This window comes from Saccopteryx leptura, chromosome 5 (genome assembly GCF_036850995.1).
Source record: "Saccopteryx leptura isolate mSacLep1 chromosome 5, mSacLep1_pri_phased_curated, whole genome shotgun sequence".
NCBI lineage: Eukaryota > Metazoa > Chordata > Mammalia > Chiroptera > Emballonuridae > Saccopteryx > Saccopteryx leptura.
In genome coordinates this window covers 35,506,537-36,076,296 of record NC_089507.1, presented here as the reverse complement: position 1 = coordinate 36,076,296, position 569,760 = coordinate 35,506,537, and the positions used below count along the sequence as shown (strand labels likewise).

Genomic DNA, 569,760 nt, shown 5'->3' with positions numbered 1-569,760 from the left:
CCGCCGTCGGGCAACACGGATCGGCCGGCCGGCATCCAGAGCAGCCCGGGGAGAGAGCGCGCCCAGCCCCCGGGGCCGCGGAACCAGTGCAGCTGAGACCGGTGGTGCCCTGGTTTAAACAAGGCCACCGGGGCGCGTTGCGAGGAGAAGGCAGAGGGAAAGACTGGAGACTCGGTTGGGCCAGCTGTGAGACGGGCTCTGGAGCGTCTGGCGAACAAGTGTGAACAGGACCTGGGGGTCCTCAGGGCTTGGGCGACGCTCCGGAGCGCGCGGGCTCCAGCGAGAGCCACCCGGCTGTGCTGCTCCTTTCCAGCGCGGGTAGTGAACTAACAGCATTCTGGAAAGGTGGTCAGAAAATTCTAGAGGCTACAGGATTTTCGGTGGCTTTTAGAGACTTCGCAGCACTTGCTTAGGGGAGAGAATACGGGGGCGAGTGGAAACTGCCCTCCTCAGCTTTATGAATAATGTTCTTGAGCAGTTCCCATCCCCAAGGAGAAAATGCGAACCGGCTCTGATTAACAATGCAGCGACTGAACTAGTCAGTTATTTCTCGCTCAAATACTTCCACACCTCGGGGTGTCTCCAATTTTTAAAGAACCTTTTCAAAGCATTTTAATTCTCTTTAAATTTGGGGGGAGGGGAGTTTATCATTTCTGAAATGGTTGCTCTGAAATTAATCCATGATGAGTTGCCTAAAAGTGTAAGAATCACCTAAGAGCAATTATTTCTCAAAGTCCACAGCAGTTTTGAGAAAAGAACTGCAAATAACTTAATTGCTTACTGGTACTTTGTCATAGGATAGTTATGGGTCAATGGAGTAGAGTTAAAAGTCCAAAAATAAAGCCTTTCATTTAGGGTCAAATGATTTTCAATAGGTTTCCCACCATAATTACATGGGGAAAAGGATAGTCTTTTCAACAAATGATTCTAGGACAACCGAATGTCCACATGAAAGGAATAAAGGTAGGACATCTATCTCACATCATACAGTATATGAAAATTAACTCAAAAGGGATCAAAGGCCGAAAGTGAGAGATAAAACTATAAAACCTTAGAAGAACACAAAGGCATAACTCCTCATGATCTTCAGTTAGGCAATGGATTCTTAGCTACCACATCAAAAGCAAAAATAACAAAAGAATACATAAATTGAACTTCATCAAATTAAAAGCTTTTGTGCTTCAAAGGACACTATCAAGAAAGTGCAAAGACAATGTACAGAATGGGAGAAATTTTTTTTTTTTACTTAATAATTTTATTATTTTTTTTAATGGGGTGACATCAGTAAATCAGGATACTTATATTCAAAGATAACATGTCCAGGTTATCTTGTCATTCAATTATGTTGCATACCCATCACCCAAAGTCAGATTGTCCTCTGTCACCTTCTATCTAGTTTTCTTTGTGCCCCTCCCCCCCCCATAACCACCACACTCTTATCAATGTCTCTTAGTCTCACTTTTATGTCCCACCTACATATGGAATAATGCAGTTCCTGGTTTTTTCTGATCTACTTATTTCACTCCATATAATGTTATCAAGATCCCACCATTTTGCTGTAAATGATCCGATGTCATCATTTCTTTTCTTTTTTCTTTTTTTTTTTTTATATTTTTTTTGTATTTTTCTGAAGCTGGAAACCGGTAGAGACAGTCAGACAGACTCCCGCATGCGCCAGACAGGGATCCACCCGGCACGCCCACCAGGGGCAACGCTCTGCCCACCAGGGGGCGGTGCTCTGCCCCTCCCGGGCTTGCTCTGCCACGACCAGAGCTACTCTAGCGCCTGGGGCAGAGGCCAAGGAGCCATCCCCAGCGCCCGGGCCATCTTTGCTCCAATGGAGCCTTAGCTGCGGGAGGGGAAGAGAGAGACAGAGAGGAAGGAGGGGTGGGGGTGGAGAAGCAAATGGGCACTTCTCCTATGTGCCCTGGCTGGGAATCGAACCCTGGTCCCCCGCACGCCAGGCCGACGCTCTACCGCTGAGCCAACTGGCTAGGGCCGTCATCATTTCTTATGGCTGAGTAGTATTCCATAGTGTATATGTGCCACATCTTCTTTATCCAGTCATCTATTGACAGGCTTTTTGGTTGTTTTCATGTCCTGGCCACTGTGAACAATGCTGCAATGAACATGGGGCTGCATGTGTCTTTACGTATCAATGTTTCTGAGTTTTGGGGGTATATACCCAGTAGAGGGATTGCTGGGTCATAAGGTAGTTCTATTTTCAGTTTTTTGAGGAACCACCATACTTTCTTCCATAATGGTTGTACTACTTTACATTCCCACCAACAGTGTATGAAGGTTCCTTTTTCTCCACAGCCTCTCCAACATTTGCTATTACCTGTCTTGTTAATAATAGCTAATCTAACAGGTATGAGGTGGTATCTCATTGCAGTTTTGATTTGCATTTCTCTAATAACTAATGAAGATGAACATCTTTTCATATATCTGTTGGTCATTTGTAATTCTTCCTGGGAGAAGTGTCTGTTCATGTCCTCTTCCCATTTTTTTATTGGATTGTTTGTTTGTTTGTTGTTGAGTTTTATGAGTTCTTTGTATATTTTGGATATTAGACCTTTATCTGTGCTGTTGTTTGAAAATATCAGAGAAAATATTTTTAAATCATACATCTGGTAAGGAATTGATATTCAGAATATGCAAACACACACACACAAAATTACAACGCAAAAATTAAAAGACAACCCAATTTAAAGATGAACAAAAGATTTGATAGAACTTTCTCTTAAAAACATATACAAGCAGCCAATAAACACAGAAAAATATATTTAATAATATTTCATTAGGGAAATGCAAATCAAAACAATGAAACACCACTTTACACTCACTAAGATGGCTATAATAAAAAAGTCAGATAATAACAAGTGTTGGCAAGAATATGGAGAAAGTAGAGCCCTCCAACATTGCTGATTGGAATGTAAAATAGTGTAGCCACTTGGGAAAACAGTATGGTAGTTTCTCAAATGATGAAAAAAAGTTACCATATGACCTAACAATTCTACTCATTGATATAGAAACCCAAGAGAAATGAAAACATACATGATTTGTGCACAAATGTTCATATAAACTTTATTCATAATACCCAAAAAGTGGAAACAACCTAAATGTGCAACTGATAACTGCATAAAGATAATGGAGTATATTCATAAAATAATAGAATATTGTTCATCAATAAAAAGAAATGAAGTACTGACACATGCTAGAACATGGATGAACCTTGCAAACACTGTGCTAAGTGAAAGAAGCCATCACAAAATCAATTGTATATTGTATGATTCCATTAACATGAAATGTTCTGAATAAGCGAATTTATAGTGGTGGAGAGTACATTATTGGTTGCTTAGGGCTGGGGAGATAGGTGGTAAGAGAAAGGTGGAATAAATAGGTATGTAGTTTCTTTTAAAACGGGATAAAAATCTAAAATTAGATTGTAGCAATGGTTGTACAACTCTGTGAATATACTTAAGCATTGTATTGCTCATTTTAAATTATATGGTGTATGAATTGTACCTCAATAAAGCAGTTTAGCCTGACCTCTGGTGGCGCAGTGGATAAAGCGTCGAACTGGGAACACTGAGGTTGCCGGTTCAAAACCCTGCACTAGTCTGGTCAAGGCATATATGGGAGTTGATGCTTCCTGCTCTTCCCCCCCCCTCTCTCTCTCTCTCTCTCTGTCTCTCTCTGTCTCTCTCCCCCCTCCTCTAAAATGAATAAATAAAATAAAAAACTAAAATTAAAAAAAAAAATTAAAAAAAAATAAAAATAAAAATAAAGCAGTTTAAAAATGCAACTCATTCTAGTTACATGTTGTAAAAATGTTTTGGCTGGGTTCTAGTCACTTAGCATCACGCATTCTTCAATGTGTGAAGAATTTCAGTGACTAAATGCATGAGACATTGCATTTTCCTTCCTCTTTGCCCACATAGGTTTATTTTCTCTGCACCCATATAAAAAGCATCTATTTCATTGCTGTGTGTGCCCAGCAGGTGCTCTGTAAAGTTTGTCCTTTTCAAAGCTAAGTGCTAGGAAAAGCTGTGCTTCTAGTAAGGAGGCACTATGTTCTCTCTTCCACTCAGAGCTCAATTTTTAGTCTTAGTATTTTTTTTCATTTTTTTATTTATTCATTTTTAGAGAGGAGAGAGAGAAGGTGAGAGAGAGAGAGAGAGAGAGGAGAGAGAGACAGAGAGAGAGAAGGGGGGATGAGCTGGAAGCATCAACTCCCATATGTGCCTTGACCAGGCAAGCCCAGGGTTTCAAACCAGCGACCTCAGCATTTCCAGGTCGACGCTTTATCCACTGCGCTACCATAGGTCAGGCTAGTCTTAGTATTTTATTTTTCTTGTCTTTAACAGTTAGCTTACAACTAACTTCAAGGTAGTCTGGAAAAATTCAGTCTATCTGTGAGCCCAGAAAGGAAAGAAACCACACTATGGTGAGCTGTCTGTCCCTTCCTATAAAAACCTACTTTTTATCAATACATAATGTCGTTTGAAGTTTAAGTAGATCAAGTACTGAGGCACTCAGCGCGTGATCCATAGTATTCACAAGTATTCAGTAAATGGTAACTTACATTATTATATGTATACCTCTCATAATGTTTGGCCTTGTACTAACCATATGGTGGGTAAGTACAGGTTTCACAATTATATCCATAGCCTCTCCATCCTGAGATTATTTTAGTTGCTTTCTCTAGGCTTTCTCTAATTCATTCTGATTTTTTTTTCCAACTGCAGAGACAAGAATGACACTCGGTATGCCAGAGGGCATTTTATCAGAGGTTTTTCCCTCCTTCTTTAAAGAAATAATAATGTTTCAGTAGTGTTTGCAACCATTTTTTTCCCATTACTCATTTTGTCCCTCCACGGCACATTGTGGGAAAATGTATCATGATTCCTGATTCTTTCCTGTGTAGCTTAAGCTTGAATTATTGTTCCAATAGCCAGTTAATTATGAAGTTGCTTTTTTTTTTTTTTGTATTTTTCTGAAGTTGGAAACAGGGAGGCAGTCAGACAGACTCCCGCATGCGCCCGACCGGGATCCACCTGGCATGCCCACCAGGGGGTGATACTCTGCCGCGACCAGAGCTCTTCTAGCGCCTGAGGCAGAGGCCATGGAGCCATCCTCAGCGCCGGGCCAACTTTGCTCCAATGGAGCCTTGGCTGCAGGAGGGGAAGAGAGAGACAGAGAGGAAGGAGGGGAGGGGGAGGGGTGGAGAAGCAGATAAGTGCTTCTCCTGTGTGCCCTGGCCGGGAATCGAACCTGGGACTCCTGCACGCCAGGCCAACGCTCTACCACTGAACCAACCGGCCAGGGATGAAATTGCTTTTAATTTTACTGTCAAATATCATAAGTCAAGTAGAATATTCATTTGAAATGGTAATTATCTTGCTCTCCCTTGAATTTCACTGGTACTGTATAATTTTTACTCACTACACACAGGATATGAGTTACTCTATAACTGATAACAGCATCATCTAGGCTGACTTGTTCTGTGAACATATCTATTATATAAGGTCTACTGGAAAGTTCTGTCCGTTTTTGGAATAAAACAAAATACAAATTTTTCTTACTGTCAATAAACTTTATTAAATAATATAATTGCCATTATTATTAATGATTTCTTGTCAGTGTGAGGGCAATTTGTATATCCCATTTTTGAAAAATGTTTTATCTTTTGATGCAAAAAATTGAACCAGTGCTTGTTTGATATCTTCTTCATTTTTGAATTTTTTGCCCTTCAAAAAAATTTGTAAGGACAAAAACAAGTAATAGTCAGAGGGTGCTAAGTCCGGGGAATATGGTGGATGCGACAGACATGCTTCTGTAGCATTTCTTCCTTGTTGAAATTCGTAAAAATTACAGTGGCATAAATGAACTTTATCAGTAGCCATGGGTACACTATGGCTTCACACATAAGACTAACGTGAATCAACTGTGTTTTAGTTAATTTGCTACGTCAGTATGTATACATTAGTGATAAAAATAGAGATGCACACATGCGCCAAATAAACATGTGCTTACATGTTGAAACTTGTTGTGATAGAAACGGACAGAACTTTCCGGTAGACCTTATATATAAATTCACTGCTGCTACCTCAACTTTCATATTTACAGTCTGCCTGGTTTTAATATAATTTCAAAGGCCAGGGTCTTCTCATTTTTGTTGGAATCTCTTCTTTCACCTCACATTGCCATTTGCATTCTTATTTTCCATGGAAATGAATGAAGTCCATTATGGCGCTGCCCACTGCCTCTTTCTTCCTCCTCTATTTTTTTGGAACACAAACACATCAAGTTCAGTTAGAACATAGTGAGACTATTCTCCATTTTATCAAAATACCAGAATCTCTACTAGGAGATCATAATTTTAAAAAAATTTTATTGATTGATTTTAGAGAGAGAGGAAGGGAGAGAGAGACACAGAAACATCGATCTGTTTCTGTATGTGCCCTGACCAGGGATCGAACCGGCAGCCTCTGTGTATCAGTACAATGCTCCAACCAACTGAGCTATCTGGCCAGGGCAAGATAATAACATTTTATCATATAGTAAAGATCTTCTGGTCTAGCTCAACAGAAATGGTTTTCTTTGAAGAGATGAAATAAAAAGAAACTCCTTTGTGTCACTTCAAGCCCTCAGTGATGCTCATTAATTCTTTTAAAAAGCACCTGTACCACACTTTCAGGGAAGCCAAGCTCACGTTTTCTAATGATGGATGTTTAGTTCTCACCCACACCTCATGTCCACAGTGGGCTGCTGGAGGGGTGCCCCAGCATCATGAGTCTGGGACTGAGGCTGAAGGAGCAGCCTCCCCTGCAGATCTCAGGGAGGACCACACCCCTTCCACTCTCCCTCAGCAAACCCAGAGGTCAGGGAAGCCTCACGGGCAGTGTCTATTCAGAAGGGGCAGGAAGTGTTTATAAACAATAGTGCACTCTATCACAGCCCCCCTCTTTTCATAAGAATGTATAGCTCTGTCCTTTTTATTTTAATTAGCAATTAATAGTAATTTAATTATTATTCTTAAATATCTGCTTTTTTTTTTTTTTGCCTAATACATGGAGAATATTTTCTCATGCCAGTAAATAATCTGCAAAGTGACTTTCATGGTAACATATTATTCCACAACGTGGTTACATGCAATTTACTTAACAGTTCTCCTTTTGATAGATATTTAGGTTGTTTTTTTTATGGTAATAGCCAAGTAAAGGCTCCCTACTGAAAAAGAAAAAAAAAAGAAAACCTGAACACTTTTCTTTATCTTTCTCTTTTGCCATACAGTTCATTTGAAGGAGTTTATATGAAAGAAGTAATAAACTTCTCCCCTAGCCGGCTAGCTCAGTTGGTTAGAGCCTTATCCCCAAGTGCAGAGGATGCCAGTTTGATCCCCAGTCAGGGCACATACAGGAGCAGATCAATGTTCCTGTCTCTCTCTCCCTCTCTCCCATCCATCCTCTCTCTCTCTAAAATCAATAAAATAAACATTAAAAAAAAAAAAAAGCTTGACCTATGGTGGCGCTGTGGATAAAGCATCGACCTGGAATGCTGAGGTCACCGGTTCAAAACCCCGGATTAGCCTGGTCAAGGCACAAATGGGAATTGATGCTTCCTGCTCCTCCCCACTTCTTCTTTTTCTCTCCATCTCTCGTCTCTCTCTAAAAATGAATAACTAGCCTGACCAGGTGGTGGTGCAGTGGACAGAGTGTCAAACTGGGATGCAGAGGACCTAGGTTCGAGACCCCGAGGTTACCAGTTAGAGCACAGGCTCATCTGGTTTGAGCAAAGCTCACCAGCTTGGACCCAAGGTCTCTGGCTCGAGCAAAGGGGTTACTCAGTCTGCTGAAGGCCCACGGTCAAGGCACATATGAGAAAGCAGTCAATGAACAACTAAAGTGTCGCAACGAAAAACTGATGATTGATGCTTCTCATCTCTCTTTGTTCCTGTCTGTCTGTTCCAATCTGTCCCTCTCTCTGACTCTCTGTCTCTGTAATAAAATAAATAAATAAATAAATAAATAAATAAATAAATGAATCAATAAAATCTTAAAAATACAAAAATAAAGAAGAAGTAATGAACTTCGCTGGAAAGCTGATGATGGTCCTTGGCTCGGTTTTAGCTAGAGTCCTCAAGGCACTAGGTTTTTCTCGAGATCGGCAGACTTCAAGTTGTGGCTATGAGGAAACAGGAGTACACTCTGCCTGCCTCTCTCTACTTTGGACAGCTTAACTTCTTTCCTTGAATGGACAGAAAATCAGGACCTCCCTAGAGCAGAGAAGGTTAACTACCAAACAGCCCTGCTTGCCCTGTGCTGTCCACAGAACCGAGCTATTACTGGAAAGGAGCCGCCAGACAGGGGCTGCATGTCTGAGCTCCCCTGCCATCCCCGTGGGGTCTTATGTGACTAGTTCTTACCATGGGAACTGACAAAGTGATGTGTGTCACTGCCGCACAAGGAGGCTTAAAGGCATTGCTATCTCCCTCTCCCTCCTTTGCTGCTTGTTATAATAAGGTCCTAGGGAAAGGCTGAGCCCCAGGGAAGGGAGCCTCGGTCCCCAGAGGAAAGCTAGTCCGGTGATGGCAGATACTGACCTTGACCTGGTGTTTGTGACCAAGACACTGAAATATTGAGGTTTATTCATACAGAACCAGCACTGCCCAAACCAATGCACCCACATCCAATCTCTCTAGAGGTTGAGGGAGTATGACAATTAAAGGGAATTGCATTGAACATTCATCCTATGCCCCTCTGGGCACAAGAAAGTGAGAAAGAGGAATGATCAAGTTACAAAATGTGAGCGTGGTGTTTAAGCTAATTTCTCCTCTAGGAATTGTCATGCTGCCCCTGGGGACTATTTGCTCAGTAAATACCATCTAGGGAAATCAGTCCAGGCAGGTATCCAGTGTCCTCAGCTCCCAGACTCTTCTACCAGATTTTCAACTAAGGTTACAGTGAAACCACCACGCTCTTCCGAACTGGAACAATGGGAAGCATAATGCAATGATTAAGAGTGGGGCCTTGGAGATGAACCAACCTGTACTCTAACCCCATGGATTAGCTCATGGCTAAACTTTCAAGAACAATAGCCAAAGCCATGCTGTTTTGGAGGAGAGAACTTGCCCTACATTGAGCACCAAAAGCCATGCTTTGCTCCATGCCGGGAACTCAACTATCCTGCAAATGCTTCAGTCACCAGCATCGAAGCCACTAGTGCCCCCACACTGTGCCAGAGAGGGTGAGTCAGTTTAAGCCCCTTGGGAAGCGAACATAAAGACAGGATGAGAAGTGAAAGAAATTTATAAGGGAAATAATTTGAAAGACAAAGAGAGAGGGGTAGGGATAGGAGGAAGATTCCGCAGACCATGATGTCAGACTGACACCTTTGAAAGGAGGGGAAAGGAAGGAGTCTTGGGTAGGAAGAACCTCAGATTGCAGTGACCTTTGCGAAAAGCTGCAGCCAGACAGAACTGGAGCCTGTTCAACTATCCTGCACTGGAGAAGAATGGCCCAGCTCCTGTAGCTCCTCTGGGCCTATTCATTGAAGGGCACGTCCTGGTTAGAGCAGAGACATTGAATGAATAGTGTCCTGGATGCCAAAGACTGTTGTTTAATTATACTTCTCTCAGTAGGTCTGAGTAACACACCTCCATGCTGCCGAAGGAGTACTTCCGTCCTTTTCTCTGCCATTACTGGCTCCTGAGTCAAGGTCTGATTGATGGAGATCAGACCACATGCCCCTGCCGCAAGAAAGCTTGGGGCAACAAGTGACTGACACTTTCAGCACTAAAGGAGGAGATAGACTCCTGAAATGTAGATGCAAACAAATTAGTATAAAAGCATATAAAGCACTTAGCCCAATGCCTGGTGCATAACAGGCACTGGATGAAGAGAAGATGCTATCCTCACTAATCACACTGAGAATGTCAGGGAAGGTGATGGAAAGAGAGTGGATGGTTGAGTCACTCTCTCCTGGGTTCACATCTTGACTCCAGCCTTCCAGCGAAATTGAGCAAGTGTCTTAACCTTGCTGAGCTTCTGTTTTCTCATCAGTAAAGCCTCCTTTGCAGAGTCATTGTAAGGATATGCATTACTATGTAGAAAATGATTGGTCCAGTAAATGGTTGGTTTTCTCAGAGTAGTCTCTGAGGAAATAACAATATTGAGTTACTTTGTAATGAACAGAGTAAGAGGCACCAAGATCACAGTGTAAACTCTGGAGGGGGGGGGGGGGGGGATTGAGCACTATGCCTGTCACTCAGTGTGGATACAACAGGGCCTCAAGAGATATTTGTTGATGAATGAATAAATAAGTGAATGAATGAACATTGTTTCTTATTGGTAGGTAGCAAAGGCAAAGCTACCTGAGTCATTTTAAACAAAGATTTTGTTTTGCAAACTAATCCTTCCTACTGATGTCCTCCCTGCTCCTGTTTTCTCCTAGTGTTTTTGCATTCAATCCAACCTCTCAAAGAAGCTTAGAGATTATATAGTCAAGTGGGGTTTTGGGGGGCTTTTTTTGTATTTTTCCGAAGCTGGAAACGGGGAGGCAGTCAGACAGACTCCCACATGCGCCCAACTGGGATCCACCTGGCATGCCCACCAAGGGGCGATGTTCTGCCCATCTTGGGGCGTTGCTCTGCCACAACAAGAGCCATTCTAGCGCCCAGGCAAACTTTGCTCCAATGGAGCCTTGGCTGCGGGAGGGGAAGAGAGAGACAGAGAGGAAGGAGAGGGGGAGGGGTGGAGAAGCAGATGGGTGCCTCTCCTGTGTGCCCTGGCCAGGAATTGAACCCGGGACTCCTGCACGCCAGGCCGATGCTCTACCACTGAGCCAACCGGCCAGGGCCCATAGTCAAGTGGTTTTATTTTATTTTATTAATTTGATTTTTATTCTTATCATAGTCTTAAGGATCACATAGTCAGAACAAAACATCTTTCCCTGGCCCGCCCCTCCCTGCCCTGACCCCCAGTGCTCAGAGACAATCAGTCTCCATTCCTTAGGCGTTTCTTTTCTATTTATTTCCATATTGCTATTTCTTGATCTCTTACAAAAATTTAAACAGTATTGATTTTTTTTTAATTGTAGAAGATGGGACTTTAAATCTCTTCTCTTACACACATAGATACACACACACTTCTTCCCTTCTTCCATCCAATAGAGCGGTTTCAGTTCATTCACAAAAGTTCACGAAACCAGAAGTGTGCTTGTTGTATTAGGATGATGTCCCTGCCCAGCCACACAGAATACTCTAGCCATATTTTATTTCTTATACAATTTTTGGGTCCTCTTTAGTTTGTAATTGATTTCCTTTTTTTTATACTTACCTATGACAATCACAAATTCATTCCAAAACTATCCCCCAAAGCTATAAAGCCTCATGGTAGTCATACCCATGAGGTCTCTCACTAGCTCCTTTTTGCTGGAGTTGTGTTTCCTCCCCTGGTCGGTCGGTGGGTCGGTCGGTCGGCACAGCTGCTCTGGGGCTCGCTGGAGAGCTGGGTCCTGGAGCTCCTCTCCAGCCCTTTTTGAGGAATCGCTCTCCTCTTTCTTCTGTGTTGAACTCCTTATTTCCAGGATCCCATGTCTTCCTCTTAGTTCCTTTGCTCTGGGGGCTTCCTGAGAAAAGTGCATAGGAAGTAGGTTTTTGTTTGTTGGTTGGTTTTCTTGAGAATTTATCTACAAGTGCCATGATCCGACCCTATCAGTATAATCCATTGAGACGAAGACATTACCTATTAGAACAGGAATTACACTTTCTTGTAATTATTCATCCCACAGTTTGCCCAAGTATGACAGATAGTCTGAAATAGTGGTGGCTTGAACAAGACTGATGTTTGGTCTCTTCCCCACATAAATGCTGCCCTGAGTAATCTGAGACTGGTGTGAGGGCTCCACAGTCATTAGGAACCCAGGCTCTTACTATCTTGTTTCTCATCATCTTCAAAAGGCATTTAATTTGTAACACAGATGTTGCTGTCACCAACCACTGAAACAGGTAGAATAAAATGCTCCTAAAAATTGTTCCATAGAGTCAATTGTGACAGATCTGTGGCAGTTATCAACAGGTACCTATACAATAATGGTCCAGGAACTAACCTGACACCTTTTAAGTTTGTTTTTCACATCTAAAGCCAAGCCACTAATCACAGAGACAAACTCGATACCTGGTTGGGAAAGTCCCTTCCTGAATCCTGTAATAAATGCTGCACTGTTGGGGACCAAAAAACCAACAGGGTTTTTGCAGTTTGGATTTTTGAGGGACAGAGGTTTGGGGAATTGGCTGTAAGCTGACAGTCTGCCCCCAACCTCACTTGTTCTGTGAAGGTGCAAAAGGCTAAGCTCTTCCCCACATCTCCATGTTAGCTGTGATGCTCATCCCACCCCCATGTTCCCCAGAAAGGCTGGAGGCAACTCTCTTCTCTGTGTAAAGTTAGGATGTTAAGTATGGTGGGAGTTTTCTTGGGTTGCCTTGGAAACATAATCAAACATCTCATTGATTTGCTAATGGCCCACTTTGCCCTATAAATAAAGCAAGATGCGGCTTTGCAGGGCCCTCTGTTTCAGCTATCAGCTTTGCAGAGCCCTCCAGAACCCATTCTTTTAATTCTTTAAGCCTATTTTCTTAATTTTGCACCATTCCCACTCAGGACTTGGAATTACTAGTCGCGCTGATTCATGACACTGCACAATCCCAGAATGCTTTGCTTCTCCAATGTATACCTAAATATCAGTGTTCCAAAAGAAGAGAAGCTTGCTAACCTGCTCCCTGATTGGTGAACCCCAGCAACTTCCGTGCCCCCTAAGCCTCACATTCAGCATGCAGAGCCTGGGACCCTATCTTAGTGTCCTCTGCCTCTGTACAGCCTCAATAAATCTGCCTTTGCCATTATTGGTGTCCCTGGTCTAAATTCTTTTATATCAGAAGACAAAAACCCAAGCTTATCGGTAACACTACCACTTCTGTTTTATGGGTTAGACTATGTTAGAAGCTCAACATCATCATATCCCCCAGAAAAAAACCCACCCTACAAATCAACATGGTTTTTGCAGTTTGGCCTGGTCGTCTTGCAGGGACACTTTGTCGATGTTGGTGGCTTAGGCTTCAGAATTCTTTTTAGATTCCTTGATGGTGGAGACCGTGTAATCTAAGGCAGGGGAGATGCTATTTGTTTCCCACCACGTGGAAAAAAGTGGTTTGCCCTGAGAAAAAAAGACTAATAGATGAAGAGAAGACAGGAGTCTGGGCAGAGTTCAAGTCCCTCGTTCTGTTTCTTTCTAAGACCCAAGTGCACACATGCCCTGCCTGTGGTTTGTTCAATGCTTCCATGGAGGCTGTCAGTCCATAAATCCTCCCGTTTGCTCAAGCCACTTTGATGGCAATTTTATCACTTGAAAACACAATAACCTCGATCAATTCATATTCAAACAAAGTAGTAGCTGGCTGCAACTGCAACAGAGCTTTCTCATTGTGACAAGGCTAGTTCCCCAAGGGGAGAGGTGGGGAGGGGTGGCTAAAGGGGACACGGTTTCTATTCGGGGTGATGAGAACACTCCAAAACTGGGGACGGTGATGGCTGCACAACTCTAAATACATCCAAAGCATTGAATTGTGTATTTTAAATATACAACTGAAATGTAAATTAAATTATTAATTTAATTTAAAATTGAATTTTATCTTATGTGAACTCTATCTCAATAAAGCTGTTTTTAAAAACTATTATACATTATAGACTTGCCACCCATACCTATGAAAGAGTTAGCGCGGGACTCCCGTGGTATCTACCTGAAGCCAACTGAAGGTCGGGGCCTGTCAGAGTAGTGGTTCCGATGATTAATAGCATGCCCCCAGAAGACCAGGTCAGCTGTGCTCCTGCCCGGTGAACAGGGTGTGCCTGTCCTCAGGGACCGACAGAAGCAATCCCTGCAGCCTGGGCCCTGGGGGCTTCTCACGGAGTTGGAGGAAAATCAATCACGTTGGCCCCTGCAGAGTCAATAAGATCTGCCCAAGCGAACATTCTCAATACAATAAAAAGAAAATAAGAGAGTCTTGGGAAACACTGAGTTCACATTCTAATATAAGCATTAGGTTTTCTTTCATGAACACTTATAACTAAGAGCAGCATCCCTGCCCAGGCTAAAAAAACAAAGGCTCCCTTAGTAGACAGGCCTGGAAAAATCAAGGATCATTCGGATGTTCGTTTGATTTATACACTTGTACTTATTCATTCTAACATTTCCTGGAAGCCTTCTGTGTGGGAGGGGCTGTCGTCACCCCTGAGTACACAGAGGTGATTAAGACAGTCCCAGACAGCAGACGTTCCAGGCAGTGGTAGAGTCTGAAGTGCTCAGGTAGTGATAAGCCCACGTGAAAAGAGCTGCAGTGGAGGAACTGGGGTGCTTTGGGGGCTCTCAGGAGGGAGTCAGCCCGGGGGCCCTCCGGGTAAGGCTGTTATGGTCTATTTACTCATGGCTAATTGTGATGCTCATTTATCTGTCTAATCCTCCTCTTTCCCACCTGTAAAGTGAAGCCAGTTATGGAACATAAGAAAGAATTGCACCGTGCCCTAACAGGTCGGACTTCAAAGAGATACAGACTAAACTTCTATCATGCTGTTAGCTAGCTCCTTTGGAAGACTGAAACCTAATACATAAAATGTCTGGGAGTAGTTACGTAGATACAAGAATTCCATTTGTCTCATCAGATTTGTCATTCATTTATTCATCCAATAAATGTTACTTGAACATCTATTATTTATGCTTCTCAAACTGAAATACACAACAGGGTGAGCAATAGTGTATCCAGGGATAGACTTAGCAATTCAGTATTGCACACCTTGTCAGAGCATTAAGTTCACTCAGTGTAAACAATACCTAGCATTTTCATGTTAAAACAAATAAGGATATGCTACAGAGAAAGATGAAAAATGCACCTGACATTTTAGGAGAAAGCATTTGGGGCTCATAGTGGACTATTTGCCTATGTCTTCTAGAATTTGAAGGGAGATATTTGTGCACTTCTGTCATTAATTTTTTATTTTTAAAAGTTTTTTCTATTACTGTTGACATTCAATATTATTTTATATTAGTTTCAGGTGTACAGCATAGTGGTTGGATAATTATATCATTTATGAAGTGGTCCCCTGTTATTTCCAGTACCCAGCTGGCACCACACACAGTTATCACAATATTATTGACTGCATCCCCTAGGCTGTACTTCACATTCCCATGGCTATTCTGTAACTACCAGTCTGTACTTCTGAATACCTTTACCTTTTTTACCCAGCCCCCCAACCCTCCTCCCCTCTGACAATCCTCATTCTGTTCTCTGTTTTGTTTGTTTTATTTTGTTCTTTAGATTCCACAGGTAAATGAAATCATATGGTATTTGTCTTTCTCTGACTGACTTATTTCACTTAACATAATACTCTCTAAGTCTACCCATGTTGTTGCAAATGATAAGATTTCATTCTCTCGCCTGACCTGTGGTGGTGCAGTGGATAAAGCATCGACCTGGAATGCTGAGGTTGCCGGTTCAAAATCCTGGACTTGCCGGGTCAAGGCACATTTGGGAGTTGATGTTTCCTGCTCCTCCCCCCTTTCTCTCTCTCTCTCTCTCTCTCTCCTAGAAAAATTTAAAAAAAATAAAAAAATAAAAAAAATAAAAAGATTTCATTCTCTCTTTTTTATTTCTGCCATTAATTAAACATCAGTTGTTAAATTATATTATTATCTTAAAAGATGCAAAAAGATATACATCCCTTGAAGAGTATATAATCTGAGCTACAACAAGATAATGAACAAGTGAATCAAACAGACGTCCTTACGTGTGCCTTTTGAGATGTGGGAGATATTACTTTTTTGTCTGTGAAGTCATTTTATATTAGACTCCTGCCATGACAGAGCTAGGAAAAGCCAATTCAGGGAACCAACTAGAGAAACCTGGAGAAGAAAATGAAATTCAGCAAGAAGCTCACTAAGAAAAGAAATTCAGAGATAGCAAAGGAAGGGTCCTTTTTGCACAGATCAAAAGCTCACATCCAGTTAGATGATCAAGGCACCCGAGGTTGGAAGGACGGAGAGGATTACAAGGGACAGGGATTGGGAAAAGGCCGTCCCAAGTGAATGGAGTGAAAAGGGACAAAGTCAAGGGGGAAAGGAGGTTGTATTTGGGGTTCAGGGAGTAATTAATTGGTTTAAAACAGAAGTTTCACCAAAAATGCCAACACAGCCTGACCAGGCGGTGGCACAGTGGATAGATCGTCGGACTGGGATGCGGAAGGACCCAGGTTTGAGACCCCGAGGTCGCCAGCTTGAGCGCTGGCTCATCTGATTTGAGCAAAGCTCACCAGCTTAGACCCAGGGTCGCTGGCTCGAGCAAGGGGGTTACTCGGTCTGCTGAAGGCCCCCGGTCAAGGCACATATTAGAGGGCAATCAATGAACAACTAAGGTATTGCAAGGAAAAACTGATGATTGATGCTTCTCATCTCTCTCCATTCCTGTCTGTCTGCTGTCTGTCCCTATCTATCCCTCTCTCTGACTCTCTCTCTGTCTCTGTAAAAAAATAAATAAATAAAATAAATAAATAAAGAGATCTTCATATTAAAAAATAAATGCCAACACAGCCTAATGAAGGGTCCTTGAAACCAAGGGCAAAGAAAGTGAAATGTACCTGCCACTTAGCACATGCTCAAATGAATTTTGCTGACTTATATGAACACAGATGTGATCATGTACTCCACTGCTCCTCGGCAAGGTAAAATGAGTTCAGCACCAGAGTCAGCTTGATATGTTTTCCATTTTCTTCTTCCTCCTCTTTCCAGTCCTCCCTATCTGTCCTCTCCCATTTCAACACACATATGGAAAACATTTTGCAATTCCACCCACGCCATCAGTTTCATTAATTGCAGGTAAGCCCAGCAACAGTCCTGTGTGATGATGACTCACCAGAGGTAGAATAACCCGTGCTGGTGGATAAACAGGGAAAGGGTTGGTGTTGCCCACTTTTTGGTGTGTCTTAGCCCTGCAAGTTTGTAATTTTTATGTCTTCATGGTTGGTAGATTGTCCACTTTCCCTGGAAAGGAACAGAATGTCTTGATTAGTGTAGTTCCCTGTGTCTTGGCACACAGTGTGGAGGTTTGCGGGAGTCGATAAATAGCACCCTCCTAGTCCACCCAATCTCTGAACCATCTGAAAGCTACAATGGAGGTGAGCAGATGGAGCTCAAGTAATTAGCATGAGCAACTTGATTACTGGTAAAAGCTGAATGGGAGCAGGTGGTTTATATGCGGCAACAATGGATGTCCTAGTAATTGAGCTTAAGAATTAGGCAGACCCACCCATGCAGACACAGAAGCCCTAGAAAACCCCATATTTCACGCCACTGGGAAGAGTCTTTATTGGGTGGCCAGTTGCAGAAGAGAGCATGTGCTTTCTGCCTCTCGATCCTAGAGAGAAAGGGAGAAGGAAGATCTGAGAGCAGTATGCCAGCAACTTCCTCCCAACACCTGAGCAGGGATGTGAGCAAGGCGGCTTGAGAGGACCCATGCGTTACCCTATTAAAGGTCCCTAGGGGCCAAGATGTCTCCTCCACCCCATATGTGACAATACTGACCATGTGCATGCTAGTTTGTACATGTAATGGACAACTTCTTAAGGCCAACTTGACACAAGTGGCCCATTGAGCAAGGGTGCTCGTTTATTCCAGCTGGTCCTCTGTCTGGCGACGGAAGCTGCAGCACAGCTTCTTGTCCTGGGGAGAATCATTTCATCAGCCGCTTCTAGTTATGAAATGTATTGTTTAGGAAGCACTGAAGGGAGACAAAGGGTGTATCAGAAGGAATCCTGGCACTATCCCGCTGGAGATCTCCAGAATGCAAAGCAGGTCTCTGGGGAGGGGTGGAATTAATTTGCACAAGGATCCCAGAGCCTTCTGGGAGAGAATAAACTGGGGCCACAACACGCCGGGGACCCAGCGCCTGTTTTCAGAAATTTAAAGACTTGCTAACTGGCTGAACATGATAGCATCAATCTTTTTCAAGAGATAATAAAATTTTAGAATACAAAGCAGATCATAGCAAAAAAGGTTTTTCTCTTTTATTTTTTTAAAACAGTACTTTTTGCCCAGGAGGTGGCCGTGAGTAACAATCAAAACAAAAGCCTAATGACACAATGATGCTTTGCCTAGTAATATATACGTATATATATATATATACAATATTAATTGACAATATTAACTCAGTAGCAATCAGCATGGACATGGGCTGCAAGTAAGCTGTCTACAATAACAGAAAAAGGCGGGGTTCCAGACCAATTTGACGTGAACACTGCCATCTAAATGATAACAGAAATTATAACATACGAGTACAAGGGGGTCAGAGAGACAAACTGGTTAATATGTGCTGTCAATTCAAACGGTATTGAAGATGAGATACTACACAAGAAAAACAGACAATGTCCTGGTACCTTACAGCTTTTCCATGAGTGACAGAGATTTCCCCAGATTTGCCCATAAACCTCACTGTAATTGTACATAAGTGACGAATGAATCGTGAAGCTGAGGGACATTCTTCTCAACTGCTAACAGGAAACAAATTTTGACAAATTGTGACTGAAGAAAAACTAAATTATATTTCTATTCTCAAAATTATTTTTTATGAAGAGGAATTTTTTAAATGTAGGAGGAGAGTATTAGAGAAATGTGTGAGACAGTTAATTAATACAAACATTTTATGCCTGACCTGTGGTGGCGCAGTGGATAAAGCGTCGACCTGGAAATGCTGAGGTCGCCGGTTCGAAACCCTGGGCTTGCCTGGTCAAGGCACATATGGGAGTTGATGCTTCCAGCTCCTTCTCTCTGTCTCTCTCTCTCCTCTCTCTCCCTCTCTGTCTCTCTCTCTCTCACTTTCTCTCTCCTCTCTAAAAATGAATAAATAAAATTTTAAAAAAAGATAAAAAAATAATGTTTAATCTTTCATCTTAAAGGACATCACTCAAATTGAATATGCTACAGGTCCCACAAAATCAGGACCTGACTCTGGATGTAAGTTGGAATGATGGTGTACTTTTTTAACAGGAAAAAGTTCAGGGCCTTTTTTTTGCAGCCTTTAGTACAGGGGTCCCCAAACTTTTTACACAGGGGGCCAGTTCACTGTCCCTCAGACCATTGGAGGACCAGACTATAGAAAAACTATGAACAAATCCCTATGCACACTGCACAGATCTTATTTTAAAGTAAAAAAAAAACAAAATGGGAACAAATACAATATTTAAAATAAAAAACAAGTAAATTTAAACCAACCAACTGACCAGTATTTCAATGGGAACTATGCTCCTCTCACTGACCACCAATGAAAGAGGTGCCCCTTCCGGAAGTGCAGCGGGGGCCGGATAAATGGCCTCAGGGGGCCGCATGTAGTTTGGGGACCCCTGCTTTAGTACTTAATCAGACCCACTGTGGTCACGGGACTTGTGTTATACTGAGCCTTGACCAGCAGGTGGCAGCGAGGTACAGCAATACCAAATAATAGCCCCAGTTGCCATCAAAAATAGCAGAAAGATAAAGGCTATTTTTGCATACTACCTGGTACCAGATGTTTTACTTTAGTGTTTTGGAGTATTTTAGAGGAAGAATGTTTTAAGAAAGATATGGAACATAAATACAGTTTCCCTAACCAATAGCATGTAGACCCCACCCACTCACCCATATTATCATTATTTGTTAGGAGGAGCTCCATGCTTCAGAGTTTTGCCACACAAAAATTAGTTTCTCCTAAGATGTTTATTTTTTTTTCCTTATTACCCTGAAGGAGAGACATTCAAAACTGTTATATGCAAAACTAAAAGAATTTCATGTTGAGAAAGAACAGCCAAAGCAATCATAGCAGCACCACGGGCCAGTGGCTGGCAGAAAGATCACAATCAGTTAAACCCCAGGGTCCTACCTGACGATGATGCCCAAGATCCTTGATATAAATGTTTACAAATAGTAGCTAACATGTCCATGGGGCTGGCTCTGTGCCAGTCATTGTTCTAAGTTCTTCATAATGTTTTATTAACTTCAGTGATGTTCACAACAATCTCATCAGGTGACACTATTACTACCATTGTTTTCAAATGTGGAAACTGAACCACAGAGAGGTTAAAAATGGACTGAGGTCACACAGCAAGTGACTGAGTGGGACGTTGAGTCTAGGCAGCCTGGCTCCTGAATTAAGACGCTTAGCCACCTGCTACTGTCTTTGCTACAAAGCCAGTCCTATTTTTATCGTTTCCAAAGGGAGCATCATTACAAAACAATCAGTAGAACATACCCTGAGGACAGTAATATTGCAATTTTCTGGTCATTTTAACAGTAATGAAAAAGATGCTAGGATGCTACCACTAAATCTGCTTCTCCTCTCCGTGTTACAAAAGCTGCATTGCCCAAGAGTGGGAGAACGAGAATTTGACCTCACTAGCTTTTCCCTCGCAGTGACTGACCAGGGTAGCTGCCAGCTCTCGGACTCTGCCTGGCCCCTGTGATTTTTCTCCACTCTGCATTCCCCTTAGTTATTTAGAATCTCCTTTCTTCGCTGTGAAACTCTGAAAAAATAGACTGTGCTCACATCCCCCACCGCCTAGTCATTCACTCGTTTCTCAACCTTCAACTGAGCTTCTGCTCCATCCGCTCCCGGGAAGCAGACCTCAGTGAAGTCACCAAGAACCTTCGATCAGTCACCTGCACCTCTCATAGCCTCGGCCATCACCCTTCTCCACCTGGACCCTCCTACACCTCTGTCTTTTCATCCTTTTCACGCCTCATTTGCTGACTCCCCTCCTCTTCCCTTCTCTTCTCTCATTCACCACCTCTCCCTGGCCCTCTCATCCACCAGGCCCCAGCGTAATGGACTGAGGATTTCCAACACCTGCTTGTCCCTGCCACTCTCCTCCGCTCCCATCTCTGATTTCCCGCTGTCCATTATATTTATACATCCCTCTTTGGATGCCTCCACTCAAAACAGCCTAAGGAGTGCCTTCTGCCCACCGGCCACATAGCTTTTCTCACATCCCCTATTTCAGCGAACAGCATCGTCCTTCACCCAAGCTAGACGTCCAGCACCATCTTACCGTCTTGTATCACTTCCCTGTCCCTGTGTCCATGAGGTCAGTGCTGGAGACTCTTCCCCTGACCCCTTGTCAGGCTTCACCCCCTCAGCCTCCACTCCCACCGCCTTTGCTCAGTCTCATACTCGTGCGGTCCAGCTTTGTACAGCAGCGTTGTCTAGGAGTTTACTTTCCTAATTTACCTATCAGTTTACTGTCATACCCCCTGTCCCCTTCCTCACCTCCCAGCATTCACTCTGTCACACTGATCTTCCTCCAGTAAAGACTGATGGCGTCACTGTCCTACTTTAAAACCCTTGATGGCGTCCCACTAAGGACAGGGTATGTTCCTTAGAATGCCATTTAAGGACTATGGCGTCCAGTCCCGACTCGTGTTTCTCAGATCACCTCTGGCTACACGCTCGTTCTCCCTCTCACTCGGACACTATGTACTTGGGCCGCGCAGCTGGGCAGGGCAAAGGACATAAGCTTGCTAGGCAGACAGCCTGAGGTCAATACTAACTCTATCACTTCTAGCGACATGACTTTAGAACTATTATTTAATCTCTTTATACCTCAGTTTTTTTTATTTACAAAATGGCTGCAATGATCCTTTCCTAAGAAAGAATGCCTATTCGCTGAATAAATATTTACAGAGTGTCTACTATATACCAAATATCATGCTAAGAATTCAATCAGTGTTAGTTTCTTTTCTCTACACTGCTTTCTTACCTTTGTTTTGTATTAAATTTATGAGGGTAATGTTGGTAAATAAAATTATATAACTTCTTCACTTTGTTAATGCAGATTTTCTACCTTAGCAGAATTGCCTTCCTCCTGCCCCTGCCCAAATCCTTCAAGGCCAGATTCAGACGTTATCTGTGACATGAGGGAATGTCGCACACAGTTAATGAAGAAGGGGAACCCTCCAGGTACGGTTCAGCACTCCGTCCTCAGTACTTGGAACCGGTTATAATACAGTGCATTGCGTCAGCTTTCCAATGCATTCTTTCTTCCTCTTTGAAAGTAGGAATTGTGTCTTATGTACATTTGCATCTGCTGCATTTAAATATGTACATAAAATACATTCAAGAGAAAAAAAATACAGTGTTATCTATTGTTACCAAGGTGTCACCACTCAGCATGGTTCTCTGGAAATTATTTATAAATACTCTGTGTTGAAGTGCCCAGAACATTTTCAAACTGCCTTCCAAATTGTGCTGAATAACTTCCTGTCTTGATATAATAAAACCTTAATTTGATATATGAAACAATAGAGAAAAACAGGTTTGAATGAGCTATGCCTGTTTTTTCTAATATTTGTATTAGAAAATAGTTGTTAATTAGTTCGCTACAAAATAGCCATTGTTGTTTGTGTAATGTTTTGAATCAATGATGTTTAACAATATGTATTTGTTTCTGCTAATATTATCTATATTTTTGTTACTTGGGTGTTTTGTTTGTTTGTTTGTTTGTTTTTGGTCTGTCTCCCCACCACTGGAATGTAAATGTTCAAAAAGTCACAAATCTTATTTATGAGTTCATGGGGCAGTGCCCAAAGTCTGAAAACAGTGTTTAATATTTGTTGACTAGATGATGAATAATGTATACTGTGTTTTAATTCTTAATACAATGTAAATTATTAAAACATAAAATGTGCACCAATATATTTAAGAAACTAGGTGGCCTGACCAGGAGGTGGCGCAGTGGATGGAGTGTCGAACTGGGATGAAGGGGACCCGGGTTCGAGACCCCGGGGTCGCCGGCTTGGGCGTGGGCTCATCTCATCTGGTTTGAGCGGAAGCCCACCAGCTTGGGCCCAGGGTTGCTGGCTCCAGCGGGGGGGCTGCTCGGTCTGCTGAGGGCCTGCTGTTGGGGCATATATGAGGGAGCAGTCAGTGATAACTAGGGTGTTGCAGCGCGCAATGAGAAACTGGTGATTGATGCTTCTCATATCTCTCCGTTCCTGTCTGTCTGTCCCTGTCTATCCCTCTCTCTGACTCGCTCTCTGTCTCTGTAAAAAAAATAGAAAAAAGAAAGAAAAAAAAAAGAAACTAGGTGAATTATAACCAAATGGCCTACCATCTGTAGATATCTCTACTTGTATGATCCACTAACACCTCAGGGTCTCACACCTGATGTCTATTTGAGTTTCTAACTCACATTCTATAGCTAAACCTTTAACCACACTTCATTCGAACCAAATCCCAACCCCCCTAACTTGACTTCTTTAAAGACACCCTTTCTCTTTTCCTTACTTGGAAGTGTAGGCCATCTAATATGACCTTCTCAAGTTCCTTCTTTTCTGTTTCAGAGTGAAGTCATCATTGACTTGACTCACGGTTCCTGTTCCAAGCCTCACACTGCTTCACCTCTTGATATTTCCTCTTTTCCCAGAATCCTCTTTCCAGCCCCATATGCCCAAATCCTTCTCATCCCTCACAGCTTATTACAGAAACAGGCTTCTCCATGAAATCTTTCTGGATCTCACCAGCCAGAGGGAATTCTTCCCTCATCTGACTTTACTCAGCACTTTAGGGACATTTCCTTTAGGGCATCTTAACAACAAGGCCGACTTTGCTCAAGACACTTGTGTGTCGGGAAGGTTGAGAGAACATGGTTCCAGCCCTGGCAGAGTTTCCTATTGTTGGGCAAATAAGTTTGTAAAATCTGTATTTTCTGGTTTTGCTCACTTTTATTGTTAAAAATGGCTGCTGCTCATGTGATGATGCTCCCACGTGATACAGCTAATAACCTTCCTGCTTGGGAAGGGGCTTGGTTATGCTAATGTGTACTGGAGGAGGGGTGGTTTCTCCGAAAAGTTTTAAAAGGAGGAGCTAGGAGGCCGTTTTGGAGGAGACCACGTTGTTGCAGGGAAGAGGCCGTGTGGTTGCTGAGGAGGCAGGCAGCTGGAGGGCGGGGATCCGAAGGGGAGCAGAGCTGGGGGCCTTTGATTCTAGGAAAAACCAGAAAGACTCTCCTGGTTGTGGAACCGGAGAACACGTGAATGGGTTTGGGTGCCCGTGTGTTTGTTTTCACTCGCTTGCCAGTGCGAGCTAGAATAAAGGGTGGCCCACCAGTTCTTGACTCTGTTGTTTCATTACGATTTATCCTAATCAAATGCAAACCTGCACGAGCCAGGTGGCTGTGATGGTGGCCGTGACTACTGGCCATACACCTATCTAGAAGAACTGAAGTCCAGTAACCAACTGTGAAGCCATATTACTAAGAATGTTTACGATCCCTTCCTAGAATATTAGCTACTGAAAACAGGTCTTTGGTTTTCTCATGTTTATAACCCACAGAGCACCTTGTATGGTACTTTGTGTTAGGTAAATGTATGATTCTAGGTTACTTGAGAAAATTCTGGCTTTCTGCACAAAAATGTGCTTGTCTGTCCTTCACATAACATTGTCCAGAGAAAGTCTTCCACCGTCCTTCCCAGAATAAGGTAGGTTTCCCCATGATCAGTCAGCAGGTACAGAAGAAAAGGCTGTGTGCTAAAAAAAAAAAAGAGAGGTTGCTCCTTCTTGTTATTTAAATTTAGCCTGGATGAAATGAGGACTGGAGCGGAAGGGGGAAAGAGGTGAAGGACAGGATAGTTAAGAGATGCTGAAACCGGGAAGAACCCTGAGCTGGCAGACGGTTCTTTTCCATAAGGAAGAAAAGAAAAGAGGAGGGAGAGAGACAGAAAATCAATGAGAGAGAGGGCGGGGGAGGGAAGGAAAGGAAAAGAAAGGAGAGGAGGGGAGAGCTTACTGGGGAGAATGCATTGGTGTTATGCCGGCCAGGAGCTAACTAGAAGTTTTCTGTTTTGTTTTGTTTTTAATAAGTTACATAAGTGTTTTGTTGTTGCTTTTAATGCCTTCCAAATATATGCCACAGCATAGACAAATCTAAAAAAACATTATACAAGTGAAATTATATAAATGAAAGAAGCCAGTCACAAAAGGCCACATAGTATATGGTTTTATTTACATGAAATGTCCAGAATAGGCAAGTCCATCAAGACAGAAAGTACACTAGTGGCTCCCAGGTGCTGGAGGAGCAGGAAGTAGGGACTGAGTCCCAAAGGGTCTGGGTCTCTTCTTGGGGTGATGTGATGTTCTGAAACAAGAGTTGATGATTGGGTTATTTTGTGAAATACTCTTTAAGAAAACACTAAATAATATATTTTAAGAAGGAGAATTTTATGGTATATAAATTATATCTTAATAAAACTGTGCTTAAGAAAAAGAAAAAAACTACTCTTAATAAAACGTGAATGTCCAGAAAAAAGGTCTCTCTCCAACCCACTAAGTCCCCTGTCAGCCTTTCCTTTACCAAACCCCAAACTGTACAAATTATTTGGCCAATTAATGTTAATTCTGCAAGTTAAAATTAGGGAGACATTTTTTCTTTTTATTTAAGAAATCATCCTTAAAATCTATATTCATTCACATGTCTGTTTGTTTTTAATTGGGCTGTTAGTTGGCCTTTAAGAAAAACAAAAATTGGGATAGGTGTAACTTCTTACATTCACAGTCTAATTAGGTAATGAAGAATGTATTCACATGTCAAAGGGAAATAGTACAAGAGTTAAAATACAAGAGATGGCAAAAAAAAAAAAAAAACCAACCCACAAAAGTGCTTCAATTAATCAAGAGACTATTTCTAACAACTTTATTTTCTGTCCAGAAAATTGAGTACAACCTAAATACAACATTGAGCATGATTAAATTTGAGTGCTCCAAATGGAAAAAAATATATATTTTTGAAGGAATATAGAATAATATAAGAAAATGTTCGTGCCTGACCAGGCGGTGGCGCAGTGGATAGAGCATCGGATTGGGATTTAGAGGACCCAGGTTTGAAACCCTGAGGTCACCAGCTTGAGCACGGGCTCATCTGATTTGAGCAAAAGCCCACCAGCTTGAACCCAAGGTCACTGGCTCCAGCAAGGGGATACTCGGTCTGCTGAAGGCCCGCCGTCAAGGCACATATGAGAAAGCAATCAATGAACAACTAAGGTGTTGCAACGCGCAATGAAAAACTAATGATTGATGTTTCTCATCTCTCTCCATTCCTGTCTGTCCCTGTCTATCCCTCTCTCTGATTCACTCTCTGTCTCTGTAAAATAAATAAATAAATAAAAATTTAAAAAAAAGAAAATGTTCGTGAAATGAGCTCAAAAAAAGACATGAAGCAGCTTACAGGCCCTGGACGGTTGGCTCAGCAGTATAGCATCAGTCCAGCTTATGGAAGTCCCAGGTTCAGTTCCCAGTCAGAGCACACAGGAGAAGCAACCATTTGCTTCTCCACCTTCCCCTCTCCTTTCTCTCCTTTTCTATTCCTCTCCCACAGCTATAGCTCAATTGGTTCAAGCAAGTTGGCCCTGGGTGCTGAGGCCCTGGGTGCTGAGGATGACTGTGGAGCCTATACCTCAGGTGCTAAAAATAGCTAGGGTGTCAAGCAACCAACAATGGGTCCCAGATGGGCAGAACATTGCCCCAGAGGGGGCTTGCCAGGTGGATCCCAGTTGGGGTGCATGCGGGAGTCTGTCTATCTGCTTCCCCTCCTCTCACTTAAAAAAAAAAAAGTTTACAAAGTATGATCCCAACTTTATCAAATATATTCACGGGTAAGTAGAGAAAAGACTAGAAGGAACTGTTGAAAATATTCACTGACATAAAATTACAGGCTTATCAAACTTGGATATGAGCCTGTGGTACTTTATTTTAATTTTTAAACTGTATTTAAAACTGGAAATACTTAAATATTATTTAAAAAAACTTAAAAGATACAAATGGGTATACAATGAAAAGTAATTCTCTTTCTGACGTCTGTCCCTTAGTCTTTGGTTTCCCCGCCCCAGAGGCAGCCATAGTCATGGCTTGTTGCGCATGCTTGGAGAGCAGCTCCTGGCGGCAGTAGGCTGGTTCCTTGGAGGAGCAGTTACTCTGGAGAGAAGACACTAGGGACTCTTCCTTCCAGCAACCTCCCCTTTCCACAAATTCACTCTTAAAGGATGTTAGCATGTGCCTTTCCATAGCAAAAAGCCTAGGCCGATATTTGGGGAGTCTTCTGGCCCCACAACTTCCCTCCATTTTGCTCCCTGATGCTTAATATCTTTTCAACTGGAACAGAGCTTTTTGTGCATAGTAAAGGTAAAAGACCTAAATGTAAATGTTGGTGACCAGGCGATGGCACAGTGGATAAAATGTAAACATTGGGTTGGTTCAATACTGCAAACCTGTCATTGCACAGGTCAAAGACTGGTCCCGATCCAGCTGACTGCCCCGGGGGATCTGACGGATGTCCACCGATCCTCCTCCTCTAATCTCCTGTCCCTCTGGTCCAGGGTTTCCCAAACTTTGGTCATTCACAAGCTCTCCTCAGGATTTTGCTTATCGACTGTTCTATTACTTAATTTTTTTCCTTTAAATGAACTCACATTTTCTTCTTAAATACATGCACTTTAAGAGAAGTTTTTATATTGTATAGTAGTTTTAGAGGTCACAGTTGAATATAACTAGTAATATTTTAAAATGTGTTCAGGTACCTAGGTGTTATGTATGAGATGTTAGAAATCCAGAATGGGAGAGGGGCGAGGAGCGAGCTCCGGAGGGTTCATGGGTACTTACCATGTCCTGGTACTTCGGCTGCAGTCCATGCTGCCTTCACTTGCTAAGTTAATCTTCCTAAAATACAAATCTGATGTTACTACTTTCCTGGTCAAAACTTGTCCCTGCCCACTGCTGCACATCCCTTACAGCAGAAAGCCCAAACTCTTTAACTTAGCATGCGCAGCCTCTGCAGTACAACTCTAACTCTCTTTACTGTATTCATTTTATAAATAGTAGTTATTACAGACTTGCTACGTGTTTTTCCACCTTTATCTTTCAATATCATCTTTAGTAGATAAATAAAGTACCACACTAACATTTTTTAACCCCAGGCCCATTTAAAGCCCAGAACCTGCCCTGCTCCTTCCTCTCTCTGTTCCTCTGCTGGTACGATTCTGTTCCCCCCACCACCACAGTGCCCTTGCACTGCCAGCCACCTCCCTCTCTCACAATCCTGCCCAGCGACAGGACTCAGCTCAAGTCTTTTTGCCTCCATGAGGCCATCCCACATCCCTCTGGACCAGAAAGAGTCTCTCCCTCCCTTCTGTCCCATAGCCGTTGGCCATCTACAGGGTAGTAAAGTGCGTCACGGTTAACAGTCATGCCTGACTTCAGTCCCTTACAAAATAAGTAAGTTCCCCAACGCAGTTTTGCCTGCCCAACCTCCCCACCCTATCCAGTGCCTTGTCCAATCCCTTGCATCATTTCATAATGTTTCTTGAACTCACTTACTATGCAAACTGTCCCCTAGTCTCAAAATTTTTAAATGCAAATTAGCCCTCGGACATACATTTAATGAGTTGTCTCTGGCCCAGAGAAACCTATACTGGGAGTGCTCCAGAGCTGTACCTCAGCTCTGCAAGCCGCCCCATTGTGTTGCTCCACTGGCTCGTGTTTCAGGCTGGATGGAATGTTTCTGAGGACAAGGAAGAGAAGCACAGGGAATTGAGAGATCCCATAAATTTTATCTGTGCCAACAAGTTGCCAAGAGAGAGAGTCCCTTGTGCGTCAACCATGGTGCCCATGAAAACAAAGGAAAAACATTTCCAGATGCTTGGCCACCAGGAAACTACATCTCTATTTCTTGGGCTTTCAGCCATGTGAAACTTTTACCCTTTGTATTTTTCCCCCAGTTAGCAACTATAAAACTCAGCTCTAACTAGGCCTCGGTAAAGTGGCATGGCATTTGTTCAGGACATCTTAAATATGCACCTGCCTCGTAGTGGGACAAAAACCCAAAAGTTCATGGAAGAGCAACATAAGCAAAACCACTACCCCTTCTTAAAGTGGCGAACCCTTTGAAGTGCGAATCTTTGAATCTCCAGGTGATAAATCCCTCAATCTGTTTCCCCTTAGGGTTCTTTTGCTGAGATCAACCCCAGTAGCTTCCAAGGCCTCCTTGCTCCTCCTTTAAGGAGCTGGTTTGTACGTATCCAAGAAACGTTTTCTTAACCTTAGCACAGTAGAGACAGGATAGAATTTTCAAGGAGACTTTACAGAATGCCAAATGGTACACGGGGGAAGCAGATACAGAAGACATAAGAAACATTCTAGTTCAGCGGGTCCCAAACAAGCTAGGACATTGAACCATGTTTGGAGACATTTGTTTATTGTCACAACTGGGAGATCCTATTGTCACCTCGTGAGTAGAACTTTCTATTCCTCCTGCTACAGTACCTCGAATACAATGCTGCTAACCCTCCTACAGTGCCCAGCACAGCTCCTGTAACAGAGAAGTATCTAGTCCAGAATGTCAGTAGTGATGAAGCTGAGAATCCCTGGTCAGAGGTTGAGAGCCAAGAGGAAAAGAGGCCCCAGCTGGAGTATCACATCTCAGATGGCACTTAGGATAAGATCGGGCTGAGACTCGGAGAGTCTCACATGGAGGTTGTCAGGAAAGACCTGACCAGGTGGTGGCAGAGTGCATAGAGTGTCAGACTGGGAAGCAGAGGACCCAGGTTCAAAACTCCGAGGTCACCGGCTTGAGCATGGGCTCATCCAGCTTGAGCATGGGCTCACCAGCTTGAGCACAGGGTCACTGGCTTGGGCATAGGATCATAGACATGACACCATGGTCGCTGGTTTGAGCCCAAAGGTTGCTGGCTTGAGCCCAAGGTCACTGGCTTGAGCAAGGGGTCACTTGCTCTGCTGTAGCCCCCTGGTCAGGGCACATATGAAAAGCAAAGCAATCAATGAACTAAGGTGACAAAGGAGCTGCAACGAAGAATTGATGTTTCTCATCTCTCTCCCTTCCTATCTGTCCTTGTCTGTCCCTCTCTCTGTCTCTGTCTCTCTCTCTCTGTCACACACACACACACACACACACACACACACACACACGACCTCCTTCTCACCATCTCTCCTTAAGTCATATTGAAATCTCTGTGGTCAAGTCCAAGAGAAAGAAAATATTTCCATTCTGTTACCCACCTACACTTCTCCTGCTCATTTCTAGGATAGAAGCCTCTTACCTAGTTGATGACATAGTGAATTATCTCACTCTTTAGGCATGGTATCACTCCCTAAATATATCACTGTGGTTTTACCCTTATATCCACCAGCATAACATACATTATACAAAACAATCACTGTAACTTTTATATAACACCAATGTTCCACATACAGCCCAAGTAAGTCACTCAGGTACAAGTAGCATCCAACATTGACAGCTCTAGCAGTTGAGGAAGAGTGACACAAATATTGTCATGAATAAGAAGTAATTCATTCGACAAGTCCTGATACTGGGTACTGTGTTAGGTGCCAGAGACAGTACACTGAGCAAGATAAATAATGACTATAAAAATGAATTTAAAAAGCTGTGGTACATATACACAATGGAAAACTATGCAGCCATGAAAAAGAAGGAAATCTTACTTTTGCGATGGTGTGGATGGACCTGGAGATTATTATGCTAAGTGAAATAAGCCAGGCAGAGAAAGACAAATATCATATGATCTCACTTATATGTGGAATCTAATGAACAAAGTGAACTGAGGAATGGAATAGAGCAGGGGTCCCCAAACTTTTTACACAGGGGGCCAGTTCACTGTCCCTCAGATCGTTGGAGGGCCAGACTATAAAAAAAAACTATGAACAAATCCCTATGCACACTGCACATATCTTATTTTAAAGTAAAAAAACAAAACGGGAACAAATACAATATTTAAAATAAAGAACAAGTAAATTTAAATCAACAAACTGACCAGTATTTCAATGGGAACTATGCTCCTCTCACTGACCACCAATGAAAGAGGTGCCCCTTCCAGAAGTGCGGCGGGGGCCGGATAAATGACCTCAGGGGGCCGCATGCAGCCCGCGGGCCATAGTTTGGGGACCCCTGGAATAGAGGCAGAGGCAGGGTCACAGGGAGCAGAGGGACAGCTGTCAGAGGGAAGGGGGGTAGGGGGATGGGATCAGAGAAGGTGAAGGGATTAGTGAAATTATATATACAGAACACAGAGATACAGATAACAGGACAGCAAATCCCAGAGGGAAGGGGGGAGGGAGTTAGGGGGAGGTAGGTAAAGGGGTTATAATGAGGGACAAGGGGGTGGGGGTGAGGGATTTAAGTGGGACACTTAAATCCATGTTAACACAATAAATTTAAATTATAAAAATTTAAAAAATAATTCTGAGTAACATGTAAAAAAAATAAATCAAATATTGGCAATTATAGTGAACTATGTGCCAATGTCATCTTGTCTATGTACATAATTTCAAATGATTAAAACAATAATCCCATGATTATTTTAGTTGATACTTTAAAGCTGAAAAAATAGAATCAGAAAGGTTAAGTAAAGTTTCCATAGTCGTTTTTTACTTAAGTTGTAGAGGCAAGACTCAAATGAAATCTGTTTAAAGCCATACCTGGAGCTCCTAACCCCTCCTGGAATATATCAAGAAGAACCTTTGTTTGTTTATTTTTTTATTGATTTGAGAGAGAAAGAAACACCGATTCACTGTCCCACTCATTCATGACAACCATTCATTGGCTGGTTCTTGCATGTGCTCCAAGAGGGGATGCAATTTGTAACCTTGCTACATTGTGATGACGCTCCAACCAACTGAGCTACCCCGCCAGGGCTCAAGAGGCTCCTTTAAAACCCAAACCCTTTCTGCCCCCTCTTTGGTTAGCACAGTTTTGACATCAATTCAGTGACTAAGACAGGCAGGAAAGTTCGAGTGGGAGAGGGATGCTGACTCATGCTTCTCCTACCTCGTTATTCTTGCCGAGGCGCCAACAACAGATTGAGAACCATTAACATTTATTAGAATCTGCATCCAAAGAAGAAATTGAAACCATTTTCAGAGAATTTTTATGTAAATGAGCTTTAACACCAAGCAGTCATACTGCTTACATCCTAGAACAGTTCATTCCTCTGCAATATAAATTGCTCTAAAAAATAAAGAACTACTAATATATATTATGAAGCTAACATAGCTGATAACAAACCCCGACATGACTAGCCACACACACAAAAAATTGAGAATAGTACTTCTTCTGGGGAGCCTTTTGCTATTACATAGACAAATTAACTACGTAAGTATCCTCTGGCTCAGAAATCAACTGAGCCTATATCCTGGGGACATTCCCACCCAGGCCCATGAGGGAATGTCCCTGGCAGGTCACTGCAGCATGGTGGCAGCAGGGAGTTGGAGTCCTGGGCCACAGTCACTGGGAGAGGGAAGGGGTGAAGCATGGTGCGGGCACACCTGGAGCATTTTGCAGCCATGAGCTGGACGTACTCATAGAAGCATGGGCTGATCTTAAAAACATGGAGCTTAGTGAAGAAAGTAGGAAACAGAACAATACAGTATCACTTAAGGAAGAAATACATCACACAAAGCAGCAATATACATTTTTCAAAAATACATTCAAATAGAAATGAATACGCACATTAAAAGGGTGCTTATTGAGGACAATAGGACTAGGATATAGAGCAAAAAGGATGAGTAAATACAAGGCTGCATTCTGTAGTTCATCGGTTCTAAGTCATTTTGTATTTATGGATCTTTTCACCCATAAAAATTAAAAATCATATTTGACAACTGTGTTGGTATAAGAACAAGTATATTGTTATGTATAAAAACATCTTCTTTGACCTTCAAGCTCACTTTTATTTCTGATTTGAAAGAAATTAAAACATTTTCATGGGGCTCTCAAAGTACTGTGAGCCCTAAAGCACCGTGCCTGTGACGTCCAATGATAGATTGGCTGTGGATAAATGAATGAGTGAATCAGAGAGGTGCCTTGTAGGAACCAGGGATAATTATGTGCTGCTAACTGAGGACTATGACTCATTCAGTTCTCTGCATCTGAAATCCAAAAACCCTTCCAATAAAAGCAATACCTTAGGTGTGCTGGAGAACTCTGGTGTCATGGGACATTACTGAGGCTTAGAGAAGGAAAATTCCTCCCCCAAAGCGCTCCAGTTGAAAAATGCTGAGTTCAGGCAGTGAAGTCGCGCCCAGAAGTCTGAGCCCAGACCCCAGTCTGCCCTGTCCTGGCTGTCCTGGCGGCCCCAGCAGAACTAGCATACCACCTGCAGAACAGGGGAGGGGAAGGCGTCGTTAGCCTCCAGATTGTGAGGACAGTCCCAGGAAACGCTGTGGCCACGTGGAACCCAAGAGCTAGGCTCTGATGTAGCTTGATCGATAACTTCTGAAGATTTAAACATGTGGCATGCACCCTTCATTTATACTGTTGCTCTGGACCCCTCAAATATTAGGGGCAGTCCTGCCCTGCTGCTTCCTCTAGAAGCCGATCCTACTGCGCCATGCCAACTGGCTTTGCATAATCCAAGCCAAGTCATTCAGACTCCCAATACCCCTTTGCCAGGTGTCAGGCAGCCCCCAGACGCCTGGGCAGGCTAGCCTTGGTATCCACTGCCTCACGGACTCAGAACCGTGACTGTGTGGGAGTCCTGAGTCCTCCACCCCAGAAGGTCCTCTTTGCTGTTCCCTGCTTTCAGGGAAACACACACACAGACACACAGGGAACACAAAATAGACACAGACACCTACATACACAGGAATACACAGACACACACACACATAGAGACATACATGCACAGATACAGACATGCCTATACACATAAACACAGACACAAGAGAGACACACAGACATGCCCATACATAGATGTACAGGCACACACAGAGACATAGCCTGGTGACAGTTAGTTATAAGCCTGATCTCTAGGAAAACCCAAAGTCTTGGTTGAGTTATGGTGTTCTAGAGTTCCCAGCCGGGAATCAGACCTTCCCTAAACACTCTGTCCTCGGCACTGTCTGGTCCTTCTCCCTCTGCTCCCTCAGATCCATTCTCTACCACTCACGCTCTGTGTCCCCGGAGGCTGACCCCGAGGGACCTCCCCACTGGGCTTCCTTGTCCAGCCAGGCCTGCAGCTGTGGGAGGAATGACATGGAAGGCAAAGGGAGGAGAAGACACTCGAATATCAGCCTCACCTGAAGGATCCCTGGATTGCGGCTTTAACAGTGAAGGCACTTTAGATAAACATCCTCAGAAGAGTAATGTATTGAGGAAACTTTCTCTGTGTAACAAGATGACTTTGGGAAAGACTGGACTCCTACCCCGACCCATTTATAAACCCTTGATGAAAAGAGAGAGAATTATCTGGATTGGGCTTGAGACAACTCAGCCTGGCCCGGGTTCTCGGTGTTTCATACTTGATTTTATTTGAGACTGAATAGCCCAGCCTTTGGGAAATGTACTAACATCAGGACGTGCTATGGTTGTCTCGCCGAGGCTGCAGAACCAGACCATTCCTGGCTGCACGGCTTCCCATCTAGGAAACGAGCACTTACAACTCCCAATCAGCTGAGCAACAGATTAACGGTCGAAGGCAAATGGGTCAAAGACAGAAGTGAGGAAGAAATTCCCTTTCCTCTCTAGGGATGGGAAACAGTTGGCACAAACCCGAAGCATTTAGGACCTTCAGGTAGGGAGTGAGCTGCCCCAGCGCAGTGAAGTGAGAACTGGGTTTGAGCAGGGAACCTAAGTATTATTAGAGAACCTGCGTACTGGTCTGATCATTCTCCACTCTACTGGACATCGCTGTCGTTATATCAAATCTTCAGGAAACTATCCTTCACACAGAGGCATCGGAGATGGAAAGACGAGCATGTAAGCCGCATAATAGTATCGTAGCAGTAGAGGACTGCCTCAGCCCACAGAGAAGAAGCCCTCGACAAGGGAGAGCCAGCCACAGACGAGGCCACAGCTGGAGAAACAGGTGGGAGGACATGTCCAATATCCTGGGAGTGGCTCAGAAAGCACTAAGGGACAGCTTGTGAGGGACTAAGTTCCAGTAGTGATAATTCAAGTGCCGGGTAGGTGAGATCAGTTAAGATAACTGAAAAAAAAAATGGTACACATGAGGTATACCTAATCTTGAAATACTCCTCTGGTTTTAGAAATTCAACGTCAGAAACATCACTCTAAATCATATATGATCCCAAGGTCCTATAGTACAATTCTTAAATAGGTAGGTGGGCACTTAAAAATTCTGCTCCTGTATTTGAAAAATGAGACAACTTTATACTCTCCAAAACCAACCTGCCGTGAATATATAAAAGGAAACAATCCTTTCAAAAGATACCTACCTAATCCTCTCCTGCTCCCAAGACAGTAAAATAATCACATGAGATGACATGGTATTTGGTCAGTAATATTTGCTCCTTTCAATACTCCTTTCAAAGTGCATTCAGGCCTACTGCTAATAATAGTCATGAATCATATAACCACAAAGAAGAATGGGCAAGGGGTAATTATATCAGGTAATAAAAGTGAGAAATAGCCAGCCATTAGAATCGAGCAGCTATTTTTGTACAAAGTACAAGATCAGTGTGACATATCAAGATGGAGCCATCTATGTATAAGCATAGGTTGATTTGAGCTGAAAGTAAATGTTTCTACCACAGGAAGCCGCGGAGGACTTCACGCTCAAAGCCAGTGGGGGTTGTGGGACAGAGCCCAAGGACAGCCACGTCATACACTGCACCTGACTAAGTTTCCCCAGCAAGTCCCTTAGCCTCTCTGCAATTCAGTTTTAACTGCAGGAGATGGAAATGTAATAAACACTAAGTTCTTCTCTAGCCCCAAAGTTCTCTTTATAACTACTGATTCAGAATTCATTCAATCCTTGGGAACCAAAGAAAGCAACCCAGAAATTGTTGTAAGCTCTGACTTCCGTTTATGATCAGCAGTTCTGATGCTGGGTTCCCATCAGAGCTTATCAGACGTAGTCCTGGAAATTCGGACCCTGTGATTCCAAAGTGGCACCAGGCGGTGGCACATCTCACAAATTTCTGAGTTAATTCTGAAATGTTCTAAAATTTGAGAACCATTCATTCTGTTTAGTCATCAGACATGATGACCACTCATTGGAAGGAGCTGAAAAGAGAAGCAACATTTATTGAAAACTTGCTGTATGCCAATAGTGGACATATGTTATCTCATTTAATCTTTATAACAATCTTTGGATCAGAAAAGAAAAAAGAAAAGGAACTCTTTCCTTAGGAGAAGAAATCATCCCAGTTGAAAGTAAGGCAGTAAAGAATACCAGGTAATCCCTCTAAATTAATTTCCATTTTTGACCCTTGCCCACTTAAAGAATTAAGCGAATTGTACACATTTGTATATTTTCTTTTTTCTTTTGATGTAAGATGATGAATAAGAGGAGAAATAGGCCCTGGCCGGTTGGCTCAGTGGTAGAGCGTCGGCCTGGCGTTTAGAAGTCCCGGGTTCGATTCCCAGCCAGGGCACACAGGAGACGCGCCCATCTGCTTCTCCACCCCTCCCCCTCTCCTTCCTCTCTGTCTCTCTCTTCCCCTCCCGCAGCGAGGCTCCATTGGAGCAAAGATGGCCCGGGCCCTGGGGATGGCTCCTTGGCCTCTGCCCCAGGCGCTGGAGTGGCTCTGGTCGCGACAGAGCGACGCCCCGGAGGGGCAGAGCATCGCCCCCTGGTGGGCGTGCCGGGTGGATCCCAGTCGGGCGCATGCGGGAGTCTGTCTGTCTCTCCCCGTTTCCAGCTTCAGAAAAATACAAAAAAAAAGAAATTTAAAAAAATAAAAAAAAATAAAAAAAGAGGAGAAATAAATTTCATAAATTTAACATAGTTGCATAAATATAGCATGCCAGCTTTATATGTAAGCTCATTGTAAAAGCAGAAAAAGAAAATCAGCACTAGAATTAAGACCTTCCTCAAGTGAATAAAACTTGTCAAGACATAGTCATGCATTTACTCAGCTGCAACAGAAAATTAAACTCTTATACCTCACATTTCACACATGAACTCTCTATTTAATGATGTTCACATCTCTTCCCTTTGATATGCCAAATGCCAGGGAAGACTAATAAAAATAAGTTCCAGGGTCCCAGGGCACATTGTCCATTTATTCTGAAGTACAGATGGCCATTCTTGCTCATGCTGGGAGAAAGTATCATTACTAAGAACTCGTTAGGAATACAGTCAGTTCTCAAAGTGTTTTTCCCAGAATAGTTATTCAAATAGCACTGCTCTGAAAAGGCTCACATTTTTTATTCTCAGTAACTGAGATGGTGCACTGACAGTCCTGAGTCAGCATTTGGTTAAGCATTTATAACCATTGGTAGTTCAACCACCAGGAAAGAGAAGTTTATACATATTTGGAAACTTCAGAGTGAAAACAGAACTCGATCCTTGGAAGAAGGGTGGGGTGATGTGAACGGGAAGTTTTCCAATATTTATGAAGTCATTTTGTTCAGGAATATAAGAATTGAATTATGATTAGCTTAATTTACTTATAAATCATCATATGTAATGTCTTACATTTTAAGATGTAATTTATTTAAATAGTTAAAAATATTTATATATTCTGAGTGTTATTTTTAACATTCAAAAGTGTTCTTATAATTGAAGCTATATATTGTCAAACTTAAAGAAATCTAACATCTTTAAATTTTGATAAAAGCTGACCAACATTGCAGAAGAAGAGAGAGAAGAAAGAAGCAATTTGGAGCACTTCCTGCATACCAGCCCTATACACAGGTAATCTCATTGATTATCTCAGAATCCTTGAGAGGGGGGGGATTATTGGCCCATTTTACAGATGAGGAAGGTGGGGCTGACAGCAGCCCAGTGAGTTGCTCGCCCAGTAAGTGGAAGAACCACATAGAAGTCAGGGTATTAAGCTGCAAACATAGAGCTCCTTCTCTCACATCACTCAAACAGATGTGAGAGACCATCAGCTGAGGGCCCAGCAAGAATGTGTTTTGTGCACTACACATGGATCATCTGGGGTACTGAAAGGACACTAATCCTTTTTCTGTCTCTGCTGCCCCAGTGGCATCCGTGGGAAAGCGTGTGTCAAAGAAGTGCAAAAAAAATGGAGGCAGGTTCGTAAGTCCACCTGTGACTGCACCCACCCCGTAGAAGATGGAATTGTGGATGCTGCCAACTTGGAGCAATTTCTTTGGGAAAGAATCAGAGTGGAGAAGTGGGAATTCTCAGTGGAGGGGCTGTAACCACTGAAAGGAGCAAGAGCTAGATCACTGTAACTTCGAGGTGCCTTTTCCCAAAAGGTATTTGAAGCAACTCACCGAAAATTATCTGAAGAACAGATTTTTTTTTTTTTTTTTCTGAAGCTGGAAACGGGGAGAGACAGTCAGACAGACTCCCGCATGCGCCCGACCGGGATCCACCCGCACGCCCACCAGGGGGCGACGCTCTGCTCACCAGAGGGCGATGCTCTGCCCCTCCCGGGCTTCGCTCTGCCACGACCAGAGCCACTCTAGCGCCTGGGGCAGAGGCCAAGGAGCCATCCCCAGGGCCCGGGCCATCTTTGCTCCAATGGAGCCTTGGCTGCGGGAGGGGAAGAGAGAGACAGAGAGGAAAGAGGGGGGGGTGTGGAGAAGCAAATGGGCGCCTCTCCTATGTGCCCTGGCCGGGAATCGAACCCGGGTCCCCCGCACGCCAGGCCGACACTCCACCGCTGAGCCAACCGGCCAGGGCCTGAAGAACAGATTTTTGACATGATTGGTTGCACATAGTTGTACACAGCAAGGAGAGTTACATTACTTCCAGATTAACCGGATGAAGAAGAGAAGGAAGATAAGGATTAAAACTCATTTATATGGACTATTTTGTGTAAATTCTTAAAAAGAAAAAAAAAAACGCCACCAACCAATCACCATGTATTATCGGGTTCCTACCATATGAGTCTGTTTCTGTGATTCTCTAACACAGTCTCGCGAGAACAGGACTATTTCCCCACATGAAGAGGGTCAGTCAGTACCTCAGCCAAAAAAGCTCGGGTAACCCTGAACCTCCCAGGTGGCTCTGCACAGCCAGACATGAAAGCCCTCACACGTCCGGCTCCTTCAGCAGTCGGGTGCCAGCTATTGCATTCAAGAAGTGCCTGGGCTAGGCTGCACTATGGTGGCGCAGTGGACGGAGCACTGACCTGGAATGTTGACGTTGCCAGTTTGAACCTGGGCTTGCTCAGTCAAGGCACATACAACAAGCAAGAAGCATCAGTGAACAACTAAAGTGAAGCAACTATGAGTTGATACTTCTCGCTCCCCACCCCTCTCTGTAAAATCAGTAAATAACCCTTAAAAAAAAAGAGAAAGAGGAAGTTTCAGGACTAGAGACAGCATAGAAATGTGGTCCCACAAAAGTCATTCGAATGACACAGACTTGGCCAACCATGCATGGTACCATTTCCCTGGACACAGCCAGGGATCCAACTCGGGCCAAACAGAGACCTTTCCTACTCTGACATACGGGTGATGGGAAAGAGACGTTCTAAGTCAGGAGGATGTGATATTTAAGCTGCCAGTAGCCATCTTCCCTACCATGACCCTGTAGAGAAAGTCTCCCAGCAAAATGAAGGCAGAGACGAGAAACAGAGAGAAAAAGCGAGTTCAAGCAGTGCCTAGAAACAGGTGTGGATGCGTGCAGACCCTCATCCAGCCCTAGCGGACACCCCAGGGACAGTCTCAGTCATGCGAAGCAATATATCTTCTTTTGCTTTTAAGCCTGGTGACTTGGTTTTCTGCCCTCTAGAACTGACAGAGCCTTCATAAACACACCTTTCCAGGAACTGAGAATTCCCTTGGTTCTCAGCCAGGTCTCTAGTATCTCCTTGACCTGATTTAGCTCACAACTTTCCCTAATGAACTCCTTGAACTTGAACCATATTACTACAGATATAACCATCTCTTTTTGAAAAAAAATTTTCCTATTGCCCTGGCCAGATAGCTTGGTTGGTTGGAGCATTGTTCCAGAGAGCTGAGGTTGCCGGTTTGATCCCTGGTCAGGGCACATACAGGAACAGATTGATGTTCTAGTTTCTCTCTCTCTCCCTTCCTCTCTCAATAAAATCAATAAATAAACTCTTTAAAAAAAGAAATTTAAAAATATGTTCCCATTAGGTCATTGAGCTAAAGCCTGCCAGACTTACATGCCTCTGCTGTGAGGAAACAGGGACACTGGAAGGTGGGCTTCCCCCTCGCTCCTCTAAGGGAGGGTTCAGTCTCTTCCAGCCTTGCTCCAGCCACCTATGACCTAACCTTGCCCAGAATGCTGGGGTTTGCCACTGAAGGCTGAAGGTGCCCAGGGCCGTTGGCCCCATCTGCGACACTGTGGACGAGCCTAGGGTATTTCTTCCAAGAAGCAGGTAAACTGATCTCATTTGCACAAGGGCCACTTAACTATGTCTTGCCTGAATAGTCAGGTTTTTTATTCTTCTCTCAAAGATCTCTGTTGTGGGTGTTGATAGTCCTATTTTCTGCTGCTTTGTTTAATATATACTGTTTCCTTTATTCCTCCTACCTCAATGCCCCACTCATATTTCAGGCTGGGACCTACTCCTAATTTAGAGCTCTCTTTCCCGCTTTTGCCAACTTCTATTATGAATCTACCTTTGCCACCCAGCTTAGTGTATCCCAAGGTTCTCTTTACCATGCCACAGTCGCAGAGCTCCGGGGAAAAGCAACCTGGTCTCATCTCTCCAGGCAGAGGAGAACAGAAGCTCCATATCCACGCATGCTGCAAATGGCTTTTCCAGTCTACCTGAATCATTACCAGCTAGAAGCAGTGGTCATTGGGACTTGGACATGAGCTGCAAAGTATAGAATGGTGACAACAATTCCAGTGCCATGAGGACTTTTCCTGGATGTGGACTTTTCCTGGACTCCTGCTTCCTGTGACAGCTCCTAACAGACTGAACTGTGGTTGGGTTGCATTTTACAGGAATTTGGCATGGTGATGGGGCCAACTTGGACTTGGTGAACATGTTAAGGACACTACTCTTTTATGGATTCTTGCTGTATTGGCCAAGAGTTTGCTTAAAGGCTTTTAATCACTGTAAAAAAAAATAGAAGACTGGATAAAGAAGATGGGGCACATATATACCATGGTATACTATTCAGCTAGAAGAAATGATGACATCGGATCACAGCAGAATGGTGGAATCTTGATAACATTATGCGGAGTGAAATAAGTGAATCAGAAAAAAACAAGAACTGCAGGATTCCATACATTGGTGGGACATAAAAACGAGACTAAGAGACATGGACAGGCGTGGGGTGGTTACGAGGGGTGGGGGGTGGGGGGAGGGTAGGAGGGAGAGGGGGAGGGGGAGAGGTACAAAGAAAACTAGATAGAGGGTGACGGAGGACGATCTCTCTTTGGGTGATGGGTATGCAACAGAACTAAATGACAAGATAACCTGGAAATGTTTTCTTTGAATATATGTACCCTGATTTATTGATGTCACCCCATTAAAATAAAAATTTATTTATAAAAAAAATATGTTCCCATTTATTTGAGAGGGAGTGGGGGAGAAAGAGCGAGAAGCATCAACTCGTTGTTACAGTTGTTCCATATAGTTGTGTATTCATTGCTTCTCATATGTGCCCTGATCGGGTTGAAACTGCGACCTCTGGTGTGCCATGTGGATGCTTTATTCACTGAGCCATCCAGCCAGAGCCTCCATCTCTTGAATCATATAGAAATAAGTCACCCTGAAGAAACAATGGCACCGTATGCAGGTTAAAACATTTGGGCATAATGATTAAATATACACAGGATAGCAATGCCATGCACACACCACACACAGTAATGATTTATTGTCTGTCTGCAGAGGTGGCTAAACCCCAGATAGGGAATGACAAATGAAGGGCCTGTGTGGTGCCAGCTGCTTCTATTTTAGTTTGGAATCTGTCTGCATGGAATTTCAGGCTTATTATCTAGTTTTACTCAGGAGGGAACATTTTGTTTGTGCCTTTACAGAATGTGTACTGACTACATGAGTTTACACCAGGGATTCTCAACAGTGGCACCGTTGACCTTTTGGACTGGATGATTCTTTGTTTTGGGTGCTGCGTTATGTGTTGTAGGATGGTTAGCTGGTTTTCACGCACTAGATGACAGCAGCACCTCCCTTCGTGACAATCACAACTGTGCATACATTGCCAAGTATTCTCTGGGATACAAAGTACCTTTCGTTGAGAACCCCTGATTTAAACAGATCACCAAGTTTGGACATTTGGTCTTTAGTAGATACTTTTGTCTTTTATCACTGTCCTTAAAAAAAACACATGCTAGTTCACCAGCTATATATCTTTAGACTTTCAAATAATTGAGAATGTTTCTCTAGCAACTGCTTAGTTTGGGCCACAGGTAAGTGTCTGTAACTCTTTTATATTCACACACACACACACACGTATCTTTCTGAACATTCACTCTAATTGGACTAATCATGTTGTATAATTGCCTCAGTCACAGTAACTGTAGTCTAAAACAAAGACTTCAGTTAATATCTGATTTGCCCTGGCCGGGTAGCTCAATTAGTTAGAGCATCGTCCCACTACACCAAGGTTGCAGGTTTGATCCCTGGTGAGGCACATTCAAGAATCAACCAATGAATGCATAAATAAATGAAACAACAAATTAACATTTCTCTCTCTCTCTCTCTCTCTCTCTCTCATTCTCTCTCTTTCCCCTTTCTCTCTCTCTAAAAATCAATTTTAAAAATTAATATTTGAGCCTGACCAGGAGGTGGCGCAGTGGATAGAGTGTTGGACTGGGATGCAGAGGACCCAGGTTCGAGACCCCGAGGTTGCCAGCTTGAGCGCGGGCTCATATGGTTTGAGCAAAGCTCATCAGCTTGGATCCAAGGTTGCTGGCTCGAGCAAGGGGTTACTGAAGGCCCGCGGTTAAGGCACATATGAGAAAGCAATCAATGAACAACTAAGGTGTTGCAACGCGCAACAAAAAACTAATGATTGATGCTTCTCATCTCTCTCCGTTCCTGTCTGTCTGTCCCTGTCTTTCCCTCTCTCTGACTCACTCTCTGTCTCTGTAAAAAAAAAAAATTTTTTTTAATTAACATTTGATTCCAGTGTCCATTTTTTCCCCAAATCTGACCCTGCCTGTCCCCATATTTACTCCTGCACAGCACTAAAGCCAGCTCTCAACATGAGTTTATTCTCTATTAAGGTTGCCAGATTTGGCAATAAAAATGTGGAACACCCAGTTCAATTTGAATTTTAGATAAACAATGGATAATCTTTCAGTATAAGTATGTCCTAAATATTGCTCAACATCCTACAATGTACAAAACAGCCCAATAGCAAAGAAGTATACAGTCTATATATTTCATGAGACAAATCCACAATTTACCTGGCAACCTTATATCTCTATCCGTTCTGCCTTGAACATTGCTGACTTGTGTCATTTTCACTAGTCTTTTCCTGCCTCCAGCCTAGAACCACAAGGACATCCCCTTGACGAGAGCTGTCCTTGTGAGTACTGTGCTTGTCAGTTCTGGGTTACCCGGCATTTCATCCAGGGTCCAATCGGGAAAGCAGAAGACATACATGTCGCTTTCAGTTAAAGCTTTAAGAGAAGGCACATATTTTACCACTCTTCCGTTTTCTGCCTTAGGGACCATGAAAGCATTTGTCGAGATGGAACATAGGTCCCTGTATTTGTTTCCTATTGCTTCTGTACCAAATTACCACAAATTTAATGGCTTAAAGCAGTAGAAATTTAACCTCTTATACTTTTGGAGGTCTAAAGTCCAGAATCAGCCTCTCTGCGTTCACGTCATGGTGTCAACAGGGCTGATTCCTTTAAGAGGCTTCAGGGAAGGCCACATGTCCTTGCATTTTTTAATGTCTAGAGGCTGCGGCCCTCCCTGACATCACTCCAACCTTGTTCTTCCACGGTCATATCTCCTCCGACTTCCTTTGACCCTCTTGCTTCTCTTTCATAAGGACCCACCTGCATAATCCAAAACAATCTCCCCATCTCGAGATCCTGAACGGAATCACATTGGCGAAGCACTTTTTGCCATTAGGGTAAAAAACCCATTCACAGCATCTGATTAGGACGTGGCTATCTATCTTTGAGGGTCATTATTTTGTCTACCACGGCCCCTGAGAGAGCTCAGTGAGCAGGGCCCCACCTGCCAAACTGAATTAGACATGAAATATGAGTAAAAAACAAACTTACACAGCATTAAGTCACTAAGATTTAGGGGGTTGTCTGTTCCTGGTGAACAATTTAGTTCACATTTATACCCTGTTTGTTTTCTATCTCCTGTTTATATTTTGCAAAATTTTTAAATAATATAAAATATGGAATATAATTTTTTCTGCATAAAATGCACTCTAAAACTAGCATATCATAAATAATCAATCTGCCCTGGTAGTTCACTTGGTTAGAGTGTTGTCCTCAATGTGCTAAGGTTGCAGGTTCAACCCCGGTCAGGACATATACCAATGAGTGCATAGATGGGTGGAGCAACAAACCAATGTTTCTTTCTCTTTTCCTCCCGTTCTCTCTTTCTAAAATCAATTAAAAAAAATGTTAAATCCATCTATGAATAAACTAAGGTTTTGATTTTTTTTTAAATTTCTCAACAATAGTAACTTTAGTTCTGTAGACTTAAAAATAAATAATGACCCTGGCCAGTTGGCTCAGTGGTAGAACATTGGCCCAGCGTATAGAGGTCCCAGGTTTGATTCCTGGTCAGGTCACACAAGAAAGGCACCCATCTACTTCTCCACCGCTTCTCCCTCACCCTCTCCCTCTCCTATAGCCATTGCTCCATTGGAGCGAGTTGGCCCTGGGCTCTGAGTATAGCTCCATGGCCTCCACCTCAGGTACTCAAGAAGAGCTTTGTTGCTCAGCAACCGAATAATGCCTCAGATGGGCAGAGCATCACCTAGTGGGCTTGGCTGGGCGCATGTGAGAGTCTGTCTCTCTGCTTTCCCTCCTCTCACTGAATAATAAATAAATAAATAAATATTGCACATATTCAATACTGTAACAAAATTCTTTCCTGAATCTGAAATATCCCCACAATTTTCTTTGTTCCAAAAAAACTAATAGGTTAGCAATGTTCATTTACTTGGATGTTGAACCAGGTAAAAGTAAGAGAGAAAGCAACTCATCGAAAGATTATTAAATCTAGTTGTGTTTTTCCTAAAAGTTGGAAGTGGGGGATCCTGACAATTGAAATGAAAACACTTATCTGAATTTCTAAAGTACAACCCTTTCCTTAATTCTTATAATTATTTCATAGGTCATAAAAAGTAGAACGATAAATGTTTTGCAGTCCTAAAATACAGGGTCCAAGCTGGGCCTCCACCACACCTCCTTTTCTTAAGTCAGATGGACAGGTAGACATGTTGGTCTTAGTCCAATTAGTGGTCACCAGCTTTTTGGTCATGACCCTCCAGTCAGTTATAAGTTTTTAGTACATGCTTCCAATATGTATACTTCCCCAGGTGCTATCAGCACTATAATAAATGCACAAACAAGAAAAACAAAGATGGTATAAAGGGGAAATAAATAATATTTTCAAATGCCTTGCCAATCACGATGGTATCATATTACATTAGTTAATATTTCAAGACACAACATGCCCTTAAACAGAGATTCACATTCATGATAGCAGATACAAATCTACTAGATATAAATTCAAATTATAAAACATCTTCTTGAGTTACAGATAGTTTTGTCAGATTTTCTGTCAGATCTGATTTGATCCTTATTATTTTAACCTTTCAATGTGGATAGCAAGGAGTTTGTCTAGGAGGGTCTGCTCTGTCATTCTTGGTGTTGTGTATGTGCTGGTGCTTATATTATTGTTTTCATTTCGGTCCATGATTTCCTTGCAGCAAATCTTTTTAAGTCTTTTTTAATGAAAATTAATTTAATTAAAGCCAATGACTATCACCCAAAAACCGTTATAACAGTGCTAGGCACACATAAATTGTTATGTGTCATACTATGCTGAAAGCAAATGAAAGAGAGAGGACCCCACTGTCGACCCCTGTTCTGGAACTCCCACGCTTTCCTCAGGATGGCCCCACGTGTGTGAAACAAGCGCCATGCAAGATGATCTGACATTTAGAGCAAGAGAGGTCACTATGTCAATTCATGTATTTAATACGTTCTTGGGATGTATGTGCCCACTCTGTGGAACTTTAACGTAAATAACTGAAATGCAAGTTTCTAAAAAGAGCAATGAATTGAGGTATGTGACAGAAGACCCAGAACCTAGTCCATTAGCATGGCATTAGAAAACAAATCACCAAGAAACTGAAGCCCAGAGAGGCTGATGACTTTCCTAATCCCGAGGGTTCTTGGCAATAGGACCGGAAACCCGATCCTCTGAGCCTCAGGCCAGCACGCTTCCCATGACACCTGGAGATTATGAATGAGTACATTTAGCAATTTCGTGGCTGAATTAAGTCCTGCTGGCCCCCCGTCAGCACGGTGCTATGTGATGAGGGGGAAAGACTCAAGTTAAGATCAAGGAGGAAAAACCAGGTGATGACGGGTCCAGCCCAGGAGACGGGAGAACACTTTCAGTTATCTGCAAGATCCAAGGGGGTGAATTTGCCTCTCCAATGTATCTCTAGCCCCCAGTCCCTGTGGGTGTCACTGACAAGGATCTTTGGATTGATTACAGTTCTCCTCAACAGAATTCTTTAGTGCAGCCCTTACCAGATACTCACGGACCTTATGTTCAATGTCACTTTGATTATATGATTATATTGATACATATTGATTATGTTCAAGGACAGCCAGGCGGAAAGGTGTCTGTTGTAGCAATTTGTACGGAAGGATACAATTTCCTTGGCCATGTAATAAGATGAAGATAATCATATTCCCCTCCTGTACCAGTAGGGCTCAAATCAGGGAAGCAAGACCACTACGAGGATTATGGGATAGATTTTTATGGAGTTCGACCTTACACAATTTTGGGAGGAGCCGAGAAAGAAAAGGTCCAGAGAAAAGCCTTAACCAGCCCTGAGGGAGGTACACAGGTGGAGCTTGCTGAACTTTGAGCTGAGGGAGAGGAGCCCCCAAAAAGGCTGACGCGGAAGTATCTGGAAGGCAGTCGGCTCTGGTGGCTTCCATCTCTGTGAGCTCACAGCAGAGCATCTCATGTGGGCCTGGGTCACTGCTGGTCAGGAGAGCTGGCAGTTGGAAAGAAGAGCTGGACTTGGAGTAGGGAAAGCAAGGGCTGAGAGGGACCCACTGACACCTTCGGGGCTGCCCCTACCTGCCTCTACCAATCCCCAGCCTGTAATGGCTGTGGTTTAGTGTGGTTTAGTGTGTCCTCTCTGCACCAGGCGGGATCTTCCGTATCTGATACCTGGAAAGTGGAGTTCCAGTTTAAGTTGGCATCGTAAAAGCCACCACAGCTCCTGGGCTTGCCTGATCAAGGCACACATGGGAGTTGATGCTTACTGCACCTTCCTCCTTCTCTCTCTCTCTCTCTCTCTCTCTCTCTCTTGCTCACTTTTTTTCTCTCCCCTCTCTAAAATGAATAAGTAAAGTCTGAAAAAAATTAACTTTCATGATTGAAAGTTTTTTTAAAAGAAAGGGTTTATTTGGTCATTGCTAGAAAGAAAAAAGGAAGGAAGGAAGGAAGGAAGGAAGGAAGGAAGGAAGGAAGGAAGGAAGGAAGGAAGGAAGGAAGGAAGGAAGGAAGGAAGGAAGGAAGGAAGGAAGAAAGAAACAGAAAAATAGAAGCTGGTTGGGGGCGCGGAGTCTAAACCACCAGCATGGCTAGCTGGGAAAAAAAACCTGTCTGATGTCCAGAAGTTTCTCAAGCGCATTATACACGGATAGTGGGAAGGAAGACGCAGCCTTCTGAAAGGACTTGTATCAGCTGTAGACAGGGGAGGAGCCACAGCGGGGTGAGTTCTGGGATAACCGCCCCAGAGTCTGCGTGGGTAAATTAGAAGGTGGGTTTGGTGCTGCCTGGCTAGCTCTCTTTTGGATAATCGAAGACACAGCCACCTGGAAACTCATGCTAACTGCCAACAGATACACAGTAGGGTGAACAGTCCTGTCAGAGCTGGTCCATAGTTACCAGCAGGCTAGCTCTTCTCTTTCTCTCTCTGGCTGCTATAATTTTAATTTAGAACGTCTCAATTTTGTTCTTGTCTACTGCCTTTGCCTAGAGCTTCCAGAAAGGAATGCTAACACCTTGTTTGTGCCCCACACCCCAATTCATATAGTAAAAACCTAACCCCCAATATAATCAGGAAGTAGGGCCTTTGGGAGCCTTCATAATGGGATCAGTGCCTTTTTAAAATTTTTATTTTATTTATTTATTTTATTTATTGACTTTAGAGAAAGGAGAGAGAGAAAAAGAGGAAAACATAGGGGAGGAACAGGAAGCATCAACTCATAGTTGCATCTCATATGTGCCTTCACTGGGCCTCAAACCAGCAACCTCACCATTGGAGGTCGATGCTTTATCCACTGCACCATCACGGGTCAGGAGGATCAGCATCTGTATAAAAGAGACCCCTAGGCCCTGGCCGGTTGGCTCAGTGGTAAAGCGTCAGCCTGGCGTGCAGAAGTCCTGGGTTCGATTCCCGGCCAGGGCACACAGGAGAAGCGCCCGTCTGCTTCTCCACCCCTCCCCTTCTCCTTCTTCTCTGTCTCTCTCTTCCCCTCCCGCAGCTGAGGCTCCACTGGAGCAAAGCTGGCCCGGGCGCTGGGGATGGCTCCTTGGCCTCTGCCCCAGGCGCTAGAGTGGCTCTGGTTGCAACAGAGCGACGCCCGGAGGGGCAGAGCATCGCCCCCTGGTGGGCAGAGCGTCGCCCCCTGGTGGGCGTGCGGGTGGATCCCGGTCGGGCACATGCGGGAGTCTGTCTGACTGTCTCTCCCCGTTTCCGGCTTCAGAAAAATACAGGAAAAAAAAAAGAGAGAGACCCCACACAGCTCCCCAGCCCCTTCCTCCACCTGACATACAAGGAAGACTGCAGCCTAGGATGGCCCTCGCTCTAGCGTGCCAGAGTTCTGCCCCAGGCCTCCAGCCTCCGCAGCTGTGACAAATGAGTATGTGCTGTTTATAAGCTACTTAGCCTGTGGTTTTTGTTAGAGCAGCCCGAAGGGACCGAGACTCCGCCTCATCCAGCAGCCGCTGCCAATGACTCGCAGGAATGGGGGTACCAGGGGCCAGCTTACCTGTCTCAAGGGGACACTCTGCAGGACAGTTCTCTTTCCAGAGGCCCCAGCACAGCTTAGCTCCTTCGCTGCTGGCTTCCGTTTTCCTCTCTCCTTTTTCCCTGAGAACAAGCACATTTCCCATAGGGCATAGGCCCTTGAATTCCTGCCCTAGTCTCTTCCTCAGAGAAGTCCTAATCCATGGTCCCTCTCTACCGAAATCTCCTCTCCAGCCACATTGCCTTTCACAAGAGAAGAATTCTGAGTTATCCCCCTCCCCCATTAAATCACAGCAGGCCAGAGGGTGGGAGGAAGAGAGCCGAAACCCACAAAAGACCTCTCACATTCCTGAATGTGTGTCAAAGCTTCGAATCAACTTCCAGGTAGCTACTGAAAACAATCGGCTGACCACCAGACGCCACCGCATCCTGCTCGGGCGTGAACTCTGTGGACTGTTGCCCACAACTAATCCACAAACAGGAAATAGTTCTTCCTTAGGGACCATGCACCCATCCTAGAATTCCCCTCCCTTTACCTTTTCCTATTCCCCTATCTGTAGCCAATATACATTCTTTCAAAACAACTAACGTCTTTCTTCCCCAAACCCATTGTACTAAAGAGCCCTGCCTTCTCCATCTAGCACTGTTGCTGGTGGTTTAGACCAGGGGTCCCAAAATTTTTACACAGGGGGCCAGTTCACTGTCCCTCAGACCATTGGAGGGCCACCACATACAGTGCTCCTCTCACTAACCACCAATGAAAGAGGTGCCCCTTCCGGAAGTGCAGTGGGGGGCCAGATAAATGGCCTCAGGGGGCCATAGTTTGGGGATGCCTGGTAGACCATATGTTCCAGGAAATGGTCTTTATTCTGGCTCAATAAACCCTTTCTTTAAGAAAAACTTTCAGTCTCAAAGGTTATTGTTTAACACCCTCCTGCAATTTCTAGAACCCTAGACATGTGCCAGCCTCAGGATCTTTGTTGTTGTGTTTTTAAGACTTTATTTATTCATTTTAGAGAGGAGAGAGAGAAAGAGTGTGTGGGGGGAAGGAGCAGGAAGCACCAACTCCCAAATGTACCTTGACCAAGGAAGCCCAGGGTTTCGAACTGGTGACCTCAGTGTTCCCGGTCAACGTTTTGTCCTCTGCACCCCCACAGGTCAGGCCCTCAGGACCTTTGTACTTACCATTCCTTCTGCTTGGATACATGTTTCCCCCAGATATCACAGTGACTGACTCCCTCAGCAGTTTCAAGTCTTTGCTTCAACACCATTTTTTCATTGAAGTCTTTTCTTACCACTCATTAAAAATCACAAACCCCACTCAACACTCCCTTTCTTGTTTTAGCACTATTTAATATAATAATAGCATGCTCTTAAATAGTGGTTAAGTGTGCCAGGCACTGTTCTAAGTGCTTAACATTCATTAAATGTCATTCTCATGACAATCTTACAAACGTTTTATTAACCCCATCTTACTGATGAGAAAACTGAGACACAGAAAGGTCAAGAATCTTCCCAAAGGTCATACAGCTTATAAACGATGCAGTCTTGACCCTGGGCTATATGAGTCCAGACACTGTGCCACTCCTGTGCATTATCATACTGACTTATTTATTTACATTATTTACTTTACTTATTTTTTTTGGTTATTGTGTGTTACAGATTATGTAATAGCCTGTCACAGATACCATTTTGCTTCTTAATTACCATAGCTCAAACTAGACTTAAGTAAGACTTTTATAGCCAAAAGTGAAACTTCAAAAATAATCTGGTCTACTGCTCTCCTTTTTGCAGATGCTGAGGGCCAGAGGATGGAATATTTTGTCTTATAACAGAAATGTAGGCAGGTCACCCAGAGCCAGAACTGGAAACCCCTGTTCTCTTCCCTCTCTATCCAAAGACTTTATCTCTCCAATGGTCTATTTTTCAGCCTGTCATCAAATTGTCCCTAGTGTCAAAGAGAGTAAAGAAACCTTCTACTAATAATAAGAAATGGAAATATGATATGCGTGTCTATTTTATAACCAAGGTTACGAGGCGGAGGTGTTCCAGGGGAAGATAGCAACCATTTCTCAAATGATGCAAATCAGGGCCTCATCCACTCTCACCGTGTGGAACTCCACAGTGAAATTCCTCATCAATCTAAGGCCAGGGTGCTGTAGTTAACTAAGTCTCTCTGTTTAGGGAGACTTAGCTCTTTACTGTCATAAAATACAAGAGAACTTCAGGGTTTTTTTTAATATGAATATAATCCAATATCCTAGTGATGTCTGTTTTAAACTATTTATGCACAGCTGAAATCTGCTAGGCATTGTTACAAATAAATCCTGCATTCTTGTGAATCCTATGAGCTTTTTCTCAATGAATGGTAAAAGAAATAAGTGCCATTGTGAGAAACTCAAAGGAAAGCAGAATATTATTTCAAGATTCTTTCACTTCCTATAATGCAATATGTATCTATTAAGGTTATAAAATAGGACCCAAATATAAAGATGATAAATCATGTTTGAAAATAAAAATAATTTATTCCTTATTATAAATATATCTATATATAGTATAAACACAGTCATGACTTTTATTTTATTTATTTATTTATTTTTTTACAGGGACAGAGAGAGGGATAGATAGGGACAGACAGACATGAATGGAGAGAGATAAGAAGCATCAATCATCAGTTTTTTGTTGTGACACCTTAGTTGTTCATTGATTGCTTTCTCATATGTGCCTTGACTGTGGACCTTCAGCAGACCGAGTGATCCCTTGCTCAAGCCAGCGACCTTGGGTCCAAGCTGGTGAGCTTTTTGCTCAAGCCAGATGAGCCTGCGCTCAAGCTGGCAACCTCGAGGTATTGAACCTGAGTTCTTTCGCATTCTAGTTTGATGCTCTATCCACTGCGCCACCGCCTGGTCAGGCACAGTCATGACTTTTAAATTCCATATATCCATAATTACTGCTGAAGGCATCCGATATATTTGTTTATCTCAATGCTGGTCAATATGAGAAGCTAGTGCTATAACTTATAGAAAGTTTAGGTAACCATCTATGGAGAAATGTTGACTATTTTAAAATTCCTTATTAAGAACTTGCCTGTGTAACATAGCCAGCAGCACCCTGGAGACACGAATTGTAGGGTTAGATAGAGGTGGTATGGCTATTGGATTCAGAGACCCAGTAGGTCAGGCCACTGCAGACTTTGTTACACATTACAACACAAAAGCATTTTGGTTGCTAAGGGAGTAAAAGCCTTACCAAATTCAGGTTGCTATGTTAAGGAAATGCACTGTGGTGTCCTTCTTTATTGTAATTAATGTACGGCAATTGTCACAACCAGAAAGCTATAGCAGAGAAATAGTCCACTGGCCTGGCCACCCTGAATTGTAAAAGGTACTGCTGCGTATTTATAAGGTTTGCCTAGAATAGATGATGCTTTGAAAAGACGGAAATGTGTGTGCGCATGTGTGTGTCTGTGTGTGCGTTGGTTGGCTGTTTGCTTGTTTTGTTTTGTTTTGTTTTTTTAAGGAAGTAGCTATTTCAAAGAGAGTTGCTGTTTTTTTCTGGAAGAGTCCAGTTTTAGTCCAGATTTCCAATCTTCATATGGAATGAGTTTAGGGGCTTTTATCCTTCAGGGAAAAAAAAATCAACTTTATAGGACTAAATTTCTAAAAGGAAAACTAGACTGGCTAAGTATAAATGTCTCTAACTGCTAAACTCAGCTGTGTTTACAACACCCACAGCAGGGATTTTGATGTTTTTGTTTGCCTCGGTATCCCCAGAAGCTAGAACCTAGAACCGAGCCTGACGCTTTAAATATGGGGTGGATGAAAAACTGCTCACTGACCCTAAATTTCAAGCCTGCCTGTACCGCAGCCGCCATTGTGATCTGGGCCAGGTTTTCACCTGCCGTGTGCCGGTTCCCTCAGGGAAGAGAGACAGGAAAGATCCCTGGCTTGTTGTGAGCAGTAATGAAACTGCTCGTATAAGACCCTGTACCACAGTCCTTGTCATTCAATAGCAGTGGGTTTTAAAGTATTTACATGTATATTTCAAATAATGTTTTGCTTTAATGAAATTCTAATGTGGTAACATTATAACCATATTCTCATTTCTGAGACTGTTAGTTCAGTGGGGCAGAGATGAAGAATTTTCATGACTGTGAACTTGAACCTAATCATTTTAGAACCTTCTCTGATATACAGCCATTTAATCTTGAAGATCTGTGTACTCTAGAATCAAAGGCCAATGAGCTGCTGTGGCTTGTCGGGAAGTCCTTTCAGCTTCTAAAGGTCAAAAGCTCCCTGTGGTTATATTAAGAGAAAGACAGAAATAGAAAAAAAAATTATTAAACTGTACTAAAGATCCAAAATTGGCATAAAACATAAAAAAATAAAACCATTGGAATATTAATTAAAATACAGTGTTTATCTAACTGAAAACTTGAAACATAGTCATAAAATCATATTTACCCTTTTTCTGTTTTGTCAATGACAGAAATAAACTGTAATCCTAAATCTTTATGTGTCAGATTTGTTTGAAGGGATATATGTATAAAGGCAGCTCCTATTGTGTATTAGTCAGAGTTCTCTGGGGTCCTTCATTTCTTTTCCTCCATACCAGCCTTGGTTTTTGTGGTGTTGGCTTCCTGAGAGTCCAGGACAGTAGTCCGTCCAATGGAACGTCCCGCCTTCGAGATGCGCCTGAATTCTTTGTCATCTTAACATGTTCCTATTTCTCCCATTTATTAACTGTCTTAGATACTCTTCTGATACTTAAGAGGGCAGAAAAACAAAGCAGGTCTCCAGACTATTACAGAAGTCTCTGAAGACTAAACAGGGGAAAGAACTTAAACAGCCTTCATTCTGAGCAGGGACTAGGATTTCTCAGGCACAAGGCAGCTTTGTGAAATGGATGCCAATTCGCCAAGTAGGACTTTGATTTTCTGTCCTAACAGGCTTTATCATTGGGGTGGGGCTCTGTGGTACAAGTTCTGACTGGAGACTCCAGTCTTTCCAGAATCAAAGGGTAAATCAGCTAGGCTTAGTTGCTTGGAAACCAACAATGTAAGACTGGTGAGTTATAAATTCAACTTGTTGCTAGCTCATAGTCACGAAAGTCTTTTAAATCTTTGTTCAGAGACAATTCATTTCAATGTGCTTTAAATGCTCAGGAAACAGCCCTGGAAAACCTTTATTCAAAACTTTAGGCAAACAAGAACTGTTTCTATGGTATTATTAAAGTAGACTAGGTACATACAGTTCAAGATACTTCTGGCATTCATTCACTCACCAAATGACTGATATACCTACTTTTGCCAGGACTTGTTGTAGATATGAATTGTAGCTCACTTCACGAAGGGGCAAAAAAAGCCATGTTCCATTGTGTCTCAAAGTTACATTTGTTCAGAGTCTCCATCCTTTTAGGAAATTCAACCTCGAGAATTCGGTGTGGGCAAGGTAGGGAGGGAACCCTTCTCCCTGAGTCCGAAGAGGGGATCTGGCACAGTCCAGCACATTTTAGAAGGCCTTCTGATCCCCTCTGGCCATTTCTGAGATATTCATGTCAAAATCCACATGGTCCCTAAAAGCAGTAGTCCAGGGCCCAGCCCTAGAGCGTTTGAAGGTTGGGAAGCTAAATGTTTACTGAACCTCCTTCCTCTGGGCAGCCTGCAGCTTTTTCGCCTTGAGGTCCTTCCACAGGCCAGAGTGATGGTCCCCACCATCACTCTGGACCTGTGCACCCCTGCTCCCCTTCCAGTGTCTCGGAAAGCTCAAAATCTTCCCTCTAGGATGGTCCACTACTTCCTCTCTCAGCCAGGGGTTGTTTTCTTTCTATAAGATTCAACACAGTTGTGCTATTCCGGATGCCTGTTTCCTGCCTTATTTATGACCCTTCCTTTTACCCCTATAGGCACACACCCTTAACAATCCTAGGGGTGGGGACACCCCGGTGACTTTCTTGGAAAGGGGAAGAGAGACTACCTATACTGTCTGTTCGGGCTGCTGAATGAGTATGAGACATAAATTAATACCTGGATATGATGTGGTTTTCCAGCCATAGACATGAAGGTGAGAAAGACAGTTTCTGCCTCCAGAGACCTCACATCTTAGAATAGGGGCAAATAAAGAGGCCATTAAAGTACAGCTCACGGGAGGGGTCCCTGCACCAGAGGCTAGGGAGGGCTTTTCTGGAGAAAGGGGTAATGAACACCTAAACAGCACTGCCCACCTGTGTGCCAAGCACTGTTTGAAGCGATTATTTGTATAGATATAGATTGACACTGGGGCTGTATTTGGAACCCAAGCAATATGGTTCCAGAGTCCGTGCCTTACATTCCTAGTCTCTACAGCTGTTTCCAAAGTCAGTATGAGCTAAAGAGTCAGTATGAGCTTGCCAACAAGGGGGTGGGTGTCTGAGGGCGGGGGTAAGGTGGACACAGTGTGACGGTGACTGGTTGTGTCATGAAGTTGAAGTTATACGCCTGAAACAGGTGCAGCTGAAGCAGCAACAACCCTTCAGGAGAGCGCCACCAAGAAACTGACACTTGTTTCCTTAATGCTGAGGAACGTGGGTCAGGTGAGGAGGGCAGATTAGGGGAATGAAGGGATTCCAGAAAATTCCTCTCGTAAGTAGAAATCTTCACTGACAACACCAGATGCTGGTGAGAATGTGGAGCAACAGGAACTCTCATTCACTGCTGGTGAGAATACAAAAAATATAGCACAGGCACTTAGTAACATAATTTGGCAGACAGTTTGGCAGTCTTACAAAACTAAACATACTCTTACATATGGCCAGCAATCACGCTTCTTTGTATTTACCCAAAGAAGTTGAAAACTTATGTCCACATAAAACCTGTACACAGGTATTTATAATAGCTGTATTCATAATTACCAACACTTAGAAGCAACCAAGATGTCCTTCAGTAGAAGAAGGATAAATAAACTGTGGTGTGTCCAGACATGGATATTATTCAGCACGACAACAAAATGATCCATCAAGCCAGGAAAAGACATGGAGGGACCTTAAGTGCATATTTCTAAGTAGAAACAAATCCAAAAAGGCTACCTTACCATATGCTTACAACTATACGATATTCTGGATGAGGTCAAACTATGGAGAAGTGGTTGCGAGGTCAGAGTGGTGGCAGCAGCGATGACGAGGCAAAGCACAGAGGATTTTTAGGGCAGTGAGTGAAACTACTCTGTATGATGCTGTAAGGGTAGTTGTCCAAACACACAGAATGTACAGCACCAGAGTAAACCCGAATGGAAACTCTGGACTCTGGGTGATAGCGATGTGTCCGTGCAGGTTCACCAGTTGTAACAAGTGTACCACTCCGGTGGGGGGGTGGGGGGGTTGTTGACAATGGGACACTGTGTGTGAGTGGGAGGAAAGGGAATATGAGAAGTCGCTTTATCTTCCTCCCAACTTTGCTGTGAATCAAAAACTACTCTAAAAAAATAGTCTGTCTACAAAAAGTAAGTCTTACCCAACTTTCTATCAATTAGGTTTTGATTAATAAGCTTCTACTTTAAAACGGAGTGATGCCCTGCAAGGAGCGAGATCTGTGCTTGGATTTACGCCCTGTTATAAATATTTTTTTTACCAGAAAATCAAATTGCTTTTCTCCTCCCCTGACCCTGGCCAGGTGGGGAGGCTGATCTAGAGACAGGCTGCGGGCAGACACCAGGAAATGAAGACAACGCGCTCTCTCGGCGTGAGGTCAGAATATCAGCCCGAAGGTACTGCTGGTCTCTGCTAGACCACATATTCTCTCCGCTCCTTAAGGAGCAGTCTGTTTTACGTATTCAAAGGGCTCTGCACGTTGTAGGGGATGGCAAACAGTACTAGAATTACTTTTGGGATGTCTGTTAGCAACATTCGTGAGTGGAATAAAGGATAAGCCTGTCTCCGGGAAGACTGGAGACGAAACCAAATCAACATACACCCAACTTCATATTTCACATTTTCCCCATTTGGGCCGAAACCATGATCTTTGGGGCCTGCTTTGCCTCTTGCTGAGTCTGGCAGGCGGAATATCAAATCCAGATGAACCTGAAGCAGCCAGAGCTCTGGGTCAATGGCCCCAAAAGCTCGAGCGGAGCTGGCAATGTGCCTCCCGTGACAGTGGTGCCAACTCACGAAGGAAAGCAGAACCTGATCTCAGTCCTTGAGTGTCACCTCATTTATACCCGACTGCTCTGCTCTTGTGAGATTTGACATGATTTACCCCGAGGAGAGGTAATGAGTGACTCATGAGATCTTGTGCTTCCCAGAGCCTCTCACAGAATAGGCAGACGGCAAGTAGACAGCCGGGGCACAGACAGATGGCAGGCGGGGGAGACTTTGCGGCCACCAAGAGGCTCCGCTTCCCCCCACACACCAGCAAATCGGCCAGAATGCCTTTACCCAGCAGGGAAGAGTGGTTGTGAGTCCAGAGCCCCCGGCGGCAGTGATCTAGATCCCTCCCTGCGTCCATCCCACTCCTTCTTCTCTGGAGCCTCGTCTTCAGGCAGCCACACAGCACAGTACTCCCTCCCGCCTTCCCCAGACTGCTTGTCTGGGTCCCTTTCTCTCTCCCTTGCTGTCCAAGTTTCTGTATCCATTTTTCAAAATGAGAGAGAGAGAGAGAGAGCCTGACCGGTGGTGACGCAGTGGATAGAGCATAGACTTGGGATGCTGAGGTCCCAGGTTCCAAACCCCCAAGTCTTCGATTGAGTGTGGGCTCATTCAGCTTGAGCGCAGGCCCACCAGCTTGAGCGTGGGCTCACTGGCTTGAGTGTGGGACCATCAACGTGATTTCTTGGTTGCTGGCCTGAGTCCAAAGTCAACCTTTGGGCTTGAAGCCCAAAGTCACTGGATTGAGCTCAAGGTTGTTGGCATGAGCAAGGGGTCACTGGCTCAGCTTGAGCCCCCTGGTCAAGGCATGTATGAGAAGCAATCAATAATCAACTAAAGTGAGGCAACTATGAGTCTATGCTTCTCATCTCTCTCCCTTCCTGTCTCTTTTTCTCTCTAAAAAAAAAAAAGAAAGAAAGAGAAAGAAAAGAAGATGTTAAAGGAGGACTGAAGCTCCAACACATGCAAAAGTGTGAGAAGGAAAACCATCAGCCACTCCGCAGGGCCCCCAGGGGGCCCGAGATAAATGTGCTAGAGAGGCAGGCAGAAGCTGGATCATAAAGGGCCCTGCTAATGAATTTGGATCTTGCCGAGGACAGTACAAGGCAATGGAAACAGTTCAAGCTGGAGCCTGCCATGAACACTTTGGCACTAAATTAGCTACATTTTTCATAGCATTAGCCAACGGTAATCAACTTCATGGTCATGACCCTGAGGCCCTGTAGGAAGCTAAAGCAACGTCTGAAAAAGGCTCTGTTCAGTGTTATAGACTTCTAAGACCAAGTATATTTCATTTTATTTTCATTGTTTGGGAAGTGATAAATTCCTTGTGGGAAGGACCTTTGCCTTCTTTCTCTTATCTTTCAAAGTGCCTGGAACAATACATGGGTACGACAGATTTGTTCAACAAACACCAGGTGATGAATTCATGTAATCTGTGCACATCACACAGTTCCAACTTCTGGTTATTTAAGGCAATTAACTGGGACATGCTGGTGAAAGTAGAAATGAGGATGGAGATGTGGCCTTTATTGTAGCAAGATGTTAAAGGACAAATGTCCTTGGGGTATTTCTTAGAAGTTAGACTTCTGTGTAATGGAGAGCTATTCATTTTAATCACAAATCCAATGCAAAAGCTATTCCCTTTAGACCACAAAATGGCAGAAGGTTATTTCGACTTCTGCTAAACACAACATAAAATTAGCAATAGAACTCTATCCCCTTTCATTTTTAGGGGTGGGGGTGAAGCAAGGTGGAAGGAAACTAGTGAATCGCATGGAGGAATGTAGCCTGGGAGATAGATGTACTGGGAACATGGATCCTCCAAGACAACAGTGTCTTGACAACAGCCTTGAACCTATGGTCACTCATTCATTTATTCACCTGCAGTTTATTAACCCCTTCCTATATCTGGGATGCCAAGAATAAAACAGTGAGCAAAACAGACACCGTCTTGTTCTGTAGCTTATGAAGATTACACTGAAGCAGGGGAACTGGCTTGAAACAAACAGCCTAACCAGGACATAATAACAATTTGTGATAGGTGCTCTGAAAGAAAACAACAGAGCATCTTGCTGTGAAAGAGAAGTAAACCCTGGCTCTGGCTGGCTGGCTCAGTGGATAGAGTGTTGGCCTGGCATGCAGACATCCCAGGTTCAATTCTTGGTCAAGGCACACATGAGAAGTGATCTCTCTCCCCTTCTCTCTCTTTTCCCCTCTCACAGACAGTGGCTCAACTGGTTCAAGTGTCAGCCCCCGGTGCTGAGGATAGCTTGGTTGATTTGAGCATCGGACCCAGACGGGGGTTGCCGGGAGGATCCCGGTTGGGTCGCATATGGGAGTCTGTCTCTCTAGCTCCCCTCCTCTCAATTAAAAAACCAAGAAAGAGAAAGAAGCCCTACCTTTAGCTGGGTTGGGGTCAAGGCAGGTCTTCCTGATGAATAATCAGAGAAGGATAAGTTGGAAAATGCCAGGACGAGACTGATGAGGAGGAGACCCCATGCGGGAAAGTTCCATGGCAGGGCTCAGGTGGAAAAAGCGGTGTGAACACCAGGAACAGAAGGGAGGCCAGGGCGGGTGGTGGAAGTGCCAGTGAAGGGTGAGCACTGAGGCGATAGGCACAGAGGTCAATGTCGACAGTAGGAAAAGGAGAGAAAGGATGAGGGCCTTCTAGATGGTCCACCTCTCTTCCAACTAAAGACAGGAAAAGGCACCAGCAGCCTTCCCCCCGATATGTCAGAGGTTGGGAGTGGCAGGAGACTGGAGGTCACGGATGAAGAGAAGTAGAAAGAGAAAGCCTGGGACCCAGCTGACTTGGCTCTGACTGCACACTCCCGCTGTGGCCTGGCACTACTCAGTTCTGTCAAACAAGGATAATAGTACCCACTCTAGAGGGTTGTAGAAAGCATTCCATGGAGGTGGGTGAAATGAGTGAAGGGGATCAAAAAGAACAAACTTCCTGTTACAAAATAAGTACCTGTATTTCCCCAAGTATAAGGCACAACTTAATTTTGGGGCCCTATATTTGAAAAAAAAAAGTATTACATAAAGTTATTAAACTCAAGTTTTATTCATCATAAAATTCATACAGCTCATCACTGTCAAAACTCCCAGCCATTAGCTTGTCTTCATCTGTGTCTGATGACGAATCACTGTCAATAATGAGTGCAAAAACAAGCACAAAAAAGCGGGAAATGCAAGAAAAAAAAATCTACCACCAGCCCTGGCCGGCTGGCTCAGCGGTAGAGCCTAGGCCTGGCGTGTGGAAGTCCCCCGGTCAGGGCACACAGGAGAAGCGCCCATCTGCTTCTCCACCCTTCCCCCTCTCTTTTCTATCTCTCTCTTCCCCTTTGCAGCCAAGGCTCCACTGGAGCAAAGTTGCCCAGGGCGCTGAGGACGGCTCCATGGCCTCTGCCTCAGGTGCTGGAATGACTCCAGTTGCTACAGAGCAACGGCCCAGATGGGCAGAGTATCGCCCCTGGTGGGTGTGCTGGATAGATCTCAGTCAGGAGCATGCACACCATGATGGCTATAGTTAATAATACAGCATTGCACATTTGAAAGTTGCTAAAGAGTAGATCTTAAAATTTCTCCTCCCAAGGGGGACCAATTTGGGAGGGGGAGTAACTGAGAGACTGTGTAAAATGATGAAGGTTAACTAGACTTATTGTGGTGATCATTTTGCAACTTACACAAATATGGAATCGTTACGCTGTACACCTAGAACAAATATAATGTTATGTTAATTACATCTCAATTTAAAAAGTTTTAATTGAATTTATTAGGGTGACACTAGCTAACATATATATCAGTTAAAAAAAAAAAAGACTTCAGGCCTGACCAAGAAGCGGGCAGTGGATAGAGTGTTGGCCTGGGACACAGAGGACCCAGGTTTCAAACCCCATGGTCAGTAGCTTGAGCAAGAGATCACTGGCTGGGCTGGACGCGCCCCCCTTCCCTACCCCTCAACGCACTTATGAGAAAGCAATCAATGAACATCTAAGGTGCCACAACGAAGAACAGATGCTTCTATAGCTCTCCCTTTCTGTGTGTCCCTGTCTGTCCCTCTCTCTTTCTCTCTCTCTCTCTCTCTCAAAAAATAAAAAGCTTTTGTGTAAGTGAAGTCTATTCCAAGCTCAGGGAGGGTGCTGCGTCAGTGATTGTTTCGTTATTGATGGGAGGAAAGGAGCCATGTAAAGACATCAAGGAGGTAGGATCTACCAGGTGTCGGGACAATTACTGGGGATGGGTGGGAGTTTCTAGCAAGAGCCAGCCTTGGGCCTGACAGCTGACTGCGGGTGCCGATGGCGCCGACAGAGGAAGGGACTGCGAGGAGGAAATAGGGCTGCACGGCTTGAGTGCCTTGAGCGAGTGAGAAGCCACGAGCGAAGGGGCGGAGCAAGCGGAGGAAAGAGAAGACTGGAGGGGAGGTCGGCGGCGAGAGGTGAGGGCCGTGCGGCGCCGGGGCCGCGGGGCAGGGCGGCCGGGGGGCGGGCAGCGGGCCCGGTGCAGCCGCGGCGGCGGGGGGAGACGTGCCCGGCTCTGTGCACCCAGGGCACGCGCGCTAGGGATCCTCCTCTCGCAGGTGAGGCCGCCGGGGTGGCCGCGGGAGAGCTGGTGAGGAGGTGGCCTCCTTTGGCCGCTCTATTCCGGGGGTTCTCAGGGACCCGGTTCCTCGCAGATCGCTCGGGCTGCGCAGATCGGCATGGCCGCCTGGAGTCTCTCTGCCAACTCCGCTCGGCCCCGCTCCGCGACCTGGCCAAGGTTGGGGCTTGGGGTGTGCAGGCGGCCTTTGACTGGAGGGTGGCGGGGGATTCCGGCGACTGATTCTGGGCTTAGCCCCTCCGCCCACCCGAGAGCGTAGTGGCCCCTGCCGTTGTCCCTCCGACCGCGCGCCCCGCCCCCACCTGCTGCGCACCTGCCTCCCCCTGCCCACCTATTTCTGTTCCTCCTCCTCCCTCTCCACCCCCCCCCCCCCCCCACTAAAGAAGCAGAAGGACCACAAACCAAACACAGGTGTGGTGGTGGGAGCTGCACCTGGAAGGCAAGACCCTCAGAAGGTTTGCTTACTCTGGACTGATGATGGTTTAGTGCAGCGGACCTGACCACCAAAGCTGAGATGTGTATCTTTGCTTCTTGATATAAGGCAATGGTCTAACCCTAAGCATACACATTCCAATTTGGCCTTAGGCTAGCAAAGATTTCCTGGAGATATTCAAGAAATGAGGTGCCCAGGTCCACTCTGACAGCTGCCCTTACCGCTCACACACTCCCTGTGCCCGCGGCTGGGTGCAGAGCTGGGGCTTAGGGACCTCATCCTTCGCCCTCATCCCTCATCCTTCGTCCTCATCCCTCATCCTTGCAACAGCCCCTCAAGGTTGCTTGTCCGTTACACCCACTTACCAGGTGAGAAAATTGAGGCACAGACCTATCAAGTCATTAGCCCCAAAGCACAGGGCTGGCAAGTAGAGACAGGATCTGAATTCAGGTTTTTCTGATTTCAGGCCTGTCTGCTATAGGGTATCATGCTATCTCTACAATAATATTAGGTACCTAGGGTGAAACTTGGTACAGGTAAGGGCCCCCTTGGCTCATGGGTCTGACAGTTTAGTAGGAAGCAGAATTGTGTGTGAAAAGATACTCATTTTGCAGGGAAATCAGTGGTAGTCATGGAGTCCAGGGCTGCAGAATGCAGCGGCCATTGGCCAGGTGGGGACGCATAGTCCACCCGGACTATGTCCATCACTGCCAAGTCACTTTTCTGAGGCATGTGACACCAATGACTCATTCTTCCATTCATTCCCTCCCTTCTGTGCTAGCTATTCCTTTTCAGTCATTTCCTTGATTCTTATGCTGGGGAGTCCATCACCCTTTATACGATTGAGAGTCTTAGTTTTTGATGTCTCAAATCTGACCAGAGAGACTAGACCTTTCTTCTTCCTCCTTAGCACCCTGGCATAGCTCCAGGGAGCCCTTGACATGTTGTGTCACTGCTGACTTGTTTGTCTTCCCTTTTATTTCTTTAGACACTTATATTTATTGAGCCCCCCTAAATATGAGCCCCTAAGCTTCTCTATGATTTACTGTCTTCCCTTTTAGACTGAATTCCTTTAGCACAGAGTGTGCCTTATCTATTATATCCCCTGGCCTAGCACATATAGACACTCAGTAAATATTTGTGTAGTTAATGGCCTTGTAATGCACTGCAAGTCTTTTTATGGCACAAGTTATAGGCAGTAGAACATTTCATATTCGTGCATGTGTTGGTGGGGGAGAAGCATTAGGAAGTAAGTTCACAGGTGGTTGAGTATTAAGACTAATGACAAAATGAAAGCAAGTTTTCCAAATGGGTGAGTTGATATTAAGGGTGTTTTAAGGTTGAGGTGAATATTCAGTCACAGCACGGTGACTCTCTTCTACTTTTCTTAGACATCAGGTCAATCGGTGAGCTGAGTCCACTCGGCTAGAAGAGACGTGAAGACAGAGTCATCATGGCATCAGTGTCGACTCACGGAAACCACGATAAACCTCACTTGCCACCACTAAGCAAGCAGGTATATTTTTAGTTTGCCATCCAAAGAGGAACATCATATGGGACTTGCCTTAAACTTCATCCTTGACCAGTCATCTTTTTTGTTGTTGGATGGGTTCAGGGAAAATGGAATGGAGAAGAAAAGTGTGCTTTTGACTACCTTGAAAAGCACCTTTAAAATTTTTATTTACAAAATCCCTTCTTTACTCTTCCCTATTTAGCATCCAGCTTAACCAACTCTTACATAGGCTATCAGTGTTGAAGAGGTTTCCCCAGACCGAGCAGGACCCTTCACTGAATCGAACAGAATGATACATGATGCCACTTTTTACATTTTTTGTTACAAAGGCTAACCTTAACTAAATATGTGTGGCTGATAGATGTTCCTGTTCACAATAGCAGAGCCCTTAACTACTAAATTAGCCATCAGATTGAGAACCCAACTTTTCATCATGTTGAGGATGAATACTGCATGTTCAGGAACACATAAATGAAGAACAGAGAACAGTATTGTGAGGGGTAAAGGAAGTTCTTGCTCTCTGGGATCACTTTTCAAGTTAAAAATAGTTTATGGAGGAGGTGATGTTTAAGGACAAAGTTTAGGTGAGCCAAACGGACAAGTGATATCAAGTCACAAGGAGAAGTATTTAGTCACCTGAGTTGCCTTTGTGAAATGGAGAGCCATTAAACATTTAGGGTTTTATAAAGGAGGATCTCCAGACCTCCTCTGGGGAGGCTCTGCAGGAGCTTCAATTTTGACAACAGGACTCAGTTACTATGATATTTGAGGCCCCTGTCCCTCAGGGGTGTGTGTGTGTGTGTGTGTGTGTGTGTGTGTGTGTGTGTGTGTGTGTTTGGAGGAGGGGAGGAAGGAAGGTGAGTGGAGAATGAAAACAGCTCCTCTGGCCACTGAGACTCGCCTGTCCGCCACCTTTGTGCACTGCGCTGTGAGGACCTGTAGAGAAAGAAGGGAGAGGTCGCCTGCTTGCGTTGCTTGTAGAGCTCTGAAGGCGCAGGTGCCACAGGGCTCTCCTGCCTCGTTAACACATGCAAAGTGCTTCACACAGTGCACCGCCATGGGAAAGTGCTCGAGAAATGGTAACCATCATTCACACTGCCGTCTGCTACAGAGTTCCAAAACCAACATAGGCAAATCAGCAAGGTGAAATTTAAAAGCCAAGGACCTGCATCTCAGCGGGAAAAACACCAAAACTCTAAGAGGGACTTGGCAGAGGACCTACATAAATAATTCACAAATAAGGAAATACTACTGTGACTTTTTAGTAAGGAATAAATTAAAATGAATGAGGTGCTCTCTCTTCTGAGAACACCTCTCCCTCCCCCCACTCCTTCGCCTCTCCCTCTTCCTTCTCCTCTTCCCCTCTTCTTCCCCCAGGTATGTTTTCCTTGCCCCCTCATTCTCCTAAGCTCTAAGGGTCCCCATGAGACTTAAACCACGGAGCAGTGGGAGCGGCAGCTTCGCCCGGGCTAACCCCTGAACCTGCCTCCAAGGTCCCCTTTGCTCTTTCTTCCTGCACGGCCAATAAATTCTTCTGCTTCAACAAACAAACAAACAAAAACAATGAACCACCCACAGAATGGGGGAAATTATTTGCAAATCATTTATCTGATAAAAGTCTAGTATCCAGCCTGACCAGGTGGTAGCGCAATGGATAGAGCGTAGGACTGGGATGAGGAGGACCAGGTTCAAGACCCCAAGGTTGCCAGCTTGAGCGTGGGCTCATCTGGTTTGAGCAAAGTTCACCAGCTTGGACCCAAGGTCGGTGGCTCGAGCAAGGGGTTACTCGGTCTGCTGTAGCCCCACGGTCAAGGCACATATGAGAAAGCAATCAATGAACAACTAACTTGTCGCAACGAAAAAACTGATAATTGATGTTTCTCGTCTCTCTTCGTTCCTGTCTGTCTGTCCCTATCTATCCCTCTCTCTGACTCTCTTTCTGTCTCTGTAAAAAAAAAAAAAAGTCTAGTATCTAAAATATATACAGTGTTCTTACAATTCAAAAACAAAAAGACAAATGACTCCAAAACAGCATGTGACAAAATCTAACAAATATCTTCTCATGACTTAAAATAATCAACAAACTAGGACTAAACCAGATAAAATACATTTATAAAAATTAAAGGTCTAGAATAGGCAAATACACAGAGAAAGCAAGCAGATTAGCAGTTGGCTTCGTTCTGGATGGCTAGGGAGGAAGAGGGTGAAAATTAAAGTATTTTCCTGTAAGGTGCTGAGAATCTAAAATTGATTGCTGTGATGGTTACAAATACCTGTGAATATTCTAAAAAAAAAAAGTTGAATTACACACTTTAAATAATAAATTCTATAATAAGTAAAAAAAGGGGGAGGGGACAAAGGATTTGAATAGCTATTTCTCCAAAGAAGATATAAATATCCAAGAAGCAAACGAAAAGGTGCTCAATGGCATTAGTCATTAAAGAAATGTAAATCAAAACCACAATGAGATAGCCTGACCAGGCAGTGGCGCAGTGGCTAGAGTGTCAGACTGGGATGCAGAAGACCCAGGTTCAAAACCCCAAGGTCACCAACTTGAGCATAGGCTCATCCAGCTTGAGCACAGGCTCACCAGCTAGAGCAAGGAGTCATTGGCTTGAGTGTGGGATTATAGACTTGACCGCATCGTTGCTGACTTGAGCCCAAAGGTCACAGATTTGAAGCCCAAGGTTGCTAGTTTGAGCCCAATGTTGCTGGTTTGACAAGGGGTCGCTCACTCTACTGTAGCCCTCTGGTCAAGGCACATATGAGAAAGCAATCAATGAACAACTAAGTTGCCACAACAAAAAGCTGATGCTTCTCATCTCTCTGCCTTCCTGTCTGTCCATCTCTATCAGTTCCTCTCTCTGACTCTCTCTCTCTGCTTCTGTCAAAAAAAAAAAAACACCAAAAAAAACCACACACAATGAGATATTAGTTTATACCCACTAGCATTGCTATAATTAAAAAGAAAAACCAAACAGAAAATAACAAGTGTTGACAAGGATGTGGAGAAATTGGAACCTTCATACGTTGTTGGTGGGATTGTCAAATGGTGCAGCTCCTATAAAAATAGTCTGGCATTCCTCAATTAGTTAAGCATAGCATTATTATATGGCCTAAACTAAAAACATGTTCAAACAGAAACTTGTACAGGAATGTTTATGGCAGCTGTGTTCAGTCTAGCCAAAAGGTGGAAACCACCCAACAATTCATCAGTAGATGAATTGGTAAACAAAGTGTGGTATACCCTTGCAATGGAATACTGGGTCATAAAAAGGAGTGAAGTACTGATACAGGCTACAGCATGGAGGAACCTTGAAGACGTTATGCAAAGGAAAAGAGGCTAGCCACCGAAGGTCATCTGTTGCAGTGGTTTTCAACTGCTGGTCTGCCAGAAATTTCATGCAGGTGCACAAAAGAGTTAACCACCCTGATGTTGTATGGAGATTACAGATGTGGGTCAAGGTCTGGCATGAAATTTCTGGCAGACTGGCACCAGACTGTGGACTGGCGATTGAAAACCACTGATCTATTGTATGATACCATTTACATAATATATACAGAATAGATTAATCCATAGAGACAGAAAGCAGATTAGTAGCGGCCGGGGAAAGAGGGGGAGCTAAAAGGAAGAGAAAATGAAGAAGAGAAACTGCTTAATAGATTTTAGGTTACTTTCTGGGGTGATGTGAAAGTTCTAGAACTAGATAGTGATGATGGCCATACAACCTTGTAGATGTACTTAATGTCGCTGAATTGTGCACTTTAAAATGGCTAAAGCAGTAAATATTATGTTCTGTTTATTTTATCACAATAAAAAATTAATGAGCCAATATGTAACTAAAGGACCAGTTGCGGGGATTGATCACCTCAGCGCTAGAGAAGAAAGGGCCTTCTGGCTGAAGAATATGTAGAGATGCTCAAACACGTTAGTTATCAGAGAAATGCAAATAAGACAATAAATTATTACTTTATACCTATTACACTGCCGAAATTTAGAAAACTAGGTAATGCCAAGGTTAGAAAATCCTTTCTCTGCTCTAACCTGCTCGGAATCGAGCTTAAGTGGGCTTGCGCAGGCTCAGTAAGCCTAGAGGAGCGTCAGGCACTGCTGTTGGGAGTGCGTCTGGCACGGCCGCGGGGAGAGCAGCGTGGCAGGACTTAGACAAACTGGAAATATGCGTGCCTATATTTTACTTCTAGATGCATATCTACAAAATGTTCTCACTGGACCTGTAGCAGACATGTGGTAGTGGGGACTTGAATGCATCCTGGAGAATTATGCAACAGTTAGGAGCCCAGGACTAGATGAATATAGTAAAGGGGTAGATTTTAAAAGCATAGAGTTGACTTGAAAATATTTTTTAAATCAAAATTAAATACATAAAACAATTTCATTTACATTAAAAAGATAAATGAAAAAAAGATGTGCACCCAAAACAATGAACATTTTGTATGTATGATGCATGCATCATACATAGAAAAGATTCACATTAAACACCTGGCATGGCAGTGATGGGCAGAGGGGAATGAGTGTAGAGAATGTGGATAAGAATGAGTGAATAGTACATACATATTGTGTGGTGGCACAGTGGATCAAGTGTTGACCGGAACGCTGAGGTTGCCAGTTCAAAACCCTGGGCTTGCCCGGTCAAGACACATACGGGAGTTGATGCTTCCGGCTCCTCCTCCACCCCTTTTCTCTGTCTCTCTGTCTCTTCTCTAATATGAATAAATAAATAAAAATAATTTAAAAAACTTTTTTTAAGTTAAAAAATAGTACATACATATCTACAACAGAGGAAAATCATGAAAGATGAAGTGCAGACAATCAATAGCTTATCAATGTGATAATAAATACTGTAGAACTAATAAAAATAATTATATCAAAGTCATCAATAATTTTACCAGAAATTATATGCAGACCACTTATAAAATATGTTTTTAAAAATCTGTCAAGAAAGAAAGGAAACTATGTAGAAAAATGCAAAGCAGCCTGCTGATGAGTTCATAGCTTAAAATGCATACTGAAGCATGAGTAGGCAAATCAGCATGCAAGTCTGGAAAGGCAAAACTTGTAATCCAGTGCTCGCAGTGTGAACCCAGGTGTGTAGATAGTGTACTGTAAGGGAATCTCTTCACCCAGGAGGCCACACTGAACTGGTTCTGCAGGAAACCAGGTAGGCAACAGGGGTGGGTAGCGGTGCAGGAGTCACAACTACACGGACAAAGGCTGGAGGTGGGGAAGAAAATGTGGCCTCAGCAGGAATTCTTTCTGACCAGATATCTGCTCCATGCTCACTAGTCAATGAGTCACTCTTTGCTTCTCCAACTGGGATTATTTCCTTGGTTAAATCTATCCAGTTTTCCCAGCTGGAAGGCTCCCGCTGAAACTGGTCATTGCACTCTGCTGGCAGCCAGCACAGGACGACGTGCCACAGGACCAGAGTGGAGAGATCATCATGCCCTCCTCCAAGAAAACAGCAGATGCCTTCCTGATTATTTCAGTCGACTCACCATAGAACTTTCCTTACAGAGCCTGTTGTTTTGTCCAAAATCAAAACTGCACATCCACAGAGAGGAGATTTCAAAGATTATCAGAGAATGTCAAGAAGAAAGTTTCTGGAAGAGAGGTAAATTGCACCCCTCTTAACCTGTGTTAACACTATCTGTGCTGCCATAAACTGCCTCGGTATCATATTAGAATTATTTGTTAGATCTAGTTTTGAGCAGGGACTTTGTATAATTCCTTAAAGAACTTTGATATCTGGCCTGTTTCAAGTTTAAATCCTTGTTGAGACCACTTTTAAGGGCAGACATAATATCTGATTCAGAGCACTTTGCCGCAGCAAAAAGGGACACATGCCTAACACTTTCCTTCATGTGACCCAGAACGTGTAATGAGAGTGTTATTTAGAATTTCTTGAAAGAGTAAACCTTCCTAAATTCCACTAGATTCTAACATCATCGAATTCTGAAATAAGATCAGGTTTACTGCTTCACCCTGAGCCAGGCACAGTGCTTCACACATAGAAAGTACCTATCCAGCATTTGTGGCATGAATGGAAAGTGGCAGCATCCACTAATGTTTCTCTTACAATGTCTCTGAAATAACCTTTCCTGCTACAGCGTTTCCTTTCTCGGCCTGCCTGACAGGAATAAGACAAGGATGTCAGTTCACGTTGTGCTTTAAGGTCCCTTCCAATTTAGAAAATTCATGATTTGTCATTTGAAAGTGTCATATAAATCTAGTTCCCAAATTTGCCACATTGCTGACATAGGGATAATTTTATTTTGAAATGCTCATTTTGATTTCTCAAATTATTCAATTCAGTATCTGTTGTTTTGGAAGGAACACTTTAGAAGTTGATACTCATTATGTGTTACTATGAGATACTCATTATGTGTTACTATGATGATTGATTGTGCGCCTAGCAGTTCATGTCTTTTCTGACAATCTATGAGTAAGTAATGTAATTAAGCCCTAGTGGGCTAAAATTTCAATATGACCATCAGGTAGATTTGCTGACCATTAGGTAGATATGAGTTGAAAAATTGGTTGCTATTTAATTTGTCTTTGTTGCTAGGAAGAGCTAGATGTTTATCACTGCTCTCTGCTTTTGGAAGAAGTCATTTGACACATTTTGACAGAGCTAGAAACTGCCTTTGCCAGAATCATTTGCCTGCTTTAAAAACCACAGCTAAACAGCGCCTGTGTTGAACATGACTGTAGTCATCTTGTAATCCTCAATTGTGCAACAAAATGTCATGAGAGACAAAAGCAGAGGACTGTCCTCAATAGGATAGGCAGGAGTTTATTATACTGGTTTTTTTACTTTTATGTCAGATTGAAAATTTCAAAATATATATGTAAAGACAACTCCCAAATTCAACAGCTACGTGTCCACACACACAGGCATCGATGCCTGTGTGTGTGTGTCGTGATCAGAATCTGTGCATGGTGGCCATTCAGTAAGAGTAGATGTCAGAATTGGAGTACCATGGGGTTTAGGTTTAGATTAAAGCTGTATGTCAGGTTCAGTGCCTGGGGCAGACCCCAACAAAATTCATCAGGCGTTACTTAATATTTTTTATTGTTGAGTAAGTAAAACCACAAATGACTAAAAATGTCATTGCCAAGGTGGGTAAGAGAAGTAACTTAAGAGTTTCTTCCTGACTTCTAGGTGAGGTGCCTAGTTCTAACACACCAGTATTAACGGCCATTTTTGTTTTACAGCTCTGCCTTATTCTCTTATAAGCATGCTTGTTACCCAAGGACTAGTCCACCAAGGTAAGACTCAGCTTTTGTTCAGTGAATTGACTTCGGAGAGCCTAGCTTGTTGTGACCCTCCTGGCAGCTCTTTGTTACTTGGCATTTATTTTGTGGGGAAGGAATTATTTATGCAGGCGTTTGCCTATGTGCAGCATAAATCTACTTCCCCCATCCCTGAGAAAGATGTCCTCATCCCTGGAATGAGTGACCATGTTGAGTCACGTGACAGTGGGAAATTAAAGTTGCAGACGGAGAGACTACTCATCAGCTGACCTTAAAATAGATTATTCTGGATTACTGAGATGGGCCCAGTGTAATCAAATAGGTCCTTAAAAGTTGGATCAGACGACAGAACCCTAGGTATGGCAGCGTGAGAAGGACTATACCAATGCTGCTAGCGTGGAAAACGGAAGAGGAGGCCGGGAGTCCAGAGTCCAGGGATGTGGGCGGCCTCTAGAGGCTGGAAAGGCGGAGACTGCAGAGCCTCCAGAAAGGGATGGCGCACTGCTGGCACCTTGATTTGAGTCCTATGGTCTGAATGTTTGTGTCTCCCCTCCTCCCAGCTTCGCTTGTTAAAATCCTAAATCCCAAAGGTATGACACCCTCATCTTAGGCTCTAGCCTCCAGAACTGTGAGAAATAAATCTCTGTCATTTATAAGCCCCTCAGTCTTGTTATAGCAGCTTAGACTGACTCATCCAGGGAATCCCATTTTGAGCGTCTAACCTGCAGAACTGGAAGGTAACCAGTTTGCGTTGTGTTAAGCCTCCAAGTCCGTGGTAAGTTGTTCCAGCAGCCATGGGGAATGAGTCCAGTGCCTGTCTCTGTACCAGAGTCCCTGTGTCTTCCAGGGGGCTCAGTATTGGTTAGACAGATTATTCCCTTGACAAGGATGCTCCAGGGAGGAGGTAAGTGGTGCTGACATCTGTCAAGCTGTCATCCCTTGAGCCATTTGTCCTGGTCAGAGGCTGTATTTGCCCGAGGACGGGCACCCTAATTTGTACACAAAGCTTGAGGACTAGCAGCTGCCCTGCCTCTCCCCACACCACTTTGCCCTGCCCCTTAGGGTTTTCCACTTTACCTCTCTGTTCTTCCTTTCTTGCTTGTCTCCTTCTCACCAGAGAACCCATAGGCATCGCCTAGTTCCCAAGTAGCAAGAAGGCACCTGACCCTGTTGAAGCCCATTAAAGCGAATGCTGCTGATGACCAGGATATTAAAAAGAGTATTTGTAGGCCCTGGCCGGTTGGCTCAGCGGTAGAGCATCGGCCTGGCATGCAGGGGACCCAGGTTCGATTCCCGGCCAGGGCACATAGGAGAAGCGCCCATCTGCTTCTCCACTCCCCCCCCCTCCTTCCTCTCTGTCTCTCTCTCCCCCTCCCACAGCCGAGGCTCCATTGGAGCAAAGATGGCCCGGGCGCTGGGGATGGCTCCTCGGCCTCTGCCCCAGGCGCTAGAGTGGCTCTGGTCGCGGCAGAGCGACGCCCCAGAGGGGCAGAGCATCGCCTCCTAGTGGGCAGAGCATCGCCCCTGGTGGGCGTGCCGGGTGGATCCCGGTGGGGTGCATGTGGGAGTCTGTCTGACTGTCTCTCCCCGTTTCCAGCTTCAGAAAAATACACAAAAAAAAGAGTATTTGTACCCAGCAAACATGAGAGATGTTCTAGTTCTAAATATGGCCATGGCATCTAGGGATTGTTTTATAATATTAAACTTCTCAAACTTTGTCTCTTCTTGTATGTATGCAAATATACTTTTACAGGTTTGTGCATTAGTTTTCTATGACTATCTTAACAAATTACCACGGACATGGTGGCTTAAAACAGTGCAACTTTATTTTCTTACAGTTCTGGAGGTCAGAATTCCAAAATGGGTCTTGGTCTGAAACAGTGTCAGCAGGGCTGGGTTGCTTTCTGGGGCTGTTGGGCTTACTTTCTCTTTCCCATTTCTGAAGACCACCCACATTTCTTCTTGGCTCATGGCCCCTTCCTCTGTCCACCACTCCAAGTTCTTCTCATACTGCCATCGGTCTGGTTCTGTCTCTGAATCCCTCTTCTACATTCAGGGAGCACTGCAATTACATTGGGCCCATCCAAGTGATCCAGGATTATCTTCCTCTTTTTTTTGGGGGGGGGTGTTTGCATTTTTCTGAAGCTGGAAACGGGGGGAGAGACCGTCAGACAGACTCCCGCATGCGCCCGACTGGGATCCACCCGGCACGCCCACCATGGGGCGATGCTCTGCCCATCCTGGGCGTCGCCATGTTGCGACCAGAGCCACTCTAGTGCCTGAGGCAGAGGCCACAGAGCCATTCCCAGCGCCCGGGCCATCTTTGCTCCAATGGAGCCTTGGCTGAGGGAGGGGAAGAGAGAGACAGAGAGGAAGGCGCGGCAGAGGGGTGGAGAAGCAAATGGGCGCTTCTCCTGTGTGCCCTGGCTGGGAATCGAACCCGGGTCCTCCGCACACTAGGCCGACGCTCTACTGCTGAGCCAACCGGCCAGGGCCTATCTTCCTCTTTTAAAGTCATCTAATTAACCCTAATTACATTTCCTACCGTAATTCTCTTTGTTATATAATGTAACAGATTCATAGTTTCCAGAGATTGGGATGTAAACATCTTTAGGAGGCCATTATTCTGCCTACCATTGGTTGTAATGTTTTTATTGTTAAATTGTGGTATGTATACAGTCATGTGTCAAATAAGAATGTTTTGGTCAACAACAGACTGCATATACAATGGTGCTCCCATAAGATTATAATAGAGCTGAAATATTCCTCCTATGAACCGGTGACGTCATAGCCATGGTCACATCAAAGCACAAGGTATTTCTCATGTGCTTGAGGTGATGCTGGTGCAGACACGCCTGCTGTATGTTCTATACAGAACATACAATTCTGTATAGTACGTAATACTTGGTAATAAACAACTGTGTTACTGGTTTATGTAATTACTATACTATATTTTTTATTATTTTAGAGTGTAGTCATCCCACTTATGAAAATATTTGCCATAAAAGTGTGCCATGTTACACTGGCAGCATCCTCATACTCCTTGTGTTTACTGTGTGTCTTGATTGCATCACTTTCTCTTGAGCTTGATTTAATCTCATGTTATTTCATACAGTAACATGCTTTACGGGTCTGTACCCAGAAGCACTAGCTTATACCACACAGCCTAGGTGTGTAGGAGGCTGTACCATCCAGGTTTGTGTAAGTGCATTTAATGATGTTGATACAAGGATTAAATCACCCGATGCCGCATCTCTTAACGTCTCCCTGTTGTTGACTGACATGTGGCTGGTACTGTGAATCTCTCAGTTGAATCTCTGTGTTGAGTTATATACGAAGGGGAGGGGGCTGTGACTAACTGCTTGGAAATAAGTTGTTGGCTCCACCTTTGCCTTGATATCTTTAAACAAGTCTTGAAATGTCTGTTTCATGTATTAATGCTAACACTTGCTACTTTGCAAAAATGGCTATTTGATGAAGAGATTAAGCAAAGAAAAGAAACCTTACAGACACAGACAACAGTGTGGGGTTGTGGGAGGAAAAGGGGGTTGGGGGAGGTGGAGGAGGGTAGAGGGGGCATAGATAGTGATGGACGAGACTTGACTTGGGGTGGTGAACACAGTGCAAGATGTAGATGATGTTACAGAATTGTGCACCTGAAACCTGTATAACTTCACTAACCAATGTCGCCCCAGGAAATTCAATTAAAAATTTTTATTGGCGGGCCCTGGCCGGTTGGCTCAGCGGTAGAGCGTCGGCCTGGCGTGCGGGGGACCAGGGTTCGATTCCTGGCCAGGGCACATAGGAGAAGCGCCCATTTGCTTCTCCACCCCTACCCCCTCCTTCCTCTCTGTCTCTCTCTTCCCCTCCCGCAGCCGAGGCTCCATTGGAGCAAAGATGGCCCGGGAGCTGGGGATGGCTCCTTGGCCTCTGCCCCAGGCGCTAGAGTGGCTCTGGTCGCGGCAGAGCGACGCCCCGGAGGGGCAGAGCATCGCCCCCTGGTGGGCAGAGCATCGCCCCTGGTGGGCGTGCCGGGTGGATCCTGGTCGGGCGCATGCGGGAGTCTGTCTGACTGTCTCTCCCGTTTCCAGCTTCAGAAAAAGAAAAGAAAAAAAATTTTTTATTAGCTATTTGAGAGTTAAATTCATTCAAGAATTGAGTTACAAGTCTTTGAGGGTCATTTCTTCTGATTAAGGATCTGTGTATATCTTAAATTTTGAAGGTTTCTTTATACTTTATAAATCCTAAGAAATAATAAAATGAAATAATAAAAGGTTTATATGTTACTCCTTAGGTTATTTAGCAGCTAACCCAAGATTTGGATCATTGCCTAAAGTTGCACGTAAGTCATAGGAGTAAAAAAATTAATTTATTTTAAAAGGATGTTTATAGCAACAGGAGATATAAATGTCCAGGTTAACCAAATTGCCTGCATTGACTTTATGAAAAATCAGTCTTTATTTTTTTGCCACTTTACAGTTCTTAGTTCATTCAAAATCTGGGACTATTTAATACACCTCCCACAAACTCGGAGTTTCGTCTTCTTCCACTCGTAATGTGCAGACCTATTCTGTACAGAGAAAGTGCATTCCACTTCAGTCTACAACTTCATCCCCAGCAGGAGGAGCAGGCTGGAGATCTCTTCCCTGAGACGTTTCCTCTGCCTTGTGACCTCTCTCCCCTCCTGGCAGCATGGACTGCAGCCCCACAAACTCCCGTCCATAAAGAGAATTTCCTACCCAGTGATTTGGAGACTACGTACAGCCACAGCCTTGGTGGCCTCAGACATTTGTTTACGGGCTGGGCCTCCCTCAGGCTGCTTGCCTTGGGGTCACACCTTTGCTGCTTGTCCTGGCCCTTCTCCCACCAGATCAAAACTGAGGGAGAACGCTCTCCAGTTCCTAATCCTGTTCTTTACTAGGGAGCTTCACTCCCAGAGTGTTTGTGCATTGATTTATCATGGTTCTTTTAATATTAAAATTACTACTAGTAAAGAAAATTCTAGAAGATAACTAAGGGAGGAGATTCTAACCTTTGATATAATCTGTCTTTCTTAACCTTTTACAGTTGCTGGTATCTTGGGCTACGGCCTTGGAAAGGCATCCTACATAGGAGCATGCCAGAGTAAATTTCACTCCCTTGATGATCAGCTGCGTGGGGCTGGTTTTGGTCCAGGACATAACAGGTTTGTAATCTGTTTGAATGAGGGATTGTAATGAAGATAATTATAAAAGGTAAATAATAGATCATTCACCATTTATAATATTAAACAGTCTTAACATCCATATGTTGGGGAAAAACCTCTTTTCTCTCAAATTTTAAGTTGTTGCTATTCAACTTCACTAATAATCACTTATTATTTAACTTAGTTACCTATTTCATTTACTTAACAAATATTTGGTGAGTACCTACTATATTCAAGGCATTGTGCAAGTCTCAAAAGAACACTTTAATCAGCGGACATGGCTTCTACAATCATGGGGTAACCCCCTATTTAAACATGTTTCTTCTTCTTTTTCTTTGTGAAAGAAAGAAAGAGACAGGAAGGGAGAGATATGAGAAACATCAACTCATAGTTGCAGCACTTTAGTTGTTGATTGCCTTGACGGGGGTGGGGGATTGGAGGGGAGACTCCAGCCAAGCCAGTGACCTCTTGTTCAAGCCAGTGACCTTTGGGCTCAAGCCAGTGACTATGATCCCATGCTCAAGCCAGCGACCTTAGGGTTTTGAACATGGGACCTCAGTGTCCCAGGCTGGTGCTCTATCCACTGTGCGCCACCAGTCAGGCTTAAAGATTTCTCTACTGCAGTACTTTTCAGAGCCTTTACTATGTTAATATATATATAGTAAATTCTCATTAGGGGATGTAAGCAGTAGGACTCTGGAGTTAAAGGCATTGTCTCTTGCCTGAGTACCTGGGTTGAAAACCAGTCCTACTACTCACTAAATAAACTATGTAGCTTTGGAAAAGTTTCTTAAACTCTCTGATCTTGAATCTTCTCATCTGTATAAAATAGTGAGCAGAATTGTTTTTGTGGAATTTTGTAAGGAATAGAAATGACTATTTATGACAGCGCTCAGTAAGTAATAGCTCTTTCTATATACTATAGGACTAGTATTGAGGATGCATTTTACTAAAGGCCCTCACTTGTAACAGTGGATTCTATTGGAGAGGCAGCACAGTACTGTGAAATCAACATTGGATATCAAGATTATTGGCCTTTTTAAAAATAAAATTTGGTGTTCTCAAACCAAGAAACAGCTTCTATTATTTCCTTAAAAATTAGGCTTTTGAACTTCAGCATAGAAAAAGGTCTTTCATTAATATATAGCTTCCAGGACCCTGGCTGGTTGGCTGCTCAGTGGTAGAGCATTGGCCTGGTGTGTAGATGTCCCAGATTCAATTCCCAGTCAGGGCACACAGAAGAAGTGGCCATATGCTTCTCCACCCCTCCTCATTGTCTCTCTCTCTCTCTCTCTCTCATTTCCTCCTGCAGCCATGGCTTGATTGGTTTGAGCAAGTTGGTCCCAGGTGTTAAGGATAGCTCCCTGGATCCTCTACCTCAGTCACTAAAAATAGCTCAGTTGCAGAGCAATGACCCTGGATGGGCAGAGCATGGCCAGTACATGTGGGAATCTCTCTGTCTCCCCTCCTCTCACTTAAAAATAAAATAAAATAAAGACTATAGCTTCCAGTGTCAAAGCACAAACCTTTTTTTTCCTTTTCTCCTAGGCACTGCCTGCTCACCTGTGAGGAGTGCAAAATTAAGCATGGATTGAGTGAGGAAGGACGTTCACAGCCTTCGGCTTCCTAGACTCTGTATCTGTGGCTTTTAAACTTTCTTAAACCTCTAAATTTTAAACATTAAAAATTTTCAAGTTTACCTTAAAATAATAAACTTACAGTGGAACAGAAACATTGTGATTCTCTTTCTCAAATGAATTGAGCACTGTATGTTTTTTGACTATGTAAGGACATGGTGGGAGAATTCACACCCCCAAAAGAAATAATGTTGGCCTGACCTGTGGTGGCACAGTGGATAAAGTGACCTGGAACACTGAGGTTGGTGGTTCAAATCTCTGGGTTTACCTAGTCAAGGCACATACAGGAAGCAAGTACTACGAGTAGATGCTTCCTGCTTCTCCCCCCTCTTTCTCACTCTCCTTCTCTTTCTCTCTCTCTCTCCCCCTCTCTCCAAAAAAATCAATAAAAAAATAAAAAGAAAAAAGAACAATGTTGTATCCTAACATGCTTACAGTGAAGTAAAAGAATTTAAAAGTTCTCTCTCATTCTCCCCATCCACTTTTCCACTCTGCTCTAGTTCTGGGTTTTAAGACCACTTAGGACAGGAATGAAAGTGGAGGAACTTGGGAAGTCATGCCCCGAAGAAGAAAATCATCATGTATGGAGATAGAAGCACAGGGCAAGAAAGATCATTTCTTGTAGGTATGTGGAGTACTTTCTAAGATGTATTGGCCAAGATTTTCAACAATGAAAAATACGTCACTTGAGTCACAACATGAATCAACTGTCCTTTCCACGACCTCAATGACTTTATTCCTCATTAGTATGGTGGAGTTTTGCTTAACTAATTAGTACTCGCTCATAGTCAGCACTCAAGCACTGGATTTTTTTAATACACTGCTAGAGCCTACAGGGATAAACCAATGTCCCAAATGTTCCTTTTTTTTTTATCCCAAGGAACAGCTTATTATAGGAGGAATCATGGGAAGAATTAATTCATAGAGGAATACACATTTAGGGTCATAGGGAGCTCAGAAGCAGCCAATTCAACCCCATAAATTGGATTATCTACAGTCAGGTTTCTTGCAAGAAAAAAAAAAATAACAAAAACTACCCTGGCTTGATAGCTCAGTTGGGTAGAGCATTTTCCTAATATGCCATGGTTGTGGGTTCAACCCCTGGTCAGGGCACATACAATAATCAACCAATGAGTGCGTGAATGGTTGGAACAACAAATTGATGTTTCTCTAAAAAAAAAAAAAAAAGGCAATAAAAATTAAAAGAACAAAAAATCTCTTCTAATGGGGACCAATTTTATGGCAGGTTTAGCTAATATAATCAGCACTTTTCAAGCTGCTTGACCCTTAATGTAATCAGCAGCTTGATCCAGACAGGTGCCTGATCCACTCAACATCTCATCTGGTTGGAATCCTAATCTAATCATCTCAGGCACAATCAGCCGCTGATCTATAATCAATCCCGTAATATAGTCAGCTACTTCATCTAAGCAGCCACCAATCTACTCACCCCCTTAAATCAATCAGCGCTCTTCTGTCTTGATCTAATCAGCAACATGGTGTTGCATGCTGATCTATCTGATCAACCTTTAATTGTAATTAGCTGCTTAATTAAATGAAGCCTATCTAATCAAACACCAATTTAAATCAACTAATCTAATCATCTGCTTCAGGCGGTCACTTAATCTAATCGGTCCTGTGTGAACTAATCGACTGCTTAATCTGATGGGCCACTATTCACATCAGTGCCTTAATTCAGCACCTTTAACTAATCAACCATTTAATCTTATCTGCTCCTTGCACTAAGCAGCCACTTAATCCAAGCAGTCATTAATCTTATTAGTTTAATCTAGTTGACCAGCTTTGATCTCATCTGTTGTTGATCTAGCCAGCCACTAATCAACCACTGATTGGTCGCTAATCTAAGAGACACTTCAATCTAGTCACCACCTTAATCAAACCACTTAACCTTCAGGCACTGAACTAATCAGCTCCGTTGATCCAAAACATTATTTGATTTTCTTGACCATTAAACTAAAGAGCTCAAGTTGGCTTATTTGTTGATCTAATTAGTGATCTGCTCAATCCCTTATTTGATCAACTGTTTAATCTAATTGGTAATCAGATTCTCAACCTGATTAGCTGCGTAATACAAGCAACTGCTAATCAACTGCTTGATCTAATCATCCCGATCCAACCTGCCCCTTGCTTAATCTAATCCACCACATAGCTAGTTTGCTTAATCTAATCAGCCATGGATTTGATCGGTCCTTTATCTGATCACGTGTATCTGATCTGCCCCTTTATCTAATCAATTGGTCTAGCTAAGATTACTGGGCGTTAAGTGTACCACCTGGCTGTCTAAAATGAGACTAAAATTATTCCATTTTCCATGTGATTTGGATAAAATATACAGGCCTCAGATTTTTAAACCAGTGAAGGGTTCTCATATCCGAAAGTGGCTTCCAGGAAAAGATCAAATCTAAACTGGGGTAATGACTTTTTGTTCAAGACCTCAGAAAGATGAGAGTGCACGCATCATAGGACACTTCACACACACAAATGACCCTCTACATGTCTTAGAGGCGTGCCTTTGTAGATCATGCCAAGGTTTCCAAGAATCTTAGGGATGTTGTTCATCAGCTTCACAGGAAACCCAATATAGAAAAGGGACTGTTCCTTTAATGGATGGATTTCAATTGATGCTTAACAGCTCCACAGACTTAAAAAATCATACCAGTTTGGAGAGGGACAGTATAGAGGCCTTGGGATCCTTGATTTCTATGGGCAGGCTGAAAAAACTAGTTGGCTGCAAGCATGAGCTACCTTTAGGAAAAGGTAGGACAAGCCACAACAAACCCCTCGGGGATATGCCATAGCCCTAATCGAAGCTGGCAATATGAGCTGGCTCTACCTCAGAATTGCTGGCCAAGTGACTGGTGTGTGCCTTACATTTCATTTTGAATGGGATATCTAAGAATATTATGCCTAGTAAGTATTCAGGTTGAAAACGGCAAATTCTGTTCACAGGTCTTCAGATTTTTGCCCAAATGCCTCATACATTCCTAGACCGGATTAGATGAGCTCCAAGATTTTGAGCTTTATAATAGGGCTCGAGTCCGAGTTCCGGGGAAAAGCTGAGTTGATTATGCACACCGGAGGGATGTGAATTACCTTGGCCAAGTGCTGGCGTGAAGATAGCTGCAAATCGTTCATCCTGCATATTCTTTAGAAAAACACGAGGGTAGAAGTCTTTCAGTCCTTTGACAGCCAGGCGTGTACAGAAATGTTACTGACTTCTGAGACTAGGTCGTCAATCAAGGGCAATGCTACTTTTAAAAACCTACTAGCTGGAACACTCATTCAAGAGCCCTAAGTGGTCACGCAAACAGTCTGACTGCTGTGAGCACACTGTTGAGAGGAGCCCATGCTACCCCGTGAAAAGACCACATGGCAAGGCCCCAGAACTAAAGGAGAGGGAAGGGGGCCCGGCCTGGCCCCAGCTGCTGTAGCCCCCTGCCCTGTCAGCTCCACCAGCACGACTGCAAACCTGAGACCAAGAGCCAAACCATTCAGCTGAAATCCTTAATTCCTGACCTACAGAAATACTAATAAATTGAGTTTTCTGACTTTCAAGAATCTTTATTTTTCAATCACAGTTGACATACATTATATTAGTTTCAGTGTACAACTCAGTAATTAGACATTATATAATTTACTAAGTGATCACTGTGATAAATCAAGCCAAGTTTTAGGATGACTTGCATTAACTCAAACACCAACTGAAACACTAAAGTTCTGGTAGAAATGTAAGTAAGAATTTAGATGAAACCACAACTTCATTTTCCAATCACCTACACAAGGAACAAACATAATAAAGACCAAGTAGTCCACTGAAATGTCCCAATTTTTTGAACATGACCACTCCTTTCTTTAAGGCATTGAGCCATTCACTGTAGGTTGATGAATCCACAAGTCACATTTATCGTATCACTATTAAATATTCAGAGATAGATGCCTTTATTTCCTATGCCTACAAAATGCCACTTACTTATAATTGTACTTAAAAATAATTTGCAAACTATGAAATCAATGAAGATGCATGTTCCTTTATACTTTATTTACCATAAACATTAAAAGAATAGAGCAAACACTGGAGAAAAGCGTTTTTATAATTTTTTGATGTAAAGCTTAACACTTAAAATTATGCTTGCAGCCCCCCACCCCCACCCCAATTCAACATGCAGGTATCATTTCTTTTCAGGTATATTGATTTTAGAGCATGACAATCTCTCAATAGTTTTATAAGAGTATTCTTGTCCTGTAACTTAAGTTTCCGACTGTACACAATTGTGGTATAATATCATCATCATTCATGTAGTTTCCCAAGGTGAATATATTCACAGTATTAACATTAAAATTTGTTTTTTAAACATTATTTTAATAAGCCAAACCATGAAAAACCCAGTTCTAGTTTTAAATGTTTATGAAGACTGCTGCTGAACTCAAAGCACGCAGATACTCATGACCACCTAGATGAAGCTGGGCAGTGAAATTCCTTCATTAGGTCCAATGATGCACTTTTTCACTCATCCCAAGTATCTCCATATTTGTTTACTTTGACTAGGAAAAAAGCACAAATAATTGATGATTCCAAATAGTAATACATAAAAGGTACTACTTTAAGTTTGCTATTAAGATGAGAAGTTGTTTCTCATTTGAATAAACGTACATGAGAGTCAAATTAAAAAGGGGCTGGCCAGACTAAAGTGAGCTGCAGGTACATAGATAGTCATGCCTTGTATCAAGAGCTTTACGTAAATATTTGATTCTCCTTACAACTTTATAAACACAACCCCCATTTAAAGGGTAAGAAAATAGATTAGTAACTTGCCCAAGGTACAAAGCCTAATAGAACAAGTAGAACTAAAATTGGAACACATCTGTTTAGGACCAAAACCTGTGTGTCTTTACAACTTTACCATACTACCTATGCATGTGCATTATGGCACATGCAAAAAAATTACCAGGAAATTAAAACATTATGATAAAAAAAAATTTGTTTTTCACAAAAAATATAGAATAGAAATGGTCAGTTTTTCAGGTTATGTTAGTTCAATCTTCTCTCCCATGAGCCATAACACTGTACAAGGAGGAAATAGTTCCCAATATTCCTGTACTCTACATAAAATTATTATTTTGAAACTTGTGCCTCTCTTCTACACCGCCTTCTTCTGTGAATTACAAGTAGTCATAACAACGTAAAGAAGCAGTTATCAAAGGAAGGACTAGGACCTCTTCCCCAAGGTACTTCTAGTCTTTGAAGCAAGACTATTTCGTATTACTAAGACATTATATACCATTTTCCCTCATATTTTGCCGTTTCTCCTTGCTTTCATTCCCTCATTAGCAAAGACAGAATTTTCTAGAAGCTGTATGTGTGGTGATATCATTGCCCTGACAGCTAACTGAAAATGTGCTTATGTTTCTAAAATTTCTGTTAATTTCTAATTAGGTAAATGTCATTCACAGAATCTAAAACTGAAACATTTAAGTGGTATTTTCTGACCCAGTAAACCTGAACTGTACTAATGTCAAATTTTCTGTGTGGATTCTAGAATAGAACATTCTAGAAAATCACTGAAACTATTTCATGTTTTTCTTCATATAAAGAACACACAAAAAATCAACTTTTTATACAGAAATTATTTCATATTACTGTGTCATGTAACAGAACTTTAAAAGACTGATTCCAGTCAAAACCACATATATCAAAATCTAACATGCCATACTTCTATCGTATTTCTTTTCCTTAGTTTTTATTACTATAGGAGGTCCAATGAAACACTGTTTCTGATTTATCACTGTATGGTTGTACAGACATAAAAGACTACAAAAGAGAGAAAAATACTACAGCCTGCCCTCATGGAGCTTACAGTCTAATTCCTTTAATTAATCAGTAGAACAAATAAGTCTTTACATATCAGATTAATGGCTATTGAATGCATATGGTTTACACTATTATTTTAATGATAAACATTAGCAAGTGATGCTGATTTCAAATCTATTTTAAAGCTAGATTGTTTATGTCGATATGACATATTATCTAACATAATTAAGAAAATTCTAAATGAAGCAACCACCAACAATTAGAAATAAAACTGACTCTAAAAGAATGATCATAATAAAAAAATACTAATAATTTTAATGTATTTTTATATTCTTCGTGGCATATGACTTTCAAGAAGGTACAAAGGACCTATGATTTCAATTTTTAAAGTAGCAAAGAGAAGACCCTGCAACAATGACACATTCTCTGAAATGCCTCAAGAGACTTAAAATTGTATATTGAAATAGCTATAAGTGGCCCTGGTCGGAGGCTCAGTGGCTAGTGTAGGCCTGGCATATAAATATCCCGGGTTTGATTCCTAGTCAGGGCACACAAATGAAGCAACCAGTGGTTTCTCCTCCAACCCTCTTCTCTCCTTCTTCCCCTCCAGCAGCCAGTGGCTCAACTGGTTTGAGCATAGCCCCAGGTGCTGAGGATAGCTCAGTTGGAGCGTATCAGCCTCAGGCACTAAAAATAGCTCAGTACTCGAGCATTGGTCCCAGATGGGGTTGCCAGGTAGTACCCAGTTGGGGCACATGTGGGAGTCTGCCTATCTCCCCTCCTCTCACCTTAAAAAAAAAAAAAAAAAAAGGCTCTACCCAGTTGGCTCAGTGGTAGAGTGTTGACCTGGTATATGAAATCCAGGTTTCCATTCTTAGGGCACAAAGGAGATGCAATCACCTGCCTCTCCTCCCCTCCCCCTTTCCCTTCTCTCTCCCTCTTTCTCTCTTCCTCTCCCACAGCCATAGCTTGACTGATTTGAGCGCATCGGCCCCGGGCATTGAGGATGGCTCTGTGGAGCCTCCGTCTCAAACACTAAAAATAGTTGGTTGCGAGCATGGGCCCAAGATAGGCAGAGCATCCACCCCAGATAGCAGCTGCAGGGTGGATCCCAGTAGGGGCGCATGCAGGAGCCTATTTTCTCTCCTATCACTTAAATAAATAAATAAATAGCTACAAACCCCTATTCGAAATGCCCTCTTCCATTAGAGATAAACTTCTGTGTCAGAAAATTTACTTGGGGTAATGTACAGCTGTTTCAAAATGACTTAAAAGAAACTGTGATTTTTAAACTTATAATTAATTATAGAGCAAAAGTACTATTTAGAAAAAGTCAAACTCCTCTTTTAGAAATGTCCTAAAGATGCTTTGCAAGACACATAACTCTATTTCAATTTCACAACCATAAGAAAATCAATTTCATTAATCATGATTCTGTGGTTCTGCCATAAGTGATTACAACCCAATTATCAACCTTAGGTCACCAGACCTGGTTCTATGCAATAGAAGCATTATTTAAAAAATGATTCCTAAGGTGATTTCTTATAAGAAAAAAGTGAAATTGGATGTGTAATTTTTATATTGTATTACAAAACTAGCCTTACTATCTTTTATACTATTTAGACTTCATTTTCTAACACAAAATGGCCTTTGGAATACCTTAAAAACCAAAGATTTGATAACTATAAAATAGCTATTCTTTTAAAAAACTGTTATTCTGTTTAACTGCTTGTAGAATTAAATCACATTAGTATAATTAATGTTTTTAACTAATGTTGGGTATCCAATCCTAAAGAGTAAAGTGATTAGGCTAAACTATCATACCTTCTTTTTTGGGCACTCTTTCCTGCATAGGCCTGACTGAGGGGTCAGTCTTATGTGCTAACGTTACTTCATATGACTCTCTGTTCTTATTCCTTAATTCCTCATATGTAACAGTTTTTCTTTTAGGACTTTCTTCAAGGTTGGGATCAGGTCCTAAAACAACAAACAGTTAATAAATGGTGATCAAAGGATTTTAATAAATCCAAAGCAACTAAAGTTTATAAATGCTCCTTACCTTTAATATAAATAGAAAATAAAAGAGAATCAAATTATTACCACCATTCCAAAAGTATTATATCTTCCCCAAGGCAATTATAAAACTAAAATCAACTTCCTCTCACATTTTCAAGCTTTTATTTCTAAAATTTAAAGTTAACATAAAAAAATCAAAAAACTAACCATGCCAGAACAGAGCATAATATATACCAGCACAATTTACCACTTAACATGTTAGTTTTTAAACAGCAAAGTTATTCATAGTGTTTATATAAAAAGAAATATATTCTACTAATAATAAGTGAACAAAACTTGATACATTATGGCTTTTATTTGGTTAAATGTTCCCATAACCATACTCTATACACAAACTCCAGCTATTAAAAAGTTTTTATTTTACCATCTTTGTACTTAAACAAAAATACTTGACAATAGCTACTGAAAAGTATAAAACATAGCCATTAAGCATGCTATGCATCCTATTCACTTAGTTCTAATGGATACAATAGGTTTAATGGATACAACACCAAGACAGAAAAGAGAAAGGGCAACTATGAGCATGTATTCTTTCTCTCTCCCAAAGAGTCAAAGTATGAATACATATTATCAAAGAGCCAAATACTGAGGAAACATGGAAGTGGTTACTCTTAATACTGGTTGACAGAGTTAAATATTGAGCATACTTTACTTAAATGTTTAACCAGCAAAAAAACATTTTTAAAGAAGTTAACTAATGCTAACACAGCACTCAATGAACAACTACTTACAATCTTACATAACTACTCCCAAGTAATATTTTTCAGAGGTTCTTAATAAGGCATATAAATTTGGCACATTATTTTAATTATAATTATTTAAAAAAAAAAATTTTTGTTAAGTGGTACTATTTTGGAACTCAATGATAAGATCCCACTGAGTAATCAGAATTTTTTTAAGATTTATTGATTTTAGAGAAAGGGAGCGAGATCATAGTGGCTTCACTTTAGTTGTTCATTGATTGTTTCCACTAAGTGCCTTGAGCCAGGGTTTTGAGCCAGAGCAACCTCAGCATTCAGGTCCACTCTCTTACTCATTGTACCACCACTGGTCAGGTTGAATAATCAGAATTTTTAAAGCAATATAACTATACATTAAATGCTTTCAACCATAATTATTTTGATACAAAGTATACTGCACTGATACAAAGAGCATTTAAATTTCTCCATATTAGTTCTAATATTTACACCACTGTTGAAATGTAAATTTTTCATGCTCAAAAAAAAATGCAAAGAAAAATATTATAACCTTATATTGAGTTTAAAGAGAACTTTATATTTTATTAGTAATGAGTAATTACTGGACTCATTTCTCTTCACCATAAATGATATTGTTAAAATTCGGAAGGAGAATGTACACTGTGTTAGCAGTCAGAAACCCTAGGTTGTCATTCCTACTCTGCCGACAATTAGTAAATGTCCTTGGGCAAATCACTAAGCTTCTTTGAATCTTGGTTTTCACAATTGTGAAATGTGGAAGTTTAACTAAATAATCTCTCAAGTTCCTTCCAGGTCTGCTACTGTTTTCATTGCTTTGAAATTCTGCAATAAATAATGAAAATATATATCAGACAGAAAGTTAGGGAGAATGTTTTACACTTATAAAAGTCAAATGGGAACACCCTACACCGTGCAGGAGCAAGACTGACTTCTTTGGGAAGGTTATACAGAGCTGGAAGGAGTAAGCCAACAGAAAAGAGCACTGATTTAAATCTCACTGCAATAAACTAAGTGTCAAACAACTATGAAGGAATACGTTTTATTTCGAGTAACTTTCAATTCTTGGTAAGAGAAAGCAGAATTAAGAGGGCAAGTAGTTCTGCACAAACAAAAGGGGAGGGTGTCTTAATAAGGGAGGACAGAAGCTGGGGCAAAGCAAGGGAGGCTGATGCTGGTCCAGGCAGAGAGCGAAGAGCTGCAGTCCTGACTCGGAGAGGGGTGAGGAAGCAGAGCAGCAGATGAATGGCTAGCTGCTTTGGAAGACATAAAATATACTAAAATATGGACCTTGTTGTGGTCTGTGGGCAGATACCAAAGGGCTTTTTGTTTGCTTTTAGATAAACAAGTCCATATAACATGGGACTGGAATTTGCTAATGCAAATGCAAGGAATGATGCAAGTCATTATTACAAGGCTAGAATACAAGTGGAATGGATGTGAACTTGAAGAGACAAGAAAAACGGACAGATGTGATGGGCAACAAGGACAGCTACCTTTGGTGATAGAATAATGACTTTAACCCCTCTCTCTAATCTGCCCACCTTCCTCCCTTTCCGACTACAGTTTATCCTTGAATTCCATGGGTTTGAACTGTGTGGGCCCACTTACAGGAGATGTATGTAAATGGCCCCGTGCAGTTCAAACCTGTTGTTCGAGGATCAACTGTAATTGAATGTCTTTATTTTCAGTCATTCAGGAAAAAAAAAGCAGTTGAGGATTAATAGACTCTCAAAAACTTTCATCCTCCAAGAAACTAAATTATCTTAACTTCCATTCTCTCCTGTCTCTTCTGCAAATACCATCTTACTTTTGCTCTAAAGTAGTGCTGTCCAATGTAACTTTCTGTAATAACGAGAATGTTCTGTATCTGCAGTCTAACACAGCAGCCACTAGCACACGTGGCTACTGAACAACTGAGATGCTGTCAAAGCAACTAAGGAACTGCATTTTCTTTTTTTTTTTTTAACAAATCTTTTTTTTTTTATTTTTATTTTATTTATTCATTTTAGAGAGGAGAGAGAGAGACAGAGAGAGAGAGAGAGGAGAAAGAGACAGGGGGGAGGAGCTGGAAGCATCAACTCCCATATGTGCCCTGACCAGGCAAGCCCAGGGTTTCGAACCGGCAACCTCAGCATTTCCAGGTCGACGCTTTATCCACTGCGCCACCACAGGCCAGGCAGGAACTGCATTTTCAATCTGATTCAATTAAACAGCCATATATAGCCAGTGGCTGCTTTATATCCTGACCTACCTAGACCCTCTCTGCATCCTCTGGAACACCACTTGACCTATAATCAACTTCTCCCTTTCTACTGTGTCCCCTCTTTCCCCTTAACCTATAAATACAGGGCGGTGCACAAGTAGATACACAGTTGTGAGTACACAAAACAGTTTATTCTTGCATTATATTATATTTCTTCCATACAAACAACTGTAAACCTCCTTTTGCCCCACCTTGTATATAGATTCAAATCTCTCCCATCTTAAAAAAAAAAACAACAAAAATCCGGATGTTTCTTTAACCTTTGTTCCCCATAGCTACTGGCTTATTGTATTTGGTTCAGAGCAATCACTTTTAAAGAATACTGTATAGAGGTCCACAATCCCTTACCTAAACCCTTGGAGTTAATTCAAACTTTCTCAGATTTTAGAAAAATATTACAGTATATAGCCCTTATATTATTTAGTAGTCATCAATTTGGAAGTTCAGAGCAGCAATAAGTAAAAACAGTATTTCCATAACAAAATTTAGGGAAGTCAGTTTAGGTCATGGTTTGAAATGAGTTCAGGTCAGAATTTATCACGGTTTATTTTTAAAAAACTTGTATTTTCAAAGCTTTTTGGATTTAGGATTTTAGATAAGGAATTTCAGACCTGTACTTTGTTTCTAATTCCTCACCTTTTACTGCAAACTAGATTGAGGGAAGGAAGGAAACTAACATTTGATGAGAGCCTAATGCTTGCTAGGCATAAGCTACCTTTGATTATTTCATCTCATCCCAAAAGTTCTTTAAAAGAGGTTTATCATCTCCATTTGACAAATGTAGAAACTGAAGGGATCACAAATTACAGTTACTTGCCAAAAGTCACAGAACTAGTAAATGTCAACTGTGATTCAAACGCAGGCCTTAATCCAAAATTGATGGTGCTGCACTTACATTATGCAACCTTCAAAGCTAGTATTTATACTAACTTCACAAAGCATTTTCATGTGGATTTTCTCACTTGACGACAGTTTTATAAGGCAAGTAATTATTATTTTCCTCACATTACAAAGAAGTTTAAAGCCTTTAAAACCAGCCTAATAAATGTAACTTTTTAAAAGCCTCTCTGAGGTACAACTTATCCCTTCTTGGATATTCCACTAAACCTGGTTAGTATTTTTAACTAATGGGACATAGTAGTAATGTATCCTTATATTTCTGTACTGTCTAACACTGGACCTCAAAAAATGATAAAGAAAACAAACAAAGGAACAAATATGCTGAGTTTAGGCTGATGGTAGAACATACAGGTGATATCCAGCAGAAAAAGTGATCAAATAAAGTTTATACATACGTTGGACCATAAAATGTTGAAATTCATTTCAAGAGAAGTTTCTACCTTGGGCAATATGATCAGTAATACCAGTAGGAGTAGATTCATTCATAGAAGCACTAAATGGAATTGGCTCATAACGAGGAAACATCTCTCTTTCCATATTGTCTGCCGCTGGGGATGTCACAAAAGAACGATCACTCACATTTGAGTCTTGTCTTGACTTTTGAGAATAGTGCCTATAAAAGAATTCGTATTATATAAGAAACATGAGTTATTGCCTATACCTGACTTAAAGAAATGTGCTAAGGTATGAAAATCAGTTAGTTTGTTTTCTGAAGAAATCATATTAAATCTAGCTCTTGTGGAGTTTAAATTGCTTGCCATTTATGATATGACTATATATACCAAATCTACCTAATTATAGTATTCGTTATCTACCTACCTATCCAAACAGATTCATTTATCTATAGCTATACAATTTCTGTACTATTTTAAACAACAGAAGGATTAAAAACCTGAAATTTGTTGAGCTGGAAATGATAAAATTTGAGAACTCAAAAGTTCAAAATACAGGTAACCAAAAGCGTTTGCCAAATTAAAATCCTTTATTCTGGGATATGCACTCTCAATAGGATACAACTTGTTTTATCAAAGCAAAGGTAGACAAAACTCACTCTACCCTTAAAAAACAAATTAGTTTTTAGCTTGCAACAAAATGGCAAGTTTCCAATGGTCCTTCAGCTATGCAATGTTTCACGCCCTGAATTATGGCAATACCCAGTTACACTTTTTTAGCTAAAATTAAAAACCTTTAATAAAGATAAGAATCTGGCCTACCCAGGCGGTGAAGAGCGTCGTGCCTGTCCTGATCGTAAAGCTTCTCCAAGAGGGGAATTCTCAAGATTCTTGAACTTCTCTTGGCAAGTTTTCACATAAGAAAGCTTTCCAGCAAAGTATCCCATGATACAAGCAACTTATTTGTTGGGAAAAAAAAAAAAAAGTGTAACTCAATGTGCTTTGTTTGACAAGAATCTTTTCTAAAAGTACTTTTAAAAATGTGATTCTAAGTATGTCTTTGATGTGGAAAGACAGATTTCCTGAAATAATGGTAAAAATATCACATTAAATCAGATTCAGAGTTCAGAGTCTATGGATGTAATTCACTTTCAAAAAATAAAATAACTCAAAGTTGCTATAAGATGAATAAATTCTACTTTACTACTTCATTATTATAGATAAAGATGTGGTAAAGGCACATAGAATAAGAACTCAAACATCAAAGCTCTATCCTAGTTGAGAAATTTAAGCCATTTCTTTTCTGATAAAATGATAACTATCCCTTTGACCAGCTAATGTCTTTTTTTAAAACTAGGTGCAACAAATCTCTTAAAATAATGAATTACTAAATTCTAACTAAATATGGCCATTGTTGCATCGTGTGCCTATTTTCAATATAAAAGAGAGGCTAACCTGGAAAGACTCATAAAAAGCCTCAAGTATTTTTTTAAAGCAATTTAGCTTATTTTCTATTAACCACATTATAAAATGTAAATAAGTTATGATCATAAACATAAATAAAATATGCTTATTTACAGTTTTAATATAAATTGAAAAGGTCTATTTTTTCAAGTTAGGCTTTAATATACACTTTATCTTGATTAATGAGAATCTCTGAACAACTTTCTTTCCTGATATACAGACCAAGAGAATTTATTTTCAAATACTGTATCTTCACAAAATAATTTAAAATTAATAGTTCTATTACATTATAAAAGAAAAAAATGAAGTAACTCATGATTTTTAATGCTAATAATAAAAAGCATCAGTAGTCCATTTAATGAAAATCTTAAACTGATTTATCAGAACAAATAACCAAATAACTGTTATAAGACAAAACATTTTATAAAAACATTCTTTTACTTAAGTAAAAAGATTAGAAAACAAGTGTTCATACTTACATATGAGTTTAGGGATGGATCCATACTTGGGATGACTTGAAAGGATTCCTAAAGATAAGAGTATTTCTGAGTAACATTCAGTGTTAGAGGAAGACACTTACATAATTAAGATGTTATATCTTTACTAAGATAAAATACATTTATGCTAAAAGAAAAATATATATATTAAGAGTATATTGAAGAAAATAACAGAAATCATGGTAAAAATGCAAAGAAACTATTTCTGTGTGGTCTCTTCTAATATGAGACAAGTAAGTTCAGCAATGCAACATAAAGTAAAATATATTTATTAGCAGAAATAAGGAAAAATATAAAAGGAAAAAGCAGTAGAGACTATTTTGTTTTTGAGAGAGGCAGGAAGAGTGACAGACATGAACATCGAGCTGCTCCTGTATGTGCCCTGACATGTGCCCTGACAGGGGAATCGAACCGGCAACCTCTGTGCTGACATTGCTCCGATCAACTGAGCTACTTGGCCAAGGCAGTAGACTATCTTTAAATGTTACCTAACAACATTAGCTCTTTCCAGAACCCTAGAGAAGTATAAGGCAATTTAAAGAGAAAACCAAATAAACAATTATCAACAGAAAAATGAAAAGAAAAACCAAAAAACTTAAAAGACCCCATAATCTATTAGAATAGATTAATTTATAGCAAGATCATTTGATACAAGGTTAATATACAAAAAAAAATTATCTTTATACCAGAAACAAAAAACCAAACATTTTTTAAAAGATAGAATATATATATATATTATAGCATCAAAAAACATCAAAAATCCAGGAGTAATCTAATGAAAAATATGAAAGATCTCTACATTAAAAACTACAAAACTTACTGAAAAATAAAAGCTAAATGAATGGGGAAATAGACCATGTTTGTGAACCAAAAAACTAAGTATTACAAAGATGATAAATCTCAATAAATTCACCTATAAATTCAATGCAATCCTAATTAAAATCAAAGGTTTCCCCTCAAACTGAGAAGCTTACTGTGGAAACACAAAGGGCCACAAATAACCAAGGCAATATTGAAGAACAACAAAATTGGAGAACTACCAACAGATATCAAGATCCATGGATATTGTAATTAGGACAGTCTAAGTACAAGACAAGACAAATGGACTAAAACCAGAAGAGCCCAGAAACAGACCCATGCATGCAGTCACTTACTTACGACAAAGGAAACACTGCATTACAGTGAACAAAGAAAAGTCCTTTCAAAATATAATTCTGGGTCAACTACATACCCATAAAGGGAAAAAAATGTACCTTGATTCTCATACAAACTCAAAACAGCCCCAGATACTTGAAAATTTAAGAATGAAAGATTAGCCTGACTGGGCGGTAGCACAGAGGACAGAGCATCGGACTGGGATGCGGAGGACCCAGGTTCAAGACCCCGAGGTCACCAGCTTGAGCGTGGGCTCATCTGGTTTGAGCAGAGCTCACCAGCTTGAACCCAAGGTCACTGGCTCAAGCAAGGAGTTACTCGGTCTGCTGAAGGCCTGCAGTCAAGGCACATATGAGAAAGCAATCAATGAACAACTAAGGTGTCTTAAGAAAAAACTGATTGATGCTTCTCATCTCTCTCCCTTCCTGTCTGTCCCTATCTATCCCTCTCTCTCACTCTCTGTCTCTGTCAACAAATAAACAAATGTGTTTGAATATTAAAAAAAAAAGAAAAAAAGAATGAAAGATTAAAACAGCTTACAGAACTATGCATAAGAGATTCATGTCCTTACAATAGACAATTTTAAACATCACAAAAAGCACTCATCATAAAGTAGAGATCTGATAAATTGGATTGCATTACATTAAGAACTAATCAAAGTGGGGAAAAATAATCACAATACATAGATCTGACAAAAGACTCATTTCCAGAATATACAAAGAACTCTCATAAAACCAGTAAGAAAAAGAAGATAATTCAATGGAAAAATGGACAAAACTTAAACAGATACTTCACAAAAAAAAGGATATTTTCAAGTGGGATATAAACAAAAGGCCCTCAACTTCAATAGTCATCAGGTGCAAATTAAAACTACAATGTAATGTATATCACTGTTCACTCAACACATGGCTAAAATACAAAGACACAAAAATAGCAAGTGTTGGTGAAAATGTGATATTAATAAAACTTTATTAATAAATTGGTAGTGAAAAAAATATCTAAAAAAAATAATAAATAAAATAAATTGGTAATGGAAGGATAAATTGGTCCAAACAGTTTGGAAAGTTTGGGAGTATCTACTAAAGGTGAATCTATTATCCAGAAAAATGTCTACCAAGAGACATTGTATTCATGGCAAAACTACTTGTAATAGTCAAAACTGAAAACTACTCAATTGCCAACATACAAGGGGATGAATAAACTGCTGCAGTACATTTATACAGTGAAAAACTAAACTATATGGCAATGAGAATAAATAACCTACAACTACATAATACAATGTGAATGAATCTCATCATGTGCGTAAACCAACTCTCCAAATAAAAAGCCCTGATTTATAATGTGGATTTCTGTGGAGAGCAAATACCTGAACTATGACCATTTCAAACTAACAAATGGTTTAAAACCAGCTTGCCAAAATCTTGAAAATTTAAAAATCAGCTCTCTCGAGACAAGCCAGTTTCAGCATACCATTAGATGAATCTCATGTTAAAAGAATACTTAATTACCTAATTTCATGTATATAAACTATAAATACAGAACTCATTTATGCTGTTAGTCTGTTTCTTTACTTACACAAATGAAAAGAAAAAGGAGGACGGTAATGATACCTGTTTATACAAAAAAGTTTTTCTTCATCTACAGACCACTTACACCAGGCACTATATACTACGAAGTAGGAATGTAACAGAAATTAAGATACTTTCTACCCTCACAGAGTTTACAGTTTAGAGGCGATGAAGACAAAAATATACTGCTCACAAAAATTAGGGGACATTTCAAAATGAATATGAAGTGATAAACTATCCCCTAATTTCTGTGAGCAGTGTAATAGTGTGTGATGGTTGCTATTCACTCACTCAAATATGTGAGAATCTACTACATGCACTATGCCCTGACAGATACCTGAGATGCTGTTTTCTAAGGGGAAGTAGGAAGAATGAAGGCTAGTGCAATACGGCTGGCAACCAACAGTTGTATTATCGTGGTAGTGCAGAGGTGGACAGTATACAGAATATTTAAGAGCGTGACTAGACTGGGCATTTATTGGACAGCCAGTTAAGGACAGAAGTGAAGGATAATGCCTGTTTCCTAGTTGGACAGTGTTGTCATTCAGATATGGGGAAACAGAAACTGGTTTTGGGGAAATGAATTCAGTTTGGGAGGAAATGAGTTCAGTTTGAGGGGCCTGTAAGGGGCTCCTCATATGGAGATCTGCAGAATATGACTGAAGCAGCCATCTACACTAGATACGACACCGTGACCTAGAGCAATAAATGGTCCCTGCAGCAGCCACATTTTGCTGGGTAGTAATATAGTTTAAAAACTGAATTCCAAAGAAACCACAAGAGAAGAAAACCCACACTAGAATATAAGCACCAAGAGATCAGGAATTCATTTTTTAGTTCTATTTCCAAAACAGTATATAGTACATATCACTCAAAAAAAAAAAATCAGAAGTATGTAATGTCATAAAAACCAGGGGAAGAGATTTCTCAACAAAGATGGTTAAAGTTGTTTAAGAGTCAAAAACAAAAACTGCCCATCAAATTTAACAAAAAACTTGTGCTGATAACATTTTTTAAAACTTGTGCATGATACCAAAACATGTTTTGGTAAATGTTAGACTGTACCCATAATCCATGTCCCAGACTACAATGGGTTAAAGAAGTATAAAGCACTAATTTTTGAAGTCTGGCTTCTAATGTAAGACAGCTGGAAGCAGTTGGGAATGGATGTAAGAGAAGATTTTTCTTTTGTATATTCTCAAGTTAGAACAGACCTGAACATGTTTAAATGTTTTGCCAGAAAAGGATAAATAGAGAGGGAGGATAAGTAGAGTGTTGTCATAGCTAAGACTATGTTCAGTATGACACACCATGGATTAAAATATATATAAAATGTTCAGCATTTTAATTAAATGTGAAATGTCTTGGTGAATTGTGAATTCCTTTTCTAAAATCTCAATTTTTTGGAGGGACTCCTTTTTTTATTAGAATAATTCCCCACGTAAAAAACAAGATCCCAAAATAATTTCAACAACAAAAAACACTTTTAATTCTCAGATAGTTACATGAGTGACATATCATCCAATGTTATTTTTTGTATCTTTATTCAAAAATATCAAAACCCCAACAAAACTGACAAAGTTAGAATGATGACTTGTGACTCGCTCACTAGAAAACAATGTCATTTTACAAATTAGGTTAAAGCTGGAAACGGGGAGAGACAGACTCCCGCATGCGCCCGACCGGGATCCACCCGGCACGCCCACCAGGGGCGATGCTCTGCCGCGACCAGAGCCATTCTAGCGCCTGGGGCAGAGGCCAAGGAGCCATCCCCAGCGCCCGGGCCATCTTTGCTCCAATGGAGCCTTGGCTGCGGGAGGGGAAGAGAGAGACAGAGAGGAAGGAGGGGGGTGGAGAAGCAAATGGGCGCTTCTCCTATGTGCCCTGGCCCGGGAATCAAACCCGGGTCCCCCGCACGCCAGGCCGACGCTCTACCACTGAGCCAACCGGCCAGGGCCTAGGTTAAATCATTTTTAACAACTTACCCTTTCTTGTAGACTCAGAGAAGAAAGCCTGGATTCATTCTTAACTTCTCTAAGTTTTTTTTAATTTTTTTTTTATTCATTTTAGAGAGGAGAGAGACAGAGAGAGAGAGGAGAGAGAGACAGGGGGGAGGAGCTGGAAGCATCAACTCCCATATGTGCCTTGACCAGGCAAGCCCAGGGTTTCGAACCAGCGACCTCAGCATTTCCAGGTCGACGCTTTATCCACTGCGCCACCACAGGTCAGGCCAACAATTTACCCTTTCTAAAAACAAAAACCAAACACTAAATTCCATTATAAGGCTACAGGTTCAGTCACAATTACAGAGAATGGTGTTGGAATGTTGTTGCTCATGCTATGACTTTAGGCATAAACTGTCATTGGTAAGTCAAATAATCATCAAATGATGACTAAAACTTCAGGAGAATTCTTGCTCTAACAATAATTTGTCTCCTCAGTAACACGTCCTATTATTTTCAGAAAACTTCACCTTTAACTATATGTTAACAGTTCTATCAGGATATACCGGCAACTAGAAAAAGGAAATTTCTCTGGTTCAGTTATGTGCATAATCAGTTATGTGCAGGAGCAAGGCATTCTCAAAATGGGGGGGGGGGGGGGAGCCAGCAGTGGTGAGATTTTATTGTTGACGATAAAAGGTCTCCTCCTCAACCTAGGCCCAAAAGCTCGTTACCTTCTCTGTAACTTAATCAAAATGACCGTTTCTCCAGGCTCTACCTTAGCTATTCAATGGACTTTTCACTCCTCCCTGCATGATTCTCCCACTCTAGCCATGTGTCTCCTGTCCCTCCCTATAGTCATGCTTATTTTAATAATCATGTCCCTCCTTTGACATTTGTCCTTCGCTACTCATCTAAATCCTGCTCATCTTCAAAATCCACTTTTTTCAAGACACTCTTTGATGACAGTAGTCTTGCAGAAATCTTTCCTCTTTGAATACCTACAGCTCATTATCAACAAGACGGGTAATAACAAATGTTGGAGAGGCTGTGGAGAAAAAGGAACCCTCATACACTGTTGGTGGGAATGTAAAGTAGTACAACCACTATGGAGGAAAGTATGGTGGTTCCTCAAAAAACTGCAAATAGAACTACCTTATGACCCAGCAATCCCTCTACTGGGTATATACCCCAAAACCTCAGAATCACTGCTACGTAAAGACACATGTAGCCCCATGTTCATAGCAGCACTGTTCATAGTGGCCAAGACATGGAAACAACCAAAAAGCCCTTCAATAGAAGATTGGATAAAGAAGATGTGGCACATATACACTATGGAATACTACTCAGCCATAAGAAATGATGACATTAGATCATTTATAGCAAAATGGTGGGATCTTGATAACATTATACGGAGTGAAATAAGTAAATCAGAAAAAAACAAGAACTACATGATTCCATACACTGGTGGAACATAAAAACAAGACTAAGAGACATGGACAAGAGTGTGGTGGTTACCAGGGGTGGGGGGAGGGAGGACGCAGGAGGGAGGGAAGGAGAGATTTAGGGGGAGGGGGAGGGGCACAGAGAAAACTAGATAGAGGGTGACAGAGGACAATCTGACTCTGGGCGAGGGGTATGCAACATAATTTAATGAGAAGATAACCTAGACATGTTTTCTTTGAATATATGTACCCTGAATTATTAATGTCATCCCATTAACATTAATAAAAATTTATTAAAAAAAAAAAAAAAAAGAATACCTACAGCTCTTGAAGTCTCTATTATACAACTTAGTAACTTATTAAATATTATATTCTCTATTTGTTCAGTTTCTTCAGAGAAACTACTAGCAGCTGCTCTTACATTTCTTTTGTATAATCCCCAATGCTTAGTCATTAGTAAATTCTCTGTTCATAAGTTCTTGTGCCATAGCTTTTCTTTAAAAATATGTGATGAGCCCAGGCCCTTAGCTCAATTGGCTAGAGCCCTGGTCGGCAAACTGCAGCTCGTGAGCCACATGCAGCTATTTGACCCCTTTCGTGTGGCTCTTCCACAAAATACCACATGCGGGCGCTACCTCGATAAGGAATGTATCTACCTATATAGTTTAAAAATTTTGGCTCTCAAAAGAAATTTCAGTCGTTGTACTGTTGATATTTGGCTCTGTTAACTAATGAGTTTGCCGACCACTGATTAGAGCAGGCGTCCCCAAACTGCGGCCCCCTGAGGCCATTTATCCAGCCCCCACTGCAGTTCTGGAAGGGGCACCTCTTTCATTGGTGGTCAGTGAGAGGACCACTGTATTTGGCAGCCCTCCAATGGTCTGAGGGACAGTGAACTGACCCCCTGTGTAAAAAGTTTGGAGACCCCTGGATTAGAGGATCCTTCCAATATGTCAATGTTGCAGGTTCAATCTCAGTCAAGGCATGTACAAGAATCAACCAATGAATGCATAAATGAGTAGAAAAAAACAAACTGATGTTTCTCTCTCTTCCGTTTCCTCTCTTAAAGTCAATTTAAAAAAATGTGATGGTTTTTATTTCTCACTATAGAAAGAATCCTAGCCTATCAGACAATTTAAGTTGTGCCTATGTATAATGACCTGTTTCCATGTTTAAGATTCCTGTCATGCTAGTACATTGTAATGTTGTTCTTTGGGAATACTTTAAATAAAATTTTAAGCCCAGAAAATTCTCATTTCCCTCCAAAACTACTTTTCACAGCTAGTTGTATCAATATTACTAAGTACTTTATACTGTTAATATGAAAAGGCTAATTTTTCCTATCAAGAGTCACACTTATGAACTAGTTAATTTAAAAAACAAGTATTTAGGATATGTGGAGGCCATCCTGAGATCACCACTCTTTTCTATGACATCTTATTCCAAGGAGACAGTTCACAAAATAAATGTAATGTGTATTTAATTTTAAGGTATAGAGAACAGCCTGCCAGGTGGTGGTGCCGTGGATACAGCATCAACCTGGGACACTGAGTACCCAGATTCAAAACCCTGAGGTTACCGGCTTGAGTGTGGGATCATAAACATGACCCCATGGTTGCTGGCTTGAGGCCAAAGGTTGCTGGCTTGCAGCTCAAGGTCACTCACTGGCTTGAACAAGGGGTCACTAGCTCGGCTAGAGCCCCCACCCCCAGGGTCAAGACACATATGAGAAAGCTATCAATGAAAAATTAAGGTGCCGCAACTATGAAGTGATGCTTCTTATCTCTCTTTCCCTTCCTATCTGTCCCTGTCTCTCACTGGAAAAAAAAAAAAACAAAAGTAGAGAATGATGCATTTAGTAGGTATTCTAAACTCAATGCCAGATATGAATACACTGTACTATTTAAGCCAATAGGTTTGGGACAAGAAAGTGTCCCCACCCCTCCATTATTATAAGACAGCTGGTTTAAGGGAGCCGTTCGTCTTTTTGGTGAGAGAGGAAGGGAAGGAAGACAGGGAATGAAAGAGAAAGAGAAGCATCAACTCATTCCAATTAGTGCACCCACTGATTCTTTCTCCCACATACCCTCACCTCTGGCCAGGGTGGGAGTCATTCATCTTTAAACCAGTGCATAGATTTTGATTCCCTAAGTCTGGGCTGGACCCCATGAATTTGTTTTCAGAAAAGCTCCTAAGCGATAGTGAAGTGGATGGCTTAGGTTTGTCATTCTGCCACCCTGTAACCCATTCACAGGCTTTTTCTTGCTCTTGTAGATTGTTAATGTTACTACAGTGCAAGAGTATCAAATTCTCAAATCAAGACATTGTGTAAATGGGTCCATGGAGACATAATTCTTCTGCTACTGTAGAAAATTATCAATGATAATGCTTAATATAATACAGATACAGTACGTTTACCCAAAAATCAGAAAAATACCATATAGTAACATATCCAAAATGTTAAATTAGAATTTTAAATATTTACCTTTACTAATCAATCCTTGTGTAATCAACATACTTGTTGCAGCCAAAGGCACAGCTACAGGAGGAAAAAGAACTTATCAACATCAACAAAAGGAAAAGATTTTGTCCAAGTTCATTAGGATAAATGTGTACCAGTAAAACCATCCAGGAAGTCTTGCTGCACAATTAAGATCTTTAAAAGAGACTTTTTCCATGTTTAAAAGCTGTACAGTATATAGTCAGTGGAAATACAAAAGCAGCATATTTAAGAAGACATTACAAACTATTAAACAATATAATTCAAGGTCTGCCTGCAAAAGTTCTTGGCTGATGTCAGGGACTTGACTAGTAAACAGTTCCCTACACTGATACAAAACTTAACGTGAATCAATAAATGGCTCACTGTGTTTAAACTGGCTGCATAGTTTATGCTGAACACCTGTTTTCCTGCTGTGAGTCTGGAATTTTGGTACCTGCTAGGCTGAGGGCGCCCCAGTAATCAGCCCCCCCCAAAACCCCCGTGCTGAGTCTCTAATGAGATTCCTTCCTTGGTAACAACTTTACGCATTATGCAGCTGGAGGAATTTAGCTCTTTTGTATGCGACTCCACTGGGAGACGACTCTTAGAAGCCCTTGTCTGGTCTCCTCTGGACATGCTCCTTTCCCTTTGTTTACCTTGTTTTAAATCCTTTCCACTATAAATTGTTTTAAATTTAAAGAGCTACATGTGGCTGCCACACTAGATAGTGTAGTACTAAACCAGGGGTTGGGAATCATCCAGTAAGGAGCCAGACGGTAAACACTTCAGGTGCTGTTCAAGCTGTTCAAGCTGGTTAACTGTCATGTTAAAGCAAAAGCACTAAGACAATACATAAACAAATGCATAGAGCTGTGTCTCAATAAAACTTTACTTATGGATGCAAAAATATTAATTTTGACATTTTAAGCAGAGTGAGATACATATTATTCACGTAAAAACTTTTATTGGTGTAGGGAACTGTTTCTCAGTAATTTTCATATGTAACAAAATATCAATTCTTTTAATTGGTTTTAACCATTTAAAAATGCAAAAACTATTCTTAGCTCATAGCCATACAAAAAGATTTAGCCCTTAGGTCGTTGTTTGCTCAAACCTGGCCTAAACTATATATGGGCAATTTTTTACAACTTTTTAAAAAATTATTTTATTTTATTTATTCATTTTAGAGAGGAAAGAAGAGGGGGAGGGAGAAGGTGGAGGGGGAAGGAGGGAGGGAGGGAGGGAGGATGGGGAGGAGCAGGAAGCATCAACTTCCAAATGTGCCTTAACCAGGCAAGCCCAGGGTTTTGAACTGGCGACTTCAGAGTTCCAGGTCAATGCTTTATTCACTGCACTACCCCAGGTCAGGCTATATACAGGCAATTTAAGAACCAACGTAATTAAGACATTTGAATTATTCGACTTCATGATTAAAATCCGTAACTTTGGAATAGGGCTTTTGCTTTCCCATCAGACAATTTGCAGAAACCCTAAGGTTTGAATCCTTACTCTACCACTAACAAATTTAAATTTTGCTGGAAAATGGTTTCTTTAATGTTGGCTAGTTAGAGACACTTCATGTATTATTATTTAAGGTTTTTCAAAGGACAAATCCCTATTACAGCATCAGTACAATTTGCAATCACTTTTCTCCTCCAGCTTGGTTCAAGGAATGCACCATGAAGCACAGAAGAATTAAATAAGGATGGAAGGCAATGAGTTTGTTGGCCACCTCTACAATGGACAATGCTTGCCCCTTCCTTCTTAGGCCACAATGGTATAACACATAGGGTACAGTCTAGTCAAGGAGATACTATGACTACTTCTGCCATTTATCACTATTTCTTTGTATAAATCTCTTATCTTCTGTTCATGCTATAAAGAGTAATGGATTAGAAATAAGGTCTCTTTCCAACTCATGTATTCTGCCACAGAAAAAGCGAATGGTAAAATTGAAAGGGACTTTAGAGTTTAGTATATAGTCCTCATCATAATCAGAGTAAAATGATATCCAGAAAGAACAAGTCATTTGCTCAAAACAACAATGATGGTTGGTTTGTGACAGAACTCCAATCAGAGCAACCTCAAGTTTCTAGTAGAGATCAGGTTATAGAAGAATCTGCCTTTCATCTGAATGCTTCTCCACCATTCTTCATTTACCTAACGGCCTACTAGTTAAGTCTCCATTGTTTGGTAAAGCCTTAACTAAATCAATTCCAACTAATTTACCTCTTAAAATTTCCTACTGCTGTTTTGTATTTAATCTTTCTTAAAGTGTTTCATGAATTGGCTTTGTCTCAACTACACCATAAAACTACTTTAGGACGAAGACTGTGTTTCATAAAACTTATGTCCCAAGCATAATAATACCTTACACACTGTAAGAATAAATACCAAGCTGACTGAGGAAAATGTACATCTTTTTTAATTACTTAGGTCACTCCTCCCTTTCCAAAATTCCATCCTGCTTTTTTTGTTATATTTACCTTATCTAAAAGGACTGCAATGTGAGGTGAAGCAACACCAGACTTCTGTTCATAAGTAAGATACTGTTTTATGTTTCTTTCAACATTCTCTGTATTTAAAAAATAAAATCTTCATGTATAAGATTTTTAGTCAGAAATCAAAAGCTGGTAACGTTTCAAAATGGTAAAGTGGGCATTAATCAGTTTTTAACAGGTAATGGCTAAAAGTGTGCAAGTTAAAACCATGAGCTTCTGTTTCAGATAGACTTGGGCTTCAAATCCAGACTTCACGACTTGTCAGCTGTCTAACACTAGAAAACCCATTTCACATCTCTAACCCTCAATTTCTGCATCTGTAAAGTAAGGATAACAATCATCAACCTTATTATGTTGTTTTTATATAATCCATATACACACAGTAAATGCTATTACTTATTACCAACAAAAATACTTCACAATCTTGAAAGAAGTTCTAGAAATCATTACTTTAAAATGTGTACAATTCTATTTCCTTAATTAACCTCTTTTAGTAATAACCACACTACACCAAAAGTGTGCCAACTTTTTCTCTATAACAGTGGTTCTCAACCTTTCTAATGCCGTGACCCCGCAATACAGTTCCTCATGTTGCGGTGACCCCAAACCAAAAAATAATTTTGGTGGCTACTTAATAACTGTAATTTTGCTAGTTATGATTTAGAATGTAAATACCTAATATGCATTATATATTTTCTGATGGCTTTAGGTGACCCCACTGGGGTCGCGACCCACAGGTTGAGAACCGCTGCTCTATAAAGTCATTAAAATTTCAGGCACTAAAGGTCAAACTTTGTTGATTATAAAATTTAACTTACATCTGAACCAGAAGCTTTCATCATTGCATTCTGCAAAGACTCTTCTTTCTTCCTCTGTTGGAATGTAATCAGCCCCTATGTCTTTTAACCAAAGAAAATCAGCAAACATTAAAACACCTGTGGAAAAACTAAGTCTAAAAAACTACCTTAGTCTAAATGTAACGAAACACACCCATTTTTAAAAAATGATACAACACACTTGTAAACTTTTAACAAACTCTGACTTCAAATAGAAGTTAATGATACTATCTATCTGCTAGTTAGAACTGGCTACATAATATATGTCCAATACAAAATGAAAATGTAACCTCTTGTACAAACTAAGACTTTCAAAATGGCAACAACCATAGATTATTAAACCAAATGTGGATCACTGTGTGACTATACAGGTCACACAGCCATGAAGTTAGCCAGCCCAGATGCTGTACAGTTAGTCAAGGAAGTAAAAACTTCTCTACATATAAAGTGCTTCTAATTAGAAATACATAATTGATAATTACGGGGAATAGGTCTTGTAACTTCGGCATTCGGCTCTCGAAAATCAGCCCTGCCATTCATTTTTCCTGCATCAAAAACATTTACAATAAGTATTAGAAACAATTATGAGATAGAGCAAAGTAAGTCAGGACAATCTAATAATATTACTAGTCTTCATGGCAATCAATCAACAAATATTTACTAAACACTACTACATCTGAAGTACCTGATTTATTTTAACTAATTATTAACTAATTTAGAAATGATTACTCATCTTAAGTCCCTTAACTGAAAAAGATTATGTATATGCTTTTTAAGTACAGTGCTTATCAACTGACTATACTGTTAAGACATAAAAGGACATCAATAAAACAACACATATTTTTCCTCTCAAAGCTGGTTTATTTCACATTATTCTAGGTTTGGATCATTTCAGAAATATATGCCCGATGATTAGTATAATTTCTCAAAATAGAAGAGGAAAATTTTGAAAAGTCATTTCTGGGCTTCCATTTTTAAAAAATAAAATAATCATCAGGAAACATACAACGTATCCCACAAAGCAGTACTCCCAAAATATGGAATAAGGAAGACGTCACATCCTTCCCCCAGTGGTGTATCCTCCAGACTCGCCGCCCTCCCCACACAGACTCAGAAGACGACTATGGCATGAAAATGCATAGCATTTCAAGAACATAACTTCTTTTAACCCATGACTGGAGACTTAAATGACCAACAGATTACATTATTCGTATTTTACAGAATGTTCACAGAGAAATCATTATTCCCATCTTAAAAACAATTTACATGAAATGGGAAATGGCATACATGATGTAACAAGTGAGGCCCTTCCATAATTCACTTATTCAACAGGCCATCACTGAGAGTCAATGACATAGCAATCCCTTTGCGAAAAATAACAACAAAAAAAACCAGAAAAGGTAAGATGATTTATGGATGGTGTTTGCTGAATAAACTATTCCTATCCTAAAACAACCGTAAAAGAAGAAATCTTCGCCATTTCCAAAACAGCATCCTACCTAGAATCCCTAGAAAGAGACTGCCCAGGCCTACAAGGCCTCTTTAGACATCACGTTGATCTTACATCTCAAAGAAAAAAACTGCATTGGACCTGCGTCGTTCTACGACCGTCGGTTCCCGCACTCCATCCCCCACGCACTGTATCTGCCTCCCCACCTGCAACACCCCACAAACACGCACACCCGCCATCCTGAATCTGCCCCGTTCACCCTTCCCTCCCGAAACACTCCCTCTCCTTCCCGGGTCACCAGCACCGAGGAGCCGGACGCCCGAAGTGCGATCGGCCCCCTCTCACGGACGGGAAAATGGCGGAAGGCGCAGGGTAGCGGCTGGCCGCGCGGAGGGGGTGAGTGTGTTGGGGGAGGGGGCGGCACGGGGCCCTCCGCGTCCGCGTCACCTCACCCACCTCAAACAACAGCCACGGCTGACGGCGCGGCGAGCCCGGGCGACCGAGGGCAGAAGGCCCGCAGGGGCCCCGGGAGGAGTCAGGAAGGGGGGAAAGCGCGAGGGACCGCACCGGACCTGGGGGTGGGAAGCGGACAGCGGCGAGGTGGCCAAAAAGTCACCCAGATACGTGCTCAAGATGACCGCAACCCGGAAACACTAGAAACGTACGTGAGGAAATGACGTCAGCCCTGCCTGCGGCGTCTGCGGCGAGCAGCCTCGGGATAGACGCCTGCGCTGGCGGCGCGGCGCGGCCCCTCCGCTCGGCCCGCCTCCCTGCTCCCCAGGCCGCGGCGCTCACGAGCTGTACTGCGACTGCGCTTGTCACCGCCGCGGACGCGGAGCCCCGCCCCGCCCCGCCCCGCCCCCACCTGGGTCGCGGGCCACGGCTGGGGTTCGGACTGTTGTGACGCGACGCACTGATGTGACCGGCTGGCGGGGAATTTCTGGAACTCTCTTTTATCCTGTTGAGAATAACCGACTCTTCATAGACGTCTCTGTTTTTGCACTTGACGTAATTCATTTCGTTCTTTGAGCCTCTAGGTTAAGCAATATAAAGTAGTAATTACCAGGCATGCGCACTTGGCTGTCTGTGGGACTTAAGACTACTTCTAAAACCTGGAGTACGGTGTCTCTTGAGCCTCGGGTTCTTCTCGTCTAACAAATGGAAATAACGCCTACCTCATAGGGTTGTTAGGATTAAAACGACCCACCTAAAAAGAGGTTTAAGCACTTAGGGTTCTGTATTACAGGAAGAGTTTGTATTTGCAGTCGGGCTTACGACTTCTCTTCCTCAGACATCATTCTGGCACATCCGACCATTCATTCCTTCATGCGTTCTACAAACACTGGGTGCCTACTGTGAGCCAGATACTTAAAGATATAGGTGACTCAGCTGTGAAAAATCTGCCCTACTCCTTTTTCCTCGACTCCTAAAAAACTCTAAGATTTCCTATCTTTCCCGGTCCCTCTGCGACTATCATTTCATCTCTCTCACTGCCTCTAGAACTATCCCGTTTATTCTCCCACAGATATATTTAAGAGAGAGCCTGTGGTGATCCATCTAAGGCAGTCCTGTGGTTCCTTCCTAAGAGCCTTTTTGGGTTTTTTTGTTTGTTTTTAACAGAGACAGAGAGAGGGATAGATAGGGATAGACAGGAACAGAGAGAGATGAGAAGCATCCATCATCAGTTTTTCGTTGCGACACCTTAGTTGTTCATTGATTGCTTTCTCATATGTGCCTTGACCGTGGGCCTTCAGCAGACCAAGTAACCCCTTCCTCGAGCCAGCGACCTTGGGTCCAAGCTGGTGAGCTTTGCTCAAACCAGATGAGCCTGCACTCAAGCTGGTGACCTCAGGGTCTCGAACCTGGGTCCTTCCCATCCCAGTCCGATGCTCTATCCACTGCGCCACCGTGTCATGCACAGAATATAAGGCTCTTCCTAGCTTGGTCTTTGTCCTCTTGAGCCTCACTTTCTACTGTGCTCATCATGAAGAAGCAGAACCAGCACCTGCATGCAGTGTCCTGTCCCCCTTCCCTTCAACTCTCTTCCCTACCTTGTCAACCTCCTTTGTGAAGCCGCCTTGGAAACAGACGCAGAGAATTCATCACTCCTCCTCCTCAGTGCCTCTTTACTTTGTACAGGCTTTTGTCACTACATTGTCGCTTATGCGCTGTATCGTGTTCTTTTTGCTTATGTCTATTGCTGTTACAGAGCTCCTGTAGGACAGAGAGCTTGGCTTATAAATCTTGACACTCCAAATATGTCCCTGAGATAATTGATATTAGTAATTAGTACTCCTTTTGTTCCTGGAACATGCTAAGCTTGTTCTGGGCTCAGGGCCTTTGCAATTGCAGTTACTCCTTGAGAACACTTCCTCTAGGTATTCATTTGGGGGAGGGGGCAACTTGCTGGAACCATTCAACCATTTGAGCCATGGCTGTGGGAAGGGAAGAGAAATAGAGAAAAGGGAAGAGGAGGTGTGGAGAAGCAGATGGTCGCTTCTCATATGTGCCCTGGCTGGGAATCGAACCTGGGATTTCCACATGCTGGGCCAATGCTCTACTACTGAGCCAACTAGCCACAGCCCACAGCACTTATCTTAATCTAAAAGAATTACTTATTTTATTCTCTCTCTCTCTCTCTCTCCACTCACTAAAATAAAAGGGCCATGAGACTAGTAGCCTGTCTGGCATCAAAATGATTGGCACATAGTATAAAATCAAATATTTCTTAAATTTGTTGAGTACATTTTTATAAGAGAAGAAATAAAGAGAAGAAAGCTAGAAGACATTGGCTGAGCTTTATGCTAAAGTAAAATCTGTTCTTTGCATTCTGACTAGATTGTAAGATTTCAGAATTCAATTTTATTATAGTCTTTATAGTTATGGAACTTTAGACTTTATCATAGTCTTTATACATGCCTAACATATGGCACATAGTAGATATTGATGGCTGTATTTTCTGTTGCCCACATATTTCTCTGCAGTCAAATTAATTAATAAATTGGATTTTTATTGATAAAAAAGTATAGTGCTCTTTCTGTGGGAACAAACAGGATTCTGTACATTTAAGGTAAACACATTTTCTGTGCTGACATTTAGAGGTATCGAGTCCATTAGTAATTGGGCAATGTCACAAAGTATTAAAACAAATTATTAAGATCCAAAGTGGGAGTTGATCGAGATAATTCACAGTTGATCGAGATTTATCAGCCAATTCAGACTCTTGGTGCTTTAATCTTGAACTGTGAGATAACCGGAAATTGATCTACCTGGATTAAATTAAATCCACTCACTTCAAAATACCTACACTGAATTAAGATCTAAGGAAATGCCACAAAGGCCTTGGCCGGTTGGCTCAGTGGTAGAGCGTCGGCCTGGCGTGCAGAAGTCCCGGGTTCGATTTCCGGCCAGGGCACATAGGAGGGGCGCCCATCTGCTTCTCCACCCCTCCCCCTCTCCTTCCTCTCTGTCTCTCTCTTCCCCTCCCGCAGCTGAGGCTCCATTGGAGCAAAGATGGCCCGGGCACTGGGGATGGCTCCTTGGCCTCTGCCCCAGGCGCTAGAGTGGCCTGGTCGCAACAGAGTGATGCCCCGGAGGGGCAGATCATCGCCCCCTGGTGGGCAGAGCTTCGCCCCTGGTGGGCGTGCCCGGTGGATCCTGGTCGGGCGCATGCGGGAGTCTGTCTGACTGTCTCTCCCTGTTTCCAGCTTCAGAAAAATACAAAAAAAAAAAAAAAAAAAAAAGAAATGCCACAGTACGAAATGTCCAGTTGTTAGACCTAAGTTAGTTTTTTTCATAAATGAATATTACTATTTTATCTTTTTTTAAATCTTTTTATTGATATTTATTCATTTTAGAGAGGAGAGAGAGAGAAGGGGAAGAGGGAGCAGGAAGCATAAACTCCCATATGTGCCTTGACTAGGTAAGCCCAGGGTTTCGAATCGGCGACCTCAGCATTCCAGGTCGATGCTTTACCCACTGCGCCCCCACAGGTCAGGCGATTAGACCTAAGTTTAAAATAACTAATTACAAAGAAATTATTTAGGGTACTCATTAATTCACATAAATGAAGCACATGTAATAAATTCCTTGATTTCAGTGTCAAGTAAAGTTTGGGTTTTTTTTCAGTTGAACTGTTAAATTTCCTAACCACAATTATTACTCAACATATTTCCATTTATGCTCCCTGAGTGTAGAGATCATGTCCTATGCTTAATGTTCAACACATACTTACTGCTCAAAATGGAGTGTCATAGAAACAGATGTTCCAAGAAGGAAGGAATGATCAAGCATATCAAATGTTCATAAGGACTGAGAATTACCCATTAAATATAATAATAAGGTTATTTGTAACTTTGGCAAAGTAGTTTCATTAAAATCTAGATATAAATGGGATGATAAAAGAATGGTTGGGAATAATGCAGTGAAAAGTATAGACCACTCTTTACAAAAGCTTAGCTGTCTGGTGAAAGGAAAATTTAAAGTGGGAGGCTGAAAGAAAAATAAGAAATGGATGAAATTTAGTTTTGTTTTTGTTTTATTAATTTCATAGAGTCTAGACAGTAATTGTCAAAGGGGAAGAACCACTAAAGAGAAGAGTAGAAAATATGAGAATGAGAAGGGATAATTAATAGCATAACATTTCCCAGCTATGGTTCCATGAATGTGCCACAAACCATTGATCCACTCAGCGTATGGGATGAGCTGTGGGCAGAGCCCCAGGCCAGTTGTCCCCAGCTTGAACAACCTTCTTTGAGGTCCTCTGAGAGTAGCTAATAGGGAATAAAGCCTATTGGCATGCCTGTGCATTCCACAGTTGAGAATCGTGAGCAACATTCAGCTCTTTTCTATGTATAAATGTCAGAAAATTCAGCCCAAGGGTGCATAGCTGCCCATTGTGGGCAAGGAGCCCTTGGGATTGCTGGGATATTTATGGTCTGGATGTCCAGGATCATGGCAGATTTGACAAGGTGCAAGTGGTAAGGTGGGGACACAAGTAGACAACAGAGGCTCCTATCAGGTGCAATTCCAGGGAATAGCCCCAGGGAGGAGCCGCAAATCTCAGTCTTCCTGTGAATGGACCTGTCTGACCTTTTGTAGTGAATATGTCCTTTTTAAGGGGTTCAGGCCACTTGCACATCTGAACTTATGCTTAAATATATTTTCCTGGGGCTTGTTCTATGCTTGGTTTCCCTTTTATAGCAGAAGATCTGAAGAGAAGCATCAGTAATATAAGGGGCCCTTGTTTCTGTATTAATAACCTAAGAATAGTCAATATTTCTGAGATCCTAAGTCATATAAAGTTATAAGAAAGCACCTAGCAGAGGGTCTAGCACTTACTGTACATACAATAAGTGTGAGTTGTCTTTTTTCTTTTTCTTTTCTTTAAGATCTGAAGTTCTAGAAAGGAATTTGAAGAGATTGAGATAAGCATACAGGTGAAGCTTATTTTTAAGGGCAATATAAGGCTTCCAATGATTAAACAGTATGGTATTAATCAGTGTTATTTGCTGGTTGATAAATGTTGATGTACATTAGTTCTTTGTTCTTTCATTAATCTCAGCTCAATCTCCAGTATCCTGAGTATTATGTTCAAACATGAATCTGTCCACTTTGTTGTAACTATGCAGAGTCAACTCTTTGGTTGGTTAGAGCAGGAGAATTTTTTTCCACATTTAGGTAACTCTTTTTTGCAGAGAATCTTTTCACCTACAATGAGTATTTGAAAACAAAGACTTTCTGAATAGCCATTCCTGCTTTTTTCTTTCTTGTATGACAGTTTGATTTGCAGGCAGACACAGTGGGTGGGGGCGCGTCCTCCACAGGAGGTGACCCTTGCAGCACTGCTCCTCATGCTGTCAATCAACCAGAGAACCATCTGCCCCACTTTAGATTTCAGGAGCCATCTTGCACATCTGCTGTGCCTTTTCTAATGTCATTTATAGAACCCACTAAAAGCTGTTAGATGAATTAGGGGAACCGGAGTGCAGCTGCATGTAACTGATTTTAAATTTTTGCAGCTGGGTCCAACACATCACTCTCAGTTTTGAAATTATTTTTTCATGGTATTAGAACCACAAAGTGAATAAGTAACTTCATGGTAGTAACTCCTAAGAAACTGAGCCTTAAAATTATGTTCTCTGAAAAATTTAAAAACATACATTTTAACAACTCCCATCAAATGTTTAAAATTCAAATCAAGAAAGGGTAATTAAGGCCTGACCTGTGGTGGCGCAGTGGATAAAGCGTCAACCTGGAAACACTGAGGTTGCCGGTTCAAAACCCTGGCTTGCCTGGTCAAGGCACATATAGGAGTTGATGCTTCCTGCTCCTCTCTCTCTCTCTCTCTCTCTCTTCCCCCGCTCCTCTCTAAAATGAATAAATTTTAAAAAGGGGTAATTAATAATACCTAACATTTGCTGTGCATGTACTATGAATCAAACACTATTCTAAAGAATTTAGAACAACATTGGATGAAATTCTCACAACCACCTTACAGGTAGTAAGTACTATTACTATACTCTCTTTATGAGGGATTTAAGGTACAGGCATGTTGGGTAACTTATTCAAGGTCACATAGCTAATAAGTGATGGAGTGAGGGTTTGAATCTAGCCTATGATATAAATCAGTGACTCAAACTTTAAAGTACTTACATATTATCTGGGGAATTGTTTAAAAAGCAGATTCTAATGAATGGGTCTGAGGTAAGGACTAAACTCCAGGTGAAGCCAGTGCTGCTGGCTTTACAATCAGCTTTGAATAGCAAGGGTCCACCACACACACTGGTTCCCAACTTGGTTGCGTATGGAACCACCTGAACAGATTTCTTAAAAATGATGAGGCCCAGGTCCTATCTCAAACTAATTCAAGCAGAATCTTTGGATGTGGAGTCTGGGCAGGGAAGGAAGTGGGGATGGAGCTTTAAAAATGACTCAGGTGGGCCCTGGCCTGTTGGCTCAGCGGTAGAGCGTCGGTCTGGTGTGCGGGAGACCCGGGTTCGATTCCCAGCCAGGGCACACAGGAGAAGTGCCCATTTGCTTCTCCACCCCCCCCCCTCCTTCCTCTCTGTCTCTCTCTTCCCCTCCCGCAGCCGAGGCTCCATTGGAGCAAAGATGGCCCGGGCGCTGGGGATGGCTCCTTGGCTTCTGCCCCAGGCGCTAGAGTGGCTCTGGTCGCCGCAGAGCGATGCCCCGGAGGGGCAGAGCATCGCCCCTGGTGGGCGTGCAGGGTGGATCCTGGTCGGGCGCATGCGGGAGTCTGTCTGACTGTCTCTCCCCGTTTCCAGCTTCAGAAAAATACAAAAAATAAAAATAAAAATAAATGACTCAGGTGGCTTTTCCCGCCATCTTTCTGTGCTGGCATAATGGTGGGCGTGAATGTCCTAGCTGATACTCTCAAGAGTATCCACAAGGTTGAAAAGAGAGGCAGGTTTGTATTAGGATGTGCTCCAAAGTCATCATAAGGTTTCTGTGATGATGGAGCATGGTTTTATTGGCAAACTTGAAATTATTGATGACCACAGAGCTAGGAAAATTGTTGTCAACCTCAGGTTCAACAAATGTAGAGTAATCAGCCCCAGATTTGATGTGCAGCTCAAAGATCTAGAAAAATTGTAGAGCAATCTGCTTCCATTTTGTCAGTTTAGTTTCATTGTACTGACAGCCTCAGCGGGCAGCATGGACCATGGAGAAGCAAGACCAAACACTCAGGAGGGAAAACCCTGGGATTCTTTTTCTAGGGATGTAATACATATATGCAAATAAAATGCCTCTGTGGACTTGGGTGCTTCACTCAGTTGTTCTGAACATAACAGCAGCTTAGCAAGAGCTCCTGCAGCAGTGTGCAGCCTTTGTGTTAACTGGTGAATTCTGTTTTCCTGAAGTGAACAAGAAAGTTTTGACTTGTGATAACTCACCCATCATGCTCATGGCTCAGCAGAGGAAGGTGTCTGGCCCTGGCTTGACAACGCTTATTTCATGCACTGTTATTAACTGCCCTGAAATATATGGTTAGTTAACTATGCAAGTGCTTATAAGGAAGCAGGCTGGGAGACAGCTAGAGCCCAGAGATCACTAAGACTCATTTCAAAGTATGTAAATTTGGATGGCATGTCAATAACATTTTATCAATATGTGTTCGTCAAATCGCCTTTTTATAAAAATGAAACGTCTTTTTTATTTTTTTTTAAAGCTTTTATTCATTTTAGAGAGGTGAGAGAAAGAAAAGGGAGGAGGAGCGGGACGCATGGATTCATAGTTGCTTCTGATATGTGCCTTGACCCATCAAGTCTGGGGTTTTGAACTGGCGACCTCAGCATTCCAGTTGATGCTTTATCCACGGCACCATCACAGGTCGAGCTGAAACATCTTTTCTAACTACAGTTTTACTGTTAATGTGTCACAAGTGTGTTCCTGGAATTGGGGTGAGTGAGTTTGTTGGACCACTTCACCTGGGAAATGCTTATAAAATGCGTATAAAGAGCTCAACCACAGAAGAGGGCAGGTGGCTTGTGTGAAACAGACCAGGGGTCCGCTCCCCTTTCCTAAGAGCCGAGCTGTCCAGGGCAGATACAACAAGAGGCGTGGGCATGTAATTCAACTTTCTAGTAGTCACAGTAAGACAAGTAAAGAGACAGTTGGGATTAATATTTTTAAATACACATTTTATTTATTTTTAATTTTTATTAATTTTTCTTTCTTTTCAAAAGAGATGAGAGTGAGGAGCATCAGCTCGTAATTGCTTCACTTTAGTTGTTCATTGATTACCTTTAGTTGTTTATCGTATGTGCCTTGACCAGGCAAGCCCAGGGTTTTGAACCAGCAACCTCAGCGTTCCAGCTTGATACTCTATATACCAGGAGTTGGGAACCTATGGCTCGTGAGCCAGATGTGGCTCTTTTGATGGCTGCAACTGGCTCGCAGACAAATCTTTAATAAAAAAAAAATAATAATGTTAAAAATATAAAACATTCTCATGTATTACAATCCATTCATTTCGTACTGCTCATGTTCATGGTTGTGGGTGGCTGGAACCAATCACAGCTGTCCTCCAGGGCAACACCAAATTTTTATTGGATAATACATGGGTCATTACATTTTAAAATATGTGGTGTTCATGGCTCTCTCAGCCAAATAGTTTCCTGACCCCTGCTATAAACTGTGCCACAGGTCAGGCAACTTTTTTTTTAATATTGTTTTTCAGAATGTTAAAATTTTTAACATGTACTTGGATATGAATTAAACGGGATTTTACTCTTTGTAATAAAATTTTAAAAGTGACTAATGTGCCCTGGCCAGTGGCACAATGGATAGAGTGTCAGCCTGAGAACCAAAGTTGTCAGTTCAAACCCCAGTCAAGGCACATACGAGGCACAATCAATGAAACAACTAAGTGGAAGAAGGCGTTGATACTTCTCTCTCTCCTTTCTCTCTCTCTCTTTTTTCCCCCTCTCTCTCCCATCCTCTCTGTCAAAAAGAAAAATGACTAAAATTACTGTAAAATATATGTTTGTCTAACCACTATGCTGTACACCTGAGACTAATAAAAAATAATATTGAATGTAAACTGTAATTAAAAAGACGATTAAAACAAGAAAGCAAAAAAAAGTGACTAAAGTTATTTTTAAAAGGGAAGGAGGGGGGCCTGACCTGTGGTGGCGCAGTGGATAAAGCGTCGACCTGGAAATGCTGAGGTCGCCGGTTCAAAACCCTGGGCTTGCCTGGTCAAGGCACATATGGGAGTTGATGCTTCCAGCTCCTCCCCCCCTTCTCTCTCTCTGTCTCTCTCTCTGTCTCTCCCTCTCCTCTCTAAAATGAATAAATAAAAAAATAAAATAAATAAATAAAAAATAAAAATAAATAAAAGGGAAGGAGGGGGCAGTGTTGCCAGTAGACTATCAATGACAGAATATGATTAGTCATTCTATGTGTATCCATGATCTAATTTTTTAAAACACACAGTTTAAAAATGATTTTGAAACATATTATTCAAATTAAAAAGTAGAGTTTTTCTGAGTAAAGATAAAGAATACTATAAAGGTGACTTAGGGAAAAGAAAGGATGAAAACCAACAAAGTATAAAGTCCATCCCATTCCCAGGGTTGACAAAGAAAATGTTCTGCCCTGGCCAGATAGCTTGGTTGGTTAGACAGAATTGTCCTGGAGCACAGAGGTTTCTAGTTCAATCCCCAGTCAGGGCACATACAGGAACAGATGTTCCTGTCTCTCTCTCCTGCTCTCTCTATAAAATCAATTAAAAAAAGAGGAAAATGTTCTAATGAAAGTAGTAAAAATTGATTACTTTCTAATGTTTTTCCAAATTAAATTTTTATTTATTTATTTATTCATTTTTAGAGAGAGAGGAGAGAAAGAAGGGGGGAGGAGCAGGAAGCATCAACTCCCATATGTGCCTTGACCAGGCAAGCCCGGAGTTTCGAACCAGTGACCTCAGCATTCCAGGTCGACGCCCCATCTACTGCACCACCACAGGTCAGGCTGTTTTTCCAAATTTAAACAACAAATGCTAAAGCCAGACGTGAAACTGTAAATGAATAAAATGTTGGTGGTTCTAATTTTAGAAGACAGGGAAATTGTCTTTTGTAGCAAATGTTAATTTATAAAACCAGCATAAAATATATATATATATATATATCTACATACCCACATAATAAAAAAATAAAATTGCTCACCAGTTAAAATTAAATGATATAATTTTTTCTAAATAACTGAAAACTAAACATATACAGGTATTTAGACAAATTTGGATAAAAGAAACAAGGTAGATTTCTGATAATTTTTATATGTCTTTGAATCCATTTGGAATAATAGTATTACCTGTAAGAGGATTTAAATTATTTACTATCAGTATAATCTCTATTAGCTCTCCATTGCTGTGTAACAAATTACCTTCAAATTTAGGAGCTTAAAACAACATACACTTATCTCATAGGTTTTGTAGGTTAGGAATTCAGAAGTGGGTTCACTGTATGATTCTGACTCCGTGTCTCTTAGGAGGCTTTGGTTAAGATGTAGGATGGATTTACAATTACCTGAGGGATTCACTTGGGACTGGAGGCTCAGTTTTCAAGACAGCTTATTCCTATGTCAAGGGCCTCAGTTCCCCACCAGATGGACAGCTTGAATGTCTTCATGATCAGACAACTGGTTCCTGCAGAGCAATTTTTCCAAGAGAGAAAGAGGAGACCTTTTATGATCTAGTATGAGAGGCCGCCATCATCACTTCCTCTGTATTTATTTGTTAGAAGTAAGTCACTATATCCAGCCCCCACTCAAGAGAAAGAGAAATTAAGCTCCACCTCTTGAAGGGAGGAGTTTTAAAACCTTTATGGACCTATTTCTAAATCTACCACAGTCTCTGTCATGTAGAACTACAGTTTGCTGTCAGAACTGTCTGTCAAGTGGATGATTGTGTATTTTCCTGAAAAAGTCTCCTACCTTCCATATATCCAGTGTCTCAATTCCCATTTATTTCTCAAACTACTCTCTTTTAACCCCTTTTCCTCTGAACATCTTCTCCAAAGATCACTAAAAATCTAGTAGTCACCAATTGAATGGGCATCTTATTTTTATGTCTCTGCAACATTTGATACTGGTTAATCACTTCGTACATGGAATTATCTTTCTTTTGGCTTCTTATATAATACTGTTTCCTGGTTTTCTGTTGTGTTGTATTTGAATAGTAGTTTCCCAGTGCTGGCTGCACAACTGAGTTTTGTAATTTTTTAAAGTCTTTTACACATGAAGTAATGATTTTATTGTTGTTCTTATTTGCATTTCGTTGACATTTTGGAGTAGAGTCCTCCTGGAAAGATAAGGATGGAGTGTAAGTTTCCTAAGAATCCTGTAACAGTGTACTAAAACTTGGGTGGCTTAAAACCAGAAACTTATTATTTCATACTTATAGAAGCTAGAAGTCTGAAATCAAGGTGTCAGCAAGGTTATGCTCTTTCTTTTTCTTTTTTTTTTATCTTTATTTTTTCTAATTGATTGATTTGAGAGAGAGAGAGAGAGAGAAAGGGGGAGGAGGAGGAAGCATCAACTCATAGTAGTTGCTTTTCACATGTGCCTTGACCAGGCAAGCCTGGGGTTTCAATCCAGCAACCTTAGCATTCCAGGTCAAATCTTTTATCCACTGTGCCACCACAGGCCAAGCAGTCATTCTCTTTCTGATGGCTCTAGAGCAGAATCCTTTTTTGCTTCTTGAAGCTTCTGGTGTTTGCCGATAAGTCTTGGAGTTCCTTGGCTTGTAGCTGCATCATTCCAGTCACATGTCTGTCTCCTCCCTGTGACTCCACATGGTCTCTCTCTGTGTGTCCATCTCTGTGCCCAAATTTTCCCTTTCTATAAGGATACTGGTCGTACTGGATTAGGGCCCACCCTAATGACCACATTTTAACTTGATTACCACTGAAAAGACCCTATTTCCAAATAAAGTCACACTCTAAGGACCTAGGGGATAGGACTTCCATATATTTGGGGGATATACAAAGCAACCCCTAACGCATGAGTATATTTATTTCTATGTCAAGCACTCACTGCCAATTAATGAGAAGGCTGTGTTCTATTCTGTAACAAATATGAAATCAGTTGAGTACTAAAGATACTTGAAATTTCAAAAAGTTAGCCAATGTAAGTATAAAGTGTATTAGCTCAGATTATTTGATATGAATAACTTAGTCAATAGATTAATTCAACCAATCATGATCCAATTGTCAAGTTAAAAACTAAACTATCACACATGGTGAGACAGAGCTATATCTACCATAACAGACACATATTGTTGCACCTGCCCTTTCTTCCTTCTTCTGGTAGCAGTGCCTGATTCTCCTTTGTGAAACCAAGTGTTGCTCACTTTCAGTTAGGGTGGTGTATTTGGAGCTGATTATACCCCTCACTTCTAGCTAGAGCCCCTGACACAAGGTGGGCTGATGATTGTACACTCTGGAATTTTAACTGAAAGTATTGGGAAAGAGGTGCACTCCTTCCAAGGGTGTTGCCAAGATGCTGGTGCCTGCCTGGGAAGTAAGCTGCTGCAGAGGAAGGCAGAGATGGGGGAGGGGGCAGAGGGAGAGGGCGAGAGTCGCTTGATGCTATCTTTAGAGTGCTCCGATCCAGCTGCACAGGAGGTACAGATCTGTCTCTGGACTTTGCAGTTAAATGAGCAAGGAAAAAAAAAATCCCTTTTACATCTAATTTGGGTCAGATTGGTATCTAATTCTTGCCCCAAAAGAGTATGGATTAACACATGGACCAGCATAGAAAGATGTCCAGGAAATCCTCCAAAGACACACATACACAAAAGCAAGATGCAAAATATATAAGGTGATTCTATTTTTTTGTTTAAAAAATATAAGGAAAACAATTCTGTGATTTTTTTCTTCTTTTTAAAATTATTTTTAGTTTTTAGAGAAAGAGAGAGAAACATTGACATGTTGTTCCACTTTTTCATGCATTCATTGGTTGATTCTTGTGCCCTGACCAGAGATCCATCCCCCAACCTTGGCCTATCTGGACAACACTTTCACCAGCTGAGCTACCCGGCCACTGCAAGAAAAACAATTTTGGTAGACTATATATGAAACTGTTAGGAATGGTTTAACTAAAAGAGAGAGAGAGAGAGAAGGAATGATGCAGAGGGGATTTTTAATTTCTATATGATATACAGGTAGTCCCTGGGTTAGGAATGAAATAGGTTCTGTAGGTTTGTTCTTAAGTTGAACTTGTATGTAAGTTGTAACACGTACATTCACCAATGTCTTAACACAGTGTTTATTCTTAGCTTTCTCTGCATATAAATATATACTTAACATTTTCAAACCTACAGAACCTATCTTGTTCATAACCCAGGGACTGCCTGTATTTCCTTATTTTAAAAAATTTGGATATTGAGTGTATATTTAATTATCACTAGAAAAAGTGAATACGATAGTGAAAAATTTGTAATAACCTAACTACTATCCCACAGTAATGGGTAATTACATAAATCACGATTCATCGAAAACAACAAAGATTATTAAAAATCATGGGGTTTTTTTTTGTATTTTTCTGAAGCTGGAAACGGGGAGAGACAGTCAGACTCCCGCATGCGCCGACCGGGATCCACCCGGCACGCCCACCAGGGGCGACACTCTGCCCACCAGGGGGCGATGCTCTGCCCCTCCGGGGGGTTGCTCTGCCATGACCAGAGCCACTCTAGCGCCTGGGGCAGAGGCCAAGGAGCCATCCCCAGCGCCCGGGCCATCTTTGCTCCAATGGAGCCTTGGCTGCGGGAGGGGAAGAGAGAGATAGGGAGGAAGGAGGGGGGGGGGGGGTGTGGAGAAGCAAATGGGCGCTTCTCCTATGTGCCCTGGCCGGGAATTGAACCCAGGTCCCCCGCACGACAGGCCGACGCTCTACCGCTGAGCCAACCAGCCAGGGCCTAAAAATCATGTTTTTAATGCATATATATAATAAAACAGGAACATGGTCACCATGTTATGGTAAGTGAAACAGTGACACACAAGCAGCACACACAGTAGGGTCACAGCGTTGTAGATACAGTGATGGAGTGCTTCAACAGTAGTGGCTCCCACACCCGGCAGCCACCGAACTTACATGACTTTCAGCAAATTCATTTCTCTGCACTGATTTTTCCCTGTGAAAGGTAGAAGATGCACACAGTACCTTCTTCACAAGGTTGCTGTGAAGAATAGATTAGATAAGTACCTGACATATACAAACACCTCATAAAGGTTATGCATATAACTATGGATTAGGCAAAGATACAAAAAATACACCAAAAATTTTAGTAGCTGTTTTTTGGGGTTGTAGCTTACTGATAAATTTTTTTCTTCTATATACTCTTGTTGACAAAGCTGTAGAAAATTTTTATGAGTTTATTTGAATCAAACTGGTGACTGTTGCCAGGAAGCCAAATCTCAATGGCTTGAGGAAGTGCTCCGGAGAAGGGCAGTTTTGCATCCATTGGTGGTAGATTAAGGAGGTGGGGGAGGGTAGAGAGGGGGTGGGGGGACCTCTGGGATTGGAGAAAAAGTAAAAGGGAGACACATACTTCTATTACATTGGCGGGTACGGGACAGTGAACAGTGAACATTTACAGCACGTAGAGATGGTGTGCGGGGGAACAAGATAAAAACGAGGGATTCTAGGATCTCCTGCTCGCCTGTTGCAGTGGTTGTGCCCTGAGAGGTCTGAAAAAGGAGGTGACTCTGACATTTCAAAGGTATGTTGTTTTAGATGCAAAAATACAATAGAAAGGCTCACTTGAGGTAAAGGTTGACCTTTGTCAAGGAAGCAACAGGCTTAGGACATAATGACTCACCATGACTTGCTTTCAATTAGGACTTTTTATGTTCAGACCATCCGGTATGGTTTTTTCTTTTTTGTCTGAGTTTGTGAGGCCCACGACACAGGCCTTCCCTGAGCTTGGCAGGTATAATATGTGGCCCCTTTTGGGTCTACATTCCTTCTTTTGGTCATAAGTCGATCAGAAAGATGTACTAATGACCAATCACTTGTTTGGATAAAGTGGTCCCACACAGTGCTAGGAAGGCTAATACTTAAGAAGTCTTAGTGTCGATGTTAGTTTTGCAAAATGGTGGACCACTGGGGATGCAGCAAGACCGTAACCTTGGATGCAAGCCAAGACCAGATTTTTCTCAAAAGGGAAAGCCCAACAAGTGGGAGGCAGTCAGGTCGTAGAGGCCTTCATTAAGAAAAAAACATTCTAGATAATTTCTAACCTGTAATCTATCATGATCCAGATTTTGCTATCTGTCTCACTTTTCTGTATTTTGCATCTAACAGAACATTTACTTATAGTTTGAGGGCATACCATACACCTCTTCAATTTCCCCAATCTTACCGTGAATTGAGTTCCCATTTACTGGTATTATTTCTATTATTGTTGTTGCTGTTGTTATTTTAGTATGGTCCATCTACTTTCCATTGGAAGCACTCAAGTGCCATTTATTATTAATCTGATTTTTGCTAGTTGTGCATTTGGAAACTCGAACTTTAAGGTTCAATCAGGGCCAAGGCTGTAAGAACACAATGGTGTAAATTATAATTACCATCAAAACAATTTCCAGAGGTCCGAAGGACAGTAAGAGTTACATAAGTAAATTTCCTGTGCCTCAACAGCTGTTATGGAGGGCCATTTGTTTTCCTTTTTATTTTTTTAGCCACTTCAGTTTCTATCTTAATTAATAGAGTTAGTAGTTCTTGTTGGATTAAGGGGTAAGTATGTACCCATATTTGGGTTCTCGTGTTATTCATACATAAAATTTCTTTCTCAAGATTCCTTTCCACAAACTTACAACTTCCCTTGTCCTTTTTAACTTGTCTCTTTTTACTCGTTGGGAAAGGGGAAATCCTGGGAAAGTTCTCAGTCAAAGGGAACATTTGAAGGAAGTAATAATAATGGCTTGTATTTGTGTAATGCTTTTTATTTTTCAAAGCATTTTTGCAATTGTTATTGAATTGTCAGAAACATTTACAGATATTTCCACTTTACAAACAAGAAGCTGATTGATGCTCAGAGAGATTAAATGATAAAAAATAACAAAGCTGGAACTTGAATTCAGTTCTTCTAGGTTAAAAAAAAAGAAAGATGATAAAGAAAAAAGGACACAGCATTGGTGCTATTTCAAAAACTGAAGAACCTTTTCCTAGAAGTTGCCCATGATAATATTGGTAGATATTTTTTCGTGTGACTCATTCTAAAAAATCTTTCACTCCTTAGGGAAATTCCACAACATTATTTTCAAGAGTGTTTTGTTTTTGCTGTTGTTTGGTTTTATTAAAAATCTTCACTGTGAATGATCACTTGCGTAGTTCTTACAAAAATAATCAAATTCCAGGGGAACTTTAAATAAGGCAAATAATGCTAGAGATTTTTAATATGTATGATTTGGGTTGGGGTGGGGGAGAAAGTTTAGGTAAAATGGGGAACTCTTATTGACCAAAACTAAATAAAATGTTTGCAATCTAAATACTAATGAGCATAAAAAAGTTAAGACGCAGAAAGATAATCAGTCTACATAGAGAGGAAAATGACATGTGGTTTGTAAAAATAGGTAAGAGCCTTAACTAATCTGGGCAGGAATAGTGTGTTTGTCCTAAAGGCAGGGCAATAAGTCTGCCACTAACGCAAAGACCAGCAAAGGCCATTAAAGGAAATTTTCGGAAGGGAGTGACCCTGTCTGAATGGCAACAGAGGAAGTTGATCTTGGCAGCAGCTTTGGGAAAGGGCTTGAGGGAAAAAATCACAAGAAGATTCTCAAGGGGAGTAATGACTGTACAGTATACATAGGTGGAGTTGTAAAAATGGAAGAGTTTGAGCATGCAAGAGTCATCTGTTTTAAACTTTTATGGAAGATTTCTAGTTCAAGTCCCTTTAATCAAATCTTATTTTTCATCTGCCTCACCACTATTCTTTCTTTTTTTTTATTTTAATTTTTATAAGAGTTTATTTGAGCCAAACTGATGACGTATGCTGGGGAGCAAGATCCCTGATGCTCTTCACTGTTAATCCTAATCCGGAGGGACCCGAAACATTGAAGACACGAACAAAGTCGATTACACATCAAAGCTTTATTGTCTAGCTTGGCCAAGCAGCGGCAACTCCGACAGAAATCTGAGGGAGAGCACGCCGGCCCTTTGTTCTACTTAGTTTTTATAGTTTTGTAAGTGGGAAGTACAGAAGCAAAAATTGTAATTTGGAGCCCCTTACCACTATTGGTTATAGTCATATGTCCTTTTAACATGATAGGACCACGTTCAATTTGCAAGCCATACATTATTTTGGAGAAAACAAAATTTACAAGTCAACACAATGGTAGAAAGATGTCTCTTACATATTAAAAGGCATTCCTATATTTTCTAGTGTTCATCTGCTATCTCTCTGTCCAGAGTCACACGTGTTAACCACACGCATTTACATAGGAGAGGTAGTTTCCGTGGGGACAAATGCCCGCAAATGGTTCATTGCTATAAGAAAAGGTTTATTTTGGCTTTTATCTCCCTGTACCTGGCTAGACATTCACCCCTTTCTTCACAGGCATGGTGGAATGTTTGGGAATCCATGTTTTCCTCCCCTTTTCATTTACAATACAATGCCAAGGGCCATCCTGGTCATGCCAATCACACAGTACAGAGACTATTCTCTCACAATTTCTCTGCACACCTTAACCCAAATTAATAAAATGTTCTTCAAGCCTCCCAAAATATTAATATTAATTCTATAGCTTTTGGTACTTTACAACACCTGCGGGTGAGGTGGCGCAGTGGCTCCTCATTCACCACTATATTTTTGAATTTAGCTTTCATTAAGACCTACTCCTAATCATAACAGCAACAGTGTATTTTTAAATTGTCTGCTTTGACCACCGGCATTAACCTTATGTTGTGTCCCAACAAGACTCAGGCATGTTAAATCGGTTGTCAAGCCCAACCATCTGGGCATTCCAAACTCTAGTAGTAAGCATTAACACCTTAGACTTGCAACTTTAAAACAAAACATGCATTGTTTCAAACATCATTCGGTGTCATGAATTTATGTTGAAGTGATGGGGTAAGGGTGAAAGGCTGTTACTCAGGCTCTTTTGATAGCTGTTAGCTTGTTGAGATGTGAGTTTCAATTCTTTCAAATCTGGTCCTCCTGCTATATCCAGAATAGTTCATTATTGGATAAACACCTAGCAGTCTGTAAGTTTTCTCTTGTTTTTTTATTCTTTCAAATTTTCAAAATCGTTCCTAATTTATTTAGCACTGAGTTGCTTTGTGTTTTTAAGCTATATCTAGACTAATGGTGAATGTTAATGTGTTTGTAAGTATGCTAGGAAGTAAGATTACCACTGTCAAGAAGAAAATAATACACTTTAAAGAGTTATTCTTTTCATATATTTTTTATTATGAAATTTAAGGAGGTTAATGAACATCAATTGTGACTTCTTAGGGACTTCATTTAAGTCCATAAGGACACATCTATTTTCGTTGATATAATCTCAGAAAGGCCAATGCTATTTCTAGATAGACGCCTTTTCATCTTAACACTGAAGGATTCATGGGATAAGCAGGCAACACTAGAACTGTTTAAGCTGTTGATTGATGTGCCTGGGAACCACAGCATATGCCTTTGGACACTGAGGGAAGGAATTTTCCAAGGGAATGTGTTCTTGATGTTTGATGAAATATATCTGTAGAACGGCTCAGAGGATTTAAGCAAGGGTACGAGAACTTGTTTGGCCTTAATAAAAATCAGCTCTCTCCCTCTTGTCAGACCACCTTGAACAGGGTTGAAGGGAGGGCCACACAGCTGACAAAGTTGCCACTTCCTGATGATCGTGATACCACCTGTCTCTCTCCTACAAAGTGCCAAGAAATCAGGCACAAAGCAGTGGCTACACTAAAGATTGATACCACCATCTCTTGAGTGACCATCAGAATTAATCTAATTATGCCAAATACTTCATATACTTCAGCAGTACAAATAGAAGTCCAAGCCACAGGGTCACTCATTATCATTCAGAGTTTAGTACATGCACTGATTTGAATCAATCTTCCCCTCCTCTGTAACCAGCCAAACCCTTCCACTGTGTGCTTTGGATTGTAGGTTCCTCTTTCTTTCACTGAAGCTTGGCTAACCTTTGAAGGCACTACACCCTTTTCAGCTTTCTCAAGTGGTTGCTGTGTTCTCTCCCACGCCCCGTTCACAGAGGACTGAGAGATGATGTCCTTGATTCTTGTTGCTATTTTTAGATATTTTTATTGTTTTTCCCCTCTAAACAACAACCACCTACTCAGCTTCCTTGAAGCTCATGTTATCAGACCACCGCCCCTCTTAATTGAGTCATCTACCAGCTTCTTGCTAACTCTTCCTTATTCCATGAAGATTTTAGATTCCAGTCTTCTTTCTCTTCACCACTACTTCATGTGCCTATGTTGGGTGACTTCAGCATCACCAAAAATTACCCATGTAAAAACCCTGGTCTCTGACTTCCTTGATATTCTCACTTCTAATATTATTTTCCTCTACTGCATTTCAGCAAAACACTATCATGGTCATATGCCTTAGGGAACATCTTACTACATCACTATAGCATCTCCAAAAATCTTGATTTCCAGTATTCCAAAGTCTTCCAACTGATATCTCTGATCTTTCTAACTCCACCCTCACTACCACTGCCTCAATCTCTTTGGAGCAACTAATCTAGTGGCCTTCTATTTCTTCACTGTCCTTTTTTCTACTTACATTATTCTTTTCTCCTTAAGTGGCTTGCTGTAATCAATCACTCCACTGCCTACACACACAACTGCCTTGCCCCTTTCTTTCCATCTTACCAGAAAAACCCAAACCCTGTCTTAAACATAATTCTTTATCTACTGTATATCAGCCCTGAGCTGTTAAACATGACTAGAGAACACTATGCAACCATGTTGACTACTCACTCGTACTTCAAAATTTTACACCATAAAAAGAATTTTTTTTTTACATCATAAGCTTCAAGCCAGCCTTATCCTGTTCAACATTCTTGCTACATTTCCTTGGTCTCTCCCACTCCTCTAGAAGTTATTTTACAGCTTCTCCTCTATCTTCAAACCTCAGATATCTCCATCTCACTTCTCACTTTTGGATAATGACCACTCCCATAAGAAAAGAGAAGCAGTTGGGAGAAAACCACCTCATTTCTTCTTCACTGAATCTGTCAGCCTGCCTGCATCTATACCCATGTACTTTGCCTTCCCTTCTGTTATCCCATGTAAACATCAGTGTTCCCATCTGAAGCCAACATTTCCACGTGTGACTCAGATTCTGTCCTTTTAACCCATCGGTGATTTCGGCCCAGCAATATCCCCTCTCCCTTACATTCACAGTTTTCCTTCTCATCTTGATCATGCCCATCAGACTACAAGCAGGATATAAATTCTCTCTAGTACTCTTGTCTCCTTCAAGTAATGTCACATTTTTTTCCGCCTTTTTATTGCAATAATCCATTAAGAATTGTCTTTTGGCCCTGGCCGGTTGGCTCAGCGGTAGAGCGTCGGCCTAGCGTGCGGAGGACCCGGGTTCGATTCCCGGCCAGGGCACACAGGAGAAGCGCCCATTTGCTTCTCCACCCCTCCGCCGCGCTTTCCTCTCTGTCTCTCTCTTCCCCTCCCGCAGCCAAGGCTCCATTGGAGCAAACATGGCCCGGGCGCTGGGGATGGCTCTGTGGCCTCTGCCTCAGGCGCTAGAGTGGCTCTGGTCGCAATATGGCGACGCCCAGGATGGGCAGAGCATCGCCCCCTGGTGGGCAGAGCGTCGCCCCTGGTGGGCGTGCCGGGTGGATCCCGGTCGGGCGCATGCGGGAGTCTGTCTGACTGTCTCTCCCCATTTCCAGCTTGAGAAAAATGAAGAAAAAAAAAAAAAAAAAAAAAAAAAAAAAAGAATTGTCTTTTATTACTGTCTCCACTTTGTTACCTTATATTTTCAATTCAACTCACTCCATTTTTGGCATTTGCACTGACTAGTCTTCCAAGTATACTCTTATCGAGATCAAATGATAACCTCTGTCTTGCCAGATCAAGTGGTCATATCTCAGTTCTCACGTTGCTTGCCCTCTTAATTGCATTTAATGTGATGATCATTCCTTCCTTAAATATTGCTTTGCTTGGCTTCCAGATCACATCTCTTTTCTGACTTGTCCTACTTCCCTGGCCAGTCCTTGCAAGAATGTTAAACGTTGAAGCACATCAGGGCTCAGTTGTTTCCTTTTCTTTTATCTATGTTCCTTTATGCTCATGTCTTAGATGCTCTCACCCAGTCCCATGGCCTTAAACACCATCTATGCACTGAAGTCTCCCAGTTTATGTCTATAACCCACGATTCCCCTGAGCTTCAGACTCATTCTAGCTCCTACTTGATAGTTACCCTTGTATGTCTACTTGGTATCTCCAACTTCAGCCCTTTATTTTTTTCCCCAAATCTGCCCCTTTCCAGGTGTTTCCTTTCGCAGCAGTTGGCACTAACCTTTCATGCCATTGACTGGAAAGTCATCCTGAACTCTTTTTTTTTTCAGTATATTCGTCAGCAAGTCCCGTCAGCTTTGTCATCATGATATATCCAGGATCTGATGAACTCTCGCCACCTCTGTTGTTACTATTCAAGCCCAGGCTAACAAAACCTTTCCTCCAGTCTTTTGCAATATTCTTCTAACAGGTCTCTGCAGTTCAATCTTGCCCTCACACAATTCATTCCTTACATGGAATTCAGAATGATCTTTAATTGGTAAACCAGATGATGTCATCCATCAGAGTAAAACACTACAATGGTTTTCCATTACATTTAGAATACAAACCCAGTCTTGACCCATGTTTACAAGGCCCTAATGACCTGGCCCACCTCTCTGACCTCATGCTTATAACTTTCACTCTTCTTCACTCTGATTTAGCAACTTGGATTTTCTGTTTTTCTTTGAGTATGCCAAACGTGTTCCTGTCACAGGGGGGAAATGCAGTTTGTACAGAATCTGATTTTGCTTTTGGATAGACAAAAACTGAGTGTTTTGGGTTAATTAAGCATGCTGGGTTTCAGATAGAACTACCCATTGAATCAAATTGCATTTTCAATCCTATTTATTTGTGGATTGATTGTTGATGAGGCAGTGAACTTCATGGACGTGGCAGAAAGCTAACAGTCATATAGTACTTCGGCTGTTGCTGATGCTAGCCGCTCCTTAGCCAAGACTGTCTTGGTTTGAGTTATTTATGTCATAGTGTACTTCTTTTTTCCAGTGGGATGTGACATGGAAGACGTTGCTCTCATGGTTAGTATAGTAATCAGCACTCATGAAGTGTGTCTTCCAGGTTATTTTTTAATCCGCCCAGGGTAATTCTTCTACTTTATAGCCTCTTTCTTCATTTCTCCTGTGGGAAAAGACTCACACATCTTTTCCAGTTTCTTCTCTTTTCCCTTCAGTTTTATTTTCCTCCCAAAATCTATTAGAAAAAATTTTACTTGTCCTAAGATTCTAAGCTAGTCTACACTATAAGCAACCCGAGGGGAAAAAAACCATGCCAGTGTTATTTGCTGCATTTTAATATTTGTGGAATTATATTTTATAATTGTGGAATGAAAAGATGAATGGTAAATTGAAACTCCCCAATTTGTAAACTGAAATCTAGCATTTTTTTTGGGGGGGGGGGTTAGGATCTAACAGATAAAAAGACCCAATCTTTGTAGAAATCAAAATGTATCAAGTAAGAAAAGGATTATCATGTCAGAAAGGCCAGCAACTGTCCTTTAAGAAATTCTCTAGGAGCCTGCCATTACCCAAATGGTGCATTTACAACCATTCTGCCATTGTTGAGAGCCTTAACATTAGTCTTTCAGGTGCTGAAACCCACTTTTGTCAACATACTGAGAACAGATCTATTTCTTAGGTCTGGACTGACATTACCCTAAACTCAAAATAATGCCATTTGAACCAGAATGCTAATTTATTAGTTTATCATGAGAACTATAATCATAACAAGAACTGAAATACAGTGGACCCGGACCCATGAACAACGTGGTTTGAACCATGTAATAAATACAGTGAATGTATTTTCTATTCCTTATAATATTCTTTATTTTTTTCAATTTTTAATTTTTAATTTTTTTTAATTTATTCATTTTAGAGAGGAGAGGGAGAGAGAGAGAAGGGGGGAGGAGCTGGAAGCATCAACTCCCATATGTGCCTCGACCAGGCAAGCCAGGGTTTCGAACCGGCGACCTCAGCATTTCCAGGCTGACGCTTTATCCCACTGCGCCACCACAGGTCAGGCTCCTTATGATTTTCTTAATAACATTTTCTTTTCTCTAGCTTACTTTATTATAAGAATACAATATACAAATTATGTGTTAATCAACTATGTACGTTACTTGTAAGGTGTTCAACAGTAAGTAGGCTATTAGTAGTTAAGTTTTGGGGAAGTCAAAAGATATATATGGATTTTTGACTGAGGATGGGTTGGTACCACTAACCCCCATATTGTTCAAGGATTAACTATATATGAACTTTGTATAATCAGTACATGCATGTAGGTAGAACTTCATAAGAAGGTGTCTCAAATAAGAAGGTTGCTTGGTGAATAGGGATTGGAGATGCATTACAACGTAGCGATTAAGATTCAGACAGACTTAACTTCAGATCCTGTGTGCCACTAACTAGCTCTGTGACCTTGGGCAAGTTACTTAAGCTCCGAATGCCTTAATTTCCTTATCTGTAAAATGGGGATAATAATGGTCCCTACCTGTAGAATATACCTTTTGGGATATCTTCACAGGTCATACTGGTTCATTTTCTCTAAGAAAAAACCCCCTTCTCTCTTTCTTTCCTTCCATAAAAGTGTGACTTTAGTCTTTGTGTTTATGTATTATGACCTTCTACCACTGTCCACAGGGAAATGAATGAGGGATAGACTCCTTATTTAAGTGGAGCTAATCAGATTCCCTCTCAGAAATTTCCATTTTAGACCCAGTGATTCTATCCAGTCTTCTCTGTTTGCTTGACTGTATTTGGGACTGAAGGTTGCTGCTTTAGATGAATGGTGCTCACATGCTGTGAGAGCTCGTAGCATCCTGTCTGCAGAGAAAGGAAGTGAATGAAGCCGACTTTCTCAGATAAGTAGAGACTAGGACAATGGGCACAAGAGAGAAAGCTTGTGGAAGTGCCTGCTGGCTCCCTGCTCTAGGTCCTTCAGAGGCTCAGTGGCTTTACCTGTTCTGGAGACATCCTTATATTCTCTCACAAATATGTACTTCTTGCTTATACTACGTAGGGTTGATTTCTGCCATTGGTTCAGGATTGCATGATATTTTTAGAAAGTCAGTAAGCTAGCACATGTAGAATATACAGAATAATAGTATTCTTCCTGCCACCACGATTGACAAGTTGACTCCTCAGTCAACTCCTTCCTTGCTCATGAAGGCTGCCAGCAGTTTTCTGTGACTCTCCTATTTCTCTGCCTCCATGGCTAACCATTCCTATTTTGATGGACTTTTACCTCATTAGACATGATGTCACATTTTATCCTTTTCAGACAAGTCTTGTAGAGTTCAGAGCCATTCTCTTACAGTGACTTTGGGTTTCTTCTCTTTAAAGCATTATATGTTGATTTTATAATGAACTCCAAAATGACCTTTAGATCCCTCTTATTTCCAGATTCCTTAAGACACTCGAATGCATTCTCCAAACACTGACAATAGTTTATGCCTCATTTGGCTGGTCAATTCTTGGGTATTGAATAAGCTGGGAAGTTGTAATGACTTTGGTGTTTGTCTTATTCTCACCATCCTCAGATTCATTTATAGGTTTCTCAGGGCAATTTATAGGGACTACAGCCACACTTCTTTATCTCAGCTGCCCTAATGTCACCATGATTAAATACTATTCACTTGATTTCTTTATTAACCTTCTTGTACCCTACTCTTCTGAGACCTTTCTCTGTGCTTTAGGCAAGAATAATGAAGGAATCCTGGGAATAGGATATAGACCAATATATTTTATCCAAATATTAGAGCATAGTGAGAGGTGGTGCTAGAAATATAGGTTGGGGCCTGTCATGTAACTGCCATTAAAAAACAATTCTGACCCAGATTCTCCGAGGTTGGCAGACTCTCCGTGTCAGGAAAGAGACTGACTTGAGCCCAGAGGCTTTCTCCCTTACCATCAGTCAACCATGCCTGCTGACTGCGTTATGCTGGCCAGGAAGAGCCCCAGACCCTCAGTAGCACTGCCACTTCAGATTTGCTATTGCCACCTGTTTTACTGCTTTTGCTGGACATCTCTCAGTCACAAGTTCTCCAATGTGAAGGACACTTTTGATGTTAGTACATTTTGGAGGCTAGAACAAATTATTTTCTTATTTGTATGAAAATTACCAGGCTGACATCTACAGGCTAAAAAGGTTCACATAGTAGGACTTCTATAATTAGATCCAAAATACTAAATTGTGTTGATTAGGATTTTACAACTGCCATCGATATTTACATACAGTTTATAAAACCTGGAAAATGTGACCTGCTAAAGTATGGGACATGGAAAGTAGAGTATTTGCTGGAGAGGGGAAAACCCTCACAGACAAGCTTTCCACTGCTTCCCTGAAAAAGCGTAATTCCCTAAACTTAAGATGTCGCTCTGAAGGGCAATTTAGGATATTGTCTAGTTAGCCAGGATGTTTTTCTATGTTAAAGGAGTCGTTTACTGCATGAGGATTTTATTTTTTCAGTGGATTTGCAAAAATATTTATTATGTTGGTACTTTTATTATATATAGCAAATAAACAATTCTGGTGCATTATCACATTACTACTGTGGCTACTATATTATTAATCAGCTTGTTATTACATAATTAATATATAATATATAAATATAAACATACATATAGTCTCAATGTCAGTTATCAATACATTAAAATTCAGGCTGAATTTACACTTGCAGAAAGGGAGTAAAATGTTTTTATTTATAAACATTTATTTGTAAAATAATACTCTAGATATTTTTTTAAGATTTATTTTTAATTATTTTAAAATTCATTTTTAGAGAGAGGAGAGGGAGAGAAAAGGGTAGGAGCAGGAAGCATCAACTCCCATCTGTGCCTTGACCAGGCAAGCCCAGGGTTTCGAACCACCGACTTCAGCATTCCAGGTTGATGCTTTTATCCACTGTGCCACCACAGGTCAGGTGGCTTCTAGACCTTTTTAAAGTTCAAACATAAAACACACTAATCAATAGATGATTAAATATTGATATAATTGTGGCAAAGCTAATTTAAATGTATCTGTATTATTGATCAAATTCTGTATTTCATTTTGCTATAGATTACCTCACAGAAATATGTATTTGTAAATCTTTGTATTATTATTTAATTGTCTAGCAGGATTCTTATAACTGTGTATCTTTATGTGGTTTATCTAGGAACCATCTTGAAAGTAGGCAAGTAGAAGATAAATTTAGAAGATAAATTTGGAAATGATAATGCAATAGGGTCTGAGCCCAGGCACACACAGTGGTTCAACAGAGACCGTATTTTTCATACCTTTTTGCTTCCTCCCTCCTCTCTCTTACCCGAGGAGTTTAACTGATAGTATATTTTACTAATTTTTTTCTAAAAAGATCAAGTAATGCTTCCAGCTATATAGCCAATTATGATTATTTACCAAAACATTCTTTCTTTACCTTGACAAAAGTAATCATTTTTAATATTGAATCAAATTTAAAGGCAGAGAGAAAAAGAGGTGTTGTTAGAACTCAGAATGGAATCAAAATGCTGCCCTTTACATTTTTATCAACATTTCTTGTGTACAACTTTTATTTCTAAAATTTATTTATTGATTGTGAGAGAGAAAAACATAGATTTGTTGTTCCACTATATGCATTCATTGGTTGATTCTTGTAAGTGCCCTGACTGGGGATTGAACCTGTAATCTTGGCGTATCGAGATGATGTTCTAACCAACTGAGTTACCCAGCCAGGGCCATTTCCTAAGCTTTGGAGGTACCTAGTGACAGGGCAAAAAGCAAACTCCCCCCCCCCAAATGATCATGTAACTAGTAAAAATGGGCCCCATTGGATACAACCCAAAAAGATAGTCAGTCTTCTTTTTCCTGCATGCTGACAGGAAAATGATATCATGACAACAATTTAAGAAAAAGTAATAATTGTCTCCAGTGCTGGCATCAGAATTCTTCTTGGGAATAATTTCAAACTGTCTTTGTTTTGGAAGAATGCCTCAATAAGTGATTGAGACCGTGAAGTCCTGGATATCGGCTGGTGACAAAGCTTTCGAGAGGGAGTTAAAACTGCTTAGTTTGGGAATTTGCAGATAGGAGGAGAAAAATTCTTGGCTACTGGGAGAATGTGGAGAAGAAGGCAGAGGAGGGAAAAGGGCGTGTGTCAAGTGGGGGAGAAGGACCCAGGGATCACAGCAGAGGGCCGTGGGCTGTAGGTGGCCGAAAGCTTTCTAAAGAAGAGAGTAAATAAAATACTACTTCGAGCTGCTTGTGAGGCTGTGCCTGATGAGACTGCTCCCTTCAACGCCCAGCTCTGCCGTGAAATCGACCACTCTGATAGCCTTTCTATAGGTTTGTTGGTTTTCTTGGTATTGAAAGAGCTCAGAAGGGAGTGGTCAGGGAGAAGGAATGAACCTAGAAGCAAAGGTGAACACAGAATTCCCCATCCCACACCACTGCCCTGCCCTGCTAATTCACAAAAATCCTTGGAAAGGCTTTAGGGCTTGTATAAGATGTTCAGACTCCATTTCTAAATCTTAAGGTGCCAGGTGTCTCCAGCTGACATCTAGGGTTTATGGTAGGGAATGTGTTTGTTTCCTTAGTGTAAACTTGCCAGATAAAATACTGGATGCCCAGTCAGATTTGAGTTTTAGATCAACAGCAGGGACTTTTTTAGTGTAAATATGTCCCAAACATTGCATTGTAGCAATGAGTAGTACTCTCACAGGGGCTTCCATGGATACACAAGGTAGCTACCTTGTTGAATTTGGGGCCCTTTCCCAGTAAACATTATAATTTCTGAGAAGAGAGCCTGGGTCTGAGCCAAAGCTATGATCCCATAGAACATACCTTCTTCATTTCTTTCTGCCTCCTCTTACCTCCTCACTCTGACATTCCCCCTGCAATTGCTTCCTGGAGTTCTGTAAACTAGAGGCAACTGAGGGCGCACGAAGGGAAGAAATTGAGAGGCAACATGTAGTTAAGTATCCTCCATAAAGGGAAGATAATAATGTCTAATTGGGGGTTGTTGTGAAATTTCAATGAGTTAATACATGTAAAGTATTAAGAACAGTGTCTGGCAGGCACAATAGTAATATTGACTCTAGGACCTAGAGTTTAGGGTCTGGAAGCCTTAGACTATTATAGTCACTACAGTTGCCCCTTACTAATCCAGCCTCCGTATGATAGCTAGTGATTTCTTAAAAATGCAAATCTGACCATGTCATGGCTTTGATTTCCAGTTTCTAGTGGCTTTCTGCTGCTCTAAGTAAAAACCTCCTAGGCTCTAAATGCTTTTGCTTTTACCTATTTCTACATCTTAACTGTGTTGTGTCTCTTCCCTTCACTTTGTGTTTTCCAGGCACACAGGCCTTTCAGTGCCATCAAGGGGCCGTGCCTTCCGCCTGAAATATTTTCTTCCTTCCCCACCCCGACTTCACCATGACGATTTATAGTACATAAGTTTTCAGTTCTGTCAAAGAACTCAGGGAAGCCTTCCCTGACCTCCTACTCTAGATTACAACTCGTAGTTTAGAGCATCCTTTACCTTTCCTTCATAGCCATTTATTATAGTTTATTCCAATTATGAATTAGTGAGATTATTATACCATAAGCTTCATGAGGACAGGGGCCATGTTTATCTTGTTAGACATTATTTTCTCCAGGCCTAGCTTAGTACCTGACACATACTAGGTACTCAACTAAAAACATTTTTATAAAGAAATGAATTAAAGTTATGTTTAGACCAGGAGTCAACACTATAGCCCATAGGCAAATTCAGCCCACTACCTCTTTTTGCAAGCTTAGAATGATTTTTACATTTTTCAATGATTGAAAAAAAAATCAAAAGAGGGATGATATATTGTGATACATGAAAGTTAAAATTCCATTTCAGTGTTCATAAATAAAGTTTTATTGCAACATATTAGCCCTGCAGATTCATTTATGTATTCTTTATGGCCACTTTTGTGCTACTGCGGCAGACTTGAGGAATTATAACAGAAAGCACATGGACTGCAAAACAAAAATATTCACTATCTGGCCCCTTACAGAAAAGTTTGCTGACCTTTGTGTTAAACAATAGTAATTCTGGGCTCTGGGACAGCTTGTGTTCAAAAGCACCTGCAGGTGGCTTTTCTCAATTGTTAACAGTCTGCTTCTGTTGCTGAAACAAGTGATCTATTTATTGTGCTTAGTTGGTAGGATTAATTAAAGAGACTTTCCTTTGTCCTTTGTTTTTCTGCTTCTCTATCAGCAGACAGAAGCCCCCAAAGGAGGTCAGTCATCTGGTATACTCCTCTGCCAGTGGTTTGATCATGTGACTCCCCCCCCCAATCAGCATATTTCCTAGTTCTTTGGATAATTCATGAATTTCTTTCCCAAATGAGATAATGAGTTGATAGGTAACAGCAATAGAATTAAAAAGGGTGCCTACATCATTCCTTCAACTTTCCTTCAACTCATCCACTGAAAGCAGATCAAGAATTGCTTTCTTCTTTTAAAGAGTCTATATCCCTTTCCAATTACAAATTCATACTTCCCAGAGTGACACATTAAAATACACGTTAAAATCGAACAACGTTTTAAGATAGTTTCAAGGTGATTTCACCCTAGTACTAGATAATCATCCCAACACGGACAGATGAACTGTTCATGCCTTTAAATAATTTAATTTAAAAATCTAACCTGAAAAATAACCACTGTGTATGTTCATGGCTGCTGAATTCAAAGATGTTTTTAGTGATACAGTAGACAAAGGGGACTGTACTGAATATAGGTGTCTTTTTTTTATATAATGCCCTTTATTTCTAAAAACTGTGAGAGAATATATCTAAACTGAATAATATTCTAAGAAAATTCATCAGAGTAATTCACTATTAGATGAAGTCAGTATTTAATCCTTGATATATCTCTTTTTTAAATTCACATTTTCATACAATGGATCTGTTTAGAATGGAAGTCCCCTGGTAATGATTAAAAGATAGAAAAATGGCAGGAAAGTAACATACTAGCAGGAATATTTGTATTTTGGATAAAGTTAAGATCTTATTAGTGTCTTTATTAATATAAACAGTATTAAAATATAAAGCTCTCAAATGATCTAAAATAGGTATAAAATGGAAAATAAATAGATTTTATTAAATGAAAGACAATCTCATATACATTATTCATGTATCTCACAGAACAAGAAATCAACTATTCGACCCAATTTAGAAGGTGGTATTTCCATTGCCATCAGATTTTTTTCTATTTTGAAAAGCATATATATATATAGCCTGACCTGTGGTAGTGCAGTGGATAAAACGCTGACCTGGAACTCTGAGGTTGCTGGTTCAAAACCCTGTGCTTGCCTGATCAAGGCACATATGGGAGTTGATGTTTCCTGCTCCTCCTCCTATCCTTCTCTTTTTCTCTCTCTCTCTCCCCCCTGGCTCTCTAAAATAAATAAATAAAAAATGTTAAAAAGCATACACACATATATGTATATATATTAGCACATATATACATGTAATATTTATATTATATATATGACAGTAATATAACACAAACATTTCTCTATGTGCTTTAATATAGCTCATATTAGCATTATAATTGTGACACAGCATAGACACTATGATAGTTATTGATGATTATCAAGCATTCAACCTAATTTTTTGGAAGCTCAGAAAAGATACGGTAAAAGAATTTTAAAAACCACTTAAATTTTTTTTTTGTTTCACTCATTGACAAACAATGGGGAAACTTTCTAAGGACTACACAATGGTTTTTAAAGAGTAGTAAGCTTCCTAAAGGAAAGGAAGGGAACTCTATAAGATGAGATAGATGCAAAAAAGAATTAAAGAAGCATTTTTCAAGGGCCTCTATAAAAATTAAGAGTTTCTCTACAAACATTCTGGCAGGAAGCTACAAGTCAATTAGTGATGACGTCCAATGTTTACTTTTGAGAAGAGTGGAAATGAACAAATAGTCATATAATCCCCTTCCCCACATGGATATTATGGAGTGAAACACCTTAGGGACATTTTTCTAAACCATCTTTTAAAATAGATGAAAAGAAGTATCAGTAATGTGAAGTACAATGAGTAATCTAGACGCAATTGGAGGTTTGTTCAAGTTCTCCATAAATTTACTCAAAGAACTTTCACTCTGAAATGATAACTTTCCTGATTTTTGGTTTTAAAATGTTATTATTTTATGTAGTAATGGGGAGAATAGGTAGAGGATTTATTTATATTTATTTTATACCTTTACTTTGTAAAATAAAGAGTTAAGCCTATCTCAATTCCTGAAAATTCCTTGCAGATTTTACCCATCTATGAAATTAAAAAGTCTGGGAACCAGTGATCTAGATTGAGTGATAGGATAGATTTACAATAAAATATTAATTAGAATAATCCTGGAATAGTATTCTGATTAATTAGATTTTCACACTGTAGGGTAACCATTTTGTTTCATCCTTGCCTTATTCAAGTTGATTTGACATGTATCTGTAGAAAACCTTCAGTTACACCAGGTATTATCTTAAATGATGCTGATGAAAAGATGTGTAAGTATGGCCTTTGCTGTCAAGAACAAACCAGAATAATGCAAAAGACAGAAAAAGAAACATTTAAGTTCTGTCTTCAATTACTATGATACCTGTAATCAGAATAACAGATGTATGTATGGGGTAGAGAAATAATTAAGTCAGGAAGGAAGGCTTCATAAAGGAAGTAAAACTTCTATTGGGATTTGATGGACAGATAGGAGAGTCCTCCAGGTGAGCAAGGACTGGAAAGAAGGCTGTTCTATTCAAAGACAATCACATGCCCATAGACACTGAGGCTTGATAGAGCAGCCTCACCGATATTGATAGAGCAGCCATTTCAAGTGTCAAATAAACAAATCACCAGAGAAGAAATCTGAGGGGTGCCTAGAGTCAGATTATAAAGGACTTGTACATTTTACTGGGTTGCTTGGACTATATTCAATATATGCCTAGAGAATCTTTGGAGGGTTTTAAGCAGAAGAGAATTGGAAATCTTTCTAAAAATGTATTAGTATTTCCTTTCTGCCTTAGTAAGTAGAACATCAGCAGGAAAAGAGGAAGACCAAATATGGATGGATTGACTCTATAAAAGAAGCAGTAGGCATGAGTCTATAGGAGCAGAGCAGGGCTGTTGAGGACAAGATGGTGTGGACATCACTCATTTGGAGGGGCACCAGGAGTCAGAGTCAACTCAACAGCATGTAACACACAAATAGAATATACTGAACATAATTGAATTTTTTTAGTGATGATTAAAGGTTTTTCAGTGATATTCTCAGTGAATGTCAGTTCTCATTTTACAAAGAAACACACTGAGATATAGGTGGAGAACTGGGGCATCTTCTACAGAGACCCAGGAAATTTATTTATAAAATCAAATTACTATGAATATATTTTCTCTTAATATGTTTCATTCTTGTTAATAGTAAGAAAGGGCTGAAGGAAGAGATCTTGGTTGACAGCTGTTAACTGAATTTTTTCTTAATTTTACTGTAGAAAATCATTGGTTAATATATATAGATGGTATCCACCCAGGTACTGAGTGAGGGGTAAAATTGTGCCACATATGAATAGAATTCGGAGATCCATTATACTCTCTGGAGAATAGCTACACACTTACCATTTGTTTCTCTATTCATTGCCCAACACATAATAGTTACTATAAAAATGTATGGTGAATTGAAAAGAACTTGCAATGTAAATGGTAACAATTTTTCTGAGGAAAACTAATTACTGACTTAAATGGTAGTTGTTTAATGGTTTAACCTTTGTATATAAACAGGGAGAATAAGTGATCATAATGTGCTTCACTCTTTAAATGAGTTTAACAAAGATCTAAATTCAAGGATGTTAAAAAGCTATAGTCATATTGGTGCATGGAGGGTATATTTCTTTTTAAATAATAAGGATTTGGTTCAGAAATGGGAAATGAAGGTAGTAAAGTACTTCTGAAGAGAAAGTACAAATCGTAAATTTCTCCAGGGTTAGAACTGGGGCTGCGTTTAGTAACACTGAACATTCTTAAGAATGACCTGCATATTGGAAACTCTAGGTTTGCAAATTTTCTAAATTCTTTCTCAATGTGAAATGCCAACAGGAGTATTAGTACCAGGAGGCTGGGTGAGCTAAAAAGTGATAATCCTACTGTGGGCAAGTGTGAAATAGAAAAAAATAATATAAATTATATTTGTACGGTAATTATCTCAGTGCAGTTGGTTAGATGTAAGGAAGCAAATCTGGAGGTTACTGTAAACCGTCCTCTGGAGTTATAAGCCCAAAGTGCTAGTGTAACAAAACAATCTGGTCAGTGTAGAGCAGGTATTTAACAAAGAACTTGAAAACATCACTTAGACCTAGAACAAAAACTTGCAGTTGTATATTCATCTAAAATACTAGATGTCTTTATTTCAAGATCACACTAGACACTAGAATATAGAATATCCTTATTTTGATTGTGTTCTAATATAGAGTATCAGAACCCAGAAGTAGTCTCAAAATTTGAGAGAAGTAAATCAGGGCAAAACCAGGATGATTACTTTACCTTGGCTGTAGGAAAAAAGAACCACCAAAACCCAAAAGGGGAATAGGTTGAAAACAGAGGTTTAGTTATAGACATTTATAACTGTGAAGGTAATATAAATATAATCCAGACATTTCCTTGTCTTTTGCTCCCACCAGAAATACCTAAACTCACCTACAATGTTTCCCTTTCCTCACTCTTTGATATTTATGGGTATCCCCCAAAGATTTTTCACCTGCGCTCACGGAAAAGTCTTACTGACTATAGATGATTTATTTCCTCCTTTCTAGCGCTCATTCCCCTTCGAGGGTACTGCTGGGCGCTGCCACTTTCTTGGCACCATTGGGCTATCACTGAAAATGCACTAAATATTTAAATATTTTGAGGTCCAAAGTCTCAAACGTAATTGGAAAACAAATGTTTCCCCCTAATATTCATTTGTGGGTACCAAAAGCACTTAACCATACCCAATTTCAGTAGTCACAACCCTTTTTGGTCCTTACAGCTCCGGTGGGAAAGTGAGGACACTAATGCAAATCCCACCGGGATGGCGCAGAATTTCTCTTTTCATGCGTGAGGTTTTGCTGCAGGGTTAAGCTTCCGGTGCCAGGCTCCCTCTTTCCCGCAAGCAGTAGCCGTCTGGTGCTCACTTAGGCTTAACCTGGGCTTCCTCTGCTACGGTTCTAGCAAAAGGGGACGGACGTGGTCAACTTGAAGTTAGTATGAGGGGGGACCATGTATTCAATTTTTTCACAAGAGTAACTTAGCTCTCGTGACAAACGCTGAGAAAACACAAAGGTCGTGAATTAAACCGAAGTTTTAGAGGACATTATTTAAGTGATTTTTTTGAAAACGAACAATTGTGAAACAAACAAGGACACCTTCAGGTTTGCAGATTGCTTAATTAAAGCTCTTCGGGGTAGCGAAATGGCAGCGGAATATAGTGGACAGAACGTGAAAACTTGTTGAGTAAATCTCAGGAGTTAGCACTAGAATTTCAGGTATTCTAACTCATTGTAACCAATCCATTCACTGGATGAGATTCCAGCTCTGGATATATTTAACTCATCTGGAGGAGATTCTGAATTTTTCTTTTCTCCCTTTCCGGCTTTCTCCAATACAGGGTCTAATTTTGTCCACGACCCCTAGCAATATATAAAGGGATAGGCGCTTAGAAAAATGGCAAAGTAGGGAGGATTTGGCGGCTGTATTTCTCGAACCCGTACAGGGAAAGCGATAATGAGTAAGGGGCGTGCAGATTAACTCCTGACTTGCCCAATCAGGTGCACAGGAAGATGTCCTTTCACCAATAAAAATAAAGTTCGCTTTCCGGAGGCGGGAGTGTGAGCCTTGACTGTCAGTTCTCCAAAGCAACGATAGAGTAGAAGACAGAGAGTGATTAGAGGCAGGTCCAATCCGGGAAAAGGGGCGGGGTGGAGGTGGAGGTAACTCTGAGCGACGGTTGGACTGGCCAGTGGAGTGCGAAGATTGCTGTTCCTGTTGTAGTGTTTCTCGCCAATCAGCGAGGTGAGGGAGTGGGCGGGGCGGGGAAGGGGTGGTAAGAGCTCGCAGCACAGCCGAGCGCCCGTCGGGCTCGGGGGAGAGAGAGAGAGAAATCCGGTTAAAATCAGAGTCGGAGGGAGGTTTAAGCACAGATCGGTTCCGATCGGATTATTCCTTAAAGGGGACGCGCCATTGTCAAGAGAACGGAGCCTGGGGCCCGAGGGCGGGGACCAGCGGCGCTTGAGGAGGAGGCAGCTGCACTTGGACTGGGGACGGGTAGGTGTTGCTTGGGGAAAGGTGCTTCATTTCACTTTCTCTTATCGCCCCATGGGCAGGCGCCGGGATGCCCACCGCCCGGCGGCCCCATCCTTGGTGGGAGACGAGGTCGCCGGCACTCGCCCGCTGCCCTTCCTGATGGAAGCCGAGGGGAGGCGGGCCAGGATGGCTGGCAAGCTGCTCCGCCCGGGCCAAGACTCATAACGGACACTAAACCGCGGCGCAGTCCCCGCCTCAACCGAAAACCCGCCGGAGCAGCAGCGGGTCCTCGGGGAGCGCCGCGCGCCCGGCTCCCTCCGTGCGCGCCCCCCTTGCCTTCGCGCGCCCGCCTCTCCTTGCGCGCGCCGCCTCCTCGCGGACTTGGGGAGCCTCCGGGCGGGGAGGAAGGCGGTGGCAGCCAGGCGGAGGGAGGTCGGCGGCCACCGTTTTGCCGCCCGGGCCGTGAAGGGTGGGCGGAGGAACGAACTTGGCGCGGCAGCTGACGGCCCGGGGCGTAAGGGGTGCCGGGGACCCGTGGAGCGCGCGGAATCGCCTGCCCGGCCCAGCATTGTCCCTCTTTTCCTTTGGTCTCTCCGCCCACTGCTGGCGGTGGTAGGGAGGGGTGCGGATGCGGGCGCTGTGCCCGCGTCGCTACGGGCCGGCCGCGCACCCCCAGACCCGGAGCTTTCCGGAGCCAGAGTGGCCCAACCGACGCCGCAGCCACCGCCCGAGGGCGGCCCGGGCCTGCTGAATGTCTTGGCTGCTCTCGGTCCTCTCGGGCGCAGGCTGCCTGGACGCTGAGCTCTTCCGTGCAACTTTTCTTTGCCTATTGATGGAAGTTGTGGCTTCTGAGCGGCAGGTTCTTCGAGTCTAAGTTCGTTTCCTGCGTCCGGTAGAGGCTGATTTCTAAGTGAAATGGTTCTTAATTGCCGTCGGTCTTCTTCTCATGCCAGTTTCGTTCCTCGGCACTTAAAATCTCTCCTCTTGTGCATTTGCAGTTACATGAAAACATCAAACTCTCAGGTCAAGATAAATTGAAAAAGGGGGAGGAGAGATGTGCTGTTGAGGGCTAGTACTCCACATAGAGCCAAATTTGCCTTAACCTTTGAACCTCGACTTAACCTGCGGGAGATTTTTTTAGAAGGAAAAGGGGAAATCAGGTTTCTAGGGTCTGTGAGATCAGGAAAAAAGAGTTTTGACAGAAATAGTTTTGTAAAATACTGTTACGTCTAGCAGATGTTTTCCATAAGGTTTATTTGTACTACTTAGCTCATAGGCATTATCATTAGTAACAGCGACTTTTACAATTGATAAAACAAGTAAAGAGGTTTATCATCTTGAGCATTATTGCTATGCTGCTGTACCTGTCAATACTTGCTGGAGAAATCGGATTTAGAAACAGCACATTCCTTGTTAGAGACCTTATTTAGAAAAGGAATGTTTTCATAAGCATTCATTTCTGACAGTTTCTTTTTGTGCATACTTTGTAGAGTACTTGAATGTGCAAGTTACAACCTATAAACAAAGTAGCAGTGGGAATGTTATTCTGTAGTCTTTTTTTTTTTGCTACTCATTATCAAAAATAACATTCCATGCAATGTTTACTTCTATTCTGAGTTATTTTGTAAAATTGCTTCTGTGGAAGAGTGAAATTGTCCAAACACCTGGCCCAGTTTTTTTTTTTAAAGCAATACTAACAACTTTCCAAAGTGTCAATTAACACACTATTTAGCAACTCTATGAGCCCTGTGGAACATAAGTTCAAAGGCTCACCAATAACAACAAAGAAGAAACGCTACTTGGAAACTGAAAATCAATTTTAGATAATAATGTTTGATAATCTGTTTCCATAGAATTTAGGAAACAAATACACAAAAACATGATCTTTTGTAGTAACCATTTTAAATTTAATTTTTAATGATTTAATTACAGTTGATGTACAATATCATATTAATTTTGGGTGTACAACATAATGGTTAAACATTTATATAACTTACAAAGTGATCATCCCGATAAGTCTAGTTACCCACCTGACACCAGGCGTAATTATTGCAATATTATTGACTAAGGACTATCTTCCATTTCTGTGCAAATTCACTGTGTCACCTAGTACCTTTCTAGTACCCAGTATATGTGTTGTCTTAGGTCTTTGTGACAGAAAACAATAATGTTCTATCCAGGCTGCTTAAAAGACTTACTTTACTTTTATTTTATTTTTTTAAAAGACTTACTTTACTTTTAATTTTTAGTAAACACCTTTCTAAACAGATTACACCAAAGTTCAGCTATTGGTTCAGTGACTGAGGGAAAATATATCAATATTAACCTTTTGTTCTGTGTACAAAAATGTGATTTAATAATTTGTCTTTTGTGACAGTGATAGCTTATTGTCACAATTATTAGAACTAGGTTTAACCTGTCATCAATACCTGTTGAGTACCCATTTATTTAAGGAGTAGTATGGGAAGATAAAATAGAAATGGGTGGCAGTCATTACTCTGAAAGGTATACAGTTTAATGGAAGGATGCAGAAATATCATCCATAAGAAAAAGACCGTGTATCTCAGTGCAGCGACAGGTGCAGAGTAACAGCAACACAGGATTGATGCCAAAATGGTAAAAGAATAGTGGAATAATAGAAGAAATCTAGGTGAGGATGGACAGTTTTCATTGTTTTGTGTAACAGATATCCCCACCGCCACCATCCTCTCCCTTTTGGCGACCTTGAACTTGTTCTGTATATCTATGGGTCTGTTTCTGTTTGTTTTGTTTATTCACTTATTTATTTTTTTTAGTGAGATTTTATGTATTTTAAAATAAAAATAAATTTAAAAGTAAAGTATATTTGGGGGTTGGCTGGGTGTATGTTCTCTACTTGAACTATTTTTTATCTGTAAGATACTAGGGGGGCAGAACATGTGCTCTGTATTTCAGCTGTTGTTACCTCACCAGAGCAGTCATCCCAGCTGAAATGTCACCTTGTCTGCAGGCTTTGCTTCTGATCTCCTAATCATAAGTGACTGCTCTTTCCTCTTGCTCCTGTAAAACCCGTTTACAGCACAGGCCATGCTCTGACTGATGGTCTGCTTATGTGTGTATTTCTTCGTTAGATTTTGGACTTTGGTAAAGAACATTAACAAAAGTTAGAGGCTCCCCCTCTCCAATTCCTCTTTTTACTGTTGTCTAAAGTACTTAAGCAGTTTTATTAGACCGTTAGTATTCTATAAAAAACTATAAGCTGTATAGAAGTTTACCTTTTTTTTTTTTGGTAGGGAGAGTATGTGTGAGTTTGTTTAAATGAAAAATTATTTTCCTTAAGATCAAAGTATCAAATGCTCATTTAATTTTTTTAATTCATTTTAGAGAGGAGAGAGTGTAAGAGAGAGAGAAAGAGAGAGAGAGAGAGAGAGAGAGAGAGAGAGAGAGGAGAGAGGGGGGGGAGGAGCAGGAAGCATCAACTCCCATACGTGCCTTGACTAGGCAAGCTTAGGGTTTCGAACTGGCGACCTCAGCGTTCCAGGTCGAGGCTTTATCCACTGCACCACCACAGGTCATGCTCATTTAAAAATATTAATATGAGCACTGGCTGGGTAGCTCAGTTGGTTAGAGCATTGTCCCATTACACAAAGGTGCTCTGATCCCCTGTGAGGGCACATACAGAAACTGATAGATGTTTCTCTCTGTCTCTCTCTCAAATCAATTAAAAAATAAAAGTATTAATATAAAAGCAATGTAAACTTTATAAATAAAAAGTACTCCCATAACACTGCCCTTATCACATTATAATTGTTGGTAATGATTTGGTGTTTATTCTTAGTTTTAATTTTTCCTTCTTGCCTGACCAGGCGGTTGCGCAGTGGATGGAGCGTCGGACTGGGATGTGGAGGGCCCAGGTTCGGGACCCCAAGGTCGCCGGCTTGAGCGTGGGCTCCCGGGCTTGTTTGGTTTGAGCAGGGCTCACCAGTTTGGGCCCTAGTCACTGGCCCAAGCAGGGGGTCACTTGCTCTGCTGTAAGGGCAGGTGTGAGAGATCCCTCGATGGGCGGCTGGGGTGTCGCAACGAAGAATTGATGTTTCTCTCTCTCTCCCTTCCTGACTGTCTGTCCCTGCCTGTCCCTCTCTCTGACTCTCTGTCTCTGCCACACACACACACACACACACACATTACCCTCTCTCTGACTCTCTGTCTCTGCCACACACACACACACAAAAATTAATTTCCCTTCTTTTTTTGTTATCTTTATTTTTTATTTATTTATTTTTAGAGAGAGGGGATAGGGGGAGACAGAAAAGGAGAGAGAGAAAGAGGGGAGTGAAGCAGGAAGCATCAACTTGTAGTAACTGCTTCCTGTATGTGCCTTGACCGGGCAAGCTTAGGGATTTGAACCAGTGACCTAGGTGTTCCAGGTCGACACTTTATCCACTGCACCACCCTGTTATCTTTAGATAATAAACTATCTTTAAAGTATAAGACTTGAAAATTTTAATTAGTAAGTTGTATTTATTAGGAATGAAAAAAAGATAATCAATTTTTATACACTTATTTATTAATAATTTTTCCCCAGTCTTAGTAATTCTGGTTCTTTTACCTTTTCTTGAGTTATAAATCTGCCACTAGTATGTATGTATTCAAAAATAGACTATATAGTCATTTTGAGAATTGATCAAAACCTGTGCTCCTGAACAGTTTATCTGCCTTTACCCTGAAATACATTTGGAGTATATACTCTAAGCATACTATCTTTTCATTTCTTGATATTTCTCATCTCTAGAGAGCATTAAAATTACTTTGAAAGTGCCAACAGGCACTTCTCAGGGTAGCCCAAGAGGGAGTGTACAGAGGCTCTACCCTAACGGGAAGTTGGTCATAAAAAGGGAGCTGCCCTGTAAGCTGATGGAGGAGGTGATAAGATTCTGTTGTTTAAGAGCTTCAGAAGGCTGGCCCAGGGCTGGGGGGCGGGGCAGGTTTCCCAAAGGTTCCGAAATAGAAAGCCTGGCTGCAAGCAGCCAGTTGGCCTAATTAGCTGAGAAATCTCCATTTCATTTAGCACATCTTGGTTTTTTTTTTTTGAGAATTGTACCTAATTTATTCACTGTGCTAGGATTGAAGATAAGGTTAAGTTTGTCTCTGTCACAAGTTGTGAGCTCCTCTGAGTAGGGTCCTTAAATAGACATCATGGCACATGTGCATTAAATGCAGTGAATACAAAGTGCCAGTTTAGGTGAATTTATTATTTGCTCTTGTTTATTGTTCTGTATAGCTTCTTCCAGAGCAGGGGTCGGGAACCTTTTTGGCTGAGAGAGCCATGAACGCCACATATTTTAAAATATAATTCCGTGAGAGCCATATACAATGACACGTGTACATTACACATTATCCAATAAAAATTTGGTGTTGTCCCGGAGGACAGCTGTGATTGGCTCCAGCCAGCCACAACCATGAACATGAGCGGTAGGAAATGAATGGATTGTAATACATGAGAATGTTTTATATTTTTAACGTCATTATTTTTTTTATTAAAAATTTGTCTGCGAGCCAGATGCAGCCCTCAAAAGAGCCACATCTGGCTCGCGAGCCATAGGTTCCCGACCCCTGTTCCAGAGTGTCCTAGTAAACCTGGTCTGGTCTTCCCTAGAAGGTGGGTTGAGGCCCATGGAGCCTGCTACATTAAATGTGTGAGCACTTTAAGTTTTTTGTTTTGTTTTGTTTTTCTTAATTTTAAACTGTTATTCCCATGTGGCAGAATATTTCTGGAATTCTACAAACATTGGTGTGTCTTTCCATATACCCTACAGGGGTCATCCATTTCAAAGACTTCCATTATGAGACTACATTTGTCTTCTAGCAGATAATTCACATTTTTGTTGGTAGAATAGTAATACATTCTTTAAAACTCAAAATGCTATATAATAGATGCCTTTATCAAGATTTAAAAAAATGTTATGGAAATAATTATTTTGAAAAATCACATATTAAAATACGGAGTGAAGTACTTCTAAGTTCTACAAAGTGCACCACCCCTACCCCTGCCGTGCTTGTTGCTTCATCTTTGCATTTGTGGGGAAAGAACTGGGTTGCTAGAGAGGGACCTTGTAGGACTGTTCCAGTGAGGGTCAGCTAGGCCAGGAAGACCATCTTGACAGATGGGTACATCCTATGGAGTTTGACCCTATTGCTGCAGTTAAGAATTTGTCGAGTTTTGTAAATAGTTAAAGTTGTATTTTTTGTGTGTGTGTGTGTGTTTTTTGTGGTGACAGAGATAGAGAGAGTCAGAGAGAAGGACAGATAGGGACAGAGAGACAGGAAGGGAGAGAGATGAGAACCATCAATTCTTCGTTGCAGCTCCTTACTTGTTCATTGATTGCTCTCCCACATGTGCCCTGACCCGAGGGCTACTGCAAACCGAGGGATCCTTTGCTTGAGCCAGCGACCTTGGGCTCAAGCTGGTGAGCTTTGCTCAAACCAGATGAGCCCATGCCCAAGCTGGTGACCTTGGGGTCTCAAATTTGGGTCCTCTGCATCCCAGTCCGACACTCTATCCACTGCGCCACCGCCTGGTCAGTCAAGAGTTAAAGTTTTAAAATAACTTTATTGAGATATAATTTACATGCCATACAACTCATCTATTTATTTAGGACTTTATTGATTTTTAGAGAGAGAGAGAGAGAGGAGGGTAGGAGCAGGAAACATCAAGTCATTGCTTCTCATTCATTATAAGCCTTGACCAGGCAAGCCTGGGGGTGTTGAACCAGTGACCTCAGCATTCCAGGTCAGTACTTTATCCACTGTGCCACCACAGGTCAGATGGCCGTGCTCTTTCTGATGGCTCTAGAGAAGAATCCTTTTTTGCTTCTTGAAGCTTCTGGTGTTTGCCGATAACTCTTGGAGTTCCTTGGCTTGTAGCTGCATCTATTTAAAGTATACAATATCCAGAGGTTTTTAGTATAGTCCAGAATGGTGCACCACGACCAAATTTTTCATCACCCCATCACATTCCCGTTCTCCTTCCCTAGTGCTAGGCAACCAGTAATTTACATTCCATCTCTGCATTGGCCTGTTCTGAATATTTCACATAAATGAAAAATTACATTTTAATAAATGTACCTTCCTGTATAAATTGGTCTCTTTCAATGCATATTAATCCTAGGAGTAGAGAGCGTCTTTTGTGATGTGTATAGCTCCAAAGTTTAGAAAGATTTTCTTTAAAAGGGAATTTATGTAAATCCTTATTCTACCTAAGTCTGGAAAGTAATGGGAAAAGAGATTTATTTTTTCTTCCTATGAATATCATAAGACTTATTTTGGTGACACTTCTTTTACTCAATCATTTGGTGACTCTCTTCAAGAAAACAATTTATGTGTCAGGTTCTACATATCAGACTTAAATAAAGGACAGTAGTACTTTAAAAGAAGTTGAAAGTACTTAGTAAGTTCTGATCATTGCTGAATGAGATGTTTATTTTATTGGTTCAAAATGCTGTATGGTGTAACTTACCATTTCTTTGATCAAAAGTCATGTTTCTTGCCTTGCTTGTGGTGGCACAGTGGATAGGTTGTCGACCTGGAATGCTGAGGACCCCAGTTCAAGACCCTGGCTTGCCTGATCAAGGCACATCCGACAAGAAATAAACAACTCAAGTGAAGCAACTATGAGTTGATACTTCTCGCTCCCTTTCCCTCCTTCTTGGTGTTTTTTTTTATTTTATTTTTTTAAGATTTTATTTATTCATTTTAGGAGAGAGAGAGAGAGAAGGGAGGGGAGGAGCAGGAAGCATCAACTCCCATATGTGCCTTGACCGTCAAGCCCAGGGTTTTGAACTGGTGACCTCAGCGTTCCTGGTTGATGCTTTATCCACTGCGCCACCACAGGTCAGGCCTTTTCCCTCCTTCTTTAAAAAAACAAAACAAAAAAAAGAAGTGCTTCCTAAGTTGATCATGATGAACTTTTATTTGCCCCTGCACAATGCTAGTGACTTTGCAGGCATTTAAGTAATGATAAGTGTAGCTAAATTTATTGAGTGCTTACTAAATAATGTGATATGCACTGTCTTTTAAGGTAAAATGATACAACTTATTTTTGAGAATTTTCTGTAATTATCAACATTGATTGTGGTTTTAAAGGCTTCTGATCATTTATTTGTCTTTTTAACATTGTTTCAAATGGCCATTTTTGATCAAACCTGAGATACTTTGATGATGCTGCTTTCTTGATATTTCCAGGAATTGTCAAGGTAAGGTTTTCACTAACTACATCTCCTGTTGGATGACAGCAGTTGTGAGACACATCTCTATTTCAGAGCATCCATACATCAGAGAGGTTACAGTGTTGTTTTCTTTTTTAAAGGTTACCAGGGAATTGAGAAAGTGGTATCATTTTGTTCACTTACTCCAGTGGTTCTAAAAGTGTGCGCCCTAGAAGATTTCCAGGTGCGCCCTATGGTATTCCAGAGAAATATGTGCCTGTTGGGCACAAAACCAACAGGGTTTTTGGAGTTTAGATTTTGGGGGGACAGAGGTGTGGGGAATTGGCTGTAGCTGACAGTCTGCCCAACCCCCCACCTCACTTGCCTGACTAGGTTGCAAAAGGCTGTTAAGCTGTGGTGCTGGATTATTTACACTACCCCCCATGTTCCCTGGAAAGACTGGAGGCAAGTTTCTTCTATCCTTTGTTTGGTGTCAAGTTAAGATGATATATATGATGAGGGTTTTGGATTGATGATTAAACATGAGGAATTGTCTCTTGAAGCCTTTTGGATTTCTATAAAAGAAGAATATGTGGCAGTACCTAAGAAAACTTTGAACATTTTACTACAATTTTCAACATTCTATTTATGTGAATTAGGATTTTCTACCCTCAACACAATTAAGAGTAAAAAGAGGAATTCTTCAGTGTATTGACGAGGAAATGAGAATTTGCCTTTCAAATATATGCCCAAACATTGAAGAAATCACTAGGACACATCAAGCTCATGTTTCTCATAAACTCAAGAATGAAAAAACTTAATGCATTTGTGCTGGGACCTGCCGAATTTATCAATACTAAATCTTACTAAGAATGTTTTTAGCCTGACCAGGTGGTGGTGCAGGGGATAGAGCGTCAGAGTCAGACTGGGATGTGGAAGACTCAGATTCGAGACCCCGAAGTCGCCAGCTTGAGCGCGGGCTCATCTGATTTGAGCAAGGCTACCAGCTTGGACCCAAGGTAGCTAGCTCAAGCAAGGGGTTACTCAGTCTGTTGAAGGCCTGCAGTCAAGGCACAAATGAGAAAGCAATCAATGAACAACTAAGATGTCGCAACAAAAAACTAATGATTGATGCTTCTCATCTCTCTCTGTTCCTGTCTGTCTGTCCCTATCTATCTCTCTCTCTGACTCTCTCTCTCTGTAAAAAAAAAAAAAAAAAAAAAAAGGTTTTTATATATATATAAAGATAACTTTTTTGTCATTTTTTAATTTTTAACCCTTTTACAAATTCTAAAAAGCATAACTCAAAAAAATGTAACGATTTTTTAATGTCAGAATAAATTTAATTTTATTATATTTATTTCATTTAATTACCATAAAAGCATGCTTGGATTTTATATATATTTTTTAATATTTTACTTAATTATTATAACATATATCTCAGAAATTTGTATATAGTGCGCCTACAAGGATTTTAAATGTGCCCCGACTTCAGTTTGAGAACTTCAGTTCAGTTTGAGAACCAGTGACTTACTCCAGTGCAGTCTCATTTTTTTTAAACAAATTTAATTTTAATTTAATTTTAATTTTTATTTATTTATTTATTTTTTTGTATTTTTCTGAAGCTGGAAATGGGGAGAGACAGTCAGACAGAATCCCGCATGTGCCCGACCTGGATCCACCTGGCACGCCCACCAGGGGCGATGCTCTGCCCACCAGGGGTGATGCTCTGCCCCTCCGGGGGGTCGTTCCACCGTGACCAGAGCCACTCCAGCGCCTGGGGCAGAGGCCAAGGAGCCATCCCCAGCGCCCGGGCCATTCTTGCTCCAATGGAGCCTTGGCTGCGGGAGGGAAAGAGAGAGACAGAGAGGAAGGAGGGGGTGGGGGTGGAGAAGCAAATGGGCGCTTCTCCTATGTGCCCTGGCCGGGAATCGAACCTGGGTCCCCCGCACGCCAGGCCGACGCTCTACCGCTAAGCCATCCGGCCAGGGCCTATTTTTATTTTTTGTATTTTTCTGAAGCTGGAAACGGGGAGGCAGTCAGACAGACTCCCACATGTGCCCCACCGGGTCCACCCAGCACGCCCACCAGGGGGCGATGCTCTGCCCATCTGGGGTGTCGCTCTGTTGCGACTAGAGTCACTCTAGTGCCTGGGGCAGAGGCCAAGGAGCCATCCCCAGCACCCGGGCCATCTTTTGCTCCAATGGAGCCTCGGCTGCAGGAGGGGAAGAGAGAGACAGAGAGGAAGGAGAGGGGGAGGAGTGGAGAAGCAGATGGGCACCTCTCCTGTGTGCCGTGGCTGGGAATCGAACCTGGGACTTCTGCACGCCAGGCCGATGCTCTACCACTGAGCCAACCGGCCAGGGCCTGCAGTCTCATTTTTTAGGTTGTAAAATAGTTCCATGTGTGCTTTATTGTGTGAATGGATTTCAACTTCTCATGATTCCTTGTTTTATTTATTTATTTTTTTAGAAGAAGGGAGAGAGAGAGAGGAATATTGATTTGTCGTTCAAGTTATTTATGCACTCATTGGCTTATTCTTGTATGTATCCTGAGCGGAGATTGAACCCACAACCTTGGTGCTTTGGGCTGATGCTTTAACCAATGGAGCTACCCAGCTAAGGCCCTGTTTTGTTTTATTTTGTCTGTTTTACTTTTTGGTATGTATTTCATGGTAATCAGATGTGAAATAATTTAGTTCAGTACTGAAGAATGCTGGAAAGATTATTTAAATGTAATTTTCAATTTTGTCCTCCATTTAAAAATTTAAGATGGACTTCTGATCAAGATGGCAATCTAGGTAGCTGTAGTACTGGCCTCCTCCCACAACCATGTCAAAATTACAACTGGATTACAGAACAACTATCCTTTAGAACCACCTAAAATCTGCCCAAGTGGAAGTCCTACAACTAGGGAATTAAAGAAGCAGCCACATCAGTACCAATAGGAGGGGTGGAGATGAGAATCGTGTGAGCACCCACGTGTGGTGGATAAAAGTAAAAAATCGGAGGGATGTCTCAGCTGTGCAGGTCACAACAGAGGAGCAAGTGGTCCCAGCTTTCCACCGGTCACCCAGCCCAGGGTTCCAGTGTCAGGAAGGGGAGTCCCCATAACTTCTGCCTGTATAAACCAGTGGGTTGTTGCTGAAGGAGATGGAGGGCTGCTGGAGCCCCAGGCAGTTCCTCTTAAAGGACCCACACGTGGACTTCCTAGGACTCTGAGCCTCAGTGCTGGGCCAGTATCTTGAAAGGCATCAGAGGCACACAGAGAGGAACTGAATTGTCCAGCATCAGGGGGAGAGCTGGGGCGCGGAGGCAGCTTTCTTCCAGATAGACTAGCAGAGGCCATTGTTTATTTAGTGAGCCCTCCTCCCACAGAGCTGGCAGGCAGATGCCGTATCTGATATTCCATCAACCTGACTGACATTGTTTGTCCTGCCCTGGTGATTCCCTGAGGCCCTGCCCCACCCAACTTTCTGGTCCACTCAAGCTATTGTCAATGGCTTTTCCATACATATGGCCTGTCTTGCTTTAGATTTTCTTGGTGGTGCAATGGATAAAGTATCAACTCAGAACACTGAGGTTGCTGGTTTGAAGCTCCAAGCCCCAAGATTACTGGCTCTGAGCATGGGCTTGTCAGCATAGAGTTGCTGGTGTGAGCAGGGGAATCATTCATATGATCCCAAAGCATGTCCACTTGAGCCCAAAGGTTGTTGGCATGAAAAGCCCAAGGCCTCTGGCTTGAGCAAGGGCACATTGATCAAGACACATACGAGAAGCAATCAACGTACAACTAAAGTAAAAGCAACTATGAGTTTGGTGCTCCTTGCTCTCCTCCAGAAGCAATCAATGCACAACTAAAGAGAAAGCAACTATGAGTTTGGTGCTCCTCGCTCTCCTCCAGAAGCAATCAATGCACAACTAAAGTAAAAGCGACTATGAGTTGCTGCTTCTCAGCCTCTCTCTCCCGTTCTGTCTCTCACTCTCTCTCAAAAAATAAATCTCTCAGTCAACCTGCATTTGGCTTAGCCTGCTCCATACTTCTTGCTTAGTGGCCCCAGGCCTGGCATTAACAATAGCTGGCCTTGGTTTGGATCTTGGCCTCACCTGGGCACGTCCAAGCCCAGCACAGGTAGCAGCCATCTGCAGATTGCTTTGTAGCTCATGGTGGCAAAACACAGGTGGTGGCTGACCTTGGCCTGCCCCTCCTGAGAGGCCCGATCAGCACGTCCAGTGGACAGTTTCGGACCATGTCAAAGCATTACTACCCACTCACCTCCACAGGTGACACATTAAAGGGGTATGTACCTTCAGTGGACACCGGAGCCTTGCTGAAGTAAGTCCTGCTCTGTGGGGTGTGCCCCTGTACAGCTGATTCTTCCTGACGGTCAGTGGTCCCAGCCAGTACTTGCAGCTGATTGGCCTGGGGGTAAGTCCCTCCCATTAATGTGCCAACTGTAAGAAAGGCTCAACTACAAGAAGGTGTACACGGGGGTGGGGGGGTGTAGAGTTCAAAACACTGGCTAAATGATCCACAGTGAAGTTAGAACTTCAACAGCATAAAAAAGGACCAGTCAGAAATAAAATTTACACTAACTGAAATGAAGAATAATTTCAAGGGAATCAATTGAGTAAATGAAGCCAAAGTCAGATCAGTGGTTTGGACTATAAAGAAGCAAAAAATACCCAATCAAAACACAGAAAAGCAAAAAAAAACGAGGATAATATAAGGAGCTTTGGGGACAACTTCAAGTGTACCAACATTTGCATCATGGGAGTGCTGGAAGGAGAAGGGAGAGCAAGAAATTAAAAATTACTTGGAAAAATAATGATAGAAAACTTCTCTAACCTGGTAAAAGCAATAGACATACAAGTCCAGAGAGTCTCAAACAAGATAAACTAAAGAGGTCCACACCAAGACACATCATAACTCAAATGGAAAAGGTTAAAGAAAGAGAATTTTAAAAGCAGCAAGAGAAAGGCAGTTAGTTACCTACAAGGGAGCTCCCATAAGACTAGCAGCTGATTTCTCAACATAAACTTTGCAGGCTAGAAAGGATTGGCAGAAATATTTAAAGTGATGAAAAGCAAGGACCTATAACCAAGATTACTGTGCTCAGCAAACCTGTCATTTAGAATTGATGGACAGATAAAGAACTTTCCAGATAAGAAAAAACTAAAGGAATTCATCACCACCAAACCAGTATATGAAATGTTAGAGGGTCTTCTTTTAAGGAGAAGAAGAAAAAAATAATCCAAAATATGAACAATAAAATATCAATAAATACCTATCAAAAATGGAATCTAAAAAAAATAAATGAACAAGTAGAACTCATAGGTATAGACTCATAAATAGAACATTTTGATGGTTAACAGATGGGAGAGTGGTTGGGGGGATGGGTGAAAAAAGTGAAGGGATTAAAAGTACAGATTGGTTGTTACATAATAGTCATGGAGATATAAAATACAGCATAGGGAATATAGTGAATAATATTCTAATAACTAGGTATGGTGTCAGATGGGTGTGAGATTTATCAGAATGATCACTTAGTAAGTTATGTAATGCCTGATCACTGGAGTGTAGATCTGAAACTAATATAATTATGTCAACTGTAATTGAAAAATAAAAATGATTTAAAAGTTGAAAAAAGGTAAGATGGATAATGCTATTATACAGTACTGGTCAAAACAATATTAACTTTGTTGGTTCCATTTATGTGTCTTTACAGAAAAACCTCTAGCCATTGGTCTCCTCAGTCAGCAATATAGAGACCACCATATTTTGTTCCGTGTTTTTGGTGGAACCATTCTTTTCTAAATCATGTCTGGTTTTTGGGGGTTGACTTACTTATTACTTTTTTTTTTTTTTTTTTTTTTTGCAAGAGAGACAGGAAGGGAGAGAAATGAGAAGCATTGACTCATAGTTGCGGTACTTTAGTTGTTCATTGATTGCTTCTCCTGTGTCCCTTGACTAGGGGGCTCAAGTCGAGCCAGTGACCCCTAGTTCAAGGTAGCGACCTTGGGCTCAACCTAACGACCTTTGGGCTCTGTTAACTGTATCTCTTTGTTTGCTCTCCTCATACCTCTTTCTGTAGAAGTTCCTTGTCTTTCTAATTTAATATTTGTAGTGGGCTCTGAGACTAGAACCCCTAACCACACTTGTTGAATGGTGGATAAAAATGATAGCAGGCTCTGTGTGGGAAACCAAGGAACTTCCTGTATGTGGAACTTTAGGGCTGGGACCTTGTAATGCTGGTTTTTACTGCTTAGAGGATTTTTACTTCTTTCCTGGTTTTGGACTATATTTTAGGTAATTGATATTTCTGGATAGCAGGAGGTGCTATATCAGGGTGATGTAGGTGTTTTAACTTCCCCTGAATAATGGACCTCTTAATTAACTGTCTTAAGTCTAACTCAAGTGGATGGAGAATAATTCTTTTCCACGTGTCTTGATATTCTACTTCTTGCAAGACCTATCACAACCCTAAGCTGTACAGCAGAACCTAATATAATTAATCCATGAGCAGAAATGAGAGGCCTGAAAGAACTGTGAGGATGCATGTAAAATGCCACATGTTCCTGTTAACTAGATATTTATATTTAAACTGGATCTTTTGGTAATTATTTTCTTTGAGGTAAAATTATCTCCTTAGATGCCCTTTTCTATGTTTGTATTGATGACAACTTACACCTATGTTTCGTATTAAATGTTCCTGGCAATACTGAACTCTTAGTATACTTTCAGTAAATACTGGTTAGAGTTTTAGTTGTATTTTTCTTATGGTTGTTCCATTTTTTTCTGTGGTGGAATTCACAGAGTCGTGTTTTCAGAGCTGGAATGGCCTTGGGAATAATCTAATACAGTCTTACATTCTGTAGATGAGAACGAGATTGTGACTTGTTTAAACTGTGGACAGAATTGAGTTCTTTTCAATTCCCAGTCAGTCCACTGTTTCTCCGGTTCCAGCATGTGCTTACTAAGTAAAAAGTTTAAGGGATAAGTAGAATCTTAGACTTAACTAGCCTCTATAACAGGTCTCTAGAAGTTTTATGTTATACCCAGCTGTATAATAAAATGTGTCTGCATTTCTAATATGTGTAAGTTTGTTGTAAACTATATACTATATATTATGTACATAAGAAATGAGATAAAAATGAAAAACATTTTAAAATGCATTATTTCCATGCATTTGATTTTACGTAAAATATTAGTAATTTTAAAAATAAGTGTGATTGACTGTCATTGCTGAAAAGCTTTTTATTTTGGAATAATTATAGACTTGTGGGAAGTTGCAAAAATAGTATAGAGTATCCTATGTAACCTTCAACCCCCCCCCCCCCCCCCCCAGTTTTAGTATTTTATTTTACATAATGTAACATAACAGCATTAAACCAGGAGACTTAAATTGGTACAATACTGGTAAGTAGCCATGTTCAGATTTTATGGTTTTTAATGCACTTGTTCATGTGTCTATGTATGTATAATTCTGTGCAGTTTGATAACATTTTATGTGTGAATTAATTTAACCACTCCCACAACTAGGATTTACAGTACTGTTCCATCACTCAGGAAACTCCCTCCTGCAGCTCAAGTTTCCTTCCTTCCCCACCTTCCTCATCCCTGTTTCCTGGCAACCATTCATTTGTTCTTCATCTTGGTAATTGTGTCATTTTGATGTTACATAAATGGAATCATACTGTGCGTAACCTTTTGCATCACTCAGCACGATGCCCTAGAGAACATTCAAGTTGTATTTATCAGTAGTTCTGTTCTTCTTATTGCTGAGTGATATTTATTGTATGGATGTACGTACCACAGTACAGAGTTTAATTATTAAACTGTTGAAGAATTTATGAGTTGTTTCCAATTTTGGGCTGTTATGAATAAAAGTGTTATATGGGCTTTTGTGGTGAAAATTTTCATTTCTCTGGGATAAATTCCCAAGCGTACAATTGCTAGGTTGTATTATAGGCATATTTAGTTTTGTAAGAAACTGACAGACTATTTTCCAGAGTGGCTGTATATCCCCGTTGGCAGTATATGAAAGGTCCAGTTTCTCCATATGCTTTCCTAAATTGGTGGTTTCACTATTTAAAAAATTTTAGTCATTCTAATTGTTATGTAGAGATATTTCATTGTGTATTTATTTTTTATTATTAAATTTTTTTTCTTTTTAAGTGAGAGTAGGGGAGATAGTGAGACAAACTTCTGCATACACCCTGATGGGGAATCCACTTGGCAACTCTGTCAAGGCTTGATGCTTGAATCAACCTAGCTATATTTAGCGCCTGAGACTGACATGCTCGGACCAACTGAGCTATCCTCAGTGTCCAGGGCCACACTGGAACCAGTTGTGCCACTGGCTGGGAGAGGGGAAGATGGAGAGAAGGAGGAGAAGAAGGGGGAGAGAAGCAGATGGTCGCTTTTCCTGTGTGCCCTGACAGGGAAACAAACCCGGAATGGTCATACGCTGGGCGACCCTCTAGCCACTGAGCCATTGTCCAGGGCCTCATTCTGTATTTTATTTGCTTTTTCCTAATAGGAAAATTAATTGTTTCCCTAATGAATAAACTGGATTGTTTTTTATTGTTGAGTTTTGAGAGTTCTTTATATATTTTAGATAAAAGGCCGTTGTCTAATAGATAGTTGGTAAAAAAAAATTTTTTTTCCTATCTATAGCTTGTCTTTTTATTCTCATAAAGGGTCTTTTAAAAAAAAATTATTAATTTTTTTTTTGTTGTTGTTTTTTGCGAGAGAGAGACAGCAAAAGAGAGAGATGAGAAGCATCAACTCGTGTTATGTCACTTTAGTTGTTCATTGATTGCTTCTTGTACATGTCTTGATGGGGGAGGGAGGCAGTGGGGGCGCCAGCCAATCCAGTGACCCCTTGCTTAAGCCAGCGACCTTTGGGCTCAAGCCAGTGACCGAGGATCATGTTGACAATCCTACACTCGAGCTGGTGACCTTGGGGTTTTGAACCTGAGTCCTCAGCGTCCCAGGTCAACTCTCTATCCACTGTGCCACCACCGGCCAGGCAACAAAGTCTTGATAGAGAAAAAAGTTTTAAATTTTCATGCACAGCATTTAATAATTTCTTTCTTTGATGAATTCTTATTTTGGTGTCATGTCCGCAGAATCTCCATTCCTACATTTTTTCCTAAAAGTTTTATAATTTTACATTTTATAAGATAATTGGTATTGGTAACAGGCAGTTGTCAGTTCTACCATTTTCTTGTTGCTTGCTTTTATTTTGCTTTACTAATACAATGTTTACAATGCTATTTTTTTTGTTGCAAAAATCTCTTGGCCCTGGCCGGTTGGCTCAGTGGTAGAGCGTCGTCCTGGCGTGCGGAAGTCCCGGGTTCGGTTCCCGGCCAGGGCGCACAGGAGAGGCGCCCATCTGCTTCTCCACCCCCCCTCCTTCCTCTCTGTCTCTCTCTTCCCCTCCCGCAGCCGAGGCTCCATTGGAGCATAAAGATGACCCGGGTGCTGGGGATGGCTCCTTGGCCTCTGCCCCAGGCGCTAGAGTGGCTCTGGTCGTGACAGAGCGACGACCCGGATGGGCAGAGCATCGCCCCCTGGTGGGCTTGCTGGGTGGATCCCGGTCGGGCGCATGCGGGAGTCTGTCTGACTGCCTCCCCGTTTCCAGCTTCAGAAAAATACAAAAAAAAACAAAAACAAAAAAACATGGTCATTTTCATTATTAAAAAAAAAAATCTTTAAAAAATTCATTAGTGAGTGATAGAATTCTAATGAGACTGCCAGTACACTTAGCTGGACCCATGAGAACTGCAGTACCTTGCCGTGTGCTGGAAGTGAACGAACAAGTGAGGACATCCCAAACGGCCCCTCCCTGGTGTGGAACTGCCACTCGCCTTTCTGAGATACTGTGTGCGTATGTTCAATGTCACAAACAGAAGAGATTTAATGCAGAGTATTAGGTGCTCACGTACATAATTGTGAACAGGGCCTAACAGGAGGTTTTGGGGTGGCAGTGCAGAGGGCACCCCGAGGGCTGTGCTGGAATCCGGGGTTTGTGCCACCTCTGCCGCCCTTGCCTCCAGGCGCCCTGGGAAGTGCAGGATGAGCCGGAACCAGTGCAGGATTAGCAAGGTCAGTGAAGGAGCCTCTGCCGCTGCTGCTACTGTCACACTGCGTCTTGTCACCCAAGAAGCTGGAGAGTGGACACTGGAATGAGGCTGTGGAGAAATCTTGTATTTCCACAACTGTGCTTGACCCCCAAACAACGTAAAATGTGCATTTCAAATTGTCCACAGGTGACTGAGTGTCAAATGGCCAGCCAATCTGTGGTATCAGCACACTTCACATAAATACCACAAAATGGAAGTTGGTGGTGTGGGAGGACCAGGAGAGGGCGCTGTTGTCAGTCTCACGTATCGAATACTGGTAAAGCTCGGGTTTCAAATTTAAGATAACATATGAGTAATCTTTTAGTATTTTCTTTCCACTCCATTGTCTTAATCACCCTACTTCTGAAGGATGCATATATTCCTTTCTGAGCGTAATAAAGTTTGAATGATTCAGTAATAGCAGCAGGCATATTAGGTCTGGTATGATTTCTTCCCCCGAATATTTAACATTTGTTTTAATATCTCTAATTTCTGAAATCACATCTTTCCCTTTATAAATATAAAATGTCGCCTGACTAGGCGGTAGCGCAGTGGATAGAGCGTCAGACTGGGATGTGGAGGACCCAGGTTCGAGACCTCCAGGTCACCAGCTTGAGTGCAGGCTCATCTGGTTTGAGCAAAGCTCACCAGCTTGGACCCAAGGTTGCTGGCTCGAGCAAGGGGGTTACTCGGTCTGCTGAGGGCCCACGGTCGAGGCACATATGAGAAAGCAGTCAATGAACAACTAAGGTGTCGCAACGAAAAACTGATGATTGATGCTTCTCATCTCTCTCCGTTCCTGTCTGTGTGTCCTTATCTGTCCCTCTCTCTGACTCTCTCTCTCTGTCTCTGTAAAAAAAAAAAAAAGTATATATATATTGTATATAAAATGTCATTGTTTTGGGAAACTCATTAAATTCAGTCACCATTATTCTTTCTTCAGTGTAGGGACCTGAGCCTCCTAACGCCTGTTTCCCCAGAGAACAATGTCAAGGAGGAGGGTTTTCTCCTTGGACTGGGTTCTGGTGCCACCGGCTCTACAGCCCCAGTCGTCACCACTTTGGTTTCTGCTTGTCAAAAATAATGAAAGTTTGGTTTGTTTCATTGCAGACTTTGGATTTTATTCCTGGTTGTAGCAAATTTTGACATAAAACCAAAACTGAGATGTACAGATATACTTGCAGAGACTGGTTTTATATGATCTGTTTTGGCACCTGATTTAAAATGTAATAAAATAAGTTGTATGAAAAAATTTGAGTATGTGTACATGTGCCTTTTTGTAGTGCAAGGTCCATAGGTTTCTCAGATTCTCGGAACAGAGGCCATAACCCAGGAAGATGAAAGTGGCTGCTCTAGAGGTATACATTCAGTCACGACATTTGCCAAGCACTTAACACCAAGGCTCTGCTGTCATCACACACCTTGTCCCTGCTCTTTCTTCTGTGTCTCTAAGCTTTTTCTGGACATAAAAAGACAATTATTTTTGCCCATATGTATAGGAAAGGGCCAAGGTGCATTATGAAAGATCATTATATGAGAAGGGATACCTGGAAATCAATTATATCACCCTAAAATAACAATCTTTCTTTTTTCTATTTTTTATTTAAGAATACACTCCCAAATGATTGATGGGATCCTGAAAAATAATGGGTTATGTGTGTCAAGACATTAACATGTTGATAATTTCTAATCCAATCTATTGTACTTTGGGGAATTTGTTTGAATGCTTGAAATAGTTTAAAAAATAATTTCTAAGTTCAAATCTGCAACCTAAAATTGTACAATTTAGGAAGAAATCTATAAATTTAAAATTTGTAATTCATCCAGAATTGGTAAGAGAGGATTTGGAGTTATAGACGTGCATTTGATTTTTACATCTGCTATGTTAACTTTTCACATAATTATAGCCTAGTTCAGGCATGGCCAACATACGGCTGTGGGCCGGATCCAGCCCGTGTAATGAGTGTATGCGGCCCGTGATTAAATTTTTAATATTCTTCGCTACTTTAAAATCTCAGCTACTCAGAAGCGGAAGCGTCTTTGATTATTGGAAATCAAGATATTTAAGAAGATAGTGATATGCGGAAAAGAATTCCGCATGTGACTAATCTAGGGTTAACTTCCAATAATTGGTCGAATGGATTGGTGATACTTCTTTATTTTTAAAAAAATTCCATTTTAAAGATTTACAACTTTTGTACTCGTCTGTACTTGATATGAACTGTTTGACGTTTAGCGACAATGTGAAACCCACATTCTTTTAGGCGGAGTTTGCCAGTGCTCACCCAAGGTCAAATAATTCATTATTTTTGTGGTCAAGTGTGCTGAATCAAGTGGCATTGTAGCATAGACAATAGCTGCAGTTGATAACTGAAAACGTGTCCAGGCTGTTTGTAAGATGAAATAATTGTTTTATTTGTGATATAACCCCTTCAAGCTCATTCTATTAATTATTGTTTCAATTGACTGTGATACAGTTTGGATATTTATATGGTATATAATTATATTTTTATTAAAATGTATTTTTATTAAAATAATATTGTATATTAAATTTTTTTCACTCACATTTATTCATAAACAAATTACATAATAAAATTTTGTTTACTTAAACGAATCGTTTTTGTATTTAACATTTTTTAATTTTAATATTTCATCCGGCTGGTGAAAAAAATTTTCTTTCTAATCTGGCCTGGGGGCAAAAACTGTTGGCTACGCCTGGCCTAGTTTCTTAACATATGGTCTTTTCTTATACACCAAAGCCTAAATGGAATATAGTAGCATGGTGTAGAGATTTAATACCTTTCTTTAAACAGAATCATGAACAGAGATCTCAGACACAAAGTGATGAGAGGAGAGATGGCTTTGCTTGAATTGGGTGGCAAGCGAAGCCTTACTTTTTACACTTCCTTTCACTCCAGCACACACACACACACACACACACACACACACATACACACACACACCACACCACCTAACCACTGCTCCCACCACCCTTTAGAAATGTTCTGGCCCCTGGAGGCTGTGTTTCTGCATCCTGGTTCTATTGGTTCCGTTCCAGGCAGAATAACTGCCTTCCCAAAGATGTCCACATCTTAATCCATGGAACCTGTGAATTTTGTGTCATGTAGCAAAAGGGAGTTTAGGTTTTAGGTGGAATTAAGATTGCTAGGCAGCTAACTTAAAAATAAGCAGCATAGCCTGGGTTATCTGGGGGGGGTCTAATGTCATCAGAAGGTTCTTTAAAAGAAGCAGCAGGAGGCAGAATAGTCAGAACCAGAGAGATGACCTGTGAGAAGGAATCCACCAGTCATTGCTAGCTTTGAAGACAACAGGCCAAGAGCCAAGAAATGTGACAGCCTCTATACACCCATAAAGGCAAGAAAATGGATTCTTAGAGCTTCCAGAAGGAATGCAGGACACTTTGACTTTAGCCCCGTGAGAACTGTTTTGGACTTCTGATTTCCAGAACTATAAGGTAACTTGTGTTAAGTTTGTGGTAGTTCGTTACCACAGCAACAGGAAACTGATATGGTACTGAATACCTATTCCGAGCTAAACAAACATTCTTTCTCTCAACACAACCTGCTGAATTTCACCCATGTCTCCTTTAACATATCTCTGTACCTAGTTGTCTCTTTTCAGAAAGAAAAATGTCTTTTACTTCACTCGAGCCTCAGAAGCTTACGCTTTCTATGTTTTCCTTCACCATCCGCATCTTCATTTCTTCCCTGCCTCTGTCCACCACCTTGAAGTCTGCGCAGAACTACCTCATCTCGGGGAAGCCCCTGCTTGACCCTACGTTCCCTTTTAGTTACCACCTTACAGTCACCTGGATAAACAGAGGATTCTAAAGTATCTTTAGATTTATCAGATCATTTTTACTTTACTTTAAAATCTTTATAGTTTACAAAAATCATATGAAAATATATGAATTACCTTTTTTTTTAATAAGCACTATACTATGTTGGTTTTGATGAAGTTAGAAAATAATGAGAGGGTCTCTTCTCCACAGGTTTCTGTCGTAAACAATAAGTAAATTATCATTAAGCAATAAATACCAAGCATCAGATGGCCGCGTGTCCAGTTGAGTCGTAGATGGTAGGCATCGTGAAAGGACAAAATAGAGGGAGGTTCTTTAAACTGGAACAACCTTTGAAGGTTTTGTAAAAAGAAATTTTTTGAACTAGGAATATGCTTTTATAAGAATTACGGAAATTGGATCAATAAAATAATTTGTTAGTAGAAACAAAAAACTTCTTAAAGTTTACTAGTTTAATTACTTTCTTTTGTGAACACGTGAACTTCATATGTTTGAGGTGAGACTCTTGTAACAATTTTAAAAATTTACCAATTTACAGTAAATTGACAACACATTTGTCTTGATAACATGAAGTGTGTGAGATAGCTATTTCCTGTTTTGCCTTGACTACTGTACTACATAGTACTTTTTCATTGTATTATATTTTAATGTTGTTAAAAATACTTCAAAATAGGATTTGAAACCAGTATGGGCCCAGGGCACACAGGAGAAGTGCTCATCTGCTTCTCCATCTCTCCCCTCTTGCTTCTTTCTCTCTTTCTCCTCCTCCTGTGGCCATGGCTCAATTGGAGCAAGCCCCCTCCTCCCCCAGGATGGTTCCATGGCCTCTGCCTCAGGTGCTAAGGAGAGCTTGGTTGCTGAGCAATGGAACAACACCCCAGATGGGCAGAGCATCACCCCCTACTAGGCTTGCCAGGTGGATCCCGGATGGGGCGCAGGTGGGAGTCTGTGTCTCTGTCTCCCCTCCTCTCACTGAATTGAAAAAGAAACCTAGTATGATCTAATCTGAGTTCATTGTGTTTAATATCTAAAAAGATTGACTCGTTACATTTTTAAAGTCTGGTATTACATGGACTCAGTAAGGACAATAATGTGAGACTAACCTTACTCCTTTTTAGATAAGATTATTAGATTGTGGATTAAGAGAGTTCAAATGGTACAGTAGCATCAGATTTTTTAGCCAGGTATATATTTTATAACAGTTTTCTCTATTGACAAGGAGGAAAATGTGGGCTCGATGACCATAAAATTAGCTGAAAATGTGATTGGTTGAGTAAAGTGAATGAAAAATGAATTAATGACAACTGGAGAAAAATTTCTAGTTACATACTGAAGGTCATTGTCCATATTTTTGTAATCATGTGAATGAAAACATTGATAGACATGTATCTCATTTTTGGATGAAATGAAAATTATTATTTTTTTATTTTACTTGAGAGAGAGACAGACAGGGACAGACAGGAAGGGAGGGAGATAAGAAGCATCAAGTCTTCGTTAGGGCACCTTAGTTGTTCATTGACTGCCTTCTCATATGTGCCCTGACCAGAAGGCTCAAGCCAGCAATCATGGAATTATGTTGATCCTATGCTCTAGCCGGTGACCTCAGGGTTTCCAACCTGGGCCCTCAGCACCCCAGGCTGACAAGGCTGATACCCTATCCACTTTGCCACCACTTGGTCAGGCTGAAATGAATTTGTGTGTGTGTGTGTGTGTGTGTGTGTGTGTGTGTGTGTTTTCCAACCATCTCTCTCCGCATGTGTGTGTTTTTCTGAAGTGAGAAGTGAGGAGGCAGAGAGACAGACTCCTGCATGCGCCCGACCGGGATCCACCTGGCGTGCCCACCAGGGGGCAATGCTCTGCCCATCTCAGGCATTGCTCCGTTGCAACTGGAGCCATTCTAGCATCTGAGGCAGAGGCCATGGAGCCATCCTCAGTACTTGGGCCAACCTGCTCCAATGGAGCCTTGACTGCGAGAGGGGAAGAGAGAGACAGAGAGAATGGGGAGGGGGAAGGGTGGAAAAGCAGATGGATGCTTCTCCTGTGTGCTCTGGCCAGGAACAAATCCGGGACTTCCAAACGCCCGGCCGATGCTCTACCGCTGAGCCAACCAGCCAAGGCCTGAAATGAATTTTTTTTTTAAAGTTTTTTTTTTTTAATTTTTATTTATTCATTTTAGAGAGGAGAGGGAGAGAGAGAGAGGAGAGACAGAGAGAGAGAGAAGGGAGGAGCTGGAAGCATCAACTCCCTTATGTGCCTTGACCAGGCAAGCCTAGGGTTCCGAACCGGCGACCTCAGCATTTCAAGGTTGATGCTTTATCCACTGCACCACCACAGGTCAGGCTGAAATGAATTTTTAAAAGTTAACTTTTGAAAGTAATATCTGACTGAAATGGTGGGCCAATGCAAACATGATAACTTAATGGAGTTTGGGTATATGGGGTTCCAAAAGCAGCCATACAATTATAGGGGTGAGGGAGATGTGATTGACTCCAAACAACATAGGTATTTTAATTACTTTAATAAACTCAATATAAGTATAAAATGTAATATGACTACCAGAAAGTCTTCATAGAGTCATAGTCTGGCATAATAGAAGGAGGAGGTTCAGAAGAGGAAAGGTATTAGTCTTTATTCTGTACTGTCTACACTGCATCTGGAGTATTAAGTTTTGGATGTCAAATTTGAAAATGAGTCATAAAATGAAATAAATGTTGATGAGGATGTGGAGAAATTAGAACCCTTGTATGTTGCTGGTAGGCATGTGGAATGATGCTACTGCTGTGGAAAACCGTTTGGCAGTTCTTCAAACAGTTAAATCTAGAATTGCAATATGACCGAAATATTCTATATTTACGTATATACCCCAAAGAATTGAAAACAGGTATTCAAGCAAACACTTGTACAAGAATATTCATCGCAGTTTTTACATAGTCATTTACATTAGCTAGAAGGTGGACACAACACAAATGTACATCAGCTGATGAATGAATAACTAAAAGATGGTATATCCATATAATGGAGTATTTATTCAGACATAAAAATGAAGTAGTGATAAATGCTACAAAGTATGTGAACCTTTAAAAAAATACTAAGTGAAGGAAGCTAAACACAAATGTGTGATTCCACTGATATAAAACATCCTGGACAGGTAAATCCATTGAGACATAAATCTGATTAGTGGTTGCCAGGGGTGTGGGGAATGGGGAGTGAGTGCTTAATGGGTGTGGGGTTCCTTTCGGGATGATGAAAATGTTTGGGAACTAGCTAGAGATGTTGGTTGCAAACCACCATGAATTTACTAAGTTGTACACTTTAAAATGGTTAATTTTTGTATTATATGGGTTTTATCTTAATTGAACAATTATTAGTACATATAAATAAATTGACTAGTATTGAAAGGCCAGAAATAAATTCTGTGATCAATTTTTTTTGACAAAGGTGACAAGATAGTTTAACAGGGAAAGGATGGTCTTTTGCAAATGGTGCTGAGACACCTGGAGAACCACATGCAAAACCCTTTCTCCCACCATCCACAAAAATGAACTGAAAGTGGATCATAGACCTAAATGTAATAGCTACAATTATAACATTTTTTGAAAAGAATGTGAGTAAATCCTAGTGACCTTGTGTTGGGCAGAGCCTTCTTAGGTATGCAAGAAGAGCACAAGCCACAAAATTTAAAATAGATAAATTGGACTTCAAAATCAAGAACTTCTGTGCCTCAAGGGACACCATTAAGAAAGTGAAAAGACGGCCCACAAAATGGGAGAAAATATTTGCAAATTGTATCTAATAAGGGACTTTGATCTACAGTGGTTGGCAAACTCATTAGTCAGCAGAGCCAAATATCAACAGTACAACGATTGAAATTTCTTTTGAGAACCAGATTTTTTAAACTTAAACTATATAGGTAGGTACATTGTTATTAACTTAATTTGGGTACTCCTAAACTGGCCTTTGCTAATCATTAGGTATTTTGTGGAAGAGCCACACTCAAGGGGCCAAAGAACCGCGGTTTGCTGACCAAGGATAGGATATATGGGGTTGAGCAAAAGTAGGTTTACAGTTTATCTGGTGAATAATACAATAATTTAAACAATAATATGGAAATAAACTTTCATGTACTCAGCTGTAAACCCACTTTTGCCAAAGCCTGTATGTATAAAGAGCTCTTACAACTCAACAATAAAAAGACAGATAACCTCATTAAAATGAAGAGTGAATTGGTGAATGTCATGGTATGTGTGAGTTACATCTCATTAAAACTGTGAAAAAATGAGTCAACTGGATTGTGTGTAGAGGAGTTTTCATCTTAGAGGATTCAAAATTGGAATTCTAGTTTTTCTGCTGCTGCCTTTCCCTTTCCCCTTCCCCCACTGCATCTCCCAACTTCTGTCCCCTGTACCTTTTATAATGACAAGATGGAAACATTTACGTTCTGTTCTGTGAGCTTAGTGAAGTCTTTGGTGCTTTGTTTTTATGTTGTTCCTATGCTTTTTAATTAGCGTGTAAATACTCACTGCAGAGTGGAGTAGTGAGTTATGGTTCCACTTCCTTCTCTACACACCAGTGTTGTAACCTCATGCCAATAGAAGGATGATGTTCCTAGTATCAAAGACAAATGGAGTCTCGTTTCCTGTAATCCATCAATTGCTCAAAGTCCTGTCATATATAAATTTTTTTCACATTTGAACCATGACTTCCTTGAATAGCTTTTTTGTTTTTCCTGGTGTATTATTTTGATTGTTTTTGGCAGCATTTTACAGACTATCCGACCACAGGTGACACATGATTGCCCTGACTTCTCTCTTGCTGCCAGTGGTCATTGTAGCTCCCAACATCTTTTTCTTGATTTTAGGAAGAAGGGGATAGAATGGGGGCTTCTTCTTTTTGATCTTTCTTATTTTAAAACATGTTAGAATTATTTTCAAACATGAAGTTGTGAGAACAGTAGCATGAGTTCTTGTCTAAATTTCACCTAGATTCATCAATTATAAACATTTTGCTATATTTATCTTATCCTTTTCTTTGTCTAGGTTTATAATTATTGTTTTTATTTTGGTGAAACTTTTGAAACAAAGTTGCAGAGATCATTTTTTTTTTTTCTTTTTTCTTTTTTACAGAGACGGAGTCAGAGAGAGGGATAGATAGGGACAGACAGACAGGGACAGAGAGAGATGAGAAGCATCAATCATCAGTTTTTTGTTGACACCTTAGTTGTTCATTGATTGCTTTCTCATATGTGCCTTGACCGTGGGCCTTCAGCAGACCGAGTAAGCCCTTGCTGGAGCCAGTGACCTTGGGTCCAAGCTGGTGAGCTTTTGCTCAAGCCAGAAGAGCTCGCGCTCAAGCTGGCGACCTCAGGATCTCGAACCTGGGTCCTCCGCATCCCAGTCCGACGCTCTATCCACTGTGCCACTGCCCAGTCAGGTGATCATGGGTTTTTTAACTTTAATATTTCACCACATATCACCTAGGAAAATTAATTGCACACAATTAAAGAAGGAGGCAGGACTGGGCAGGTGGAACGTCGGGTTGTGATGGCACCCCCTGTGCCAGCACAGGGATCAGGTCTGGAGTCAGGATTGTCCGTTAGAGGAGTTCTGTTTTAGGCAGAAATGGCTTATCCTGTGCCTTGCCTTGCTTAGTTATGAGCTATCCAGAGAATAGTGAAACCTTTTTTTTGAAAGCTGAGGTCAACTCTGATGAAGCTCACGGCTTAACCATATTCCTCACACTTGGTGGTAGTCTTTTGGATGCGAGTGGTATATGTTTATGTCTACCACATCGAATAATACAGTTCATATTCAAGTTCACCAATCACCCAATACGTCCCTTTATAGAAGTCCCCTTAACCCTTACACCTCTCTTTATCTCGGAGGAAAATCTTTGAAGAAGCTCCCCAGATGACTTTCCTGGGAGATCATTGCTTGAACTGAATTGCTTGTCCACAATGGGACAGGATCAATTGCTCAGGCCAATTGCTGGCAGAGGAGAGTGGAGTTTCCAGGCTTAGTTTAGACCTGAGGAGATTCATCCCGTGGGCCTGTGAGAGGGGCTACTTCGATAATGATATGCTTCTCATCTGATACCTTAAAAAAATTAGGTTTCTTGCCCTGGCCGTAGCTAAGTTGGTTAGAGCATCCTCCCCGCGTGCCCAAGGTTGCAGGTTTAATTCCTAGTCAGGGCACATACAAGAATCAACCAATGCATGCATTAAGAAGTGGAATAACAAATTGATGTTTTTCTTCTCTCTCTAAAATCAATAAATAATTAAAAAAAAATTAGGTTTCTTAGCAACAAGGGAGGAAAGTTGTGGGCAGACACTCGGCATTCTGTTGGAGTTTTCTGTTCCTTGTCTTTTTTTCCTGTTGAGAAAGAAACACCGCATGCCTGTCACTAAGCCAGCTTCTTAGTTAGTCTGTCCTGTGAACAGAATCCCTTTCTTCCTTTCATGGAGCGCACTAATTTTCTGTTTAATAGGATGAGTTATTGTCTCGTCCTGCTGCACAGCTGTCGTCCTGGGAGTCCTTTTTCATTTCACTCTTGGACCATTTCCACTGCCTGTTGTGTTCTCACATCTACTTTTTTAGGTTTGCATACTCGTTTGCTAGAGATCCTCAAGTAATATGTCCTTACATGCCTGAAAAGATTTTTATTCTTCCTTTTCACTTGATTGAGCAATTGGTAGTAAGTATAGGTCAAAATTATTTCACTAGAAAAAATTTTGATACATTGCTGTACTACAAATGAGAGTTTCTGGTTTTGGTCAGATTCTTAATTCTTGATTTTTTTCCTCAAAAAATTTAGAATCTTTTGATTGTTGTGAAATTTCACAGGATTTGTTTAGATGTCTTTTTCTTCATGGAAGAGAGGGTAGGTGCCTTCCTCTACTTTATCACCTGGCTTCCTGTCTTCTTTTGTACTTGGACTGTATTACTAATCTCACGACTTTTCATTCTGGCGATTTTTAACACCAATGTGGATGGTTTATCCAATACCCTTGACAATACCTTTGACAGACACTGTACCTGTTAGCCGTTCTTCTCTTTCCATGCTAATAGAAGCCAATTTTCTTTTTCTTCCTTTCCTTTCCCTCTTTCATTTCTTCAGTGAGAGGAGGGGAGGTTAGAGAGACAGACTCCCACATGCTCCCTGACCAGGATCCACTTGGGAAGCCCACTAGGGGGTGATGCTCTACCCATCTGGGGCATTGCTCTGTTGCTCAGCAACCGAGTTCTTAGCATCTGAGGCAGAGGCCATGGAGCCATCCTCAGCTCCCGCGGCCAGCTCCCTCCAATTGAGCCATGGCTGCAGGAGAAGAGAGAGAGAGAGATAGAAGTGGTGGACAAGGCCCACCGGGGGTGAGGACAACAGAGACTCAGAGACCCGACTCTGGAGACCAGGTTCAGTGACACAGATCCTATTTATTCAAGAAGTAAGCTAGTTTATATACACAGGTTCAGCCTATAGGGTGTTACAGCGTGTTCTTCACAGCCAGTGGCTGAAAAGATCAGGGAGCTGCCTGGTTGGCGCTGGGTTACTTCCTTACAGCTGGTGAGCTTCCTCCTAGGTGTGCCTAGGAGGGTTTCAGGTGCTGGAGTATTCTCACAGCATTGCATCAGCCACAGCTGCTAGGAATGTGCTCTGAGTTCTACCTACAGAGTGAGATGGGGAGGGGTGGAGAAGCAGATGGGCACTTCTCCTGTGTGCCCTGACTGGGAATCGAACTCAGGACCTCCACATGCCAGGCCCGTGCTCTACCACTGAACCAACCGGCTAGGGCCAATAGAAGCCAATTTTTATTCAGTCTGTTTAGTGCTCGTGTGATTCCTGGGCTCCCCCACAATCAGCCCAAAGCTGGAAGTTTGTGAATGTTGCTCTGCCTACAGTCGGTTGTGTTAGTTTCGTTCTCCTTGCCGGTGATTGGTTTAGACACAGTGACTCATAAGGGAAGTCTTCTGGGACCTTTGTTCGAATTATGAAAGTATACCCCTTCCATTGGATGTTGTCATGTGAACTCATGACTTGGAGTTGCTGCATCCATCTTGGGTCATTGAGGAGAAAATGAGATGATAAATGACCTTCAACTGAAATTTGTATAAAGTCAAACTCCTGATACACAGTTTTTCCTGCTCCCAATTTTTCACTCCATTTTTCCAGTTGCAAAATTCTTGGCATTACCCCTAATTTTACTTTTTCTGTCATATCTCACATTCTCTACACATTAGAAGATCCTTTAAGCAACATGGTATTGATCGTTCCTCTCAGTCCCAAATTATATTTATAATCTTACTGTTTTTTTATTTTTATTTACACCACTACCATCCTGGTTCGAGCCACTACCATTTCATGCCTGGGTTACTGCAGTAGAGCAGTGTCTACCCAGGGAGTTTTCTTAGTGCTCACCTACAGACCTATGGAGTGCCATAGGCAGCACACACAGCAGATTGACTTGAGAGGATACGGGACAGGAAACACAGCTCCCCGGCAGGGAGGCATCATTTGCTCTCCTGGTGGGAGTCCTTGCAGCAGTCCGCAAAGAGAACAGCCAGAACTATTTTCCATGCCTCTCCTCTCTTTCTGGGTGAAGCTTAGGTGTGTGTAATGAGGTTCACATGAGCGGTATGTAGCTAACCTTGCTTAGCGGCCCCATGTTGCATGAGAACCATTACCTTGTGTAAGAACCCATGCGCATAGCTTCCAGGATCCCTACAAGGTCCATGTCCAGTTACAGGAGTCACCACAGTAAGAGAAGCCCAACGTTACAGCCACTCAGTAGGCAATGACACTTCCTCCCAGTCCCAAGCAATTTACCAGTGGATCATTTTTACCATAAGCAATGTTGCCTAGTAACAGCTGACATTCTGCCTGTATGGTTTCCTAGGGAACAGAGCTAGGTTAACTGAATCCAAAACCAATGTCTCATGCTGAAAGACAAAGGTTTTGCTAACACTTCAGTCACAAATAGCTTCCTACTGAGAGGCCTGTTGTAGTCTGTCCTCAGCTCAGTAGCCAGAGCAATCCTTTCCAAATGTATGGCGACCATGTTAGCCTTCTGCACACCCCGCAGTGGCTCCCAGCTCACTTACGGCACATTTGTCTACTGGCTCTACCGGAGTTGGTCCCTCAGAACCTCTCGGTCCCGTTTTCTTCCTTTCCCCTCACCTGTCTGCTCTAATTGCCTTTGTTCCTGCTCTAACGTGCCTGCCGTGTTTCTGCCCTGGGGTTATTGTGCTGTTTCTTCCCTGGGGCTAGAGCACGCTTACCCTGATATCCACCTGGCTGGCTCTTTTTTCAAATCTTTGCTCCAATGTCACCTTTTCAAAGATCTGTATTCCAACTAGTAGCATAATTAATAATTGCAACCCTTACCACCCTTGGTACTTTTGCATTACATGATTCTTTTCTTTTTGTTTCCCATTTTTTCCACCATAGCTTCATACTCACATAATTTATGTATTCCATATATTGTTTATTGTCTCCTGTTAGCACGTAAGCTACAAGAGGGTAAGTTTTTGTTTTGGTGTGTGACAGAGACAGAGAAGCATCAATTCTTTGTTGTGGCACATTAGTTCATTAATTGCTTTCTCATATGAAGGGGGGGCTACAGCATAGTGAATGACCCCTGCCAAGCCAGTGACCTTGGGCTTCAAGCCAGTGACCTTTGGGCTTCAAGCCAGTGAACTTCGGGCTCAAGCCAGCAACTATTGGAGTCATGTCTGTGATCCACGCTCAAGCCAGTTACCCCACACTCTAGCTGGTGAGTCTGTGCTCAAGCTGGATGAGCCTGCTCTCAGGCCCGTGACCTCGGGGTTTTGAACCTGGGTTCTTTGCATCCCAGTCCAATGCTCTACCCACTGCACCACTGCCTGGTCAGGCAAGAGGGTAAGATTTTTCATCTGATTTTTTCATTGATATATCCCAACTGCCCAGGACAGTGCCTGACACATATAGTTGATACTTAATACTTTTAAATAAGTGCACACACCTTTCCAGAAGGCATACAGTGTGCTGAGCATTTTAACATATATTTATTTATTTAATCTTGATGAAACCCTTTAAAAATAGGTGCTTGTATTGTCCTTTTAAAGATACCTATAGAAGCAGAGAGGTTATAAAACTTACCTCATGTTGCATTAGCCCAAAAGTGAAGCTTGACCAGGCTGGCTTTGGAGCTGGGCTCTTATACAATATACTGCATTTAAGCACATTTCTGCATACATAAGTTTTTACCTGCTTTTGGATTATTTCTTTTTGGTAAATACCCCTTTACTGGATTAGAGTTATGAACATTTTAATGTCTTGACACATGTAGCCCAATTATTTTTTGAAGGACATTTGGTCCTGTCTAAAACATTAATGGAGACATTTGGTCTGTGCTCAAATGACCTTGATATTTGGTCCTGTCAAAAATGTTCATGCTTAGAAAATATCCCTGGGTTCAGATTGCCCATCATGTTTGTTTATACTTCTGGCTTATAGAGTTAATATATAAAAATACTGTCATGTTTTATTGATCCAATAATCGTGTTGTGGCTGAATTGCCTGGGATAATTTTTCTTGGTAGCCTACCTGGTAAATGGCAGATGGGGTTAAGTAGATGGGTTGGAGTGGACCCATGGATGTCTCCATGGATGTGCTGAACATGACCAAATGCCTGCTAATCTAGTTATTTTCCGGGATCCCATCAACCATATGTGAATGTATCCTTAAAAAATATATATATTGTTGGTTTAATTAGCTTCTATTTGTCCTCTATCATCTATAATGAAATCTGATGATGTTCCCTGGAACTTCCCTAGATACTTAGTGACAATAAAATACTTATATCCCTGGAAAGGAGCCACAGGCACAGGGTGGAGGTCAGGGAAAGTTTCGTGAACGCTCTGTTTAACAGTGGTTGAATGTCTAGATTTAATTTATACCTAAGAACTTCTCATTCTTAATCTTTTCTGGGTCATGGCCCCCTTTGAGAATCTGATGAAAACTATGGACCTCTCACTAGAAAAATGTCTATAAACATTTAGTTAAAATTTTTATACAACTTATTTTATCATATTGTAAATTGATTTATATGACAGACTATATAAAACCAGTCTTTACAAAAATTTCTATGTCTTATTTTTTATTTATTTTTTTGATTCAGAGAGTAGGGGAGGCAGAGACAGGCTCCCGCACGCACTCTGACTGGGATCCACCCGGCAAGCCCACTGGAGGCGATGCTTGCCCATCAGGGGCATTGCTCTATTGCACAGCAACTGAGCTCTTCTTAGCACCTGAGGCAGAGGCCATGGAGCCATCTTCAGTGCCCCTGGGCCAGCTCGCTCCAATTGAGCCATGGATACAGGAGGAGAAGAGAGAGAGAGAGACAGACAGAGAAAGAAAGAAAGAAAAAGTGAGAGGGGAAGGGGTGGAGAAGCAGGTGGGTGCTCCTCCTGTGTGTCCTGACCAGGAATTGAGGAATTGAACCCAGGACATCCACACACCGGCCTGCTGCTCTACCACTGACCCAATGGCCAGTGCTTAATTTTTGTCTTTTGTTTAAAATTATTTGCTACATCCAGGAACAAAATCCAAAGTTATTTTCAAAAGGTAATTTTAATGGGAAGACTAGTTGATGATATGTTGAAATGGTGGCATTGTCTTTGATATAGCAGTGCATGCATCATTTTTAAATTTTCAAATAATTTTGCCTTTTTATTTTACTGACTACCAAAGCTGAAAAGCTGGTTTCAGAATTAGAGGCAGATGAGATAAAGAAGATTTTTTTTCTTCTTCTTCTTTCCAAGTGAGAAGAGGAGAGATAGACAGACTTCTACATGTACAGCAACTGGAATCCATCTTGCAAACCCATATGAGGCTGATGCTCAGCCTATCTGGGGCCGTGCTCGCAGCCGAGCTATTTTTAGTGCCTGGGGCCAATGCACTCTAACCAGTTGAGCCATGGCTGTGAGAGGTGAAGATAGAGAAAAAGAGAGAGAGAGAGAGAGAGAGAGAGAAGGGAAGGGGAGAGGCAGATGGTTTCTTCTCCTTTGTGCTCTGACTGGGAATTGAACTGAGGATATCCACATGCTGGGCTGATGCTTTACCACTGAGCAAACCAGCCAGGGCAAGACTTTTTTTTTTTTTTTTTTTAAAGACATTTTTAGCTGATCAGGTGGTGGCACAGAGAATAGAGTGTCAGACTGGGATACGGAGGACCCAGGTTCAAAACCCTGAGGTCACCAGGTTGTTGGCTTGAGTGTGGGATCATAGACATGACCCCATGGTCGCTGGCTTGAGCCCAAAGGTCACTGGCTTGAGCAAGAGGTCACTTGCTCTGCTGTAGCCCTCGGTCAAGGCACATATGAGAAAGCAATCAATGAACAACTAAGGTGCTGTAATGAAGAATTGATGCTTCTCATCTCTCTCCCTTCCTGTCTGTCCCTGTCTTTATCTCTGTCACAAAAAAAAGACTTATTTTTAATTTAAAAAATTTTATTTATTTATTTATTTATTATTATTTTTTTTTTACAGAGGCAGAGATAGACAGGGACAGACAGACAGGAACGGAGAGAGATGAGAAGCATCAATCATCAGTTTCCCATTGCGCGTTGCGACTTCTTAGTTGTTCATTGATTGCTTTCTCACATGTGCCTTGACCGCGGGCCTTCAGCAGACCGAGTAACCCCCTGCTGGAGCCAGCGACCTTGGGTCTAAGCTGGTGAGCTCTTTGCTCAAGCCAGATGAGCCCATGCTCAAGCTGGCGACCTCGGGGTCTCGAACCTGGGTCCTTCCGCATCCCAGTCCGACGCTTTATCCACTGCGCCACCACCTGGTCAGGCTAAAAAATTTTATTTTTAACAGATGAAAAAAATACAGTTGTTTTTTTTAAGAGTGACTTTTGTTTCACAGCAGAGTTGAGAGGGAAGTACAGGAGATTTGCCCTACACCACTGCTCCCACTTGGGTTTAGCCTCCCCTATTATCAGCGTCCTGCATCAGAGCGGACAGTTGTTACATTGGATAAAGCCACACTGTCACATCGTTATAACTCAAAGGTTACATTAGAGTTCACTTTTGGTGTTGCACATTCTGTGGGTTTGGATAAGTGTAAATAACATGTTCATTTTGATGTCAGACAGAGTTATTTTCACTTTCCTAAAATCCTCCGTGCTCCATCTGTGCGTGCTCCTCCTCAGCCCCTGCGACCCCTGATCTCTTTACTCTCTAGTTTTGCCTTTCCTAGAATGTCCTATAGTTGGAGTCATACAGTGTGTAGCTTCTTCAGATTTGTTTCACTTAGCATTATATATTTAAGTTCTTCTGTGTCTTTTCCTAGCTTGATAGCTTACTTATTTCTAGCACTGAATAATATCCCACTGTGTAGATGTACCGCAGTTTTTCATCTACTGAAGAATATTTTTGTTGCTTCCGAGTTTTGGTAATTATGAACAAAGCTGACTTAAACATCTTTGTCCAGTTGTTTTGTGTTTCAACTCTTTTGGGTAATTACTAAGGAATGTGATTGCTGGGTCGTATGGTAAGGATATGTTTAGTTTTATATGAAATTACCCAACTGTCTTCTAAAGTTATGGTACTGCATTCCCACCAATAATGAGTGAGAATTCTTGTTGCTTTATACCTGTCACAGCGTTTGGTGTTTGCAGTGTTCTGGTTTTTGGCCATTCTAATAGATGTGTGCTGCCGTTTTGTTCTCATTCGCATTTCCCTGATCACCTATGATGGAGAGCATCGTTACATATCTTTATTTGCGATTGCCGTATATTCTGTGGTTAGGTGTCTGTTAAGGTCTTGGGCCCATTTTTTTCATCAGGTTGCTGATTTCTTATTTTTAAGTTTTAATATTTCTGTGTATATTTTGGATAACAATCATTTATCTCCTAGTCTGTAGGTTGTCAACTTGTTTTCTTAATATCATCTTTCATAAAGGAGAAGTTATTCATTTTAGAAGTCCTGCTTATCAGTTATTTCTTTAATGGATTGTGCCTTTGGTAGTGTATCTAAAAAGTCATCACCACAGCCCTGGTTATCTGGGTCTTCTATGTTTTCTTCTAGTAGTTTTATAGTTTTCCATTTTACATTCAGGTCAGTGATCCATTTTGAGTTAACTTTTGTGAATGTTGCGAGATCTCTGTCTATATTCATTTCTTTGCATGTGGATGTCCAGTTATTTCAGCCTCATTTGTTGAAAAAGACTATTTTTGTTCCATTTTATTGCCTTTGTTCTCTTGTCAAAGATCAGTTGGCTGTATTTATGTGGGTCTATTTCTGGGCTCTCTATTCTGTTCTATTTGTCTCTTCTGTTCCCAATATCAGATTGTCTTGATTAATGTAGATTTTATTGTTAAGTATTAATATTGGGTAGTATTAGTCTTTCAACTTTGTGCTTCTCCTTCAATATTATGTTGACTATTCTGGGTTTTTTTTTTGTTTTTGTTTGTTTTTCATCTTTGTAAACTTTAGAGTCAGTTTGTTGCTATCCACAAATTAAATTTATTGGGATTTTGATTGGGATTGCATTGAATCTGTAGATTAAATTGGGAAGAACTAATATCCTGACAATATTGTGCCTGTCCATAAACATGGACTATCTCTCCATTTATTTAGTTCTTTTATTTTCTTCACCAGAGTTTTGTAGTTTTCCTCATATAGATCTTATACATGCTCTGTTAGATTTATATTTAAGTATTTCCTTTTTGGGGGGATGCTAATATCAATGGTATTGTGCTTTCAATGAGCAATTGACCTGTATTATTAACCTTGTATCCTTCAACCTTGCTATAATAGCTTATTAGTTCTAGGTGAGGGGGAGAGAAGAAGAGAGAGAAGGAGGGAGAGAGAGAGGGAGGGGGGCTCTATTGTTTTGGATTTTTCTACTTAGACAATTCTGTCATCTGCAAACAAAGACAGTTTTATTTCTTCTCAATCTGTACATTTTTATTTCCTTTTCTAGTATCTAGGACTTCCAGTACAGTGTTGAAGAGGAGCGGTGAGAGTGGACATTCTTGCCTTGATCCTGATCTTAGTGGGAAAGCTTCTAGCGTTTTACCATTAAGTATGTTAGCTGTTAGTCTTTTTTTTGTACACAATCATTATCATGTTGAAATTGCCCTCTATTCCTATTTTATTGAGAATTTCTATTATGAATGGGTGTTGGATTTTGTCAAATGCTTTTTCTGCATCTGTTGATATTAAGTAATTTTTCCTCTGTGGACTTTTGATAAGATGGATTACATTAACTGAATTTTAAATGTTGAACCATCCTTGCATGCCTGAGTTAAATCCCAGTTGAGCATGGTGTATAATTCTTTTTATACATTACTAGATTGAGTTTGCTAATATTTTGCTGAGTATTTTGCATCTGTGTTCCTATGTGATACTGGTCTGTGTAGTTTCCTTTTCTTGTAATATCTTTGGTATTAGGGTAATGATGACCTCCTAGAATAAGCTAGAAAGTATTCCCTCTGCTTCTATTACCTTAAAGTTATTATAGAGAATTGATACAGTTTCTCCCATATATATTTGGAAGAATTCACCAGTGAATCCATGTGTGCCTGGTGCTTTCAGTTTTGAAAGGTTATTAATTATAAAAATAGATATAAGCCCATTCAAATTATCTATTTTTTTTTTTTACAGATTTTATTTATTGATTTTAGAGAAGAGAGAGAGAGAGAAAGAGAGAGAGAAGTGGGGAGAAGCAGGAAGCATCAACTCCCATATGTGCCTTGACCAGGCAAGCTCAGGGTTTTGAACTGGCAACCTCAGTGTTCTAGGTTGACACTTTATCCACTGTGCCACCACAGGTCAGGCCAAATTATCTATTTTTTCTTGTGTGAGTTTTAACAGATTGTGTCTTTCAAAGATTTATTTCATTTCATCTAGGCTATCAGATTTGTGGACATCATAATATTCCTTTTTCTTTAATGTTCAAGGGGTCTTTATTTTTTTGAGAGAGACAGAGAGAGAGGGACAGAGAGAGGGGCAGATAGGGACAGCAAGACAGGAAAGGAGAGAGATAAGCATCAAGTCTTTGTTGTGGCAGCTTAGTTCATTAATTGCTTTCTCATATGTGTCTTGACCAGGGGGTTATAGTAGAGCAAGTGACCTTTTGCTCAAGCCAGTGATCTTGGGCTCAAGCCAGTGACCTTTGATTCAAGCCAGGAACCATGGGGTCATGTTTATGATCCCACACTCAAACCTGCAATCCTGCACTCAGGCTAGTGGGCTGGTGCTCAGGCCGGCAACCTCAGGGTTTTGAACCTGGGTTCTCAGTGTCCCAGGCCGACGCTCTATCCACTGTGCCACCATCTGGTCAGGTGGGATCTTTCATTTTTGCTATTGGTAACTTGTTTTATTTTTTCTTGGCTACAATTAATTTTCTTTATTCGTTTTATGTTTTCAATTTCATGAATTTCTGCTCTACTTCTTATTTCTTTTTTCTTCTGCTTACTTTGGATTTAATTTGCTCTTTTTTCTAGTTTCTGACAGTGGAAGCTTGGTCTTTTCTAATATATGCATTCAATGGTATAAATTTTCATCTAAGCACTGCTTTTGCTGCATCCTACAACATTTAAATAGTGTTTTCATTTTCATTCAGTTTAAAATATTTTTATACTTTTCTTGAGATTTCTTTGTGTGTTATTTAGAAGTGTGTTGTTTAAGCTCCTTAACATTTATAGTTTTCCAATTAACTTCCTATCATTGATTTCTTTTCTTTTTCTTTTTTTTTTTTTTTTTTTACAGAGACAGAGAGTCAGAGAGAGGGATAGACAGGGACAGACAGACAGGAACAGAGAGATGAGAAGCATCAATCATTAGTTTTTCGTTGCGCATTGCGACACCTTAGTTGTTCATTGATTGCTTTCTCATATGTGCCTTGACCGTGGGCCTTCAGCAGACCGAGTAACCCCTTGCTCGAGCCAGCGACCTTGGGTCCAAGCTGGTGAACTTTTTGCTCAAACCAGATGAGCCCGCACTCAAGCTGGCGACCTCGGGGCCTCGAACCTGGGTCCTTCTGCATCCGAGTCCGAAGCTCTATCCACTGCTCCACCGCCTCGTCAGGCGTGTCATTGATTTCTAGTTTAATTCTGTTGTGATCTGAGAGTAGATACTGAATGATCTCTCTTTTTTTAAATTGGTTACGGAGTATTTTATGGACCAGAATGTGTTCTAGTTTAGTGAATGCTCCATGGTGAATGTGAGATGAGTTTGTATTCTGCTCTTATTGAATGAAGTAGTCTAAGTACACCAGTTATATCCAGCTGATTGATGGTGTTGTAGAGTTCAGCTATGTCCTTAATTGATTTTCTGCAGGCTGAATCTGTCCATTTATTATTGAGGGGTGTTGATGCTTCCAACTGTAATACTAGTGGATTCATCTATTTTTTTCTTTCACTCTATCCATTTTTGTCTCACGTACTTTGATGCTCTGTTGGTAGGCATATACACATTGAAGATTGTTATGTCTTGGAGAATTGATGTTTCTCTTTATCCCATAACTTTCCTTGTTAAGTCTGTTTTGTATTAAATTAACATAGCCAACCCATTTTTCTTTTTCTTTTTTTTCTCTTTTTGCATTTCTCTGAAGTTGGAAACGGGGAGGCAGTCAGACAGACTCCCGCATGTGCCAGCCGGGATCCACCTGGCACTCCCACCAGGGGGCAATGCTCTGCCCATCTTGGGGCGTCGCTCTGCCTCAATCAGAGCCATTCTAGAGCCTGAGGCAGAGGCCACAGAGCCATCCTCAGCGCCGGGCAAACGCTGCTCCAATGGAGCCTTGGCTGCGGGAGGGAAAGAGAGAGAGAGAGGAAGGAGAGGGGGAGGGGTGGAGAAGCAGATGGGGGCCTCTCCTGTGTGCCCTGGCTGGGAATCAAACCCGGGACTCCCGCATGTCAGGTTGACGCTCTACCACTGAGCCAACCAGCCAGGGCCTCATTTTTCTTTTGATAGTGTTAGCATGTTATATCTTTTCCCATGTAGTTACTTTAAAAAAATTTTTCCCATTGATTTGAGAGAGAAAGAGAGAATGGGATCAAGAGAGGGAAGCATCAACTTGTTCCACTTAGTTGTTCCATTTAGTTTTGCATTCACTGATTGCCTCTGATACGTGCCCTGACCCAGGATGGAACTCGTGACCTCGGCATGCTAGGAGGATGCTCTTTCCATTGAGCCACCTGCCAGGGCCTCGCCTTTGTGCAGTTACTTTTAATCTGTATGTGTCTATATATTTAAAGTGGGCTTATTTCTTTTTCTTTCTTTCTTTTTTTTTTTTGAGTAACAGAGACAAAGAGAGACAGAGGGACATAGAGAGACAGGAAGGGAGAGAGATGAAAAGGGAGACCATTTCTTTGTTGCGGCACCTAAGTTATTCATTAATTGCTCTCTCATGTGTGCCTTGACCAGTGGGCTACAGCAGACCAAGGGACCCCTTACTCAAGCTAGCGACCTTGGGTTCAAGCTGGTGAGCCTTGCTTAAACAGATGAGCCTGTGCTCATGCCAGCGACCTCGGGGTTTCAAATCTGGGTCCTCTGGGTCCTCCGCGTCCTAGTCCGACGCTCCATCCACTGTGCCACCACCTGGTCAGGCTGGGCTTCCTTCCCTCCCTCCCTCCCTCTTTTGCCTTCCTCCTTTCTTCCTTTCCTTTTCCTTCCTTCCTTCCTTCCTTCCTTCCTTCCTTCCTTCCTTCCTTCCTTCCTTCCTTCCTTCCTTCCTTCCTTCCTTCCTTCCTTCCTTCCTTCCTTCCTTCCTCCCTCCCTCCCTCCCTCCCTCCCTCCCTCCCTCCCTCCTTCCCTCCCTCCCTCTTTCCCTTTTCTTAGGATTTTATTTATTGATTTTACAGAGAGAAGAGAGTTGGGGGTGCAAAAGAAGTATCAACTCAATAGTTGCTTCGCTTTAGTTGTTCATTGATTGCTTGTCATATGTGCCTTGACTGGGCAAGTCCAGGGTTTTAAACTGGCAACCTCAGCATTCCAGCTCAATGCTTTATCCACTGTGCCACCACAGGCTAGCTAGGCTAAAATGAGTTTCTTCTAAACAATCTGCCTGCTTTTTGATCCAATGTGATAGTCTCTGTCTTTTAATTGGTGTATTTAGACCATTGATATTCTAATGAATTGTTACTATAGTTGGATTAACATCTACCATGTTTATTATTGTTTCTGTTGTTGCCCTTGTTCTTTGTTCTTTTTTAAAATTTTTTGTCTTAATTTTTTTTTCTGTCTTTTCTGGTTTTACTTTGAGCATTTTATATAATTATGTTTTATCTTAACATAGCAGTTTACTTTTTAAAAATTGTTTTTAGTCACTGCTCTTGAGTTTGCATTATACATTTACTACAATTAAATCAAGTTAACTTTTAAAAGATACTATAGATTATTTTATGGGTAGTCTGATTAACCTTATAATAAAATAATTCTAATTTCTCTTTCTTGTATCATTCATTGTTGTCCTTCATTTCACAAGCTTACATAAGCATATATATATATATATATATATATATGCACATACACATCTGTAATTGAATATTTTGCTGCTATTTTATTTTGAACAAACTGTTAATTTGTCAGATCAATTAAGAATAAGTAAACAATGTCTTTATTTTACCTTCCCTTACTTCTTTAGTGCTCTTGCTTTCTTATGCAGGTTAACAGGTCTGCTGGCAACAAAATCCCTCAGTCTTTGTCTGAGAAAGTCTTTGTTTCTTCTTCCCATTTGAAAGGTCATTTCTCATGGTGTAGAACTCTAGGTGGTCTTTTTTCTGTCAACATTGTAAATATTTCCTCCACTCTTTTCTTACTTGCCTGGTTTCTGAGGAGAAGTTGGATATAATTCTTATCTTTGCCTTTCCATAGCTAAGTATAGAGAAAGTGTTTTTCTTCTCCCTGTAACTTCTTTCAGGATTTTTAAAACTCTTTTTTTTTAAAGACTTTATTTTAGAGAGGGAAGAGAGAGAGAGGGAGAGAGAAGGAAAGAGAGAGAGAGAGAGAGAGAGAGAGAGAAGGGGGAGGAGCAGGAAGTCTCAACTCCCATATGTGCCAAGACCAGGCAAGCCCAGGGTCTTGAACCGGCAACCTCAGGATTCCAGGTCGACACTCAATCCACTGCGCCACCACTGGTCAGGCCTGGGATTTTTCTTTATCTTTGATGTTCTGTAGTTTGAGTTTGATATGCCTGGTTGCAGTTTTCGTTTCTTTCTTTTTTATTTTTCGCTTTTATCCTGTTTGATGTTCTCTAGGATACTGAATTTGTGGTTTTGTGTCTGCTGTTAATTTGAGAAAATTCTCATTCATTATTGTTTTAAATATTTCTTCTGTTCCTTTTTTCATTCTCCTTTTTATATTCCCATTATGTGTATGCTACAATTTTTGTAGCTGTCCCATAGTCCTTGGATTTTGTTCTTTTTTTTTTCCAGCCTTTTTTTTTTCTTCTACTTTTCAGTTTTCTATTCTATTTCTTTTTAGGTTTCTGTTGAGGAATCTTCAGGCTCAGAGATTCTTTATTCAGCTATGTTCAGTCTACTGATAAGCCCATCAAGGGCATACTTCATTTCTATATAGTGTTTTTGATTTCTTGTGTTTCTTCTAGTTCTTTTTTAGAATTTCTATCCCTCTGCTTATATTTCCCATCTTTTCTTGCATGCTGTCTGCCTTATCTATTGGAGCCCTTAGCATATAATTTGAATTCCAGGTCTGATAGTTCCAACATTCTTGCCATATTTCAGCCTGATTCTGATGCTTGCTCTGTCCCTTCCAACTGTATTTTTTGGCCTTTATTATGTATTGTAAATTTTTCCTAATAATAGCCGGACATGATGTACTGATTTGAAGTAAAAGGAACTGCTATAAAAAGGTCTTTAGTATTGTGGTACTGTGTAAGGGGAGAGGAAGTGTTCTCTCGTCTTCCCACTAGGTCTCAGTCTTTAGTGAGCCTGCCTGTGTCGAGGCCAGCAATTTCCAACCTTTTCCATCTCGTGGCACACATAATTTCTAAAATTCCGTGGCACACAAAAGAATATATTTTTCGCCAATCTGACAAAAAAAATAATTTTTTGATTCATTCACACCAGACAGCGATTGTTATGTTGGCTGTTATCATTTTTTTATTTGACAATCTAGGAAAAGAGGTCAGTGCTCTTGACTAAGTAGTCGGGTTGTGCATGTTTTTTAAAAAATACTGCTGCTCTAGGCTGAGCTTCACAAGTGCTTTTAGGTCTATCCCACTTCCCTTAGATGAAATGATGGACTTTTGAGGGCATGTTCTGTTAAAATCCTCTATTTCTATGGTTATAATCCATTTTTCATTATGATGGCATATTTATATATTTTTCTAGTTCTGAAGCTCCTTTGTCCTCATTGGATTGGCTGGATTTATTGAATTTTAACTAGTTTTATTGGAATTGTCAAATATTAATTAAGTTAAGTTAGCTTATATGCCACAGTAAAAACAACCCCCGAGTTACCAGTACTTAAAACAAAGATTTCTGACTTATGTCAAGAAAGGCATGAGCCTTTTTGGCAAATTGCCTTCTCTGTATAAGCGTAGCATGCCTTTCAGTTTAACACAGGGGTCCCCAAACTTTTTACACAGGAGGCCAGTTCACTGTCCCTCAGACCGTTGGAGGGCTGGACTATAAAAAAACTATGAACAAATCCCTATGCACACTACACATATCTTATTTTAAAGTAAAAAAACAAAATGGGAACAAATACAATATTTAAAATAGAGAACAAGTAAATTTAAATCAACAAACTGACCAGTATTTCAATGGGAACTATGCTCCTCTCACTGACCACCAATGAAAGAGGTGCCCCTTCTGGGTGTGCGGTGGGGGCCGGATAAATGGCCTCAGGGGGCCGTATGCGGCCTGCGGGCCGTAGTTTGGGGACCCCTGCTTTAACACATGCCTCCATGATTGTTAAGGTAGCGGCAGAGGGAGGCCCAGAACTGAGCCCCAATGGTCACACGCTTCCATTGGGAGTGTGTATGTGCCCTCTGCTCACATTTTATTGGCCAAAACAAGTCAGATGGCCATACTTCAAGATAGAGAGGGAAAGTATAATCCTTTGTTATACCAGAAGGAAATGGAAACTGGATTAATGTCATTAATATCCTTTATCTCTTTTTATTTATTTTTTTGCCTAGCTGATTGTGGTTTTTTGAGAGTCTCTTTAAGTTTATAACCCTGCCTGACCAGGTGGTGGCACAGTGGATAGAGCATCGGACTGGGAAACGGTAGACCCAGGTTCGAGATTGAGGTCGCCAGCTTGAGTGAGTGCTCATCTGGTTTGAGCAAGGCTTGCTAGCTTGAGCTCAAGGTCTCTGGCTCAAGCAAGGGGTCACTCAGTCTGCTGTAGCCCCTGGTCATGGCACATATGAGAAAGCAATCAATGAACAACTAAGATGCTGCAACGAAGAATTGATGTTTTTCATCATCTCTTCCTGTCTGTCAGACTCTATCTGTCTCTCTCTCTGTCTCTGTCACCCCCCCCACACACACACAAAAGGAAAATCTATGTTCTTCCTGTTTCTATAAATTGGTTAGCAAACAAACATGATTTTAAGTTAATAAAACTGTAACTGGAATTAATTTCATTTTGAAAAAAAACTCAGTGCCAGGGGTCAGCGAGCATGAAAAAAACCCTCACTACTCAAAGGGTTAAAATGTATAGAAGGGTATGCAGATAAATTGAGTTTATTTGTTGAAGATGAGAAGTTTACCTTTCTTCATCTCGTATCCTGCACTCTTGTAGCCTCTAATGGCTATACAATGGAAATTTATGAAATTAATATTTATTTGGTTAAATAAAATGTTTGAAAGTCTATGTATTGATTTTTTTTAGTACACATCATTTATTGTCATTGGTATCGTTTATTTACTAAGTGTTGGTGCTGAGGACTATAAATGTAAACAAGACAGTCTCTACCCTCCTGGAGTTTGCTTTTTAATTGGGTGGACAAAATTAAACAAATATTGGAGGATAAACTCTGTGATGAAAAATTAAAGTGATGGCTGTCAGTTATTTCAGATAAGGTGGTCAGAGGGCCTCTTTGGGGAGGTAACATTTGCGGTCATCTGAGTGAAGGGAGGAAACAGATCATGCTCTAAGGCAGGGGTCTCAAACTCGCGGCCCGCCGAACAATTTTGTGCGGCCCGCAGACTAATCCACGAAGTTCAAAATATTTTGGATAAAATTAAGTAAGCCTAGGGGCCTACTTGTATTTTTCATTTCTCTAGCATCCTAGCTAGATATTAGCTTAGTTAACGGCAGTTGTGATGCGAACTACAGTTTCTGGTCGTTTTGTGACACTGAGTAAACTGCATGTACGATTGTGCTTGTTGTGTTGATTTTTTTTTGTTTTCAACTGCAGTGAGAAAAGTGTTGCGTAACAGTTGCCTTTTGTAGACCTAGTGCGGCCTGCCTAACGGCTGTGATCTTGCTCTGCTGCCCACATGCTGAGTTGAGTTTGAGACCCCTGCTCTAAGGGGAAGAACATTCCATGCAAAAGGATTATAAGTGCATTTATGTCTCCTTCTCCCCAATGTGGGAATAAGCTTCTTGGACTTGAAAAATAGTGGTAAAGTTGGTGTGGCTAGAATAAAGGAATAAAGTTGGTGTGGTTAGAAAGGCCATAGCTATTTTTCCACATTTGATGGGAAACTACTAGAGGATTTTTGAGCAAAGAGGGAGGAGTGAATATATTTCTATTCTAAAATGATCACTCTGGAAATTGAGGAGTGAGTAGACACAGAGATATCAGGTAAGACGCTACTTCAGTTGTTTGGCCCCGAGACAATGATGGCCCTGACTAGGGTGGTCGTAGTGAGCGGGAGAGCAGTGGTCAGATTTAGGATGTCCAGTGTTCTGAAGACAGAGTTGACAGAGCTTACTGATGGATTAGATGTGAGAGTGTGAGGTCATGAGGAACAAAGGGACTGCCGGATTGTGGACCTGAGCAGCTAGAGAATGTGGCTGGTGCAAGTTACTGAGGTACCTGCTGGGGGTAGGTGTAGATTTAGGGGACTCGGTTAGAAGTTGAGTTTGAGATCCTATTAGATGTCCAAAAGGATTGTTGAATTTGTGAGGTTAGTGCTCAGGAGAGAAAGGGAGAGCGTGGAGCTAGTAATGCTGACAAATCCCAAATTTGAATTTAAGGCTTTAAGACTAGATCCGGTCCTTAGAGGTGTTAACAGAGAAGAGGGCTGAGAACTGAGCCTGGGCTCTAACTCTTTGAGTTGGGAGAAAGGCAGAGGAAAGGCAGCCAGCTCCTGAGCGAGAGGAAGACAACTGGGAGAGTTGGCATTTTGCGTCCAAGTGAGGAAGGTCCTTCAAAGAGGGAGAGAAATGCTTCTGTAAAGTCATGTAAGATGGAGACTGATCTTGACCTTTGGATGGTTGTAGGTCACTATAATGTCACTAATGACCTCATGTGGTATAGAAGTCATTAGTGACATTGACAAGTGGCCCTGTGGAGTGGTGGAGGTAGAAAGTTTTGGAGTTGGATAGAAGAGAGAATGGAATTAAGGGAAGGTCATAAAATATTGAATAGAGACAACTGTGTGGAGGACTTTTATTATAAAGAGGAGCAGAGAAATGCGTCAATCACTAATGGGTTTTGTTGCCAAAAGAGGTAAAAGGTCTGGTCACCAAGGCTGGTATGTGTGCGTTCACCTCTCCCCACCCCCCACACCACCAAGCAATCCTCAGACATCAGCTGGGTCCTACAATTCAACTCAGTTCTGACACTACCTGGCAATAGCATCAGATTCCACAGGTTCCAGTTTCAGCCCTGCAAGACCACCCCTGCATCACTCCCTTCAGACAACAGTTGCAAACCCAGCTTTGTTACCTCTTTTTCTGACATACATACTATGTCAGAAAATATAGATTAGAGCAAGAGTCCCCAAACTTTTTACACAGGGGGCCAGTTCACTGTCCCTCAGACCGTTGGAGGGCCGGACTATAAAAAAAAACTATGAACAAATCCCTGTGCACACTGCACGTATCTTATTTTAAAGTAAAAAAAAACAAAACGGGAACAACTACAATATTTAAAATGAAGAACAAGTAAATTTAAATCAACAAACCGACCAGTATTTCAATGGGAACTATGCTCCTCTCACTGATCACCAATGAAAGAGGTGCCCCTTCCGGAAGTGAGGCGGGGGCCGGATAAATGGCCTCAGGGGGCTGCAGTTTGGGGACCCTTGGATTAGAGGGTCTAATCCCCCGCCCCCTTGGGTTCAATTAATTTGCTGGAGTGACTCACAAAAGTGGGTTTTGCTTACTAGATTGCCAGTTTAAGGCTATCACTCAGGAACAGCCAGGTGGAGAGATACAGAGTCTGGGGAAAGGCAGGAGGTCCCACGCCCTCAGAGCGCATGTGTCCCCACCAGGAAGTTCTGTGAACCCTGTCCATACGGGTTTTTATGGAGGCGTCATTACATAGGCATGCTAGAGATATCATTGACCATTGGCAATTGAGTCACCCTTCAACTGCCCCCTCTTAAGGGGCGTGGGACTTAAAGTTCCAACCCTCTAAATCACGAGGTTTGTTTTCCTGGCAACCCACCCTCATCCTTAGATTCAGTCCAAAAGTTACCTGATTAGCACAAAAGACACTTACAGCTCTTGTCACTTAGGAAATTTCAAGAGTTTTAGGAGTTCTGTGTCAGAAATGGGACAAAGACTAAGTGTAGTATATATATTTCTTATTAAAAGTCACAATATCACAGGAGGACCTTTTCCCCTTTAATGTGGTTGATGATCATTGTATGTTTGTGGGCTGATAGACTTGATCCCCTAGGAATGGACAAAAAAGATGTGAGATTTTTTGTAACCTTGAAACTGATAATTCGCAGTTTTTAAAAGTAGTTTAGAGATGGCTGGCTTTGGGTTGGAAGTTTTCTCTACTCCACCCTCTTTAGGGAGCCTTTGTAATTTTATTTTTCTTCTTTTGGCTTGCTTAGTTATATTGTGTATCTTGGTAGATTTTTATCTTTCACGTTTCTGGTAAATGGTGAGTATTAGGAAGTTGAACCAATTGTGTATTAAAAAATGTAAAAGACATTTAACAGGGACTATTTCCCAAGGCCCATTGTTTACCACAGAAAGGAAACCACTGACTTCTTGTTACATCACTGAAGATAAAACTATTTTGTGAACACAGTACTCCTTTTGTTAGTAACATTTTTCAGACTAGGATCAAAAGAAACTACTTTGTGAAAACAATAAGTTAATGGGAAATGTAGACTTTTGTTACAAGTGGGAATTTATTTTGTGAGAGCCCTAAAAATCTGATTTTTTCATAACATTTTAAATTCTTCTAATTGTGGTGATATTTACTATAATTTAAGATATGAAAAAATATAGTTAGAGCAAGTTTGAAGTTAGGTTTTTAGTTTTTAATTTTTTGAAATGTACTAGAAGTTTATAATTTTTAAGGGAGAGAGAAGGTAGCAATATAGGATGGTGAGGATATTTACTTTAATTCTGCAGCAGAAGAACATTCATATTACTGTGAAGACAGAATTATATAGTGAGACTACATTTAAGGTGTAAGTAGGCTGTGTATCATAACCTCGTATCTCCCATCCCATTGTAAATTCATGCTCAGTGGAAAAGTCATCAGGTGAAGTTTGAGGAAAACATCAAAATTTAGGGAAGATGAGACTGTGATAATAGATTTGGCTCAGTGGCAACCAGCCTTCTTGGATCATTGGACTTTCAAGTTGGAATTTTATCCTCTACTCGGGCCCTTCAATGCCTTTCATCTCCCATCCCTGCTCAAAATAATTTTTTCCCTAATACCTTTGACCAGAGGTCCCCAAACTTTTTACACAGGGGGCCAGTTCACTGTCCCTCAGACCGTTGGAGGGCTGCCATATACAGTGCTCCTCTCACTGACCACCAATGAATAAACCACACTTCCGGAAGTGTGTGTGGGGGCGGATAAATGGCCTCAGGGGACCACATGCGGCCTGCGGGTGTAGTTTGGGGACACCTGCCTTTGACAGTAATAAAATTTCCCAATTTTTGAGTACCTAAGAAATGTACCTGTGGACAAGCATCTCAGAAAAGCAGAGACTATATTTAGATTTAAATAGTCTTTTATAGTTATTCTCTTTTTCCTTTTCTCCCTGTAATTTGAGTCTTCCATATCTGCAGGGTAGTGTCATATTATTCAGATCATTTTAAAACCATGTCCTTTGTGTGGTTTTGGAGTTCTTGTTGAAAAGTAAATAACACAAATAAACCTTAAAGAGACATCATGTCTAGTGAAAGAAGCTAGTCACAAAACTTCAGCTATCACTTAAGTGGCATCTGGAGTAGTCCAGCTCATAGAAACAGGAAGTCGAGTGCTGTGTCCAGAAGCGGGGTTGGGCAGAAATGGAGAGTAGTGTTTAATGAGTACAGATGTTTTACAAGATGAAGAGTTCTGGAGATGGATGTTTGTGATGTTTACACAACGTGATTGTACTTAATGCCACTAAACTGTGCACTTAAAAATGGTTAGGAAGGGCCCTGGCCAGTTGGCTCAGCGGTAGAGCGTCGGCCTAGCGTGCGGAGGACCCGGGTTCGATTCCCGGCCAGGGCACACAGGAGAAGCGCCCATTTGCTTCTCCACCCCTCCGCCGCGCTTTCCTCTCTGTCTCTCTCTTCCCCTCCCGCAGCCAAGGCTCCATTGGAGCAAAGATGGCCCGGGCGCTGGGGATGGCTCTGTGGCCTCTGCCTCAGGCGCTAGAGTGGCTCTGGTCGCAACATGGCGACGGCCAGGATGGGCAGAGCATCGCCCCCTGGTGGGCAGAGCGTCGCCCCTGGTGGGCGTGCCGGGTGGATCCCGGTCGGGCGCATGCGGGAGTCTGTCTGACTGTCTCTCCCCGTTTCCAGCTTCAGAAAAATGAAAAAAAAAAAAAGGTTAGGAAGGTAAATTACATGTTAAACATGTTTAAAAAACAACAACAAATGATAAAAACTACTTTATTTGGGAAAAGCTTGCCCTCCATTTTTGGTAGATATAAGTGAACCAAATTGTTGTTTTTCCCTTTTGTTTTATTGAGATTCAATTGACATACAATACAGCATAAGTTTAAGGTGTGCAGCATAACGACTTGACATACATATATCTGAAATGATTATAAATCAAGTTGACTAAACCATGAAATAGTGGGGTATTCTTTTGTGTGTGTGTGTGTGTGTGTGTGTGTGTGTGTGTGTGTGTGTGTGACAGAGCTAGAGAGAGACAAAGAGAGGGACAGATAGGGACAGACAGACTGAAAGGGGGAAATATGAGAAGCATCAGTCTTCATTGCAGCACCTTAGTTGTTCAATGATTGCTTTCTCATATGTGCCTTGACCGTGGGCCTTCAGCAGACTGAGTGAGCCCTTGCTCAAGCCAGTGACTTTGGGCTCAAGCTGGTGAGCTTTCCTCAAATCAGATGAGCCTACACTTAAGCTGGCGACCTCGGGGTTTTGAGCCTGGGTCTTCTGTGTCCCAGTCCCACCCTCTATCCACTGCACCACCGCCTGGTCAGACAGTGGGGTGTTGTTCTTATGTTATGAATCTTTGTGAGATTCCCATAAATTGAAAAACTATTGATTATCAAAATTTTTCATTATCTTTAACTTCCAGAGGTATTAAACCTTAAACTGTTACTTGTAGAACAAAGAGTGTAGTTTGAATGGAAAAGATATTTTGTTTTGTGTTAATTTAAAAAATATTTATTGAGTACTTTTTTTATTTATTTATTCATTTTTAGAGAGTTGAGGGAGAGACAGAGAGAGAGAGAGAGAGAGAGAGAGAGAGAAGAGACAGAGAGAGAGAATGGGGGAGGAGCTGGAAGCATCAACTCCCATATGTGCCTTGACCAGGCAAGCCCAGGGTTTCGAACCGGCGACCTCAGCATTTCCAGGTCGACGCTTTATCCACTGCACCTCCACAGGTCAGGCGAGTACTCCTTTTGATTAACAACAGTAATGACATTTTTTGAGTGATCTCTGTTGGCTATTGTTCTGGTTTTACACTTAATACTTCTAATTCTTCTAATACTTTATAATCCTTATCAAACAGCCCTTGAAGGTGTTACTGTTGAGAAACCTGAGGCTCTGGATAAAAGATTTTTCTGCTTTAAAAATGATTTTAAAGGAGTTTCAGTACATAGAAATGAAAGGAGGTCCTTCCAGCTGGATGAAAAATAGAGGTATAAGAATGAATTGGATGTGTTTGCACAGAGCAGAATTCAGCCTGACTATAGTTAGAGAACATTAGGTAGATGGGCCAGTGGTTTATTCTTTTCCATTAGGATCTTGACTTTGAAGCGAATGAATTTCTGGATTCCATTCTGTAGACATTTGGAATACTACTGAATGACCAAGCCGGGGAGTTTTGTGATTAGAATTATGTATTAGGAAGGTGCATTTAACAGCAATATTAGGTACATTGGAGTAGTGAGACAGAGGAGGTCAGAGACCAGTTAGAATGACCACTTAGAAATCTTTTGAAGACATTAGGAAGAGTTAGTGTTGTAGTAATTGATTAGGTCAGTGCAAATGACTGGTTGCTGAAGATAAATTGATAGTTGAGAAAGTAGAGGCACAAATGTATGGTAAGAGGAAATAAAGAAGAATTTGTGGAGCATGAATGTAAGATTTTTTTTGTTTGTTTGCTTAATGGTTATCTGAATATACAGGTCAGATGTAAGTTTAGCTTTCAAAAGAAAGGATTTGGAGTGTTTAAGAAAGAGGGACTTTAGCAGCCTTGAATTGAATTTGAAGAGTTAAATTGGGCATCCTCTTTGAGTTGACGAGAGGAGAATATCTGTAGAGAGGAAGGACTGATAGGGAGAGGGACTCTGGTGCTTTTGGGAACTTATAGGGTAGGAATGTTTCAACCTCTTTAAAAGGGAACTCACTAGGATCAGCCATCACTCTTTAGAGCAGGGGTAGTCAACCTTTTTATACCTACTGCCCACTTTTGTATCTCTGTTAGTAGTAAAATTTTCTAACCGCCCAGTTCCACAGTAATGGTGATTTATAAAGTAGGGAAGTAACTTTACTTTATAAAATTTATAAAGCAGAGTTACACCAAGTTAAAGCATATAATAAGAATTACTTACCAAGTACTTTATGTCGTATTTTCACCAAGTTTGGCAGAAGAAATCTTTATAAAACAACTTACTATAGTTAAATCTATCTTTTTATTTATACTTTGGTTGCTCCGCTACCACCCACCATGAAAGCTGGAACGCCCACTAGTGGGCGGTAGGGATCAGGTTGACTACCACTGCTTTAGAGTGTTAGATAGAATAATAGTAATGGAATAGTAGTGTACTTATGTTAGCCTTTTATATAAATAACTTATATAAGGTTGAGTTTCTCTAATGCAATATATAGTAGTTTGTATAATCAACAAGTAGTTGAGTTGGTTAAACAAAATACTTGATTAAAATTAAGAATCATACAAAAGAGACATAACTTAAATATTTTATAATTCATGAGTGTATTTAAATGCTTCTATATCATTAGTTTTCTGCATAGCCTGAGGTCTTCTCTTTAGTATATTTTAAAAGTGACTTGTCTTTTTCAATTTGGAAAGCTTAAGTTTCAATGACAAAGATTTTTATTTTTGTGCTCATATTTTTGATGTAATAATGTAACTAAATCACATAATTATAGTAAATATAACTGGCATGAAAAGATTTTGGAACAAATAATAATTACTCGGTGTAAGCATGTAGCTCAATTTTTAGGAGAAAAATGAGAAGGTGTATCAGAGAGGATGCTTCCTCCCCCCACAAAGAAATTGAAGCTTGGAAGTTGTGCCTTATCCATGGTTTTAGGTTTGGCAAAATCTTACTTTGAATCCAATTATATATTTTTCATTATATATTATTCCCAGGTGATAAGTAATAATGTGTGAAATATTGGTTACGGGTGAAGAAGTTAATAGACTATATACAGAAGTGGGCAAAAGTAGTTTACAGTTTTTCATATGGAAAATAATACTAGAATAAACTGAGTTTCGTATTCCCACAACTGTAAATCTACCTTTGCCCATCCCTGTAAATATATTTTAATATAGCAGCTTTGCTGGGCTAAAATTCACACACTATTTTTTTTTTTTGTATTTTTCTGAAGCTGGAAACGGGGAGGCAGTCAGACAGACTCCCGCATGCGCCCCACCGGGATCCACCCAGCACGCCCACCAGGGGGCGATGCTCTGCCCCTCCGGGGCGTCGCTCTGTCGCGACCAGAGCCATTCTAGCGCCTGGGGCAGAGGCCAAGGAGCCATCCCCAGAGCCCGGGCCATCTTTTGCTCTGATGGAGCCTCGACTGCGGGAGGGGAAGAGAGAGAAACAGAGAGGAAGGAGAAGGGGAGGGGTGGAGAAGCAAATGGGCGTCTCTCCTGTGTGCCCTGGCCGGAAATCGAACCTGGGACTCCTGCATGCCAGGCCGATGCTCTACCACTGAGCCAACCGGCCAGGGCCTCACACACTATTCAAATCATCAGTAAAAGTATACAATTTAAGTTTTTGTATATGCACAGAATTGTGCAACCATCACCACAATCAGTTTTAGAACATTTTCTTTATCCTCCAAAGAAACCCTGTACTCATTAGTAGTCACTCTCTATTACCTCTTTCCTGGTCCTAGTTCGACCACCAATCTATTTTTATTTCTCTGTATAAAGTTATCTATTCTGTACATTTTGTATAAGTGGAATCATGTAATATGTGGCCCTTTACGATGGCTTCTTTCACTTAGCAAAATGTTAAGATTCAACTGTGCTGTAGCATGTGTCAGTACTTCATTCCATTGGAGGGAAATGTCACAGTTTATTTATACATTCTTCAGTTGATGCCATTTGTGTTATTTCTGCCTTTTGGGTATTACGAAGAGTGCTGCTCTGTGTATTTGTGTACGTACTTTTGCATGGCTGTATGCTTTCGTTTCTCTTGGTATATTTCTGGGAGTGGAATTGCTGGGTCATGTTTAATTTTTGAGGAACTGCCACACTGTTTTCCCAAGTGGCTGCACCATTTTATTTTCCCACCAGCAGTGTGTGAGGGTTCTGATCACATACTTGTCAACATTGATTATCTCTCTTTTTGATTATAGCTATCCTAGTGGGCATATGTATGCTTTTAAAGTGATTTTATTTTTCTCACCATAACGGCAACAAATGTCCTTTAGAGATATTTTGGAAAATACAGAAAAGCATTTTTAAAATCACTATTTAGAAATAATATTCAGTAGTTTATTTCTCCATGTTTTAATGCAATTTAGAAAATCTGGCATAAACTATATATGACTTTGGGTTCTGCCTGTTTTTTTTTGTTAACAGCATTTCCCCACGTTATTTTGAAGTTATATTTTAATTTTATCCTATCAGTGAATGCCTGTTCTGGTCTCTTCTTCTGTGTTCTTATTTTTAATATGTGTATATATTTTATTTATTAACTTCAGGAGGAAGGGAAAGAGAGAGAGACAGGAACATTAACCTGTTCTTGTAGGTGCCCTGACCAGGGATCAAACCAGCATTTTCTGTGATTCAGGATGATGCTCTAACCAACCTAGCCAGCCCGTCAGGGCTCTGTTCTTATTTCTTTTAGTTACTCAAATTTACAGTTCAGAGGAGTCTGGGGAGGGAGTTGGGAATTTGTGGTTAATGTACCATGTTCAACTAGACATTAATTCTGGGTTAACTGCGGCCTAATATTGCATCTGCTGAGTAAATCATAATTTAGTTAACTATTTTCCAATTTTGAACATTTAGCTTTCTTACAATTTTTCTTTATAAATAATGTAAAAAATTTTTATATCAAATTCTGTGCATTTTTAGTTTGCAGAAGTGTAATTACTTGGTCAATAGCTGTGTGTGAATTTTTTTTTAGATTTCATTTATTCATTTTGAAGAGAGGAGAGAAAGAGACAGAGAGTGAAAAGGAGGGAGGAGCAGGAAGCATCAACTCCCATATGTGCCTTGACCAGGCAAGCCCAGGGTTTTGAACCGGCGACCTCAGCATTCCAGGTTGACACTTTTATCCACTGCGCCACCACAGACCAGGCTAGCTGTGAATATTTTAAATATTTTAAAGATTCTTGTTACATATTGACAAATTGCTTTTCATGATGCTTGTCAAATTTAAATTTATATTTCCTTTAACAGTATATATTTATGCTGTTTTTTTTTTTTTTTACTGTACCTTCACTAACAATGACAGAAACAGTTGTTTTAAGGTCACTGGAGCGGGCATTTTTCAGCTTTGTTTCTGATGTATTGATACTTAGTTTTGGTGTAAAGTAGGTATAGTAGACACTGAATATATGTTGAACAGTTTCCAGTAGGAAAGAGAAATTTTTTTTTTTTAAGGATAGTATCATAATTGCTATTTGATTTTCCAGGAAAGCAGCCTTGTTATACTGGTCATATTTTAGCTCATGTCTTTATGAAAAAGGAATCAAAGTAAAAATCAAGCATATTTAGGAAAATTATCTTAAATTTAATTTTTCGTTTGAGCATTTACATGATTTCAGAAGTCAAAATAACGCATTGAGAAGTCTTAACTCCTATCCCTGTTTCCTTACTGCCCTTGTGGGTAATCATTTTTACCAGTGTTTTAGTATCTTTACATTGCTTTTTAAATAAATATCAACAAATAAGAATAGTCTTCCTTCCCTCTCCCCCTCCTTTGTTTTATTTTATTTATTTATTTTCATTGATTTTAGAGAGACAGTGAGAAGATGTGGGGGGCGAGAGAAGCCGTTCATTTGTTGGTCCACTTAGTTGTGCATTCACTGGTTACTTCCTGTCTGTGCCCTGACCTGGGGGTCTAACCTGCAACCTTGGTGTTTCAGGACCACTAACTGAATGAGCTAACTGGCCTGGCCTCCCCTTCCCGTATTTTAAAATAGAGAATTACTCTGTACTTTGCTTATTCTGGTGATCTTTTCATAGAAGAACATGAAATGCTTTCTCATTCATTTTTACAGCTGCGTGATATTTCTTATGGATGTATCATAGGTGACTTTACCAGTTCTCTTGGGTTGTTTTCAGCGTTTCACTTTTACAAATAATCCCACAATAATCTTGCTGTACACCTTATTTTGTGGGTGTGCAATTACTGTATGTCTGTAGGAGAACGTCGCAGAAGGATTGTTGAGTCAAAGGAGAACATTCTTAATTTTGTCGATACTGCACTGCTACCAGCAATAGAGTGTTTACTTCTTAGGGTACTTTTTGGAAGATAGATAGTTCTAGGGTCATAATCCCAAGTCCCATAATGTATATGTCTATAAGTACTATGGAAGTACTCTTATGATGATGGCGCTTGTGTCATCAAGAATCGGGTAATTATGTTTAGATGGTGAGAAAATTCATCATGTACTTGAGAAAGCTATTACGGGTGGTGAAAAAATATTTTAGTTAGGACCTTAAAAAGATGAATTCTCATTTTCTTGTTTTTGCTCTTCAGATAGATTCTCTCCCTATATAGTTGAGATTTCTTTTATAAGTAAATTCTTCTTGGTCAAATTCTCAATTATAAAAACCAATACCAATAATGATATGTTATGTGAAACTGCTTAATATTACAACTTTTGTTGCAAACTTGGCTGTTACTAATAATGAACCATCTTTCTCTTCTCTTCCAGCCTTGACCATTCCATTTCTGCTTTGTACATGGTGAATCACTACTGCTTCGCACCAGTGTGCCCACTTGTGTGCCTATAAAATACTGTACAAGATTGAAAAGGCTTCCAGATGGATCCTTTCCAAATTTGGTATCTTTTCTACAAACTTGGTGCCTCAACAACCCTTTCTAAGTGGTAAGGAGATGTACTTTAAAAAGTAACAGAAATTTGTAAAACAACTTTTGGATTGCCTTCTCTATATTATGCCTTCTCTTTTTACATATCAGTAATACCTGCACTTTTTTTTTTTTTTTTGCTAATTTAAGAAAACATCACATCTCAGAATAGTAGTAACATCAAGTTTATGGAGGTTTCAAAACATTCTTTCTACATTATATTCTGGGTGCTGTACAATATGTATTATTTATAAAGAATGACTATAAAAATATATGAAAAACTTTATGTGTGTTTACTTAACCTCATATTGTAAGGCTGAGGTAGTTTATCTCGTTACTATAATTTCCTTTCTATTTAGGTATTTGAATACATTGGGTTTAGACTGTCCTCTTCCTAGCAATTGTAAATTAAGTACACATTCATGGAGATAGGAGAGGTATATAATGCCAGCTCTTTTTATAGCATAGCACTGTGTGTGTCTTTCCACATTCTAACATTTACTGGGATCATGGATGCTAGTTTATCGACATGTTTTTGAACATCTCTGAGATTTACCCCAAACACATTTGGGGAGTAAAATTGAGCAGAACTAATTGCTGAAATTGGAGAACTTTAAGATTGAAAAAAAATTGAAGTAGGCTTATTTTGAATGTTAGTCAACAAACACTTGCCAAATGCTTGCTATTTATGAATGAAAATATAATCACATTTAGTATTTGTAAGGAAGTAAGTCACCAAATGGAAACCGTGGCGTTAGGTAAGGATACAAGGCAGGGAGGTTGAGTGAAGAATGGTATACATTTTGTTTCTAGTTCTAATAATTAATTGCATTGTATTCTTGAGTGTAAGTTAATTAGCCTTAGTAGAATTTAGTTTTCTTATCTATGAAATGAATGAATTAAACTAAATGATTTATAAGTTTTTTTGGTGTTTTCATACACCTAATACTTTATGACTATAATATACAAAGTAATAGATTTTTTTTTTTTTTTTGTATTTTTCCTAAGTTGGAAATGGGGAGGCAGTCAGACAGACTCCCGCCTGCGCCCAACCGGGATCCACCCGGCATGCCCACCAGGGGGCGATGCTCTGCCCATCTGGGGCGTCACTTTGCCGCAATCAGAGCCATTCTAGCACCTGAGGCAGAGGCCACAGAGCCATCCTCAGCGCCCGGGCAAACTTTGCTCCAATGGAGCCTTGGCTGCGGGAGGGGAAGAGAGAGACAGAGAGGAAGGAGAGAGGGAGGGGTGGAGAAGCAGATGGGCGCTTCTCCTGTGTGCCCTGGCCGGGAATCGAACCCGGGACTCCTGCACGCCAGGCCGATGCTCTACCACTGAGCCAACCGGCCAGGGCCTAGTAATAGATTTTTGAGGATACTTTTTCTTCCCTAACCTATCTCGAGATATTTTTATATTATTTTCTTTGAATTGTGGGATTGAAATAAGATCTTTACTATCAGAACATTTTTCAGTTAACTATTTTCTTTTGAAAATGATGTCTTTTATTTCCTTTTTCTCGACATTCTTATCCTTCCCTCCTGTTGGACCTATATAGTGTTTTTCTTCGTTTGACTCAGATGTTCCTTTTCTGTCTCTTAAGTTATATTTGTGGCTCTCATCCTGCTTTCTTGACCTGGCTAGCATCCATCATTTCATCTTATTAAGTTCCCAGGATCGCTACTTCTTAGATATGTGATTCCAGTCGTGGGATCCTTTTAAAACTTAGAGATACTTCTGAAATGAGCTTGGAAGGAGGGTGTATTCTTCAGTGGTTAGCTGAAACCAGTCGTAAAGCAGCGTTCGGTCGGCAGGTCTGGAGCCACACAGCTCTGTGAGCCACTGACAGCCCATCACTTCTTGCCTCAGACCTCGTCATCGCCTGCAACACTTCCGTTTCTGAGGTCTTGGAAAGTTTCCTGTCATGGTTGTAACACTATCATGTCACATTTTTCAAATCTGTTCTTTGTCTTGGTTATGGCTTTTAGTTTCTGAACAATTTTTGTTTTTCTGTTGTTACTTATTTCCTGGTCGCATTAGCCTTCTACTCACCCAAACCTCACAGTCACCCTACAGTCTGTTGCCTTTCTAACATCCTGAGGAACCTGTTTTACAAATCTCACACTTATGTTAATTTGCCATCTACATTCTTTTTTTCTAGTTCTAGCTGCTTCCTGTGGTTGGGAAAAAAAGTCTCTCCAAACTGGCTCTTTGTAAAGTTGGCTTCTTACCCTTTGGGAAGACTATACACCTGTCACTGTCAGGTTGCCTTTTTGGGGCTGACATACTGTTCTTTTCACTTCAGATTTATTTTTTTGTGTCTGAAGGAGAAATTTGTGCCTTATTTTTAATTTTTCTTTTGAAAAATTTAAAATATATACTAAAGTGGCCCTGGCCGGTTGGCTCAGTGGTAGAGCATTGGCCCGACGTGTGGAAGTCCTGGGTTCGATTTCCGGTCAGGGCACACAGGAGAAGCGCCCGTCTGCTTCTCCACCCCTTCTCTCCTTTCTCTTTATCTCTCTCTTCCTCTCCTGCAGGCAAGGTTCTATTGGAGCAAAGTTGACCCGGGTGTTGAGGATGGCTCCATGGCCTCTACTTCAGGTGCTAGAATGGCTCTGATTGCAACAGAGCAATGCCCCAGATGGGCAGAGCATCACCCTTCAGTGGGCTTGCCAGGTTGATCCTGGTTGGGCGCATGCAGGAGTTAGTCTCTTTGCCTCCCCACTTCTCACTTCAGAAAAATACAAAAAGATACACACACACACACACACACACAGACACACAGACACACACACACAAATGTAAATAGACATGTATAATGAACCCCCTTGTATTAATCTCTCACATTCAATAATTATCAAGTCACGGCCAAATTGTCTCCTACTTACTTCTCTCTTTCTCCTGTATTATTTTAAAGCAGATTTTAAACATCAGATTATTTATTTGGATTTCAGTATGTATTCTTAAAGTATAAGAACTTTTTAAAAAATATATAGCTACAGCCTGACTAGTAGTGTGGTAGTGAGTGGATAGAGCACCGACCCAGAATGCTGAGGTCCCCAGTTCAAAACCCTGGGGTCACCAGATTGAGCACGGGGTCATAAGATTGAGCATAGGATCACTGACACGGGCCTAAAGGTCACTGGCTTGAGCAAGAGGTCGCTGGCTCAGCTAGAGTCTCCCCAGTCAAGACATGTATGAGAAGTGATCAATGAACAACTAAAGTCAAGCAACTATGAATTGATGCTTCTCATCTCTCTCCCTCTCTCTCTCATTTTTTGTCATCCTATCTCTTAAAAAACATATATATATATATATATATATGATTATAACCACAATGCCATTATCATCCTTAAACATAATAAACTATCCAGTTGATGCTAATCCTAACTTTCATGTATTTTTAAAGCATTTGACTGGATTAAATCAGGATATGGATAAGCCCTTCCTTCCATTGCATTTTGGTAGATTTTTCTCTTAAGGTTTTTTTCCCCCATCTCTCCTCCCCTTTCCTCCTTGAAACTTATTGAACAAGTTGGGTCTTTGTTCTGTAGACGTGGATGCTTCTGATTACATTTCTGTGAAGTGATTAAACACTCGTTCGTCCTTTGTATCTCTTGTTAATTGTGGTTGGGTCTAGAGACGTGCTGGGGTTCGGGGTTGGTTTCTTTCGCCTAGTCTGTGTCTTTAGCAACAACGTCTGCTTGTGTCTGATTAGCAGCTATTTGTGCTCAATGCTTTAGATAAGAGGTTGGCAAACTTTCTCTGTAAGGGAGCAAATAGCGTATATTTTAGACTCTGTGGGCCATCTGGTCTCCTCTGCAGCAACTACTAACCTCCGCAAAGTGACGGGGAAGCAGCCACAGACAAACTGTAGATGAACAGGCATGGCTATGTTCCGTAAAACTTTATTTACAAAATCAGGTGATGGACTCCCTCTTTTTAGGTCTTAAATCATTAGGGGTTGTAAGATAGTGATATTTTAATACTATAACCTTACTGTTCCTATGTTAGATGGAATGTTCTATATGGAGAAACTGTTCCTTATGTATTACTTGTTACCTTATTAGTACAGTTTGTAAAGTCATGCACCACATAACAATGTTTTAGTCAACAAAGGGCCACATATATGACAGTGGTCCTATAAGATTACAATGGGGCTGAAAAAATTTATCACCTGATGACAGTGCAGCTGTTATCCTAGTGTTACACATTGCTCACGTGTATGTGGGATGCAGGTGTAAGTAAACCTGTGCTGCTAGTTGTGCAAAAGTACAGCACATAAGATTATGTACAGCACCTAAGATTTGATAATGATAACAAATGACTGTTACTGATTTATGTATTCCCTACACTACAGTTTTTATTATTCTAGAGTGTGCTCTTTCATCTTAAGAAAAGTTTGACCTGACCAGGTGGTGGTGCAGTGGATAGAGTGTGGAACTGGTATGCAGAGGACCCAGGTTCAAAACCCCCAGGTTGTTGGCTTGAGGGCAAGCTCATCCAGCTTGAGCGTGGGGTCACTGGCTTCAGCGTGGGATCCTAGACATGACCTCATGGTCACTGGCTTGAGCAAGAGATCACTCGCTCTGCTGTCGCCCCCCTGGTCAAGGCACATATGAGAAAGCAATCAATGAACAACTAAGGAGCCACAATGAAGAGTTGATGCTTCTCATCTCTCTTGCTTCCTCTCTGTTTGTCCCTATCTGTCCCTATCTCTGTTACTCTCATTGTCTCTGACTCTCTCTCCCTTTCTCTCTCTTTCTCTCTCTCTCCCTCTCTCTCTCTCTCTCTCTCTCTCTCTCTCTCTCTCACACACACACACACACACACACACACAAATGAAGTTTGCTGTAATCCAATATGCTATCTTATCCAGCAGCAGCATGATGCATCTTGTGTTCATTGCATCTCTTGTTTGCATTATTTTCTTTTCCTCTTATCTCATGTTGTTTTATACAGTAACTTGATGTACAGGCTTGTAGCCTAGGAGCAATGGCTATATTATGCAGCGTGGGTATGTAGTAGGCTATACCACCTAGTGTACTCTGATGTTTGCACAGCAACAAAATCCTCTATCTAGGGGCATATTTCTGAGACTGTATTCCCGTCATTAAGCGGCTCATGACTGTGTGGTGGGAAAAATGGATAGAAGTTTGCCTTAGCTTCCCAATTTCAAAAAGTGAGTTGGTCATATTAGCTTTCTCCAACAGTGACCAATTAGGGTCTTCCCTTCTCTGCTGGACTTGTTGTGGACTCTTAATTTAAACGTATTGGATTAAAAAATTATGTTTATTAGCCTTATTGATACTGAAATTACTTAATCTTTGGTTAGTGGGAGCCTTTTTAAGTTGCTTACTGAATTACTTTAACATGACTGGTAGTGTTTGTTAGCTTCTGTATCTGGTATGAAAAGAAATTCCAGGCTCATCTCATGTACATTTTATCTCCACACTTGAGAACAGCAAGTTCTTTAAAGCGTCCTGATTCCTTTATTGGGGAATGGAATTTCAAGACTACAGTCCGGGCTCTGAGGCTTCTCATCGTTCCTGGATGAACACTGTTACTAGGCCTTCTCAGTAGTCAGAACTAAATCAAAGTATTTTAAAAGACAGACAGCCTCATGAGCACATACTGATACATCTAATTCAAGTATCAGTACTGTAAGATTTTAACTTATTCTTTTAAAAGTTACATTTGTATCTTTCTTTCAGCTGGGAATCCTGGTTCTCAATGAGACCAGAAATAACTACAATTAGAGCATTATGTAATTACTCATTTATAGTTCCCAATTATGCACATAAGAGTCTCAGAATAGCAATATCAATGTTAAAGGTTTGTTTCTGTCTGCCTTCTTTGCTCAATTTTGCACCTGTGAGATTTACTCGTGTTGTATTCTGTAGTAGTTTGGGTTTTTCATTGCTTTGTATTCTAGTGTGTGAAATATGAGAATTTTTTATTTATTTTCCAGTTGATGGATATTTGAGCTGCTTCTAGTTTGAAACAATTATGAATGACGTTGCTATGAACATTCTTGTACATGTCTTTTGCTGGACATATGAACTTTTTTCTCTTGGATATACAGATGCTCCTCAGCTTATGATGGAATTATATCCTGATAATAAGTAAGTCTATAGTAAGTTGTAAATGCATTTAATACACCTAACCTAACAAACATAGTAATAGCTTAACCTAGCCTACCTTCAACATGATTGGAACACAATATCCAGAAAACAGTGGCAACACAGTAGTACACTGAGTATCAGTTGTTTACCCGCCTGATTGTGTGGCTGGCTGGAAGCTGTGGCTTGCAGTGGCTGCTTAGAATTATGGGAGAGCAGCGCACTGCAATTGCTAGCCTTGGAAAAGATCAAAATTAAAAATTTGAAATGCGGTTTCTATTAAATGTGTATCACTTTTGCACCATAGTAAAATAGAAATATCATAAGTTGAACCATTGTAAGTTGGGGAGCAACTCTTTACCCAGCAATGTAATTTGCATTTTTTTTTGAAGAAGGGTACATTTCCCTAGGAATATTTAGTCATATTACTGCATGTTAATTATCTATTGTTGTGTAACAAATCGCCCCCAAATTTAGTGGCTTAATGTAGCAGACATCATCTCACAGTGACTAGAGTACACCTTACCTGGGTGCCTTTAGTTCAGGGTCTCACACAAAGCTGCAGTCTAGTGCAGCTGGGGCGCATTCAGCTTAAGGCTCAATTGGAGGGGACACAAAGAATCCTTGTGGGGTGCTTTCAAACTCATTCATGCGATTGCTGCTAGGTCTCAGGTCCTTTCTGGCTCTTGGCCAGAGACCCTCCAGGTCCTGAGCGTCTGCATGGGGCAGCTAACAGCAGGGCAGCTGGTTGTTAGTTTGGAGCAGGGGAGAAAAGGGTGTCCACCATGGAAGCCATGGCCTTCCTATAACCTGTCCTTAGAGTGCCAACCCATCAGATATGTTGCATTCTTTTTTGAAAAAAAATTATTGTCGTAAAATATATACAACAAAATTTACCGTTTTCACCATTTTAAGTGTATAGTTCTTTGACATTAAATATGTTTACATTTTTGTGCAATCATTACTACCATTTATCTCCAGAAATTTTTTCGTTTTTCCAAACCAAAACTCTGTACTGATTAAACAGTAATTCCCCATTTCTCTCCTCTCCCAGCCCCTGGCAAGTACCATTTCTGGTCATTTAACTACTCTAGGTACTTCGTAAGTGTAGTCATAGAGTTTTTGTCCTTTTTGACCAGCGTATAACAATCAGCACAATGTCTTCAATATCCATTCATGTTGTAACATGTGTCAGAATTTCCTTTTTAAGGCTGAGAAATATTCCATTGCATGTATATACACATTTTGTATATCCATTTATCCAGTGATTTATTTGTTTCTAGAGAGAGAAGGGAAGGAGAAAGAGAGAGAGAGAAGGGGGCGGAGCGGAAGCATCAACTCCCATATGTGCCTTGACCAGGCAAGCCCAGGGTTTTGAACCGGCGACCTCAGCATTTCCAGGTCGATGCTTGATGCTTTATCTACTGCGCCATCACAGGTCAGGCAGAAGCAAGTCTCTAAATCTAGTCACTACTTAAGAGGAGATAATTATCTAAGGTGTGGATGCCTGGAGGTGAGCTTCTCTCAGAGGCATCCTACCACACTGTTTTAAGTCAGTCTTTATAATTTTTCTCGGTACAATTATACATCAACTAGATGTGCATTTTAGTTCATTTTATTTTTTATATTTAATAACTATTCTAAGTTTACTTTTGTTTTATAATTATGTATAGTAGTTTCAAAGTCAAATCCACAGGACAAGGTTTAGTCAAAGGAATCTAACTTCTCTGTTTTCTCTATCCTTATCTCTTCTTCCCTTTCTAAGTAATTACATTCTAAAAGCTTCAGTGTATTTTCTCACTCTGATATTTTTTTATATAAGCATGCTGTATATTCATATCACTCCTTTCTTATATAAATGATAAAAGACTATTTACCTTGCATTTTTTACTTAATATATTCTGGAGATCATTCATTAGTAGTAAATTACTCATTCTTTTTTATATTTTTTTTTTAAAATTATTTTTCGTTTCTTTAATCCTTTTTTTCTCTCTGAAGCTGGAAACGGGGAAAGACAGACTCCCGCATGCGCCCGACCGGGATCCACCCGGCACGCCCACCAGGGGCGACGCTCTGCCCACCAGGGGGCGATGCTCTGCCCCTCCTGGGCGTCGCTCTGCTGCGACCAGAGCCACTCTAGCGCCTGGGGCAGAGGCCAAGGAGCCATCCCCAGCGCCCGGGCCATCTTTGCTCCAATGGAGCCTTGGCTGTGGGAGGGGAAGAGAGAGACAGAGAGGAAGGAGGGGGTGGGGGTGGAGAAGCGAATGGGCGCTTCTCCTATGTGCCCTGGCCGGGAATCAACCCCGGGTCCCCTGCACGCCAGGCGGACGCTCTACAGCTGAGCCAACCGGCCAGGGCCTCTTTTTTATATTTATAGTTACATAATATCCCACTGGGTGAATAAATAAACCATATTACATATTTAACTAGTTCCCAATTGATGGGCATTTGGGTTGTTTCTAATTTTTGTAAATAGTACTGCAATGAACAACCTTGTGTGTATAAATGTCTTTTTATATTTGTCATTATATATTTGGGACAGATTCCTAGATGTGGAATTGCATAGTCAAAGGGTAAATGAGTGTTCAGTTTTACTAGATATTGCTACATTTATCCTCATCAGAATTGAATCCCTTTGTGCTTCCATTGGTAAAGTGTAAGAGTACATGCTGAACCTTATCAACAGAACATCTTTTTCTTTTTTTCTTTCGTTTTTTCTTTCTTTTGTTCTTTCTTTCTCTCTCTCTCTTTCCCCCTTTCCCCCTCCCCCTCCCCCTTCCCCATCCCCTCCCTTTCCTTTGCCAAATGGAATTTCACTGTAGTGTTAATTTCCATTTCTCATTATGAGTGAGTTTGAATGACTTTTATTTTAACTTTAAAATTCTCTTTTTTATAGACATTTCAGAACCATTTAAATCAACAGGGAATTTTCTTAGACAACATACTGTGTTTATCTTGACGTATACATTGGGCCGAATATCTTCTCATGATTAAGAGGCATTTGCATTTCTTTTTCTGTTAGCTGTCCATTTTTTAGCCCTATTTTCTCTAGGTTTGTTGGCATTTTCTGTTTTATAAGTTTTTAACATATTAGGAATACCAATCTTTTTGTTTTCTTCTTTCTGCCAGTTAAATAGAGGTATTCTCTAAGGTGCCTTTGACTTGCTTTATTTTGCTTGTCCTCCTTTTCCAATAATGTTACATTTATTCTCCTGCCTCAGAGATTGTTCATATTTGATGGTTCCACATCTGTAGCTCAGACGTGTTTTCCATTCTTGCTGCAGACTCTGCATGCCCAAGGTAGAGTCGACCTTATCCTCAAACCTGGTGTTCCTGTGTTCCCTTTACCAGGTAATGGCATTACTATTGATATTTTTCCAGTTGAGAACGTGAAGTGACCTGTTGTGGTTTATTATTAAATCAGCAAGTGTTTGTTGAGCACTTACTAGGTGTCAGGCCTTGGGCTGGGCATTAGGTAATAATAGTCATAATCCTAGCTCTCAGGGACTAGGCTGAAGGGGGAAAGGAGATGAATCAAATATATACACAAACCCATGTTTTAATGTATAGTAAATATTTCAAGAGAAAATTTAAGGGTTGGGACTCAAGATTAGATTGGCGAGATTAGTGGGTATCTTCTTTGAGAAAGTGACATTTAAACTGAGATTTGTTAGGGTTTACCTGTTGAAAAAAAACCACAGTACCAGTTTCCAGAAATAAGAAACAGTGTGGAAGGATCCCGAGGCAGGAAAGAAGTTTAACTGCTAGGAAAGCAAAAGACCAGTGTGACAGGCACGTTGAGAGAAGGGGCCGAGGGCCAGGATGTGATCTGCTGTACTTTGTAAAACAGTGCCTGGGCCCCAGTGGAGGAATGCATCAGAGCCCATGCATGCAGGAGTTGGTTAGGAGCCTGGGCAGGAGCCTGGGCCCCGGTGGAGGAATGCATCAGAGCCCATGCATGCAGGAGTTGCTTAGGAGCCTGGGCAGGAGCCTGGGCCCCGGTGGAGGAATGCATCAGAGCCCATGCATGCAGGAGTTTCTTAGGAGCCTGGGCAGGAGCCTGGGCCCCGGTGGAGGAATGCATCAGAGCCCATGCATGCAAGAGTTGGTTAGGAGCCTGGGCAGGAGCCTGGGCCCCGGTGGAGGAGTGCATCAGAGCCCATGCATGCAGGAGTTGGTTAGGAGCCTGGTCAGGAGCCTGGGCCCCAGTGGAGGAATGCATCAGAGCCCATGCATGCAGGAGTTGGTTAGGAGCCTGGTCAGGAGCCTGGGCCCCAGTGGAGGAATGCATCAGAGCCCATGCATGCAGGAGTTGGTTAGGAGCCTGGGCAGGAGGCTGTCGTTGTAGTTGTGAAAAGTAATGGTGTCCCAGTGGTTCAGTTGTGAAATTCTTTCAGTTCGGTTCACAGTGCTTTTGTTCATTCCTCCCACGTTTTTATTCCCCTAGTTCAGAAAGTTAGCTCTTGACTACCCTGATAGGTTTTTACAAATCAGTCCCACTCTGCATTGGTCTCTGTTCCCTATAGAATCTACTGCAGAGCTAACTTTTAGTAATCACAGGTCTGCTCATATCACTCCCTTTCCCAAAGGCTCCCTGTGATGGCTGTGTGTTCTGTGTGAACTTGACTGGCCTACAGGTCAGGTAGCCCAGAGAGCTTGGTGAAACAGTATTTCTGGTACGTCTGTGCAGTTGTGTGCAGAAGTGATTAGCATTCGAATTAGTAGACTAAGTAAAGAAGCTCCACCCTCACCTCTGTGAAGATCTTCTCACCCAAACCCTTGAGGATGTAAATAGAACAGAAAAGCAGAGAAAGGGCAAGTGTGCTTTCCCTCCTTGGGCTAGGACTTCATCTCCTCAGACATTTGAGCTTCTCCTTTTGGGCCTTTGGACTGGACTTACATCAGCAGAACCTCCTCTTCTCCTTGTCCCCGTCCCCCTCTCCTCAGCCATCACCCCCATGGCCTCAGACTGAGAGTTGAACCACTGTCTCCCTTGGTGGACTCCCACTGAATTAAATAGCACTGGCTCTCCTGGCCCTCCAGCTTGCAGATGGCATGTCGTGGGACTTCTCAGCCTCCATAATTGTATGAGCTGATTCCCACAGTAAGTCTCTCTTACATATCTGTATATACCCTGTTGGTTCTGTTTCTCTGTAGTCTGTGAACCCTGATGAATATACTCCCTCGCTATGGAAATTGCAAACCCACCTGAAGCAGAAGTCTATCATTTTCTTTAAGCCTCAAGTTCTGCTCCTCTTGATATACCTTCCGTTAGTTGACCAGACAGGATACTTTCTACCTCTTTTCTTGAGCCCCTCTTCATCTTCTGTCACGACATCTCTGCCCCTAGAACCCTATCTCCCCTCTTTTTCCCACTTAGGCTCTGCTTAAATCCTACCTATTACCCTAATCTGATGTTTTAAACCCACATAGCCCATTTTTGTTGTTGTTGATATGCCAATTCTAAGAGGCATCACCCTCTGTGTTGTATTAAAAGATTCATGTATTTGTTTTTTATTTTTGTAACTGATAACTCAATAGATGTTTGCTGAATTGTATGAAATTAGGGACCAGTCCATTGGTAGATCACTCACTGAAGCCTCTTATGAAAGAGACAAGCCTCAGTCCAATTTTACACATACCTTGTATTGAACCTATAGGGGGTGACCTCATTTAGAGGTAGGGAAATCTTGCTTTTTGAAACAGTCTTTACAGTTCAGTAAATATCACATAATACTTATACACTCTACAGTAGTTTGACCTAAAAAAATAGGTTTTTATATGGCAATATCAGAGCACTGTTATGACTCCCAGGGGAGTAATGGTATATTTAGAATGTTAAATATTCAGATTTTTTGGTGGTAGAGAATGGCCAAATTAATCATGAATAAGTAGCATATGTAAGTGTACTCGTTTTTACCTGAGGTATATTGTGGACAAATTGTCCATGTGGCTAACTTGTTATCAGTTACCTTGCTAGATTAAATATGTACTTCTCATATATGACTTTGTTTGTATATCAGGGCCAGCTAATATGTTTGTGAATGTGTGTGTGTGAAGAGAAGAGTACTATAATTTATTGCCTACAGACTTATAAAATTAGATTATGTACTACATCTTTATTTCCCATTTTCCTTTCTTATTCCTCTCTTCCTTCTCTCCCTTTCTTATAAATGAGGTTAAATCACTTTGTCAAAGTTAATACAGCTTCATATTGTTGTAACTGTACTACATCCATGCTTCCTTCTCATATAAGGTCATTTCTCTGAAATTATAATGGAAATGGGGTTTATATAGATTAGGCTTACATGTGAATTTTCAGAAATAAACTTTTAGTCTCTTTGAATCACCTCTTGGATTAAATGACTCTTTTGCTTTCTAATACATATTGATGCAATAAAAGGGTTGGGAGATTATGATAATCTTGGTTCTATATTGAAGGGGATTTATATTTGTCATTGCAAATGCAGAAGGGACTAAATCTTTTAAGCCTATTTATAAAAGTAAATTTCCCAAATTCACTTTTCAAAATTTTGGTTTTAGCAGTATTAACTAATGAGAAGTATTTTAGTTGTATTAGTTTGAAGTAAAAATATCTTATTGAAAATTTTGCATGAGTTTGCTTAAGATTAAGTTAGGACATTAAATTAAAAAAATTTATTTTCAAACATTAACTAGGCAGATTCTTATAGGTAAGAGTCAAATCATCATCTGGTACTGTGATCTTCAGTCAAACTGCATTAAGTTTGGAGTGATGAAAGTTTTAGTTTTAAAACTGAGAGTCTACCAAACAAAATATTTTCATGTGACTTTTGGTTGAAAGTCTTAAAAGATAAAATTGTCATGAGTGAAAAATTGCATTCCATGTGGGATTTATATCAGTAGCAGTGAGGGTGAAGAGCCTGATGAAGTGGGAGAAATGACTCAGTTCCTTACTTTGTACTTTCCACGTTTTGTTTCCTTTCTCATTTCAAATCCTACATGAGAATATTATATACATCCTCAAGTATAAGCACAATGTTAGTTTAGAAGCCTGATACAATGACAAGCATTTGTAGTTTTGTAGTAACTCCATTTGTACCATGTTGGAACTTTTAATGACACTTTCTGTTTAGGACAGTTTAGGAGGGATGGTCGTAGAACTGGGGGAGTCACACCCACTCTCCAGATTTGTTAAGGTCACACACAGCCTTTGTCTTATTCATTGTTTGTGTCCTTTATTACCTAATATATAGTTGGGCTCAGTGAACGTGGTAGACTTAATGTCTGTTTTTATTTATACTGTACCTGGTGTTTGGTCTCTGGAAAACATTTTTTTTCTTTTTTCGTTATTCTGATAAATCTTTCAGTTAGTAGCTACATTTAGCTTTATTATGATTTGAATGTATGTCAAACTTCTTAACCTGAAGAGCAGCAAAACCTAAATTGGTTACTTGGGCCAGAAACAACATTTTGAAGGTATCATTCTGATGACCCTGAACTCCATATACTAAGCCAAGCAAGGACCAAATAGTCTTTCAACACAGAGCAGAAGTAAAGGACAGAAGACATGTAGGGATGCAGGAGAAAAAGGATGATTTAGGTGGAGTGGAGGGAAGTTTCATTTTAAACCAGTTTAGCAACTGATTTTACAGCTGCTTGCATTATCACTGTGTGTAAACTGAGTCTTCATTTTTGGGAAACAGGTTAGAGATTATTTTAAGTATTCTGGATGAAACGAGAATGTCATCTTCCTTATAATATTAAATTGGACTTTTTTTTTTTTTTTTACTTTTTAATTAATGCTAAGATATTAGCAGAAGATGATTGAACCTGGTCTTAAAATAAGCATCTCTGTGATTTGTTGGCCGTAATATGATATCTCTTTTCCCTGTTTGTTTTTTAACTTTTGATAAAGCAGATGCATTCTGGGTTTGTTTGTTTTTTTGGTATTTTTCTGAGTGAGAAGCAAAGGCAGAGAGACAGACGCCTGCATGCACCTGACTGGGATCCACCCGGCATGCCCAGCAGGGGGTGATGCTCTGTCCATCTGGGACGTTGTGCCCTTGCAACTGGAGCCATTGTAGTGTGTGAGGCAGAGGCCATGGAGCCGTCCTCAGTGCCCGGGCCATCTTTGCTCCAATGGAGCCTTGGCTGTGGGAGGGGAAGAGAGAGACAGAGAGAAAGGAGAGGAGGAAGGGTAGAGAAGCAAATGGGCGCTTCTGCTGTGTGCCTTGGCCGGGAATTGAACCCGGGACTCTCACACACCGGGCTGATGCTCTATTGCTGAGCTAGCAGGCCAGGGCTAGGTTTATTCTTTATTCATGAAATACTGAGATAAATAGTGTATTAATTATGTTTACTTATCTTTATTTGAAAGGTTTCGAGCTGTTGTTCTGAGGCTCAGAATCAATATAAAAACATATTGAAAGCACAATTGCATTTTAATTTGAGAACTTTATCTCATAAAACTTCATATAACCACTATTGTTTTAAAATGTAAAAGAATCCAGATGTGCACTGTTTCTCAGCTCATTTGCTAGCTTTATCAGTTTCTACAGCCGCAGCATTGAACATTGATAGAAATGATAGGTTTGTTTGGGTTAAAATGGGGTTAATGTGTATAAAGCACCTACCCCAGCTAATTTTCACATGTAGAAGGCCCTTAGTAATTAGTGGTGGTGATTATTATTATTGGGTTCTTAATTAATTTAGCTTTCTAGGGCACCATTTTAAAGGTGCAGGGGACCAGTTCTGAGCTTTACTTTCTGTATTTGTAATTCATTTAGACTTAGCCTCTGAAGAACAAAGCCTGTTGGCAGGGTGGGGCTTTCTGACTTGTGTGTGCAAGTTCCTTTAGAGTTACTGGATTTTCTGGAATGGGATGTATTAAGTTCTGTGGCATGTTCTCTCTCTCTTTTTAATTTTTATTTTGTGGTGCATGTTCTATATGTTCAATCTATAGTGACCCAGTTAATTTGGAATGTTGTTTTGTTACTGACTTTGAAATGTGTTGTTTTCTGTATGGAGAATGTTGATCTGAATTAATTGCTTATTACTGTTTATAAATTTTTAGAATGGGAGGACTGTGCATCAACGCAAACCTTACCAGACACAGTACTTTGTTTCATAAACATGGGGAGGAGGCAATCCCAAGATCACCATTTTTGGGATCAAGCCAGGCGCTGTTGTGTAACTTAAGGGGGTGTACGATAGCGCCTAACTTTGGAGCCTGTCACAGTGGGAAGTTATGGTTCGAGGCTTACTGTGAAACAGTCATGTTTGTGAAGCCATTACTTAAACCAGGGGTCCCCAAAATACGGCCTGCGGACCACATGCGGCCCCCTGAGGCCATTTATCCGGCCCCTGCCGCACTTCCAGAAGAGGCACCTCTTTCATTGGTGGTCAGTGAGAGGAGCATAGTTCCTGTTGAAATACTGGTCAGATTGTTGATTTAAATTTACTTATTCTTTATTTTCAATATTGTATTTGTTCCCATTTTGTTTTTTTACTTTAAAATAAGATATGTGCAGTGTGCCTAGGGATTTGTTCATAGTTTTTTTTATAGTCCGGCCCTCCAACGGTCTGAGGGACAGTGAACTGGCCCCCTGTGTAAAAAGTTTGGGGACCCTTGACTTAAACTCTGTTAATCAGCGGCCGGCCAGCTCCTCAGAGGGGCATGAGGCCGTTCATGTACGTAGATCATTGCCCCGGTTAGCCTTCTGGCAAAAATCTTTTCTGTCCCTTCTTCTACTTAAATTGACGACTGTACCTACCCCTGGTTCCTGATTGTAACTTGAGCATATTTGAGTAACTTCTCTCACAGCTCCTAAAATGTGTCACTGCACATGTCTCTTCTAGCTGACCTACAAACTTCTGGATGGTGGCAGTTGTATCTGTAAAGGACAACTTGGTGCAGATTCTGAGAGTTCAGCACTGACCCTCAGTCACCAAGACATCTCTCTGGGGCCTGTGGAAGACTCCACCACAGAAACTGGCCCAATTATGTGGTTTGACATTATCGCTATGGAAGACTCCACCACAGAAACTGGCCCAATTATGTGGTTTGACATTATCGCTAACAGTTCTTTAATGAAGAGCCTCTAGAGAGGCTGGTCCCTTACTGTATCCTGTACCACCTCCATCGTTCCCATTCTGATTTCTTTCTCCTCTGCCAACGCAGATTCTCTGTTTCCTCTACTATTTCTTCCAAGAGCAATTCAAGTCCTTCTCCCCAAAGCTTTATAAAGGTATGTTTAATTTTAGTTAGTGGGAATTAAAATTTAGAAATTCAAGAAATGGTGAGAAATATTAACCTGAATTGGAAATTTAGAATTGGTGTATTAAAATACATTATTCTTTTAAGTAACAAAAACATACATTTTCTTCATATAAAAATCAGAAATTATACAGGGTGGAGCAAAAGTAGGTTTACAGTTTGCATAGGAAATACAGTAATACAATAAAAAATAATAATATAAGAATAAAGTCTTATTTTGCATATTTACAACTGTGAATTTACTTTTCCCCCACCTACATTAATTTTGGTAAAATTTGAGATTTTTTTCAAATAATTCAAAACCTCAAAGAAATGGGAATTTTTGGTGAAGCTTATAGAAAGAGAGAATTGTGTTATAATTTTCAGGTTATCATGAGAAAGATGTCTTTTATTGCATCATATAGCATTTTAAAGCTATAAGGATTGACTTTTGTCCTTATTTTAAAACTTTTTTTTTGCAATTTTATAACTTTATTAGACAATTGGCAGTTTTCACCCACATTAACTGTTTGTAGGTTTTTGAAAGTGACAGGTACCTGGGTGACCAAAGCACAGAGCTTGTTTGCGGAATCTTCACCCTTGTTACATTTTCTGGCATTCCTTATTTATTCTGTTGGTTCAGACAGCTTTGTTGAGCCTGATGTCAGTGTACACATCTGGAGTTCCCATCTCCTGCACGGCAGATTTTCTCATCTCTTCGAGTGCCCGAGGGGCACCTACTCCCTGGATGGCTTGTGAATGCTGTTGGTGTGTCTGTGGTCACCACCTCCTAATGACGGAACAACCCTGCTTCTCACCACCCATCTTGGCGGAGCCTTCATGCTGGTTCGAGTTGGAAAGAAAGCTACAGAAGGTCTTATTGTGACTTAAAATTAGAAGTCTTTTCTGTAGACTCCATTTTCACCCCCCCCCTACTTCAATCAAACCATCATAGTTTATTGAAAGCTAAAGTATATAGGGAAAAACGTTGTCATTGAAATTTTTTGAAGAAAATAATCCCTTCAAAGACAAAACCTGAGACTTTTTGAGCCAAGAACTGGTGGACTTTAGAGTACTATAAATTATGGTGGAGTTATAAAAGTTTTATATTATTCAGTCCTTTACTGTTATTTTTCTTTTGTACTGGGCCTATGTTTTGTTTATTTCTTTGCTTCTTGATAATATCATTAAACAGACAGGGGAATAAAGATATTATTGAAACTAAAAGTAATTTGATTTATTTTGTTTTAGAATTATTTTACGGTGAATTATTTTCATACCTTATGGACAAAGTTAGAAGAATAATAGCATTTGTTTTGTGATGTATATGTTATATATGTATATACAATACATATAAACATTTATGCTTATGAATTTTCAAATACTATACAACAACATTGATTTTTACATTTAATAGTATGTGGAAAACATATTTAAATGACTCAGACTTTTACTTTTATGCTTAGTTAGCATACTACTAGTCGAATTTAACCTTTATTTAGTGCTTTATTATTTTTATGAAAGCTGGTTTGCTATGCTTGGTGGGAGATGTAACAGTGAATTTTTCTCAGGGACTCATCATCCTAGAGCGAACTCTTAACACCACCAAATTTTAGAAAAGAAAGAAATTTAAGAGATTATCTTTTCTTTGGTGTATGTAGGGTTTTTTGTTTTGTTTTGTTTTTTTAGAAAAGTTGAGAGGATAGACACACAGAAAGGGAAGAATGAGAAGTATCAATTCTTTGCTGTGGCACCATAGTTGTTTTGCTTGTTCATTGATTGCTTTCTCATATATGCCTTGATGGGTGGGGGGTCTCCATCTGAGCCAGTGACCCTTTGCTCAAGCCAGCATCCTTGGGGTCATGTCTATGATCCCATGCTCAAGCCGGTAACCCTGAGCTCAAGCTGGTGAGCCTGTGCTCAAGCCAGATGAGCTTGAATTCAAGCCAGTGATCACAGGTTTTGGAACCTGGGTCCTCAGAATCACAGGCCAACTCTCTATACATCTCTATCTCTTTCTCTATCTCTATCTCTATCTCTATCTCTATCTCTATCATCTCCATCTCTATCTCTATTTCTATCATCTCCATCTCTATCTCTGTCATCTCCATCTCTTATCTATATCTCTATCATCTCTATCTCTATCTCTCTATCTCTATCTCTATTATCTCTATCTCTGCCTCTATCTCTATCATCTATCTCTATCATCTCCATCTCTATCTCTATCTCTATTATCTCTATCTCTGTCTCTATCTCTATATCATCTCTATCTCTATCATCTCTATCTCTATCTCTATTTATCTCTCTCTATCTCTCTCTCTATCTCTATTATCTCTATCTCTGTCTCTATCTATATCATCTCTATCTCTATCTCTCTCTATCTCTATCTCTATTTATCTCTATCTCTATCTCTAACTCTAACTCTACCTGTGTTTAAGCAGCAGTCCTCTGATTCCTACTCATTCAGTGTCTGCTGGCTCCTCCTCCCCATATTCCCAGACATGCAATAGTGTCATTTTCTGTACAAGGGAGAGAGAGGAGTTCAAGCAGGCGGATTATTGGGTGGCACAAAACATGTAGTTTTCAGGTACTATCTTTCATCTCCTTTGTTTGGTAAGCAGGAGGAAATGTAGGCCTTATTTTTTTTATATATACTGGGTTGTTACATAAAGTGTATATTATAAGTACATTTATATAAAATGTAATTTTTTTACTTCAGTGAAAAGAATTTGGAAAACTTGTCTCGAATCTGTCCTTTTCACCCTTGCTTTCAAGCTGGGGATCAGCCATTGATCCCTCTATCACTAGATATGTTACTTAACTCTTTGTTATCATGAGCTGGCTCCAAGGTAAAGTGGTTTCTGCACAGTTAGAAGTATACAAGGTGATATTTTCTCACAATACATCTTACTAAAAGATGTGCAACAGGTAGTTTTTTCATTACCATGGTTTTGCTTGTATGCCTCTGAGTACAAGTAAACGCTTTGGTGGATCTGTTAAGCTGCAAGTGTTGTATCTGATGTGCCTACTTGGTACCAAGATGTGATTCAAGCACCAAGAGAATTTGGGTTATTTAATACTAGTACATAATAAAACTACTTATCAAATATTCATGTGGGCACATACAGAGGCATTATTGTATTCTTGTAGTGCACAATATAAATACTAATATTGTTTTGGAGAATCAGCATGGTATGCTGAAGTCATGGTTTGGAAACAGGCATTGTAGTATGTTTTTATCTGTGGGAATTACTGGCAAGAGTGATTGAGAGATTCTAAATACTGGAGTTGTTTACTTCACTTTTGAATTTGGCTTAAATATTTTTGGTCTTTTTTTTTTTTTTTTAACTAATCATTGAATTGTTCTTAAAGACCTATGGTAGATGCTAAGCCATGATTGTTTTATGAATTTTCCTTTAAAGATTGGATTGCTCTCACTGAAGGTAGTTTAAAAATCTTGAAACAGAGAAAGTAGTGGACTGAATGTTTTTGTGCCCATTTCACAGCTTCAGTATTTATCAACCCTTTGTTAAACTCTACCCACTGCCCTGCCACAATTCCCATTATTTTGATGCAATTCTTCTTTTTCTTTTTTTTTTTTTTGTGACAGACAGAGAGAGGGACAGATAGGGACAGACAGACAGGAAGGGATAGAGATGAGAAGCATCAATTCTTTGTTACGGCACCTTAGTTGTTCATTGATTGCTTTCTAATATGTGCCTTGACTAGGGGGATAAAGCAGACCGAGTGACCCCTTGCTCAAGCCAGCGACCTTGGGTCCACGCTGGTGAGCCTTGCTCAAACCAGATGAGCCCGCGATCAAGCCAGCAACCTTGGGGAATTCTTCTGTCATAAAACATCATCTGTAAATATTTCAGGATGTATTTCTGAAAACAAGGACTTTCATTTCTAGACACATGAAGTATAGAATCTTAAGAACCTTTTTGAGAAATATGCTGAAGTTATGAGTATTCAAATTGTTTGGGGTCTTAGAATGATATAAAGGAAGAATGGGATCCTTTAAATGGAATAAATGAAAAACGAGAAATACCTGATAAGCCGTGGTACCAAAAAAAAAAAAGAAAAAAAAAAAGAAAAGAATAGAAAGGTTACAATAAAAAGCCAATAAATAGCTTTTAAGTGCCCAAAGAGAGAAAAGGGAGAAATTGGTGTTTTTGAACACTTAGATGTGTCTGCAACCCATATGGGTCAGTTGGAAGTAAAGCTAAGTGTATTTTATACCTTCTGAGATAGGAATTACGTTTCTAGATTTTTCTTGTGGGGGAAAAATTAAAGAGTTCAATCTAATGCTCAATAATGGTGGAGTGATTAAATATACATACTATATTTGTAAAATATTTTAATATTTTATAACCACAAAAAATGATATACCAATTTTATAAAATGTTTAATGCATATTAATAAACCCAAAAGCAGTCAACTCACATATTAACATGAGTTAAAAATGGTGATATCTAGGTTTTGAATTTTGAGTGATACTTATTATTATTTTTTTTAAGATGGGGAAATGTTTCAAATTTGTCTTATCAGTATATTTAAATTAATAAGTAATTAATATTTATTGATTATTTACTATATGTTAAGCACTATTTAGGCATGTTTCATCTTTTATACTTCTCACAATAGCCCTAAGAGGTTTTATTTTCCCTATTTTATAGATGAAGAAATGGAGATATAGAGAGATTGAGTACTTTAATAAATTGAGTTTATCCTTGTAGGTGTATTATTTTCTTCCAAATGTAGTTTTATCTCCAGCAATGGTGAAGATATTCTTAAATACTATTTTGTTTTTCTAATTCTTACTTTAAAAATATATGGTGAATGTTGTGATATATTAGTAAAAGTATTTTTTAATTGATGGAGAACATTTCATCTTGTAAATATGCCATGATTTTTATAACTTGTCCTTTGTTTTTTGTTCTGTGGTTTCCCTGCCACATTCTGCTTGTAGGAATAATGGTACAGTGAACATCTTTGTAAATAAATCTGTACATGCATTTCTGATTGCCTCCCGGGGGAGAGTCTTAGAAGTGGAATTATTGGGTCAAAAGAACATAAACATTTTAAAAGCTTTTGATACAAGTTGTCACATTGCAGGTGACAGATGATTATTCTTCCTTAAATTTAGAGAACCTGTTTGGGGGCTATTAATTTGAGAGAAATAGGTCATCTAATTATCAATGGGAATTTGTGCTTTCATAGTTGTCTTATAGAAGTCCGGTTTCTTTGAGCTTGCTGGAGACTGTAAACACGAGGAAAAGAAGAGAGAAAAACTTGGGAGATTAATTGTGGCATTTACTTGCTCTATGACCTTGATCAGCTACTTCATCTTTCTGATTATCTTAAGATTTGGATTAGCCCAAATTTTTATTGCAAATTCTTATGAAAACATACAAAGTATATATATCGAATTTGCATCAATTTTATTTGTGTTTGATTTTATAACCTCAGGCTCCTAATTAGGTAGAGCAATTTCCATTGTATAATTTTAAAATCATAAATGTAAAAAGTTTAACACAATTGTTTAGAGACTGTAATGACCATAGAAAGTTGTTTAATGTTTCATTTTTAAATAAAGGCCCTGGCCGGTTGGCTCAGCGGTAGAGCGTCGGCCTGGCGTGCGGGGGACCCGGGTTTGATTCCCGGCCAGGGCACATAGGAGAAGAGCCCATTTGCTTCTCCACCCCTCCCTCCTTCCTCTCTGTCTCTCTCTTCCCCTCCCGCAGCCAAGGCTCCATTGGAGCAAAGATGGCCTGGGCAATGGGGATGGCTCCTTGGCCTCTGCCCCAGGCGCTAGAGTGGCTCTGGTCGCAGCAGAGCGATGCCCCGGAGGGGCAGAGCGTTGCCCCTGGTGGGCGTGCTGGGTGGATCCCAGTCGGGCGCATGCGGGAGTCTGTCTGACTGTCTCTCCCCGTTTCCAGCTTCAGAATTAAAAAAAGAAAAAAAAAGACTGTTTTTTTCTTTGGGGGTCACTTATTTTATTTTTCTTGTGACTAGCAAGAACAGAAAACATTTTGGTTAATTGATGGTTTCTGTTAAATGGTTAAATTTTTACTGTGGTTTCTCTTGAGCATGTTTTCTTCTAGAAGCTCCTGTAGGCGACTTCTGCAAAGACTTTAACTGAAGATTTGGGCAGGGGCAGGAGGGTTTCAGTTTGGAGGGGGTTCAGAGAATCATTAATAAAATCAGAAAATTTGCCTATGAAACTACCAGAAAGGTTAGGATCGAGTTTTCTGGAAAGAGCAAGATTGATAAAGGGCAACTTGACAGTCTAGAAATTTATATAAGGTACAAATGGGATAAATAGAAAACATTCTATTTAAATTTGGAAATTATAAGTATTATAATGGAAAACAATACTTTTACTATGAATAGTAAAATTATGAAACTTATAAATGGTGGAGATGAAAAATAAGCACAAGGATGATTTTTATCAGGGGCTCTTAATCCATAATTGATGATTGGATTAAAAAGGTTTATGACCTTGCAGAATTAGTGGTATGTGCATTTTGGAAGGAGAGGCATCTAGCTCTTTTTTCAGATTTCTAAATGAATGGCTTCAAACAGCTCAAGCTAATACTAGAATAGAAGCTCTATGAGGCTAGGGATTTTGTCTGTTTTATTCACTCCTCTACCCCTGTTTCCTGGTGCATAGTTCTGCTCAAAAAATATTTGTGGAATGTATGATTTCTGTAACTCTGTGTGTGACATAGTTAGTAGTAATGAGTTTTTATTTTCATTTTTTAAAATTTATTGATTTTAAAGGGAGGAGGGGGGAGGGGGGAGGAGCGGGAAGCATCAACTCATAATTGCTTATTGTATGTGTCCTTACAAGTCCGGGGTCTCAAATTGGTGACCTCAGCACTCTAGGTTGGCACTTTACCCACTGCGCCACCACAGGTCAGGCAGTACAGTATTGGGTTTTTAGAAGTTAGCGATGGGAATACATTCCAGATTTGGTAAGGTTATTGTCTTATAGGTCAGTTTCTACATTTGTCCAAAATTTTTTTCTTGGTATTTAAGATGAGTAGGTAGAACATTTGTATGATATGTATGGTTTAATTTTTTTTTTTTAACAGAGACAGAGAGTCAGAGGGGATAGATAGGGACAGACAGGCAGGAACAAAGAGAGATGAGAAGCAGCAATCATCAGTTTTTCATTGTGGTACTTTAGTTGTTCATTGATTGCTTTCTCATATGTGCCTTGACCATGGGCCTTCAGCAGACCCAGTAACCCTTTGCTCAAGCCAGCGACCTTGGGTCCATGCTGGTGAGCTTTGTTCAAACCAGATGAGCCCACACTCAAACTGGCGACCTCGGGGTCTCGAACCTGGGTCTTCCACATCCCAGTTCAATGCTCTATCCACTGTACCACCGCCCGATCAGGCTGGTTTAATTCTTTTCTTATAAAACATGAAAATGGGGCCCTGGATAGTTGGCTCAGTGGTAGAGCATTGACCAGGCGTGCAGGAGTCCCGGGTTCGATTCCTGGCCAGGGCACACAGGAGAGGTGCCCATCTGCTTCTCCACTCCTCCCCCTCTCCTTCCTCTCTGTCTCTATCTTCCCCTCCCGCAGCTGAGGCTCCATTGGAGCAAAGTTGGCCTGGGTGCTGAGGATGGCAACATGGCCTCTGCCTCAGGCGGTAGAATGGCTCTGGTCGCAACAGAGAAATGCCCCAGATGGGCAGAGCATCGCCCCCTGGTGGGCATGCCGGGTGGATCCCGGTCGGGCGCATGCAAGAGTCTGTCTGCCTGCCTCCCCGTTTCCAACTTAAGAAAAATACAAAAAAACCCAACAAACAAAAATATGAAAATGTAATAGGAAAATCATCTAAATGATATACTATATTCATTCATAAGTACATTAGAAAATGTACTTAGATGTGTTATAATTTGACTCAATGAATGAAACTTTAAAAGTAGAAAACTTCCCCTTAAATTTGTGAATGGAAAAATTTGCCAATTGTTTTTTTAATCAGATTAAGTAGTATGACAATAACTGCTATTTGGGCTAAAAATGTAAAATCAAAATGTTGACCAATTTAACAGCAGGGAACATTGCTTTATCAGCAAGAGAGTTAGAGTTTTGCAGTGAAGCCCAGCTGTTCTAGCTCAGTACCATTATACAGCATTTTCAGCAGGTGACAACAGTGCAAGCTGTGATTCCATTAGTCAGCATAGCAACTTTCTGTACTCGTTAAAATTGAAATTTGGGAGATGATTAAAAAGAAAAACAGAGAGATGGTTAAAATGAAAGTCTGTTTTAAATATTGTAAAATTACAGCATTTTTAACTAAGAGAATAAGTGAATTTTTAAAAATTGGAGTGTGATGGAACCAGTGTTGATTTTATAGGTCAGTTTTCTTGTTAATTAAAGGGGTGATTATAAATTATTTATATTAATTTTTAGCCATCAGACATAAAAGATACTTGAGTAATTGTTTGCTGCCTGTACTTGATTATTTGTGAGTAGATTTTTTAAAATTGATATATATTTTGCAGAATAAAAAATTATATTAGTTTTGTATACAGGGGTCCTCAGTTTATGACACAGTTCCATTCCTTTTTTTTTTTTTTTTTGTATTTTTCTAAAGTTGGAAACTGGGAGGCAGTCAGACAGACTCTCGCATGCACTCGACCGGGATCTGCTTGGCACGCCCTCCAGGGGGCAATGCTCTGCCCATCTGGGGCGCCGCTTTGTCGCAACCAGAGCCATTCTAGCGCCTGAGGCAGAGGCCACAGAGCCATCCCCAGCGCCCGGGCCAACTCTGCTCCAATGGAGCCTTGGCTGTGGGAGGGGAGGAGAGAGACAGAGAGGAAGGAGAGGGGGAGGGGTGGAGAAGCAGATGGGCGCTTCTCCTGTGTGTCCTGGCTGGGAATCGAACCCGGGACTCCTGCACACCAGGCCAATGCTCTACCACTGAACCAACTGGCCAGGGGGCACAGTTCCATTCTTACGACAGTGACATAACCTGAATTTGGTGTAAGTTGAGACACACCCTAGCCTAAGTTACTTACCTATCCTAACACGGTTGTAAAATCAGAATCTAGAACCTAAAAACACAACTAAGCCACAGAAAAAGGAAAAGGACATAAATATACTGTTCTATACACTAGGCACTGAGGATGGCTCCATGAAGCCTGCACCTCAGGCACTAAAAATAGCTCAGTTGTGAGCATGGGCCCCAGATGGGCACAGCATTGGCCCCAGACAGGGTCACTGGGTGGTCACTGGGAGTCTGTCTCTCTATCTCCCCTCCTCTCACTTAAATAAAAATATTTTTAAAAATACATTTTTAAGTCAAATTTGTAGTATTGATCTTTAAATTGACTTATAGTTGGGATCTTTGAAGTTTTTAGTTTAATCTTTTTACCTAGTGAGCTAATTCTTTCTATTGTGTTTCTAACAATCTTTGGTTAAAAACTCAATGACCAGGGACTTCATTTCTTTATGAAGCAGCCCTTTCATTAATTATGCAATAATTAAGTTGTTACTCTTTTTTGTTGAACTTAAATCTGCCTTGTTCTAGGCACCATAACTTCCTTGTTCTCTTTTTTAAATTATGAAGTATACATGCAAGTATTGAAAATACTCTAAAGAACATCACTGAGATCCATTTACTTTTAATTTTTGCTTTATTTGCTTGAGATGACTATTTTCTGCATTAATGTATAATCAGACATATATCTTGTGTCTAACGAATATGTGGCATTTCTGTTCTTTATTATTCTAATAATTCTGTTCAGAAAGGAAATGTGGTTAATGTGTTACCTGAACACCTGTTCAGCTTTCTCTTTTAGTTTCTGACTAAAGTTAAACAAGGACCTCATTTGACCTGAGATCCTCCTAAGTTTTCAGAGCTGGACCACTGTTCTCTATGTATTGGAAGCTAGATTATTACTCTTATTGCAAGTTTAAAGCCTTGTCCCTTCAAACTTGTGCTGTTTGGCTATTTACAGCTTTCTCTTCAGTGTTGTCAAATACTGAGCTACTTCCTCAAGTCACTATGACTTTTTCTTCTAAAATAAGGAACAACTGCATTGTACATGTATACACTATTACCACCTTTACCTAACCTCTCAAAAATATTAGTATAAAAGTAGTAATAAAATGACTTTCTCACTGAGGTTGCTGGGTCAAAACCCTGGACTTGCCTGGTCAAGGCACATATGGGAGTTGATGCTTCCTGCTCCTCCCGCCTTCTCTCTCTCTCTCTTCTAAAATAAATAAAGTCTTAAAATTTTTTACTGTTCCTTTGGATGGAATATTCTTCAAATTAATAAAGCAAAGTGAAAATAAAAATGAGTCCCATGTTAAATCATATGTGTAGAGACAATATGAAAAAGCTATTGACATGCAAAAACCCCCACACCAGACAAAAACAAAACATCACACCCCTGCTAAAAATGATTATAATCGATAAAGAGAAGTATAAACTAAATAGTGTTCAAAGAGTGTAACCAAAGACATATATATATATATGTATATGTTTATTTTATCAAAAATGAAAGTTGAAAATAGGAAAGTCATTGAAAATTTTAGACAAACATTGGAAAGTCTTAAAATGATACAGTGAACTGACAGTGTAGTTACAGAAAACATCTCTAAAAAACATGGCATTAGCTCTTCCTTTGTATGAACAGAATGTTATTCAAAAGTAAAACAAAACAAAAGACCTCGGTGGTAGAGCGTCAGCCTGGCATGTGGATACCCTGGATTCTCGTTTTGGTCAGGGCACACAGGAAAAGTACCCATCCCCCTCTTGTCTCTCTCTCTCTCTCTCTCCCTCTCTCCCTCTCTCTCTCTCTCTCTCTCTCTCTCCTCCTCCTCCTCCTCCTCCTCCTCTTCCTCCTCCTCCTCCTCCTCTTCCTCTTCTTCCTCCTCCTCCTCCTGCAGCCATGGCTTGATTACAGTTAGTTGGCCCCGGGTGCTGAGGATGGCTTCATGGCCTCTGTCTCAGATGCTAAGAAGAGCTCAGTTGCTGAGCAAAGGAGCGATGCCCCAGATGTGCAGAGCATTGCCCCCCTAGTGGGCTTGCCGGGTAGATCCCAGTCTGGGCACATGCAGGAGTCTGTCTCTGCCTCCCCTCCTCTCACTGGATTAAAAAAAAAAGAAAAATAATTATGGCAGAATTATTGTTAGTAAATTCAGAAATATTTGGTAGAGCCATCAAAAATTAGTAAGCCTAAATAAGATTGATTATAAACAGGTGCATATGAATTAGTTTTTTTCTCGTATTTACCAGTTTTTTGGCTTTAGAGATATGGTTCTAGTCGTGACTTAGTTGATTATGCCTGTGCATCAGTAGAAAATCATTATATTTTCCAATTTGGCTAAGAGAATTTCAAATTAAGTTTAAGTACAGCCCTGGCCAGTGGCACAGTGGGTGGATCATTTTCCCAGAGTGCTGAGTTCGCTGGTTGTATCCTGGGATTGCTGGTTTGATCCGGAAGGCACTGGCGCGACCCTGAGGTCACCAGTTTGAGCCCCATACAGGACATGTATAAGAAGCAATAAGATGTTTCAGGTGCACAACTAAGTGGAACAATGAGTTGATGCCTCTCTCTCTCTTCCTCCCCCTTCCTCCCTTCTTTTCTTTTTCTCTCTCTCTCATTCTTCCCCTCCCCATTTCTCTTTCTCAAAAATCAATGATGAAAAAAAGAAGTTTAAGTACAAATTAATATTTTAGAGAGTAGTTAGTCCTTTCTGTTGGATTGAGGAATAAATTTATTAAACAGAAAAAAAATTAGTAAGAAACCTGTTACGATTTGAAATGAAGTTAATTTGTGTTTAAGTGCCAGTTTAAAATGTGGCTTATTTAAGTGAAAAAACGCTGAGACCTTTAATGGTAATAAAAACATGCAATGTGTAAGATAACATGTGTGAGTCCTTGTATAGGTCAGAAGGATAACCCCTTGTGGTCATTGCTTTCATTCTTAGTAATCATTAAATTATTACAACTATGTTATGGTAGTTTATAATCCATAACCCCCTCAGAGTTAATAATAATTGGACCTTGAAAAATATGTATCCCACACATTTTCTATAGATGAAATGAATATTAGGCCCTGTGGCTATATGAACTATTTTATAAAATTTTTTTGTGTGAATAAAATAAAAAATTACTAATAATAAGTTAATAATTAAGTTATTGATGTATTAGTTCAGTCATTAGCTAATAAAAGCATTACTTGTCACTGCAAGGAGAGGAAAGGAAGGGGGTGGAACTATAAATTAAAAGGGATTTAAAAGATACAGTAACAATTGCCTCTGAGAAGTTTGTCTAAATCTGGATTAGAACATACTGTTTTAAAAGCATTTTAGGAGACAGAATTTTGAGCACTGATTTGAAGTTGCTGTGATAAAGAAATTATTAGTTTATTATAATGATATTCAGCTTATGTTTAAAAAGCAAATCTTTGTCTTAGGGAGATGCATATAGAAATATCTATAGATGAAGTTGTAAAATGTCTGGAATTTGATTCATTATAATCCAGAGTGGTGGGATAGGGGTTGGAGGTAGGTGGAGATATAAATAAAACATGATTTGTCAGGAGTTAATAATGGTAGGTTCATTATACTCTTCTCAATTTTGCATTATTTCGAAGTTTTTCAGAATAAAACTTCAGAAGCAACGTAATGCAATGTTATTGGAACCAGATAACTGCAGCACTGGGTGATATTGCTAGATAATACATTCACAAGTAAGGGAGGATATGAGTAACACATATGGGATTATTATAAATATACCTAATGTGTGAATCTTGAATTTTGTTTTCTTCAGAGCTGAAGCCCTTTCTCTGCATCTTGGATGATTAACACCTAAATGCTTCATTCTCAAAACTGCTCACGAGTCCCACAGTCAGGATTAGATGATCCAAGTTACCACCAAGAAATTACTGTCTTGAATTCTACGGTAAGATTATAATAATAAAGACTAAATAGTGACAGTGAGGTTTAAAAAGCTTTTAAAATGCTTTATTTGAGCTATTACCGTCTATTATAATTTCTTAATCCGGTAACTATCATACCCAGAGTTCAAAATTGTGATAATCAGCCAAGGTTCTTCCACATGCCAGCATGCAAACAAGTCTTAGGGCATTTCCTCCTTGGAGGTGTCAGCAGTAAAGGATACGATTTAGTGGCGGGAATGCCGTGCTTTTTCCTGGCTGTGTGTTTCAGGTGGGTCTTCCAGAAGCTGAAACTTAAAAGTAGTTTGGCTTCCGGGGTGTTTATTAGGGATCAGCATGTATTCAGGGAGGTGGTGCAGAAGCAGGTTGGGCTGAGGAAACTGGACTGCAGGGCAGGCTCAGCAAAGCCTTGGCCAACCCTCCAGGGGTTGTATTTGTGAGTTTCTTTCCCTTGGTAAGAAGCAAGGTTCCTGGGAGATAGAGACATATCATCAATGCCTGTACATCTTGCACAGGCCACGATAAAAGTTGCGCAGCAAATATCTGTCAAACAAAGGAAATCTGAGAAAAATCTTGTGATTTCTTCAATGATACCCACTCCTTACCCTTTGCTTCCCCCGTTAAAAGTGCGGTTTAGAATGGTGGCGCTAACAGTGAACAGACATTAAGGTAACTTGCCCTCTATAATCAGCATGTGCTATATACCGTTATGTTTCTGGCCTCCATAAATAAGGAAGGCCTGAAAAGGAACTTCAGGAAAACTGTAAACTAAGTTTTGAAAAACATGAGAGCATATCCATAAAGAGGAAGGAAAAACCCCAAACAAACCTAGACACAGTGGTAACCTCTGGGCTATTAAGGCATGCGAATCGTGGCTCTAACTGGTTGTTTCTTCTGTGTGAGTGGAATAGTTGATCAGATACTGAATTAGTATCCTTTCATGTTCAAGGGTTAAGAGAGAACCTATTTCTAAGAAGCATTTTTAAAAATCAATATGTTTTGGCCCTGGCCGGTTGGCTCAGCGGTAGAGCATCGGCCTGGCGTGCGGGGGGACCCGGGTTCGATTCCCGGCCAGGGCACATAGGAGAAGCGCCCATTTGCTTCTCCACCCCCACCCCCTCCTTCCTCTCTCTCTCTTCCCCTTCCGCAGCCAAGGCTCCATTGGAGCAAAGATGGCCCGGGCGCTGGGGATGGCTCCTTGGCCTCTGCCCCAGGCGCTAGAGTGGCTCTGGTCACGGCAGAGCGAGGCCCCGGAGGGGCAGAGCATCGCCCCCTGGTGGGCAGAGCGTCGCCCCTGGTGGGCGTGCCGAGTAGATCCCGGTCGGGCGCATGCGGGAGTCTGTCTGACTGTCTCTCCCCGTTTCCAGCTTCAGAAAAGAAAAAAAAAAAAATCAATATGTTTTTCTGGTAGGTACTTTCTTGCTTTAAGGCAAGTTTAAGTCCTGTGCTTGACTTCCTTGTTTTTTCCCTCCTTTTCCTGTCGGATTCCCTGAGGCAGGGTTTGTATTAATCAATCCTCTAACTTTTCTCTGAACCTTTAATACTATATTAATGCTTTACATGTACAGCATTACATGTAAATGAATATCTTTTAAATAATGAAATAAAGAGGAATTGACTTTGTAATTAATGTGGTAGGAAAATGAGGATTAAAAACTCAGTAATTTGTTTTTTCATTACAGTGTTTCCTGATATATCTATATGTATCTATATAGAGAGACAAAATTTTATGCTTCAAATTCTAAGTATGTAAATCATTTTTTTCATGTTGAGAAGAATGAGATTGTGCTTGTGTTTCACTAAGTGAATCACATTTGATTTTTTAAAATTATTAAAACGTATATCCTCAAAGTTATAATTTGATTACTTAGGTAGTTTATGCCTTATCTATTCTCTTTGGTTTTTCATTTCCTTCTCGCTTACTTAATATCCCCACCAGAGGGCAGGCAAAGGAAGGCAAAGAGGAAGGTATTACTATCAGCTCTCAAAGTCTAAGTAGTAGGCACCTTCTACTCTGGGATATTTTGTCATGCTTCTGGATCACATTAAGCAATAGGACCAACTACATTAGCCATTTAAAAATATTTAGTAGAATGCTCAGTTATTTAGAAAGTATATGACTTTACTATTGATTGTGATGAGAACTATTTTTGTTTTTAAAAGTACATTGGAATGTTCATAATACAACACTCTTTTCATGAATCAAGTTCATGAATATTCCTTTCATGTCCGATAAAACTGATGTTTCTGAGTTCTGGTAATGAATTTTTGGAATGATAAGAATAATCTTTTAAATACAAGTTAATTTTACACTTTAGCTGTAAGTTTATTTAAAAGGACAACACACCTCAGGCCAAAGTAAATTTGTCTTAACATTATCACAGTATATAAGTTTTCAAACTCTAAATGTTAAGCTAGATAGTTGCTAAACATTTTATGGTCTATTACTGTTAACACCCATTGTAGATGTGCAAGTATGTGTATATGTGAAGTGCCATTTCATGGTTGATAGCTGTTTGGTTTGTTATCAGTATGAGCAGCAAGTGTCCTAAAAATCAGCTCTAAAACACCTGGCGTTTGACCTACTGGCGTTTAGCACCACCTAAACTCACATGACGTTTCTTTGCTCTTTGACATAAATAGTGTACCTTATCTTCTCATCACGGAAATTGGTACAAGCACCTTTCTCTGTGCTTGTAGGTCTAGCAATGTAGAAGAACCTTATAATGGATTTTTTAAAAAGAGTTGTTCCTCCCATTCTTTCGAGAGATGTGGTTTTGGATACTAGAGATAGTTTTCAGGAACATTCCCCAAGATTACTGAAGATGAGACGTCTTAGTTTGCTTTCTGCAGAGAAGACTGTAGATGAGGAAGATGGAGTCAATTTCTGTCACAGTAATTATGACAAAAACCACCATCAACAGCTAGGTAAAGTAAAAATGTAACATCTTCAATTCTTTGGAGAGTATTTTAGGAAAGAAATTAGTTTTAGTAATATGAATTCTAGTGAGCATAAATCTTTATTTTGGAAACCAAGTTTAAATATTAAAAAATGTTTAATATGGTAAATTTTTTTTATCTAAATGTTTTAGTATCAAATTTTTGCTTTGAGTTTAGATGGAGAAATATTGATGCTATAAATCAAGATAAAGCCATTAATCAAGTTTACGGTTTGATGATCTTTGGAAAATATGTTATACTTATTGAAAAAATGTTATAACCCATAGAATATATAAATGGAAAACAAAATAATGAATTTTATCTATACTATAGAAACCATATATTTTGTTTTAAAAATATGCCCCATTCTTTTCTAAAGATAGTGAATATTTGGGGTGAAATATTTAAAAAGTCATATTTGAATATAATCATGATTATTTTGTGTCATAGTACCTTAATTTCATATACTCTTGCTAAGTTAAATTTAATGCCTTTTAAAGTTTGAGCAAATGATACTTATTCAGTGTTAGGAGGAAAATCAGTTTTACATGTAAATAGCAAATATTAAAAGGAAAATCCTTTAGGAAGAAATGGAAAAATGCTGTAAGCTTTTATGATTTTTACTAAAACACTATAAAATGTTCTGTATGATTATGAATTTTTTTTTATTTTGGGGAATAAATAACTACTCATGTAAATCAATATAACATTTAGTAGAAATAAGAAAGTTTCTGTAAACCCTTCTCAGGTTTAATATATATATATCTCACAGCTGTTTTTAATGCATATTTTAATATGTATATATATGTTTTTATTTATAGAATTGAAAAATGAAGTTTACAATTCAAACTGTTCTGATATGTGCCTTTTCATTAGATACATCATAAACATCTTTCTGCTTCATTTAAAGTACAGTTCATTGTGTGGATACAATAATTTATTCAATCAGTCCTTTATTAAGGAATATTTAGAATGAATTTTTAGTTATTAAAAATAGTCCATTTATATAACACATTATATTATTGTGTGATTGCTCCTTAATATAAATTTCTGTGTGCATTTAAAATTTTGGTAGGCAATGCCAAGTTACCTTTAAAAACTTTTAAAATTTAAGTTCCTCAGGTTTGAACTCGTGTCCCTATTTCTTTGTGTTTTCCCTAGCGCTGTTTTTTGTCAGTTTAAACATCAAGGTTGTATTTGTGAGAAACAGTACTTTCTGTTTTGTAAATAGCAATTATGTAAAAAAAAGAAAAAGGTGCTTTTAAGTTTAAAAAAGAAATTTATGTTGATATCTACAATGTACTGGTATTGTAAGGATTTTTGTTTAACATACTATTCGCTTATTTGAATGCTGATGTGGCAACGAGGTAGATTCAGTTAAAATCTGTAACTCCCTCAGCACTTAGTTTTGTGTTCAATCATGCATGTATGCAAATGTGAAAAATATGTATATATTAATATGTGCAGTTATTTAAATTATTAAATACTTTCTTTGCCTTTGACTTTCAGTCTTCAGTTATTTTCTTTACCACAGCCTGTGCACTTGGACTTGTCATTTAAATGTATGCCCATTAGTTTAACATGGTTCCTTTTATTATTTTTTTTAAAAAAGCTATTGCATATTTTTGAGTATAGCATACATGTTATTAAATGTAATAATTAGATTTTCCCCTTTTTACAAATTGAATTTACTGGGTTACATTGGTTCACAAAACTAAACAGGTTTCAAATGTTCAACTTAATAAAACCTCGCCTGCACACTGCATTGTGTGCCTGTCACCCAGCAGTGTCTTTTCGCCCCATCTCCTCCCCCTTTGCCCACCTCCACCTCCCTCCCACCCCGCATTCCCTCTCTCCATCACCACCCTGTTGTGTGTATCTATGTGGTTGTGCATGTTTTCTGGCTGATCCCTTCGCCTTCTTTCATCCAGTCCTCTCACCGCCCTCCCCTCTGACAGCTGTCCGTCTGTCCCATGTGTCCGTGCCTCTGTTTCTATTTTGTTTGTCAGTTTATCTTGTTCATTACATTCCACATATACGTGAGATCATTCGGTATTTTATCTTAATGTGGCTGGCTTTTTTCACTTAGCAGAATAATCTGTAGGACCATCAGTGGTGTTGCAAAAGGTAAAATTTCCTTTCTTTTTTCTTCTTTTTTTTTCACGGCCAAGTAGTATTCCACTGTTTATACCACAGCTTTCTTTATCCACTCATCTTCTGATGGACTCATGGACTGTTTGTAGATTTTGGCTATTGTAAATAATGCTGCAGTAAACATAGGGTTGCATATATCTTTAGAATTAGTGTTTTGGGTTGTTTTGATACATTCTCAGAAGTGAGGTTGCTGGGTTAAAATGCAGTTTTTTGTTAAATTTTTTGAGAACATTCCAGACTGTTTTCCACAGTGGCTTGCACCAATCTGCATTCTTACCCACAGTGAATGAGTTTCCTTTTCTTCACACCCTCACCAGCAGTTGTTGTTTATTGATTTGTTAATGAACGCCATTCTGACAGGTGTGAGGTGATACCTCATTGTGGTTTTAATTTGCATTTTTCTGATGATTAGTGACATTGAGCATTTTTTCACATATCTATTGGCCATCTCTCTGTGTTCTTTGTAGAAGTATCTGTTCAGGTCCTTTGCATTTTTAAAAATTGTATTGTTTGTCTTCTTGGTGTTGAGTTGTATAAATTATTTATATATTTTGGAAATTAATCCCTTATCAGATGTATCATTGGCAAATATGTTCTCCTATTCAGTGGGCTCTCTTTTCCATTTTGTTGATGGTTTTTTCTTTGTTTCTTTCTCTCTCTCTTTTTTTTTTTTTACAGTGACAGAGTCAGAGAGAGAGACAGATAGGGACAGACAGATGGGAAGGGAGAGAGATGAGAAGCATCAATTCTTTGTTGTGGCACCTTAGTTGTTCATTGATTGCTTTCTCATTTGTGCCTTGACCGTGGGGCTACAGTCAAGCCAGTGACCCCCTACTCAAGCCAGCAACCATGGGGTCATGTCTGTGATCCCACACTCAAGTCAGAAACCCTGTGCTCAAGCTGGTGAGCCCGTGCTCAAGCCAGCAACCTTGGGGTTTTGAACCTGGGTCCTCTGCGTCCTAGTCCAACGCTCTATCCACTGCACCACTACCTGGTCAGGCTTGATGGTTTCTTTTGCTGTGCAAAAGCTTTTTAGTTTGATGTAGTCCCATTTGTTTATTTGTTTATTTTTTTTGTTTCCCTTGCCTGAAGAGATATATCAGCAAAAATACCACTACAAGAGATGTCTGATATTTTATTTCCTGTGTCTTATTCTAGGATTTTTATGGTTTTGCTACTTACATTTAAGTTTTTTATTCATTCTGAGTTTATTCTTGTGTGTGGTATATGTTGGTGGTCTAGTTTCTTTTTTTCTTTCTTCTTTTTCTTCTTTCTTTCTTTGGTTTTTTTTTTTTTTTTTTTTGCATGTTCCTGTCCAGTTTTCCTAACACCATTTATTGAAGAACCGTCTTTACTCCAGTGTTTACTCTTGCCTCCTTTGTCAAATATTAATTCACCATAAAGTCATGGGTTTATTACTGGCACTTCTGTTCTGTTCCATTGATCTGTATGCCTCTTTTTATGCCAGTACCAGTCTGTTTTGATTACAGTGGTCTTGTATAGTTTGATATCTGTAGTGTGATACCTCCAACTTTGTTTTTATTCCTCAAGATTGGTGAGGCTATTTGGGTCTTTTTGGTTCCATATAAATTTTTGGAATATTTGTTCTAGATCTTTGAAATATGACACTGGTAATTAAATAGGTATTTTATAGATTGCTTTGGGTAGAATGAAATATTTAATGATCTTAATTTTTCTAATTTATGAACATGATATATGTTTCCACTTATTTCTATCTTCCTCAGTTTCTTTCTTCAATATCCTATAATTTCCTAAGTACAGGGTTTTACCTCCTTGATTAAATTCATTCCTAAGTACCTTATTTTTTGTTGTTGTTGTTGCAATAGTAAATGGGATTGTTTTCTTAATTTCTCTTTCTGGTAGTTTATTATTGGTGTATAAAAATGCTACTGATTTCTGAATATTAATTTTGTATCCTGCTACTTTGCCATATTCATTTATTAAATCTAGTAGTTTTTTGGTGGATTCTTTAGGGTTTTCTATGTACCAAATCCTGTCATCTGGAATAATGACTTTTATTTCCTCCTTTCTGATTTGGATGCCTTTTATTTCTTCTTCTTGTCTGATTGCTTTGGCTAGGACTTCCAAGTACTATGTTGAATAAGAGTGGTAAAAGCAGATGCCCCTGTCATGTTCCTTAGGTTAAGGGAAACACTTTTGTTTTTGCTGTAATAATTAGATTTTGTAATTTAAATTAATTTTTACATAAGCACTTAATTTATGATTAAAAAATTTTCCTAGTATCTTTTTACCAGCCACAGTAAAAACAGAACAAAATCATGGAGTACTGAAGGATCTATTGTCTGAAGTTTCAGAGGCTATTAGTGTTTTCTGGAACAATCTCGTCTAGTTTCTCTCCAAAAATAAAATTCAACATTAGGGAATGACAAAATTAATTTAAAGGACTTCTTTTGCAATTTCTGTAGAAAGATATGGTTTTAAAAATTTTGTGTCTTAAATCTCAGTTCACTGATCAAAGTCCTTTTCTTGAATCCCAAGATTTGATACAAAGGTGATATTGTATTTAGGAACCCACATGGTTGAAACTAGTATTGACTGGTTACTTGCAGCTCAGCATGAATGAATTTTACTTCCTGATTACTGGTGGTCTTGGGAGAGAAATAATGGTCAGAAATCATACTGATATGACTGGGTACAATTCTTCTGAAGAGTGTTAACAGTTTTGTTCATTTTATGAAAGGAGAAATCAATATTATGAAGGTATTTCATATCAGTAATGCAAAGAAGGAACTACTATTTAGGAGGAAAACTGATGTAATTTATTTAGATCAGTGATTTTCAACTTCTTTAATTGTTAATTCAAAATTTAAAGTTATTTCTGAAGGATATTAAGGAGCTTGAAAAATGGATTAATAGTTGTACTTTTGTGAGAAAAAATCAACTGAGACTAAGTTAGTTTCAATATACATATAGAAATTTACCTTCTACTTTCAACTCTACAAATATTTGTAGATGCTTATGGTTTTCCTAACAAAAATATGTGTAGAATTTTGTAGTATTTGCTGGGGTTGATATTTTGAAGGATATGTTTTGTTGCTTTTGATACTTTTTTTCTTTTTTGTATTTCTCTGAAGCTGGAAATGGGGAGAGACAGTCAGACAGACTTCCGCATGCGCCGACCGGGATCCACCCGGCACGCCCACCAGGGGGCGACGCTCTGCCCACCAGGGGGTGATGCTCTGCCCCTCCGGGGTGGGGTGGGGTGGGGTGGGGTGGTGGTGTCGCTGTGTCGCAACCAGAGCCACTCTAGCGCCTGGGGCAGAGGCAAGGAGCCATCCCCAGTGCCCGGGTCATCTTTGCTCTAATGGAGCCTTGGCTGCGGGAGGGAAGAGAGAGACAGAGTGGATGGGGAAGCAGATAGGCGCTTCTCCTGTGTGCCCTGGTCGGGAATCGAACCCGGGACTTCTGCACGCCAGGCCGACGTTCTACCACTGAGCCAACCGGCCAGGGCTGCTTTTGATACTTTTTTTTATTGTTTACCTTTCTCTAAATACTAAGTAACTTAATTTTATTTTTTAAAGAAAATTTTTATTCATTTTTTTTTTTATAGAGGAGAGAGAGAGAGAGAGAGAAAGAGAGGGAGAGAGAGGGAGATACAGGAACATAGACCTGTTCCTGTATGTACCCTGATCGGGGATTAAACTGGCAACCTTTGCACTTTAGGACAATGCTCTAACTAATCAAGCTATCTAGCCAGGGCTGTAACTTAATATTTTAGAAGTTTTATAGAAATTCTCAAACATTGGATTTATCAGAAATCCTCTATTTCTCTGTAAAATATATTAATTAACAAATGCTTATAGTACACCAAACTGTTCAAATTTTCTGCCACCATTTCTGCTCCCAACAGGTTGAGTTGTATACTTACCAAGAGTTGGTTATGTTCTAAACCAAACCTGTTTACACCAATTATACTTATAGTACTTGTGATCCTATACTGTAATTATTTTTTTTTAATTATTATTATTTTTTTTGTATTTTTCTGAAGTTGGAAACAGGGAGGCAGTCAGACAGACTCCCGCATGCGCCCGACCGGGATCTACCTGGCACGCCCACCAGGGGGCGATGCTCTGCCCATCTGGGTCATCGCTCTGTTGCAACCAGAGCCATTCTAGCGCCTGAGGCAGAGGCCACGGAGCCATCCTCAGTGCCCGGGCCAACTTTGCTCCAATGGAGCCTTGGCTGCAGGAGGGGAAGAGAGAGAAAGAGAGGAAGGAGAGGGGGAGGGGTGGAGAAGCAGATGGGCGCTTCTCCTGTGTGCCCTGGCCGGGAATGGAACCCGGGACTCCTGCACGCCAGGCGATCCTATACTGTAATTAGATATTACATAAGTTAGTAAAAGTATGAGACTGAAAGAAAAGTGCTGTTGTGGTGTAAACAAAGTTTAATACTTTGATCAAACCACATACTAGTGAATTTCTAAAAAAATTTGCTATTGAATTACATGTAGGCCATAGAATTGTACATGACTGGAAGGAATTTGCCCTTAGATATCTTCAGTTACTCCTCCACTTTGAAGATTTTGAAACTGGAAACTGTAGATGATGTACATGGGTTGGATATTAGGCAAGAAACCAATTATGTTGTTAGCAAATTCACCATAAGAGGCAGGTACTTGGCACTACATTAAAAGACTAGGGAATAAACTTGGATTTTGTATTTAAGTTAAAATAAAAGCATTAGTGGACCTATAGATCCCCCTTTGATTCTTACTTTAATGAAGGTTTTTGATTATATGATTAGCCAATAATGTAGTTTATAATAAAGAAACTCTACTGTATATAATTGTGTAATTTTACAATTTTGTTAAAGAAGTAAATCATTTGCTGTCCCTAGTCCTTAAGAAAAAAGAATCCAAAGGTTTGTGTATTTATATATGTTATTTTATTAATAAGCTGCTTAAATATTCATATTTTTGTTTAGTCATAGTCATGTGATCAATGACTGATGTCACTAACAAATTTAGTAGAATTGGCATAAGAATAGGTAGTATCTAGCCTGAGATATGGAAGTCAGTGGGAGAAAATGCCCTCCACTGATTCAGACTATACCACCATGTTGTCTGACCATTGAAGAACAATCAATGCTAGGCATAGTAATGAGTCAGATCCTAAGAACCAGGCAGTGTGTTTCCACAGTCTCACTGTTGTGACAGCTGCAAAGTCCCTGTATCTCTAGGATTAGGCTATTTTTATTCTGATGGAATCAACCTTAATTTTGTTGTTGTTCATTCTGTTTGGAGTCAAGAATAAATAAGTGTAAATATAAAATTTATTTTTATAATTCACCAAGACCAGAGATAATGATATATTGAACAGAACTAAGTATATATCAACATTAAGTATGAAAGGAATTGTTGAGTACCATCTGTATTCCAGGCACTGTTTTCTTATTTCACCAATAAGTGGGATGGTATAGTTTGCCTACCTCTTTAGTGCATTCTGGTCTCCTTTCCTCCTCAAGTAGAATATAAGGTGAGCATGTATAAGGACTTTGCTCTGACTACTGTTATGTTCCAGGGCTTGGAACAGAATAGTTGCTCAGTAAATATTGGTTGAATGAGCAATGTTATCTAAGTTGTCTTTTCTTTTAATTCAGTTTTATTGATTGATTTTGAGAGAGAGAGAGAGAGAGAGAGAAAAACATGGATTTGTCCACTTATTTATGCATTCATTTGTTGATACTTGTGTGTGCCCTGACCTGGGATAAAACACAACATTGGCAAATTGGGATGACACTAACCAACTGTGCTACTCAGCCAGGGCTCTAAGTGAAAACCAAGTGAGATAGGTTGATAAACAAAGTGTTTGGGTTTTTTTTTTAAGATTTATTTATTCAATTTAGAGAGGGGGGAGAGAGAGGAAAAGGAAGAAAGGAGAGAAGGAAGGGAGGAGCAGGAAGCATCAACTCCCATATGTGTCTTGACCAGGCAAGCCCAGGGTTCGAACCAGCGACCTCAGCGTTCTAGGTCTATGCTTTATCCACTGCGCCACCACAGGTGAGGCTTATACAGATTTTAAAAGTTCAGAGAGGCTTCAACCAAATTATTTGAGGTTTTCAGCTACTAGTTGGTATAGTCATACCATTGTTTTAAATTCAGGTATTAGCCCTTTCTCCTCCATCTCACTGCAGTGTTGATGTTTTTGAATTTTTATATATAAAGAGTTTTTTAAAAGGCTAATTGTATCTTCCAAGGTTAAGTGTTCCATTAAAGAATGTACAGTTTTTTGGGTGCTTTTGTTTTAATAAACTGTATTTTCATAGGAAACAACATTAATTCCAGTATATATTAAGCATTACTCTTTGAGACTCTTTCACTTTAAGTAACAGTTGATAATTATTTTTATAACAGTGGTTAGGTAAGCTGATTAAGGGAATAGCTGTTTCACATGACTATTACAAAACCAGTCAAGAGATGCATATTGAGATACCATTTTCATTTCAGTACAAAGTGTTAAGAACTCCATGGATTATTATTATTATAACACAAATGTAATAACACAAAATGTAGCACTTGTTAAAAATTCCGAAAGCCTTAGGCTGCTGACTACATTTGACTAGTAAAGAAAGAGGAGTGGGCCCTGGCCGGTCGGCCTGGCGTGCGGGGGACCTGGGTTCGATTCCCGGCCAGGGCACATAGGAGAAGCGCCCATTTGCTTCTCTACCCCCCCCTCCTTCCTCTCTGTCTCTCTCTTCCCCTCCTGCAGCCAAGGCTCCATTGGAGCAAAGATGGCCCGGGCACTGGGGATGGCTCCTTGGCCTCTGCCCCAGGCGCTAGAGTGGCTCTGGTCACGGCAGAGCGACGCCCCGGAGGGGCAGAGCATCGCCCCCTGGTGGGCAGAGCGTGGCCCCTGGTGGGCGTGCCGGGTGGATCCCGGTTGGGCGCATGCGGGAGTCTGTCTGACTGTCTCTCCCCGTTTCCAGCTTCAGAAAAATACAAAAAAAAAAAAGAAAGAGGAGTGCTAGTTGTTACTAAGATCTTTTAAATAAGTGATATTTTCAGTTTCGTTTTTTGCAGAACCATTGCCCCTCAGTAGAAGAGCTTGTTTTTTGTTTGACACATTGCGTATTGGACAGAGGAATACCATGCAGACCGGTTTCTTTTTAGAACAGAATGAGATGGACAAAGAGTTAAATTTTCAGCAAATACTAAGTTATTATTATTATTTCAATACTAGGTTATTAACAGAGAGTTTAGAGAAGGATCTGATAGAACACTGAGGTGAGGTAGGTTTTCTTCTGACACTTCAAATGCATGAAGTGGTAACAGATGGAAGGCGATGGAGAGTTATTTGCAATTCAGATGTGATAAAAAGTTTGTTCGGCTGGACAATGTCCTGGAAGAACATGAGCTCAAAATAATAATCTGTCTGCTGTGGAATTTCTGGCCTGACCCAAATGATACCTTGTACTCACCGTGTGTGAAGGTGTTTGGGAATTCTCCTTGCTTATACAAATGGGATTTGAAGAGTGGGCTTTTATTTGTCACCAAACCAAGTAGGTGTACGAGGGCCTTTAGAGGATTTTTAAGGCTATTATTATGGGAGAATGTAGGAGAATCCTTATTGGGTTGTTACATGCATGCCTTCTCTGAATCTATGAGAACTCTCATGGTAGAGGAGAAATATTGGGAAAACCAAAAGACATGAAAGAAGTGTTGTGGAACTTTGTTCTGGACTGAGTGAGCTCTACCAGTGACTGGTTGAGTGTCCTTGGATGGGCTGCTTAATCTCTTCAGGCCAATTAACTTCACCTGTGAATGGTATCTTCTTTGGATCTTCTTTTTGTTTTTAAGATTACAAAAAATGTCTGCAGAATTGACACGTAGTTTAATACTTGGTGTCTATCATTGTTTGCCAAAACTTTTGGAATTTTGACTTGGAGGTAGTTGAATCAAGTTTAACTAGAATTTATCCCTGGAGCATTCCATTGTAGAAAATATTCTAAGAATCTGGATCAAGGTTTTCTATTGTGCATAATTTACAAAAACTGGAGCATGTGATTTCTAGTTACGTGCGAGTTCACAGGCGCTTGAGCTGTCCCACCTCTTCCTGGGCTTCCTTCTTTGTCCACAGTGTGTGCTCTTCCAGATAACTCCTGCCAAATGACTGTGCAACTTAGATACAAAGGCTTTTAGAAGTTACTGCAGCAGTATTTCTTTAGTATTTCTCTTAGCTATTTTTAAAGTTAGCCTAACACTTTTTTTTTTTTTTTTTTTTTTTTTTACAGAGACATAAAGAGAGTCAGAGAGAGGGATAGACAGGAACAGAGAGAGATGAGAAGCATCAATTATCAGTTTTTCGTTGTGACACTTTAGTTGTTCATTGATTGCTTTCTCATATGTGCCTTCACCATGGGGCTACAGCAGACCGAGTAACCCCTTGCTCAAGCCAGTGACCTTGGGTCCAAGCTGGTGAGCTTTTTGCTCCAGATGAGCCCGTGTTCAAGTTGGCGACCTCGGGGTCTCGAACCTAGGTCCTCCGCATCCCAGTTCGATGCTCTATCCACTGTGCCACCACCTGGTCAGGCTCTTTTTTTTTTTTTAGTTAAAAATCATTTATTTATTGATTTGAGAGAGAAAGAAACATTGTTATGTTGTGCTACTTATTTATATATTCATTGGTTGGTTCTTGTATGTGCCCTTGACCAGGGATGAAGCCTGCAACCATGGCATACCGTGACAACACTCTAACCAACTGAATTACCCAGCCATGGCTGCCTGACTTCTTCTTAAGGAGAATCATTTTAGACTGTCTCCTCAAGTTCCATAGTATTTATGTGTGTGTGTGTGTGTGTGTGTGTGTGTGTGTGTGTGTGTGTATTTATATATATAATGTATGTATATGTATATATGTGTGTGTGTGTGTGTGTGTGTGTAAGTATGGCTTAGAGCAGGGGTCCCCAAACTACGGCCCATGGGCCGCATGCGGCCCCCTGAGGTCATTTATCCGGCCCCCGCCGCACTTCCGGAAGGGGCACCTCTTTCATTGGTGGTCAGTGAGAGGAGCATAGTTCCCATTGAAATACTAGTCAGTTTGTTGATTTAAATTTACTTGTTCTTTATTTTAAATATTGTATTTGTTCCTGTTTTTTTTTACTTTAAAATAAGATATGTGCAGTGTGCATAGGGATTTGTTCATAGTTTTTTTTTATAATCCGGCCCTTCAATGGTCTGAGGGACAGTGAACTGGCCCCCTGTGTAAAAAGTTTGGGGACTCCTGGCTTAGAGTAAGGGTCAGGATCTTCTTTGACTTTTAGAAATAACTTGTAAGAAATTTAATTTAAATAACAATACACTTATATCTTTTTAAGAAGTATGGAATAACTTTCTCTCTATCCCACTTATTCTGCTGTTTTCTAATCACAGAACTGGTATTTATCCAGTGTGTACTGGTATGGTTGTTGAAATATTACAATTCCTTGAATCAGTTGATATTTAGCTACTGTTCCATCTTCTCCAAGTGCTACCACAGCTTCAGGCCTTCTGCCCCTACCCCCGGACCTTCTTGCACCACCCCTGGTTTCATCACCTAAAAGGAGAATCTGCCTTGGCTGGTTGGCTCAGTGGATAAAGCGTCTACCTGGCATGTGGATGTCCCGGGTTCAATTTCCAGTCAGGGCATACAAGAGAAGCAACCATCTGCTTCTCTACCCTTTCTCCCTCCTTCTCTCTTTCTCTCTCTTCTCCTCCTGCAGCCATGGCCCCAGGCACTGAGGATGGCTCCCTGGAGCCTCTACCTCAGGTGCTAAAAATAGCTCAGTTATGAACATGGCCACAGATGGGCAGAGCATCCGTCTGGTAGGGCACATGTGGGAGTCTGTCTCTTTGTCTCCCCTCCTCTCACTTGGAAAGTAAGGAGGACAAAAAGGGAGAATCCTAGGCATACCAGGACCCCCAGGATTTGCCTCCACTCCGAGGCTGGGCATGCTCTAATTTTTAGTTACCTTACCTTCCTGATGGCTGACTTTCAATTATTGCTCTTGCTTATTCTCACTGAAGAAGCAAAAGGGGGAGGGGGAGGGGCACAGAGAAAACTAGACAGAGGGTGACGGAGGACAATCTGACTCTGGGTGAGGGGTATGCAACATAATTTAATGACAAGATAACCTAGACATGTTTCTTTGAATATATGTACCCTGAATTATTAATGTCATCCCATTAACATTAATAAAAATTTATAAAAAAAAAAAAGAAGCAAAAGGAAGGAGTTAAATCTAAGAAAAAATAGTTGGAAAAAAAGAGGGGAATAAGAAAAATACTTAACTACATAAGTATTAGTCACAACATACTGAAATAATAAATGTGTAAAAAGATGAATAAGATGATAAAAATGTCTATATTGGAAGACACTAAAGAAAATAATAGAGGTGAGTTTGGGAGAAAGCACAGTAACATAGGTTAAGGTGACTAAAGCTAACTGTAAGTTTAAAATGTAAGGAAAGGAATATACTAGAAAGGTTCAACAGAATTGTTCTATAAAAGAAATTCAGGAAGCAATGTACAGTCCAAAAGTTAACTCCACCCATGTACAAACAGTGGCCTTGGAGTTGAGGCAGCTACAGCTATAAACTTCCAATCCTGGTGACTTCCTGGAGCTGGGACTCGGCGGGGGAACAGACATCTCCGTGTGACTGTTCTTGGGTTTGTACAGTTTCTCTTACCCCCAACCTCAGTTCATTATTCTCTGATCAGGACTGTAGCTCATTGTCTACTAGCTTCTACCTACTATTTCACTTAATATAAAAAGTGTTTCTTTTACCAGATAGTGAGTTCTTTGTGAACTGAATTGGCCTTGTTTATGCGGGTATCCTGAGAGCTTAGCCCAATAGCAGGCATTTAGTAAGCAGTTAGTAAATGTTTGTTAGATGTTAGAGTTGTATGTCATTTGGTTCTGGTCCTTAATGTGCCAGAGCAAGTTTTTACTTGTTCCTGAGAGTGGCTGTCAGTTGCCATATTTAGCCCACTGACTTTTCCTTCAAAACCACATAGCACATTGCTCAGAGGGCATTGGTTCTTGAGGCAAAACCAGCCTTCCATTAGTTTCAAATGAAAAAAGAAAACAAACAAACCTTAAGTTGAGCAAATGATGATCTAGAACAGAGGCTGGCAAACATTTTCTGTAAAGGGGCAGATAGTAAATATTTTGGCTTTACATGCCACAGGTCTCTGTCACAGCTACTCAGCTCTGACTTCATAGAGCAAAAGGAGCCCAGATGATACATGAATGTGTGTGGCCATGCTGCAGCACAACTTTATTTACAAAAGCAGGTGATGAACTAGGTTTGGCCCAAGGGCCAAAGTGTTCCCTCCCTTAAACTATAATATGGAAGAGAATATTGCTAACATTGGAGAGCTACATGCAGGTAACTTAACTGGGAACTAGGAAATGGAGGCTTTGAAGGAGTCAAATGTTCATACTTATTTGTATTTTCTATAACTGTTGGGATAGTGGGTTTTTAAAAGATTTTATTGATTTAAGAGAGAGAAAGAAAGGGAGAGGAGTGTGAGAGGAGCAGGACAACTCATAGTAGTAGTAGTAGTTGCTTCTTCATCTTTTTTTTTAGACAGACAAGAAGGGAGAGAGATAAGAAGCATCAACTGATAGTCATGGCACCTTAGTTCATTAATTGCTTGCTTATAGTAATAGCAGGCTATGAGAATAGGTTGTTCTCAATGCTTTCTTGACTGGGGAGCTCCAGCCGAGCCAGTGACTCCTTGCTCAAGCCAACGACTGTGGGCCCAAGCCAGCCGTTTTGGATTTGAAGCCAGCCACCTTTGCATTCAAGCTAGTGACCATGGGGTCATATCTATGATCCATTGCTCAAGCCCGCAACCCTGCACTCAAGCCAGATGAGCCTGCACTTAAGCTGATGACTTTGGGGTTTGCAACCTGGGTCCTCAGCATCCCAGGCTAATGCTGTATCTACTGCATCACCACCTGTTCAGGCAGTAGTTGTTTTTTCGTATGGGCCTTGACCAGGCAAGCCCTGGGTTTTGAACCGGCAACCTCAGCATTCCAGGTCCGTGCTTTATCCACTACACCATAGTGCTTTATCTGTCATAAGTGTTTAATAAATATTTATTAATTTGATATGGGATCCAACTATGTCACTTATCCTCCCTGGGCTTGTCATCTCATCTAAAATTTAAGGGGTTTAATGTTATGTGATCTTTAATGTCTCTGCAGTTTAAAAAATCTGTGATTCTGTGACAGTGGAAGGCCAGATGGTTTATTCTTTAAAGATAATTGTTGATTTATAACATTTCCCCCATGCTCTTAATATCTTTTTTTCCCTGATTATTATTATTTTTTTACAAAGAAAAAAAGTGATTTAATTTATTCTTTAATAAAAAAGCATTTCATACTAACTGTGTATGACTAGACAGGTATGGTGCAAGATCTCTTAGAGACAAATAGTGAAAATTTCCCTAGAAAGTGCCAGAGGAAGCACTGTGTATGCTTTTTTAAAAATTATTGATTTATTGTGTTTACATTGATCCTAGTGTCCCCCCGAATACATGCCCCCCCCGTGTTCCCCAGTACATCCTGCTGTCCCCTTCCGGTAACGCCCTCCCCCCTTCCCTCTAGGATTTGCTTTTCTGCTCTCGTCCCATCCTCTCAGCCTATCATCCCCTTTCCCTCTGTCTGCTCTCCTTCAGGCTCTTAATATCTTGATACGGAATTCTGCAATGGTGGTTTTTATACATTCTGTTTGTGGACCTTTCCACAATGGAACTCACTGTCCTCTAGGCTCTCTCCCTCTCTCTTTCATCCATCTATATCACCTCATCCTGCGAATTTATTAAACCTAATCACTTTTGTTGTTGTTGTTTAAAAGAATAAGTTAGCTATAAAGGTGACCCAGACAGTCTCAGGTGATTCTTTGTAGAATGATGATGATAAAGGTGAGGATCAGTGTTTGTCTTTTAGAATTACATTTTCTTTTTTTTTTTTTTTTTTGACACAAACAGAGTCAGAGAGAGGGACAGATAGGAAGGGAGAGAGATGAGAAGCATCAGTTCTTTGTTGCAGCTCCTTAGTTGTTCAGTGATTGCTTTCTAATATGTGCCTTGACCAGGGGGCTACAGCAGAGCGAGTGACCCATTGCTCAAGCCAGTGACCTTGGGCTCAAGCCAGCGACCTTTGAGTTCAAGCTAGAATTACATTTTTCTAAAGCCTGTATCTGAAAGGCAAATATTCCATATTGCTTTATTCATTTAAACTATTAAAGATAAATAACAGTCCAAAATAACTGTAAATATTACAGATGTAAATTTTTATCACCTTACCTAAATTCTAAATTCTTCTTTTACTTAAACTTTTGATAGATTTTTCTGTTTCTAAAGAGTGATTTAAGATTAGGTAAGCCATTCTCAGGAAGTATAAACTGTTATATATTTCTAGTCTACAATAGGGAAAAACTTCAAAAAACTCTAAAACTTCTTATAAGGATACAGAAAATTTCTCTTTATTTCTCAGGCTTTTGAAGTTTCCTAGTCTCTATTTTTACTAAGTATGGATGTGTGCTAAAAATGACATAAATAAGATAATATTTTTATAAACATAATTTAAACTAGCTCTTCTTAAACTTTAATGGGCTTAAATATGTCATAACCTTGGGAAATCTTATTTTTAAAAAATGGGTTCTGATTTACTAGGCTTAGAGTGGGGTTTAAAGACTTGAGATTTTGAAGGTAGGTTCTTCCAAATTACTTTAAATACAGTACACTAAGATTATGTTTAGCCATACATAAACATTTTTCTGTGTTTTGGGCTGGCCCATTTAATTCTACTGGACAGGCTCTTCATCTTCTTTCCCCCCTGCTGCTGGCACGGTCCCTGCTGAGGGTAATTTTTGTCTTTCAGCTAATCGCCTCTGCAGTTTGGCACTTCCTTTTCTCATTCAGACTTTTTCTTTTACATTTTATTCCAGTCTTGTTGACTCACCCCTTTGTTTTCAAACTGTTTTAGTAGTGTTATCAAGGTAGCTCTAACAATAAATGCCTGTAGTAGATTGAAAACTTATTCTGCTACTGACAATGTAGGAAATATTCATAAAGGCAAGTGTTGGCAGAAGAGGCAAGTGTAGGCCTTCACTTTGAGGTGGGTGTCTCGTAGGTAAGGTGACCCTGGGCAGCTGTTGGTTTACATCTCTATCCTGGCGTGTTGTTAATAGTTCCTATTTTCATGCTAAAACAATGTTCTGCTTTGGACAGTACATTTTACATTCATCCTGTTCATGTTTCCTAGAGTTTTACTTACTCTTTCCCAATAGTACATATTCCCTATTCTTCCCAGTATATCTGTATAACATGACAATCAAGGTACTTTAGTATTAACCATCTAGTTTCTTTTTGGGCAATGAATATACTTTGTGTGTGTTGTGAAAATACAAATTCAATAACTAGAATAGAAAATTTTACATCTGAATTTTTATTAGCAGTATCTTCCAAAATTATTTCACAATTAAAAACAATTTCTAGAATCTCTGCATTTTTTAGATCTCAAGAATCAATTTCTAATATATTCAGAAACGGCAGGCTTTTTTTTTTTTTTTTTAATTCAAGAAATAAGTATCTTAGAACTGGGCCAAATGATACCAAATTAGTATGGTTTGTTAGGGCAAAGAAGAAAGTATGATTATAGAGTCTAGACTGCTTCATTTTAAGCAGAGGGAGCAATTTTAAAAATTTTATGTGTGAAATATATAAAAAGAACTTAAATTAAAAACTATGAACAATTGGGCTATTAATAAATACCCTGTGTCAGGAAGGTAACAGTAGTTGTACCTTCCGGCACACACATGTCATGGAATTGCTGCATAGGCAACCACTCCTAAGTTATAGAGCTTAGTTAAAATGCTACTGTACTTTATGTTGCTAATTTGTGAATATATTGATGCATTGGTTCAATCTGTGACATTTATATAAAACTGACCTTTATTAGAAGCCACTTATAGCTATAACCACTAAGAAACTCAGTATGTACTTCTGCAATAAGCAGTTACTTTGGACATGACCTGAAACCTTTCTATTCAGAAGTCTAGGTGGAATTTTGGTTCAAGCGTTTTAGGAGCAGATTCCCCTCGTTACTCACTTGTTTATTTCTTTTGTTTTTTTTCATAGTGCTATATTTAAAATATTGTCTCTTTTTGTTGTTTTATTTTTCTTAGGTTCAGCTGAAGCCATTAATTTGTGATTATTATTCGCTAGCAAGTGCTTGAAAATAAGGAATTCAGTTTTTGCCCCTCGTCATTGGAGAAGACAGTTGGAAAGCTTGTGGGGTTGGTTGTCTGTCCCTCCATCCTCCTCTTCTCTCTGGCCCTACACCCCGCATGTACTAGCTAGCTGGAGCTCTTCTTGCTGTACCTGCCCCTGGCTGCTTCAGGTGTAGTGCACTGGCCGTGCAGCCACCTAAGCCTAAGGGTCACTTGTTAGTATTCAGCCTTACCGGTTTTATTTTATTTTTTTTTACCTTAGCCTATCAAGTTGCCAATTACATCAAGAAGTATGTATTAGGGAAAATTGGAATCTGTCTTCTTATTCCCATCCTTATTGCCTTTTTCTGAAGTATTCCAATTATACTATTCACTTTTTTTGGTCATTATGTCTCACCGTAGCAATTTAAGAACCCATTGACTCCTATTGTATTTTTCTCCAGTGCATTCTTTAACTGATTAATTAAGTAGTCTGTCTGGCCTTGTTCCTGCTCAAAACTCTTACATAGCATTAGATTATCAATTTCAGTATTTCGTGGAGCATTGTGGGTACCTCGGTTTCTTTGCGAATTTCTTCAGGCAAGTGGAAGGACTAAATGGGTAGGAGTCTGGAGTTGTAACCCTGGTTAGCCAGAGTAACTTGGATTTTAATTACTGTAATTTTTCTTTTTTCTTAATGCTTCACAAATTGCATGTCATCATTGTGCAGGGCCCATGCTAATCTCTGTGTTCTTCCAATGTTAGTATGTATGCCGCTGAAGCGAGCACAATCTATTTTCCTTTCTGAAGTTAAGCAGAAAGATTTATTCTTCAGAAGAAGGTCCACTACTGAAGAGATTTCAGATGTGATACTGTTCCCTCAGAGTGGCTATTCCTGATAACTTTATGTCAGTAGGGTCTTGGCAGGTTTTCTCTGTCATTATACACCCTTTATTGCCTTCACAGCACTTAATCACAATTTCTAATTTTATTTTTGCGTGTATGTATGTGGGGACTCACATCTCGCATTCTTTATCTCCACCATTGGGTCCTAACCCTCCCAAGGGCAGAGAGATAAGTTTTAGTCACTGAATTCTCCTTTAGTACCTCCTGTGATGCTCTACACAGTGTTTAGACCATTTATATTTAATGTAATTAGTGACATGATTGGCTTTAAATCTAAATTGCTATTGTTTCCTGTTGTCCTGTCTGTTGTATTTTCTTTTTTCCTTTCTTTTCTTGCCTTCTTTTGGGTTAATTGTATTTTTTTATACTATTCTTCTAACTGCCTGAATTAACCGTGAGACACATTCTTTTTTTTTTGGATTAATTTTAATTGTATTTTTTTATTATGCAATTTATTCTACATACTATTGGCTCATTATGTTCTTTTTAAAAAACTAATTGCTCTGGAGTTTACAACATAAATTTCAACTTTCCATCATTTACTTTCAAATACTAGTATAACATTTTATGTTTAATGTAAGGACCTGAAATCTTACACTTCTCTTTCTCCTCTCCATTTTCTGTGATGTTGTAATCAAATGTTTTATTTCTGCATGTGATAAACCTGACAGTATACTGTAAACCACTTTTGCAATAAGCAGTCAATTAACTTAAAATTTAAAATAAGATATAGCCTGACCTGTGGTGGCGCAGTGGATAAAGTGTTGACCTGGAAACGCTGAGGTCGCCGGTTCGAAACCCTGGGCTTGCCTGGTCAAGGCACATATGGGAGTTGATGCTTCCAGCTCCTCCCCCCTTCTCTCTGTCTCTCTCTCCTCTCTCTCCCTCTCTCTCTCCTCTCTAAAAAAATGAATAAATAAAAAAAAATTAAAAAATAAAATAAAATAAAATAAAATAAGATATAAAATGTCTTTTTTTTTTTACCTGCAAATCTGCCTTTTCTGGCACTCTTCATCATTTGTATGAATTCAGGTTTCCATCTGGTATACTCTTCTTCCTGAAGTGCTTTCTGTAATGTCTTTTGTGTGCAGATAAATTCTGTCAACTTTTGTCTGTCTTGAAAAAGTTTGTTGGCGCTGGCTGGTTTGCTCAGTGGTAGAGCATTGGCCTGGCGTGCAGGAGTCCCGGGTAAAATTCCCGGCCAGGGCACACAGGAGAAGCGCCCATCTGCTTCTCCACCCCTCTCCCTCTCCTTCCTCTCTGTCTCTATCTTCCCCTCCCACAGCCAAGGCTCCATTGGAGCAAAGTTTGCACGGGCGCTGAGGATGGCTCTGCGGCCTCTGCCTCAGGCTCTGAATCCTAGAATGGCTCTGATTGTGGCAGAGCAACGCCCCAAGATGGGCAGAGCATCGCCCCCTGGTGGGCGTGCCGGGTGGATCCCAGTCGGGCGCATGAGGTAGTCTGTCTGACTGCCTCCCCATTTCCAACTTCAGAAAAAAATAAAATAAAATAAAAAATAACTGAAAAAAAAAGTTTGTTGCTTGTGATATTTCCATTGGATGTAGAATTATACGTCACCAGTATTATATATTTTTAAGCTTTTTAGTGATGTCATGCCAACTGCCTTGTATAGTTTCAGATGAAGCATTTGTGTTCACTTTTCTTTGTTTCTTTGTATGTAATGTGTCTTTTTTTTTTTTTTTTACTGCTTTTAAGATTTTATTTTTCGGCCTGACCTGTGGTGGCGCAGTGGATAAAGCCTCAACCTGGAATGCTGAGGTTGCTGGTTCAAAACCCTGCACTTGTCTTGTCTAAAGCACTTATGGGAGTTGAAGCTTCCTGCTCATCCTCTCTTTCTCTCTCTCTCACTCTCTCCTCTCTAAAATGAATAACTAACAACAACTAAAAAAATTTTACTTTTCTCATTTGTTTTCAGTAATTTGAATATGGCATGCCTTGGCATGTGTTTTTGGTATGTGTATTCTTGCTTGAGGTTTGATGAGAGATTTAAATTTGTGCGTTTATAGTCTTCACCAAGTTTTTAAGAATTCCGGTCATTATTTCATCAGATAGTATTTTCTGTTTACTTCTCTGAGATTCCAATTATGCATTAGACCATTTGATGTTGCTCCAAAGGTCAGTGAGGCTTGGTGCATTTTTTCATTCTTTTGTCATCTATGCTTGACTTTGGTGAGTTACTGTTTCCATTCCTCCAAGTCTATTAATCTTTTCTTCTGTGGAATCTTAATCTTCTTTTGGTCCCATCCAGTGAATTTATTGTTTTAGATATTGTATATTTTATCTTGCAAAGTTCTATTTGAATCTATTTTTATATAATTTATTTTTTCATTGAAATTCTTGAAACTATATATAATAGCTTTGAAGAGCTCATATGCTTAATTCTATTATCTCTGCCATTTCTAGATCTGCTCAACTGGCTAATTTTATGAGTCAAATTTTCCTACTTCTTGACACATTTAGTAATTTTTTATTGGATGCTAGACATTGTAAATGTTCCATTTTGTTACCTTCTTTTAAAGTGGTGTTCTTTCTTCTGGAAGATAATTACTGACATCTTGATCTTTTGAGGCTTGCTTTGAATATTTTGAAGCTATGTTAAGAAGGGTTTAAAGCAGGGGTCCCCAAACTACGGCCCGCGGGCCGCATGCAGCCCGCTGAGTCCATTTATCCGGCCCCCGCCGCACTTCCGGAAGGGGCACCTCTTTCATTGGTGGTCAGTAAGAGGAGCATAGTTCTCATTGAAATACTGGTCAGTTTGTTGATTTAAATTTACTTGTTCTTTATTTTAAATATTGTATTTGTTCCCATTTTGTTTTATTTTTTTTTTTACTTTAAAATAAAATATGTGCAGTGTGCACAGGGATTTGTTCATAGTTTGTTTTATAGTCCGGCCCTCCGACGGTCTAAGGGGCAGTGAACTGGCCCCCTGTGTAAAAAGTTTGGGGACCCCTGGTTTAAAGTAACCATTAGCCCATTAGTAAGGCATGGTCCTTCTAGAGCAGGGGTCCCCAAACTTTTTACACAGGGGGCCAGTTCACTGTCCCTCAGACCGTCGGAGGGCCGGACTATAAAAAAAACTATGAACAAATCCCTGTGCACACTGCACATATCTTATTTTAAAGTAAAAAAACAAAACGGGAACAAATACAATATTTAAAATAAAGAACAAGTAAATTTAAATCAACAAACTGACCAGTATTTCAATGGGAACTATGGGCCTGCTTTTGGCTAATGAGATGGTCAATGTGCTCCTCTCACTCACCACCAATGAAAGAGGTGCCCCTTCTGGAAGTGCGGTGGGGGCTGGATAAATGGCCTCAGGGGGCCGCATGTGGCCCACGGGCCGTAGTTTGGGGACCCCTGTTCTAGAGTATCTACAGAGTGCCCTGGGGAGTCAACTATAGTAGTTTCTCAGAATTTCTTTGTTTTTGATGACTTTGATAGTGTTGAGGAGTATTGTGGGATATTTTTAGACGGTTCAGTTTGGGTCTATGTGACTTTTTTTGTTCTTCATGGTTAGACTAGGGTTATAGGTTTTGGAAGGAAGAACACAGAGTTAAAGTGATATTTTCATCATACTAGGTAAGAATATATACTCTTCACTTAACACTGATGAATTTAACCTTGATATCCTGGCTAAAGTAGCATTTGTCAGGTTTCTCCACAGTAAAATTCCTCTTTCCCTCTACTTTTTATATTGTACTCTTTGGAAGAAAGTGACTGAGTGTAGCTCACACTTTTTAGGATTATAATGCTCCTCTTTTTGGAGTTTGAAATATCTACATAAATTATTTGAAATTGTCAGGGGTCCCCAAGACCATTCTCACATTTAATGATCTGCTAGAAGGACTCAGGGAAACAATGTAGAGTTGTACTCACAGCTGTGACTAAGTACAGCAGAAGGATACTAAGCAAAATTAGCAAAGTGAAAAGGTGCATGGGATGAAATCCAGGGGAAACCAGGCACAAGCCTTCAGAGTGTCTCCCAGTAGCATCATAGAGGAGGCAATTGATTGTCCAGTGGTGAATTACATCATAGGTGAAATGTTACTAACCAGGAGAGCTCATTAGAGAGTCAGTGCCCAGGATATTTAATGGGGCCGATCACATGGGTACCACTGCTTGGGACATTCCCAAATTTTAGACTCCCTGGATGAAAGCAGGTGTTTAGCATAAATTATATTTTTTATGCCAATAATTGAGGCATAGAATAGTGTGAGCCACTCTTACCAGTTCTGCGAATGGTGGGGCCCTCCTGAAATCTAAATTCTTAGATGCTAGCCAAAGGCTGATCTTGTAAGCAGAACTTTCACAGGATACCAATCAGTCCTGCTAGGTAAACTCTTCTGTTTACCGTGAGAATTTATCTCTTCTTACTTATGTATATAATCATTAACTATATCAGTGTAGATTCATGGGTACTTAATTTATAGTTTGGATTATGTTCCAAAACTACATTATTTATTTTGTAGCTCAAATTGTTACAGCCTTGGTTCTTTCATACTTTTGGCCCTACAGGATGGGTTATCATGTGCTTTAGTCCTAGAATCAGCCATTTCTCTAGGGAACCTGCTTTCATTCTGTAATGAAGTTTAAAAACATGAAGTTTGTTGTGGAAAACTTGGGAAATATAGAGGATGGGCAAATGTAGGTTTACAGCCTTGAGTACATTAAAATTTATTATATTATGATTTATTAATTATTATGTTATTTTCCATATGAACAACTGTAAGACACCTTTTGCCCACCCCTGAATAAAGAAGTACATTAGAATTACTGTTAATGTTTTGTCGCATTGTTTAATGAGGTTTCAAAATAAAATAATACAGTGATTTTTGCAACCATTTTCTTTTTTGTATTTTATGTATGGTGTTAATTACCTAACACACCTGAGGCCATCTTTCATTCCTAAAACCTTTTAGTCTCTTTCCTAAACTCCAGAAAAGGTGAAGACTTTTTGAAGAGGTTGAAATCCATGGAGGCTGTCGAAAGTTCTAGCAGTGATAGGGTAGTTGACATTTCATATGGAAAAACTTGCCAAGTTCCTATTCTTTCCATATTATGATTGTTAACTGTTTATTCCAATTTAATAATATCTGAGGCAATTTATAAAGGTGTTAATCTTAGTAATAATCCATATATTTGCCCTCTTCCTAAGAATGTTAATAATTGAAGTTTTTATTTTCTTTGAGTAAGTGGAACATTACATTCCACCAAATTGTATTTTATGATATTTTAGTTTAAATCCACTCTTTATTACATATCAGGTAACATTTTGTTCAGATCCTATCTAAGGGCAATTTTTTTTAAGGATTTACTGAGACATTTTCCTTGTATACACTGTGTGTGTGTGTGTGTGTGTGTGTGTGTGTGTATCAGAAGGTATATCTCTATCTACCTTCTACATAGAAATATAAATATAAAGCAGGTAAGCAGGTAACGCATTCCATAAATCCTTAATATGCCAGTGAAAGAGTTTAGAATTAAATGGAAATTGGTTGAAGGAAAGAGGGAAGTCCACTTTCTGACTCCTTGAGGGCAAGGGAGTTGCCAGCTCATCTTCTGTACCCAGTGTTTTCCAGTGTCTGGCCCTGCCAAGGGGACCTCAGCTGAGGCTGATGCCATTGACATCGCAAATGCCTTTAATATATTCCAAACCTTGTCTTAAAAGCATTTTTAAATATATAATAACCTAAAAGGTGTGTGTAGAGGAGCATAGCTGAAGGAAATTATTCCAGATTGATTTTTGTGCTTTGCCAAGGATGTGGCATTGAACAATGATTTCTGCAGCTATTTTTTTTATGGTAATGAGACCAAAATATATGTATGCTACCACTTGAAGAATTTTGAATTTATAGAAAGAATAACATAGAAGACTGACATTTGACTGTTTTCCTGGCAAGCTTGCAATATGCTCTAGGCCAGTCGTCAGCAAACCACAGCTCATGAGCCACATTGAGTGTGGCTCTTCCACAAAGTGTACTCCACCCTAATTAAGTAATAACAATGTACCTACCTATATAGTGTAAGTTTAAAAAATTTGGCTCTCAAAAGAAATTTCAATCGTCATACTGTTGATATTTGGCTCTATTGACTAATGAGTTTGCTGACCACTGCTCTAGGCCGTGTGGTTCTGTTATTAGTCGATAAGGTAAGGACAGAGAACTCACTTGAAGAATGATAGGAATATTAGTATTTGTGTAATTAAAAATGACTAGTGATTGAGAGATTAAAAAAGCATTAAAAATACAGTGGGCCTCTGCCTTGGTCTTCTCAAAGGATTGTTGGGTGGATATGTAGTTCTTCTGAATAACTCTTTAGCGATTTAGGTGATAAAAGTTTAATAAGGGTTTAAAAAGTTTAGTAAGGATTACAAAACAAATTCTTTTTCATTAACCTTTGTTACAGTTGTGATTAATAGTTGGAATAATACCATTGCTTATTTTATTAAAGAATAAAGTTTGGAGCCCAGGCTATGCTTACATGGGCCTATTGGTTATTTTCCATATAAATGGGAAGGGCCATTTTCACTAACCCTTGTTCGATCTACAAAGGAAGTCCTAGTGTTTGTAAAATGTAACTTCCAAAATAAGCCCTGAAATTAATTTTATACATCTGTGTTCCACAGAAACTGTTGATTTGCATTGGCCGTATTCACATAGTAACAGGCTGATTAAATATAGCAAAAACTTGAAGTTCTGATTTATTTATTTTCGATCCATGTAAACAAAACTTGAGCAGAAGAAAATGCTATTTTTAAGGTTATGAGAACATCATCTATTATTTAAGTCTCCCTCCCCCACACCAAGTTATTATACTCTACTGCAGGGGTCCCCAAACTTTTTACATAGGAGGCCAGTTCACTGTCCCTCAGACCGTTGGAGGGCCGGACTATAAAAAAAACTATGAACAAATCCCTATGCACACTGCACATATCTTATTTTAAAGTAAAAAAACAAAACAGGAACAAATACAATATTTAAAATAAAGAACAAGTAAATTTAAATTAACAAACTGACCAGTATTTCAATGGGAACCATGCTCCTCTCACCACCAGTGAAAGAGGTGCCCCTCCTGGAAATGCGGCAGGGGCCGGATAAATGGCCTCAGGGGGCCGTAGTTTGGGGACCCCTGCTCTACTTTTCTGTAAAACAATTTTGCTTCATAAAGTTTATGAAAAGGTTTACTAGGAATGAGCCTTGTTACTTTGGTGGGACATTATTGTAGGGTGGTGGGCAAAGGGAAAGATTACGTGAGACACCAGACCTGGGAACTTGGCTAGAACTGCCCACATCCAGAGGCGCCAAAATAAACTTCCCAGGAGCCCTCTGGAATAAAGTGACTGTCTGTCAGCCAGTGAGATTTCACCACATCATATTAGCTCGACCACCCTAGAGACCCTTTAAGTATCCTCCACGTGGGTCACCCTATTTGACTTCCCTAGCCTCTGTCCTCGGGACCAGGGAACCTCGTCGGGCGGGAAGTGTTGTACTCAATAAAGCCTTTACTGTCCCACACTTTGTGGCTCCGGCCCCTTCCTTCTTTCTCAGCGGGGAAAAATACCATACAATTATAGCCAAATAGTATTGAGTAGCTTTTAAAATTTGTATGAGGCTTATAGGCTTAGCTCCCCAGGGGTAGAAAAATATGTGGCAAAATATGTAGGTATATGCCCCCTGTTTGCTTGCTGACATGGTTCAGTTACGAGTCTTGGCATTTAATGGTGTAGTTTGTACGGGTCTAGGTCAGCTTACACCCCTTATCTGCTAACAGCTGTTTGATGAAAAGAGAACTGTATTATCAAATCACTTTGGAGAATACTTTAGTGAAAAAGAAAAATGATATTGTTTTGTGTACAACCCAGAGCCTTTTGTTTGTTGACATACATTGTTATTGAATAGGATAATAGGTAATGTTTTTGGTCTGTGGAATGTCCTTTGTTCATGTTAATACCTTGAAGCATTTGTGTTTCACTGGAAACCTTGCTCTTAACTGATTCTGAAATGTCTCTGATCAAGAAGGCATTTTCAAACAATAGTATTGGGTTATTGGGATTCTCTGTGGTTAGCCTGGTTTGAATTTAGATTTTGGGCCTGTTTAAGAATAGGAATGGCTTAGACTTATTCCAAATTTCTTGGACTATTCTGAAGAAACATAAGCTTTAAATAACATTCCCAGTAGTACAGTACTGTTATTGCTGAATATGTCTTAATAAATATGATTCTCATTTTCCCTTAGTGTATGATATTTGTGTATGGAAGAATATTCTTTTAATTTTAATACAGTGCTGAGCCATTCAGCTATGAATAAATTTATTTAGTTATGACTTTGATCACCGAGTTTAGTTATTATTATCTTTTTAAGTGAGAGGAGGGGAGATAAACACATTCCTATATGAGCTCCAACTGTTGTAAAGTACCATACCCCAGATGCTGAAAGGTACTGTACCTCACTTCTGTGGGTTTATGTAGAGACACCAAGTCCAGATGAATTTTGAAGGGTTTTATTAAAGGAGAAAATTTATTAACTATTCCAGCCACATATGGCTGACACGGGGCATTTGCAGACCCAAATCATGTGCGCCAAATACATCTCAGAGGCTGGTTATATATACCCTTGATCACACACGGGCTGGGGAGAGCGTGACATCATGGCACAAGCTTACAACATTTGTTTAGGGGATACACAAGAACATTAAGACTTTCAAGGTAACACAATCAAAAATATTTACAATTGTTCAGGGTTCATCTTCCCTAACATAGAGGTATGTTACTCTCAGGATTCCAGGAAGGGGGGAAGAACTACAATCAATGTAAGGTGGTATGTAAATTCTGTCTCCCATTGAAAGAGAAGAAATTTCTTAGTTAACCTTTATTTTAGGTTTAAAACTAAATGACCCATTGCTCTTGCAAGCCAGAAACATCTACATTCTTCTCCCTACCCGCCCCAAAGGAAGGACGGGACAGGAAAACCTGACCTTTCCTCCTAGAATATTAATATTAATTTTGTAGCTTTTTGGTACCTTACTACACAACCAGGATTCACCTGGCAACCTCCGTCTGGGGTCGATGCAGGCATCAGCTGAGCTATTTTTAGTGCCTGAGTCTAACACTCGTACCAGTGAGCTATCCTCAGTGCCCCAGCTGATTCTTGAACCAATTGAGCCACAGGCTGTGGGAAGGGAAGAGGGAGAAGAGGGAGAAAGAGGAGGGGACAGAAGCAGATGGTTGCTTCTCCTGTGTTTCCTGACCAGGAGTCAAACCTGGGATGTATATATGCTGAGCCAACACTCTATCCACTGAGCAAACTGGCTAGGGCTTAAATTTATTATTTTTTTGTGGTATACTATACATTAGTGTATGGGTCAATACAAAAGTATGTTACATATGGAAAAACACATGCCTTATTGACCTTCAAAGTAACGGTAAACCAATTATGAGGTCAAAGCATTTTTCTTCTGCTGTTAACATAAAATATTACTTGTTGGGTTTGATTTTGAAATTTTTCTAGTATTTTGAACAGCAGTTATGCTTTTAATAATGTCAGTTTTCATTTTTTAAAGTTTGTGTAGTTTTAAAAATGTGCATTTTATTTGACCAGAGGATTTCTTGCTATTTGTTTATATTCTAAGATTTTTTCAGAGGCATTTTGTGCTATATTAGGAACAGAAGACCCTGTTGTAAAAATAATGCCATTATTCTAATGGAGTTCTCTATTTTGATTAAGTTGCATGCAGCAGAGGAAACTTTGCCCTGAGCTGAGCAGTTTTGGAGAGCTGGTGGAGGCTCAGGCACGGTGTTCATTACATCATCTTTCCGTTTCATTAGCTGGCGCTCTCTCTGGTGGGCTGTGAGGCGGTGGACCCGGCCTCATATAAGCTGAGAAAGTTGCTGCTTACTGTCTGGGTGTGTGGAGGGCTGGAGAGAATTTACTACTAGAACCACCCAGAGAAAAGTGATAGTGGAGTGGGAAAAATACCACCAATTTTTGTTTTCTTTTGGTCAGCTATTACAGGAAGAGATATAAAGACCTTATGTTAGATCCGAATTCATTTTTTTTATTTCTAAGGCCCTTCGCTAGTGAGAAAAGTTGGCACCCAAGGGCAGAGCTCTACCCTTGTCTGTTTACTAGCACGAGGGACTCCTCTGAAAGCAGCTGAGACAGCTCATCAAAACTGGTAACAGGAACATAAACAGAGATCACTGCGGCCACGTGTATGTCTACGTAAAGAAAGGTGAGGATGTCCTTCAGGGCACTTACAATAAACTTGCAAGCTTTTATTCAATGTGATAGTTCATCTGCATTCAGCAGCGTTCCACTATAGTTGTGCGTCACTGCGAGACTGCATGGTAATGAAGCCAAGGCACTGTGGGTCAGAACTCTGCTGCCTGTGAGAGGAGAAGGGACAGCGGCTCAGGGAGGTAGCTCAACAAATCCGCCGCTGCCTCCGCTGCTGCTGCTGCTGCTGCTGCTGCTGCTGCTGTGTTACAGCCAGTTGAAACAATGTTGAGTCTACAGGATTCTGTATTTTTCGAAATTAGCATAAAGTCCTTATTAAAGTCCTGGAGCTGCAGCTGTAAGTATATCTGCCTACATGGGAGAAACGCTGAGGTTTGATCAGTGCCGTTCCTTGCATGTTCATTCTTGAAACCAATCCACGTCGAGGAATATTTTCTTGAATGATAATCAGTAAGATCAATCGAAAATCTAGATGTGCATACCCGGGCAGTTTTAATATTGGTAGTTAAATGTTCTTCGACCGGCCTTGGCGTTTTTGTTAATGTGTATCATCCCGGCAAACTTTCTCTCAATTGGTCAGAAATGGGGAAATGATGACAGATAGACTCTGATCTCTGCAGGGTTATCGGATTCCGGTACTATTCCACAGTTCTGTTAGCACAGAATGCCTGTGGAAGCAGTATTGGCTACCCTAAGTCATCAGACAATTTAATATAATGGCCCTAACTTTACCGTCTTCCTGTCATTGAAGTTACAATGAGTAATTTCCATATGTGATAAATTTTCTGAAAAAGAAAAATTAGGATGATATACTTAGATTTCAAAGTTAAAGTAAGTCAGTAAAACTGTCATTGAGCTATTATTGTGTTCATAACTCCCTTCCTAATATGTGGGTTTGTCAGACTCATTGATTTTGTTCAGTCTCTCCAGTATTTTCCAATGGTACTTTTCTCTGAAGATCTCAAAGCACTTCTAGAAATTATTTATTACCATACATAATCAGTTTTCTTTTGCTAAAATTATCTTAATAATATGATATAAAACTAATGAAGTAAGCAAGCAATAATTCTGTTATAATATCTCTTTTGCCCAAAGAAAACTAAAGTATATTAAAAAAATATGACTTTTGCAAGGTCATGTGGTGGCAAAGAACTGGAATTAGAACCCAGTTATTCTTGCTCCCAACTGTGCTGCTGGGGCCTGAGCAAACTAATGAATAAAATATGAGGGACTCAATTTATTATTATTTTCTGTTAACTCTGTACCAAAGTATCTATTTAGCGTAGTTTTGTTTTGTAAGCAAATAATATAAAATACCAAACATTGATATGGGGGAGAAAACCTGTTAAGGAAAAGCATTGTAGAGTATAATTTGAGGAGATTTGTATTATGCCAAATATACTGCATTTACAATCTTTTATTTTTGAACTGTAAGTAATTCTTCCATATGGAGACATTGTTGTGCCAGATGACAAAAAATTATATTAGTTCTAGAAAAGTTTCTAAGTAAATATACATAGTTAAAATATTGAGAGAATTTTAATTACTAATTTAAATTACTTTTACTATTTAAAAGGTTAATATAAAATACAATTTTAATCAAGTAAACTCGAGCATCATTTCTATCTTACTCTCCTCTCCACCCCTCCTTCTCTCATTTCTTCATCCTTACCATATATTTTTTGAAAAATAGTTATACACTTTTATAGTGAGAATGAAGCTGTAATTAAATGGGTTCTTATAGATGGACACTATACTAGTTTATATCACAGCAGCTTGTCTAGTAAAAACTTAGTTTGCTTAGATACTTGTGAACTTTGTGGTTATTTTGTGACCATTTAAACTTCTTTATTTCTTTAAAAAAAATTTTTTCCCATTGATTTAAGGGGAGAGATAAAGAGAGAGGCATCAACTCATTGTTTCATTTAGTTGTTCCATTTGGTTGTGTCCTCCTTGATTGCTTCTTATAGGTGCCCTGATCAGGGGTCAGAACCGTGACCACTGGCATGCTGGATCAATGCTTTATACACTGAGCCACTGGGCAAAGCTTAAACATTTCTATATGTCATTGCCTGAACCCAGAAACCAGCTACAGCCAAATCTCATGCAATCTTAACTTCCTAAATCTAAGAGTAAACCAAAAACAGAGGTTTGTAAAACTTTTGTTGTTAGTAATACAATGATTCAGTTTGTGGGCATTCCATTGCCCTTGGGTATTCATTGGACAAATCTCTTTGGAGGCTTTTACAGTTGTAAAGCAATAGGTTGATATAAAAATAAATGACAAGTCTCATTATTCATGAAGACCCAAACCATGTCTGCTGCCCAGCCCTGGAGCGTGGGAGAATCTTTTTATCTCACTGTCATTGGTGGATGCCCCTTTTTCTGTCTTCACTTAGCCCTGTTGTATTTAAAAAAGAGAAAGGATAAAACAGGTTAAAGATCCTAGCTTAGAACAGCAGTTATGTTTTCATGACAGCAGCACTTGAATCAGCCTGTGTTTATTGAGCATATACTTATTAAGAAGAGATGTGATCTTTGCTCATAAGGAGCTTCTAGTTTAGTCAGAGAGTAAATATACAGGATAAGGTAACAGTAAAAAAGTTAAATGAAAGATATTGCATTGTGTTATGATTTACGGAATGATTGTTACACAGGAAAAGAACGGGATACAGAGATGGAAGGGGTCCTACTGAACCACAAGGGCAGAGAAAAGACTTAGAGGGAAAGGAATTTATCTGAGCTTTGTTTTGAATGAAAGATGTTCCCCATGGTGGCAGGCTGTAGTGCCATCTACAGTCTCCTGAGCCAGAAACCAGGGGGTGGTTGAAACAACCCTCTCTCACCCGTACGCCATGCCTCTTACTGATTTACTGAGACTTGCCATTCTACCTTCTAAAGGTTGTTAGTCTCTCCTGCCTTCTGTTGCCACAGTCACTTTCCTTAGCTCAGTCCTCTCTTTGTTAGTCACCTGGATTATGGCCATCGTTTCCTTTTGTTCTGTTTGCATCTTCCCCATTGCTGCCTAGAGTCCCTTGTACACACCCTTGCTCAGCGCTCCCTCCTTCCTTAGCCTTTCCCTGTGGATGAAGCTGTTCATATCTATGGAGCCTCTGCTCACTTGTCAATCTCCTTACTTGTGCCTTTGTTTTTGCTGTTGCCTTTTGCCTAGAACGCACCCCCACCCCTTTGTCGGCTTCACAGTGAATTTGAACTCACCTTTCTTGAGTCAGCCAGATACTTAATGTTTCATCTGTTGTGTTCTTCACTCGAAACATCATTGTCTCATTACACTCAGCCCTGTCCATGTCTTTCTCTGATACTTGAGTATAAGCTCTTAGAGGGCAAGAGGGACTGTGTTCTTTGTATACTCCATGCTTAGTTAAGTTCTGGTAAATGGGCTTGCAGCTAAGATAAAGCTTAGGGGTGTGGTCATTTCTGTTGGGATGGGTTAATAGGAAAGAAGGTAGGAGGATAGATATATGACCCCCCTTATGCAATGGGATCAATATTGTACTAGTGATGTCTCTCAGGGGACTGTTCCTGAAGCAGGAATGCACAAAGTGATACCTCAGTGATTTCAAAAAATTGACCTTCCACTAAATTGGAATTTAGTAACTTTCTTGAGAAGAACAGAGAAAAGCCTGAGTTATTAATACATTTGCAAAATAAATAAATAAAAATTAGAAAAGAAAGAAAAAATAAACATTTTTTTCATTAAATAAATAAAATATTTCAAATGTTGCCCTATCCTCCCAAAGAAAAAAGAAAAAAAGTCTGATTTTTGTCATTGAACATAACTAGCAATGTTATAATTCTTTATCATTAAAGTTAATGTTTCATGTTTATGAGGTGCATTTGCCATGATTTGTACTGCTGTTAGATGCATCGTTTTATATTAATGGCCGGAGGGCCTCTGGTTTCCAGGCCTGCTTAGTTGGCACAATGTTGTTGCAGTGCTGCTGAAGTCTGAGTCCAGTTGAGCCTATTTCTTTCAGTAACAACAATGAAGTGACATTCAGTATGGCCTAAATTCAGGATTCTGTCTGTGTGCCAACAGTTTTAGGCATTACTTTTTAAAAAAAACTGAATCAGGAACATTCTGTTAAACCAGCTGTGTAGTGAGGATGTTATCATTTCAAAGATTGGCTGAGTTCCCTAAAATTGATAAGACAAGGCCGGATTGGGGACTGAGAACCATCCAGTTACGGAGCTGCAGTGTTAGTGAAGGTCACAGACGCGTTCACTGTCAGTATAACACCCACTGTAAACATTAATTTATAGAATTTGCATCCATGATTTTATGATAGTGTTTCAAAGAATTTAGTTTTTATCACAGACATAGAAGAGATAAATTGACATATTCTAACCACAATTTTATAAATTAAAATGTGAATCATATATGGTATGTTAAGAAACTAAATTTGTTTACATTACTTGAATTTTTAAACAATGAAGAAAGATCATAAACAGAATTTTTAATGATCAGAGGTATTTTTCCTGGATTGCAAAAATAATGAAACAGCAGCCCCAGAAGTGGAATTATGTATTTATTTAAATTTTAGTTAAAATCTGTGTTATTTGATTAATAATATGTATATCATTTGTTGAAGTATTTATGGGTCTGGTATGGTGGTACATGGTATATGTGTGTATACATATGAATGTATGCAATTACATACACACATTTATTAAATCTCATGTAATCATGAAAATCTGAGGAAATTATTATTGCTTGTTTTTATTTATTTATTTTTTAATTTTTTATTTTTTGCATTTTCTTTTCTGAAGCTGGAAACAGGGAGAGACAGTCAGACAGACTCCCGCATGCGCCCGACCGGGATCCACCCGGCACGCCCACCATGGGGGGGCGCTCTGCCCACCAGGGGGCGATGCTCTGCCCATCCTGGGCGTCACCATGTTGCGACCATCCTGGGCGTCGCCATATTGCGACCAGAGCCACTCTAGCACCTGGGGCAGAGGCCACAGAGCCATCCCCAGCGCCCAGGTCATCTTTGTTCCAATGGAGCCTTGGCTGCGGGAGGGGAAGAGAGAGACAGAGAGGAAGGCGCGGCGGAGGGGTGGAGAAGCAAATGGGCGCTTCTCCTATGTGCCCTGGCCGGGAATCGAACCCGGGTCCTCCTCACGCTAGGCCGACACTCTACCGCTGAGCCAACTGGCCAGGGCTATTGCTTGTTTTTAATGTAATAGTTTTATTGTGCTATAATTCACATGACATAAAATCTATTCTTTTAAAGTGTACAGTTAAGTAGTTTTTAGTGTATTTGCAGAGTTGTACAACCATCACTACTTTCTAATTGATACATTTTCTTCATCCCCCAAAGAAGTCTCATGCCCATTAATCTGTGTTATGTCTCTATGAATTTGCCTATTTGGGACATTTCATATAAATAGAATCATAATATGGGTGTTCTTTTGTTTCTGTCTGCCATCACCATATTTCCAAGGTGTGTCCATTTGTAGCATGCACTTGTATTCATTAACTTTTCTGGCTGAATGATAGTCCATTGAATGGGAGATATACCAGGTTTTGGTAATCCATTCAACAGTTGAGAAATTGATATTTTTATGGAAGGGTGAATTAGGGCTTAGGTAAATTAAAGTACACTAAGAATACCTCCTCACCAAAGTCCCCCCCTCAAAAAAAAACACATCCAAATTCTTTATCTATTTAATTTCCATTAATCCTTTATATTTCAATGAAAAGGTCTCCCTGCTTTAGTAATAGTTTCCAAAATAGGAAGGAAGGAATAGTTGATAGTTTGGGGGAAGGGTGGGTAGGTGGGAAGAAGGGGTGGCATGTGCTGGGACTGGGGGAAAGACGGCCAGTTTGGCTGGAGCAGTTATGGGAATGAGCTAGAAATAAAGTCAGGTGCCAGACTGCATGGAATCTGATGACCTTGTTATGGATTTTGGTGTTAAACCTAAAACAAATGGGGGACCATTGATGCACTTTGTAACAATGGTTAGGGTGATTTCATCAGACTTACCGTTTTCATGGGATGTGGGCAGAGTGGGGAAAGAGAGAGAGGTACAGTGTGTGCAAGGAGATGAGTTAGGTGCTATTTAAGTGGACCAGATGTGAGATGAAGGTTGAACAAATAAAAAGATGTTATTTCTTTACTTAGCAAATATGTATATAATACCTCCCAGATGGGTAGGTACTTTTAAGTGCTTTACAAATATTAACTCATTTAATTATGGATATGGGAAATATTTAAGAGGTAGGAATAATAGATTTGGGGTTAGATATAGGAGGTGAAGGATTTTTTTTTGTATTTTTCCGAAGTTAGAAGCGGGGAGGCAGACTGACAGACTCCTGCATGCGCCCGACTGGGATTCACCCAGCATGCCCTCCAGGGGGCGATGCTCTGCTCATCTGGGGCGTTGCTCCATTGTGGCCAGAGCCATTCTAGCACCTGAGACAGAGGCCATGGAGCCATCCTCAGTGCCTGGGCCAACATTGCTCCAGTGGAGCCTTGGCTGCGGGAGGGCAAGAGAGAGATAGAGAGGAAAGAGAGGGTGAAGGGTGGAGAAGCAGATACGCGCTTCTCCTGTGGGCCCTGACTGGGAATCAAACCCGGGACTTCCACACACCGGGCTGATACCCTACCACTGAGCCAATCGGCATGGGCGAAGGAGATTTTTATAAAGTGAATCTGGTAGGTTAATTTATGTTCTCTTTGACATTAATTTCAGAAATATATCTATTGAGAGGTTTTTTAAAAAAGATTTTATTTATTGATTTTTAGAGAGAGGAGAGAAAGAGAGAGACAGGATAGGAGGACCAAGAAGCATCAACTCATAGTTGCTTCTCATATGTGCTTTGACCAAGCAAGCGCGGGGTTCTGAACTAGCAATGTCAGCATTCCAGGTCAGTACTTTATCCACTGCACCACCCCAGGCCAGGCTCCACTGAGTCAACGTTGGTTATAGTTGAAAAGAATCACCTATTGCTTGTTGCCAAAATACCTACTCTCTCATCCCTTACATTGTGCTCTAAAGCAAACATTATGGTTCCTGTGATGGTTCCTGAACTTGGAGTTTTTGGCTCTAGATGCCACTCAACTTAGGAATCATGGGCCTGCTCCACCCATTTAAAAAAATAAAAAAATTCTGCTTGACCGGTGGTAGTGCAGTGGATAGAGCATCAACCTGGGATTCTGATATCCCGGAATTGGAACCTCAAGGTTGCTGGCTTGAGTGCAGGATCGCCAGCTTGAGCAGGGGATCATCAACATGATCCTATGGTTGCTGCCTTAAGCCCAAAGGTTGCTGGCTTGGAGCCCAAGGTCGCTGGCTTGAGTGCAGGGTCGCCAGCTTGAGCAGGGGATCATCAACATGATCCTATGGTTGCTGCCTTAAGCCCAAAGGTTGCTGGCTTGGAGCCCAAGGTCGCTGGCTTGAGCAAGAGGTTACTGGCTTGGCTGGAGCCCCTGGATCAAGGCACAAATGAGAAGCAATCAGTGAACAAATTATGTACCTTAAGTATGAGTTGATGCTTCTCATCTCTCTCTCTCTCTCTCACTCTCTCTTTCACAAGAAAATAAAAAAGGAAAGAAAAAAATTCTAACTCCTAACCAGGTTTACCTTATTTGACAAAGGAGATGATTCATCTTCAAGACTAAACATTTTGTGTTGTGAGAAGTACAGTTGATTATCCAACTTACTAAGTATTTGGTTTTATGATTTTTGAAAATGTTTACATTGGTAAAGATTAGAATAAAGACAGATAAATAATGACAAAATGTTTGAAATCAGGAAAATCTAACACGGAGGGTCACAGTTTTCATAGCTGTCTGAGACTATTTGAAAAGGTCAGTGTAACGTTTGTGGTAAGTATCAGACCTACTGTTCCACAAACCTTTATGCTATAACCTTTCCCAGGTTGTATCTTATGTTGTAGTTATGTGTAGACTTAGTCTATTTTTTTAATTTATTCTGTTTACATAGATTCTAGTGTCCCTCCGAATCCATCCTCCCCTCCCTGTGTTCCCCAGTACATCCCCCCTGTCCCCCTCCCCGTAATGCCCTCCCCCTTTCCTCCAGGACTTGCTTGTCTGCTCTCGTCCCATCCTGTCACCCTGTCATCCGCTTTTCGTCTGTCCACTTTCCTTCTGGATCCTTTGATCCCGCCTCTGTCTCTATTCTGCTCCTCAGTTCATATTGTTTGTCGGATTCCTGAGATGAGTGAGGTCATGTGATATTTTTCTTTCTTTGCCTGGCTTATTTCACTTAACATAATAGTTTCCAGGTTTATTCATATTGTTGCAAAAAATAATATTTCCTTCTTTTTTATGGTCCCATAGTATTCCATTGTGTATATATACCACAGCTTTTTAATCCACTTGTCCACTGACAGACACTTGGGCTGTTTCCAGATCTTGGCTATTGTAAATAATGCCAAAACATGGGGTGCATTTCTCCTTTTGACTCATTAGACTTAGTCTTAAATCAGGCTCTGGGTCTAATCCTGTGCGAAGATTGGGAATTTGGGAGGCCCTCGCTCACTAGTCCGGGTGACTCGGTATCACCTTAACCTCACTACAAGTTTTGGCCTGATTTTGCTCTGTGTTACTAGTATCGAGGCTGCGACCCAGTCTTGTGTCAAAGCCTCCACTACTGATAATTTGTATTTCTTTTTTGTTGAGCCTATTCTTGTCAAACTCTTTGATACTCCATATTTTTCAAATATGGGACCTTGCTTTGCCCTTGAAGAGAATGAAATTTTCATCTAAAAACAACACTGAGAATTAAGTCAGATACTGACATATCTTTTAAATGGGATTAAACATATCTATGTATTTCCTGTTCTTAGACTTTGCATTATACATCTGTTTGCTAGCATATCTGTTTTTCTTTCTTGGACCTCCCTGGTGCTTTTTACCTGTTATCATACTTTTTAGATACCATCCTCTGCCACCAGTAGTAGATTCTTTCTTACTATCTCCAGTGATATTCAGCCATTTTGTGTTCTTACGGCTGTACTGCTGTTTACAGCCATAAGCTGTTCAGACTGTCCTTCTGTATTGCTTGATACATTTTTAAAATATGACACCTGACAGGTGTCGGTCCTATTATGGTGTTTAGGCCCCAAATCCTTGGGTTCTGGCCAGACTCTTAGAAGTCTTTTCGGAATGTAGCCATGGTTCTAGTCTCATCACGTTGATAAGACATGTATAGTTTGCTAGCCTTTTGCAGAATGCAAATGGGCTTTGTTCTTGATTGTTCTTCCTTCTAATCTGTGAATGCACAATGTCCTAGAACACTGCCTGTTCCGTGCAATTTCTATTTTCTTTTCTACTAGTAGGTTTTCATTAAGCATGCTGTTTCCCAATTTAAAAATTGTTGCTAAAATAAATAAAGCTTTAAGGGTTTTAAAAAAACAACCAAAATAAGAAATTAAAAAAAAATTCATTTGAATGGGAAAGGCTGTAGAAGCCAAATTCCAAATTGTCGGACATGTTTCTACTAGAAGATAATGAATTGTAAATGTGATGATATAGTTCATAGTATAAAATCATATGATTATTATTATTTTTTTTTGCGAGAGAGAGTGAGAGCGAGGGACAGATAAGTAAGGAGAGAGATGCGAAGTATCAGTTCTTCGTTGCAGCTCCTTAGTTGTTCATTGATTGCTTTCTCATATGCGCCTTGACTGGGAGGCTCCAGCTTAGCCAGTGACCCCTTGTTCAAGCCAGCAACTTTGGGGCTCAAGCCAATGACCATGGGGTCACGTCTGTGATCCCACAGTCAAGCCAGTGAGCCCACACTCAAGCTCACTGGCAACCATGGGTTTCAAACCTGGATCCTCAGTGTCCCAGTTTGACGCTTTATCCACTGTGCCATTGCCTGGTCAGGCTAAAATCATATGAATTGTTTTAGAAGCTGTATTTTCAATAATATTTATTGATCCATGTGATACAGAAAGTAGTTAGCAAAGGCATTTATAAAAATCAGTGTGAATATTTATTAACATATTTACAGTCTAATCTAATAACAAATACAGATTTACATTAGATCATTAAATGGATCTTTTTTGTTTAAAATAAGCTTCACTGATATTTATTGCTGCTTTATTATTACCAAAATTTGGAAGTAACCAAGATGTCCTTCAGTAGGTGAATGGATAAGTAAAATGTGGTATATCCTATCAATGGAATATCATTCAGTGCTCAAACGAAGTGAGCTAGTAAGCTGTGAAAAGACTCATGGGAAACTTAAATGCATATTACTGAGTGAAGGAAGACAATCTAAAAAGACTACATACTTACTGTATGGATTCAACCATATGACATTCTGGAAAAGGCATAACTGTATGGAGAGACATTAAAAAGATGAGTGGTTGGAAGGAGTTAGGGAGAGAGAGGGATCAATAGATGTAGCAGAGAGGATTTTTAGGGCAGTGAAATTGCTCTGGGTGATACTGTAACGGTGAATACACTTGTTCAAATCCAAAGACTATAGAAAACAAAGAGTGAACCCTAATGTAAACTCTGGGCTTTGGGTGGTGATGCACCCATTAAGGTTTATCAGCTACAGCAGATGTACTGGGGGAGGCTCTGCATATGTAGGGGCAGGAGGTATATGGGGTTTATCTACCGTCCTCTCAGTTTTGCTGTGAACCTAAAACTGCTCTGAAAATAAAAGTCTTAAAAAAGAAGGAATGAAACAAAAAAATTTTTCATACAAAATTTTGGAACAATATATCAGTGAGTGATTCTTATTATAAGGACACGATAGAAGAAAAGAAAATTTAATGTTAATAAAATGGCCTTAGTAATATTCTTGAAAGTAAGGTTGGTATATGTTTTCAGTCTGGGATTGGGAATCCCTTATGCATAGGATGGACTTCAGTTATACTTGGATCTTCTACTGCATGGGGCTCGGCCCCCTAGCCAGCCCCTCCCCAGGTGTCGAGTACAGTGCACTTTTATTCAGAGTGTGGGAGCATTCTACTGCTGTGGTTTGATGAATACGGCCTCATGTGGTTCAGAGAGAAAGTAGTCACTTGGGCTGCTATGTGAAGTTGTTTCATCTGCTAAGAGGCAGGAATAACTGTAAAGGAAGATTATCCAGGAGTTTTCTGGATTTTTGTTAGGATCATAATTTAAAAGTTAGCTATGCAGATAAAAGAAGGAAGAACTACTTGGAATAGTAATGGGATTTGATAAGAAGACTACATACAGGACATGAGGCACAGGGAGGAATCAGCGATGGTTCTAAAGTTAAAATCATTAAACTTCATTCTTTGACATCATGGATAATGAAAGGCAGAGGATGACAGGGTACTGAGATTTGTGGTCTGGGCACGGACAGTGAGTACTGTACAGTGACATGGCTAGAACCCTAGAAAAAAATCAGTTCAACGGTTCTGGTATGAACGGGGAGAGCCATATATGACTCCTTGGAATTAGGTTTTCAAATTGTTTTATTGATCCTTCATAGGATCCTATGCTTCCTAGAGCTTTGCCCCTGACATGCCCTTTTTTTTTTTTTTTTTTAACAGAGACAGAGAGAAAGTCAGATAGACAGGGATGGAGAGATGAGAAGCATCAATCATTAGTTTTTCGTTGCGTATTGTGACACCTTAGTTGTTCATTGATTGCTTTCTCATATGTGCCCTGACCGCGGGCCATCAGCAGACTTAGTAACCCCTTACTTGAGCCAGTGACCTTGGGTCCAAGCTGGTGAGCTTTTTTTTGCTCAAACCAGATGAGCCCGTGCTCAAGCTGGTGACCTCGGGGTCTCGAACCTGGGTCCTCGGCATCACAGTCCAATGCCCTATCCACTGCGCCACCGCCTGGTCAGGCTGCCCTTTTTTTTTTTTTTTTTTTCCCCCCTGAAGCTGGAAACGGGGAGAGACAGTCAGACAGACTCCCGCATGCGCCCGACCGGGATCCACCCGGCACGCCCACCAGGGGCGATGCTCTGCCCACCAGGGGGCGATGCTCTGCCCCTCTGGGGCGTTGCTCTGCCATGACCAGAGCCACTCTAGCGCCTGGGGCAGAGGCCAAGGAGCCATCCCCAGTGCCCGGGCCATCTTTGCTCCAATGGAGCCTTGGCTGTGGGAGGGGAAGAGAGAGACAGAGAGGAAGGAGGGGATTGGGGGTGGAGAAGCAAATGGGCGCTTCTCCTATGTGCCCTGGCTGGGAATCGAACCCGGGTCCCCCGCACGCCAGGCTGACGCTCTACCGCTGAGCCAACCGGCCAGGGCTGCCTTTTTTTTTTTTTTTAACGCTCTCTGAATTGCTTGATGGGTGCTATTTATGGTATTATGTATATTAGTTTCCTTATTTATAGTGCTTTTGAAGCTTTTTTTTTTTGTATTTTTCCGAAGTTAGAAGCAAGAGGCAGTCAGATAGACTCCCGCATGCCCCGACCAGGATCCACCCAGTATGCCCATCAGTGGGCAATGCTCTGCCCATCTGGGGCATTGCTCCGTAGAGGCAGGAGCCATTCTAGCACCTGAGGCGGTGGCCATGGAGCCATCCTCAGCGCCTCTGGCCAACTTTGCTCCAGTGGAGCCTTGGCTGCAGGAGGGGAAGAGAGAGACAGAGAGGAAGGAGAGGGGGAAAGGTGGAGAAGCAGATGGATGCTTCTCCTGGGTGCCCTGACCAGAAACTGAACCCAGGACTTCCACACGCAGGGCTGATGCTCTACTGCTGAGCCAACCATCTAGGGCCCTTTTGAAGCTTTTTAATGATCAAAATAAGTTTTAAGTAAAATCATTATATAGAACCAGCTGTTCCACTTTAGAAGAATGAGAGTAAGGTAATGGTTCTCAACCTTGGCTGCACATTAGAGTTATGTTGGGGAGTTTTCCAAAATGTTCAGATGCCTGGGCCTCACTCCAAAGATTTTGAATCTGATTTAAGGAATTGCCAGAAAACTTGACTCTACCTTAAGACTGAGAGTGGGTATGAGATCTTTCAGCAGGTAGAATTGTAATAAACAGTCTAACAGAGACAAGTTTCTATGTTTGCCAATTTACTAATTTACATTGAGAAATATGCCAAGGGAATGCTAATGCTAGAGCTGGCAGACCATCCGTTGCTCTCCTTGTGGGGGAGGTCGGACATTGCTAAATTACCATCAGTTGCATGTAGAGCCTGAAGTTCAAAGAAATTAATATCTCCGCCCTGGCCGGTTGGCTCAGCGGTAGAGCGTCGGCCTAGCGTGCGGAGGACCCGGGTTCGATTCCCGGCCAGGGCACACAGGAGAAGTGCCCATCTGCTTCTCCACCCCAACGCCGCGCTTTCCTCTCTGTCTCTCTCTTCCCCTCCCGCAGCCAAGGCTCCATTGGAGCAAAGATGGCCCCGGGCGCTGGGGATGGCTCTGTGGCCTCTGCCTCAGGCGCTAGAGTGGCTCTGGTCGCAACATGGCGACGCCCAGGATGGGCAGAGCATCGCCCCCTGGTGGGCAGAGCGTCGCCCCATGGTGGGCGTGCCGGGTGGATCCCGGTCGGGCGCATGCGGGAGTCTGTCTGACTGTCTCTCCCTGTTTCCAGCTTCAGAAAAATGAAGAAAAAAAAAAAAAAGAAATTAATATCTCCGATGTGCTGCTCTAAAGGCCAGAATACTCGTCCTTGAGTCCACCCTACTGGATTGTACTTAGGTAGACATAATGTTTCTCTCAGGAACGTGTTAAGTGTTCAACTCCCCTGTACCTTGCCAACAATAGATCTAATTCTTTTTCAATATTTGCCAGTGCATGGAATGAAAGCTCATTGCTATTTTAATTTGCATTTTCTGGGTACTTCAAATTTTGAATGAATATTTTTTCATGTATTGTCTTTTTAAGTTGGTTCTTTTTTTAAAATTAGTTAATTGAAAAAAATTTTTTTAGAGAGAGACAGAGAGAGGGACAGATAGGGACAGCCAGACAGGAAGGGAGAGTAATGAGAAGCATCTTCATTGTAGCACCTTAGTTGTTCATTGATTGCTTTCTTGTATTTGCCTTGACGGGGGTTGAGGGGACCCCAGCTGAGCCACTGACCCCTTGCTCAAGCCAAAGACCTTGGGCTCAAGTCAGCAACCTTGGACTTCATTCAACCAGCAACCTTTGGGCTCAAGCCAATGACCATGAGGTCAAGCCAGCGACCATGGGGGTCATGTCTATGATCCCTCACTCAAACTAGTGAGCCTGCTCTCAAGCTGAATTGAACCCACAGAGAAGCCAGTGACTTTGGGGTTACGAACCTGGGTCCTCTGCAAGCCAGGCCAACACTCGATCCACTGTGCCACTACCTAGCCAGGCTTTCGGTTAGTTTTTATGTGAATTGCCTAAGTGTATCTTTGTTAAATTTTCTTTATCTTGTCTTTTTCTTGTTAATTTATTAGTTATTTTAATTACTTTATATTTTTTGTCATCTATATTATATTTTTGCCTAACTTTGTTCTTATTTATGCTATCATCTGACTTAGAAATATCAAAAACTTTTATTTGGCTGAATGATTTTATCTCTTATATAATTTTGGGTTTACTATCTTGGCTGAAGGTCTCTTCTGCCCTGGATTATACATATTGACTCTTAATTTTTTCCTAAGACTTTTAAAAATTATTTTTCAATATCATATGTCCATCTGGACTTTGATTTTTGAATATAGTATATTTTTTCAAGATGGATAGCCTGTCATTTCAATATTATTACTAAATAAATATTTTCTATTCCTCTGATATTGCCCATGTTAAATTCTCATGCTGGGATTTTCGAGGTGTGCCCCAGTCTTTGGCATTAATCTGATTTACCTACACTTAATGCTTACTGAGTTGATTACTGTTGCATTGTTATGATAGAGTCACATATTTTTGGTATAATGTTTTGATTATAGATATAATATATTCTGTTTATACTTATATCATCTTCAGATTAGAAAATCTTTTTAAATCTTTTAAAATAATTTTTTTAGCTTTTCTTTGGTATTTGTTCATCTATGTATATACTCTAAAATAGTTTTATTCAACACAACCTAAACAAAATAGAATTGAAATTTTAGTAATTACTGTATTAATTTTGTGAGTATTGACACTTATTATAAGTGCGCCTATCTACAAATAGTCTGTTTGTTGAGATCTCCTTTTATGTCATTTAAAGTGGTCTTGTAGTTTCCTCCTTGTATGCCCTGTGCTCTTTCTCTTCTTTTCTTTTGTTTCCTTTTGGTTTTCTTTCTCTTTCTCCTCTCCCTCCCTCCCTCCCTCCTTTCCTTTCTCCCCTCCCTCCCTCCCTCCCTCCCCCCCTCCCCTTTCTTTCTCTCTCTCTCCTTCCTTTCTTCCTTCCTTCCTTCCTTCCTTCCTTCCTTCCTTCCTTCCTTCCTTCCTTCCTTTCTCTCTCTCTCTCTCTCTCTCTCTCTCTCTCTCCCTCCCTTTCCCTCCCTCCCTCTTTCTTTCTTTCTTTCTTTCTTTCTTTCTTTCTTTCTTTCTTTCTTTCTTTCTTTCTTTCTTTCTTTCTTTCTTTCTTTCTTTCTTTCTTTCTTTCTTTCCTTCCTTCCTTCTTTTTCTTTCTTTCTTTCCTTCTTTTTCTTTCGTAGTGAGAGGAGGGGTGGCAGAGAGACTTCTACATATGCCCAACCAGGATCTACCCAGCAAAACCCACTAGGGGACAATGCTTTGCCCATCTGGAGCCATGCTTGCAACTGAGTTATTCTAGCACCTGAGATGGAGGCTCCAGGTAGCCATCCTCAGCGCCCAAGGCCAACTCCCTTGAACCAATCAAGCCATGGCTACAGGAGGAGATGGGGGAGGGTGGAGAAGCAGATGGTCACTTCTGTGTGCCCTGACCGGTAATTGAACCCGGGATATCCACACACTGGGCCAACATTCTACCACTGAGCTAACTAGCCTGGGATGACCTATGCTTTTCATTTATCTCCACCTCTATTATATTTGTGAATAGAAAATTTTATTCATTTACATTTTTAAGTGGTTATTGCTAGTTAATGTAGGAAATTTCATGTCTTCTTTTTCAATATTAACAATGATTTCATTTTTTTGATATTTTTGCATTTATTTACGTAATATGCAAGAATCATTATCTTTTAGGTTTTGTTTTTAATTGAAATAGGTTTAGTGTTTTGAAACCTAAGGTATTTGCTGCTGGTATTTGGGAAATATTTTTTTTCTTTTTGTCACTAGCTGCTGGATACCAGTAGTGGGCAGTTATATTCCTTTTTCTGATAATTAAGTGTGGACCATACAGATTTTGCTTTTTTTTTTTTTACAGGGACAGAGAGAGAGAGTCAGATAGAGGGATAAATAGGGACAGACAGACAGGAACGGAGAGAGATGAGAAGCATCAATCATCAGTTTTTCATTGCAACACCTTAGTTGTTCACTGATTGCTTTCTCATATGTGCCGTGACCGTGGGCCTTCAGCAGACTGAGTAACCCCCCCGCTCGAGCCACTGACCTTGGGTCCATGGTAGTGAGCTTTTTGCTCAAGCCAGATGAGCCCGCGCTCAAGCTGGCAACCCCGGGGTCTCGAATCTGGGTCTTCTGCATCCCAGTCCAACGTTCTATCCACTGCACCACCGCCTGGTCAGGCTGGACCATACAGATTTTAAAGAGTCATCCTAAGAGCGAGGGAAGAGAAAGCAGTCTCAGCCTCTGTGAAACTGTTAGTTCCCAGCTAAGATATTAAAAGGAAGCCCCTTTGCTCCTTGCCTTTTCCCATCTTCTGAGCCTCAGAGGTATAGAGGATTCAGACCACCTCTTATAGATTCTGCTCAGCCTCTAAGAAGTCCAAGAAGATGGTTACATGTCTATATACAGTTGTTTACCTCCTCCCAGGCTTTGGGTCTAGTTAGGGATGTTTGCTGGATGAGGTCCTACAGGATTCTGATGTTTAGATTTTCACTCCAGAATTATCCTATGCTGATCCCCAGGCTTACATCTGGTTAAAGTAAAAAAGATTGCCACAATTGCTTTTTAACTGGTAGTGAATATTTTTATAGAAGGAAGAGAGAACAAAAATGAAAACACATTTCTTGTTGCTTCTGATACATACCCATGGTTGAGATATAAGTCAACTCTTTCACTTTTTAGAGAAAAGACACGGCTTAGAGAGGTTAAATAATTTGACCAAGATTGTAATGATGCCAAGCCAAGTCCAGTCAAAGACGCTTGGTCTTCTGACTCCTGGGTCCATGCACATTTTTAAAATATCACATTATTTCTAGATTTTCTGAAAAGTTTCTTAGCTGAGCTGCTGAAGTCTCAAAAGAGTACAAGAAAATAACCTCAGTGAGACTCTAGCTGAGTGAATAATGGATGATTTAGATGATAGGTCATTTTTCTTGAGCTTTATAATAAGTGATATTTCTGTAGTTGACTTCAAGTAAAAAAGTTGGATTTGTGCCCAAGATGTCATAGGACTTCTATGTTTAGAAACTGTTTTCAATGGGAATAGTTTAGACTACAATAAATAAACATTTTAACAACAGCTGTCCAAAGAACAAGCAAAAGTTTTTATTTTTTATCCATTGAAATGTAACCAGAAGCAGAAAAGTTAGACTGATTAAGTGAGGAAAATTATTTCATTTACATAGAACAGAAACAAAGAATTTATGATTAAAAAAAGAATTCATGAATAGAATTAATAAGAATTTGAGCCCCTAGGAAGGAAAATATGCATTTTTCTTTGGGTACATGAAAGAAGATAAATTAATGCGGGTATGCCAGATTCTAGACAGAAAGTCTTAAGGTATCATCTTTCTTCTAATTAACTGTGAAGATATGCATAAACTTTAAAGGATAAGTGAAAGACAGCTGAGAAATTACTGAAGATGATGAATAAACAGGAGGATTTGTACCAATAGGTAATACAGCTTATAAAGCTACAATAATTAAAAGTCTGGTATTCATACAAAACAGATTATTAATGAGCAGATAGAAAGCACATCTGAATCTGGCTTTAGTTTATGATAGTGAATATAAAAGCAGTGACAGAATTTCAGCAAAGCACCCAAAAAAACTGGTTAAATATTGTGGGGAGGATAAAATTAAGTTTTTATTTTATTTTTTATTTATATATTTTAGAGAGAGAGAGAGAAAATGTGAGGTGCGTGTGCTTGTGCGCGCGCACACACGCACACAGAGTGAAACACCTACTTGTTGTCCCACTTAATTGTGCATTCATTGGTTGCTTCCTGTATATGCCCAACCTTGTTTTGAGAGGATGCTTCAACTGGCTGAGCTATACAGCCAGGGCCCAATAATGTTTTTATTGTATATACAATAAATTAAATCTAGATGACAGGTTTAAATGAAAAAAATAAAACTAAAAAGGAGTTAAAGGAAGATATGGGTAAGTATAATATATATCTAATCAGTGGAAAAGCCTTTTCTTACTAACCCATTTTATGTGAATGACTGAAGATGCAATCAAAATATTTGATCTTGGATCAAATTCTAAGCAAATAGTATGTTAATTATCCAGCCTTTTAAAGAAGAAAAATGAGTATATCAAAATCTGGTAATTTTGGCCTGACCAGGCGGTGGTGCAGTGGATAGAGTGTTGGACTAGGATGCAGAGGACCCAGGTTCGAGACTCCGAGGTTGCCAGCTTGAGCGCGGGCTCATCTGGGTTTGAGCAAAGCTCACCAGCTTGGACCCAAGGTCTCTGGCTCGAGCAAGGGGTTACTTGGTCTGCTGAAGGCCCGCGGTAAAGGCACATATGAGAAAGCAATTAATGAACAGCTAAGGTGTTGCAACGAAAAACTGATGATTGATGCTCCTTATCTTTCTTCGTTCTTGTCTGTCTGCCCCTATCTATCCCTCTCTCTGACTCTCTCTCTGTCTCTGTAAAAAAAAAAAAAAAATCTGGTAATTCTGGAGAAAGTAAAGCCACTGATCTGAAAAGTTTTAGAAACTCAGGACCAAATGTGACAAATGACTAATTAGGAGCCAATTTCCTCCTCATAAATGGATGATAACTCAAAATGGTATTCTAGATCTCATTCTTAGCAGAGATTTTACCAGCTGGTTGGTAAACCATTGGTAGCTTGAAATCAGCCATGATGGAAGTATATACACAGTAGAAATTGGCAAATGCTATAAATCAGGACTTTTTTCTTTTAAGCCATTTACCAGCATATCACTTGAAAATAAGAATAAGCATGTTAGGAAAAAATGAGATGATGTGCAGAATATCTAAATAAAGTTTTAAATAATGTTTCATTTCCATCAGAAATGAACAGTGTCTGGTATGAGTTTCTTCATTCATGAAGGAATCTTGAGGTATACTTCGCTTTTTACCAAATTGTGTTTGTGCAATAAAGTCATCAAATGATGCTTTCATACTGTACTCTTTAACATCCACAACACGTACATTATTATAGTCTCTCTTTTCCTCTTCAGATATACTGTCTCTCAAATGCACAGTGTTTCTCTGGATGGTTAGTTGAACGGTACAGTAGTCCAGTTGGCCTCCCCAGAAGTTGAAATTTGCTATTATTCCCTAGTACTGATTTTGCTTTCTTTGTTTCTACCTTCAATCTGTCTACCATATAATCTGATTTGTCTTTTTGACATTTTATTTTTAATTGACTTATAAACTATTTCCTTTTCCCGAGCTTCATCCAAGTATATTATTGTTTTAAGCTTTAGCTGGAGCTGTTCTTTACTTTGGCTCTTCCTGGGCACGTTTGGTTCTGGCTGACATGAATAGAATAGGCTTTTCTTTCTTTTATTTTCATGTTTGAAAAATTAATAGGCTTTAGTTTTTTAGAGCTGTTTCAAGTTTACAGAAAATATGAGCAGAAAGTAGAGTCCTTAGTAGTACCCCCCTTCTTATGTTACCTGTGTCCCCTATTATTAACATTTTACATTAGTGTGGTACATTTGTCAACACAATTGTTGAACCTATGTTGACACATCATAATTACCCAAAGTCCATAGCTTACTTTACGTTCATTCTTTCTGCTGTACATTCTGTGGGGTTTTGATGAATATCTAGGGACATGTACCCACAATTATATTGTCACACAGAGTAGTTTCTTGGCCCTAAAAAAACCCCTTGTGCTCTTTTACTCATCATCTCTCCCCACCCCCACTCAAACCCCTGAAAACCACTGGTCTTTTTTGGTCTCCATAGTTTTGTCTTTTCCAGATGTCCTTGTTGGAATCATACAGTATGTATCCTTTTCAGACTGGCTTCTTTCAGTCACTAAGAAGCATTTAAGTTTCCTTCAAGTTTTTTCATGACTTGAAAAAAAAATTTTTTTAAGCACTGAATAAATTCCATTGTTTAGATATACCACAACATATCCAGTTACTTACTAAAGCACATTTAGCTGCTTTAATGGTTTGGCACTTATAAATAAAGCTACTACAAACATCTGTGTATTTTGTATGGACAAACTTTAAACTTTGAGTAAATACCAAGGAGTTCAGTTGCTGGGTTGTATGGTATGAGTATGTTTAGTTTTGGAAGTTTCAGTTTTGTAAGAAAATTGCAAATAAGATGCCTGTTGTTGCATCCTCACCAGCATTTGGTGTCATCAGTGGATTTTGTCCATTCTATTAGGTATATAGTGGTATCTCATTATTGTTTAAATTTGCATTTTCCTGATGACATATGATGTGGAGCATCTTTTCATATGATATTTGCTATTTATATGTCTTCTTTGATGAGGGTTCTGTTTTGCTCATTTTTAAATTGGGTTGCTTTTTTTTTTTCAAGGACAGAGAGAGAGTCAGAGAGAGGGATAGATGGGGACAGACAGATAGAAATGGAGAGAGATGAGAAGCATCAATCATCAGTTTTTAGTTTCGACACCTTAGTTGTTCATTGATTGCTTTCTCATATGTGCTTTAACCGTGGGCCTTCAGCGGACTGAGTAACCCCTTGCTCGAGTCAGCAACCTTGGGTGCAAGCAAGCTGGTGATTTTTGCTCAAACCAGATGAGCCAGTGCTCAAGCTGGTGACCTCGCGGTCTTGAACCTGGGTCCTCCGCATCCCAGTAGACGCTCTCTCCACTGCGCCACTGCCTGGTCAGGCGGGTTGCTTATTTTCTTATTGTTGAGTTTTAAGGATTCTTTAAATATTTTGGATACCAAATTGTGTTTTGCAAAGATTTTCTTCCCATCTGTGTCTTGTCTTTTATTCTATTAATAGTATCTTTAGAAGAGCTGAGGTTAATTTTAATAAAGCTTAACTTACCAACATTTCTCTTATGGGTGTTTTATTTGGTGTTGTATTTAAAAAGTCATCACTAAATCTAAGAACACCCATATTTTTCTTCTATCGAATATTGTGGGAATTCGGTGGGTTTTGCATTTTACGTTAAGGATTTATTTTGCGTTTTATATTTATATCTATGATCCATTTTGATTTAATTTAATTTTTTGTGAAAAGTGTCAGGTTTGTGTCTAGATTTTTAAAAAACAATTTGCATGTGGGTGTCCAGTTATGCCAGCGCCATCTGTTAAAAGTCTCTCTTTTTTTTTTTTTTTTTCATTTTTCCGAAGCTGGAAATGAGGAGGCAGTCAGACAGACTCCCGCATGCGCCCCACCAGGATCCACCTGGCATGCCCACCAGGGGGCGATGTTCTGCCCCTCTGGGGCGTCACTCTGTTGCATCCAGAGCCATTCTAGTGCCTGAGGCAGAGGCCACAGAGCCATCCCCAGCACCCGGGCCATCTTTGCTCCAATGGAGCCTCGGCTGCGGGAGGGGAAGAGAGAGACAGAGAGGAAGGAGGGGGGAGGGATGGAGAAGCAGATGGGCGCCTCTCCTGTGTGCCCTGGCCGGGAATCGAACCTGGGACTCCTGCACACCAGGCCGACGCTCTACCGCTGAGCCAACCGGCCAGGGCCAAAAGTCTCTTTTTTTTTATTGATTGTCTTTGTTCTTTTGTCAAAATTCAGTTGACTATTTGTGTGGGTCTATTCCTGGGCTTTCTATTCTGTTCCACTGGTCTGTTTGTTTATTCTTTCATCAATACCACACTGTCTTGATTATTGTCACTTTAAAGTAAGTCTCAAAGAAGCTAGTGTAGGCCCTCTTTGTTGTTCTTCTTCTTAGATATAGTGTGAGCTATTCTGAGTCATTTGCCTCTACATAGAAACTCTAGAATCCGTTTGTTGATATTCACAAAATAACTTGCTGGGAATAGGCTTGCATTTTAAATTAAGAAGTTTTATTTTTGCATTTTAAATTGAGATATTTTTATATTTGTTACTATTCCTAGGCCATTTACCTTATACCTTTTCTTTTTTTTAGGTGATTGTCAAGATTTTTGTTAGCCATTATAAGTAATAATTATTAGAATAGTAAACAATTATATGGTACTTTGTTAGATTTCTGGGTTATATGTATATAAATCTATGCATTAATATGCCTGTACATATATAAAGTTGTGACTATAATGTAGTGATTTTGATCCCTAAAGACCAGTCTTTAGGGGGTAAGAGGGCAGCAGGCTGCTTTCACAGACTCCTTTGGGGTCTCTCTAAATCACATCTACCTTACCTGTCCTACCCATCCTTCTCTTAAGTATCCCAACTTTTGAAAATTGCTGGTATTTGGAGGGCTGTAACTGGTCTGGTTCGTGTTGTGTGTTAGAATATAGTGGAGACAGAAGAAAGGGCTGGGAATGGTGACTGTAGTAATGAAACCAATTTAGCGTTTATGTGTCTCTTCTCATGTGTCTATTTTTCTTGATTGGTTTTAAATTTATTGTATAAGGATATGAGAGTCTCATGGACATGAAGAAAGATGCTAATTGTTATAGTAAATGCTAAGTATAGTGCTAGAAAGTTAGCTGTCTAAAAATACCATACTTAATTTACTTTATACTTTATCTAAGAGAAAGCATAGGTATACTAGCTTTTAATTCCCATATTTTAATTACTCGAGTCTTTATTCTTATTCTTATTAGTTAGAATTTAGTAGATTTATTTTCTAGGAATGTTTAATATGACATTGGGATTTTACAGTTTGTAAGTCAGTGCCTGAATTTTGTTCTTAAGAGTTGTACTCTTGCCTGACCAGGCATGGCACAGTGGATAGAATTGGACTGGGATGTGAGGACCCAGGTTCGAGACGTCGAGGTCACCAGCTTGAGCGCAGGCTCATCTGGTTTGAGCAAAGCTCACCAGCTTGAGCCCAGGTTGCTGGCTCGAGCCAAGGGGTCACTCGGTCTGCTGTAGCCCCCTGGTCAAGGCACATATGAGAAATCAATCAATGAACAACTAAGGAACTGCAACGAAGAATTGATGCTTCTCATCTCTCTCCCTTTCTGTCTGTCTGTTTCTCTCTCAGACTCTCTCTGTCTCTGCCAAAAAAAACCAAAACAAAACAGTTGTACTATAACAATTGTCTTTATTTTCTCATAAATTTAAACAAATTTTATAACAGCATGTAGAGAAATATTAGCATGTAACTTCATAAAATATTTAACTCAAGCAGTCAAATGACGTTGTTAATCTAGTTACATGGAAACTAGCCTTCTACCTGGCTTAGTGTGATCATCCTTAGTTTTTTCAATTTTTTTAAGAGAAAGATGAGAAGCATCAATTCATAGTTGTATCACTTTAATTTTACTCGTTCATTGATTACTTCTCATATGTGACTTGACTGGGGTGGGGGGCTCAGGCTGAGCCAGTGACCTCAGAATTTTGAACCTGGAACCTCAGTGTTTCAGGTCAATGCTCTATCCACTACACCACCACCAACTAGGCCCCTTTTCTTTACTATTAGCCAGAACAAGAGACAGATTCACACATCTTCACCAAAGCTGAACATTATAGTGAAATACAAAATTGGGGGAAACATTTTGATACATGAAAATGTTACCTAATTTTGTTTTAAGAATATTGGTGAGGTTAAATATTATTTTTGTGGTATTGTCCTATTTTATGTTTTGTAACTTGTTTATTCACATCTTCTGTCCAGTTTTCAGTTTGGAGATGAAATCAGTTCGGATTTTATTAGAGCTTTGTAGGTGGCAGTAAAAGTGATGAACTTTTTTAAAGTAATTTTTTGAATTTGTTTTTTTCAAAGTTTTATTTTTCAAAATATTTTTATTTTGAAAGATAATGTAGATTTTGGAAGATAAATCTTTATTTGGAAGATAAATACAGGTTTTTCTTAAACTTTTGGTTTTTGGTAAATTTATTAAAATATGCAGTTATGATACACAGGGATATTTGTTTATGCTTAGTTTATGTTTGTGCTTTTTTGAAAGTAGAAGTCAGTAAATGCAAATTATTTGAGAGGTAATTTTAATGAAAGTTTTTTTCATTTCGAAGAGACTTGATGCCTGACCTGTGGTGGCGCAGTGGATAAAGCGTCGACCTGGAAATGCTGAGGTCGCCGGTTCGAAACCCTGGGCTTGCCTGGTCTAGGCACATATGGGAGTTGATGCTTCCAGCTCCTCCTCTCTCCTCTCTGTCTCTCTCTCTCCCCCTCTCTCTCCTCTCTAAAAATGAATAAATAAAAAAATAAAACTTAAAAAAAAAAATTAAAAAAAAAAGAACGAAGAGACTTGAAAGGCTAAATGTCAACTATAAATTAGTTTATACCTCAGCAAAGTATAGAATTTAAGTATCTAGGTCTATTGTAAGACTTCTTGGTTAGTTACATTTATTGTAAAGTTAAAGCCAAAGAAGCCTTTGTAACTTGGTTATGATCTTAATGATTTTTTTTATGAGACAGAGAGAGGAAGGGGGAGAGAGCGAGGGAAGCATTCCTTTATTGTTCTACTTAGTGTGCATTCATCCGGTAGCTTCCCCTAGGTGCCCTGACCACAACCTTGTTGTTTCAGGACGAGGCTCTAACTGACTGGCTGACCCTCCTGCGCCTGGTCTTATGAATCTTAATTAAAGGCTTGCAAGTCTTAATTAAAAGAAAAGATGTGTTTTGTATCTACTTCCACACTTGATCTTAGCCAAAAGGCTGAGAAGCAATGTATTTAATTCCATAAGTCAGTCTTGAATATGTTTTATCTTCATTTTTATTTCTAAAATGTAAGTTAAAATTCTGGAAACTGAGTACCCTTTTAAAATGATTCTCTAGACTTATCCAGCATACTGTGGATTTAAAACATAGAATATTCTTAATGTTATAAAAATATTTTTTAATTTAAGATCTCATTTTCCACAATGACATTTGTTAATTTATTCTTTCCTTTATAATACACAATGTTGGATCATGAAACAGAGTAAACAAATAAGTCATTGTTTAAAATAAATAGCATGCGCTGTGTTCATAGGACTGTGAATTTTTGTTTTGAATTGTTCTTATATAATTTTAGTTCTAGAATACAATATATTATTTTTTTATTTGATGTGATACAAAGATATTTGAGGTGCAATATTAACAGTTTGTAATATTCTTTAGATTATTAATTTTTAAATATATAACCATTGTGTATGACTAATTTTTAATCTTAATCTTGGAGAAAAATATTCAGTGCAAATATTAGGAAATAAACAAAAATAATGAATAGGGTATGAAAGGAAGCCAAGTGTTTGGAAAGTCTATCTTTTAAAAAGATTTTTTTTTAATTCACAAATTATTTTTTCTGAAATGACAGCTATAACCTTTGTATTACATTTTAGAATTTTTTTTTCAAGTTATCATAGATCTGTATCTTGATGTATATACTATATGTGGTAGAGTAGGTTGTTTTAGTTGATGGACCAATTCCAGTGAGTTTGGAGTGTTTGTATTTAGAGTAAGTTTATTGTCCTGTGGTCATATAGACACATACACATAGAATAACAGTGTTTGAATAATTGTGTTCTGGTTCTCTTTTCAAGGAGGGCATTACTTATAGGACAGCATGTGATAGGGCACTATCCAGAAATCAGGCAGTGCTGCACATTCTCTGTGAATATTCTAGGGCAAGAGGGATGACATAGGCTGTAGGTAGAGAATGTGAGGGTCCGTTTTTGCAGCAGGCTGGAAGAATGAGGAGAGATTAAACTGCACGTAGAAATACAAGGTAGGCTGTCAGGCAGTGAGAGGACAGAACAGGTCAATATAAACAGCACGCAGTGTGTGTGCTCTGTCTGGGTCACACCTGATATAACATACTATTTGCCAGCCACAGTGTCATCGCTCACTGACTAAATGGCACCACTATCCTTTATTTTGGTTCAAATGTAAAAATGGAGTCCTCTTGAATTCCTTTCCCTCTCCTTGATATCAAATCTACTAACATGACAAATCTCAAATCCTTCTCCTTCTCCCATGCCACTGCCATCCCCTTAGCCCAAGGTATGATCCTCTCACTGGATTTCTGCAGCAGCTTCCCTCGTTCTGTGTTTGCCCTCTTCCCATCCATTTTCCAGAGGATCCAGAGAGATTTTAAGGAGGGGCCAGATCCTATTCCCCTCCACGTTAATATATATTTCTCACAGAATTACACTTTCTTTTAGAGTAAAATCTATATAATTTCCTTACAAAGTTCTAAAACTTGCATTACTGGCTGATGATTCTGACTTCATCTCGTACTGCCTCTACTCCCGACTTCAGCCCTGACTTCCAGCGACACTGATCTTCTTTTTGTTTCTCAGACATTCACGCTCAGCACTGTGCTTTCTGTTCCTGGTGCTTTGCCTTGATGCCTCTTTTTCGTTATTTAGGTCTGAGTTCAGTTGTAGCTTCTTCAAATGAGTCCTTGCTGGACATGCTCTCCCAAGTATTATGTTTCAACCCCTAACCCCAGCCGTGTTTAATTTACTGACATCTGTTTTTTTCCTTTATCGCATATGACTTTGTTTAGAATTCATTTATTTAGTATCTATTTATCATATACCTAGTATATGAGTCATCAGTGAACAAGAAAGATAAGACTCCTGTTCTACGGAATTCACATTAGTAGGATAAAAAATAGCACATAATAAACATGTGACTAAATTATAGTTACGTTGGGCACTGTTAGAAGGCAGCAAGTGTGGTAGAGAAAAATAGAGTATGGTAATACAGATAGGGAGATCTGGATGCAGTTTAGGGGAAGCATACTTATTAAATAGCGTGCATATGTTAGGTCTAATTAAGTTGATTATTAAAGCAGAGTTCTTTTGTTTCTTTTCTTTTTAGCTTCGGCACCAGTTAGCAAAGTGAATAAGTACTGCACTTCTTCCAACTCTCATTCTACTTTGGGGAAAAAGAATATCATCATGTCAAGCATTACAGTTGACCCAGATGTCAAGCCTGGTGAATATGTCATCAAGAGCCTCTTTGCAGAATTTGCTGTTCAAGCTGAAAAGAAAATTGAAGTTGTAATGGCTGAACCCTTGGTGAGTAGAGCTGATCTATAAACCTGAACTATTTTCTTGACTTTTTGTGTTAAGCAATATAATACAAATTTTGAAAGAAAATACTATACTTGAAAAAAATATTAGGCCCTGGCCGGTTGGCTCAGCGGTAGAGCATCGGCCTGGCGTGCGGGGGACCCGGGTTCGATTCCCGGCCGGGGCACATAGGAGAAGCGCCCATTTGCTTCTCCACCCCCCCCCACCCCCTTCCTCTCTGTCTCTCTCTTCCCCTCCCGCAGCCAAGGTTCCATTGGAACAAGGATGGCCCGGGCTCTGGGGATGGCTCCTTGGCCTCTGCCCCAGGCGCTAGAGTGGCTCTGGTTGTGGCAGAGCGACGCCCCGGAGGGGCAGAGCGTCGCCCCTGGTGGGCGTGCCGGGTGGATCCCGGTCGGGCGCATGCGGGAGTCTGTCTGACTGTCTCTCCCCGTTTCCAGCTTCAGAAAAATACAAAAAAAAGAAAAAAGAAAAAAAAAAAAAGAAAAAGAAAAAAAAAAAAGAAAAAGAAAAAGAAAAATATGAAAGGAAACCAGCCTGAAAAAGCTACATGTTGTATTAATTCCAATTATATGACATTCTGGAAAAGATGAAACGATCAAGGCAGTAAAACGAGCAGTGGTTGCCAGGGGCTAAGTGTGGGTGGAGGGATGAATATGCAGAACAATAAGGTTTCTTAGGACAGTGATAAAATACTCTGTCTGATATTATAATGGTGGACACATGTCGTTATCCATTTGTCCAAACCCATAGCATATACAACACCAAGAATGAAGTGAACTGTAATGTAATCTGTGGACTTTGGAGAATTGGGAGGCCACTGTAGGTTCATCAGTGGTAACAAATGCGCCACCCGGGTGTGGAATATTGAGAACAGAGGATGCTATCCGTGGGTGGCGGAGAGAGAACAGGAATGGTCTACCTTCCGCTCAATTTTGCTGTGAACCTAACTCTAAAATAAAAATAGTCTTAAAAATTTTAAGGGCTAGGTTAATACAGTAGTTTTCCTTTATCCATGGGGGGACAAGTTCTAAGACCTCCCATTAAATGCAGGAAACTAGGGATAGTACTGAACCCTATATATACTATCTTTTTCATATATAAATACATACCTTTTCACATAAAAGAAGCACTTTATGGCTTCTCTTTAGCGTAGTCGAATTGCCAGCCTCACTACTCTTGCACTTTGGGACCATTATTAAGTAAAATAAGGGTTACTTGAACACAAGCACTGTGGTACTATGACAGTTGATCTGAAAACCTGGACAACTACTAAGTGAATAACGGGCAGGTGCTATATACAACGTGAATGTGCTGGACAGTGAGCTGAGTCACATCCATGATGGCACAGAGCAGGACAGCACACAGTTTCATCCCGCTACTCAGAACAGCACACAATTTAACACTTATGAATTGTTTATTTCTGGAATTTTCCATTTAATATTTTGGACTACTTTTGACCACAGGTAACTGAGAGTGCAGAAAGCAAAGTTGCAGGTAAGGGGTGTCCAGAAAGCTTATGTTGACATACAACCTAGTGATTAGGTATTTATATCAATTAGGGAGCGATCACCCTGATAAATCCAGTACCCATCTGATGCCGTACGTGGTTGTTACACAGTTATTAACTATTTTCCCTATTCTGTACTTTGCATCCACATGACTATTCTGTAATTACCAATTTGCACTTCTTAGTCCCTTTATCTTTTCAACCATCCCCCCCAACCACCCTCCCATCTGGCATCAAAATGTTCTCTGTATCTGAGTCTGTTTCTGTTCTGCTTGTTTATTCATTTGTTTTTTAGATTCTGTATATAAGTGAGATCATACGGCATTTGTCTTTCTCTGTCTGACTTACTTCACTCAGCACAATGCCCTCTGGGGCCATCCATGTTGTTGCAAATGGCAAGATTACTTTTTTTTTTTTAATTTTTTTATGGCTGAATCATATTCCATTGTATATATGTAACCACTTCTTCTTTATCCATTCACTTATTGCTGGACACTTAGATTGCTTCCTAATCTTGTATTGTAAATAATGCTGCGATCAACAAATGTATGCGTATGTCTTTTCAATGGAGTGTTTTAGGTGTCTTTGGATAAATATCCAGTAGTGGAATTGATGGTCCTTCTTAGTTTCTTGATACAACCTTTGTTTTAATGTCTATTTTGTCTGGTATAAATATTGCTATGTCAGCTCCCCCCACCATTTTCATGAAATAACATTTTTAATCCCTTTACTTTCAGTCCATGTGTGTCTTTTAATCTGAAGTGAGCCTCTTACAGACAGCATGTGTAAGGGTCTTGTTTTGCTATCCATTCAGCCACCCTATGTCTTTCGTTGGATCATTTAATCCGTTTGCATTTAAAGAAATTACTGATAAATTTGTATTTATTACCATTTTATTATTCATATTTTTTACCTATTTTCTTTTCTTATTCTACTTTTTTTTTTCAAATACATACAAAAATTTATTTAGAAAGTCACAGAGGTACAAGAAGTAAGCCAGCTGGGATGTGTGGGCTCAGAAAACAATTTACAGAGGCAAAAGAAGGGCTTTGGAGCTTAGGAAAAAGGAACGCAGAGAGAACGCACCTGGGGAAGCAGGGAAATGCTCAGGCTGCTCCAGAGAGAGAGAGAGAGAGAGAGAGAGAGAGTGAGTTAAGCCGATATTCTTCTTCTTCTTCAAGAAGACCCTTTAACATTTCTTATTATAGTGATTTGATGGTGATGGACTTCTTCACTTTTTCTTGTCTGGGAAGCTCTTTATTTGTCCTTCAATTCTCAATGATAACTTTGCTAGGTAAAGTAATCTTGGTTGTAGGTCTTTGTTTTTCATCACTTCGAATATTCTAATCTCTTCTGCCCTGCAAACTCTCAATTGAGAAATCAGCTGACAGTCTTGAGAACACCCTTATAGGTAACTAACTACTTTTCTCTTGTGGCTTTTAAGATTCTCTCAAATAAAAAAGATTCTCTTTGTCTTTAACCTTTTGCATTTTAATTGTGATGTGTCTGTGTGGGCCTCTTTGGGTTCATCTTGTTTGGGACTCTCTGTACTTCTTGGGTTTGTATGTCTATTTCCTTTACTGGGTTAGGGAAGTCATTATTTTTTTTAAATAGATTTTCAATTTCTTGCTCGGTCTCTCTCTTCTCCTCTCAGTACACCCATGATGTGAATGTTGGTACCCTTGATGTTGTCCCAGAGATCCCTTAAATTATCCTACATTTTTGGATTCTTTTTTCTTTTTGTTGTTCTGAATGCTTGTTTTCTGTTTACTTTATCTTCCAAAAATCTGATTCAGTACTATGCTTAATTTACTCTACTGTTGATTTTCTCTAATGTATTCATTCTAGTTATTGTATTCTTCCTTTCTAACTGGTTCTTCATTATGTTTTCTATCTCCATTTTTATGTTTCCTATCTCTTTGTTGAAACTCTCACTGAGTTCACCTACTCTTTTCCTAAGTTCATTGAGCTTCCTTATAACCAGTGTTTGAAGTCTGTGTCTTATAGATTTGCTTATCTCCATTTTGTTTAGTTCTTTTTCTGTTCTTTCATTTGGGACATGCTTCTTTATTCTCATTTTGGCTGCCTTCCTGTGTTTGTTTCTGTGTATTGGGTAGAGCTGCTATGTCTCTGAGTCTTGGTAGTGGCCTTACATAGTAGATGTCCCTGGTCACCTAAGCCAGGTACTTCAGGTGTATCCCCCACCCCTGTGTGGGCTGTCTGTACCTTCCTGTTGTATTTCATTCAGCCTTGTTTATTGTTGGCACATCAATGGGAGGGATTTACTCCCAGGCCGATCAGCTATGAGGACTGGCCATGACCAAGTGGAGGATCTGCTGTGTGTGAATCGGGACTTCCCTTCAGTGGAGCTCTGGTGCCCCATGAGTTTACCCCTTGAGTGTGTCACTCATGGAGGTGGTTGGGTTATGTTCCAGTGTGGTCTGAAGCTGTCCACTGGGTGCCCTGGCTCTGCTCCCTCCCAGGAGGTACATGCGAAGGTCAGCTACTGCCTGTGGCTTGCCTGGGACCACCCATCATGAGCTACAAAATGATATGCAGGTGGCTGCTACTTATACTGGGCTTGGAGGTATCTGGAGATGCCAAGCTGCAAACTGAGGCTGGCTGCAGCTAGTGCTTGACATGGGGCCACTTAGCAAAAGGTATGGGGCATGCTGAGGCCAGATGCTGCTTGTTTGGGGTTTGTGAATCTTTGAGAGATTTTAGGAAAGCCCACAGCATGAGCCAAGACAGACTGCTTATACAGAAAAGCCACTGGACCGGGCTGGGGCGGGCCCACAAGTTGGATGGGACCGGGTCTAAGGGAATCACCACCGTTGGATGCACTTTATTAGCCAGGTTGATGGAGACTCAGACATGGCATGCTCCTATAGGGGAGGGCTCAGCAAAGGAACAAGGGTTTCTACCACACTTCTGTCTGGGAGAAAGCTGCCCTAGCAGGCCTCATCTGGAAGCCAGTTCCTTACTGTATGTTCGTGATACCTTTCGAGCCGCTGCTCCAGCACTGGAGCTCAGAGTAAGTGAGTCTGTCAGCAAGTCTGTGCGTAGCCCTTTAAAAGGAGGGCCGAGGACTCCAGCAGCCGTTTGTCTTTCATGGGCTGGGAACCTGCTGTGGGGCTGAGACCCCTTGCTCCTCAGGGGGAAGGGAACCTCTGCAGCTGAAATATCCTTCCTGATTTTTAACCACCACATGTGTGTGGGACCAGCCCGTTCTGCCTCTGCTCTTCCTGCCAGTCTCTCCGTGGTTTCTTCTATATATCCTTAATGATCGGACCTCTGTTCAGCTTGATTTCAGGGAGTTCTGAATGGCGGTGGTTCTGTACTTGTTACTGTGATGTGGTCGTGAGAGGAGGCATTTACTTATGCCGCCATCTTGACCAGAAGCCCTGAATTCTCATTGTTAAGTTGCTGCAGGTCACAAAAGAACAAGAATAGATTTTACCAATGGGATTGTTGAGATAGATAAAACATAAGAGAAAATAAAAGAAAATTCTATAATATTCTGAAAGTTGATGATATGAGAGTAGCCAAATTCATCACCTGGCTTCTGTAATTTTTAATTTACACAGCACATTGTTAAACACTTCACCTATTTTATACAATATTTTATAAATAGCACCACGTTGTATGACCCAGTCAGCTCTCAAAGACTATACATTATACTTTAATTTTAATTTTAAAATGTGACAATCTTGAGAGCAAAAATAATAAAAGAATTTGTCAGTGAAATTACCTAATATGACTGAATCTCTAAAATGGTCTTTTTTCTTCCAATGCCATTGTCACTGTCCTATCTCAGTGTCAGGTTCTGTCATATTAGACCATTGGCAAGAGCCTTTTAGCTGGTTAAAGTTGTCCCATTGCCTTTCCATTTTCTTTGTTTTACCATACTTTTCTTCATCTTATACACAAATATTATCACCTTTCTGCTTTAAAAATCTTGCACACTTTTCATTGCTATGGAATAAGTTCAAGTTATTGTTGGATCATTTCAGCCTCTTCCCGGTCTTGTTACAGTCTGTGTAATGTCTCATGATTCTCTAATCCTGATGTATGCTTTGTTTTTTAAAGATTACTCATCCTTTGAACTTCCCAGATATTCCCATATATTCCCTCCCATATATTTCCTTTAATACTGTATAATAATTCTCCTCAAGCTTACCGTAAGAATTTGTTCATACTTTCAGATTCTGATGTCATATTAATTGCTTATGTTTATCTCTTCTGATGTGAGTTACTTACCATATTTTTTGCTTTATAAGACGTACCTGACCATAAGACACACCTAAGGTTTTAAGGAGGAAAATAAGAAAAAAAATATTCTGAACCAAATGGTGTGTTAAAATATTTAATAAAATACCATATTTTTCACTCCATAAGACGCATGGGCATTTCCCCCTTCACTTTTTTGGGGAAAAAGGGCATCTTATGGAGTGAAAAATACGGTAATACCAACAGCCAGGTGTCGCTCACCTCTGTGTATCAATAGCAGTGCCCATGGTAGATGCTCAGCAGAAAGAAATTAATAAAGATTTGCATTTAGCCTGACCTGTGGTGGCGCAGTGGATAAAGCGTTGACCTGGAACGCTGAGGTCGCCGGTTCAAAACCCTGCACTTGTCTGGTCAAGGCACATATGGGAGTTGATGCTTCCTGCTCCTCTCCCCCTTTCTCTCTCTCTCTGTCACTCTCTCTCCTCTCTAAAAAATGAATAAATAAATAAAAATTTAAAAAAGTAAAAAGAGTGTTTATATATATATATATAAAAAGATTTGTATTTAAGTTGCCTTGGGCCTAAGAACATTGCTGTGATGTGTGCCCTTTGTTTTTCTAACAAAACATAATGTCAACAGAATTTTTAATAGTTCTTTCAGAATACTAGTCTGATGCTGGCTATATTTGTTCCTTCATTTAATAGTTAACTCCAGGGACATCTGCTCTGGAATCTAAGGTGAGATTATAAAATTATGGTGAATAGTGGTGAGGATTCCATCAGAAAATAGGTGTTTTCTACCCCATCTATCATCAAACTTTGGGAGAAGCATCCTAGCTTACTCTCTCCCCACCCCACCCTTTTTAATTGAGATAATTGGGATGATGCTGGTTACCAAAACTATACAGGTTTCAGGTGCACAGTTTCACAACCAGGTGATTTGTTCTAACACCAGGAAAACCCTCCAAGTTGAGGTCTCCGGCAGCCACGGACAAACACTGGCTGAGAAAGTCCCCATGGATTATATAGATTTTCCTCCCGACGCTCCTATATACCAGCAGACGTCTTTTTATCGTACCTCTGCCAGCTTTGTTTCATGTTTGTCCAGGTCTGGGTACACAGTGTGTCTATATAAGATCAGATAGTGAAAATACATTTAATATAATATTGTAACTATTTTTATTATATTTCCAAACGCATTTATTGTGATTTTATTTGTTTTGAAATTTATTCTGTACTTTTTGAAGTAACAAACAACCGTCCAAGAAGAATCTCTTGAATTTTCAAAATAAACTTCTCGCAGAGTCACTTTAAAGAAAGTAGTATCCATGGAGGTTACAAACGAAATTAGCACAAATGTGAATAGCTTTTGCTAAAAGAATTTAATACACCACTAAAATAAGAGAACTGGACTTTTTATCCTCATATGAGAAACCGTAGTAAAAGGAGGTGAAGGAAGCCAAAAGATAGGAGGATTAGCTGAGCTTGCCTTTTTGCCCCAGTTTAATTTTCATTTTAGAAGAAAGATTCAGGAAGGAAGGGCAATCATTGATTGAAACAGCAGCTTGCAGACTGTGCAGTCCAATACCTTAGGCTTCTTCCTTCCTAAAGGAGGTGGATCAGTCCTGGGTGATGGCCCAGGCCAGTCCAAGTTTACCTGTTAATCTCTTAGATTGCCAGAGATGAGAAAAGAAGATGGGAAAGGGGGCTTTAAACAGTCACCTGCTGAGTTTGACTTTATAGATTTGATTTAGGCCCAGCATTTTTTTCTTGTTTTCTTCCTTCCTTTCTTTTTTTTTTTTTTTAAGAGTAGTTTATTAAAGCTGTGGACAGTGAAACAAGGAAGGGCTTAAGAAGCCACAGGAGGGCCCCGCGGGCTGCTTGGGCTCACTGGGAGTCAGAGCAAAGGGGGCCTTGGACACAGGGGGTCTAGCCCTGCACAAGCTGCCACTGCCCTGCTCCCCTGCCTGCCAGTTTCGGGGTTCGGAGATGCATGCCTGTGGGGGAGGAGGGCAAAGGAGGGAAAGGCAGGTCCTGCTCCTGGAGGGAGAGTGCACCAGGCCCAGCAGTTTTACAACTGCAATTTCCACTAATTTTTGAGAATTTTAAATATATATGTTTTTAAAAAAGAGTTTTTCTCTGTGTGTGATCTCATGTTCATCTTTTCCTCCAAACTACATTTTTCTGTTAGTTTTGCTTTCTCCTCACGTTTATCAGAACGTTTTATAATTGAGGCTCTCAGTAGTGGATGGGAAGCCTAGTATACGTGGAGGGACCTTTCTGACTGTGGCCTTCCGGGGGAATCATCCACACCATCAATGTCAGATCTTCTTCTGGGGGCTGCTCAGAGTGTCCAGGGGAGATTCCTCCAGTTCCCAGGGAGGGTTTAGGCTCAGCTGCTAGCTTGCCCGGAATCTGAAGGTTTCGCTATTTGGTATGCAAATGTTTGCTTAATCTCCCTGTCTTTCGTGTGATACTTCATCTTTAACTGTAAAGCAATCCCCCATTGGCATTTCTCCTTTTTGCCCTTTGCTAAGAAGGGCAGTTTCCCTAGGTTATGTGGAAGGCTGGGCAGCCAGATAAGCAGATTGGGTGAGAGGAGGGAGTGGGAGGGGCTAAATCTCTTAAACAGTTGTTTACCCAGTCCTCTTATTTTTAGCTTCAAACATTTAGAAAGTGGTCTATGAGACTTCCTGTTTTACTTAAATTTTAGAGCTAATCAACTGCGTATATTATACAGCATCATCATGTTGCATGTGAATGGTTTGTAGATTGGTTTTGCATGATAATTACCAAAGTATGCTTAGTCTGTGAAGGCTCAAGTAAGTGCCAAGGACATGCTAAAAAAACTCCTCCCTATTAAGAAGGTAAAATGTGGAATTCAGGTGTTTTCCTTACCCCATTTATATTAGAAATAAAATTTTCTGATAGTTAGATGAGGAATTTTTACATTTCATTGATAAATACATTTGTGAGTTTATTTTCATGAAGATTAATCATAAATAAAACAAAGAAATTAGGCCCTGTCCCGTTGGCTCAGTGGCAGAGCGTCGGCCTGGCATGCAGGAGTCCCGGGTTCGATTCCCGACCAGGGCACACAGGAGAAGCGCCCATCTGCTTCTCCACCCCTCCCCCTCTCCTTCCTCTCTGTCTCTCTCTTCCTCTCTGGCAGCCGAGGCTCCATTGGAGCAAAGATGGCCCAGGTGCTGAGGATGGCTCTGTGGCCTCTGCCACAGGCCCTAGAATGGCTCTGGATGCAACAGAGCGGCGCCCTAGAGGGGGCAGAGCATCGCCCCCTGGTGGGCATGCCGGGTGGATCCCGGTCGGGCGCATGCGGGAGTCTGTCTGACTGCCTCCCCGTTTCCAGCTTCAGAAAAATGCAAACAAACAAACAAAAAACAAAACAAAAAAAAAAAAAGAAATTGAGACACTATTGGATAGACAAACTTCAAAATATACATAATTCTAGGTTCATGAAAGAAGGGCGTTTTTCATTATGGTACAATTTAATATAAAAAGTTCAATGAAAAAGCATAATGTAGAAAATTTAGAAGTTCAACCTAAAAATCTGAACAAAAGAGCCAGTTATCATATATTTGAACTTAATTCAAACATCTCTTATATTCAGTAAGTTAAGGAATTGTGGAGGGGCCAGCAGTAAGTACCATATTTCCCCATGTATAGGATGCACCCTCCCCCAGTTGGGGTCTAAAAACTGGGTGTGTCTTATACAGTGGTTGTGGCATTTCAAATGCCATAGATTAGGGTTCTCAAACTCGCGGCCCGCGGGCCGCATGTGGCCCGCCGAACAATTTTGTGCGGCCCGCAGACTAATCCACGAGGTTCAAAATATTTTGGATAAAATTAAGTAAGCCTAGGGGCCTACTTGTATTTTTCATTTCTCTAGCATCCTAGCTAGATATTAGCTTAGTTAACAGCAGTTGTGATGTGAACTACAGTTTCTGGTCGTTTTGTGACACTGAAAAGTGTTGCGTAACAGTTGCCTTTTGTAGACCTAGTGCGGCCCGCCGAAATGGCTGTGATCTTGCTCTGCAGCCCACATGCTGAGTTGAGTTTGAGACCCCTGCCATAGATGGAACTGAGGACGAGGCAATATATGAAGACAGTGATTCGTCATCAGACACAGATGAGGACAAGGCAGGGGTAGCCAACCTTTTTATACCTACCACCCACTTTTGTATCTCTGTTAGTAGTAACATTTTCTAACCACCCAGTTCCACAGTAATGGTGATTTATAAAGTAGGGAAGTAACTTTACTTTATAAAATTTATAAAGCAGAGTTACAGCAAGTTAAAGCATATAATAATAATTATTTACCAAGTACTTTATATCGGATTTTCACTAAGTTTGGCAGAATAATCTTTATAAAACAATTTACTATAGTTAAATCTATCTTTTTATTTATACTTTGGTTATTCCACTACCACCCACCATGAAAGCTGGAATGCCCACTAGTGGGCGGTAGGGACCAAGTTGACTACCACTGAGCTAATGAATGGGAATTTTGACAGTGATGAGTTGTATGAATTTTATGATGAATAAAACTTGAGTTCAATAACTTTATGTAATACTTTTTGTTTTTTCAAAATTTGGGCCCCAAAATTAAGATGCGTCTTATACATGGGAGCATCTTTTGCATGGAGAAATATGGTAGATAAAAGACTGACAAAAGAGATCATTCACACTATGGATATTTCAGGTTAAACTAATTACATTAAATTTTGTTTGAATTAACGAAACATCTAAATACAAATGAAAACATAAAACCAATTCACAATTCTACACTGTTTATCATATGAAATATTTCTAATACTTTGTATATGCATATTTGTTTTAATTGTAGGAGAAGCCATTGTCTAGATCTCTCCAGAGGGGTGAAGATCTTCAGTTTGACCAGGTATGTCCATTTTAGGGGAATATTTTTTTCTGAAAGGAAAATGCTTGTCCTAATAGTCTGGTCCAAATCTAGCTAGTATTAAGAAGAAATTCCGTTGATCAGATGGTGGTGCAGTAGATAGAGCGTCAGACTGGAATGCAGAGGACCCAGGTTCAAAACCTGAGGTTGCCAGCTTGAGCACAGGCTCTTCTGGCTTGAGCGCAGGCTCATCAGCTTGAGCGTGGGGTTTCTGGCTTGAGCATGGGATCATAGACATGACCCCATGATTGCTGGCTGGAGCCCAAGGCCACTGGCTTGAACCCAAGGTCACTGGCTTGAGCAAGGGGTCACTCCCTTTGCTGTAGCCCCTCCACCCCCGGGGTCAAGGCCCATATGAGAAAGTAATCACTGAACAGCTAAGGTGCTGCAAGGAAGAATTAATGCTTCTCATCTCTCTCCCTTCCTGTCTGTCCCTATCTGTCCCCCCTCTGTCTCTATCTGTGTCTCTGTCACAAAAACAAAAAGAAATTTCTTTGTTTACTGATCCTATATATCTAGCTAGATTCAGCCTAAAATTAGCCGTTTGTTTTTTAACAAAAGAAGTAGAGGCCCTGGCCGGTTGGCTCAGCGGTAGAGTGTCGGCCTGGCGTGCGGGGGACCCGGGTTCGATTCCCGGCCAGGGCACATAGGAGAAGCGCCCATTTGCTTCTTAACCCCCCCCCCTCCTTCCTCTCTGTCTCTCTCTTCCCCTCCCGCAGCCAAGGCTCCATTGGAGCAAAGATGGCCCGGGCACTGGGGATGGCTCCTTGGCCTCTGCCCCAGGCTCTAGAGTGGCTCTGGTTGCGGCAGAGCGACACCCTGGAGGGGCAGAGCATCGCCCCCTGGTGGGCAGAGCGTCGCCCCTGATGGGCGTGCCAGGTGGATCCCGGTCGGGCGCATGCAGGAGTCTGTCTGACTGTCTCTCCCCATTTCCAGCTTCAGAAAAATACAAAAAAAATAAAAAAAATAAAAAAGAAGTAGAGTGAGCTATGAGCTGTGCACTTGCTTGATTGGGGCCTAGAGCACTTAACTGCAGTTCCCATCCCCAGCAGTTGAGGACTACTCCAAGCGGCCTTAACTGCATCCCATCCTTGCTCCTTGTAATTCTAGCTGTGCTTGTGCAAAGGCCCCGTGGACCCTCTCTGTGTCAGAAAGCAAAAGAAATTTGAAAAGAAGATATACAATGACCACCCCCAAACCCTCTTTAAATAGAATGCCAATATCTAAAAGTTAGTGTGGTATTTCTCTAATGTTAATTCTTTCCTCTTGCTGAAATGAAATGTTTAATCAAATGTTATTTTTGCTATAATTATGTTTGCTCAAGAATTGTTTTATTATATGCTGATTGTTTGCAAAAACCAATAACCCAGGTTAGCTTTCTATTGCCATCTAGTATTCCTGAGCTATTTTTCTTATAATCATGTATCTAGGAAATTGATGTTAGTGTTTTTAGTCTAGTAGATTAGATAGATACAGATGACTGGTTAAAATCACGTGGTGGAGACATAACAAAGCACTGTTTCTGGATCTCACTCTGGTTCTGCTGGGTCCGAGTAGTGCTCTGGCACCTGTATTTTACAGCATCCCTCTGGGTAATTCTGGATGCATACATACACTTAGTAAATAGCCACTCGTCTAAGAAAAAGCCGTAAATATAGGAAGCTAATCCTCTATTTATAGTAATAATCAGATCACCTAATATAATGCTTTTCATGTCTTTTTTTTTTTTTTTTTGTATTTTTCTGAAGTTGGAAATGGGGAGGCAGTCAGACAGACTTCCACATGCGCCCTATTGGGATCCACCCGGCATGCCTACCAGGGAGCAATGATGCTCTGCCTATCTGGGGCGTTGCTCTGCTGCAATCAGAACCATTCCAGCGCCTGAGGCAGAGGCCATAGAGCCATCCTCAGCGCCCGGGCCAACTTTGCTCCAATGGAGCCTTGGCTGCAGTAGGGAAAGAGAGAGACAGAGAGGAAAGAGAGGGGGAAGGGTGGAGAAGCAGATGGGCGCTTCTTCTGGGACTCGAACCTGGGACTCCCGCATGCTAAGCCGACACTCTACCACTGAGGGCCTGCTTTTCATGTCTTAATGTCATCACAAAGGTATTATTGCTAGTAATTAATAACTATTAATATATTATTATTAAATTATTTAGATTACTTCACTAATGATGAATAAATGAATATATAATCAGAATTTGAAATTCTATTAAACAAGATTTTAAGAAAAATTTCCATCTATCTTCTTATGTAAAGTGATTAATAAAACTATAAATGATCATGCATCATAGCTTGATGTTTTTCATAATAAATAGCTATGTGTGCTTTTAAACTGTTTAAATATACATTTACAGTAGCAGATGGTATTTTATGGTCCCTTCTTTTTTTTTTTTTTTTTTTGCATTTTTCTGAAGCTGGAAACAGGGAGAGACAGTCAGACAGACTCCCGCATGCACCCGACCGGGATCCACCCGGCACGCCCACCATGGGGCGACGCTCTGCCCATCCTGGGCGTCGCCATGTTGCGACCAGAGCCACTCTAGCGCCTGAGGCAGAGGCCACAGAGCCATCCCCAGTGCCCGGGCCATTTTTGCTCCAATGGAGCCTTGGCTGCGGGAGAGGAAGAGAGAGACAGAGAGGAAGGTGCGGCGGAGGGGTGGAGAAGCAAATGGGCGCTTCTCCTTTGTGCCCTGGCCAGGAATCGAACCCGGGTCCTCCGCACGCTAGGCCGACGCTCTACCGCTGAGCCAACCGGCCAGGGCCGTCCCTTCTTTATTAATGAATCGTTTCCTCCTTTTCAGTGATTCTTATGGTTGATTGTTAATAAAATATAAATGAAAAAAGCAGTTAATTAAAATTAGAATGTTTTACTTTTAATTTTCTGTATTAGAAATTATTTACCTGTCAAATTCTAGTAATTTGTAAATAGAACCATGATTAAAAGGAATGAAAAAGAGAAGAACAGCCTATACAATCAAATAAACTGTAATGTTTTTTTCTATTTTTCTAGATATAGTACAGTCTGAAGTTATATGGAGAACATAAAATATTAGGAAAATTAAAATTGTAATTGGTAGAGTTATCAGTTTATCTTCATGAACTGATACTGCCTATAGTCACAGAACTGAATGAGACCTTGAGTATTACTGTTTTATTTGTTTATTTGTTTTGGGGTTGTTTTTTTTTGTATTTTTCTGAACTGAGAAGCAGAGATGCAGAGAGACAGACTCCTGCATGTGCTTGACCAGGATCCACCAGGCATGCCTATCAGGGGGCGATGCTCTGCCCTTCTGGGGCATTGCTCCATTGCAACCAGAGGCATTCTAAGTGCCAGAGGCAGAAGCCATGGAGCCATCTTCAGTGCCGGGGCCAACTTTGCTCCAATGGAGCGTTGGCTGTGGGAGGAGAAGAGAGAGAGAAAGGAGAAGGGAAGGGTAGAGAAGCAGAGAAGCGCTTGTCCTGTGTGCCCTGGTCAGGAATCGAACCTGGGACTTCCACATGCCGAGCCAACTCTCTACCATTGAGCCACCCTGCCAGGGCCTAGAGTATTTATGTTTTTTATTTAAGAAAAACAGAATGAAGCCCTGGCTGGGTACTCATTTGATTAAAGCATTGTACTGCTACACCAAAGTTGTGGGTTTGATTCCTGGTCAGGGTACATACAAGGATCAACCAATGAATGCATAAATAAGTGGAACAAAAAGTTGATATTTCTCTCTCTCTATCTTTATAATCCATCAATAAATAAAAGTTTTTAAAAAGTAAATGTGACACTGTAGGCTGATTTAAAATTATTAGTTTTGTGAGCAATGAGTTGAATCAGATATAGAATTTCTTATGGAGAGAATTTTTGGGGAGAACTTTCAAGATGAAGTGACTTTAGGGACTGCTGACCGTAGCTGCTGTACCTCTTACCACCACTAAGGCAAGTGGCGGTCATTCATGAAGTGAATTGGATACTTATTACAATACAGATAGTTTTAGGGGTGCCTCAAATTGAGGAGCAATTGTTAATCTTACTACATTATCTTTACGCTGTCCATTTATATATTTTAAGCTTTGAAAGCTTGTGTACAACATATTTCTAATATGTTTATTTGTGAGTATTACGTTAATTATGTAATTAAATTCTCTGTTCTGTATCATAGCAGTACAGAGTAAATTGAAGCTTCTCCCATACTTCTAACAAAATACAGTTTTCTTTATTCTACATCTCTTTATTCTAGTGGCAACATCTTAGAACCTTTTTTCACATGAAGAGGGAGGAACTGGTCAGTTTTTTATTGTTGTTTTTAATTTTTATTTGATTTTTTTTTTTTTTAGAGAAAGAGAGGAAGGGAGAGAAAGAGAGAGAAAGCTCTGTTTGTTGTTTCACTTATTTATGCGTTCATTGGTTAATCTTATGTGTGCCCTGACCGGGAACCAGACCTGTAACCTTGGCATCAGGGTGATGTTCCTAACCCACTGAGCTCCAGGCCAGGACTGGTTTTGTTTTTTCATGTTCTGCATCAGTTTTCCCAGAAGTATCCTTGTGTTTAATCAAGAATATTATTGATGTTTCTATATATGTGAGTAGCGTGTGGAGGTTGGGAGAAGGCAGAAAGCCTTTGAGTTAACCTGAATGGATTTGGGTGAAGTGTAATAGTTTAATAGTAGGGGAACTTCGCCCAATTTACCACTTGGCTGTGTCCCTAGCCCTTAAAAAAGTTTTTCCCCCCCACTGATTTGTTGTTCTACTTAGCTGTTCCATTTGGTTGTGCACTCATAGGTTGCTTCTCAGATGTGTCCTGATCCGGGATTGAACTTGCAGCCTCCCCATGCCATGACTCTGTTCCTTCCACTGTGCCGCCTGGCTAGGGCCCCTGTAGCCCTTTTTACATGTTAAAATACATTTATTGCTTTCAGTTAACCTGCTTATTCTAGGAATGTTAATTATTTTTAAGCGATTGCTTATATAGTTGGTAGCGTGGTACTTTGATGTGGTATTTTATCTTCTGGTAATATCTTGTATTTTCAGTTGATAAGCTCTATGAGCTCAGTAGCAGAGCACTGTCTCCCTTCCTTACTTCGCACCTTGTTTGACTGGTACAGACGTCAGAATGGGACTGAAGATGAATCTTATGAGTATAGGCCTCGGTCTAGCACAAAATCTAAGGGGTAAGTGGCTCATTTTTCACTGTTCTGCCTGGGATCGAAACACTTCCAATAAAGGGGGCAATGGTGGTATCCTCTGAAGATTGTAATTGTTTGGTTTCTAGTAAAGACATTGATTTCTTTTGTCATAAAGTGGTAGTAAGAGGATAGTCCAAACTTAAACTGTAAATCAGGAGAGGGTATCAGGTAAAGTAGGAGCAGCCGTACAGGTTGTGCAAAACCAAATTTCAGTAGTTGTGAGGAGCTTTAATAGTCATAGAAAAAAATTTAAAAATATTATTCCTGTGGTTTGTGAAGGGAAGCAGTGGTGGTGATACAAGAAGACTGTCAGAACCCTATACTATTTACCATGAGATCCTTTTCGATGCTCAAATCCTAGAACTTTTTCAAATACCTGAGGGAGATCATGGCTTTTAGTGAAACATCTGCTCGTGTTCAGATGATAGTCTCCAGTTTAGAAATGGACTGCAGTAGATGCCAGTGTGAATTTTCATGTTAAATTCTGAGAAAGTTACCTGGCGCTATATTTTCATCAGAAAAGTTATATTTTTGTTTCAGTTCTTAATACAAAGATAATGCTAATCAAATATGGAACAGGGTTATATTTTCTAAATGAAATTTGAAATATTTTTTTCTCTTATATTTTTGGATTTGATTTGGTTTCTGACATAATATAATGAAATGTGGGTATAAATTTCTAATGTACAAGAGAGATGGAACATGAGAACATGTAATATATACAATGGGTTATTAAGAACATTTGTACACTTGCTGTAAGGCACTGTACATATTGGGAACTCAGTGAATAATTGGAAGTACTGTATAACCAATACCTATCTTAAAATTTATATCCTAAGCACAGTCCTAATTTGGGATTCTTGTTTCAGGGATGAACAGCAACGTGAGAGAGATTATCTTCTTGAAAGGAGAGACTTAGCAGTAGATTTCATTTTTTGTTTAGTTTTAGTTGAAGTTCTAAAGCAGGTAAGCACTTCTATTTCTGCAAAGTCTGTATTTCTTATTCTTTTTTTCTTATTTTGCCTTCATGTTTCAGTTTCCTTATTTAAGATGTTATATCTAAAATTCTGGTGCACGTCAACTCCTGTAATTGAGTTACACCTGTTAAGTTGCCTGAGGCTTTCATCTCCTATACCTGTCACTTCTGTTCCTTTTACCTTTGTGAGCCATCCAAGACAGAAGTCATGTTAGCAAAGTGGGTTAAATACGGGCCTTTAGCTGCAAGTGCAGTATGCCTGTCATTCACCTCTTTTGGTCCTTTTTTACTTCCCCTTTCAAAGGCTTTCTTCGAAGCCCTCAAGCCTGCATTTCAACATGTAATAATTGTGCGGTAATAGTCGAGGCAGGGGGTGATTTCACATGGGTGAGACTGAATTGTCAAAGATGCCCCATATATTTCCAGCCCTGCACATTGTAGTGTTGAAAACATTTCGGAAATCTAAAAGGAAAATTGTATTTTGCACATTACAAGTTTGGACAGGGAGTTTACTTTGTAGTATAAAGTGGAATAGAACATATAATATGACAAACAGCACATGTAAGATATGAAAGTTAATAGTCTGTTTTTTGGACGTAGCCAATGTAAAAATATCTGAATTATGTAAGCATTTATAGTTCACCTTTGTTTTTGACAATGTCTGTAATCTGCAAATAAAAGTAATTTAAAATATGTAAAATAGATAAATGAGCTAATCAAATGTAAAATCACTTTAATATATATCCATCCTAAAGGTTTTTTAGTAAATATGGGAAAGAAATTTCTCCTGGGAGTTGTGCTTACAGGCCGGAGTTGCTTCTTGTGCTCTCTTGGTTTAGCTGGGCTCTTAAGACCCTGATGTAACTAGGGTTAAGAGGAGCTGGGACCAGACCTGGCTGCACACCGTGGGTAGACATTACTGGGGCTCACTGTGGTTGATCCCTGGCATCTCTTGTGAGCTCGGTGTAGCTCATTAGTTTGGTAACCAGCACTTGCACTTCTGCTTAGTTACATGTATAGTGTTTCGTCTTCCAGCAGGAGAAGCTGCACAGACCGTCGGGAGTGATCTGTCTGCATCATGCCTTTTCCCCTTTGCTTCTGCTGACATGATTCTGCTTAGAAATCAGTGTCTCCGCTCATCTGAAAGCTCTCCCTAATTACTGGCTTCAGAACTTCAACACAAAGGCAACCCCCTGGAGGTTTTTCTTTCTCCTCTGCTTCCTCTTCTGTCCTTTTCTCTCCTTCTCATCTTCATCCTCTTCCTCCAAAATAATCCAGATAGATATGCTAGAAGAAAAATCAGGATATGTAACCATAAGAATTCTTTCAGTGGGCTCATTTTTCAAGACTCCTCCACAAAATCCTTGGAGACTCATGGTTCACGCGGCTCAAGTGTGAGAAAGTGACTGACAGCTAATCTTGGATTTGGCTGTCGCTGCGTTGTTCCAACCTCTAGTTTCGTTTTCACTTACCCACGTCTCTGTTTTATCATTATGCTCATATCTTCATTCAAATGCACCCATCAAAGAATAAAATATATCACCAAGAACATAGATATACTTTATTTAAAAACCTGTAGTGGTTTTTTATTCTTTCCTAGTAAAAGGCATCTTTTTTAGCTTTTTTAAAACTATAAAACTACATAAAATGAAGTAAAAATCAATAGAACTTTCTGAAATATCATGAAAAACTAACCCAATTTTCTTTAGTGTCAAGCTGATGTAGGGTTCAATAGATCTAGAAAGCAATCAATGTAATACATCTTGAATTTAATAAGACTTTTACTTTGCCCCACATAATATACACATATTAAAATGTGATTTAAACAGTTCCGGAGCATTGAAGTATTGATATATGGTTGGTTCGGTCTTAAGGAGGAGTAAATCTTTCTTGTGGGTTAGTCCTTGACCTCATATATTGCAAATTATTTGTTTCTTGAGTAATTTGTTATGTCTTCAGTGATAATCACACTTGTTTAGAACTCTTCATAGTGCATAAAGACTCTATATCCTTTGTATCAGCTGGTCATTGTAACAAATTCTGGAGCTAGTCATGGCAGGCGTTTTCACCCCAGCTGTGCCATTTACTTGCTGTGTAACTTGGGCAAGTTATTATCTACTAACTCCTTTCTCCTCTCTAAAGGAGGGATGATAATAGTGCCATTTTTGTAGACTCATGGGAATTAAATACAGTGATGCCTGTTTGGGACATGGAAAGTGCCCAATAAATGTTATCTCATTTTCATTTTACAGTTGAAGAAATGATCTTAGTTGTAGTGACTTGCTGAAGACTATGAAGCTGGTTCATTTTATTACTCCAAGTTTTCTCCCTTTGATAATAAAAATAAAATATTTGAGCCTGACCTGTGGTGGCGCAGTGGATAAAGCGTCGACCTGGAAATGCTGAGGTTGCCGGTTCAAAACCCTGGGCTTGCCTGGTCAAGGCACATATGGGAGTTGATGCTTCCAGCTCCTCCCTCCTTCTCTCTCTCTGTCTCTCTCTCCTCTCTCTCTCTCTCTCTGTCTCTCCTCTCTAAAAATGAATAAATAAAATAAAAAAAATTAAAATAAAATATTTGATAAAGTCAGAGATGCAAAATTAGGTGAAATGGCCAGCCAGCATTCTGTGATATTAAAGTTTCAATCATAACAAGTTAGATGGAGGATTGAGATAGTATAAATGTGATGAAATTGGTGTGATTCACTGTGGGAACAATATTGGTTCAAGATATGGAGGACTAATTTCATTTTTTCAAGAAAGAAGAATAATTTTGGGGTCATAGCTGACTACAACTTTTAAAATCCACACTAAAAGCATGTTTAAACAGCAATATAGCATTTAGAAAGTTTGAAACAGTTTTCTTTTAATATTGAATTTTAGAGTATGTATTCATTGAAACAAAGATTAGAGAACCAGGTTTGTGAGTCATTTCAAGCTCTTGGCTTTGTCTTCTCAGTGCTGTTGTGAAGTATCAGAAGGTGGAATAGATCTTTAGGATTTAACATCACCATTTTAGGTGTTGACAAGCAGCTCTTAAAGTTATAGGATTATTTGTAATTTTGCGGAGGCATGAATTTATTCTCCTTTGTGTTGACAGCTGGTCTTTTAGGTAATGAATGAGTTTCACTGATACCCAGTATCCATATCTTAGCCTACTTTTGGTGTTTTTCACTTTTGTGATGTGATAAAAGCATTAAATTTTGGGAGGTGGTGGTAGGAATGGCCTTCAAATAAAACCTGGACATTCTTTAGGGTACATTCTTCTTGAATGTTCAAGTAGAATTAGTGCTGCTTCTAAAAATCACACAAATGATAGATTTGATAATTTTTTGATATTAGAGATGGGAATATTATTCCATGAAAGTAGAACCTTTTCTCTAAAGTACAATAGGATTCCCTCCAGTTTTTTGATTCAGTTTGGGGTGATATTTTTTGCTATTGAAAATAAGGGGAGAAATAGGGAGCTCAGAAATATCTGTGCATTCTGATAACATTCATTCTTTGAATAAAATTTTTTAGAGATTGTGCTCCCCCCCCAATTAAAGATAAAGATACATTTCTCCTTTCGCTTCTGTTTCTCTTCTAATGGGAAAAAATTGGAAGTTTTCCATACTTTTTCATTTACTAAATGCATCTTTATGTGGGCACACAGTACATCCTAGGGAAGCACACACTGACTTCAGGACTTCAGTTCCCTCACCTGTAAAAAAGGGACAAATATCTATCTTGCAAGGCTGTTAAAAGTATTGTAAATAATCCCAGCCAGGCACGAAGACACATAAAAAGGGTTGTTGGTGGCAGTAGTGGGATAGTTCTAAAGAGCACACACCATGGCTAAGTAGTGTCCCAGCTGTCATTGTTAGATCTAGGGCATAACTGGAGCAAATAAAGACTTCATTTAGGAGAAAGTCTAGGTTTAAGTCCCGTGTATTTTAGATCTCTGACCTAGAGCTCACCTCACATCTCTGTGAAGAAATCAACGTGTAAAACCACAACACAGTCGAGTAAGTAGGGCAGGAAAAGCTTAGTCCTGTAAAACGCAGTGGTGCATTATTGCAAGGTCACTGAAAGGTCTTGAGCCAGCCTGCTTGGGGAGCACTGTCAGTTCTGAAGTAAGTTCTGGGATCAGCAGCCTGAGACAAACATAGCCCGTCCCCTAGTGGTAGATGTCTTCTGTATTTTAACTATCAACAAGGTAATCACAGGACTGACTAGGAACACAGCAATGATTCCAGTAACTTCTTTGCTACCTTGGGGCCTATTTGTTTGACTTATTCCAGGGAACATGAAGCTGGGAGAATACATCTGTCTCCCTGCTTCCCTGATGGGCTCTGGCTCTTGGAACTTTTTCCCTACTAGGCCTTGTCCTCAATATCTAGTTCTTTTTGTCTCCCCTACATTCCCAGGAGGTAAGATTTTTGACCTGGTCCCTTTTGGAGAAGGTTGGGGAAGGTGAGAGGACAAAAATCAGTCTCTAATTGTAATACACCGGATTTTGCATTCTCTCAGAGCTGGTCAGTATAGGGGTCAGCTCTCTTACCTGCAAATGACAGGTGAGGAAGTGGGAACTTCCACAAGGATGATGCATAACTACTGAAAAGAGAAATCTTGGTTTGATTACACTAACCCAAAATCTATATGGTCTTTCTATACTTTTATCATTACAGTGAAGAAAATGTTTTTATTTATTGTGTAATGGTTTGGCTATAGTTTATAATTAATTGAACAGCTTGGTGTAGGTTTAAGGGAGCATTGTAGGGATACTGTTTTTAGTTTCTTCTTAATCTGAGAGAAATCGTGGGGTGCTCAGGGTACCAAGGAAAAGATTGCCATGCCTCTATTTCATTTATCAGCCTGTATTATTCTGAGATTCCTGTATTGATAAGAAGTGATTGTTACACTTTTGTAATAATTGGATGTGTTTGCCTATAAGAGATTGAAAAGCTTCTTGTAATTATCCAGTCAATCATAAAATTCTAGTTAAGTATCCCTAATGCTAGAGAAATTCTGGGTTTAAAATTTCAGATTACCAATGAGGGACAAAGGTTTACTATTCTACCAGCATCTCTGAATTCTTGAACTTTATTATGTAGAAAAAATTTAGTTTCTGCCCTATTGTTAACATGGGATTTAAATATCTCAGCTTCCACAAAGTAGTGAATAAAGTTCATTTCTTTCCTGTATCATTATGTTAATTTTGAAAGGTTCTCTGATATGTAGAAAGGTAGAGTTTGGATTACAGCTGCTTCCTAACTTGATCTTTATTTGATTTTGTGATAGAGCAGTATAAGAATCTCTCTCATAGTGCATTTTTTTCAAATTGGATTTCAGGTACAGGCCTTTAGGACAGTCCAGTTTCTAGGAAATGTGAGACAAATGCTCTTTCTCACCCTTCTGTAGTCAACAATACATACTGAGCCACTTAGCCACGGTGAGGCCATAGTACAGGCACTGAGCTTGCAGTAAGGCTTCATTCAGCAGGAGCCTTTGACAGCTGCGGCTGTTGCCGTGCCTCCTTCTGCTTGGCACAGTGCTTTACAAGGTCTGCCAGTGTTCTCAGTGTGTGGGTTTAGTCACCTTCTCAGCGAGATGAATAAATAGAAGGGAATAGTTACTTATTAGAAATTTTGTCCCTTATTACAATTTGTGTAATTATGTTTCTCTGATGTCTCTCATATTTACTAGTTTAGAATTAGTTACTGGTCATTATTCAGGACTAAATTCATTCTCCTCCTAGTACATTGGTTTTCCTTTGTAAGAAATGCATTATCTTTTTTTAAGGTTTTATTTATTGATTTTACAGAGAGAGGAGAGGGACAGGGAGTGAGAAGTACCAACCCATAGTTGCTTTGCTTCAGTTGTTCAGTGGTTGTTCTTGTATGTGCCTTGACCAGACCGGACAAGCCCAGGGTTTTGAACTGGCCACCTCAACATACCAGGTTGGCACTTTATCTACTTGCCACCACAGGCCATGCACATTATCTTATTTTAAATAGCTCTCCTTCAAATCCTCAAGAAATAGATTTTCAGCTAAATTCTTAGAGAAATACTATCTTTTAGAAAAAAGGAAGATTGTCAGATTAGTAATAGAGCATATCATGAGAATTAAAATTACTATTGATTTAATTTGTTAAAATGATAAGACTACTCATAAAAGATTTCTAATCTAGTTAGTTCTTATTTGATTTTTTTTTAATTCCAGATTCCTGTTCATCCTGTGCCCGATCCCTTAGTTCATGAAGTTCTAAACTTAGCTTTCAAGCACTTTAAACATAAGGAAGGGTAAGTAAAATACTAACTTTGGATTGTTGCTTTACTCTGTGGTCTGGGTTTAGACTGTTTAAATGTACTTTGCACTCTCATCAATCATTTGTTTTTAGTGTCCAGAACAATTGCCTTCTTCTTTTTTTTTGAATTCATACAAAATACTTCTAGGAACGATTTTATAAAAATAATTCTGAAAACCATTGATTGGATTTATGAGAATCAGAACGTTAAATTTCATGGCAAATTAACATCTAGAGATAGGAGAAAAATTATGTGGTTTTTATTATCCTATAAAGGAATCCTCAGAAAATTTTACAATACTCAATTAAGAAAGTTTTAGATTTATTAAGAGAGTTTGTAGAAAATTTTAATGAATAATACATTTGTTCTCTCGTTATTTTAGATATTCAGGAACCAACACTGGGAATGTGCACATTATTGCAGATTTGTATGCGGAGGTGATAGGAGTTCTGACCCAATCCAAGTAAGTCTCCCTGATTTTGATTTCTGCTTTCTTTTTGGAATGCTTTATTACCAATGTAATAGACACTGACAGTTTTAAACCAACTATATTTTTTATAGAGTCTTGTGAAATCTGTTCCATCTTTTATTACTAAGCTGCTCTGTTCCTTAGAAGATTTTGAAATAGCACCCATACTTTCATATCACAACTCGTTTTCACTTGGGGGGTTCCATAAAAATCTGAATTGAGGAAGTCAGAAATTGCCAAGAGTAGTCAGAATATTACCTTATTTCCTATGTTTAACAATTCTATGGAAGCATTTTAAAAAACTCTTCTTTTTAGACCTTTACAGAGCTAGTAATTACTTTTAATACTTTCCAGTTGAGTGCTTTTATTTCCGAGATAGCAATGCAGTCTCTTCCCTGTCGTCATCTGTTAATACTAACCAGAGTTTTGAATAGATAGAAGGGATACCTAAAAGGAAAGATAAAAGATACTAGGTTACTCCGTGAAAAGTGTTCTTCGTTAGGCATCATACTCATTGAGTTGTATTGAACCATCATTATAGTTAACACTAAAAAGATGTTTGTCTTTAGTATTTTATTTTATTTTATTTTTTTGTATTTTTCTGAAGCTGGAAACGAGGAGAGACAGTCAGACAGACTCCCGCATGTGCCCGACCGGGATCCACCTGGCGCACCCGACCGGGATCCACCCGGCACGCCCACCAGGGGGCTTCGCTCTGCCGAGACCAGAGCCACTCTAGCGCCTGGGGCAGAGGCCAAGAAGCCATCCCCAGCGCCCGGGCCATCTTTGCTCCAATGGAGCCTTGGCTGCGGGAGGGGAAGAGAGAGACAGAGAGGAAGGGGGAGGGTGGAGAAGCAAATGGGTGCTTCTCCTATGTGCCCTGGCCGGGAATCGAACCCGGTCCCCCGCACGCCAGGCTGACGCTCTACCGCTGAGCCAACCGGCCAGGGCCTGTCTTTAGTATTTTATGTGTGCTCTAAAGACTATGGAAGATTTTGAATTTCCTTTGTTGCTACTGGGAAATTTATAAAGTAAAAAGTATCAATTCAGATTTTTGTGGGTGTCATTTCAATAGTCTTTGGCCCTAAAATCATCATTAGAAACCTTTCTAGCCTGACCTGTGGTGGTGCAGTGGATCAAGCGTCAACCTAAAATGCTGAGGTCGCCAATTCAAAACCCTGGGCTTGCCTGGTCAAGGCACATATGGGAGTTGATGCTTCCTGCTCTTCCCCCTCTTCTCTCTCTCTCTCTCTCTCTTTCTCTCTCTGTCTCTCTTCTCTAAAATGAATAAATAAATAAAAATATTTTTTTAAAAAAACTTTTCTAAATTCTAAGAAGGCAAGCATTGTTAATGCTTAGTGGTTTAGATTTTATATTAAGTAATGTATTTTATTTGGTATATTTTTTGTAGTACACTAGGCACCCTTGCATAACCAATGCTGTAGAACTTAGAACACAGTTTTAGTAATAATATCTTAATATCTCATTTATATTTAATTAATAAAGAATTCCTGTCTAGGAATTACAGGCACTAAAGCATAGACAAAAGCAATGATGTATTATTTTTATGATATAATAGTTCATGATTTTAAAATTTTTATAAAAAATGAATTTCTAATTAGGAATACAGATTAGAAATTCCAAATAATACATTAGCAAGCTGGATCTAGAAGAACATTGCATCACCACTGAATTATTTCTAAGATGCTAAAGATGATAAATCCAAATGGCCAAGTAAATTTATGAAATAACACTTACCCTCATTGGTCACTTAGAGCAATGTTGAGGTGTTTTTGACCCATACACATAATGAGCATGGAAGGAAATGCGCATTGAGGTTAGGCTGAGGGCACTGGCGTCTGAGGGGGCAGGTGGAGGGATGGGAAAGGGGAGGAGCAGAGGGAAAAGGCTGGGAGCTGTATTACCGTCTATGCATTCCCTTTGACTGTAGTGACTAATAATTATGATGAGAAATTTAATAAAAGAAAAAATCCTTGGATTCCCCTATTATTGTAATGGCCTTAAAAATTGGAGACACTCTCTGATTTACATGTGGAAGTTTTATAGGTGGGTTATTTGGTCTTATTTTCATTATGATTATTATCATGTGTTAATGGTGCTGCATCAACAATTATGTATATAGGGATAAAGAAGTCCTATTATTCCTTTTGATTTCAACCTTAAATAACATGTAGGAAATTAGTGTTTTTAACTCAGGAAATTATGTGTCTATGTGCATTAAAGGTTTCAAGCTGTGAGGAAGAAGTTCATGACAGAATTAAAAGAATTGCGGCTAAAGGAACAAAGTCCACATGTGGTACAAAGTGTCATCAGCTTAATAATGGGAATGAAATTTTTCCGAGTGAAAATGTATCCTGTAGAAGATTTTGAAGCATCATTTCAGTTTATGCAGGTGATATACTTTCCCAGTTGTCGAGATTTAGCCTCACAGTGGCTTTTCTTGCTCTTTCTTCATGAATTTTAAAATGAAATAAAATATAAATATATATAAATTAATGACAACATTATTCTTTATTCCAGTTTTTAAATTGTCACAAGTATAAATTAACTTTCTTTTTCAATTTAAGCATGTTTTGACCATAACTTTTTGGTGAAATTGCAATATTTACAAAATGATTGTGATATTAAAACTTCTTTAATCTTCCTCTTTTGTTAATCTAATGTATTCCTTCCCACTCCCTGCCAGGAATGTGCTCAGTATTTCTTAGAAGTAAAAGATAAAGATATAAAACATGCACTTGCTGGTTTGTTTGTGGAGATTCTTATACCTGTAGCTGCTGTAAGTATATTTATTTTTATATTTTAAAAATACCTTTTTATTAAAGAAGTTGCTACATGAAATATTCTTACTCTCTGGTAATCTAATAGACAATTAAGTAGAGACTTTGACTGTAACATAGGTATAGGGAAAATGGTTACTAGACAAATAGTAGAAGAGCATCCATCAGTCTTTTAATTAAAAGAAGCCCTCAAGATTCAGTTAGGAGTGCTCAGAATTTGCAGATGGCAGTCATGGTCGCCTCAAGTGGCTCAATATAACCTGCTGCATTTAATTATGGCTTTTGCTCCTTACAAAAATGACACCATTTTAGTGGCTTCTGAAGAATTTAAAAGTGCTGTGACATACATCTTGGAATATACAGGACTGTCTTAGTTTTACACGTTCTGTTCTGTAGTTGCCGTGACATTCATCGTACTTATCAAAATATGTATTCTGCATTATTTAGAAAATATGATTGCAGTAACTTCTAGGGAAGCAGATTTATAGAAACTTTCCTTGGTATAAATGTAGTGTGTTATTCAATAACTAATTTTGCAGATACTAGTAATAAAAACTCTATGGTAATGAAATTTATAGCATGCTATAAATAGATTTTTTTTGTTTCCTGGTCTCCATTCGCCCCCCCTATCCCCACTCAGTTTTTCTGTGTGGTATATGTCATATGCTGTATTCATTTTCAGTATACTGCATATTGGTATCTAAGTGATTCATATATGTATATAATATATAAATGCATGCATATATAGATATTTTTGAGATTTATGAAGGTAAAATTGGCATATAAATTACACAGACTTAAAGTATACAATTTGACATATGTATATGCCCATGAAACCATCACCACACTCAAGATAATGTACATATCTGTTACACTCTAAAAGATTCCTCATGTTCGCCTGACCAGGCGGTGGCGCAGTGGATAGAGCGTCGGACTGGGATGCGGAAGACCCAGGTTTGAGACCCTGAGGTCGCCAGCTTGAGCATGAGCTCATCTGGGTTGAGCAAAAGAAAAGCTCACCAGCTTGGACCTAAGGCCCCTGAGTAAGGGGTCACTCAGTCTGCAGAAGGCCCACAGTCAAGGCACATATGAGAAAGCAATCAATGAACAACTAAGGTGTCTCAATGAGAAACTGATGATTGATGTTTCTCATCTCTCTCCATTCCTGTCTGTCTGTCCCTATCTATCCCTCTCTCTGACTCTCTCTCTGTCCCCGTAAAAAAAACAAAAAACAAACAAACAAAAAAAAGAGATTCCTCGTGTTCCTTTTTAATACCCACCTTCATTCACTGCATCTCAGTTCTCAAGCAACTGTTGACCTTCTTTCAATTTCTCCATATTAGTTTTGGGTTTCCTAGAATTTGGGCTCTGTTGACTAATGAGTTTGCCGACCACTGACATAGTCAATTAAAAAAATTGCTGGAATTCAAATTGGGATTACTTTACATTAATAAATGGTAGGACAGACATCTTAATATTGATTCTTGTGATTCATTAGCATAGATAGCATCTTTCTCCTTTTACTTAGGTCTTCACTTTCTGTCAACAATGTTTTATAGTTTTATAGTACAGACCTTGAACATATTTTGTTAAATTTATCAGAGGCATTTCTTATTTTTATACTATTGTAAATGCCATTGTTTTAAGGTTTCATTGTCCAGGTGTTCAAAATATTTTTCAATGTGTATACTTTATTTTTGCCTTATTGCACTGATGAGGACTTTTTAGTACAGATAAAAATAATGAGAACAGACTTCCTTGTCTCATACCTGAGGGCTGAAGTCATCAGCTTTACCCAATAGGAATGGTGTTACTTGTAGGTTTTTCATAGATGGCCTTTTATCATATTGGGGAAATTTATTTCCATTTTTAATTTTTGAAGAGTGTTTTTCAGGAATAAATTTTGGATTTTGTTAAATATTTCCCTCACCCGTTTGTTGAAATAATCATATGGTTTTTCTTTTATGTTTGATAATATAATATATATTGAATTATATTAATTATTGAATCAATCTTACATTTCTGGGGTTAAACTCTTGATCATGATATGATTTTTTATTGAGAATTTTTGCACCTATCTGTGTTCATGGGGGCTCTTTATCTGTGGTTTTCTTTTCTTGTAATGGCTTTTTTTTGGGTTTTAATATCAAGGTAATATAGGAAGAGGAGTTTGTGCAGAATTGGCTTTATGTCTTTCTTTAGACTTGGGTAGAATATACTAATAAATTCCCTTGGCCTGGAATTTTTCTTGTTGGAACCTTTTTAACTACCAGATAATTTTCTTCAAAAGACAGGTTTGCTCATACTGTTTCTTCTTGAGGGAGCTTTCACATCTTTCTGGGGGATTTACCCATTTCTAAGGGAGTTATCAAATTTATTGGAATAAAGTTGGTCATCATATTCCCTTATTTTCTTTAAGTATCTGTAGGGTCTGTAGTGACCTATTCCATTCCAAATATTGGTAAGTTGTGACTTTTCTTTTTTCCTGGTCTGTCTGGATTGAGGTTTATTAATTTTATTGATCATCCCAAAGAACTGGCTTTTGACTTTATTGATGTTCTCTTTTTTTCAGTTTCTATTTCACTGATTTCTTTTTTTTTTTTTTTTTTTGTATTTTTCTGAAGCTGGAAACGGGGAGAGACAGTCAGACAGACTCCCGCATGCGCCTGACCGGGATCCACCCGGCACGCCCATCAGAGGCTACGCTCTGTCCCTCCAGGGCGTCGCCCTGCTGCGACCAGAGCCACTCCAGCGCCTGGGGCAGAGGCCAAGGAGCCATCCCCAGCGCCCGGGCCATCTTTGCTCCAATGGAGCCCCGGCTGTGGGAGGGGAAGAGAGAGACAGAGAGGAAGGAGGGAGGGGGGGTGTGGAGAAGCAAATGGGCGCTTCTCCTATGTGCCCTGGCCAGAAATCGAACCCAGGTCCCCCGCATGCCAGGCCGACGCTCTACCGCTGAGCCAACCGGCCAGGGCCTATTTCACTGATTTCTGCTTGGATTTTTATTATTTCCTTTCTTTTACTTATATTTTGGCTTTATTTTGCTCTTTAGTTTTCTAGTTTCTTAAGGTGGAAGCTGAGGTCATCCAAACCTTTCCTGGTTTCTAGTAATAGCATTTAATGCTATATATTTCCTTCAAGCACTTCTAAAGTGGTCTGAAGGTTGCACTCACAAATTTTGATATCTTATATTTTCATAAAACTCAAAAATCCTTTTTAATGCTCCTTATGAAGTCCATGGGCAATTTAAAAGCATATCATTTAGTTTCTAAATATTTGGGGCTATTCCTAGAGATCTTTAGGTTATTCATTTTTAATTTGTGGTCAGAAGACATACTTTGTAAGACTTGAATCCCATTGAATACATTTTTTTAAGGCCAGAATATCATTTATCTTGATGAATGTTCCATGTTCACTTGAAAAGACTGCATGTACTGCTGCTATTGGATAGAATGTTTTATAAAGATTAATTAGGTCCAAGTTGGTTGATAATATTCATCTCTGATAACCTTGTCATTTCCTATCTCCTTGTTCTGTCTATTATTGAGAGAGGAGTATTGAAATCTGACTTTAACTGACTATAGATTTGTCTGTTTCTCTTTGTGGTTCTATCAGTTTCTGCTTTGTATGTTTTTTATTAGGCAAATAAGTGTTTAGAATTGTTATATCCTTTAAATTGACACTTGTATTGTTTGATTATATATCTTTTTCCATTTCTTTACTTTTATGTACATATGTTTTTATATTTAAAATACTTTTTTTTTTTGTAGACAAGACATGTTTGGGTCTTTTTTATCCAGTCTGACGATCTCTTACTTTTAATTAGAGACCACCTAAATTTAATATGATCATTGATACAGTTATTTTAAATATCTTCTGATTATATGTTTTATTTTCCCATCTGTTCCTTGTTTTCTTCTTTGTCTTCATCCTTTTTTATAACCGAACAATTTTAGCTTTCATTTTTAACACTGAACTTTTGGATTTCTAATCTGTATGGTCATATGAATTGGTTGTGCCATTCAGGTCCTATCTTTATAACATGTTTAGAAAAGGTAGACAGGAAATTATAAGAAAACTTAAAAAATTTAAATATTAATGGCAAGTGATTGGCATGATTTTTTTTTTACCTGTTATATCTTTGAAGATTTTTTAAAATGGGTACAAATTTGATTTATAGTTTTGCAAGTAGTTTGAGTCAAATAACTCCCCACCCCCAGTTTTTGGCTCTGTGAAGTAGGTTCATTTTATCAAAAAGAAAACAGACTAATTTATAAAACCATGCCAGCTTTAGTCTTTTATCATTAGTACATGTATTCTTATTTCTTTTCCTAGAAATGTTTTTTATTCCTTCTTGTTCATGCCATTTGTCGTTTGTGTTTCCCCCTTGTCTAACAATATGTTTTTTGTCAGATGTTGAGCTAAGATTAGGATATAATTTTTAAGGTAATTCATTAAGAGGAGCCAGTTGTAGGAAATAAGACCTTGACAATGCCCCATTATTACTTGTTGCTTAATTCTTCTTTTATGCCATATTTGCTTCTGTGGTTTATTAGTTTGCTAGGGCAACCTTAACAAAATCCCACATACTAGGTGTCTTAAACAACAAAAAATTATTGTCTTACAGATTCTGTTCCCTGCCTTTGCCTAGCAATGGTGGTTTACTGACAATCTTTGGCATTACTTGTCTTCTGGAAGCCTGAGCCCAGTCCATGCATTCATGTTTACATAGTGTTTTTCTTATGTGCTTGTCTGTGTCCAAATTTCCTCCCCCCCCCCCTTTTTTTTTCCTTTTTTTTACTGAAGCTGGAAACGGGGAGAGACAGTCAGACAGACTCCCGCATGCGCCCTACCGGGATCTACCCAGCACGCCCACCAGGGGCGATGCTCTGCCCCTCCGGGGCGTCGCTCTGCCGCGACCAGAGCCACTCTAGCGCCTGGGGCAGAGGCCAAGGAGCCATCCCCAGCACCCGGGCCATCTTTGCTCCAATGGAGCCTTGGCTGCGGGAGGGGAAGAGAGAGACAGAGAGGAAGGGGGAGGGGGAGTGGAGAAGCAAATGGGCGCTTCTCCTATGTGCCCTGGCCGGGAATCGAACCTGGATCCCCCCGCACGCCAGGCCGATGCTCTACCACTGAGCCAACCGGCCAGGGCCAAATTTCCTCCCTTTTGATGATACCATTCATGTTAGAATAGCCCCTACCCCTGGTATGAACTCATCCTAACTCCAGTACTTGCTCACAAAAATTAGGGAATGAGGAAACGTGCAGATACTTCAGTACTTTAAGCCTTTTGTATAGTGCATTTTCACCAATGAGGTAAAAGTTGGTTTTGCATCTCATTTTCATAATCAAACAACTTTCTTTGACTTGTCATTTGCTTTTCTGACGTTCTTGTTTAATAAAAAAATAAATCAAATGCTTCTTTTTTTTATCGCTTCATACTCATTTTGAAATATCCTCTAATTTTTTCTGAGCAGTATAGTTATATCTACATTAACCTATTTTGAAATAAGGTAACACCCAATATTATGAGGTATGTGGGGGTTAGGACTTCAGCAAAGGAATTTGGGGTGAGGGGGGTTATGACACAGTCTATTCCATAACAACAGCCTCTCCACAGAGTCAGTTCTGCCTGGAATATTCTTGCCTCTCAAATAACCTCTCTTCCCCTTTACCTGGTTGGACTCTACTTATTCATTTATCGTATGTATGGCGTGCTTTCTTTGTGTCAGGGCCTTTTCTATGTACAGGGGATGCAAAGGTAGAAAAGACTCCCTGATCCTATAGAATTTGCTTCTGAGGAAAACACAATAAACTTATATGTAAACCTATATAGAATGCAGATGGTAGTAAGTGCAGCGGACAGATGTTAAGCTGGGTGGGGATAAGAATTGCTAAAATGGTAAGGGAGTTGAAATTTTAAATAGAGTGATCAGGAAAGATCACTGCCTTAAGAGAGATGCTGACAACTGAGTGGAAACTAAAGGAATGAAGGAGTAAGGCTATATATGGGGGAAGAGCGTCTTAGGTGGAAGAAACTAGTAGTGATGTCCTGAATCAAGAGCATGCATGCTGTGTTCTCGGAACAGCAAGGAAGCTAGTTAGTGCGACTGGGTCGCAGCACAGGTGGGGCAGAAGAGTGGGAGACAAGGCCAGAGGGGTTCAGTGGGAGGCTATTGCAATATTTCAGGCAAGAGACACTGGATTCACCTTAGATGTGTCTTGTGAGGTTTTTCCATAGGGGCCCCGTTCTGACCGCTCCAAGACCACAGAGAATTTTTGTTTCCTCTTACAGCATCTGTTATACCACCTGTTCGTTTGCCTACGTTCCCTGCTTGTTCGCTTAGGGCAGGGACCACCTTTATCTTATTTACTTAACTTTTGGTTGGTTGGCACATTATAGTACTGTACTTCAATGAGATCCTCAGTGAATTATTAACCAGTCTCAAACCTTACAGAATGTTCTTGTAGTTTGATCAAACGTTTGTAATCATTTTCTTACTTTTTTCATTCTCTTTTTACCTAGGCTGTTAAAAATGAAGTGAATGTTCCCTGTTTGAAAAATTTTGTGGAGATGCTTTATCAGACTACTTTTGAACTGAGCTCCAGAAAGAAACATTCATTGGTATTGAGAAATATTTCAAATCTTTACATAGTTAATTAGGAGTTTTAGTAATTAATTTATGAATTCAGTGGAGATTTAAGAGAATTTTAAAAGTTGATATTGTTAAATATTCAGTGTCTAATGTGAGGGAAAATTTTATATATTTTCTCTTTTTTAAAGTTTTCTAGTCTTAACTTTGCTAGCTTTATATCTCATAGGTTATTCAGATTTCATTCTGGGTATTTGCCTGGCTTGACAGGTGCTTTAATGTGTTGCGATATGGGAAAGGTTGAATGTACTCTTACATTAAACTACAAATTCCTTTATTTTATATTATGATAAATTGCATTTTTAAATCATCAAATTATTTAGGAACCAGTGTCTTTCTAATTACATCTTTTCTACCCAGAGATTTTTTTTCCCTCCACATAACCTCCCATTTCATATAAATTTGAGGGACTTCTCTGTAAATTTTCATGCAACTTGGGGAAAGTTTGGAGAATTGGACAAATTCTTGAACACTTCAGGTAGAGCTGTAATGTTGATGATGATGATGATGATGATGATGATGATGATAAACATTGGGAAAGCGCCAGGCATTGAGCTAAGGGCTTTTTGCATCTTTTGTCTTACTTTAAATCTCACAACTTTGTAGAATATGTATGATTATTATTTTTCACTTAACATTTTAGTAAAGTGAGGCTTAGAGCTTGTAATGTATCCTCTCTGGCCTCAGACACCTGACTAATAGGAAGCTGAAACTTTAATGCCAGTCTGTCCTCTGATCCCAGGGCCCATGTTCATCACCACTGTACTGACTGAGGTCGTAATGACTCGAGGGGAAATAACAGCATGTTCTAACTGAGGGAGGGATGATACATGAATGAACTGTGCTTATAGAAAATTTGCCTCTATCATTCTCCCCTCCCCCTTTATCATTCTTTGTTAGACTACTCTATAAGATCATATTTCTTATTAGAAATGGGAAAGCTACATAAAGGTCTTTTAGTTTCCTTGTTTATGAGAATAAATGAAAATAATTTACAGGTCCAGTGTTTTTTTCATGGAAAGTATTAACTCTCTTTTATCTATTTTCTGTAGGCTCTGTATCCACTAATTACCTGCCTTTTATGTGTCAGTCAAAAGCAGTTTTTTTTAAATAACTGGCATATTTTCCTACAGAACTGTTTGTCACATTTAAAGGTAAGATGTGATTTCATTTCTGACCTGTAAATACTGACTGTAGTGTATTCTCTTATGCATATACATTGAAAAGTACATTATAGAACTTTCATTCTATTGGTATATTTGAATAGTTAATAGTTTACCAGCCTGACCAGGTGGTGGCGCAGTTGGACTGGGATGTGGAGGACCCAGGTTCAAGACCCTGAGGTTGCCAGCTTGAGCATGGGCTCTTCTGGTTTGATCAAGGCTCACCAGCTTGAGCCAAGGTCTCTGGCTTGAGCAAGGGGTCACTTGGTCTGCTGTAGCCCCTTGGTCAAGGCACATATGAGAAATCAATCAATGAACAACTAAGGAACCGCAATGAAGAATTGATGTTTCTCATTTCTCTCCCTTCCTGACTGTCCCTATCTGTCCCTCTCTCTGACTCCCCTGTCTCTGCACCACACACACACACACACACAAAATATATATATATATAGTTTACCATATTCCATTTCTTATCCATACTTCATTCCTTCTATAGGGACTCAATCATGTATAGACATGAAACTTTTGATTGAAAATTTGATTTGTCTTAGTGAATGTAGCATTGTGTATTGTTAATGATTGATGTTTTATATTAGTTAATAAAGTCCTTTAGAATTGTAGAGTATTAATCTTATAAAACTTATCAAAAACTTATTTTGTGTTTTGTTTTGAGAAAACTCAGTAATGTTAGCTCAAGCCTGAATAATATGAAAAAAGCCGTGTGATAAAACATTATTAAAAGCACATTTAATATAAGTATGCCTAACCAAATTCAGGTATAGTACTGGAGCCTCATGGATGTAAAAGCTGCTGAAATTATTCTGACTTGAATCAACACTGTTTGGCACATCTATGTTTGGTCTCTCTTAGTATTGAAAATGAAACTGTGGTATAGAAGGGTCACTTTCTTCCAGGGTGCTTTGCTAGCAGGACCTAGCAGGACCTTCTTGCGTCTGTGGATAGGAACACTGTTGAAATGTCTGACACAGAATATGGGAGTGTTCCTCGTCTGCATATCATGTGAATGCTTAATTTGAATACTGTTTGGTACAGAAATTAATATATTCTACTCTTTGCTTACAAGTTATCTAAACAGGCAAAAATGACATTTTATTTCCTGTTATTCCTCTGAGTTCAGGTTAAGACCGAAACCTTATACTTTAAAGACAATGACAAAGCATGGACAGATTTAATGACTTGTCTTGGGCTCTATGGTTCATTGTGCATTGTGACAGATAGGACTGGCTCTTCTTTTTGCCCTTTGGGAATGATCCCTTGGACAACATTTTCTTATATATATCGTTTTTCTGATTTTTATGTATCTTTTTAAAAAAAATTCCTTGATTGCTTACTAAGGTATACAAGTCTTTGAAAAATATTTTTAGTTATTCTCCTAGATGTACATTAATGTTTTTCATGTTTGGATGAGAATGGACATACTCTCTTTGCTTTATTCATGGAAATTCCCAGGAACAAATCAAGTCAATTAAACTATTTATGACCATGCAACCAGAAAATAAGTTTTATTTATATACTTAAATACATTATATACTGCTTTCTGTTTTTATTTTGATAATTTATAAAGATAGAGGTACAAAGAATTGATAATTTTCTGGATAATGTGAGTCTTTATACTTTTAATAAAATATTTTAAGTCATGCATTTAAGTGTTCTTGGAAAATTGCTTTGTTTCATGACAATTCATACTTTTCTGTTGCTTGTTGGAATTTTTTTTATATATCTACGTTTCCACCTAACACATTTGCAATTCTTTCGCAGTACCTTAACTTTTTATTTTTGTCTTAAGCCTTTCATTTAAAATGCTCTGTTTTCTTTGAACCCTTACTTCCTGATAATTATTTCTGGCATATTGTCCATTTTCATGAATGGCTGTGTCAATCTGCCAGGCTAAAGGAGATAAGAGCCACTTAGCATGAATATTTGGAGTATCGTTGTTTTGGCCATTAACCCTTAACTTACATTAAGGCTCTATTCAGCAGAAATTTTATGAATTGGTTCCTCTTTAGATTCTGTGCCTAGGCTGCTTAGTTGAGGTAAAGAAATTAAGCATTCAGGGAAAATCTGCATTAGTTACCTGTTGTGATAGGTATAATTTGTTTTTTGTTTTGTTTTGTTTTTTCTGAAGCTGGAAACGGGGACAGTCAGACAGACTTCCGTATGCGCCCAACCAGGATCCACCGGGCACGCCCACCAGGGGTGATGCTCTGCCCACCAGGGGGCGTCGCTCTGCCGCGACCAGAGCCACTCTAGCGCCTGGGGCAGAGGCCAAGGAGCCATCCCCAGCACCCGGGCCATCTTTTGCTCCAATGGAGCCTTGGCTGCGGGAGGGGAAGAGAGAGACAGAGAGGAAGGAGGGAGTGGGGGGTGGAGAAGCAAATGGGCGCTTCTCCTATGTGCCCTGGCCGGGAATCGAACCTGGGTCCCCCGCACGCCAGGCCGACGCTCTGCCGCTGAGCCAACCGGCCAGGGCCTATAATTTATTTTTTATATGTATATAGCAAGTACTGGCTCAAGTTAAAGGCTTTACCTAAACTGATTTTATTTTGAGATTAAAATACTCTCTTAATTTTTAAAAAAGTATAAGTTTTCCATTTATTAGACCTACTACTTCTTAAAATTGATTTTTTTTAGTAATATTTACTGTATGCTAGATTCTTTAAATACAGTCTCTCATTTAATTCTTACTGTGACAGGCTGAAAGAAGATAACCCCTATTTAGGGAGCCCCCCCAAAAAAATGATAGAGCTAAGATTTGCATCTAGATCCATCCAGTTCCATAACTTGCTCTTTCTGGGCTACCATGTTAATAGTACTATAAGGAATGATGTGCTATAGAGAGTGGTGATGTAATGGCTATATTAACAAAATATGTTGGCTATAATTTTTTTTTTGTATTTTTCTGAAGCTGGAAACGGGGAGAGACAGTCAGACAGACTCCCGCATGCGCCCGACTGGGTTCCACCCGGCACGCCCACCAGGGGCGATGCTCTGCCCCTCCGGGGCATCGCTCTGCCGCGTGTTGGCTATAATTTTAGGATATTAAAAAGACATTCTCTAGAGTCATAAAAATAAATATGATACATTTTCAAGGCACTTTAAGACGTTGTACATTTAAAAAAATTATTATACAAGTTTTTGAAGTTGGTGATCATAAAAAAATGGGCTTTAGTACTGTAGACCCAGAAAGAGCATGAGAAAGCATCAGTTTATTTTCACTGAAAATGTTAAATCTGTTATTTTTGTTCCAAACAGAATCTGGTAGTTTTCCATTCCTCTATCTTTATATCAACTGAGGTCATTATGCGAAAAGTGATTTTAAAGCTTCTGAAGCATAGTTAACAGAGGAATCATTTGAAGATACTTTTTCTACAGTGTATGCTTTAAGAAAAAAGAATTTAAACTTGGTTGAACAAAAAGGCAGTGCTTTGGAGATGAAAAATTAGATAATTAAAAGTCTAAGTATTTTCTTTCAGTTTAAGTGTTGTAGATGTATCCCATGATGCCCAAATTATAGGATTTTTTTCTTTAGAATTTCTGTCTTGGAAATTTCAAATTTCTTCTAAATAGAGACCTTGGTGAGGAGCTGTCTTGTTTTGTGCTTATTTTCATCTAACATGCATGTGCTGCATCTCATGTTTATGTTTGCTGTCTCACATTGCTTTATTTAGATGCCATCTAACAACAGTATCAGAAAACAAATAGAAACACTCCAGGTGAGTTGTGTCGATGTAAAATACTGCTTTATCTCCTTTAAATGTGGCTTGTTTTTTTTTTTTGGCCCGTTATTGCATTGCATGTCTAATGTATTTATTCATGCCTGCTTCTCATAACAGAAGAGTAGCACACAGCAGGAACATTCTACGGGTTTAATGTTAATGTGGCCCCAAGAAGATGTTTTAAGATATTTGATAATGAATGTTAATTGTTAACCAGAATCCTCAATTTTAAAATAGTCTAATTTACATTAGCTGTTACAAATGAAACTTTTTAAAAATTTTCACATGAATTGAGACAGTAGCTTAGATTTTTTAATATGATTTTAATGCAGCACTTTTAAAACTTTTATCCTATTGTTTTGGGTTTTAAACAAATTAATTTTGGAAAGTTCACAGTAGAAAAAAATGGAAGAAATGTTAAAGTAATTTCTGCCAAAGAGCATATTTGACTGACACATTAAACTCTATTACATATTAATATTATTGGATTTTTATTAATATTAATGGAATCTGACAATTCACATTAGACAAAAATTATAACAAAGCAGTAGATGTCTTTAAGGCTCAGATCAGTTTAGGATATTTTTAGTCAGACATGATAGTTGTATTATAATGTCTAAGTAAACAGTTATTGATTTTTATCACTTTTCATCTTTTATTGCTATTGTTCATTATAAAGTAATTCTACTTTGCAAACATATTAGTCAATCTTGGAAAGTTTGAAAATCAAGGGTTGTGTGTTTTTTTCATGCTACAACTATAAATAGGATAACCCAAATACTTTATTAAGCATTAATATGAAAATAAGTTTTATGTGGGATTAGACTTAAGTGTATTTAGTGCATAATTGATATTAATTTTTATTTTTAAAATATAATTTCATGTGAAAATATTTGGAGTGAACATAAAATTAATTCAGTTGATGTTTTGATATTTAAAATCTTGAATTTAAACAATAGAATAGAAAGGTGTATGACAGAGAAGAGAGTACTACCCAAAGCTGAGGTGTTTTATTAGTAACATGTACACATTAATGTTACTTTAGTTACATGTAAGAAATGAACGGAAAACTACTTGGGGGGAGTTTATTTGAAATTTAGAATCAATATGGATTTGTCAATGGAGGGGGAGAGATTGAGATTGAAACTGACCAGCATAGTAATTGATACTTCATTCTTAATTACATCAAATCTTCATAGAGATAAATGTACAAAAGTATATTTTCTAGCAGTTGTCTTGAAAAACTACCCTCGGTTGTTACCTTTTTTTGCATTGCTTTTAGTAATAAGTAATCCATTATTCTATATCTTAAAAAAAATAGAATGGCTAAATTACTTGGCATTTAAAAACTCCTTTTTGTCTGTTGTTGTTGTATAAAATTATTTAACAATAATAAATCCCCAAACCAAAGGAAACAAATGCTGATTTATAGCAATCAGTGCATCCTACAACCAACATAAAGAGTTTCTCCTAATAAAGTTGATGATTAGTTTTATTTTCTGTATTCACAATTAAATCTCGTTATAAGACTAATGATTTGAAAACCTTGCTTTTTATAACAGCTAATATGAAGATAAATGGTTTGTTGATCAAATTGTGATTGAAATGGAATACTTTTCTGATTCTAAATAATAATTTCGATAATAATGTTCTAATTCTAAATAAAAAATTGAAGGTACTGTGTTTCCCCATGTATAAGATGCTCCCATGTGTAAGTTGCACCTTAATTTTTGGGCCTGAAATTTGAAAAAAAAATGTATTACATGAAGTTATTGAACTCATTTTTTATTCATACAACTAACTCCTCATCACTGTCAAAACTCCCATCCATTAGCTTGCCCTCATCTGTGTCTGATGATGAATCACTGTCTTCATATATTGCCTTGTCCTCAGTTCCATCTATGGCATTTGAAATGCCACAACTACTGTATAAGACGCTCCCAGTTTTTAGACCCCAAATTTTTAAAAATAGGGTCTTATACATGGGGAATATGGCATAACACCTGACCCTGTTGAGCATTTAACATGTACCAGGCAGTGTTACAGGTTCTTTTCATATAACTTCCTGAGCTTGTGTGGTAGGTACCATATTACCTCTATTTTAGAGATGAGGAAATTATGGCACTAGTTGATATAACGGTATCCAAGAATGGGGTTTGGCCAGCCATTCCTAATTAAAGAGCCCATGCTCTTAGCCCACTAGTCCATATTTTCTTATGTTAGGCTAATCACTCATTAATTTTTTGCATTATTTCATAAATGTAAATATCTACAACATTTGGTGTTCTAGATTTTAAGTGTATATGGGTTGCAATGAATTATTGCCAAGATTAGTAATCCTTCCATCATTATGTCAGTATTGTGTGAACCATTTACCATCAAGTTAGTTGATGTGTGTGTATAATTTTAGAAGTATTAGTAATTGTAATATTTTACTATTTTAAGAGTATAAATAATGGCTCAGAATTCCTTATTTATGGTTACTTTTGAGCTATCGGTATTTCCATATACCAAACATATACTTACATATTTAAATTTGCTTTTGATTGAATAAAAAAGAGAAGGGTGAAGGCTTTTAGTTATTGTTGACAGAGAATGTATTTGTTCTTAACTGATTGCAGGTTTAATAAATAAACATTTTAATTCTCTTTTATTCTAAACAGAATAAAGATCCTAAAATGTCTCGAGTTGCACTGGAATCTTTGTACAGATTGTTGTGGGTTTATGTAATTAGAATAAAATGTGAAAGCAACACTGTAACTCAAAGGTGAGTGCCTTTGTTTCAAAGTGTATTTAAAATAAAATATTGGTAAAAGCTATGACACTAATGGAATTTTAGTTAATACTACAAATATCATGTGAAGGAATGTGAATTCTCTTGACATATTATGAAGAATAGGGAGAATAGTTTGTTAATGTTCTGTTAATTTTATTTTCTCATTATGACTGATTTTTTTCCCCCTGCAGTCGTCTTATGAGCATAGTGTCAGCACTTTTTCCAAAAGGTTCACGTAGTGTGGTTCCTCGCGATACGCCTCTCAATATATTTGTGAAGATTATTCAGTTCATTGCTCAGGTGAGTGCTTCCCCTTGTAATACATGTGTCTATGTAAATTATAAGAGTTATCCGTTGTAGTAACTTAGAGTCTGAAAATTTGTTACACATCTGAAAGCATGATGACCAAACATGTGTTGCTATTGAATAGTAGAAATAATAAATGTATGGTTTAAAAAGGAAAAAATAAAAGATGCTAATGATTTTTTTGTGACAGAATAATTTTAACTCATTGATCTACACTCCGAGAGAAAAACAGGAGAAGAAGTGCTTTTAGTTTAGGAAGAGTCAGGGTGTCTCATAATCCTACTGTGGTGTATTTACTAATTATACCATGAGTGTCTTGAAAGTTTTGTGGGTTTTTTATTTTTATTTTTTGAAAATTGTTTTCATAGTCTGTATTAACCTAGGTTTTTAAGTATAGATACTAGAATCCACTCTAGCTAGTTGAACCCAAAGTGATCTTTTAAGGACTATATATACAATTTATAGAAACTCTAATAGGCTGAAAGATTAAGGTGAAACTACAGAATCGGGCTATCAAAGAAGCTGCTGCCTCCATCACAATGAAAACGTTGCTAAATTAGGAAGTCACCACATGTGCTTTGGAATCATGCTGCTGCCATGATCCCCAGTGGTAGAATAGATTTCTCCCCCCTCTGTCCTCCTCTTCTGCATGCTACCCAGTTCCTGCAGACTCACATGAGTGTACCACTTGGCAGGGTCTAAATCACATTCTAAAGCCTATTGTTACAGGGCATCTAGGAAATACCATTTTAGCTTTCTAGCCTCTGCAGTAAAGTAAGGTTTACAGTGGTTCTCAAAGTGTACGCCTGGGTGCACTGGTGCACCCTAGAAGATTTCCAGGTGCGCCTTATGGTATTCCAGAGAAATATGTGCCTGTTGGGGACCAAAAAATCAACAGGGTTTTTGGAGTTTAGATTTTTGGGGGACAGAGGTGTGGGGAATTGGCTGTAAGCTGACAGTCTGCCCAACTCCCCCCTCCCCCTACCTCACTTGCCTGATTAGGTTGCAAAAGGCTGTTAAGCTGTGGTGCTGGATTGTTTACACTACCTCCATGTTCCCTGGAAAGACTGGAGGCAAGTTTCCTCTATCCTTTCTTTGGTGTCAAGTTAAAATGATATATATGGTGGGGTTTTCTGCACTCAATACAATTAAGAGTAAAAAGAGGAATTCTTCAATGTATTGACAAGGAAATGAGAGTTTGCCTTTCAAATATATGCCCAAACATTGAAGAAATCGCTAGGACACATCAGGCTCATGTTTCATAAACAAGAATGAAAAGACACGTTTGCGCCGGGACCTGCTGAATTTACTAAATCTTACTAAGAATGTATCTATATATATAAAAAGATAACTTTTTTTTAATTTTTTAACCCCTTTTTAACGAATTCTAAAAAGCATAACTCAAAAAATGTGACATAAAAATGCTTTTTAATGTCAGAATAAATTTAAGTTTGTCATATTTATTTCATTTCATTACCATAAAAGCACACTTGGACTTGATATTTTTTTCTTTAGTATTGGACTTAATCATTATAACATATTTCTCAGAAATTTGTATATAGTGCACCTACAACTATTTGTAGGATTTTAAATGTGTCCTGACTTCAAAGAGTTTGAGAACCACTGGTTTATTAGAAAGGGATTGAATAGGTGCTGAATAAGCAAGTCGAATGTTTTAATCACATTTCCTTTTGGGACATGAGCAGCCCTGCCGAAGCTTAGGCAGGCTTACCTCCTCAACTTAGGAAACTTTGATTCCAGAGTGTTCATTGTGTTCTCTTTGAACTAACAATATAACAATTAGATGATCAATGAGGTAGTTATTTTGACAGTGAATAAATAAGGAATATTTAAATAAAATGAATACGTTTCTATTTACTGGAGTAGAAAATTAACGATAATTAGATAAGTATAAATCTGTTAATAAGATGAATAAAAGGAAATTGTGCTTTTGATTTAGTCTTCAGAAAACTCCTGCCATTGGGTTGTGTCTCTTCCCTCCCTCCCCCCCTCCCTGGTAGTACCCACGCCCTTGGGTTAATCACTTTACACCCGCACTCCGCCAGAACTACCAAACTCCTCTCAAACTAATCTTGTTTACTTCTTTTCTTGGTGATTTCCTCCCGGGAACCTGTTCTTCCTGTCCCAGCCTGACCTCACTGCTCTCCAGCCAGCTGCAGAGCTATTGTTGTGGGATTCCCTTTTGTGATCATTCTGAGAATCCCTTCACTGAGATTTTTAATATGATTTTGGTGAATGAATACTTAAAAGGTTTTCCATTGGTTTGAGTATTAAATTATTTGATAATTAAATATCTATAATCATTTTTAAATTGTTTTAAAAATGTAATTGAATTTATTGGGGTGACATTGGTTATATTAGTTTCAGGTGTTATAATCATTTTCTTAAACTAGAGTTTGTATGTATTTTTCTGTGTACAACTAGATTTATGACTATTTATGCCACAGGCCTATGCTGTTGCCATTATAATAATTCTTGGCATGATACCTAACGTGTACTGGTGGCAGATTAGAAGGATTTACTGTTGTTGTTCTTTCCTAGGAACGTTTGGATTTTGCAATGAAAGAAATAATATTCGATCTTCTCAGTGTTGGAAAATCTACTAAAACTTTCACTATTAATCCAGAGGTAAAAGAGAAAAAATATGTATAGTAATACACTAAGAGCATGGTTGCTGGAATCAGAACTCTAAGGTTCAAGTCTCTAGTTAGCAGTTCTACTTCTTACTGCAAGTGTGATCTGGGGCAGGTTATATAATCCTTCTGATAGTTAACTGAATGGTTTTAGAGTAGTTTTAAACATGGTGGAAAATAACTTAGGATTTTCGGGTTAGCCAGCTCAGCTGGCTTCTAGATATTGTGATACCAGCTCAAGATTTTTATAGAAATAATATAAATAATATAAACATCAAGTTTCTTAAATAAATATCATTCACTCAACATTTATTGAGAGCCTAAAATGTGTCAGGTACTGTTTAGGTATAAGAGACAAAAATCCTTTTCCCAAGGTGGAGCTTACAATAATTTTTTAAAAGACAAATGTTATTTTCTACTTCTGTGGCTTCACTAATAAATTTAGATTCACTCTGTAGACATTCAGTTTTCAAATTGTTTTAAAATATTTTACAAACAAGTTACCTATTAGAATCTAATAATATTTGAGAATGTAGAAAGACTATAGGTGGTATCTTTTTTCTTATGTCTTTTAAATTACGGTGCTAGTCCTCCTCATAATCAAATCCTGAGATATATATTTATGTAATTAACAAATAGGACACAAGTTATTGAAGCTTTTCAGTTTATAGGATTTTTAAAATAGGTTAATATTTATTTCCTGATTTTTTAAGTGAGCATACATAAGTGTTTTATATACTTAATGTGGTTTCCAGCATCAAAAATTGCATAGTGAAAGACATCCTTTTAAATATCCATTTTTAAAAGTATTTTTCCTGTTGAACAAGTTTAACAGAAATGGGGTATAGTCAGTTGAAAAGGAGATGTTGAAAATGCAAGAAAAAGGATAATCAATAGTATAATTTCCAAAAAAATGTAAGATCAGATAGAATTCTAACAACCAGAAAGACTAGCGACCCCTTGCCTGTGAGCAGAGCAAAGGAGAGGAGAAAGAGCTGCAGCTGTGAGTTTACCTGTGCAAGAGTTTGAAGAAAGTTTTTTGTTTTCTTTCAATGAAGTAGGAGAGTTGAGGAAAGGTGGAAAAGCTCTGAAACAAGCTTTACAGGTGATAGGAGACCCAGTTGACCTCCAAATTGAGTGGGTGGCATTGGGAATTTAATATTAAAACAGACTTAAGTGTCTGGACTGGTTAAAAAATGTTGAGCAAAAAGGTTAGTTTTCCTTCTGTCTTCCTTCCTCTCCCCCAGTGTTATTTGATGAGATGTTTTTGACATGAAAAAAAATTTTGCTAAAACTCTGACATAGCATTTTGAATCTTTTTTCTCTGAAGAGAATGAACATAGGCCTCAGAGTCTTCCTTGTCATAGCTGACAGTTTGCAGCAGAAAGATGGCGAGCCGCCGATGCCAACAACAGGAGTCATTCTTCCTTCAGGAAACACTCTTCGTGTGAAGAAAATTTTTCTCAATAAAACCTTGACAGATGAAGAAGCAAAAGTCATAGGTTAGTGTTAACTGGAATAAATAAATTGCTTTGTGATACAGTTGAAAATTCTTTGTAAAAGTTGAGATTGAATTTAAAATGTATATATTTGCCTATTATGGTTATTCCAGTATATGGGATGATAAAAAATAAAGAATATATTCATTATAATATCTATAGGTTGTCAAATGAAAAATCTTCAGGTTAAATCTTTTTTTTTTATGTGATACTATTTGCTGCATGTTGTTCTTTCTTCAAATTTAGTTCTATGCATAATTTTAACACGTGTTCTCCAGTATACTGAAGCTGATCATCAGGGAGGAGAGTGTATCACAATTGAAACAGTAATATGCTCATGTCTTTTTTTTTATTTTTATTTTTCTGACGTGAGAAGCAGGAGGGTAGAGAGATAGACTCCTTCATGTGTCCAACCGGGATTCACTGGCAAGGCCACTAGGGGGCAATGCTTTGCCCATCTGGGCCACTGCTCTGTTGCAATCAGAGCCATTCTCGCTCCTGAGGCAGAGGCCATGGAGCCATCCTCAGCGCTCAGGCCAACTTTGCTCCAATGGAGCCTTGGCTGCGGGAAGGAAAGAGAGAGAGAGGAAGGAGAGGGGGAGGGGTGAGAAATAGATGGGCGTTTCTGTATACCCTGGCTAGGAATGTTCATGTCTTTTAAAGATGGAGAGGCTTTTAATTTTTACAGAAAATAAGTTATTCTTATTTAATTTGACATTTTATAACTGAGGTCTTTTTCCACTAGGAATGTCAATTTACTATCCTCAAGTGAGAAAAGCATTAGATAGCATTCTCAGACATTTGGACAAAGAAGTCGGGAGACCAATGTGTATGACTAGTGTGCAGATGTCTAATAAGGAGCCTGAAGATATGATTACGTATGTAGTAAATTATTTTCTTTCATTGCTATTTCAGTTTTTGTAAAAGAGTATAGATGGTTGTTACTTTCTTTTCTGGAGTTTTTCCATATTGCCATCTGCTGTAGTTATTGATACAATGATTCCTTCCACACTCTCAGTTTTATTCTTTAAATTGATGTTGCACCTAGTATAGGTAGCAAAAGGTGTCCTGGATTCTTCTTCTAGTTTGTTGACAGTGACAATGCCCTACTTTTATTCTGTGAGTGATAGATAGATCCTAGTTACCCCAGATACATTGGACTGATTGGTTTATTAAATCAAACAAACACTCTTATTTCCAGGGCCCAGATAAATAAAAAGGACAACCTGAAAATATCCTGAGAACCAAGGGTACAGAGATGAATAAACTATAAGTAATTTTTTTGAAATAGTACCTCATCCACCCACCCTTGCCACTACTTGTCATTCTAAAATCTTTTTTCCTTATTCTTAGGGACTTCCTCCTCAAGAGAATTTATTTTATGGCAATAGCTTCCTTGATTTGCTAAGAAGTATCTACATATTCTGTATAAGGGACATTTTTCAGATATTAATATCTGCATCTAGGTCTTAGATTACCAAATTGGAAATCAGATCGCTCAGTGTCATTAATATAGTTATTATATACTAGTATATTATATACTAGTATCTGAGAGTTTCTCTACTGTGAACTTTTTCTGTTATTTCATCTGGGAAATCTTTTTTTTTTTAAGATTTTATTTATTGATTTTACAGAGAGAGGTGAGTGAGAGGGGGGAGGAACGAGAGGTATCAATTCATAGTTGCTTCACTTTAGTTGTTCATTGATTGCTTGTTGTATGTACCTTGACTGGGCAAGCCCAGGGTTTCCAACGGGGGACCTCAGTGTTCCAGGTCAACACTCTACCCACTGCACCACCACAGGCCAGGCGTTGTTATTTTCATCACCACCACTGTCTTCCTTTATGTCAATACATTTGCTCGCGCCAACCTTCTCTGGCTGCGAATGTGGCGCCTGCAATGATGGCAGTGTCCACATTCCCCAGTCAGCCATTTCTTCTGTAATTCCATTAATATTTATTTCAAGTTTCACTTCTAATGATAGCATTTTTTTTTTCTTTGCTCTACTTTTATCTTTTTTGGTCAATTTCCTCTTTTGATTATCCATTTTTGTAAAATGTCACCCTAGTTTATCACAAATAAGCAACACAACTACACACTTTGTTGTCTGTGTGTGAACCAAATAACAGATGGCAGTGACTAATCATAACAGAATTTGAAAAAAGTGACGTAATTAACCACTGGTTATGATGCACATCTGTTATGTACATCATGATTGGAGAACTGATGAGCTAACAGGGAAGCTTGTTTATGCAATTGCTTATAGTTAACACGTGGTACCTGAAAATTGAACCTTGCTGGGACTGGTATTATTTAACAAAATTATGGTAACTAAAATTCCCTCATTAGAACCATGCGAAGAGAAGACTAACTATAAAAAGTCCAAAAAGTAAGCCTGACCAGGCAGTGGCGCGGTGGATAGAGCATTGGACTGGGATGCAGAAGACCCTGGTTTGAGACCCCGAAGTCGCCAGCTTGAGCGCGGGCTCATCTGGTTTGAGCAAAGCTCACCAGCTTGAGCCCAAGGTCGCTGGCTTGAGCAAGGGGTTACTCCGTCTGCTGAAGGCCCGCGGTCAAGGCACATATGAGAAAGCAATCAATGAACAACTAAGGTGTTGCAATGCGCAACGAAAAACTAATGATTGATGCTTCTCATCTGTCTGTCCCTGTCTATCCCTCTCTCTGACTATCTCTCTGTCTCTGAAAAAAAAAAAGTCCAAAATGTTTGTAGCAGGCCCATTGCCACTATAACAAATACTGGCTTAAAACATTTAAATCATCCAAATTCTTTTCTACCTAAGAATTATTTTATTAGGCCAACTGAAGAACAGTTTGAATAAAATAAATTAACTAAAACGCTTACCTTGACGTACAGACCAAAATAAAAACCAGTATATTAAAATGTTATTTAAAATAAAATCATTGAATAACAAGAAGGAAATATAGTAGATATAAATTGTATCAATCCTCTGAAGGAACCAGACTGATTTCAAAAATTGACACATTTTATTACATAAAAATTTTGTGTGTGTGTGTGTGTGTGTGTGTGTCCTGAAGAAAAATAAAAAGACAAGAACAAACAATAGCAACATTGGTATATGAGAAAGTCTGTTTTTCAAGAACCGTATTAGTAAATGATATTAAATTTAAAAAATCTTTTGTTACTTTTTTCTAAGCCCTCAAATAACCAGTACTTGGTTATTTGATTTCAGTTTAGTATTAGTTAATAATTATTTACTAAAGTTTCAATATTAGTTAAATTTAATTAAAATGTGTCATTAATTTGAAGTAATTTTGTATTGTAAATAATTTACTTAATTATTATTTAAACCTAATAGTTCCTTGGACTCCTATTTTCTGTAATTATTTTTCCAACTTGGCTTTCGTTTTCCAGCATATGTAATATATATGAAGTCCTATTGTGCTATGTTTTTCAGGGGGGAAAGAAAACCCAAAATTGATTTGTTTAGAACTTGCATTGCTGCTATTCCAAGGTTGATCCCTGACGGTATGAGCAGAACTGACCTCATTGAGTTGTTAGCAAGGTAAATAAGAATTACTGTTTGCAGTGTTGATCTTTATCTCTGTTGATCTCTTTAAGTTTCAAACCAGCCCTGTTCTATGTCAGTAAAAGACTAATTGAATCCTTTATTTGATATGCTTTCTAAACTCCCATTTTGTCTTTTATGTTTTGCTAAACATGTTCTTCCCACTCATTTTTAACTTTTAAAGTTCTTTTAGATTCCTCTACAAATCCTATTTCTCAACTCCATCAGTTTCCATCTGGTAATATTTCCTGAAATTTATATAAAACCTTATCTTTTAACATTGGGCAGTGTTGGTGTGTGACGATGCCCATTAGGCAATTAATTTTTGTGTTAATTCCTACAGCCATTTCTTAGGCACCTGGACGGTCACCCGGTCTCATCTTCACTTTTTTTCCTCTATTGCATTGCCCACGGAGTTCAGGTTTTTGTTTATTTTTTCTTTTCTTTTTTTTTTTTTGTATTTTTCTGAAGCTGGAAACAGGGAGAGACAGTCCGACAGACTCCCGCATGCGCCCGACCAGGATCCACCCGGCACGCCCACCAGGGGTAACGCTCTGCCCACCAGGGGCAACGCTCTGCCCACCAGGTGGCGATGCTCTGCCCCTCCAGGGGGGGGGGGTTGCTCTGTCGCGACCAGAGCCACTCTAGCGCCTGGGGCAGAGGCCAAGAAGCCATCCCCAGCGCCCGGGCCATCTTTGCTCCAATGGAGCCTTGGCTGCGGGAGGGGAAGAGAGAGACAGAGAGGAAGGAGGGGGGTGGTGGAGAAGCAAATGGGCGCTTCTCCTATGTGCCCTGGCTGGGAATCAAACCCGGGCCCCCTGCACGCCAGGCTGACGCTCTACCGCTGAGCCAACCAGCCAGGGCCTCTTTTTGCTATTAGGCATGTCATAAACCTAAAAAATGAGTAAATAACATAAAGTAAACTTAAATATTAGCTTCCAAAATTAATTCTAGGTTGAGGTGATAGACTGTTGAAAACCTGCTTTGTTGATACAGTTAAGAGTTCCCTAGAAAAGGGGTCAGATAGGAAATATTTTAGGATATGCAGATCTTGCGTCTCTGTCAAACTGTTCATCTCTGCCTTTGTAGTTCAAAAGCAGTTGTAGACAACAGGTAAAGGAGAAGGCCTAACTGCTCCACACCCACCAAAATGAAATTGCATCTGTAATGAGCAGGGATGGAGCGTTGAGTGAAGGAGCAAATCTCTGGACAGTGAATGACAATAATATTTTGCTTTGCTATTTACTTTACTTCTTCCCCTATGATGTTTACTTACTAATTAATTTACTTCAGCAGAAAAAAAGCTTCTAGGGCCAGATCTCTTTTGTCCCCTATTCCTCCCATTTACAATTGTGATGCCCAGATCTTGTTCACTTGAAAATAAAGGAAACAAACCAACAAATCAAAGAGACATTATAAATTTGTAGACCTGCATGCTGTTGTTCCTAAGGAAAGTTAATTAGTTCCCCTGCCTTCAATTAGCCAGGCCACATGTTGTTCTCCTCATGCCTCTAGACCCTGAATCACAGAGACTGGTATAAAATGATACTTGCAGATTCACGGATGTAAGGGATGTTGAAATAACCTTTCAAGTCAATGTCATGTAGCGAGTTCCACACCCTCCTCTCCCACAGTGCCTCCCTTGGTGCCACTGTCAGAGTACTGGCCCAGAGACCCTATCACCCTGTATGCTTGTCCTCGTGCTGCTGTCACTGCTGCTGCCTTGTGGCTCATTCCCAAGTCTGTCTAGCTATAATACATTCTCTTCAGTCTCCTTGTCATTGAGGGTTGGCTTAGTGAAGACCAGGTCTGAGTTCAGCAGGGTGAATGAAGACTGTGATATCTCCTTTCACCTAAACCACACAGCTTTCCTCCTCTGTCATTGAGGATAACTCTGTCATCCTAGCTTCCCAAGCATGTAATTGTGGCATATTTTTTAATGTTACCTACTTATCTTATTCAGGCTGTTTATAACTCTGATGCATTTGTCTTGGTGTTCAATCACTAACCCTCTTCAAGCCCCAAACCAGAAACTTACTTATATGATGTTACATACTGCAGCCATCTTTTCTGTTTTATTTTTTTTATCACTCTTTATAATTTATGATAAAAGCCTTTAACTTATAATATTTTCATGTCTTTATATTGTTTTGATGTCTTAAAAGGTAATTTTACATGGCCTTTTTTATTTGTTTGAACTGTAACTGTCTTTAGGGGCTTATCTGTTAGTTTGACAAATTTATTTTTATTTTTTCTAGGTGCACTCCATTTATGATGTTACTACTAAACTTATTTTCATTTTCACCTTTAAGAATTATTTCTGTTAAATGGATTCCATCTTGATTTGTTCTGTTTCCTTCTTACAACCACAGCAGCATGAGAGGAATGACAGAGATGTCATGTTCCTTCCAGTGATAGCAAAGGACTGAACAAGTCTGACCTAGTGCTAAGATATTATATGATAGAGTATCATTTATTATTGCTTATAGGATTAATATGATATTTTAAGAATTAAAATATTTTAAAATATAATTCTTGATACGTCAATCTGTTTTTCTTAAATACAGCATTTATATTGTAATCAAAGTTAATTCTGAATTATAGTAAAAATACCAAGTAGTATTAATAGATTGATACATGAATCGGAACAAATGAATATAGACCAGCGTAAGAATAGATATAACAGAAAAGTGAACGTGGGTTTCTATCTTCAGACCTCTTGCAAACCATTGAAGAGGGCTTATTTATTAAGTTCTTTGTTTTAAGTTTTAGACGATGAAAGTATTTGGAAGGTTTTGAGGTTTGTTGACAGAGTTTGTTCTTGATAGGCTCACAATTCACATGGACGAAGAACTGCGTGCTCTGGCTTTCAACACTCTACAAGCGCTGGTGCTTGACTTTCCAGATTGGCGGGAGGATGTTCTTTCAGGATTTGTTTACTTTGTTGTTCGTGAAGTGACTGATGTCCATCCCACACTTCTTGATAATGCCGTAAAGATGTTGGTACAATTAATAAATCAGTGGAAACAAGCAACCCAAATGCATAACAAAAACCAGGACTCACAGGTACCATATTCTTTTGAATTGTCTCTTTGGATGTGGTCAGTTGTAAAAGACCAACAATGTTCATATATCAAACACTAAAAATTTTATTCATTTCATTCACTTTCAAAGTGCTTGTTCATAATCCCTTAAACTGAGTTTTCTTATAGTTCATATATTAAATACATAGTCTTTGTGACCAACCTTTCAACCTCCTTCCTTTTTTAACAATGAGTTTTGAATGAATGTAGATGTTAGATGCAGTTCTAGCTCACATTTAGGTTGTTTCTGATAAAACTGGTGTAATAAAATCCTTTGGCAGTCTTTTATTTGAGTTACTTGATTGTTTTATTCTTAGTACCAGTCCCTGTTTTTTATTGATAATATATATGCTTCTTAGCCATTAAAGGTGCTCAAACTATTGATTTATGAAAACGTGTAAATCTTAGAACCTTGGAATTTGAGAGCTGGATCGTAAGCAACTCAGCTTCTCAGCCGTTAATGAGCATCCAATCACCAGGATTGGATCTATTGGAGAATCTATTTCTAACAAGTTCCTAGGTGGTGCCACCTGGTGGTGCCTGCTGGTCCTCACTTTGAATATCAAGGGTACAATCCGTCCCCTCATAGTCCACATACAAACCTTAGACCAAGAGTGACTAATAGTGTCAACTCCACAGTTACAAAGTAGCCAGTGAGTGGTAGAAGTTAGGTACAGAATTCATATCTAGACTGCCAGCTGAATGCTCTTTTTCACTAGATACACTACTGCATTTTTATAAATTAACTCTTAATTAAATTGCTTGAGCTGAGGCAGACCTGTAGCGTAATTTCTTTTTTCTTTCTTTTTTTTTTTTTTTGTGTGTCTTTCCGAAGCTGGAAACAGGGAGAGACAGTCAGACAGACTCCCGCATGCGCCCGACCGGGATCCACCCGGCACGCCTACCAGGGGCGATGCTCTGCCCCTCCGGGGCGTCGCTCTGCCGCAACCAGAGCCACTCTAGCAGCGCCTGGGGCAGAGGCCAAGGAGCCATCCCCAGCGCCCGGGCCATCTTTGCTCCAATGGAGCCTTGGCTGCGGGAGGGGAAGAGAGAGACAGAGAGGAAGGAGGGGGGGTGGAGAAGCAAATGGGCGCCTCTCCTATGTGCCCTGGCCAGGAATCGAACCAGGGTCCCCCGCATGCCAGGCCGACTCTCTACCGCTGAGCCAACTGGCCAGGGCCCTGTAGCGTAATTTCTATGATTTACTTTATTCTTGTTTTACTAGAATGCCTATCTATACATTTAAAACTTTTATTTTTAACTTGTTTATTTTTCAAGCATGGTGTAGCTAATGGAGTTTCTCATCCTCCTCCTCTGGAAAGGAGCCCGTATTCCAATGTATTCCATGTGGTCGAAGGGTTTGCTCTTGTCATTCTCTGTAGCAGTCGACCTGCCACTAGGAGATTAGCCGTCAGTGTCCTTAGAGAAATACGGGCTTTATTTGCACTTTTGGAAATACCTAAGGTAAGAGTTCAATATTTCATTTACTTACACAATGAAAATACTAAAAAACTATCCTTTTGTCCATCTTTATTACATTTCTGTTACTACCAGGCATGCATATATAACTTACTTTATAACAAAGTCTTTCTGACATGGTCTGCACTGACCCACCTGCCCTCAATTCCATTTATAACCAGTAGTGCTAAAGTGACCTTTTAATGGTTATGTAGATGTGGCTACTTTTCTTAAACATTCTTAAATGTTTTAGACATATGATATCTTTTTTGTAGGGTGATGATGAATTAGCCATAGATGTGATGGACAGGCTAAGCCCATCCATTCTTGAGAGCTTCATCCATCTCACAGGGGCCGATCAGGTAAATGTCACGATTTCTGTAACTGTGATGTAATGCAATGCGATGATTGTAATGACTGAATGCTGTTCAGTCTTCTTTTAGAAGTTAATCATATACATGCATGAATTTCCTTTAAAAATGTTATATATTAGAAAGTATTTTTGAGAACTGTACTTTAAAAATTAAAAATTCTTTTAAAAAGTGTCTCTGGTTTATTTTTATGGTTAGTATATGTTCCCATAGCAATAAAAATATTTTATCTTTATAAAATTTCAGTCTTTTGGATCTAAGACATTTCCCTTAAATCTAACATTATCACTGACTTTTTTTTTTTTTTTTTTTTTTGCTACTTACTATGGCATATAATATTTTTGACATATATATTGGTTAAAATACCATGGAAAAATGTGTTGAATTATAGAGCAAAAATTGTACTCTTCCTTCACAAAGTGAATTTATTTATTTTGCCACATAAATTTAAATGCAATGGAGCAAATATGTAGTATTTTATGCTATAGTCATAAGGTCATTCTACTCATTAAAATGAAGAAAAACACTATTTTTTATTATTCAGAGAGCATATGCGAACTTGCTTAGTTGGATTTGAATCAAAAAAGAAATTATATATCAAGATTGATGTATGAGTAACCTTCAAACTTTAGTACTTGAAATATTTTTTCTCTTCCTGTTTTGGGGTCCAAGGAGAAGAGGTTTCTGTGCATTCCGCATATTACTTGGCTCTTACAACTCAGGAATTATGTGTAACCCTGAGACATAATAAGAAAACCATATAAACCTAAGAGGTGATTATTAATCTATACAATTTACAGAATTCTGTTTTAGATGATTAACCAACAAAAAGCATAATGGATGGCACTCTTATAGTGCCTAAAGCAGCGTGGCTCTTGTGAAGAATCAAGTGAATTGAGTCTGTTAGCTTAGGGCTCCATTTTTTGTTGTTTGTTTTTATGTTTGAATGGAATAATTTGCTCTGAAGGTAAATCTTTCTCTTCAGTATAAGAGCTCAGAACATCATTGAGCAAATATTTACAAAAATGTACCTCTGGAGAGGAGCCCATGTTCTAGTCTGTCCCACTTATGCACATATAGGGCACATCAGGTTGAAAGTTAATGCGTCATTTTTGAGTTCTCTAACTGCTTTAGTACTCCCAGAAAAATTGCATTTTTATGTATGAATTATGTAAGTAGTGGTTCTTAACCTTTTTGGTTTATAGATCCTTTTGAGGCTAATGAAAGCTATGGAATCTCTCTCCAGAAAAACACATGCATGTGCATGCCCAAAAACCTTAAATGCAGTTTCAGGAATTCCCTACTCTCTTATGCCCACCTTGGACCTTATATCCTGCTCTAGAACCTCTGTTCTTGAAACTACCAGCAGGCCACTTACAGTTTAAATCAGCTCATATGGCAGAACTTTAAAAGTCATGAAGCATGCAGTAATCAATTTCTTTTCTCTACATAGACTACTTTGCTGTATTGCCCTAGCTCGATAGATTTACAAACATTAGCAGAATGGAATTCTTCTCCTATTAGTCACCAGTTTGATGTGATTAGTCCATCACATATATGGATATTTGCACATGTGACCCAAGGCCAAGACCCATGGATTATAAGTCTGTCCAGTTTTTTAAAGCAAGAAAACCTTCCAAAACACTGCTCTACAGCTGTGAGCTATGCTTGGATGTTTGCATATACAAGACTTCAGCTGTTGTCCCCACAAGTTGATATAAAGTAAGTTGTTTTCCTAATATAAATGTAAAAATATGTAGACTATCAGTTTTCATTGTGTGTGTTTTTGAAAGTTATATGAATTAGAAAATGCATAAATAGCTTACTATGATGTATGGCTATACAGTCTCATAATCCCATTATACTTTTTATGTAATTTAGTCTCACCGATTGTAATGGTCAGCTCACTTAATTACACAATGCTTGGTACCTAATATGTGTTCAGTGAAACTCTGTTGAATGAATTAATAAGAAAAGAATCAGAAGATGAGTATGGATGTGGATGATGATAACTTTGTAGACAGAGAGTGAGAAGTAAAGAGACACCAACCTTAGTGACCTTATTTTTCCTGATGGCATTATATGGAAGGCCATCTGTTTATAGGGATTAGTGACATATGGAATTGGGTTATAGTTTTGAGGATAATAGTAAAGATTTGGAGTAACTGATAAGGCGATGGAGTATTGACCACTGTCATTATAATTTGCAGTTATTTCTTCTTGCTTTTAAATATAGGAGAATATTTTTGAACCCAAGTTTGAATTTCTGATTTCGCCTTATCCACTATGTCATCGGTCAGATTGCATGGGATGTGTCCTCTCGTTATATAACTTGCCTACATAACCCAGCACCTGGATAAACTTAACACCTTAGGCTCACATTAATATCTGTACTTTTTTTTTCCTTTCTTTTTCATCGATAGTATTCATGTACTTTTAGGTTGTAACCAAAACAAACCTCTCAAAGTTCACTAAGTTTAGTCTACAGTTTCCATTCTATGAGTTTTTGTTCAAATGAACCTAGATTGTCTTTTGTCTTCTTCATGTCCTAATATAATAATTAATAAATAATAATAAAAGTATAAACTGTGTTTTGCATACTCACAACTGTTAACCTGCTTTTGTCCCACCCTGTATATGTTTTTGGTATTTCTGTTTATATTTGCTAATTATGTATGTATGTAGAGTCTCAGATATTTTGTACTGGAGTTGTTTGTTGTTTTTTTTTTTTAATGAAGATTGACACTTTTCACTTTGCATAGCATTTATGACCTTATCTTATTTAAATCGCCCCTAATTACCATATTTTAAATTATTACTTTCTCCTACCACCACTTCCTATTTTTCTTCTTGAAACTTAACACCATTCAACACTGTTTTGTTTCTTTATTGTATATCTCCCTCAGCAAACATGATGGTGATGGTTTTTTACAGGTTTTGAGGGAGGGAGCATAGTTTTTTGTTTTGTTTTTATTTTTGTTTTTTTTGCTGCTGTCACAAGTGTTCTGAACATTTTCTAACATACCAAGACACTGTTGGTGAATTAATGAAGTTGTACATGTGCATTACTTAACATATTATACATCTGTTTAAGGCAAGGACTATCGATTAGTATTTTTCCTGTTTTTATTTTGCTCTTAGTCCTTAATTCCAATAGAATTTGGTGTTGGAATTGTTCCCAAATGTTTTGTTGGTCTTACCTTTAAAGACAAAAATTTGGCAGCAGCTTTAAAAATGTGGGTATTCTTTTGACTTTGCAATTTCATTTTCAGGAATTTACCCTAGAAGATAATTCAGTTTTTATTCTAATTATACATATATTCAAATGTATAGTATTACGTTTAATAGGGGGAAATTGTTTTTAGTTAAGATATCCAACAATGAAAGTGAGGCTCCTTAATCAGGATAATCTGTATAATGATATAGCATTCAGCCATCACAAATGATGTCATGGAAGTCTATTAGTTACATGGAAGATGGTTAAAATATGTTAAGTATAAAAAGCAGCTATAAAACAAAATTATAATTTTTTTATAAGTTAAAAGATATACTCATGCATTTGTTTACATGTATATGAATTAAACGTGTAGAAAAGTACATGGTATGGCAGTAAAGGTGATTTTCATTTTTTTCCCTTACTTTGAGCATGTATAATAAGTTATAAAATGTGACCCAATAGAAGTATTAACTTTGGTTATAGGAATAATAGAATATGTTTAAATTATGCTATAATATATTTTAATTTTCAGTCATATATTGATATTTTGCTTATTGATGTCTTATGTTATTCCACAAAGATAGTAATGAAAACTTTATATTAATCATCTCCCTACAATTGATAAAAATGTAGCATTAGTTTGTAAACATTTTTTGAAAGTATGTTGTATTATTTGTACTACCTGTTCTTGTTCCTCAGTAGCCCCATCAATGCTAAGAAAGTCAGTACCACCAGCAGCAGTGACTCATACATCGGCCTGTGGAGAAACTACCTGCTCCTGTGCTGCAGTGCGGCCACGTCCACATCTTCGCCTTCGGCAGGGTCTGTGCGCTGCTCTCCTCCTGAGACGCTGGCGTCCACGCCTGACAGCGGCTATAGCATTGATTCTAGAGTAAGTTTTTCACGTCTGCCATTGTGCTGAAATGGTGCCAGAATTTTTTCCTTAGGACAGCAAGGCAGTTGTTTGAAAAGCACATTCATTACTTGCACTATAATGAGAAAAAAACAGTTCAAGAAATCCCATTACTGTTTTTACGGAATCCTAATTGGAATCAATTATATCTATCTATCTATATATATATATAATATATATATATTATATAAATATATAGTTTTTCTTCAGGGAAAAGGGTCATGCTCATTAAATTCATCAGAATGAATATTTTTAAAGTAGTTTTCATTCCTCTTTTCCCTTACTCTATTTCAGGGGTCCCCAAACTTTTTACACAGGGGGCCAGTTCACTGTCCCTCAGACCGTTGGAGGGCCGGACTATAAAAAAAACTATGAACAAATCCCTATGCACACTGCACATATCTTATTTTAAAGTAAAAAAATAAAACGGGAACAAATACAATATTTAAAATAAAAAACAAGTAAATTTAAATCAAGAAACTGACCAGTATTTCAATGGGAACTATGGGCCTGCTTTTGGCTAATGAGATGGTCAATGTGCTCCTTTCATTGTCCACCAATGAAAGAGGTACCCCTTCCGGAAGTGCAGCGGGGGCCGGATAAATGGCCTCAGGGGGGGCCGCATGTGGCCCGCGGGCCGTAGTTTGGGGACCCCTGCTCTATTTCCTATAGTTCTTGTACTTCTCAGTATCAAAAAGGAATGATTTAAATAATTAAATATTTTTTCAGAACCCTACTGAATTATGTAGTGGTACCAATGATACTTGATAAGAATTGTTATGTAGTCTTTGCGATGTGACAGATTATGACTTGACTGAAGGAAACAGAAAACAGCACCTGGGTGTCTCACTTGGACACTGATGGCTCTTTTGGAAGTAATTTTGTTCTATTTATTTTTGTGGATCAAAGACATAGATAGACCAACTGATGGTAAGAGTCAACCTATTATATGATGGTGGTATCTGCGAGAAATTGAGAGACACCCGAAGCCCAGTTCTATTAATGTACTTGCAGTGAACCACGGGATAAGATACTTTATATTTAACCATTTTAGATTATGTACCCCATGAGTGAATTTTAAAGCACCATTCACTCTAAAATTTCATCTATCCATGCCCTTGACCAAATGGTGTTGAAATGTTAAATTATTTAGTTGGATGTACTATCATTAGTAGGTGCTATAAATATATACATCTTTTTTCCAGATTATTGGAATCCCATCCCCTTCGTCCTTGTTTAAGCACATAGTTCCAATGATGCGCTCTGAGAGCATGGACATCACAGAGTCCCTTGTTCTGGGGCTGGGCAGGACCAACCCAGGAGCTTTTAGGTAATTATCTTTACAGGTTTTCTCTAGGCGCTAAAGAAGTCAATATGGCTACTGGGAGAGAAGGTGTGGTAGAGCACTTAACAGGACAGTTAACTTATCAGTCCTTTTACTCGTTAACTAGCCGTGAAACCTATAACAGGACATTTAATTTAGTTGAGCCTTTACTTGCCCTTTTGATTGAGGAAATAGAATTTGCCCTGGTTTTTTCACAGAATGATTATGAAAATCAGATTATATACTATGTATAAATATGTTCTAGAAATAAAATGCTGTGTAAACCTCAAATACTTCTACCCAATTTATTTACACAGTGAGGCTACTAACTTTTCCCCTATTGCTTAAAGAGTTAGACTGTTTTTAAAAGAAATATTTATGTACATATTTTATATCATTTTTGATGTTTTTGATATGAATGAAGCAAATCCTTCATTTTTGTGTGAGGTTTGGCTCTGTTATTGCCTGCTGGGCCCTGAATTTATTATTGTGAGATTTACCTTTAGTGATATAAAGTGTTTTTTGATGTTTTATCTCCAAGATGACATGCACAATAGAGAACAAATTGTAATACGTCTGTAGGTATGGGAATAGCATTCATTAAAAATGAATTTTTGGAAGATTAATTTATGACAATTAGATGCACTATTGTGCTAATAGCAAAAAATGAGGTTCAGAAATGATCTGAACTTCTTATGAAACAAAATCCCATAAATAGAAATAATTCTGAGGCAAATACTTTAATTGTCTGTGGAGTTATCTATAGATAATAAAATTGTGGATGGATTTTATTTTCTTCTGCTATTTATACTTGTCCAATCTTTTATAATAAACACATTTTCCATTTAAAATCAGAATATAAGCAAAGATAAAATTATCATGTTCATGAAGTTAGTATCATTTGACCCATTAACTCCACTTGTAAGAATTAATCCTAAGGAAATATCATATGTAATATTTATTTATATTATAAAAATAATTAGAAATAAAGACAAAGATTAATGTACAAAGATGTTTATGGAGGCAATGTTTATAATAAAAATTATGTAAAAGTTAACAACTCAGTAATAAATGAAAATGTTTAGGAAAATTATGGTATTCCACCACATAGTAAAATACTCTGAATTAATTGCATATAAAAGTCATTATGATAGTTTTAAGTGAAGAAAAAAAAGGATATCTTATATATGATAGGGTTTCAACTATGTAAAATGTGGGTTGCAAAATGATTAAACAAAAATCGTTTTATTATTTATTTTGACAGAGACAGAGAGAATCAGAGAGAGGGACAGATATGGACACACAGACAGGATGGGTCAATTCTTTGTTGTAGCACCTTAATTGTTTATTAATTGCTTTCTCATATGTTCCTTGACTGGGAGGCTACAGCAAAGTGAGTGACCTGTTGCTCAAGCCAATGACCTTAGGCTCAAGCCAGCAACCTTGGGTTTTAAGCCAATGACCTTTGGGCTCGAGCCAGCAACCATGGGGTCATGTCTGTGATCCCAAGCTCAAGCCGAATGAGCCCACACTTCACTTGGCAACTTTGGGGTTACAAATCTGTGTCCTTCGTGTCCTAGTCCGACATTCTGTCCACTGTGCCAATGCCTGGTCAGGTGAACAAAAATCTTTTTTAATTTATTTTATTTTATTTATTTTGTGACAGAGACAGAGAAAGTCAGAGAGAGGGACAGACAGGAAGGGAGAGAGATGAGAAGCATCAATTCCTCGTTGCAGCACCTTAGTTGTTCATTGATTGCCTTCTCATAAGTGCCTTGACTGGGGGGCTACAGAAGACTGAGTGAGCCAGCGACTTTGGGCTCAAGCTGGTGACTTCAGGGTCTTGAACGTGGGTCCTCTGCATCCCAGTCCGGCGCCCCATCCAGTGCGCCACTGCTGAGTCAGGCCGAACAAAAATCTTAATAGTAGTTATTTCTACAAATTAGAATATGTGACATATCATTTTATTCAGCTTTCCAAATGTCCTACATTTTGCAGATTTTGTTTTGTAACCAAAAGAAAACAATAAAAATTTTGTTTTAAATAGTACTATTAGGGTTAATGCTTGTCTGTTTACTTAATATATTAATATTTACATATTTGCACATGTCAGATTATATTTGTTCAGCTATTAATTTAAAGAATGTTTATCATTTTTTTCTAGGGAACTAATAGAGGAATTGCATCCCATAATTAAAGAAGCACTCGAAAGAAGGCCAGAGGTAAACTGTGTGTAGTTTTCTATTAAATAATTATTTGGCAAACATTTGTTTTCTATATTTTACACATTATATTAAAAGTTAAAAAATTTATAAATTGAGAAGCAAATGAGTAAAAGATTGTCTGGTAAGTTTTCAACATTTAAAAAAATACACAGAACCCTTTCTTTTATCACAGGAGATCTTATGCAGAAACTCATAGAAAATGGATGTTAAATTGCTCTAACTGAAGTGAGGACAGTTGGGGTTTAGATCAGGGTGAGCAAACCTTTCTTATAAAGGAAATATTTTCAGTGTTGCAGTTTTGCTGCACAGACTACTAAACATGTGGGTGTGGCCATATTCCAATAAAACTTTATTTACAGTAACAGCCAGCAACAGGCCAGATTTGGCCTGAGTGCCTTATGCAGCCAATCCCTGATTTAGATTTCCAAAGTTAAAGACACATGTCAGGTTCAAGCAACTTTTGGAAACCACAGGTCTAGTGGACAGGTAGGTGAACCATATTATAACAATATCACACACTGGAGTAAAGTCACAGAGAAGGGGCTGTATGAGCTAGAGAGGAGGAAGCCTTCGGCCCTGCCTGTGGAGGAGGAGAAGGCATTACTGATGAAGTACTGATACTTGGAGTGAATTTTGAAGCATGTTCCCCAGTGGATAAGCCAGGGAAAGACATGCTAAGCAGAGGAACAACATTTGCAAACTTTATGAAAGAATCTGGGCATTGCAGATTCTTTTATGTGATTATACAAGGGGAAAGCGATTGATTATGCTGGAAATCAAGATAGGCACTCGTGAAAGACACCTGGTTCCAGCTTTATCCAGTATAGACCAGTGGCCCCTGCATGACACTGGCATCTGAGAGCCTGCTAAAAGTTACAGGTTCCTGGGCCTGTTGAGGGAAACTATCTTGGGTGGAGCCCAGAAACTTTTCTTCTAAGCATCTTAGTTGAGTCTGGTATAGAACACTAAGAATCACCGCCGTTAGCATTGGAGAGCCCCTGAGAGGTGTAAACAACAGAGGAAGAGGGTGACAATAGCTACCTTTAGAGACTTGAAAACAGCATCTATAGTTCTTCACTCCATTTAATTCAGCCCTGTAGGGTAGTGATAGTATCCCCATTTTATAATTATTAAGATTTTTGTTTCAGAATGATAATGTTGATTATACTATAGGATGATTTATTAGAAGGAAGTAAAATCAGAAACAAAATTAAGTAGCAGTATTTATATTTTATTTCAGGGAAAAAAGTAACCATAGCAAGTGGATGGATATGTACAGTGATGTGCCTTGAATGTAAGATATATTTTGAGAGCTTTAGATTCACAATCTCTGTTGAGACAAAATTAAAAAAAACAGTCAACTGAAACTTTGCAGAAATCTTCAAAGACTGTTAAGAAACCATCCTGATCAGTATGAGATGCTATAAACTTCATAGAGAGCTAAACATATTTTTTTACTTGTTTTGAATATTTATTCTGAAAGGCAAAAAACTAGTTTGTAGGCACAGAAGTAGAAGATTAATAAATATCTTTAATTGCTATATCATGAAAATTACATCATAACTAAAATAATCTCTAGAAGAAAGTGATATAAATCTATCTTACTACTTTACGTATCTATTCTTGTTAGAAGCAGAGTCAAGTTGAGATTTTGCATCTATGATTCTAGGCATTAATACTTCAACCCCAGTTAAACAGAACATTTATTCATACCATAATGATCAAAGAAAAATTTTTGTTATTCTTTGTACAATATTTATTTTTGTGTGTCAAAGTTCATTGTTAAGTGGAAGACTTGGCATGAGCAAAATCTATGGGGTCTCCTCTGTTCCTTCTTTGAGATTTGCCTTGCCTTTTGCCCTATTTTTGGGAGTATCTTAGGGATATTTTGTCAAAGTGAATAGTTTTACTAAATGCTTTCTTCTAAAGTTGTCAGATTAGCAAATCACCCAAAAGTAATGGTAGAGTTATATTTTCTTTCCATACAAGAGGTATCACCATGGAAAATGTCATGTGATTTTATTTGGCTTATTAATTTCAGACCATCCACACATATCTCTTTGATGCAGTAGCTTCCAGAGTGCTTGAAATCTGTATTGCACAGCCAGAATAATTTCAGTAAGCCCCAAAGCTCGAAGACATTCACAGTCTTCTATCCAAGTTACACCAACAAGTTTTTGATCAACTTCCCTGAAGGAATTTTAATTAATATCTTCCTATCTTTGGAATAGAATATGAAACGGCGCAGGCGTCGAGACATTTTACGAGTACAGCTGGTACGAATATTTGAACTGCTGGCAGATGCTGGTGTCATTAGTCACAGGTCGGTACTGGATTTTGATCTTTAAAACTATGAAATGATTAAGGAACATATTTTTTCTCATGAAATATATAAAAACAGAAATGCACCTTTGCAACCAAAAGACCTGTCTGCAACACTTGTAAACATTATTTACCAAAGTTCAAGCTGCATCCAAGATATTAACTACTGGCTTAAAAATGTATTTGAAATGCTACCACAAGTATTAATTTGCTTCAGGCAAAAGTTAATATAATATTTCTATGATCTTGATATTTACTGAGGTCTAGTGATTTAGGCAAGGGGCCTCTTTTTGTTACTGATTTAACTATTTCTACCTCATTTTTAAGATCTATTTCTCCTAGATTTGTAAAAATCACATATCTAAAGGTGCAAGAAAATAAAGTTTGCAAATTTATTCCATTCAACTGTTAATCTATCCTATTGGGGAAATAAGTGAAATCCACAAACATATTTTAGAACCTCTCACATGTGAAAACATAGAACCTGGGGTTATTGCTAGAGTACAGGCATCTTGACACTCAGACCAACCCCGTGAGGAGAAGTTTGTCAGCTTTGTGTGAGAAATAACTATTTCCTTAGAAGGGAATGGTGTTGCCTTATCATCAAAAGAAAAAGGAATGGATCTGACATTTCCCAAAAAGGTAACTGAAAAGAGATTTGAAGGGAAAAAAATGTTAATGATAAAAATGTGCAGTATTTAGCATTTGTCCTGATTATTTCTTAGGATGCTTTTGACAAGTGCTTTTAAAATAGAACTTTAATCAAAGAGAATGTAAACATTGCTTTACCATTCTTTTTTAGCAAATGAAAAGCAAATGGAAAGGAAGAAAAAGAAACATTCTTTTTTTCTGCCCCATACAAAAATAAAACAGTTCATGTTAGAAGAATTAAATTTGAAACTTGTTGGGCTAGATGCAAAAAATTAACCTAATACACATTTGAATCTTCTTTTCTTCTTCAGTTGCTTTTAATGTGATGTCAATGAATGAAGAATCTTTGATATTGTTTTGGGAACTACAAGATGTTGTTTTACTTAAAATGTAACTGCAAAAGCTGTGCTCAGTATTGAGCACTAATGGTTTGAACACAGTTTTGTGTTTTGTTTTGTTTTGAAGAGAAATGAATATAAAGCTGTTGCTATTACTGACTTTTTATTTCCTTGGTTAAGTAAAAATGATGAATTGTGAATGCCAAAAAGGCAGGGATATTTGTTTTGTTGACCCAATTGATCCTGTGTACATTATAGCTACTGAATGAATATTTCTTAAATGAATCAGTGTTTTTATTCTGGGCCAGGTTGCAATTTACTAAATTAGTTTTTTATTCACTTATAATTCATGACCTAGAGTTTAAAAATACTCATTGAAGTAATAAATGAAAATTTATTTTCATCATAAATTCATTCACTATACAGGAAGGGAAAAAGTAGGTTTACACTTGTATGTGAAACAGAGTTTTACCCTTGTCTTATTTATTTATTTTTTTTTGTATTTTTCTGAAGCTGGAAACGGGGAGAGACAGTCAGACAGACTCCTGCATGCGCCCAACCGGGATCCACCTGGCACGCCCATCAGGGGCAACGCTCTGCCCCTCCGGGGCGTCGCTCTGCTGCGACCAGAGCCACTCTAGCGTCTGGGGCAGAGGCCAAGGAGCCATCCCCAGCGCCCAGGCCATCTTTGCTCCAATGGAGCCTTGGCTGCGGGAGGGGAAGAGAGAGACAGAGAGGAAGGGGGGGGGGGGTGGAGAAGCAAATGGGCGCTTCTCCTATGTGCCCTGGTCGGAAATCGAACCCGGGTCCCCCGCACACCAGGCCGACGCTCTACCGCTGAGCCAACCAGCCAGGGCCTTTGTCTTACTATTTTTTATTAATGTATTATTTTCCATACAAACATCTGTAAACCTACTTTTTTCCCAACCTGTACTGTGTTATTTATAAGAAGCTATTCACAACTAGTAAAAAAAAAATTAATTTTACTTTTAAAACATTTTAGAGGTACTTTCCAAGTATAACAGAGAAAAACTGACCAAAATAAATGTAAATGTAATAGCTAATCATTTATGTCGCACTTGTAGTTTACTGGGCCTTTTATATGTAGTAATTCAGTTATACTGTTAGTAACTTGCTCTGAGGTAGATACTAGTCACATGCTTAGGAATAATACTAGTCACATGGAGCAAGACTTCTAACTCAAACCAGATGCCCCTGCCACTCATTGACTGCAGGTACAGAGCCCATGCCTCAAAGGGACTCTTACTGTGAGACTCTTGAGGCAGCTTCTAGGTTTAGACAGAAGATTTCAGAGCCTTGAATTCTCTTTTATTTTTGTATCCCAAATAACACCTGTCCCCGAATCATGCTGAGAATAAGTGTGTACTTACTGGATATTTGACTAATTGTGCTAAAGGCATATGAATATGCACAGCAGCTATAAGAATGTATAGATCTAGTTTTTCCTCTTTCACCTTTGTAAATTGATCCTCTCTATCCCATATGTCACCTGATTTCCTTATTTTGAAAGCTATATATTTTGATAGAGAGGGGATAACAGCTTGCAGAATAGATGACTAAAATTAGATATGGAATTGAATTAGGAAGACATTTTATTTTTCCATAACGCTTGAGTTGTAGAGCCAACTACGAAGAACCATTAACTTTTAATTTAAGTAAGCCAAGTGTATATTCATTTAATTTGTATATATTGAGTCACATGCTGCCATGGCCATGCAAAGTTCTGACTGATTACTAGGAATTAGTTTTGATTTAAATTTATAGTTTAAAACCACATTTGCTTTATCATTTATTTTCTTCAATATTTTCAGTGCAAGTGGCGGCCTTGATAATGAAACACATTTCCTCAACAACACTTTATTGGAATATGTAGATTTAACTAGACAACTCCTGGAAGCAGAAAATGAAAAGGACTCTGACACACTGAAGGACATACGATGCCATTTTAGTGCCTTAGTGGCGAATATCATTCAGAATGTTCCAGGTATGATTTTTAGTGGCTTTTTTTTTGGTTAATTTATTTATTGACTTTAGAGAGAAGGGAGGTAAAGAGAGAGAGAAAGAAACATTGATTGTTCTATTTATTCATGCCTTCATTGGTTGACTCTTGTATGTGCACTTATTGGAGATTGAACCCGTGACCTTGGCATACTGCGACAATGCTCTAACCAACGAGCTACCTGGCCTGAGCTTTGATTTTTAGTTTCTTAAACCATTATTGAATATTAAGGGACCATCATATTTTTTCCCCCTGAGGTTCTGTAATCCAAGTTGATAAAACAAGTGTTGAACATACTGGGAATATGTGACAGCATTACATGGATGGCAGGAGTGTTTCACCTTTTTGAATTAGTGTCAGTGATTAGAAATCAAAAGCAACCCAGCATAGATTTTCAACGAATCAAGACAGTAATACAAAAATGTGAAGAAATCAGTAAAAGAAGCTCTTTGGATAAACTTGTTTTAGACAAAATGAGCAGAGACCGTAATCCCTAAATGATAATTGAGGGGAGAATTGATGAGATCCTCTTGAATAATGGAGAGGGTGTAGGCCATAGATGTCAAGTACGAGGACACAGTGTGTGCCTGTTACTGAGCACACACTCTATGCCAGGTACTGGGTTAGGCATGCAATTACATCTCAAAAAGTCAAATTCTTTGTAAGTAAAAAACCTAAAATGTGACTGCAGCCTTTGGCATACAGTGTAAATATATAAAAATATTTCTTTTTGTTTCTGGGGGAAAAAATTAAAGTTGTCACCTTAGAAAGTATGTGCAAACAGCTGACTTAAAGTAAGAGCACAGTTGTATTTTATAGAAAAGTCCTGTAAGCCTCTCTTGAGGTACATTATTTTCAAGTGCAGGAACCCTATTTTGAACTTCTGGGGAAAATGATGCTAGTTAGAGTAAAAGAGCAGGGAGTTTTTTCTTCTAAATTCTCTGATCTGAAGCTCACTTGTGTAAAGATATAATTTAGTCCATAACTAAACAGTTGTCTACAACTTCCACACTGTTTTCTTAAAATCCTGTCGAAGTTCTTCAACCAGGATTGATGCAGAGAACGTGTAGAATAGGATTTCAAAGTGGAAAGACTCCTTGGAGATCTTCAAAACCAATGTTTTCCAATTTCTCTCTTCTGGTGCCATCAGCAAGAGGCAATGGGATGGGTTTGGACTCTAGGCCTCAAACCTGGTCTCAAATGGACCAGCTCCCTTTTTGATTGTTTTGTGTATTAAGATGCCACATAAGAGGCCTGACCTATGGTGCGCGGTGGGTAGAGCGTCGACCTGGAACACTGAGGGCGCCAGTTCGAAACCCTGGGTTTGCCTGGTCAAGGCACATATGGGAGTTGGTGCTTCCTGCTCCTCCCTCCCCTTCTTTCTCTCTGTTTCTCTCTCTGTGCCTCTCCTCTCTAAAATGAATAAATTAATAAAAGTAATTTAAAAACAAAGATGCCTCATAAGAATCCTTTTATAAAGACAGCTGCACTGCTGAAAACATACAATTTAAAAATTTAAAAACATACAGTTTAAAAATAACATATCTAGTATTTAGTCCAAAGCCTTCTCTTACCAACTGACCAGGATCCAGAGGTATGCTCATGTTAGTGTCCTGGCCAAGCTACCTTGTAGCCAGCAAGCCCAGGGGAAACGGGGCGAACTCCCTGCTCTGCGCCAGCCCTAGAGAGCATTGTGATGTGATGAAATTCTGCTTCCCTGATGCTTTCTCTCACACAGTGTGCTGCATGGTGACCTAGAGACAGCCTTTGTTACTGTGATTGCATATACGTAAACGGTTTCTGTCACTGTGGAGGTTTTTGTTAAGTTAAAAGGAAAACGTTTTTACAATATTACATATTCAATAACAAACACGTTGAAATGCATGTTAAAGTAAAAAGACATGGAAATGAATTTTTCTCTATCTTTTTTTTACAGTGCACCAGAGAAGAAGTATTTTTCCTCAGCAGAGCCTTCGTCACAGTCTGTTTATGCTGTTCAGTCACTGGGCAGGTCCTTTTAGCATCATGTTTACTCCCTTGGACAGATACAGTGATAGAAATATGCAAATTAACAGACATCAGTACTGTGCACTGAAGGTATTTACTTAGAAATCTGATTGCTTTTTTCTTATGTTAAGAAATGTATTTAATTTTTTTGTGTCTCTCCATACCTAGTGCTGTAAAAAGGCTAGGGATTTCTTCCGAGTACCTGAAAGTATTAAAATATATAGATTGGCTGGCCGTTTTGAAACATTTTATACCATAAATTTATTTAAATATGTAAACTACAATGCAAAACAGTTTCAGCATCTACCCAAAATTTGAATGCCATTGTCTTAAAGAACTAAGAAGGGTTGCCTCAAGGAAATACCTTTTTTTAATCTACTTCAGTGCTTTCTCTTTTATTTCTTCCAGTACTGTTCAAACTCTATACCTAATTTAGTACCAATAATACTAAATACCTGTAACAAATTACTTAGTCTTAGAAGAAATTACTATTGTGCTTTTCTTTGTAAAGAAAAAAACTAATGATATTGTGGCTACATAAGCATGAGTAAAAATATCCTGCCTCTTCTTATTAAACAACCAACATTTAACCTCTTACATGTTTTAAGCGTAATTCTGCTATTATTGTTTGAAGGCTATGTCTGCTGTGCTATGTTGTGGCCCTGTTGCAGATAATGTAGGCCTTTCATCAGATGGCTATTTGTACAAATGGTTGGATAACATTTTGGACTCTCTGGACAAAAAGGTAATAATTGTTAATTCCCTTAAAATTTCACAGTTGTCATTGCATTATTTGGAATTATTGTATGGCTCACTGAAAACAAGCCCTTTTGTTTAAAAAAAAAAAAGATAGGTTAGAATTATATGCAGAAAACATTTAAGTAAAATTAAATTGGATGCCATATCTAAGAAATTTCTAGTTCTTATTTATTACATACTTATTTGTTCATTTTAATTTCCTTTTTATTATAACAGGGTTTATACAGTAGTATGTATATATCTTACAGTAGGGTCCTAAGTCTATAAATAAAATATTAATGTGGAATATATTGACATGTTATTTGCTATGTTTAATTTCTTGTTTTTGACCAGTCTGCAATTAATCGTTCTTTCTTGCCCTCTGGACTCTGCTTTGTACTCTCATAGTACACGTGCACAAATGTCACAATTTACAATAGAACATACATGTTTTTCCCTTAGAATAATTTTTCTATCGAGTTATCAAAACAAGAAAAAACTTGATAAAAATACCTGGAGAGGTTAGTAGCTCACTTTTCAGAAAGCACCTGGTCACTGTTCATATTCATCCACTGCCTTTGGGGCTCGCTGAGGGGAGACTCGCCCTGCTGGGAGTCTCGTGGAAAATCTGGGGACCAAGTTTAACTTATCCAGGTCTTTTTTGTTTGTTTGTTTGTTTTTACTAGTTGAATAAAATAAGGACTTGAATGAAAGGAGACTGAGAGTTGTGATTAAATGAATAAATATATGTACATTTTAGTAAAATGTAGAAAAGCCGACAATTGAATAACATACAGTGCTCTATCCTGGGTGATTCTGTGGCCTTTTCTTAGGTTCATCAGTTGGGCTGTGAAGCAGTCACATTACTGCTGGAGCTGAACCCGGATCAGAGCAACCTGATGTACTGGGCGGTGGATCGCTGCTACACGGGTTCGAGGAGGGTGGCTGCGGGCTGCTTCAAAGCCATAGCCAATGTATTCCAGAACAGGTACTCCAGAGGCTCTTCTTCCCGTTTTAGTCAGTTTTTCTTAAGAAAATAGTTCTATTTGAATTCAGAAATACCAAGAAGCACATCGTTTTGTAACCTCTAAGAAAATTTTACCAAAATAAGGATGATAACCATCATGTGTTTGTTGTACCTTTAGCCTTTAAAAAACCACCCAGTTACCTCATGGGGTTATTAATTGCTACATGCTTGCAGACTTGGCCTTTGTGTGTAAAAGTCTCTGAATGTTATTTACCTGACACGTAAAATTTGTCCCTAGGGATTATCAGTGTGACACGGTGATGCTCCTGAATCTGATACTGTTCAAAGCAGCTGATTCTTCTCGAAGTATCTATGAAGTTGCTATGCAACTTTTACAGGTTTGTAATCAAATGTTAATTAGAATGGTTTTACTCAGGACTTACTGAAGCATGAGGCATGGTATCAATTCCTGATGATCATTTGAAATAGAAAACAAAGATTATATATATATTACCCACACACACACACACCTGTGTGTCCATGTGTGCACACGTGCCTGCATGCCAGTACTTAAAAAAATTGAGTGGTTAGGTCCTGTGTTTGTGTGTAACTATTTCTGTTCAGATAAGAATGTGAGTTGAATTATTTTTTGAAAACCGACTGAAAAGTAATTAGCTCCTTTATGATAACCATATATAATTTTCCTTTATTAAGATGAGAAATACAACCTAGGAAATTAACTTGCCAAGCTATATCATTATTATACAGTGCTTAACTAATGGATAATAGACTGAGGTTTTTTACTCTTAATCAAGGGTTCAGAATGGGATTCAAGTAGATATAGATTTTTCCAATGCGTTTTAAGTGATACTGAGGCTAGTAAGGACCCTCTTAGGAATTATACCCTAATATCTTTATAAATTAAGAACGTTAAAGGGGGCTGGGTGAAAAAGGTGAAGGGATTAAGAAGTACTAATTAGTAGCTACAAAATAGTCATTAGGATGTAAAATACAGCATAGGGAATATAATCAATAATATTATAATAATTATATTACAATCTGTGTGGTGCCAGGAGGCTACTTGAAATATCAGGGGGACCATTTTATATAGTACGTGATTAATTAACCGCTATGCTATACACCAGAAATTAAGAAAAAATAATGTTGAATATAAACTGTAATTGAAAAATAAAATTTTAAAAATATTCAATAGTGTAACTCTTTACACAGTGTTAAGTCAAAAAAAATTTTTGTTTATATTCCATACTTAATGTGGGATTAACCAAGATATGTTTGAAGATTTTTTTTTACTTGCACATGTTTTATAGTACAGTAGTCATTTTTAAACTGTTAATTGGTAAATCTTTTTCAAATAATTGTATATTAAGATGTTGAAGTTATTTTCAGACGCTGCTACTAACCCAAACTGCCATTAAACACAAAGAATGTAGTAATGCCTTGTAAATAGTTACAGATCTTTTGCAAACATTTCTTGGAATTTGAAATTAATGTGAAATATTCTGCAATATATGTATATAACTATAATTTTTAACTGGAATATTTTTCAGAAGATTTTAATTTTTTAATAATATCTGATGTTTAGAGGAGCCATAAAACCTTAAATTGATGGAATTACATTTCTGTAGATCCTGGAACCAAAGATGTTTCGCTATGCTCACAAATTGGAGGTTCAGAGGACAGACGGGGTGCTCAGCCAGCTGTCTCCCCTGCCACATCTGTACTCTGTTTCCTACTATCAGTTGTCTGAGGAATTAGCAAGAGCATATCCTGAGCTGACTCTCGCCATTTTCTCAGGTATGATCATTAAACTGGTTAGTAGGGTGTTTTTTTGGGGGGGGGGGCAATCATTTCTTTAAAAAACCCCAAAAAACTACTGGTCTGCCTGACCAGGCGGTGGTACAGTAAATAGAGCATCGGACTGGGATGTGAAGGACCCAGGTTCGAGACCCCAAGGTCACTGCACTGGCTTGAGTGCAGGCTCATCTAGCTTGAGACCGGGCTTATCCAGATTGAGCACGGGGTCACTAGCTTGAGTATGGGATCATAGACATGACCCCATGGTTCCTAGCTTGAGCCTAAGGGTCTCTAGCTTGAAGCCCAAGGTCATTGGTTAGAGCCCAAGATCACTGGCTTGAGCAAGGGATCACTTGCTCTGTTGTAGCCCCCCTACCCTCAGTCAAGGCACACATGAGAAAGCAATCAGTGAACATCTAAGGAGCCGCAACAAAGAATTGATGCTTCTCATCTTTCTCTTTCTGTCTGTTTATCCCTATTTTCCCCTCTCTCTGACTCTCTCGCTGTCTATAAACACAAAACACAAAACAAAAACTACTGGCCTGACTAGTGGTGGCACAGTGGGTAGAGCATCAACCTAAGACACTGAGGTTCCAGGTTTGAAACCCGAGGTCGCTGGCTTGAGTGTGGGCTCATCCAGCTTGAGCACAGGGTCGTCAGCTTGAGCATGGGCTCATCAACATGATCCCAAGGTCACTGGCTTGAGCAAGGGGTCATTGGCTCTGCTTGAGGTTCCCCCCTTCCCCATCAAGGCACATATGAGAAACAATCAATGAACAGCTAAAGTGTTGCAACTATGAGTTGATGCTTCTCATCTCTCTCTCAAAAATAAATAATAAAAGTTAAAAAAGTTAACAACTTATGGACGTTTTAAATATATGAAAGTTGAGGTTGAATCAATATAAAACATAGTTACATAAGAGAATTTTTGTCTTTATTTTTAGGTGGCATAATTTTTAATTTATTGTGTTAACATGGATTCAAATGTCCCACTGAATATAACACCCTCACCACCACCCCCATGTCCCTATTTATACACCTTTTGCCCCCACTCCCTCCCTCCCTCCTTCCCTCTGGGATTTGCTGTCCTATTATCTGTATCTCTGTGTTATGTATATGTAATTTCACTGATTCCTTCACCTTCTCTGATCCTATCCCCTCATCCCCCTTCCCTCTGACAGCTGTCCCTCTGCTCCTTGTGACCCAACCTCTGCCTCTATTCCATTCCTCAGTTCACTTTGTTCATTAGATTTCACATAAGTGAGGTTATATGGTATTTGTCTTTCTCTGCCTGGCTTATTTCACTTAGTATAATAATCTCCAGGTCTATCCATGCCATCACAAAAGGAAGATTTCCTTCTTTTTCGTGGCCACATAGTATTCCATTGTGTATATGTACCACAGCTTTTTATTCCAGTTGTCTGAGAATCTTTGTCTTTAATAAGAACTTCTAATACTGATCTATCGTGATACTTAGCTGTCTTGCTAATGAAGTCTTTACAGGAATTCTCACTTTGCCCTCCCTTCTCCATTCCACCCCAGCAAAAAACAAACAAGGAAAAAACCTAAAATGTGAGAGTGGTCTTCACTTGTAATTTTAAAATATTTCATTAGTAGACATAGAACTTCCCGAATCTTCTAGTATGTGTTTTATCTTGGGTACTAGCCTGTCTTTAAAATAATGCAGAACTGTGCTCACTTCGGCAGCACATATCCTAAAATAATGCAGGAATAAGGTACAGGTTTCTTTCTGTAAGTAAAGCCTCTAATCACAGAAAAAGGCCTTGCACTGCCTTAAGCAAGACTATTGCTAGGATCCCACATTGCTTTCTGTTCCAGTTTCTTTTATAGGAGCCAACCAATATTACTGCCAGGGTTTCTGAATCATCAGAGCTATGTGTCAGGCAAGATGTCATATCTGTCTGGATCTCCCAGGACTTAGATTTAGGGGAAATTTGGGAGTCCATCTAGTTTAACCATATACCTATAAAACACACTTTTTTTTCTTTTTTTTACAGAGACACAGAGTCAGAGAGAGGGATAGATAGGGACAGACAGACAGGAACGGAGAGAGATGAGAAGCATCAATCATTAGTTTTTTGTTGTGAAACCTTAGTTCATTGATTGCTTTCTCATATGTGCCTTGACCGTGGGCCTTCAGCAGACCGAGTTACCCCTTGCTTGAGCCAGTGACCTTGGGTCCAAGTTGGTGAGCTTTGCTCAAACCAGATGAGCCCGCGCTCAAGCTGGTGACCTCGGGGTTTCGAACCTTGTCCTCCGCATCCCAGTCCGATGCTCTATCTACTGCGCCACCACCTGGTCTGGCAGAACACACTATTGTAAATGCCTCCATAGCTCTTACCCTTTAACTGAAAAAAGTTTTACTTTTAACACAAAAGACACTGAGCAAGTTTTTCTGCTTCCCACCTGCAGCAAGTTCTTGCTGTCTTCTGAGTACTGTACATGCACCAAACCAGCCTCGAGGGGTGACAGGGCTCTGCTCTGGATCTTCTCTTTCATTTGGGCTCAGGACATAGTGGCCTTAGCTTTCTTTGGGTTTCTTTCCACAGTGCCTATTTCGGCAGTGGAAATGGTTTGTTTTCCATATTTAATTGACCTGGATAGGGAAAAAAATAAATTTTTCTGACACCAGTTCTTAAAGCAGCTTACCTGTTTGGTTTGCAATGGTAGATGGCAGTGGTCATGTATGCCTCTTCATTCTTCCCCACCCCACCGTCCTGAAAGCCCTTTCAGGAAGAATGTGGATGGCCATTAGTGCAACGCAGTGGCCACCATGGACACCAGTTTTGCTGCTGCTGGGCTTCTAGAGGCTCCTGCACAGAATGCAGAGAACCAGCTGCATCTCTGAGGTCATGGGATAGATTGGGACGGTAGCTGGTCCTGCAGTAGTCCCAGCTCCCACACACACACCGTCTAACACCCAGTCAGCATCTCCTCATTCAACTACTTCCAGAGCCCCAGGTCTAATATTGCACTCTGGAGGCAATAACAATGATGTACTAACAGAAGGGATTCTTACAAAAAATAGAATTGACCAAGCACTCCCTTGGCAGTGTATTGAACTTGCACAATAGCCCCACAAGGCAACTACTTTTATTAACCTCTTTTTACAGAATAATACATTAAGAATCAGTGATTGACAGGTTGGCAGTAGGTCAGGCAGCTTGTATGGGGTAGAGCTGGTAATTCAAGCCCAGGAATTTGTGATTGCAGAGCCAACTTCCAAATCATATTCTCTGAGCTTCCATATTCACTTCTTCTAATGAATAAATAAGTAACATGCAAATATAGGCAAGAGCGGGTGGGGGTAGGAGAAAGATTTTTATTTAGAGTGATATACAGAAATTAAACAGTATAGCCTGACCAGGCGGTGGTGCAATGGATAGAGCATGGGACTGGGATGTGGAAGGACCCAGGTTCAAGACCCCGAGGTCGCCAGCTTGAGCGCAGGCGCATCTGTCTTGAGCAAAAAGTTCACCAGCTTGGACCCAAGGTCGCTGGCTCGAGCAAGGGGTTACATGGTCTGCTGAGGGCCCGTGGTCAAGGCACATATGAGAAAGCAATCAATGAACAACTAAGGTGTCACAACAAAAAACTGATGATTGATGCTTCTCATCTCTTTCTGTTCCTGTCTGTCCCTATCTATTTCTCTCTCTGACTCTCTCTTTGTCCCTGTAAAAACAAACAAACAAAAAAACAGTATATAAAATCTCATGGGGTTTGGAATCAGCCTTGTGTTTTTGGCTCCTCAGCTACTTGATCATTGTCTGGCCTCGGGCAAGTTCCTCTGCCTGTCCACCTCACAGGTCTGTCATGAATGTTAAGTGAGACGAATGTAAAAGTAAGTGCATCATAAGAACCTCCCCTACATAGAACCAAAACTTGTGAGATTCTTTGTGAGTCAATTTATATGTTCTGCGTATAAAAACTGTCTTTTATCTTACAATTACATCATTTATTGTGTTAGAAAGCACATTGTAAAATTTATCACAATCACTTTAACTGAACGTTTCAATAGTTTAAGTATATTTACATTGTTATGAAATAGATCTCCAGACAATGTGCATCCTGCAGAACTGAAACTCTACCCACTAAAGAAGAGCCCTTTCCCCTCCCCCTGGGCCCGGTCACCATCACTCCACTTTCCGTATAAGTGGAATCATACCATATTTGTGTTTTTATGACTAGCTTATTTCATTGAACATAATGTCCTCAATGTTTATCCACGTGGTAGCAAGGGACAGATTCCCTTCCTTTGTAAGGCTGTATAGCGTTCTGTTAAATGCATACACCCATTCTGTGTATTCACTCATCTGTTGATGGACATTGGGTTGTTTCCACTTCTTGAGTATTATGAATAGTGAAGCTATGTACATGGATGGGCAAATGTCTTATAGAGACCTGCCTTCAACTTCTTTGGATATGTACCCAGAAGTGGGGTTGTTAGACCATGTGGCAGTTCTATTTTTACTTCTTTGAAGAGCCCTGATAAGTGTCTTCCATAGTGATTGCACCATTTTATACAATCCCACCAACAGTATGCAAACATGTATGTATCTTAACTACGAAAGATATTTTATATAAAAAGTAAGACTGTGATATATGTTAGCTGTTAATTTTCTTTATGATGTAATCAGGTCAAATTTATTAAAAGGAGAAACAGTACTCATAATTTTTTTTTTAGTTATTTACTGTTTGATTGAGAAAGAGAGAGATGAAAGGGAGGGAGGGAGAGAAAGAGACATCAGTTTATTGTTTCACTTACTTATGCATTTATTGGTTGATTCTTGTATGTGCCCTGACCTGGGACCGGACCTGCTAGCTTGGGATATCCAGACGGTCCTCTGACCGACTGAGCTACCCGGCCAGGGCCAGTACATGTAATTTTTAAATGGCAATGAATAAAATCTGATTTCCTATTCTTTAAGATTGATAGGTTGATATTAATTAAAATCAAAAGAAAGCAAAATCCTTTCAGTTTTTCACTGTTTTGGTCCGTTTTTCATTGCAGAGATAAGCCAGAGAATCCAGACGGCGCACCCTGCCGGGAGGCAGGTCATGCTGCACTACCTGTTGCCGTGGATGAACAACATCGAGTTGGTCGACTTGAAACCTTTGCCCACAGCACGGCGGCACGATGAAGAGGAAGACGAGTCCTTGAAAGACCGAGAACTGATGGTGACTAGCAGGCGCTGGTTACGGGGAGAAGGCTGGGGATCCCCACAGGCCACTGCCATGGTTCTGAACAATCTGATGTACATGACAGCAAAGGTAAACTGGATCTGTGTTGGCAGCTGCTGCAGAGAATTACTGAGTTAGGATGAGTAAACAAGTTTAGAAATGGATGAAGAGATTAGATCATCCTGTGATAACCAAACAAATACGTATTATGAATTCCTTTCTCTAAGAAAAATACACAACTTCTCATTGGATAAAAAGTGTCTTCTTGGGGACAGCTAAAACATATTTAACTACAGTCATGCACTGCTTAATGACAAGGATACATTCTGAGAAATCTATCACTAGGCAGTTTTGCTGTTGTATGAACGTCATAGGGTGCACTTACACAAACCTAGATGGCGTAGCCTACTGCACACCTGGGCTGTGTGGTGTCGCCAATGCTCCTGGTCTAAAGCCTGAGCTTGTACAGCATTTCCCGTACAAAACAACGTGAGATTAAATTAAGCATGAGAGGATGACGCCATCAAGAGCCACGGTAAGCACGAGCTGTGTGAGGCTGCCGCAGGCATAACACAGCACACTGTGTCCAGCAGACATTTTTTTTAATAAGTAGAAAGAGTACACTCTAAAATGGTGATAAAAAGTATAGTAAGTACATAAGCCGGTAACGTAGTTGTTTATTATAATTGTCAAGTATGATGTGCTGTACACATACAAGTATGTGCTCTACTTCTACACGACTGGCAGCGCAGTAGGTGTGTTTACACCAGCATCACCACAAACATGAGAGTAATGCATTGCACTGTGACGCTGTGATGATGACGTCACTAGGTGTTAGGAGTTTTGGGCTCCAGTATAGTCTTCTGGGATCACCATCATATGTATGGTCTGTTGTTGACCAATACCTTATTATGCAGTGCGTGACTATGATGATGTTTATGTTGAGATTTATTGAAATAATTATTCCTCTAAAGTGTAGAAAAGATTATAGCTGTCTGTAAAAATGCTATTTTCTAATATTTTCTTGATGTAACAAATTTGGTACATAATGGACAGTCTTTGTTGAAATGTGCCGTGTTTCCTGCGCACCTAGTATGGCGATGAGCTGGCCTGGTTGGAGATGGAGAATGTGTGGACCACGCTTGCAGATGGCTGGCCGAAAAACCTGAAAATAATTTTGCACTTTCTGATCAGCATTTGTGGAGTGAATAGTGAACCAAGCCTCTTGCCTTACGTATGTATTCAAGTTCATCTAACTTTTTAAAAATATGTTCACATGCATTTATTCATTGATTCACGAATTTAACAAATATTAGTTGCCAGCATTCTTATTACAGGCCAGGTACTCTCCTAGGTTCTGGGCATTATAATCTGATGAATGATACAGGTTTTAATTATTTATTTAAGAAATCATTAATTTAATGAAGTACAGTTATGATAAGGACTACAGAGAAAAATTACAGAAACCTGAGCGTGAATAATCTTGGAAGCATAGGTATCTGGGAGGCTTAGAGGTGATATCAAGAGAAAATGATGTTGAAGCAGAGAGCACAGAAGTAGTTCTTGCTAGGCAGGTGCTGGCTTTAGGACATTAGAGCAAGGTGGTAAGTCAGAGCTCAGTGCCTATAGTATTGGGCCTAAAACTTTTGGAAGCAAGGGAAAGCTTGGTAAGAGACAAACATAAAGAATAAAAGTCTTTGCCTTTGAGGGAGGGAAGCAATCCTTATATCTGCTCCAGTTAAAAGAATATGAAACTATCAAACCAGATTACACACATGCACGCAAACACATGTATGTGTGTGTGTGTGTAGATACAGCTGGCAGTCACATGGCAGCATCTCCTAAAAGTGTGTCCCACAGAAGACTGTCTCTGCAGAACATTGCCCTAGAAGTTCTCACAGAGCTAACTTTGAATGAACCAGTTAATAGCTTTGCTTTACCCAGCATTTCCCGAGTTAATTACTGAAAGCCCTGTTCTAAAGGTATGTCATTAAGAAGCAGAGGACAAGGTAGGCGTGTGGTGTGAAACAGCATGATCCCACCTTACCTCTTGACCCCATCTCCAAATACTGTCCCTTGGGCTCCCTGTCCTTAAGCCATGCTGACCTTTGCTGTCTGCTCTCACACCAGGCCTTCCTACCTTGGGGCTTTTGCACTTACCTTTCTCTGTTTCCCTAAATAACCATATTGCTCACTCCCTTACCTACCTCTTTTCCCAATTGCCCGTTCTCACCGAGACCTTTGCTGGTTCATTCTATCTTAAACTCTGAATGCCCTGTCCTCACACAAGAGTCTTCTGTTTTTCCTTCCCTGCTTCGTTAATTTCCTGGAACTTACCATCGAACGTACACAGGGTGGGGCAAAAGTAGGTTTACAGGGGTTGGGGAGGTAGGAGAGGGCAAAGGCAGGATGAATGGTGATGGAAGAAGACTTGACTTGGAATGATGAACTCCCAGTAGAGTATACAGATGTATTATAGAATTGCACACTTGAAACCTGCATAATTTTATTAACCAATGACATCCCAATAAATTTTTTAAAGAGCCATTTTTAATGATAGTATTTTATTAATTATCATTTTTTATAATCACTTATTATAAGCCAGGCATGGTACAAGTACTTCATCTACATCATTTCATTTGATTCTCAGAATAAATCTGTGAGTTTACTAAGATTGCCGCAGGTTTACAGATGAATAAAACACGGCAGAGAGAAGAGCCATTTCCTCAGGGTCAGCCACTGTGCTTCATCACCTAACACAGCTGCAGTTCCGACCCAGCACAGACCTGTTTGAGAAGGGATGAAGATTCCATGGAGAAGGCAGTGGAGTTGGGGTGAGGGTGGGATTGAAGACTGGACAGGATTGGAGTCGGCAGTATCCACTCAGAGATCTCCATGGTCAGAGGGAAGGCAGAGAGAGACAGCGTGCACCTGGCCCTGTCTGATGACCAAACAAGAGAACAGGGAAGTAGCAGGTAGAGCGGGTTGGATCGATAAGGAGCTGTGGGTAGGAAGTCAGTTGTCAGTGGGTAACCATTATGAGACTTTGGGTGTGATAGATTAAAGCTTGTCCTAGGTAGGATTTCTCCCACAGTCATAGAAAGCAGAGCTCTTCACATGTCTGTGCGCACATGAATCATCTGGGGGGTCTTGCTCTGGTTCCGATTTTGGAGGTTGTGACAGGGCCAGATATTCTGTATTTTAAGCAAGTTCCCAGATGATGGCTGTGCTGCTAGGACCACATTTTGAATAATAAGGGAGATAAGTATGGAGAAACATAATTATGCACACTACTGAAATTTTTTTCACTTACTAACTCATACTGTGCACTAAGCATTTTTATAGTGCTTTATACATCTTAACTTATTTAACTCTAACAGCTATATGAAGTCGAAGCTATTGTCCCCATTTTGCAAGAGGAAAATTGAGAGTAACTTTCTAGCTCATATAGCTAGTTAGATTTGCATTCCAATCCAGGCTGTATAATTTGAGTTCAGTTTAGTTCTAGATTCTTTCTTAATCACTGCTCTATTGCTGGGTTGAATATAGAGAATGGGAAGGCAGAATAGAAGATAAATCCTGGGTTTCAAGGCTGCCTGACTAAAAGTAAGAGGAAAATGTGGGGTGATAGTAATTGAAATTTTTTCCATGAAAAAATAGACTGATTTATAGGAAAGCAATTATCTTTTGCTTTTCTTTAAAAGAAAACAAAAAATGTAAAGAAAGTAGATAATGTGGAAACCATTAAACTATATATTCAGGTCATTCTAATAAATTACAATGTTGATGGTTACAGGGAGGATAGTATTTACAAATCTGATTAGCCAGTGTCTTACTGCTGATCACTATTGTATTCAAATTTAAATTGTGCTTATTTGTCTGCCACTTAAAATGGAACTTACTCTGGTAAAATTTATCTCAAGAAAAATTTATGAAATGACAATTTTGCTTTTTCTTTTCTGGATGATTTCTTTGTGACAGGTGAAGAAAGTGATTGTATATTTAGGTAGAGACAAAACAATGCAGTTGCTGGAAGAGCTGGTGAGTGAGCTGCAGCTGACCGACCCTGTCAGCTCGGGGGTCACTCACATGGACAACCCTCCCTACTACCGCGTCACTTCCAGCTATAAAATCCCCTCTGTCACCTCAGGTGAGACGTTATTGTAAACTCATTACTTTGTCTCAAAAGAGAAATTTTATCTAATTGTTCATTTTAGCAAGTGTTGCTTTAAACATCATCAAAATAAAAGCAAACATGAGTCATATACGGGAATTAACTTGACAAGGTTTTGTAAATCCTTGTAACTAAAGAAACTTGACAACATAAGGGTTCTTAATATTACAGAGGGAAACATATTTACATACTTATTCAGAACCAGAATATAGATATATATATTCTTAATGTTCATTTTAATGAATATAATTAATGTTAAATATAGAAAACACATTGAAATTATTCTGTAATTTTATAATTATTTGAGTATGTATTATACGTAGTATCCAATTTTATGAGTGTGTGTGTGTATCCACACACATATATTATAGTTACAATATTTTGATTTAAGAAACTTTATCTCTGAGTAACTTCCAGTGAAAATTGATATAACATCTGGGCTATTGTAAATTAAATTTTTATGAAACGCTTTGTTACTCAGTTTATATTAAATGTTTTCGACATGTTAATAACATTATCTGTATAATTAGAATTCTTTTAAATTATATCTTTATAATGTATTTTTTGAAATCTTTAGCTCAGCCTTTTTGTTCTACTTTCTTAGAGATTTCTAATAATGCTTCTATTGAATTTTTCATGTTTGCCAGAATGTTTTTTACTTCAAAGAGGTTTTTTTTTTTATTAGAATCTCTTTAGGAATGATCTGTTCATGTTTCATAGTTGAATTATGTACTTCCATATCTGATAAAGTTTTCTTCTCCAGCAAAATTTCCTATTTTCTCTATATTGCTGTTCTTTTTGATTTGTCTTAGTAAAAGCTTTCCTCAAAAACCTAGCAATTCTAGGTCTGTCTTTTCATAAAGAGTGGAGGGGTAAAAAGTTGATTGGATGTTCTATAGGTTATATGGGACTTGTTGACTTTGCCATTTGTTATATTGATAATCTCATTGATGCAGATATCTATAGGTCTTTTCTCTTGGACTAATCAGATTGCTTAGACAAAACTCTAGTCATAGGCCTTAAAGTAGAGGTTGTAGGTGTGTGTGTGTGTGCAAATACATATAATCCACAGGTACACATATACATGTAACATAGTCTCCAAGCCTTCCAGTAACACCATGGGGTAAGATTACAGGGGTACAGTCTCAAAGTTTAGTATGTATATTTTCATGTAATGCCCTATCCTCAGTGAAATACTTCCTCCCTCCGTTGTACACGGTGTGCCCTAGTTCAGAAGTCTCCTTAGTCTCATCAGAAAAGACTTCTGGGAGTAGAGAGAGATAGCTGCCAGTTATAAAAGTCAGGGGGATAGATCTTGGGGACCACCTACTTATAAAGTAGATATTAACAAATATATGGTGACAAAATGAATTGACGTTGGGTGATAGGCACACAGTACAATCAACAGTCAAATGCTATGGAGATATTTACCTGAAACCTATGTGCTCTTATTGATCAGTGTTACCCCATTAAATTTAATTTCTAAATTAAAAGGAAAAGAAATAGATTTTCAACCAGTCCTGCTACTTTAGGCCCCCCACCACCCTCGCCGCTTCCCGAGGTACTTGATGCCACTGATTTCGGAGCCTTTCAGGGTTCAACAGGATAGATATGGAATCTTCTTGGTTTCCTCCACTACCAGCTTAGGATTCAGCCTTCTCTTTTTTTTTTTTTTGTATTTTTCTGAAGCTAGAAACGGGGAGAGACAGTCAGACAGACTCCCGCATGCGCCCGACCGGGATCCACCCAGCACGCCTACCAGGGGGCGACGCTCTGCCCCTCCAGGGCTTCGCTCTGTTGCGACCAGAGCCACTCCAGTGCCTGGGGCAGAGGCCAAGGAGCCATCCCCAGCGCCCGGGCCATCTTGGCTCCAATAAGCCTCGGCTGCGGGAGGGGAAGAGAGAGACAGAGAGGAAGGAGATGGGGAGAGGTGGAGAAGCAGATGGGCGCTTCTCCTGTGTGCCCTGGCCGGGAATTGAACCCGGGACTTCTGCACACCAGGCCGACGCTCTACCACTGAGCCAACCGGCCAGGGCTGATTCAGCCTTCTTAATACTTAATTTACTTCTTGTCCCTTTGTTTTCCGGCATCCAAACTTTTGTTTTATTGTCTCCCTTCCTTCTTGGTCATTATAAGTACACTTCTTTTTTAAAATTCCTTTGCTCTCATTTGAAGGAGGTTTTGACATCCATAATTTGATGTCTTTTGTTCTTACCGAGTTGTCCAAGGTTTTAAATGCACAGCTGCTGTTTTATGTCCGATTACAGGAACTACTTCCAGTAGCAATACAATGGTAGCTCCCACAGACGGCAATCCCGATATTAAGCCCATAAAAGAGAACATTGAAGAGAGGTAAGTACTTCTCTGTTTTCATCAGCCATTCAGTTTGACAGATGCTGATTGTCATCAGAATAAATGATAATTTCTGCATTGGAATATATATTTTATTGTGTTAGTATTCTAGTTAAAGAATATCTTCTCATTTTGGAAATTTTTCACATTGACTATTTTAACATTAAAAATGCTGATGTGCTACACTCTTTTATATGCTCAGAGGCGGTGGTTTTTAACCTCTGGTTCACAGACTGGTGCCATTCCACCAGAAATTTTGTGCCAGTACACGAAAGAATGAACCATCCTGATGTTGTATAAATGCAGACCAGTCCATGGACCCGTGGTTGAAAAACACTGCCCTAAGGGATAAATTGGTAGAATACGGTCCATCACTTTTTGTGTTGCTTACATTTTTTAACTTTTCTAAATGGATATGTATTCTGCTTGTTTTATGTAAAGTAGGTTTCAACAGAACATTATTATCACAACCATTTAAGAAAAATCTGCAAGTAGAAATAATTGACTTAAAAGCTTAGGCTTTTGAATTGTAAGATGGAAATTAATCTGTAGCATGGTAAACTTTTGTTGATATTTTGTTTACTGTGTTCTTTTTTAAACATAGAAAGTGTAAAATACTGTTTTAACGTGAACTGTGACTAACACAATGATCATTCTCATAGCTATGTGCACCTAGACATCTACAGTGGACTAAACAGTCATTTAAATCGTCAACATCACAGACTAGAATCTCGATACAGTAGCAGCTCTGGAGGATCTTATGAAGAAGAAAAAAGTAATAAATTCCAAATGTTTTTTTTTTGTTGTTGTTATAACTACATTGGTGAGATGTATTATTAATTAATGCTAATATGTTTTGCCAATATATTGTTTTTAAGAAGAGTATTAACTGCCACTAGTGGTGTTCCAACATAATCTGAAATGTCTTGATTTTTAAAAAAACAGTATAAGTGGGGAAGTTTGTTTTAAAAGCCCAGGTTCCCTATAGATAAATCAAAAGGAACTTAAAAATTATTTCTCAAAAAGTATCATGGCAGAGACATGGGCAACAAGCTGCTTTTTGAAACAGGTTTGCTCTTTCTTCATGGATTTGTTTTATTAGAGTTCTCCCTTGCAGTTACAAAGTGAATCATCTACCCACGTTCACTCTAACAGTAAGCTGGGGTCAAGGAGAAGCACAGCCTTAGTCTGAGAAGGGACCCTGAGGATGATCTGGTCCAATCTTCTCATTTTGCACATGATGGAACTGAGGTCCAGAGAGGTTAAGTGACTTACCCACGTCACACAGAATTCACATTTCCTGATGGCATTTTTTTAACCACACCCTGCAGCCCTACTAGGGTAGAGCAGATTTCCTTTTAAGATGGGTTTATGTTGGCCCTATCTCAGGGACTTGAGAATCGAGTAACTTACCAGAAGGCCCTTGTTACAAGGCAGCTTCACCTATGAGGTGATTTCATGGCTTGGACATCAATTGCAGAATCATAGGAAGTGCTAATGCGGTTTCACTCTGATGTAAAGGATGGAACCTGAATTGACAACTCTCTCTGATTTGCTTAATTTGATAATATCTATACCTAGGTCTTCCTAGCAAACAAATGTCAAAATAGAGGGAAATTATTTTATGTTTCCAATGCTATAAATAGTTGGTGTCTTACTAGTTTGCTTTATATCGGCAGAAAATAGATGGTGGAGAAAATGAGATCATTTTATTTTGATAGGTGACTCAATGCCACTTTATTCTAATTGGCGACTGAAAGTGATGGAGCATAATCAAGGAGAGCCACTGCCCTTCCCACCAGCTGGAGGCTGCTGGTCACCACTGGTGGATTACTTGCCTGAAACGTCATCACCTGGATTACCTCTTCACAGGTGGACTACAGCGTCATTCCTATTTCATACGAGCCAAATCCTGCTTACACTTTCAGCTTTCTTTATGCTATCTGACAACAGGAATTAAAGCAATCTTCTTTCTTTAGATACTGCAACAAATCAGATCAATGTGTCTAGGTTTTAAGGAATCTAAAAAACTCAGAATTCTAACAGTATACAATTAATATTGTTCAACCTAATTGTGCTGCTGCTTTTCTGGGTGTCTGGCATAGTTACTTGACCTTTCTGGGACCCAGTTACTACATCTGAAAAATATGACTTGGTGGTAGTAGGCACTAGTATTTTGAATTGAGTTAAACTGAATTTTACTGAACACAATCACAGTAAAAGAGTGACTGCATTCTTTCAAAATGCATTAGTGCACCAGACGTGTATTGAACACCTACTATGTGGCAAGCAGTGTGCCAGGTCTTAAGGTTGCAGATGAAGAAAGTGTAAAATATGGCCCTTGACTTCGAGGAGCCCTTAGCAGATGTTATTTATTTACTTTTTCCTAAACGTGTTACTTAACAGTTTCTTTGGCTGTATTTCTTTTCTTCTGTTTTTCTTGAGAGGTTGTATTTTTTCCATAAAATACAATATTAAAGTCTTCGGTGATTTTACATACGAATTTCTCTAGGTTTATTCTAGTAAAGCGTTAATAATGCGCTTTTATATTATAGGTGTAACATAGCAGTGATCCTTTTGACTGATCTGATCATTGACCATAGTGTGAAGGTGGAATGGGGAAGCTACCTCCATCTTCTTCTTCATGCAATTTTTATAGGTAACAAATATTTGATTCTAATTGCTTCATTTTATATTTTTGTGTTAAATGAAAGGCATTTAACTGGTTTCAACACAGTTTCTCTCTGCTTGTTTCTGTTTTTCCCTGACATTTCCATGACACTTTTAACTGTGATTCTTGTGGTCGAATGGCGGTTGTTCTTAGCTTCTTTTAACCACAGGCAAGCCCCCCATTCCTGACCTGTGGTCCCTCCACTGCACACACAAATACACAGACCCTGTCGCAGAAGAAGTCCTGTGGCTGTAGCAAATGAAAAATTGAAATGGGTTCTAAGTGTTTCCCAAAAGAATTGGATTTTGGACAGTCTGACTGTTACAGCTGAAATTGCACTGTGCCTTCTGCAGCCAACACGTGAGATCCATCACATCGGCAGTTCCTTCATGGGTGTCGGACTGGTGTCTTGAAGGAGGTCAAGATAGCCATCTTCTCCTAACTTTTCTGATATGCATATTTATATATGTATTACTTTATTCTTTTGTTATTCAAGCATCTACTGACCTATTGTGTGCTAGGGCACACAAAAGTGTTTGCCTTTTAAAAACTCATGTACAGCCCTGGCCAGTTGGCTCAGCGGTAGAGCGTCGGCCTAGCGTGCGGAGGACCCGGGTTCGATTCCCGGCCAGGGCACACAGGAGAAGCGCCCATTTGCTTCTCCACCCCTCCGCCGTGCTTTCCTCTCTGTCTCTCTCTTCCCCTCCCGCAGCCGAGGCTCCATTGGAGCAAAGATGGCCCGGACGCTGGGGGTGGCTCTGTGGCCTCTGCCTCAGGCGCTAGAGTGGCTCTGGTCGCAACATGGCGACGCCCAGGATGGGCAGAGCATCACCCCCTGGTGGGCAGAGCGTCGCCCCCTGGTGGGCGTGCCGGGTGGATCCCGGTCGGGCGCATGCGGGAGTCTGTCTGACTGTCTCTCCCTGTTTCCAGCTTCAGAAAAATGCAAAAAAAAAAAAAAATGCAAAAAAAAAAAAAAAAAAAAAAAAAACTCATGTACATCTAGGCCTTGGCCGGTTGGCTTAGTGGTAGAGCGTCGGCCTGGCGTGCAGGAGTCGCGGGTTCGATTCCCGCCAGGGCACACAGGAGAAGTGCCCATCTGCTTCTCCACCCCTCCCCCTCTCCTTCCTCTCTGTCTCTCTCTTCCCCTCCTGCAGCCAAGGCTCCATTGGAGCAAAGATGGCCTGGGCGCTGGGGATGGTTCCATGGCCTCTGCCTCAGGCGCTAGAGTGGCTCTGGTCGCAGCAGAGCGATGCCCCCTGGTGGGCGTGCCGGGTGGATCCCGGTCGGGCGCATGCGGGAGTCTGTCTGACTGTCTCCCCGTTTCCAGCTTTAGAAAAATACAAAAAACAAAAAACAAAAACCTCTTGTACATCTAGTGTTATGTAAGACTAATTAATTTCTTTTAGACACAAGACATTGAAAACTTACCTAGATTCTCCCCAGTTCTATGGGACAGTATGCTATTGAAAAAATGCAAAAACTATAAGCTAATAAAAAACTTTATATAGTGATCGTCTTCTACCAAATATTTTATATAATTTCTGTGTTTCTTTAAAATATATGTTTGGTAGCAAGAATACTCATTATTTCTCTTTATTGATGATTATTTCTACTATTCTCTTTAGGGTTTGACCACTGCCACCCTGAGGTTTATGAACATTGTAAACGCCTGCTTCTGCACTTACTAATAGTGATGGGATCCAGCAGTAACATCCGAACTGTTGCTTCTGTCCTACTCAGGAACAAGGAGTTTAATGAGCCCAGGGTGCTTACAGTCAAACAAGTTGCACACTTAGATTATACTTTCACAGGTATTTGCTTTAAATATATCATTTGAAAGAGGAATTGCTCCTCATTGTTTAGAATCATATAATAAAGAAAATAAAAAAGTTGAAATATTGGAGTACATTTTTTTAAGTACCATTATTTTTTTTGTTTTGTTTTGTTTTATTCTACCTTTTATAAGTACCATTATTAATTGACCAGTAAAAGAAGGAATTAGGAGTATTTGAGTCTGTATTGCCTCTAAGGGTCTTTGTCATAGGAATTTTAAGTTCTGAACATGTAAGTTGAAGATATCGTGAAAGGATACTTAACTTTTTAAGTACTAGTTATGAAACAAATATTGAACTTTATTAGTTCCCTTTAATGTCAAGATCTGAAAAATTGACAAAGAAAGACATTAAATTTATTTTTACTCGATTATATTTATTGCACTTAAAATGTTACACATTTTTATTGTATTTCCCACTCAGACACCTTTATTAAATGCTGTCAATAACTATAAATAAATAAATAAAATGTTATACATTTTGAAACATATTAAGTTTAAAATCATCCATTTTGAAGTAGGTCTGAATTAATAAAACTTTAATACAAAATTTAATTCACTGTTGATATGAACTGTTTTTTACTTTGCAAATTACATTGACTTCTTTCCTAATAGCCATAACTTATTTATTCCATGTCTCAGTATCCTTAGATTAATACTAGATGGTCTAGAAAATAATTGTTTTTGAAAACTGGAATAAAATTACTTAAGTTAAAATCATATTATCTACTTACTACCCTGTACTTAGTGAAACAGCAATTATTAGGCAATTTATTTGTCTTTTAAAAAACTATGATTAATATGGAATGATGTTTCCTGTCCTTTTATGTTAAAGCCTCTTTAGTTCTGGTTGGGGAGCTCAGTTGGTTAGAGCACTGCCCCAGTACACCCCGGCTGCAGGTTTGATAGCAGGTCAGGGCCACATATAAGAATCAACCAATGAATGCATGAATGGGTGGAATGAGTCCATGTTTCTCTCTCTCTCTCTCTCATTTTATGCCCATTCCTCTCTCTCTAAAGTCAATAAGTTTTTTTGAAAGCATCTTTATTTACAAGATGTTTGTTTTTAAGGTTCCTTTTGCCATTTTTTAAAGATGGGCATTAGTAATACACTTTAAAATCATTTAATACTTACCTGGCAGGGGGAGATACCATGATCACGAAGGTGGTTTTCCCAGGGCGAGGCTTATCCATTGCACTCCGGATGTGCTGACCCCTGCGATTTCCCCAAATGTGGGAAACTCAACTGCATAATTTGTGGTAGTGGGGGACTGCGTTCACGCTCTCAAAAAAAAAATTATTTAATACTTTTCATAATCTAAATGTTACAAATAGACTTTAAAATAGTCTCCCTTTAAGTAAAATGAATTAGAAAGTATAACATCCTTTCCATAAGAAATTGAAAACCAGTTCACACCACAGAAATGTGACTGGCTGAGAAAATCCAGTGAAGTACTGGGAAACTGCCACTTCCACTTCTCTTCAGCAGATGGCAGCAGAGGACGGCACAGTAAATCTAAATCTACAAAGTTAATACGAGGCTGTGAAATAACGGTGCTTACTAGGCTCCAACAGAAGAACACTGGGTTTCTCATGTCCCGTGTAATCTGTAAGGAATGACAGTTCAATAAATATTGTGTGAGATTCTCTTATGTTTGGTATTCATGACTGCCTTTCTCTTTCAGCAGGTGTTAGTGATTTTATACCTGATTACCAGCCCTCCCCTATGACTGACTCAGGGCTTAGCTCAAGTTCTACCTCTTCTAGTATCAGCTTAGGAAACAACAGCGCGGCCATTTCCCATCTGCACACCACTATCCTCAACGAGGTGGACATCTCAGTAGAGCAGGATGGAAAAGTCAAAACCCTCATGGAGTTCATTACCTCAAGGTAGTAGTTGCACCTCTTACCATTCCGGCAACATACACGTGTCAAGTTCTTGAATTTGTCAGCTACAGGGAACCCTATTTTTTTCTGAAGTGCTATTGACTGGAAATACACTGGCTTGTATTGTACAATATTAATGAGAATATGGTGCACCAAAGACTTCTTCTTTTGAGTTCACACCGTTAAACCCAAGAAGGGCCTTAACTGTGTCTGGATCTTCCCATACTTGCTACAGCTCATTACATATGCATGTCCATAAACAGTCACAGTAGGCTGTGTGACTGGGACATGCTATTTGATGTATTCAGGTACTATCTTTTCTAATTGGAAAGGTGTATCTTAGGCCAGTATGAGTAAAACTGTTAATATAAGTTAAAAACCAAGGAAATGACATCTGTACTTTGTTTTCAGAAAAAGAGGGCCCCTTTGGAACCATGAGGATGTTTCTGCGAAGAATCCTAGCATAAAGAGCGCTGAGCAGTTAACTACGTTCTTGAAACACGTGGTTTCTGTTTTTAAGCAGTCAAGCTCAGGTATCTTTCAATATTTGAGATAATACTTTCCATAAGATATTTTAATGTGATATCAAACCTTGTGATAAGGTTTAGCAAACAATTGACAATTGGTATGTCTAAAATAAAAGGTTTTAGACAGGTTTTCTTTTTTAACTTATTAGTGATAACATATTTGTTTTGTTTGAAAGGAAGTTAAGTTACTGATTAAAAATAAGGAAGCTACTGGCATGCTTAGTTTCATGTATGATGGCACCATAAAATTATAATATAGTTGTGTAATATGAGAAAATTACATTAAAGAACATGTAGAGGTGACAAACTTAAAAATTCTTTTTTATACAGTTGTAGGCTTCTAGATCTCTAAAGTAGTGTTCTCAACTAGAGGTGGTGTTGTCCCTCGGGACATTCGGTAATGTCTGGAGACATTTTTGTCATAATTGCAGGGCAAGGACAAGTGGTTGTCACTGGTATGTAGTTGGGTAGGGGCCAGGGATACTGCTGGACATTGTATACTGCACAGGACAGCCCTCGCAGCGAAGAATTCTCTGGCTAACATGTCAGTAGTGCCAAGATTGAGAAACCCTGTTCTCAAGTATGACTTCCCTGAAGATTAGAATGAGGAGTCATTCATCTAAAATGCCAGTGGAGTTTAACGGGGGGAAAAAGCATTGACTCAAATTGTGAGTGCCTGTCCGGTGTGTCAGGCACTGTGCGAGGCACTGGGCTGTAAATGGTTAGCCTCTGGTTGTAACCCCTACGTTCTGGACAAGAACCATCTCCTCGCTTCCTTTCTGTTCACAGAAGGAATTCATTTGGAACATCATCTTAGTGAAGTCGCTCTGCAGACAGCACTTTCTTGTTCTTCGCGACACTATGCTGGGAGATCCTTTCAGATTTTCAGGGCCCTAAAGCAGCCTCTGTCTGCAGCTACGCTTTCTGATGTTCTTTCCAGACTCGTGGAAACTGTAGGCGATCCAGGAGAAGACGCACAGGTAGTTCATTAAGTTTGTTCAGCAGTTATTGACCATCTACTTGTAGTCAAGGACCTGCTGCCAAATACAGACCATTGCAGGGAGGGCAAGGTCATGGCCATATAGAAATATTAATGTCAGATGTTAACAAAGTTTAGCGATTCAAAACTTTAGTGCCTTTCCCAGAAAGCTTTATCTTTACACACACACACACACACACACACACACTGCCCTGGACATTAGGGTAAGAAGGTAAAATAACTAAGTTAAATTTAAATGTAAAGTAGAATGTTGAATTTTATTTTGTAAGATAAAGTGAAATATTTGCAATAGAGAACTTCAGTCTCTGTTAACGCTGATCTGGGCACTGGGGATACGGTAGTGAGTGAATACAATGAAGTTCCTGACATTCTGAAGCTCTCGTTCTATTGGGGAAATAAGGCTTTTACTTAGTGGTAAATGCTGTGGTAATAAAAAGATAGAGTAATGGGTTAAAGAGTGGTGGGGAAATGGAGTAATTTTTTATCAGATCATCTGAGAAGGTGACTTTTAAACCTATACTTAAGAAATGAATTCTGTGATAATCTGGGGAAGATTATTTCTGGCAGAGGGAAATAGACTAACAAGTGCAAAGGCCCTGAGGTAAAAGCAGCAAGCTTTTTTGAAGACCTTCAAGCATCTCGAGTATATTGGATGAGGATATCCAGAGGCAGGAGATTGAGGAGGTAGGCAGGCAGGTCCAGATCATGTGAAGCCTAGTAGACCATGGCGAGTGGCGGGGTTTTACTCTTAACTGATGGAAAGCCACTCAGACGTTTTGAAAGGAGGGTGATGGATATGATTTGCTTTTCAGAAACTCATTCTGGGGGGCTTGGTAAAGTCCTAAGAGGGGCAAGAGTGAAAGCCAGGGCATGTCAGGCCAGAGGCTGTTTTGAGAATCAGAGCTGAAGTGTTGGTAGTTTAGATTAAGGAAAGATATGGGGACAGAGAAAAGAGATCGGATTTAAGATCATGTAAAAGTAGTATTTTCGAGACTTGTTGATAGATTCAATTTAGATGTGAGAGAAACAGGGTGGCTTCCAGATTTCTAGTGTTAGCAATTTTGGGTAACTTGTGCCATTATAATCAATTTGTGTCATTAATTTGATGGGTTTTCATCAATCAGCAAGATCATGTTGCTTAAGAGTTTAACCATTTTGTAATGTTAATGTGGAGTTTATACTATTTTAAAATCTCATCAGGAAGTCCACTGCGATTTCTTTTTTCCAGAACATGATTAATTAAAGTCTACCCTCCTTTCTAGGGATTTGTGATTGAGCTTCTTCTCACATTGGAATCTGCAATTGATACTTTGGCTGAAACCATGAAGCATTATGATCTTCTTTCTGCCCTTTCTCAGTAAGAATTTAAACCAGGCAACCTGTAGATTTGACTAAATATGTATAATTATGATACTGTATTACTTTAATACTGGTATTGAGAATGATACCAAAGACTTCACATGGATTGCCAATGGGAAAATGAGCCTCAGGCAGTTATGATGTGTGAAAAGTCACAGAACTAAGTGCTGTTCCTCTTAAGTCCTGGTCAGAGCGGTGCTTCATTGACAAGCTCCACTCCCACCATACTGAGCACCCCCCCCCCCCACCCCTCCCCGGCAGGCCAGGCCCTCGGAACTCACACCTTCCACAGATGTTCAGTAACAGCAGTTAACAGGCTATAAGTAGACTCATTTGTATATCACTCTTCCCCAGTGGATTTTATCCAATAGTCCTTACATTTTACATACTACTGGTGTATATAGAAAACATTCTGTAATGATTTTTCAGTTGATGATTATTGGGCGTGAGGGAGGAGAAATCAGAAATTCACTTTTGGGCTTGGTTCTTTTGGAAGGAGTATGCATTGATAGAAGTAGGACTATTGGGACCATCAGTTTGGCAATAAGACAGATGAGGTCTGCTGTGGACATAATGTTTGCTAAATCCCAGAGTGAAGTTACCGTGATTATCATAGCACAGGGGTCAGGAACCTATGGCTCGCGAGCCAGATATGGCTCTTTTGATGGCTGCATCTGGCTCACAGACAAATCTTTAATAAAAAAATAATAACGTTAAAACTATAAAACATTCTCATGTATTACAATCCATTCATTTCCTATCACTCATGTTCATGGTTGGGGGTGGCTGGAGCCAATCACAGCTGTCCTCCGGAACAACACCAAATTTTTATTGGCTAATGTGTAACGTACACAGGTCGTGTATGGCTCTCACGGAATTACATTTTAAAATATGTGGCGTTCATGGCTCTCTCAGCCAAAAAGGTTCCCGACCTCTGCTCTAGCAGATTTCACTTCATGTCGCCCCTTCCCCAACTCAGAGGAAGCAGTTGGTCACAGTAGAGAAGATGCTATTGAACTTGTTTTAATATGGAGGGAAGAACTCAAATTTAATGAAGTAAATTCAGATATAATTAAAAATTCTTTTCTCTGGTAACAGTCACTGCTTTTCAGAGTATTTCAAAGGTAAAATTAATGTAGCAAAAGAAATGATTGTGCACACATTCATCTTTCCTTTTCTTTTTTCAAGAACCTCATATCATGATCCTATAATGGGAAACAAGTATGCAGCTAACAGGAAAAGCACTGGACAACTCAATCTAAGCACAAGTCCCATTAATAGTAGCAGTTATTTGGGATATAACAGTAATGCAAGAAGTAACTCTTTGAGATTAAGTTTAATTGGTGACCGAAGAGGTGACCGGCGGCGGAGTAACACACTGGATATAATGGACGGACGGATAAACCATAGCAGTAGTTTAGCAAGGACTAGAAGCCTCTCCTCTCTGAGAGAGAAAGGGTTATATGATGTGCAGTCCACTACTGAGCCTGCCAATTTGATGGCCACCATTTTTTGGATAGCAGCATCTTTATTAGAATCAGATTATGAATATGAATACCTCCTGGCCCTCCGGCTTCTGAATAAACTGCTTATCCATTTGCCTTTGGATAAATCAGAGAGTCGAGAGAAGATTGAAACTGTCCAGAGCAAATTGAAATGGAATAATTTTCCAGGCCTTCAGCAGCTCTTCCTTAAGGGTTTTACCTCAGTATCTACACAGGAAATGACCGTGCACCTCCTCAGTAAGCTCATTGCTGTCTCCAAACACTCCCTGGTGGACCCTTCCCAGACGTCAGGTAATGTTAATAGAATTGCTCCAACTCTTTGCTTTTTAATGTAGTAAAATATGAGCTAATCATTTATTTGGAAATATACTAATTTCTGCTTTTCTACAGTTACAGTTCTCTAGTATGTGAAATAGCTTAAATTCTTTGGTAAAAATTTAGAAGGTCAAGTATGCCAAGAAATAAAAAGAAAATAGCTTTTGTGAACCGTTAAAAAAATACCTTTATCTTTTAAAATGATGTGCGATAAAATTGGTTATTGTTTGCTTTTTTTTTTAATAGGCTTTCCTCTTAACATCCTTTGCTTATTGCCTCACTTAATCCAGCATTTTGACAGCCCAACTCAGTTTTGCAAAGAAACAGCTAGCCGAATAGCAAAGGTAAGCAAATGTTATGCTGAAAGATAACACTACAGGGAAAATTTTCTGAAGTTTAATCTTCATAGATAATTTTTTTTTACTGTCACTTCCTTTGTGAATTTTACATCAAAATTTTTATTCTTTTTATGCATATAAAGGAGTTATAATGTTTTAAGTTGCAACTGCTTAAATGGCAATGAATAAAATTACTTTATTAGAGTAACACTCCTCTGAGTCTGAGTCTTGATCTATTTCATTTCCCTACTTTATTCTCTACCTCTTTGTCAGTTTCTAATTCTTTCATTAATTAACTAGCAAATATTTACCAAGCACTGGGTTAGGTGCTGGAAATACAGTGATAAAATAGGTGGAATACTTATTACCCTTGTGGGCCTTAGAATGAGGATGAAATCGAGGAAGTGGACAGTCACCTTAGAGTCTGGTAAGCACATTGAGAGGGCAGAGTACTCTAGGGTCGCATAAAGCAAAAGTCTTCCTCTAGGAAATCGTTCTAAGCTGACATTGAAGGCTGAATAGGAAGAACCAAAGTTGGATGCCTGGGTAAGAAACAGAGCAGGGTGGAGGGTAGAAGTTTTTTGAGTAGAAGAAATTGCAGGTGCAAAGGCCTTGAGGAAGAAGGAAGAATATTTTGGGGTTCTAAAAGTTCTCTTTTTCCTTTTAATACTTTCTTTATCTTCTCGTTTCGCTCCTTTCATTTTTTTCCCCTTATTTGGCTCTTCCCATCCCATGGGACAGTTCTGAAATAGAAATGTAGCTATTTTTAAACCATCCATTAATATTTGTTGAAAGGTGTTATAGCTCTTAATTTTAAGAGAATGTGATTGAGCCTGACCAGGCAGTGGCAAAGTAGATAGAGCGTCAGACTGGGATGCAGAGGACCCTTGTTTGAAACCCCAAGGTCGTTGGCTTGAGCATAGGCTCATCCAGCTTGGGCGCAGGCTCACCAGCTTGACCCCATGGTGGCTGGCTTGAACCCAAAGGTCGCTGGCTTGAAGTCCAAGGTCACAGGCTTGAGCAAGAGGTCACTCACTCTGCTGTAGCCTTCTGGTCTAGGCACATATGAGAAAGCAATCAATGAACAAGCAATCAACAAACAACTAAGATGCTGCAACGAAGAGTTGATGCTTCTCATCTCTCTCCCTTCTTATCTGTCTGTTCCTATCTGTCCCCCTCTCTCTGTGTCTCTGTCAAAAAAAAAAGAATATGATTGGCATTTTATATTTTTATTAATTTTCTCTTGGCCCCGGCCAAGTAGCTCAGTGGATAGAGTGTCAGCCCAGCATATGGACGTTCTGGGTTTGATTCCCATTCAGGGCACATAGGAGAGGCAACCATCTGCTTATCTCCCACTTCCTCTTCCCTTTCTCTTTCTCTTCCCCTTCTGAAGCCAGTGGTTTGATTGGTTCAAGCTTTTCTCTGGGCGCTGAGAATACCTTGGTTGGTCTGAGTGCATTGGCCTCAGTCACTAAAAATAGCTTGGTGGTTGAGCATCAGCCTAAGATGGGGTTGCTGGATGGATCCCAGTCAGGGCACATGCAGGAGTCTACCCTCTATCTCCCCTCATCTCACCTAAAATAATAATAATAGTAATAATAATAATTTTCTCTCAAGAATAATAAAGAACTCTCAAATACCTTGCTTTCTGCTTGCACTTAATTCTTTATTATTATTCATTTTTTGGTTACTTTCAGTCTTGGAAATAAAGCTTTTCAGACCAAAAATGTAAACATTACAAGAAGGAATCTTATAAATTTATAAGTAATAAATGCAATAGGAAATTAGGCGAACTAGGGGTGGTGAGAGAATAGCAGTATCAGTAAGTTAACTATCTAGTACTTGGAGAAAAATCAGAGAAGGTTGAAACAGAAGAGCACAAGCAAGTAAAATCCTCCAAAAGAACTTTTTATGTAATCAATTTTTTTAAAAAGCAGAAATTCAGTTAACAAGTAGCACAGCAGGAAATGAAAGGAGCAGGCACACATAAAGCCAAATAAAGCTCCCACCTCTTTGTGGCCCAAATGTCAACACGGGTGAGTGCTAATTTATCTACCAACCCAATTAATCACATTGACAGTAAGTAAGAACCTTTTCATTATTTTTTTTTTTAGCAAAAGAGAGACAGGAAGGGAAAGAGATGAGAACCATCAACTCACAGAAGTGGCACTTTAGTTGTCCATTGATTGCTTTCTCATATGTGCCTTGACTGGGGGCAGGGGGCTCCAGCTGAGCCACTGACCCCTTGCTCAAGCCAGCAATCTTTGGACCCAAGCCAGCCACCATGGGATCATTTCAATGATCCTGTGATCAAGTTGAGCCCATGCTAAAGCAAGCCAGCGACCTTGGGGTTTTGAACCTGAGACCTCAGTATCCCAGGTCAACGCTCTATCCATTCCCTAGTCAGGCCAAGATGATATTTAATAAATGAAAAGAAACTATTTATTAAAGTAATGCTGTTGATTTCCATTTTTTGTTGATTCCATTTTTAATTTCTAAATAAACTAAATAAAATAAGGAGAGATCCTTAACATGATTACTTTAAAAGCATATATTTAAAAAGAAGAGCCATTATTATTGTTAATAATAAAAACATACTTCGGTTTTAGAAATGATTATTTGCCTTAAAAAAAAAACCTAACAAACATATTTGCATTAATGAGGTCTAAAGGTGATATAAAATAAATAATTAAAATAATTTCATTTTAATACTCTAATGACACATTAGGAAAAAATAAACAAGGGTTCCTTCTTTTCTTTATGAGGGGTTAGAAAGAAAATATTAGGGGGGAAGGCTAATGGCTTACTTTGGGATTTCAAGAATATAAAAAGCATAAATTCCCTGAATAAGTAGTGGACCCGTTCAAGAGGACTCGCTGAAGTGTGTGGGAACTTCCTCCTCCACGCTGGGTGGTGAGGGGCATCGCTGGCGTCCGGCCTGAAGGGTGTGGAAGCCCCTTGGGTGTCAAGCCTTCTCTGTCTTAACTTAAGGCGAAGAACGGGAAATTCCAAATATCCTTTTTGTTCTTAAGAAATACAACATATGCTTTCCATGAGTCATAAATTGTTTTTTTAAGTCTGTTTTCTTCCCGTTGAGAAGCACACAGAGGTCCTATCTGCGTGCTTTCAGCAACCTGCAGGATGTGAATTAAATTGATTTCTTAATTATTCTCTCAAACTGTTAAGAGTAATTTTCTGCCATTATGTGCTTCCTCATTATGCAAATATCTGCTTTTACTGTTTGTGCCTTTGGAGAGCATAGAATTTCAAAATGAGGCAACACTTAGGACAAATATTGTCCTTTGTAGCTATTCATTATGGCAGAAATAGTATGCTAAAAAATTCATAATAAGACACTATTTTGGGATCAAATTTAACTTGGTAATTCAAAAATTCCAAAGTAAATTTAAAGCATTTAGTTTATTATAAAATTACATGGCATATATTCCAAACACCTTTTTTTCTTTTTAAAAAATAGGTTTGAAATAATTATTCTTAAGGAAAAAAAACTTTAAGAATATAAGAATTACATAGTACTGTCTTATTCTTCAGGAAAGATTCTTTAAACTATAAAAATTTTTCCTGAAGAATAACCAATTGTCATGAAGTGGTAAAATTATGTGATTTTTAATAGTATGATAATTTTTTTATTTTGAAATCCAAATAAATACCAACCTAATATTTTTTTTCCTGCCTGGTGTTCATTTAATGGGTAAAAGGTTAATGCATGAAATCAGCTGCTTTTAATGATTTTATAAAATAGCTTCTAAGGTTCTGTGTTAGTCTCTGCACAGTTGTGCATGCATTCGTATCTCGCGCCTATCGTGTGATCGTGTCCCCATGATGAGTTAAAATAAGTCAGTCAGCCTGACCAGGTGGTGGCACAGTAGATAGAGCGTTGGACTGGGATGTGAAGGACCCAGGTTCGAGACCCCAAGGTCACCAGCTTGAGCGCGGGCTCATCTGGCTTGAGCAAAAAGCTCACCAGCTTGGACCCAAGGTCTCTGGCTCGAGCAAGGGGTTACTCGGTCTGCTGAAGGCCCACAGTCAAGGCACATATGAGAAAGCAATCAATGAACAACTAGGATGTCGCTACGAAAAACTGATGATTGATGCTTCTCATCTCTCTCCGTTCCTGTCTGTCTGTCCCTATCTATCCCTCTCTCTGACTCTCTCTGTCCCTGTAAAAAAAAAAAAAAAAAGTCAGAGTCATCTGAAAGTTCAAATTACACTAATACAGTTTAAAAGATAGTACTCTACTTTCTTTACTCAGTGCTCTGTGCAGTTTGTGCAAATACTTAAAAAAAATCAATAAGATGGAAGAGTAAGTGAGGAAAATGGAAAAAGGAAAGCTACCAAAAACTAAAATAAATTTCATTGAGGCTAGCGTTATTACAATAGAGAGATAAGACTAATGTGGCCCTTTTCCAGTTCTGTGTTGTTCAAGTTTCCTCCAGGAAGGATAAAGGAATATCCTACCTATAACTTGACACTAACAGACTAAACAGGTGCATTTGGTCAGAAAGGTCCCTGAACAATCATATTCCGTCGTACTGTATCAAGCAACTCAAGGAAGTCAGTATATTTTGAAGTAGCCTGTAAATGACGGTCAAGGACTTTAAGAGTTTTAGGTGATTTCCTAAAGAGCAGTTTGAGGTCCACTCTGCAAAGGTCTGATTAAGTCCTTTGAACGTATCATGCAGGTTAGGGCATTTTGCAAGTTACTGTTCTCCTGAGTCCCTGGATGGCTTGAAACTAAAGCATTTCTTCTTTGGAACAGCAGCTCTGAACCTCCCAGAGAACTCCCAGTCTCAGCCTGTTTTGTATAAATTTTACAAAACAAAATTCTTTTACAAAAACAGTTACAAAATGATAAACAGACTTTACAAAACCGGGTCTGGATTTTGACCAAAGAGTTTTACAGAGCATCAGACTGAATAAAAGAAGGCCATACTACTATATTTAACACCCACAGAATATTTGACATATTAATCATCTGTCCATGTTATCTATTGGCTTCTTTCTCTTCTGTTGAACTTTTCTACTGTATTGAAATAAAATGCATTGAAGCGTCAACATATACATTTAGATTATTGTATTAAATATATTTAGTATGAAATCAAGTTTAAGCTCACATCTTTATTTTGGGTGGATGAAATTATTTTTTATTTTTTTAGGTTTGTGCAGAAGAGAAGTGCCCAACACTTGTCAACCTGGCTCACATGATGAGTTTGTACAGCACACATACATACTCCAGAGACTGCTCTAACTGGATCAACGTCGTATGTCGATACCTGCACGATTCCTTCTCAGAAACCACATTTAATCTTGTGACTTACCTTGCAGAGGTAAATTTACCCAAAAATTGGGGGTGGGATTTTTTTAAAGAAAAATATAAATCATTCCGTTCAAGTATAGTTTTTATCATTTTTTCCCCTTTTCAGTATTTATTTTTTCATTCACTGTCCTTAAGTGATATAAACTCAAAGTAATATAAACCTCAACTTTATTTAAAATGGAAAGTGGGTTTTTAGAGGTCTTGATTCTAGAGAATGGTTATAATATTTGTTTCTACAATATTAGTTCTCAACTGTGAAGTCCCTTGTAGAATAATACAGTGTGTAAGGGCATTTCTGCTGGGGAATTTTTTATTTTGATGATACATTTTGCTTTCTAATCTAAAATATTTTGGTGCCTAAAAACAATTGTGTTTTTTTTAAACTAGCCCTAGAACAGCATAAAAAATTAATATTCATTTGTTGAGGAAGTAACTTCTTGCCCAGTTAAATTACTGAATAGGGAGTCACAGAGAGAGCCTGAAAAGAAAGAAATTCCTAGTCACTGAAAATGTTTGTCAGCTCATAATAAATTAATACCTTTTTAAAAAGTTGGCCTTTAGAAATTAAACCAAAAACGCTGTGTAAAATTAAAAGACACTATTTGTAACTCAATAAACATTGTAAATATTGCTCTTAACTTGAACTTAGCTATGTCTCTGATGTTGACTATCACAAAATGCTTCAGGACTGGTGCGAATTTTTAAAGTGTTGGTTTTGATAAGTTTGCTCCCATTGGCTTTATATTTAAGAGAACTGACAGTCTGAGCTCTGTATCAGCCTGACCACTTTCTAACCTGAACGAGTGCGAGTCTCCCAGGTTATCTTATACCTGCCCCTTTGGGATGAGAGCCAGTATAGAATCAGTCCCACCCTCCTTAATCAGTTTTGAGTGTAAGTACCTTAGACCAACCTCACTTTGTGCTACTGTAAAGCTCACTAGTAAAGTAGCACCAGTTGTCCCCTGAGTGCCAGTCTGGACCTGGCACAATACAGCCTGTTGTGTACCACACAAGGGCAGCATCTGTCTGCTCTGTGGTGAGAATGCTTTGCTCTAATGTTGCTCTTACTTGTGTAAATCATCCTTGCTGCATTATTAATAATTATCAAATTATTACTAACAACAGTACTAAAGTTACATGTACGTATTTACAACTATATATTTAATTGTCCTGAAAACACTAGGAGGTAGGTATTGCTGTTCTATTTTTTTTAAATCAAGAGGCTCAGAAAAGTTAAGAAAGGTGCCCAAGCACACATAGCTAGTAAGTGGCTGGTGTGAATTGCATGGGGGTAGTTAGTTTTTGGTAGTGGTGGTATAGTGACTTTTCTCTTTACCTAAAGTAAATGGTGTTCAGTTAAGTTTATTAAGGAAGTAAAAGAAAACACCCAACTTTATTTCAAACAGAAAGATTAAGATGAAAAAGACCTAATTCTCTCTTCTGAGCCAAAGACAAATACCAATAATAGACATTACCTTTTACCTTTCTTACTTTCTGGATTTCCAGTCACCTAACCATCAACTAGTAGCTTAAATCCATTATAGTTTTCAATATCATAACTAAATATTGAAGCTTGTTCAGCCTGATTAAAGTATACTTTCTAATGCTGCCTCCAGCTGTTAGAAAAAGGACTGTCCAGTATGCAGCAGTCACTCCTGCAGATCATCTACAGTCTGCTGAGTCACATCGACCTCTCTGCTGCCCCCGTCAAGCAGTTTAATCTGGAGATCATAAAGATTATTGGCAAGTATGTGCAGGTGAGTGACCACAAAACTTATGAGTAGAAATGTTCATCTCAAAATAAAACATATAATAAAAAACAAACAAACCAGAAGCACCTTAAATGTCCTAGAGAAAAGTGTTAAGTCCATAAATCATGTTTTCAGGAATATTTATGACATGAAACAAAGTTCTCAATGTCAGTGACAAAAAGCAGAATCTGATAGGGTCTGATAAAAACCAGCATATACTTAGAAAGTTAAAAAATCAGACTTGGTTTAATGTAAATAAATGATAAGTGAGCCTGGTCGGTACTGAGTTTCACCTTTGAACTATCTGTTAAGAAAGACCTTGCTGAGCAGATCCAGTATTGTGGATACAACTTTTTTTTCTACACATATAAATTTATCATGTAAATTATGCCTAAATTATTTCAGTAGAAACATACAAAACTAATAAAAGCAGAAGAACAACCCAAAAAACATAGCTACCATGTATGTAGTGAAGAAAGCACCCTACACAACTCAGTAATCCCTGAGAGCATCACCTTAGCACAGTATTTACACTTACTATTTAGGGCTTCTGTTATCAACAGAAAACTCAACTTTTTTAGTGTATTAATATTATGTCTAAAAATGTTGTTTCTCTAAGATTTAAAATATTTAGAGCCATAAAACTATAAACTTAATTCATCCAGAAAGTTCACATATATACAGCCCCTTTGTTCACCACTACTAATATTGATAAAGCACTTATTAGGTGAAATATAAGATATTATTAAGTATATGGTGCCTCATAAAACTAATGGTACAAATAATAACTTTTTTCTTTCCTTTTGTAGCTCAGATCCTCTGTTAAAGACTTCAAAGTAAAAATGAATAATTTACAAGGTTTTTTGGGGTTGTTTTTTTTTCTGAATTTGGAAATGGGAGGCAGTCAGACAGACTCCCGCACGCGCCCAACCGGGATCCACCCGGCATGTCCACCAGGGGGCGATGCTCTGCCCATCTGGGGCGTCCCTCTGCCACAATCAGAGCCATTCTAGCGCCTGAGGCAGAGGCCACAGAGCCATCCTCAGTGCCCAGGCCAACTTTGCTCCAGTGGGGCCTTGGCTGCGGGAGGGGAAGAGAGAGACAGAGAGGAAGGAGAGGGGGAGGGGTGGAGAAGCAGATGGGCGCTTCTCCTGTGTGCCCTGGCTGGGAATCGAACGCGGGACTCCTGCACGCCAGGCCGACGCTCCACCACTGAGCCAACCGGCCAGGGCCTTACAAGTTTTTGTAGAAACAATATTTTTATTGTTAATAATATAAGTAAATTTTTATTCTTAGTTAAATAACGTATTTGTAACTCTTGTGTCTGTTATATTTTTAAATCAGAGTCCTTATTGGAAGGAAGCCTTGAACATACTAAAACTGGTGGTGTCTCGTTCTGCAAGTCTTGTTGTACCCAACGATAGCCCCAAGACCTACGGAGGCGATCTAGGTTCTCCTGAAATATCCTTCACTAAGATTTTTAATAATGTCTCTAAGGAGTTGCCGGGGAAGACCTTAGATTTTCATTTTGATATATCTGAGGTAAGCTCCTCAGGGATTGATAAAGATGCTCTCGTAGAAATGTTCATTTTTTCATTCAGCATTCACTGACTGAGCTCATGCTTAGTGGGAGACACTGGTAGGTGCTGTGGACACGGGAAGGCCTCCCTGGAAGCTTACAGTCTCTTAGAGAAATAAGCAAAATAAAAATGTAATCAGTGCTTGGCTGGAAGTAAGTTAAAAGTATTATAGGAATACATGTCCATCTAACCTGATCTGAGCTTACTGTTGAAAGGTAACACTAGACAGGCATGTGTATGTGGAAGTTTGGGATGGGGAGAGTAAATCCAAGAAAAGGCAGCATGTGTGAACGGAGGCTTGTGATTGTGAGAAAGCATGGTGCCCTGGAGACTTCCGGTTAGTAAGCTCAGAGTACAGAGAGTGGAGGTAGAGCGTGATGAGAGGACGCTGCAGGCATGGGGGTGGGGTAAGGTCACAGGGATGTGCCTGCCTTAGGAACAACGTGGTTTTATCTTGAAGCAGTAGGAGCTGTTAAGGATTTTTAGCTATAGTAGGAAATATTAGGATTTGCATTTTAGGATGATCAGTCTGGCAATGGGATGGAAAATAGACCAGGGAGAAGGGGAGGGAAATCAGTAAGGAATCTGTTAGATTAATTTGAGCAAAAGATTATGTTGGATTGTTCCTAGGCAACTGCAGAGGAGATGAAGAAGAAAGGAATGGTTTTCAAAAAGACAGAAACATAATTGATGGGATTTGATGGGACGGAGAAGAGGTGCTCAGTGAAAAGGAGTCAATAAGAACAGTTGCTTTGACAACTGCATGAATGTTGGTCCCATTCGCAGAGAACGGAAATTCGAGGGGACAGATCTAAGTAGGGAATGGGGATTGGGTGATGAGTTCAGTCTTGAGTATATTGAATCTGAAGTGACTAAGAAACATTCTGATGGAGGTACCTAGTAGTCAATTAGGTGTTCAGATCTGAAGTTTCAGAAGAAAACTTGGGTGGAAGTAAAAAAATTTAAGGGTTTTCAGTGTTGTATAAGTAGAAAGCTGAGATCGTGTAAAGAACAAGGATAGAGTAAACTAAGAGCTGACGGGCCCAATGTTTTAGGGTAAGACTGAGGCGGGGCCCACCCCTCCCAAGGACACCTGGGCCTTTGACTATGTCATGTATTAATACAGATCTCAAGTGAAGAGTTTTGACCCTTGCTGGGAACCCCAATTTTTTTTCCAGCACCTGAGCCCAATCTTGGTGGCCTTGGTGCTATTGAATTGGATTTTTTTGAGGCAGAGGAGGAATTTTTCAAGAGAGAAGTATTACAGGGGATTTGTGAAATAAACATCGAAGACTAATCACATTTTAATTTATTAGGAATGCATAAATTAAAAAAAATTTTTGCAATTTAGTTTTGGTATTAGAATTTATCCAGAGCTTACTGGTGTGTGTGTGTGTGTGTGTGTGTGTGTGTGTGTGTGTGTGTGTGTGTGTTTAGAAAGTACGCTATTACTAACTTTTTAGTTAATATCATCTTAGAATTTCTAACATGGAATACATAGCATGAGAATATGATGGAGTAACTGGGCTTTCCTATTCTTCCGGGACAGAAATAGTAGATAGAGTGTAGCAATTTTTTTGAAGCAGTGATATGAGTTCTCATAACATTTGATGTACTTTATTTTTTTTTCCCCAAATTTCCTAAGTACCTGCCATGTGTAAGCACTAGAGCTATACTAGAGGAAAAGAGATGAATCCATGTTGTCCATGGGGCCCTTGCACAGTAAGGGAGATGGGAACATAAACAAAGCCCAGCTAGTGGCAGACTGTCCAGGATCATTGCCCGAGGTGGGGGAGGTGGCAGAGAAGGCCTTCGTAGAAGTTTAGAGTCACCTTTCACAAATGAATAGGGGTTTACTGGGTTAATATTGCATGCAAAGTGGGCAGCGTGTGCCAAAACATAGGTCCATAATAGCACGGTATATTTGGGAAACAGTAGCAACCTAAGTTTTACTGGTGTGTGAAGTTCAAGGGGTAGAGGTAGGCATTGGTGTTAGGGAGGTAAGTGGGCACCAGATCATAAAAAGGGACTTGTATAACATGCAAGTGGGCTTTGATATTATTTTCCAATGCAAATTAAATATAGTTCACAAACCCATAGACATAAATGAATGTGGAATCTTCACAGACTTTTTACTGAAATAAATTTTGGAAATATTGTACATCAGATTTGTACAATAAAAAAGAAGCTACTCACACAGATATCTTTCTCTTTGAAGCAGTTGCTTATCTTAGATCTTTGCCAAAAGCACATTATTGACATATACTTAACAATATGTATTGTAAAAACACCGAAATGTTAACAGACATTAAATCTGTATGACAAGGTTTTTTCAAATCACTTTTACATTTTCTGAGCTTTCAAAGAAGGTATATTTTATAATCATGTGGGGAAAGGTTGGAGGTGGTTATGTTAAAAGAAAGTGGATCTAGAATGAAACTAGGAATAAGCTCTCTGATAGTCTCAGAGAATCATTTTCAATAAAATAAAATATCTTCATTAAAAAAAAGATACCTTAACTTTGATTGCTGGAACATCTACCACATGCTGAGTAATTTTTCTCCTTATGATATTTTTTGGTTGGTTGTTTTAAAAAATGTCATAGATATACACTCGACCCTTTGATGTTGAAATATTTGAGTCACACACTGGTATTTTGTTTCTCTGTAGACACCAATTATTGGAAACAAATACAGTGATCAGCATGCTACAGCTGGAAGAAACGGGAAACCAAAAGTGATTGCTGTTACTCGAAGTACTTCTTCAACTTCTTCTGGTTCTAACTCCAATGCCTTGGTCCCCGTTAGCTGGAAAAGGCCACAGTTATCACAGGTACATAAAAACACATCAAAACTGAACATCCATGCAAAAGAAGAGTCAACTTTATTATATGTATGAATACTTGAGAAATTGTCGTGTTAGTAATCCTAACATTTATTTATTTTATTTTATTTTTTTAGCGAAGAACAAGAGAAAAGCTAATGAATGTGCTTTCTCTCTGTGGTCCGGAATCTGGCCTTCCGAAGAATCCATCAGTGAGTAATCATGAAAGCATGTATAAAGGTTTTAAAAATCATGTTACTCCATAAAGAAAGGGAGATTGTTCTGTTTCCTCGCTTACCTTTTTCAACTTATCTACCTTACGGTATTGACTAAGCATGAAAAAATAAGAATTGTCTTGGTGACACTCGACAGCTCTGCTAATTAAGAATTCAACCAGTTAGACATTAACATGAAGGCCAAATTAGAGCTCTGAATTCATTGACAGTTGAGGCCTGCAGTGGCTTTTAGGGCACTGATGTTTTATATGCAGAATGACAAACTGACAGATGGCTTTTCTTTGCGGGGGGGTCAGGTGGTATTTTCTTCTAATGAAGATTTGGATGTCGGTGACCAACAGACTAGTCTCATTGCTGCAACAGAAGACATCATTCCAGAGGAAGAAGTACCTGTGGAAGATAATAGCAGTGAACAGCAGTTTGGAGTTTTTAAGGATTTTGACTTTTTAGATGTTGAATTGGAAGATGCAGAGGTAAGGATATGGGCTTTCTGTTGTAATATTTATAGAATAGTAAAAACTGTTAAGAATTGAAGATTTGACCATAGACTCCTTCTTTATTAAGGTTAGTGTAAGGTGAAAAAGGTAAAAATCTACCTTGGGAAATAAATGTGATTAGTACAGTTAGCCCGGGAGTGGAATAAGTCTGAAATAAGAGAGGAACACATAATTTTTTACCTTTATCTTTAAAAGTAAAAAGTAAAACATGGATTTCTTCAAAAATTCTTTTATTTTTTTATTTTTCAACTCCAGTTGACATTATATATTAGTTTCAGATGTACAGCATAGTGGTTAGACATTTATATAATTTCTGAAGTGATTCTACCAATAACTCTAGTACCCACAGATACCATACATAGGTATTATAATATTATTGACTTTATTTCCTATGTTTAACCAAAATATTTTTAAAATTTAGGGTGAGCTTAGGCTTAAATGTTTGGCATGGGATATACAGATTAATATGCAGCAAAATAGTAAAAAAAAATTAAGATTTATCAAACAATTTAAAAAGATGTAGACTTATACTAAATTGATTAAAAAGGCTTTGACTGTCTAAAACTCTTTCCTGTGGCAAATGACAGTCTTTTTGTGTGACATTCCTCACCACTTCTGTATTTTTTACATAGCCAGCTCTCTGAAATGCCTTATTTCACTTAATACCCAAACGGCTTTCTCCTCCACGTTGATTCAGCTTAGATCATACTGATGGTTGTGCCCATTCAGATGCTTTCTAAATGGAAAATCCAACTCAAAGCGTGGATGTATCAGCTCACAAAACTGAGATAGTTCAGAGTCGGGGCTTACTTAGCTATGCCTCACTGTGGCCTCTGACTCTTTCTGTGTATTCTCTAAGCTCTGTCTTTCTCCTTAAGTGAGCGTGACCCCAGACAAAGATGGTAGTCACTGCTGTGTGCGGCCTCATGTCCGCAGCAGCAGTGTTCGGAAGGAGTGAGGGGCACTTCCAGAAGTGCTCTCATGAAAGTAAAGAAGTTGCTCTCCTAAGCTCCTTTAGCAAATTTCTTGTCACATCTCATTGGCCCGTGTTGAGACATTTGCCAGTTTCTGGAACAATCACTTGGGCAAAGCAAATAGGATTGCCCTGGTTGTCTTTGGACCTGTCCCTGTAACTGAGGTCAGTGCCCGAAACCCAGTCACCACAACCTGAGTGAGAAGTTTATGTCAAATAGGTTAAAAAAATTCTTTTCAAAAGTTTATTTTAAAATTGTTACAAATACCTGTATTTGAGAGCCCAGATGCCTTATTAAGTATCCATACCATGTCACCAGTGTATCTTTCTCCAAAGAAGTCACTCATTTAATGTGTGTGCATTCCTCAGCTCCCTTGAAGGGGTTTCCTTTGGCTGTAACAGGTGAGGTGGAGGAATGAAATGTAATGGCTGGTGCCATGTCACACTGTCAGCTGTTGAGAGGGACCCAGATTAGGGAGGTCCTATTACACGCTTCAGCTTTCCCTGCGGGTACAAGGATCTGACCGTGGGGCCTCAGCGAGGCAGGCGCCTTTACACTAGCTTAGGAGCTGCACGGGCATCTCTGTAATAGTTCACCGCTGACATATTCCCGAAGACACAACTGTGCGGGTTCATTAGAGCCCACAGTGTTATTCAGCAACTTATAGGGCGGTGGCTTTTAAACTTCTTCTTTTACTGTGATCCATAGTTAATACAGTTTATATCATATCCAAATAATTTTTTATACATGCTCACACCTTTAAAAGAAACTTTTTTTTTTTTCTTTTTTTTTTTTTTCTTTTTTCTGAAGCTGGAAATAGGGAGAGACAGTCAGACAGACTCCCGCATGCGCCCGACCGGGATCCACCCAGCACGCCCACCAGGGGCGAAGCTCTGCCCACCAGGGGGCGATGCTCTGCCCATCCTGGGCATCGCCATGTTGCGACCAGAGCCACTCTAGCGCCTGAGGCAGAGGCCACAAAGCCATCCCCAGTGCCCGGGCCATCCTTGCTCCAATGGAGCCTTGGCTGCGGGAGGGGAAGAGAGAGACAGAGAGGAAAGTGCGGTGGAGGGGTGGAGAAGCAAATGGGCGCTTCTCCTGTGTGCCCTGGCCGGGGAATCGAACCCGGGTCCTCCGCACGCTAGGCCGACGCTCTACCCCTGAGCCAACCGGCCAGGGCCTTAAAAGAAACTTTTAAGAGTATGCATCCTTATTCAGTGCTTTATGCACGCTGATATTTTCTATTCTCTTCCTTCCATTTTGTTTTTGTTTTCAAAAAAGAGTAGTTTACCACCCTCTAAAATTGATTTCATACCCACAACTTGAAAAACATGTTGTAGGAAATACGACAGACTTGAACAATCAGGCAAGAGAGTGTGATGGGTTGACGAGACCTGCTGCCTCACCTCAAGGACACGAGCAGCTTCTAAATTCTTTTGTAGTTATTTGCTATTTAGAGTTCAGAATTTAAAATTTCTAAAGGTAGGGCCTTGACATTTTTATAATGATAAGATTATTTTTGTTTGCTTTTCTAAAAAAGAACACTATAAATGCTTCCAAATGTATCTAGTACTTGAGAATGTCAGTGGTAATAAAAATGGCTTTTAAATACAACTTTAGTTAGATTACACTAAAGGTGCTTATTGTTGATCTGCCTTTAATTCAAGGGACAGTATTTTGAGGAGAGTGGTGCTGATTGCTGCCTCATAATTAAGCGAAATCAAATGATAGAGATTTTCTAAAATCTAAATAAAGTCTTGCTTAAAATATGGTACCAGGAAGGACTTTGCTGGAAACAAACTTATCTGCTAATGAAACCATGAAAGCCCACAGTATGTATTTATTCACCAAATACATATTGAGGGTTGTTGCCATTATTATGTGTTATGCTACCTAATAGTATTTGAAATATGCTCTAGGATGCATATGGCTTTTTAAATTCTGACCTGCAGAGCCCTAGGGCTTCTAGGGTCTCCTAGAAATGGAAAAGTCCCAAGAGCCAAATAGCCAGAGCTCCTGATTCAACCAGAGCAGCCCTGGTTTTGTCCATTAGTTTTATGTTGTTGACTTCCATCTTAAATTTCATTTGAAATAAGTATTTCTTAGCTTTATATAAAAAAGAAAGATTTGAAAACCTCTATCCTGGACAATGTCTTGAGTAAAGGAACACAAATAAATCATATTTTGCTAGCCAACTCACTGTAATTTGTCATATCAGGACTTAAGAAAGAGTTGTAAGAATTATATCCTTACAAAAGGAGGATCAGCTTAGAATAACAGAAACTTAACTTATATAAATCTGGAGTGAAAGAGAAATTAGTCATATTTCCTCTTGATCTTTTAAAGTTGGCAAAAGTTATGTTTTGATAGCTATAATAGTTTAAGCTATTTTATAATAAGAAATGACCAATTGGTTTAGTCAGAACCATCCTACAGACTAAACTAACTATGACCTTGTATGTTGTCAACTGAATGTGGGTATTTTAAGTTAGTTTTCCATCGTATCAAGTATTAAATCTATGTAAGTTTTGAAGATTTTCTTAAAGTTTGTGTTGCTGAAGTGTATCATAGAAATGTTGTTTTAAGTGTCTGTCTCTGACTTTTTCACATATTTTGCATTAAGAAGTAATTTAAATCTCATGTTGACTTCCTGCACAAAGCTTAATCCAGAGCTTGAATCAGTCTTTGAGAGAAATCAGTTTTCCCCCAAAGTGTAGTGTATATTTAATGTTCGTCTTCGTTCTTTCTAACTCTGTGTGTTTTCCTTTTTGCTAACCAGGAGCTGCAGGTAAGTTGCAGCCTGGTGTTGTGGGTTGTCTGTTTATTGTCGTCTGTGGTGTATTTGTCTCCTTCGTGATCTCATTTGTGTTTGTGTATTAGACCAGGAACGGCCTAGGTGGTAGATTTAGTTGGTCCCCAGTAATACAATATAGAGAGTTAAGAAAATGATTTAGTTAAAATAGGTTATCAACCAAATATTTTGATCTTTTGAAATATAAATATTTAATGATGTTTTAAATTTTTCAAGACATCGAAGGGCTGATTGAAACTCTGCTTATGATGACGCATTAAGTATTTTTCATCTTGGTATGTGTTTTCCTGGCGTAGTACATTTACTGTAGTTATAAGCGTGTGTTGGAGGGCTTAAAAACCACATCTTGCCTTCCCAGGGTGAAAGCATGGACAACTTCAACTGGGGCGTCCGCCGGCGCTCGCTGGACAGCGTTGACAAGGGGGACACCCCCTCCCTCCAGGAGTGCCCGTGCTCCAGCAGCACCCCCAGCCTGAGCCTGACCAACCAGGAGGACACAGACGAGTCCTCAGAGGAGGAGGCGGCGCTCACAGCAAGCCAGATCCTCTCACGCACGCAGATGGTACACAGCGGCAGCTGGTCTCCCTGTCCTCTCCACTTCCCACCCGGCGATGACTGCTTCTCGATAGTCTGCTTTTCATTTCAGGTTGGGTGAGCTGCACACCCTGAAATGAAAATGCAGAATTGCAGCAGTGATGGAGTGTGCTGATGTCCATGACAGGACTAGATGTCAAGTTCATTATGCACACCCCTTAGCCGAGACATTTTATATTGCTTCTCTCCTAGGTATGGCGAGTTGTCCTGGGCCCTTTTAGAGAACCTCCTTGTGGATGGTACTTGTTTTTAGTATCAGTGTGAACACCCACACTGCTTAATTTGCTACCCGCTTTTCTTTCCTAGTGAATGTGGAAAGATTGAGCCCAACTTTGGTCTCCTGCACAGTCAAGTCAGTTAGATGGAGATTCTGACTTGAATCGCAAGGCTAGACGGCAGAGAGTTAAAGAATGAGTGAAAAACGAGAGAAGGAGGCTGCAGAGTAGCCTGTCCCCTTGTGAGTGAAGTGGCGGGGTTGGAACAGGAAGGTGGCAGCACGAGGTGTGTGGAAGAGCCACCGGGCACGCGTGGTAAAGAACCAGCTGGCGAGGACCAGGCACAGTCTCCTTACACAGCTCTTCCACAAGTGTCTTTTTCACACTGGACTAAATTGGGACTCTAATTGGGACCCACTTGCCTGTGGTGATGCGTGGATAAAGTGTCAACTGGAACACAGGTTGCTGGTTTGAAACCCCAGGCTTGCCTGGTCAAGGCACAGATGGGTGTTGATGCTTCTTGCTTCTCCCCTCCCGTTTCTCTCTCTTTCTCTCTATCCTCTCTAAAAATTAATAAAGTCTTAAAAATAAAAAATGATTTTAATTGGGACCCACTTGTTCTGCACTCAGTCTGTGGTGAGGTGATGGCAGTGATGTTGAATGGCATGGACTGAATTGTCAGTTTATGGTTAGTTTCCTGTCACTGCTCATTTTAAATAAGTGGTCGGTAAACTCATTAATTAACAGAGCCAAATATCCACAGTACAATGATTGAAATTTCTTTTGAGAGCCACATTTTTTAAACTTAAACTATATAGGTAGGTACATTCCTTATCAAGGTAGCGCCTGCACGTGGTATTTTGTGGAAGAGCCACACTCAAGGGACCAAAGAGCCACATGTGGCTCGCAGGCCGCAGTTTGCCAACCAGGGGTTAGCACATCATTGTTGCCCCAGTATGTCTCTCAACTAACCCCCCATTTAAGTGTGAGAATGATAATAGTTACCACTCAGTGTGTAAGATGCACCAGTCTCTGTTCCTGGTGTTCCACACGTGTTGGTCACTGGGACTCCCAGACCACCGGAGGGAAGTGGGCTGGTTGCAGTTCTGCAGGTTAAGTGACTTGGGGGGACACACAGTCGGTGGTTTGAACCAGGCAGCGTGCCTCTAGCTCCACGCCACCCATGCTCTCACCTCCCAGGTACTGATTATTTAAAGGAGTGGTTGAGTCGCTGGCAGCCGCCTGACTGGGTGAGTGGGCACAGGCCCTCCCTGGGGCCAGACTGTAGACTCAGAGGCTCGCTTTCCCACCGGCTCTGGTCAAGGTGCCGAACCTCCCCTCGGACAAGACTCCTGACTGTATCTGCCTCGGGCGTTTCCTGAGGAGGAAAGCCACTGGCTGCAGGAAGTGCTGAGGACAGCTGGTTCTCACCAGACCATGGGGCAGAGTCAGCTGTCTCCTCAGAAGGCCAGCCCCAGTCACAGGGGTAGGGAGACAGAAAAGAACCTCAAATTGCTTCTTCCTCGTTAGAAAAAATTGGTTTTTGCCTTCACCTGCTTTGAATTACAAAGTTAATATCTCATATTAAATATTGACCTTGAAAATTTTACAGCTCTGCTTAAAAGAGGGGGGAAAGTAATATTTTATTTTTTCTAATTAATTACTTCTACTTTTCAAAGACTGTAAACCAACTAATGACAGACTGCCATGACAACTTGATTGTCCTGATTCTTCCTGTATTACTGGAACTTTGTGGTGATGCTTTTTGTTTAAATAAGTGAGCAGCTGGTTCAGTTAGAATGAACTCTCTTCCTGAGAACCCACTGCGCACCGGCCCGAAGCCCCAGAGAGGAGCCCTGCCCTCACGGATACTCAGACCAGCTGAAACCCAGACCGTTACCACACACACAGGGTTTCAGTTCAAGATGAACAGTTACAGAGAGGCTTCCCCTTGGATAGTTTCTGTCAGCAAAACTTAACCTGTATGAAGGGTATTTCAGTCCTGCCGATAGTTAGCTGCGTGCATCCACAGCACCGATTCTGATATAGACTGAATGGGGGCAAAGGGCAATTTTAGAAAGTCAAAGCTCTTTCTAACTAAATGCCTCCACCTCAAATATCTTATAGCAGTGGTCCCCAACCTTTTTTGGGCCACGGACCGGTTTAATGTCAGAAAATATTTTCACGGACTGGCCTTCAGGGTGGGACGGATAAATGTATCATATCACGTGACCGAGACAAGCATCAAGAGTGAGTGTTAGACGGATGTAACAGAGGCAATCTGGTCATTTTTTTAAAAATAAAACATTGTTCAGACTTAAATATAAATAAAACGGAAATAATGTAAGTTATTTATTCTTTCTCTGCGGACCGGTACCGGTCGTGGCCTGGGGTTTGGGGACCACTGTCTTATAGGACATGTTTCTTGTGGGCTCTGTGACCATCACTGACTCACAAATAAATTCCTGATTTTACTGTTTCCCTTTTAGTTAAACAGTGATTCTGCTGCAGAGGAAGCCGTGCCCGACCACCCTGACTTACTTCTTCAGTCTCAGGACTCCACTGGCAGCGTCTCAGCAGAAGAAGTGCTTCAAATCAGAGATGAGACCCCCAGTGTGGAGCCTTCTCTAGATAATGCTAACAGCCAGCTGCCTGAGGTGGGGAGAGATGGGGGCTGGTGCATGGCCAATCTGGGCTCTTTTTAGCACTCTTTACACCCTTGGCTTTTCTTTCAAAAAGAGTTTTCATCTGATAACGCTAATTATTTGATTTCTGTCCAGTATTTCTAACCTGGTGGGTTGTTTGTAAATGAAATAGTCAAATCTAATGAAAAATAAAATAGTTGCTGGATTAAGGAAATACCTTACAGGTTAGAAATAATCTGGAGTGTCTTGAATGAGCATTTCGTGCTGCAGATGTGATTAGGCGCGTGTGCCGCCGCTTGTCTGGGGGTGGTGAGCCTCCTCTGTGGCGCAGTGTCCTCTTTCAGGACCGCTCTGTTCTCTTCATTTCCTTTTGCTTTGTATTGGGGTTTATGTAATTGGTGCTGTGATTGGGATGAAAACCTCAGGCCAGCTGTGTTAGCAGTTGTTTAAATGAAATCTATTACAAAGGATTTGGCACTGCTAGTGTTATGTTTTCTGGAAAGGCCTGTGAGAAGTAAGCCAGATTCCAAGCTAATGACTGACTAAATATAAGTAAGTATTAGTTTTCTTAGTGTTTTTTTTAAGATTATTATAAATATTTTTTGAAAACTGTAATTGTATAGCTCTGTCATATATGCTCTTATGTTTGGTAACTATTAGGAAAATACTGTATTTTTCCAATGTTAACCAAATTCATGAAGTTATTAGATTTCATCGTTTTACAAAGTCAAATTCTCACACTTTTATTAAGCTGATAATTAATTTTACATCTTTAACAGCAAGCAGACATATTTTAAAATGAAGGTATTTGGCAGCTTTTTAAAAACCTCATACTGATATAGCTGAAGTTGAGATAATTCAATTCAACAAATATTAATTGAGACTTTACTAGATGCCAGGCATTGCATTAGGTGCTAAGAGATGAATAAGGCACGATCCTTGTTCTTAGGGAGTGCAATATCTCATAAGGGAGACAGAGAAGGTTAAAAAGTTTCATTACATTGTTATGTTTCAGCATAAAGAATTCAATAACAAACATGTTCAAGGCTTGGAAAGTTCGGAGGCTGCTCAGTGCATAGGGATGACCGTGGTAAAAGCGGGTGTCATGGCAACTGAGACATTACAGACAGGGGGACGCCATGAGGAAAGATGTGGTGATGTGACATAAGATGGTAGGTTCAGGTAGCACAGGAAATTCAGTACTTCTAGAGAGTAGGAGAGATGGTTAGGACCCTTCTAAGACATGAAGGGTCCTACATGCCATTCTAAAGACTTAGACTTTATCTTGACAGGATAGAAAGTCATGAATTTTCATTCTTTCAAGATAGACCTGTGACAAGCACTGCATGCGATGCCTGGGTAGGAATACAGAACACACGGGCGCTCAGGCATCTCACTAGTTCTTATTGAGCCCCTCCCATGTGCTGGGCATCACTGTGGGCACCCGCTGAGAGCACCATGGGAAACAAAGGTTCCTGCTTCTGTGGAGCTTTCCTTCAGTAGGGAAGACATAATAAACAGGGAAAACAAGTAAGTGTAAATACTGTGTCAGAAAGTGATCATATTATTCATACTAAGAAAATCTAACAGCAATATGGACTTCGTGAGGGAGAAGTTTGGTTAGGGTGGAATCCGAGGTGAAGCTTAAGTGACCGGAAGAGGCCACCCTTGAAGATGTGCAGGAAGACTTGCAGGCAGAGGGAGCCCAGTGAAGAAGGCTGTGCTGTGTCTGAAGAACAACACGCTGGCCAGAGGGGCTGGAGCTCAGTGGCCATAGAGAGTGGAGGGAGAGAGGTCAGAGGGTGGGCTCTCCTGGTCACTTTTACAGGCCACACAGCAGGTAACATCGGAGGATTTCCAGCAGAAGGACATGATCTGATTATGTTTATTTTTTTCATCTCAGCCTTTCTTATGAAAAAGGGAAAGTAGGTTCTTGTACCTGTCACATGGATTTGTGGTCTAGGTGTCTATCATCAGAGGAAGATTAGAGTCTGATTTGTGCTTTCGTCTCCATGATAGAGGTGTGGAGGGTGGTTTGGACGTGGCCAAGGTAAGGAGATAAGAATAGCAAGATATAAGGGAGCCTGAACTAAGACCAAGGGCTTGAACGTGCGAAGTGTTTTTAGGAGTGATTTGACGGAGTTAGAGATGCACCTTAAATAGACTATATTCTTTTCAGTTGTTGGGAAGCTTGTTAAGTGGGCATTAACTGCTAGGTAATAATCTACTGTGTCTATTGGGATCATAGCATGTTAAAAGGTCAATAGATATTCTCATTAGAAATAATGGAAACAGCAGACTGATACTAGAAATTCCTTTTAAAAATTTAGAAATTAAGTTTAATGGGGTGTACTCTTATTGATTAATAAGAGTACATAAGTGTCAGGAAAATATTTCTATCGCATTTGAACTGTTGATTGCATTGTGTACCCATCACCCAAAGTCAAATCATTTTCTGTCACCGTATATTTATCCCTTTATACTCCCCTCTCCTCCACCCCCTCCCCCTGGTAACCCCTTCACTTTTATCTATGTCCATGAGTCTCAGGTTTTTTTTTGTTTTTTTTATTTTTTTATTTATTTATTTTTTTTACAGAGACAGAGAGTCAGAGAGAGGGATAGACAGGGACAGACAGACAGGAACGGAGAGATGAGAAGCATCAATCATTAGTTTTTCATTGAACTTTGCGACACCTTAGTTGTTCATCGATTGCTCTCCCATATGTGCCCTGACCGCGGGCCTTCAGCAGACTGAGTAACCCCTTGCTGGAGCCAGCGATCTTGGGTTCAAGCTGGTGGGCTTTTTGCTCAAACCAGATGAGTTGGCGCTCAAGCTGGCGACCTTGGGGTCTCGAACCTGGGTCCTCTGCATCCCAGTCAGATGCTCCATCCACTGTGCCACCGCCTGGTCAGGCGAGTCTCAGTTTTATATCCCACCTATATGGGATATATTTTTGTCCCTATATACTACCTCCCCTCCTGTTCTAGAAATTCCTTAAAAGCAGTATGGTTAAGGGTTATATGTTTTAATGTTGTTTAACAAATAAGGAACTCTTTTATTTCTTGGTTATTAAAAAACTATAATCATACTAAACTACCTCCTAGAAATAATTCATTTTTATTGGAAATGATTTAGAAACTGATATATTCCCATATAGTATATTGGAAAGTGTGTTGTTTCAGATGGGCATTCATTCATCCAACAATATTAAGGGGCTTATCTCCAAGGCACGATATTAAGTTCCTGAGGATACTTTATTTTCTTTCCTAAAGGAAAAAACACTTCAATTTACTAGATTTTTTTCCTTTCACAGTAGTGGGTTTCATTATTACTACAAGCTTGTGAGACTGATGGATGACAATGGAGATATTTTAAACCATTGTATTTCATTTAGAAACAGTTCTATTGACAATAAAACCATCACCTAAAAGAATGCTGTCCACAAGAGAATAATACAAGTTTGTATCTGTTGGGTATGTTGGTTTTCCCTGTTTGCTTAATGTCAAATGACCCAAAATTGCCCCCTTTTTTAAAAAAAGTGTGAAAGCACCAAGATACTGAAATAAAGCCATAACTCTATTATTTAAAGTATTGTCTTAAAATGAAGAATATAATTAGTTTTAATAGATAAACTATGTAATGAATAAAGAGAAATCCATTCCTAGAAATGTTTATTTATATTTTTTTCTCTTAAATTACATTAATATCAGAGAGAGAAAACAATAGGCTAAATAAAGTGTTTCATGTCCTGATAGAAACTCCTGGGCTCTGGAAGGGGTTAAGCTCTGAACTTGTGTTCATTAGAGAAACCATTACAGAGGACTTCTTCTAGGGCTTTTAATAGTTTGGAGACCAATTCATGGATGACAGAAATTATTCCTTATAGGTATTAAATCTTTGAATGTAACAAAGTGTTTTTGTATATGTATTTGTCTAATAAGAAAATTTGATTGCTATAATCTACATATAACCATAGAATCTATTCCATTAGCCGAAAGCATTATTTTTATGAAATTTAGGTGTTATATTAATTTTCAGTGTATATTATATAGTAACAATTACAGATGAAGCCTCAACTTAAAAATATTATTCAAGAACTAATGAAAACCAGATATAGGAATAAACTAATGAAAAATGAGGATATTAAACTAAGAAGTTTGGATTATTTCGACCTGATGTGTTTAAATTAATGAAGGAAAAATTAATAACACCAATAAAGATTCTAAGTGTAGAAATGTCTCTAGCACTAACACATAAACTGTCTTTCCATGTAACTGTTTACCCCTTAGTGGCCAAATCGTTAAAAAAGAAAATTTCAGATGGACACCTTCGAGTGTACTGACTATCAGTTACTGGGGTGATTAAGGAATAATTGGATTATATTATGTTTTAAAATGTTATTCTATGAAGCCTCAATCCCTTCATGCACACTTTGTGTTTTCCTGCCATATTTCTGTGCCTTTGACAACTTCTGATTCCTTTTCCCTAAAATACTATCAGTCTTAGCTTGTGCTGCTGTAATAAAATACCATAAACTGGTAGCTTATCAGCATTAGAAATTTATTTCTCACAGTTCCAAATGCCAAGAAATCCAGGATCAAGGTGCCAGCCTGTTCATGGTCTAGTGAGGGCCCTGCCTGATAGCAGATGGCTGTTTCCTTACTATAGCCTCACACAGTAGAAATAGAGCTTTCAGCCCTCTGGCCTCTTATAAGAGCACTGATCCTACTCACGAGGGTTCCACTCTCGTGACCTAATGTCTTCCCTAAGGCTCTGTCTCTTATAAGATCTCACGGGGATTTAGGGTTTCAAGAGACTTTGCTTGGGGCGATGGGTACGTGAAGAAGTGTGCAGACGATATTTTATTGAGTTGTGCACTTGAAACCTGTGTAGTTTTGCAAACCGATGTCACCTAAGTAAGTTCAATTTAAGAATAAATGAGAATTTCTGGAGAATGGAAACATTCATTGCACCGTCTCTGTCCCATCTTTGTCTCGGCCGTTTTGTTTGCTCCAAAGAAACAAGTCTTGATTGCTTGCCCTTTCCCTTCTTTGAAGACCAGCAGTCCTTTGTATATTTCTTATGATATTTACCTTACACTTACCATATTCTATATTATTGTCATTTGCATATTAGCCTAACCCCATTATTAGATTGTAAACTAATTGTAGTTAGTCATTTATTTCAGAACACCCAGCCCAGAAGCTGGTCCAAATTCTTCTTTTTATTATATAAATGAATTTTACAGATGAATAAACTAAGGCCCAGGTTGGTAAAAAATCAAGGATTCTGACTTTCACTTTTCATATATTGGAAGGAAAATTTTATTTTTATTCATGCTGAGATTAAAAAAAAAAATACTGTAAAACTAAGTAGTAACTTAGGTGTAAGTAATAAAAGTAGCTGATCTTTATTCCTAAAACTATAAGGGACCAATAGTGCTTATTTTCAAACTAATTAATATCCATGCAAATTTTCATTATCATTTGCTTGGGGTTAGAAAAATATAGTCATTCTGTTTGATAAATGAGCTTGTAATTCATTTAATTTTCAAACATAAAAGTCTAAAATTTTCCAGTGTTATTTGAACTGTAACTCAGTGATGAAATGAGGTCTTGTGGTCTTATTGCCTGAAAACAATTATTACTTCACAAATATTTGGCTCATCTGTACCAGTAAGGCCATGACCCATCATTGTTTCAGTTCAGAATCCTCTTGAGTGGTCACAACCTGGTCCTGGTTCATGGGCAGCTCCCAGGACCGTGGGTAATTATTTTGAATTATTCCCCTTCCTTTAATCCAGAATTCACTGGATATAATGTTCTGGTATAATAAAAGAAATGACATTTCATATGAGAAAGAATTTATAGTAATATAAACTTGTCCTGTAGAATTAGACTATGTATGGGAGAAGATATTTTACCAAAGAATATCTTTCCAAACACCTAAGTCCTATTAAGAGCACTCCTTGATGTTTCTATGTAGCAGTGGGTGATACATATTGATTTCAAATTTTTTAAAACCTGGGACTATTTTAATAAAAACAGTTTTATATAGTCAGAGTCCAAAAACTCCAAACTGTATAAATGAAGACAGCTTAATAAAAGTTATAGCCTGACCTGTGGTGGCGCAGTGGATAAAGCGTCGACCTGGAAATGCTGAGGTTGCCTGTTCAAAACCCTGGGCTTGCCTGGTCAAGGCACCTATGGGAGTTGATGCTTCCAGCTCCTCCCCCCCTTCTCTCTCTCTGTCTCTCCTCTCTCTCTCTCTCTCTCTCTCTCTCTCTCTGTCTCTCCCTCTCCTCTCTAAAACGAATGAATGAATAAATAAATAAATAAATAAATAAATAAAAGTTATATATTGATGGCAGTAGTTGTTTATTCTATGTTGATAAAATTTTCTCTGTTTTAATGTTGCTGAAGTCCATTAAAACATGATTGTTTTTACAGGATACAAGTTCAGTATTAAAGAAGGAACAGGTTACTGCAGCCTTTGAAGATGATAGGTCATATATCATTCAAGAACAGGATTCTCTTGTGTGCCAAGGAATTCTCGATTTAGACGAAACGGACATGCCAGAGCCTTTGGCCTCTGAGAGCTACCCAGAGTCGATCTGTGAAGAAGATGTCACCTTGGCTTTGAAAGAACTAGACGAAAGATGTGAAGAAGAGGAAGCTGATTTTTCTGGACTGTCTAGGTGAGAAAAGGGATCACAAACTCTCATGGATGGTATCTTCTCGCCCGTCCCCTCCCCAGTGTGACCCTCTATTCCCATTTGCTTTCATTTCTGCATATGTTTTAGCCTACAATCATACTGTCTTCATTTTTAAAGATAAAATGACTTGATGTGATTGGTTTATTTTCTATTAACATTCACTTAAAGAAAAACAGGCATTTCTCAAAGCATAGTGAGTGCCATTATGCATTTAGAAGTACAGCAAATACCTATTTTTATAGAATGATTAATAGCCAAATGTTAAAATCAATATTGGGCCACAGCAAGATCCAAGTATCAAAAACCTAATGAACTTCTATGATACGTGAATAAATCTGAAAAAGTGTTTTACAGTTTCATTATCATGGTCAAACTTTTCAAGTTTGACATAATAATGGGCAGAAGTGATGATTTCTTAGTACTGGCGGATGAGATGTTAGATTGTTGGGATTTTTTTTCTGGTTTTTTTTTTTTTTCCTCCTTCCCTTTTGTGGCAGAGACAGAGAGAGTCAGAGAGGGGACCAATGGGAAGGGAGAGAGATGAGAAACATCAATTCTTCGTTGTGGTTCCTTAGTTGTTCATTGACTGATTTCTCATATGTGCCTTGACCACGGGGCTACAGCAGACTGAGTGACCCTTTGCTTGAGCCAGCAACCTTGGGCTCAAGCTGGTGAGCCTTGCTCAAACCAGATGAGCCTGCGCTCAAGCTGGTGACCTCGGGGACTCAAAACTGGGTCCTCCACATCCCAGTCCGACACTCTATCCACTGCGCCACCGACTGGTCAGGATAGACTGTTGTTTTTAAATGTTTCTTTATAAGACAATTTGAAATTCCTTGACAGTTATTTTTATTCAAAAGTTGTTTTTCACTTATTTTTTTTATTGATTGATTTTAGAAGGATAGAGGGAGAAGAAAAAGAGAGAGACTTTTTTTTATTTGTTGTTCCACTTAGTTGTGCATTCACTGGTCACTTCCTATATGGGCCCTGACCAGGATTGAACCTAAAAGCTTAGTGTTTCGTGACGACACTCTAACTACATGAGCTAACTGGCCAAGGGCTACACAAAATTTACTATTTGGTAATCATCAAGTATGTCAGTTTTACTTTGAAGTAAAAATTATTCAGTTATACTTCACGTGGCGATGGAGTTTTAACATATACAACATACGAGGAAATTTTTCACACTTGGTATATCTGGAATGCTTTCCTGTATTTAAAAGTGTGCATTCAGATATAACAACACCTTGCTTATATATATATATATAAGCTTATATATTATATTTCAGCAGCAGTACTTGGCCAAAGTCAACTATCTGCAGCCTTTTAGGCAGTGAAAGAGCTGGATATCTAGCTCCATGTCATTTCTGGCATAAAAAAAAAAATTTTTTTTTTTTTTTTTTGTATTTTTCTGAAGCTGGAAACGGGGATAGACAGACAGACTCCCGCATGCACCTGACCAGGATCCACCCGGCACGCCCACCAGGGGGCGATGCTCTGCCCCTCCGGGGTGTCGCTCTGTCGCCTGGGGCAGAGGCCAAGGAGCCATCCCCAGCGCCCGGGCCATCTTTGCTCCAATGGAGCCTCGCTGCGGGAGGGGAAGAGAGAGACAGAGAGGAAGGAGAGGGGGAGGGGTGGAGAAGCAGATGGGCGCTTCTCCTGTGTGCCCTGGCGGGGAATCGAACCCAGGACTTCTGCACGCCAGGCCGACGCTCTACCACTGAACCAACCGGCCTGGGCCCTTGCTTATATTTTTGACTTGGATATGACGGTAGCCTGTGCACCCACTCACTGATCATCCACAAGTTCAAGGACGCCAGAAATGACATGGAGCTAGATATCCGGCTCTTTCACTGCCTAAAAGGCTGCAGATAGTTGACTTTGGCCAAGTACTGCTGCTGAAATATAATAGAGCAGCCCTACTAAGTACAGAGGTGTGTCTGCTCGAGCTTTCGGGACACAGATGTTCAAATCAGTCTCCACAGCGACATTTTTAAAAATGAAACTTTTTGAGGTATAATTTAACTTTTTGCTTCAAATTGTCTGCTTAGTTTTTACTTTTTTCCCTAACCTTTCCTCAGGTCCCTCTCTTCCATATGAATCACCTCATAAGTTATGTGAAGTCTTACTAGCGCGACCTTGTAATGTGAAACAGGCACTCTCAGACTTTGAGTAACACGTTTCTTTACGGAGTGTCCGACTCAAGCTCTTTCATCTTCAAGACCTACACCTACATACATACTTCTTTGTAGACTGTCCAACCCAAATAGATCTTTGTTTTTGGGAGGTTTTCTTTTTAGATTTTTTTCTTTCTATTGATTTTTGGAGAGAGAGAAAGAGGGAGAGTGAGAAAGAGGGGGTAGAAGCAGGAAGCATCTACTCAAAGTAATTGTTTCCTGTATGTGCCTTGACCGGGCAAGCCCAGGGTTTCAAACTGGTGACCTCAGTGTTCCAGGTTGACGCTTTAGCCACTGCGCCACCACAGGCCAGGCCATCTTTGTCTTTCCTTCACTGTTCCATTTGTTTCTATTATCTGACTGTTGGGATTATAAATTCCTTAAAGGAAATGGCTGTCTGATGTTTGGAGTATAACCTGTGACTGCCACACTGCTGAGTAGAGTGTGCTCATGAAATAGCTGGGCCGACACTGTGTCATGGCTTTTCCTGTTGCCTTTGAACCCACGGTCCTGGGTTCAGAAACTCTGGTTCTGTCATTTTCTACCCAATAACCTAAGCACTTCACTTCACCTTCCTAAACCATTTTTTCCTCATCGAGAAAATTGAATAATGGTACCTAACCCTCACAGAGTTGCCTGCTGTGCAGATGGAATGAAACAGTCCATTTAGAGCACCTAACACGGCCTTGACACAAAAGTATATGGCCAAAATGTCTTCAATATGAGCATCGTCAATTTGGGTCTCCAAAACTGACCTTTTAAGATGAAAACAAAAAATGGTCTGACCTCTAGTGGCACAGTGGATAAAGCATCGACCTGGAACACTGAGGTCACTGGTTAGAAACCCTGGGCTTCCCTGGTCAAGGCACATATGGGAGCTGATGCTTCCTACTCCTTCTCCTGCTTCTCCTCTCCAAAATGAATAAGTAAAATCTTAAAATGAAAAAAAATTAATTTATTGAGGTAACGTTGGTTCATAACATTATATAAAATTCAGTTGTACATTATAATTTGACATCTGTGTACTCTTACATGTTCACCACCAAAAGTCTACTTTTTTTTCATTACCATATATGTGACCCCTTTACCTAGTTCATCCTCCTTCACCCCCGCCCCCTCTGGTAACCACCGTTCCGTGCTCTGTGTCTGTGAGTTTATTTGAAATGAAAGCATTTTAATCTGAAATAATCATAGCCATTACTGAAATTAGTCCATAGCACTGGCATATCATAGGACTCAGGTTGTTTAAAATAGTCTTGTGGAATTAGATTTCTAGTTTCAAAGATGCTAAGTAGAAGGAACACAGAGATCTGCTTACTACTGCTTAGTAGTGCTTTCTGACAAAGCCTAGTTTGTTGTACATTCATAAAAATGATCTGTATTGGATGACTAAAGCTATTTTAGGTCATTGAGTCTATGATTACTGTGCTATTTGTGTTAACAGTCAAGATGAAGAAGAGCAAGATGTTTTCCCAGAAGTACAGACCTCCCCTCTGCCGTCACCGTTTCTTTCTGCCATCATAGCCGCTTTCCAGCCAGTCGCTTATGACGACGAAGAAGAGGCCTGGCGCTGCCACGTCAGCCAGATGCTGTCCGACTCCGACGGGTCCTGTGCCGTGTTCACTTTCCACGTGTTTTCCAGGCTGTTTCAGGTCAGTGAGGTTTAATGTTTCTGAGTTCATATTATTGTTACCCGAGAAAGGGATGGTTTTGGGGTCTAAAATCAGCAGCTCATATTTTAATATTTCTGCTGATTGTAAAAATTAGTTTTCCTGCCGTAGTGATTTACTAAATTTACCTTGTGACATTGTACTACTACTGCTGGTACTCATACAATGACTACTACAGATACCTCCTTTAAGGCAATTAGAATACAGCTTCCAAACAGCTGGTTAGTTTTCTATACTAGGTGCCATCAGGGAATACCAAATAGAAAGCATAGTCCCTGCCTTCAAGGGGCTTACAGTCAATATCATAAAACAGATTAAATGCTAAATTAATCAGTACTTTTATTACTATGGGGGACCTTAAAAATTTAGCTAAGGTTGCTTCCAATCCTAAAAATAACCTGCTAACACTTACAGAGTATTCACTACATTCTAGGCACTAAGCTAAGTTGTTTAAGTAATTAATTCTTACAACAGACCTATGGAATGTAAATATATTTTTAGCATTCTGTAGCTAGGGAAACTAAGGCATAGAGATATGCCACCATTTAAATAATTATCTTCTGAACCACCTACCACAGATAGGCAGATTTTGCTCTTCTTGGCAGACCCTGCCAAATACCTGTTCTCACTGAAGCTTTCCCAACCATTCTAACCTCTAGTCTTTCCCGCCGGTATTGCTTTAGTGCTCATTAATTGGAACATTTACTTAATTCTGTACTTTCCCATTGATACTTGAGGTTTCTGTTTATATTCTTTTCTTTCCTTTGACAGTCTGTTTTTGTTTTGTTTTTTTGTATTTTTCTGAAGCTGGAAACGGGGAGAGACAGACAGACTCCCGCATGTGCCCGACCGGGATCCACCCGGCACGCCTACCAGGGGCTATGCTCTGCCCACCAGGGGGCGATGCTCTGCCCCTCCGGGGCGTCCCTCTGCCGAGACCAGAGCCACTCCAGCGCCTGGGGCAGAGGCCAAGGAGCCATCCCCAGCGCCCGGGCCATCTTTGCTCCAATGGAGCCTTGGCTGCGGGAGGGGAAGAGAGAGACAGAGAGGAAGGGGGGGGGTGGAGAAGCAAATGGGCGCCTCTCCTACATGCCCTGGCTGGGAATCGAACCCGGGTCCCCCGCACACCAGGCCGAGGCTCTACCGCTGAGCCAACCGGCCAGGGCCAACAGTCTGTTTCTTGATGCCTGAGATTGTGGCTTAGGGTTTGTTTGTTTGTTTTTTTTAATTAATCATAATGACACCTAACAGTGCTACACATATACATATAGGTACACATGAGCTATTTGGATAATTATTATACTACTACTAATAGTCTTAATTCCTTGAGTGCTCACTGTGGCTCAGACATTATCTGATTGTTTTATATGAATAAATATTCTTGAGTTTTGAGAAGATAACTATTCTTAATGCATTTTTATGACTTTAATTAAGAGAAGTCACACGGCAGCCAATAGCCAAAAATTTACCAAAAATTTCTTTCAGGTAGAACTTAACTTTAAGAAGAGCTAATTCCTCAGACATGGGAGGACTTTATTTCTAAGGGTGTGTAACATGTATTCCTGTGTCTCTGCTCATTTAAAATAAACTCAGGAATGTGGGGGGTGAATGACAGTGTCATCAGTTTGTTTTCAGTAATACTATTCTGTAAATCTTTGATCATTATTTTAGAAATTAATGTTTTTTAAAGAGTGCCTAAAAACAAGTATTTATATATCAGTTATTAGAATTCCAAATATCGCTATAATAATTTTAAAAGGAAACATTGCCCTAATTAATAAATTATGTTTTACTTAAAGATGAAAAGAGGCCTTCTTAGGAATTGTTAAACTTTTTCCTTTGCTTTTCACCATAGACAATTCAAAGAAAGTTTGGAGACATAACTAATGAGGCAGTCAGCTTTCTTGGTGAGAGTCTGCAACGCATTGGTACCAAATTTAAAAGTTCATTGGAAGTCATGATGATGTGTTCAGAATGCCCAACAGTCTTTGTGGATGCTGAAACGGTAAGTTTTTACATGAGGGCTTATCTTAAAGACTAAACTGGAATGGCATGATTCAGTAAATAGGATATTTAAAAGGTAATTCAGAATTGTAAAGTATAAAGGTTCATAAATTCAACTTGATTGTAAATATCTAACAAAATACAATTGCAGTATTCTATATGCAGTGACCTTTGACTGTTTCTGATTCTGACCCCTTCCTGGCCTCACCTTCCACACGTCCTAGGTGAGGAAGCTAACAAGTCATGTTCTAGAGATGTGTATTTTTTTCATGATTCCTGAATAAAAGTGGGTGGCGGAAGGCTAGACCTCCTCCATGAGAACCCGGAGGTCCTGGACATGTCCACCTCGTTTCCAAGCGTACTTGGATAGTATATGTTAAAATATTGAAAGAAACTAAGGCTGAAGAAGCTTCAGACGGGTTGCTTTCAAGGCATATACTGGTCTGCCATGCCATTTCTGGCCTGAGCCAGTTCTTGAAAGCATTTGAAGGCCTGCTAGTCCTTGCTGCCATCCTGGAAATCCCACTTTATTCTTACTGTTTCAGTGAAAGGTCAGCCCTTAATATGGGACAGAGCGCAGTATGGGGACACTGACTCCAAGTTGGGCTACAAACCAACTAACAGAAATTCCATGACCCAAAAGTTGTCGGTGTCATGATCATGACCAGAAATGGTAACCTGGATCCATGTGTTTCTGATTTGGTAGCTGATGTCGTGTGATTTGCTAGAAACACTCAAGTTCAGCGTTCTGGAGCTACAAGAGCACCTGGACACGTACAATGCCAAGAGAGAGGCAGCGGAGCAGGTCAGTCTCTTGACCATGGGAAAAGAGTGGTTTGCTTTTTTCCTTCAAGTTCTTGTATTTTTTAATTAATTATATATATTAATGTTGGTTAGTAAGATTATAGGTTTCAAATATATAATTGCTATGAAACATGATCTGTATATTTATTGCATTGTGTGCTCGCCACCCAAAGTCAAATCATCTTCGGTCACCATATATTTGGACCCCATTCCCCTTCACCCCCCAAACTCCCCTTCCCTCTGGTAACCACCATATTGTTGTCTGTGTCTATGAGTTTCAGTTTTATATCTCACATGAGTGAAAGCATGGTTTTTAGCTTTTTGTAACTAACTTTATGCTCTTAGCATAATATACTCAAAAGGTCCATCCATGTTGTTATAAACGGTGGTATTTCATGTTTCCTTATAGTTGCGTAGTATTCCATAGTATATATGTACCATTCCTTCTTTATCCAAGCATCTAGGATCCTTTGGTTATTTCTATGTCTTGGTCATCATAAATAATGCTGCAGTGACCATAGAGATTCATATATATATATATCTTTTTGAATAAATGCTTTCAAAATTATCAGGTAGATACCCAAGAGAGAGATTGTTGAGTCATAGGGTAACTTTATTCTTAATTTTTTGAGGAACCTCCATACTGTTTTCCTTAGTGGCTGTACCAGTTTACATTCCCACCAGCAGTGAATGAGGGATCCTCTTTCTCCAAAACCTTTCCAATACTTGTTAATATTTTTTTGTTGATAGCAGCCACTCTAACAGGTGTGAGGCGGCATCCCATTGTAGTTTTTATTTGCATTTCCCTAATAGCTAGTGAAGTTGAGCATCTTTCCATATTTCTGTTGGCTGCTTGTATGTCTTCTTGGGAGATGTGAATGGGACTATATCAAATTAAAAAGCTTCTGCAAAAGAAATCACCAACAAAACAAAAGGCACCAACTGAATGGGAAAAGATATTTGCAAACAACAGCTCCAACAAGGGGTTAATATCCAAAATATATAAAGAACTCACAGTTCAACACCAAACAATCCAATAAAAAAATGGGCAGGGCCTGAAGAGTTGTTTGCGCTGACTCTGGAAGTGCTAACCTGGGAACTGAACAGCTGAAGCAGGAGAGAGGACCCCGACCTCCTAGTGCTTGCTCAGGGTTTACTGAGAAGAATGCAGCCTCTGAGCGCTCTGCCCAGTGAATTCCTGTCTCTGCCTCTTACAAACTGGTCCTCTAAGAGCACAATGGAAATCTGCAGCTTTATAAAATGCTTCTTTGTCGAGACAATAGTTGTTGTCTGCATTGCAAGTGGGAAAATAAGACTACCTGTCTGAGAGCCATTATGATATTGTAGTATAGATATTACCTGCTAGGAAATACATCATTAACTCCAATCTAGTGCTGCGAAGCACAGTAGTTCTCTTCCCTGAGAGTAGGTTTTCACTTAGCAGGGGTAGAAAAAAATTTTTTAAAAAATGCTTTTCCTTTTCACACAAACTGTGTACTGTAGACTTTTTTTTTTCTAGAGTACATGGATCTCTCATTAAGAATTATCTATCACTGGCCCTGGCCAGTTGGCTCAGCAGTAGAGCGTCAGCCCAGCATGTGGAAGTCCCAAGTTCGATTCCTGGCCAGGGCACAATAGGAGAGGCGCCCATCTGCTTCTCCACCCTTCCCCCTCTCCTTTCTCTCTATCTCTCACTTCCCCTCCCCCAACCAAGGCTCCATTGGAGCAAAGTTGGCCCAGGCGCTAGAATGGCACTGGTTGCAACGGAGCATCGCCCCCTAGTGGGCATGCTGGATGGATCCCGGTCAGGTGCATGCAGGAGTCTGTCTGCTTCCCCGCTTCTCACTTCAGAAAAATTTCAAAAATTTAAAATTTAAAAATTTTTTTAAAAAGATTATCTATCACATGTAATGGCCTATGAAAAAATGATGTATAAAGCCTGGCTCTTACTCCTTTAATAGTCCAGATTATATAAGGCACAAATATATGAAGAATTAAGGCAAAAGTAAAGTATCACTTAAGTTGTAGCTATAAATAAAAGTACTAGCGATGAAAGAGATTTCCCTGAATTGTCCAGGCCTAATAGAAACGGAGGCCATGTGCTGATTTCCAAAGAAAGGTCACTTGAGCTAATATCAATAGGAAAACTTCATGGAATAGAATAAAAATAAATAAATAAATAAATAAAACTTCATGGAATAGAGATACGACCTTAGGCCTTCAAAGACAGTAATTTTAGATTGGGGGGGCTATTTTAGGGAGAGAATATAGTAAGAGACAATACTTACATCAGGGCTTTCTAACCTATAAGAGAAAGGGATCTTATATTTAGACTGAAAGAATGACAGACTAGAAAGAGGAAAGGGTTTTCAATGTCAGGAAAGAAACAGCAAGATCTGGTCATCTTACAAATAATAGTGCATTCTTGTAATGTCTTTCGCAGATGTGTGTTCTCATATCTGTTGTGTATCTAGGAGTGGAAATGCTGGATCATGGGATACAAAGATGTTCAACTTCTGTGGGTTCTACCAAGCACGTTTCTAAAAGAGGTTGTGTCAGTTTACAACCCCTCTAGAAGTGTGTGCAAAAAGTTACTGTCGTTTCGTATTGCCAGCTTTTAAAATCGTATTCGTTGTGGTAGGTGTGTGATAGCATTTCATATTATTTTGCATTTCCCGTGATGACTGAGCCACTTCTCATGTAGGTATCTCATCTCCATTTAGGTATTTTGTGAATTGTGCCTAGCACCTTGCCCATTTTTGCAAACGGATTAGGTTTTCTTATTGTAGTTCTTTGTTTTAAACCCAAGCCTTTTATTGGATGTATATATAACAAATTTTTCCTCTCTCTGTAGCTAGCATTTTCACTGTCTTGATAGCCTCTTTCAATGAACAGAAGTTTTCTATTTTAATCATCCACGTTATCAGTCTTTTCCATTATGGTTAGTGGCTTTTGTTTCTTCAGAAGTGTTTGCCTACCCCAGCAGCCGTGGTAGATCGTTACAGGAATAACCCTGGGGAAGCACGCTTCTCCGTGTCCACACCCATTTGCTGTTCCTTTCATCTAGAGATGGAGTCTGTTTCCCCTCCTCAGCCTGGAATGGCCGTAGAACTCGTTCTGTACAATCAGGTGTAGAAACGCCGCTGTGCAGCCTCCGAGACTGACAATCACGGGGTCTCCTACAGCTTCTGCTCTCGCCATCGTGCTGGTCAGAGTGTCACAGGGATTAATATGCAACCTGTTTGGGCTCCAGTGTACTGGATGATGCGAGGCCCTGCGGAGGAGCGTGGAGGCCTCCCAGCCAGGACAGGCAGCCTGCCAGGGCAGACAGACGTGAGGCCAGCTTGCTGCTTCCAGCCCCAGGGAAGCTGTCGCAGGACTGGAGACTTAAGAGTGACCCTAGGTGAAACCAGAAGAAATTCCCAGTAAACACAGATTTCTTTTAAACCGTTAAGTTGGTTTTACAACAATATGTACCACTGTTAATAAAAAAACATCAAATACCTTCAAATAAATCTAGTCAGAGATGCCTTAGACCTCCACACAGAAAATCCCAAATATCACTGAACAAAATTAAAGACTAGATAAATGGAGGACTCTACCATGTTCATGAGTCAGAAGACTCGATAGTGTAAAGATGTCATTCCCCCCCAAAATAACATGTAGATTTAATGCAATCGCATTCAAAATCTCAGCAGATATATTTATGAAAATTGACAGGCTAACTCTACAATTTCTATGGAAATAGAACAGCAAGTGCAAGGCAAACAATCTTCTTGAACACAGCTCATCAGACTGTAGCACTCAGGTAATATCTGGCACACTACCTGGTTATATAAATTTTTTTTTAGAACATAGCCATCCCATTTATATTCATACTGTCTATTTTTGTAGTGCATAACCACAAACAGTTGCAACAGAGAATATATGGTTTTCAACTCCTAAATATTTATTACCTTCCCTTTACAGAAAAAGTCTTCCAAACCTAGTCCATGAAAAACAACAGCTAGGTCTAAACAACAGAGTTAGACTTCCTGCCAATAAGACCTATGACAGATCTGAAAAGAGGGTAGTACTGGCATGAGAATAGACAAATAGACCAATGGAATGTAACAGAGGACCCGATAACAGACCCACACACATTAGTCATATAATTCATAGCGAAGGTGCTATGCAGTGCAGTGGGGAAAGGATGTTCTTTTCAAGAAATTGTCCTGAATCAAACATTCACATGGCAGGAAAGGGGAATGAACCTTGGTTCTTCTTTGAGTTACCATCTCACTATTTCTTGTCCCATCTATTCATTGTTACTTTGTTTTTCTTTCTTGTCTTTTCTATCAACTAAGTATTTTTTATTGTTAGGTTTTTTCCCTCTAATAGATTTTTTCTCAGTTATTCCTCAAGTTTTCCAGGGATCGTGAGTGAAAGCCTGAGGTATTTATTAGGACCCCGCCATCTTGGCAGAGATCGAACCATTTTTGTCTCCCCAGAACCATGAAAAAAGAAATCTCTTTACATTGTTAGACGCCAGCTGCTGATACTTGGTTTCTTAGCCTCTCCTGCACATGAGAAATGTAGGAACAGCAAGTGTTCCCCAAGGGGAAACTAGGCTCGGACTGCTGGGGTCCCTCCTCTGCAGTTCTCTTCTCCAGGGTCCTCAATGTCTCCATACTTTCCTAGTCCAGTGACACTGTAGGCCACCACTTCCTGTTCAAGCTCTATGCCTAGGGACATGGATAAGCAAATATGCCTAGAGTACACAATGGAATCAATGCGGGGCTTCCTTCGGCCCTTTTCTCTCACTCCCTTCATCCTGGCTAATGATATTCAGCTTCTATAGGCATCCTTGGAGGACTGGCCTTCTCCAAGCTCCTCCATCATGCCCAGAAGCCACACCTCTCAGGTTAAATTTTAACCTTCATTGAGCCTTGAGTAAAGAAAACATGACAGGAAGACCAGTCAGAGGTGGGCGGGAGGTACTCTGTACACAAACTGCTGTGTCCTGTGTCCACTGGAAAGCTGTGGACGTGTGCCTTTCGGGACAGTGCACAGCCCTTGCAATGGGGGGTTAGGGCTTGCCTTGTAACAAGAATAAAAATAAAAATAATTATGGTCAGTAGTGGCCCCCAAAATACCATATCACTAAGCATACAGTGTAAGAAATATGGCCCTGGTCGGTTGGCTCAGTGGTAGAGCATTAGCCCAGCATGTGGAAGTTTTGGGTTCCATTCCCAGCGAGGGCACACAGAAGTGACCATCTGCTTCTCCAGCCCACCTCTTCCCCGACCCCCCACTCTCAGTCATGGCTCGAATGCTTCTAGCAGAAGTTGGCCCAGGAGCTGAGGATGGCTCCATGGCCTCACCTCAGGTGCTAAAATAGTTTGGTTGCCAAGCAATGGAGTAGTGGCCCCAGCTGGGCAGAGCATCACCCAGTAGGGGGCTGGCCTGGGTGGATCCTGGTCCAGTCAGGGTGCATGCAGGACTACCTCCCCACCTCTCACTTAATAAAAAAAAAAATAAGCATATATAGTAAGAACAGGCTATTAGATAATCAATTGAAATTTTTTTCAAATTTATTACTTTACTTGGACAAATTAGACTGGATTAGTGATGATGATTAAGTGTTGTGTAAGCATTTTAACATTTTGTGTAAACAGCCTGACCTGTGGTGGCGCAGTGGATAAAGCATCAACCTGGAACGCTGAAGTCACCGGTTTGAAACCCTGGCTTCCCTGGTCAAGGCACATATGGGAGTTAATGCTTCCTGTTCCTCTCCCCTTTTTCTCTCTCTCTCTTCCTCTCTCTCTCCTCTTTAAAATGAATAATCTCAAAAATAAATAAATATTGTAAAAAAAAAACCCACACATTTTGTGTAAATAAAGACTAATATATCAGTTCCATGATGAATGTCTACTGAATTTTGTACCTATAAAGAGATCGTCCATGCCTGACCAGGTAGTAGCGCAGTGGTAGAGCGTCGGACTGGGATGCGGAGGACCCAGGTTTGAGACCCCGAGATCACCAGCTTGAGCGCGAGCTCATCTGGTTTGAGCAAGGCTCACCAGCTTGGACGCAAGGTCACTGGCTTGAGCAAGGGGTTACTCGGTTTGCTGTAGGCCCGCGGTCAAGGCACAAACGAGAAAGCAATCAATGAACAACTAAGGTGTCACAACAAAAAACTGATGATTGATGCTTCTCATCTCTCTCCATTCCTGTCTGTCCCTATCTATCCCTCTCTCTGACTCTCTGTCTCTGTAAAAAAAGAGATCATCCAGGTATCTTCTGGCCGTGTGCCCGTGGCTGCATCTCACTGAATTTAACATGTTTGTCTGTCAGCAGAGGGCCTAAGGGCTGGTGCCATCTGGGGGCATAAACAGGACAGAAGGTCAAAGAGATTGTTTTTGAAATAACTGAGATGTCTAACTTTAATTCTTTGCATGTGGAACATTAAGCTACAGTTGAGAATTTTAAATGTCTAATAATGAAGTATTTTCAAAGGGTAAACTTAATGTAGCTAGTAGTTTTTCTATAAGTTCTAATGAAAAACGTCCTAATGATTTCTTATATTTATATTTTATTATTATGTTTAATTTACCACACCTAATAAAAAAGAAGTAGGATGTCAAAAGCACTGATACTATTAATAATATCAAACTGTCAGAATCTAGGAGCTTAACCTGAGGTTTAATCTTAGCTTTCACTTGAGCCTGGATATTCTGTGACTCCAGTGTCTATTTCCATTTAAACCACAGTGATATTATTTTTTTTATTGGACCAAAGAAAAGGTTCCTAAATAAACAGCCAACTCTAGGAATAGCTCCTAGACAAGGAAAAATACCATTCGGCTTCTATAGCCAATATTCTTTGCAGATAATGTTTGTCATTCATTACTGTCCAAAAAAAGGAAGGGGAAAGAAATAAAAATAAGATTTAAAATGGATTTTGGTTTCTGTTTCACTAATTAAACCTGACATCAGTCTGAGATTTACACTTCTGATAAGCAGAGGGCCTTGCTTCATTCTAAGCTGCCTTTATTAAATTGACCGGAGGGGAATCGCATTTTCATTTTCCCATCTTACATTAGACAAAGGCTGGGTACAGATTGTGAAGATTTCCAATAAAACCTGCAAAATGCAGAGTATTCTTCACTGAAGTGGAGCACATAGTCCCTGGAATAGAAGACCCTTTTCTGGCATTTCCAGAAAATGCGTCTGGTGTGCGCTCAGAACTGTGTGCGTCTGGTTGCACTCCAAGTACCATCCTGCTTCGTTTGGCTCACTGCATGTAAATAGTGAGCCACCATTCCTAGAAATTCAGGTTAACTTGTTTGTTGTTTTATACACACAGGCTGTTATATTACCAATGTCATTGTACAATTACTATATTACTGTCACTTATTTCTTTAGTGGCTAGACAATTGTAAGAGGACGTTTGGTGCCAAAGAAGACATGTATAGGATCAACACAGATGCACAAGTAAGTTTCTTGTTCTTAGTTTTGTTCTATTTCTGTGTCAGGTAAAATAATGTGTGTGCTCAAATGTCCTTATTTGATATTCCAAGAAATAAACTTTTCATTTTTGTTATCAGAACAATCTTTGTAAAAGTTAGGTTCAGTGAAATATTGGCTTAGTAATGAAAAATTTGCTTTAATAAAAATGAATGACCAGCTTGTGTCTGGAGCTTAATAACATTCAGTAGCTAAGCTTGATGGCTATCTGGGCAGGCCGAGTCAGCTCTCAGTTGCACCTGCCCCTTAAAGGCATTTTTGTTCCTCACTGGTGTTCTGCAGCGAAACTGTCTGGTCAGGAATGCCAACCTCGGTAGTGGTAGGTACTACGCTCGTATAGCCTCTCTACACATGGAATTCTGACTATGTGAACTGGAATGTGTTTCACTAGTATAAAATTCAGGGAAAATAAGAGTATTTTCTCAGAGAAAAGCACACATACGCATACACAACACATCTATTAAGTGAGGATAAATGAAGACCTACATAGTATTCTAACAGGAGTGGAACTTCATACGGGAAGAGAAGCATTCGTCAGTTAATGATCTCTGCATTTTACATTGGAATTCTAATCTTTTTCAGTATCAGTTACATTGTTATAGGTTTCTAGTCAGTAAAACTTATTGTACCATTATTTTTAAAAATTTGAATTAGCCTGACCAGGTGGTGGCGCAGTGGATAGAGCATCGGACTGGAATGCTGAGAACCCAGGTTCGGGACCCCGAGGTCGCCAGCTTGAGTGTGGGCTCATCTGGTTTGAGCAAAAGTTCACCAGCTTGGACCCAAGGTCACTGGCTTGAGCAAAGGGGTTACTCAGTCTGCTGAAGGCCTGTGGTCAAGGCACATATGAGAAAGCAGTCAATGAACAACTAAGGTGTTGCAATGCGCAACGAAAAACTAATGATTGATGCTTCTCATCTCTCCGTTCCTGTCTGTCTGTCCCTGTCTATCCCTCTCTCTGACTCTCTCTATCTCTGTTAAAAAAATTTTTTTTTGAATTAAAATTCTGAGAAAATGATGATACATGCTCAATAAATAAATGTTAACTATTTGCCAGGCACTGTACTGAGTATTTCACATTCATTATCTATATCCTCATTATCTACATCTTTGTCTAGTAGATGTTATAATTATCCCCATTTTGTAGATGAGGAAGTTGAGGCTCAGAGAAGCTAACTTATCTAAAATCAGTAAGTAAGCAGAATTAGATTCAAACCTAGGCAATCCTGCACTGTTACAAAGGAATTGTCAAACCATGTGCATAACATAAGGAATTAACCCTAGATTAGAATTGGAACCTTTGGTTCTAATTCTGTCTTTGCCACTATTTTACTGCATGGTTTAAGCGAGTAATATAAATTCCTTTTTTCCTATATAAATGAGGTGGTTAGATTAAGTGATTTCTTACATCCCTTCCACCTTGAAGAAAATGAGTTCCATCTCCCAGAGTCTATTTACACCACTTTATAGAGCTCAAGGCTTTCTACCAAATAAACACTGAAAACTGTACACTGAAGATTTCATTTCCATCTCTCTCCTCTCAGAGTCAGCTCCTTGAGAGTCACCTGCTCTGTCCCTGTGAACCAGTATGTTCTTTTGCATAATAAGCAATCTAAATATTTTTTAAAAATGTTTATGCAAATTTCAGTATACTTAAAAGGTATTAAAATATACAGTGTTAGCATATTTAGTATAATTTCTGGTAATTCAGAGCTGTAGAATTTTTTTTTTATGATTATTAATCAAAAGCTTTTATTCCTTTTTTTTTTTTAATTTTTTTTTTTCTGAAGCTGGAAACGGGGAGAGACAGACAGACTCCCGCATGCGCCCGACCGGGATCCACCCGGCACGCCCACCAGGGGCGGATGCTCTGCCCACCAGGGGGCAATGCTCTGCCCCTTTGCGACCAGAGCCACTCTAGCGCCTGGGGCAGAGGCCAAGGAGCCATCCCCAGCGCCCGGGCCATCTTTGCTCCAATGGAGCCTCGGCTGCGGGAGGGGAAGAGAGAGACAGAGAGGAAGGAGAGGGGGAGGGGTGGAGAAACAGATGGGTGCTTCTCCTGTGTGCCCTGGCCAGGAATCGAACCCGGGACCTCTGCACGCCAGGCCGATGCTCTACCACTGAGCCAGCCAGCCAGGGCCCAGAGCTGTAGAATTAATTACATCTGTGTTATTTCCTACAACTGTGGTGATCTAAACTTTTATCAGTGATTTCTTTTCCTTTACATGGATATATGCACATAGTTCTATTTCATTTACTCTAAGAGAAGTGAGCAAAAGTAAAACTCAAGTAGTTGTTAGTTTCCATATAAAACTGGATACAGTAAAACCTTAGAAATTTAGATATGCTAATAAGTTTGACATTGGATTTTGCTTAACTGACATTCACAGGTCGACTGGGTAATTTATTGTGTGCTATAGGAAGCTAAAGTTCACCTTCGCTTAGCAAATCCTTTTTAAATTGATGGGAATAAATGTTATATAAATAGTCTTTCAGAGGGAGCTACTTAGAAAAGCAGGCTTCCAAAGAACTTTCCGAGCAATATTTACATTATGGCAATTGCTGGGTTTTTTTATTCATTTTAGAGAGGAGAGGGAGAGACAGAGGGAGAGAGAGAGAGGAGAGACAGAGAGAGAGAAGGGGTGGGAGGAGCTGGAAGCATCAACTCCCATATGTGCTTTGATCAGGCAAGCCCAGGGTTTCGAACCGGTGACCTCAGCATTTCCAGGTCGACGCTTTATCCACTGCGCCACCACAGGTCAGGCCAGCAATTGCTGTTTTAAACAGCATTACTCTCCATTAATGAGTAGGTTCCAGTTGCTGTGGATATTTAAATGTGGTCGTTTTTAAGTAGTCCATAAACTAGATGTTTCACTATGTATTTTACATACATTATCTAACTTGATTCAAACTTAGTAGGGTTGAATTTCAGAAGTTTACTGAGTTATATTTGGAATGCAATTTAAAACACAATCTACTTTTGATATTTTACCTTCTGACTCAGCACCAATTATGGCAACATAGGACCTAATTAGACAATAACAGGTAGGAAACCTAGAATGAGTCCCACCAAAGATAATCTTCTCGTGGGTAAGTATTTATTATGTAAGATTATAAGCCAGCTCTTTTCTGAGAACAGTCTTTTCTAATTAGGAATTTTCTCTTTTACAAAGAAATTTTTATGTCACTTAGCCGGTTTTTTTTGTTGAAAGGCTATAAAAACCTAGATAAAGACCATTTATAATAGCCAAATTTTTTAAGATCCCGTTAGTTCAATTTTTTAAAATATTTTTTTGATCTTGGAGAGAGGGAGAGAAACACCGATTTATTGTCCCACGTATTTCTGCTTCTGCAGGCACTGGTTGATCTGTGTCTGTGCCCTAACTGGGGGTCAAACCTGCACCGGTGGTACGTCAGTCAGGACGATGCTCTGACCAACAGAACCGCCCAGCTACGGTGCAGTTCAATTATCTTTGCAACTTTTACACAGAAAGAAACTGTGCCTAAATGTAACTTATTTGGGGAAAAATGCGTTAAAAACATCCTGAATAGTTATAGTAAATGTCTAAAAAGTTTTATTCTGGAAAGAGCATCATAAATTTTTCTTTGGGGCGTAAAATTAAATGTTCTTCCGTTTGCCTGGGACATTTGTGACCCTAGTTGAAATGATCTTACACTAATTCTTGATCTTTTTCTTCCTTTGTATTTTTGTGACCTGATCACCTTCTTGCTTAGCAAATGGAAATTCTAGCAGTAAGTGACCTGTCTTAATTTATAGACTACTTATCCATGTCAGACAAACCGGTTTTCATTTGCCACTTGTCCCTTTGTGACCTAGCAATGGGTTGTCATGGGCGACTACTTTAAAAGTAGCGTGTGCTTCAGGTTTGCATAGCCCTAATCTGTGAAATGTTGGTCCTGTAAAAATAATGATTTTATAATTAATATGTGCAACTAGCACTTGACTTTTGTACATTTATAACTAACATCTCCTTTTAAATTTCTTAACTTTAAAAATCAAAGTGCAAATGTTAATTTCATTGTTTCATCTCAATGAGATTACCAAGTGTGTTTTTTTGGAAAAATGAATTCATTTTTAGCTAAGAGGTTATCCAATTGTACTTTGCCTCCACAAGCACTTACTGATGAATACAATGAGATAGACATCTCGATGTGGCAAAAGTATATGCATTTGAATTATGACTTTCAAGTTTTAAGTTATAGTGAATCCTTTTTAAAGCAACCTATATCATGCCTGCTTTAAAATTCTAATGTGAAAATGTGCTTCACACTAAAAATGAATTATGTAACCAACAATATCTTTAATTTTTATTTTAATCAGTCTTCAAAGCATCTTTCATCAGCTTCACACCGTATTAACTTGCTTACTGCAGAAAAATAAATGCCAAGGCAGTTTTAACAATTGTTTTTACAAATTTGTTGGAAATATGTGTCTAGTCAAATATGGAAAATTACACCTAACTATAATGCAGTGTTATTTATTTCTAGGAACTGGAGCTCTGCCGAAGATTATACAAATTGCATTTTCAATTGCTACTTCTGTTCCAAGCCTACTGTAAACTTATCAACCAAGTAAATGCAATAAAAAATGAAGCCGAGGTAAATACTCAGTCGTACTAGGCATCAGTAACGGATTCCAAAATTAAATGTACGCATACGTGTATAGTCCTTGCAGGAGAGCTTAAGTCAAAGTCATGTATAGCGAGTTGTTTTTTATCAGAATTTTTTTTGGAAATTATGTGCTATTTCCAGGCCTATTAGTAAATAAGAGTAGATATCCAGCAGTCTTAGAAGGTTCAAGACCTTAAAGGTCACAGTAGCAGCAACACATCATCTGTAATCGAAAGTCTGGTAAAGTATATCAGTTCTGTAAGACATAACATTGTATTATGAAACCCCCTAACAGCTTGGCCATATATTATTCTATAGTTCTAGTAACACACACAAGAATAAGCATGTCAGAACCACTTTGAATGTTGTAAAGCATGTAATGAATCGATTCAAAGGTAGTGACTTGAGTCATTTTTCCCCCATTATCAACCATTGATACAAAAACCATCACTGGAGAAATGATTTAATCTTTTTAAATGGTTAAATTAAAAAAAAGATACACACAGGCCCTGGCTGGTAGCTCAGTGGATAGAGCATCAGCCTGATGTAGGGATGTCCTGGGTTTGATTCCCAGTCAGGGCACACAGGAGAAGTAACCATCTGCTTCTCTCCTCCCTCCCCTCAGTTCTCTCCCTCTTCCCCTCCCACAGCCAGTGCCTCAATTGGTTTGAGTGTGGTCTCAGGCACTAAGGATAGCTCCACTGGGAGCTCAACCACCTCAGGCACTAAAAATAGCCCAGTACTCCAGCATCAGCCCCATATGGGGTTGCCTGGTGAATCCTGGTTGGGGGCATGTGGGAGTCTGCCTCACTATCTCCCTTCCTCTCACCTAAAAAACAACAACTTTTAATTAAAAAAAATAAAGAAGCACACACATACTGTGGGTAAAATACACTGGGTAAATAACCTTCTAAAACATAAAGTCTTTCCACTACTATCAAAATTTTCATGATCCTGCCTGACCAGGCGGTGGCGCAGTGGATAGAGTGTCAGACTGGGATGCAGAGGACCCAGGTTCGAGACCCTGAGGTCGCCAGCTTGAGTGTGGACTCATCTGGTTTGAGCAAAGCTCACCAGCTTGGATCCAAGGTCGCTGGCTCGAGCAAGGAGTTACTCAGTCTGCTGAAGGCCCACAGTCAAGGCATATATGAGAGAGCAATGAACAACTAAGGTGTCACAACGAAAAACTAATGATTGATGCTTCTCATCTCTCTCTATTCCTATCTGTCCCTGTCTATCCCTCTCTCTGACTCTCTGTCTCTGTATAAAAAAAAAAATTTCATGATCCTCCCATAAAAGTAAATATGTTTTTACTATACAAGATGAAGTATATATTGCATGTTAAAAACAATATAAACATTTGGGGGGAGAGAGATTTTCAGTGGGACACTTGAATCTATCTAAACACAATAAATTTAAATGAATAAAAATTAAATTAAAAAAACAATATAAACAGTTACAACCTGTTTTATTATAGTGTAAATTTATTATACTAAGTACAATCTATAATGTTATCAAGAGTATTTAAAGACTACTGATTGGTGGCTAAAATTATTTATCACTTCTGACTAGAGAACTTAAAATATACTGCTCACAAAAATTAGGGGATATTTTATTGCTTTATATTCATTTTTAAATATTAACTGCCCTTAATTAGTAAGTTTAACCTTTGAAAATCTTTAAAATACTACACCTGACCTGTGGTGGCGCAGTGGATTAAGTATCCACCTGGAAAGCTGAGGTCACCGGTTCAAAACCCGGGCTTGCCTGGTCAAAGCACATATGGGAGTTGATGCTTGCTGCTCCTCCGCCTTCTCTCTTTCTCTCTCTTGGTCTCTCCCCCTTGCCTCTCTAAAAATGAATAAAATTTTAAAAATAAAATACTACTACCATCAAATCTATCTTCACAGCCAATTCAGTGCTCCTTTTTGTTACTGAAAAAGAGGTTCTTTCAGGTCTGTGTGTTTGTTTTAGGTCATCAACATGTCAGAGGAGCTCGCCCAGCTGGAAAGTATCCTCAAAGAAGCTGAGTCGGCCTCAGAAAGTGAGGAAATTGACATTTCCAAAGCTGCACAGACTACTATAGAAACTGCCATTCATTCTTTAATTGAAACTTTGAAAAATAAGGAATTTATATCAGCTGTAGCACAAGTCAAAGCTTTCAGGTAAAATGTGAAGAAATTTTAAAGAGATGCCTTTATACCAGCAATTTTCAACCTTTTTTATCTCGTGGCACACCAATATATATATATATTGCCAATCTAACAACCAAAAAAAAGTATAATTTTGATTCACACTGGATGGCTATTGTATTGGCTGTTGTCTTTTTATTTTATTTTATTTGACAGTCTAAAGAAAAGAGGTCAGTGCTCCTGACGAAACGGTCAGGAATTGCATGTTTTAAAACTTCTGACAGCACACTGGGTGAAAATCACTGCTGTATATCTAGACTGGGAGTTTATAGTGATTGGGTTTTGGTTTTCAATTTGATGATTCAATAGCAGGTCTTTGTAGAAGGAAGAGATAATTTTGTTCTTTTTTACAGCTATCACTGAAATGACTCCAATTGTAAATTTTGTTCATTCTCAGTGATAAATTCAGTAATCTGTTTACTCAGGTATTAAAATGTGCTCAGTGAGTCACAATGAAATTTTGTTGATGTCACGAGTGTTCATTTAAAACGTAGTTAATCTTAGTAATTGCTTGATTGTGTCTCAGGACTTAAAAATACTGTGTGTGTATTTCCAGATCGCTCTGGCCCAGTGATATCTTCGGCAGCTGTGAGGATGACCCCGTGCAGACACTGCTGCACATATACTTCCACCACCAGACGCTGGGCCAGACAGGAAGCTTTGCAGTGATAGGCTCTGACCTGGACATGTCAGAAGCCAACTACAAATTGATGGAACTGAATCTAGAAATAAGAGAGTCTCTACGCATGGTGCAATCATACCAACTGCTAGCACAGGCCAAACCAATGGGAACTTTGGTGAGCACTGGATTCTGAGGAACTTCAGGCATTTAGGAAAGAAACTAAACTGAAGACGATTAAGAATATTAATAAGCACCTTTTATGAACCCTTGAGATTCACTGATAACTTTTTCTGGCAGCAATCACAACCACAGCGTAATGTCAAACTTTATCAAAATATAAATAAAAAGAATAGCGAAATCAAAGATCTGAAGGAAAAAAAAAAAACTAACAGCTGCCAATACCTGCCACAATAACTATGAAGAAGGAATTTTTAAGTTACTTAACCTATGTGAACAGAAAAGGGCTAAAAGTGATGCGTACAAGTACAAACATTGCTTTCTGGGGAAACAAATTGTAAGAATGTTTGCAATAATGGCCTCTCATACTGAGACATTGGAAAGCAGGTGAAATGAGGCTGAAATTGAGGCTGGTTCATTTTAGCTTAAGACTTGCAAAGCTGCTTGGACGTCTGGCAGTCGTAAGCATAACCTACAGTTGATGCTTAATCATCTACGTGAAGAACATCCAGTCGGATAAATATACACAGAAACTTATTTGCAGAAACCATTGATTTTTTTCAACATGTGGGGGAAGGGTGTGGGTGTTTTGTTTTGTAGTCTGTGTAAGGAATTCTGTGTGTGTGACTGGGATGTGTGAGTACGCGACAGTCCTGTTTTCCAGGACGGGTGTGTGGGGATGCGTCTCAGAGCATGCCTGAAAGAGCTCTGCAAGATTATTTTTGAAGAAATTTTATTTTATTAGATCTAACTCTTCATAGTGTGTAAATGTTAGAACATTTTAATAATATTTTAAAACTGGGCTTTCCCAGTATTTCAAAAAGAAATAATATATCTGTTAACGTTATTGGAATGCTGCTCAGTTCTCTGATCAGTGCTTATGTTACGATCGTTGATAACTAACCAAAGTAGATGCCTGCAGAGACTTTAAATAAAGATGTATGCTGCCCGTCAGCTCTTCTCATTAGAAAAGTTAACTTATTTTACTCCATAATTATTATAGAAACTGTATAGATGAAAACCAGTATTTTTCTTGTACATTTGTGCAATGCACTGTTACATGAGAATAGGTGTACAAAGCTAAAGAAATAATTGTGGTCATCGATGGTAGACTGTATGATTTGCAGGCTCTGAAGTCTGCAGAATTCAAGAAGAGAGTTGCAAATGCATTTTTATATGTTGATTCAGGACTCAAACGTTTCACCCTAAAGGAACTGGGGCCGTGTGCGGAGAAGTGAACGGAAGCCGGAGACTGACTACCAAAACACGCAATACACTTCCTCACTGAGTCTGCAGCCTGACATGAACTGGATCTCTACCCTTTTTTAAATAGCATTTTATAAAAGAAATGAATGTAGTCCCACAATTCCTCTGATTTGAAAGGAACACCTTGTATTTTTTATATGCATCTCTTATCCACTGTGACTTTTCTTTTAAACTGGGCTCTGTGATTCCAGAATTTAGAATGTAGAAATGAAATGCTTAGCTCTGCCTTTTCTTGGGGGTGTGGACTCTGCCAGAAATGTAATTATGCTCAAGTGCATTCATGGAAGGCACTGCACCCTGTTGGACTGCTGACGGTAGTTATGTTACCTGTAAAATTTTGTAACTGGTCACAGTACATTCATAATCACTGTATTTTTTGACCCTGATAAAAAAAAACAAAACCAACAATTATTTTGATGGGGTTCTGGTACTGTAAATGATGTCCTTTAAATTATTGAATAATATTTGGGTGTGGGGCAGGAAGAGAGGCCGGTGTCCAGAGACATACATTTCACATCCTACCTTACCGTCCCCTATTTTTCCTCACCCTCCTTCTATCCTTTTTGTTAAAATAAAAAGCATTGTAGTTGTTGGTTTGTGCTGTATTTTAAGAAAGGATGAATGTTTACAGTGTGCCTCATTGAGAAACTTTTCAAACTACCTTCATTCTTAAATTTTCTGTAAACAGACAATAAAATTAGTTAACTACCCATATCAAGGCTTTCACACAGTTGAAATTTGCTTTACATATTTACTTACATGTAACTAAGTCTGTTAGTAACGTGAGTGAACACACCTGCATGAGTCAGGATGCAAACAGAGTCATTAGGGTTGCTCCTTTGCAAAGCATGTTCCCCAAAGCTGTGTTTCTTTGCTCCTGATCCTCTAACTCCAAAGTCTGCACTCACTGACAAATATCTCAAATGGGCAACTTATTAAACACCTTATTTAATCCCTATCAGAGCCCAGTTTTTGCTCATACATCCTTTTTCTTTTGCCCACTAAATTTATCATTTTTAGTTTTAAAACTCCAAGTGAAGAGATCTGGAGGTCCCTCGTGCCGCTTCTCAAATACACTGCTCACAAAGATGAGGGGACATTTTATCGCTTCATATGACTATATGACTTCATATGACTATAGTTATGTTAAATAAAAGATCCCCTAATCTTTGTGAGCAGTATAGAAGGCCGAAGGGTTTCTATACAACGTAGAAGTATTTCCTACTTTTAGTGATAGAAAATACCAGGTATGGTTACAACCTACAATCTACCTTAAGTTTAGGAACTAGTTCCACGGTTCCTTGGAACAGACTATCAGTTCAGAGTAAGCTCCCCTCCCTTGGATCTGTGAGAGCTGCTCATACACTATACCCTATAACCTAAACCAGCAGTTCTCAACCTGTGGGTCGCGACCCCTGTGTTTTGGTCGCGACCCACAGGTTGAGAACCGCTGACCTAAACGGAAGGAAATAAGATGAGAATCAATGTAATTGTGTTTTATGACTTTTACAATTTTTTCAAAGTGATCTATCACTTTAGCAAATGGGGGCAATATGGAGAATATTAGAAGCACTGGGTATCTTACTATTGTTCGTCCATTCAGCAAATGCTTGGGTACATATTGCACACCATTTCCATGCCGTATAAGGAAAATGAGTTTCTTGTCCACAACCTCAACCAAATTGGTAACAGGTGTCAGGTTGAAGCATTATCTTTGCAAGTCTCCTTACGGTTTACAGGCATTCACTGTTCAGCCAGAGGGGCTATTTCTTTTTACAGGTGCATCTGTTCCTGTGTCCCACTGGAGCTTTAAAATCTTTCAGATTTTCACTAGTGACAGATCTCTGAACAAGGTAAAAAAAGCGTTCCCAGTCTGGGCCTGCCAGTCTCACCTGCCATCATGCCCAGCCCTGTCCTCCAGGGCATTCTACCACCTTCCGCCTGGTCTCTCTACCACTGGGCTTTTGCACATGCTAGCTTAATCTGGAAAGTTTCTCCTTCCTCACTTCACCTAATCCAGCTCACCCAATTTCAACTCAGATGCAGTATCATTTTTTAAGCAAGCCCTACCTAACCTACCCAAGTCAGATCCCCTATTTATTACAGTTAACTAGCTCTTCTATATTAACATGGCAGTCCTTCCATTTCATATTTTAATGCAGAAATGAATGGCTGTGTACCCTGTACACTAGAAGCTCCAGAAGTGGGAGGGGCCACACCCATGCTTTTCCATAGTAAGTACAAAGCTGGCTCAACTGCTGGTTTTTACACTTCAATTCCATAGGCAACATGTGAGGTGCTTGTTAAATGCTGCTCCAGTGATTCCGTAGGGGTAGGGGCCTCAGAATCTACATTTTCACAAGCATCTTAGGTCCGTGTGGATGCAGAGGGCCTTTCCCGTTGCTCTGAGGGCTCTAGAGACCTTGGACTCATTTTAGGTTTTTATTCCTTACTTTTGTCTCCACACAAGAATCCAAGATGTTAACAGGCTTACTTGTATGGCCCTCTGAGGCAGTGAGGGCTAACTTAAATAGGCTAGCTAGAACATTGGAAAGTGGCACAATCAGCACCTGGTCACCATTACATCAATGGCCCCCAAGGTTCTAGCTGAAGGGCCATCGTCCAGCAGGAGAGCTCTGGGAATGAGGCCTCCGTGTTTTCCTGTGACTTGGGTAGGAAGCTATTAGGTGCAGTTAGAAGATAATCCTTAGATGGTGAAAACACTTTGCAGTTGTAGAAGTGCAAGTCAATAAAAATAAAGGCTAAACCTCTCTTTGTCAACTCACTTGAAAACCTTTACGTATTAGAACTATTTTTTAAAGAATTCCCACCTGAAGTCCATTTAATGATGTTATTTAACATCTTTAAAAGCTGCCCTTAGCAACCCCATTCCACACCCCAACTGTGAAGTTTTCTGATTAACAACTCAATTTTATTCATGGCACACCTCCCCTGCCAGCCCCAGGAATTTGTCACCTACTAGACTGAGGTCACCAGGATGCACTGAGCTCCCACCCACAGCTAGCCAGCGCCTCAGGGTTATCCCCAACTGTCCCATATGTCCAGGATGGCTCTGTCCCCACCTTCAGAAGCATGCTTCGTTAGATGGCTTCTCCTTATTCAAACCCCGCCCCACTTATAAGCCTCAGCCCTACAGACCGACCCACATATGCAGTAAACCTAACTACGAGCCTCTACATTTTTCTAAGCGACTAATATAGTTCAGAGCCTGGCTGCTCCACCTGCGGTGAATGAATATTATTAAAGTGACAGGCCCAGAGCGTTAGCACAGGACAAGCTCTCCTAAACCTTTATTTTAAAAAAATATATTTATGCAATTGTTTTGCAATACCTTTATTTAAAGGCTTTGTCAAAAACACAGCCTTTCATGTGAAGAGAGACAGAAAGGAGAAGGGGCGTGAAAAAGCTCACTTGTCTGCTCCACCAGCACACGCTCAGCCGGACCGGCTTTTCACGTTCACTTCTTAAATGATATATTTGAAGCTGAACGTGCTGTCACAGGACAGGCGTTTGCCTTTGCATCTCCCGCACAAATCTTGGCGATGGGGCCGTTTAGGGTCAATGTGGCGAAGTTTTACTGAGCAGGAGCATCTAGTCTGTTTACAACTCTGAAAAAAAGAATAAAGCACTTTCAGAAGGTCAACCCTTTCTAGTCCATTCAAATACTTACTGAATGCACCCTACGCAAGGCCCTGTGCTAATCCTGTCTGCATCCCTGCTAGCAATGACAGGGTTACAAATAGAGGGTGTTGAACCCTTTGTTGTGGTCCCATGTTGCACAGGATTTCGTTTCTTTTGAAACAGTTCTTATAGCAAGCCTCCCCCCCCCCCCCCCCCCCCGCACTTGAAGGCTGGAGAATAAGCAGGGGAGAGAAGTTTAAATAAAAGTGTTGCAAAACAAGCTAATGTGAGGCTAGTGATGAGTAGCAAGCTGTGGACCAGTCCTGGCATCACGGACCTGCCTGCCTCCTCACTGAACCTACTGCAGATGAGCCCAAGCTGAGGCACAAGGCAAAGCAGCAACTGCGGAGCCCACAGCACGGTGCCTCGGACATCCCACGTTAGCACTTGGCCCCACTCGGCCAGCTCTAAGGGAGTCTAACCAGTTTTCCACACTTAGCTTCTCTCCATCCACCTTATGGTGATAATGTTTTGTTTTCTTTTTTTTTTTAAAGCAGTTTTTTTTTAATAATTTTTTTTTATTCATTTTTAGAGAGGAGAGAGAGACAGAGAGGGAGAGAGAGGAGAGAGAGACAGAGAGAGAGAAGGGGGGAGGAGCTGGAAGCATCAACTCCCATATGTGCCTTGACCAGGCAAGCCCAGGGTTTTTTTTTTTGTTTTTGTTTTTCATTTTTCTGAAGCTAGAAACAGGGAGAGACAGTCAGACAGACTCCCGCATGCGCCCGACCGGGATCCACCCGGCACGCCCACCAGGGGCGACGCTCTGCCCACCAGGGGGCGATGCTCTGCCCATCCTGGGCGTCGCCATGTTGCGACCAGAGCCACTCTAGCGCCTGGGGCAGAGGCCACAGAGCCATCCCCAGCGCCCGGGCCATCTTTGCTCCAATGGAGCCTTGGCTGCGGGAGGGGAAGAGAGAGACAGAGAGGGAAAGCGCAGCGGAGGGGTGGAGAAGCAAATGGGCACTTCTCCTGTGTGCCCTGGCCGGGAATCGAACCCGGGTCCTCCGCACGCTAGGCCGACGCTCTACCGCTGAGCCAACCGGCCAGGGCAAGCCCAGGGTTTTGAACAGGTGACCTCAGCATTTCCAGGTCGCCGCTTTATCCACTGAGCCACCACAGGTCAGGCTGGTGATAATGTTTTCAACATCCTACTTGAGACAAGTGCATTGACTAGGCCCCTGGTCGGCAAATTACAGCCTGCGAGCCACATGCGGCTCTTTGGCCCCTTGAGTGTGGCTCTTCCACAAAATACCATGTGCAGGCACTACCTCAATAAGGAATGTACCTACCTACCTATATAGTTTAAGTTTAAAAAGTTTGGCTCTCAAAAAAAATTTCAATCGTTGTACTGCTGATATTTGGCTCTGTTGACTAATGAGTTTGCTGACCACTGGGCTAGGCTGTCTCAACTGGTAAGTCAGGCTCCACCAGCTCCATGGGGAGTGGCTAGTCTAGTCACCTCTCCCCCTACCCCCCCCCCAGATGATCTAAGCCCCTCAGCAGAGCAGCAATTCTGGCTTAGTAGTAAACAAGCCATGTGACCACTTAACCCTATAAAGTTGGGCAACTTAGATTTTCTTTACAGAACAGGCAACAATGAGCACCTTATGTTAGTAGAACAGTGTACTGGTTTTTTTGTTGTTTTTTATTTTTTCAGTTTCTCTTACATTAGACTAGGGGTCGGGAACCTATGGCTCGTGAGCCAGATGTGGCTCTTTTGATGGCTGCATCTGGCTCACAGACAGATCTTTAATAAAAAAATAATAACATTAAAAATATAAAACATTCTCATGTATTACAATCCATTTCCTACCACTCATGTTCATGGTTGTGGGTGGCTGGAGTCAATCACAGCTGTCCTCCGGGACAACACCAAATTTTTATTGGATAATGCGTAATGTATACGGGTCGTTATATGGCTCTCATGGAATTACATTTTAAAATATGTGGCATTCATGGCTCTCTCAGCCAAAAAGGTTCCTGACCCCTGCATTAGACTAAGCAGCAGGTAGGCAAATGTTCTTCCATATTGCAAGTGAGGTACCGGTATCCACAGATGTTAACATGTCCAAGATTTGCAAGGGTGGAAGGAAATTGAAACGGAGGGTCTATTTCCCAATTAAGTATTATTCCCAAGCTCCTGCAAAAAAGCTGTCAAGCCTGACCAGGCAGTGGCACAGTGGATAGAGCATCAGACTGGGACACAGAGGACCCAGGTTCAACGCCTCAAGGTTGCTGGCTTGAGCGCGGGCTCACCAGCTTGAGCACAGGGTCTCTGGCTTGAGCATGCAATCATAGACATGACCCCATGGTCACTGGCTTGAAGCCCAAGGTCACTGGCTTGAGCCCAAGGTCGCTGGCTTGAGCAAGGGGTCACTCACTCTGCTGTAGTCCCCTGGCCAAGGCACATATGAAAAAGCAATCAATGAACAACTAAGGAGCCGCAACGAAGAACTGATGCTTCTCATCTCTCTCCCTTCCCATCTGTCTGTCCCTATCTGTCCCCTTCTCTGACTCTCTCACTGTCTGTCAAAAAACAAACAAAAAGCTGTCAAAACCTGCACCTCTAGGAAACTTACAGCAAAACTCTCACCCAGTCCCCATTTCAGACACAAAATGCAAACACTTTTTTTTTTTTTTCTGAAGTTGGAAACGGGAGGCAGTCAGACAGACTCTCGCATGTGCCCTACTGGGATCCACCTGGCATGCCCACCAGGGGGCGATGCTCTGCCCATCTGGGGCGCTGCTCTGTTGCAACCAGAGCCGTTCTAGCGCTGGAAGCAGAGGCCATAGAGCCATCCTCAGCACCCGGGCCAACTCTGCTCCAATGGAGCCCCAGCTGCCGGAGGGGAAGAGAGAGACAAGAGAGGAAGGAGAGGGGGAGGGGTGGAGAAGCAGATGGGCGCTTCTTCTGTGTGCCCTGGTCTGGAATCGAACCCAGGACTTCTGCATGCCAGGCCAACGCTCTACCACTGAGCCAACCGGCCAGAACAAAATGCAAACATTTGACTTACTTGACAGGTGATATCCTCCACTCGGTAAGGGTTATAAGACTTCTGACAAGTTCTGCAAAACTGCTTGAAGTAAACCTGTGATGAGAGAGAAATGCTTCAAGCAAAACTGTCTTGACATTTTTGTCAAAGATGCCAGGCACGTGGTATCTCTCACCTTGTTAGTGCCCTGCACACACCACACGTAGGCACTTTCCCATCGGATGTTGCAGTCCTTGCAGTGATAATAGCCATATTTCTGCTCCAAGAACTGAACAAAAGGACACCAGAGTTTAAACAACATGACAGCTGCCTTGTTATCCTCCATTTCATAAGCTGAGAAGAATCTACTACATACTTAAAATTGGCAACTTCATTCAGATCATGGAGGAAAGTAGGGTCAGGTTTGAATTAGTCTCTACAAGGTAGTAATTAGGTGAGCTAATGGCTTAATTAAGCACATAAGCAAGCATGAGCCCCCAAAAGTTTATATGCCAAGTTAACTTGATTCATAAAGCAAACTGACAAATTACTGATAAATTTTCCCTCAGACAAGCAAGGGAAAAGCTAACACCCAGGGTTCTCTAAACTTTGGGATTTTTTAGGGAGGCCTTTTCTGTCAGATAAAGTCGTATTTTAGAACACACAACATATGGAAGTGGCTAAGCTGAAGAAAAGGAGTAAGACTCTGCATGCTGAAGTACTTTAAGTTGTTCACCCCAAATTAAGTTCTGTATGCTGCTAGTTAAGTTTCCATCCAACAGTAGAGCTGGGAATCTAAGTGGTGGATAAGCCATAATTCATGTGTAACAGGACCTAAAGTAGTATTGCCTTATTCTTAAACTTTCTTCCCTCCTAGTGAGAAAGGAGTTGTCAACAAGTTTTTGAAGTTAGACCTTTATAATTGAAAGGAACCTCGGAGAGCACTCAGGGCAATTTCAGGTAAAGCAAGCTGAAGTCCAGCAAGGTTAAGAATTCAAATGGCACATTGCTTGTGTCTGACTTCTTGATTCACTCCTCCTCTCCTTCCCACCGCTCCCCTTCCAACAGCCCAGGGATGACTATGGAAGAGACCGGAAGGACTCCTTGGGCCTCTCACTACCCCTTCCCACTTCTCAGGGTTACAACTGCCCTCAACGTATTCCTGCTGCAGGTTCGGCTAGTATGAACTGGCTTCCGAGCCTGCCATACACAACAGCCCAAATGCTTCAGCAGTATTGCGTTTCCGAGGAGGGGTGCTTTCCAGGAGCAAGGAAAGACCCTACGAGAGGCACTACAGTAGCTCTAGCTTCCAGTAAAAGGTTTGGAAATGCCGGCAGAATCAGTAAGGGGCGACCTGATCAACGCCCCAGTTGTGGCTTTAGCCACATTCAGTTCGCATAAGTGAGTGGGATCCTTGCGAATGAACTCTCCTTCCAACAAGGCCACCTCCTGACGTTCAGCTGAGTACCCATCCTAGATCATCCAGTACTCAGTCAGCACTGGACTGCGTGCTCACGATCCGAGTTTAGAAGACGAATGTTAAAAGAGCGTCTCCCTCGCCAACCTCGGTGCTTATACTTTACAGTCGCCAAAAACACTCAAGCTACGATTGATTTTACTTGTTGGAGAAGGATGCCACGCGCTGCTGCCGGGCCTGCGGTGAAGCGCAGACGTTCCCGCGCCTAAGGAAGCCTGGCGCCCGCTCGTGTCCGGACCAGCTACGCGTCCAGGGCAGGGCTCCGAGCGCGGAGACGCACACCCGGGGCTCCCCTGCGCCCCTGGCCAGCTCCCGGCCGCCTCGGGCCTCACCTGGAAGCGCACGCGCTCCTTGGCCGGCTCCGGGCTCCGCGGCGACGACATCTCGCCCTCGGCGTCCTGGGCAGCCCCGGCCGGCGACGGCTGTTGCGGGCTCCCGGACGCGGTGCGCGGGGCCGCCTCGTCTCCCGGGCCTCCAGCGACGGCAGCCCCGGCAGGTTCACCGGCCTCGGCCTCCTCCTTCTCCTGGGACTGCGGGCTTTGGGGCGCCGTCCTCGCCGACCCCTCTCCCTGCTCGGGGCCTCGGGGCCTCCGCTCGCCGGCCCGCACCCCAGGGCTCTGCTGGCCCGCCGCGCTCGTGGCGCCTTCCAGGAAGGTGGTGAGGCGGTGGGAGACCACGGGCGAGTACACGGCGACGGTGCGCGGGAAGCGCACGAGCCGCGGGCCGCCGGCCGCGGGGCTGCCCTGCTCCGGGCCCCCGCGCGCCGCCTGCGGGGACGCCGCGCCCTCGGGGCCGGGGTCGCGGGGCCGACGCGGCAGCGTGCGCCGCCCCAGGGAGCACTGCACCGACGCGTCGCGGCGCGGGTTCACCTGCACCGCCACGTCCCGGCTGCCCGCCTTGCGGGGCCGCGGGCTCGGGCCGGGTTTCCCCTGCGACAGGAGGGCCATGAGCTGCGCCCGCTGGTAGCTGTCGAAGTACTCGGCGGCCATCGGCTGCCCGCAGCCCTGTAGGGACGACGGGGCCTCCCCGGCCGAGGAGGCGGAGGAGGACGCGGGAGGGGCGCCCCCGCCGCGTGGCCGCCACCCGGCCCCGCCCGCCAAGCCCCTGCCCTTGACGGCGGGCAGGAACGGGAACGGGTACGCGTAGGGGGGGCACGCAGGGTACATGTAACGGTCCGGCACCTCGTCCCCCAGGGAAGCCATCAGCGCAGCCGCTCCCGCCGGCGCCCGCGCCCTAAATAGGCGGCCTTGCGGGGGCGGCCCGGAGCCCGCCCCACCGCAGTCTGTCCCTGCGTCCCCGCCGGGAGGGCTGCGCCCCGCTCCCCTGGCTGTGGGACTTTTCCACACTCGGAGATCTGCACAGATACCCTTAGATGTTCTGAAAAGAGGCTTTCTTTCCCACCCACGAACTGATTTATAAGTGAACCTGCCCAAGGGCAAGAGAATTCCAACAGGAGAGAACCATCACCGGGATGAGCTGAGCCAGGTGGCCCTCGTACCCTGATTGTCTCAGGTGTCTGCACCGCCCAGGAAGCTGAGGCGGGCCTGGGTGCCCCTGGCTAGTGCGCAAAAACGCGAAGGTTTGGAAAACTGCTTTGATTGGGCTATGGTCTTAGGTTATAGGTTACTTAATTATCTCAGAGCTGCTCCGAGAAGCCTATCCGCTGAACCCTTTCAGCAAGTGTTCAAGGAAAGCACTCGGAGGACACCCCATCTAGGCCAATTGTCTTCTCCCCTGGAGCACGTGCTCCACCCCTCACACTCGCCCCGCCTCAAACGCGGACCTCGAAGTACTGCTGAGTTCCACGAGGTACTAATGACTATCCTTTGGGGTGAAGAGGAATTCTACAAATTTCCCTAATGGAAACATCCCTCCAAAAGATAAATTGGTTTGGGGTGCGTTAACATAAATGCAGAAGACCAAGTTAGTCCCCAGTTGAAAAGAAAATGCTTTCTCCACCGTAAAAATAGTAGTTCATCACCAATACATACCAGATCAAGTAGTCTATTCGTTAATGTAATTTTTTTTTTCTGATTTAAAACAGGTTCGACACTAAACTACTATATTTCATGGTTTAATTGACCTGTTTTGGGATTTTTCTAAATACAGGTCGAGTTTCAACATGTCAAGTATTCATAAGTTGAGCTAGCACTTTTTTTTTTTTACAACAATTACATTAAACTCAATTATACTTTACAAATATAGCTTGTTTTTACTAATGTCGGATAGTGCACCAAAATTCTACATTTCCAAGACCATGTTTTCTAAGAGTTTATGTATTTGAAACAGTCGTGGAAATTGGTAATGGTTAAAACCAAACAGCACATTTAACTTGTTCAGGCTTCACTTTGGCTGTCCCAGGTGCCGGTTATAATACGACATTGATTTGTAATTTGTGAAAACACTTGGTTAATATACCAAGGCAACCTTACAATGGGAAGATCAAAATTGTTACAAGTATGATAACGTAAACCAATTGTTATCTTTTATGTAAACCATATACACTACCAGACTATAAATATGAAGCAATACTTCAGCAAGGTAGAAGCTCCTGTTGTATCTCCGTGTTTAGAGAGAAGTCTGAGTGGTTTCCATCATAATGAAGTCATCTGCTTTCACGGTGCCATAGGACGTGTCTGCCATTTCCTCTTCTCTCAGTTTCTTATAAGAAATATCTGTGTCTTCATCTTCATCTAGTGGATCTCGCTTGTGCAGTATTTCACCTCCATACATTTTATATATTAAAACAAAAACCCCTGCTTCTGCAGACTGGAAGAGGGCGTAGAGCAAGGGAAACATGTACATACTTCCTATGAATCGTGGTGGAAAGGCCAGTTTGAGAATGGCAGTGCAGAGCTGCACATTCTGGCTGCCTGTCTCCAGGCACACAGTTCTCTTGCAGTTGGGTGGGAGATGGAAAAGCGTAGCTAAGCCATAGCCTGAGGCGTAGCCTGCTAAAGGCATAAAAATCGCTACCAGGTAAACAGTTGCAGGAATGCTTGCCAGCAGTTCAGGTCCTAACATTGTGCAGGTCATTATGAAAAGGACCACCAGCGTCACTAGCAGAGACCACAGGGAAACCTAGTGAGGGAAAATAGATAAACAAGACGTCAAAAATAAGATAGTTGAGGCCTGACCTGTGGTGGCGCAGTGGATAAAGTGTCGACCTGGAAATACTGAGGTCGCCGGTTCGAAACCCTGGGCTTGCCTGGTCAAGGCACATATGGGAGTTGATGCTTCCAGCTCCTCCCCCTTCTCTCTCTCTCTGTCTCTCTCTCCTCTCTGTCTCTCTCTCCTCTTTAAAAATGAATAAATAAAATAAAATTTGAAAAAAATAAGATAGTTGAAGAGGAATTCAGACCCTTGAAAGGGGGAATCCTAGGCTCTTGAAAGAAGAGACCCATCAAGTCTGACCTCCCATAGAATATGGAGACCTCTACAAGTCTTTGACAGAGTATTCCTGAAGATGGGTAGCCACCCATCAGCTTTCCAGACCTACATCGCACAGCTCTAATTGTTTGGAAGCCTGTCCTTATGTCTAGTGACAATTTGCGTTCTGTAACCACAGAAGCAACATAAACCAGCTACTCCTCCTGCAAAGCAGCCGTCAAAGGTTTACAAATCGGCTTTATGGAGAAGGCTCCTCTCCTCTGGCAGCCTGCCCCCAGGCTTTCAGCCTCCATCGTATAACTCTGTTTTGGAGTTTTGACTATTCTGAGCACATGTTAAATTCGTAAATATGCGTCTTAACAGAACAATTAAAATTGAGCCCAATAGTGCCTGACCTGTGGTGGCACAGTGGATAAAGCATTGACCTGGAATGCTGAGGTCACCGGTTCAAAACCCCCGGGCTTGCCTGGTCAAGGCACGTATGGGAGTTGATGCTTCCTGCTCCGCCCCCTTCTCTCTCTCTTTCTCCTTCCCTTCTCTCTCTTGAAACAAATAGATAAAATCTTTTAAAAAATTGAGCCTAATACACTAGGTGTGGTCTGATGAAGAGAGTGGACAATGGACATTACTTCCCCCTGGAAAAGAACAGGACCCATCTTTTCCATAAGAAATTAATAGATAACAGGCTATTAAAATTTACCAGATCAAGAGTATGATATTTTTCACCTTCAAAACGCTTTATAACTCAGAGAATTGTTAGCAATACCAAAACAATTACTAACTCTTAGATCGCATAAGGGGGGGATGTAAACATAGGATGTGAGGTACTCATTGCAGTCTTGCGGTCCCCCTTTTTCATCTGTTCGTGAGAAACCTCCCACCTCTAAGTCTCTAGTGATGCTTAGGGATTATTACAGTAGATGGACTTGCAATATAAAACAACTGACTGGATAAAATATTGTGTCATCCTGACTGGTATGTTTCACTCATTCAAGTAAGACATATGGTGTAAAAAGCAAGGCAGAAACTGAACATTCCTCCCCTGGTTTTTCAGTTTGGTAGTTAGCTTGCTTTCTACATGGGGGAGTGAGGTTGTTTGTGAGGGAGACTATAGATCCCGAAGAACAGCTGAAGTGCTGTTTCTGGTTCCCAGGACATCTGGGAGGAAGCCCTTTAGGGGTGGGACTGGCAAAATGTCATACTTTACACTCTAAGAAATTAGTTAAACTTTACCTGGGCTGGTTAAAAAGTCTATCCTAGAGGGTGCTGAAGTAATATTATATTAACTACTCATGCAACCAATGTACAATTGGCAGAAACCAAACTATTATCATTCAGAACTTCCCTTATGTTTAAGTGCCCACACCAAAAGCTTTGACAGAAAATCTGAGTTTTTCATTGTGAAAATATTGGCTCCAGTTTCCTTTGCACTATTTTAAATCATTAGGGTGAGCACTGACATTCAATGCTCATTTTTAAGTGTTCTGCCCTGACCAGGTAGCTCAGTTGCTTAGAGCACTGTCCTGACACACCAAGGTTACGGATTTGACTCCCAGGGAGAGCACAGACAAGAATCAACCAATGAAGGCATAAATAAGTGGAACAGCAAATTGACGTTTCTCTCTCTCTCTCTCTCCACCCTCTCTAAAATTAATAAATTAAAAAACAAACAAACAAAAAAAGTGTTTGCAAATGTAGAAAAATGTGATAAAGCATATCCTATGAATGTGCTGGTTAAGGGATGGGGGACATACGGTCAGCTTAGACTCAAAGTTAGTCTCTTTGAATTGTGTATTATTTAAATATATTTATCTGTTTTGGCATGGAAATAACCTTTTTGATTGACTTTCTCTTAGAATCCTAAGGTTTTATAGTAATGTCACCACATTAATAGTATTAGCTCAGTGATTAAGCTTAGTACATTCTTAATGCATCTCTAAGTTATCTTCTGATATATTAAGAATATAACATAAAATGTATGTATATTTATATGTGCATATAAGTTTATTACATTCAGGATATGTTTATTGTAGAACGTAATTTCTCTTATTTAAGAATGGCTATATGTACAGAAAAGAACCCTCTGTTTTTTGTATTAATAAAAGTTAGCCCCTCTGTGTTACTTTAAAAAACAAATTAATATAAGTGAAACCCAAAAGATCATGTCTTATTAAATCTACATAATTGAAACATAGCAGTGACTCTTTTTCTCTTTATTTGTCTAAAGGTATCTGTATGTACATTTTACAGTCATTAGTTCTGTATTTTATTTGACTAACTTCCTAAAACGAGAATCCTGTTCATTGTTTACTCTTATTTACCGCTACATTTGACTTTTCAAAGAAAGTGTAATCTACAAATATTTAAATATTTCCTCCAGTCACTTGTTATAAAATCTCTCCTGCTAGAAAAAGCATCAGTTTTTAAAAATAGAGCAATATTAGAAATACTGCACAAAATAATAGAAATCCCATCCCTTCACTACCTTTAGAAACCATATGAAATATTGCAATGGGGAAGGGAAACACACACACACAACCTTAGTAATGGCAATATAGTCTGCATTATTTACCGACAGCCTAATTTTATTTTGTGCTTTAAAGTTCATATTTTGTGCATTCTATTATATTGCCACGATGTCATTTTAAAAATACTTTAGGTCTTATTAGTGTGAACTTATTTTAGAAATTAATATTTTAAAGCAATCATCTACAGATTTTCTCAGAATTAGAATTCCACCTTTAAAAGATAGAGTAATACATTTCTAAATTAGTGTACAAATTCTATTAAAATTTGTTTATTTCACCTGCTTTTTTGTAGTATGCCAGTTGTTCATGGAACATGTTTCTACTTTAGCCACGGCCATGGATTTCCCACATGATCTGTCTCCTATGAGAACTGAGTTCTCTTGTGCTGTTTTTAATTCATCTTTGTCTTACTTAAAGCTATAATTATTGAAAAAGGCGAAAGTTATCTTTGCGGCATAAACATTTTTTTTAAGTTTATCCATCTAAATAAAATTAAAAAATTTTTTTTAAAAAGTTTATCCATGCAAGGGCTGACAAATCCTTACTCCTCTCTCTGACTTCCTAGCCACTCCAGCCGGGCTTCAGAGACAGAGAACTCCAAAGAGTGACCTTACCTTCACAATGTAGTCGGCCACCCGGTTGTATTTGTAGCGAATGAAGACGCCCAGGCCGATGGGGATCAGGGTGCTGCAGAGCGTCAGGGTGACTGCCCCGAGGGGCAGTAACTGCACCAGGGGGGTGTTGATCCAAGCCCGGCTGTAGACCCACAGACACAGCGGCATTAGGACCAGGGCCAGGAGCGTGGAGGAGATGGTCATGATGATGCTGCAGAAAGGGAAGGAACAGCAGTCAGAATGGGCTTCAAGCCAAAGGGCCTGTCTGCCACGTGGGGAACCTTCTCTCTTGCCCGTTAGGTAGAGGGAAAGAGGGAGACTGCAAGTCCCCTGCCTGAGGTGGGGGTGGGGGGATCTCCTTCAGCCCAGAGGAGTGCCAAGAGAGCTCACGTCCAAGTCCAGCTCAAACATGAACCCCAGGGGACGAAAAAAAGGCCTCAGCACTGCTGCCCCCCCCCCCCCTAAAGCCTATGAAGCTGATTATGGTCTGGATGACTCTGAAGGCAAGGAACATTCCCCCCACCCCTTTTAAGCCTTCAAAACACCGCGGTAGACATGGTAAACCTGCTGAACACTACTTGGGTGGAACTCAATTACACTGTCCTCTATAGGAGATTACTCTTTATTGGGACCAATCGCCCTGTTTTGTTGTGCATGTCCTGACGAGTCCTGGCTTCAGGCTTCCCAGTTCTTTGTCTTCCAGTGGCCAAAGCCCTTGCTGACCGCCCAGCCATCAGGGAGACGGTGAGAGAGCTGTGGATAAACCCCAAGGCCCTGACAGCAGCTCCGTCCCCGTCTGCATCCTTCCCCCGCAAACACTGCCTCTTCCCCTCTGCCTCGACTTCTAAAGCCCGGGCGTCAACATCTCCTTCCACTTTCTTCTTCCCTGTTCCACGCCTCATTCTGACCATCGATCCTTCCTCTCTCCTTGGTCTTGAACCCTGGGCTGTAAACGCGGTTGGATGGCATGAGAAAGATGCCTAAGGGACACAGCGCCGTACCTGAGGTTCATGTCGCCGTCAACCAGCAGGGACATAAGGTTGGAGAGGTTCCCGCCGGGACAGCAGCCACACAGGAGCACGGCCACGGCGGCCACCTCGTCCAGCGCGAAGACGAGCGCCAGCAGGAAGGCCAGCAGCGGCAGGAAGCCGAACTGGCAGAGCGCGGCCAGCAGCGCGCCCACCGGCCGCCGGACGTGCGCCCCGAAGTGGTTCACGTCCACCGTGCAGCCCAGGCCCAGCATGGTGATGCACAGGGCGGCGCCCACGAACACGTTCAGTCCGTGGTTCAGCGGCGTGTCCCAGAACGGGGGCTCGTGGGGGGCCCAGGGCCGAGGGAACAGGGAAGAGCCCGGGCTGCCTGCGCCGCCCGCGAAGCCGCTGGGCGTGGGCTCGGGAGTCGGAGTGGGGCCGGGGCTGAAACTGACGCCGGAACCCGGCGCGAGGCTGAAACTGACGCTGGGACCCGGCGCGAGGCTGAGCCCGGGGCCGGGGCCGGCGCTGGAGGCGGGAGCGCCGGGGAAGTCCGCGCCGGGGCTCGCGCCGCTGGCGTTGGGCGGCAGGGTGTAGTTGTCCGGCTGCAGAGAGGACGGGGAGAAGAGCAGAGTGGCGTTGCCGCTGTCGCTCATGGTGCTGTCGTCGGGAGGCTACAGGTCCGGCTCCTGCCCGCTCGGCGGATTCCTGTTCCCTCCCGCCGTGCGCGCCTGCCACCCTCTGTCCTGCTGTCGGCCCGTCGGTTTCTAAGCCTCAGCTGCTAGCCGCTGACGTCTCCGCGGCGTCGGGGGCTGTGGGTCTGCGCCTGGCTCGGCTCGGCTCGGCTCGGCTTCGGCCGACGCCCGCTGGCTGGCACTTAAGAGCGCGCAGTCCCGGAGGGTGAACCCAATCGCTGCGCCCCTGCGCCCGGCAGGCCCCGCCCAGCCGCGAGTCCCCTCCTTTTAATCACCAGTAAGTGGTTCTGTTCGAGTGTAGCCAGAGGCAGAACAAAGACCTGACAAAGGACAAGAAGAATAAAAAACCGTGCCTGGCTGCTGATCAAATTCTCTGATGGGCTCTGCCTCTTTGATAATGAAATCTGGAGACCCAGGCACATAGGGAAAGAGAAAAACAAAATGCTTATCTATGCACGCACATACACCAAATACGCTGTACAGATAGCCTGCAGCCCTGACCTCAGGAGGGGCCTGACTTAACAGAACGGTGCTCTGGTAGGAGGACACGCTCCCTATCTGGCTTTAATATGCAGACAATTTTTTTTTTAAATAAGACTTAAAGTAGTCATACTGGCAGGTGTTAAGCCAGGTCTTAGGCAAGTGCATTATTTCATGTGGTTCTCACAGCAGAGCCTTGGGAGAGATGCTATTAGGTCGATTTTTACATACGAGGAATCTGACGCACAGAAAAGTGCACCTTCCAAACCCGCAAGTACCTGACTGAATGTGAATAGTGACATGACATTAAAGAATGCAACGGTAGAAAAGTCTCTGAGAAATAAATGTGTATTTTGGAAGTTATTGGCAGATGAGGAGAGGATATCTCAGTGGTCATAGACTTAGGAAGAGTATAGAGGTCTGGCATTAGGATTGAAGGACTGAAAAGAAATAAAGTGGTGAGATTCTCTGCTTCAGATGTGTGCTGTTCCCCAAACAAATCAAATTCTAAGTTCTTGGGAATGGAGACTCAACGACTTTAAGTTAGTCACTACAAAGATGTATGCACCTATCTACAAAGGGACCTCTCTGCATGCCAATGAGACAGCTACTTGAGAAGCAACTGGCTATCTGGAGTGACCATAAAAGATAGCCAATTGAGTTATGAAAGCCAAAGTCAGGATCAGAGGTTAGTCTATCTACAGAGAGTTAACATCCTAGGGTGAATTCTTCCTGGTGGGGGCTTGTCCCTACCTCGCTTTGGACACCAGAGGAGACTGGGGATTTCCACTTGTCAGTGGTGGACTGAGCCCATGTGTTTATATTTTCTCCACCTCAAATCTGAAAATGACAGAGGATATAAAAAATAAGACTAAATTCACAACATATTGCGGGTCTTTTTTAGATTTTAAAAATTTTATTCATTTTAGAGAGGGAAGAGAGAGAGAGAGAGAAGAGAAAGAGAGAGAGAGAGAGAGAGAGAATGAGGGGGAGGGGGGAGCAGGAAGTATCAACTCCCATATGTGCCTTGACCAGGCAAGCCCAGGGTTTCGAACCAGCAAGCAACCTCAGCGTTCCATGTCAAACCCCTATCCACTGCGCCACCACAGGTCAGGCCAACATATTGCATTCTTAATCCCCAGTAATTTATTTCTTTTTCATTACCAGGGGTCAGGAACCTATGGCTCACAAGCCAAATGTGGCTCTTTTGATGGCTGCATCTGGCTCGCAGACAAATCTTTAATATAAAAAAATAATAATGTTAAAAATATAAAACATCCTCATGTATTACAATCCATTCATTTCCCACCACTCCTGTTCATGGTTGCAGGTGGCTGGAGCCAATCACAGCTGTCCTCTGGGACAACACCAAATTTTTATTGGATAATGCATAAAGTACACTGGTCGTTGTATGGCTCTCACGGAATTACATTTTAAAATATGTGGCGTTCATGGCTCTCTCAGTCAAAAAGTTTCCTGACCCCTGCATTAGACCATAAGTTCTATAATCATTTAGGAAAATACACACTCTCAAACTTTTCCAAAACACTAAGCCCAAGATAACAACCAAAATAAGTTTTCATTTAAGCTTATGTAAGCCAAAGAAATATATTTAGATATACAATGAAGCGTGTTACTTACGCTGTTGTGAGTATATCCAGTGGAGACATGTGGAGAAACAGATGTGATAAGGAGGAGGCACTGCCAAGCCATAGAGCAAGATAAGCCAAGAACACAAATGGCAGAGGATGAGCTGAAGCCCCACGGAGCAGACACCATGCCTATTTGTCCTCTCCTTGTGTTAATGATATTAAAATCCACAATCAAATGAAATAAGTGGTAAGTACAGGCAGACCACCTCATCCAACTAGCTTCTCTCGTGGCTTGGAGAGGGATTTTAGAAGTGTTTTGTTCAATGGGTGACAAAGCAGAAAGAGATGGACTTGCTCAGTAAATCAGCAGGGTCACTAAAGCTGTGAGTTCTTGGAGCCAGTAGAACTGTTTTCTCTCCTACAGATGTGGTTATTGTCAATGGAAAGAAAGCAGATGTTTTTGCCTCTCCTTTCTGATCTCATTCACTAGTTAGGAGAACACCCCAGGATTAGGAAACAGCTCATTCTCCAGGTGTGTGATGTTGGTGAACTGCATGGGTCACTTAGCTTCTTGATTGCCTTCCCTTGATTCTAGCCCATCCAGAGGAGAGAGAATCCACAAACATAGTGCTTGGAAAATATGCTATCTGGAGGAAAATTAATTTATAATCTTGTTGCTTGCCATAGACCAAATCTAATTTCAGATAGATGAGAGAGTTCATTATGATCATAAGACCGCAACAAAGAACTGGAAGAAAATATTGGCTAGTATTTATCTCACTTTGGGTAGGGAAAATCTTCCTGAGCACAAAAGTAACAGAAGACACCCATAATGGGAAGCTCAGTAGAAGTGGTTACATAAAAATATTAAACCTTGGTAAAGTATAAACAGCATTAAAAAAATTAAAAGCAAATTACAAAAAGAAAAAGGGTTTGCATCACATATAAAAGCAAATGCTAGGATCATTGATGTATAAAACAATTTTACAAATTAATAAGAACAAACAACACTAAAGAAAAAAAAGAAAAACAACACTATAGGAGAAAAGGCAAATGATGCAAACAGACACAAAATCACAAAAAGGAATGCAAATATATTTACAAAAATATTTGCACTCACAGCTAACCAAAAAAATTAAATTGAATCTGACAACAATCATGAGTACATTGTGAGAAATTAACAACTAGATGTCATTTTTTCACTATTGGGAAAGGTTGAAACAAATGATATTATAGTATGGTGCCAAGAATACCATCAACTGAATAATCTCTCTTCTTGCTAGAAAGGATACTTTCTAGAAGATCACTTGGTAGTAGAGGACAGTAGCCCTAAGAACATGCATCTCCTTTGACCCAGTAATTCCATTTCTAAGTGTTTATCCTCAGGAAACATCAGGGAATTAAAAAAAAAAAATCGAGCTGCCTGACCTGTAGTGGCACAGTAGATAAAGCATTGACCTGGAACGCTGAGGTCTCCAGTTCGAAACCCCGGGCTTAGGTCAAGGAACATACAGGAAACAACTACTATGAGTTGATGCTTCCTGCTTCTCCACCCCACCCCCACCCCCACTTCTCCTCTCTCTAAAAATCAGTAAATAAAAAAATCTAAAAAAGCAAAAGAGCTACATTGAGTGACTACTATGTACTGGACAATCTTCTAAGCTTTAATTAGTGATCATCTCATTTAATCCTTATAATAAACTTAAGAAGGTTGAAATTTGCCCAGTCACCCCCTTGTAGGGGGGGAGTCAGTATTCAAACCCAGCTTTTGGCTTCAAAGCCTGTACCCCTAAAACAGATGTGATGTGGTTAAATAAATGAGAGTGCACTAACACAGAAGACCGACATGCAGATGCTAAGTATCATGTTTATAAGCAGAGTTCTTAATCTCAATTCCGTGGGTGAATCTGCAAACATTCTGTGAGGATGGAACAACTTTTCTGTATACGTCCTTTTTTTTTCTTTTTTCTGAAAAGTGAGTCCATGGCTTTTCTCAGGTTCCTTAGTGGGTCTAAAATCTTTTTTTAGAGGAATATTTAATGGCAAGGGGGAAATTTCTGAGATAAAAACCTTAGGTGACAAAACAAGTTGAAAAGCTATAAGCACACACATATATTCTATTAAGTTTATTAAATACACATCAATTAAGAAAAAATTTAAGATTTTTATCTTTTCTTTATATTTTATTGTGTTTTCCAAATTTCAGCCTGAAATATATTTTATAATCAGAAAAATATGAAAGTTATTTTTAAAGTATAAAATTCAGAGGACTATTTGGCCTGAAAGTTTAAGTATTTTCAGTGGGTGAGGGCCTCGGTTAAAGCTGGCAGTGTGCTGGCCCTGGCCGGTTGGTTCAGCGGTAGAGCGTCGGCCTGGCATGCGGGGGACCCGGGTTTGATTCCCGGCCAGGGCACATAGGAGAAGCGCCCATTTGCTTCTCCACCCCCTCCTCCTTCCTCTCTGTCTCTCTCTTCCCCTCCCGCAGCCGAGGCTCCATTGGAGCAAAGATGGCCCGGGCGCTGGGGATGGCTCCTTGGCCTCTGCCCCAGGCGCTAGAGTGGCTCTGGTCGCGACAGAGCGACGCCCCGGAGGGGCAGAGCATCGCCCCCTGGTGGGCAGAGCGTAGCCCCTGGTGGGCGTGCCGGGTGGATCCCGCTCGGGCGCATGTGGGAGTCTGTCTCTCCCCGTTTCCAGCTTCAGAGAAAATACAAAATAAATAAATAAATAAATAAATAAATAAATAAATAAATAAATAAATAAATAAAAGCTGGCAGTGTGCTCAATGGAAGGTCAGTGGATAATGGGGGATGGTCATGTGGGGAACCCAGGCCCCGAACTTTGGCTAGGACCGCCCACAACCAAGCGCACCAAAAGAGGCTTCACAGGAACCTTTTGGAAAAAAGTGACCGTCTGCCAGCCAGTGAGATTTCACCACGTCATATTAGCCAGACTTCCCTTGAGGATCCTTTAAATATCTCCCACGTGGTTTAATCCTTGCGACTTCCTTGGCCTCCATCTTACCTGGGGCCAGAGAACCTCGCTGGGTGGGATGTGCTGTACTCAATAAAGCCTTTTGTTATTCCACACTTGGTGGCTCTGGCCCCCTCCTTCCTTCTCCGGGGGGAAAAAATACCTTACACTCAAGACACACTAAAGCCTGCTCAAGACCAGGCGGGCAAGAAGTCATAATTCTGAAAGCCTTACTGGTGGAATTGCCAGATGTAGCAAATAAAAGTACAGGGCGCTCAGTGAAACCTGAATTTTGGATCAACAATAAATAAGGATTTTAGTAGAAAGATGTCCCAACTATTTCCTCTGGCTGCTGTACCTGGAGATGACATGTGGTGGCCTCCAGGACTAAGACGTCCAGGCAGTTAGGAAACACATCGCAAACACTGAGGGATGCACAGCTGGGAAAAGCGGAAGCGCACAGCTGGACCAGCGGTGCTGTCCCCGACTGCTGCAGAGGAGCTGGCGAAGCCCCGCCTCGTCCCCTGAGGAACTAGGTGAAGAGGAGAGATCAGGTTCCGAGCCCAACGTGCTTGTAGCTGAGTTAGTTTCCTGTGAGTTGAAGGAAGGTGTTGATATACACAAACCCTACAGCAGCAGTGGTTTGGGAATGCAATGGAGGTAAACCGGCCACTAACAGAAGAGGCCACGGCTCCACTGGGGACTAAGAAGCCAGGAAGTGAGCCACAGTGAGGACCGGAGCGGGGCAGTGGGTCCCAAGGGTGTCCAAGTGGAAGAGGACATTGGCAAGCACTCCAACCTTATGTGAATATCTTAGGTCCCTGCAGTCATTCCAGTTGCTCCCAGGATCCTCCCCTAGTGTCCTGGGAGATTGGAGAGAAACTGATTTTAATTTTTTTTTTTTTTTTGTAGTTCTCTGAAGCCGGAAACGGGGAGAGACAGTCAGACAGACTCCCGCATGCGCCCGACCGGGATCCACCCGGCACACCCACCAGGGGGCGACGCTCTGCCCACCAGGGGGCGATGCTCTACCCTTCTGGGGCGTCGCTCTGTCGCGACCAGAGCCACTCCAGCGCCTGGGGCAGAGGCCAAGGAGCCATCCCCAGCGCCCGGGCCATCTTTGCTCCAATGGAGCCTCCACTGCGGGACGGGAAGAGAGAGACAGAGAGGAAGGAGAGGGGGAGGGGTGGAGAAGCAGATGGGCACTTCTCCTGTGTGCCCTGGTCGGGAATTGAACCCGGGACTTCTGCACGCCAGGCCGACGCTCTACCACTGAGCCAACCGTCCAGGGCCTAGTGTCCTGGGAGATTGACCCTCCCATTGGGCGGAATCCCACCTTCAACAGCTCTCAGCATCAAGTCCAAGTCTGAATGGAAATCATTTCCCCTCTGAAGGATCCTGCTTCTGTGTTGTCAGTGACTGATTGAGGGGTAGCCCCCAGACCCATCTTAATAGAATTCAGAGTCATCCTAGGACCTAGGCAGAGGGTCGATTTTAATGTCAGCTTGTGAGGAGAAATTAACAAACAGGTAAAACTGTCTTTGAAAATCCTTTAAGCACCCAGAAGCGTATCATTATCTTTTTTCATGAAGTCCATGAGCCATTGCCCTCAGCATCGCTATATTGAGACAAATAGCTCTTTGGTCAGCTGAGTATTAGATGAAGTGGCCAGCTTGCATTAGGGGTCACGTGCTATGAAATGACTCCCTGGACCTTTGCTCCAGGTTCTCAGGCCATGACAAGTTCCCAGGCTGAGACGGGCCTTGGGAACAACAGAGTCACATCTCTGGGCTCACAATGTACTCATGGTGTTGTCAGTGGCTGTCAGCATCACCCATGCGTAACCATTGTCTTTCTCTTGCTTTTCCCTTATTCAACTTTCATAGTTGAATTTGTGAAAGTTAAACTGTACATATGATGTGACTCTAGGATCCAACATTCTAAGTTCAGTGACTGATCCAGGGGCTGGAAAGTGATGCAACCCAGGCCAGTGAAGGTCCTTCCCTGTGATTATTACTCTTTTTTTAAAAAATGAGAGCCATGGGGAAAAGGCCTTCCCTTTCTTGTTAAGAAGTTGGAAAGTTGTGAACCCAGAAATTGATACTAATCGTGGTTTCATTTTATGAAATCACCCAACCTTGGAGAATAAAGCCAAAAATAAAAGCCTAAATAAAGCAGAAGAGAGGCAAGGAGAGAAAACACAGACACCGTAAATCCTGCTCAGGCCTTTCCTCAATACACTGCTCACCTTCCTGGTTATGCGAACTAATACACCTTCCCTTGCAGCCAAGCTAGTTTAAGTTGCAATTGAAGGAGTCCCTGAATAATAAGACCATTTTCACCCAATGGGAAAAATTCAGAATTGGTTATTCAGTAATTTTACAGGGAGTGACTGGGAGTCAAAGGCTATTATTCTGCTCGTGTCAGTGTAACTCACGCTCCTAGATTGCAACCCTGAGCTCGGAGGGCCAGGAAAAGAATGGGCCGCAATAGTTGTTGCATAAACGATGCAGTTGTTAACAGGTTTAAACTATCACCAAGGTACAGCCAGCATCCCACACATGGACATGAACACAGACAGAGGGCCTTACAACTAACCCAGCTCCTGTGCGGAAACGATCTTCAGATCCCAAGGTTTGTTTGTGTGTTACTGTTACTTCCAAACCTTTTGTTAGGTTATTTGAGGCGGGGATTCCTGTTGGCCTCGCCTGACTTTCCCCAGCATAGCCTGCTCACTCTGATAACACATCAACTCTCGTACAATAGTCATCTTTGCAAAAGTACCAGCTTGTCTGCTCTTGAATCACATGACTCAATGGTGCCTTTCCTAGTCCTTACCAGAGGCATTGGTTGAAATTTGATTGAATTCAGGAGCCCTCTGTGTGTTAGTTCAAAAGCCTGTCCCAGGGGGAGCCCTCAGCTGTCCACATAGCCCCTCAACAATTTACCAATAAGTGTTTGCTTTACATGGAAAGATGGTCTTTTCTCTGCGAATCTTGGGCTCCTTAGTCAAGTCCATCCTTGTTTTCAACTATTCTTTAACTTTCCAGTCTCTGCCAACTAACCTGAGAAGGCTGTGGCTTTCCTGAAGTCCTAATCTTTCAACATGTTTTTGATCCATGGGAGATTTTCCTGGGGACTTCACACAGGGATCTTTGTGCGACGCAGAGGCTGGTGTCAGGGGGCATTTGTCATCTGATAAACTGAAAAGGAAAAAAGCAATATCTACAAAGCTCTAGCAGGATATTAAACTGAGAATTTATTTGATCTAAACCTGAAAAAAAATCTCCAGTGATACTTTTCAAGGCTTCCACTCAAAAATTACCTCTTGTTAAGTGACCAAACAGCACAAGTAGCCAAAGTGAAATGAGGTATGTGTGCGTGATTAAAATTAAATTCTACTAATTAGTTTGAATTTGGGTTCCTTTTATTTTTAAAATTTTTTTGAAGATTTTTATTTATTGAGTTCAGCAAGAGAGGAAGGAGAGAGAGACAGGGACGCGAGCTGCCTCGGCCTGTGCCCTGGCCTGGAGTGGAGCTGGCAGCCTCTGGCTCTGGGACAGAGCTCACCCGGGGCGGGCAGCCTCTGCGCTCTGGGACAGAGCTCACCCGGGGCGGGCAGCCTCTGCGCTCTGGGACAGAGCTCACCCGGGGCGGGCAGCCTCTGGCTCTGGGACAGAGCTCTAACCACCCGGGGCGGGCAGCCTCTGGCTCTGGGACAGAGCTCTAACCACCTGAGTTACCCAGCCAGCGTAGGGCTTGAGTTCTTTGGAAATAAAACTTTCCATCACTCCATACAAAGTAGAAAAAGCATTATGAACATTATTTTTATTTTTATTTTATTTTTTTTACAGAGGCAGAGATAGACAGGGACAGACAGACAGAAACGGAGAGAGATGAGAAGCATCAATCATCAGTTTCTCGTTGCGCGTTGCGACACCTTAGTTGTTTATTGATTGCTTTCTCACATGTGCCTTGACCGCGGGCCTTCAGCAGACCGAGTAACCCCCTGCTGGAGCCAGCGACCTTGGGTCCAAGCTGGCGAGCTCTTTGCTCAAGCCAGATGAGCCCGTGCACGACCTCGGGGTCTTGAACCTGGGTCCTTCCGCATCCCAGTCCGACACTTTATCCACTGAGCCACCGCCTGGTCAGGTTTAACATTATTTTGAAACCTTCTTTAAAGATGGATTTCTCTGGGAATAATTTAAATCTTCTTGCCCATTATATCATAAAACAACTTCTTGCTCATGCATTTAATCTTGCTAAATACTGACATGTGTTGGTAGAATAGTAATGAATGATGGTTCCCTATGACCTTAAGACGAGACTGAAGTCTGCTAATAATTTCATATTTCATACATTTTTTTCTTATTCTTCTCAATATTGAATTGATCTTGCTTTCAATAGATCTGAGAATTACTACCCATGGCTGCTGCATACCTGTATCTGTCATTACTAGCCACTGCTCTACTTTGTCTAGAATACTGACTGGGGGGGGTCAGCAGATAAGGCCACTGTCCACCCCACCCCCAGCCACTTCAGCAAAATCATGCTAAGAGGGCTTAACTGAAGCTGAAAATGGAGGGATTAAGGAGTGGTACTAGTATTATTTTATTATAAATTTTAATGGGGTGACATTGATAAATCAGGGTACATATGTTCAGAGAAAACATCTCCAGATTATTTTGACATTTGATTATGCTGCACACCCCTCACCCAAAGTCAAATTGTCTTCTGTCACCTTCTATCTGGTTTTCTTTGTGCTCCTCACCCCCCCTAACCACCACACTCTTGTCCATGTCTCTGAGTCTCATTTTTATGTCCCACCTATGTATGGAATCATATAGTTCTTAGTTTTTTCTGATTTACTTATTTCACTCAGTATAATGTTATCAAGGTCCATCCATGTTATTGTAAATAATCCGATGTCATCATTTCTTATGGCTGAGTAGTATTCCATAGTATATATGTACCAAAGCTTTTTAATCCACTCATCCACTGATGGACACCTGGGCTGTTTTCAGATCTTCGCTATTGTGAACAATGCTGCCATAAACATGGGGGTGCATTTCTCCTTTTGGAACAGTGCTATAGTGTTCTTAGGGTATATTCCTAAAAGTAGGATAGCTGGGTCCAAAGGCAGTTCGATTTTTAATTTTTTGAGGAATCTCCATACTGTTTTCCACAGTGGCTGCACCAGTCTGCATTCCCACCAGCAGTGCAGGAGGGTTCCCTTTTCTCCACATCCTCGCCAGCACTTATTCTGTGTTGTTTTGTTGATGAGCGCCATTCTGACTGGTGTGAGGTGGTTAAGAATAAACATCATTAAAATGTCTATATTACCACCTGACCAGGCGGTGGCACAGTGGATAGAGTGTCGGACTGGGAAGCAGAGGACCCGGGTTTGAGACCCCGAGGTTGCCAGCTTGAGTGTGGGCTCATCTGGTTTAAGGAAAAGCCCACCAGCTTGAACCCAAGGTCGCTGGCTCCAGCAAGGGGTTACTGGGTCTGCTGAAGGCCTGTGGTCAAGGCATATGTGAGAAAGCAATCAATGAACAACTAAGGTGTTGCAATGTATAATGAAAAACTAATGATTGATTCTTCTCATCTCTCTCTGTTCCTGTCGGTCTGTCCCTGTCTATCCCTCTCTCTGACTCACTCTCTGTCTCTGTAAAAAATAAATAAATAAATAAAAAATTAAAAAAATGTCTATATTACCCAAAGCAATTTATAAATTCAATGCAATACCAATTAAAATACCAATGACATACTTCAAAGATATAGAACACATATTCCAAAAATTCATATAGAACCAGAAAAGAACACGAATAGCCTCAGTAATCTTGAAAAGGAAGAATAAAGTGGGAGATATCACACTTCCTTTTATCAAGTTATACTACAAGGCCTGACCTGTGGTGGCACAGTGGATAAAGCGTCGGCCTGGAAATGCTGAGGTTGCTGGTTCAAAACCCTGGGCTTGCCCGGTCAAGGCACATATGGGAGTTGATGCTTCCAGCTCCTTCTCTCCTCTCTCTCTCTCTGTCTCTCCCTCTCCTCTCTAAAATGAATAAATAAATAAATAAATTTAAAATGATGTTGCTAATGCTAAGTTTATAAAAAAAAAAAAAAAAAAAAAGTTATACTACAAGGCCATTGTACTCAAAACAGCCTGGACTGGCATAAGAACAGGCATATAGATCAATGGAACAGGCAGAGAACCCAGAAATAAACCCACAGCTCTATGGACAACTGATATTTGACAAAAGAGGTAAGAGCATACAATGTAGTAAAGACACCCTCTTTAATAAACGGTGTTGGGAAAATTGTACATCTACCTGCAAAAAAATGAAACTAGACCACCAACTTACATCATTCACCAAAATAAACTCAAAATGGATAAAAGACTTAAATGTAAGGCGTGAAACCATAAGCATCTTAGAAGAAAACATAGGCAGTAAGCTCTCCGACATCTCTCACAGCAATATATTTGCTGACTTATCTCCATGGGCAAGTGAAATAAAAGACAGGATAAACAAATGGGACTATATCAAACTAAAAAGCTTTTGCACAGCTAAAGACAATAAGGACAGAATAAAAAGACAAACTACACAATAGGAGAACATATTTGACAATACGTCTGATAAGGGGTTAATAACCAAAATTTATAAGGAACTTGTAAAACTCAACACCAGGAAGATAAACAATCCAATCAAAAAATGGGCAAAAGAAATGAATAGACACTTCTCCAAAGAGGACATACAGATGGCCAATAGGCAGATGAAAAAATGTTCAACATCACTAATCATTAGAGAAATGCAAATTAAAACCACAATGAGGTACTAGTATTATTATCGTACTTGCTTAGGCTCTCTCTTAACTGGCCAAATATAAATGACCTTTCCAAAAAATCTGGTATTTTGGAATATATATATGACACACACATACATATATGTATAACATGTATATGCAAAGTATATATATTCTATTTCTTTAAACCCTTCAGAGTTGTCTGTGATTAGTAGACATGGAGCCCTAAAATTTCAGTTCTTTTGTAATACTGTGTTACAACAACTCGATTCAACAACTGTGTGTTGATCTCCCAACGTCTTCCTAGACAGTGGAATGATAGAGGTAAATATAAGGTCATATTTCATGTTCTCAAAGACTTTGCAACTCCATCAAAGTACACAGCTAGGTACACAAATGCAAGGCCCACTGTGATGAACTTTATGTTCAGGTTCAGGTAGAGATGAGGGTGATGATCTCTGGCTGTGGAGTCGAAGCCTCACTAACCAATCAGTAACTAGACTTTCAACATGTAAAGGAAGGCAAAGAACATTCCAAGGGAGGGGATTGCTGAGCAAAGCCACGGGAGCACGTTACTTCCATAGGGTATATGTACATAGAGGGTACACAAAGTGGCAAGGACAGGAGACAAGATGTGGAAGGGTCGTGGAGGCAAATTATTTAAGGCCTTTGTAACCATGTAGAGAGCTTGAACTTGATTCTGTTGACAGCAGAAAGTTAGCTATGTTTATTATGCAAGGAAGTGACATATCCAGATTCAAGACTGGAAAGACGATTCCAGAAGCCCTGGGTAAATGCATAGGAACAGGCACAGGCAGCAAGGGAGCCCAGCGAGGAGGCTGTTGTGATAACACCAATGGGAAAGAGAATACGCATAAAAATGGAGGAAAGGATACATTTGTGGTGAAGGAGAGAATGACTCAGAGCAAAATTAGGCTCTAATTTGGAAGGCTGGGCAGATGGGAATGACATTAACTAAGACACAGAACGTAGGCTAGGCAGTGCGTTTGATACTCAGGTTTTAGATGGGCTGGGTGTGGGATGTTCGGAATGTCCAGCTGGAGTCTCAGCTGCAAATGAACTTTGGTCTTGAAGCCAATGGCAGAGAACTGGGAAATTATCAGAAATTAGCAGTCTGATTTGGGGCATGGTTGCATCTCCATTCTCTGGTAAGATGGCTGACTTGGTTATCTGAATATCCTTCTTTTACAAAAAAAAACAACAAAAAACTCAGATATAGAAATATGCTGCATAAAAAATAACAAACATCCTTTTAAAGGCATAAACAAGTTCATACCAACATAAATGGAAAACCTCCATATACATCCAATAGGCATTCCAGAAGGAAAGAAAGTATGAGAAGTAATATTTTTAAATATACTAGGTCAGACTTTTCCACACTTGAAGAAAGACATGCATCCAGATTCGGTAGGCACAAAGAACTCTGAGGAGCAGGGGTCCCCAAACTTTTTACACAGGGGGCCAGTTCACTGTCCCTCAGACCGTTGGGGGGCCGCCACATACAGTGCTCCTCTCACTGACCACCAGTGAAAGAGGTGCCCCTTTCCGGAAGTGCGGTGGGAGCTGTATAAATGGTTTCAGGTGGCCACATGCGGCCCGCGGGCCGTAGTTTGGGGATGCCTGCTGAGGAGGGTAAACAGGGATAAACCCATATCTAGATACATCATAGCAAAAATGCAAAAAAAAAGAGGAATATCTTAATTACATAATTGTTGGCTCTACTTTTCTCATTTTTTTTTTAAATATTTTATTTGTTGATTTTTTAGAGAGAGAGGAGTGAGAGAGAGAGAGAAGGGGGAGGAGCAGGAAGCATCAACTCCCACATGTGCCTTGACCAGGCAAGCCCAAGGTTTCGAACTGGCGACCTCAGTGTTCCAGGTCGACACTTTATCCCACTGCGCCACCACAGGTCAGGCTACTTTTCTCATTTTTAAGATAAAACTAAACTAGATAATATAGAAAATCACTTATTTAGAAGAAAACTGAATAAATATCAGGTACTAGGAAAATGAGGAAGACAGTTTCTGTAAAAACAGGTGCCTTCTATTTGCCACACACTTCTCTTTTATACTATTTTTAGAGCAGGGGTCCCCAAACTTTTTACACAGGGGGCCAGTTCACTGTCTCTCAGACCGTTGGAGGGCCAGACTGTAAAAAAAACTATGAACAAATCCCTATGCACACTGCACATATCTTATTTTAAAGTAAAAAAACAAAACGGGAACAAATACAATATTTAAAATAAAGAACAAGTAAATTTAAATCAACAAACTGACCAGTATTTCAGTGGGAACTATGCTCCTCTCACTGACCACCAATGAAAGAGATGTCCCTTCTGGAAGTGCAGCAGGGGGCCAGATACATGGCCTCAGGGGGCCACATGCGCCCACGGGCCGTAGTTTGGGGACGCCTGTTCTAGAGTCTTTTTCAGACTCCCTTGTGTGTTCCTTATCTTCAGTAATATCCCTAAAACTTGCTATGCCTACGATTCAGTCATGGCTTTCCCCCCTTCTCACTCTGTACATTCTTAAGTGATTTCATTAACTCACCTGCTTTTAGCTATGACCTGTACACATTGACTCCCAAATCGCTATTTCTAGCCCCAAATCTGAGCCACCATCAATACTGCAAACATGACATAAAGCAGAATTCATTCTTTCCATCCCAAACCAGCATCTCCTCTTCTTTACCTTAGTCAGTGGCACTGCTATCACCAGTCTTTTGCCTTTACACACGTGTTTCTTTTCTTTTCTTTTTTTTTTTTTTTGTATTTTTCTGAAGCTGGAAACGGGGAGAGACAGACAGACTCCCGCATGCGCCCGACCGGGAACCACCCGGCACGCCCACCAGGGGCAACGCTCTGCCCACCAGGGGGCGATGCTCTGCCCCTACGGGGCGTCGCTCTGCAGAGAGCAGAGCCATTCTAGCGCCTGGGGCAGAGGCCAAGGAGCCATCCCCAGCGCCTGGGCCTCTTTGCTCCAATGGAGCCTTGGCTGCGGGAGGGGAAGAGAGAGACAGAGAGGAAGGAGGGGGGTGGGGTGGAGAAGCAAATGGGCGCTTCTCCTATGTGCCCTGGCCGGGAATCGAACCCGGGTCCCCCGCACGCCAGGCCGACGCTCTACCGCTGAGCCAACCGGCCAGGGCATACACATGTGTTTCTTTGGCCAGAAATACTTCCACCCCTTTCCTCCATCTGGAAATACCTAATTCATCCCTTAAAATTTTACTTCAAATCTTACCTCCTTTGTGAGCCTCTGTGACCTCCCTCTGGTTTTCCTGTTAGAATTAGGTACTGTCTTCTTTGGTTTCCATTATGGTTCTCATCTATACCTACAAATAGTTTTTTTGAAGTCTACCTTTTCCAATAACTTCAGGTATGTTAGTAGCAGGAGCGGGGCTAGTGCTGTTTTGTGTCCTAAGCACAGCCTCTGTGTGGTTCCTATCTTGAAATAGGCCCATTTTGAATATAGTTAAATGAATGGGCGGATGAATTAATGAATGGATGTGTCTTATCCAACCAACACAGAGGGAATCAAGAGTGTGGCTTTAGTGTTATATTGTCATTTGATGACAATTTTCACTTCCGTTATATTGGCTCTGATCTGTATTCTGGTTTTGAAAGGGGAATGATTGCCCAGAGCACAGGAGCTGTTTTTTATTTTTTATGTTGTCTGTTTTTCAGCAGCAGGGTGTTGCCAATCACTGTCATAAAGCAGTTTCAACAGCTCTGCCCCAAATGACCTGATGCGAAGCTGTCGGGCTGCAGGTCAGAATATTAAGTGACATTGTGTTTCTGCAGCTAGCTGAGCCTCTTGAGTCACAGCCGCAGTAAAAACATTTTAACAAAATTAAAATCTCTGTGGGGGCGGGGAAAGCAGAGAATAAGGAAGCTGGGCGGTATGCTGAGAGGACAGCACTGCTGTTGCCTAATTTCTATGTTTACTTATAATAAGAAGGTAGAGACCAAGACTGAGATGAGAGGTCTACATTAGGGATTTAAAATAGTCTAAAATTTGCTCCCCACTGAATTGGAAAAAAAAAAAGAAAAGATAAGAATTTTCTGGAAAATACATACACTCAATTGAAAGAGGCCATGGGGCAAAGAAATAAAAGCTATCTCCTGGGGAGAGCAAATTGAAGTAGATCAATTACATGTCATTTCCTATTTCCAACTAATGAATTATTTTTTAAAAAGCCTGGCTCTGTGCGCCCCAGAGTTTGGCAGGAAGAAGGGAACCCCTGATGTGTCTCTCACGCAAATGCAAAGTGATTGTAATGACAAAGGACTGCTGTTCCTTTAGGGAAACAATATAAGTAATTCTTGTTCATACAGAACTTGAGAAAGCATTATGGGAAGTTAGAGCCCTGAGGAGCACTCTGTATTTTACATTTCCAGTGTCACCTGCAGCAAAGAAAGAAAAGGGAATCTACAAACCCTAAGGTGAGGTGGCTTTCTTTGGTTTGCTCAAATAAGAAAGGAAAAAACCACTTGTTGTCCCACTATATTCCAGGCTCTGAGGGCACAGGGTGAGGAGGAGGACATCACTAAATCTCTCCCACAGATGGAAAAGGATGAGCTAGAGCAAAGTGTAGGGGTACCAAAGGGTGGCAGAGCCCAAAGGCAGGAAGGACAGCTGGACCCCAGCAAGGATGGGAGGAGAACACCGAAGGCCAAAACCTTTCTGTCTCTTCTGACTTCCAGGCAGAGAAATAGCAGCTGTGCAAACACGGGATCATGGGAGGTCCACGGTGCTCAGGTACAAGGGGACAGGAGCCGGAAGGGTTGGGGGAGGAATGATACAAGATGAGAGAGGTGTAAGCAGGTCAGTCTTAACTCTGTACGCTGTGAAGGGCAGAGCGTATCAGCAAAGAGGGTGATTTTTTTAAATTTAAATTTATTGTGTTTACACAGATTCTAGTATCCCCCCCACAGCATTCCCCCACCCCCATGTTCCCCTCAACATCCCCCCCTGCTCCCTCCCCGAAACAGCTTCCCCCCTTCCAAAGAGGGTGATATTTTTAAGGAACTTCTCTCTAGAGACAGCAGGGAGACCAGCCCAATCCATACTCTCCACCTTCTCCCACCATGACACCCATGTTGACATCTCCCCGTTTTCCCATGTGTAATGTGGGGGCTTTCATCCTCAAGGAGGCATATTGAAACACAAATATGAGCCTGACGTGGGTCCACTCCCAGTTATTGCAAACTACATTTATCGCAACCCTTGGTACTTTGTTACTCAATTATTTGCAATGCATCTCCTAACTGCTGTGGAAAGAGTTGTGATGCCGTGTTTGAGAAGTGCTAGAGCAAGGATGGTCACCTGGTCCCCACAGACACCTGTGGGCTGTGGCTTGTGGATGGGAGGGGAGCTCTGACCCCCACCCCCATCGCCTCACACTTCAACTGGAGCAGCTGCGCTTGTATCTTATTGTAGATCCTTCATCAAAATTTTGTTTCAAGCCTGACCTGTGGTGGCGCAGTGGATAAAGCATTGACCTGGAAATGCTGAGGTCACCGGTTCGAAACCCTGGGCTTGCCTGGTCAAGGCACATATGGGAGTTGATGCTTCCAGCTCCTCCCACCCTTCTGTCTCTCCTCTGTCTCTCCCTTTCCTCTCTAAAATGAATAAAAAATTTTTTTTTGTTTCAATAAGGTGTCCCACTGCTTCAAAAGACTTCTTTGCAAAAACAGATAGAAGATAGAGGTTGGAGGCAGAGAAATCAAATAGGAGATAACTGTGATAGTCTGGTTGAGAAATAATAAAATTATTCAACAGCTAAAGCTAGTTGAATGGATGAATGAAAGCTCGTAAACCAATATATTTATGACTCACATTGCTCGAGATATAAGGTATTTCCATGATATATGTAGTAGGAAACTACCCCAAATTTAGTTTGAGGTAGAAATGAATAAATAAAATGCATTAGAACAGTGCTGCTCAAACTTTAACGTATGTGGACATCACTGGGGATCTTGTGAAAATTCAGATTCTGCTTCTCAGAGTCTGGGGCAGGGCCTGAGAGTCTACATTTCCGACAAGTTCCCAGGAGATGTATGCTCCAAGGACCACACTTTGAGTAGCAAGGTAACAGTGAATCCTACACATAATTTTACAATGTGAAAAATATCCCTAGCCCAATGAAAGAACATAGGAAAGCCAAAGACCTTTGGATTTAGGTCCAAGATTCACCTCTTAGAAATTACAGCTGACTTTTCAGTCTGTTTTGTCATGTAATGATAGCATCTGATTAGCTAGTAAACTGGGGTGAGGATTGAGATGATAACACAAAGTATTAGCACAATGCCTAGCTGATAGCAAATACTTAGTAGATGTTAACTATTGTTATTGTTACTACTATTATTCTGTATAAGAGTGGTCTACAATTCCCCGTTATCAGAACCACTGTGGTGTTAGATTAAAACATGGATAACTGGGCACCGGCATTGAATCTACTGCACCAGAAACTCTGAGGGAAGATTGACCGTTTTTTTTAAAGCAAGATAGGGAGAGACAGAGACAGATGAGAAGCATCAACTCATAGTTGCAGCACCTTAGTTGTTCACTGATTGCTTCTCATAGGTGCCTTGACTGGGGGGCTTCAGCTGAGCCAGTGACCCCTTGCTCAAGCCAGCGACCCTGGGTTTCAAGCCAACAATGATGGGGGTCATGTCTATGGTCCCACGCTCAAACCAGTGACCCCATTCTAAGGCTGGTGAGCCTGCACTCAAACTGGGGACCTTCAGATTTCAAACCTGGGTCCTCATTGCTCAATCCACTGCGCCACCACCTGGTCAGGTGGAGGATCAGCACTTTTAACCAACGCCTTTGCACACAAAAGCTGAAAGACCAGAGCTGGAAGCTAGGTGCACGTGTGGCTAGATGTGCTCCAACCACTTGGAAAGAACATTTATTCAGCATGCAGTTCCAGACCTTGGCTTACACCATGACCTGGCCTCCTGTAACAGGTGAAAGGTGAAAGGCAGCATGGGCATGGGCTGCCGAGAGTATATCACTCTTAGAACCGAAGGAGAGCTCCACGCTCTCTTCGCTGTATTCCTTGCCAGGTAAGGAGCTCAGATTCCAGGACAAAAACTGCCATTTTGAGCTCCTTTCTTTTTTTTTTTCTTTCGTATTTTTCTGAAGCTGGAAACGGCGAGGCAGTCAGACAGACTCCTGCATGCGCCCAACCGGGATCCACTAGGCACGCCCACCAGGGGGCGATGCTCTGCCCATCTGGGACGTCACTCTGTCGTGACCAGAGCCACTCTAGCGCCTGGGGCAGAGGCCAAGGAGCCACCCTCAGTGCCCGGGCCATCTTTTGCTCCAATGGAGCCTTGGCTGTGGGAGGGGAAGAGAGAGACAGAGAGGAAGGAGAAGGGGAGGGGTGGAGAAGCAGATGGGTGCTTCTCCTGTGTGCCCTGGCCGGGAATCGAACCCGGGACTTCCGCACGCCAGGCCGATGCTCTACCACTGAACCAACTGGTCAGGGCCTTGAGCCCCTTTCTCCCTCCACTTTCATGCAGATTTCTTGCCAAAATATGTGAAAGGACACACATCTTTCCAGACCAATTCTGGGCACAGCTGACCCTGGATTGAACATTAAAGGTTATCCATGTGATTTCTGAGGCCTTTCCACTTTTTTTTTATGCCCTTTGTCCTAGTTTTTAAGCCCACTCTTTCACCTGACTGCCTGGCGCCTTGTGCCACCTCATTCTTCTAAATCCCCACTGCAGTGTGGGCTCCCTCATCTACGGTCTCATGCCCCCTGCCCACCTAGCATACTGATGGCCTCAGTGGAGGAGTAAGGACAAGGTGGGGAGGTGGGCATCCTTTAGATGAAACTGATTGGCTGAACCAAAGTCCCACCTGGAAGGATGAGACCCAACTCCATAAGCAGAGGGCCCAAAGGTAGTACTGCTACAGACTAAGCCAGAACTTGATTAGGAAATAAGAGTCAGTCTGCTCTAACATATGATCAAATGACCATTGAGGTTCCAAGAATTACAGATTATAGCAGATAACTTAAGTCTAGAGAAACAAAGATATTACTAGTTGTGAGCTACAGCCATAGAAAAATCTTAAAAGCAGTCCCCCCAAATCCGGTTTTGAGCAAATAAACTTCTCAATGAACCTTTTAGAGCTAACTATTCATTTTTTGAAATCTCTTGCATTTGTTAGGTACTAGGCAGTCAACAAATTATTTATTAAATATCTATTACATGGCAGGTAATATTGTTCTAGGTTCTGGGGATGCTACTATATAATATTTATGTTTATTTTTAAGTACAAATAAATAAGTTAATTTTTAGGTGATTATAGAATCATATGCTGTAATAAATGTAACAAACAAGAAAAATAAAATAATGTGACTTGGCATTGCATGGAGGCAGTTGGTGGAGCCTTCTCTCTGGAGGTAGCATGCACATTGAGACCTACACAGGTGGAAGGTGGTAGCCATGTAAACTTTCAGGGGAAGAGCATTCCAAGAAGAAAGACAGCAATGCAAAGACCTTGGGATAGGAACAAGCTTGGCATCTTTTAGGGACAGAATAAAGGTACTAATACATGTTTATATTAAATATGTGAACATTGAATCTCTCTTAACAGACGTGATTGGGAGCTTCATCAGAATTTCAGTGATGGTGTTAGTATATTATTAATTAATTTTCTTATAATTCAGTGAGTATTAAGAACTCCTCAGGTGGTGAGTTCTATGCTAGATGCAGAAGGTTAGAGATGCATCTGAGAGTGTCACCCCCCAAAAGCTCATAACTGGTGATGGAGACAGATGTGTAAGTACACAGTTAGAGCTACCTTCTTTTTTGAGTTATAGCCCTGGGGTTGGAGCGTTATGAAAGGCTGTGGAAGCTTAAAGGAAGAAGGTCTGACTCCTCCAGGACAAGTGTAGAAAGCTTTCACATAAGAGGTGACCTCTGAATTGAGCCTTTAGAGATGAACTGGATTTAACAAAATAAATTGTTTCAAGCAATACCTTGGACTAGCTATTGTGAAAAATCCTCCAGTTACAAAATAACAAAACTGCTGAATTACACACAATAAATACCATTTAAAACCAGGAATGTAGAAGGGTAAACTAGTGCTAAAGCCTACATTTTATTGAAGGCATTTGTCAAAACTAAGAACCCCAGAGCACTGGGATAAACCTGGGGTTGGGGTATATGAGGGACAGAACACAAGAAACAAAGACCCTGATGCCACAGGTGGGGAGCTGGAAGTGAGATGCCCCACAGAAAGTCAGAATCTGGAAGGGCCACACACTTCCCAAAAAGGTACGAGAGCAGATGACATGCAGCTGTATATAGAGAACCCAAAAGATTCTATCAAAAACTACTAGAACTGATAAATGAATTCAGTAAAATAGCTGGATACAAAATAAATATTCAGAAATCAGCTGCATTTTTATATACCTGATACACAGGTGAACTATCAGAAAGGGAAACTAAAAAAAAATCACATTCTTTTTCATTGCTTAAAAAGAGTAAAATACCTAGGAATAAATTTGACCAAGATGTAAAAGACCTGTACTCAGAAAATTATAAGACACTGAAGAAAGAAACTGAAGAAGATACAAGTAAGTGGAAACATATACCATGCTCATGGATAGAAAGAAGTAATCTCATTAAAATGTCCAAACCATGCCTGACCAGGGAGTGACATGGTGGATAAAGCATTGGCCTGGCACACAAAGGACTCAGGTTTGAAATCCTGAGGTTGCTGGCTTGAGTGTGGGCTTATTCAGCTTGAGCACAGGCTCACCAGTTTGAGCACAGGGTCACTGGTTTGAGCCTGGGATCATAGACATGAGCCATGGTTGCTGGGTGGAGCCCAAAGTTCAGTTGCTGGTTTGAAGCCCAAGGTACCTAGCTTGAGCCCAAGGTTGCTGGCTTGAGCAAGGGGTTACTGGCTTGGATGCAGACCCTTGGTCAAGGAACATCTGAGAAAGCAATAAATGGAGAACTAAGGTGCTGCAACAAAGAATTAACGCTTCTCATCTCTCTTCCTTCTTATCTGTCTCCCTATCTGTCCTTCTGTCTTTTTTGCTAAAAAAATTAAAAAATGAAAATAAATTTAAAAATCCATACTACTCAAAGCAATCTATCAAGATACCAATGGCATATTTCACAGAACTAGAATTTCTATCAAGATACCAATGGCATATTTCTATCAAGATACCAATGGCATATTTCACAGAACTAGAATAAATATTGAAAAATTTATACGAAACCACAAAAGGCCCCTTAATGGCCACAGCAATTTTGAAAAAGCAGAACATAGTTGAGGGATTCATACTACCTGATATAAAACTATACTACACGGCCATAGTAATCAAAACAGCATGGCACTGGCATGAAAACAAACATATAGAACAATGAGACAGAATAGAAGAGCCCAGAAATAAACCCACACTTTTATAGTCAATTAATCTATGACAAAGGAGGAAAACCATACACTGCAGTAAAGACAGTCTATTCAATAAATTGTGATGGGAAAGTTGGACAGATACATTAATAAAAGGAAACTAGATTACTTTCTTACACCATACACAATAATAAACTCAAAATGGATTAAAGACTTAAGTATAAGACTCAAAACCATAAAAATCCCGGAAGAAAACATAAGCAATAAAATCTCAAATATTTCTCATAGCAATATCTTTTTGGGAAGGGGAACAAAAGAAAAATAAATGAATGCAACTACATCAAACTAACACGTTTTTGCACAGCAAAAGAAACCATCAATGAAATGAGAAGACAAACTACTGAGTGGGAGAACATGTTCACCAATGATACATAAGGAGTGAGTATCCAAAATTTATAAAGAACTTATACATCTGAACACCAAAAAAATAAACAATCCAATTAAAAAAAATGGGTAAAGAACTGGAATAGACACTTCTCCCAAGAGGACATACAGATGGCCAATAGACATATGAAAAGATGTTCAATATTATAATCATCAGAGAAATGCAAATTAAAACCACAGTGAGATATCACCTCACACCTGTCAAAATGGCACTCATCAATAAATCAACAAACAACAAATGCTGGTGAGGCTGTGGAGAAAATGGAATGCTTGTGCACCATTGGTGGAAATGCAGATTGGTGCAGCCACTATGAAAAGCAATATGGCGTTACCTCAAAAAATTAAAAATAGAACTGCCTTATGACCCAGTGATTCCACTTCTGAGACTATATCCAAAGAAACCTGAAACACTAATTTGAAAGAACATATGCACCCCTATGTTCATTGCAGCATTATTTACAAAGCCAAGATTTGGAAGCAGCCAATTGTCCATCAGTAAATCAGTAGATTAAAAAGCTGTGGTACATTTACAAAATCTATTTGGCCATACAAAAGAAAGAAATATTACCTTTTGCAACAGCATGGGTGGACCTGAACAGTATTATGCTAAGTGAAATAAGCCAGGCAGAGAAAGACAAGTACCACATGATTACACTTATATGTGGAATCTAATGAACAAAATAAACTAGCAAAATAGAAACAGACTCATAGATACAGGGAACAGACTGACAGCGGTCAGACGGGATGGGGGTTAAGGGGCTGGGTGAAAAAAGGTGAAGGAATTAAGCAAAAAACCCACAAAAACCCAAAACCCACACTCATAGACACAGACAACTGTATGGTGATTACCGGGGGAAGGGGGTGGGGAGGTAAAGAAGGTGGAGGGAGATACATGGTGATGGAAGGAGACATGTGTTTGAATGGTGAACGCACAATACAATGTACAGATGATGTATTATAGAATTGTACACTTGACTCCTAGATAACTTTATTAGCCAATTTTCACCTCAATAAATTCAATAAAAAAAAATTTTTTTTAAAGGTAGGAGAGAAAACTATCTGCCCCTCAGCAAAGGCCAGGTGTGGAAAGACAGATGTACTGTGTTCATCCCAGTCTAGATGCCAGAAAAGGTAACCAAAAGGGACAGATGTCCCCTGAGAGAATTAGTTATAAGAGCCAGCCCTTCTCTCATCCAAACTGGCTTTGATTATTATTATTATTATTATTGTATTTTTCTGAAGTGAGAAACACGGAGGCAGAGAGACAGACTCCCACATGCGCTCAACTAGGATCCACCTGGCATGCCCACTAGGAGGTGATGCTCTGCCTCTCTGGGGCATTGCTCTGTTGCAGCTGGAGCCATTCTAGCGCCTGAGGCAGAGGCCATGGAGCCGTCCTCAGCACCCAGGCCAACTTTGCTCCAATGGAGCCTTGGCTGTAGGAAGGGAAGAGAGAAATAGAGAGAAAGAAGAGGGGGAAGAGTGGAGAAGCAGATGGGCGCTTCTCCTGTGTGCCCTGACCAAGAATAGAACCAGGGACATCCACACGCCGGGCTTACGCTCTACCACTGAGCCAAATGGCCAGGGTCTGATTCCATTTTTAACTCCATTTAGACCACAGAACCCTTCACGGCTCAAGAATGGGCAGCACCATGCACTTCAGGAAGATGGCAAGAATGGACTAAAAGTAAAAGAGCTTAGAGAAACATTTAGTTGGGTCCACCCTGCTGATCTGTGCATTTCTCTGTATATAAATTATATCTCAAAACAAATTTTTTTTCAGAGAAGAAAGGAATAGTAGGAAGAGGAAGAGGTGTTAAATGTCCAGCTCTAGTCCCCAGTTTATGTGTCTAGACAACTCCCCTAAACTGAAGTTTTCCTCTCCGGAGAGGTTAAAGGATTCTTTGTACTGAGGGACATCAGACAGCGGAGGGCATAAATACCACAAAAAAAGCAGCCAGTGGACGTCTGCGCACAGGATGCTGTGACTACCCAGTCTTCTTCCAGCTACTTGGGTCTCAGAACTTGGCAGCTGGAGTCTAAGGATAAAGACACAAGCAGCAGAAGCACGCCAGAAAATGCACACAAACTTGAGTGACACCAGCACGGGAATGATCAGTCACAAGAGGCCAAGCAAGTCTCCAGGAAGACGCAGGAAGCAGGTGCCAGCCAGGGTGACTGCACCAGCTGCAGAGGAGACCTGTCCCTATGGGAACAGGGTGACTCTCGGGGCAGACACAGTGAGAGCCGTCTTCACCAAGGCCTCTGCCATCATCTCCTCTCTCTCTCAGCTGAAGACAGATAGATGCCTGGCCATATTCTTGTATGTACTTGCCTTTTTTTTCCTGACCATTGTTATAAAAATTTCTCTTCTCCCCTCTATGCCCTGTTGCTTGACCAAGTAAGATGCTCATTCATGCAGAGCAGTCTGGCCTCCTCCGGGGAGCTGGAGGCTGGTCCGGTGCCCTCAGAAGCAGGAGATACAGGGCATCCCATTCCCTCTGATACTATTTTTACGACAATCTATGTGTTGAACTCTCTAGCCCTGTCAGATGCTCCAACTGTGGTCAGCCATCTATTGCCCAAAACTCAATCAATTTTAAAAAATCAAACTTAGTAAAACACTTCCAGGTAAATAATAAGCCCCCATATTAAGATGGATGATTAAAACACTGCTTTCTCAGTACCTTATAATCAATATGATTGTTACAAGCAGTGGACTTGTGAGGTCCAGCCACATCCACGCCTGCACAGTGCTCGCTCCAAACCTCTCTCACCTCATTCTAATGTCTTTCAATTGTTTGGGGGAGTAATTTGAGGCTTTACCTATGTATCATTTTGTTTTATTTATTTATTTTTATTTTTTACAGGGACAGAGAGAGTCAGAGAGAGGGATAGACAGACAGGAACGGAGAGAGATGAGAAGCATCAATCATCAGTTTCTTGTTGCGACACCTTAGTTGTTCATTGATTGCTTTCTCATATGTGCCTTGACCACGGACCTTCAGCAGGCTGAGTAACCCCTTGCTCGAGCCAGCGACCTTGGGTCCAAGCTGGTGAGCTTTGCTCAAGCCAGATAAGCCTGCGCTCAAGCTGGCAACCTCGGGGTCTCAAACCTGGGTCCTTGGCTTCCCAGTCAGATGCTCTATCCACTGCACCACCACCTGGTCAGGGAATCATTTTATTTTAGATATTAGATTTGGGGACAAAAATTTTTTTCTCTACAGACTACGAAGAGGAAAATATATTGAGAGGCTGTACTCTGTGAAGTTAAAGTATTAAAAGTCAATGGGTCTTCTAACAGGAAAATGGCACCAGAGAATGGAATGGTCAGCCAGCCGCCCCAGGCCCTGGCAATCCTTCCTTTGGTGACACCACCCGGGGCGGATCACCAGGTAAGCCTCGCAGGAAGGAAGGCGGACCTCGACTTTGACCCTGGGAATTTCCACCATCCAGTATAAAGGCTGCCTGTGTGCAAGGAACGGGATGCTTATAGAGGAAATCAGGATAGCTCTCCGTTGTAAAAAAACAACTTACGCTGAAAGAATGTTTTCCTCCCTCTTGTCCTATTGGTCAGTTGGAATTTGATGATTCAAGTCATTCCAGGAAATGAGATTCATGACGTCAGTCTTGCACCGCCCTGTGTCTCAGCCATTCCATTCCTTCCGACTGGCTGCGCTCAGCAGTGTCACAAATGCTGGTGGGGTTAAACAGCATCAATTTCACTAGATACTTCTTATTTTAGAGCCTGTACCATATCCTTAAAAGAAATTCTGCCAAGAAATTCTACTGCAGTCTTGAATTAATATGGCTCTGACACACATAATCTATTAACCATTGTTATGTTTCTGGTTGGAAGTTTGTTGAGCAAATAAAGTCCTAGTCTGTCTGTGTCTATATTTTTTTTTTTTTTTTTTTTTTTTTTTTTTTTTCATTTTTCTGAAGCTGGAAACAGGGAGAGACAGTCAGACAGACTCCCGCATGCGCCCGACCGGGATCCACCCGGCACGCCCACCAGGGGCGGTGCTCTGCCCCCCAGGGGGCGATGCTCTGCCCATCCTGGGCGTCGCCATATTGCGACCAGAGCCTAGTCTAGCGCCTGAGGCAGAGGACACAGAGCCATGCCCAGCGCCCGGGCCATCTTTGCTCCAATGGAGCCTTGGCTGCGGGAGGGGAAGAGAGAGACAGAGAGGAAAGCGCGGCGGAGGGGTGGAGAAGCAAATGGGCGCTTCTCCTATGTGCCCTGGCTGGGAATCGAACCCGGGTCCTCCGCACGCTAGGCCGACGCTCTACCGCTGAGCCAACCGGCCAGGGCTGTGTCTATATTTTCATGGGTCAAAGTGAACTGAATTGAGTCGTGATTTGCTAATTGATATCAAGCTATTTTAAAGAGCTGAAATAATTGGGTTATTTTTTTCAGACTTTTTCATTTGAAACTAAGCAACATGTCCCATATTGATGTTTTCCTTAAAGTCTTTTGATTACAATTATGAAATATTCATTTTGCTATTTAATAAATACCTATGATGATAATGGTTTATTTTTAAATGAAGACTGGTTTTTAAAAATTTATTTATTGATTGATTTTAGAGAGATAGGGAGGGAGAGAGAGAAACATTGATTTATTGTTCCACTTATTTATGCATTCACTGGCTGATTCTTTTATGTGCCCGCAACCTTGGCGTATTGAAATGATGCTCTATCCAACTGAGCTATCCAGCCAGGGCTGTTTTTTTTTCTTAAAACAGCATCAGAAATTGTAAGATGATGATTCTGATCACCAATTCCAACAGGGGAGGATGGTTCCCACATCACCAACTAATTCTTTGATACCTGCTGTGTGTTCTACAGTTCAACCCCATTCTGACACGATCTACCACAGGATAAGGGCTCAGTCCTACAGGGCTGGTTCCACCCCACTGCAGACACCAAATGTCAACTGAAAGTCCAGGTTATCGTCTGTGCTTCTACCTTACCAACTATAGATCAGAGGTTCCAACCATCTTGCCGGCCGCACCCTTGGTTTGGATTAATTTGCTAGGGTGACTCACAGACATCAGAGAAACAATTTACTTAATAGATCAGAGGTTCATTACAAAAGGATGCAACCTAGCAATGGCCAGATGTAAGAGACGCACAGGGCAGGGCATGGGGAAAGGGTGAGGAGGTGGCATGGCCTTCCCTGCCCCATTCTCCTCAAATCTCTGCATATTCACCACCCTGGAAGCTCTCCAAACCTTCTCCTCTTGGGTTTTCATGGAGGCTTCTTTACATAGGCACAATTGATTAAGTCAGTGGTTCTCAAAGTGTGCACCAGGGCACACTGGTGCATCCTAGAAGATTTCCAGGTACATCCTATCGTATTCCAGAGAAATATTTGCCTGTTGGGGACCAAAAAACCAACAGGATTTTTGGAGTTTAGATTTTTAGGAAACAGAGGTGGGGAATTGGCTGTAAGCTGAGAGTCTGCCCAACCCCTCACTTCTTAGGTTGCAAAAGGCTGTTAAGCTGTGGTGCTGGATTGTTTACACTACCCCCCATGTTCCCTGGAAAGACTGGAGGCAAGTTTCTTCTATCCTTTGTTTGGTGTAAAGTTAAGATGATATGTATGGTGGGGGTTTTCTGCACTTGGTAAAATTCTTGGGTTGCTTTGGAAACGTGATCAGAGACCATTGTTTTGCTAATGGCCTCACTTTGCCCTATAAATAAAGCGAGATGCAATTTTTGGGTGCACTTTGTTCTTACCAGCAGCAATTTCAGGGCCCTCCCAAACCTGTATTTTCTTAATTCTACACCGTTCCCACTGGGGACCTGGAATTACTAGCTGCAGTGGTATGTGCCCATATATAAAAATAAATATAGTTACTCTATTATACCATTTCATTATGGAAATACAGTACCACTCCTTTTGTTAACACATCATTATTATATTTATTATTAACACATCACTATATTATTTTTAGATAAATACACCCAAACAAAATGGATAGATTTCTCAAAAAGAAGCATGGCATTGAAGAATCTGATTCTGGAAGTGAGCAAAAGTTAAGTGTAAATAAAATAGGACTTGAAGTCTGCTGGGCAGAATTTAATTTATAGCATTTTCCATCACTTAACACTGAACAATACGATTGGATTAGAAACCCATTCATGGAAGCTTCAAGTGATTTGGTTTAACATTAACAGAAGAAGAACTGGCAGCTATATCCACTGATCGTGGATTGATGATTAAACATAAGGAATTGTCTCTTGAAGCCTTTTGGATTTCTATAAAAGAAGACTATGTGGCAGTATCTAAACAAGCTTTGAACATTTTACTACAATTTTCAACATCCTATTTATATGAAGTAGGATTTTCTACCCTCAACACAATTAAGAGTAAAAAAAGAGGAATTTTTCAATGTATTGACAAGGAAATGAGAGTTTGTCTTTCAAATAGATGCCCAAACATTGAAGAAATTGCTAGGACACATCAGGCTCATGTTTATGTTTCTCATAAACACAAGAATGAAAAAACAACACATTTGGCCCTGGTCGGTGGGCTCAGTGGTAGAGCGTCGGCCTGGCGTGCAGAAGTCCCGGGTTCGATTCCCGGCCAGGAGAAGGGCACACAGGAGAAGCGCCCATCTGCTTCTCCACCCCTCCCCCTCTCCTTCCTCTCTGTCTCTCTCTTCCCCTCCCGCAGCCGAGGCTTCATTGGAGCAAAGATGGCCCGGCGCTGGGGATGGCTCCTTGGCCTCTGCCCCAGGCGCTAGAGTGGCTCTGGTGGCGACAGAGCGACGCCCCCTGGTGGGCAGAGCGTCGCCCCCTGGTGGGCGTGCCGGGTGGATCCCGGTCAGGCGCATGCGGGAGTCTGTCTGACTGTCTCTCCCCGTTTCTAGCTTCAGAAAAAAAAACAACAAAAACACACATTTGTGCCGGGACCTGCCGAATTTACTAAATCTTACTAAGAATGTATCTATATATATAAAAAGATAACTTTTTTGTTGTTTTCTTATTTTTAACCCTTTTTTTATGAATTCTAAAAGCATAACTCAAAAACTGTAACATAAAAATGTTTTTAAATGTCAGAATAAATTTAATTTTGTTGTATTTATTTTGTTTAATTACCATAAAAGCCCGCTTGGACTTTATTTTTTTCTTTAATATTTGACTTAATTATTATAACATTTCTCAGAATTTTTTTTTTTTTTGTGGGAGAGACAGAGAGTCAGAGAGAGGGACAGATAGGGACAGACAGACAGGAAGGGAGAGAGAAGAGAAACATCAATTCTTCATTGCGGTTCCTTAGTTGTTCATTGATTTATTTCTCATATGTGCCTTGATGGGGGGGGGGCTACAGCAGACCAAGTGACCCCTTGCTTGAGCCAGCGACCTTGGGCTCAAGCTGTTAAGCCTTGCTCAAACCAGATGAGCTTGCGCTCAAGCTGGCGACCTCGAGGTCTCGAACCTGGGTCCTCTATATCCCAGTCCGACGCTCTATCCACTGTGCCACCACCTGGTCAGGCCAGAAATTTGTATATAATGCCCTTATACTTGTAGGATTTTAAATGTGCCCTGACTGCAAAAAGTTTGAGAACCACTGGATTAAAGTCATTGGCCATTGGTGATTGATTCGACCTCCAGCCCCTCTGCTCTCCCTGGAGATCAGGGAGTGGGCCTGACATTTCAACCCTCTACTTCTGGTCAGTTGTTCTGACACCAGCGCCCATCCTCCGGTGGATCCAAAAGTCCCCTCACTAACATAGCAAAGGACACACACATCCATGCCTCTCATCACTTTGGACATTCCAAGGGTTTTAGGAGCTCTTTGCCAGAAATGGGGACAAAGACCAAATACACATTTCTTATTATAAATCACAATATCACAGTAGCCTTTTGGGGTCTCAATGATGTAGGGAATGTCACCCTTAGGTTCTTCTTGTGTGGATGCTGGCTGTTGACTGTGCCTCGTTCGCCACATGAGGCCGGAGAAGTCAAGACGAAGTGTTCAGGATCGGCAAACACCTGGGCACAGGGTGGTTTTGGTGCTCAGATGCTTTCTCTTGATTCTAGGTTCAGGCTTTCCCCCACAATTTAGCATGGCAGGTCGTGCCATCTTTTTAATTCTTTGCTGTTTTTAATGTGACTTTAAATAAACTTTATCTAACATTTTCCTTTTAGAAAAAAGGCTGGTCCTTATCATCCAGCCCATCACGAATGGAAACTGAATTGCTGTTAGTATAGGCTGTTACAACACACAAGCCGTCTTTCTGTTCCCGTTCGACGCCCTTGCCTGCCAGCCCGGTAGTGGAGGACCTCAGAACCGTGGGCTGGATCTGGACTTCATCATTTCATCCAACAGGAAATACATTTTCTGACGTTGGCTACCAGGTGCCCAAACCCCAACCATTAAAATGAACAAATTAGATTGTGAGCTCATTTGCAAGGATGTTTTGGCAGGAAGCTACCATGCAGGGCGGGGGTTCCCTGACAGCTTCATTCTGAGATGGTGTGAAGCTTGCAGAGAAGTACGAAGGGCCGGGCAAAGATGAACCCCGACTGAGAGTCAGTCCCAGCAGGTGATTCTGCTGGAAGCAGAGGCAAGTAGAGGGGGCCCTAGATCCCCAGTGATTAGAGAAGTTAGCTAACTCCAGCTAGAACTGGGGATATTGGATTCAGTTCGAAGGCTTAGCAAGCAGGAGACTTGAGCCTTCTTTGAGAAGGAAAAAGGCTTGGTAGAGAAGGGCAAGGTCTGGGCGTGGTTAAGAGAGCAGCTGCTGGGCCTGCAAGAACGATTTGCTAATCCAGGGGTGGAGTCCCGAGGGCTACTTGGGGCTACTTTGGGGGAGTGCTCAGGGGTCGTGTTTTTAGAAGCAGAGGGCTTGGGAAGGGTCTGACTAGCTTAGGGAGACTGAGGGCTTGACCTGCCAGAAGATTTCATTTGTATTTCTCCTCTGGCAACTTTTCTCATATGCCATTGGCTTTTCCTACCGACATGTATCTCCTCCTCTCCCCTTATTCAAACTGTGGCTATAGGAAGAAATGACTTTTTTTTTTTTTTACTTTTTTTTTTTTGTATTTTTCTGAAGCTGGAAACGGGGAGAGACAGCCAGACAGACTCCCGCATGCGCCCGACCGGGATCCACCCGGCACGCCCACCAGGGGCAACGCTCTGCCCACCAGGGGGTGATGCTCTGCCCTTCTGGGGCGTCACTCTGTTGCGACCAGAGCCACTCTGGGGCAGAGGCCAAGGAGCCATCCCCAGTGCCCGGGCCATCTTTGCTCCAATGGAGCCTCGGCTGCGGGAGGGGAAGAGAGACAGAGAGGAAGGAAGGGGTGGGGATGGAGAAGCAAATGGGTGCTTCTCCTATGTGCCCTGGCCGGGAATCGAACCCGGGTCCCCCGCACGCCAGGCCGACGCTCTACCGCTGAGCCAACCGGCCAGGGCCAGAAATGAGTTTTGATGGTAGACACTAATAGTGTGCTTTAGTACTGTGCTTCTCAAAGAATATGCAAATTTCCACCGGAGGTGGAGAATGCCACAGGATAAGGGAACATCTTCAAGTTTTACTTTTGTTTGGGAGAGTTGAGACACTGATATTTTCTTCATTCAAAGCGATCATCTACTGTGCAGCCGTCTACTGCCCACTTTTCACCTTCTGTTTCCCCAGGGCATCATTCCACAACCAGAACCTCAGCTTCCCAGTTAATAATCCCAGGTCTGCGCTCACTTACTGCCTGGAAATGTCTTTTGGGCTCTAACTTCCACCTCAAGCTCTACTTGTCTAAACTCAACTCCTTATCCTCTTCCCAAAGCATACTTAGTCTTCTCTGCTTTCATTCATTAACCCACCCACCCACTCACTCACTCACCCACAGTTATGAGGCTCCAGGTACTACACTCCACTAGGTACCATAAATGAATCATGAGCAAGACCTATGGTCCTTGACTTAGTGAAACTTCTAGTCCAGTGAAGTACATTCATAAGTAGGGATGAAAATTTCCTAGACCCAAAGAATATGAAGTTTCAAATTAAAAGACACACCGAGGGCTTACAACAATGTTTTAAGACCCTAACCAATAAAATAAAGATGATGGAATATAAAAATACTTGGAACAAAGAAAAAAGTTTTGTTTTATTTTTTTTCCCCAGAAAGAAAAGGGGAGAGTCCATAGTCAAAGGAACAAAAAGAGAATGAGAGTAAGACTCACAGTTTCAACCCTGATTATTTAAAGACCGTAGAAGAATGGCTTCAACATTCTGACAAACTATTATTTTCACAGGAGACTACAATATCCTTCAAACCATCAACTGTGCAGGAACATATTAGTTTCTCCAGAGAAACAAAACCAAAAGGATGTGTATTTATATAGAAAGGGATTTATTTTAAGGACTTGGTTCATGAAATTATGAATGCTGGCAAGTCCAAAATCTGTCGAGTGGGCCAGCAGGCTGGAGACCCAGAGAAGAGCCAACATTGCAGTTCTAGTCCGAATGCCATCTGCGGGCAGAATTTCTTCTTGCTTGGGCGAGGCAGTCTTCTGTTCTAGTTAGGCTTTCAACTGATTGAATAAGGCCCACCACATTAAGAAAGGAAATCTGCTTTATTCAAAATCTACCTGTGTAAATATTCATTTCATTCCTATACACTCTCATAGAAACATCCAGAATAACCTTTGACATACACTTGGGCACTGTGACCCAGCCAAGTTTACACATAAAACTAACCATCACAATGAGGGAAGAATAAAATATGTATTTCCCAATATTCACAACCTCTGAAAGGGTACCTCTCATTTATTCTTTCCCATGAGCCTCTTAGAAAGCTTCAGCAAAACAAGGCAGTGAACTAAGCAAGAAAAGCATGGATCAAGGGAAGGACCCAACCCAGGTCAGCCTCAGGGCAACCACTACGCGGCAGGCCAGGAAAACGACCTGGGCAGATGGGGGCAGCAGCATGGCGCTGTTCAGGGGGAAGGAAACCAGAGGTAGAGTCCCTGATGTTTACTTGTATTTTTTCTGCGAGTCTCTAGGGGATTGTAATTAAGGGCACAGGCGCTGGAGCCATACTTCTGAGTTTAAATCCTGGCTTCAGTCCTTTGTAGCTAGCTCAGGCTGGGCGAGCTGCTTCATTTCCAGTGCTTCAGTTTCTCCACATGTAGAAGGGGAAGGATTATTGTATATTTTGCTGGGAGGGACGGTGAGTGGTCAGGATGAACTAATACTAGATGATGTTGCCCAACACCCCAAATCTCAACAGCTTAAAGCCACAAAGATATTTTTCTTTATTGTGCTGTATGTCCCTGAGGGTTGACTGGGCTGCAAGTTGTCCTCACTTAAGCATGCAAGCTGAGGGAGTCTTCCTCACCCAGAGTGAGTGTTTTCTGGGGTTGGTGGAAGAAAAAGTAAAGGCCCCTGTCCAGAAATAATACAGCATTTCTGTTCATGTTCTATTGGCTGAAGCAAGGACATGGGTGGGGACACGCAATTGTAGCCTGTGCTGGCATGCTTTTTTTTTTCTACACAGAGACAGAGAGAGTCAGAGAGAGGGATAGGTAGGGACAGACAGACAGGAACGGAGAGAGATGAGAAGCATCAATCACCAGTTTTTCGTTGTGACACCTTAGTTGTTCATTGATTGCTTTCTCATATGTGCCTTGACTGCGGGCCTTCAGCAGACCGAGTAACCCCTTGCTCGAGCCAGCGACCTTGGGTCCAAGCTGGTGAGCCTTGTTCAAACCAGATGAGCCTGCGCTCAAGCTGGCGACCTCGGGGTCTTGAACCTGGGTCCTCCGTATCCCAGTCTGACGCTCTATCCACTGCGCCACCGCCTGGTCAGGCTGGCATGTTTTTTTTGTTTTTTTTTAAATGTTTATTTTATTGATTTTAGAGAGAGAAAGGGAGAGAGCAGGAGAGAGACAGGAGCATCTGTTCCTGTATGTGCCCTGACTGGGGATTGAACCAGCAACCTCTGTGCTTTGGGACAAAGCTCCAAACAACCGCACCATCTGGCCAGGGCCAGGACTGGCACGTTAAAGGACATCTAATAAGGACTGCAGAGCCACAGGGCCCCCACCACCGGAAGGAGTCCGTAGCTCTAGAGAAGACATGGCATGGAGCCACCTGAAGGGAGGAACAAATGGGTCCCCAAGGAGGAAATGAGAAGGACAGAGGGCGGAAGGGAGCCGTGAGTCCTGGGACAGGGGGTTTGAATTTTGAGAGAGAGAGAGAGAGAGAGAGAGAGAGAGAGAGAGAGAAGAGAAACGAGAGAGTTCCTGTGAGAAGTAGAAACCTGGAGAGTTAGGAGAGAAGCGTGAAGAGGGTTTGCAGGAACTCTGGTTGGGTGGTATGCCACATAACAACACGTATCAGAGAGGAATTCTCTAGTAGAAATTTTAACCAACTTCTGTTATGCTTCTTTGAGACAGAACACCAGGGTCAGATAGGCCCCAAGGGAGCCCACACATGAGTTAGTGAGAGAACCCAACTCCTGGAACCTGGGCCCTGGAAGCCGCCCCCCCCCCCTCCCGGGGCCTCGCCCCCTTCACCACCTCTGCGGGGGGAGGGGCGTGTTGCGGTAGGAGTTTGAGAAGCTCAGATAACAGTTTTTAAAAATATTTAAGTACTGTATTTTAAATGTATCTAATCCTATTTTAGTATATCTTCATATACCTGTAGCTTACGTAGAAAAGCCCTTCTTTCCAAATAGTCCATTTGTCCCACAAATACATTGTTCTTAAAGTATTTTCCAGGATTCCAAAAAGAAACAGAATGGAAATTAGGGTCTGACCTCACTATTTTAAAATGCATTTTTATTTTATTTTTAAACATTCTTTTATTGATTTTAGAGAGAGAGGAAGAGAACAAGAAACTGGGGTTCTCACAAGCTTTGCATGTCAGGATGATGCTCCAACCAATCGAGCCATCCAGCCAGGGATAAAATGTATTTTTTTTATTTTTCTGAAGTTGGAAACGGGGAGGCAGTCAGACAGACTTCCGCATGCGCCCGACTGGGATCCACCAGCCATGCCCACCAGGGGGCGATGCTCTGCCCATCTGGGGCGTTGCTCTGTTGCAACCTCATTCTAGCGCCTGAGACAGAGGCCACAGAGCCATCCTCAGCTCCCGGGCCAACTTTGCTCCAATGGAGCCTCGGCTGTGGGAGGGGAAGAGAGAGACAGAGAGGAAGGAGAGGGGGAGGGGTGGAGAAGCAGATGGGCGCCTCTCCTGTGTGCCCTGTCCGGGTATCGAACCCGGGAATCCTGCACGCCAGGTCAATGCTCTACCACTGAGCCAACTGGCCAGGGCCAAAATGTATTTTAAATAAATAACCTTTTTATTTTGGCATAATTTAGACTTACAGAAAAGTTGTAAAGACAGTAAGTTCAGAGTTCCCACATACCTGATGCCCAGTTTTCCTTATTTATTTTTTTAGTGACAGAGTCAGTGAGACAGAGAGGGGGACAGAGAGGGACAGGCAGACAAGAAGGGAGAGAGATGAGAAGCATCAATTCTTCGTTGTGGCACCTTAGTTGTTCATTGTTTGCTTTCTCATATGTGCCTTGACCGGGGGGCTACAGCAGAGCGAGTGACCCCTTGCTCAAGCCAGTGACCTTGGGCTTCAAGTCAGATAAGCCCGTGCTCAAGCAGGCAACCTTGGGATTTCGAACCTGGGTCCTCTGCGTCCCAGTCTGATGTTCTATCCACTGCGCCACTGCCTGGTTAGGCAGTTTCCCCTATTGTTAATGTCACACATCAGTATATTTGTCAAAATTAATGAATCAATAATAATACATTATTAACTACAGTCCATAATTTAATCAGGTTTCCTTAATTTTTACTTAATTTCCTTTTTCTGTCCCAGGATCCTGCCCAAGAAACCACATTAGATTTATAAGATTTTATTGATTTTAGAAAAGAGAGAGGGAAAGTGGGGGGGAAGAAGCAGGAAGCATCAACTCATAGTAGTTGCTTCACGTATGTGCCTTGACCAGGCAAGCCCAGGGTTTTGAACCCATGACCTCAGCATTCCAGGTCAATGCTTTATCCACTACGCCACCACAGGCCAGGCCACATTAGATTTAGACATCACGGTATCCTTACTTAATTTTGATAAGTATGACAATCTCATATTAATTCACTTACACTCAAAAATAAATTGAATTCAGAGCTAGCTTGAGGGAAGAGCTGGGATTTAAAACTCTCCAAGAGAAGGCAAGATCTCCCCCTACTGTTCAGAAGAGAAAATAACATCTTGACTTTCCAACGTTGTGCTAATGCTGAAGAACAACAAATCGTCCTAAAAAGGTTTATTTTGGAAATGATAGTAAAGTCATAGTTTAAATATCATCAATAGAAAGAGAAGACACAGTCAATTATTAACAAAAAATGGCAAACAATCTAAACAACAAAATGTTTTTGAAGACAGGAGACTTGGACCTGGCAGGTGTTCGTGTAAAAAGCCTGTGGAGTTGGTGTGGGTCATCTCCCCATGGGGCCTGATAATAGTGCCTCCTACAGAATAGGCAATCAATGCCTGAGTGAGCAGCTTTCTGTGGGGTTGCATTCTTTATATTCATTAATCAAGATTAATGAATCTAAAAGGCAAGGCATTCAATCCCCGTGCATATTGTTACGCTAAGTGGCTGTCTGCCTTGATGAGCACTACAGGTCGCAGCAGTCCCCCGCCCCCCACCATCAGATTCTGGCTGTTCAAACATGTGAACATAATGAATAATCAGGAAACGTTCCAAGAGGCCTTGAAATATTTCTAAAGACAAATAAGCAGAAGGTAGGCATCCATGTAGAAATAGGCATAGTTAGGAACTTAGAACTTACAGGCTATTCTTTTATGGAATTGGAATGATTTGGGTTAATAGAAAAACCCAGCACATTTGTAAGGGTGGCTTCAACACTGGCTTTCTGGCAGTAGGCTTGATAAGTGATATTAAGAGAAGAAACAGGGCCCTGGCCGGTTGGCTCAGCGGTAGAGCGTCGGCCTGGCGTGCGGAGGACCCGGGTTCGATTCCCGGCCAGGGCACATAGGAGAAGCGCCCATTTGCTTCTCCACCCCCCCCCCTTCCTCTCTGTCTCTCTCTTCCCCTCCCGCAGCCAAGGCTCCATTGGAGCAAAGATGGCCCGCAGAGCGTTGCCCCTGGTGGCCCGGGTGGATCCCAGTCGGGCGCATGCGGGAGTCTGTCTGACTTCTCTCTCCCCGTTTCCAGCTTCAGAAAAATACAAAAAAAAAAAAAAAAAAAGAAACACATCTATTACACACAAAATAGTCACTGGTTTTACTGATGAGTTTAAAGCATCAAGTGACATTCATATCATAATCAGCATCTGTTTGTGACCATATCAGAAAAGGATTTTTGTTAAAAATGACTAAAATTGTTAAAAGGTTTTAGTAATTTAGCTAAGTTTTTATTGCTTAGATAACTTATTTGGGGCAGCCCCTCTTAGTTGCTGATCCAACATCCATTCCCTCTCTTCTTCCACTACCCGAATTTATGTATCAGGGAAGCTAAAATGTATTCTGTTATCCAGCTGATATAAAACAGACTCACAGACACAGATAAAAGAGGGAGCTGGTGCAGGGGAGGGGACTAAAGAGGAACAAATATATGGTGACAAAAAATGATTTGACTTTGGGTGATGGGCACACAACGCAATCAACAGTTCAAATATTATAGAGATGTTTTCCTGAAATCTGTGTATTCTTATCGATCAGTGTCACCCCAATTACATTTAATTTCTAAATAAAAAATAAAGCAATGCATCTCTATTACTTTCAAAATCATAAGAAATAAAGCTTTATTTTTTTAAAAGAAAACATAAAAAGTGGTTTGAAATTGGCATCACAACAGTTTTAACCGACTTGTATTAAGGTCCATGAGTGAAATCTGTCCCATTTTCAGACTAGAAACAAGAGGGCTATTTCATTTAGTCTCCTCAGACTTAATATTTAGGATCATTCAAAATACAAAACACATCAGGGGATGCTTGGCTTCATGCTCATGTGAACATCCTGTTTGCTACCTTGCTCCAAGTTGGTTTTCCTAGCATTTATTCTGCTTTTGTAACTCAACGCTGAACTGTGACACAGCAAATACTTCCCAAGAACTTCCATACGGGTTTTCCTGTTGCACTGCAATAAACTTCTCATTCACTGATAACTTACAAGCATTTTGACATTTAATTTTGAGTGAGTTTTAGAAGTTTTTAGGTTGACCTGGGAGAAAAATACAAACACGATCATTTCTCTACCCCTCATTATTGAGACTAATTGTAAACATGGAGGACAGTAAAAACTTCCAAAAGGAGTGTGAGGAACTAATTAAACAGTGTACAATTCTTGATTTCCTCCATTCATCCAGGAGAGAAAAGATGCACATGATCAATTAATTACACATCCACATTTGCTTTTAAAATATTTTCATCTTCCATGTTGGAAACTCTTATAAAACTGGCATTCTGCTTGTTTTATATATACTCTTTCTAACTAGATATTGATTTACAGCAAGTGAAAGAGTTCCAGGAACATACCAATTCTGAGTACACTATAAATTTACTCTAAATAATTAACATATGAAATAACCAGGACAGAGAAAACAACATGATATACTACAGCCTCATAATGATTAAATATGATTTGGGTCTGTGTGTTTAAAAAAAAATCAAATGAGAAATTTATTTAAACCAGTTGTAGGTAACTGGTAGAGAGCAGAAGAAAAGGTGGGAAGAAATCTCACCATATCCAGAAATTAATAAAACACTGGAAAAACAAATATAAATTTAATAATAAACATTATGGTCAGGCTGTTTATTAAGGAGGCAACCACATATACAAGTTCAGCTATAGAAATGTTTGCAAATCAAACTTAATGTGATCTAAAAGGACCATGCATAACGTCAAAAACTGATGCCTGTACATTCAATAAAAAGTTAATTTAAACATACATAGTCTAGATCATTTGAGTTATACAAACATCTGGGGTCACATGTATCTAATTTCCATTCAAAAAAACTTTTTTATAAAAGTGATGTATTGAAATAATTTAAAAAAGTATCTGACAATTATGAATGGTCCCCAGTTTTACAAAATGTGATTTCCAGGGTATGAAAACTGAAAAAGTCAACTCTTCAGAGAGTGTTTTATATTACAAACAAGTTCTGTAGAAAAATGATCCAGCAAATGCTTGAGTTAAGAATATTTATATTTTTTCCAATTCTTTACACTTTTATTAACATACACAAAAATAACATTCAAACACTGAGAAAATTAAATAACTTTGGAAGCAGAGCTCATATTGTCCTGCTTACATATAAGTGACAATTCTGGGCTGTTGGCACAAAAAAATAATCAACATTCATAAAACCCTTACTACTCTATGTCAAACATAAGTTAAAATCATAGGCACTAGTTTATCAAACCCACATTTCTCCTGTAAGACTAACCACAGTGAGTCCTCACATTTTCCCAAATAGAAAAATTAGCAATACACAAAGGCTTTCTAGTAAAAAGGCAATTTTTCTCTTTAGGAAACTAAAAGCCAATAGTCTGTGGTAGTACAACAGCAGGTAAAATAACAGTTTACTCAACTCAGATCCAAATATGCTTTTTAACAGGTGATGAAATATTTTAATTAAAAAAAGACACTTTTTTTCTGATGCAGCCTTTAAAAACAAAGTTAAATAACCTGAATACTCCTTTTGAAACTGATAATCCAACTTAAAAATGTAATGGGTATTTCATAATAGTTAAAATTCCTCTTAATTATTAATTAAATTATTTTTTTTTTGTAATGTTGCACTAAAAACTGAGAGCTATTTTGTTTTGTGTATATGTGTTTTTTAAAACGAGACCGTGGCTGGGTTCTTTTACTTAGATTTTTACATGGGATACCCCCACACATTCCCAGAGCAGATGTTTTCTTTATCTTCTCTGAAAAGCAACATTTTAAATTCATCATCATGTGGAATTCTGGTGCCATCCTTTCCTGACCCACCCCTAATACCCTCAAATTGAAGAATAAAATTTCTTCCTTGCATTATACACTAAAATACATTAGCACTGGCAGTTTAAATCTCCACTTGCTTGTGCTAACTGAATGACTCCCTACTGGTCAAGCTAACAATGACTACCACGGGGTCAGTCGTGGCAGAAAGGGCAGGGGTCTTGGTTTTGGAAGTTTTATCATTCTCTCGACATCTCAACCTCAATGCTATACCGAATATCAAGCTTCCCACTTCTCAATTTCTTTTGCCAACTTACAGAATGTCTTTGACTAACAGAAAATTAACTTACATTCAAATCTCTAAAATCTTTTAGGTGACTCAACTGCCAATATTTTAGAGCTGTTCAAATGAAATATTTAAAACCAGACTTCTCACCAGGTAAAACCAGAAGCCTGCTGTGGAAGGATGTGTTAGTCTCGTAATAGTCTAAAACAATGAAAGAAGTACTTTCCGAGGTGTACCCACAGGCCACTAGAGAGCAAGTAGTAAGGGTTAGAGTCACATGTCCTGGGTTTCGTTTGTTAACAAAAATGTGAAGACTGATCTAAGGCAGAATCAAAGTCAAAACAGACAGTATTTTTGAAGGATGTTTTATACAGTTACTAGTTTAAAGTGGATCAACTTAGGTAGGATTCAGCAGGCTACTTTCCTACTACATAATAGACCATTGTATCATTTAATAGCAACAATACAATTGTCATTACCAGAGACTTTATAAATTAAGTGCATAGATTTCCCCCCCTTCTCTCTCACTGTATGGTTTTGTTCCAGGTTGTAAGCACTGAGGTGGTGTTATTTATATCAAGAATAAAGACACATACTACTTGCTCTTTCCCATCAAGGAAACCTGCTAATAAAAACAAGATCTCTTAATTCTGTAACAGATAACAGCATGTGAAGAAGTTGGCTTCAATAGCAAAGGCTACGTTTCCTGAGCCAGGAGCTATAAAGTTTAGAAAGATTGTACAACTGACATTAAGCCCTTTTGGCAATCAAAACAAACACACAGCAGTCCGATGTGTCGATGCAAATGTGTATGCGTGCTGAACAGCAGCTGGTGTGGATACGTGAGCTACATCCAGAACTTAAGATTAAACAAAATGACATCTTTTATTCTAATGAATCTGCAAAAATAATTTATAGTGCTCTCCCAAATTTAGGTATCATGTTTTAAATCTCTAGCCCAAGTTTGTTCCCACCCCCATCCTCCTCCATCTCTGTCTAGTTTCTTGGAGTACCAGTGAAACATTTTAGATAATTAATCAGGATATTAGTTCTCATTAACACAAACATTTATTGATACCACTATGCAGTGAATTAGGTTGAACGTGAAGTTTTGGATAGCTTGAATTCACCATTTTCTTGTGCACAAAGGTACTCTCTCATTTACAAATGGGCATTTCTCTTTGGCATCTACTAGTTTTTTTGCCCAGATATTGGCCTCTGTCAAATATTTAAAAATCAACTTAGTTTCTGTTAAACAAAACTAAAAGTGATTCCACGGAGAGTGATTGTATGATTACCAAACACATCTGATGTTAAATGTCGTTAAAGTGCTGCTTGATCATCTCTGTCAGCTTGTGCTACTTAAGACAGAGAGGGCTGGGATTTTATAAATCCCAAGAGTCTTAGCTGAACAGTCTGCATATAAAAGTTGTCTTTCAGCCTGGTGAAGGGGTCTCCATGAAGCTGTGGACCTCCGCTGGTCAATAACAGCCATCTTTCCAACTGTCATCTTTCATGCTACCGTAGGTTTTAGGAGCTGGCAAGGATCTGAAAGAAAGCAATTGTAGAAAGTGACCTGTGGGGCTTAAGTAACACATGGCCAACTGTCTCCTACACAGGGTAAGTACTTGCAGGTGGCATCACACTCCAATGAAGGCTGTTCCAGGAGACTGTTGACATCAAAGCTCTACGATGCTATCAGCACAACTGTCCCAACTCAGTATTTCCACAACTTCCCACTTTCACTGGGCATCAGGCGACTTCACTAACCTCTTGTCAAAATAGCTAGTAGAGTGAAAGAAAGGAAAAGATTGTCTCATCTTTTCCAACCACATGGATTACCAACTTCATTTACTTCACTAAATTTCAAGTCTTCTCTGAAAATAGGAATAACAACAGTACCTGCACGTTCTGTTATTGTAAAAATTAAATAAGATACATAAAAATTATTTAGTAGAGTGCATAGCAAAAAGCTGATGCACTCTACTTCTGCATTCAGAAATGTACAATAGAATGTTCATCTTAAAATAAAAAGTAGGGGCAGCTTAAATGCTTATGGGATGAATGCATTTTTTAACGTGTAAAAAAATATTTAAAATTTAATTTTATTTGACATCTAAAATTACTGATGGTGGTGATCACATTACTGAAAGGTAGATAAAGATTACAAGTGCAGAACCCCCAAACTGGTTGGGCTCAGAATCACCTGAAGATTAAACAAGAATCACTGAAGATTAAACAAACAAAGAAAAACCCGCACTCCCACAGATTCTGGGCTTCACACTTAATCAACTCCTTGGTAGTAGATTTTAGGCCTCTATATTTACATAAATTCCACAGAAGATTCTGAACTGTAGCAAGGTTTGAAAATCAACTTCCTGGCTTATACTCAGACTTGGTAGCTAGAAATTTTATCTTAAATCTCACTCTAGGGCCTAATATGCCTATAATACCTTTATTGAATATTATTATATTCAAAATGAACAAATATCACAACCAAATTGAATGGTTCCAACTATTTTTTCTAGGAGTTCTCTGAGATGCTTAATCATGTTAGGTATCTGGGCAAAGTTAATCTGAACCAAAGTGTTATAATACCCTACCTTCCCAACTAAGGTTTTTTTAAAACAGTAAAGAAATGTTTTACTCAAATTGCACTAGGACTCTAGTGAGTACCCATTCAGGACTCGATGTTCACTATCAAATGCAAAGATGAGTGTAATTCCAGTCTACCCACTTTCCTACACTCAAAACAGCTGAAACAGAGCACAGGCAGGCCACTTACCTGCGAACAGGCTGTGCAAGTTTGCTGCGAGGCACTGGAATCCCCCCAGCGGAAGGGGCACTGGGTCTGGGCAAGCCGCTTCTCATCGCGGTTGTCCCTGCAGGTCTGGTTAGAGTAGTGTTGTTGATATTGCTGGGAGGATTTGCTGGGACTGTGTTCTGAACCATGGGAGGCCCAGGTGAGGAGGTGGTTTGTGTGAGTTGTGTTGTTTCTTGGCTACCAGGAGAACCAGAGCCATGGTTACTAAATGCTTTCACGGGCTGCCGGAGAGCCAGCGGAGACGGTGCTGCAGGGGAGCGGAACTTGCCTGGAGAAGGTACTGCGGAAGGACAAAGCAAAGCAATGTTTTCAGTGGAAACCACTGCTCATATAACACTTGGAGACTGGGCACCAGTACACCTGTATTCACGAACACTCGCTTTGTAGAAATGTAAGCGATAAATTTTCTGTGCTAAAAAAAATCCAAAAAAACCAAGTCCGTACTCAAAATTGGGTGACTGCCGGAATGTTGACTAGCACTTAAAATATACTTTCCCCTCAAAGAAACATACATGTAAACATGTATCAAGTATATGGTGGGTGTCTCCTACAATGTAGCTTAAAATTTACAAACTAAATATTAAAACAAAAACTGCTTCTGTTGTGCTTCACCAAGTGAGGAAGTTATACTTATACGGGCATATCATTAAGAGCTATAGGAAGTCACATGACGAAGATGGTATATTTTTCCAGAATGTCAATTCTATTAAGTGCTTAGAATGCTAATATTAAAACAAATACTGATACATAAAGAAGATGTATAATTTTTAAGCCAAAATAAGTTCAAAAAATTGTATTATTGTGGTGATCCCTTAGGATTTTAAGCTCAGATCCCCTTGGGGGCACAGTCCTCCTTCTCTGTTTATCCTGTTTGGGTCAATGACCTCTGAAACGGTGTTAGTTTCAGTTTCTTGAAATGTTATGGATGGCTACACATAGTAAAATAAAAAATATTACCTTAATATGCTTTACCTAACAAAAAACTCTGGGGTGGTGTTAAGAGAGAATGTGGAGGATGGGGGAGAATGGGGGAGATTAGGGGAGAATGGGAGAGATTGGGAGAGGAGGGGGGAGAATGGGAGAGACTGGGGGAGAATTGGGGAGAATAGGGTAGATTGGGGGAGAATGGGGTAGACTGGGGGAGAATAGGGTAGACTGGGAGAGAATGGGAGAGACTGGGGGAGAATTGGGGAGAATAGGGTAGATTGGGGGAGAATGGAAGAGACTGGGGGAGAATTGGGGAGAATAGGGTAGATTGGGGGAGAATGGGAGAGACTGGGGGAGAACTGGGTAGATTGGGGGAGAATGAGAGAGACTGGGGGAGAACAGGGGAGATTGGGGGAGAAATGGATCATAGGCAGAGAGGTCACCCTATTGTCTCTCAATCTCCATTAGTTTAGGGAGAATATGAATGAAGGGAAAACTTGGACCAGGGACTTGGTCCTAACACTGTAGAAATGGAATATTCTATGGAATTCCATGCTTCTCACTTCTACTAATCTGTCTAAAGGACACAAATAAAAGCAAATCTACCACAGTAGTGAGTAGGAGAGGAAAGAACGAAGTCTGGTTACTATTTTCATCTGATGTCTGGGAGGAAGAAGAGAGATAAGCCTTAGCCGCAGAACTCCCAAAGAGGGGAAATTCATCTCCTACTACCCTTTCAATAAGGCTTCTTGTACACAGCCTCCTTCCTTCTTACCTGACCTTCCTGCCTTTTGTCTGATTAGAGTCCCAAATGTCAGCACCTCTGCACTTAAGATAACTAGGACTCTGTCCTTAATGTGCTCAAATTATCTCTGCTTAGCTCCAAAAACTGAAAAGCCATGATTCTCAAACATGAACGTGCATCAAAATCCTGAGGAACTTCAAATAGAACAAAAGTATGAAAGCCCAGACACCAACCCTAGAGAATCCAGTCTGGAGTGAAACTTAAGTATTTATTTTAAAACCATCATTGCAGCATTCTGCCATGATGGCAAAACTGGGAAAAGCCTTAACCCCTGCTGTAAACACCTATAAAACTGGACAGATATACAAAACAGGTTTCAAATACTGGACAACAAGCAGTACAGGACTGTAAAACCTGAGAGAGGGAAAATAAATGTGGTGCGCCCCGAGTCCCCTGTTTGGTTTTTTTCCGGGGGGGGGGGGTGTTTACAGACATTTTGTCGGACTATAGAGCAAGGCGAGGCATCCTGACAGATCAGTCATCGTGCTGAGCTGGGATCTGAGGGGCAGGGTCCTCAGAAGAGAGAGCTGCTCTGGAAGTCCACCCGCACTCAGGGGCTGCTTGAATCCCGGCCAAACACTGCGCAGCCACGACTGTGTGAGGCTCCGGGGGAGGGCAGACAAGGACTGGAGCACTGAATCAATCAGTTTCCAGAGCTCACAGAGGACTGGAAAACATGTGAGTTTCAACCCCTTAGAGCAGGGGTCTCAAACTCGCGGCCCGCCGAACAATTTTGTGCGGCCCGCAGACTAATCCACGAAGTTCAAAATATTTTGGATAAAATTAAGTAAGCCTAGGGGCCTACTTGTATTTTTCATTTCTCTAGCATCCTAGCTAGATATTAGCTTAGTTAACAGCAGTTGTGATGCGAACTACAGTTTCTGGTCGTTTTGTGACACTGAAAAGTGTTGCGTAACAGTTGCCTTTTGTAGACCTAGTGCGGCCCGCCAAACGGCTGTGATCTTGCTCTGCGGCCCACATGCTGAGTTGAGTTTGAGACCCCTGCCTTAGAGATTGCTTGCTGAACTGAACACCCAGGGCCATCAGGAGACACTCCAAAGGAAATAAATGAGCTGTAGAATAAAGCCACTATAAATTCACACTAATGAAACTTAAAAACAAGCCTGTAAAGCAAGGGTTAGCATATTACAAGCAATGGGCAAGTCAACTCTTTTTGTAAATAAAGTTTTATTAGAACACAGCAACACTCATGTGTTTAATATATTGTCTATGGCTGCTTTCCAGCTCCAAGTTACAACAGAGACCAGATTACCCACAATCCTAAAATATTTATATCTGGCCCTTGAAGAAATGTTTGCTGATTCTGGCAATGAAGGATCAAACTGATCCATAAATAACCGCTTGTTAAAACAAAGTCCAACACTATTTGAAAGAAGATAAAATCCAGCACAGAACGTGACACTTCATAATGTCTACTACCCAATACAAAAATTATTAGGTATATAAAAGAACAGAAAAATAATAACCAAACCAGGATAAAAATCTATCAATAGAAACAGACCAAGAAGTTACAGGATAACTAAATTAGCAGGCAAGCACTTTAAGACAACTAATACATGTATGTTTAAGGTTATAAAGAAAAATATAAACATAATAAGGCAAGAAAATAAAAGATTAAAAAATAAAAAAAGAACCAGAACTTCGCCTGACCTGTGGTGGCACAGTGATGAAGTGTCGACCTGGAGTGCTGAGGTCAGCACTTCAAAACCCAGCCAGTCAGGGCACATGTAAGAGGCAGTCACTGCGAGTTGCTGCTTCCTGCTCCTGCCCCGGACCCTTCTCTCTCCTCTCTCTAAATTCAGTGAATAAAATCTTTAAAACAGAACTTCCCAATAAAATATACAATATATCTAAAACACCAAGTTCACTGGATTGGAATTAATAGTTGAGATACGGCAGAAGAGGTACCAGAAGACATAACAATAGTTATTATCCAAACTAAGGCATACAGAGACTAAAGAGCCAAAATTAAAGTGATAAAGCCTCGGTGACCCACAGGTCAGTATGACAGGGTCTAATAGAAGGAGGGGAAGAGTTGGGCAGAAAAGATTTAAAGAAAGAATTTTCTTCCAATCTGATGAAACTATCAACTCACATAATCTAAGTACAGTAGTTAAAAAAATACCCAATCAGGGCAAAAAAATCAGGGAATACCACACCAAGAAACATCATGATTAAATTTCTAAAACTAAGTAATAAATATAAAAAGCTTAAAGGACCTTTTATTAAAAAAATTTATTAATTGATTTTAGAGGAAGAGGAAGGGGAGAGAGAGAGAAACATCAATCCAACAATCCATGCATGCATTCAATGGTTGTTGATTCTTGTATGTGCCCTGACTGGGGACTAAACCCATAAACCTAGCATATCAGGAGGGTGCTCTAACCCAGTGGTCCCCAACCTTTTTTGGGCCATGGACAGGTTTAATGTCAGAAAATATTTTCAGGGACCAGCCTTTAGGGTGGGACGGATAAATGTATGTATCATGTGACTGAGATAAGCGTCAAGAGTGAGTCTTAGATGTAACAGAGGGAATCTAGTCATTTTAAAAAAATAAAACATCGTTCAGACTTAAATATAAATAAAATGGAAATAATGTAAGTTATTTATTCTTTCTCTGCGGACTGGTACCAAACGGCCCAAGGACCGGTACCGGTCCACAACCCGGGGGCTGGGGACCACTGCTCTAACCAACTGAGCTACCTGGCCAGGGCGAAACCCTCCCTCCCTCCCTCCCTCCCTCCCTCCCTCCTTCCTTCCTTCCCTCCCTCCCTCCTTCTGTCCCTCCCTGGGGCCTGGACCTGCTCCTTCCAGTACCGACTCCAGAAAAGCCATCTTCAGTCCTAACTTTTACCACAATTAAGAACCTTTCAATGAGGATTTTGTTTTGGTGGGGACATAGGTTTCAGACAGTAAGTTTCAGAGGAGGATCATGAGCTCCAAAGAGTAATTATTAGCAAAAGTCTGGGGAGCTGGAGATAGATGGAAATGAGGTCAGACTAAGAGATACACCAAGACAACGTGAATGACAATCTGGTAGATGAGGGATGATTGAGGAGTCCTAGGCTTCCTTCTTTTGGTGACTGATGAAAAGTGTATGGTGAAATTAGACAGACTATATTGATGAAGCTGAGAGTGTTTCATTTCTACATGACCGCCTTATAAATATTGGAATAGATCTATAATATTTTGACTTAGTCAAATCTTATCTTAAAAATAAGATTTGTAAAAAGCGTCTTTCCCTGTGGAAAAACTTCTGACCACCATTTTACTATTAATAGTTATACCAGAAAACCAGTTATCTCCTGACAATTTAATTTTTTATTAATTTTAGAGAGAGGGAGGAGGGGAGGAGGGGAGGAGGAGGGGAGAGAGAGAAATAAACATAGATTTGTTGTTCCACTATACTTATTCATTCATTGGCTGATTCTTGTACGTGTCCTGACTGGGTATTGAACCCACAACCTTGGCATATCGGGAGGATATTCTAACCAACTGAGCTATCCAGTCAGGGCCTTACCTAAATTATTTTTGAATGTAAATCTCAGACTTCCAATTGAAGGCATGTGAATAGATTTATTTTTCCCTATTTCTCTCACTAAGTATAATTTAAAACCTTGGGCATTATGTATAAATCAGACATAAAAAGATTCTTAAAAGTAGAGAGAAGAAAGATCAAGCAGGGACCTTGCACCCAAGGGATAACATGGCAATGAGTTCCCACAGTTTTCTTTTTGCCTTATGTATCCCAGACTAGAGTTGAAGAAGCTGGCAATGCAGAAAAGCCACTGGGTTTGATAGACCAAAAAAGCCTGCTCTCTCTATCCAAAGGACCAGAAAAGAAAACTTTTAAATGATAACTGTTCTACTCCAGCCAGATACCACATAAAAAATAAAAACTGTGGCTCTACTCCCACCCATACTAGCAAAGGCCAGTGGGAAGCCCAGACTTCTATCTTTGTAAGGCTTACCAAGGCACCACAAAACCCTCTCCAGGCAGGAGCTCAGAGAGGGTAGCAATGAGGTGATCTTGCTTCGCCCCTTGGGTTGGTGTGGGAGGAGGTAGCGGAGAGTCAGGACTTTCATGATTGCTTGTGGAAACAAAAGCAACCCCACCACAGTGTAAGTGGAGACAATGTGGGGAACCAGAACTCTTACCTCTGCCCAGCTGGTCCCTCTGCCTTGGGTGTCAACAGAGACAGCGTAGAGAACCTGAGCTTCTATTACCTCCCATCAGTAATGAAATGCCCCTGCCCCATCCACTAAATGCCTAAGTAGTATCAGAGAAAGACATAAAAAAAGAAGGCTCAAGTAAGATCCAGAACATAATACAAAAGTGTCCAGATTTCAAAAACAACTCATCATACCAAGAAATTCGAATATCTGAAACTGAATAAAAAATATATAACAGATACACGCTAACACCATGATGACAGAGATGTTAGAATTACCTGAAAAAGATTTTAAAGTTGTGATGACAAACTTTATAAAACTGCTTAAATGCCTGACCAGGCAGTGGCACAATGGATAGAGTGTAGGACTGGGATGTGGAGGACCCAGGCCGAGGTCACCAGTTTGAGCGTGGGCTCATCTGGTTTGGGCAAAGCTCACCAGCTTGGACCCAAGGTTGTTGGCTCGAGCAAGGGGTTACTTGGTCTGCTGAAGGCCTGCGGTCAAGGCACATATGAGAAAGCAATCAATGAACAACTAAGGTGTTGCAACAAGAAACTGATGATTGATGCTTCTCATCTCTCTCCGTTCCTATCTGTCTGTCCCTATCTATCCCTCTCTCTGTCCCTGTAAAAAAAAAAAAATCAGTAGTAACCTGAAATAGACTGTGATAAACTAAAATACATAATGCGTACTGAAATCCCTACAGCATATTGAAAAATGACTAAGATTAACACTGAGTTAAAAAAAACACAAAACTGCTTAAATGTCTAATTCTGAAGACTTGAAAAAAAAAGTCTCAGCAAAAAACAGAAGATGTAAAGAAGAATGAAATAAAAAATTTTAAACAGAAAAATATATTAATCAAAATAACTCAATGAATGGGCTCAACAGCAAACTGGAAGGAATCAGTGAGCTGGAAGACAGAACAAAAGAAATTACCCAATCTGAACAACAGCGAGAAAATGGACTGAAAACAAACAAACAAACGAACAGCAAACAAAACAAAACAGAGCTTCATGCACCTGTGGGGCTATAACAAAAGAATTAACACACATATCATCAGTCATGAAAGGAAAGGAAAAAGAAAGGACGAAAAGTATATTGAAAAATGACTAAACATTTCCCACATGCACCAAAGGACATAAACCCACAGATTCAGAAATCTTAAAAAACACCAAAAAGATAAATCTAAAGAAATTCATGCCAAAGCACATCACAGTCAAACTTTTGAAAACTAAAGACAGGAAATGAGAGAGAGAAATAACATCTAATTTACAGGGGAAGAAGAATTCTAACCGTGATAGATTTCTCATCACAATCCATACAAGAGAGAATTGGCACAATGCTTTTCAAGAGTTGCAAGAAAAGAAATGTCAACCCAGAATTCTAGACTCAGAGAAAATATTCTATAATGGGGGGAAATCAAGACATTCTTAGACAAAAGAAAATCAAGAGAATTTGTGGCAAGTAGACTTACCCTGAAAGAATAGCTAAAGAAGTTCTCTAAACAGAAAGAAGATGGTTAAAAGAAGGAAACTTGGAATATCAGAAAGGAAGAAAGAACAGGGTAAGCAAAAATATGGGCAACCATAATAGGAATTTCCTTTCTTTGAATTTTCAAAATTACATTTAAAGGTTGAAAAATAATTTTAACACTGATATGGTTGGAAATATATGGATAAATTTAAGACAATTATAAGCGGGACAAGATAAAGGGACATGAAGAAGGTAAGGACTATACTGCTTGACTTGAACTGGTAAAATAATGACACCAATAGACTGTGATATATATATACACATATATGACAAATTATGTATACACAGTGTAATGCAATGCAACCACTACAATAACTGTGTAATTATAAAACATTATGTCAAAATGAAATCTAAAGAATGTTCAAATAATACATGGGAACCAGGAAATAAAAAAGAGAAATAAAAACCAAATAGAAAACAACATACAAATGAGAGACCTGAGCATATCAGTAATTACATGAAATATAAATGGTCTAGCTACAACAATTATAGGACAGAGATTTGACAGATTGCATTATAAAACATGGCCTACTTTCATGCCATCTACAAGAAACTCACTTCAAAAAAACAATATAGGGAAGTTGAAAGTAAAAGGATGAAATAAAATATCATGCACACAATATTAAAGGAAAGCATGGGTGGCTATAGTAGTATCAAATAATGAAAAATAAAATTACCAAGGACAAAGGGAAGTAATATATAATCATAACAGGATCAAACTACCAACAAGACATGACAATCCTATATGTAAAATATGTGAAGGAAAAACATAGAACTGAAAGGAGAAATAAACAAATCACAATTAGTTGAGATTTCAACATTCCCCTTTCAACAACTGACAGAACTAAACAGAAAATCAGTCAGGATGTGGAAGAACGCAACACCATCATCAACCGCAGGATCTAAAATTGACATTTATAGAACAGTCCACTCAATAATAGCAGAATACACATTCTTTACAAGTGCCTACAGAATATACACCAAGACAGACTGTATCTTGGGCCATAAAGCAAACTTCAAAAATTTAAAAATAACTGAAGATATAAAGAATACTTTCTCTGCCTGGCCTATGGTGGCACAGTGGATAGATCATTGACCTGGGATGCTGAGGTTGCCGGTTCGAAACCCTGGGCTTGCCTGGTCAAGGCACATATGACAAGCAACCAATGAACAACTAAAGTAAAGCAACTATGAGTTGATACTTCTCACTTTACCTACCCCTCTGTAAAATCAATAAATGAAATCTTAAAAAAATACTTTCTTTGATCATAATACAAACTATAAATAAATAATTAAAAAGTAACAGAAAAATCATTTGAAAAATAAATACTCTTCTCAATGGAAAATTTAAAATACATGGAACTGAATAAAAATTAAAATCATAACTTGTGGGTCGTAATTAGAAAGAAAAAGAGTCTTAAGTTAATAAGCACCTACTTCAAACACTCAGAAAAAACAGAGGAAAAACAAGCAGAAGGAAATAATAAAGAACAGGAATCAATAAAATTGAATACAGGAAAATAAAGGGGAAAAAAATGAACAAGAGCTACTTCTTTCAAAAAACCTTAAAATTGACAAGCCTGCCCAAGAAAAAAAGAGAAAGAAACCAATGACCAATATCACCAATGAAGTGGGAGATTACTACAGATGCTGAAGACATCCAAGGATCATAAGGGACTACTGTACTATGAACATCCTACAGACATTAATTTGACAACTAAGATGAAATCAAAACACACAAACTGCTACAACTCATCTGATATGTAAAAGATCAGTTGAATGGCCAAAAAGTTATTAAGGAAATTAATTTTGTAATTTAAAAACTCTCCAAAAAAGAAATCTCCATGCCTAGATGGTTTCACTGGGAAATTCGGTCAAATGTTCAAAGAATTAATGCCGATTCTAGATATTCTCTATCAGACAGAGAGGAGAAAACACATTTCTATTTATTTTATCAAGCTAGTATTACCTTGATATCAAAACTAGAAAAAGTATCAAAAAAGAAAACTATACACCAACATCCCTTATGAATACAGACATAAAACTCCTTAACAAAAAATTAGCAAATAGAAGTGATATACTTACCATGACTGAAATTTATTCCAGGATGCAAAGTTGGTTCAATATTTGAAAATCAATTAGTGTAATTGACCACAATAAAGGGTAAAGTAAAATCAAATGATCATATTTTTTTTGTAAAAAAAAAAGCATCTGACAATATTCAATACATTCATGATAAAAATTATCAAAAAAATAGGAATGAGGACCTTCAATTTGATAAAGAGCATTTGCAAAAAAAAGTCTACAGGTAACATTATAGTTAATGATGAAAGACTAAATGATTCCAAGATTCAGAACAAGGCAATGACATGCTCTCACCACTGTTGTTCAATATACTGCTGGAAGTTCCAGATAATAAGCAAGAAAATAAAATAAAAGGCATATGGGTTAGAAAGAAAGAAATTGTATCTATGATTATTTACACAGAAAACCCCAAGGAATCTATAAAAAAACTTCTAGAAATATTCAGTTCAAAAATGTCATAGGACAGAAGATGAACATACAAAAATTAACTGTATTTCTAAATACCAGCAATCATGTACAGAAATCAAAATAAAAATGTAATAGCATTTGCATTGTTCCCCAAAAAGAGAAAAAAATATTTAGATGCATATTTAAACAAAATAACTTCAGCAAATATAGTTTAGGTACAAAGAGCAAATGAGTAAAAATCTGTGGATAAATTGTTGGTAAATGTAAAACATTACAAATTGTAAGGCATATCATATCCAGGCCTTCCTTATCTAGAGAATATGGAGCCGTCTTTCAGCCTTCTGCCGCTGCATTCTCTGGAAAGATAGTCAACAGCGTCACTCAGGAAGTCTCCTAAGTTGCCCTTATAAATTAACTAAAATACGTAAATTAAGTAAATTAGACTCTATTGCCCAAATTAATTATGAAAATAGGTTATAATTTCTCTTTATTTATTTTGGATATCGAGAATTACACTTGAATCAAGGCATAAAATAAAGTGTAATGTGCTCTGAGCAAGAATTAGAACTCTATTTATAAAACTGACATATGACTAAGAATGCTAACCTTAGTGTCTAAGTGAAGTTAACTCTAAAATGCAACTGTGGATGAAATGAGGATTTATATTTTAAAATATACATTTTTGTCTTTTAATAAATAATTAAAAACCTTAAGTTTGTTTTCTAATTAAGGTTTAGATAATTCAGCAGGCACTTAACTCTGAAATGGGAGAAACAGCGTAAATTATATACTCTTTTTAGCTTGATATTCATTTAAATGAAATGTTTTATAAATATATCCTACATTTAATATAAAATTACACACTACAAGTGACTGTCTTTACAGTGATATGTCCACCAAAGTATAAATGACATTGTGTAATTTTAAAAATATGTAAATATCTAATACTGTATACATATATAGTTTGCAATAAAAATATATATATCTAACACAGGCCAGCATGACTAATAGGGAGAATAGCATTCATTAAAATACATATGACTTTCAATCATTTAACAAATAGAGAATAAGGACAAAATACTTCCTTGTCAACTAACCCTTACTATATTACATCATTCCAGTTACTCAAATGGTCTATGCACCATCACTGGCAGTTAACATGCTACTGACAGAACGACTTAAAAATTAGTTCTAGTTAAGACCACAGAGATGAAGTAAATGTGATCACTACGAAGTTAAAATCCTTGTTAACAGTTACTAGTGACTACTTAATCCTTTCTCTGTACAGAGAAGGAAAATTGCCACAATCAGAGGTCAACGGAGCAAATACACAGAACTTGATACCAGGTCTCTGATTCCCAGATTGGTATTCTTTACTGGAGACCAAGAGAAACACCTCTGGGAGTAGACAGAAATTAAATGTTATTTTTACCATTTTAATTTTCAATTAGACTCAGAAAATTTATTTATGAGGCTACAATCCTAAGCAGGTTTCTTTCTTCTTTTCTTTTTTTTTGAGAGGAGAAAAGATAGTGAGACAGACTCCTGCATGTACTCCCACAGGGATCCACCTGGCAACCCTGTTTGGGGCTGATGCTTGGACCAACTGAGCTATCCTCAGCACCTCAGTACTGTCAAGGTCGACACTCGAATCAATCGAGCCACTGCAGGAGGGAAAGAGGGAGAGAAGGGGGAGAGCGAGGGGGAGAAAAGCAGGTGGTCACTTCTCCCATGTTCCCTGACCAGGAATCGAACCTGGGATGTCCATATGCCGGGCTGACGCTCTATCCACTGAGCCACTGGCCAGGGCCAACTAGGCAGGTTCCAAACCACTGACTTGTATACTTAAAAATGATAAATTTTAAATGTGGGGGAGAGGGATAAAAAAAAAAGACATATTACCATTCGCAACAGCACAGGTGGACCTAGAGGGTAACTGAAATAAGCCAGTCAAAGAAAGACAAACACCATATGATTTCATTTATATGTGGAGTCTAAAGAACAAAATAAATGAACATGCAAAACTGAAACCAACTCAGCTCCTTCACCCGTCTCTCTCTTTCTCTCTCTCCTTCTCTCTCTCCTCTCTAAAATGAATAAATAAAATTAAAAAAAAAACAAAAAACTGAAACCAACTCATTGAGAACTGACTGATGGCTGTGGGGGTAGGGCGGGGGTAAGGGGACTTGGTGAAAATGTAAAGGGTTTGAGAAGTACATATTGATTATTACAAAATAGTCACAGGGATGTAAAGTAGTACAGCATAGGGAAGATAAGTCAGTAAATTCTAATAACTGTATGGTGCCAGGTGGGTATAAAATACTGGGGGGAACACTTAGTAAAGTATGACTGTCTAACTACTATGATGTATATCTGAAAATAATACAAAATAGTACTAAATATTAAGTGTAACTGAAAAATAAAAAATAATATAAAAGTAGGGGAGGGGAATAAAGGCAAGAAATCTCAAAATAAACAAGCATATTTTTAAACAGTTCCCCAAAACAACAGAAGAGAGAGCTATAGAGTGACAAAATTAGAAAATCTTATATTAAGCACTCTTTTTAAATGTTTAGAAAAATAAATTCCACAGAAAAACAAGCAACAGAAAAGAATGGAGGCCAAATATGTTATTATAAGAAAAAAGAGAAACAAAATAACACTTTGTTGAAGATCATTAAAAAGACATTTCTGTCAGTTGATCCATGAGCTTAACCTGAGCAACTGAAGGTTCCTCACTCCGTCTTTAGAATGGGATTCCGTTCGCCTTTCCCGCTCCCAGAACTTGCTCCAAGGATACAGCCTTGAGACAGAAATGCGGGTATAGATTAACCTAGTTAAGGCCTCCTGTGCACGTGACTGAGCCCAATTAAGGACTCTATATAAACTTTTAAGATATCTGGCAGTCAGGTGTGGCTATCTACTTATCTTGCAGTCACTGGAGACCAGCCTCATAAGTATGTTCCCTTGCTTATTAAACCTGCCACCTACCAATCCGGGTGGTCTGACTCTTTCTTCAGTCTCTCTCTGCCCTCTACATAAGGGATCCAAGCTCACGAGGAGGTTGTGAACCAACACACTTTTCTATTAATGATGCAACCTTGTCAGAAATCATATCCACCATGCATACACACATACAAAAAGATGAAAATTCAAATCTAGTATTTCAAATTTAAAATATATTTAAAAAAATTAGATGAGATGAAATAACATCACAAATCAGCATAAGAAACACTAAAAAATAAAGTGAAGAAACAGAGAATTAGACATAATATGAGTAATTTTAAAATAGAATCTAAGGCAGAAGGAATGCGACTCATCACACATAACAGATTATACTTTAAGAGAAACAGACAATGAAAAGAAACTTTTATAGAACAGGAATAAAGTAAGAAAGATGAAAAAGTTTAAAGAGAAGGCAACAGATACAGAAGATGGGCAAAGGACATTTAACCTGTGCTAACAGGAGTCACCACAAAAAAACAAAACAAACAAAGAACAAACAAAAAAAGCCAAAGCCAGAGAACAATAGTAAAAAACAGTAATTTAAAATAACTTGCCTAAAATTTAAAAACATTTTTAACTCTATACTAAAAAAACGTATCTGGGGAAATCAACTTAGAATGGCCAACATGAAGACATATTCTCATAAAGTGAGCATACAGGAAAAGAAAACATCCTTTGGAGATCCAGATAAAAGACCACATGACTGTAACATTTATTACTGACAAAAATGGACTAATATATTTAAGATATTCCCAGAAAGAAAATGTGAGCCAAAGGTTTCATATATAGAAAATGACCTTCAAAAATGAAAACAGCAGGCCTGGCCAGCTGGCTCAGTGAATAAAGCATTGACATGGTGCACTGAGATCACAGGTTCAATCCCCAGTCAGGGCACATATAAGGAGCAACCAATGAGTACATAGCTAAATGGAACTACAAAGTTGATGCTTCTCTCTTGTTTTCTCTCATGCAAAAACTATGAAAATGGACACTGTTCCCGTAACTCCTTCTTGAGGAACCTACTAGACAGTGAGTTTCAAACACGGAATATAATTAGTGAGACAATAACATACAGACTGACGGTAAGTATCCACTATATATAAATGTAGAGCTAAGACTAAATAAGTCGTATAAAAAAAGGTATGCAAGAGCTATTTAACCTAACAATGTAGATACAGTATAATTAAAAAAAAAAGCAAGCATATGCAAGAAGTTATTTTTCTTTTTAACTTTGATTTTAATTTGAGCTTACATCTCTCCCTCTCCACCACCCCCGTGTTCCCCTTGATATCCCTCTGACTCTTTCCCCCAACACCCTCCCCCCTTCCCTTCAGGATTTGCTGTCCTGCTCTCTATAATGCTGTGTTATGTATATATAATTTCACCAAATCCTTCTCTTCTCTGATCCCATCCTCTCATCCCCTTTCCCTCTGGTCCCTTTGATCCTGCCTCTATTCCGTTCCTCAGTTCATTGTTCATTGGATTCCTCAAATAAGTGAGGTCATATGATATTTTTCATTCTCTGCCTGGCTTATTTCACTTAACATAATAGTTTCCAGGTCCATCCATGTTGTCGCAAAAGGTAAGATTTCCTTCTTTTTCATGGCCGCATAATATTCCACTGTGTATATGTACCACAGCTTTTTAATCCACTCATTCACTGACGGACACTGGGCTGTTTCCAGATCTTGGCTATTGTGAACAATGCTGCCATAAACACGGGAGTACATTTCTTCTTTTGAATCAGTGATCTGGTGTTCTTAGGATATATTCCTAAAAGTGGGATGGTTGGGTCAAAAGGCAGTTCCATTTAAAAAATTTTTTTAAATTAATTTATTGTGTTTACATAGATTCTAATGTCACCCGTGTTCCCCAGTACATACACCGTCTCCCTCCCCGTAACACCCTCCCCCGTTCCCTCCAGGATTTGCTTTTCTGCTCTTGTCCCATCCTATCACTCTGTCATCCCCTTTCCCTTTGTCTGCTTTCCTTCTGGATCCTTTGATCCTGCCTGTCTCTATTCTGCTCCTCAGTTCATATTCGTCGGATTCCTCATGAGTGAGGTCATATGATACTTTTCTTTCTCTGCCTGGCTTATTTCACTAACATAATAGTTTCCAGTTCCATCCATGTTGTCGCAGAAAATATTTCCTTTTTCATGGCCCCATAGTATTCCATCGTGTATATGTACCACTGCTTTTTAATCCAATCGTCCACTGACAAACACTTGGGCTGTTTCCAGGTCTTGGCAATTGTAAACAATGCTGCCATAAACATGGGGGTGCATTTCTCCTTTTCAAACTGTGCTATGGTATTCTCGGGGTATATTCCTAAAAGTGGGATGGCTGGGTCAAAAGGCAGTTCGATTTTTAATTTTTTGAGGAATCTCCATACTGTTTTCCACAGTGGCTGCACCAGTCTGCATTCCCACCAGCAGTGCAGGAGGGTTCCCTTTTCTCTACAGCCGTGCCAGTACTTATTCAGTGTTGTTTTGTTAATGAGCGCCATTCTTATTGGTGTGAGGTGATATCTCATTCTGGTTTTAATTTGCATTTCTCTAATGATAGTGATGTTGAACATTTTTTTCATCTGCCTATTGGCCATCTGTATGTCCTCTTTGGAGAAGTGTCTATCCATTTCTTTTGCCCATTTTTTGATTGGATTGTTTATCTTCTTGGTGCTAAGTTTTACAAGTTCTTTATAAATTTTGGTTGTTAACCCCTTAGCAGACGTATTGTCAAGTATGTTCTCCCATTGTGTGGTTTGTCTTTTTATTTTGTTCATATTGTCTTTAGCTGTGCAAAAGCTTTTTAGTTTGATATAGTCCCATTTGCTCATCCTGTCCTTTATTTCACTAGTCCATGGAGATAAATCAGCAAATATATTGCTGCGAGAGATGTCGGAGAGCTTACTGCTTATGTTTTCTTCTAAGATGCCTATGGTTTTATGACTTACATTTAAGTCTTTTATCCATTTTTAGTTTATTTCTGTGAATGGTGTAAGTTGGTGGTCTAGTTTCACTTTTTTGCAGGTAGCTGTCCAATTTTTACAACACCATTTGTTAAAGAGACTATCTTTACTCCATTGTATGCTCTTATCTCCTTTGTCAAATACCAATTGTCCATATATGTGTGGGTTTATTTCTGGGTTCTCTGTTGTTCCATTGATCTATATGCCTGTTCTTATGCTAGTACCAGGCTGTTTTGAGTATGATGGCCTTGTAGTATAACTTGATATCAGGAAGTGAGATACCACCCACTTTATTCTTCCTTTTCAAGATTGCTGAGGCTATTCGTGTTCTTTTCTGGTTCCATATAATTATTTGGAATATTTGTTCTATATCTTTGAAGTATGTCATTGGTATTTTAATAGGAATTGCACTGAATTTATAAATTGCTTTGGGTAATTCAGACATTTTAGTGATGGTTATTCTTCCTATCCATGAGCATGGTATATGCTTCCACTTTTTGTATCTTCCTTGATTTCTTTTATGAATGTTTTGGAATTTTCCAAGTATAGGTCTTTAACCTCCTTGATTAAATTTACTCCTAGGTATTTTATTTTTTTTTGTTGCAATAGTGAAGGAGATTGTTTTCTAAATTTCTTTCAGACAGTTCATTGTTGGTGATTAAAAATGCCTCTGATTTCTGAGTATTAATTTTATATCCTGCCACCTTACTGAATTAATTTATCAGATCCAGTAGTTTTTTGAATGAGACTTTAGGGTTTTCTATGTACAGCATCATATCATCAGTATCATTTGGATGCCTTTTACTTCTTCTTCTTGTCTGATTGCTATGGCTAGGACTTCCAGAACTATGTTGAATAAGAGTGGTGAAAGGGGCACCCTTGCCTTTTTCCTGATATTAAGAGGATTGCTTTTAATTTTTGCCCATTGAGTATGATGTTAGCTGTGGGTTTGTCATAGATGGCCTTTATCATGTTGCGGTATGTTCCCTGTATTCCCACTCTACTGAGAGTTTTGATCATAAATGGGTGCTGGATTTCATCAAATGCTTTTTCTGCATCTATTAATATTATCATGTGATTTTTTTCCTTCCTTTTATTTATGTGATAAATCACATTGATTGACTTCTGAATATTGTACCAGTTTTGCCTCCCCAGAATAAATCCCACTTGATCATGATGTATGGTTTTTTTCATGTATTCAGTTTGCTAATATTTTGTTGAGAATTTTAGCATCTAAATTCATCAGGGATATTGGCCTATAGTTTTCTTTCTTTGTATTGTCTTTGCCTGGTTTTGGAATCAGAATAATGCTTGCCTCATAAAAGTAGGTTGGAAGTCTTCCATCTTCTTAAATTTTTTGAAATAGCTTGAGAAGGATAGGAATTAGTTCTTCTTTGAATATTTGGAAGAATTTGCCTGTGAAGCCATCTGGTCCAGGGCTTTTGTTAGGAGGTTTTTGATAACTGTTTCAATCTCATTTGTTATAAATGGTCTGTTTAGGTTTTCTGATTCTTCCATATTGATTTTTGAAAGATTTTATGTTTCAAGGAATTTGTCCATTTCATCTAGGTGGTCTAATTTTTTGGCATACAGTTCTTCATAGTAGTTTCTTACAATCCTTTGTATTTCTGCTATGTCAGTTGTTACTTTTCCACTCTCATTTCTCATTTTATTTATTTGAGTCCTCTTTTTTCTTGGTGAGTCTGATTAAAGGTTCATCATATTGTTTACTTTTCAAAGAACCAGCTCTTGGTTTCATTGATCCCCTGTATTGGTTTTTTTTTAGTCTCTACATCATTTATTTCTGCTCTGATCTTTATTATTTTCTTCCTTCTACTTCCTCTGGGCTTTTACTTGCTGTTTTTTTTCTAGTTCTTTTAGATGCAGGGTTAAGTTGTTTATTTGAGCTTTTTCTTGCTTCTTAAGGTATTCCAGTAATGCTATGAACTTCCCTCTCAGGACTGCTTTTGCAGTGTCCCATAAATTGAGTTGTTCATTTTAATTTGTTTCAAGGAAATTTTTTATTTCTTCCTTGATCTCATTGTTGACTCATTCATTACTTAATAACATGCTATTTAGTTTCCAAGTGTTTGTTTTTTAGTTTTCCTATTGTAGTTGATTTCTAGTTTCATGTCATTATGATCACAGAAGATGCTTGATATGATTTCAATCTTCTTAAATTTATTGAAACTCGTTTTGAGTCCTAACATGTGGTCTATCCGAGAGAAGGTACCATAAGCACTTGAAAAGAATGTATTCTGCTGCTTTAGGGTGAAAGGTTCTGAAGATATCTATTAAATCCAGTTGATCTAGTGTGTCCTTTAAGTCTGCTGTTTCTTTGTTAATTTCCTTTCTTGAGGATCTATTCAGTGACATTAGTGGGGTATTGAAATCCAATACTATTATAGTATTGCTGTTAATATCACCCTTTATGTCCATCAAAATTTGCTTTATATATTTAGGTGCTCCTATATTAGGTGCATAGATATTTATAATGGTTATACCTTCCTGTTGGGTTGCTCCCTTTATCATTATGTAGTGATCTTCTTTATCCCTTACTCTATATAGCCTTTATTTTAAAGTCTATTTTGTGAGATATAAGTATTGCTACCTCAGCTTTTTTTTTTTTGTTTCTATTTGCATGAAATATTTTTTTCCATCCTTTAACTTTCAGTCTATATGTATCTTTTGTTTTGAGGTGGGTCTCTTGTAGACAGCATATGTTCGGGTCCTGTTTTCTTATCCATTTAGCTACCCTATGTCTTTTGATTGGAGCATTTAATCCATTTACATTTAAGGTTATTATTGATATGTAGTTGTTTATTGCCATTTTATTCTTTAAATCTACATTCCTCTTTTACTAGATATTTTAGCCCCTTTGTTCTGTTTACAACACACCCCTTAACATTTCTTGCAGTATTGGTTTGGCTGTAATGAATTCCTTGAGTTTTTTTTTTGTTTTTTTTTTTTTTTGTCTGGGAAGCTTTTTTTTCTTCTTCAGTTTTAAACAATAGCCTTTCTGGATAAAGAAGTCTTGGTTGTAGGCTCTTGTTCTGTATTACTTTAAATATTTCTTGCCATTCACTTCTGGCCTCAAGTTGCTTCTGTTGAAAAGTCAGATGTCATCCCTATGGGGGCTCCTTTGTTGGTGACTGACTGCTTTTCTCTTGCAGCTTTTAGTATTCTTTCTTTATCTCTTAGCTTTGGTATTTTAATATGATGTGTCTAGGTTTAGGTCTCTTTGGGTTCCATTTTAAGGAGATACTCTGTGCTTCTCGAACTTGTGTGACTTTTTCCTGCATCAATTTAGGGAATTTTTCAGCTATGATTTCTTCAATCTGGTTCTCTATCCCTTGTTCTTTCTCGTCTCCTTTAGTAACCCCTATTATGTGGATGTTGTTTCTTTTCATGTTGTCGCAGAGCTCTCTTAGAGTTTCTTCAGACTTTTTGATCCTCTTTTCTTTTTGCTGTTCTGCTTCCGTGCTTTCGCATATCTTGTTCTCTAAATTGCTGATTTGATCCTCTGCTTCATCCAACCTGTTTTAATTCCTTCTAGCGTAGTTTTCATTTCTGATATTGTGTTTATCATGATTCTTTTTTTGATTTCAATGTCCTTTTTGATATCTGCCATTTCTTTGTTTAGATGCTCATTTTGTCCATCTATTGTTGCTCTAAGATCCTTGAGCATCCTAACAATCATTATTCTAAACTCTGCATCTGGTATCTTGCTTATTTTCATTTCACTCAGCTCTTTTTCTGGGGATTTCTTGTGTTGATTCATTTAAATTGCATTTCTGTCTTCCCATTTTGTCTCTGTATAGACTGCTTCTTTGGATGTGTTGTTTGTGTAGCTGAGTATAGGGTTGGTGTTGTCTGCCTCTAGCTTTCAGCTGTGTTGTTTCTAGATTTTCTTGGGTTGGCTTCTGTTTATAATCTACTGTAGGCTACTTGTCTGCTGCTATTGCTCTTTTTGCTGTTTGTGACAGCCTTTTCTATGCCTTAGCTGGGTCAGGTGTTAGAAGCCTTTCCTTAAGATACCACTCCAACTAAGGTTGTTAGGTCCTGAGCTCATGTTCTCCGTATCTGGCTGCTGGATGTACCAGCCCTGGCCCTCCTTGGCCAGAACCTGGTGCAGACCAGTGGGGGTCACTGCTTTTGACTGGTCCTTTGTAACCTTCTTGGAGCTACAGGCAATCCAGAATTTGTAGCTGCCTCTGCTGGGCCCTGATGCCGTTGTAAATATCAGCTGCACTCCCAGTCTGGCTTTTATCTACTCTTGGCCAGTGTGTGTGGCCTCTCTATTCCTTAAGTGTGGCCTTTCCACTGACCCTCCGCTTCCTCCTTCTCTTGGACACTCAGGCACTGGCGCGGGCTCGTGGGCTGCTCTGCGGGTGCAGGGGACTCCTCCCCTGCTGGGCTTGCTCCCCTGCCGCCGCGTGGGATGCCTGACTGGGCTCCTCCCCCATCTGCCGCACAGGCCAAGTGCCAGTCGCTACTGCAGCCTGGCCCTCCTGCTCTTCGGAGGGTACTCAGCAGGTTGGGGGGGGGGCTGTGTAGCCCAGACTTCAGCACTCAAAACCTGTGTCCCTGATGCGCCCCCTGCTTCTAAGTGTCTCTCTGCACTGACCGAAGCAGAAAAGCCTCTGGTTGGTGGGGTAATTGCTTCCCTTTTCTGGCTTATTGGAGGAATGGTCATTTAGGTTTGGGGAGTGACCCAGTACAGAGGTCAGGGTGGTTGTCCTCAGTCTCTTCCTGTGCCCCCAAGACTACACTCTCCTTTCGCAACTTCAGTCCTCTCAGCGCTTCTCGCTCCTGGAGCCCCGGGTAAGTGGCTGTGAATGAAGTTTTCTGTGCAGTCCCTTTAAGATAGAGCCTAGGTCTGAGAGTTGTGTTTCCCTCTCGCAAATAGTGACCCAGCTCTTCTTTCAGCTAAATACTATCCATATGCCTCCTCTAGTCTCTGGTGCTCCAGGCTGGGGTTCCGGTCTTGTGGCTGAGGACCCACAATTCTCCAGGCAACCCACCCCACCATGAGAGACTCTCTGGGCCACCTCTCACTCTTGGGAGTGGGTCAGCCCTTTCCATGTCTCCGCCTTTCCTACCAGCTCAGTGTGGTTCCTTTGGTGATGCTTGGTTATAGATTCTTCTTAGTTTAGTCCAAAGTTGATTCTTCAAGGTGACTGTTCCTAAGTTAGGTTGTAATCCACTTTGGTTTTGGGAGGTGGGAGTTGTAACGTCCACCTACTCCGTCCCATTTTCCCTCTCTTGCAAGAAGTTTTATAAACTGTTTTTGGTCATCATAATGTCTGGTTATTATGCTAATGGTACCCCCAAAAGATTTTGTATGTAACATGGAATGAAACAAAGTTTTAAATGTTATTCTAATTCTGTGTTGCTGAGACATAGGATTCTTAGAACAGAATAAAGGAGATGTAAGTTTAAAAAGGTTAAATAATTACCCCTGAGCACGTGGATCTGAATAGGAAGTAACAGCATAAACTCACTGACAGTCACACTTAACAAAATACACAAACACAAATCTACACATATATTTACTATCTCTAGCAACTAAAATGACCTAGAAACAATGACCAGCCAGTAGCAATGAGCATAGCTAAAAACCCAGATTATGGTTTTGAAATAGCATTTCCTACCCCTTCAAAAAGCCAGGACTTTTTGGAGAAATAACTAAATCTAGGACTATGGCAAAAAAATGTAAAAGATGAGCATATCCTGTCATACTGGTTAACAAGAAGTTATCAAACACTACTCGGCTGTGTCAAAAAGACTGAAAGCCAACTTGAAGCTTTCAACAAAGTTGAAAAAAATTCCGGGATGATTTGAAAAACAAACAAAAAGTTTAAATCTGTAAGTTCAGAATAGTGTATGCCTAAGAAAAATATCAGTCAGCTTTGGAGGATAATAACTTGCCAATATTTTTTGTAAACTAGTAAATAGAAAGAACATGCATTTATTCGAAATTTTCTAATGAAATGGTGCCATTGGGTGAGCAAAGAATAAGAAAAGGTTGCTTTTCATACAGTATTTTGACAATGAAAAAAAATGGTTAGAATTGGAATGATCCAATTCTGCAATAGAGTAGCCCCTGCCCCCTCCAAAGTTTTGCTTTTCACAGCTTCAGTTACCTGTGGTCCTAAAATATTAAGTGGCAAATTCCAGAAATAATATTAAATGGCAAATTCTAGAGATAAACAATTCATAAGTTTTAAGTTACACACCATTCTGAGTAGTATGATGAAAGTTCGCATTGTCCCATTCTGTCTCACCTGGCACATGAATCACCCCCTTGTCCAGTGTACCCATGCTGCGTATGCTACTCACTTGTCAGTTACTTCGCACTGTCCCATTCTGTCTCACCTGGCACATGAATCACCCCCTTGTCCAGTGTACCCATGCTGTGTATGCTACTTACTTGTCAGTTACTTACTTGTCTTGGTTATTAGAGTAAGAGAACACATCCACGTAACTTTCATTAAAGTGTATTGTTATAATTATTTTATTAGTTATTGTTAATCTCTCACTGTGCCTAATTTGTAAATTAAACTTTATCATTGGCATGTACATGTAGGAATAAACATAGTGTATATATAGGGTTTAGTCCTACCCACAGTTTCAGACATCCACTGTGAATCCTGAACCATATCCCCCAAAGATAAGGGAAAACTACTGTACCTCATGAAGTAATAAGACTGTTAACATAGGCAGTTAGTTAGTTATTTAGGGAGAAAAAGGTAATTGAGAGCAGTAAAAATATTCGAGTTTAATAAAACTTGGAAAGCCTGTTTCAGTAGGAAACTGCAACATCCCATTTAGTTTAATTTACTAGAAGGCTAAAAAATTCATAGGCCCAACTGCACATTTCAGGAATCCACTGTGTCCTTAGAAGTTCATTGTACCCTCAGACTTCTAGCTTCAGGTTTGGCAGGAGTTTCGCACTGCTGGTCCAATGCTGGGGGAAGCAAGGGGAAAATCCTCCTATTTTAGGACATGCATGCACAATGCAAGTCAAAATTAAACAGAAGGTACAAAACACAAGGCAAAAACAAGATTGGTTAAGGGGAGAAAAGCTAGTCCTTCTCAGTCCAAAAAAGTTAACTAAGGGGTAACAGAGATCCAGTCCTTTTTTGCTCTTCTCTTTTCTTCCTGCTGAGAGAAACACACTACCCACACTGCAGCCATACTGTGTGGGCTGACAGCCGGGTAATCTCCCAAGTACAGGCTTTGAGCAACTGCTAGACTGGACTGAGCTTTGATATAGGCTAAACCATGGCACAGAATATCTGGACTTTGACCTTTAGACGGGGCTTAATGAAGACAAGACTGGACTTTTCCCTCAGCAAGACAGATGGAGCTAAGACACTGGGGATTTGTGAACAACCTTCTCTTTCAACTCTGAATAAATCTTACTGCAATAGCCTAAGCTTCTCCAAATGTGGATTTTATAAAATGCTTTTTATACAAAACTGTATATGAACCCCACGAGAACCGGCACCCTAAACACTCTCAAAATACAATGAGTTAAAGCAGTAAAGGGCCACTATCACCATTAGCTCCTCCTTAGGTACCTTTCTGTCTAAATACAATAAAAGTACATTTATACATTTTAATTTGTCCTGATCTCTTTATTAATTTTTTCTAACTAGTTTTCATTTTTTTTCCTCTTGACTTGGTGAGGTCTCTACCCTGTTTACCTCCACTTCACACTGAGTTCCCAACAACTGGGAATGAATGTTTCTTCATCAAAGCAGTTTGGTCACTTCTACGAAGCCTTAAAAACACACAATGGAGTCTTTTCCTCAAACAGAAGGATGAGCTGAAGAAGCAAGAAGAAAACTCAACAAGGAATGTATTCAGCCTTTCATGAGTTAGTGGCATGATTTTGTTCATTCAACAAATATTCAACATGTGTCTCTTCGTGCCAGAAAACATAGTTTGCTGACTCTCTTCCCATCTTTAAACTCCAGCTACTACTAATTGCAATTAAATAAAAGTGACCATATTTTTACTTGTTAAAGGAACTATTTTCTTCTTCATCCCATGATCCTGGAAGCCCTTATAATAAGTACATCAGCCTGGCCTGTGGTGGCACAGTGGATAGAGCATCAACCTGGAACACTGAGGCCACCGGTTTGAAACCCTAGACTTGCCCAGTCAAGGCACAAAGAACAAGCAACAAGCAATCAATGAGCAACTAAAGTGAAGCAACTATGAGTTGATACTTCTTGCTCTCCCCTCACTCACCTCTTTCTATAAAATCAATAAATAAATCTTAACAACAAAAAAAATAAGCACATCAGCTTTCTAGAAAATGTTATAGGCTTGTTCTCAGAATGGGACAATTGACTTATGGGACAATTCCACTATCTAGTCCATGCTTCTTTATTAGACAGGTTTAACATGCCAAAGGTACTTAGAATGAACACATGGCCTCTGAATCCTGTCTATCTTACATTCTAAAAGAACAGATAATCCCATGGTCCAATGCACACCCTTTCTCAAAGTCTAGATATGAGGAGAAATTAGAAAACCCATTTGGTCTTAGATCCAAGAGGTGTTCTCCAATTCAGCTTTAAGCTAATTCAGTAGCTAAGCTAACTAGTTAAGTCCTACCACATACCCGTGTCTATTTTTCAACTGGTTTACAACTTACAATGTAAAATGATCATCCCCAAACCACAACACCAACCAGAAAACATGAGAGTCTCGATTAAGTTAAATAAGTAACAGATTAAACAAAATGAAACAAAACAGAACAGCAAAACCAAACACACACACACACAAACTTCTCTCACTTTACTAAATTAACTACTAGACAACTAGAGTACCAGGAATTGAGACAATCTTGTCTTATGAAGTGTGGGCAGTTTCGTGGCTCAGAGCTACAAAAATTATGTAACGTCTATAGGCACATTTTAAAAAATCAGCCAGAAGTTATAATCTTTTTAATCTAATAAAAAGCAACATAAAATCTTCTAAGTAAAAATTTATAACTATTTAAACATACCCGATCCTAAAACACAGAATAAAGCAGCTTAGCAGAAACATACAACACATAAAATTTATGTAAACTTAAAATCTTTTTTTTTGTTGTTGTTGTTTTTTTTTTTTTTGGTATTTTTCTGAAGTTGGAAACGGGGAGGCAGTCAGATAGACTCCCGCATGCGCCTGACCGGGATCCACCAGGCACGCCCACCAGGGGGCGATGCTCTGCCCATCTGGGGTGTCGCTCTGTTGCAACCAGAGCCATTCTAGTGCCCGAGGCAGAGGCCATGGAGCCATCCTCAGCGCCCGGGCCAACTTTTGCTCCAATGAAGCCTTGGCTGTGGGAGGGGAAGAGAGAGACAGAGAGGAAGGAGAGGGGAGGGGTGGAGAAGCAGATGGGTGCTTCTCCTGTGTGCCCTGGCCGGGAATCAAACCCAGGACTCCTGCATGCCAGGCCGATGCTCTACCACTGAGCCAACTGGCCAGGGCAAATCCTCTTTTTTATTGTTGTATTGGAATCTCTTGGTGTTTTAGACACCACAATCCTTTCATGCCTATCTACTTTCACCCACCTCTCACACCTAGAAGTACTGGAAAGAAAAGAAAGAAAAGAACAAAAGAAAGAAAAAAAAGAAAGAAAAGAAAAAGAAAACAAAGGAAGATAGACAGAAAGGGAAAGGAAAGGAAAGAAAGGAAGAAGGAAGGGGTGAACGAGGGAGGGGGAGACAGAGAAATAAAGAGAAAGAAAAAAAGAAAGAAAAGAAAGAAAGAGAGAGAAAGAAAGAGAGAGAGAGAGAGAAAGAAAGAAAAAGAAAGAAAGAAAGAAAGAAAGAAAGAAAGAAAGAAAGAAAGAAAGAAAGAAGAAAGAAAAAAAAAAAAGAAAGGAGAGAAAGAAAGAAAAGCTAGTCAAGGTCCTCAAATAATTTCTCTAAGGATCCTTTTCTATAATGATCCCTAATAAGTCAGCTTTTCCATCAAAAGAACGTATTTTATCCAGTCTAATTTCTGACAGTAGTACCAAAAAATATCTGTACTGGAGGTCTCTGATCAACTTCTTATATTCAAAACACAAACATTCACACATCCAAATTTTTATTTGACTATTCTCTTTCCTTCAGATTCTATTATCTAAAATGATTTCCTTTAATTATACTTAATCTACCAACTCACTGCTAAAACTTTTGCATCAATGAACTTGCTAAAATATCTATTTCTGTACTTATATATAACTATATTAATAAAATCTTTTCAACAAAGCAAATCTCAAACCTCCTCTTTCCAAATACTGTCCTTTAGTGCTTTACTCTCATATAACTATCATTCACTGAGTTCTGAAGTGATCAGGAAATCTACATGTCCAGGATAAGAGAAATATTTTTTCTTATTGCCTATAATTTGTTCTGTCCCATTGCCTCTGAGGATTCTATTCATTCTTATTATTGCTAGTCTATTCCAGTGGTGTTCAAAGTGTATGCCAGGGCGCACTGGTGCGCCATAGAAGATTTTCAGGTGTGTCCTATGGTATTCCAGAAAAATCTGTGCCTGTTGGGGACCAAAAAGCCAACAGGGTTTTGGAAGTTTAGATTTTTGGAGGACAGAGGTGTGGAGAATTGGCTGTAAGCTGACAGTCTGCCCAATCCCCCACACCTTACTTGCCTGATTAGGCTGCAAAAGGCTGTTAAGCTGTGGTGCTGGATTGTTTACACTACCCCCCATGTTCTCCAGAAAGACTGGAGGCAAGTTTCTTCTATCCTGTTTGGTGTAAAGTTAAGATGATATGTATGGTGGGGAGTTTCTGCATTCAACACAAGAGTAAAAAGAGAGAAATTCTTCAATATATTGATGAGGAAATGAGAGTTTGCCTTTCAAATATATGCCCAAACATTGAAGAAATCACTAGGATACATTAGGCTCATGTTTTTCATAAACACAAGGATGAAAAAACTTAACACATTCACGCCGGGACCTGCCGAATTTACTAAAGCTTACTAAGAATGTATCGATATATATAAAAAGATAACTTTTTTGTCGTTTTTTAATTTTTTTAACCCCTATTTTTTTAATGAATTCTAAAAAACATAACTCAAAAAAAGTAACATAAAAATGTTTTTTAATGTCAGAATAAATTGAATTTTGTCATATTTATTTTGTTTAATTACCATAAAAGCACACTTGGACTTTATATTTTTTTCTTTAATATTTGACTCAATTATTATAACATATTTCTCAGAAATTTGTATATAGTGCATCTACAATTATTTTTAGGATTTTAAATGCGTCCCCACTTCAAAAAGTTTGAGAACCACTGGTCTATTCTATCCCATGCTTTCTCCCAATTTTGCATCTTTCTAGCTGCCGCCCATACACCCAATCTCTTGGAACCAGTGAGATAGCTTTGGTGTCCAACCTTCATATATTTCTTCAACTTTCAGTTTTTATAAAAGCTACCTGTCTGTAACTATTTCAGACAATATCAGTTAACCTCAACAACTTGTAACGGAATGTCAATCTAATAATGTGAAGATATTCCCATTTCATTCTACACAAAGGGAAATCCAAAAGTCAAAGTCAGAAAAAAAAACCATTACATACAGAAGGTCTGTCATTTAGTTCAATTTAAAGATTTATTGGTTTATCTAACATTAAGTTAAAACAATGACTTTTAACAAAGCTTTAATTTTAGGTTAGTTCGAAAAAGATAAATTTTCTAACATTAAATTTATTCCCTTTAGAATAGCATCCTGATACATACCTCTGTAGAAAATGAGTTTCTTCTGGATTTATCCAAGTAACAGAGGATGAATCAACATTATTTTATTATTATTATCATTAAAATAAAAGACTAAAATGTGCCCTATAGACATCAATGATTTAGGACGTCAAAAGGTATAAGATTTAATTAATTTGACCATTTGCTAAAATTTAAAACTTAGTGAGAGGCTGTAGTTACCTCTTTTTGTAGATGAAGTTTGAAGCAACTGTTTGGCTTTGAGGGAAGTACGAGGCAAATTTTTCAGCCTTTGCGAAGCTGTTGAGAAATAAGCAACTGTAATATTTGCCTGGAAGAACAAGATAAAGGCTATATCTTCTATAAACTTGAATATTGTAATACAAACTTGAAAATTTATCAAGAAACAGAAACCATAAGGTCATATGTTAGAATCCTAGAAGCAAAGGCTTTTAAAGTGATGCTTAGTAAATTAAGTTGGAAAGTAAAGGAGATGAAAATCTTAGTACAAAGTGCATACTTTCAGAAATAGTTTCTTGTAGATGAGAAAATCTATGATATGTAAACTGATCAAAATATCAAAGAGAAAACAAACCACCAGCAAACATGCTACAGACGCAAAGAACAGAAAGCTAATTAGGTAAAAGTGATGAACACAAGCACACACAGAGAACAAAATAAACATAGTACTTGTTCAATGCAAAAAAAGCGGACTTTGGCAAAGCGGCTATTTTAGATGAATTGCCCTAACATGAAACAGTAATCCCCATACTCAAAAAGAAGAAGAAAACTCAGAACCAGGCAGGTCCTCAAGGAAGTCACAATCTAGTCCCTTCCACATGTTCAACATCATCTCGTTGAATACAACTAATTTGTACTTCAGACTTTGGTAGGAAAGTATCTGGGCTGTGCACATATGCATATGGGGTGGGTGGTGTATGTGTGTGTGTGGCGGTTGAAGGGTTTGGAGGAGTCAGAGCATCTGCTTTTTAAAGTGATCGAGGAGTTCTAAGCTTTTTTCAAAATTTCTAAACTATTAATTGCAACGAAACTCTCAAAACTGGCAGGTAAGCAGCAGCCAGAGCCATCCACAGTTAAAGGTCACTACAGTTCCAATAAGATGATGAGTCCCACACCTACTAGTGTAGGCACCTACTTATGTGGCTTTAAAATTTCACCCAATCAATCTGAAAGGTGGACTTCATATACCTCTACGCCACCTATCCATATCTCACCCCCATATATATATATTTATATATATATATATATATATATATATATATATATATATATATGAAGGGAGAGAAGAAGGGAGGGAGGGAGAGCAAGAGCGAGAGAAAAGGAGAGAGAGAAAGGGAGAGAGAGAGAAAGGAAGAGAGAGATAGAAGGAGTAATAGGGAAAGAGGGAGAGAGGCAGACAGGGAGGGAGAGTCCACAACCCATAAATCTGGTCAGAGTATAAATAATCATTGGGTTGAGAAAGGGAAACTTGATAAATCATCAAAAAAATTAATAATTTCTCTTTTCCTCTATTGCTTAACACTATCAATGCTTTACAATAGTAAACATTTAAAAAAAGTAAATGTATTTGATTAAAATTTTTACAGCATTCTACATACTACTGTAGCTATATTTTATGCCAACTTAAAATATTGCCATGCAGAGTAGCAAAAAAGTCTTCAACCCTAAAAAAATTAATTTTATATTGAATTATATCTACCCTACAGAAATACAGGATGCTAATCATCACTGAATAGTCTTCATTCATATATGCTGTCAGCCCTTTATATATTTTTTTATTCATGTAATCATTCTTTCTTTCTTTCAAATAATTACTTTATTTCTGATATATTTCAGGGACAATGGACTCAGTAGTTAACTCGAGACACAGTTCCTACTTACATGGAACTAACATTCTAGAAAAGGAGACACAGATAATAAACAAAGAGTAAAATAAGTATACAACCTGCCAGATGGAGAAAATTAAGTAGAAAAGGGGGATAGGACATAGGAGATTTAAGTTACAATTCATAGTAGGGAGGTCAAGAAAGATTTCCGTAAGACATTTGTGCAAAGATCTGAAGAAAGAGAAGATGTGAGTCATATAGGTATCAGGGGAAAGCATTCTAGACAGAAGGAAAAGCAATAGTAAAGGATCTGAAAGGTAGAAGTGCACACCTAGTATGTTGGAAGAATAGGTATTAGGTCACTGTGATTGTAGTGGAATAAATGAGGACAAAAGGTAACCAACTATATGTACTATGGTAATTCAAAACTATTAACTTTTAAAAAAAAAATTTTTTTTATGTTTATTTATTGACTTTAGTGAGAGAAGAAGAGAGGGAGAGAAAACAGGAGCATTACTCTGTTCCTGTATGTGCTCTTAGTATTGAACCGGCAACTTTTGTCCTTCACGACAATGCTCTAAGTCTAACCAACTGAACTATCCAGCCAGGACTCACCAAATTTTTAAAAATGAGGGCTTAATAGCAAACATCATCTTTAGTCAACTGTTTTTGAAAAGGTTCTATCTAAAATAAATGACTGGGATGATTCCAACATATCTTATTTATCCTTCAAGTTTCATGGGTGATATCACAATGGCATCTACACACAATTGAAAATTGTCCAATGGTAATTCGAAGAATCAGACTGCAAATCTGCCTGATTTAGACAACAAAATAACAATTTTTATAGGATACCACATAGTCACATGTTATCCAAATAAGAAGAAAAACTAATTTTTTACCTGAATTATCAATCTCAATCTGAACAGTTTCCTAAACAGAAAATCAGTTTTAAATGACAAAGTATACTAGTTAAACTGAGTTTCCAAATCTCCCTAACAAAATTCCATGTGTTAGTTGCTTTGAAATATTTGATTGCCCTGGTTCCTCTTTTAATATTTATATAACTTAAAATTAGAAAGATCCCACTGTGAGAAGCAAAGATGATACATTATTCTCTCATGCTACCATTATTCAGGCTAATGTTTGCCTTTACAAGTCAACTCCAAAAATCTCTGTATTTTCTGTTAAACATTTAACACCATTTTCCAAGTCATTCTAGTTCAGTTTTCTTTAAATTCCATTCATTCACACCTGTGTTTCTATAGATCTATACCTTCCTGTACATCCCCACTGTCTCCTAAATACCTAACTCAAACCACCACCACTCTAGTTCTAGACTAGAACAGTTTATTTTGGGTCTTCCTATATCTGATCCTTTCACTTCATTCATGTAAACCAAGGGAAAGATAGTAAAAATGCTGCCCTTCGCCACACCAACCCCAAGTGCAGGTGATAAGTGGGTCTGCTGTCTGAAGAAAATTCAGAAACAAAAACAGCTTGATTATCATTACATCCCAGCAACAATAATGTCAGTGATAAAATGCTGCTTACTGAAGAAAATAATTTTTTGGCCTAAGTTATAAACTATTGCTGCAGGTATGCTTGACTTTTAATAACATGTATGAATTTTAATAACAGATATGTAGCATTAAAGTAGTAATTGTAATATTTATCCTTTAATAAATAATGTTTTATATGAAAGGTAATTAGGAGAACTTTTAGTTATAATTTACCCTGACACAGGCGAATCACTATAGGTTTCTTTCAAGAGTAAGCTCACAGAGATTTGAAATCATGCTCACTTCAGCAGAGTATGGGCCTAACCCTCATGGTGCAATATATTCCTATATTTAAACAGATTAGATATAAACAATGATGGTACAATGATTATAAAAATCAATGAAACAGAATATAAGCTAGCCTAATTCTGTCATTATATGTGACTCAGTATATATTTAAAAATTTTCAACTGTGGACACATTTAAAAATTAGACTTGATTCCCAAATGAACAAAGACATAAATGGCAATTCCCGGGAATTCGTATAAAATGGGATTTTATAGATCTCTGCCAAATTTATCCTTATGTTGAAAATTTTCCCCATTTGTGTAACAGTTGCTTCATTGAAAAAGAAAAAACTTTCATTAAAAATGGAAGGCCAGGCCCTGGCCAGTTGGCTCAGCGGTAGAGCGTCGGCCTAGCGTGCGGAGGACCCGGGTTCGATTCCCGGCCAGGGCACACAGGGGAAGCGCCCATTTGCTTCTCCACCCCTCCGCCGCGCTTTCCTCTCTGTCTCTCTCTTCCCCTTCCGCAGCCGGGGCTCCATTGGAGCAAGGATGGCCCGGGCGCTGGGGATGGCTCTGTGGCCTCTGCCTCAGGCGCTAGAGTGGCTCTGGTCGCAACATGGCGACGCCCAGGATGGGCAGAGCATCGCCCCCTGGTGGGCAGAGCGTCGCCCCATGGTGGGCGTGCCGGGTGGATCCCCGTCGTGCGCATGCGGGAGTCTGTCTGACTGTCTCTCCCTGTTTCCAGCTTCAGAAAAATGGAAAAAAAAAAATGGAAGGCCATTCTTAGGCCCTGGCTGGTTGGCTCAGGGGTAGAGTGTCAGCCATGAGTGTGGATGTTCTGGGTTCATTCCCAGCCAGGGCACACAGGAGAAGTGCCCATCTGCTTCTCCACCCCATCTCCTCTTGTTTCTCTCTCTCTTCTCCACCCCTCCTGCAGCCATGGCTTGATGGAACAAGTTGGCCCCAGGTGCTGAGGATGGCTCCATAGACTCAGCCTCAGGAATGAAAAAAAAAAAAAAGGCTCCAGTTGCAACAGAGCAGTGGCGCCAGATGGGCAGAACACTGCCCCCTAGTGGGCTTGCCAGGTGGATTCCAGTCAGGGTACATGCAGGAGCTTTTCTCTGCCTCCCCTCTTCCCGCTAAATAAAAATAATAATAATAATAAAAAATTGAAGGCCATTCTTCAATCAATATGAGTGAAAATAAATTGATAATAAATCTGGGTACTGTGTACTGAGCCTAAATTTGCAAAGATCAATTCTGAAGAAATTACTGACAAGTTTTAGAAGAGAGAGCTGTAATACTCATTACTGTGATCGACCAATATGTAAAAAAAATGACTACTGTAATTAATTTAAAAGTATTTCCCCATTATATTTTTTTGGGTGCTATAGTTGATTTTATTATTTACTTTTTACTGACAGTTATAAAATAAAAAGTTCAATAAATAAATATTTTTGTTGTCTACATTTTTCCTAGCTATTATTATTGTAACTTATCCCATTTAATTATTAACATAATTATTGTCACTGGGGGAGGGTGTTAAAAATAATCTACTCCAGGTGCCAAAGACTAAGTAAGCATAAACCATTGCAAAGAAATGTTAATTTCCACTAAAATGACCCTTGCCCCCACACCTCAAGACATTTTGTTTGCTTACAGATTGCTCATTCAGAGGCATCCTTCAATCCTCTACCCCTCTACACCTCCAATCTTCTCAGTTTTACCAAGTCATGTATTTCTACTTCATTTAAAAAATTTATCCAGATTTTCTTTCTGCCTGCACCATTGCCTTTGTTCAAATCATTTCTTGCCCAGATTATGCAACAACAGCCTTCAAAGTGGTTTCTAGTCTCTCCTCAACTTTAATCCATTCTCTACATTGCTACCAGACTGCACTTTCTATTTCTAAGATGTAACCTTGGGCCTACCACACCCCCATACTTACAGAATAAAACCCTAACTTCTTAATATGAAATTTAAGAACTCTCACAATCTGTCCCCTACCTATATCTCTCATCCTTAAGGCTTCATTATTGATTTCACTGTTGGGAAAATTTCATCTCCTTCCTTCATGTGACAACTCATAAAATCCTAAACTGGCTATTATCTTTCAGTACCTTTCCTGAAAACCTTTCCACACTGCTCAGTTAAATGCCTCCCTGTTCCCACAGAAGTTCCTTCCTATCACTCCCTGCTACTGAAGAGCTGAGCCATCTCATTCACATTTACATTCTCAGTGCTTGGAACAGAATATACACCCAAGATAAATATCTGTTGAATGATTAAGGAACACATAAATGAGTGACAACTGTATAAACTAAGCATTCAGACCCTCTAAAATCGAGGTCTATTCCAGTGGTTCCCAAACTTGAATATGCCCCAGAATCATCTGAGAGACACTTCTAAAAGAATATTCTGGTCCCCATCCCAGATGTATTTCATCAAAATTTCCAGAAGCAAGGGCCAAAAAAACTACATTTATAAAATCACATTAAGATTAGATAACCCAACACCACTGCACTACTTATGCTTAAAGAGAAGTTCAACATTTCATTGTCTTATTACACAAGTTTATCATGACTTACTGATTTTAATTTATGTTTTATAATTATGTAAAACTCAAGTATAAGGTTCTAGTGTTCAGGTTCCAAGTGAAATCTGGATGAAAATTCCTTCCCCACGGGTCTCTGGTTATGGGTAAAGCTGACAACTGATCTACCTACCTTTTCTCTGGGGGTATATACTCTGGACTCTATACAAAACCACTCTTCAATTTGGCTATATGTAAGCCATGGGTAAATATAATACTGAATTATTTTGCTCTTTTCTAGCAATTCATAAAGAATCATGTTCCAACAAAGTTATCCAAGAATATTTTCCAAGATGCGTCCTAACTTGCTGTTAGGTCAGTATGATGTAATCTAAACAGTGATTGGGAGGAAATCAGAAAATTCAGGGAGGAGGCAATAATTTGGCTTGGTTTTGCCACTTCTCTAGTTATATGTTACACGTGTAATTTATACAGATCTCTGCTCCCTCTCTATAAAAATAACAAATGGGCTGTTGTTATATTCATATAAGATAATACATTTGAAAGTAAACATTTGAAAATACTGACCAAAATTTGAATATTATTACTTCTCTTAAACCAGCAGATTGTCTTGGATTTTTCTCCCTCCTCTTTACTTATTTCTGAACAACTAATTCTTATATTTTTCTGAAAATTAAACTTTCAACTAACCTGTGCTCTAGTAGTCTTAGAAAGCAATGCCCTATTCTTTTGAAAAATTCTGTCTGTGACAAACATTCCTTCCTTTAGCTGGAGAAACTGAGGAAAGACATGTATCCATGACTTCTGCAATGCTCTGGTTTTCTTAAACTTTTTAAGTCATTCACATTTTCCAAATATAAAAGTAAAAAATAAGTAACAGCTATAAAAATCAAAATATATAAGAACTCATAATATTTGTATTTGAATGCCAGCATCCACAATAATGCAGCCATAGCAAATAAGCATATAAAAATAGTGATTGGCAGAGTAACAAGGCAAAAGAAGTGGTCTCTCAGGTGGAAATAACAGCAACCTTGCAAAGTTAGGTTCATGCAGATCAGCAAGTAAGAACCAAAGCTTTACCACTTAGGAGCTGGAAAAACAAATATATACTTAACACAGAATGAAACACCTGTTATACCAATTAATGTACAAAGTATATAAAACTTGCTATTATATTTGTATATAATTATGTAACAAAATAAAATGATTATTATGAAAACAGGATATAATACATATATACTAATAAAAAGAACACTTACATATATATTATATTTTTATGTATCAAAGATATGTAAAATTTTAATATAACATTTTATTTCATAATGTGTTAACTTTAAACAAGAAGCTTTAAATATTTCTATAAAATAAACTTTTAAGTTTAAATTTGCTAATATTCTAGATTTACTACTTTCCAAATACATTTTTGTAAATAGTGTAATTCTACACTAAAAGGTTTGTGACATTTCAATTACAAACAAATTTCACAACAGCTACAAATATAAAAATAAACAAGTATATGCAATTTTTTTAAAAAAAGGATGGTACCCTTTCTCTTCTGCCTGTAAATTATTCAAATATGAAATACACCATTATGAAACTGAATACATATTTAAACACTTAAAAGTAAATTAGTGATTAGAATTTCATTATGCATCCCTATATACATATGTTTCTTAGTTATCAACTTTTGGGGGGGAAAGGAAAACTAATTCACCTACAGAAAAAAAAAAATCAGGGAATCAGCAAGTGATTATTCAGTGGTAATTCTATCACTAGAGATCACGAGTAATAATAGAGTTTAAGATATGGTCAATATATTTTTCTATTTTATTGCATTTTTTCTATTATCTATTACATTTTTTTATTTTAGTTATCAACCTCTTTTTCTCCTATTTTTGTGAAGAATTATTTTCCATTTCCATATAGCTTTGAGCTGCTAGAGTAGTTCAAACAAAGAGCATGCTGAGGGTTTAAGGGAACAACCCTGAGTAAAGAGTAGGTACTGACAATGGAATAAGGTAAAGAAGATATAGATACAGCTGGTTTTATCACAAAACTGGGAAGCTGTTTGGAGATACATTGTGTAGCTTTGAGAAACTCAAAATGTAATAATTCAAACAAAGCATAAAAGACCTCTGAAAGCCAATACATATGATATTTTGGATTATGTGTGCACAGGGTATAAAAGTGCAGTTTACAATATACATGAGTTGTATTACTTAATCTTATGAATGATATAAAATTTTCTTTTCTGTTGTATTAACATGTGGATTGTTTTTTGTTTCAGGCAAGTATACATTAAGGGAGGGAAGACTCAGAAACAAGATTTCCCAAGTGTCAAATGAACTTAATTTGCAGGTTTAAAGGCACAAAACCTTTAAGTTATTACCATTGTAGGGATAACTTAAGAGTGTAAATTACACCTTTACTTTCATTTTTGAAGTTTTTGTGAATCCCTATTTTCTTTACCATTTCATATAAGTGTCATAATGTACTTTTTTTTTTTTTTTTTGTATTTTTCCAAAGTTGGAAACTGGGAGGCAGACAGACTCCCACATGCGCCTGACCGGGATCCACCTGGCACACCCACCAGGGGGCGATGCTCTGCCCATCTGGGGCGTCGCTCTGTTGCATCCAGAGCCATTCTAGCACCTGAGGCAGAGGCCACAGAGCCATCCTCAGCGCCCGGGCCAACTTTTTGCTCCAATGGAGCCTTGGCTGCGGGAGGAGGAGAGACAGAGAGGAAGGAGAGGGGGAGGGGTGGAGAAGCAAATGGGCGCCTCTCCTGTGTGCCCTGGCTGGGAATTGAACCCGGACTCCTGCACACCAGGCTGACGCTCCACCACTGAGCCAACCGGCCAGGGCCTCATAATGTACTTTTAATTACATAGTTTATAAGACCTAGCACACTAAGTTTAAAAGTTAATTTAGTACAAAAACATGTTTTTGCATATAACCAGCCAAATAAACAAAGTATACAAATCTCTAGGTAACAATTTTCCCCAGTGACTTACATTTTATAGTTTACCTTAGAAAAAACCCCAAAATAATATTTCTAGATAATTTTTATGTCTTAGTACTAAACCATGGATGTGACAACTCTCTTGGTGGACTTGGGCCCTTGAACAGGATCAACACTTGTCACTTGTAAGCTGTAAGATCACAGATAAATTTAACAATTCAAAGCTTCAACTCCCTAATTTGTAAAATGTGTTAATAATTCTATCTACTTATAGAAATAGTCTGAGGATTAAACAGGATTACTCATGTACAGCCCAGTACAATGAGAGTTTTCATAATATAAATAATATATGCAATTGGTAAATAGAGAAATTTATTAAATATCTACACAAAAGTCACTTGGGTTCAAATGTATTTTTTTCTGGTCTGATTTTTGAGCCACCAAACAGCAGCAGCTTAACACAGAGTACACAGAGTCAGCTAAACACAACCGAACCAAGGAAGAGTGCTAGGGAATATTAAAAAAGAATTGAATGCTTTCAAATTTGTATTACTCAATAAACAAGTTATAAATGAATAGACGATCAATAATTCATGTCTGTATTTTCTTCCTCACAGCTTTGAGAAAATGAAGGAACATATCACAGCAGTCACTGACTGTAATATGCTATGAAGGAACTGAATGATCAGGCTAAAAGACCAATGTGGTCTATGGGATACAAGGCATAAATTAAGCATTTCTAAGATTGTAGTAAGAACTGTGATAGTTTATTTAAAATTGGCTTGACTAGCCTGGCCTGTGGTGGGTAAGGTGTTAACCTGGAATGTTGAGGTTGGAGGTTAGAAACCCTGGGCTTGCCCGGTCAAGGCACTAACAGCAAACAATGAACAATGAAAGTGAACTAAAGTGAAGCAACCATGAGTTCATACTTCTTGCTCCCCTACCCCCTCCTCTCTCTGTAAGATCAATAAATAGAATCTTAAAAATAATAATAATAACTATCCTAGTTATAAGCAATACCCTTTTGGAAGGTGTTTCACTCTTTTTCAATCACCTTGCACAGTCCAACGCACAGTGCTCATCCACTCCCACACCACTTCTTGGCTCAGTTGGCCACTCTTTCTTAGAAGTTCTCCCTGCATAACTGTCTTTGGGCTTTATTTGCATATATCTCCTTAATTCAATAGTCTCATCCCTTCCTTTCCTTCAAGTTGTCCTCAACTACTTTTAAAAACAAAGTTCTATATTTACTGGATTATTTGTTCTACTCATTAAGAATATAAATGGTTTTAATTGTGCCAGTATTTTTATAGGCTCATTATTGTTTTTATTAATGCTGTAGTGAGAAAGCTGCTTGGGTTTTAAGTGGTCTGTTCCAGGACTACTGTGCTCTTAAATCCTGTCATTTTAATGGGCAATATTGCAGAATGTGAGGTTATTTTAAGGGGGGACAAAGCCAGACTTTGCTTACTTTAAAATCAGGAGAGAGCCCAGAGTTTCATATATATAAATACTGATATAATTGGGTATCTTATAGGGACAACTTTAAAATTTTAACTTAGCTATGGCTATCTTATAGTAAGTAATCAATACTACATTTTATGAAATATGATAGTTTACTATAGTTATTCAGCACAGAATTTTTTTCTGTAACATGACAGATACTTACTGGCTGAAGCCTGAGGTTGCATGCGAGGTATTCCTCCATTTGGCACTTGAAAATTTGAGTCACTTCTGCTGCTTTTCACTGAGTCAACTTGAGTATTAGATGTTCGGGAGAGGTTTGGAAGACTACGTCTTAGTTTTTCTATGAAAGCAGAATTTTAATTAAAAAAATACATTTTCTTCAGATGGAGAAAGAAAATATTAGCATTCAAAAATCAGATTATTTAAGCATTCTGTTATTTTAGAAGAGCTAACAGGAAGTACATATTTTATAACATATACAACTGAGCCCAGATTCTTTGAATAAGAACTATAAATTATTTATATTAAAACAAATCTATACACAGATCACGTCATGAGTAGAAGAAAGCAAAGCTAACATAGTCAAGCAAAATTAAATTTACTTTCTCATTTATTTTTGTATCAATTTATTAATAAAATGGTAAATGAACTAAATTTTTGATCTAGTTATCTGAAATACAAAACCTTGGTAAAAACTGTTACTTTCCTACTGAACTATATGTGGTATGATTTTTTTCCCCAGAAACATGCTGATTACCTTCATTTTTAACATTGCTTGTCTGTAAATCTGTGGGATGGCCTTGGAGTGAAAGGCGAGGCTGCTGTAAGCGGCTAATCATGGGCTGTGGGGACACTCTACTATATTCTATTCCCCGAGCAGGAGACCGTGAACGAGGTGAATTTCTGGGTGACTGCTTAGGTGATGGTCGAGGTGAATTGCGTGGTGACGGTGAAAACCTGTTAACAGCAGGGTATACTGCATGATGCATATTATCATCTTCATCATCTAAACTTTGTGCATCAAGTTCCTGATCACTAAAAGTACCCCGTCTTGTAGAATTGCAAGATGAACCAGAACTGCGCCGAGATGTGGTGGCTGCATATTCTTGCCGGAGACCTGACGATAATGAATGTGTAATTTTATTTCTTTAGTTTTATTTTTAAACATTGAAATATTTTTAAGGTTTAAAAGCAAAAGATTATCATTGAGAAATTCAACTAAGGTATAAAGTGTAAAGGGAAACTCTCTACTTGAACCATCTTAGACATCCTCCTATATAAGGATACATAAACCACATCAAAAGGTTATTTTTAACCTGAATGAAATTTTATAAACCTTTGCCCAATTTCAACATTTCTTCTTGAATCTGAAATATTTATTACAAGAACCATAAATTTAAAAATATTTCTACTCCTAAAATTTGAGATTAACATTAAAGGAACATTGAGGGAAAACAAAAACTGGCCAGCCAATAAAGAGTACACAGTGAGTAAATAAACTCCTTGAATACCACATCCTTGGGTTAATCTTATTCAAGAAGATGATAAAGAAAACTGCTATCTCACCCTTAGGAATTCATTACTTGGGCATAAATGACATTTCAATTGCTTCATAACCCAAGAGACTTCAATAAAACAAGTTTAAATTCTAAGCCATTGAGCAAAAATTTTCAAAGGAGTTCTCTCTGTATCTTGGCACCTCGAGAAACAACCAGGTAGACTTAAGCCCTTCATATAGGATAAAAACAATTGATGGTATATATAAGAAAAAATTACAATTCAAAAAAGTATAGAATTTAGGTAACATTTTGAGCAAGTCCTGCTATTAGCAGTCTAGTCTAAAAGATCTGTCAGAGTAGTATTCAACTTTTAAGTTACATATTCATACAGCAGTCCCTCCTTATCCAGTTTCACTTTCTGCGGTTTGACTGTGGGTAACCATAGTCAACCACAGTCCAAAAATATTAAATGGAAAGTTCCACAAATAAACAATTCATAAGTTTTAAACTGTATGCAATTTGGAGTAGTGTAATAAAATCTCACACCATCCTGCCCCAGTCCTGCCTAGGACGCGAATCATTCCTTTGTCCACTATATAAGCTGCATATACAGTACTACAAGATATTTAGAGAGAACACATTCACATAACTTTTATTATAGTATATTAATATAACTTCTATTTTATTGGTAGTATTGTTTTAATCTCTTACTCTGTCTAATTTATAAATTAAGTTTTATTATTGGTATGTATATATAGGAAAAAAACCAGCATATATGTATCAGGCATCCACGGGGGGGGGGGGGGGGGGTGTCTTGGAAAGTATCCTCCGCTAAAAGGGGGGATTACTGTATAAAAAAAGTGCTATCAATATTGTTCTCTAAAATTGTGAATGAGAAGCACACCACGGTGCCTATAAAACTACAGATTCCTAGGGTCCACTGAGCCCTTCAGTCAGGTTCGGGGACCACTAACATAACCAACAAGTTACCTAGTGTCATATAATAGCAAGCATGGCACTAAAGTTACCTAACAAAAGATAACAGACTAGTGTAAAGAGAAGATAACAGACCAGTGAAAAGAGCTGTTTTACAAAAGAAAAATCCAGATCCCAATGCAGGTTTGTACTAACAAAGGGAGCTTAAGGAAGTGACAGTCACCACTCGATGTGTGTTTCTAGTCCTAAAAGTTAGAGGGCTTAACCAGGCAATAGTCCAAATCTGTAAATCTATGTTTCTATTACCAAAAAACTGGAAAAACAAGGTTGTAAAAAGAAAAATAATTCTCTTAAAAAAACCCAAACTGGTTTTTCAAGGAAGAATTGCACACAATTTTAATATCTTTTTTTCCTTCACCAGGGGAACATATATACTTGCACATGTAGATGGCTTAGAAAGTAAGGCTAAAATTTCTATTATTTGCTACCAAAGCACACTATGAAGGAAGGCAACAGCAACTAGCTGACTGCATATCTAACAAAACACTGGGGTCCAAACAGGCAGGGTTCAAAGAAGAACTGGCGAGTTTACTCTAAGTTACAACTCGGCAGCTCTCTTTATTCCCCTTTCACATCCACAACATTAACTAGCCCCTCACTAGCTGACAATGCCCCAGGCTCAGTGAGGCGCTGTACAAAATTACAGAAGAGAGTACCCTGTTATTAGTTTCTAGGGCTAAAGATAAAGCAAGCATCAAGTCTTCCTATCTTTCTAAGCGAAGTTGTGTGATGAATCAATAGAATAAGAACATTCGGCAGTTTCCTAATAAACGTTATGACAATAAAATTTACTACATATTTACATTAAAAAAGGGTCTAAAACAGTTTTTGAACCAACTTACAGCAATGCTCCACTACCCTCAGCTCACTGCCATTGTGAAATGTGTGCTTCCAGGGTCTTTTTATTATAAAGATTAAAGAGCATCACTTTAGAGAGACTGCTTATTTCAGTTAAGCCCATGGCATCTACAATAAAATGTAAAGGGAAGAATAATGCTATAATTACCATCTCCCATTCAGATGAGAGCCAGGGTATCCATGAACCCTTGAAATAGTATGAAGAACTATGTGCTCATACACATTTTAGGAATGACAAGGGACATAATTTTTACTGGGTTTTTAAAGGTGTCTGTGACCTGAAAAGTTGCAAGGACCACTTTGCAAAGCAACATCACAGGCTTCACTAAATTTAAAGCCACAACCGCAATGGTCTCATAAAGGTCTCTTTAATGTCTTATACATTCTAAGGTAGGTGATATTTGTTTCAAGGGAGTAAAAATTGGTTCTTGGGATGTGAAAAAATCTTAGACAACATAATAGATAGTGTTCCTCATAGTGTATAAAGAAATATATATTTCTGGTATTAAAATTTCACGGAGGAGAGAGGAAAAAATATCTAAAAAGGCGGTTTAGTGGGGGCAACAATAAAAAAAATGCTGAGAAACCCTGGTCTACATTAAGAAAACCACTACATTGCGTTCCAGTGCAGAGTAACATGCCAGTCATGGTTACCAGTCATGGAAGCAGAGCGAGACCTTCCTGTCTTTGCTCCTCACATAGCAAACTGCTCTACGTAAAATTGGTTCTGAAAACAAGTTAACAAGTCCATATGTTGAATAAGCCTCTAAAATTTCAAAACTTCTATCTTACTACAGTACTATTCTACAACACTTTAAGACATATTTAATACCCACAACAAAACTGCTGTATGAAAGACTTCAACTTTAACAATTAAAATACTTACTTTCTTCCTGCATCCGAGCTAGAATTTGCACATCAGTTACATCATTTAGCTTATAATTGGATCCAATTGAATCTTCATCTAATTCTGAAGCACTTAACTCACTGTCTATAGAGGATTGAGGACTGAGTGGAGGATTTCTATCTGATGAATTTTTTAAATTACCTTAAAAAGAAAAAAATTCAAACTTTGGTAAAACAAAAATTGAATAAACGTATGTTGCAATTAACATGATATGGCTTTTGGTTCAGTTCATTATTATTCTGCCTTTTCTGTTTATAAAATTCCCAAATATCAAAATAAAAAATTGACCTTATTAAGAATAAAGAGGGCTATGAAGATTCCTAAATATATTATAGCACAAGCACAAAACACATTTTCACTTAACTATAACTTACCTATCCTCTTATAAAATATCAATAGTTAAGCTTTCAACACAGTTCCAAGCAAGTAGTTTTCAATAATACATGTTTGAGGACTTAAACTTTTACAAGATAGCCAATAATACTGCTCTATAAATAGATAAATTTATGATGTGGGGTTTCTCCTCTCAAATTCATAGTCATTAGCAAACACCATCATCTTTTTCCCTGAATAAAAACATCTACTTTTCCTAAACTGAATACTATCATTTGAGGAAAATCAGAATTCCTCAGAAAGTTAGAAACAAACCAAGAAAAAAGAACACTAACTCATTTCTCCTACATTATGCCATGTTTACAAAATTCCTTTGCCAAACCTGTAATGGTGATCCAAGGAATTCTCTGAAATTTACTAGTGAAGCACAAAGATGGGATAAAGAAAATGACTAGATAAAAAAAGTATTTTTTCGTTTTAAACCAAAAGGGGGATAGAAGACAGGTCAAAAAAATAAATGATATACATACACAAGAGTCCAACATGTTGTTTTTGTTTGTTGGGTATGTTTTTGGTGAGAGAAGTGAGCTAGTGAGACAGGACTCCTGCAAGCATCCCAACCAGGATTGACCCTGCAACTCGTCTGTGACCAATGTTCGAGTACTGAGCTATCCTCAGCATCTGAGGCTGATGCTTGGACCAACCAAGCTATCTAAAGTGCCCGGAGCTGACATTTTAACCAATCGAGTCACTGTGGAAGGGGAAGAGGGGGAAAGAGATAGAGGGAGATAAGGAGGAGATGGAGGGAGAGAAGAGGGAGAGGGAGGGAGAGAAAAGCACATGGTCGCTTCTTTTGTGTTCCCTGACTGGGAATCAAACCCAGGACGTCCATATGCCGGACGCTTTATCTACTGAGCCACTGGCCAGGGCCCCCAACTTGTTTATAAGAAAATGCTTTCTTTAGGTCAACTTCTAGTGGAGAATAATAAAATCACAACAGTGTCACTACTATTTCTGTTGTTTTTTTTTTGTTTGTTTGTTTTTTGTATTTTTCTAAAGTGAGAAGTAGAGAGACAGAGAGACAGACTCCTGCATGTGCCCGACCAGGATCCACTTGGCAAGCCCACTAGGGGGCAATGCTCTGCACATCTAGGGCGTTGCTCTATTGCAACTGGAGCCATGCCAGCACCTGAGGTGAGGCCATGGAGCCATCCTCAGTACCCAGGCCAACTTTGCTCCAATGGAGCCTTGGCTGCGGGAGAGGAAGAGAAAGAAAGGAAGAAGAGGGGGGAAGGGTAGAGAAGCAGATGAGTGATTCTCCTGTGGTTCCTGGCTGGGAATCGAACTTGGGATTGTCACACACTGGGCCGACGCTCTACCACTGAGCCAACTGGTCAGGGCCTCACTACTATTTCTAATACGAATTTATTTGAAACACTGTTTTTCAGAATTCTTCATCCTAAGTCAGCTCCAACACGAAGGTACATAGAAGAGCAAGAATATGAAATAGTTCATGTTTATATTATCAAGAAGAGCATAATGGACAGGATAGGAAAGCTAGGCTGAAATAGTGCCTCAATAAATTTTATATTAAACAAATAATAGCAAATGAAACTTTCCTGTATGACAGTAATGGGTGAAATACGTAGCAAGTAACAACCCATGTACAAAAAAACAACAGAGTCAACAAAGTCATCAGACTCGGGAGTACTCAGGTCAAAAATGTGAGATCATTTACAATACTTTAGTTTACAGGGAACTTAAAATAATTAGCCATAAGCCACAGAGTAACATCTCAGCCCAGAACCAAAGTGGAACACTCTTCCCCAATCTACAGCAATCTATTCCACCCATGTCACTTAAGGGCTCCAAACACTCTTTTTCTCTCTCTTTTTTTTCCTTTTTCCCCCTCATTTTAGTGAGAGGAGGGGAGGCAGTGAGACAGACTCCTGCATACGCCTGGACCGGGATCCACCCAACAAGCCCAATAGGGGGCAATGCTCTGCCCATCTGGGGCTGCTCCATTGCAACTGGAGCCATTTTTTTTTAGTGCCTGAGGCAGAGGCCATGGAGCCATCCTCAGCGCCCAAGGCCAACTCGCTTGAGCCAATCGAGTCATGGCTGCAGGAGGGTAAGAGCAAGAGAGGAAAGAGAGAAGAGAGAGAAAGAGAGAGAGAGAGAGAGAGAGAGAGAGAGAAGGAGGAGGAGGAGGAGGAGGAGGAGGAGGAGGAGGAATGGAGAAGCAGATGGTCACTCCTCCTGTGTGTCCTGACCAGGAATCAAACCTGGAACATCCACACACCAGTCTGACACTCTACCCCTGAGCCAACTGACCAGGGCCCAAATACTCTTTCAACACATTCACATATAGCCTTATACTACTATTTAAGTGCAATATCAATATTAAAATCCCACAGAAAAAGTTTTCAACTCTGTAGCTTTTATAATCCATGCACACTATTGAATAAGCATCTATTGATTAAAATAATCAAGCTTGGGACCCTAATTAATGAAGACAGATTTTAAAACTTTTAATTACATGCTAAAGAAAACTTCATGATTGTAAACTGGCTTATCTGTACCCCTGTGTATAGTAACTGGTGCCAACAAGCTCCTCAGTGATATTTTCTCTAATCAGTTAAGTTTCATAAATAAAATAATTTGAACTAATAATGAATAAGGTATTTTCTGAGGTAGTGCAGTAAGTTAAAAATCATTCTTTAATCATTCCATTTCATTTTCTCCTTACCTGAATTTCCAGGAATTATTAGCTGTTTAACTATAGGAGGTCGCACTGGGGTTGAGGATGGAGAATTGAAACCACTGCTGTATGGGCTACTTGCATTTGGACTGTAAGGGCTTGTGTAACTCATGGAGTTGAAAGGATTATTATATAAATTCTGCCTCTTGAGAGCTGCATTAACGAGAAGGGAGAAATAAAATTTAATAACTAAGAAAAAGTTAACATTTTATTACAGTTTTTCCTATTAGGAAATTCATTAAGTTGTTGTCTACCTAAGTTTCTTTCTTTCTTTTATTTCTTTTCCAGAGAGAAAGAGAGAAACAGAGAAGGACAGACAGACAAGAAGGGGAGAGATGAGAAATATCAACTCATAGTTGAGGCACCTTAGTTGTTCATTGATTGCTTTCTCATATGTGCCTTTGCTGGGGGGCTTCAGCTGAGCCAATGACCCCTTGCTCAAGCCAGCAGCCTTGGGCTTAAAGCCAGAGACCATGAGGTCATGTCTGTGATCTCATACTTAAGCTGGTGACCGCACACTCAAGCCAGATGAGCCCAAACTCAAGCCGGCAACCATGGGGTTTTAAATCAAGCCGGCAACTTTGGGGTTTCAAACCTGGGTTCTCAGTGTCTTAGGCTGATGCTCTATCCACCTCTCCACTGGTCTCCAAATGGTCAGGCATTTCTATTGCAATTTCAATTGCAGTATAAGAAACATTCTTATAGTAGTAGGGGAAAATATATCAGTTTAATAATCCCAATCGATATTTTCATTATCATTGTGTTATACAAGTACGAGCAGCCACACCAAGCAACAAAAAAATATCATAGAAAGAATATTTCAACAAATTGTTAGGCACTAAATAAGTTTACTTCTTATTAGAAAGTTTAGGCCCTGGCCGGTTGGCTCAGTGGTAGAGCGTCGGCCTGGCATGCGGAAGTCCCGGGTTCGATTCCCGGCCAAGGCACACAGGAGAGGCGCCCATCTGCTTCTCCACCCCTCCCCCTCTCCTTCCTCTCTGTCTCTCTCTTCTCCTCCTGCAGCCGAGGCTCCATTGGAGCAAAGATGGCCCGGGCGCTGGGGATGGCTCCTTGGCCTCTGCCCCAGGCGCTAGAGTGGCTCTGGTTGCGACAGAGCGACGCCCCAGATGGGCAGAGCATCGCCCCCTGGTGGGCGTGCCAGGTGGATCCTGGTCGGGCGCATGCGGGAGTCTGTCTGACTGCCTACCCGTTTCCAGCTTCAGAAAAATCCAAAAAAAAAAAAAAAAAAAAAAGAAAGTTTATTCCAGCTAGATCAACCTTGAATGGCCTTTAAAAATAAAATGAGGTCCTGGCCCAGGTTGGCTCAGTGGTAGAGTGTTGTCGACCCAGTGTGTGAATGTCCTGGGTTCAATTCCCAATCAGGACACAAATATACTTCTCTACCTCTCCCTCTTCTCTCTTCCCCTCCCGCAGCCATGGCTTGATTGGTTCAGCACATTGGCACTGGGTGCCAAGGATGGCTCTGTGGAGCCTCCACCTCAGATGCTAAAAATAGCTTGGTTGCAAGCATGGCCCCTGATGGGAAGATCATTAGCCCCAGACGGGTTGCTGGGTAGATTCCAGTTGGGGTGCATGTGGGAGTCTATCTCTCTATCTCCCCTCCTCTGACTTGGAAAAGAATAAAAAAGAAAATGAATGTAAAAAAAAATAAAAATATAATGAATGTAAAAGCACATTTGTATTTTCTCATTTTTCTGTAACAAACTGTATTACTTTAAAAAAAACTGTGAAATAATGAGTTTTCTATAATAGCCTTTTCCTCCTTTCTTTCTTTCTTTTTTTATTTTAGGTAGAGGAGGGGAGATAGTGAGGCAGACTCCCACATGCACCCCAACCAGGCTCTACCCCACAATCTCATCTTGGGCCGATGCTAAAGTACTGAGCTTTAGCCTGAGGCTGATGCGCTCCAAGCGAACTATCCTCAGAGCCCAGGGTCATGCTTGAACCAATCTAGCCACTGGCTGCAGAAGGGAAGGAAGAGGGAGAGAAGAGGGAGAGAAGAGGGAGAGAAGAAGGAGAGAAGAAGAGGGAGAGAAGAGGAAGAGAAGAGGGAGAGAAGAGGGAGAGAAGAAGAGGGAGAGAAGAGGGAGAGATGAGGGAGAAAGAAGGGAGAAACAGATGGTTGTTTCTCCTATGTGCCCTGACTGGAAATCAAACCTGGGATGTTCATATGCCGGGTTGACGCTCTTTCTAAGCCACTAGACAGGGCTTAAAATAGCCTTTTCAAAGTTGGGGTTTTGGGGGAAAACATAATATTAATTATTTGAGTTAGGTTAAAGTCGAAACATGGGAGAATTTGCTTTTAAAAAAAAAGTCTCCCCTCCCATTTTCTGGCCCAAGAAATATTTTTCTGCCAGAAAGAGAGGGAAAAAAAATTGTGCTACACATTTAAAATAGAAACAGTACAAAATAAGGCTAAGATATCAAGTGCAATTATATACAAAAAATTAATACTTTAAATAGTATTTATTTTTTCTACCCTATTCTAAAATAGTTTATTCACTATTTCTGACCATCAGCCAAGCACTGTATAAAAAAAAGGAATAAATGCGACATGCTTTTTCTCAAAAGGCTTATACCAAGTAGTGCAGGTAGAAAAACCAATGATTTCAAGACAAAATGAAATGAGCACTAACATAAAGATGTAAAGGTTTGTGGAAATTATGAGAGTAAATTATCACAATGGAAAGAACCAGGCAAGGCTTTTTGGAAGGAGAGGCACTACTGTGGCTTTGACAGAATGAATAACAATTTGATACTCTTCTGAAAGTTGAAAAAGTATGTGCTTTCATCTGTCTGTGTTTATAACATGAACAGAAGCAGTGTCTTGAAAATGTACAATGTGTTCAGGGATAAGAGTGAACTATCTACCTCTGGCCTGTTGGCTCAGCAGTAGAGCGTCGGCTCAGTGTGTGGAAGTCCCAGTTTTGATTCTTGGCTGGGGCACCCATCTGCTTCTCCACCCTTCCCCCTCTCTTTCCTCTCTCTCACTCTCTCTTCCCCCTCCTTTCCTCCTCTCCTTCCTCTCTGTCTCTCTCTTCCCTTCCCGCAGCCAAGGCTCCATTGGGACAAAGTTGGCCCGGCACTGAGGATGGCTCCATGGCATCTACCCTCAGGCGCTAGAATGGCTCCGGGCACAAGGAAGCAACGCCCCAGATGGGCAGAGCATCGCCCCCTGGTGGGCATGCCGGGTGGACCCTGGTCGGGCACATACGGGAGTCTGTCTGTTTCTAACTTCGGAAAAATACAAAAAAATAAAAAGAGTGAGCTAACTAGAAAGGTAAAGCACATGGTGAGGAACAAATCAGGAAAATCCAGGTGAGACCAGGTACCAAAAGGCCTGAACAGTATGCTCAGGAGTCTTAACTATATTTAGTAGTAATGAGAATGCCATCGGTGATTTTGTAGCAAGAGTGATATGATCCAATCAGTATAAGAAAAATAAATTGATGGAAATTTTTTTGGTTTTTTAAATTTTTTTAGTGAGAGAGGAGGAGAGACAGACAGGAAGGGAGCGAGATGAGAAGCATCAACTTGTAGTTGTGGCACTTTAGTTGATTGATTGATTGCTTCTCATATGTACCTTGACCAGGGGGCTCCAGGTGAGTCAGTGACTACCTGCTCAAGCCAGTGACCTTGGACTCAAGCCAGCAACCATGGAATCATGTCGATGATCCCATGTTCGAGCTGGCAAACCAGCGCTCAAGCTGGGAAGCACGCATTCAAGCTGGTTTCAAACCTGGGACCTCAGTGTCCCAGGTTGATGCTCTATCCACTGCACCAGCACCAGTCAGGATAGCTTACAATCTAGTAAGAGCACATTATTTTGATAATAAAACCAAAATAAGTGATTTTAAGTACACCACTGCCCAGTAAATGCAAAGCAAAGAACCCAAAAGCCCATTTAGGGTTAGTGATCAGGCACCAATCCCTTACTATTTTATGAGTATTCCAGAGAACAGCTAACATTCTTAAGAGACAGAGAAATCCCAAGAAAGAGTCAATAATATTTTTCCTACATTTCTACTCACACTGGCATGGTACATTAAATGCCATAAATACTCATAGACACATTTTGACAGCTTTGTGAATGCTATAAACAAAAGAGCATAAAAACTATTTAAACTTAAAATTTCGAGTTAAAAAAAAAGAAAAACATAACAAGGAAGGGAAATGAATACATTTACTAAGCACCTACTATGAAACAGAAAAATATGCTTGACTTTTTCATAAACATTATTATTTAATCCTTGAAACAACTTCACAAGGTCTTTATTCCTATGAGAAAACTTAAATAATGTGCAGAAGTTACATGGTAACTAAGTGCTAGAGTGAGAACAGGTCTTTTTGGTTCTTAACCTTTCTCTTTCAGCCACATCAGAATTTCCACAAGGGTGGTGAAGATAATTTTAGATAATATCAGACAAATATTTTAAAGTTATTTGTTTTAACTTGAATAAGAAACCTATTACAGAAAATCCAGTATTTCTTGAATCTTATTCTTTAGAGTGAAGCTAAATAAAAATGAGATTGAAAAAAAAGTGAAATAATAGAACAAAGTTATGTGCAGATGACAAAAACTCATAATGGCATGCACAATGAGATTTAAAAAACACTGCCAAGCAAACTGCCTTCCTAAAAGCATACTTCAACATATATATTTTTCATTAAAGAAAGCAAAAGGATGAAATTTACAAGTAAAATTATAGACATACCTGACATAGTTTGATCAAGTTTGTGGATAAGAGATTTTTTAGCACATTCAACATCAGGACTTGGGTAATCCAAAACTTGCCTGCACCATACTAATGGGCTAACCGATTTCTGCATTGGTGTAAGTTTTTTCTTTGGTGATGAATACAGCCTAGGAGAAAAACAAAAACAAAAAAGGTAACATTCATCATTACGCTCAAGGTTAAAAAATAGAGATCTCTCTGGATAGTATTAAATGGAGTATGTTTAAAATCACCCACATTTACTGTGTGCGCAGGAAATGACACTAAAACCATCATTTTAAACTCAAATCTCAATTATTAAATGAACCCAAATGAGGCCAACTGTCCAATCCAAAAACGTCTTATTTTTCTCTTTTACTCTCTTTACAAAAACTATGAGAAAATACCTATCATTAAAATAGTTTATTCTGTTTTCAATAGTACTTAATTAACTCCCTAATATAATCATACATTAAGTCTATCCATGAGGCAGAATGGAGAAGATAAATACCTTACTTTCCACTTCCCAGTTCTTTCTTACCACAAATCACACAAAAATCTACCATTAGTAATTCATTCCTTTTAATTAAGCAGTACCCACTTTGTATCCCTCTTTTCAAACTGTAATGTCAGAAAAAGCAACACTTTAAGTCTTTAATAACAATATAAATTCATTTATGAAATTACATCAATCTAAGGAAAGAAGGGACACTATTTTATCAGCTCCTGGGTAAGGTATGCAAAAAGAAAAAGGAGAGCAGAAAAGAGGGGTGAAATGTCCTACTTCATAGTTTTTCCTTAGATTAGTCCCTATTATGTAAATTGATATTTATTCCTAATGTGGCTCTGTATGAAAAATGTGAAGTTAGTTGATTCTAAGCAGAGTGTTTTTTAAATTAAGACACTTTAAGTTGAATTTATGAAGTAAACAAAATCATGCTTAGATATATCTATATACTTAAATGTTTCAAAAGGCAAGTTAACTCCGATCAAGACCATAAAGACTAATAGGGAAGATGATCATTTATTTCTCTAGAGCACAATCCATATTCATTTGGAAAAAATAATGAGCTAAAATGCAGATTTATGAAATAACTTATTAACAATTCTAAATGAAGATGAAATCAATGGGGTTCATTCTATTTCTAACTTAAATGTTGCAAATGTTTCATAGCAAATCTCTACCTCAGCATCCTGGCTTTCATTGTGATAACTACATATACTGATGTTCTATGTTCACAAGTAATTAGTGAGCAAAGTCTATTCTAGATTAATAACAATCATAAAACCACTTTATGATATTATCACCATTCTTTTAGTACATAACTTTTCCATGCACTAACTGGTTTTGCATAATTTACCCACATGACTCGTGTATTATTAGTATATTCCTCTACTATTAGCTATAAAGCTCATTTTAAAAAGTGCAAGCAACATGAGTGAGCCTCAAAAAACATGTTCGGTGAAAAAAGGCAGACATAAAAAAACACATATTTTATGATTTCATTTATATGAAATGACTAGAAAAGTACATGAAGCAGAAAGTAGACTAGTTGTTGCCTACGGCTGGAGGTAGAAATGGGGAAGAGGTTTCTTTTTAGGGTGATATATTCTAAAAATTACATGGTAGTGTAATTGTGGTAAATGTCATGACTGTAAATATACTAAATTCATTGAGTTATATAATGACTTTTATGGTACACAAATTATACAGGTACAGATTAATTTTATAGTATGTAAATTATTTCTTGATAAAGCTGTTTATAAAAGAGTTGTAAGGTAGTTTTAGTATCTTTAAAAATACAGAAACCACTATAAACTAAATGAGTTAAATATCAATAATTTAAAGTCAATTACACTAAAACAGCATCATGTTCCCAATACCCTATGAATGGTAGCTTTTCCTGTTTTTGTCAATGGCACTGTAATTCTTTCAGTTAAAAAAGCTGAAAAGAGTAATTTTGGATTCATCTTTTTTATTTTGTACCTCACCAAAAATCTGAAAATCAGTCCTGCTAATCCTACATGTAGAAATTGCCTTTCCTCCCACTATTCCTATATTCACTCCCCTCACTAGCAATAGTGAATGCTGCTTTTCTTCCATTAACAATTAAAAGTTGCCTGACTGTGGCGCAGTGGATGGAGCATCGACCTGGAATACTGAGGTCATTGGTTTGAAAGCCCAGGCTTGCTAGGACAAGACATATAAGAGAGGCAACTATCAGTTGGTGCTTCCAGCTCTAACACCACCATTCTGCTTTCTCTCTCCTCTCTCTAAAATCAATAAATAAAATCTAAAAAAAAAATGCAGTTTAAAAAAAAAACCAATTAAAAGTTAATGTCACAACCATTCCATTCCTAGAGGGATGAAAAGGGGAAGACTGATTCAGTAATTCCTGGGATATGCCAACTATCTTTGATCACTCTAGCCCAGGGGTCCCCAAACTTTTTACACAGGGGCCAGTTCACTGTCCCTCAGACCGTTGGAGGGCTGGATGACTATAAAAAAAAAAAGAACAAATCCCTATGCACAGTGCACATATCTTATTTTAAGGTAAAAAAATGGGAACAAATACAATATTTAAAATAAAGAACAAGTAAATTTAAATCAACAAACTCACCAGTATTTCAATGGGAACTATGCTCCTCTCACTGACTACCAATGAAAGAGATGCCCCTTCCGGTAAGGCGGTGGGGCCAGATAAATGGCCTCAGGGGGCCGCATGCGGCCCGCAGGCTGTAGTTTGGGGACCCCTGCTCTAGCCTCTTATTTCAGGCCCTCATCACTACCCCCAAGTAAAGCTGGAGGGTTTTGACCCATATAGCAGTGGCACAAAATTATTCTTCAGTTAGGGAATCTTTGGTTGCTGTTTCAAAGTACTTGGAAACCTGCCAGAGGACACATGAGTCAGGTTGCAGCATGTAGCACAGGGGTCCCCAAACTTTTTACACAGGGGGCCAGTTCACTGTCCCTCAGACCGTTGGAGGGCCGGACTATAAAAAAAACTATGAATAAATCCCTATGCATAAAAGTAAAAAAAAACAAAACGGGAACAAATACAGTATTTAAAATAAAGAACAAGTAAATTTAAATCAACAAACTGACCAGTATTTCAATGGGAACTATGGGCCTGCTTTTGGCTGAGATGGTCAATGTACTCCTCTCACTGACCACCAATGAAAGAGGTGCTCCTTCCAGAAGTGCTGCGGGGGCTGGATAAATGGTCTCAGGGGGCTGCATGCTGCCCGCGGGCCGTAGTTTGGGGACCCCTGATGTAGCAGGATCCTCCTTTAGCAAGACCAAGGTGTTTCAGTCCCTGAATTTGTTTTAAGTGAGAGGAGGAGGGGTTATAGTGAGACAGACTCCCACATGTACCCCAACTGAGATCTACCAGGCAACCCCTGTCTGGGGACAATGCTCTGTTGTAAATCAACTGAGCAATTTTTAGCACCTGAGGCCAAGGTGCTGGAACAACCAAGCTATCCAAGGGCAATGCTCAAACCAATCAAGCCATTGGCTACAGAAGGGGAAGAGGGAGACAAGGGGGAGGAGTAGGAGGAGAGAAGCAGATGGTCACTTCTCTTGTGTGCCCTGACTGGGAATTGAACCCTAGACGTCCACACGCAGGGCCGACACTCTATCCACTGGGCCAACCATCCAGCGCCTCAGTCCCTGAATTTTAAAAAGAAAATCCCTAATAAAATTATTTGCAACAATTATATATATCATCACCTCTGCTCGTTTCTTACAAACACAAAATTTCTTTAAAATAACCATTTTGCCTACTAACATTTTTTCAATCTGACACTTTTGAATTTTTAAAATAATAATATATGGCTTAATAATAATATATGTACCCAGCACCATGGTGGCAAAAGGAGGCAATATAAAATGGGCCACCTGGTCTGGTCTCCCTTTCTCCTACCCGCATGTCTCGGCAGGGCTCAGTGGGGAGCTGATCTCACACCCCATCCGTCTGGAAGTAGGTAGTGTGACTCCCTGATCCACTTTTGCTGAAGTGATATCAGAAGTGCCTAGCAGAGACCTAAACACCCACCCCCATTCAGGCCCATGCACTACATATAAATAAGGTAACTTTATTTGAAAACTAGCTGTACCCAGCCACGCGTTGCTGTGGCTCAGTCTGGTTAAATGGAAAAGAAAGAAAAGAGAAAGCGCACGTTTCTAATATGTTTAATTTCACAATGCTTGTGGGTATACAATATTTTTTGTTGTTTCATTGTGCAGATATAAAGATTGTCTGGTGTGCCGACTCTAGAATATGCAACATATAATTGTCCATGTGAGAAGCAATCTGTGTCTAGATCTAAACCGCACTATTCTAAAGACTGGCCCTGAGCTTTGTTGATGGTGATTGCAAACGCCAATCGAATTGGGAACTGCAATCTCTTAAATTGAAATGGCATATCTGTTGGAATCATAGGAATGCTAGGAATGAGGACATCTTCACCTTTGAAAGGTCCTGTCAAGATTGTTGCTTCTACAACGTAGCTCATTAATTTTTTTACTGCAAGCCGTGTGCCATTGCAAAGCTTTGACTGGTTGATATTTCGCAACATGATAATTGGCATGCCGATTTTCAACTGCAGTACGTGCGGTGGCATTCCTGGCAGATCGAGTGAATTCAAAAATTCTGTTGGATAATTAACCGCTTCATCCGCTTCCACAACAGTGTCAATGGACTGTATGTGACTGCCTCATTTTGAATGTCAGACTGAATAATATTGTTAAATTCGTAGATGTCTTTGTTCTTGACCGCAAGAATAGCTCATTCACTCAGCCAATCATGATTCTTAGAATTGGTTTGGATATTGGGAAATACTTTTTCAACCAATTCTTCTTTTTCTTTTTTTTTCCCCTGTATTTTTCTGAAGCCGGAAACGGGGAGAGACAGACTCCCGTATGTGCCCGACCGGGATCCACCCGGCACGTCCACCAGGGGGCGACGCTCTGCCCACCAGGGGGCGACGCTCTGCCCACCAGGGGGCGATGCTCTGCCCCTCCAGGGCGTCGCTCTGTTGTGACCAGAACCACTCTAGCGCCTGGGGCAGAGGCCGAAGAGCCATCCCCAGCGCCTGGGCCATCTTTGCTCCAGTGGAGCCTCGGCTGTGGGAGGGGAAGAGAGAGACAGAGAGGAAGGAGAGGGGGAGGGGTGGAGAAGCAGATGGGCGCTTCTCCTGTGTGCCCTGGCCGGGAATCGAACCCGGGACTTCTGCACGCCAGGCTGATGCTCTACCACAGCCAACCGGCCAGGGCCAATTCTTCTTTTGACATCACTAAATTGCAGAAGTTATGAGGCAATGAAATTCGTTCTGAGGTCAGATCAACCGGCACCTTTCCGTTCCCAATTTCCAGCAATTGATTTGAGAATATCTCAGCTGATCGATCGTTTTGCAGCTGGACACACATATTTGTAGTTAATTTTAACGTCTTTACGTGTCGCCACAAAGTAGAATATTTCAGGCAAGCATTTATTTCATCCGCTGGTGTTGATTGAGGAATTACAGGTAATGTTTGCCTGAAATCTCCTGCAAGCAATATTAATACATTCCCAAATGGTCCAATGTTTCCACGCAAATCTTGCGATGATCGATCAAGAGCCTCAAGCGATTTTTTGTGCGCCATTGTGCATTCATTCCAAACAATAAGTTTGCATTTCTGCAATACTTTTCCCATGCCGGATGCTTTGGAAATGTTGCACGTGGCAGTTTCAATGAATTGCATGTTCAATGGCAATTTCAAAGCGGAATGAGCAGTTCTTCCACTTGGTAGCAATGTCGCAGCTATTCCAGACGATGCAAGAGCTAAGTCTATGTCATTTTGGGATCGAATTGCTGCCAGAATCAATCTAATTAGGAATGTTTTACCAGTTCCTCCTGGCACATCTAAGATTTCTCCAACCCTGTTATTGACAGTTTGTATTATTTGATTGTAAATGCCCTTTTGCTCAAGCGTTAGCTTAGGAATATTTGATTGCACATACGACACAAGATCACCCGTGTTGTAATTTTGTTCACGACGCAATTCTACATCAAACGAAACAGCAGCAGATCAATTTGGTGATGGCATTCCCAATTGATTGAGAACTTTGCGATTTCTAAGCACAAATTTTCAATCATTATCAACGCTTCGTTATAGATTTCTGCTGTAAAATCCATGTTCATATTTGAATTTTCCTTGCATATTCGATGGAAAATATCTTCAGCCATGTGTAATTTATATTTCTCCCATAACACTGAAATGGAATCGTAAAATATTTAGTATAGCATGTGTTGCTTTTATGTCCAACAGATGGCGCTATTTTTTAAAAAAAAGCATGTTTTTACCTGTCACAGGTGTGACATCTATATAATAGTAGGTATATAAAAACATAAAAACAGGTGCGCCTTTGAATGCAACGTTGTGTCAAATTTCAAAGCAATCAGTGAAGAACTTTCGGAGATTTAAGATTTTTGAACAAACGAACATTTACATTTTTATTTATATAGAAGATAAGAAATATAATAATTATGAGTCTCACAAAATAATGTCCAGACTGTCCAGAATATGACTAGAAAATACTTATCGTACCAAGAACACAATTCAGAAAATTAGTCAATTTGAAAACAAACAGCAAAATTAAATAAACAAATAAATAAATAAAATTAAATAAACAAATAAATAAATAAAAGTATTGTGGTTAGATATAAATCTAACCACAGCAAAATAATAACCAGAGAGCTGTAGTTTAAAAGAAGAAACATTACTATATACAAAGAGAAACATATCAATAAGTCAGGAAAATATAATAATTTAAATGTAAACAAACCTAGTAACAGTAATAAAATTGAAAGGAAAAAGAAACAATTCAGAAATTTTGTTTATGAGTTCAAATGCTATAGAAATGTTTACCAAACCTATGTACTCAATTGATCAATGTCACCCTGCTAAATTTAATTTTCTAATGTTTTGTTTGCTTTATTTTTTTTCCTGTAATTCTCTTAAATTTTGCTCTTTAAAGGCAATGATGCTATATGAATAAATATATGGAGTTTTATAAAAAAATATTTTTCAGTTTTTCAAAAGCCCCATCTCAATTACTTAAAAAAAAAACAACAAACAAACCTGGAGACTCAGTAAGGATACAGAAAACTTAAACATTATCAATCAATTTTACCTAACCAACAGTAATAGAATACATATTCTTTTTTAAGTGCACATGGAACTTTCTCCTAGATAGACCATCATCTAGACCAGGGGTAGTCAACCTTTTTATACCTACTGCCCACTTTTGTATCTCTGTTAGCAGTAAAATTTTCTAACCGCCCACTGGTTCCACAGTAATGGTAATTTATAAAGTAGGGAAGTAACTTTACTTTATAAAATTTATAAAGCAGAGTTACAGCAAATTAAAGCATATAATAATAATTAATTACCAAATACTTTATGTTGGATTTTCACTGTTTGGCAGAATAAATCTTTATAAAACAACTTACTATAGTTAAATCTATCTTTTTATTTATACTTTGGTTGCTCCACTACTGCCCACCATGAAAGCTGGAATGCCCACTAGCGGGTGGTAGGGACCAGGTTGACTACCACTGATCTAGACCATAAAATAATTTTTCTGAATATAAAAGAATTAATATTCATCAAAGTGTGTTCTCTGACCACACTATAGTTAAATTAGAAACCAACAACAGAAAGAAATTTCATAAATCTGAAATATTTGAAAATTATAAACATATTTTTAAATAACCACAGTTCAAAGAACACATCACAAGAGAAATTAGAAAATATAACTATAATATACTGATAGATATATAATAAAGCTAATTAATCACTTAGAGGAAAATTTATAATTTTAAACACATTACCAGGAAAGAAAAGAGGTCTCAGATCAACAATCTAAACATTAAAAAATAGCATGACCTGGTGGTGGCACAGTGGATAGAGTGTCAGACTGGGAGGACTCAGGTTCAAAACTCCGAGGTCGCTAGCTTCAGCGCTGGCTCATCTGGCTTGAGCGTGGGCTCACCAGCTTGAGCATGGGGTTTGCTGTCTTGAGCGGTGGGCTCAGCAGCTTTAGCATGGGCTTTGCTGGCTTGAGCATGGGATCACAGATATGACCCCATGGTTGCTGGCTTGAGCCCAAAGGTTGCTGGTGAGCCCAAGGTCGCTGGCTTGAGCAAGGGGTTACTTGCTCTGCTGTAGCCCACCCAGTCAAGGCACATACAAGAAAACAATCAATGAACAACTAAGGAGCCACAACGAAGAACTGATGCTCCTCATTTCTCTCCCTTCTTGTCTGTCTGTCCCTATCTGTCCCTGTCTGTCTGTCTGTCTCTCTCTCACACACACACAGATTAAACATTAAAAAATAACAGCAAATTAGTTAAACACCCAAGACAGTAAAAAGGAAAGAAATTGTAAATATTGGTAGAAATTGATGAAATAGAAAAAGAGGAAAAATGCTTGCTCTTTGAAATAATAAAAAATTGACAAATCTTTAGATTTACCTAAAAAAAACCCCATGAATTACCAAAATCAGAAATAATAATCTGAGTGAACACTGCTAAAAACACTACCAACATTAAAAGGATTTTATTATTACAAGTGAATAATATTATAAGGAACTATTATGAACAACTTTATGCCAAAGAACAGATAACTTAGAGAGGTTAGTTAAATTCCTTAGAAAGATACAAGTTATCAAATAGAATTCAAGAATAAATACAGTCTGATGATATTTATAAAAAGAAATTAAGTTAGTAATTAGAAATCTTCTTGGGGAAAAAAGCCCAGAGCCAGATGCCCTCACTTAGTAATTTTATCAATATTAAGGAAAAGTTAATACTAACCCTATACAAACTTTGTTAGAAAAATAAATCTAATGGTGAAAGACTGAATGCTTTTCCTAAGACTGGTAACAAAGTTAAGGATATACATTCTCATTTCTATTCAGCTCTGTACTAGAGTGTCTTGCCAGTGCAATAAGGCAAGAAAAAGAAATTAAAGGCATCATCATTGCAAAGAAAGAAGTAAAACTGTCTTTATTCACAAACAATCTAATCCTGTATATAGAAAATTCTTTGTAGGAACCTAGCAAACAACCCAACGCAAATGTGTTCAGCAAGGTTGCAGGATATATAAAATCAGAAGGCAAAACAAATCAACAATTCTATATATTATCAATGAACAATTTGAATATGAAATAAATATAAACTTTCATTTAGAACAGCATCAAAAAGAATAAAATACTTAGGAATAAGTTTAAGAAATGAAGTGGGAGAGCTGCACTCTGAAAATGACAAAATGTTGCTGAAATTACAGACAATAAATAAATGGAGAGATGTGCCATGTTCATATCTACAGACTCAATACTGACAAGATGTTAATCCTTCCAAATTGACCTATCTACAGAATCAACATGATTCCTACAAAAATTTCAGCAGGCATTTTCACAGAAGTTGACAAGCTAACTTTAAACTTTATATGAAAATGTAAAGGGAAAACAATGGATAAAACAATTATGAAAAAGAAAACCCTTTTCTTAAAACATTAAAGAACCTCTGGCCTTGCTCTCTTCTACTCCATTCTATACTGCAGCCAAATTGTTTTCTGAAATGGAAATCTGACTTTATAATATTTCCCTGCTAAAAATTCTGTGCTAGTTTCCTTTATTCCCTTAGGATAGTCTTCCTAAAAAGTGGCTCCCACAGCCACTTAAGATGAAACAATGAAAAAACTGGTTCAGTACTTTTTTAAAAAGCTTTATTTCACTAATCTAAATAACAGCCATATGGTACTAAATTCTATTCCAGGAAAGAGCTTTTGCTTCTAGGTCATTTGTACACGCTGTTCCCCTTGCCTGAAACATATTCAATTCTACCTCTTGTTTACCTCACCCTCCTCTGTCTACCTCAGTCAGCCCATTCCTACTTTCTACTGAGTTTCAGCTTACATGTCACGTCTTCAGGGAAACCTTCCTTGAATACCTCTCATAAAACTATATAAGGTATCCCCACAATGTACAACATATTGAAGTAAGGTTGTTTTTTTTTTTTTTACCAAAGCATCTTTGCAGCCGCTTAGGTATGTCCTATCAAAGAGGAAATTTCATCTCCCTCATTCCAATTACAGAAGACAATTTATACTTTCTTCAGTTTTGTTCTTTTAAAATTTTATATTTGTATTTATAAGTTGAGAGAGACATTTAAAAAAATGTTAGAGGTGGTAAAAATGCTACAATATAGATGAACTTCAAAAACATTATGCTAAGTAAAAGAAGCCAGCCACAAAAGACCATATACTGCACAATTTCACTTATATGCAATGTCTAGATAGGCAAATGTATGAGACAGAAAGTAGATGGGTGGTTGCCTAAGGATAAAAGAGGGAGTACAAGAAGAGGATGGCAAGTGCCAGCTAATGGGTACAAAGCTTCATTTGAGGAAAATATTCTAAAACAGGATTACAGTGATGATTGTACTACTCTGTAAATGTAATTAAAATCACTGAATACTTAAAATCACAGTATACTTTAAAAAAGTTGTATTTTTTGATATGGAAGTTGTATTTCAATAAGGCTGTTTGAATTGGCTTTTCAATATATCACTTTTTCCCTTAGAACAATCATTAAAAGGAATTAAACCACATTAAATGCAATTTATGTACTGTTAGATACTTAAACAACTAGCAGAAATGTAATTAAGAATATGAATATTATGAAGCTGACAATAAAAAAATCATATGTTGGCCCACATATCACATACCTATATAGTTATGACTGGTTTTTAGAGGACTAGCATCAGTTTTATCAATAATAATGGTAATTATTAGTAAAGCAAATTCATTCATAAAACCTTAGAACAGAACACTTTATAAGCACTGAAGTAAAATTAGCTGCAGGGTAGGATACATACATAAATAGCAGGTGTGATGGCAGAACACAACATGGTGAACCAAAACAAAGGACAGAGCAGTCAGAAGAAAAGCTTTAAAGTACCGAACGCCAAACTTTTAGACAGTGAAACTCTACGCTTCCATTTTCATTTCCGGACTCTCTTGATTCTCATTCCAGTATAGCATGGATGTTTCTTAATTTTAAGAAAATCAAAACAATTTTGATACTCCCTGAGATACTACAGAACTGTTGCTGGAAACTATTTCTATAAAAAAAACGCACTTCTAGCACTGATGTACCAGGAATAAACATGCTCTATTACTGATTTACTGATATTAGTCTGACTAGCCAGAAAGTAGAACTAAATAAGAATGTACCAACAAAGTAGGCTTATAGAGGAATTTTTATAAAATATTAAATCCAATTTGTTGCTCTTATAACCATGATTCAATATCACCAGTTTAGTTATCCAAGTTGTGTATTCTGTAATAAATTAAAGGTATATAATCAATCCTGTGCTTTCACCTCTAGCCAAATTCTCATTACAGTTGACTGGCGGCCGGCACTTGAATAAACCTTTCCTTCTCATCAGCATCTGTCTCACAAGTTTGGCTTTTGATGGCAGCAGGCAGCCAGACCTGCAGACCATTTTTCTGATTTCACTAAGGTCTACCCAGTGAGAGGAGGGGAGGCAGAGAAAGACTTCCACATGTGTCCCTACTGGGATCCACTGGCAGGCCCACTAGGGAGCAATGCTTTGCCCATCTGGGGTGTTGCTCCATTGTTCAGCAACTGAGCTCTTCTCAGTACCTGAGGAGGAGGAGGCCATGGAGCCATCCTCAGCGCCCAGGACCAACTTGCTCCAATAGAGCAATGGCTGCAGGAGGGGAAGAGAGAGAGAGAGAGAGAGAGAGAGAGAGAGAGAGAGAGAGAGAGAGAGGTGAGGGGGGGAGGGGTAGAGAAGCAGATGGGTGCTTCTCCTGTGTGCCCTGACTAGAAATCGAACCTGGGACATCCACATGCTGGACAACACTGTACCACTAAGCCAGCCAGCCAGGACTGATGTATATATATTTAAATATAAGTATCATATTTAACCTAAACAACAGGTTAGCCTAGAATACCAGGTAACTGAAGTGCTAATGATAATTTGGCAGTTTTTTTTTTTTGTTATGTGCCAGAGTAGGAAGAGAAGATGTTATTCTATACTCTGCTTACATAATTTAAGTTAATATTAAGACCCATCCAGGCATTCTCTTCTCTTTTTCTTTTGAGTCATAGAGAGAGAAATATAAGAGTTCGTACAGGTAAGGATTACTAAAGTATATTGCATACTGAGATAGTCAGAAAGCATAAAATACATTTCGGGGACAGATAGTATTTTTAGAACTGTCATTGCCCTGCAGAGAAACCCAAGTTATTCCTCTATTGTTAAGACTTTATAGTTATGTGTATATATACAAATTATATGTAATTATTTAACTATCTCTCATATGTGACTCTAAGTTGTCAAGAACAAGAATAAAATATTTCACATCATCTCTCTTCTTTAGCAAGAGACAGAGAGAGAGACAGACAGAAAGGGAGAGAGATGAGAAGCATCAACTCATAGTTGCTGCACCTTAGCTGTTCAATGATTGCTTTCTCATGTGCCTTGACGGGGGGGGGGGGGGGGGGGGGGAGCTCCAGGCAAACCAGTGACCCCTTGCTCAAGCCGATGACCATAGGCTCAAGCCAGGGATCTTGGGCTTCAAGTCAGCGACCTTTGGGCTAAAGCCAGTGAGCATGGAGTCATGTCTATGATCCCATGCTCAAGCCAGTGACCACATTCTCAAGCAGGATGAGGCCACTCTCAAGCCAGCAACCTCGGAGTTCCAAACCTGGGTCCTCAGCATCCCAGACTGATGCTCTATCTACTGCACCACCGCTTGGTCAAGTCACACCATCTCTTATGATCCATCCTCACACTCAAAGAAAACTGCCTGGAACAAGTAGAAAGGAACCTGATATTGCAGAATTAAGAATTCATAACAGAGCACTGCATTTCTTCCTGAAAAATTACAACCATGGAAATCTAGTTATTCTTAATTGTACCAATTCAGCTGTAAGATCAGAATTAATACCCAAAACAACTAAATAGGATCTCTCCCAAGTGACAGTAATCGAATTATCCCAGTTTAAGAGGCAAAATGTAATCTATTCTCCAGTCCCTTAAACTTTCTCTTTCTCACCAGTTTTCGTATGACTTACGAAGTTTAATTACACTTGAAAGAAAATACACATTATAAGTGCAAAAACTGAGCTCTTCTACTTCTTTACTTTCTATATCATATAATACTAGATATTTGTTTTTACTACTTTATTCTATGTTTATAAGAAACTTTTAAAACTTGAAGTCTTTTGGCCCTGGCCGGTTGGCTCAGCGGTAGAGCGTCGGCCTAGCGTGCGGAGGACCCGGGTTCGATTCCCGGCCAGGGCACACAGGAGAAGCGCCCATTTGCTTCTCCACACCTCCGCCGTGCTTTCCTCTCTGTCTCTCTCTTCCCCTCCCGCAGCCAAGGCTCCACTGGAGCAAAGATGGCCTGGGTGCTGGGGATGGCTCTGTGGCCTCTGCCTCAGGCGCTAGAGTGGCTCTGGTCGCAACATGGCGACGCCCAGGATGGGCAGAGCATCGCCCCCTGGTGGGCAGAGCGTCGCCCCATGGTGGGCGTGCCGGGTGGATCCCGGTCGGGCGCATGCGGGAGTCTGTCTGACTGTCTCTCCCTGTTTCCAGCTTCAGAAAAATGAAAAAAAAAAAAAAAAAGGAAAAACAAACAAACAAACAAAAAAACTTGAAGTCTTTTTGTTTCATCATAACCAACTATCTTTTTTTTTTTTTTTGCATATACATGATTTTCTAATAGTCTAGCCCTAATCTTTCTCCTGGGTGTTGGTCACAGAGCTCTAATTGCTTATTACAAATATCCCCCCCAAAATCAAATACTCTCAAACAAACCTAAAGTAGTGTCATTATTTTCTAGTCAACAAATGAAATTTTTTATGCTAACTTGGACTATTTTCTCTCTCCACATAGTCAACACATCCTATTAATTCATTAATGTCCTTCAAACCCTTCCCTTCCTTTTTATGTTCACTTACTTCACTCTAGACTCTCACCTCACCCAATATGAACTACTATTACACTAATTTCAACTGGTTTCCCCATACCAGACTTTGCACCCTTCTAATCTACTTTGTATCCTCTATCATTTAGCTCTATAAAACAGTGATTTTCAACCTTTGTTTCTCACACACTCAAACTAATTACTAAAGAAAAAGGGGCCCTGACCTCTTCTTCCTTAGTAACTAATTTATTTGTGCCATGAGATGAAAATGGTTGTATTTAGTCAGGGGCACTGACCTTAGTAATTAGTGTGCATTTGTGCCATGAAAAAAAAAGGGTGAAAATCACTGCTCTAAAACACAATCAGTATAACACTGTTTCACAGCTCAAAAATTTTCCCAGTGGATATACAGTAGTCTCAGCTTAATTTTCAAGATCCTATGCTCTCTGATCCAAAACTACATCCTCTGATCATCTCTCCCAAGTACTCCTGTACAAAATCCTTTTGTCTAGCCAAAAATGGCCAAGTAAATGTTCACTTCATGCATCATGGACAATTTAACGAGAGATGTCTTTGCTCATAGTGGGGGGGGGGGGGGATTCCTTTCCATTTTACTTGTCTAACCCAACCCAAGTCTTAGTTCAAGACTTATCTTTTCACAAGGCTTTCCAAATGCCATAGTTCTGACTACTCCTTATCATCTTAACAAAGTACTCTACTCATAGTAGGTATTCAATAATTGTTTGATTGCTTCTAGGGTGACCATTCATCCCAGTCTGCCCATTTAAGTCTGTTGTTTCGGCATCCCAGGATTCCTTTGATTCTCAAATAGTGTTAGGGTTAGTACAATATATTATACGATCACTTTAGTTCTTCCTAGTTTTCAGAACATCACTATTTTATGACTTAGAAATGTATATGAAGCAGTTACTAGAAGATAGTTATTCTTGCAATATAGCACTAAGTATTTCTAGTTAAGTTTGATACCCATACAATATGTATGCTTTAAGACAACATTTGGGTTGATTTTGCCCCAGGGAACACCTAGTAATGTATGGAGATATTTCTGTTTGGCCAGGAATGCTGCTAGACATCCTACAATGGATAGGAGAGCTCCCACAACAAAGAATTATCTGGCCCAAAACATCAATATCCTCATATAAGAAAGTTAGTAAGACCAAAATAATATTTTTTAAATGTGAATGTTTTATAAGAGGAACTAAACAAAACTGATCTTGAATCATTTCGTGTGATATGATGGTTTTCATGCAATCAATTATAATCAGTTGGGATGAAAAGGACGACTATCACTATGGATTCAACACTTTGGTTTGAATCCCATTTTGCCACATGCTTCAGGGCACAAGAGTTTGGTAAAGTTCAGGAGCTCAATTTTCTAGCCCATAAAGGTAACTGTGCCTTCTGTTCCCACCTACATACTACTGCCCCCCTAAACTTTCCAAAACACCATTTTGTTAACAAGAATACTGTAACATTCAAGAATTTTGGAACACTAAAAAGTATGGCTTCCAATACAATGATGCAACTTTATTTCTCACTTGTTCCCCAATGAACTCCACTTAAGTATCTTCATTGGCTTTCTCTTTACCCTAATCAAATACAGCTTTTCCTATTATCTTTATTCTGACAGAACAGCAAGAAATACCTTCCTGCCTGACCAGGCGGTGGCACAGTGGATAGAGCATCAGACTGCGATGTGGAGGACCCAGGTTCAAGACCCCGAGGTCGCCACCTTGAGCGTGGGCTCATCTGGTTTGATCAAAGCTCACCAGCTTGGACCCAAGGTTGCTGGCTGGAGCAAGGGGTTACTCCGTCCGCTGAAGGCCCGTGGTCAAGGCACATATGAGAAAGCAATCAATGAACAACTAAGGTGTCGCAATGCGCAACGAAAAACTGATGATTGATGCTTCTCATCTGTCTTCGTTCCTGTCTTGTCTATCCCTATATATCCCACTCTCTGACTCTGTCTCTGAAAAAAAAAAAAAAGAAATACCTTCCCATCCGTACCTAAGTCTTTTTTTTTTATTTTTTTTATTACAGAGGCAGAGATAGACAGGGACAGACAGACAGGAACGGAGGGAGATGAGAAGCATCAATCATCAGTTTCCCGTTGCGCGTTACGCCTTCTTAGTTGTTCATTGATTGCTTTCTCACATATGCCTTGACCGCGGGCCTTCAGCAGACCGAGTAACCCCCTGCTGGAGCCAGCGACCTTGGGTCTAAGCTGGTGAGCTCTTTGCTCAAGCCAGATGAGCCCGCGCTCAAGCTGGCGACCTCGGGGTCTCGAACCTGGGTCCTTCCGCATCCCAGTCTGACGCTCTATCCACTGCACCACCACCTGGTCAGGCCGTACCTAAGTCTTAAGTGTAAGTTCTCACATTCAACTCCTTATAAACTTTTCTTCCATAAACTGTCACTATTGGTTTCAGAGAGAACCAAATTCTTTGTTCATTCGTCTCCAATCTAATTCAAAGCACCCGGAAGGCTTAGAATCAAGCTCCATTCAGTCATTTAAACAAATATCTGTGTAGCAGCTACCACTGGCCAGGTAAAATGAATTAAGACAAACTAGATTATATCTCACATAGCACTCCTTGTTAGCCTCATTCATGGGCTACCACTGACTAGCACCACACCTACAGTGCCTGCTCATCAAGTTCCAAACCTCTAGATTCAGTTTTTGTGATTCATGAGGTTTTTAACATTTTGTTTCTTAATTCTCTCCAGATCAGCCTTACCTAAAAATAGCCAATGGCAACTAAAAATTTCACTGACAAGTTATCGCAAGACCCATTATCTTCCTCTTAAAGTGGAAATTAGCAGGCTCACTCAAAAGATAATCACATCCTAATATTACTAAATTAAACTACTATTTCTATACCTGCTAGCTACTAATAAAGATATATAATCTCATTATGATGAAGTACAGTACTAATTAGCCATGAAATGCATATTTTAAAACTGCTTAACTTGATAGCATCCATTAAATTCCATTCTTCACGATTATCAGACTCACAAGTCACTAACAAACTTTACCTGGCCCACTCCTGCTTCTTATTTACACCTTTCAAACAAAACAACTATAACAGCCACACACGGTTGGGTACATTTTTATTCTCAATAGAGATAAGCAGAGCTCTTTTATTTTATTTTATGCTTTTATTTATTTATTTTTAAAATTATTTTTATTTATTCATTTTAGTACAGAGACAGAGAGAGAGAGAGAGAGAGAGAGAGAGAGAGAGAACACAGGGGGAAGAGCAGGAAGCATCAACTCCCATATGTGTCTTAACCAGGCAAGCCTAGGGTTTTGAACCAGTGACCTCAGCATTCCAGGTTGACGCTTGATCCACTGTGCTACCACAGGTCAGGCCAGAAGCTCTTGAATGAAGTAGTAGGAGGAATGTGTGTGGGAGGGGTTTCCATCTAGTAAACTGTAGAAGTGGGAAATGGTTTAATTCATCTCATATATTCTAAACCTCTAATTTTTAACTAGACACTACTTTATCTTTCCAAACATTTTCACAAATTTCATGTCAGATATTATGGTACAGTATTATCTTGCTTCTATTTCTTACATTTCAAGCAGATATAATCACTTTTTCTTCTCTTCCCTATAGTTCTTTAACACCCTTAAGAAATCTCAATTTTATTCCACAATTTGAGCCTTTACCCAGATCAAAGTAAACTCTGTTCTGCATTTTTTGAACCAAATCTAGTTTAAAGACTTCCTCTCTAATAAGCTATTTTGTTCCAAAGGTGTCCATTTCCTCCATAAATTTAGATTCCCAAATGAAAGATCCCAGAGGATTTGATTTTCAGTAAATGGAACTGGCAAAAGAAGAACTCATATTACTAAAGGCCTTAAAACCTACATGCTTTTACAAGTTCATTACTATAAGAAACAGTACATTACTGTAACCCAATTCATTTAAATTAAGGTACTTCTTAATTTTATTATTTATTACCCATATTATCTACTTTTTAAAAAATCATGTCAAATTTAAACTAATTTAGAGATATAGGTATATTCCTAACAGAGGGCCAAGGAGGCAGGGTACATAGCAGGAGAAGGGAAGAAGCCCTTGCTTCCCTGGCAAATGTAGAACAGGGATCTGCTTATAGGGTAGCCCCTAAAGACGGAACTGAGGAGAACTGCCCTATCAGTGACCCAGAAGGCTCATGGCATGTAAGCTACACAGCTCTGGAGTTCTTACTTGATATTCCTGGAAAATAAAGAAGTGTTAGAGTTCTCCAAGCAAAAACAGGCTACATGATTTATTTAGGTAAATCTTCTGAATTTGTTAATTTCATTTTTTTTATATGCAGATGATGTTTTGTTGAGTTGTACACTTGAAATCTGTACGGTTTTACGAATCATATCATACCAATAAATTCAATTTTTAGAAAAGTCCCTAATTCTCAAAATAATTATTTTTTTAGTTTTTAAAATGCAAAGTTAAAAATGAAAAGATAAGATCATATACATCAGCTGGCTTGGGCTATCAAGCCAGTTCTATCAAAAACTCATGTCTAAATTTCTTCGCTGGTGATACATAACCTTACTACCACTAAGTAACAGGAAAAACATCAATGGCTTCTTATTTATTTATTTTAAATTTAATTTTTTGAGAGAGAGAGGGAGAGGAAGCGTGAGGGGGAATGAGGGAGACAGAGGAAGAGTGAGAGAGAGATAGAAGCATCAGTTTGCTCCACTCTGTTGTGCATCCTCATACCTGCCTTGACCAGGGAACAGATCCAGTGACCTCGGGTTCCAGCCAGCAACCACAAGATGGAGCCAGCAACCTTGGGATAGAGTGGGGGACCTTGGCGCTCCAGACTGACACTCTATCTACTGCACCACCACTGGCCAAGCAACATCAATGGCTTTTTAATGTACTGTGTTATATTAAGATCTCTACCTATGTGAACACAGGATAACAAAACTGACTTAAATCTTATTACTAGAATTTTTTAATTATAATAGTAATTTGTGTTTATAAATAGGATATTTAGAAATTACAAAAAATACAAAGACGTTTATAACAAGGTACATCTATTACCCTACCAAAGAGACAGACATTACTATTTTGATTAACTTTAAAACTGATTTTTTTTTTAACATCAAACACTGTATCTAGACAGTATTTTTTTTCTTTAATTCATTATGGGAGAGTACAGATTCAACACTGCCATTATGCAAAATATGTGTGAGATTCCTGGCATAAGGTTTATGCAAGAAATTTGGTCTCAGTGTTTTATAGCTTCTCCTCATTTCAACCTAACAGTGCTGACAATCAGATTTATTAAATTTAATGCAATGTAACTGAACCTTACTACATATATTATACAAGATACCATGAGCCTGTTTAGAAACATAAAAATGAATATGATACTGTCCTTTCACTTAAACTGCTCACAATCTAGACAGACCAAAGCACAGGTTGCCATGTTATAGTAACTCTAAAAAATGATATATAAATAGGTGACATTGAAGAGGAAGTAAGCCAAGTGGGAACTTTAGAATCTCACAAAGGACAGAAAAAAGTTGCTCTATGCAGAATGAACATCAAAAGCTCACAGGCATAAATATCTATGAAGTTTTCTGGCAAAAGCAAATAAATGTAGAAAAAGGGTGAATTGGGAATGGACTGCTCAGGACTTTAAATATCTTGCTAACCCATTTTTATTCACTAGACATAAAAATACCTTTTTCAAAACCATACTCAAGAGAAAAAGAATTTACCATTACTGTGGATATTTACAGAAACGTGCCAGTATTTAATTTAAATGTGAATGATTTAATGCCACCAAACTATACACTTAAAAATGGTTAACATGGAAAAAAAATGGTTAACATGGTAAATTCGATATTAACTGTTTTGCTATGATAAAATGGGCCAAAGATCTAAACGTAAGAGCTTAAGTTATTAAACTCTTAGAAAAAAACACAGTAGTAAAACCTCATGATTTTGGATTAGGCAGAGGTTTCTTAGATGCACCAAAAGTAAGCAACAAAAGAAAAAACCCCAGATAAACTGGACTCCATAATATTAAAAACTTTATCCTTCAAAGGACTCCATCAAGAAATTTAAAAAATGGCACACATTATAGGAGAAAATATTTGTAAATTATCTCTCATAAGGGATTAGTATCCAGAATATATAAAGAACTCGTACAACTTAACAAAATAAAGACAGGTAACCTAGTTAAAAAGTGGGCAAATGGTGCCTGATCAGTGGTGGCGCACTGAGTAAAGCATCTACCTGGGACACTAGCTCCCAGGTCTGAAACCTCAAGTTTGCTGGCTTGAGCATAGGCTCATCCAGCTTGAGCATGGGGTCCCCAGCTTGAGTGTGAGATGATTGGCTTGAAACCCAAGGTCGCTGCCTTGAGCAATAGGTCATTGGCTCAGCTTGAGCCCTTAGTCAAGGCATATATGAGAAGCAATCAATGAACAACTAAAGTGCCGCAACTACGAGTTGATGCTTCTCCTTCCTGTCTGTCTCACAAAAAAAGGGGGAGGGAATGCTTAAAACAGACATTTCTCCAAAAAAAACAAACAAATGGCCAATAAATACATGACAAGATGCTGGACATCATTAGTCATGAGGCAAATGCAAGTCAGAACCGCAATGAGATACAAGCTGATGACTACATAACAAAGTCAGTAACAAGTACTGGAAAGGATATGCAGAAACCAACCCTTGTACGCGGCTGGTTGTAATGTAAAATGGTATAAGCCAGTGTGGAAAAGTTTGGTAGTTTCCCAAAAAGTTAAACACGTGTTACCATTTTATCTAGTAATTCCACTCCTAGGGATAAACCCAAGAAAAATGAAAACGCATCCATATAAAATCTTTAACTAAATATTCACAGCAGCAGTTTTTTAAAATAGTTAAATGGTGGAAATAACCCAACTGCCCATCAACTGATGAATAAACAAAATGGGGTAATATTATTCAGACCTAAACGGCAATAAAAAAAGAGAATGTTATGAAACACACACTACAATAGGGATGAACATTGAAAACATACTAAATCAGTGCTTTTCAACTTGTGTGCCACAAGAGGCACAACGATGTACAGCAAGAATTTTTAAAACATGCACTACCTGACTATTTAGTCAGGCGCACTGACCTCTTTTCCCTTAGACTCTCAAATAAAAAAATTTCAATAGTCAACACAATAGCCGTCCAATGTAAATGAATAAAACGTTAAACTATTTATTTTGGTCAGATCGGCAAAAAATATATTTTTTGTATGCCACAGAATTTTAGTAATTAGTTTATGTGTGCCATGAGATTCTATAGATGAGTGGAGCTGGGGTCTGGGAAAATAAGGAGTGACTGATAGCAAGTTGAGAGTTTTTTGTGGGAATAATGAAAATGTTCTGAATCAGAGTGGTAACAATCACACAACTCTGTGACTATACTAACAACAGTCAGTGAATTACACACTTTAAATATATAAATTTTATGTCAACAAATAAAAACTTAAGGAGAAAATAATTACATTGAGATGGCTAGTACAAAAAGACCGGATCAAAATATGCAATGATACTATATAGATAACCAATAATAAGCAGAAACAGTCTTCTTTAGCTTCTGTTTTTCTGCCTGTAGTTTGTTCAAATGGACAGGCCCAATAAACATTCTTCAAAGGAACTGAAGTTCAACTGAAGCAAGGTGATAGATAGTAAGCCTGAAAAAGGTTTATGTCTACCACTGCAAATTAATAGAGAACTGAAATATTTGTCAGTCTAGAATATTATGACATGATACAGAGTGTATCTGACCATACAGGCTCATCATATTAAGCATAAGTAACAGAATTTAAGATTGTTAATGAAATGTTTGGTTTCAAAATAACAGCATTAGCTCAAGCAATTATATTCACCACACAATGCCTTAAGTATCATCTAAAATGCCGAGTATGGTTCTGGAGATCATGATAGTAGTCTTTAAATATTTTAAGTAGTCATTCACATGCAAAACAGATTATACTCGGAAAAAGCAAAAAATAGTGGGAACAGCATAGGCTTTGATGACATAAAGACCTGGTTTCAAATCCTGACTCCATCGTTTACTGTGTTATTTGATGCTTAAGAGAGATTAAGTTTCCTTACCTAGATAATGATACCTATCTCATAAATGGATAAAAATTCAATGCAGTTTAAGTACAAGAATGTTTATAAACTCCCTGGCATAGCCTATGATACACAATGATATTAATTCCTTTCTCTAGACTTTTCCTGGTTGTTCTAGAATAGTGTTTTTTAAATTGAGAGTTACAATCCATTAATGGGTCACAAAATCAGCTTGGTTGTCACCAGTGATTTTTCTAAAGAAACAAAGCAAAAAATATTAGAGGGTACTACATGTATTATAAGTAACTACAGTTGTGTGAGACTTTTGTTTCAATTATTCACATTATTCATATACATGTATGTACTAGCCTATGATGTAAAATGTATTCCTTGTCATGAAGGTGGAGAAAAACAAAAAAGAAAAAAACGTTGTGAAGCCACTGCTGTAGAACACTGTTTTTCAAGTATGTTCTATAGATAATAATTCCTTAGGAGCTCAAATAAATTTAGGAAACTATAACACTTAAGAGATTTACTATATTTAATAAACAATAGTATATCAAAAGTCCAGCATTAAAAAAAAACACCTTTTTTGTTGTTGAACCTTGATTTTCCTGTATATATTTGACCTCAGACTCACCACTATTTTTTCACACAACACCTACTGACAAATTTAGGACAGGCATTATAATGTATCCACTTAGGGGAAAAACATTCCTCTAGATGAAAAAGAAAGTGCAACAGGTATAAGTTAAAGACAATACATTTTTACCTTACTAAGAAAGAAAAAACTCTTGACTTTCGGAATCTTCCTGCACCTGCCACTAATACCCACCCCTAACTTATACTTAAACATATCCCAAAGCACTTTAAATATATTTATCAAATTTCCAAATCACATAATTTTTTTCAGAAAAAGTATAGGACACCCACAATATCAAGAAATACTGCCAGTAGGCAGAAACTACCCAGTTCAAAGAAACTTCTAGTACAGTATTTAAGGAGACTTGCTTTACCTCAACAAACCCTATACTCAGAAACCAAAGCTGCAAGACTGAATCAGTTTCTCCAAGTGGAGTCAATGTGTTCTAATAATACATAATCTAAAATGGGCGGATGAGTGCAACTAATCCTCATTATTAGGGCATCACTATCATCACTGGAAGAGGCATGTGTTATTTAGATTCTGGGTTCTTTTAAACTATATACACACCCAAGATTTCTTTGGGAGGCTGTGATTTCACACCAATATGAAAAATTGTCATATCATAGTTCTAATTTATCACTTGACAATAAAATAAAGGCTTGATGTCATATATTCAAGAGCACTTCTGTAATTCAAACCACCCTAATTGGTAGTTACAAATATCTGACTCTGTTCTAGCAGTTGGCAGAGCATAAAATTCCCTTCCTACTCTCCCTCCCTCCAAAGCCACCTCTCATTCTTAAAGTTGACCTCAACTTCTTTGGACTAGTATTTTCTTCACCATTTCTGAGCACTCTTGGTACTTTTTGTTTGGTTTTTTTTTTGTTTTGTTTTTTTTTTTTGGCAATTCACTGTATATACATCCAGGTTAATTAACTGTATAAAACTTGGCTCCTAACAAGCAGGTAACTAACCTAATGAACAGGGATCAGCTTCTAAGAATCTTTAGACTCTCCCACAAGATCTTGTAAATATTTCTTGATTTAAATAACTAGTCTTAGGAGTAATAGTAGACAGTCTTGGAGCACTTACAATGTATGTCAGACCCAGTGCTTAAAAGCATACACGGATTATTTCAATCTTCACAACTTTATGGAGTTAAGAACTATTTTTTTTTTTTTTTTTTATCAAACAGAGGAAGAAAATGTGGCTCAGAGTAACTTGCCCAAGGTCATACAACTAGTAAGTGGCAGCCAGGGCCCGAATCCAGGCAAAGCTCTTAACTACCTCAGAACACTGTCAAGTTGCGGTCCTGCAATATCCGAGTCCATGAAGGATTTAGATTTCACTAACTTAAAAGTTTCAATTTCAACAAAGAATAGAAACATACTAGCTAAAAATGAAAACTTTATAAAGGGGTAAATTAAGAGGAAGCATTTCCTACAGACATCTTTATGTGGTTGCAATAAAATATGAGGGAAATCACCTCCACGTCCTTTCTATTTATGGAAGCGATGATATTACGGTGTGGGTCACAATTTTATCAAGAAGTTGGCTTATGAAAATTCAGTTTTGGCTTTCCAAGAGCCTATGTAAAAATGGAAAGAAAAGATGAATGTGATAACTGTCCAGCTCCAAAAAATGCCAGACTCGATTCTTATTTAAAAAAATAAGATCCAGGGCTCCTGTTCTACCCTTGACTCGACACAAAGCAGCACCATCCTCTGCCCTCTCCACACAAAGCAAGCTTTACCCCACCACCCAAAGGGGAGTGCTGAGTCCCACGGCCGCCAGAAATGTACCTATCTCCTACTCGTCCAAAACACTCACCACCGCACAAACTGAGACCACTATGGTCTGTCCCCGCTCCCGGCGGTACTTCATCAAGCAGACCCCTCCCCGACCTACAATATGCCCAGACCACCATCCCAAAGCCAGTATTTCATTTCACACAAAGCAGGATCCCTTCCTACAAAGCAGTTTCCCACCTCCGACTCCTCCCTCGGCGAGCAGCCCTTCCCGGGCTGTGCCAACCCATAGACCGCAACGGGATCCAAAACCCAAAGGGTCCAACAACCCAGAGCAGACCTAGCTACTAAACCCTCGCACGCCTCGAACCCCCAACTCCGGCTGACCCTTCCCCAGCCGGAGCAAGAACACCCCGAACCCCCGTCCGAGGGCCGACCCGGCTACACAAAGCTACGTGTCCTAGCAGGGGGACCCCCGGAACACGCTCTCCGCCCCCGGCTCGTCCCCGCCCAGCCCCGGGCCGGCGCCCCACGCTCACCAGCTCTCCTCCTCCTCCTCCCAGCCTGACAGGCGCTCCAGCTCGTCGGGCCGCAGCGGCTCCACCTCGTCCAGCACGCCGCCCTCGCCGGCTGCCAGCAAGGAGCTGGCGTCCCGCAGCTCCTCGCTACTCGTGCGCCTCGGGCCCGACCCAACCCCGCAGCTCGACCTGACGTTGAGGCCCAAGGGGAAGCCCCGAGGGGACGCCGAGCCCGAGGAGGGAGTGGACGCGCCGGCTCGGACCGGGCTGCCGGGCCCGAGGGAGCCGGAGCCCTGCACGGCCCCCGAGCGACTCCTCAGCTGTTCGTTCTGCTTCTCCAGCTTCTTCACCAGCTCCTGCAGCTTCCGCACCTCCTGGTCCGCGTTCACGTTGGAGTTAACGTCCTCCATCCCGGCCCCGCCGCTTCTGCCGCCCGCCACCCGCTCGGGCTCACAGCGACCGGGAGAGAGCCGGAGCGAAGAGGCGCCGCCGCCGCCGCCGCTCACTCTAGCCGAGGCGCCGGCATAGAGCAGGGCCAGGCCCCTCCACCAGCGTCCCCCCAGCTCGGGTTCCGAAGCGCTGCTGCCTCCAGCCGACCCGCCTCATCTGCGCCGGCTCCAGGATTGGGGGAGGCGGCGCCAATATCCGGCCGCGGCAGCCATCTTCCCTCCGTCCCTCCGCCCCCCGCAGCCCGGCCCCGTCGGTGACCTCAGAGCGTCGGGAGTGGACGCGGCCGGGACCGGCGCTGAGAGGACCCGGTGCCAAGCTATCGGAGGGGCGATGCCGTGGGCGGGGCTTATGCCGGAAGGGGCGTGGCGGCGGCGGAGGTGGGTCGCTGCGGGGCTGGCTTGGAGAAGGCATTCCCGCCGCAGGCGGGGCACGAATGACGAAGATGAACTCTCATTGGTGGAAGAGGAATGTTGACTTGGCCCGGTTGGGGGCTGATCCCGAACCCGGACTCTGGTTCATTCCCGGTCTATTGGTCTTGAGTGGGGGCGTGTTGTAGTGTAGTCTCTAGCGCGAAACAGCAGCATGTGCGACCAGCGACAGGATCCTGTATTCCTTCTCTGCTGGTTCTCGAATGAGCGCTCAACTGAGCTCCAAGAAAGACAGTTCACTCTGTTCAGCAAATATTTATAAGATGCTTACTTGAAATAGGAGATTGGCAGGACTAGCGGGAGCCTCAGAGACCATCTGTGCTCATCTCTGCAAATGAGAAAACAGAATCCCAAATGCTTACTAGAGATCTAAGGTCAAAATAATAACCATAAAGTGTTGAGTGCTTACCATGGGCCAGATACTGGGCTAAATACTTTAAAGACATTTATCTCATTGGTTAAAACATAGTTTTTTCTACTTCAAAGTGGAATATAGAAAACCGCTCCTCTCTTCTAGCCTTTGTTTCTGAATTGATGCCTAATCTCTTTGGATCAATTTTCTTTGGTAAAACTTTTGCATAGTGTGTCTTGACTTTTTAAAAGTATATTAAAAGTGCTTAATAAATATGTTGACATATACCAATGAATGTTGAAAAATGTATGATTGTAAAAATGTGCCTTCCCTGGCACCCGTTTAGAATGTGTATTACAGGCAGCAATACCAAAAAAAACACTTAAATGCTTTGTTGTGATCACTATTATTCCTCTTCATGTGTCGATTGTGTACTACTTGGCTTGTGTTTGCACATTTCCTCTAATTGCCTCCTCCACCCGTAGCTAATAATAATCCAGTCCTATCATACCTGGGTGTGGACTCACAGGCCATGGCTTGCTTCAACTCTTTAGCCTTTCTGTGCTGTATTTTCTTCCTTTTTTATAGAATTTATGGGGGTGACACTGGTTAACAAAATGGTTACAGGTGCACACTTCCACAACACATCATCTGTACAATGTACTGTGTGTTCACCACCCAAAGTCAAATCTCTGTCCATCACCATTTATCCTACCTATGTGCTTTCCTCCACGGCCTTAGCACCCCCCCCCCCCCCCCCATGGAAATCACCACACTAATTTCCTTGAGTTCTTCCTCTTTTTTGCTCAGTCTCTCCATCTCCCCACTCAGTCCCCCAAACCCTTTTAACTGACTGCTGTCAGCTTGCTCTCTATGAGTCTGTCTCTATTTTGCTTGTTAGTTCACTTTGTTCATTAGATTCCACTATGAGTGAAATCGTATAGTGCTTGTCGTTTTCCGACTGGCTTATTTCACTTAGGATAATGCTCTCAAGGTCCATGCTGTCACGAAGGGTAAGATTTTCTAGGCCCTGGCCGGTTGGCTCAGCGGTAGAGCGTCGGCCTGGCGTGCGGGGGACCCGGGTTCCAATCCCGGCCAGGGCACATAGGAGAAGCGCCCATTTGCTTATCCACCCCTGCCCCTCCTTCCTCTCTGTCTCTCTCTTCCCCTCCCTCAGCCAAGGCTCCATTGGAGCAAAGATGGCGGGGCGCTGGGGATGGCTCCTTGGCCTCTGCCCCAGGCGCTAGAGTGGCTCTGGTCTCGGCAGAGCAACCCCCGGGAGGGGCAGAGCATCGCCCCCTGGTGGGCAGAGCGTCGCCCCTGGTGGGCGTGCCGGGTGGATCCCGGTAGGGCGCATGCGGGAGTCTGTCTGACTGTCTCTCCCCGTTTCCAGCTTCAGAAAAAAGCAAAAAAAAAAGATTTTCTTTTTTATGGTGGACTAGTCTTCTATCGTATAAATGTACTACAGTTTTTTTGTTTGTTTGTTTGCTTTTTAGCAAGAGTGTGAGAGAGAGAAGAGGGACGGATAGATGAGAAGCATCAAGTCGTAGTGTGGCACCTTAGTTGTTCAGTGATTGCTTTTGCATACATGCTTTGATGGGGGGGGGGGGGGTGGAGTGCTGCAGCCAAACCAGTGACCTCTTGTTCAAGCCAGAGACCTTGGGCTTCAAGCCTGCGACCTCTGAGCTCAAACCAGTAACCATAGGGTCATGGCTATGATCCAACACTCAGGCCGACCCACGCTCAAGTCCGATGCGCCCGTGCTCAAGTCATCAATCTCAGGGTTTCAAATCTGGGTCCTCAGCATCCCAGACTGATGCTCTGTCCACTGCACCCCCACCTGGTCAGGCTGTACCACAGCTTTTTAATCCACTCATTTACTGATGAACACTTGG

General features: G+C 40.0%; 6 protein-coding genes, 1 long non-coding RNA gene, 3 other non-coding genes and 1 pseudogene across 26 annotated transcripts; 4 read left to right on the top strand and 7 right to left on the bottom strand.

The window, feature by feature from the left end:
• Positions 1-25,055: 25,055 nt before the first annotated feature.
• LOC136405125 (uncharacterized) lies at positions 25,056-28,560 on the bottom strand. Its single transcript, XR_010751470.1, has 3 exons — positions 28,497-28,560; positions 27,725-27,781; positions 25,056-25,208 (listed from the first exon to the last, which is right to left on the bottom strand). It is a non-coding gene; the product is annotated as an uncharacterized lncRNA (long non-coding RNA).
• Positions 28,561-61,548: 32,988 nt separating this feature from the next.
• On the top strand, positions 61,549-78,055 carry OCIAD2 (OCIA domain containing 2). Of its 3 annotated transcripts, none has more exons than XM_066384714.1 (7): positions 61,549-61,755; positions 63,741-63,865; positions 69,399-69,495; positions 71,100-71,153; positions 75,433-75,480; positions 76,206-76,323; positions 77,872-78,055. In XM_066384714.1, the coding sequence occupies exons 2-7, from the start codon at positions 63,803-63,805 to the stop codon at positions 77,951-77,953; spliced, it is 462 nt and encodes a 153-aa protein (XP_066240811.1). In that variant the 5' UTR covers positions 61,549-61,755; positions 63,741-63,802; the 3' UTR covers positions 77,954-78,055. The 3 variants fall into 3 exon arrangements, with proteins under 3 accessions (XP_066240811.1, XP_066240813.1, XP_066240812.1); XM_066384716.1 differs by lacking the exon at positions 61,549-61,755 and adding an exon at positions 61,787-61,896; XM_066384715.1 differs by lacking the exon at positions 61,549-61,755 and adding an exon at positions 61,918-62,075.
• Positions 78,056-81,993: 3,938 nt separating this feature from the next.
• On the bottom strand, positions 81,994-106,170 carry OCIAD1 (OCIA domain containing 1). Of its 8 annotated transcripts, none has more exons than XM_066386427.1 (9): positions 106,147-106,170; positions 104,514-104,576; positions 104,014-104,094; positions 100,698-100,751; positions 92,084-92,131; positions 90,963-91,098; positions 90,189-90,361; positions 85,615-85,767; positions 81,994-82,523 (listed from the first exon to the last, which is right to left on the bottom strand). In XM_066386427.1, the coding sequence occupies exons 2-9, from the start codon at positions 104,569-104,571 to the stop codon at positions 82,486-82,488; spliced, it is 741 nt and encodes a 246-aa protein (XP_066242524.1). In that variant the 5' UTR covers positions 104,572-104,576; positions 106,147-106,170; the 3' UTR covers positions 81,994-82,485. The 8 variants fall into 8 exon arrangements, with proteins under 8 accessions (XP_066242524.1, XP_066242516.1, XP_066242517.1 ...); XM_066386419.1 differs by lacking the exon at positions 106,147-106,170 and adding an exon at positions 105,780-106,139; XM_066386420.1 differs by lacking the exon at positions 106,147-106,170 and adding an exon at positions 105,938-106,139.
• Positions 106,171-112,845: 6,675 nt separating this feature from the next.
• Positions 112,846-113,220, top strand: LOC136405923 (small ribosomal subunit protein uS8-like; annotated as a pseudogene).
• Positions 113,221-119,842: 6,622 nt separating this feature from the next.
• On the bottom strand, positions 119,843-119,918 carry TRNAD-GUC (transfer RNA aspartic acid (anticodon GUC)). The gene has a single exon. It is a non-coding gene; the product is annotated as a tRNA-Asp (tRNA).
• A 21,444-nt stretch (positions 119,919-141,362) lies between these two features.
• Positions 141,363-431,721, top strand: FRYL (FRY like transcription coactivator). 6 transcript variants are annotated; one of them, XM_066386290.1, is made up of 65 exons: positions 141,363-141,582; positions 198,350-198,523; positions 227,667-227,798; positions 286,362-286,561; positions 297,177-297,230; positions 302,266-302,405; positions 303,290-303,386; positions 309,599-309,678; positions 310,067-310,147; positions 312,398-312,566; positions 312,861-312,953; positions 319,478-319,576; positions 320,657-320,758; positions 324,457-324,501; positions 327,168-327,271; positions 327,472-327,580; positions 330,149-330,235; positions 331,571-331,742; positions 332,485-332,617; positions 335,176-335,283; positions 338,115-338,352; positions 339,648-339,833; positions 340,103-340,189; positions 341,652-341,920; positions 344,115-344,307; positions 345,534-345,658; positions 347,817-347,874; positions 350,109-350,200; positions 353,021-353,193; positions 355,145-355,305; positions 355,850-355,960; positions 356,787-356,941; positions 357,219-357,318; positions 358,567-358,735; positions 363,768-364,027; positions 365,031-365,171; positions 367,919-368,087; positions 370,379-370,463; positions 371,126-371,238; positions 372,185-372,335; positions 373,019-373,122; positions 374,760-374,945; positions 376,651-376,855; positions 377,264-377,385; positions 378,169-378,359; positions 379,642-379,736; positions 380,927-381,534; positions 381,805-381,902; positions 387,074-387,244; positions 388,851-388,991; positions 390,330-390,527; positions 393,236-393,397; positions 393,526-393,600; positions 393,921-394,097; positions 398,266-398,469; positions 401,206-401,373; positions 407,812-408,059; positions 411,699-411,906; positions 413,780-413,929; positions 414,635-414,733; positions 422,139-422,207; positions 425,976-425,993; positions 426,750-426,860; positions 428,847-429,037; positions 429,621-431,721. In XM_066386290.1, exons 4-65 carry the CDS (start codon positions 286,442-286,444, stop codon positions 429,877-429,879), a joined length of 9,087 nt encoding a protein of 3,028 aa, XP_066242387.1. In that variant the 5' UTR covers positions 141,363-141,582; positions 198,350-198,523; positions 227,667-227,798; positions 286,362-286,441; the 3' UTR covers positions 429,880-431,721. The 6 variants fall into 6 exon arrangements, 5 of the variants coding, with proteins under 5 accessions (XP_066242387.1, XP_066242388.1, XP_066242383.1 ...); XM_066386291.1 differs by lacking the exon at positions 227,667-227,798; XM_066386286.1 differs by lacking the exons at positions 141,363-141,582; positions 198,350-198,523; positions 227,667-227,798 and adding an exon at positions 230,617-230,721.
• LOC136407329 (U6 spliceosomal RNA) lies at positions 248,814-248,916 on the bottom strand. Its single transcript, XR_010751877.1, has one exon. It is a non-coding gene; the product is annotated as a U6 spliceosomal RNA (small nuclear RNA).
• On the top strand, positions 376,093-376,255 carry LOC136407182 (U1 spliceosomal RNA). Its single transcript, XR_010751791.1, has one exon. It is a non-coding gene; the product is annotated as a U1 spliceosomal RNA (small nuclear RNA).
• A 2,893-nt stretch (positions 431,722-434,614) lies between the features above and the next one.
• Positions 434,615-440,555, bottom strand: ZAR1 (zygote arrest 1). Its single transcript, XM_066386225.1, has 4 exons — positions 439,613-440,555; positions 438,000-438,092; positions 437,846-437,920; positions 434,615-434,758 (listed from the first exon to the last, which is right to left on the bottom strand). Exons 1-4 carry the CDS (start codon positions 440,480-440,482, stop codon positions 434,615-434,617), a joined length of 1,182 nt encoding a protein of 393 aa, XP_066242322.1. The 5' UTR covers positions 440,483-440,555.
• Positions 440,556-441,431: 876 nt separating this feature from the next.
• Positions 441,432-447,528, bottom strand: SLC10A4 (solute carrier family 10 member 4). The gene is made up of 3 exons (XM_066385115.1): positions 446,814-447,528; positions 445,813-446,023; positions 441,432-442,361 (listed from the first exon to the last, which is right to left on the bottom strand). Exons 1-3 carry the CDS (start codon positions 447,437-447,439, stop codon positions 441,849-441,851), a joined length of 1,350 nt encoding a protein of 449 aa, XP_066241212.1. The 5' UTR covers positions 447,440-447,528; the 3' UTR covers positions 441,432-441,848.
• A 38,415-nt stretch (positions 447,529-485,943) lies between these two features.
• On the bottom strand, positions 485,944-568,227 carry SLAIN2 (SLAIN motif family member 2). Of its 3 annotated transcripts, XM_066387737.1 has the most exons (9): positions 566,657-568,225; positions 541,603-541,751; positions 536,855-537,019; positions 533,752-533,913; positions 530,270-530,629; positions 529,715-529,852; positions 519,113-519,190; positions 491,190-491,508; positions 485,944-489,952 (listed from the first exon to the last, which is right to left on the bottom strand). In XM_066387737.1, the coding sequence occupies exons 1-9, from the start codon at positions 567,043-567,045 to the stop codon at positions 489,886-489,888; spliced, it is 1,827 nt and encodes a 608-aa protein (XP_066243834.1). In that variant the 5' UTR covers positions 567,046-568,225; the 3' UTR covers positions 485,944-489,885. The 3 variants fall into 3 exon arrangements, with proteins under 3 accessions (XP_066243834.1, XP_066243837.1, XP_066243835.1); XM_066387740.1 differs by lacking the exon at positions 536,855-537,019 and having other exon boundaries at positions 566,657-568,227; XM_066387738.1 differs by lacking the exon at positions 519,113-519,190.
• Positions 568,228-569,760: the final 1,533 nt, after the last annotated feature.

Coding starts and splice junctions, on each gene's coding strand:
- OCIAD2 (XM_066384714.1), top strand. CDS start 63,803: ATGGCATCAGTGTCGACTCACGGAAACCACGATAAACCTCACTTGCCA. Junction 69,496..71,099: donor AGAAAGTTTCTGGAAGAGAG/GTAAATTGCACC, acceptor TTTGTTTTACAG/CTCTGCCTTATTCTCTTATA. Junction 71,154..75,432: donor CCAAGGACTAGTCCACCAAG/GTAAGACTCAGC, acceptor GTTACTCCTTAG/GTTATTTAGCAGCTAACCCA.
- OCIAD1 (XM_066386427.1), bottom strand. CDS start 104,571: ATGAATGGCAGGGCTGATTTTCGAGAGCCGAATGCCGAAGTTACAAGA. Junction 90,362..90,962: donor CGACGCTCTTCACCGCCTGG/GTAGGCCAGATT, acceptor ATTCTTTTATAG/GCACTATTCTCAAAAGTCAA. Junction 82,524..85,614: donor AAGAGTGCCCAAAAAAGAAG/GTATGATAGTTT, acceptor CTTTTTTCCTAG/TCAAAGTAAACAAATATGGA.
- FRYL (XM_066386286.1), top strand. CDS start 230,619: ATGAGACGTCTTAGTTTGCTTTCTGCAGAGAAGACTGTAGATGAGGAA. Junction 373,123..374,759: donor TCTTCATGCAATTTTTATAG/GTAACAAATATT, acceptor TATTCTCTTTAG/GGTTTGACCACTGCCACCCT. Junction 411,907..413,779: donor TGTTTTCCAGGCTGTTTCAG/GTCAGTGAGGTT, acceptor TTTTCACCATAG/ACAATTCAAAGAAAGTTTGG.
- ZAR1 (XM_066386225.1), bottom strand. CDS start 440,482: ATGGCTTCCCTGGGGGACGAGGTGCCGGACCGTTACATGTACCCTGCG. Junction 437,921..437,999: donor GTGTGCAGGGCACTAACAAG/GTGAGAGATACC, acceptor CTCTCATCACAG/GTTTACTTCAAGCAGTTTTG. Junction 434,759..437,845: donor TGGAGGATATCACCTGTCAA/GTAAGTCAAATG, acceptor TCTTTTTTTCAG/AGTTGTAAACAGACTAGATG.
- SLC10A4 (XM_066385115.1), bottom strand. CDS start 447,439: ATGAGCGACAGCGGCAACGCCACTCTGCTCTTCTCCCCGTCCTCTCTG. Junction 446,024..446,813: donor GACGGCGACATGAACCTCAG/GTACGGCGCTGT, acceptor CCCTTTCTGCAG/CATCATCATGACCATCTCCT. Junction 442,362..445,812: donor TGGCCGACTACATTGTGAAG/GTAAGGTCACTC, acceptor TTCCCTCACTAG/GTTTCCCTGTGGTCTCTGCT.
- SLAIN2 (XM_066387737.1), bottom strand. CDS start 567,045: ATGGAGGACGTTAACTCCAACGTGAACGCGGACCAGGAGGTGCGGAAG. Junction 533,914..536,854: donor AATAATTCCTGGAAATTCAG/GTAAGGAGAAAA, acceptor TTTCTTTTTAAG/GTAATTTAAAAAATTCATCA. Junction 519,191..529,714: donor GCAACCTCAGGCTTCAGCCA/GTAAGTATCTGT, acceptor ATTTCTCAACAG/CTTCGCAAAGGCTGAAAAAT.